General features: G+C 41.2%; 5 protein-coding genes and 1 long non-coding RNA gene across 6 annotated transcripts; 4 read left to right on the top strand and 2 right to left on the bottom strand.

Annotated features, from left to right (window-relative positions):
- The first annotated feature begins 92,360 nt into the window (after nt 1–92,360).
- LOC124885089 (potassium voltage-gated channel subfamily H member 5-like) lies at nt 92,361–467,486 on the top strand. Its single transcript, XM_047393285.1, has 14 exons — nt 92,361–92,613; nt 122,160–122,283; nt 134,634–134,740; nt 135,930–136,058; nt 190,742–190,857; nt 227,867–228,259; nt 259,220–259,377; nt 264,661–264,932; nt 377,378–377,577; nt 386,766–386,825; nt 392,476–392,668; nt 421,350–421,546; nt 459,827–459,952; nt 466,401–467,486. The coding sequence occupies exons 1-14, from the start codon at nt 92,541–92,543 to the stop codon at nt 467,484–467,486; spliced, it is 3,234 nt and encodes a 1,077-aa protein (XP_047249241.1). The 5' UTR covers nt 92,361–92,540.
- On the bottom strand, nt 142,544–147,134 carry LOC124855520. Its single transcript, XM_047345464.1, has 6 exons — nt 147,029–147,134; nt 146,530–146,595; nt 144,403–146,350; nt 142,966–143,031; nt 142,734–142,875; nt 142,544–142,608 (listed from the first exon to the last, which is right to left on the bottom strand). Exons 1-3 carry the CDS (start codon nt 147,089–147,091, stop codon nt 144,623–144,625), a joined length of 1,857 nt encoding a protein of 618 aa, XP_047201420.1. The 5' UTR covers nt 147,092–147,134; the 3' UTR covers nt 142,544–142,608; nt 142,734–142,875; nt 142,966–143,031; nt 144,403–144,622.
- Nucleotides 467,487–479,752: 12,266 nt separating the features above from the next.
- On the top strand, nt 479,753–482,675 carry LOC124855918. Its single transcript, XR_007035184.1, has 4 exons — nt 479,753–479,785; nt 480,046–481,390; nt 481,604–481,774; nt 482,259–482,675. It is a non-coding gene; the product is annotated as an uncharacterized LOC124855918 (long non-coding RNA).
- A 31,883-nt stretch (nt 482,676–514,558) lies between these two features.
- On the bottom strand, nt 514,559–523,130 carry LOC124855915 (glycoprotein hormone beta-5-like). The gene is made up of 3 exons (XM_047346065.1): nt 522,971–523,130; nt 516,793–516,991; nt 514,559–514,758 (listed from the first exon to the last, which is right to left on the bottom strand). Exons 1-3 carry the CDS (start codon nt 523,015–523,017, stop codon nt 514,567–514,569), a joined length of 438 nt encoding a protein of 145 aa, XP_047202021.1. The 5' UTR covers nt 523,018–523,130; the 3' UTR covers nt 514,559–514,566.
- A 26,670-nt stretch (nt 523,131–549,800) lies between these two features.
- On the top strand, nt 549,801–551,652 carry LOC124884998 (protein IQ-DOMAIN 14-like). The gene is made up of 3 exons (XM_047393123.1): nt 549,801–549,925; nt 550,411–550,925; nt 551,027–551,652. The coding sequence occupies exons 2-3, from the start codon at nt 550,602–550,604 to the stop codon at nt 551,387–551,389; spliced, it is 687 nt and encodes a 228-aa protein (XP_047249079.1). The 5' UTR covers nt 549,801–549,925; nt 550,411–550,601; the 3' UTR covers nt 551,390–551,652.
- Nucleotides 551,653–557,815: 6,163 nt separating this feature from the next.
- On the top strand, nt 557,816–568,901 carry LOC124885088 (nesprin-2-like). The gene is made up of 8 exons (XM_047393284.1): nt 557,816–557,950; nt 561,992–562,053; nt 565,975–566,070; nt 566,166–566,243; nt 567,604–567,696; nt 567,897–568,099; nt 568,313–568,512; nt 568,822–568,901. Exons 1-8 carry the CDS (start codon nt 557,947–557,949, stop codon nt 568,899–568,901), a joined length of 816 nt encoding a protein of 271 aa, XP_047249240.1. The 5' UTR covers nt 557,816–557,946.
- Nucleotides 568,902–575,646: the final 6,745 nt, after the last annotated feature.

Below are 575,646 nucleotides of genomic sequence, written 5' to 3'. Positions count from 1 at the left end.
ACAAATATTACTTTAAAGGAAAATTAAATGTAAAGGCTGAAAATGTACAGGGGTTGGACAATGGAACTGAAACACCTGGTTTTAGACCACAATAATTTATGACATATACAAGTCTTGCACAGTGGTCAGAGGGATTTTAAGCCATTCTTCTTACTGGTGGAGGAAAACGTTTCCTGACTCGCTCCTCCAAAACACCCCAAAGTGGCTCAATAATATTTAGATCTGGTGACTGTGCAGGCCATGGGAGATGTTCAACTTCACTTTCATGTTCATCAAACCAATCTTTCACCAGTCTTGCTGTGTGTATTGGTGCATTGTCATCCTGATACACGGCACCGCCTTCAGGATACAATGTTGAGTTGAGGTGCACATTTAATTCTGCCGTTGTTTTATGTTTTTTGGATACAATCCGGGTTAGCACCCGAACATCCCTTTCAGACAGCTTCCTCTTGCGTCCACAGTTAATCCTGTTGGATGTGATTTGTCCTTCTTGGTGATATGCTGACATTACCCTGGATACCGTGGCTCTTGATACATCACAAAGACTTGCTGTCTTGGTCACAGATGCGCCAGCAAGACGTGCACCAACAATTTGTCCTCTTTTGAACTCTGGTATGTCACCCATAATGTTGTGTGCATTTCAATATTTTGAGCAAAACTGTGCTCTTACCCTGCTAATTGAACCTTCACACTCTGCTCTTACTGGTGCAATGAGCAATCAATGAAGACTGGCTACCAGGCTGGTCCAATTTAGCCATGAAACCTACCCACACTAAAATGACAGGTGTTTCAGTTTCATTGTCCAACCCCTGTATGTGATAATGTCTCTTCAATGAATGCTGGCTAACTAGAATTCTGTCTAGATTGCAGATTCTTATTTCTCTCTATTGGTGTAAAGAAACTGTCCCAAATTATACAACCGTATGGAAGATGGCTCTTTATTAAATTTGTTCGTTCGTTCGTCGTCTTCCGCTTATCCAGGACCGGGTCGCGGGGGCAGCAGACTCAGCAGAGACGCCCAGACGTCCCTCTCCCCAGACACCTCCTCCAGTTCCTCCAGGGGGAGCCCAAGGCATTCCCAGGCCAGCCGAGAGACATAGTCCCTCCAACGTGTCCTGGGCCGTCCCCTGGGCCTCCTCCCGGTGGGATGTGCCTGGAAAACCTCCCAAGGAAGGCGTCCAGGAGGCATCCGGTATAGATGCCCGAGCCACCTCAACTGGCTCCTCTCGATGTGGAGGAGCAGCGGCTCTACTCCGAGCCCCTCCCGGATGGCTGAGCTCCTCACCCTATCTCTAAGGGAATGCCCGGCCACCCTACGGAGGAAGCTCATTTCAGCTGCTTGTATCCGTGATCTCGTTCTTTCGGTCATGACCAAAAGTTCATGGCCATAGGTGAGGGTAGGAACGTAGACCGACCAGTAAATTGAGAGCTTTGCTTGTCGGCTCAGCTCTCTCTTCACCACAATGGACCGGCACAGCGCCCCCATTACTGTGGCAGCCGCACCGATCCGTCTGTCGATCTCCCGCTCCATTCTTCCCTCACTCGTGAACAAGACCCCGAGATACTTAAACTCCTCCACTTGAGGCAGGAACTCCCCTCCAACCTGAAGAGGACAAGCCACCCTTTTCCGGTCGAGTACCATGGCCTCGGACTTGGAGGAGCTGATCCTCATCCCAGCCGCTTCACACTCGGCTGCGAACCGCCCCAGCGCATGCAGTAGGTCTTGGCTAGAGGTGGCCAGCAGGACCACGTCATCCGCAAAAAGAAGAGACGAAATCCACTGGTCCCCAAACCAGACCCCCTCCGGCCCTTGGCTGCGTCTAGAAATCCTGTCCATAAAAGTTATGAACAGGACCGGCGACAAAGAGCAGCCCTGCCGGAGTCCAACATGCACTGGGAACAGGTGCGACTTAGTGCCGGCAATGCGGACCAAACTCCTGCTCCGCTCGTACAGGGACCGGATGGCCCCTAATAAAGGGCCCCCGATTCCATACTCCTGGAGCACCCCCCACAGGGCATCACGAGGGACACAGTCGAATGCCTTCTCCAGGTCCACAAAACACATGTGAACCGGTTGGGCAAACTCCCATGAACCCTCGAGCACCCTGTACAGGGTATAGAGCTGGTCCAGTGTTCCACGGCTGGGACGAAAACCACACTGTTCCTCCTGAAGCCGAGGTTCGACTATTAGTCGGACTCTCCTCTCCAATACCCTGGCGTAGGCCTTACCAGGGAGGCTGAGGAGTGTGATCCCCCTGTAGTTGGAACACACCCTCCGGTCCCCCTTCTTATAAAGGGGGACCACCACCCCAGTCTGCCAGTCCAGAGGCACTGTCCCCGACCGCCACGCAATGTTGAAGAGGCGTGTCAACCATGACAGCCCTACAACATCCAGAGACTTGAGGTACTCAGGGCGGATCTCATCCACCCCCGAAGCCTTGCCACCGTGGAGCTTTTTAACCACCTCGGTGACTTCAGCCTGGGTGATGAAAGAGTCCAACCCCGAGTCCCCAGCCTCTGTTTCCACCACGGAATGCGTGATGGCAGGATTGAGGAGATCCTCGAAGTACTCCTTCCACCGCCCGATAATGTCCTCAGTCGAGGTCAGCAGTCTCCTGCCCCTACTATAAACAGTGTTGGCAAAGCACTGCTTCCCCCTCCTGAGGCGCCGGACGGTTTGCCAGAATCGCTTCGAGGCCAACCGGTAGTCCTTCTCCATGGCCTCACCGAACTCTTCCCAGGCCCGAGTTTTTGCCTCTGCCACAGCCCGGGCCGCAGCACGCTTGGCCTCACGGTACCCATCAGCCGCCTCAGGAGTCCCACAAGCCAACCACAGCCGATAGGACTCCTTCTTCAGCTTAACAGCATCCCTTACTGCCGGTGTCCACCACCGGGTTCTGGGATTGCCGCCATGACAGGCACCGCAGACCTTACGGCCGCAGCTATGGGCAGCAGCATCGACAATAGATGCGGAGAACATGGTCCACTCGGACTCTATGTCTCCAACATCCCCCGGGATCTGGTCGAAGCTCTCCTGGAGGTGGGAGTTGAATACATCCCTGGCCGAGGGCTCCGCCAGGCGTTCCCAGCAGGCCCTCACTATGCGCTTGGGCCTGCCAAGTCTGCCCGGCTTTCTCCTCCTCCAGCGGATCCAACTCACCACCAGGTGATGATCAGTGGACAGCTCAGCCCCTCTCTTCACCCGAGTGTCCAAAACATGCGGCCGAAGGTCTGATGATACGACAACAAAGTCGATCATCGACCTCCTGCCTAGGGTGTCCTGGTGCCAAGTGCACTGATGGACACCCTTATGTTTGAACATGGTGTTCGTTATGGACAATCCGTGACTAGCACAGAAGTCCAATAACAAAACACCACTCGGATTCAGATCGGGGAGGCCATTCCTCCCGATCACGCCTCTCCAGGTGTCACTGTCGTTCCCCACGTGGGCGTTGAAGTCCCCCATCAGAATAATGGAATCCCCGGGAGGGGCACTATCCAACACCCCCGACAGGGACGCCAAGAAGGCCGGGTACTCTGCACTACCACTCGGCCCGTATGCTGAAATGATAGTCAGAGACCTCTCCCCAACCCGAAGGCGCAGGGATACGACCCTCTCATCCACTGGGGTAAACCCCAACACGAGACGGCTGAGCTGGGTGGCAACAAGCAAACCCACACCAGCCCGCCGCCTCTCCCCGTGGGCCACTCCAGAGTAGAAGAGAGTCCAACCCCTCTCAAGGAGATGGGTTCCAGAGCCCACGCTGTGCGTGGAGGCGAGCCCGACTATTTCTAGTCGATATCTTTCGACCTCCCGCACAAGCTCAGGCTCCTTCCCCCCCAGCGAGGTGACATTCCACGTCCCTAGAGCCAGCCTAAGCATCCGGGGATCGGGCCGCTGAGGTCTCCACCTTGAAAGATTTTGTTAAAATAACGTTTTATCTGATCTTGCAACCGTATTTACAGATTCCTCAAGATAATCCTTCGTTCTCAAACATAAATAACATTGAATGGTAATGTTGCATCACTTTATTGGGCATGGTTTTTAACCATCTGTGATTCAGTTGTTAATATTGTATATAGATGGTCTTTCTTATTCTTTCGTTTTGTTTGGTAGTTTTAGTTGGGTTGTTCTAGTATAGTAAACAGTTTGTTAATTGAAAAATGTTTGATTTTGAGCAGACTTAATTTTCTTAATAAATTCTTGTATTTTAAGAAATTGCCAGAATGTATTAAATGTGTGTGCAGAGTTTTGATGGACAGTTATGCCAGAGTTCATTTTACCCTTCTCGTTATTGTCTTAATACCACCACCTTAATGGGCAGGTATTCAAAGGACAACACTTAACAGACCAAATTATTATTTAATAAAATGTAAAAAATTTAACCATAATAATCACATATACACACACACATAAGATAGAAACCATGGCTTTTGGTCCCAAAACGTCGAGATCAGCACTCAACTAGACTCAGTGGGGCTAAAGACCACAGAGCATGCAAAGAATTCTGGTGTGGTTTTAGATTCGGATTTAAATTTTGAAAATCAAAGTCTGTTGCAAAATCAGCTTAGTATCATCTTGAAAAGTATAGCCTGATTAAATGACTTCCTGTCCAAACCATAAAAACTGGTGCATGCATTTATTTTAAGTAGGTAAATCACTGCAACAGTGTGTTTACTGGTCTGTAAATAATCAGTCAGACAGCTAACTAATTATAGAACTCCCTACAAAAAGGCACTCTTTCTGTGGTGATCATGCTTCATAAGTGGATTGGGCTTTTATAACTGTACACTCAATAAGGAAAAAAGGAAGTTGGTTGCTTATTCTGGTGGTGTTGTACAGTAGCTTTTGTTATAACTTTGTCATATTATTACTTATTTATTGGTTGGGTTGTGAAGAAAGCTGTCAAAGTATCTTGTGGGATGTGAAGAAGATATCTTGTGGCTACAGCTCCATCTCAAAGACCTGCAGAGGCTTTCACTCTAGTCAACCTCAAAGACCTCGGTGGACTCCGGAAGCCATCTGACGCTGTAATTGCTGGTTGAATCCATTACAAATAAAAATACCAACACTCCCCGCAACAGTAGGTTTAAACGTAAAAAACGGTAAACATTGTTGAAGTAGCTGACATATACAGGGGTTGGACAATGAAACTGAAACACCTGTCATTTTAGTGTGGGAGGTTTCATGGCTAAATTGGACCAGCCTGGTAGCCAGTCTTCAATGATTGCTCATTGCACCAGTAAGAGCAGAGTGTGAAAGGTTCAATTAGCAGGGTAAGAGCACAGTTTTGCTCAAAATATTGAAATGCACACAACATTATGGGTGACATACCAGAGTTCAAAAGAGGACAAATTGTTGGTGCACATCTTGCTGGCGCATCTGTGACCAAGACAGCAAGTCTTTGTGATGTATCAAGAGCCACGGTATCCAAGGCAATGTCAGCATACCACCAAGAAGGACGAACCACATCCAACAGGATTAACTGTGGACGCAAGAGGAAGCTGTCTGAAAGGGATGTTCGGGTGCTAACCCGGATTGTATCCAAAAAACATAAAACCACGGCTGCCCAAATCACGGCAGAATTAAATGTGCACCTCAACTCTCCTGTTTCCACCAGAACTGTCCGTCGGGAGCTCCACAGGGTCAATATACACGGCCGGGCTGCTATAGCCAAACCTTTGGTCACTCATGCCAATGCTAAACGTCGGTTGCAATGGTGCAAGGAGCGCAAATCTTGGGCTGTGGACAATGTGAAACATGTATTGTTCTCTGATGAGTCCACCTTTACTGTTTTCCCCACATCCGGGAGAGTTACGGTGTGGAGAAGCCCCAAAGAAGCGTGCCACCCAGACTGTTGCATGCCCAGAGTGAAGCATGGGGGTGGATCAGTGATGGTTTGGGCTGCCATATCATGGCATTCCCTTGGCCCAATACTTGTGCTAGATGGGCACTGCCAAGGACTACCGAACCATTCTTGAGGATCATGTGCATCCAATGGTTCAAACATTGTATCCTGAAGGTGGTGCCGTGTATCAGGATGACAATGCACCAATACACACAGCAAGACTGGTGAAAGATTGGTTTGATGAACATGAAAGTGAAGTTGAACATCTCCCATGGCCTGCACAGTCACCAGATCTAAATATTATTGAGCCACTTTGGGGTGTTTTGGAGGAGCGAGTCAGGAAACGTTTTCCTCCACCAGTATCACGTAGTGACCTGGACACTATCCTGCAAGAAGAATGGCTTAAAATCTCTCTGACCACTGTGTAGGACTTGTATATGTCATTCCCAAGATGAATTGATGCTGTATTGGCCGCAAAAGGAGGCCCTACACCACACTAATAAATTATTGTGGTCTAAAACCAGGTGTTTCAGTTCCATTGTCCAACCCCTGTAATGTAAAGCTGCTGGAAATAAAAAGTAACACTATAACTTCCTAGTGAACCGGGTCCCGAAGAATAAGTTTCACATCTCCATCCACTTCAAAATCCACGTTCCTGTCCAAAGAAACTTCTTCGAGGTCACTGCCCTGCAAAATTGTTTCCAGGACTTCCAAATTGTTCGTTTTACTCTTCTGCGACACTATAATGTTCAAGCAAACTATGTGCATAGCAGTGCGTAAAACAAACTGTGCGTAAAGCAAAAGTTACTTCCAGATTCATAACCTCGGTTATGCACGGGAATTACGTGACCAGGAAACGTCATATGAAGAGGTGGGATTCCCAACTTTCTACTGGTACCAAAAACGACGGGGTGGGGAAACAGCATATGCGTTTCCTGTTGAATTTTACGTGTAGACTCTTATACCTGAAAGACGCCCAAGCATCATATTGTGTTTAAATTGCTATTAAACCGAAAGTATTTGTGAAAAACAAATTTAACTTTTTTCTTTCAACAAGGCCTCCTCCTCCAAGGTATTTAGCGGGCAAAAAGAGACGGCAAAAAATGGGTGTGGTTCCGCCCATACCTGTATCGGTATGCTCGGGCTTAAGCTGCTGGAACAGTGTTCTCTGGCAGCATGCAAGGACTGCAACTCAATGTGACTACAGTAGCTATGTTTACATGCATAAAAGTTTACGATCAGATTGAAATGTATTTGGACTAAATATATATATATAAATAATTGGATCGCACTGTTTATATGGACACACAATTAATCTGATCATGATGTGCGTTTATATGCACATGGCTTTATTCAGAATAGAACCACTTAGATGTGCAGTTATCAAATTTCCCTGAATAAAAGAAAAAATAAAAACACACTAGAAGTACTTCCATCTTTGCTGAACAACAACAAAAAAGGCATAACCCCCCCCAATTGGATTACAATTTCATTCCAATCCTGCCAAATCCGATCAGAATATTCTGACTGACATTTTTACATGACACATTTTTAGTCAGTCTTTATTCCGAATACTTATGTCCATGAATAGTTATGTCCATGTAGACGTAGCTAATGAGACCTCACCTCCTTAGATCATGTTACCTCCTCATCCTCTCTGAGTTAAATGCCACAGTCACACATCCAGTGTTCAAAGATGAAACATTTAAAATACAAGAGTTACAGCTGCCTGGATGGAAACAATCCTGGACCTTGGACATTGTAAAGCGTTCTCCACTGCAGCTGGATCTCTCACTTGACCTTGATGATCCATAAACCTTTTTCCTTCTGCTGCAACATTCTTAGCAGCAGTTTTGTCATGACGACTGAACAGGAGACTCTAGAGCAAGCAGCAATTACAGAGGCAGGATGAAGGTTAAACAGGTTTATTGAAACACAGGTAAGCGCTGAGGTGAGGTCTGGGAGTCTGGTTTTTCTGGGTTGGGGAACTGAGGAGGATAAGTAAGCAAATAGGGAAGGCAGGAGCAAACAGGATAATAGAATTAACGGAAGGGGCCTCACTGGGAAATGAAGGTTTGTCCAGGGAAGGCGAGTAACGCCACGGAGGCTGAGGTTGACAAGAGGGGTGGTTATGCTGAGTGGATGGCTCCTTGTTCGTCTTTCCAGGTGTTGGTGTGCGAGGTTGGAGGGTGGACAGGCAGGGAGGCAAAGGCAGGAGGTTTGGAAAAGCAGTGAGAGTGCTTCTTGAAGTGGAGGGTTCCCGGAGGCTGGAGAAGGCGCTCAGTTGAGAAAAAACAGTGCGGTGCTTTAACCTACTGCGGGTTCGGGTCCAAGACATCTGACAGGAAAACTTTGGATCAGGGTTCTTCAGGGTCTTGGTAGCACTGTGACAGAAAACAGAGAAAACTCAGGTCAATCAAGGGACACCAACAACACAGGTAGCAGGCAGGTGGGAGGTCTGATTATCACTCTGGAGAGGAGAGGTAACAATCTGACATCTTCTCCTCTGGCAGCTTAAGAATGTTCTCCCTGATGAGCCTTGATGAAGTGCAGCTGTACCTGTCTGTCACACCCTGTAGGGGGAAGGACACCACACAAATCTGTCCCCAGCTCCGCAGCATGACGGGTTTCCTGAATCTGAGGGCGTTTGGGCATAAATGATGACTGCAGGTTTTCTGTGGAGGTAACCAATGCTGACACAAGAAAACGCTAATTTCAGCAAAACTCCTTTTTTATAGCAGTCAGTCTGCTGATTGGATAGATAGAGTGAATTTAGCTGGACTGTTTCACAGCTTTGCTTTTGTGCTGAAATGATGGCAGCTGATCAGTTTAAGATAGTAAACTTTTTTTTAAAGGAATTAAGAGAAAGCTGGTCATTGTTAAACTGTCAGAAAAAAAACAAGCTGAGAAGTTTGCTAAACAGTGTTTGTGGACCTGCAAAAACTCTATCATGACAGTATACATAAAATATGAAGTTCGATTGTTATAATGTATTGAGAGCAAAATTAAATTATTAAAATAAGGTCAGCTTTAATAAATGGAGGTTTGATTTATGGAAGCTTTTTATTAGCTGCCTGAAGGCTATTTTCTATACCTGCTCCGTTCTGTTCAGGATTTCAGGGGGCTGGTGACTATCTCCAGCAGTTCAACATCATTATATTATTTGTCTCTCTGACCATATGAGGGGAGTACATTTCAGGGCTTTACTGATCATTGTAAAAATATGGACTCTCTACTATCACCTGGGACCTATAATAAAGGTTATAATTAACTTTACTTTGGTTCTCAAGCTCCGGAAAAATCGGGTTTTTTCTCTACCCTTCACCACCAAACATTCTCATTGGTTGTTGCATTACACTCACTTAACCCCTTCCACATCAAGCAGAAGGATTAATGCACACAGATAACTTACACAGCATTTCTAGGTTCATTATTACATATTTACTATATGTTTATTGATAAACAGCCATAAACAGTGCAACACTTTCAGTGACACTTTAAATTAAACGCCTGTGTATAATCTTATTAAAAACACATGATGGCAGTATTACACTGAACATCTGCTCCACGGTACTGTTTCTCTGCTGCCTGCAGCTTTGCATCAAGCCTTTTCTCTCAAGAGCCCATCCACACTCTGCAGAGATTCTGTACAGCACCACCTTGTGGGTGTTTTTTGTTTTACATTTTGGAATCAGGCTTGAAATAAATGTACAACTCTTTCCTTATAGCTAGGTAACAAACCCTTTATTTAATAAAATCTTTCAGGAAAAGAACACCTTATAATTTACATTCTGAAAAATCATCTTGTTTCAATGATGAATGAAACAATTACACACAGGCTGCAGTGTGAAACTTTCCATGGAAATTAATGGGAGGTTGTCAGCTGGTTATGTCAGCTGGAATTTAATTGAATAAACAGCAATACAACTGGATCAAAACAGAAATAGAAAAACTATATGTTTAGCATAAATTTGATTTAGATAATTAGATTTCATACAGATTAACTTGAATAAATTTTTAAAATTATTTAATCACGTCCACATATTACTATTAAGGCCCCACCCCCTATGTGCACACAGCATTCCTCCATCACATGCACAGACGATTTCTTGACCTTCTGGAAGATACCACCAATATCATCTGCTTCTGTGTGCAACTGGTTACTGTTCAGCAACACAGCCACAGAGATTCACAACAGGCTGATGAATGGTGGTCCTTCAGGGTAATCTAAGACACAGAGCCATCCTAAAGAATGCCAGATAGTGACACTGGAGAGGAGGAGTCAGTTTGATGAACATGGATGATCTGGATAAGGCTCAGGAAGCAGCTTGGAAGGTCTTGATGGTTCTTGTCTTACCAACACTCCAGTGCCTCTGAATGTACACACGTGAGAGTCGAGTAAGCACTAATACTCCCCATACCTTCACGGATGTCAGTTTTTGTACCTTTTGCTGGAATAGCCAAGTGGGCCTATTTTATTTTTGGCATTTAGAAGCCAAGAACATCTGTTCTTCCCAAAGGCAAGCTGTATTCTGTTGGTCTATATTGAGCTTTTTTCCACAGAACATGTTGGTATTTCTGTGTAGATAATGGTTCTAGTTTTTGTAGTTATTGTTGTAACAAAAACAACAAGGAATTGAATTTTTTTAATTTAATATCAACCGCAAAACTCTACAGAGGGAGATATTCTTTAGCACGGGTTAGAACATGTCATCCTGATTATTTTACATCGACATTCATCCAACTCATATGGTTATTAGTATTACCTATAAGTTAGCTTAACTTTTATCTAACCAGCTATCTAGCTTAACTATCTAACTTTTATCACTGTTGATCTTTGTAAAGATGAAGAATGTTCTTCCAGTCTGTGTTTGGTAAAAACAGGTATGGAAAAACTGAAGAAAAAAAAGTTATTTATAATGCTGAAAACAATACAAAAAGTGAAATGTCAGCATAACCACTTAACTCTGGGGGAGCTGTAGAGATCCACAGCTTAGGTGGACAATCTGTTGACAGACTGATGGTTGTGCACTGCACAAATCTGACCTTTACGGTGCTCTTGTCAGATGAAACCAAAGTTAAACCTTTTGACCTACACTACATGTAAAACACTATGGGCCTGATCGTCACGCAAAAACGTCTGCTGTCACTGTGGTGAGAAGGAGGCATAGATACTGTAAGTGCCATTTTGTAAAGATTATACATTTATGAATGATGTGTAAATGATGTACATTAATTTTTGTATATCATGCTTTGTATAAATCAGTTAAAAACAAATTCATTTCATCTGTAATGTTTTGGACTTAAAAACATTGGTGAAGAAAATGTGTTTGTATGTAATTTAGCTATAGAGGGCGCTGATTTGTTGTTATTGCCCACGAAGAAGAAATTGCTCTTCATTTGTCTTGAGAAAAATAAATGATGGCTGACGGAGCATCACGGTAATTTTATCGTGTTGTGACGGAAGAAAGTTGTCACACGCGTAAAACAGGCTCTGTCAGTCATTAAAACGAAGAGGTTCAATGGAGAACGAAGATGAAACAATGAACAACAGATTGGCCTCTACAGATACAATGACAGATGACGGAGAAAGAGAGAACCATCTGTACATGTGTCAACAGATTTGGGTTGTCAAAAATAAAAATGATAAAAATAGATGAGAACAGAGAATTCTATATTTGATTATCTAGCCGAGACACACAGGACAAACAACCATGCACACACTCATTCACGCCTAATCCCAATTGATAGTCTAACAAACCTAACAGTGATGTTCTTGGACTTTGAGAGAAAGCCGGAGTACTTGGAAAGTAGAGTCCCTACGCATGCATGGGGAGAACATGCAACCTCCATGCAGAAAGACCCCCGACCAGAAGTTGAACCGAGTTGCTGCAAGGCAACAAGTGCTACCAACTGTGCCACCGTGCAGCCCCATGAAAGGATCAATAAATATGAATTTATTTGAAAATATGATTAAATGTAATTTTTGTGTGCTGTTTAGCGGTTTAATTGCACTGTTATGTAACTGATCTACTGAAGTAGCCTATTAAGAAAGTTGTAATTTTAGAGCTGTATTTGTTTGTAGGATTCTGACTGTATGCAATGATAGATATACTTTTTATTGCCACTTTAATCATTATCGCTCTAGATATCACAAAATATGATCAAATTTGAAGTCTATATAATCCAGCAGTAACACAACACAACTTGTACAACACAATTTGCAAAATGTTACTTCCAAAAGATTTTGAAATCCATGGATCATTTTCCGCCTCATAGTTATGCTGTACTTTATGTTATTTAAAACAGAATGTAAATACAATAAAGTTTGTGGTTGTGAACTGTTAAAGAGGTATGACTATTTTTGTAAGAAACTATTATTTGAAATTTGCCTCTCTGGATAAATGTGAAACATTAAAGCATAAAGCATAGGATGGAGAAGCAACCTCATTCTGCATTGTGAATTAACTTTACTATCATATCAGGCTGGCTCACTTTGTCTCTGTTCAAGCCTTTATTTTAGAGTTTGCAAAATTGTTCTCCTGTTTCTGAGGCTCCTTTGCTAAAAAAAGCAGTCTTCCCTTCCATCTGTGTATGCCTGCACCTCTACTCCTCTTTCTCTGCTCTTGCCAAGTCATTGCAGAGGCAGCATCATCTTCTTGTTTTTTCTCTTTCCTTCCCTGCTCCATCCAATTTCCCATCTTTACAGTCTGCTTCTTTCTGCGTTCTTTTCTTTTTTTCCATCTCTGTTCCAAAATGCAGTATTTAATTGTTCCTTTATAGTTCTTCTGCTTTACTTTCATTTCCATTTCCACATTTCTTCCTCTTGCTGCCCCTGTTCTGCATTCCTGTCTCTGCTTTCTTTCTGCCTGTGTCTCTCCTGCACCTTAATGTCTGTGCATTTATGAATGTTATGTACTGTAATATAAGCCTCACATTACCACATTGCTTCAAGCTCATCTTGTGATTTTGATGTATAACGTCAATCCACATTAGCTCACTGTCATATGGAGATGGAATGCCTGGGAGGACTTCCTATAAAAGCAGGTAGAACTTACAGAATGTCTTCCAACTTAAACAGAACTCCCAATGTTGTGATTAATTTGAATGCAAATGATCAAGTTTTTAATGTCACTCATGAATGAAAACTAAAGTCTTTTTGTATCTTGAATCCTTCTTCTCACCACACATAAATAATTATACTGAACAAGCTGTGAGCCCACACAGAGACATTCCACCTCTGTGTGCCACTCACATGTGTGAAACATTTCAGAGGAACTTCAGCTCCTGTACACAAGTGGAAACATGTTGACTTCATTCCTTGTTTCAGGCCATGTTTTTCTGCTTTTGCTTTTAGCTCTGCAGTTTTTGTACTTCTGTAAAAAATGAATTGTCTGACTCTGAGATTTTTTAAATATTAAAAACTTAATGGCCGAAGCCGTTGCTGGCCCTCCAAACGCAATTGAGCTAAGCCAATCAACCATCCACCACACCCAGGTTGACTTTGTCCCACTCTCTCCCACGGACCCTCCTCCCCACCAGCAGAATGCACTCCCTGAAGGATCAAGCACCTGCAATGAGATGGTACATCCCTGCCAGTTTAGGAGGCCTCTGGGCCCAACAATGCATCGAAGGCCCCGGCCCAGGGCCAGACACCGGCACATACCCGCCAGGACTCAAGGTCCCCAGGCCCAGCCAGGACCAATGCGGGAACGACATGCCCCAGAAACCCTGAGTCACCAAGCCTGGGTCTGACCAACTATGACAGTGGATTTTATCTTTCCAAAGAAATTTAGTGATGGAGGAGTCCAGAGATCTAAACCTGTCAGATGAATAAGTTGAATTTTGGCAAGACCATAATTTTTACTGAAGCAATCCTGCCCATGAGTGATATGGGTAGAGATTTCCATCTAGCAAGATCGTCTTTAACAGCAAATAAAGACGACTAAAAAGTTGTCTTTTCTTTATTTATTTTTAGCTGGTTAGCTAAAAAGCTACCTGATTTATTGCCATGTCCGACGTTTTCTATGACTTTGTGTTTAGAACTACTGTTTTTGATTTAGCTGAGTGCTGGAGTTAATTTGTATGTAAGCAGCATATTTTATAATCATGCTTTGCAGGTACATCTTAATAAGTGTTGCTCCTTCCTTAAAGGTGACGTATTATACTTTCTTTTAAACATTTGGGATAGGTCTATGGGCTATACAAAACATGTTCATTAAATTTTTTGAGCTCCTTTCATAATTAGCTGTTTTAGGGCTCTCTCATCTTTATGCAAATTACCTTTATCTGGCCGTGCCCAACACTTCACACACGTTAAAACAAAACCGATACTTATAAGACACAACAAGTACTTACATTTCTGTCATCTGCAGATTTGCCACAAACAGTAGGGACTGCATTTTTCTTCAGTCTCAACGGCAAAACATTGTCGCGTGTACTTGACTCTAAGGACGCCAGATATGTTAGCAAAACGAACTTTTTACGACCGCGTATGTGTACGTGGTGTTACATAAACTCCACATTGAACTGTTTTATATATAACACACTGCTCTGAGCAGCCGGTCGCTACAGACAAGTGTATTCCTCTTCTTCATCCTTACTCTGATTTATCTTTTTTTTTTTTTGTTTTTCCAAAGCTACATGGCGAATTAATTCTGCCTCCCTGTCAGATATGGTCATGGCAGAAATTCTGGGAAATGTAGAAATTTGTCACCAGAAATAGAGGAAATTGGTACGCTCGACTATCAAGCCGCGGACAGTGCGCAGGGAGTCCGCGCTGCTCACATTACGCCTGACTATGTTCTGCCCTTAAGTCTTTCTGCAAATCCTGACGTGTAGGGTATGTCCCAATTCAGGGGCTGGATCCTTCGAACGACCCGGTCTATGTGGGGTGGGTCCTTTGTCGACCGCTAAAACCACGGAGGCCCGAAGTGAGCAGCTGCGGATTGGGACGGTCTAACCTCATTGCCGGGAAGGCTGACGAGGCAAGCCGGCAGTTACCATGGCGGGAGCGGAAACCTCTGAACCAGTCGGAACACGTTTGAAATTAAGCGATGTCTTGATAAATCAAGCAGATATTTCACGTCTACATAGTTATATTCCCGCACTAAAAACATTGTAGAAGTTCATTTGTGTCACAGAAAGTGTAATTTTTCACAATTTAATCACAGCTTTTGCCACTGTGATCCTCCATGGCTGCCCCTGTTTGACCAATCCGCTTCGACCCGCAATGAATCATGGGAAATGATGTACCGCGAAGGATACTCACGACCCATCCTTAAAATCGGGCAAAAGAAGGACACATTTGTCGGCCGCATTTGAAGGAGTCTCGGGAAGGATTCATGAATTGGGACAGCCTTCGTTGCCGCACTGAGATGTAATTGGCCTACAAATACGGCCTTCAAAGGATCCAGCCCCTGAATTGGGACACACCTTACTACCTGATGTGAGTTCTCTGATCTCTTCTGATGTGAGCAGTCCGTGGTGAAGTGACTACGCAAACTAGTACTGTCTTTGGCAATGTGACTGGAACATTGCCCCCAAAATAAAATGAAGCCACTAATCTCTGTTATTCGACAGTGGGAGAATGTTCTTAGTTATCCTGACTTTTGATAGTTTTAAGGCTTTGATGCAGATTAGTTGTAATTTCTTAATGACAGAACATCTTAAAGCCCTCTCGAAACACTTTCTGCTTCATAAAACAAATATATCTGTGGCATAGAGAGCCTGAATTTATTGAAGTTACATAAATAGGTCATATTATCGTAATCAAAAGACTTTTTTGCAGGATTGGTTTCATGGACAGTGAAACTGCAATAATAATAAATGATTATATTTTATGTAGCCCTAATGTCTTTGTTGGTTTGAAGCAGGACCAAAACGCAGACAGGAACGTGGAATTAACATAGTGAGGATTTATTAAAGAAGGAAACTTACAGGACGTGGAACACAAGGAGAACAGAATATAACGCATGGATGGAGTTACTGGCAGCGGAGAGCCTGGAAGAAGGGCCATGTTAACTAAAAATCCTCTTAATATTATTTAAAGGATACGTTTTTTTTTTACTTCTGTTTAGAGGATTGTTATAGATGTTCATAGAATTAATCTATAAAGATTTTGAACATGGAGGTCTGCTGGTAGTTTTCTGGTACCCACTGATCAGTTTATTTACTGTAAATGTGAACCATTCTAGAATGACTTGGTTTTACTTATTTTTTGTAATAACACAATTAACACTATTTACAGATTATTTCTCCACAACAGATTTAGTCCTGGTGAGTGTGAAATTATTCCATTCTTCTCAGCTCTGTGGTGAACCTGAGCTGTGTGGGCATGGTTACTCTGGTGGCTGCTGCTTCCACACCTGAGAATAATTTTGTCATCAGCCCTCCTGGTTAAAGAGAATGGAGAGATGCTCTACATATGCAGGGGTGGGTGTTAACTAGTTACATTTACTCAGCCCACGCATTCTACCGCTGCACCAGCGCCATGCCCAGATATTTTGTTTTTTTTAAGACAAAATAAATTGTATTGATCTGTACTCAGGCTTGCGATATGTGACAGCTGTAATTGCTGTTTTTTCTTACCGACTCCGGTCGGCACGGGTGGTTAAACGAACCGTGTGAAGTGGCTAATTTTCTGTCAGGTTGCTGCACTTTTAGAGTAGCTGGATGGTTTTTTCTGCCCAGTTAACACGTTAAATTTAAATTAAATTAAATTGATTCTTTTAAAAATTAAATCATTGGCAGACTCCCTAACATGTTTACTTCATCCTCACTAAGTGAGACAGCATTGGAAGTAACTGAATTCTGTTCACTCTGGTGGGCACTCTCCCCTGGCTCTCCACCTGCAACATACAACAGTAAGTTTAATTCCAGATCTCTTCTCTGCAGAATTGCCATTCATTCAATACACATAGCTCTCTCTTCTCCTTCACAGTTCTCCGCTGTCCTGTGATTCCAGATCCCCTTTTATAGTGAACTGCCTTCTGTTTTGGTGTTTGTACCAATATGTTTTACTTATGAAGGCTTTATTTTGTTTGAAGCACTTCATTATAATTAAGTGAAAGATATACTCTTCAGTACAACTGCCGGTAAAATATGTTGCTTCATTTGTGGGTACCGGGTTGAGTAGGCTTCAGGTACACCAAGACAGTCAAACCAATTATTTCAGACCATTGGTATTATCTTTATTATGAAATAGCATTAAGAAGAAAACAATATGACTGTTTTGAAGCTGCTTAACTCCACACTAAGGCTCATTTGCTGCTTGGTGGACCAAAACATCCGTAAAATAAAATAACACCCATAGAGTTGCATGTGGTTTATTTGCTTGCCCCTTTTCGTATTGAAACATCTGTATTTCTCTAGTGTAATATATTGTGAAGTATATTTAAAAATTAACAGAGTTTTGTTATCAAACTAAAATTTAAGGAATTAAGATGTAGTTTTTAACCAATCCGTGTCTCTTCAGGGTCACTTGCTTTTATCATTTGAGAAATAATGGAGTTTTGACGAAAATTCAATCTGGAAGACTCACCCCTCCTCTGCTCCGTCCAATGACTCCACCAGGCGTCCCTGCTCCAGCCAATCAGCATCGAGTCCGCATTTCCTCTTCAGCCAATCACTGTCCAAGGCTCTGTTTTAAAGATCTTCACTCACAGACTTCCTCGCTCTTCAAGCTGAGCTGAGATGATCAGCCACGACTTAGTCGGTTCCTCGCACTGTTTCGTGACAATCCTCGCCCTCCTTCCTCCTCTTCCACTCGTAGGACTGTTCGCCTGGCCTCCCGCCTCGATGGCCCCCTTTTCCCTCGTCTCAGTGCCTTAATAACTCCTCCAATTCTCCTGCTAAGTGTCGCCGAGGTCCCCCTGCCTCCACTCCGGCTCCCGCCGCTGCGTCACCCGGCTGGCTTCTGCAGCTGTTCTCCTCAGATCTTCCTTACACACCCAGGCTTTGATATCTTCTTCTCCGGCCATCCCACAATCTTCCCTGCTTTATTCATCTCATCCATGGATTATCTCCAGCGCCCAATATCATCTCTTACTCTGGGAGTTCGCCTCCAACTCTGCCACGTCTGTACTTCCTCTTCCCAGCTCCGCCAACATTCAACCCGCTCTTTTGCCCCTCCCAATGACATTCACCATCGCAATGCTCGTCCTGGCTTGTCTCTTAAGGTGAGATGTATCACTTCATTCTCTTGTCTCCACTGTTTCCTCATTCATATGCCCTTCAAGCACGCTGTGTTTCCCACTCCTCTTTTACATTCAGGTATACTCTCATGCATTCTAACATCTTACTCGGACTCAGCTCATTTATCTGGTTTCTCTCAATTTACCATCTCCCGAGGGCGACCACTGTGTTGCCTCCCTTGATGGTTTTACTACTATGTTTAAATCTTCTCATCCTGCCTTACTAAAAATCTCCCTTTTGGCAAGCTTGCGGCCGCCTTTAAGCATTTCAGAGACGTTTACTGCTCAGTTAACCGATTATCCGTCCCTCATTGTCGACCTACATTTCAAACATGGCTTCCTGATTTTTCTATTAGTATCACAATCCTTCTCCACCAAAGCTGCATCCACCCTCGTTCAGTCAGGAGTCTGCCTAGACTAGTCTTTTCTCACCAATGAAATTTTATCATGACGCTAGCCACCACCTGATTCCTGCGGCTCAGTCGGCCATCAGAGCGCTCTTGTTCTCTCTTCCTTTCTTCCAACATTTCTGCCCGGCTAAACTTAAACTGCTGGCTTCCTGCTCTAGTCCCCTTACGAACTGAAACGGTATGTTGGAATTATGATTATTGATTAATTAATATTTATCAAGAATTATAATTAACAATCATAATTTGACAAAGTTTATTTCTTAACCAAAATCTTCATTTATTAATCGAAGACCAGGGATGTCTTCTGGTGTTGTAACTGTGGCTCAACGCCTTTGATAATTACAGCCGTTATAAACTCAGTAGTAATTGATAACTATTACCAGAGATGTCACTGTTTAATCGACCGTTTCTGCTGAAACGTGTGGAACTTTCAACCTTTTTTTGACTGATGAATCACTCTTGCACAAAATAAACACAAAACGCCTTCTCTTTATCTATGTGAATATTTATTAAATCACAGCCTGATAAAATCCGCTCTTCCGATTTAATAATCTTCACCTACTCAAACATGCAAAGTTCTAGACAAAATTGGGTAAAATATCTAACTAAACAAAATAAAGCAAAACAGCAGTGGGTGTGTATGGAATCAACCAGCAGTTATGGCCAAAGTGATAATATGACAAGGGAATATGTTGTTGAACGAAGCTTTGGGAGCGCAGCCCGCCAGAAATTGTAGCTCAGTGAAATGCAGAGTCATAAAACATCTCCCAAATCTGGGCGGGGGTGAGAACACAAAGAGTTAGAAAACTTTTGGCGGCAAGCTAGTAAGCAGTAAAGTTGAAGACAAAGAAAATGGTGAATTTCCCCATGAGGTTATTATAACAGTTCAGTTTCACAGCGCACCTGCGCGCAGGTGTTTGCACGGTAAAGACACATTTGCGAGACACGGCGGTCTCCGAAAGTACCAGCAAGTTTCAAAACAATGGCATGCACATACAATTCAGAACACATTAGACTCTAAATGGCGACTCTAATCGCACTAAAGTTTCCTCTACCCTGCCCAAGCTATTTCTAGATAAAGAAATGAAAAAAAAATAATAATAAAAGGATGTGTTTTACTTTGTTGAAGTCTTCCTTCTGAGCAGAGTTGAGAAAGAGGAAGGGGTATGTTGGAAGTTAATGTGCGTCTACAGTTAACTTCAGGAAGAGCGGTCAATTTTCGTCCTTTGTCCTCCTTGGCAAAAAGGAAAAATATGATCTGACCGTCAGCAGTCGAATAGAACTGAGCACGGAGGGAAAGTTGCGTCTCCTTGAAACTCCATGGTTTTGGTTACGTGTTAAACTCACGTCTTCGATTGGCAAAGTGAAATTTATGGCCTTCTCATTCCAGAAACCTCGTTCATGAATTTTTCGTTGGCCAACAAAGGAGAATAAATGAAATCCACTTGGGACTCTTCTCCAGAAATTGATGCGCTTCAGTTGCTGGTCCGGCTTCCAGCGTGAAAAGCAACTTCTTTCAAATGTCCGCCTTCCTATATTGCCTCCTGGGACGTCAGACCTCGGACAGCCCCATCATATCAGCCGTAGTGGCTGCTGGGTTTTGTAGGACAGACTATCCGGTATACAGGTCCTTCTCAAAATATTAGCATATTGTGATAAAGTTCATTATTTTCCATAATGTCATGATGAAAATGTAACATTCATATATTTTAGATTTATTGCACACTAACTGAAATATTTCAGGTCTTTTATTGTCTTAATACAGATGATTTTGGCATACAGCTCATGAAAATCCAAAATTCCTATCTCACAAAATTAGCATCTTTCATCCGACCAATAAAATAAAAGTGTTTTTAATACAAAAAACGTCAACCTTCAAATAATCATGTACAGTTATGCACTCAATACTTGGTCGGGAATCCTTTTGCAGAAATGACTGCTTCAATGCGGCGTGGCATGGAGGCAATCAGCCTGTGGCACTGCTGAGGTCTTATGGAGGCCCAGGATGCTTCGATAAAGGCCTTTAGCTCATCCAGAGTGTTTGGTCTTGAGACTCTCAACGTTCTCTTCACAATATCCTGCAGATTCTCCATGGGGTTCAGGTCAGGAGAGTTGGCAGGCCAATTGAGCACAGTGACACCATGGTCAGTAAACCATTTACCAGTGGTTTTGGCACTGTGAGCAGGTGCCAGGTCTTGCTAAAAAATTAAATCTTCATCTCCATAAAGCTTTTCAGCAGATGGAAGCATGAAGTGCTCCAAAATCTCCTGATAGCTAGTTGCATTGACCCTGCCCTTGATAAAACACAGTGGCCCAACACCAGCAGCTGACACGGCACCCCAGACCATCACTGACTGTGGGTACTTGACACTGGACTTCTGGCATTTCCTTCTCCCCAGTCTTCCTCCAGACTCTGGCACCTTGATTTCCGAATGACATGCAGAATTTGCTTTCATCCGAAAAAAGTACTTTGGACCACTGAGCAACAGTCCAGTGCTGCTTCTCTGTAGCCCAGGTCAGGCGCTTCTGCCGCTGTTTCTGGTTCAAACGTGGCTTGTCCTGTAGCCCATTTCCTGTGCACGGTGGCTCTGGATGTTTCTACTCCAGACTCAGTCCACTGCTTCCGCAGGTCCCCCAAGGTCTGGAATCGGCCCTTCTCCACAATCTTCCTCAGGGTCCGGTCACCTCTTCTCGTTGTGCAGCGTTTTCTGCCACACTTTTTCCTTCCCACAGACTTCCCACTGAGGTGCCTTGATCTGGGAACAGCCTATTCATTCGGAAATATCTTTCTGTGTCTTACCCTCTTGCTTGAGGGTGTCAATAGTGGCCTTCTGGACAGCAGTCAGGTCGGCAGTCTTACCCATGATTGGGGTGTTGAGTGATGAACCAGGCTGGGAGTTTTAAAGGCCTCAGGAATCTTTTGCAGGTGTTTAGAGTTAACTCGTTGATTCAGATGATTAGGTTCATAGCTCGTTTAGAGACCCTTTTAATGATATGCTAATTTTGTGAGATAGGAATTTTGGGTTTTCATGAGCTGTATGCCAAAATCATCCGTATTAAGACAATAAAAGACCTGAAATATTTCAGTTAGTGTGCAATGAATCTAAAATATATGAATGTTAAATTTTCATCATGACATTATGGAAAATAATGAACTTTATCACAATATGCTAATATTTTGAGAAGGACCTGTACAGGCTATGCGGTACAAAATGGCCGGTGACGTTGGAAAGGTATAGTGGCGTCCAGCAACGTGCAAATGGTCCAATATTCAGCAAACAAGTGGCCCAACAGGTATCTCCTTTTACGGCAACGTCGTTCTCTTGGCTGACTCGTTTCAGTTTTTACGGCCTGTAGTCCTAGTTGAAAAAATGGTCTCTCAATCAGATATTTCACAATCCTTTATTGACAGAGCCTTGCATGTGTCATAGATCATAAGAGCTAAAAATATCCAGAACGTAAATACCTTTAGTAACTCAAACAATATGCTGCTTTTAACCTTTTTGCCTTTTATTATTATAAATTATTTACTTCAAATTATTACAACCCCTTTTATCCTTGTCAATCTTTCCTTTGAGTGCTTTTACCCTGTTTTACCATGTATATTTATTAAACTTGTAACTATCCCCTTCTATATTTTCCCTGTATTAAAAATAAAATAAAATACATAATATTTCAACTGTAAACCTAGTAAACCTTAGTATGCGCTTAGCATGACTAACTTACCAAAGATAATTGCACCCTCTTCTAGCGGGGGAAGAAAAAAAAAAAGCTACATCAAACAGCAGCCTGTTTGCTCTGAAGATATCTAAATATCCATCTATGAATTTGAACATTATACCAACTTTGTTCCCTTATTAACCAGGCATTAAGGAACCATTTACTGTTTCAATCTACTTCTTAACTATATATTTTCCCGTAATAATCGTGAAGCACTCTTTCTCTCTGCACACTGGGTTGGCGCTGCTCTGTTCGGCTTGCGACAATCAATTTACAGCACCTTCCCGTACTAAGTGTTTTCAAAATATAAACATTAACTGCATTACTGCAGCAGCAGAATAACAAACTCTTTATGAACAATTTATGAACAAACAATATCAGTAAGGCCATTTTCACAGACGTAGCTCCGTCCGTGGGTTTTTTTTTTTTTTTGGGTTTGCTGACATGTGACCCTCCCCCTTTTCTCAGTCAAAATCTTCAGCATTCTATGAAATCATTCCCATCGCCTTGGACTGTTGCGTCTGGGGCCGCTATTGGAAAATAAAACGTATCGTTGCTTTATGTGACAACGCAGCATGTGGAAGCTTTAAATAAAGGCCTTCCCTCCTCTAAGTCTATCCTGCTCCTCCGACGCATAACCAAGCAAGCAATCTCATATAACTTAATTTCCGCTTGTCACGTTCCAAGTTATTCTAACTCAATTGCAGATGCTTTCTCTTGCTCCAAATTTCAAATCTTTCGCAGTCTCTGTCTAACTGCCAATGTTCAACCCACTCCTATTCCAAAACTCGAGGACCTGAAAATGGATTAATCCCTTCTCTCCATTCTCTGCTCTAATTAGCAAAATCTACTGTAATTCAGGTCTAGCTCCTTCCATCCACATCAAATTCTTTCACCCTTCATACCCCTCTGTAACCAGTCCTCATTCAAACAGTCCTGGCCTTCATAACCTTTGTTTTGAACACCGCTGTCTTAAACTCCCTTATATCTGGGGCTTACTAGCAGGTATCAATTTGTTTCGCAAAATAACTCCCGTCTGAACCTGCTCTGGGCCTTTTATTCAAATCACGCTATTAAACTCCTCCTCAAAGGTATCGCTAATCATTCTATCCCTCAGCCCAATCCCCGGAGGCCTGTTAAGCTCCCTATCCTTAAATAATCTAATTACAGCTCTTCTTTCTGGCCCTCTTTCCCCTTATCTAAAATCATGCCTTTCCAGTGCCTTTGCTAGCCTTCTATGGCTTCTTTAGGTTAAGCAAATTACCTCCCCCAATAATTCATTTGATCCATCAAGATACTTAGTCTTTTCGGACCTCAAGTTTTATCCTCACCACTTCAAACTTTTCTTTAAACAAACCAAAAGGAAGAACACTGTCTATTTCTATCGCTCGCCTTGATGGGCCGTTCTGCCCTTTCCAATCCATTTTCAAATTCTCACTCAAACGTCAAAAATTTTGTCCGCCTAACATGCCCCTCTTTCTCACTTCAGAAGGGGCCTCATGACCGCCTCCTGGTTCCTCAAACATTTCAGACAAACTCTGGTCAATGCAATCTGCCCCCAGTCAGTTTTCAGGACATTAATTTAGAATAGGAGCAGTAATTACTGCAGCCACTCGAGTTTCAACAGCTTCTCTTCAGCAACTCGGCCGCTGGTCATCTTCAGCTTTCTCATTGTCATTCATCATTTTCACTGCCTAAGCACCCAGGCAGGCTCCCTATTTCCTTTCATTCCTCACCTGACTCTTTCCACTCCATGCTCTCAAGCGTCACGCTCCTTCCATCCTCTTTCTGTCTAACTCATCCCTTCATCAAGCCTGTCCAGCTCTCTCTTTCCCTTTCTTCTCATAAGCCCTTTTAGTCTCAATTCATTAATTATCCCACCTGATGTTATTTATGTCTAACAGTTCATTTATTTCAGCCTCGGCCCTTTTGGGGGGAAGACATCTCTAATTTTATTCATGAGTTGTTCATTCAAGCTCACGTCATTCTCATTGTTCGTGTCTTCCTCCAGGGTCCGAGTGCCAGAGAAATATTTGTAAATAAACTTTTCTAATCGCCACCTATGTGTCTTTTCATTGTGAGTCTTACATAATTGAATTACCATTATCATCTCTTTTTAACCCACTTGGTTTATTTTTACACCCTAGAAAACCATAATTAAAACTCTACTCTTACTGTCTAGTAATGTACTAATGGAGATGTAGCCATTTTGATCATGTACTGACAGAAATGTTTGAGCTCATACTGCACAACCCCTTCCAATAAATCTTGCAGTATATCAACTGTGTAATTTTCAGTGTTGTGAAAATATTCTAATGAATTGAGCACACAAGATCTTTCAACTCCATAAACAGAAGAGAGAGCAGGGTCTTCACTTAATGCCATACAATGTTCAATATGAAGTTCTCTGGAGCGCAGAACAAGCCCAGAATTATCTTCAGTAAAAACAGACTGAATTTCTTCCTTGTTTGTCAAACAAAACCTACACCAGTTTGTCGCTATAGTATTTCTTCAAAACCATATTTTCTTAAGTTTTCAACAGTACATTCAACAGCACAGAGTTAACCTTTTGTGGAAGGTTTTTTAAAGTGAAATATATACAACCAAGTGTGTGGATCCCTTTCTTGTAACCCAATGGGTTAGCTGTTTCAAAACCATCATAATACAGCAAAATCTGTAAAGCATATTTCTTTTGTGAAAACAGAGAATGGTTTTGGAAATATAATCCATCATTAATGTCTGCATATAACCCAGACTGTCTTTGTTTCTCATGCAAAAAGCATTCTCTAATTTCTTTATTCTTGAAAACTGAATTCAATATGCCTAAGATGGGTACATACATGTATTTGTCTGTCACAGGTATTTGGCTATAAACACCTATAGTTCTATGTCTATGTGTATCCAATCTTACACCAAGTACAAATTCTTTATGCTCAACTATTTCCCATTTTTTATCATAATATTTCTGTGTTATTTCTCAGTGTTTAAGTTTGAAAAAGGGTTATCTAATTGGTTTAAACTGAGCTCAACTCTTTTGTAAATGTCAGACTCCTTACTATAAGGAGGAAATGTTTGAAGTACTACTTCTCTTGCTTGACTCTGAACATCACTGACAACTACCTCGACAGAACAAATTATTGTTTGAACAGCACTTTCGGAAAGACCAGAAGCTTGTAAGTGAGCAACAAAAGATCCACACATTCCAAAAAGTGAGTCCTGTTTGATAATGGTGGGAACCAGCAATACAGATGCAGAAGTAGATAACTCATCACTTAATAGGTCTCCTTGAGAATGAGTTTCTTTGACAACTTCCTGTTGCATCTCTACATGTTTATCATGATAATAACTATATGCATTGTGAAGATGTTTTCTGAAGCCATTGTACAAAGTACAAAATGATAAAAAACATCCCTGCTCTCCGCATTTTAAATGCAAATGTTTGGCTGGACATAAATTGTGATGACATTTTAAATGTTGACAAAGAACTGAACAACCTTTGTGGTGCATTTTACAAACAAAGCATATGAACATTGTCAAACTGTTTTTAAAACCCTCCTATAAGTTTGTGGACCTTGGGGCTTTTTAGCACTCTCGCATTAGATGTGCTCTCAGTTCCTTGACTCGTGGGCTTTCTTTGGTGTTCCCAACATCAATGTTGTAGATTGTGGTTTGAATGAACGTGTAAAAACTGGAAAGAGCTTCATCATATGAGAGGCTGAAGACAAAATGTGCTTTGAATAGCCTATCAATGCAGCTACTGATGTTGGAGTATCACAGGGGATAGCTTTCTGGTCCACAACAATGAACAACCTCTGAATGTTCTTCTTTTGCTCACCGATGCAGAGAAGGGCTGCCTGGTGTCAACTTTCTCCAGGAAAGTATTGAGGCTGACTCCGTTCTGAAATTTGAATTGTACATGTCAGTCATGAGCAATTTGTTTTCAACTATTTGGTTGACATATAATGACTATGGTCCTAAGCAAGCAAACTGTTTTAAAAATTTTTTATTCAAATTCTTCTGTTTGCTGGGGATAGGAGTGTGTACTGACCCCAAATCTGCCAATCATGGTAACTTCCTCTGGAAAGCAAATTCATTACAGACTTTGTTTCTCTGATCTCATAAGAGACACCGAAGGTAACTACATTTATGGCATCATTCCTATTTTTATTTTGTGGCTTACATTTTTACAAACGACTACAGCATACAAACATACAAACCAAAAATACTTAGTTATGAAATGTGCTTACAAAAAGTCCTAATGGTACATACCTTGACAAATCTTACAATATGAGCAGATGCCTGTGTGGAGCTAATCTTTGCTGTTTTTGTGGCCTCATGTTGTGGGGGCAGGAGATGCAGCAGCAAGAGAAGAGCTGCCACGTCACTATCCCAACCTTAAACAGAAATGATATTTGAGACAAAAGGTTAAAATTTACTGGAAAACAATTATAATTCTGGACATTTTGTTAAAGAGACGAACACTAAAATTTTTGAAAATGTTAAACCATGGGAATGCATAAATTGCTTCAGTGTATTGAGAGACAAAGAGTATTGTGAGTTTATGATATACTGAAACACTTAATATTTACTGTAGTCATCTGCAAGTTCTGGATCAAAAGATGCTTGTAATATCATGATGTAGGGTTGTTTGGTTTTTGGTTTCGGGTTTCTTCTTATGTTTTTCACAGTTAAGGTTTTGACTCGTTCTTTTGTTATTATTCTTCTTAGATTTTGAATCATGCTTTGGTTATTTTCCTGGTCATGCTTTAGTTTTGTCATCTTGTTCATGTTTTGTCAAGTTTGGTTTTCAGATCTGGTTATGCTTTAGCTTCATGTTTTTCAAGTTTGTTTATTAGAGTCTCTGTTTTTGCCCCAGCCACGTTTTGTTCTGTCTGTCAATTAAGCTTATTCGGCTTACCTGTCCAAGTTAATCTGTCCCCTTGCTCCACCTGGTTTTCACTCGATATATTCACACCTGCTCTGTTTGTCTTCGCGGAAACACCTTTCGCTCTCATGCTCATGTCAAGTTTGATGCTCAAGTCTTATTTTTTGATCATGCCATGCCTGTCTTGCCTGCCAGTTTGTTTTGTTCCTGCCTCCTGTAGTGAGTGAGTTTTCGTTATTAAATCTTTTTCACTTACCATCATGCTGCCTGCTCGTCTGCATTCTGGGTCCAATTCCAAGTAAACCGTGACAGATCCGTGACAGTATGTTTCCGCCAAACACGAACCTCGCGGATGAGCATCGGGCTGGCTCCATTGACCTCCTTACTTTCCTGTCTCGGGAGGCGGAGAAGTCGTTGCGCCGTTCTGCGGGGCTGTTAGTGCCGCAGTCGGCTTATGAAGGATCCAGGTTGGCGATTCCAGTTCCGGGGACAGGTCCCCTTCGTCGCCGTTCTCCGCTCCTCCCCTGGTTGTGCACTCTGGTCTGGCAGTGAGGCCCACGTCCTCCTCCCTGGCGAGGAGGTGGTTTCCCAGCCAGCCTACGAGAGGGCTCCAGCAAGTAAGCCCGCATCTTCGTCTGCCACAGCACTGTCTCCCAGGCTCGCTGCACCTCCGCCCATGCCGTCTGCGCTCGCTCCAGCCCGGAGTTCTGGGGCAACACCTGCCGAGCTGGAAAGGCTCTTGAGGTTCACGGCACGCCAAATCAAGATCCTCAGGACGACAGGTCTCCTGTATTCCTCTCCTGAGCTGATGGAGAGGATAAAGCAGATTGAGATGGAGTATGAAGCGGCAGTAAGGTTGTTTTACTGCCATCCTCCTTAATCCACGTCAAGTCTCCAGGGAGCTGCTGCAGAGCAGCCCACGTCAAGTCTCCAGGGAGCTGCTGCAGAGCAGCCCACGCCAGGACTCCAGGGAGCTGCTGCAGAGCAGCCCACGCCAGGACTCCAGGGAGCTGCTACAGAGCAGCCCACGCCAGGACTACAGCCCAGACACACCTCAGCCTGACCCTAAGTCAGCCTCATCCCCCTCCACACAGCGCAGAAGACGTCGTAAGAGGGACGCCCCGGCTCAAGTCATCGGGGGCCCCAGCGACGCCTCAGCTCCTGCTCACGTCACTGAGGGTCTGGCCGACGCCTCAGCTCCTGTTCCTAGTCTGCAGGAGTTTAAGGAACGTCTTGGTTTTTGGTTTCAGGTTTATTCTTAGATTTTGAATCATGCTTCTGTTATTTTCCTGGTCATGCTTTAATTTTGTCGTCTTGTTCATGTTTTGTCAAGTTTGGTTTTCGGATCTGTTTATGCTTTAGCTTCATGTTTTTCTAGTTTGTTTATTAGAGTCTCTGTTTTTGCCGCAGCCACATTTTGTTCTGTCTGTCAATTAAGTTTATTCGGCTCACCTGTCCAAGTTAATCTGTCCCCTTGCTCCACCTGGTTTTCACCGTGACATGTAACTCCTCCACACAAGGACTTGATGGAAGACGTTTACTTGCTGCGATGACTTTTTCCTTAAAATATGAAGGCCACTTTGTAAGGAATCTTTCAGAGACGTCATCCCCGAGCCTCATCGAGAAATACTGATCGATCTTTTAATAAATCATAGTAATGTTCCTGCTCATCCATGCACATCAGTCACACACACAAACAAAAAAAACATCCACAATGAAAATACAACATAAAAAACTCATATTTGTTACAACTAAAAACATGCCACTATTACAGAGATGTTCAGTTTCAGAGATTATAACACTTGCATAATAATTTTTTAAGTAAGGATCTTGGAGATATGGAAAAAGCGTTGCAATCTTTATGGGTGGGATCCTCCTGTTGAAAACAAAAAATTGTATCACTGTTCTGCTTAATGAACACTGCTTTCTTTGATAGTGAAAAAAACTCTTACCCATGTGATTCAATCATATCTGCAACCAGTATGTTGATCATTTGTCATTGTGTTGCATCTGACATTGTTTTAGTTTTGTCATATTCTTTTGAAGATTCCTTCACCCTTTGGGTTTGACCTCAGGACAGTATACACCTTCTGTAAAAAGATTCATACTGTTTAAACTCAAGCAAATTACCAAAAAAGAATAGTGTTTGTAAAATTTAATTCAGCACCAATAAATTGCTTAAGGTTTTGCTTTTGACCTGTTTTGCTTCATCACAATCAAGCTCTTCTAGGCCCTTCTTTTTGTTTTTTGTACTTTTGAGGATAATAGTTGAATCTGATGAACAGGAAGAAGCTGGTGAGGGATGGCCTGACAATGAAGCTGGTGATGTTGGGGGGACGAGAGGGATTGGCTGTACTGATGACTGTGATTCATCTTCAACCAAACTGATCTCAAAATCTATGAAAAAAAGCCAAAAAGGGATAAAACAAATGTCAGTCTGTGCAAAATGACGGTGCATAAGTCAGAACAAGCTCAATAATGCCAGACCACATAAATTACAGTGTAGAATACACATTCAACGTCTAACAGCATTTCTTTTATTATTTCAGAGAAAGAAATTGGGATTGGAAAGCTTGTTAAATTGAGAAATTGTCAGGATCTGCCATTTTGGGATTTGTGTGTGTTTACTTTCTCAGTTAGGTGTTTCTATTCCTTTGGGTTTAGTAGTTATGTTTGTTCATTCCTTCTGTCATCTTGATAGCTTTGTTCTCTTTCCTGCCTCCTAGTTTTAGTAGTTCTTTCTCTCCTCACCCATAGTTCCCTTGGTGTTTGCTTTCTCATGGTTTTCTCCTCTGGTTATTATTAGTACAGTTGTCCTTGGTTCTCGGGGTTTTCTAGTTTAGTTTCTCACTTAGTGTTTCTGTGCTTGTTTACTAGGTTATTTATTCTTGCTGTATTCTTCTAGTTTATTAGTTCATTTTTCCCCTCTGGCCTTAGACCCCTTTTGTTGTTTACCCAGTTGCTTGTTTCCCTTAAGATTAGTTGTTCTATCCCAGCCTTGCTCTTCAGTATAGTTCCTCATGTCCCTGCTTTGTCTACTTAGTGTTCCTTCTAGATTTAGCCTTGTGTTTTATATTTAGGTTTCCTTTCCCTAGAGTTGTCTTTAGTTTAGTTTAGTTTTCATGTTTTCATGTTTTCATGTTTCCTCTGATGACCTGCCTCCCTGCCTCATTGGTCCATACTCCACTTCCCTCAGCTTATAAGCTCTCTAGTTTTCATTGTTCCCCTCTGGTTCCTCACGTTATCAACCCTTGCTATCTTCCTGAGTTTCTCCTTGTGGTTTGTTTTCTGTTTTGCCTCCTGAACTTGTGCTTTTGGATAACCTGCCTGTACTCTGCCTGCCTGCCTTCTGTAAGTCCACCTTCAGTTTCATTATTAAACTTCATCTACTCACCATGCCGCCTTCTTGCCATGTTCTGCATCCCGGTCCTACATCCAAACCCACAACACTGACAGAAATATTCATGTAATCATTAAAGATCATAAAGAAATGTACTCCTCTAAATTATTGCAGATCTTTTTACCTGTTGCTGGCTGCTTTCTGCATCCAACCTTGAAAGCCCCAACCCCCATCTTTACAAGATCATCAAAGATATCTGAATCAACTTCAGTGTCTGAAGTATCAGTCAGGACGAGTATACCTTCTGTAAAGAGCTGAGGCTGAAAGCTGAATTTTTCCATGACTGAAAGCAGAAGAACTGAAATTGAATTTAACTAGTAAAACCACCAATTCAAGTCTAACTTTGATAATCCAGGTGATTATTTTACACTAATTTAAATTGCATATGAATACAAACCATCTTAAAGAAACTGGAGAAAATGAAAGCATTCATCACTTTACAGAACTTTAATGTACTTCTGAACTCCCCCATATTCCACCTTCACAAGCATCTCCTGTGTGGAGATTCAATAAATATTAGTTATGCACTCATTAAGAGCACGGATTATCTGGGTATTAATTGCAGCACAGTAAAAAAGAATCATTACGAGCCATAACTTATGTAAAGCCAAGTATTTTACCAGAAGACAATTCTGATCAATATATAAACCTATAGGCTGCGGGATATGTAGCTATATGAATGAAATGTAAGATATTAATCGGTCAGTCATCTTTAAAGGCAATAATATTCCCAGAAAGGGTTTAAGGGCACTTCTCAATATAAAATGTGAGCAATTTAACTCTAACAGTAAAACAACTGAAGAATACAGACAACTGTTAATACTGAAATGATTTCAAACATCCGTTTCTTAATATTTAAAAAATCTTTACTTAAACAGTGTGTACCGTAACAAACCTCTGTAGGGATCTAAATGTTAACGTTAAGAACCATTGTCATGCAGTGCCGTTTGCTACATCGCTTTTTCTGCGAGATAGTTTTAAGTTAGCTGGGGATCCAGTAGCGCCATATTTTTATGCTAACATTTCACTAAACATTGTTTTAGGTGTATCTAACTTGATGAGTTTAGCCAACAAATACACTGAAAATTCGTCTATAAGTGAAGCCTTTTTTTATGCTATAGCATTTGCCCGCAAACATTAAATTTTAGTGAGCCAAAATGAATTATGTTTTCACCAAGCAACGTGGCTAATGCCTATCACACAGCTTTGTCTTGATTCAAAACATACAGAAGTAGAAATCAATAAAAGTACTTAAAACCATCTAAGAAAAAACATATTTGCCAAGCATGGCAAACAAGAGAAATATAGAAAAATGGAGAGCAAAATGTTCTTCAGCTTCGGTTGGAACCTGAGATGCTGGAGGCGGAGTCAATTAAATTACTCTTTCAGTGTCAAGTCCACAGTGGAAGTTTAGAGTTAGGAAGTCAAGAGTTAATGTTTCCATTGCAACACCTGCAGATTTATATAGAGACACTCTATTTTAACACTCGATTTCAACTACTTATATTTGTCACCTCAGTTACATTATTTACATGTAACTCTACTTAGAGTAAAATTAACTCTTCTTTTCCACAAAGTCTATTAACACCAAAACATTTAAAAATTCTGAAATATACTTAATGAAACCCACATACCATCATGCCTCCATGTTCTGCCTGTATAGTCTGTTCTTAAATGGAAATGGCAAATTAGTTGGTAATTACCCTTTCCCAAACAAATGTGTCATTGTCTTTATCCCTCAGTGGAGCTTCAGTCTGTCAGCATGCTGACCAAAGGTTGGACTTGATCAACTGCTCTTAGACTTTTGAACCTCTTCCTTATTTAGGGATCAGTAATTATTTCTGAGATCAATAAAAAGGGATAAAGCTAATCCTGACTCCACATGGTGGAGGTAGGGCATTGATTTACTGTGGGTGGCTCATTGATTGCATCCCTGTCTCTTCCCACTTTGCTTTCCCTAAATTAGGTTTTATTCCGCTACTACCTTTTGATCTCTGCAGTGTGACATTTACTCGTTTCCAGTAAATGAGCTGCATATCTAGAAATAGCTTAAGTATGGCTATTGAGCTGTACAAACAGAAGTGATCATTGGCTGCCTCTCCCTATGTTGGTGCTCGTTAGGACCCATTTTGTTTCGTCGACAAAGTCATTTTCATCTGTCTTTCAGGTGCATCCAGAAATACATTTGTCAGACTCATCAGTTGGCATGCTGTTGGGGGCCGCTAATGCTAATCCCCATAAATAATGCTGACCTGCCTGCTGAATGCTGACTGGGTATAATTGTAGGACAGTAATGTATAATTAGACTGATTACAGTCATCAGATTCCTGTAGAGACACTCCAGCCAGTGAAAGACTTACAGTTGATTAAGTGTCTGTTAGAATGTAGAATGTATAACTGGACTAATTTATTCAAAATGTTGATTTTGATACCAAACAATGGATATTTTGCAATCTGTGGCGTTCTCTTTGTTTTACAGCCACAGTCTGGCTTTCATAGGCGAACACAGCCTTGTTGCATCCGATTTAATGTAGCTAAAGAAATATCTTTTGACCTTCCCTTTTATCTATCCTCCACTCAAAAACACACAATCATAGCGTGTGTTCTGTGAAAAATGTAATCCCTGAATTCAGTTGATCATGAAATGGCAATGAGTAAAATGCTGTCTATCTTCAGAAAGCAGCGAATTGCAATAAATCATCAAAACATCACATGCTTTCAGTTATCTTCTTTGAGCTGGTGTACTGTATATCCGACATCATAGATCTCCTTTGCACTGGAGATCTGGCCAAAATACTAGCAACACAGTTCAAATACAAATCTCACACAAAGTAATAAATAAATTAAAAACCTATGTAGAAACACACAATTAGCCCAGACTGCTAAGTTTACACTAAGGCTTTAAATAGAGATCTATTACATATAACAACTAAAGTTCACACTAAAGATTGTTCTGGGCATCTTTTGTTGAAAACCACATTACCTCCCAGTGTTTTGACAGTGCTCACCAGACTCAAAGCAAATTACCTGGATAGAAATGTACCCTCAAAGAAAGGCCCCGGTAGAGATTTAGTATTTTCTTTACCAGAAAGTCTTGGATGGAATTTCATGAGGGAAAAGTGCTTAACATTTACAATTGTTTATATTTTATCGGGATTACAACTTTAAGATATTCCACAACTCATAATTGCTTTTTTTAAATTTAGAACCCCATTTGTTGCAGTTCCCTGCATCTACTCTTCCTGGGGTCTATATATTCAATATCACACCACAAAACAAATACGGGTTATAAACAAATAAAGGTCATTAAAAAAAAACTAAATAAAATATGCTTTTGTGAAAGAGTGGTTTAACATATACTTACAAAAATACATACATTTAAATATACATTTCAACCTGAAAAGACTCACCAAGAGCACAAAGATGGCAGTATTAATACATGATTACATCATTTGTACTTTGGCGCTCGGACCTCGGAGGAAGACATGAATGCTGAGAATGGCATGAGTTTAGATGTATCATTTTAGGCTTAGAAACTGGTGGTGGATTGGAGGCAAGGGGAAGTGAGGAAGCAGAGAGGAGATGGGAAGGAAGATGGTGGCGGTGGGGCGGAGGAGGGACGAGCTCAGCTGACGGGCGAGGAGATCTATGGCTGAAGGTCCTTTAAAGCGGTTCGATTTGACGCTGGTTGGATGAAGGAAAGATGCATGGAGACGTCATTGGCCAGAGCAGATGATGGAGGTGAGTCTTTCAGTCTGAATTTTTGTCAAAACTCCATTTCAACCTGAAAAGACTCACAAAGAGCACAAAGATGGCAATTAGAAAAGTTTATTGATACATGATTACATGATTATTACTTTGGCGCTCATACCCCGGAGGAAGACATGAATGCTGAGAATGGCGTGAGCTTAGATGTACATTTTAGGCTTAGAATTAAAGATGTCTTCCCTACAATAAGGGGCTGAGGCCAAGATGAGGCCTAAAAGCACTGGAAGGATGATCTGACAGGCGGGGATAAAATATATATATAATGAAAGAGTTTAAAAAGAGAGAAAGGCAAGAGGCAATGATGATGATAGATCTGCTGTGAGGGCAAGGATGATGATAGATCTGCCGTGAGGGCAACGAAGATGATAGATCTGCAGTGAGGGCAATGAAGATGGTGGATCAGCCGTGAGGTCAATGGAGCTGATAGATCGGGCCATGAAGAAACGGAAAGGAAATAGTTGAGAGGAGGTGACATTGAGAAAAGGAAGAGCCTGACAAGAAATGAGAGGAAAACAGTCTTCCTAGAGAGATGATGGTGAAGAGAAGCGAGGATGAAGAAGATGGTGTACCTGATAAAGAGCATGAAGTGAAGTCTAGACAGAGGGAGAGGGGTTGGCTCCAGCTGGCAGGTACTAGAGGGAGGAGCCCTAGTGAGACAGGAGAAAATGATGAAAATTGGTGAAACGAAAGCCTAATGTAGAATAGAGCAGGCCAACCACCACCTGTTTTGAGGGGAGTTCTTACCTGAGAACTGAGAGAACGTTGAACAGCTAGAACAGAGTTGAATTCTGGATGAACATAGGAAGAGAAGGACGAAGAAGACCAGCAGCCTAATTGCTGGAGGGCAGCTGAGGAGAGACGTTGGGCAGCTGCAGAAGTGGCTACTCCTATTCTGAACGAATGAACTGAAAACTGACTGGGGGGCAGGTTGCATTGTACTAGGATCTGTTTAAAATATTTGAGGAACCAGGAAGGAGACATGGGGGATTTTTCTGGAGTGAGGAAAAGGGGCATGTCAGGTGGGCTGAGTTTCTGGCGTTCGAGTACGAAGTTGAACATGGCTAGGAATGGGCAGAATGAACTGTTGAGTCGGGCGATGGAAATGAAAAAGGGACCTTTTCCTATGGTGTGTTTGAGGTAGTTGGAAATGGTCTGGGTAGAACTTTAAGTCAGCAAAAGCAAAATCCCTAGATGGATTGAAAAGGTTGGTAGGAGATGTGAACTCGCCTAACCTATATAATGTAAGAAGGAAGGCACTAGAGAGAAGAGATTTAAGGTAGTCGGAGAGAGGGCCAGAGAGGAGAGCTGAAATTAAATTTTTAAGTAGGGGAAGAGTAACAGGTCTACGATTGTCAGACTGAGGAGGGCAATGTTTGGCGATGCCTTTAAGGAGGAGTTTAATAGAATGATTTGAAAAAAAGGCTGGGAGCCGGTTCTGAGAGGAGCTACTTAGAAAAAAAGATATGCCAGCTAGAAGGCTCTGAATGTAGGGGAACTTAAAGCAGCGGTGTTCAAAACAGTGAGTTAAGAAAGCTAAGACTGTGGGAACGCGTAACGGATAGGGGGGCGTGTTATGAGCGAAGCTGAATTTAGTGAAGGTTCGCCAGACATATAAATAGGATTTGAAAGGGGAGGGGGCTAAACCTAAAATGCAGTAATATTTAGCTGACTGGAGCAGTGAACAAAGAGACGAATCTTTTTTCTTTTTTTTTCCGGCAGCTGTTTTTTTTTTTTTTTAACAAAATAGTACACGGTAATTCTGAATGTAAAATGTACTTAGTGAGAGGTGCAGCCCAATATAGAACATCTGTGTATCTGTCAACATCTGAAGCTTAACACCTGTGAGTATGGGTGTGGACGCGCTTTTGTATACAAGGTTTCTCCACAAAAATATGCAATAGCGAGTATGAGGACCCACAGGCCTGCCCCATGGTCCTGGACGGACAATGAGGAGATACGAACCACAGACATCTAAAGGCCCCCCAAAGCACAGGAACCCCAGGAGAACCACTGCAGGGACTACCGCAAACCCCCCGAAGAAGAGCAGTGGAGAGTCCCAGGGAAACCACCCAGCAGCGACAGTGCAGAAGCCCCAGGGAGCCGCAGCGATGAGCCCACAGGGCCCGCCGGCAGCCATCCATGCCCGAGCAGATCCAGCCATGGACCCAGAGGCCCAAGATCCCGGGACACACCACTCCCCAAGCAGAGGCCCGACAGAGCCCAGGGGGCCAGGCCCCGGCAAGCAGCCACCGGGAGTGAGCCAGCACACACCAAAGCACCCGGCCCTGGACACCGAGAACCACAAGTACACCAGCGGGCTGAGACTCCAACCACTGGCAGGTGGGGAGGAAGCTGAACCAGCAGAGGGAGCAGTCCAAGACCCAACCTGTCGCAAAAAAAAAACAAACAAACAAACAAAAACAAAAAAAACAGGCACACACAGTCACAATCACTCACTCCCACCCTCATGCATACACATAAAATCACTCACACCCAACGTAAGGATAAAACGAAGAGATGAATCTAATCCAACTTCAGGTCTTTGAGAGGAGGTATGGGAGTGGGATGAATGTTGGCTGACGGGCAGAGCGTGTGGAAAACCTGAAATTTGGAGCGAGATAGAGCATCAGCAACTGAATTAGAATTGTCTGGAACGTGACAGGCAGTAATAATGAAATTATTTGTGACAGCTTGCAAAGTGATATGGCGAAGGTAGGGCATTATAGCTTTTGAAGCCGAAGGGCCTTTGTTTAATGGTTCCACTAGTGACGAGTTATCACAAGGCGATATGTTTTTGCTTCCAGAGGGGACCCCAAATGCAACAGGCTGTGGTGATTGGTATGATTTCATAAAACGCAGAAGATTCTAGCTGAGGGAAGGAGGCAGACCAAGTGCCGGCAAACCATTCCCCTGAAAAAACCCTCCAAAACCCAGAGACGGGGCTGCGTCCATGAAAAACTTAAACGAATCAGCCGAATGGATGATGTCATCATAAAAGAAGGAAATGCCGTTCCAATCCCTGAGGAGGCTGGACCAGAAACCCAGGTCCGAATGGCAGCTTTCATCTAAAGTCACAGGGTCGAGCAAGGAGGGGACGGAGTTGGCGAAATCCAGCAAGCGGGAGACAAACAAGCGGCCCTGAGGAATAATGCGCATAGCAAAATTAAGGTGGCCCAGGAGAGAAAAGAGTTAACGCTTGGAAAAGACTACAGAAGAGATGAAGGACTGGGAGACTTCCTGAATGCAGGACAACTTGTCCTCAGGCAGAGAGGCCCAACGTCATCTCAGCGGACAGAGGTACATGAGCCATGGGAGAGAGTTGCCGGGGGAGGAGGAGGGGGGGTCGATGAGAAGAAAGTCATCGAGGAGGTGGAGGACGGAAGGGAGCCTAACTATATTAAGAAGGATCCAGCAGAGCGCCTCAGATAGCTTGTTGAACAAGCAGGGACTACTCCTACAACCGAAGGTGAGACTCACTGTGAAATAGAAACAGCGATCCCATTTGACGCCTACCAGGTGCCATTGGGATGGATGAACCGGCATGACTTTAAAAGCATCCGTAATGTTGGCTTTCGCGAGTCAAGCACCGTGCCCTACAGCCTTAATGAGAGCGATGGCATGGTCGACCGTAGCATAACAGAGAGAGAAAGGGGGCTTGGGAATGATAGAATTATTGCTAGGCTGGGGGCCGGAGTGAGGGGCAGAAAGATTGGTAGTAAGCCGTTTTTCACCCGAATACCTTCGGGTAATGATTCCCAGAGGGCTAGCACGGAAAGAGGGAAAGGGTGGGAATTTAAACAGGCCTATCATGTAGCCCTTAAAAACTTCCTTGAGGAGAAGCTGCGCTACGACCTCACGTTAGTGCAGCGCTGAGTGAACATTATGACAGACGAGCATAAAAGTGAAGAAGGGGGAAATGCCTTAAGAAACCCTGAGAGAGGCCAGAGATCAGAAAATCCGCAAAAGAGCGGTCTGGGTGGGATTGCAGAAGGAGGGCCAGTTCTGGGATATTGACAGGAGTTGAGAGGTAACGGGAGATCAATTTTTGAAGCCCCGGCGGGGTCTGGGGAGAGAGCATCGGGGACAGATGAACATGGGGTGGGCGTCCCTGCAAAAACTGCAAATATGATAAAAGCACAAGTAGAGAAAGCACAGACACCTTTATTAAAATTGTTACAGATGGGTTGATTATTATGAACCTCACTTTTCCTCCCTCGGCCGTTTAGAGACTGGGAGCCAGTCAGAAGGAGAGGTTGAGGGCGGGAGGAGGCACTGGAGGAAAAGAGGAAGGAAGGGCAAAGGGAGCTCTGATGGCCGAGCGAGCCGCAGGTGAAACAGACGGCGGACTGAGTGAGCATAATCAGAATCTCCGTGTCCAAGACAGACCAGTCCAGGCAAATGCTGGACAGGGCAAGTGTGGAAGCAGCTTTGGAGGAGAAGGCTTTATGGTAATAGAGAAGGGAGCGGCCGTATCTGAAAGAGAGATAGCAGTCAAGCACTACTCAGCGGTTAGGGTAGGCGGAGCAGATAACGTCCCTGTAGATGCCGAAGGCCGCCACAAAATCGCCGAAGGAAAGATCCTTGGAGAGGCAAGGATTGGAGGATTTGAAAATGGCTGTGAAGCCTTCAGACGAAGCTATTTGGTGGTCAAACTCGGGAGTCGGCAAAATCAGGGAGACCAGATTGACGAATTGCCCCTGAAGGATCTTGGAGCCTGGGCGATATGTGGGCATGCAAAGGGATATACAATCTACCTGGATGTGAGAGAGGAGTGTGAACAAATACTTGGACAGAGCGAGGACGAACAGGGAGAGCAGAAGAAAGCACGGAGAAATACATCTCACCTAGAGACGAGCCCTGCCAGGCATCAGCCAGGGTAAGTGCCAATGGGAGGGCCTGGGAAACATCCTGAGCGCCGGGGGTAGCAGCGGGAACTGGAGGCGCTGACATGGCAGCGCTGGCAGCGAAGCCTTGGGGACGCTGGGTGAGCAGGGAGATCAAGACCTGGAGGGCATCCATCAGTGCGAGGAAAGCAGGAGGAACAGCTGGAGACGCAGGAGACGAGGAAACCTGAGGTGCGGGGGGATCGACGGAAGAACTCACCACTGTGGAGGACTGGCCAGGAGGGGCAGCAGGAGCCAGCGAGGAGGCTGGGCGACCCTGGCGACGCTTGGCTGGAGGATGGGCAGACTTCTCGAGGCACTTTCCTGAGGAGACAGGAGGCAGGGGAGGTGGGGATGGAGGAGAGCCAGGGCGGGGCAGGAGCACGGCGAGCTGAGCAAGCTGATCAGCGTCCAGGTCGGAACCCGGGCAAATGCCGGCGGGCTCGAGCTGAGAAGGAGGAGAAGGGCGATCAGGGCAGGAGGCCAAATGAAGACTCCTGCGGGCTGAAGAGTGGAAAGGGGGGCGAGGACCCGCGTCAAGGAGATGAGCGGGACCAGAAAAGTTGTCGGACTAATAGTCGGACATAGTGGCAACTGAAGAGCTCAGCTGACGGGCGAGGATATCCATGGCTCAAGGTCCTTAAAAGCGGAATGTCAGAGGGTAATTGGATGAAGAGACATGCAGATTTAATGCTGACTGGATTGAGGAAAGATGCATGGAGAGGTCATTGGCTGGAGCAGATGATGATGGAGGTTAGTCTTTCAGTCTGAATTTTCGTCAGAACTCCATTTCTTGAAAATACCTTCTCAGCACAGTTTGAATTTCAATTTTCTGATATATCTCTATAATTTTTCTAGGGTAGGTGTCCCTTGTAAAGATGGCTCTGTATAAGGACGACATCTTCAAAGAGTTTGTATGAACTTTTGGTAGTGTAAATCAGTCGCAATTAAGTAGTAGTTTGAACGATCATAGAGAAAATCAGAATTGAGCATCAAGACCTCCTGTACCGACATAGCCTTATATGCATCACATTGACAATACTCCTGAAAGCACATATGAATGCAAATTGATGGGCTTCATTTTGAGCTGAACATTTTGAATTGAAAACAGTAAAAGACCTGAACGACTACCCTACGGAACTCTACAAAACACACATTTCATCTCTTAAAAGCTACCATTATAGAACACCATCTGATTGCTGTCTATCAGATAGCCCTCCAACAACCGCTGGTAAACTGTAACCATAAGATTTTATTTTCGTCCCATACCAGCATATTGTTATAATCTGGGTTGGACTATCGGGAATAATCAGGAATTATTTACTCTGAAGACACGCTGTTGTAACGTGTGCAGAATGTGGCTTGGCATTGTCTTGCTGAAATAAGCAGGGACGTCCCAGAAAAAGACATTGCTTGGATGGCAGCATATGTTGCTCCAAACCCCGTATGTAACTTTCTGCTCTGCATTAAAGGTGTCTTCACAGATGTGCAAGTTCAGAATCAGAATCAGAATCAGAATCAGAAAAGCTTTATTGCCAAGTACATTTTTGGACATACAAGGAATTTGTTTTGGCGTAGTCGGTGCAATACAATACAAATTAAACAGTATAAACATATCTACAATATAATATAAATATATGTGCACAGTTTTAAGTGAGTGAGAGTAAGTATAGAGCAGTATAAGATGCAAGAGCAATACAACAGTGCAGGTGATCATTGTGCAAGTATGGCAGTGCAAGTAAAGCAGGAGTCCATGCTGAACGTTAATGTAACGCATAGAGTTACAGGTTACGGGTGTCCTGTCAGCAAAAACAGGGGGGGTGTGGGGGAAAGGGAGAGTGTCAGGGTGGTTTCCGGGCTTTGTTAACCAGGCTGGTGGCAGATGGGAAAAAAATGTTCTTGTGGCATGAGGTTTTGGTCCGGATGGACCGCAGTCTCCTGCCAGAGGGGAGAGTCTCAAAGAGTCTGTGATCGGGGTGGGAGGGATCAGCCAGAATCTTCCCTGCCCGCTTCAGGGTCCTGGAGGTGTACAGTTCCTGGAGCGACAGTAGACTGCAGCCAATCACCTTCTCAGCAGACCGAATGACATGCTGCAGCCTGCACTTATCCTTGGCTGTAGCAGTGGCGTACCAGATGGTGATGGAGGAGGTGAGGATGGACTCAATGATGGCTGTGTAGAAGTGCACCATCATAGTCTTTGGCAGGTTGAATTTCTTCAGCTGCCGCAGGAAGAACATCCTCTGCTGGGCTTTCTTGATGAGGAAGCTGATGTTTGGCTCCCACTTGAGAACCTGGGAGATGATGGTTCCCAGGAAGCGGAAAGATTCCACAGTGTCAATTGTGGAGTCACAGAGGGTGATGGGGGCAGGTGGGGCTGGGTTCTGCCTGAAGTCCACAACCATCTCCACTGTCTTTAGAGCGTTGAGCTCAAGGTTGTTCTGGCTGCACCAGTCCAACAGATGGTCCACCTCCCATCTATACGCGGACTCGTCACCATCAGAGATGAGTCCGATCAGGGTGGTGTTGTCCGCAAACTTCAGAAGCTTGACAGACTGGTGAATGGAGGTGCAGCTGTTGGTGTACAGGGAGAAGAGCAGAGGAGAGAGAACACAGCCTTGGGGGGAACCGGTGCTGATGGTCAGGGAGTCAGAGACGTGCTTCCCCAGCCTCACGCGCTGCTTCCTGTCAGACAGGAAGTCAGTGATCCACCTGCAGGTGGAGTCGGGCACACTCAGCTGAGAGAGCTTCTCCTGTACCACGTCCTCGGCGTGGGTAGGGGGCTGGTGGGGGGGAACTTCAGGGTGGGGGTTGGAGGTGCCAGGGCCCCTCTTGAAGTTGGGGAGGTGGGGGTGGTGGATTGTGGCTGCAGCTGTTGGGGGGCGTCGTGGGGGATGGTTGCAGGACTGTCCCTTTGTCTTTCAAAGCGGCAGTAGAACTCGTTCAGGTCGTTGGCGAGGCGTCGGTCGTTGATGGAGTGGGGGGCTTTCGGCTTGTAGTTGGTGATTTGCTTGAGCCCTTTCCAGACAGACGCAGAGTCGTTGGCTGAGAACTGGTTTTGGAGCTTCTCAGAGTACAGTCGTTTGGCCTCTTTCACTGCCTTGCCAAACTTGTACTTTGCCTATCTGTATATGTCTTTGTCCCCACTCCTGAAGGCCTCTTCCTTATCCAGTCTTAACCTTCTGAGTTTAGCTGTGAACCAGGGTTTGTCGTTGTTGTAACTCACCCTGGTGCATGATGGTACACAGCTGTCCTCACAGAAGCTGATGTAGGAAGTCACAGCCTCTGTGTACTCATCCAGACTGTTGGTAGTAGTCCTGAACACATCCCAGTCTGTACAGCCTAAACACGCCTGGAGATTCTCCACAGCCTCACTGCTCCACTTCCTTGTCGTCCTCACAACAGGTTTGCAGAGCTTTAGTTTCTGCCTGTATGCAGGAATCAGGTGGACCATGATGTGGTCGGATTGGCCCAGTGCAGCAAGTGGGATGGCGTGATAAGCGTCTCTGATGGTGGTGTAACAGTGATCCAGAATGTTGTCCTCTCTGGTCGGACATTTAATAAACTGTCTATATTTGGGGAGTTCGTGGGTGAGATTACCTTTCTTAAAGTTGCCAACGACGATTACTAAGGAGTCCGGGTTGGTCCGCTCCACACTCAGTATCTGGTTGGTGAGCATGCGCTGTGCGACCTGCACGTTAGCTTGCGGCGGGATGTAAACACCGACCAGGATGAACGAAACGAACTCACGGGGGGAATAGAAAGGCTTACAGTTTATGATGAAGGATTCCAGGTCTGGAGAACAGTGCTGCTGAATCACTGTCACGTCGTTGCACCAACCACTGTTGAGGTAAAAACAGATTCCTCCACCTTTCGCTTTGCCGGAGAGTTCCGTGTCTCTGTCCGCTCTGTAGAGCTGGAATCCTGCCAGCTGCAGCGCAGAGTCCGGTATTAATCCACACAGCCACGTCTCCGTGAAGCACAAAACTGCCGAAGAATAAAAGTCCCTGTTTTTCCCCAACAACAGTTGTAGTTCCTCAATTTTGTTGGGAAGTGAGCGCACGTTAGAGAGAAATATTCCAGGTAACGGTGTTCGTAGTCCACGCTGGCGAAGACGTACCAGCACCCCATCCCTCTCTTTCGGCGTTTCACCACGTGAACAAAGGTGAGCGCACCTTTGACCAGAATGTCCAAAAATTCCAGAGCAGTAGGCAGAAAAGTGGGAAATAACTCCTCTGGGGTAGTAGCCCTGATGTTCATGAGTTCTTCTCTGGTGAGAGAGCTCCGGGTACCATCACAGAAGACCGTTTTAAAGCAAAAAACAAAACAAAACAATGCGCACCAACACGCCGAGGCGACCATCTGCGGTCCATGGCAGTTACCTATGCCATGGGCAGTAACACACTCCCATACTATCACAGATGCTGGCTTTCAACTGAATGCTGATCCGGATAGTCCTTTTCCTCTTTGGACACGAAATCATGGACACGACGTTCATAATTTCCAAAAACGATTGGAAATGTAGACCCATCAGACCACAACATACTTTTCCACTTCTTGAGTCCAACTCAGATGAGCTTGGGCCCAGATATGCTGGTGCTCTTTTTAGGTGTTGGTGATATGGCTTTGGGTTTGCATGGTAGAGTTATAACTTGCACTTGTAGATGTAGATGATGAACTGTGTTAACTGACAATGGTTTTCTGAAGTGTTCATGAGCCCACGTGGTAATATCTGTTATATTGGCTTTTAATGCGATGCCTCCTGAGGGATCCAAGGTAACGGGCATTCAGTGTTGGTTTTCAGCCTTGCTGCTTACATGCAGAGATTTCTCCAGATTGTCTGAATCTGTTGAGGATATAATGGACTGTAGATGATGACATCCCGAAATTCCTTGCAATTGAAACATTGTTCCTTAACTGTTGGACTATTTGCTCACGCAGTTGTTCACAAAGTGATAGACCTTGCCCCATCCTTGCTTAGTAATGACTGAGCATTTTGTGGATGCTCCTTTTATACACAGTCATGACACTTACCTCTTTCCAATGTATCACCAGTGGAATATTCCAAACTGATGTGGCAACACTCTTTTGTTGCCACTGTCCCAGCTATTTTAGAACATGTTGCAAGCATCAAATTCAAAATAAGTAAAATAGTTGCAAAAAATCTGTAAAGTGTATCAGTTTGAATATGAAATATCTTGTCTTTGTGGTGTATTCGATTGGATATAGGTTGGACAGGATTAGCAAATCACTGTATTATGTTTTTATTAACGTTTTTTATTTACGTTTTGGCTGCACGGTGGCACAGTTGGTAGCACTGTTGCCTTGCAGCAAGAAGGTCCTGGGTTCGATTCCGACCGTGGGTCTTTCTGCATGGAGTTTGCATGTTCTCCTCGTGCATGCGTGGGTTCTCACCGGGTACTCTGGCTTCCTCCCACAGTCCAAAGACATGCCTGTTAGGTTAATTGGTCACTCTAAATTGCCCTTAGGTGTGTGAATGAGTGTTTGTGTGTTGCCCTGTGATGGACTGGCGACTTGTCCAGGGTGTACCCTGCCTCTCGCCCATAGATTGCTGGAGATAGGCACCAGCTCCCCCGCAACCCACTATGGAATAAGCGGTAGAAAATGACTGACTGACTGACAATGTTTCAACTTAATTGGAATTGACGTTGTAGATCGGTCATAACTTGCCGTTGGTGCCAGTTTAGTAGTCCAGTATTCCATGTGATGGCTAGTAAAGAAACGCTAATGTTGGGACCCCAGCCATGGGTTACAACATTAAAGGCCAGTAAGAACTTTTCTGGAACTTTCTAAATAAATTGCATTAATCTGCTTCCAGCACAGCCAGGAACAGGAACAAGAAGGGAGTAACAGCGTACTTCCCGTGACGTCGCTGTTTGAATAAAAACCCCGCGTTCCAACAAACAGACCTCTTCTATACAGGTCCCCAGTGGAGCTGGAAGGAGAGATAGCGCTAGTGTCTCTTGCTGGCTTAATACAGCTCCGACCACTGTGCTTGAGGCATCCACCTCCATGATAAACTGTCTCTCTGGGTCAGGAGACCGTAACACTGGCGCTGACGTGAAGAGTTCCTTTAACCTATTGAAGGCCTTCTCTGCATCCTTATTCCACACAAATTTCATCTTGGAAGAGGTAAGAGTGTTTAGAGGTGTAGCAACCAGGCTGTAATTTCTAATAAACCTCCTATAGAAGTTTGCGAAGCCCAGAAATCTTTGAAGCTGCTTGCAATCAGTTGGAACAGGCCATTCCAATTCGGCCTTAACCTTGGAGGGGTCGACAAGCACTTAATCTCTGGAAATGATGAAGCCCAAAAAGGAAGTGGTAGTTATGTGGAACTCACATTTCTCTGCCTTGACGAACAACTGGTTTTGGAGAAGACGCAGGAGAACAGCTCTGACATGTTTTCTGTGGGTTTCCAGATCTTGAGAATAAATCAGTATGTCATCAAGATAAACAAATACGAATTTACCCACAAGGTCTCTTAGAACATCATTGACCAATGACTGAAAAACTGCAGGAGCGTTAGTAAGTCCAAATGGCATGACCTTGTATTCATAATGGCCCGTAGGCATGTTGAAAGCCGTTTTCCACTCATCTCCTTCTCTGATTCGGACCAGATGATATGCATTCCTTAGATCCAGCTTAGAAAATATCTTGGCTACCTGGATCTGATCAAAAGCTGTGTTCATGAGTGGTAAGGGACATCTATTTTTTAACTGTTATCTCATTAAGGCCTCTATAATCAATGCATGGTCTCAATGAACCATCCTTCTTCCCAACAAAAAAGAAACCAGCACCTGCAGGAGAGGAAGAGGGTTGAATGTGCCCTGCCTTTAATGACTCATAAACATAATGGCCCTGTGCTGTGGACCAGACAATGAATAGGTTCTGCCTTTACGGGGTGATGTGCCAGAAACCAAATCAGTAGCACAATCATAAGGTCTATGGGGTGGCAGAGCTGTGGCCTTGATTTTATTAAAAACCTCTTTTAAATCATGGTATTCTTGCGGTACCTTGGATAAATCCGGATAGGTCTCCTCAACCTCATTCTCCACACTGACCTCCGTAGCAGCAGACAAAAGACAGTCAGCGGAACATGACTCAGACCAACCCAAAACTTCTTTTTTCTTCCTGTCGATGTGAGGGTTGTGTTTCTGCAACCAGGAGGCCCCTAGGACTACAAGAAGTTCAGGTGAATTAATGATCATGAAAATTACTTTTTCTTGATGATTACCTCCAACTGTTAAGGTAATCTCCTCCGTCCTGAGATGTGAATTGTTCATGCTGTGACCATCCAAAGCTAGCACGTTTCTTGTGTCAGCTGACGGAATAAGTTTTATGCCGTTCTTATTTGCAAATGTTTCGTCCATGAATTCAGTATCTGCTCCTGAATCAATAAACACGGCCCCCTGGAGAGACAAAGAAGAGGTTTGAAAATGGGCAGGAAAGAAGAAGGAAGAGGCAGATAGTTGACTTTGTCTCAGTAGAGACCTCCCTTCCTCTGCTGAGCCTGTCCTTTTAGTGGACACCTGAGTGCTAAATGTCCCTTCTCTCCACAATAAAAACAGAGCTTGGAAGAGGAAAGATCTTCTCTGACAATCTTTCTACTCAGGGGTAATCTTGGTTCTGCCCAATTGCATGGGCTCACAGTTATCATTTTCCTCAGTGAGAGGTGACCGACTCCTTCTCTCATACCGGTGTGCAGAAACCTGAGTTAATGATGAGCGACCCTTCTCATGGTGCTTCTCCTTCCTTCTCTCTGCCAGCCGTATATCAATGCGAGCAGCCAAATCCTCGAGTTATTTCAGGGAAGAAGGATAGTCACGGGTCGCTAGCTCATCCTTGATGTCTTCGTTTAATCCTTTCATGAATGCATCCATTTGTGCTGCCTCATTCCAACGGCTCTCTGCAGCCAACAAATGAAAGTCAATTATATACAGGTCCTTCTCAAAATATTAGCATATTGTGATAAAGAAAAAATTTAACATTCATATATTTTAGATTCATTGCACACTAACTGAAATATTTCAGGTCTTTTATTGTCTTAATACGGATGATTGTGGCATACAGCTCATGAAAACCCAAAATTCCTATCTCACAAAATTAGCATATTTCATCCGACCAATAAAAGAAAAGTGTTTTTAATACAAAAAACGTCAACCTTCAAATAATCATGTACAGTTATGCACTCAATACTTGGTCGGGAATCCTTTTGCAGAAATGACTGCTTCAATGCGGCGTGGCATGGAGGCAATCAGCCTGTGACACTGCTGAGGTCTTATGGAGGCCCAGGATGCTTCGATAGCGGCCTTTAGCTCATCCAGAGTGTTGGGTCTTGAGTCTCTCAACGTTCTCTTCACAATATCCCACAGATTCTCTATGGGGTTCAGGTCAGGAGAGGTGGCAGGCCAATTGAGCACACTGATACCATGGTCAATAAACCATTTACAAGTGGTTTTGGCACTGTGAGCAGGTGCCAGGTCGTGCTGAAAAATGAAATCTTCATCTCCATAAAGCTTTTCAGCAGATGGAAGCATGAAATGCTCCAAAATCACCTGATAGCTAGCTGCATTGACCCTGCCCTTGATAAAACACAGTGGACCAACACCAGCAGCTGATACGGCACCCCAGACCATCACTGACTGTGGGTACTTGACACTGGACTTCTGGCATTTTGGCATTTCCTTCTCCCCAGTCTTCCTCCAGACTCTGGCACCTTGATTTCCGAATGACATGCAGAATTTGCTTTCATCCGAAAAAAGTACTTTGGACCACTGAGCAACAGTCCAGTGCTGCTTCTCTGTAGCCCAGGTCAGGCGCTTCTGCCGCTGTTTCTGGTTCAAAAGTGGCTTGACCTGGGGAATGCGGCACCTGTAGCCCATTTCCTGCACACGCTTGTGCACGGTGGCTCTGGATGTTTCTACTCCAGACTCAGTCCACTGCTTCCGCAGGTCCCCCAAGGTCTGGAATCGGCCCTTCTCCACAATCTTCCTCAGGGTCCGGTCACCTCTTCTCGTTGTGCAGCGTTTTCTGCCACACTTTTTCCTTCCCACAGACTTCCCACTGAGGTGCCTTGATACAGCACTCTGGGAACAGCCTATTCGTTCAGACATTTCTTTCTGTGTCGTACCCTCTTGCTTGAGGGTGTCAATAGTGGCCTTCTGGACAGCAGTCAGGTCAGCAGTCTTACCCATGATTGGGGTTTGGAGTGATGAACCAGGCTGGGAGTTTTAAAGGCCTCAGGAATCTTTTGCAGGTGTTTAGAGTTAACTCGTTGATTCAGATGATTAGGTTCATGGCTCGTTTAGAGACCCTTTTAATGATATGCTAATTTTGTGAGATAGGAATTTTGGGTTTTCATGAGCTGTATGCCAAAATCATCCGTATTAAGACAATAAAAGACCTGAAATATTTCAGTTAGTGTGCAATGAATCTAAAATATATCAATGTTAAATTTTCATCATGACATTATGGAAAATAATGAACTTTATCACAATATGCTAATATTTTGAGAAGGACCTGTAGGTCGAGACAGGTTGATCACCCTGTTTGAGGGACAATAATCCTCTTGCAGCCTCACGACTTGGAATGACCGGGTCAAAACCTCGAATGAGTTCCTTGGAAAAAGTTTCATAAAGATCACATGATGCAGACCTGTTATGCCATTCAGCAGTTCCCCACTGTTTTGCCTTTCCTGCCAGCAGAGATATAACAAACGCCACCTTGGAACGTTCAGTGGGAAAGGATGACGGCTGAAGCTCAAAATAAATTTCACACTGAATTAGAAAAGCTCAACATTGGTCTGAGTCTCCCCTGAACATCTCAGGCAGAGAGAGTCATGGCTCCCTTACCTCTGCTGTTGTCCGTGTTACTTGGGCGTAGTTTCTTTGTGACCGTGGCGGCTCGGAGACACGATTGCCAGAACGTAATGTGGAAATTATTTCCTCCATGCCGGAACCCAACCAGGAAAGGGTCTCATCAACGAGAGTATGCCACTGTTGTGCTGGCGATGGGTCCATTTTTGGCCAGATTTTTCTGCTATGAATCAGAAAAAGCTGGGCCCAAGATTCAGCCAGACACAGAACTGAAAATTTAAAAGGTTTATTCAGCCACAGGAAAACGTCACTCAGGTAAAACTCCACACAGCTTCCAGGAATCACTGAGGCAGAAAGAGTGATTAGTGACTTGTAGTCTCTCCAGATTTTGCAGGGATCAGAAAAGCCACTAACCTGCTTTTGTCTTGAGTGGAACCTGAAACCCATAGGGGAAACCTCAGTGGGCGGCAGGCGGTGATCTCCACAGCACAGGTAAGAAGTGACTCCAGGCTGAATAATCCGAGGGCTAGGCTGGCTCAATAATCCAAGGACAGAAACAGGGTCAACAATCGGAACAAGAGGCGTCAGGCAAGGGGCAGGCAGAGGCATAAACCAGATGCAGGAAACAAGGTCCACAACCAAAATCTAAATAGTCCGACAGGGAGCAGGCAGAGGCATAAATCCAAAAGGCAAGGCAAGGTCAAGAACAATGATCAGACAGGAATGATCGCTGGATATCTACTCACACGAATGGCTTTCAAAAATCTGGCACCGTCTGCTTGTCAGTCGGTATATATCAGGGAAGACACAGGTGTATGGCATGCCACAGATTGCACTGCACAGCAGCAGCCACCAGGTGCATCTAATCTGCTGATTGCAGCCTGGGAGACAGGGTAGAGCAGACGTGCCAGAATCATAACATGGGGACTTTTGTCTTCCTCAGAATTGTAATAATTATGATCAGCAAAGCCAGCCTGCATGGGAAACGGCAAAGTGCACATATCTGCTGAGCTAGTTAAGATATGAGTTTGTGTAAATGTTGAGGTTTTAGAATCGTCCTGTCTCACCCGCACACTGGTTGGCTAAGTCAGAGCTTGCCATAGATAACATGCAAAGTTAACAGTAAGGAGGTCAGACTTTAGCAGGCTCATTCCAGATAATATTTACACCCCCAAAAAATAAATCCCCTTATTTAGATCATACACCAGTGGCGATTGCTCTAAGACTGCAAGGGAAGCTCAGCTTCCCCTAAAATGTCAAAAAATAAGGGATCAAATATATACTGTTGTGTGGACATGTCATTGACTAAATATGCGCTACAACGCGCTCAACTTTTGTTCAGAATCAGCTTCTTATCACTGGTAACAACGCGGCTTTCCTCTCACTCATTCGCAGCTTCACAGTGCTTTAAACAGTGAGTTCAATAGCGAAGCAAAAATGCTGGGCTTTGTCCCGCCCATCGGACGCTCAGCGTCTCTGGGGGTCTATGGGGCAGTGGGCTGGCCTCGGCTGGCCTGGACGCTCAGCTTCTGCATGATGATTGGACAATCTGTCTGAGGCTGAATCTTGACAGTGAAATGAGCGAATCAGCGAATTAGCGATCTTGAACTTGAGCTTCCCCTTCTTGAAAGACCAGCATCCGCCACTGGCATACACCATATCAATAATTTCACATGAGCAGTAAAGATTCCTATAATTAGCAGTCGGTGGCCTGTAGCCACATCCACCCAGGAGAGGTTTCAAATGTGTATCATGTACTTGGAGCTATAAGACCTCAACCTCCGCTGACATCCAGTCCTCTCTAAGTTTGACATCTTGTCCACCATAGACATTCCTATCCATTCTAAATACATTGTAACCTTAAATATGTAACTCTGAATTTTCAATTGTGGAATCAAGATGAATCTCAGATATCTCTAAAATGTGAATATTGACCAATAACATCAACTCTTTTTTGGCCTAATTTATTCCTTAAACTACATACTTTTAAGTGAGCTATCTTGAATCCTTTATTAGGAATTGTTTGTAGTTTCATTGTATAAAGTTTTGCAGAATTCTAAGTCATTGTTTTGGACTCGGATTAGTTCATTTGTAGAAATACTTTCAGCTTGCTTGGCTGCTGAAAAAAGTATTGTTCATGTGCCCTGCATATCTTAATGGAGGCCAGATAGATGAGAAAAGTGATGTAACTGGCTTGGCGAGCCTTTTCCATTGACCCATAGGCTATTGATATTACCAACTACTGTATCTGGTGCTTCAAACATCCTACTACATCAAACAGCAGAAGAAAGCCTATAGAAAGTCTGGAGGCGTATACATTTTTTTTCAGCGGTTGGGTCCAGAACTGTTCCAAACGGCTCCACAATAATTACCATTTGGTCTTCACCAAGGTGAGCATTAGTTTATATATTGCTTTATAAGTTAAGATGCTAGCATCTAGTAGATATAATGTCAACAAACAGGCAACACTCCTTAATGGCGACGTTAGCCTTGACAGTCGTTTATATTTCAGGTGAACCACTCTCAGAGATCAAGTGAAATACCTCTGAAGACCTGGTATATTGCGAAGGTGGATGGAGAAGTCATTGCAGTTCATTACAATTGCATGGTAGTATGTGGCACGCACATACTACTAGCATACTGGTTCAAGGGACCGATCAGTTACCAGTGTACTTCAAAACCAGAGAGCTTTAAGCATGTCAATTGATGTAAAATGCTACTCTATAGTTTAAGTAGGCTCTATAGTAAAGAGAAGAGCCGTTGTAGATGCTGATGACTGTGGGCAGGAAGGATCTCCTGTATGTGTCTTACAGCTGATCTGATGAAGCTTCTGATTGAAGACACTGTTGTTGTAGGACAGTCCCATGAAGAGGATGCTCATGGTTCTCCATAATGTTCTTCATTTTATGTGTCTTTGGATGAACGTTGACTGTCCACCCTAGAGTGAGTTTCCAGATTCCTGTGTTAGGATCTACTTTCCAGTCAGAGCTTGTTAATGCCTCATATCTCCCTCTTTCAGCACGCTGTATAAAGTTTTCTAATTCTTTCCACTGACCCCCCACAGGTTTAGTTAATGACAGATGAGGTGTACTGCCTTTAAACTGTTGAAGCTGTCTTCTTGACAGTATGATTGAGGTGGAGGATTTCCCTGTTTTGGGGTCAACATACAAGTGCTGTATGGTAACAGTCTGATTGTTTTCTCTGTGAAAAACAGTATCATACTGATAATCTGGCCCTGCAGTATTTTTATATCTCATGGTTACATGGAGCTCAGTATCTGGCATGTACTTTTCTCTGGTTCTCCTCAGCAGTTCTCGAGCTGTTGGTGTGTGGCCTAGATCGAGGGACCAGTAATAATGTGGCTGTGAGAGTTCATTCAGGACTAGGGCATCTTCTTCCACTACAGCTTTCACACCTGTTTCTGTTGATACTATGTTTATATGCAACTTTTGCATAAGATCTCTTCCCAACAGGTTTACTGGGCATTTTTGACTTATCAGAACGGGAGCCTGACAAGTAAGTTTTGTCTCAGGTTCTGTTATTGTTACTGGTGCACTTAGGTAATGTACCTCTGATGTGCCAGCTGCTGATCTAACATGCACTGCGGTGTTAGAATATTATACTCCGGGTGGAGGTTTAGTTAGCACAGTTCTACATGCCCCTGTATCACACAAACAGCTATATACTTTGCCATTTATTATTATGTTTTTATATGGCAAATCTTGCGTCCTACTTAGTGCTATAAGTTCTAATGTTGCTTGTATGTCAACTTCTTCCATGTCACTACTGTTTCTCTCTGCTAGTGGGGGAGGAGGTGGGGGCTGTGGCTGTAATTGTCAATTCTGGGTAGAGTTGGGGTTATACACCCGCGTTTCATTACATTCTCTTGCAAAATGTCCCGGCTCATTGCAAATCCAGCAATTGTCATCTCTTGCGCCAGGGTTTTGTAAAATTGTCATACATTAAATAGCATAATGCCCTATTTTTCCACACCTCAGACACACATTGCTCTGTGTGTAACTGTGTCGTGGCCCTCCTCCTCCTCCTCTGTGACCTCTAAATCCCCTCCTCCTCTTTGCCCGCTTGCCCCTGAGCGATGCAAAGCCATTAAACTGTCTTGCATTCCAAACGTATCTGTCTTCCTATCTCTCTGTGTTTTATGAGCGTGCTGCGCATATTCTAAAGCTTGGGTAACAGTTCCTGTATTTTGATGAACCCAGTGTTTGTCTATATACCGTCTGAGTTCAATTTTAAGGCCTTGCAAAAAGGCTCTCTTCAACTGTTGCTGATAGGCTCCTGCCTCTGCTTCATCATATGGTATAGCAGAGTTTGCTCTAAAACCACGTCTCATCCTATCCAAGAAATCTTGTGGGTCTTCTTCCTCCTTTTGTTTGCATTGTGAGATTTTACCATAATCTGCTGTCTGTATATAAACTCTTCGAATTCTTTCAAAGACTAAGCGTAAGGCGCCCCTTAAATCTAGTGAATTATGTTCCAATATGTCACCATTGTCATCGCATCCAGTGAAACCTCCTGCTACTCTGCACCAGCGGTGACCAAACAGCTGGGTAAAACACTGGAGCATCTCCATTAAGGCTTCGCCTGGGTACATGCTAGGAATTGTTTTCTTATCTTTACTCCTAGTTCGCACTCCTGTACAACCCCAGGAATTAGGAGACCAGGGCTCACTAGAAGAGCTCTGTTCTTCTGTTTTAAAAGCATTGCTTATTTTTTCTTGCTTACTTATAGAAGTTTTAGGAACTGCTACAGCTCCTTCTATCTCTCCTCCAATTTGTTGTGCTCCAGCCTCCTGGCCTGCTTCCTGCACGGCAGGGGGCTGCACTCCTCGCTGTCTGGATGCGACCACTGTTTCCTCATGTGGGCGCACCAAAACTGCAGCTGTCAGCTTCTCCTTTCGTTTCTCCTCCTTATCTTGCCTCTGCATGTTTCTTAATTTACTTTGTTCCAGCCATTTGTCTGAGAATTTATACTCAACCTTTCTCTGTTCCTTTTTAGTTGGTTTCTTGGTTTTCATTATTTCTAATTTTAAATCCCTTTGTAATTTTAAGATATCGTTAATATTTAGTTTACCCAAGAAACCATGTTTTTTATTCCATCTATGACAGATCATACCTGCTCCTTTTACATAATTCTCCATAAATTTTACATCCCCTTCCAAGTTAATTAGTTTACTTTGTTTCTTCCCCATGATGTTTAATTTTAGTTCACAATACTATAAATGTCCCAAATAGAAATTCATTGGCATGAGATTCAAGGAGAGGACATTAACACGCCCTTCTACTGCGACTAATTCGCAGCGGTGCTAATTTTCTGGGATTAAACCCGACCTTTATCTCCAAGAATCACCAATACGTCTTTCTATTCTGGGCAAAAGAAAACACAAGACCAGCAGAATCCTACTAAGATTCTTCCAAAATGCTTAGTCTTCCAAACACACAAAACACAGTCACACAGTTAGTATTTTAACATATTTATGTCCCTTCAGCAATATGTATGGTCGACCTAGCTTAGTTTATGAGCTCTCTTTATTATTCAACACTTAATTTCATTCCCTTCCGGCGGAATGTTACCAACCAAATTATCCAGTTTCACTTTACGGCGCCTAGTTGTTTTTAATCTCTTTACAGTGAGATCCTACCTAAATTTATCACTATTTCTTTGCGGCAAAATAAAACCTTTCCAATGCAGTGTCCTTACGGCGTCACACTACCAAATGACTTTTAAGTACTTTTCTTTCATTTATATAGCGCTTACTCTTATCTCATGTACTGTATTTTAAAACTATCTCACCTCGGAGTTGACTTCTAGGTGACTCTGTCGGACCTCCAGAGTCACCCTGGCATCGAGCAAGACAATAATCCACCGGCCAGATGCGAACGTCACACACCGGGACTTTCAGCCACCAGGCCTAGGTGCGGCTGTGCGGCAGTGCTTAACTCGACGTCAGGCTGTTCCCGAAGATCCGCCAGTCACTGCAAAGAAAGATAAAATCAGTTTAGTTCTTATAATATCCGACTCGAAGGACCAAATTAATGTTAGGTATTATTTAGTCAACTCAGAGGTAAGGAATGACACAGAGTCAGTTATACTTGCGGCAAGGGTAGCTGTGCAATACAAACTACAAAGTATTGGCCCCCTCTCTCTTTATTTATACATGCTTGGTCACACACAGTTCAAACTTCATTCAGGGTGGGGGTGTGTCTGTGTGTGTGTGTGTATGTGTGTGTGTGTATGGGGTCAGAAAGGTTAGGGTTCATTTGTCTTGATTATAAACAAACAGAGGAAGTGGGAAGTGGGGACCTGGAATAGCCCCCAAATGCTGCTAGTAAAATAATAAAAGAAAAAAAGAATAAAAGAATAAAAGAATAAAAGCATAACTCATTCTTGTGACCATCTCCCTTCCTGTAACATGTAAGGAGGGAAAAGCACTTAGATGAGTGATAAACAATACAAAAGTCATAAAAACCCTAACAATTATTTAATATTAATATTTTATCAAATAATATTTCGGTCTGTTAAGGGTTGTCCTGTGAATACCAGCCCAGTAAGGTGATGGTATTAGGACAAAATAGAAAGGGATGAACCAAGCTCTGACATTATTGAACAGCAAAACTCTGCACACACATGGAATGAATTCACACAATTTCTTCAAATACCAGAATTTATTAACAAAAATAAGTCAACTCAAAGTCAAACATATTTCAATCAACAAACTCTTTACTATGCTAAAACAATCAAATTAAACTACCAAGCAGAATTAAAGAATAAGGAAGACTAATGTACAAAATAAACAAGTTGCTCAAAGATGAAAACCATGACCAAAAGAGTGATGCAACATTACCAGTTTATGTTTGAGAACCAAGAATTATCTTGAAGAATCTGGAAATTAAGTTAAGTTAGTCTTGGAACTAACTTAGGCAATAATCAGCAAACGTTTAGACAACCATTCACAATGCAAGATCAGATAAAATATTATTTTAATAAAATAACATTTAAAAAAATGATCTGCTGAATAAAACCAACCTTCTGGATGACCATTTCTCAACGGTGTCTAATTAGCTGCCTTTATTTATTAAAATAATATTTAAAGAAATATTATTAATGGAGTATTTTGGAAAAGAGCCAAATCTTTCTAGAGAAATGGGGCTTAATGGTGTTTACTTAGTTATCAAATTTAGTAAAATTATCTTTAGGAACTATTATTCACTAGCTTGAAAACTAACAACCTTTCTGTAAAATATTATTTGGCAGTAAGCACGTGTTCTTACCGGTTAGCAGTTGAGCTAACAAAAGAAGCTGATAGCTTAGCACCAGAAACGAACACATACCTTTAAAATACCATGGTTAATAAAAGGGTTAAAATGCATAAGCGCGGACGATGCGTTGTGATCAATATTCTATTTAAAATCATGCTTCAAGTAAAGTTTGTCTTAACTTTAAAAACACACAAACAAAGAAAACAAAACTGAACATGTGTGCCGTAGATATTCTGCTAGCACCAAGATAGCGGAGTTCAACACAAACAAAACCAAACTTCATAAAATGGAAAACGTTTAGATCATTTCAATCTAAATCTTTCTATTTCTCTGCTCTGCCCAAACCTAACCTGGTATGAACTGTGCTGAGGAAAAGCTGTCCGGGCGACGATGAAATTTGAAGAGAGGTCTGTGAACAAAGGGTTAGCTTCCAGCTAACCTCCGTAGCTCTGGCTGGAAGACGGCTCGTTCTGTCCGCTGACCACACTGTACGATAACTGCCGTAATGTGGCTACTCGTTTGTCCTCCTCTCAGGCAAGGAAAACCGCTTCACTCGGCTTGTAGAGACAGCATCTCTGCAGGGACTTCTCTGAGACACCGTTTGCTTCTGCAGGCTTCAGAGAGAAAGTCAAGACAGGCGTGTACCTTTATTCCCGTTTTTATGAATGAATACTGGGTACACAAACAGTTATTCACTCATACTTAACTTGTGCATATGATCGCGTGATCTTATGACACTCTTGGATCCAGTAGAAGAGACATCAGCGCGCTTTGTCTCCCCTATCCGGTCCCTTTGGAAGGCTGTGTGGAAGAGGGTGGATGTAGCAACAGCTGTGCTTTTATTTGGGCAGTGGCGTCACAGGAAGTCCACAGTTATCCCGTTTCTTGGCTGTGCTGGAAGAAGGTTAATGCACTTTATTTTGAAAATTCCAGAAGAGTCCGTACCGGAGTTTAATGTTGAAATCCATGGCTGTGGTCCCAACAAACCCATGCACAAAATGGAGTCAAACTCTACCAATGATTCTAAACAGTGTTAAGACTGACAAAAAGGTAACTAGAGCCACCAAGAAACAACATGCTGATGCTGATGTAAATGAGAATAAACTGACCAAGAACAGGCTGTATACTAGCAAGAACATTGTATCTAGATGAAAAAGCAAAGAAACATCTCCTCAACCCAGGAAAAAAAGGAGAAGACAACTGCGGACTGTTCTCACAACAAATGATAGGAGTGAACTATTTGAAAATATTGGATCCCACTGGAAATCAGGTTTGTTCTGACTCCCTGAAAAAAAGCCAGTCTCCAGACAACAGACATACTGTAAGTCTGACTACAAAGGGGTTGTCGCCATCTAGTGGAGGCTTCGTCTCAGCGAAGAAACCAACGATCCTACCTAGCCCTTAGGGGTGAGAGAGAGACATGACAGTTAGATCTAAAGGAAAGATGTTGTTGAAACGTTTAGTTTTGTGTATCACATGTGCCCTGATTGTGTTAATAATATGATAGAAATTTCCACAATCTCATAATTTCCAGAAATTAAAGAGGTGGATCAATGAAGATTTCCATGGAATGTTTATACAAGATATAAATTACTTGTATGAGACTAACAGCTGGTACCAATATACAAAAATTGTAACTAAGTTCAGGAACATTTCTGGTTGTTATGTATGTACTAAACTTCCTATCTCTTCCAACCAGCCCAGGTTGACAGCTAAACTAGTACCAGTGCGAAGAGATGAGTGTTTTATCAAAAACAGCGTTTCTGGTGTCAGTACCAGTTTCTGGGTGGTAATGGGTAATGTAACATTTTACAACTGTGATGTTACCGAGTTTAAACTACGTTGAGCTTCTTGCAGGTTTCCATTTTTCTCATTGTGTCGTGGGTACCGGTTCCATCCCAGTGGGGACTATTCCAATGTGTATGTGTGAGACACGGCTTATTATTATTCTTTCCACCAAGCTGGACCAGGGGGAAAGGTCCATGATCTAAAGGGCACTTATGCAATAGATGGATTTCACTGGATGTGTGGAACTGCCATTTATTTGCAGTTGCCTCCAAGTTGGAGTGGTGTTTGTGCATCTGTTTATGTCACTGATCACACTGATGTCATTTCAGTTCAACCTTCTCTAAATAGGAGTAAGAGGGAACTCATCTGTGTGAAGCCACATGACAGTGTGTGGGAATCAGATGTTCCTGAGGATTTCAAGCACAGATCAACAGGAAATAGGATTTTGCTAAATTTATTCCCATGGTTGGGAGTAGGAAAGAACATGCTTAGATTAGAAACTATTATCGACTGGGACTGTTTGTTAATGCAACCACAAAAGCTCTTAGAGGACTGTCCACAGAAGTCACAGTTCTTCGAACAGTGGTGTTGCAGAACAGGATGGTGTTGGACCTGCTGACGGCTTCGGTTGGGGAGTTTGCGCTCTCCTGAACGAGACCTGCTGCACCTACATCCCTGATGAGACCAACGACAAAGATGGACAAAGAGTGAGCGATGCTATACGCCAATTAAATTAAATTAAATGGGGTATGCAGCAGGATGTCCATTCCGGCCGAGGAAGCTTTTTTTCGTGGCTTACTTCAGGACCGTGGTGGCAACTGTTTTTGAAAATCATGACCCCTGTCATTGATGTGTTATTGTTGTTTGCCTTTTTACTCTGTGCGTTGTTCCCTGTATCAGAGCAATAATATGGTTGGAGGAATTGTTGGTACAATGTTGTCCCAGGATTACCAGCTTCTGGATAAGGACCAAGACAATGATGACATTATGGAGAAGTCATTAAACCTAACAATAGTTTAATGTTTTAATGAGGTGTATGCATAAAGCTTTTTGGAAGTGTGGACATGGATGTGATATTAAACTAATCAATAATAAACAGGAGGGAATTGTTGGAACAATGTATATAAGTTATCATTGTTTAGTCTAAATCATGTTTATGTGTGAAGTTCTACCATAGTTAAGATGATTCTTATGATTGTTTTCTTAGTGTGAAAAAGGGTTAGTGGAAGGTTAAATAATGCAGTCTAGAGTGGATCACTCCCTGGACATGACAAGCTTATACCATATATGAGAATGACTACACTTTTAGGTTGAAATCTTTGTAAGAATTGGCTGAACCAATTCTCACTTTTTGCTTGTTGGAATGTGAGTTGTAAATAAAAGGCTGGTGCCAGGATTTCTCCTTTGTGAGAATGAAGTCGCTGTTCTGGCAGAGGACTGTCTCACCCTTGCAAGTCAAACTTACTTGGTTCACTTGTGCTGTAAGATTTCCTCCCACCCATCAGATGGACACTGTGGGATAATACAATGTGTTTACTCAGTGCTCACATTACCTTTTACTACACACACTTATTCTGCAATCCCATATTATCTCTTACGTGTTTTGATCTGCCTGTGTTAGGGGTTTTGAGTTTGAGTTCTGTCTGCTTTCTCCGGCCCTGTTCTTCAGTTGCTGTTATTTCAGTTAATTTAAGTTGATTAGATTCATCATTCATTCTTGTGTTCAGATCGCTTTCTTAGACTCCTGTGTAAGATGTTCTACTTTGTATTTCCTTGTAGATCTGGTTCCTCCTTCTTAATGTTCTTTAGGCAGTCCCTTTGTTTACTTTTTTCTGTTCACTTAGATGTTTCTGTTACTTCCCTGGACTTTCTGTTCATCAGTGTTAATTAACCTCCCTCCTTCAGTTGTCTGCAGTCTCTCTTGCCCCAGCTGCTCCTCATTTCCCCCCTGATTAGCTCCCTTGTTCATTGGTCCATTCTCCACCCTACCTCAGTATTTACACTCTGTGGTTTCATTATTCCCCCCTGATTAGCTCCCTTGTTCATTGGTCCATTCTCCACCCTACCTCAGTATTTACATTCTCTGGTTTCATTATTCCCCCCTGATTAGCTCCCTTGTTCATTGGTCCATTCTCCACCCTACCTCAGTATTTACATTCTCTGGTTTCATTATTCCCCCCTGATTAGCTCCCTTGTTCATTGGTCCATTCTCCACCCTACCTCAGTATTTACACTCTCTGGTTTCATTATTCTTCCCTGGTTCCACCTGGCCACTACCTGTTCCATGCCCTTGCCTCTACTTCCCTGATATCTACCTGCTCTGTGTCTTTGTTCCATGCCCTGCTGTTTTGTAAGTTTACCTTTATATCAGGGGTCTGCATGTCCTGTCCTTGCGTGTCACTAGCCTGCAATTATTAGATGCATCTCTGCTCCAACACACCTGAATCAAATAAATGGTTAATGACCAGGCCTTTGCAAAACTTGTTGACATGCCAAGGAGGTAACTCAGCCTTTTGATTCAGGTGTGTTGGAGTAGTGATGCATCCAAACGTTGCAGGACAGTGGCACTCGAGGACTGAAGTTGCAGACCCCTGCTTTATATAGTTAAAAGACATATTTATCTCACCATGTCACTTCTATGCTCTTGTCTACACATTGGTCCTGCAAAAACTCACACCTCATGACATTACAGTTCATAGTGGTTAGGGGTTTCTGACTACCTGCTGCTGTGGAGTAGGTGCAGACATTGCGTTCATGGACTTCAACCCCCCCATTCTGCTCTCCTGGTATCTCAAGGTGTTCTCAGTTCAGAAGCATATTATAGTCCCCACATGTTCCGGGTCTGCGTGTATGTCTCTCCTCAGTGGGACATGTATGGAAAACCTCCAAGGGGAGATACACAACTAGGTTGCCCTGAGGAAACTCATTTCAGGTATTTATATCCAAGTCATAGTTCTTTCGGTCTTGATCCAAATCTCATGACCTTAGGTGAGGGTTGGAACATAGACAGACAAAGACAATATGGCATAAACACAATGCATTCACACAATGATAAGATTTTCTGTATGCATTAATGCTTTCCTCACAAATTATGAAACTGAACTTGAACTTTGACTTTTTAAAGAAGGATATTGTACAAAATGTTGCTATTTGATTTGCTTTGAACTAATTTTCATCTGCAGGTCATGATAGAAAAAGAAAGCTTAAGAACAGCTAAATAAGAATACTCAATGAAATATACAAGAGACACAAAACATTAGCAACATCACATGCTCATTTATTAGAACAGACAACTGTGAAACTCACAACAACACACATCAAAACGTACTAACAGCAACTGCAGCTAAATGGACTGAACTTATATAGCAGTTTCCAGTCATATAGAAAAGCGCTTTACACTAGAGCCACATTCACCCAATCGCACTCACTCTCACACATTCATACACCGATACGCAGATCGGTAGGCAACTTGAGGTTAAGTGCCTTGCCCATGGGCACATCAACATATGGCAGGAGGAAGCTGGAATCGAACCCACAACCTTCAGATTGACTACTCTTCCTACTGAGCCACAGTCACCTCAGCTCTGACCGGCATTTAGCAAATTCTTTAAGTTTGTTTCAAAGGACCTAAAAGACCTGTGGCTCATTAGATCTTCTGGCAGAATGTTCTATTGACGCCACGATCAAAGGCCCAAATACTTTCCTCAACATAGATCACCTACTAGAACATTTTCAGTTTTGTTTTTCAATGCAAAGGCAAATATGACACTGCTGTGTTTGTCCCCAAACTGTTTCTAAGACTTATACAAAGAGAAGCAAGCAACTCAGAAACCCAAAGAGCAGATAGGTCAAAGGAGGGATCACAATTCTTATTTATTCTGGTAAAAAAATAAAAACTGTCTGGGACTGTACAAACGAACCAGAGAGACACTAGATGTTTTCAAAAATTTATTATTATTATTTTTTATTATTATTCTTTTTGTTTTCAAAAATACCCATATATTTTCAGAAGTAATAAGTTGGGCCCAAAACAGATGTAAACACACCAGACTTCAACTCAGACGGTAACACAAGATCAAGCACAAACTAGCATCACAATCAAGATATGAGGGAAACTTAAATAATGGCTTACTAAACCACGTTTGACACAAAAAGGGAAATACAAACTGAAAAACAAAGACTTAACTGACAAACAAATACTGAACAGAACAGTACATTTTAGTGACTTATAAGAAAGATTCCCAAAGATCCCCTCTCTTTACAATCAGACAGTGGTATGACTCACTTAAGTGGTTCTGTTATTTAAGGAGAACTGATGCAGCTTAGACTCGTTTCTTTATGATGAACTCCAATAGCAACTCCAAAGTAACTGGTAACTCAAAATAAAAACAAAACTTGTGGCATATTACTCGCGAAATAAAGTATAGAAGACTAACAAAGTTAACTACATATGTGCACTTCAAATAGTCAACTTAAAGGAAGGTAAATAAAAAATTAAAAAGGGTTTTATTGTGAATGCTAATCTAAAATGACCAGTCATTTATAAAACTGAACTTATTTTAAGGATAAAAAAAAAACACATCACATTCCCCCTCCCTTAAAAAGTCTCACCCCACCAAGAGAGACATGGTCTGCAGTCAAAATTAGCTTGTTGGGAATATGCTGCACTGTGAAGCAGAAGGGTTGCTTGGCTAGGTACCATATGGTAATGCGGCTGTTTGTGTCCCTCATGTGCTGCCGCCACTGGAGAGCTTTATGATTAGTCTGGAGGATAAACTCTCTTCCAAGTAGGTAATATTTTAAAGAGCAAAGGGCCACTTTATTGCCAGGGCTTTTTTTTCCCACTGTAGAGTAACAAACATCCTCAGGGTATAGGTTATGGCCACAGGAATGTAAATCCTCACAGGAGGACCACAACTGGTTGAAAAGTTTGGTATGAATTACTAATCAAAACCTGCCATTTTCAGAAATGACATGAATTGTGTTTTGGTTTGCGGTGGTAGACGGGGTTCAACAGCATAAATCTTGTTAACTTGTAGTTTGACTTTTTAATTTTCTACAACAAAACACAGGTACTCTGTGTTTCTGTCTTATACAGGTGCAAACACAAATATTGCTGGGTTAATAGTCAAGCCTGTGCCTTGGATTTGACCCAGAACTTCCTGTAGATGCTGCAGATGTTCTCTCATCAATCGCTGTACATCACAATATTATCAAGATAGGCACAGGCATAGTCACCACATCCACTCAGTACCTGATCCATAAGCCTTTGGAAGGTAATAGGTGCACCATGCAGTCAAAAAGACATAATTGTACACTGGACAATCCCAATGTCAATAATAATAATTCAATAATAAATGTACAACCTGGATAAATATTTGATACTTTTGAGCTTCTACCATGATTTGCTCAACTAATGCATCATCTTTTGTACCCTCTCATTCATCTGTATTACATTCATCCTCTTGGATGAGCATGTAGCAACAATGGACAGTCACTTGAAGTGTGTCTCTGACTGTGCAGCAATCCCCCATACTGAGTATGGGACAGTAGAATGGAAAACTCTCCTTTTATCAGGAAGAAACCTCAAGCAGAACCTGGCTTAGTGTGAACAGCCATCTGCCATGACAGACTGGGGGTTTGAGAGGACAGAGCATACACACAAAAAGAACATAGAAGCACTGATCCAGGTGTACTTTCTACACTCACTGGCCACTTCATTAGGTACACCTGTCCAACTGCTCGTTAACGCTAATTTCTAATAGGGCCAATTACATGGCAGCAACTCAATGCATTTAGACATGTAGACATGGTCAAGACGATCTGCTGTAGTTAAAACCGAGCATCAGAATTGGGAAGAAAGGTGATTTAAGTGACTTTGAACCTGGCATGGTTGTTGGTGCCAGACAGGCTGATCTGAGTATTTCAGAAACTGCTGATCTACTGGGATTTTCACGCACTACCATCTCTAGGGTTTACAGAGAATGGTCCGAAAAAGAGAAAATATCCACTGAGCAGCAGTTCTGTGGGCGCAAATGCCTTGTTGATGCCAGAGATCGGAGGAGAATGGCCAGACTGGTTCGAGCTGATAGAAAGGCAGCAGTAACTCAAATAACCACTCGTTACAACCAAGGCATGCAGAAGAGCATCTCTGAATGCACAACACGTCGAACCTTGAGGCGGATGGGCTACAGCAGCAGAACACCATACCGGGTGCCACTCCTGTCAGCTAAGAACAGGAAACTGAGGCTACAATTCGCATAGGCTCACTTAAAATTGGACAATAGAAGATTGGAAAAAACGTGCCTGGTGGGATGAGTCTCAATTTCAGCTGCAACATTCGGATGGTAGGGTCAGAATTTGGCATCAACAACATGAAAGCATGGATCCATCCTGCCTTTTATCTACGGTTCAGGCTGGTGGTGGTGGTGTAATGGTGTGGGGGATATTTTCTTGGCACACTTGGCATCATGTCAACGCCACTGCCTACCTCAGTATTGTTGCTGACCATGTCCATCCCTTTATGACCACAGTGTACCCATCTTCTGATGGTTACTTCCAGCAGGATAATGCGCCATGTCATAAAGCACGAATCATCTCAGTCTGGTTTCTTGAACATGACAACGAGTTCGCTGTACTCAAATCGCCTCCACAGTCACCAGCTCTCAATCCAATACTGCAACTTTGGGATGTGGTGGAACGGGAGATTCGCATCATGGATGTGCAGCCGACAAATCTGCAGCATCTGTATGATGCTATCATGTCAATATGGACCAAACTCTCTGAGGAATGTTTCCAGTACCTTGTTGAATCTATGCCACGAAGGATTAAGGATGTTCTGAGGGCAAAAGGGGGTCCAACCCGGTACTAGCAAGGTGTACCTAATAAGGTGGCCGATGAGTGTATTAACCTTTGGCCGTCTCTCAATAAACCTCTGGGAAGTTATTACAAGACTCTTTGGAAAACCATTTCAGGTGACAACCTCATGAAGCTCATGGAAAGAATACCAAGAGAGCAAAGCAGTAAAAAAGCAAAAGGTGTCATGATGTAGGGTTGTTTGGTTTTTGGTTTTGGGTTTCTTCTTATCAGAATCAGAATCAGAATCAGCTTTATTGCCAAGTTCGTGCATACAAACAAGGAATTTGACTCCGGTACACTTTGCTCTTTTGTTCTGTTTTTGCATTACAGAATATACAAATTTACAATTTACAATGTACAATATACAATGTACAATGCAATATTCTGCATTACAGAATATACAAATGTACAATTTACAATGTACAATATACACATATCTAATAGAAAAGGTGCATTTGCAACATCTGTATGCTGTTGTATGTATGTTTTTCACAGTTAAGGTTTTGACTCGTTCTTTTGTTATTATTCTTCTTAGATTTTGAATCATGCTTCTGTTATTTTCCTGGTCATGCTTTAGTTTTGTCGTCTTGTTCATGTTTTGTCAAGTTTGGTTTTCGGATCTGGTTATGCTTTAGCTTCATGTTTTTCTAGTTTGTTTATTAGAGTCTCTGTTTTTGCCGCAGCCACGTTTTGTTCTGTCAATTAAGTTTATTCGGCTCACCTGTCCAAGTTAATCTGTCCCGTTGCTCCACCTGGTTTTCACTCGATATATTCACACCTGCTCTGTTTGTCTTCGCGGAAACATCTTTCATTCTCATGCTCATGTCTTGTTCTAAAACCAAGTCTTGTCTTTTTGATCTTGCCATGCCTGTCTTGCCTGCCCGTTTGTTTTGTTCATGCCCCCTGCTAAGTGTGAGTTTTTGTAATTAAACCTTTTTTTTCCCTTACCATCACGCTGCCTGCTCGTCTGCATTTTGAGGTCCAATATCAAGTAAACCGCGACAAAAGGTGGCTATTTTGATAAATCTAATCAAATTTCAAAATTTCTGTTTCCTACATAATAATCCCATATGTTTGATGTAATGTCCTTAAAACAAGTTAAAATGAGGCTCAGTAGTGTGTGTGGCCTCCACGTGCCTGTATGACCTCCCTACAACGCCTGGGCATGCTCCTGATGAGACGGCGGATGGTCTCCTGAGGGATCTCCTCCCAGACCTGGACTAAAGCATCCGCCAACTCCTGGACAGTCTGTGGTGCAACGTGACGTTGGTGGATGGAGCGAGACATGATGTCCCAGATGTGCTCAATCGGATTCAGGTCTGGGGAACGGGCGGGCCATTCCATGGCTTCAATGTCTTCATCTTGCAGGAACTGCTGACACACTCCAGCCACATGAGGTCTAGCATTGTCCTGCATTAGGAGGAACCCAGGGCAAACCGCACCGGCATATGGTCTTACAAGGGGTCTGAGGATCTCATCTTGGTACCTAATGGCAGTCAGGCTACCTCTGGCGAGCATTTCTTTGGAGGGCCATGCGGCCCTCCAAAGAAATGCCACCCCACACCATTATTGACCCACTGCCAAACTGGTCATGCTGAAGGATGTTGCCGGCAGGAGATCGCTCTCCACAGTGTCTTCAGACTCTGTCACATCTGTCACATGTGCTCAGTGCGAACCTGCTTTCATCAACCCCCATTTGTGGACGTCGGGCCCTCATACCATTCTCATAGAGTCAGTTTCTACCCGTTTGTGCAGACACATGCACATTTGTGGCCTCCTGGAGGTCATTTTGAAGAGTTCTGGCAGTGCTCCTCCTGTTCCTCCTTGCACAAAGGCAGAGGTAGCGGTCCTACTGCTGGGTTGTTGCCCTCCTACAGCCTCCTCCACATCTCCTGGTGTACTGGCCTGTCTCCTGGTAGCTCCTCCAGGCTCTGGACACTACGCTGACAGACACAGCAAACCTTCTTGCCACAGCTCGCATTGATGTGCCATCCTGGATGAACTGCACTACCTGAGCCACTTGTGTGTGTTGTAGAGTTTGTCTCATGCTACCACGAGTGTGAAAGCACCACCAACATTCAAAAGTGACCAAAGCATCAGCCAGAGAGCATAGGTACTGAGAAGTGGTCTGTGGTCCCCACCTGCAGAGACCACTCCTTTATTGAGTGTGTCCTGCTAATCGCCAAAGATATCTTCCTGTTGTCTATTCCATTTGCACAACAGCATGTGAAATTGATTGTCAATCAGTGTTGCTTCCTAAGTGAACAGTTTGATTTCACAGAAGTTTGATTTACGTTGAGTTATATTGTGTTGTTTAAGTGTTACCTTTATTTTTTGAGCAGTGTATATATATATATATATATATATATGCCTCCTTTAGTGATAATGGTACGTGTAATAAATGTAGCATTTTGTAGCTTTGGAGGAGAGGGTGTCAGAATTGGAGGCCCGGCTCCGCGCTGTTGAAAAACCAGCAGATAGCCGAGGCCCCTTAGCCAGCGCGGAGCCACCGAGGATAGTTCCCCGTAGCAGTCCTCCAGCAGAGCCCGCGCAGCTGGGGCCTCAGGCCGGCTGGGTGACGGTACGTAGAAAGCATAGTCCTAGATCCCAGCCCACAGGTCACCACCAACCCGTCTGCGTTTCTAACAGATTTTCCCCGCTCAGCGACACACCCGCTGAGAAGCCAACTCGTAATTTTCTCCGGTCCCCTCCCCGATCTGACCAGTGACGACATGTTCAGCCGCATGCTGTCATTCAACCGCTAGAGCGGCTTAGGTTATCAGGGAGGGAGGAAGGCTCCCTCCCTGTTGGATGGAGTAAGGGGCAGTCAGGTTTAGCCTAAACTGGCTCAGTTATAGTTGAGGTGCAAACACACCCTCCATTTCTGCTACCTGTATGACCCCTTCTCTTTTCCAGTGGTTATAATCAGTCTGACAGAGAGAGGTATCCCAATCCTTGTGGTTTTTAGTATAACAATGACCATCAGTGGGACCCTATGTGGGGTGCCTTGAGACGACATTGTTGTAAATAAGCGCCGTTTAATTAAATAATCTGAACTGAAACTATCTGTGTAGTTATGCTGCTATAGGCTTAGGCTGCTGGAGGACATAATGACCACTTTCACCCTCTTTGCTACATTCTCGCACTACTCTCCAATTTTGCATTATTTGCTGTTGTTTGAGCTTTTAACCTTGTTCTCTCTTTTCTCTTCCTAGAAGCTACACCTGGCCTGGCTCTGTGTCTACCTGTGACACCTTTCTGGAGAGGGGCATCGTCCAAGCTTCTGCTGGCAACAACTTAATGCTCACCCTCTATCGATGATCCACATGGCCCTGTCTTTTAGTGTTTAACCCTGTCTCTCTCCTAGATATAGCAATTGACTTAGCTTTTACTGTAACTAATTATATGTACTCTCTTTCAGACTCTAACCTTGAAAACTGGCTCAGAGTTTATCTGTTCTTTCTTTCTAGGTGAAACGACTAAAAGAGCTATATCCATTAACATTTACTTTTCCTTCCCATAGAACGTACTCCTGGATCAGTGCTTCTTTGTTCTCTTTGTGTCTCTGCTCTGTTCTCTCTGCTGGAGGTTTCTTCCAGTTAGAAGGGAGTTTTTCCTCTCCACTGTCGCTACATGCATGCTCAGTATGAGGGATTGCTGAAAAGTCAACGCCAGTGACTGTCCACTGTCTCTTCATGCTCATCCGGGAGGGGTGAATGCTACAAGTCACTGACTGAATGCAATCTTCTGGGTTTCCTTAGACAGAAAAACATTTTATCCAATTTGAATAAATAACTAACCCTGACTGCACTGTTCAATGGTTAGGATTAAGTGGAATGTGTACCTGACTGTTGTGAAGTGCCTTGAGACAACATGTGTTGTGAATTGGCGCTATACAAATAAAACTGAAATTGAATATATATATATATATATATATATATATATATATATATATATATATATTGTGATGGAAATTCTTGCAGTAAGCATTCCAAAGTGTATGACCTTTGGTTTACCTCACTCCTGTGAACATCTGTGTTAGAGGAGGAAGCTGTAAAAGCCATTATCAGAAGTTTAATGGTTAAGGACATTTGTTACCGTGATGCCTCCCCGTAACTAGGATGGTTGTTCCTAGGTAACCTTCTCACCTCTGAACCCGAGAAGGGTCTGGGGTCGTAAAACACAGACTCTTTGAAGTTGAGATAACACTGTCATGTTCTGGTATAAATACTGTGTGTAAATGTTGTTCGGGGCTCTGTTTCACTGACTAACCTCAGTGTCAGGGTCTTCAAACGCTGAATGCCTTTGAATAAAACTTATAAAGACAAAGATGATTTTCTCTTGTTATGAGTCAACTTCTACCCACTTTGATGAGAAAATTCCACAACAATTTTAGCGTCACGAACAGGATCTAACGTGCCAGAGGAGACCGCAGGATGGGACACGGACGCCTGGCCAGCCTGAGTTGTTCTCAGTCCACTTCCATTTTACGGAGGGGAGTCCGGGTGCCCGCCTGCGGCTTCTGGCCGATTGGATCCGAACTATTTGTCTTCAAATATATCTGGGTGAGAAGTTGCTCTGTGTGATATAATGTATATTATTATTTTTTATTACACATTAACCATCATCTCCTAACTAATTAATTAGGTTCCAGAGTTGCGAGAGGGAGGACATCAGCTGAGGGCCCGGTTACCCTGCAAAAGGAATGGCAGGGAGGTTCTCGTTGGTAACAATGGGATAAAGCAAAACACAGGGTTTTGCGGGTGGTTTTTAGCAATTTTCTACACTTCATAAAGGAGAAAAGCCAGTCGGCAGACGTGCCGCTGAACAGGTAAATAAAAAAATGGTTCCGGAACCTTGAGGCATCAGGGGTGTCTCCTTCTTCATACTCTGATTTATAAAATAATGAAAGGAAAGATGGGGGTGATTGTGTGAAATGTGCTTTAATTTGGAAGATACGTTTGGTTTTTCACAGCGTGGAAGTTTGAGTGTAAATAAGTTAAATAGTTTAAATAGTTTCAAGTAAAACAGTTGATGGAAAAATAAAAAAAACATAAGAAAAATATTAAAAAGCACAGAGTGCATCAATTAAGGGGTTAAAGAGTTAAAACTTTCTTGAAGGAGGTTTCGTTTGTCTTAAATATTGCGATCAGTCGGAAAAGAAGGTAAAAGTGAAAAGGGACATTAGAGATGTGAAAAGAAAGTTGTTTTAGAAAGGAGTATAATGCATGTTGTGGAAGGAAGTGACAGGCAGGGGGACAACTGACTGACTGACTGACTGATAACATTTCTTTGTGCAAAATCTGAACCTATACTAAACTTTTCTTTTGCCTCTCTCACACACAAATACACACATATATGGGATTTGAGTTCAACATCTGCGTTTTTGAGTCTGGATTTTAGAAACCTGCCCTTCTCCATGGCTACTCCACCAGAGACGCTTCTCCAGCACGGCCTGAAAGAGAGAGATCTGCCTTCCTGCATGTTGAAAATCGCAGTGTGACTTTCTACAAGGAAAAAAAACGAAACTCAGAAGAAGTCTGAACCCACTGAGATGGACAACGATCCATGCTGTTTGCAAGAGCCAGAAGAGTGATACACTGGATTTATATTGAAAGCATCTTATGCGGGGAGAAGAGAAACCGGAGCAAAGTTTCTTCTTTCTCCCTCCTGGAGAAGTTAAAGTGGACAAAGAATGATTGAATGTCTCACCAACAGACCGGGGAAGGGCCTGGTTGTTTTTTTGGACTGATAGAGGACTGTGTGCCATGACAGTCTGACTCTGGAGCGATTTAGAAACTGATGGGGGTAACGTACAAACACACACACATTTGCATAAATCTTTTCCTATTTTCTGCAACGAAGAACGCTTATTAACTGCTGCTCATGTGACGCTTGCTTGACGTTGACAGATATAGTGGGTTAAAATATTATTTTAGGGTTAGAAAGGTATCTTCAAAAGGGTGATAACTTAGTTCATTTGATACTTTCCAGTTAATTCTTTTAGAGAAGCAAGTTCTCTTTCGTCGTGGAATATTCAGGGTCAATTATTCTAGTTATTAAAAGTTATGAAAATGCAGAGAGGAAGTTACAACATCTTCAAAACTCAGCAGTAACCAAGTGTTTCTATGTTATTCTCAGGACAGATCTCATGAAGGAGTATTTTTAAAACCCAGCGAATGCGTAAAACCTGATGGGTTTCTCCTTCACGTATTATTTTCTGTTGTCAGAGTTTGTATCCCCTAAATCTAATGGGTAGAGACCTCATTAAAACAGGCTTAGTTCTACTGCAGATGGTCTTCATACAGTCTCTGACACAGTATTTACAGTTTGGTGCAGTTTTTGTCCGCAAGTGCTAACTGACGCTTATGGAAAGTACAAATTCATTGTTTTTCACAGCAGCTGCTGAGATGAGGTTATATTTTTTTCTTCCCTCTTCTGATTCATGCAGCGTGTTGATTTACACTGTACCTTATATCAGGTCCTGACAAAAAAAAAAAAAAACTATGAAAGGTTTGGTTCTGCAGGTTCTTTTTTCTCCCTTTGGAGAAGGAAAGGACACCTAATCAGTTCTGTGCTGCACAGAAATATTAAAACACTCGTTGTTTTCTAAGATATCACCAGCTAAAAACTTTTAAAACTTTTGAGAGTAATTGGTTTTGTTAAACAAATTTCCCTTGGTAAAACAAACCTTTAAAATGAGAATGAAAAATTGGGTTATTTAGAAAGAATCTGATTGGACAGTGGTACCACACAAAAAAATTAAACTAATCTCATGTTTCCTAAAAGACTCTGCATGAAAAGGCCTTCAGAACCGTGGAGTTATTTCCCACCACAGTACCAAGTTTTTTTAAGCATGCTTTTTCTTTATTTTAAAAGAGATCTGGTTTTTGTTTTGTTTTTGGCTTTTTAGCATAATGTTTGTCTGAAGCTTCTTATGAACTGGGTTAGGAGCAAATATGATCTGAGGTAAATTAGGAGCTGTGAACTCATAATTTTAAATCTGATTATGGTCCAAGCAGAAATAATATATTTAGCCAATCCTTCAATCTCTGCAGAAAGTTAACACCATTGTTCAATGCAGTAGTACTCAACTTGTGGTTCCTGGACTCCTGAAGCCCGTAAGCCATAGATTTTGGGTCCATAAAATTATAATATTTAATTAAAGGTAGACCGATTACCTATTAAAACAGATCTAAGCCAATGATGAGTTCCAGTCATTTGGTGGCTTTGAAATGCAATAATACTCAAAATTTCTACTCTGGGGAACACAGATTAGGGTTGAAGAGTTTAGTTTTGGAACCAAGGTTAGGATTTTTATAACGGAATCAAGACAAGTAAAATCCTTTATTTTAGGAAAAGAAAAGAAATAAAGGCTCTCTCAATACTAAAGAGGATGGTCGGCTTAAACTCCAGTCTCCTTGTTTGATTTATTAGGGTTTAAAGATTAAAGGAATACATAGGAGTAGAAAGGTACACAAGGTGATTTCAGATTACTAAGAGATAAAATATTGGAACATTTATCAGCATTTGAATTGTAAAAGAGGGGTTCTAGTAATAAGTTTTCCCCAACTCTCAAAATTTAAATAGCCCAAATTAAAGAAAATGATGTTTGTTCTTTTTGAAACACTATGTGGGAAAAAGTCCAGTTTGGAGTCAAGCTTCTTATCTTAATTTCTGATTAAGTCAAACACTGCAGTTTTGTTTAGTTTGGGTATAACATGAAAATGTCAACGCCAACTTTTCTAATTTCCCCTCGGGGATCAATAAAGTATCTTTGAATTTGAATTTAATTTAATTAAAATACTTCTTTGCATTTAACCTGAGCAGAGAAATTCTTGAATGCAGCTGTGATCAAATTGAGCCAAACAAAAAGAGAACTATAACAATAACTCTCAGGATTGTAGTTATTATTAAAGAGTTACAGTACAAAGAATTAGCAAAAGGTTTCAGAATCAGTAAATTTGGATTAATTTAAGAGAAAACTGTTGCTGTGCTTCTAAATACTTTGAGATTTTTTGGACTATGTGCACTCATTTTTAAAAAAAGGATCCTGACGATTGTCATAACAAAATTGATCAATTATAGCATTAAAAGATATGGTTGAGAAAACATATTCTGAAAAGAGATTGTTAAAAATTTATTTGAATTCTTGAAGCTTCAAATTTGGCCATTTGTCTGTCTTTGATGTTTTGTCTTTGTTTTGTTGGACTGAATGTTTGATTATATGTTGCATGAAACAATAATCCATGTTTAGAATAATGTTTCTAAATCCCAGATTGATTAAAACTTTGAGTTTTCAGGAGAGTTAAGAAGCAGCTTGTTTCTGAGGTAGGTGCATGTTAACAGTTTTGCAGTTTAAGTTACACTAATATGGGATGGGATGAAGAAACTGTGGGTCCACCCATAGGCTGCCAATCAAAGGTTAAAAAGGGTAAAAAGGGTAGCTCATACCTCCAGTGAGGACTTAGTGACAATGCGAAAGAGACGTACTTTGTTTATATAAATGGTGCATAGCTTCCTAAGACCACATTCTGAAAACCTGTCTGAAATTATGGTGTTGATTCTTTTGTGAAATTTTACATCTCCACAGATTAGACCATTTTTTAAATTATTTTTGGGTATTCTGAAACTATGAAATGTTGACTTGTAATCAGACCTTCCTCAAACATCATGTCACATTTTTGATATTCAGAATATTTAGCTGATGGTCACTGCTAGTATATCAGGTGAAGTCATAAGATTAATTCTTTTGATTTTGTTGGATGTTTTGATGAAGTTCATGTAGTTAAGCACTTAGGTTTGAGAATGGGACTTTGAATTGAAAATTAGCCAAGCGTTGTGAAGGCTCTACCTATTGTTCTCACTTATATGAGATTGAGACAAAGGACATAGGCAAATCTCAGTCCTTTTGAAGTGCTGTGTGGCAAGTCTCCTAATTTGGACATGGGGATATTGCCAAAGATAATTTTCTTCCACATCTTTGTGTGAAGATAAGATGTTGTTTTACTGTCAAAACATGTCCACTGTGTTTTCTCAAGTTTCACAGATGGTGAAGGCTGCATTACCAGAAACAGCCACTTCCACCCTCCAGTCCTTTATCCCTGGCGACTGGATTCTGGTCAGAGAATTTAGGAGAAAACACAGGAAGTCCGGGGCTGGAATGGCCCATATCAGATCCTACTAGACACCCAGGAAAGCTGCAGGAAAGCTCTAGCTCCTCCAGCTTCATCTGGCTTCCAGGACAAGTCATCTTCCAACTGGATCATCCATGGCTGAAAGGTTTGAGGACAGCAGACCACCACAAGACAACGAACTGTAAGCTGATCACTGGCGAGTGATTGAACAGGTGGTTGAAGAACACTGTTCTTACAAGGGCACAATAATCCCTTGGGCAGTGCAACGTTATTTCAGAATCTACTTAAGGCCATCGCATTGCCTGAAAGTTAGAAATCATAAGGTAATTTGCCTCGCTGCACACACACCACAGTGTGAGATTCTTTCCTCCCACTTTGACAGCGAGACTGACTCTGAGGAGGAAATCTCGGATGCTTTTATCTAACTTTTATGTTTATTGCTTGATATTTATCATTATGGTATTATTACAAATTTGAATGTGTTCATTTCCACTGTTGTTTAGTTGGATTATGGAAGCCTAACTTCCAGCAGGTTAGAGTTCCTGTTTCTAAATATATTTCTAGAGGAGCTTCCTACAACCGCCCACCTGTATCAGACTGGTAACAGGGCAGCTTGAAGCCACTCAGAAGAGACAGCAGGATTTCTTTTTTTTTTTTTTTTTTAAGTTGTGTTTATAATTTGTTTTCTCTGGAAAAAAACTGTTTGCTTTCAGTACCAGAAGAAAGGACATTCCACTTCAGAGTCACGATGCAGTTAAATGGAAGATGGTCTGTTCTGATGCTAATGATTGGTATTGCAAGTCTTTTTATAACTCTTGTGTTCATTTTGGAAAAGGTACAGCAAAGACAATGTGTGGTTAATCTGACTAATAATACTCATCAGCGAATTCGAAGAGAGATTCATCACTTTTCTGACTACTATGATCATGCTGATAATGTTTGGTGCACAATGATGCATCAAAACTGTGAGGAATTATAGTGTAAGGGAAAGCAGAAATGTTAGTAGATTATCTAGTGAGATTAATTTAACGTGTGCGTGCATCTACGGGAACTCTTTATAGAATTTGGGGTAATAGAAATCCGATTAAAGATCCAGATATTTGTATTACACAGGAGGAAAGTACACCTTATTTCCTTGGGAAGACAGTAGGTTGCGAAGCTATTATATCTGTTTTATGTGCTTTAATCAACAGACATAAATTTGAGTCATGTCCTATCAGAACTGATCCTTATACTATTTCAGAATCTTTGGCTTCAGATCCCTTTGTGTTAACTTTTAATCTTACAGCCTTACCGGATGGAGGTTAGTTGTATGGCCAGGCAGGTAAATTAACCAGGGGTTTTGTTCCTTTTCCTTTATGAGATGGGTACTCATGTCCTCAGAACATGGGTTGGATGTGTGGAAATAGATTATATCTGTATCTGCCTGCTACTTGGTCTGGAGTATGTTATTTGCAAACTAGAATGGCTTTGGATTATCTGTTAGCTGAGAGGGGTGATGGTTTTGAAGAATTTTCCTTTAGTTGTGATTATCTTGTAATCAGAAGAAGGGAGTGTGATGGAAATTCTTGCAGTAAGCATTCCAAAGTGTATGACCTTTGGGTTACCTCACTCCTGTGAACATCTGTGTTAGAGGAGGAAGCTGTAAAAGCCATTATCAGAAGTTTAATGGTTAAGGACATTTGTTACCGTGATGCCTCGGGGAGAGTAGATTGTTGTTCCTAGGTAACCTTCTCACCTCTGAACCTGAGAAGGGTCTGGGGTCGTAAAACACAGACTCTTTGAAGTTGAGATAACACTGTCATGTTCTGGTATAAATACTGTGTGTAAATGTTGTTCGGGGCTCTGTTTCACTGACTAACCTCAGTGTCAGGGTCTTCAAACGCTGAATGCCTTTAAATAAAACTTATAAAGACAACGTCCGGATTTTCTCTTGTTATGAGTCAACTTCTACCCACTTTGATAAGAAAATTCCACAACAATATATATATATAATTTCTAAATTCAGAGAAGACAGAAGTTTTAGTCTTTGGACCGGAGTCTATGAAAAAGAAACTGCCTTGTCAATCAATTAATGTGGACGGTAATAAAGTGGCCTTAGGTAGTAAAGCAAAAAACCTTGGTGTTATTTTTGACAAGGACATGTCATTTAAATCCCATAATAAACTGATTTCTAGGATTTTCGTCTTTTACCTCTGGAATATTGCCAAAATTAGACATATCCTATCCAGGAGTGACGCTGAAAAACTAGTGAAGCCGGGATAAATAGAGCACACAATTTTTGAAATAAATATCTTTAAAATTAAAAAAATAGACAAAATTGCAATAAAACTGTGGCACCTGCAATTTGCAAAATAACAAAACAGGATTTACAATGTTTGTATATTTCTCAGATACCCATTTTCAGCTGGTTACAATAGTCCACTCATTTGTTATTTCAAGGCTGGACTAATGTAATTCTTTACTATCAGGATGTCCACAAAATGCAGTAAAAAGCCTTTAGATGATCCATATCGCTGCAGCAAGAGTTCTGATGAAAATTAAAAAGAGAGATCATATTTTTACTATTTAAACTTCTCTTTATTGCCTCCTGGTCCCGGTCCATATCTTTTCAGGAAACCTGTGCCTGGGAATGTAATGGTTAATAAGACACTTGACCAAAGTTTTGCTATCTTCCCCATTCGCTGGCCATGCCTCTGGCCATCCTGTGAAAGCATCCACACAAACAAGCAGATATCTGAAACCTCTCACTGATTGCACCATGTCTGTGTAGTCAATAATCATTTCCTTTCCTGGTCTTTTGATTAAAGGAAACTTTCCCTGCAACGTGTCAGAGTTTTCTTTGGGTTAAATTGCCCACACACTGTACAGCATTTCACAAAATATTTTACCATGTCTTTCATAAAAGGATGCCACCACTCCTTCAGATTCTCCAGCATCTGTTTAATTCCAGCGTGTCCTACTCCATGTGCCTCAGAAAAAGGTTCCTGTTTAAGTCCAGGAGGGAACACCATTCTACCATCTGGTCCTCTCCAACATCCTGACTGCTCTGTAGCTCCTCTTATCCTCCACATGCTTTTCTCCTCAGGGTATGCTCTGCTCTGCAGCTCCACTACTCTCTCTAAGGTCAACTGTTCTCTCACTTCTTCTTCTGCAGCATCATTATCTGAGCAGTGTAACCAGCGGCTATCTTGGCGGCCTGGTCTGCAGCCTGATTTCCTCGTGCTATCTCTGAATTGCTGCTGTCATGTCCTTTACATTTAATCACTGCTACTTTTGCTGGTAACAACAAGGCTTCTGCCAACTTTTTCATTTTTTGCATCTTGTTTTATGGGTTTTCCTCCAGCTGTCAAAAATCCTACTTTTAACCACTGGACAGAGTTCCACATGCACAGCTCCTGCTGCATAAGGTGAGTCTGTATACACATTCACTTCCCGCCCCTCTGTCAGTCTAAGTGCAGCTATGACTGCCATAACTTCTGCTCTCTGTGCTGATTGGGTTCCTTCCAACCTTCTTGCTTCCACTGTTATTAGTCCTAATTTTGTCTGCTCCACTACAGCATAAGTAGCCTTAAGTCCTTCTGGTGTCATGTCTAAAACAACCATCTGTGAACAGCTGTGTCACCTGTGGTCCCTCAAGGGGGCTGGCTCCTAAATCTGGCCTTACTTTCTCCATCCTGCTCATCAGCTCCTCATATTGATGTGGTTCCCCCTGCGTTATTCCATCCACCATGTTGATTCCCTCGTGAGTGTAGGTTATCTTGGGTGCTTCCAAAATTTTGCTGAGCCTGTGCTGCCTCAGAGCTGTAATGGTGAAACTTTGAGAGTTCACATATGCCACCATGCTGTGAGTTGATAAAACATTCAGAGGGTGTCCCATGACTAAGTGAGCTGTTTTTTGAAATAATTTTGCCAGCCCTGCTGCATGTTGTGTGCATTGTGGATGGCGTTTTTCCATATAGTCCATCATACTGAGATGTACATCAGCACTCTCCTCTCTCCCCCTTTTTTCTGGAACAAAACTCCATCTACTGCTAGTTTTGTTACAGAAACATCCGGATAAAATGGTGTGGTGTAGTCTGAGAGTGTAAGTTCTGCAGCATTGGAGAGGAGCTGCTTTAGCGCAGTAAAGGCTTGGTCTGCTTCCAATGTCCAATTAAGGACATTATTGAGATTGCGCATGCCCTGTTCTCTGACTAGGTATCTCAGTGGTTGGGTAAGGTCAGGTTAACCTGGGATGTAGTTCCTGCTGTAGCCTGTAAGGCCCACAAATGACAGCATGTCTTTCACTCTAAGAGGTTTAGGGTGTGTTAAAATATTTTGCTTATCTGAACCTGAGTGCTTGTGCTTCCTGCGGTGATAACTCTGTCCAGGAAGGAGGCCTGCTTCCTTGATATTTATAGTTTATTTCTACTGACCTTGAATCCATGTTTGTGCAGATGTAATAGCACGGGTTCTGTAGACTGCAAACAGAGTTCCGCTATAGGTGCAGCCAGTAGTATGTCATCCACATACTGAATGAGAGTGCAGTTCTGTGGTAGGGGGCAAGTCTGTAACACATCTTTCAAGACCTGGTTAAATATACCTGGGGAAAGTGCCAATCCTTGTGGCAGACGGGTGTAGCACAGCTGTTCCCCACAATAGGTGAAAGAAAAAATGTCTCTGCACTCTTCTGCTAATGGCAAACAGAAAAAGGCATTAGCTAGGTCAATTCATGTATACCACTGCTGAGAGGGATCCAGATTAGAGAGAGCAGCATATGGGTTTGGGACAGGAAAGGTAGGGGTCACTAGAACTGAATTTATTGCTCTTACATCATGTGCCATGCGGTATTTTCCAGTACCTTTTTTCTCTACGGGAAGGATGGGTCTGTTCCATGCTGAGGCTGAGGGTTCTAACACTCCTGCTGCCTTCAGGCCTTCAATGTTGTCTCTGATGTCTTCCTGAGCCCGTTGTTAGTGTGGATACTGTGAAACCCAAATAGGCGAGGGAGATGCAACCTGAAAAGAGACTGGAGCGCAGGGAGTTAAACCTACATCTGTGGGCCCTTCAGCCAATAACTAAGAGGGGAGGCGCTGCAGAAGAGCCGCAGCTTCAGGATGATAAGTTTTTTCTCTCCTATGGTGCCGGGTAAGCATCTCATGCTGCAACAGGACTTCATCAGTAGCTGTACATTTTATACAGTATGTACAGGGGTTGGACAATGAAACTGAAACACCTGGTTTTAGACCACAATAATTTATTAGTATGGTGTAGGGCCTCCTCTTGCGTCCAATACAGCGTCAATTTGTCTTGGGAATGACATATACAAGTCCTGCACAGTGGTCAGAGGGATTTTAAGCCATTCTTCTTGCAGGATAGTGGCCAGGTCACTACGTGATACTGGTGGAGGAAAACGTTTCCTGACTCGCTCCTCCAAAACACCCCAAAGTGGCTCAATAATATTTAGATCTGGTGACTGTGCAGGCCATGGGAGATGTTCAACTTCACTTTCATGTTCATCGAACCAATCTTTCACCAGTCTTGCTGTGTGTATTGGTGCATTGTCATCCTGATACACGGCACGCCTTCAGGATACAATGTTTGAACCATTGGATACACATGGTCCTCAAGAATGGTTCGGTAGTCCTTGGCAGTGACGCGCCCATCTAGCGCAAGTATTGGGCCAAGGGAATGCCATGATATGGCAGCCCAAACCATCACTGATCCACGCCCATGCTTCACTCTGGGCATGCAACAGTCTGGGTGGTACGCTTCTTTGGGGCTTCTCCACACCGTAACTCTCCCGGATGTGGGGAAAACAGTAAAGGTGGACTCATCAGAGAACAATACATGTTTCACATTGTCCACAGCCCAAGATTTGCGCTCCTTGCACCATTGAAACCGACGTTTGGCATTGGCATGAGTGACCAAAGGTTTGGCTATAGCAGCCCTGCGGAGCTCCCGACGGACAGTTCTGGTGGAAACAGGAGAGTTGAGGTGCACATTTAATTCTGCCGTGATTTGGGCAGCTGTGGTTTTATGTTTTTTAGATACAATCTGGGTTAGCACCCGAACATCCCTTTCAGACAGCTTCCTCTTGCGTCCACAGTTAATCCTGTTGGATGTGGTTCGTCCTTCTGTGTATGCTGGACATTACCCTGGATACCGTGGCTCTTGATACATCACAAAGACTTGCTGTCTTGGTCACAGATGTGCCAGCAAGACGTGCACCAACAATTTGTCCTCTTTTGAACTCTGGTATGTCACCCATAATGTTGTGTGCATTTCAATATTTTGAGCAAAACTGTGCTCTTACCCTGCTAATTGAACCTTCACTCTCTGCTCTTACTGGTGCAATGTGTAATCAATGAAGACTGGCTACCAGGCTGGTCCAATTTAGCCATGAAACCTCCCACACTAAAATGACAGGTGTTTCAGTTTCATTGTCCAACCCCTGTATGTGTGCCTTTAGAATACCTTAAGTTGGTGACCAAGGTGTCCTGCAAGTCCTCAAGCACCAGAGAGCGCCTTACCACTCCTCCCAATAGCTTAGCTTGGTGCTCAGGATGCAAAGAAAGAGAAAAGTTTCATCTGACATTAAATACCGTTCTGCTTGTTCAGGTGTAAGTTCCACTGCTACAGCCACACCCTCAGGAGCCACATAAATATTTTTGGAAGAAATAAATCATGTCCTACCTTCTACTGTTCTATTGAATAAATACTGGTACCACTCAGTGTGACACCTGTCATAGAACAGAGTGACATGGGGCAGGTCAGGTGGAGAGGTGTAGGGGCCGAGACTTTGAATCCAGGGTTTCCACAGCTGGTACACAGAGAAGATGCCGCTTGGAGATGAAGGTGCGGTGAGCATTCCCCAGTAGATGCCTCTATACTCCTCTGTAACAGGCTGCAATATATATTGTCCATGCTGTAACATTTGTCCACATGCCAAAGAGGAACCATCTGGGAAGGTTACTGTTAGTCTATCAGTCCCACACAACAATAATGCTCCCAGCTTCACTAATAAGTCTCTGTCCAGCAAATTAACTGGTGTGCTGGGTGACACACAAAAGGGTGAGTTACTCTCTGAGTCCCCACCTGAACAGGAAGTGGTAAAGTCACAGGCAGAGTTTGTGCCATCCCTGAAAAGCCCATCACAGAAACAGTCTTAGTAGTAGAAAGCAATGGGTTAGGAGGCTGATGGGTAATGGTAGAATAAGTAGCTCCAGTGTCCACTAGAAAATTCAGACAGTTCTCTCCCACCTTTGCAGGCAACATGGGGTCTGCCGTGCCCACGGTGCCTAGGTCCTCCTCAGGTGTGTGTCAATATGGGCTGTATGGTGGGTGTACCTCAGTCTACGGAAACTGTCCCTGTGGGGATGGTGTTGGTGCCATACCTGCATTAGGAGAGACCATAAGTCCTGGTACTCCCTTCTTTGGTCCCCAGTTGGGGCAGGCGCGTGTCACGTGTCCAGGCTGACCGCATTTGTAGCACACATCTCTCGGTGCCCCGCCACTTCCACCCCTTCCTCTGGGTGCTCTGCTCCATCCCCCTTAACCGCGCTAACGACCCGCATGCCATCCGCATTCATGACCAGGTCCACTGTGTCTGTAAGTATAAAAAGGATAGGGTGGAGGAGGGGGAGGTGGCATATGCATAGTTGTAGGAGCTGCTGTAGATGCAGCTGCAGCTAACATCACATTTTCAGTTTTATCTCCTTTCTTCCTACTCAGTTTCTGTGCAATTTAAGGAGCTGATTCTTTAGTTGCTCTTTTTCTTTTTCTCTGCCTCCTGAGCTGTATGTAAATGATGAATCAAATGTTTCTCCCAATGAGTAAAATATGTCCCCTGCAAAACAGGATTATTTTTCATTTTTTGACACACTTCAGCAGGAACTCCCTTTAACACTGCTTCTCTAAACAGTTCTCCCATAGGATGCAACCCTAAATTGCTTCCCTGGATTTCCTTTGTTTGTCTTTTATTCTACAGTCTCACCATTTCATTATCTTCCCTCACCTGCCAATTCAGGGTCTCAGGGTCCTATTGCTTACCAGTTAAGAGGGGTCCCCAGTTCCCTCGGGGAGGTCTTACTTCCCCAGCCTACAAAACCCAATCCTCATCAGGATTGGGGGTGGGTTGCTAGCCCAGAACTTTTTTATCCTCTCTTTTTGTTGGTCTTGTCTATTTTTATGGTATTTATATTAATTTAATTTAAATTATTTTCGTATAAATTTCAACATAGACTTTCTTCGACTTCTTATTTTAATTTCTTGAGGTTTCGTCTCTGATATGTTTGAGAAAACAGTAACTCATCCGCAGCACCACCTAAATTCTATTTTTAGGAAAAAGGAAAGATAAAAAGATCTCCTTCCCTTTTTTTGGGTCGACCCTGTGGTGCTGCGGGAGAATTCCTGCTTTGTGTCCGATTATAAAAATCCTTCCATTTACTGCCAAATCTGGGTGACGGCACCAAGATGTCGAGGTGACCTGTTGGACGTCGGTCATTTATCTATTTATGGTCCACCTCTCATCGATCCGTTAAATCCAAAGTAGTATTTAAAAATGCTCACCTCACCTATAAAGCCCTTAATGATCTAGTTCCATCATTCATGAGAGATCTGATGGTTCCACATGTTCCTAACAGAGGACCTGTTTCTCACACTGCAGGTTTACTGGTGTTTCCTAGGGTTTTAAAAGTAGAATGGGTGGCAGATTATTTAGTTATCAATTTCTTCTCCTATGAACCCAGCTCCCAGTTTAAGTCTGTGAGACAGTCACCTTGTCTACTTTTAAGGCTAGGCTTAAAACTTTCCTTTTTGATAAAACGTATAGTTAGAGTGGTTTAGGATATCTTGAGCTATCTCTGTAGTGATGCTGCTCTAAGTTTCGGCCGCTGGTAGATTTAATGACCACTCTCCTTCACTTCAAGAAAATATCCCCCACACCATTACACCACCACCCCCAGCCTGAACTGTTGATACAAGGCAGGATGGATCCATGATTTCTTGTTGTTGACGCCAAATCATGACCCTACCATCCGAATGTCGCAGCAGAAATCGAGACTCATCAGACCCGGCAACGTTTTTCCAATCTTCCATTGTCCAATTTTGGTGAGACTGTGTAAATTGTAGTCTCAGTTTCCTGTTCTTAGCTGACAGGAGTGGCACCCGGTGTGGTGTTCTGCTGCTGGAGCCCATCCACCTCAAGGTTCGATGTGTTGTATGTTCAGAGATGCTCTTCTGCATGCCTTGGTTGTAACGAGTGGTTATTTGAGTTACTGTTGCCTTTCCATTAGCTCGAACCAGTCTGGCCATTCTCCTCTGACCTCTGGCATCAACAAGGCATTTGCGACCACAGAACTGCCGCTCACTGGATATTTTCTCTTTTTTGGACTATTCTCTGTAAACCCTAGAGATGGTAGTGCGTGAAAATCCCAGTAGATCAGCAGTTTCTGAAATACTCAGACCAGCCTGTCTGGCACCAACAACCATGCCACGTTCAAAGTCAATTAAATCACCTTTCCTTCCCATTCTAATGCTCGGTTTGAACTGCAGCAGATCGTCTTGACCATGTCTACTGTCGAGGTGACCTGTTGGCTGTCGGTCATTTATCTATTTATGGTCCACCTCTCATCAGTCCGTTTGTTTGGCAGAAAAGGAAGAACACAATTATCAGTCAGAGAAATCAACCACAGTTAATGCATGTTTATTACCAGTCTGGATCCAGAAAGGAAGACAGTCACACTTATAATGCTATCTGAATAATGCCCCTCGATCAGCCAGAACCGCTGCGAGGAGTCTGCATTTCTGCCATTGTGTGTCTAACTCCTGCAGCAGCCCGAACACAATTATAGCAGTCCCCCACTTCACTGATGGTTGCTTGTTAACGCACATGGGCACACATACACACACATTCTAACTGTGGATGCCTCCCAAGCATCAAAGAAACAGACATACACTCCATTATTAATTAAGGAATTGTTTTGCACACATCTTCTAGACGTTTCTGGGTGGAATACTTATCAGACGTTTCAGTCCGTGCAGAGGAGATTGTGCACACTGTTCTATAAACACTCTTGGTTCCTCATGGTAAAAACAGAAAACATCTGCAAGCCTTAACCTTTAATAATGCACACTCCTATGTTACTTATTTGATTATGATACTAGAAGCTAATGTTAAGGTTTTTTCTAGCTATCAAAAGCATGACTAAAACTCCTAATTAAAATCAATCTATAAGCAGCAGAGTACCAAATATATCTTAGTCTTAGCTACTAATAATAATGTGTTCATATTTCCACACTATGTGCCTAAATGCATTGAGTTGTTGCTATGTGATTGGCTGATTAGAAATTTGCATTAAGGAGCAGTTGGACAGGTGCACCTAATGAAGTGGCCGGTGAGTGTATTTCAGTCATCACAGCAAAGGGAAGCTACTTTAAGGAATGACTACTCCCCTCTACTCTCAGCCCAGTAGGGGTAGTACAAAAATGCTATGCTTCAACATTGCGGCCTCTTTCCATGCAGGTCTCAGATGGTAACCGGAAATTAGAGGCACAACACGTGAATGTTTCCTTGCTGGCAAGAAGACATGACTCTTCAACTTTGATCCAAAGTGACTACAATCATGCCGATTGCATGCAACAAAGATAAGTAATAATTTGCTGTTTGAGTATCTGGCATTCATTCAGAAAAAGGGTGTAGTAATAGGACAAATGTGGCTTGACTTTTCTTCTGAGGCTTCCAGAAGCAGCCCTAATTGAAACAGATTTCCCCACATGGCCTGGGAAAGGTCGGAGACCACATCGCACGCCTTCCTGCGTGCACGTCCAGGTAGTGAGAACTACTCCTCTGCATCTCGACCACTGAAGGAGCCGAGCGCGCCTTTGTCGTACGGTTTGGCCGGCTAAACAGCTGACCCCCTCACAGCTACTGAGATGGCTGCATCTCTAGTCCCTTTAATGCCCACATGTGGACGACTGGACTTCCCTCAACTTGTTGCCCTGAAACCTTTTCCTCAGCAGGGTTCATGTAAGAGGTAGTGTTTGGGCAGAGAAGATTGATTTAGAGTGAAATAATCTAAATAATGTTTGTTTCATGATGATTGTTCTTGTTTGTGTTGAGAAAACTCGGCCCAGTGCTACAAGACTAGCTGCTAAGATAATGATGTGTTCTGTGTTGTGTTTTTTATAGTTAAGATAAACTTTATTTAAATGGTGTTTTTTAAACACAAATCGGCCATAATGCACCATTAATGCTTATGCTTCTTAATCCTTTTATTGGTGGTATTTTAAAGGTAAATATTTGATTTTAATGGGATAATAACAAGCTATGAGCTTCTTTTCGTAGCTTCAACCGCTATTGGCAAAGGTAACACGTGACTTATGACCACCATTTTATGAGTCTATGAAGAATCCAGAAAGGTTTGGTTTCTAATCTAGAAAAATAAAATGTCCCTAAATATTATTTAAATAAATAAAGGCAGCTAATTAAACACCATTGAAAATTGGTGATCCAGAAGGGTGGTTTTATTCAGCAAATCATTCTTTCAAATATTATTTTATTAAAATAATGTTTTATCTGATCTAGCATTGTGAATGGTTGTTTGAAGGTATAACAATTATTGTCTAAGTTTGTTCCAAGACTAACTTAACTTCATTTCCAGATTCTTCAAGATAATCCTTGGTTCTCATACATAAGTAACATTGAATGGTAATGTTGCATCACTTTATTGGTCATGGTTTTTAACCGTCTTTGATTCACTTGTTCATATTGTACATAATTGGTCTTCTTTATTCTTTCATTCTGCTTGGTAGTTTAGTTGGATTGTTCTAGTAAAGAGTTTGTTGATTGAAATATGTTTGACTTTGAGTTGACTTATTTTTCTTAAATTCTTGAATCTTAAGAGATTTATTCCATTGTGTCTGCAGAGTTTTGCTGTTCAGTGATGTCAGAGCTTGGCTCTCCCCTTTCACTATTGTCCTAAACCCTTTTTGGGCTGGTATTCACCGGACAACACTTAACAGACCGAATTATTATTTAATAAAATATTAAATTATATATTCATAATCTTAATCACCGCAATGCACTTCTAGCTTTTTCAATAAGCAGAGAAATAAGTGGGAAGACCAACTGAGATTCTGGCCATTTACTTGAAACTGCAATCCTTTCAAAAGTAATGAGAAAATGTTTTGTGTCATTAGTTTCTGTTAAGTTTATGATCTGAGAAGGAATGAAACTGACCACAGGAGGAGATGGCTTTGTGATCCTCTGGCAATGGTCTTTAGTCCTGGAGTTCTGCTTTCTATGAGTTATGTTTTTTTCACCAGGTTCAGATGTCGGGGAAGTATGTGCCTGCACTTCTAACTGCAAAAGATGGAATTGATGCCAGAGCGCTTTGAAACGTTGTTCTTGTGAGCTGTTTTCTTCAACATCCTTGCATTCCAAGCCTCTGCTTTGCTCATGTGGGCAAAAAGATCACCAACAAGATCTAATAATGCTGGATCTATTCACTCTTGTTAAAAGGCTATCTAAAAATATCAAAGTAAAACAATTTGAATGCTGCTTATATCTGCTTAGTGAGACTTTGGCGAGACCCCAAGAAGTGGAGGTGATCAACCATCAGTTAAACATTTAAAGAATGAAGGCAGAAAGTTATTGCCCTGACCCTCAGAGGAAGACATTGAAGCATGATGGCACTGAGCATCTCCATGCAAGAATATGATACCTGGAGAGGTGGGGTTGGCTCTGGGCGTAGTTTTCTAATTGGTTAAGGGATAGTAATACCGAAGGTATAGCTGCAGTCACTGACAATACAGACTGTACTAATGTGAACTTGCATTCATTAAAAATAATAATAAAGAGTAACTGCCAACCCTAAACAGTCTGTGACTGAAACCATTGAAGTTGATTATCTGTTTTCCCAAAAAACACCTACATATGGGTCAGACAAACGACTAGCACAAGCAAACCAAGCAGCTGTTTATAGTTCCTTGCTAATCTGGGGTCACTAGACAGGTTGAAAAAGGAACATGTTGTAAACATACTGAAAATCCTCATGGTGTACCTTTTATGTTTATTATTACACTATCTACCAGCTATAGAAATTGTCACTGTTTGTATCATTGCTGGTGACATATTTCATGCTTAAGGGGACTGACTAGCAAAAAATGGTGGTTACATGTCAAATGTGTTAAAACTGTGTTTTTTGTGCTGTTGTCTGTCTTGACCAGGACAGGAGATCTTTGATCTCTGTTAGTTCTTTCCTGATTAAGGGTATATTGACCAAATATGAAGCTGATTGCTCAAAATCCCTGGGCAAAGTTTGTTAAAGTTAATTATGTATGAAAAGTCAAAACCAATCCTTTGAACCAAAATGGACGACTTTCTGTTTGTTTTAGGATATACCTTGATGGGACTTTTTTTCATGATTTACAGGGATCTACCTATGTACCAAATTTCAAATCTCTAGGACTTACCAGTTGGCCTATCTCAGTTTAGAGGGCGCTGTAGACCCACTTTCAATCTCATAAAAATACAAACATTTCACTGGGGGGAGCAATTTTCTGTGAAGTTTGGTGAGATTTTGAATATATTAAGGCATCCAAAAAGCCAATGCATTTGTCAGAGAGAATAATAAACAGAGCGATTCCAGTAGGCATTCACAGCAAATTCACAGCTCCCTAATAATACATTTTATTTGAAGTCACCTTTCTAAGACCCAAGGTCCTTTTGCAGAGACTAACAAATAAATGAATAAATTATCAATAAAACAAAGCAAAGTCAGTAAACAAGATTTGACAACAGTTAAAATCAAACCCTAAGACGTATTCTACTGATTAACACTTATACTTGATCTACCCGTTCATCATCTTTTTTCTCTTTCTTTCCACTACTGAGATTATTGCTTTTAACAATATCCAAGTGTAGATGCACTGTCTGTAAACTAACAGAATACTTTGTAAATGGGCTCGTAAGCCCCCAATGTACTCAGGGTTGAGCTATGGTTGCTGTTCCTGTTGGTGCTCTCATCTCCCAAAGACCCTCCTAGCCCTTTGAATAAGGTAATAAGCCTTCCTGAGGGATTCCCACAAACTACGAATCTGTTTTCTCTGCAGCCCTTTGAAGAAAAACCTTTATTATGTTTCATTCTATGGCCAACTGATTGGTGTTGAGCCTCTTTCCTAAAGCAGGGACACACAACAGTTTTTTTTCCCCCTGATTTCCCCCCCAATTCCCAGGCAGGGAAGGTATATGTCAGTCTGCAGTAGTCATTAGGGTGAGTTTGCAGAAAAATATGTTAGTGTGAAAGGGAGTGAAGACTGGAGTCTGCAAGTGTGTAAGGGGAACTGACTCGACCTTAGTTGCTGTCAATCAATATTGTTTTTTTAATTCAATTCTGGGTGTGGTCCTACCACAATGAAAAATAGAAGGTGGGACACGAAATCAGCTGCGGGACGTTATTTTCTCTTGTAAAATAATTTGTTATATATATATTATACAGCATCAGAACCATAGACGCAAAACAACATGAGCATAATAAACTGTCTAATTACATCACAGTCTCTCACAGAGCAGAACACATGGGGCCTAATCTTCCAAAGGTTTGCGTATACAAAACCACACGCAAAGTGTGATTCAACTCTTGGCACTGAAACAAACATTTGCTGTAAGTCTGTTTTTTTCCATCACCATCATTATGGCTGGTGCATGGTTGCTTAAGGACATAGGATGAACTTGTGCCTCACATATCTCCTTCATAACAGAGTGACTGATTAGAAAGAAGTATATACAGGAGTAAGGGAGATGAACAGGTGACAAAAAAGTAAACTCCTTATTTGATGGATGGCATGAGCACCAGGCATCACACAGACCAAAATCTTTCATATACTGTTTTATTGTATTAACTGACTGCAAGTTATGAAGTGCAGATGATATGCTGAGTCTGTCTAGCTTAGAGGTTGAAATCTCCTCCCCCCACCAGTACTGTGCCAGTCTGAGTTGACAGAAAAGACAGAAAATAGATAAAAGTTGGATTCATCCTCATTTGGACCGTATACATTAGCGACACACTAGGCTTTGTTGTTTAAGCTTATGTTCATAATTACATATCTGCCTTCCGGATCAAATTTGCTGTCTTTGTATGTACTCTATGTCCTATAAAGTAGCTACCCTTCTCTGTTTTGAATTGTGTTAGCTAAATAAGAATTGTTGGTGTCCCTAGTGTATTCGGTGCAGATTTTGATATATCCATATACACAGTCCCAGTCCCTCATGTATGCAGAAAATAAAAGTTAAAAGTTTAGAAAACAATCTATCCTTTTCCTTACAGACCCTCCAAGCAAGTTCAACCTGAAAGCAGATAGCAAGACGCTACAAGTCTCCAAAAACCCTAAAACATCATCATATTTTATCATTTCATCATTTTATCATATTATTTCATTGTATTCTACATTGTATTCTACATTAGATTACTACAGTTGGTATGAAACTGCATGTCTGTACAACCAGAAAGATACTGCATAAGTTTGCCTTGAAATTAAAGTTCTTTTATTTTAAAACATTATAAAACATGATGTACCAGTCCTTTGGCTATAGGCTGGGGTTTTAAAATTAATAAATTAGGGTTGAACGACTATAGTGCAAGTTTAACAAGTTTACTGTTCCTTCCTGGACATGGTGAGCTTCCCATTGAGTCTGAGAGTGGCTGGTCATTTTCATACTACATCTATGCCACATTAATTAATTTAATACTATTATTAAACTTTAGCCTTTTGCTGTGATCTCCTTCTTGTATACTGAGGTTTAGTTTGGTGAAATGACCAAAACAAAACAGAGAAAAAAGGTGGAGAAAAGCGAACTGAACAGAGGAGCAGAGCCTGCTGGTGGAGGAGAAGAGAGGAGTGTTGAAAGTTAGATTTGGTCCTGGGATCACGGTGGGAACAAACAGGTATTCCCAGCAGATCAATGCGTCGTTCCTTCAGCTTTCACCAGGTTGGAATGTGAGCAGCTCTGGTACCTGCTGCAGTCAGAAGCTACAGAGGAGATAGCAGCTCACCAGAGAACGTCTCCACAGACGGAAGCATTGTAGATGACCATTTAGGCTTAGGCCGCTGACATGTACAATACAGCAGATACTTACTTAATTTACATCTTCCTTCTCTGTATATAGTATAAAGAATTATATAACAAAGAAAAAATTGTAAAAGAACTTTAAATATATTTTATATTTTTGATTCCTTAAAGTAGCTGCCCTTTGCTGCAATTACTGAAATATTAATCTTGTCATTCTCATGAAGAGAATGCCAAGAGAGCAACGCTATCATCAAAGCAAAGGTTGGCTATTTTTAAGAATCTAAAATATAAAAGTGTTTAGAATTATTCCACACCTTTTGTATACTACATAATTCCATGTGTGTTTGTTCAAAGCTTTGTTGCCATTGATGAGAATCTACACTGTAAAAAGTTATGAAAATAAAGACATCTGTTAAGTGAGAGAGTGTATCTAAAACCTTTGACCATTAGTGTATATACAGTGGGGAAAACAAGTATTTGATACATTGCTGATTTTGCAGGTTTTCCCTCTTACAAAGCATGTAGAAGTCTTTAATTTTATCATAGGTTCTCTTCAACTGTGAGTGACGGAATCTAAAACAAAAATCCAAAAAATCACATTGTGTGATTTTTAAGTAATTAATTTGCATTTACTGCATGACATAAATATTTGATCAGCTAACAACCAGAAAGAATCCCGGCTCTCACAAGCCTGTTAGTTCTTCTTTAAGAAACCCTCCTGTTCTCCTCTTATTACCTGTATTAACTGCACTTGTTTGAACTCGTTATCTGTGTTTGGAGGAAGAAGAAGGATGAGTACAACCCCAAGAACACCATCCCTACCGTGAAGCATGGAGGTGGAAACATCATTCTTTGGGGATGTTTTTCTGCAAAGGGGACAGGACGACTGCACCGTATTGAGGGGAGGATGGATGGGGCCATGTATCAGGAGACTTTGGCCAACAACCTCCTTCCCTCAGTAAGGGGACTGAAGATGGGTCGTAGCTGGGTCTTCCAGCATGACAACGACCCAAAGTACACAGCCAGGGCAACTAAGGAGGGGCTTCGTAAGAAGCATCTTAAGGTCCTGGAGTGGCCTAGCTAGTCTCCAGACCTGAACCCAATCAAAGATCTTTGGAGGGAGCTGAAAGTCCATATTGCCCAGTGACAGCCCCGAAACCTGAAGAATCTGGAAAAGATCTGTATGGAGGAGTGGTCCAAAATCCCTGCTGCTGTGTGTGGAAACCTCGTCAATATCTACAGGAAACGTCTGATATCTGTAACTGCAAACAGAGGTTCCTGTACCAAATATTAAGTTTAGTTTTTCTGATGTATCAAATACTTATGTCATGAAGTAAATACAAATTAATTACGCAAAAATCACACAATGTGATTTTCTGGATTTTTTAGATTTGTTTAGATTCCATCACTCACAGTTGAAGAGAACCTATGATAAAATTCAAGACTGCTACATGCTTTGCAAGTGGGAAAACCTGCATAATCAGCAGTGTATCAAATACTTGTTCTCCCCACTGTATGCATATTTGAGATTTTCCAATTTTTTCCATATTGTTTTTTTTAAAGCATTTCACACTTTGTAAATATTTAAATATTTCTGTTTTATTTTGTTTGCCATTTGGTTTGCCATTTAGTTCACTTTTTATTCATTTATTTATTATTGTTTCTATTATTTATTTATCCTTCCTCATATTACCTTACTAGAGGTGCACGTTCAATCTGTCCTGCCACTAGAGATAAAGTTAATCTTATTTCTATGTTAATAATTGTATGATTGTAAGAGAGGTTTATGTGCTCATTTACTCGACTGTTAAGGGGGCGATTGAGCCGGAAGCGTTTTATTAATTAGTTGTTATTCATTGTAGGAGAATATCTCTCCTTTCCCTTTTGTCTTTCCACCATCTTCTCTGCTTAAGACACTCTTCAACTCATTAAAGTACATAAAGTAAAATTTCCTCTTGTTAGGAGCACTCTTAAGACCTAAGACGCTTCATGAATAACGGGGTGTCTTATTTTTTTTTTTTATAACTGTATGCACTTCATTGTGTTGGTCATCATATCGCCTAATATTTTATTATTTTATTATTTTGTGGTTGAGACATGAGAAAATGTGAAACGGTTCAAGGGTTCTGAATACTTCTGCAAAGTGATGAACAATGTTTAAATTAATAATAATAAAGTTTAATAAAACTGCTTCTAGACTTTATTCCTTCTTGTTTTCAACTGAATGTATAATTTATTGCCCAAACACTAATGTTCAGTATTATATGCATCACTGACTTGGGTCGGAGCTGCCAGCTACAGACGCATGCGTCCTGGCGCTCACTACAGTCGGCGGCTTGCAGCACGCTACCCCGGCTCAGTGCGCCCCGAGCAGCCCAAGCGCGCGGTTACGATGCCCCTCTCCGTCGGTCCGAACCAAAGCCAGCGTCAGAACCGAGCACCGAGAAGCAGACACACCGCCTTCGATAGCAGCTCCGCAGCAGGATGCCCGGCGGAAAGAGAGGACTTGTGGCACCGCAGAACACTTTTCTGGAGAACATCGTCCGGCGTTCAAGTGGTGAGTCTGCGCCTTGACCGAACACTTGTTTTGGGGTTGATCACACAGCAGGACTCGGAGCTCAACTTTACTGGAATACGGTTTTGAAAATAGCTGCGCTGCTACGGAGCTTTAGAGGAAACGTCACAGAAACGGAGTTTGGCAAAATTTGATCGGAGTTTATTTCCTGTCCTTATGGCTGCGTGTAGGATTAAAGATGATGAGTTGCGACAAACTGGAATTTTAGTAGCCGAATTTTAGGCTTTAAGGGACCACATATAATGTCAATCATTACAACAATGGAAAATGGAAAAACAATTATCGAAAAATATAAGTTTTCATCCCGTCAGTTCACACAGCCTACTCAAAACAGCAACGCTGCAGAGAAAACACTGTCATTAAGGGATTAAAACGTTGATCTGACAATAAATGTTAAGATCCACTCAGTCACTGATGATAAAATTAAAAGAAAATTCTAACATGCCTTAATTTTAATATTATTCCTCCCGGTTTTTTGTCTTCAGGGAAAATTGCGATTGAAACCAATAGACCATCGCGAGTTCACCCTGTCATTATGCAACACAGCTGAGTTTGTTTATGTGTGATGATATGAGGTGTTCAGTGATGTAAAAACTATTTGGGACCTTACAAATTGCTTCTGATTTCGCTTTTTGTTACTTAAATGTGGCAAATCAATAAACTAATAATAATAATTATTATTGTTATAGTATCAGACAAAGAACCTGAGTAAACACAAAAAGGATTTTCAAATGATGATTTTATTTAGTTTGGCCTTATGTGGAAAAGTCTGGAAGGGGCTGGTTAACATGTAATTTCTAAGGCTTTGGAACTCCAGAGAACCACAGTAAGGGCCATTATCCACAAATGTTGAAAACATGGAAAAGGGGGGGGGGGTCATCCCAGGAGTGGTCAGCCACAAAAGTTACTCCAACAGCTCATTGATGGCTCATCCTGTCATGATGCGTGGACTTTGGTTTTGTAATGCATACATTTTTTTGGTAGTGGTAATTTTTGCCTCTATTGGTATACAATATAAAATTTTACGTTCAGATTACAGATTCCTGGATCATTGTCCTTTTTTAAGTATTTGTTATTCTCTTTGGGGATGTAGTCCTTTGTTACTCCATCAGGTTGTCATGCCCACCCAGTGTCTAAGTCTGTGTTTGTGTTTTGCTGTCTCCCTGCAGTCTGTGTCACAACTGTTCCTTGTTCTCCCTGATTGTCTGGTCTCGTTTCCCATTGGTTCCCCCCCTGCTGTACTGTTTGTATTTAAACCCTGTTATTCCTTTTGTTCCACGTTGTGTCCTGGTCGTTCTCCTGGTCGTTGTCCTGGTCTGTTTCCTGGTCTTGTCCTGGTTGTGATCATGGTCTCCTGGCATCTAGTATTCTATGTTCTGGATGGAGCTTGATATACTGCTGTTTTCCCCACCTGGCCTGTGAGCAAGAACAAATACATCTCAAGCTTACTTGCATTCGTTTGGCTCCCAGCGTCCTTCTCTGCACTTTGGTCCTACATTCAATATGACAGAAGGACAAAGCCATCTGGACCAAGCAAGAAAATTGCAAAGGGAGTTCAAGAAAGGCGAAATTATCGCTAAGTTGTTTTCGCACCTTACGACTTTTCCCAGATCACCATGTAGGAGAAACTTAGTTGCAAACAGCCTGAAAAACTGGCTGGAGGAATGGGGAGGTATTTTCACCCAGGATCCTCTGACCCACTTCACGATCAAGGCCAAGTGTCAGAAGGCTCTGGGGGAGATCTCTGCTTCCATGCGGAGGCTTCCTGCCCCCTCCTCCGCTCACCTCCCCACTGAGGGTTGGCGTGATGCTGCAGCTCCTGCCTCTGGGAGTCAATTACATTCTGATTCTGTTCCCGAGCGGTTAGAGGGTAAGTCTCTACCTGATCCTGTTCCCGAGCGGTTCAAGGATGAGCCACTACCTGATCCTGTTCCTGTCCCGGAGGAGCTCAAAGACGAGCTGCCTTTACTTCCTGTTTCTGTTCCTAGTCCTATTCTGGAGGGGTCCGAAGACGAACCGCCCCCTGTTCCTGACTGTGAATGGTCTGGGGATGGACTGCCTCCACATCTGGTTCCTGTCCCGGAGGAGGTTCGATGATGAACCGCCACTCCTTTTTGTTCCTGAGGAGTTCGGGGACGAACTACATCAATCTGCTGAGCCTCAGATGCTCAGCGGCAGATCTCCAGATCCTCGCTGAGATTTCCAGCGGTTTCTGCATCGCTCTCCCAAGCCCCACCGCAAGCCTCACCATGGGTGGCCTCCTGACCGCCTGCTCCGGGGGTCCTCTACTCTGCTCGGCTGTCCTCCCACCCTTCCTCCTGGACTCTGGGTCTCGCTGGGACACCCTCCTGGCTGCTCGGGATGACCTCCCGGTTGTCCTCCTGAACTCTGTTTCTGGACGGGACGACCTCCGGGCCGCCTGCCTAAACTCTGTGTCTGCACGGACGAAGTCCGGGTTGTCCGTCTGAACTCGGATGGAACGATCTGTGAGTCACCCACCTGAACTCTGTTTTGTTTTGTTTTCTGGTCTGTCTGAGGTCCCATCCGCCCGCTCTGGTCGGGTTGTTTTTAGTTTTGTTTCCTGGCCCTATTTGGGTAGTTTTGTGTTTCTTTTTTTATTGGGCTGATGCTATCAAGTCTCAGTTACTAGTAGATGGAAAACGTGGAGTTGATCTCAGTCTACTACAGCTACTTCAAAGACTTGTTGAGGCATCCAGCATAGAAACTGAACATTTAAATGGCCAATCAATCCCAAACAAATCACGACCACATACTGGATAAATGTCTGGATTTTATGCGCATTACAAAGACCCGGCACAAACCAGATACTTTTTTATCTTTGAATGAGGGCTGTCCATCAGGATAGAGCTAACTCCAAAAAGTACAGGTTGTGTCAGTTATCAATGTAGAGTTTTCTCAGCACCCATTACCTGAACTCTCTTCATTTAAATGCTTTGCTTAAGTGTAAGCTCCCCTCCACTGTGTTGTTCCTTCCTATTTACCGACCACCAAATTCAGTTTTCATCCCTGAGATGTCAAATCTTCTTACAACTTTCTTCCCATCCTCCGCCGATGTTATCATCTTAGGTGATATGAACATCCACGTTGACAACCCCTCCTGCTGCTTTGCTGCTGAATTTTGTTCAATTACTGGACTGCTTTAATTTAAAACAACTTATTGATGTCCCCACACTCTGCCACTCTACTCTTACCAACCTGCTGGTGTATGAGCTAGGGGTTTCTGACCACAAGGTCATTTCTGTGGTGCTGCCATCATGCAGTCTCTCCAAGACTAAACGTAATATCTGCTTTAGAAACCTCAAAAACATCAACCCAGAACATTTGGCAGCATACTTCTTACACACATTTCTCATCAGCGCACGAAGCAGTGGACTACCACAACAGCCTTTTGAGTAGTGTCGAGGTAGGAAAACTTCACTGGCCGTCCGTTAACTCTTACATTACTCCTCACCTCTCATCGACTCTTTTTATTTGGCCCCCCAAAGGACAATCCTCAGTCAGAGATCAGTTGTAGTTTCCACAAGTTTATAAAAACCAATCTGAATTCAGAGAGGGAGACATCATACTTACACGGGTACCTGGAAACCTCTGTGTGTTGTCTCACTGGGGGCTGCGTTACATTACATTTTATACCTTACGTTGTTGTGCAGCAACTATTTTCAGTTACATTCACAATCATTCTATCTGTGGATGTCTCCCCAGCAACAGCATAAAAAAAAACAGAGATACATTTAATCATTTAATTAAAGAATTGTTTCCCACACGTCTTCAGGAAGTCTCGGGGTGGAATAGTTATCAGAAGTTTCGGTTAGCACAGAGAGGAGTACCATGCCTCCCCAATACACTGCCAGCTTCTCACGATACAGACAGAAAACACCTGCAAGCTTTAACCTTGAATAATAAACACTCATTGTGTTAAATACTAGAGGCTACTGTTAAGGTTTTTTTTTTTCTAACTATCAAAAGCATAACTAAAAACTCCTAATTAAAATCAATCTATAAGCAGCAAAGTCCCAAATATATCTTAGTTTTAGCTACTAGTAATAAGGCATTTATATTTCTACAATTCCCCCTTTTGATCTCCACTAGGAGGTCAGTCCACATAGGGTGCAGCCGGCTCCAGCCCCTGAAGTCCGTCCGTCAAAACACATATGTGATAAGTAGGATGTTTAGATTCAGCAGTAGCCTCCTGTGCCAACGTGCTCCTGTCAAAACTAGAGCAGTTGCCTATACCCGCTCAACATCCTGGTTCACAGATAGGCTTCGGAAGAAGAAGGCAGCAGGGCGGGTCCTTGAGCAGCGCTACAAAGCCTCCAACCTTATTGTCCACAAACAAATCTACCTGGATCACCACAACAATGCTCAAAGTTCCTTACAGAGTCAAGGTCACAGTTTTACACCGATGACATCAGAAACAGTTCAGAAAACTCTAAATAGCCCTTTTCCACTTTTTAACATCTTCTCAAACCACAATCCCCTCCACCTACTGGAACTATAGCTGAGCAGTGCAACCTTTTCATTGACATCTTCATTTCCAAGATTGCACACATTTGCTTTGCCCTCTCCAGTCCCCCCACCCAAGCAGTTCCTCCAACATCTGCCATCTTCAAACCCCTAAGCTGCTTTCCTCTGATTTGATCAGAAGAGGTGCAGAACATCACCAGGAAGATGAAACCCTGACCGGGATCCCCTCCCAACCTCCCTGGTAAAAACCCAGAATACTGACCCTGATTGCCTCTGCTATAAAGCACTCTTTCCAAACTGGTCATGTCCCTTTCATTTTAAAGAAAGTAATTATCACACAACTTCTCACAAAACATAGTCCTGGCCCAGAAGGCCCGTTTCCAACCTGCCCTTCATATCAAAAGTGCTTGAGAAAGCAGTTGCTACCCACCTCCAAAACCATGTAAAACTAAAAAATCTCTATGAAATGTTCCAGTCCAATTTCTGTCCCGCCCACAGCACAGAAACCATGCTTGTAAGAGTCACAAACAACCTCTTGATGTCATCTGATGCTGACTCTCCCTCCATCCTCCTCCTACTGGACCTTCCTGCTGCGTTAGACACAATTGACCATGATATTTTACATGACTGGCTCCTTTTCACCACTAGATGCACTGATACTGCCCTCAGTTGGTTCCAGTTACAAACCAAACGGAATACATCTCCATGGGTCACTCCACATCGAATTCACACACAGCGGTGACTATCATAATTTTTTGTTTTCACTTCTATGCCGATGACACAGCTTTATGTCCATGCCACAGCTGCAACCCCACCTTCATCGTCACTGTCATCCTCATCACAACTCATCACCTGCTTGAAGGATATAAAGATATGGATGTAGCAAAACGTCTTCCAACTAAACAGCTCCAAAACCAAAGCTATCCTAGTTGGCACTCCTCAAATTATCATCCATAACTATCATCACCTTTTCTGGTTCCCATATCACTATTTTATCAGCAGTCACTAACCACAACTCACTTTTGAATCTCATATCAACCATCTCTGCAAGAGCTACTTTTACCATCTCCAGAACATTTCCAAATTCAGCCCCATTCTCTCCAAATTCAGCCCCATTCTCTCCCTCTCAGATGCCAAAATGCTAGTCCATGCCTTTATCTCCTCCAGGATTCCTAGCAAGAGCCTGCAGAGGCTCCAATACATCCAAAACTCTGCAGCTATGGTCTTGATGAGAGTAAACAAATATGAGCATGTTACCCCCATACCCCACTCTCCCCACTGGCTTCCCGTCTGTGCCAGTGGAATGTCCTCCCTGATACCCTGAGGACACCACAATCTAATGACCGTTTTAAAAAAAGGTCTTAGAACGTTTCTTTTTAGCAAAATGTTTGGTTCACTCACCTAGATGTCTATTTAAATCTTTTATTATGCCAATTTTAGCCTTTTGTAGTCCTTTAAGATTGTGAGATGAAATGGGCACTATAAATAAAATGTATTATTAGAATTCTTATTATTAAATTACGAGTCCTGCTGCCCAACAGGGATTTTTCCTGTGAAACAAGCAGTATTTTGTCTGTGATGATATTCAGAAAGTATTTTGCCTGTAAGTGTAGATCCTAAACAGGTCTATTTTTAACAACTCAGATAAAAATGCATACATCACATTTACCATTTTTCCTACTTTCTTTGTCCACAAATCAAAAGTGGTATTATTTTAAGCATTTTGTCCACATTGATATTAATACTGCAATCACAACTGAAAATTTAAATGAAATAAATTAGTTTGTAATAGTAATTCAAATGAAGCTGTCCTTGCATTTCAGTTTTTTGCAGTGTTAACAGACTTTTTTCGTGGACCTTACAAATTGTTTAATTTTAGGTCTAAGGTGAGACTACCTTTTGCTTGATTTAACCCTAGACAAAATATACAGTTCTAGAAGCTACTCTAGTTGCCATCCAGCATCAATTTCGCTCATCGTCTATTTCCACCATAATCTTCTCCACCCACAACATTCCCCTTTCCTCTACAGTGACTAATCTTGGTGTAAGATTTTATCCTCATCTTACATTTGGAACTCACATCAAACATCTCTGCAAGACCTCCTTCTTTCAACTAAAGAACGGGTATGTCCCAATTCAGGGGCTGGATCCTTCAAAGGACCCGGTCTACGTGGGCTCGGTCCTTCGTCGACCGCTAAAGCCACAGAGGCCGGAAGTGAGCAGCTGCGGATTGGGACGGTCTAGCCTCATCGCCGGGAAGGCTGGCGAGGCAAGCCGGCAGTTACTACAGTGGGAGCGGAAACCTCCGAACACATCGGAGCCCGTTTGAAATTAAGTGATGTCTTGATAAATAAAGCAGATATTTCACGTCTACACAGTTATATTCCTGCACTAAAAACATTGTAGAAGTTCATTTGTATCACAGAAAGTGTAATTTTTCACAATTTAATCACAGCTTTTGCCGCTGTGATCCGCCATGGCTGCTCCTGCTTGACCACACCCAATATCTCTAAACTCTGTCCATTACTTTCTTTTCTTGATGCTTTCATCTCAAGACTCAACTATTGCAACGCACTTTTTTACGTAATTCCATCCAAACACATCCAAAAACGTCAATATGTACAGAACTGCGCAGCCCGGATCTTAATGAAGCAAAGTAAACATGACCTCATCACCTCAATACTAAAATCCCTCCACTGACTTCCCATCTCACTCATTGAATACAAAGTTTTCTTACTCACCCACAAATCCATCTACAGCAACGTTCCATACTACCTCAAAGAACACAATCTCTCCGCTCTACTAATTACTACTGGCTCTATGCTGCCAGACAAAGTGTGCACCACGGGCCATAGGGCCTGCTGCTCTGCTACTTCTCCTTTGTGGAACACCCACCATAAGAGGATACCACAGACTAGGGGAGTTTTAAGGAAAGACTGAAGACCTTCCTCTTTAAAGGATTTTATAGTGTTTAAACTTTAATTAATTTTGATTTTGCTGCTTTTAGTTCTTGTTTTTTTTTCTAGTTGTTTTTATACTGTGGTACTTTAAGATTGAAAAATGTAAAGTTCAGTAAAAAGTTAATAATTAATTATTTTTATTAGACCACGGCTACAAATTATTACGCATCGGGCTGTGGACCCGAAATTCTCAATGGGACACTAAGAGTGGTTAAAGAAGTTTATTATAAAAGAAAAAGACTGGCGGGATCAGGAACGGACAGGACTTCTGTAAGGGGAGATGACAGGTTAGTGCCTGTTAAGGAGTCAGGGGTCTTAGAAACCTCAGGGAAAAAACACTGACCTTTTTAGGATAAGGATGGGGAGCTCAGTCCTTATTCTCAGATCCTTTCCTCGACAGTGTGGTCTGGGAAGAAGCCGGATGCTGTGATGCCGAAGGCAGGCAACTAAGACTACTGGGCGTCTGCCGGCTTTAATCCCAACGGTGGTGTTAGTTAGTTGTTGTGCATTACACCTGTCAAGGGTGGAACAAGTCAGGTTTAGAGGGGAATTACTTTTTTACATGGGGGCTGGTTGGTTTGATAGGTTTTTTTTTTTCCTTAACTGAAATTATAATTTTAAAATAGCTTTTTCTATTTGCTCAGGTTTTCTTTATTTGATGTTAAGATTTGTTTACATTTAAACATTTAAGTTTGACAGAAAAGCAAAACTGAAGGAAGGGGACAAAAACTTTCTTATGGCACTGTACACTGGAGTGAACGACATGAGCCTCATTTGCCTTGTCTGTGCTTTAATTCAGCTTTGTTCTGCATTTAGTTTTCATCTGTCTCTGGTCCAGACTCTGGCGTCGCTCTCTTCTCAATACATTGATTGCTCTCATTTTTTTCCCCAGAAAAGTAAGCTGAGTAATGGCTCAAATGAGAATGAGAGGGGGAGTTTTAGATGGGGAGTCTCAAGCTAGGTGATGGTGCTAGTGAAGGGAGCTGAATAAGGAAAAGTTTTTGACTTTTATTCCAAGAACGGCTTCTGTTGCATGGGCATGTGATTGTTTGAGCCACCTGGAGTTTGGTTGAATTGCAGAGATTCAGGTCAGTTTGGAACTATGTTCTGTTCATACTTTGAGTTTCTAACTTTCAAACTTTTTTGCGCATACTGAGGGTCTGCTGGGAACGTCTGGCGGACCCCTTGGCCAGGGGTGTATTCAACTCTCACCTCCGGGAGAGCTTTGACCAGATTCCGAGGGATGTTGGAGACATAGAGTCCGAGTGGACCATGTTCTCCGCATCTATTGTCGATGCTGCTGCCCGTAGCTGCGGCCGTAAGGTCTGCGGTGCCTGTCGCAGCGGCAATCCCCGAACCCGGTGGTGGACACCGGCAGTAAGGGACGCTGTCAAGCTGAAGAAGGAGTCCTATCGGCTGTGGTTGGCTCGTGGGACTCCTGAGGTGGCTGACGGGTACCGTGGGGCCAAGCGCGCCGCGGCCCGGGCGGTGGCAGAGGTAAAAACTTGGACCTGGGAGGTGTTCGGTGAGGCCATGGAGAAGGACTACCGGTTGGCCCCAAAACGATTCTGGCAAACCGTCGGGCGCCTCAGGAGGGGGAAGCAGTGCTTCTCTTCCTGGTCCAACTGCTGCTGCATTGAAGAAAATGTATAATATAAAATGCACAGCTAGTTTATTTGAATAACACTATTCCTACAGGGTAGGTAATTATAAGTGCTTTACAGGAAAATAATGGAAAAAACAATAGTAACAATGTAATCTTTACAATCAAGGAAGAAATAATAATATTGCTAATTTCAAACAAATGAATAGTTAAGATATGATAAAAATAATCAGATGGAGTAAAATTTTATCCTGTAAACAGTAATGTCTTCAGCCAGCAGTTCTGTTGCAATAACCTAACATACTAAAAAATAAAAACATGCATCCGTTATTCTGAGTCATGTTTTGATTTGAAAGCGTTTATTGTGACAATCTGTTTAAGATGGCAGTTGGTTTTAACAATAAACTTAATGTAGTTGTTAAAATTCAATTCAAATCAGTTTGTTTATATAGCTCCAATTCACAACAAATGTTGTCTCAAGGCACTTCACAAAGTCAGGTACATACATTCCAATTAATCCTAACCATTGAACAGTGCAGTCAGATTCAGTTATTTATTCAAATTGGATCGAAAGTTTTTCTATCTAAGGAAAACCAGCAGATTGCATCGAGTCAGAGACTTGTAGCAGTCACCCATTCCTGGATGAGCCTCCTGGAAGAAACCTCCAGCAGAACCAGGCTTGGTGTGAGCGGCTATCTGCCACGACCGACTGGGGGTTTGAGAGAAAAGAGCAGAGACACAAAAAGAACACAGCAGCACTGATCCAGAAGTACTTTCTATGGGAAGGAAAAGTAAATGTTAATGGATGTAGCTCCTTTAGTCTTTTCATCTAGAAAGAAAGAACAGATAAACTCTGAGCAAGTTTTCAAGGTAAGAGTCTGAAAGAGAGCACATATAATTAGTTACAGTAAAATCTCAGTCAGTAGCTATGGCTAGGAGAGAGAAAGGGTTAAACACTGAAAGACAGGGCCAAGTGGATCATCGGTAGAGGTGAGCATTAAGTTGTTGGCAGCAAAAGCTTGGTCGATGCCCCTCTCCAGACAGGTGTCACAGGTAGACACAGAGTCAGGCCAGGTGTAGCTTCTAGGAAGAGAAAAGAAAGAGAACATAAAGTTAAAAGCTGAAATAACAGCAAATAATGCAAAGAGAGTAGTGTGAGAATGTAGTGAAGAGGGTGTAAGTGGTCATTATGTCCTCCATCAGCTTAAGCCTATAGCAGTATAACTACAGAGATGGCTCAGGATAACCTAAGCCACTCTAACTATAAGCGTTATCAAAAAGGAAAGTTTTAAGCCTAGCCTAGCCTTAAAAGTAGACAGGGTGTCTGCCTCACAGACTAAAACTGGGAGCTGGTTCCACTGGAGAGGAGCCTGATAACTAAAGGATCTGCCTCCCATTCTACTTCTAGAGACTCTAGGAACCACCAGTAAACCTGCAGTCTGAGAACGAAGTGCTCTGTTAGGAACATATGGAACAATCAGATCTCTGATGTATGATGGAGCTAGATCATTAAGGGCTTTATATGTGAGGAGGATAATTTTAAATTATTTTCTGGATTTAACAATGAAGGGAAGCTAAAATAGGAGAAATATGCTCTTTCTTTTTAATTTTCATCAGAACTCTTGCTGCAGCATTTTGAATCAGCTGAAGGTTTTAACTGCATTTTGTGGACATTCTGATAGTAAAGAATTACAATAGTCCAGCCTTGAGGAAACAAATAAATGGACTTGTTTTTCAGCGTCACTCCTGGATAGGATATTTCTAATTCTGGCAATGTTCCGGAGGTAAAAGAAGGAAATCCTAGAAACCTGTTTAATATGGGATTTAAAAGACATGTCCTGGTCAAAAACAACAGCAAGGTTTTCCACTTTATTACTGGAGGTCAATCTAATGCCATCCTGGTTAATTGACTGACTAAGCAGTTTATTTTTCAAAGATTCCGGTCCAAAGATGACGTCTGTCTTGTCTGAATTTAGAAGCAGAAAATTTAAAGTCATCCAAGTTTTTATGTCTTCAAGACATACTTGTAGTCTATCTAACTGGTTGGGCTAATCAGGATTTATGGATAAGTAAAGCTGAGTATCATCAGCGTAACAGTGAAAATTTATCCTATGCTGCCTGATAATTTTACCTATTGGAAACATACAGGGGTTGGACAATGAAACTAAAACACCTGGTTTTAGACCACAATAATTTATTAGTATGGTGGCCAAAACAGCGTCAATTTGTCTTGGGAATGACATATACAAGTCCTGCACAGTGGTCAGAGGGATTTTAAGCCATTCTTCTTGCAGGATAGTGGCCAGGTCACTACGTGATACTGGTGGAGGAAAACGTTTCCTGACTCGCTCCTCCAAAACACCCCAAAGTGGCTCAATAATATTTAGATCTGGTGACTGTGCAGGCCATGGGAGATGTTCAACTTCACTTTCATGTTCATCGAGCCAATCTTTCACCAGTCTTGCTGTGTGTATTGGTGCATAGTCATCCTGATACACGGCACTGCCTTCAGGATACAATGTTTGAACCATTGGATGCACATGGTCCTCAAGAATGGTTCGGTAGTCCTTGACAGTGACGCGCCCATCTAGCACAAGTATTGGGCCAAGGGAATGCCATGATATGGTAGGCCAAACCATCACTGATCCACGCAAATGCTTCACTCTGGGCATGCAACAGTCTGGGTGGTACGCTTCTTTGGGGCTTCTCCACACCGTAACTCTCCCAGATGTGGGGAAAACAGTAAAGGTGGACTCATCAGAGAACAATACATGTTTCACATTGTCCACAGTCCAAGATCTGTGCTCCTTGCACCATTGAAACTGACGTTTGGCTTTGGCATGAGTGAACAAAGGTTTGGCTATAGCAGCCCTGCGGAGCTCCCGACGGACAGTTCTGGTGGAAACAGGAGAGTTGAGGTGCACATTTAATTCTGCCGTGATTTGGGCAGCCGTGGTTTTATGTTTTTTAGATACAATCTGGGTTAGCACCCGAACATCCCTTTCAGACAGCTTCCTCTTGCGTCCACAGTTAATCCTGTTGGATGTGGTTCGTCCTTCTTGTATGCTGACATTACCCTGGATACCGTGGCTCTTGATACATCACAAAGACTTGCTGTCTTGGTCACAGATGTGCCAGCAAGACGTGCACCAACAATCTGTCCTCTTTTGAACTCTGGTATGTTTCCCATAATGTTGTGTGCATTTCAATATTTTGAGTAAAACTGTGCTCTTACCCTGCTAATTGAACCTTCACACTCTGCTCTTACTGGTGCAATGTGCAATCAATGAAGACTGGCTACCAGGCTGGTCCAATTTAGCCATAAAACTTCCCACACTAAAATGACAGGTGTTTCAGTTTCATTGTCTAACCCCTGTATATATAATGAAGAGAATTGGCCCAAGTACTGAACCCTGTGGTACTCCACAATTAACCCTGGAGTTTAAAGATGATTTATCATTTACATGAACAAACTGGACTCTGTCAGACCAAGAAAATTTAAACCAGCCTAGTGCTGTTCTCCTAATCCCGACAGCATATTCCAGCGTTTCTAAGAGAATATTGTGATCACCTGTATCAAATGCAGCAAAAAATTCAGGTCTTTTAGTTTTTTTTTGCATATTCTTTGTTTTTTAGCCTCAGTGAGTCAAGTTGAGCAATGATCCCTATGAGTTCTGTCTTATCTGCATTAAACTGGAGTAAATTCTGGTACATCACTCATTTTAGAAGCACCAACAGCGGACTAGGGTCAAGTGATGAAATATAAATATAAAGTTGCACGTCATCAGCATAGATATTGCAAGACATATTGTTGCACTCCATAATCAGTTTAAAATTCTAATTGGTTAAACAGTTTTCTTTCTGATGAAACCCAGCAGAGTGCAGTGAGTCACTGACTTGCAGCATTCACCCTTCCGGGATGAACATGTAGTAATAGTGGACAGTCGCTTGCATTGTGTTGTTGACTTTGCAGCAATCTCTCATATTGAGCATGCGCCGAATCACTAAACTTTGAAGAATTTGATTCTGGTAGTGCTTCATTTAATATTTCAATCTAAAAAATGCTTTATGTTGCATTTTGCTTTGTAATATGATGTAGAAAATTATACAAATATTGTATACAAAAAAGCATTTACAGCAGGTCTCTTTGAGTAGAAATACCATGATTTTTAACTGGTGAACAGCTGCAACAGTAAGTTAGAAGTGCTTGCATTTGCTAATTCATAAAACATGTACTAAAAACCTGACAACAACATTGAAAGGACAACTATAGATATTAGGAGGTTGATGGTGCATCTAGCTCATGAGATGAGTTTTCAGCCATATTTTTAGGAAAGTAAGAGTCCACTTTTTTATTGTATTATCATTTTCAGAAAAAAAATACACAAAGCCGCTCCCTAAAGCATCACCTTAACATGGTAGAGGGTTTTGGGTGCTTAGACGATCTCAGAGGCTATATTGTCCAGGGCAAAAATAACCCAGTACGGCGGAGCCTTGGTCCCACCCTAGATCCAGGCCTGGGGTTTGGAGCTTGTCGGTGAGCACTTAGTGGCCGGGTCACTCCTCGCAGGACTGACCCGGCCAAACGTGTGACATGAGGCCATCTCCAAGTGGGCCAACCACCTGCAGGCGGAACAATGACAGATTAGCGCTAAGAGGATTGGGCGGCGATCAATGGAGGATGCCTCGAGGATCTATGGGCACTTAGACTGGCTCTAGGGAAGTGGAATGTCACCTCACTGAGGGGAACGGACCCCAAGATTGTGTGGGAGGTTAAGAGATACCAGCTGGAAATAGTTGGACTCACCCCTATGCACTCCCTGGGCTCTGGAGCCCAGGCCCTCATAAGCCGACGGACCTTTTTGTGCTCCGGAGTGGCCCGCTGGAAGAGGCAGTGGGCTGGGGTGGGTATGCTTGTCGACCCTCAGCTCAGCCAACTCATGTTGGGGTTTACTCTGGTTAATGAGAGGGTCGCATATCTGCGCCTTCGTGCCTGGGAGAGGTCTCTGACTGTTGTTTTCATGAATGGCTTTGATGTCTCAAGTCTTCCGCCCTACTTCCAAGTTAAGTCATACTTCTCAAACAACGTAAACATTTTCTCAACAAATCCATGACATCTAGGTCGTCACTAATCCTGCATCACTGGTGGTTAGCATTCCGAACCTGTTTGTTCTTAGGCATAAATTACCCCATTAACATTTAATAATTATATTTAAATCTAATAATTTTCATAAACAATTATCCTAATCTTTTAACATTTTATTCAACATGCAAAAAAATCTGCTAAAGGTTGCCTTACATTATTAAAAATTGTTTTCAGTTTTAAATCGAATAAGAATTCTAGGTCTTTAAATAGCTTGCTGATTTTGGCTGGTAGTGCAAACTGTCCGACTGAAAAGATCACTTCAATATGGCACTATGTTGTTCTGAAAACCTGGAGTGTAAAACTGCAATAAAAGGTTTTCTATTAAATTTGTCTTTTATGTGCTAGAATATTATTTGAACATAATTGTCATGGAGTGACATTTTGGACTTGTTGGTTTATTTTGTAATTTTGATTCTCCTTATGGCTCTTTGTTTATTTCTTAAGTTATTGTTTCTATGCTCCCCTCTAGTTTCTCTGTTTACTTTAGTTCATAGTTATTCTAGTTCTTTATTTCCTCCTCTGATTTATTCTCTTGCTTAGTTTGTGTTTTCTGTTTTAGTCCTTTCACCCATCCTCAGCCTTTGTATTTGTTTCACCTGTTCCTTGTCACACCTGTTCCCTGTTTCTTTGATTACCTGCCTTTTGTTCCCCTCTCTGTGCTCTGTGTATATTAGTTGTTCTGTTTGTTTAGTTCCTTGCTGGTTCCTTGTTTCTATGTCGGTGATGTCTATGCTTCGTTTATGCTACGCTACGTTTCTATGTCTATGCTTTGTCTATGCTTCGTTTAAGCTACGTGTACCATGACTATGTTTTGTTCATGCTTCGTTTTGCCATACTACCTGGAGTGTGGAATAAATTATGATGCGGCTACCGAGCTCTGTTCTGCGTTTTGGTCCGACCCACAGTCCTTCCCCGACATTAGGAACCAGCCCAAAAGAGGACCAAGCAGAACCAGAGATGATTACCTTGTTTGAGTATTTCCGACGTGCCGCGGAGAAGAGCGCACGTCAGGATCAGGAGGAGAGAGAGCAGCGGTCACCGTTTTGGGGCACAAGACTGGCTAGGCCTCTTCCGGGTACCGGTCTGCTGCGTCACAGACCCTCTCCTCATCCCCGGAGTAAGTCACTGGCTCCAGTCTACTTTTCCTCCTCGTTTTCGGAGCCAGAGTTGCCTGCAGCACACTCTCCCAGTTCGGAGCCTGCCCCACCTCGTCGGAGATGTCGCCGGTGCCGCAAGCAGTCCGCAGCAGCGGCAGCAGCAGCGCCTGAGCTCTTCACGTCCACAGCAGCAGCAAAGCCTGAGCTCGTCACGTCCGCAGCAGCAGCAACGCCTGAGCTCGTCACGTCCACAGCTGCAGCAACAGCAGCGCCTGAGCTTGCCACGTCCGCAGCAGTAGCAGCAGCAGTAGTAGCACCTGAGCTCGTCATGCCCTCTGCTGGTCTCCGGTCGTCGGTGTGACCTCCTGCTCCGCCATGGGTTCAGGCCGGGTTGCAGGAGATCAAGAAGGAACTTATGAAGTCACGTTGCCTAGAGTGTGTTCCTCACTTGATTAGCAATCCTCAGGATCTGGTTGACGTGCACACTATCTTACTAGATGAGTTTCTTGCAGAGGGATGGCTAGACGCTCCAGCTCCACTTTCCGCTGGAGGTCCTTTCGATCCTCTTCTCGTGGCCGTTAAGGCAGCCATGCCTCTGGACTCACAGCATTTAGCCATGCCTCTGGACTCACAGCATTTAGCCATGCCTCTGGACTCACAGCATTTAGCAACGCCTCAGGACTCACAGCATGCAGCTAAGCCTACAGAGCCTCAGCCGGCCGCCCCCGGATCTACAGAGCCTCAGCCGGCCGTCGCCGGGTCTACAGAGCCTCAGCCAGCCGTCGCCGGATCTACAGAGCCTCAGCCGGCCGCCGCCGGGTCTACAGAGCCTCGTCATGACACAGAGGAGCCCGTGGGTGGGCTGCCTCCATTCCCACACCATGCTTCGGTGGAGCCCATGGATGGGCTGTCTCCAAGACCTGGTCATGAGCACCTGCTCAGTTTCCTCTGGGGGGTGTTACTGGAGATACAGACTGACTTTTTGACTTTGATTGACACACCAGAGCCTGACTCTTTGCCTGACTCTTTGCCTGACTCCGAACCGGACGCCAGGGCCAAGTCTTCAGGGTTTCTGCCTGGGTCCAAGTTGGACGCCAGGGCCAAGTCTTCAGGGTTTCTGCCTGGGTCCAAGTTGGACGCCAGGGCCAAGTCTCTGAGGATCTCGCCACGTCATACACTGCTTGACCCCTCGCTTCGTGGGTTTGCCTGGCATTTGCAGCGGACAGAGCTATGATGGGGCCATGAATATGAGTGGTGCGTATTCAGGCGTACTGGCAAGAATAACAGAGAGCAAGCCTCTTGCCCGTTATGTTCATTGCGCTGCTCATAACCTCAACCTTGCTCTTAAAGACTGTTAAAAATTTCCCTGGAGTGAAGCAGTTCTATGAGACTGTAGAAAATCTGTACAACTTTTTTGGTCACAGTATCAAACAATGGGCGCTCCTTAGTGAGTTAATGAGGCCAGAGAGCAGTAATGTCACATTAAAACGCCTTTTTCCCACTCGCTGGTCATCTTGACATGATGTACTTTTTGCGTTAAGGCACAGATATGGAGACATTATAAAAGCACTCATCAAAATAAGGTTAGGTTGATGAGGTTAAGGGAGCAATTTGATCAGACTAAGTCTGCCACTCTTGCTCTAGCTACAAAATGGGGAAGTCAAACACAGTTTGAAGCAACCAGGGCCAGAAAAGGTAAACGTCACTTTGATAAACTTTCTGAAGACAACTGCCTCACTGACGCAGAGAGCAACTTTCGGGTGAACGTTTTCAATGCCTGTCTTGATAATATCATCCAGCAACTGTCCCAAAGATTTACCAGCTTAATGGGAACTGTGAATATGTTTGAGGCAATTCACACCAAGCTGCCCGGTGGCTTAGTGAGCACTACATACATCCCTGGCCAGCTGCTTTGTTTTAGAACCTCTTTCAGGGAGCAGATAACAAAGCAAAAGTCTCTTGGGATCTGGGAAAATGCTCCTTGTCAACCACCCAGCACTAACTTCTGCATTCAGTGAAGTTTGCCCTCCTTTAATTTTTGACTCTTCCCGTCTCCCCTGCAACCTCATTCTCCAAGTGAAAACTTAGTAAAAACCACTTGAGGAGCACAGTGGGACAGGAGCGACTGAGTGGACTTGCCATGTTGTCCATAGAGAATGAGAAAGCAAAGGAAATGGACATACAGAGCATCGTGGACGGGCGCAAGGGTCATCATATGCCCTTCCGATAGTAATGAGTTGGCCTGTAGTACCTCATATTGAAATTGTGTTTGTGAACATGTGGGGCGCTGTGCCAGTTTTACTAAACTTTATAGCTACTGATACAGCCTCTGAGTTGAAATAGTTAAAGTGGGTGTCAAAATTATGCGGTTGCTATCTGTGGTGCTGAACAGCTTTGAATTTGTGTTGTTTTATTATTAGTGACCATGTAGCCTAATGTTTTTGTTGTTTTCTTGGTTTGTTATACTTCATGTCCGTTTGATGGACATGAAGAAAAGAAAAACCTTTTAACCAATTTGAATAATAAACTGAATCTGACTGCACTGTTTGATAGTCAGGATTAATTGGAATGTATGTACCTGACTTGAAATCTGTATGATTCGATTGAATTGACCTTGTAAAGTGCCTTGAGACGACATTTGTTGTGAATTGGCGCTATATAAATAAAGCTGAATTGAATTGTTCATCATTCATTCGTCTTCTATACCGCCTATTTCATAGTGGGTCACTGGGGAGCTGGTGCCTATCTCCAGCAGACTGCGGGCACAGGGCAACACAGAGACATACAGGACAAACAACCACACACACTCATTCACACCTAAGGGCAATTTAGAGAGACCAATTTACCTAACAGTCATGTTTTTGGACTGTGGGAGGAAGCCGGAGTACCCGGAAAGAACCCATGCATGCATGGGGAGAACATGCAAACTCCATGCTGACTTGGAATGTCTAAGGACTAAATTGTTCCATGATCAAGTGAAAGCAGTATTGTAAAAAGCTAAAACAACTGGGAACAACAGTCACTCAGCAATGGAGTGGCAATCTGTGTAAATTCACTGAGCTAGGACAGAGAAGTCAAGTGCACAATGTTCCAAATGTCTACACACTGTCTATAGAGTCATTAGTTATAAACCTCCAAACTTCATGCGGACTTCAGATTGGCTCCAGAACAGTGTGTGCAGTTTTATTGAATATATCTGCAGGTTTAAAATATGCATCCAAGTCTTAGGTCATCAAGTGCAATGCTAAGTGTTGGATGCAGTGGGGAAAATGAATTGAATATTGTAAAATTATGTTATCATGAGCTTCACAAGTCATTTGCCCTGCCCGGCTCTGATTTGTTCCGCTAGTGGACCCGGACAAAGCTGGTGTCTTGACTTATAAAACAGAGGGTCTTGCTTTCTATGATCAGATAAAAGGCTATCTGAGTTAACATTAGCTTGAGGCAGAATATTTTAAAATTGGTAAAGAATAATCATGTTACAAAATGTTGATATTGTTGCAGATTTTCTTTTTACATTTACAGCAAAAACTGTGAGGATGCATGTTTCTGGACTGTTTTCATGTCCTAACTTGTTTTTTTTGAATGGTTTTCCATTTCTCACTGCACTCCTTACCTATGTATACTCGATCACTTAACCATGCTCACCTGTGCTTGTTTAATTATCTCCACCTGTACTCTCCAGGATAAAAGCTCATTCCAGCCACAGCACAGGTGTCAGATTATCTGAAGCTTCATGCAGATGAAATCTAGCTTGTCAAGTCAAGACCAGTCATAGAGATCACCCCATCGGATCCCCTGTGCCTGGCCCACCCCTGTCTGATTTGAGTCTGATTTAATGGTTTTGACCATTGCCTATTAGTTAGGAGGTCTCTGAGACGATCCGGAGAAGCTTTGTGAATATGGGTTTTTGTTGCTGCATTTAGAATTTGTCTTCAAATAAACATAATTCCAGATATTTTGCAAGTCATTTTTCCAACTTTTTCTCTTATGCATAAAGCACTAAGTAAACAAACCAGTTAATATTCTCATATATAACCTTTGGAACTCACTGTCTATTGCACAACACCTACATGCAGATAATTAACATTAGAAAAGGTCACAGTGTGGCCTTAGAATATACATCCTCTAAAATGCCATGTATGTTATTTTTCTATTCCCTCTTATTTAGTCTCACAGTGAAGATTTCAGGATTAGTCTGGAGTCTTGTAGGTTTGTCATAGGAAAATGAAAGTGAACCCCTGTTTTTAATTTAATTTTAAATTTGTTTACGTATTTTGTAGGTATATTGTAGTTTTCGGCTGAACTTTCATTCTGGCTTTATGTTTAGTAAAGTGGAATCTAGGGTGTTGTATTGACCACTTGAGGTTAAATTAGAAGTTTCAAACTTTTTAGAGACTTGATTATTTAAATATTAATCAGATAAATGTAACCTAAATAAATACAAAAAGCAGTTTTCAAATGATGATTTCATTTTTAAGGGGGAAAAAAGCTCCAAACCAAGCTTCAGTAAAAAGCTCCTAGGGGCGCCTCCTCCAGGGGGCAGCATAGATAACATCTCCAGTGGGATCTTCTTATGCCTGTAAAATGGTACTCTGGACTTATATAGCGCCTTTCCAGTCATATCGACCACTCAGAGCGTTTTACACTAGAGCCACATTCACCCAACTGCAGTCACCAGCACGCACACATTCATACACAGATACGCAGATCGGTAAGCAAATTGAGGTTAAGTGCCTTGCCTAGAGGCACAACAACATGTGGCAGGAGGAAGCTGGAATTTGACCCACAACCTTTGTGCTGCCACTGATTCCCACTTAGCCACAGTCGTTTGTAGTGTTGGAAAGCATTAGGACTGTCCAGATGAATTTATTTCTTGTCAAAAAATAACATTTTCTTTCTTGAATGTTTGTTACGTGTCCGTAACAAACTCAAAGACAGCCGGCCTTCCTCCTTTGGCAAAAGGGGAAAATATGACAGACCGTCAGCAGTCGACTGGAACAAAAACAAAGAGGAAAATTTTGTCTCCTTGGAAAACCTCCGTGGGTTTTTCTTGGGTTACGTGTTAAATCCATGTCTTCGATCGGTAAAGTAAAACTCGCAGGTCTTCCTATTCTTGCAAGCTTAACCCGTTGAGTTTCTCATGAGTTTGGCCAGTGTGCAGAATTAATGAAAACCCACATGTGGTTTCTTCTCCAGAATGATGCGCCTCCATTGCGTAGTAACTGCGTTTCCAGCAGGAGAAAAAGCAATGGTGGGGCGTCTCCCGTGTCCTTATATAGCCCAATGTGACATCAGAGCTGCGATGCCCCTTCCTATCAGCTGCAATTCCTGCTGGGAGTTGTGGTAGCAGACCATACTGGGGTATATAGTAGCAGATGACACTGGGATATATAACATATATAACATATATAACATATATTTACCCATTTACACCACTTACAACATGCAACCTGAGAGCACTCAGACCCTCCCCACCCCCCATCCATAGGCGCAATCCACTACAGCCATCCCGCCAGGCCCCCCACCAATCTCCACATGCACCTCCCAGATCCAAGGGGAGAACAGAACCCTAGAGACTCAGCAATCAAATTAGTAAGGAAGGAGTGAAACATCACACAAGCAAAAAATAATTGATTGCAAAAGGACTTTCTGGATTACAGATCATGCAGCGGTAGAAATGGGTGTAAAGTTTGAATCCGATGTAGTTGGGAGGTCTAGGTGGAGAAAGAAAACATCAATACTACAAGATAAAACGTTTAAGGCAGTATTAGCTGAAGACTTAAAGTTTTTTTTTTTATATAAATACAGGTAGCACAGAATACATCTCGTCAGTCTGGGAAGCTTCCAAAGCATATGTGAGGGGAAAGATGATAGCGTATTCTGTAAAAAGGAAAAGAGAAAACATTACCAAGATTAAATAATTAGAAACAGAAATTAAAAGAAGGGAGAAACAAATAGCAGAACAATTCCCTCAATCACAATATCAGGAACTTTGCGACCCTAAATATAATTTGAATGGAATCTACAACCAAAAGATAGAGTATGCTCTACATAGGCTAAAATCCAAATTTTATGAGGGAGGGCAAAAAGCTGGGAAAATTCTAGCGAGACAGGTAAGAGAAAAACACAAATACAATCTCATGTATTAAACAAGGGAATAAATTGGTAACTTCAGCTAAAGATATAAATAAAGTGTTTGAACAATATTATAAAAACTTACACACATCATTAGTACTGAGTGATAAACAAAAGTATCAGCAGCGTTTTTTTTCTAATATTAAAATGTCCCAACTTAACACAGATCATGTAGAAAAACTGGAGACTCTTATAACTGAAAGAGAAATAAGAGAAGCGATATCACCCCAGGTTATGACGGGTTGCCAGTAGAAAATTGTAAGGAATATATAGACTTACTTGCCCCGATTTTATTGAAGGTATATCTGGAATTTCTAGAGAAAGGCAAATTACCACAAAAATTTAATGAAGCTTTAATCTCCCTGATTCAGAAAAAGGATAGAGACATATCAGACACAGCCAACTACAGACCTATCAGCCTGCTCAATGTAGACTACAAAATACTAAGATACTATCTCTACGCCTGGAAAAAGTACTAGTAACTATTATTCATGTTAATCAATCTGGTTTCATGAAGAATAGATCCTCCTCAGATAATATGAGGAAATTAATCCATTTGCTTTGTTTGGCAAAATCTAAACAGACACCAATGCCTGCCATATCACTGGATGCCGAGAAAGCCTTTGACAGGGTTTAGTGGAGCTTTCTCCTTTCTGCCCTGTCACATTTTGGATTTGGTCATGGCTTCTCACAGTGGATAAAAATAATTCACAAAGAACCCAAAGCTGCGATAGTAACTAATGGGACTATGTCATCTTTTTTTGGCCTTTCTAGGGGGACTCATCAGGGATGCCCCCTAAGCCCTCTGTTGTTTATAATATTTATAGAAACCTTAGCTATACAGATTCGGGAGAACAAAGGAATCACTGGTGTACAAAGTGGGGGAGACGATCATAAATTATTACTGTATGCAGATGATGTATAGGCCATGGTGTCGAAACCAGTGGAAAGCTTGGCCAGATTTAATGGATACCATTCAAGCGTATTCCAAAATATCAGGATATACAATCAACTGGAGTAAATCAGAATCCATGCCAATGACACCAATGTGCCAGGCGTACATGGTAGAAAAGTTTAAATTTAAATGGGTCCTGAAGAGCATGAAATATTTGGGAATACAGCTTAGTCAAGATCTAGAGGATCTAGTCAATCTGAATTTTAAACCAATTCTACAAAAAATACAAACAAATCTAGAAAAGTGGGATAAAATACAACTTACTCTCTGGGGGAAGATTAATGTTATTAAAATTATGGTTGTGCCAAAAATCTATTATTTATTGATGATGCTACCAATTATAATACCGCCTACAATTTTTAAAAGGTATGATGACCTGATCAAACAATTTTATGGGGAGGGAAAAAACCAAGAATTAAAATGAGTAAACTATGCACCTCTGGGGAAAAAGGAGGGCTTAATTTGCCAGTCCCAAGACCGTATAGATTGGCATTTGAAATGACTAAACTGGCTAAATATTGGGGGGAAATAAATAAAAGACCAGATTGGATGGATATTGAGATGGATATATGCTTATCATTTAGTCCTAGAGAGAGGCTATCCCAAAAGGAGAGCTCAGCAAACCCAGTCCTTATGCATTCCAAGGATGTTTGGAATAAAGTACATCAGATATACAAAGTGCTTCATAATCTACTTTATGGCTAAATCCGTCCATTTGCATTGGGAAAAAGCCTATATATTGGAGACAGTGGAAATCAAGCGGTATTTCAATAATAGGAGATTTATTTAAAGATGGGCTATTTAAAACATTTGAAGAACTTCAATATCAATATAAGCTGAAAGGGAAACAACATTTCTGGAAATACTTACAAATTAGAAATAGTAGAAAAACCAAAATTCAAACCGACTTTGAGAACCCCATCCTAGATTATTTAAAATTACCGCAAGAACAAATTACAGCTTCAAAATTTTATAAATTGACCAAACATTCAAGCAATGAAAAATCTATGAATATTAAATTGTTGTGGCAAAAAGATTTGGGATTAAACTTTCTTTTGCAACAACCAATCACAGCTCTTAGAAGACTGCATCACACCTAGCAACAGGGTCAACCACACCTCCTCAATAAGATAGAAATTTCTGTAGTATCCTCTCTCAGAGTTGCTCTCAGCAGCTAGCTGAATCACTCGTAAGCTAGGTCTCTTTGCCAGGAATTTTAGTTAGGAACTAGGAGCTCTCTGAGAGCATTCTGAAAGTCTTTGTGAATATGGGCCCAGATCTTTAGAGATCAAGTTATTTTAGTTGTCTTCACTGATTAATGTTTGCATATCCAGACTGCAACGAATAATCAGGACTGCAGAGAGAATAATCAGGGCTGACCTTCCCTCCATCCAGAACTTATACAAGTCTAGGGTCAGGAAAAGAGCAGCTAAAATCTCTGCAGACCCCACACACCCTGCACATAAACTGTTTAGAGTTTTACCTTCAGGCCGGCGCTACAGAGCACTGTTCACTAAAACCAGCCGCCACAGAGACAGTTTCTTCCCCCAGGCTGTTTCTCTGATGAACATTCAATAGAGTACAGAACAACAGCATACAGATGTTGCAAATGCACCTTTTTTATTAGATATGTGTATATTGTACATTGTAAATTGTAAATTTGTATATTCTGTAATGCAAAAACAGAACAAAAGAGCAAAGTGTACCGGAGTCAAATTCCTTGTTTGTATGCACAAACTTGGCAATAAAGCTGATTCTGATTTTCAACATGTAGGTCATCCTTCATCCACAAGGGGGTGCTGCATCACCCTCTGCACCCCTACTTTCCATGCCTTTTTGACTTGGGTAATCTGCCTGATAAATAATGAATCGGAATTGTTTGTCCTAATAACGATGTGGTAATGTTGTTAAAGCTGGTTGAAAGGAAAACAGCCACCAGTGAAACGTCCAGTTTATTAAAGTTCCTGTTTACTACTGTGGGAACTCCCCACACATTGGAAGTCTCTGTGGCTACAGTACAGGTCCCAGCTGAGACCAATAAATATATTTGAAAACATTTTATGTTTTGTTACACTATGTGGTCTGAAAGTGAAAAACTCTTAGATCAGCTAGAGATATCCAGGTCATAGGTCACCATAATTTCCCATTTACATAAAGGCTAAAAATGCTAAAATGCTACAGAGATCTTGCTAATGTGTAAGATTTAGGGGTTTTGGGTTTTATATTGACTTTTTTCTAGAGCAGTCCTCAAAGACTATAGTTTGAGGACTTTTAGATGTGCCTATGGTTCCAGCACACCTTAATCTGTAGGCTGAATTACCTCCTCAGTATGCAGTCAAGTTCTCCAGAGTCCTGCTATTGACCTAACTATTGGACTCAGGCGTGTTGAAGCAGAGACACATCTAAAAGCTGCAGGACACCTGCTCTCGAGGCCTGGAGTTTGACACTGGTGCCTACAGTATAAAAATTTTTTATTGTATTTTGAGATGCATCAATGAATTTATTATTGACTTCTGATCTCCAGTTTTTGTAAAGCTATGACATTGAAAACAGGGCTTTACTTTATATTTTACAAATATAATATTATTAATATTATTTTACAAAACATTTTTTATTAGGATTCAGCCTCCCAACATCATGGTCTCATCCACAGGTCTGCGGTGTGAGCAGAGGAGGCAGTAACTTTTCCTGCCGAAGATCTGATCCAATGATATGCTTATAGTGCAGAGAAGGGTATATTATATTCCTGGGATCTCCATGAATGACAGAATCTCCATCATATCCAGTCTACCCTCATAATTTATAGAAGTTAAGACAGTTTTCTTCGAATAAAAAATAAACAGGTGCACATCACCGTGGTGAAATAATTGTTCACATCTGTGTATCACAATCACTGCAGTCACTCTAACAATTTGTCACCTTACAGAAAATAACAATACCACACCATAGGAATTGGCAGCAGACAAAGAATGAACAGAACACAAAATCAAACTGAACAAATTTTAACCAGTTAATGATGGCCTTTAGAACAATACTATCATTATTTTTGGGACCCTGGTAAACCTTAATAACTGTATTACTCCTTACCCAAAAATACAGTTTTATTTCACTTCTTGCATCTCTGTGCTTCCTACTGACCTCATGGTAAACACTAATTTTATTCTTTCAGCCTGAATGAACTAGAGATGTCTGGACATGTTACAGAAAATACAAACTGTGTTTTGCATTTTCGACTCATCCAGGACTTATGTACTGCAGAGTACATAACACCCGGTCTGACTCTATCTGTGTCAGAGCAGGTATTTACATCTCTCTCCTTTCTATTACTTCTTTTGAAACAACAGCCAATTTCTTGGTGCATCTCTCTTTTCTCATTGAGTTTGCTATTGTTCTATTCAGCTGTTTACACAGACATAATGTGGAGCATTTATTTAGTCTTTTTATTGCTGTCATTGGTGCGAGTTCTCCAAGAGATTCTTAAAGACTTTCTCTTGGTAATGGTTAATTCATTTTTTTAGTAAGGGATATTTGTAAATTTTTAATGAAAATTGTTTTTTTATCCTAAGTGTGAGCAGAGATGTAACTCTTTTGCTTCATTTAATCCCCTGAGCACCATGAATATTCAACATGAGTGTGCTTCTGTCTCTTGGGTCACAGGTTGCTGGGAGGCAGCTTTTGCTCGTCCCACAGGCAGACATTCTGCAGGGAGAGGAAATCCAGTTCTTTGCTTTTAAATCAGGGAGTTTCAGAGAAAAAGGAACATTCTGTTTCTGTGGGTTAACACTGAAGATATAAGCATTTGTGTCAAGCTTTGGTCACAAGATATGCTCTCATTAAACCCAGACACTGTTCTTGCTTTGCAAATTATTACGGTGTTGTGGGATGAGTGGCTGAAAAGGGCTGGTTCAGAATACATTCATTAGCTCAGACCAAACTCAGCAAGTATATAGTTTATTGGGTTTGTTTGGTTTAAAACTCTGTTAGCGGCCATTGGTTCTTTATGTTTCCAAGATGAAACTAGTTTTAATACTGTCTGGTTCATATAATGATACATCCTCCACATTGTTTAAAAAAGGATCTTCTAGTGATGGTCTTTAGCGTTACACATTTTGTTATGTCCACCCCACATGGTTATTTAGTGTATGTATTTACACTGACCAGGCATGGCATTCTGGCCACTGACATATGAAGGGTAAATACTGATTATCACTTTGTTATAGCACTCTTAGTGTTAGGGAGGGATGCATTTGGCAGCAAGTGAACATTGTGTCCTCAAAGCAGATCAGGCAACCAATGCAAAGACCTTAAAACTTGAATGATATGAGCTCTGCTTTTTATTTCCAGTTAAAAGTCTTGTGTAAGGTGATACATTGCATCTTAAGGTGATACATTGCTTTCTCTTGATACATGGAAAAACTGGGGTGTTTCCAGTCTGCAGTGTTAGGTATCTATCACAAATGGTTCCCCCCAACACACACAGACACACACACACACACACACACACACACTTGTTTTGCTATATGTAGTGAGGACCATCCGTTGACTCCCATTGACTTCCATGGATTTTCAGTCATTTTCAACCCTTTCTATGCCCTAACCCTGACAATAACCCTAAACCTAACCATTATCAGTGCATGCCTAACCCTAACCTTAACCTAAAGTCAATTCACACCTTAGTCCTAAACCTAACCGTTAGCAAAATAGGTCGTGAGGACCAGCAAAATGTCCTCACTTTGGTACAAACGGTCCTCAATTTGATGGTGAAATCGGGAAAATGGTTCTCACTGTGATGCCAAGACAGGAACACACACACACACACACTCTCGTTTTGCTATATGTAGTGAGGACCATGTGTTGACTCCCATTGACTTCCATTGATTTTCAGTCATTTTCAACCCTTTCTATGCCCTAACCCTGACAATAACCCTAAATCTAACCATTACCAGTGCATGCCTAACCCTAACCTTAATCTAAAGTCAATTCACACCTTAGTCCTAAACCTAACCGTTAGCAAAATAGGTCGTGAGGACCAGCAAAATGTCCTCACTTTGGTACAAACGGTCCTCAATTTGATGGTGAAATCGGGAAAATGGTTCTCACTGTGATGCCAAGACAGGAACACACAGACACACACACACCTTCTCAAATCTAACATTAAATAAAGATTGAGGGTAGGTCATCAAAGCAAAAATAGTGTTCATGGTTTACGCTGGTTTGTGCTGCAAACCCTATTGTTTATGCAACTGTAATATTGGAGGTATTAAAGTATAAAGGTCATTTAAAGATAACAAAGTAGCATAAACCATGAATACCAATTTAGAGGTTTTGGCAGGTCACCCAAGATCTCCTAAGAATCCAGTCTAGGACCTTTTGTATAAGCTGCATAAACAAGGCTGATCAATAGAGGCCTGACCTCATAGCTTAGAGGACTTAAAGGATCTTCTGCTAACATCTTGGTGCTAGATACCATGGCATACATTTAAGATTCTAGTGGATTCTATGCTTCGATAGGTCAGGGCTGTTTTGACAGCAAAAGGTAAACAAACAGACTATTAGGCAGGTAGTCATAATGTACTGGTTTGTATTACATGTGTAATATCCCGTCCTTACCTTCAGTACCAGCATGTGAATGTCGTATTCCAGTAGCCAGTGATCACTTAAAGGTAAAACACACTGTACCTGCCATGTAGGATGCTGAATCGTTAAGAAGAAATGTATAACCCAAATCACTATTTAACTACTCTTACCAAACTGCTCACACACACACAAAAAAAAAAAAAAAAATCTTTATTATGGTTCTTTAGGCTCATTGAAAACAGTTGACTAAAGAAGAAAACATTACTTAAAACGATTGGCTCACAGTTCGAAAAATAACAGTTTAAAGAAGTTTTGCTGAGCATTCAGCTTGGTAATTGGTTGCAGAAAAAGCAGAAAGGCAGAGATAATTTAAAGTAAGTCTCAGCCCTTTATTCCAATGACTCAGAGTTTTTTAACTCTTTCTTCCTTTGATATTGATCATACTGCATACTCTATGTACATCTTCATTGGCTTATTGCTCATTGGAATCTTTAGGCTTTATTCTGGGTGTGCAGTTTTTCCTCTCCAACATGAATTCTAAGAACATTCAGAGCTGTCTGTTGTCCAACGGAGTGGGACTTGATTTTGCCTAAAATAAGATGTGGTGCAAGAAAGTGAATGCTGCTATCCCCACAGCTCTAGGGATGTTTAAAAACGTAGACCTTTTAGCTTGTTTTGCAGGTGGTTGCAACATTACTATCGTTGAAGGGGCGGTGCACCCCTCCAATAAAATGACAGGGGCAATGCTGAACATAAATTTATGTTTTTTCCTGCACAATAGCAGGTCACAAGAAAAAGTGATTAGTAGCATGTGGACCAAAACACTGAAATCTGGGTCTAAGCAGATCGTAGCAGATATACATTATATCAGGATGATTTGGATAAGTCATAAAAACAAAGGTCAATAGTAAATATTTAGTCTGTACAAAAACTTGATGTATTTTTCCATGGAAGCTTGTTATTGAACTAAAAGATGAGACATTTTGACATTATAACATGGTTATAAGATAAAACACTTTATATTGGGGATTGTTGTTGCTACTAAAACCATTTTATGAAAAAGCCTAGTTGTTGTATTCTCAGCCTGTGATCAGCCTGTTCAGCACTCAAAGAAATGACAAAAATAAAGAGCTCCATCTCAGACCCTAAAGGCCTTAATTTTCATATTAAAGGTTAAGGTCCATGGCAGGATAACCAGAAGCACATTGAATAATGGGGTTTGGTTGGAAGAAGAGAAATTAAGATAAGGGAGCATAAGTTAGGTCTGACAATTAAGTTCCAAAAATATTGCAATGCTTCTGCAACAATGTTGTTTGGACCAAATAGAAACGTTTGGCCAGAATGTGCAGCTCCATCTTTGGATACAACAAAATCTGTCATATTAGCTCAAGGACTTTGTACCAGCTGTTAAGTATGGTGGTAGAGGAGTCGACAATGAATTTCTCATGGTTATCAAAGTATTCTAGACTTAAATGTGAAAGGATCTGTCAGCTGTTGCTTGGCCCAAAATGAGTGATTGCAGACTATAACCAGACTTGATCTACTGTTTTTCTTGTTCATCTGCCAGAGACCAGCTTTCTCCTGGGAAATGCCCAGATTGTGGAGTGGCCTGTAGTGTACAGCAATGACGGATTCTGTAAGCTGTCGGGCTTCCACAGAGCAGAGGTCATGCAGAAGAGCAGCACATGCAGGTAAAAATCAGTGTTTCTGTTAGCCACATCATGCTTTACTATAGCTTTACTGAGACATTGTTATCAGTCAAATTATGTTAAATTGGGACTTAAAATTACCGGTAAACATTTAGCACCAGGAATATTTCTAATTACGGTGAAATAACCAGGATTATGCTTGGACTGGAGCAGTTGGCCTGCCTGGCCCGGTTACCAGGCTGGTCCTTGTTTCTCTCTTGTGGACTGGCGGGCTGGGCCTGCTAGTGCTGACCAGATGGTTGGGCGGGCTTGGCGGTGTGCTGCTCTGCTGGCTGTCATGCCCGGGGGGGGGGATTGGGGTGGCGAGCTAGAAGGTGGCATAGAGGGGCTGCAGCGTGTGGGGTGGGGGGCTTGTATCCTTTTCTTGGATGTGGGGTCACCGGCATTTGGATTGGCTGAGCGGCAATGGTAGAGCTAAGCAGGATAATGTTTCTCCCTGGGCTATTGTTACAGTGGCAGTGATGTGTTGTGTTTGTGGGGGGTGTGGTGGGAGACGCCAGCCCTGGGTGCTTGCCGCTGACCGGGGACCTCTTGCCGGGTGAGTTTGTCCCGTCTTGGTGTGGGGTTGGGTGTTCTGTTGTGGGCGCGGTGCTCCTTGTTGTCTGCCTTGTTGCGCCTTGGGCAGAGGCTGGGGTTGCGCAGGGCCCCTGCCTTGCCGTCGCTGCGCTCAGTGTGGTATATCTGTGTTCTGGTTGGGGTTGGCCCTGTGGGGAAGTTGGGGTTCATGGGGGTGGGCCGCTCATGGGGTTGAGATCAGAATTCATAGGGGGGTTGGGTCTGTTCCATCCGGTGGTGGCTCTGGCTGGCAGGCTTGTTTGGACCAGGTAGAGCCCTCTTTTGTACATGGCCCCCTCTCTGGATGAGGATGGGGGTCGTTGGGGACTGGGGTCAAGGTGTGGGGTCGCGGATGGGCCAGGGTCGCTAGGGTTGGGGCGGTGACTCCACTAGTCTGGGCTGGAGGTGGGGCGGTTTGCCTGTCTCCTCCTCTGGAGGGCCTTTGGATGTCTATGGCTCAGATCCCCTCCGTATCTGTCCCAGGTCCAGGGGGGGCAGGTCTGTGGCTCCTCACATTCGCTATTGCATATTTTTATGGAGAAACCTTATATACACAAGCGCGCTCACACTCAGACCCACAGGTGTTTAGATTCAGGTGTTAACGGATACACAATTGTTCTGTGCACTTTTTGGGAAAAAAGGCGTTATGTACGTTTCTGCAGGTGTAGAAGCAAGCAGGGTGTTATCTTGTAATCTCTTCATCCTTCTTTCTCTCCTCTATTCTTTTCTGTTTCCCTCCCTTTTTCCTTTTTGCCCCAGCTTTCTCTCTCTTTTGTGCATCTTATTTTTTTATTTTCATTTCTGTCTCCGTGTCCGTATTGAAATAATCCCAAAGCAGTTTCTAATAAAGTTTCTTTCATAAATATCAAGCAGAGCTTTAAAGCTTTAGCTGTAATGCTCCACTTGTTAAAGTAAATCTTTTGGGCTTTTTCTTGGTACTCAGACAGCAATTTTTAGCGCTACTCTGCCAGACAGGACACGGTTTAAAGAAGGAAAAAAAAAAAGAAATAACCAGGATCCATTAGAGTTCTTTATTTAATCTGCAAAACAGGTCCATATTACTAAGTTCTTAACTTATTTTTTTATATAAGTCTAATTCATGAAACCCGTAATTATATAAAATCATTATATACTGATTATATACTGATGTATTTTTCATTGTTTTTAGGGTCATATGATGGTTATGTTTTACAAATAATAAAAACACAAAATTCAGTTTTTCAGAAAATTTGAATATTACATTCGATGAATAAAAATCATTTTTATTTACAGAAATGGTGGCCTAACTATGGCCTATGTAAACATGTCAATTAAACCGCTGGCTTGACAGTTCGCTGACACCCTCTACATAAAGGGGAATCCACAACAGGTCATTGCTAAAGAAGCTGGCTGTTCAAAGAGGGCTCTATCCAAGCATGTTGATGGAAGGTTTAGTGGAAGGAAAATGGGTGGTAGAAAAAGGGGCACAAACAACAAGAATAACATTGAGAAGACAGTGGAGCAAAGCTCATTCAAGAGTTTGACGAAGAACAGGAGCTGGAGTCAGAGCTTCAGAAGCTCCCACACACAAACAAATCAGGACATGAACAACACCTGTCATGTTCCTTATGCTGAATCACTCCTGAACCCGAGACATCAACAGATGTTCCCAGAGTCAGGAGGAGGAGTTGAGAGGCTTAGAATTCAAGCTGCTTAAGGTCCAGTGTGAAGTTTCCACATTCCACATAATTTGAGGAGCCATGTTATCTGCTAGTGCTGGTCCACTGTGTTTTATGAAGTCCAAAGTTAGCACAGCCATCTTCCAGAACATTTTAGAGGACTTGCTTTTAACCACTTAACAGCCACCCTGACATCATGCTCAGCAAAGTCAGTGGTAAGAGAAAAATGTCTGTTCCTTTAAAAAGTCTGGAGGGTTATCACCATTCAGTGACTGTCTGAAATGTATCCAATTTAGAAGTGCCAGGGGAGCATTGACCAGCTCAGATTGAGGACGGTGTCATACTCTACTGTCACTCAGGGCTTTATAAAATCAGACTCCAAAGGACGAATCCTCTCCTCTAAAATCTCGCCAGGGGTGATGGCCTTGCACAGCCCGCAGCCATAGAGACTCACTTGGAGATCAAGCTGAATAGAGAAACAGATTTATCTGCACACTCCCTTCTGAGGAGGACACTGACACCACTGATGTTCTCAGACATGACACCAGGAGGATCAAAGAGTCTGATACCTGGAGGTCACAGGCTGCTGTCCAAGGGATGGAAAACAGTAGCCTCTAAATGCAATCCTGGAGTATGTTGGATCGTTAAACTGCTGTATGATGGTGTGACTTTGTTACAAAAGTGCAGCTATATTGTCATATCATGTAATAGCATCACAGTAGCAGCTCTCTGCAGCAAAGAAAAAAACATTTTTATTTCAGTGATTTATGCTCTGACATTCTCAAGCTCATACATAGCTCATACAACTCATACATAGAGATGTGCTGATCAGAGTTATGTGTCCAATTTCTGATTTTCAGTTTTTGGGAAGCTGTGACTTACTTATACAGATTTTTGCTAAGTTATATATCCTTTAATGAACTTAAATGTAAGAAAATGTAAGAAAAGCACTAAAACAAACTATTTCTAGCTTTTCTGGCCCTGACAAATTAATAATTATTTAAAAAGGATCTGAGGTGACACTGTGCCACTGAGTTGCTGTGGGTTCAGTCAGTTTTTAAAACAAAGCCACAATAATTAAAGATTTGATATTTAAGACTTTCTCTAGGCTCTTGCCGTAGTAATTTGAATGGTTAGCATTCATAGTTACTAAAACCAAAGTTTCCGTGTGTAATTTGTAGTGAATTTAGATCCTTGACTTAATTCTGAAATTTCCAGAAATCTACCAGCACTTTCAGATTTAGCATGCTCTGTGAGAGATAGATATTGGAATTCTAAATGGATAAAACAGAGCAACTGCCTTTTTTCTTTACTTTAGCCTTGCTATTACAGTGCATCCAAGTGTTTACAGCATTGCACTTTTTCCACAATTAATTATGTCACAACCTAAAACTGAAACACCTGTCATTTTAGTGTGGGAGGTTTCATGGCTAAATTGGACCAGCCTGGTAGCCAGTCTTCATTGATTGCACATTGCTCCAGTAAGAGCAGAATATGAAAGTTCAATTAGCAGGGTAGGAGCACAATTTTGCTCAAAATATTGAAATGCACACAACATTATGGGTGACATACCAGAGTTCAAAAGAGGACAAATTGTTGGTGCACGTCTTGCTGGCGCATCTGTGACCAAGACAGCAAGTCTTTGTGATGTATCAAGAGCCACAGTATCCAGGGTAATGTCAGCATACCACCAAGAAGGACGAACCACATCCAACAGGATTAACTGTGGACGCAGAGGAAGCTGTCTGAAAGGGATGTTCGGGTGCTAACGCGGATTGTATCCAAAAAACATAAAACCACGGCTGCCCAAATCACGGCAGAATTAAATATGCACCTCAACTCTCCTGTTTCCACCAGAACTGTCCATCGGGAGCTCCACAGGGTCAATATACACGGCTGGGCTGCTATAGCCAAACCTTTGGTCACTCATGCCAATGCCAAACGTCGGTTTCAGTGGTGCAAGGAGCGCAAATCTTGGGCTGTGGACAATGTGAAACATGTATTGTTCTCTGATGAGTCCACCTTTACTGTTTTCCCCACATCCGGGAGAGTTACGGTGTGGAGAAGCTCCAAAGAAGCGTACCACCCAGACTGTTGGATGCCCAGAGTGAAGCATGGGGGTGGATCAGTGATGGTTTGGGCTGCCATTTCATGGCATTCCCTTGGCCCAATACTTGTGCTAGATGGGTGCGTCACTGCCAAGGACTACCGAACCATTCTTGAGGACCATGTGCATCCAATGGTTCAAACATTGTATCCTGAAGGCGGTGCCGTGTATCAGGATGACGATGCACAAATACACAGAGCAAGACTGGTGAAAGATTGGTTTGATGAACATGAAAGTGAAGTTGAACATCTCCCATGGCCTGCACAGTACCAGATCTAAATATTATTGAGCCACTTTGGGGTGTTTTGGAGGAGCGAGTCAGGAAACGTTTTCCTCCACCAGTATCACGTAGTGACCTGGACACTATCCTGCAAGAAGAATGGCTTAAAATCCCTCTGACCACTGTGCAGGACTTGTATATGTCATTCCCAAGACGAATTGACGCTGTATTAGCCGCAAAAGGAGGCCCTATACCATACTAATAAATTATTGTGGTCTAAAACCAGGTGTTTCAGTTTCATTGTCCAACCCCTGTATTTCCTGAAGCCAGATTATGACGTTGGAGATTGCGAACTATTAGATTGCGAACTGCGAACTATTAAAACATGCCTTAGATGAATGGCGCCACTGGCTCGAGGGCAGCCCCTTCCTATCATCATATGGACAGACCACAAGAATCTCGCTTATCTGCAGTCAGCCAAATGCCTTAATTCCCGGCAAGCTTGTTGGTCTCTCTTTTTTGCTCCAGATTTAACTTCACAATGACCTACAGACCTGGTTAAAAAAAATATCAAACCTGATTCTCTCTCTCGACAGTTCTCCCCCGGTGATGATGAACCCGAGCCTGAAACCTTAGTTCCCCAGTCATCTGTCATCGGTTCTCTCACGTGGGACATTGAAGGGTGTGTACAAAGGGCATAGGCTGATGAACCAGATCCTGGAGGAAGTCCCCCAGGTCGTATCTATGTGCCGTCCACAGTCCGATCTCAGGTGATTCATTGGGCGCATGCATCCCTCTTTTCGGGCCATCCTGGGTCTAGTTGGACCATAGCCTTCATCACAAGGTATTTCTGATGGCCTACCCTTAACCGCGACGTTGTGGAATACGTCAAAGCCTGTTCTATCTGCGCCCGCAATAAAAACAACCACCGAGCTCCTGCTGGTCTCCTCCAGCCCTTATCCATCCCCAGTCGACCCTGGTCTCACATTGCCCTTGATTTTGACACTGGTTTGCCTCCATCCAACAATAAGACTGTCATTCTCTCAGTCATAGATCGCGTCTCCAAAGCCCTTATCAACCTCACGGAACTACCCTCAGCCGCTGCCACTGCTAAGATCCTCCTAAGAGAAGTTTCCAGAATCCACGGATTACCTACAGAGATTGTTTCTGACCGTGGCCCTCAGTTTATATTGCAGGTATGGAAAGATTTTTGTTCTCTTCTTGGAGCTTCTTCAAAGCTTTCTTCCGGTTTTCATCCACAGACTAATGGTCAGTGCGAGCGGCTGAACCAGGAGATGAAGACCACGCTAAGATTTCTCAGTACCCACAACCTACAAACCTGGAGTGAGAACCTGATCTAGGCTGAATATGCTCACAGTTCACACATCTCAGCTGCAACCGGACTGTCACCATTCGAGGCCTCCCTAGGCTATCAACCATTACTCCTTCCATCTTCATGTCCAGACACAGTAATTCCCTCCATTGGAACTCATTTCAACTGCTGCAAGAGAGCCTGGGAAGCAACCAGCTCTATGAAAAGAATCCCAAAACAAGCCCAACGGGCAACCACCACACTATGTAAAACAGAGGGCAATTATAAACATTATAAATGTATACAATTATTATGGCATTATACATAAGCAACAGCAAAATTATGCTAAACACTTTAACCATGAAAATTTTGAATAACTTAAATTCTTTGAATAACTTGTACTTTTAAACTCTGATATAAAGAAAAATCAATTTTGCATACATAATGGCAAAATGACAGTAAACATAGTCCATTAAAAAACTTTCTTCAAACTGTTTAAAAGAAAAGACCCATGAGCCAATTCAAACAGGCTCAGTGTAAAACCATCTTTGTCAGAAATCACATATGTAAAAACGACATTTACCTGGACTATAATACATCATTGCTATTTTCCCCACTTACTGCAACTCATTCTCCTGCTGTCACTCTGACCTCCGGCATGTGTGTGTTTGGGGTCTGTGTCAACTCGGGCAGGTGGTGCTCCTTCCCCCCCAGCAAGGTGACATTCCACGTCCCTAGAGCCAGCCTAAGCATCCGGGGATCGGGCCGCCGAGGTCTCCAGGTTTGTCCGCCGCCCAATCCTCTTTGCACTGGTCCCTCACAGTTCCCCCTGCAGGTGGTGGGCCCACTGGGGGATGGCCTCGCATCTCTCGTTCGGACTTGGCCCAGCTGGGTCCCTCGAGGAGCAACCTAGCCACCAGGCGCTCTCCGACGAGTCCCGACCCCAAGCCTGGCTTCAGGGTGGGACCCCGGGCTCCGCCGTACTGGGCAACGTCACGTGCCTCAATATATTAGTCCTCATGAAGGATTCTTGAACCGCTCTTTGTCTGACCCGTCACCTAGAGCCTGTTTGCCATGGGAGACCCTACCAGGGGCATTTAAGCCCCAGAAAACATGAAATAAATTTTATTATTTTCTCATCTATGTAAATGACGTTTTTAAATTGTACTCTCTCTCTCTGAGACACCCCTGAGGCCCCATTGTCATAATTTCTTACATTTCTAAAAAGAAAATTGGTATAAAATTGATTTTTTTAGATTTTAATGGAATGGTAAAACCCAAAAAAACACGTTTATTTATTTTAATTTTGCTGTGAGGTATCCCATCATTTCATAAAAATATGTTCCTTCTTTCATTAACCTGTTGTTTCACTTCCACCTTTCCAGCCTTTCATTTCATTTCGTCTGTTGTTCTCCACTGAACCATTAGTTCAGTCTTTACTAATAAACACTTTCTGTAGAGAAATAGGTGAAAACAGGACTCTCACCTTTTGTCCTGTTATCAATACTATTACAGTTATTAAGAATTGTATACATAAAGTGCTATGTATGTATTATATTGAGTAAAACTGTATCCTTGTTTAATGAGTTTAGTTTATATATTACATATTACATGTAGTATTATTCAGGAAAAAAACTGTTATCTAATTAATGATCCACCTGTGATTAGCTATAATTTACTTGTTATTAATTCTGCACCTTTAAACAACCCAGAGCTGTAGAGCTGGGAGGCTTACTTTTGCTCTTTCTACTCTGTCTCACTGGCACCAGGAGATATTTCCTGGTTTATTGAGCAACACCTGTTTCTGTCTAGATGTAGAATTGAACTATAGAACTGGCTGCAGCCATGAGATGCAATGTGGTGATCTGAAGGACCTTTTAACGTGTTTAGTAACTTTAAGATTAAATGCTTTGATTTTGACTAAGGTAATGGATCAGATATTTTTCACATCACGATGCAGATCCAGCTAGAAGCTCACAGAGAGGGTTCCTACTGTTTTCTATCACGGCCAGGCCACTTAACTTTACCTGTAGCTCAGGTGAAAGTCCCTCATCATGACCCTGATGATGCTCATTAGTGAACCTCCACATGTCTTGCTGGGTGAATCAGTGATTAGCGATAGCTTGCAATTAGCCCATTCTGAGCCAGCTCTCAGATTTAACACTGGGTTAAGCCGCTCTGCGTCCACCTGTTCCTGGGCACATGCACCCACCAGGCTCCCACCCTAAGGTTGGCTCCACAGCCGCACAGTTTTATGCGCTTAGTGTAACTTTTCGGGTAATTAATGAGGCAGGCAAACACTCCTGGACTGAACAGCCATTGGACAAATTGCCAGACTGCCTGAATTGTGCTCGTAGTTTTGCAGTTGTGGTACTGCGTGTGCGCAAATAACCACTTTTTGTCTTCTTTTCCTTAGACTTGTTGTCAGGTTAGGTGGAGCGGGGAGTGATTATATGGAACACAACAGAAACATATCTGGTTATTATTAAATAAAAATGTAAAGTCTGTCATTTTGGGGCTTAATGCATCTTTTGAACAGACATGAACTCCTAAATGTCATCTTTTGTGAGATTCGGGGCTGTTCTGAAAACATCTGGAGCTTCAGCACCATGAGGCCCAGGTGGCAGGCCTAACAAGGCACCTGGGTACCACTGTATTTAGGAGCTAGTCAACATGCACCGTCATTCAGTGTGTCTGCGTGTAGAGCAGGTGCGAGCGGCAAGAAACACAAATCACCAGCTAACTTAACAATACATATATATGTACCTCATTTTCATTTTTAAAAGGGGTTGTTGACCAACAGTGAAAAATCGTTCTCTCTCCGCTTTGTTGAGAGTGCAACCACTCTCAACAGCGACTGAATCAAAAGAACAGCAAACAGTGAATGCTTGGTGGAGAAAGCGGATTGGGTGTTACCAAGTTTTTAGGAGGGGGGTGGGGGTACATTAACAGATGGTGATGTTATTTTGCTGGCAAAAGAAAAAGAAAATCAATGCAGGATATATTTGTGAATCGGAATGATGTTATTTTATTGGGGGGGTTATATTGACTGGATCAAAATTTTTTTGGGGGGTTCATAACCCCCCTTTGCCAAAAGGCATCTGAAGGACTCAGACCATGAGAAACAAGATCTTCTGGTCTGATCAGACAAAGTTTGAACTCTACATTGTGAATGCCAGGCTTCATGTTTGGAGGAACCAAGCACTGCTCATCACCAGGCCAATACCATCCCTACAGTGAAGCTTGGTGACAGCAGCATCATGCTATGGGGATGTTTTTAGCAGCAGGAACTGGCAGACTAGTCAAGACAGATTGAAAGATGAATGCAGCAATGTACAAATACATCCTGGATGAAAACCAGCTACAGAGCGCTTTTGACCTCACACTGGGGGCACACAACCAAGATGAGTGGTGGCCTAGTGGTTAGGACAGGAGGTTTGTGTTCCAGAGGGGACACAAGGGGCCAGGTTTGTATCCCACAGATTACCACTCTGGGTCCCTGAGCAAGACCCTTAGTGCCACACAATGGCAGCCTGCTGTTCCCTGTAAGGGATGGGTTAAATGCAGAGGGCAAATTTTGTTGTAATGTACATGTGCAATGACCAATAAAGATTATGATTATGATTATGAACAAGACATACCAAATTGAAAAACTAAAGTGAAAATCCAGCAACCTATTAAACATTCTGGCAAATTTTTAATTTGAGCCATTGTGCACGTTTACCAGTCTGATGGTGTTTTGTACAGTTATACCTCAGTTAATGTTCATGTTTAAGTACTAAACATTTACTATAAATATGCAGTTTATACTGCACATTAAACATGGATAGTAGTAATAATGTCAAACTTTTCTGTAAAAGCCAAGTTTTACTTATTCATCAAAAGGACCATCTTCAAATCTGTGTTTACGTTTGGTAAATTTGGAACAAAATAGATGCAACAGTGTACATTCAGGGATGTGGCTAGTCTGACTGGTAAGTAACATGTGGCCAGTGTTCTGCACAGAGATCAAGTTCACAAAGTTTCCTACAATGAGAACCTCTGATCTTAGATCTTTTAACAAAAGAAACAGAAAACATGATGTAATTTGCTTTGCAGACTAAGTATTTAAAAGAGAGATGCATTAGAAGGATGAAACACTCTGTTTAACTTAAAGAAAGCTTATTATGCGTCTTTCAGTAATAAAATAAGGAAAGATCAAGAAAACATTCCATCCATCCATCCATCCAGGTCTTTGTTTTTTAACATATTTGGACATATGGATGTTTCACAATAATGAAACCTTTTCTGTAAAATATAATGACAAAAATGCAGCTCCTGGTGAGGAAAAGATTAGGACACTCCCACATTTATTTTAACATAAAATGGCTAAAATCACATCAGGTGAACATGATGAGAACATTATTACTCAGCATTTAGAAGGACTTTGCCAGCTTAAACCTTTAGCCTGGTGCTCCTGACTGCTGGAGTTAGAGTAAAGACTAATCTGTTCTTTAGGCTGGTGAGGTATTTGAAATATGTGTATACCAGAACAGATAACAAATTTGGCATAAACCAAGCACAGCATTCCAGGAAAATTACCTCATCCCAGCTGTAAAGCATGTAGGCGGATGTGTCATGGTTTGGGGTGCTTTGCTGCAGCAGGACCTAGTCAGCTCACCATCAGGGAATCCACCATGAATTCTACTTTGTATCAGGGGAAGCCTGAGAAAAACGTAAGACCATCAGTAAAAAACAGAAACCTGAAGCAGAACTTTACCCTGCAACATGACAATGACTCAGTCATACTATTAAATCCATCATGGACTGGTTGAGAATTAAGAAATGTAAAATCCTGATCCTAGTCAAAGCCCACATCTTTATCTTACTGAGATGCTGTGGGGTGACTCGAAGCAGATTGAACATGTCAGAACCCCTCAAACATCTCCAAATTAAAAGTGAGGAATGGGACAAACTTTCCTCAGACTGATGTCAGGGATGGTAGGTGGAGACAAGAAGCTTCTCATTAAAATTATTTTTAAAAAAGGGGGTAACACTACTATTACAGATGGGTATAATAAATGTTTCCTTAAAAAACATATTTTTGTTGATATCCTTCATGATGAACTAAATCACTATCTTACCGAAAGATAAAAAATTAAATTAGACATTGAAATTTAATCATTTCTTTAACCCTCCCACAGTCCTGGAGGGGTGGCTACTCAAGTTTCCCCCCCGTCTCTTTCGTGGTTTTTCCACACGCCGGGCTGCAGGGAGCCCTTCACATAGCATTTCCGACTACTGCCCTAGATTTTGGTCCTGCGGGGGTCAGAGCAACCCCGCGTACAGTTCTTTCTGGCGCCTCCGGTGACATCTGCCTTGCTCTGTACTAGCGCTTAGCCAGGACTGCGGGAGGGTTAAAAAAGAACTCAATATTTAATGGGTTGTCCTACTTTTTTTACATGACTAGATTGTGTCAGTTCTATTTTTTAACATTTAAATTCTTTCTTGTGTCTTGGTGTTGAGACAAAGCCTTAAAGTCAAATAAAAATGAATTTAAAAAAAAACAACTGGACTTCAGTTCTTTGGGATGTGCTGTTCAGCTATGCACCTATGCCTAAAGGATAGGGGACACTCTTTTGACGACCAAAATGTTCATATTTTGGACAAATTTAGATCGTTAAAGAGAGAATAAATGAACCCATTTACATCAAACAAGAAAAAACATCTCTCATCAAAGGAGGAGACCTCAGATTTCAGCTGTCAAAAACATACAGATCAGCTATAAGCCTGATGCCCAGTCAGTTTCAAACCAATTCCCAACTTCTTGCAAGTGAGTAAAACATCTCAGTGATTCAGGCTAACAACGACACTAACGACGCCCTGTTGTTAGGGGGGTCTAATTTGGTTCTGAACTTAGATATAGAACGGCACATCTAAAACAACTTAAAAGCTTGGAACATCCCCCTCGGTAGCGTTGAACTTTGAAAGCTCTTAAGAATGAAATGTCTGCAACTACATGAACTGAAGTCCATTTGGATACACCATGTCCTTCACTGTCAAATAAAAATGCAAATTTCTTCATAATACTGAGACAGTCATGTGAGAAAACCCACATCATAGGGCTCAATATGTTTTGTAACTAATCCACAGAGCTCCTATTAGTGTCTCTCTTACAGGGAGCACCAGATAACCTCTAAATCTATTTGTCTTCCATAGTGTCAAGGTACTGTAATGTCAAAATATTTCAACTGGTTGAATATGGTGCATTCATTCTCTGTAAAGGTTTTATACTTTCTAGTGTTATACTATGTTCTCTTTCCTTCATTCGCAAAAACGTATTTATTCTCTGTTTCTGGCCTTAAACAGAAGACATGTAATGGAAAGATGACTGAATTATTTAACTTGACATGTGCATATCTGTGTGTCATTAATCCTGGAAGACACTGGGATTTGGTTCTCTTATTGCTTTTTTTCCTAAGATTGCTTGTTTTTTCCCAGTTTTATGTACGGAGAGCTGACGGACAAGAAGACCATCGATAAAGTCAGGCAGGCGTTTGACAACTATGAGTCCAACTGCTTTGAAATCCTGCTGTACAGGAAGAATAGTAAGTTTTTGTTTAAATGATTTCTTAACATTATCTTTAACACTGTGACTTACAGCTGTGTCCAAAATAACATCAGCGTGTTTAAAACAGTGAGTACAGCTCAAAATCCTTATAATGTTAGATGTGTTGGGAACACTGCACATTCTGTTCTAAGGCAAAACATGATGAAATGTTTATCATTTTTTTTCTCGCTCTCCACAGAGGGAGAAAAAAATGAATATTTTGCTGTTAAATATAGTAGCATCAGCACATTTCTTTACAAACATTTACTGTGGAAAATGAAAATACAAAAAGATTTTTTGTGAATCAATAAAATAATGCTTAGTTGTATATCCACTATGTCTGAGAAAAGCTTCATATCTGTGCTGCATAGACCCACTTCTGGCACCAGTAAACAGGTTTTCTAGCCCAGGTAGATTAGGCTACATTCATCAGTTCCTCTAATTTCTTGGTTTTACCTTAGAAACAGAATTTTTGATGTCCCTCCACAGGTTTTCTGTTGGATTAAGGATCCGGGGATTGGGCTTTAAGGTTTTTGGAACACTGGTTTCACACTGAGAATCAGATTCTCTCTCTCTCGGTGTCAGAGCACACCTCCAATATAGCAACTGGAGAAATAGTTTTGCTTTATGTCGGATCATGGTTAATATCTTTAGTAAAGAATATGTTGACCTGTTCAACATTTATTTCCACAGAGGAATTCATTGAAATCAGCATGAACCATATTTTCAGCCTTAATCCTAAAACAAAGACCACAGAATCAACAACAATAACTGAACACACTGCTATTATTTTTAAAGCCTTCTTCAGTTAATGATTGAGTAAGACAGAAACATCAGCATGAATGTCATGACTATTGGCTCCGTTTATTTTCTATTGCTCTACTACACCCATATGTAAATTTGCCCATAACAAATATATGTTCTACAACAAACAGTGACTTAGCTGGTTAGTGATGTTGAATGGCAGTTATTTTGAACACAGCTTTACATTATATACATCTCATATAGAGCATATTGTGTTGTTGACATCATGGTTGATAAAATGGAAATTTCTAAAGTTAATTCCACAAATTAAATGTCAAGTCTTTCATCATTATTCCTGAAAAATCTTTTGTTTGAATATAAGGTTTAACTAAATGTTGATAGATGTTAAACATAATAAATCTTTTCTGGATAATTTGTTGCAGGAAGTCCAGTCTGGTTCTACATGCAAGTAGCCCCTATCAGGAATGAGAATGACAGGGTGGTTTTGTTCCTCTGCACTTTTAAAGACATAACTCTCTTCAAGCAGCCCATTGAAGATGAAACCACTAAAGGTAAGTGTTTTTATTGCAGCATGTTTATGTTCCTGCAGAGTCAACTCTGTAAGTTTTTGGAGTTTCGACTTGTGTTTTTGTACCTGCAGTGATTTTTGCTACGTTCTTGCTATGTTTGGAAAACCTTTTGAACTTATCTTTGAATAAAAGAAGAAGACTCCTTTAAACATGCAGCTGCCGAGCTCTTGTCTGTGCTTTGGTCACTCTAAACCTCAGAACGCGACATTAACAATTCAGATGCTCTTTACACTAACATTTTAAAAATATGAGACGTTTCAGTCAGCGATCAGGTAGGGCTACTTAGAGGACATTAAAGGTGAGATAGTTCTGCTTTGGAACAGCTGGAGGAACTCTGCTGTACATTTGTGCATTCTGCACAATACTGCGCTGAACAGTGGAGTTTATTTTTTGTGCTCTGTAGCATGATGTACTTACACACGTTTAAAGATTGTCAGATGCAGATTTGACCCTAAGAAAAAGTTCTAATACTTTACAGTTAAAGAACTTAATTTGGGCAAGTAGGCCATTAAAATATGCTAATAGACTTTATTCGTGTAAGAAGCTACACTTTACAATGGCTCTGCTGTAATGTTGCCACTTTAAACTCTGAAAGATTTCCTTTTTTAGTCTTTCGTTCCTCCGTGTTGCAAGTTCTGTCAGTGAGGTCATCAAAGCTATGAATAAATAGAGATGTAGTATATAAAGGACACCTGTTTGAATCCACCATATTTATTACAACCTGATTGCCCATATGCTGGGATTGGTCAGTAAACACATGGTTTTTATAAATCTCTTCGAACTGTTTTTGTGGTCTTTCCAATTTACACCAGGTTTTTATAAATGAAATACTGTGCCATTTGAAATTATATTATTACAAGCAAACAAAACACACACTAGTAAATGCAATCTAGTTTACAGGAGAAAATATGTCAAACAAATTAATTTGTTTGATTGTCAGTCAGTGACAGTACTGGTCATTAAATGTCCTTATATTCTGAATAGATTATTTACATTTCTTCATCTTTGTTCAATGTCATTTTGGATCTTCCTGAATGTGTTTGGCACCTGAAATTAGAATTCAGTGGAATGATGATACTATCAATATTATCATCTTCTTTTAGCATAAGATGCTTTATTATTAAGAGTGGCTTGGAACCAATTTCTACCAGTAAACCCGGAAGGGTTTTTAATTATTATTACTCCCAAGGATTATTAGTGTCATTTGATTTGTTTTTCTGTGTCATTGTAATGTTTTTGCTTATGTACAGTGCTTTGAGTACCTTGTTGCTGAAAAGCGCTATATAAATAAATGTGACTTGACTTGAAATTGTCTTTATTGTTTCAACTGATTGCACCAATTTGTGAGCTGGTCCACCAATGCTGATCAAAGCAGTAACAGAGGATGAATCCTAACTAGTGAGGTTTCCCTGTTCTGTAATGTTCTATAGAAGTGTTAAACATAATTCCATTCTGGGGCATGTCTTCATTAAATGTGACCTTAAAGAGCTGGTTATATGGTAACAGTAAGTCTATCTAGCGTCTATCACATAAATTACCATGTTTACATTTTCTGGTTTTTCCTTTTGTTCTGTCATTATTAAAAGTGTTCTAAACACTGTTCCTGTGAGTTATATCGGGGGTCTCCTCTCTGTGGGCTGGGCACTCTGACTGTGTTCAGTGGTTCAACACATAGCTTTCCATCAGCCTGTGTGTGTCTGTGTATAAATGGTCCTGTATTTGCACAGCCTTACTTTCTGGTCTGTTTTCTTACTGTCATCCTGGATTATCACTAAACCCAACATAGTGTAATTGTGTTCCTGCTGTAATTTTTAATTTATAGAATCTATGGTTTGTTTCTTGTCTGTTGCTTGTGTGTCCTATACACGTATACATGTATATTTTCTTGATAATACAAAGTACTGTGCAAAATCTTTAGTTATTTCTCATTTCTGTGTTTTTTTCAAGCTGCCAGACTTTCTTTAATCATGTTTAGCAGTTCTTTATTGCCCCTTCTCCACTGGCTCCGATTAGCCTGGCTCCACTCCACTTGGCCCGCTTGTGAGCATTTCCATTACTGTTTTTCTCTCTACCGGTACCTACTTTTTTCGGCCCTGCTCCTGAGCAGCTGATCACACATAAAATCCGCTGTTCAGATGCACATACATTTTCACTAAATCACGCACAACAATACCATCATACACAGCGTGTTTGGTTTGGAAATATATTGATGGTCCTTAAGCAAACCAGTGTCTGCAGGAGGGAGCAGGCAGAGAGCAGCTGCCCATAATCAGGCATTGGATCAAATGGAAGGAAGATCTGGCTGAATCCACAGAGAACGAATATCCAATATCTAACCTAAAACTAACTTCACTGCGGTCAAAAATCCGGGGTTTTTGCACTCTAAAGTCCTTGTCCTGGTTATTGTCATGGCTAAGATAAAAAATTCCTCATAAAGCCCAAAGCTGTAACTTCTTCAGGCAAACTCTGGAGCTTTACCATCCAGACAGCAGCGTCTCCCCTCTCTGCTTCTCCTGCCACCCCCCCTCACTCAGAACCCCTGAGCCTTATTTTATAAGTTTTGGCTGAGCTGCGGTCCAGATAATTATGCCAGTGGATAACTTTATACATTGGAAAAAATATATAAGACATTATTGCATATACAATAATACAAACAATATTTGTATTTTGTTTATTTTTTATTTTCTATTTATTTATTTTTTATTTTTTCACGCAGAATACTGTAATGTGACATTGTCACACTGTAGTGTACTACACTGACAGCTGGAGGTGGAGCTTCAACACACAGGGTCAATGGAAACACAATATGTGATATACGAGAAGAGTGAGACCGCTCGGTTTTAACGGACACAGTGGAAAAGGGGCATATGCAGTTCAGTACCACTGGTTATTCCTTGGGAATTAGCTGGGTTTTCTCTCGCTTTCAGCCCAGAACCTGACCAAGTCATATGTGCTTATACACAACATTAAGGCACAATTAATATGATTGAGAACACAAATAAAAAACTGGTGTTGTGACTATACATACCAGACACATTGGAAGCTATTTTAAATAGGATATTTAGGGGTTTTGCTACCATTATGAAGCAACAAGAACACCTTTTCCTTCTTTATAAGTAGATTATCCAACAAACACTAATAACACAGAGAAAACTGAACTTTAGCTCCAACAAGACGATCCTGAAAAGAAAAGATCCTGAAAGTTCTGTTAGTCATAAACTCAGCATACAGTAAATGATCAGCTGGGGAATCATGTAAATGTGATGAAGCTTGTTAAGTTTATCTGGGGATCACCTACTTCTCTGACATCTGAGATTTGTGGCAGATTTATAAACTCTGGTCTTTGTAAATTTCTAATGTGCTGAATCCAATTTTAACCGATATCTCCTTCTGTTCTGTAATTAAACAGCGTTCAAAACCTTTCCAGCAAAATATGATTATTTATATTAGGACCAGAGTGTGTTGCTGTAAAAATGAGCTTTACACATTTAACACACAGACAGTATGATCTGGAGTTGACATTTTAAAAGGACTTTAGCAACTTTTATTAGTGATTAGCACATTTAGTACTGTTAGCACATTTAGCATTATCAGCAGTAAATATCAGTCTTCCTGCATATTCTCTAGAGATCCTTTGTTTAACTTAAAACATTTTCAAAGGACTGAGAACATTTCCACAAATCAACAAAGGATGAAAGATTAAAAAAATAAAACTACCACATTGCAAAGATGGTTTGGTTTTATTTGTGTTTTTATTATTTCGTTGTTTACTGTGTTCTATAGGTTTTGCCATATTCGGCTAATTTCTTTCTTTAGTCTCATGGTTTATGTCTTGTATTCTGTCCTCTGTGTTGTAGCTTATTTGTTTTCTATCAGTATTAGTCTTTTCCCTTGGTTTACAGTTTCATTTGTGTCTAGTTCAGTTCCCTTGTATTAATTATTCACCTCCCTCAGTCTGTCAGTTTGCTCTTTTGCAAAGCTGTTCCTAATCCCTGATTAACTCACCTGCAATCAGTGTTTGCACCCTTCTGGTTCTCAGTTTTCATTGTTGGATTCTTCCGTTATACGGCCCGTTACTCGTACTATGCGGCATGTCCTGTTCGCCCTGTTCAACATCTGTAGTTGTTCTGTTTTGTTATTAAACCTTCACCATGCTCATTCATGTCTGCATTTTGGTCCTACAAACCTGGGAGAGGCCGGGTTAAATCTTCAAAGCCTGACAAAAACAGAGTACATTTACTTGTTGAGCCTTCCTGGTATCTAATGAAATTAGGTCTGGGTCAGTTCACTCCTACAAACATTTTGGAAAACATCCTGGAGGCCCCTCTTTAGAACAATCCAAATAACCAAAACTGCAAAACCTGCCTCGGTCTGTTGTAGCAGCCTGAATAAACAAGCAACATTTCTTTGTAGAAAATACAGTTTCCTTTTAAATAGCTTTATACATCTTTGTGCTTTCTCTGACTGCGGTGTTAAACACCTCACTGATAATACATTTTTGACTTCTCAATTCAATTCAATTCAGTTTTATTTATATAGCGCCAATTCACAACACATGTTGTCTCAAGGCACTTCACAACAGTCAGGTACATACATTCCAATTAATCGTAACCATTGAACAGTGCAGTCAGATTCAGTTATTTATTCAAATTGGATAAAAAGTTTTTCTATCTTAAGGAAACCCAGCAGATTGCACCGAGTCAGAGATTGTAGCATTCCCTCCTCCCAGATGAGCATGTAGAAACAGTGGACAGTCACTGGCATGGACTTTGCAGCAATCATACTGAGCATGCATGTAGCAACAGTGGAGAGGAAAAACTCCCTTTTAACAGGAAGAAACCTCCAGCAGAACCAGGCACAGTGTGAGCGGCCATCTGCCACGACCGACTGGGGGTTTGAGAGAACAGAGCAGAGACACAAAGAGAACAAAGAAGCACTGATCCAGGAGTACTTTCTATGGGAAGGAAAAGTAAATGTTAATGGATGTAGCTCCTTTAGTCGTTTCACCTAGAAAGAAAGAACAGATAAACTTTGAGCCAGTTTTCAAGGTTAGAGTCTGAAAGAGAGCACATACAGTTAAGCTCAGTCAATCGCCATGTCTAGGAGAGAGAAAGGGTTAAACCCTAAAAGACGGTGCTATGTGGATCATTTGTAGAAGGTGAGCATTAAGTTGCTGCCAGCAAAAGCTCGGACGATTCCCCTCTCCAGAAAGGTGTCACAGGTAGACACAGAGCCAGGCCAGGTGTAGCTTCTAGGAAGAGAAAAGAGAAAAGGGGTCATACAGGTAGCAGAAATGGAGGGTGTGTGGAGGGTGTGTGGTAAGACAACTTTACCACAATAACAACTTACACATGGAAGAGTACTGTTTCAGCTAGTTGGGAATGGTAATTACGGGTGGAAAAAGCTGTGTTCCGATAAATTAACTACAAAGAAGAAAATCAAAATGTGACAAGAAGTTATCAGTACATACCAGAATAAACAACCTTTATTTTGTTTATTAGTGTACAACACACACACACACACACACATACATGTTTACATGAAATATAAAGACATATGACAAAAATAGGACAAATGGGTACGTGCCTTTCCAAAGGTTCTAAAGGCCTGAGAATCAAATGGCTTTCTATCCATGCTTCCAGGAAAACATTCATCTATTGAGATTTTAGCTAGAGCTATATTTTGGTCAAATCTGACTTTTATGCGACTTATGGGGACATTGTCTTGTTTATGTGATGTATGAGGACTATAGCCTGTCACACAGTTAATTCATGTCTAAGTGAATTGTGAGACCCAGAGATAAACACAATATTTTCCAGTATATGTGCCTTATAAAGACCAGATAACTACAGTGTCAGTATTTGCAACATGGCCTGTTTGAAATGTATGCATAATAAAGCATAGGTGTGTATTCCTCACACTCACCAGACAAGTAGCATTTGAAATAAATACATTAATGTTATTACAAGACATTATAACTAAGCTGTTGAGGGACTTAAAACAGACATGGTCAAAAAATATGGTAACTCTGTTTAATCCTTATTGTACAGCATTTATGAATTTTGCAGAATTCTTGTAGAAAGAGGGAAAAAACAGAACACTGACTTTCTTGTTTTTTTTGTTTTTTAATCGCTGCCAACAATTGTACACTCAAACAATGAGGTTTCTTGAACATTGGGCTACTAAAATAAATTAATAAAATTAAATGAAAAAATAAATAAAGCTTCCACTGTCTATTAAATTAAACAGTATGTTTAGACGGGTTGGCTAAAAAACAAAACGTGTTGTCATATTTACTCAAATTAAACTTATGATTCCCATTCCAGATAATTTGTTGATAAACGTCCAAAAACCACAATTATAGACATCTAGCCAACAACAAAGTAATGTTGAAAGCTTAGGTGATAACTGTAACAGTTAATATAGGATATTCTAGAACAGAAATGTGAATATAAAATCCTCTTTTTACCTTGGTTTTCATTGGAGCACTTCAAAGATATGCCCACATTAATTGCTGTGTCTTGCTGTGAATCTGAAAAGATTTATGAATCATGATAAATATACACTTATCTTTAAAAAGAATACTATTTTCATAAAACATACATTACTTTCATTCACTACATTCACCATATTTGGGTGTATTTCATATTTTACCACCTGTTGGTTCAGTGCTGACGACGATTTTGTCGACGTGCCCTCCAGGGGTCCAACGTGACTGAATCTGAAGTGGCCTCCATGTTGCTCAATGTGGTTGAGTCAGGTGTATGGTTTGGGTCCTCAGAAGTCTCAGTTTTTGAACCTTGGAAAAGTAATAATGAAGTCAAGTATCTTTAAACCATGTCCACTGTCAGAACTTTGACATTAAAACATACTGAACAAGCCACAATACCTCTCTGCTGTTGTAGGTCAGATATGGTTTCTTCATCAGAATCATCGTCAGTCGTGGCAACCTTATCTGGTTGGGTAAAAACAGTCAGGACAAAGTATTAAAATTAAAGGCCAAACACACATTATACAGTGGGTCCAAAAAGTATTTAGTCAGCCGCTGATTGTGCAAGTTGTCCTACTTAGAAAGATGAGAGAGGTCTGTAATTTTCATCATAGGTACACTTCAACTATGAGACAACATGAGAAAACAAATCTACAAAATCACATTGTAGGATTTTTAAATAATTTATTTGTAAATTATAGTGGAAAATAAGTGTTTGGTCACCCACAAACAAGCAAGATGTCTGGCCCTCACAGACCAGGAAGTTCTTTAAGAAGCTCCTCTGTCTACCACTTGTTACCTGTATTAATGGCATCTGTATGAACTCGTTATTTGAATAAAACACACCTGTTCACAGCCTCAAACAGTCAGACTCCTAACTCAACCATGGCCAAGACCAAAGAACTGTTGAAGGACACCAGGACAAAAATTGTAGACATGCACCACGCTGGGAATAGTGAATCTACAATCTACAATAGGCAAGCAGGTTGGTGTGAATAAATCAACTGTGGGAGTAATTGTAAGAAAATGGAAAATATAGAAGACCATTGATAATCTCCCTCGATCTGGGGCCCCACGCAAGATCTCATCTCGTTGGGGTCAAAATGATAATGAGAACAGTGAGCAAAAATCCCAGAACTACACAGAGGGACCTGATTAATGACCTGCAGAGCTGGGACCAAAGTAATAAAGGCTCCCTTCAGTAACACACTACGGGGCTTTGTATCGTGAGATTTTAAGCTAAAACCTCCTTCCATCAGTGAGAGCATTGAAGATGGAATGTGGCTGAGTCTTCCAGCATGACAATGATCCCAAAACACCACTCAGGCAATGAAGGAGTATTTCAAGGTCCTGGTGTGGCATAGGCAGTCTCTAGACCTCAACCCCATATAAAACTTGAGGAGGGAGTTGAAAGTCTGTATTGCCCAGCGACAGCCCCAAACCATCACTGCTCTAGAGGAGATCTGCATGGAGGAATGGGCCAAAATACCAGCTACATTGTGTGCAAACCGGGTGAAGACTTACAGGAAACGTTTGACCTCTGTCATTGCCAACAAAGGTTATGCTACAAAGTATTGAGTTGAACTCGTTACTGACCAAATACTCATTTTCCCCCATAATTTATAGATAAATTCTTTAAAAACCCAAAAATGTGATTTCCTGGATTTTTTGTTTTTCTCATTTTGTCTCTCATAGTTGAAGTGTACCTATATTGAAAATTACAAACTTCTCTCATCTTTCTAAGTAGGAGAAGTTGCACAATCAGTTGCTGACTAAGTACTTTTTGGCCTCACTGTATATGAATCTTTGTAGCTAATGTTTCATACTAAATTTTACCATCAGGGTGTATGTCAATGTCATCCAGTCCTTTCCCCTGCAGGTCAGACAGTTTCCCTTTTTCCATTGCTATCAACAGTTTGCTGACTTTTACCAGCTGTAGGGTACTCTCTGGAAGCCGGTAGAATTCTCGGTGGATCCGGATGTCATGTCCAAGAAAGGTAGCAAGCTGATCCATTTCATTCTTTTTAAGATTTAGTACTGTGGATAAAGTGGCAACTTATTTCCGCAATCTTGTTGACGTGAGTGCCTCTGGGTTCTTTGCACTGCATTGGTTTGCATACTTGCGAAGGGAGTCAGAGCCTCTGTAATGGGAAAGTGCACCTGGACGGGCAAATAAGTACACATTCTCTGTGGGGACTTGACACTTACTCCTATTTTCCATGAGGAGGTTCATTGCTGTGACCATGTCAGGTGTGAGAAGCACAGGCACCATTCTTGACCTTTTACCACGAATCTCAACTCTATCAAAGTGCTTTGCAAGCTTCCTCTCCAACTCATTGAGGCACATCATAATGTCGGGATTCAGCTCTGTCCTATTCCGGGATGCAAAAACCTGGACCTCCATTTTTGAAACTTCTCCTTGCCGTTTTCTGTTGAATAGTACTACCTGCGTCAAAACTACTTTAGCAAGATTCCCAAGGTTTGTGTTGTTAGGTTTTTCCTTCATGTCCATCATGCATTTAGCACACTCCGCAGCAAGAAACTGGTGCAGCAGCGACACATCCTGTGTAAACGGCAAAAGCTGGGGTTTATTCCATTTGGCTTGTTGAAGCGTGCCCAATGCAGCAGATGAAATTGACTCTGCCCATTGTTTCTGATGCAGAGTGGCAAATTGCTTGGCTGACTCAGCAACATCATGGCGATGTGCAATGATAGCACTGCACTGCACAATTCCTGCAACGTTTGCTAAACTGTGCCCCAATTTTAGAGCCAAGGATGGGACTTTATGCGAGTTGCTTTCCATGTCATAACCAGCAACAACTCTGACTGCTTGTATCACGTGAGGAAAGTTGCTGGGCATAACAAGGTCTTCTGTCCTCTTCAAAGGTGTTTTAGCTCTAGCTACTATCAGCAGCCTTGCTATCTCTCTCATTTTCTGGCGAATGTAATCATTCCTTCTTTCTTGCGGTTTCCTGCCTTTGTACAGTGACTGACCAAGGCGAAGAATGTCTCTTTCACTTTTTACAACCATGGAAACGGCATCCTGGTTCATTTCGCAAGCAATTTTCCAAACAGCTTCATGAACTTGATCGGGTTTTGGCAAGTCAAGTTTTATCCGCTTTCGTCCAGTGGGAGAGTCTCCTTCAACAGGCTTCTGGGGGCATCTTCTAACGTGTCTCCAAAGGCTTTCTTTTGCATATAGCCCTTGACAAAAATTGCAATGACGGTAGTCATCAGATTGTTTTTCTTTGGTGGGTCTTCGACAAGCAACAAATGCTCCAGAACCTTGGACAGCCACAGTGGCATTATGTGCAAAGTTTCCCCTCTTTTTAAGACACGGTAGCAGCTCTCTTCTTTTGTAGGATCCTTTCGCGAATCTGAAAGCCCTTGCAACATCAGGCTGGTTACCGTGTGTGATTTCGAGGTGTCTTACCAATTTAGACATGGGTTTTTCACAATACAGACAATATTGTTTTTTGTTGTACTTGCTCTTCCTTCCTCTTTTTGGCAATGACGTGACTTTTATGTAGCTGTTATTTTGCGACATGCTCTCTGTTAAATTGGCACTGCAACTTATCACTGAAGAACTATGAGAACCAGTGATCTCCACACTATGTGCTGTAGCAAAGCCCAATGAAACGTCGTTTAACAGTTTTTTTTGAGAATTGTCTGTCACTCTCAGTTCCTTACTATGAACACTTGTGTCTGAAGAGTTGCCACTTGTGTCTGGAACATAGTTAATATCTTCATAATCTGTGTTATCTGAAGACTCGGAATCAGATATCTGAGGAAAAAGAAAAAGTTATTAAAGAGCTATAGTATCATTTTTCCTAAAGAACCATAAAAGGTGCATGAGTGACTTTTGAAATAATTATGAATAATTTAAAACAAAAAATTAAAAATAACATTTGATATTTCCTAATGCATTTTTGTTTGTCTATTTAACAACTGTGTAATAATTACCTGGTCACTGAAGCTTGAATAGTCTCCATCATGAAATCCACCATCATCAACTTCAGTATGTCCAACCTTTTAAAACCATTATTAATAAACATTTTTAGACGTTTCACACTCAGTTACATTAGGTTTTAACTGATCAAAAAATGCTCTTAACATTGAGACAAGCTGTTTCACTTATTATGACTATTGGGACAGAGGTCTCTATAGCGCTACAATTCTCAATGTACGATGTGATATAGTGGACTATGTCATACAGGACAAGGAATAACATCTTGTGTTACGGCTCAGCTATTACATAAAATTAAATATTTAAGCGAACAAAAATCTGTGGCAGCTGTCATTCAACTATGTGCATAAACTGGAAACAATGAGTAAATGAGAGAAAGTCACCTATTTTTGTAGGCTTCTGTATATTCTAAAACTCTAAAATGAACATCCTGAAGATAATTCATTGCATATAATGAAAAGAATGTTTTGTTTCTGCTTGCATTTAAATACTCACAGAATCATTCATTCTGGTGGTCAGACTGAAAGTTCTCTGCCTTTTTCCTTTTAATGTCTTCATCTTAGCGTCATTATAACGTTCCTCACACTGAGCATGATGTCGCTTTAGATGTTGTAGACGGCTTATTGCTCTAAGCTGTAACAAACAAAAATCAAGAATCAAACATAAACGACATTCTGCATTAGTGTTCTCACACAGAAAATAACCCAGTGAAATAACATGAACTATTTAAAAAACAGAAAAGAATGTAGAGGTCTAACTGCTCTGCACTTACTGTCACAAAACCAGAGGTCTGGCTGACCTAAAAAGACATAAATTTGAATGTAATTTTCAGCCAAGATAATCTAAAACAAGTTATGGCAATTATTAAAAAAAACGTGTAGAACTACAACCGATATACAGCTGAATGATAATTTAAAGCTGCAGTATGTAACTTTAAAAAGAAAAAATGTTTATTACATAATTGTTATGTCTTGACAATATCTTCTGAGATGGACAGTTTGTGAAAAAAAATCATTCTCCTCCAACTCCTCCCTGAGCTACTATTTCCGTCTGAATAAATCCAACGCTACCCAAACAACCAATCAGAGCCAGGAGGAGTGTCTTAGTGCTGTCAATTAACCTTATGTACTCGCTACTCACTGTGCTATTGAAACTTTTACCCAAACTGATTGTTGTAAATGGATCAACTTCCTAAAGAATTAATTCATGTAAACCCTTCAGCAGGAGGTCAAATGGACAAAAACAATATGAGGACATTGTGACACACATACACTACCATTTATTCAGACTATATGAGGACATCTAATTAAACACACTAACGTCTTTCATAGTTAAGACAATATGAGGACATTGTGACACACACACGCGACCATTTTTTCCAGACAATATGAGGACATGACGACTAAAATATGTCGAGTCTGTCTACCTGACTTCTGACGTCTTCTGTTGTTGTCAAAGAAAGTTCTGAATCCCACCCTAATGTAAATGGATCGTCTTCCTAAAGAATTAATTCATGTAAACCCTTCAGCAGGAGGTCAAATGGACAAAAACATATGTAAAACTACAGAAGATATAAACTGAATGATAGTTTAAGATTCATTTGAAGTATAAAGGGGACATTAGTCCTCAGAATTGATGAAATCAAAGTATTTTTGCCAAAGTATTCTGGTACAAGTAATAGAAATTATGATATTGTGAAACTTTTACCCAAGATGATTGTTGAAAGGGCATTTTACTTATGCACTGGACCCAACTGACACATTTCTATGTGTTTAATTGGAAATAGAAATGTCTAATTACCCTTTGGAAGGATGAAGTGGATGTCCCGCTCATTTCGGGCTATCCTGAAGGTTGATTGAGGGTCTCTACACTTGGTGTCTGCAACAAAACACACCAACACACTTAAATGCATTCTGTAATAGACTAATGATCAGCCTAGATTAACGACGGTCGAGGCTTATTATTCTAGACCCTACAGAAAGACTTACCACTACAGTATCTCACCCTAAACAATATGAGGACATTGTGACACACACATACACTACCATTTATTCAGACTATATGAGGACATCTAATTAAACACACTAACGTCTTTCATAGTTAAGACAATATGAGGACATTGTGACACACACACGCGACCATTTTTTCCAGACAATATGAGGACATGACAACTAAAATATGTTGAGTCTGTCTACCTGGCTTCTAACGTCTTCTGTTGTTGTCAAAGAAAGTTCTGAATCCCACCCTAATGTAAATGGATCATCTTCCTAAAGAATTAATTCATGTAAACCCTTCAGCAGGAGGTCAAATGGACAAAAACATATGTAAAACTACAGAAGATATAAACTGAATGATAGATTGAGGTTCATTTGAAGTATAAAGGGGACATTAGTCCTCAGAATTGATGAAATCAAAGTATTTTTGCCAAAGTATTCTGGTACAAGTAATAGAAATTATGATATTGTGAAACTTTTACCCAAGCTGATTGTTGAAGAATTGTTGATGATCATCCTAGTTTAACAAGGGTCAAGGATTATCATAGTAGACCTACTAGAAAGTTTTAACACAGTAGTATATCTGGAATGTATAAATATTTTACTAGTACTTGTACACATTTTTTTATTTGATATCTGGCAGGCTGTTATTGTACACTGTTTAATCAAAGATTAACTTACCAGAGTTCGCCATGGCCATGGAGAGTCTCTGTAGTTATAGGTTTTTTCACTCCCTGCTTGGATGTTTTCAATAGCAAACAAGCAAAGATGAGGTTTACCCTGGACAGTCAGCTTTTTCATTTTGCAGTTTGGGGACTTATGGGCATCATTAATCAACCGGCCAAAAGAGTCATCAATGCTAAATTTGAAGATGGAGAGACATCAATGTGATGGAGAGACATCTATGTGATCTTCACTAAAACCAAAATGTTAGAAAGAACATATTTTTGTAGGCCATTACTTACCACCATATATCACTGTTCCACTCAAAATCAAACAGGAATGCATTTTGCTTCTCAGTGTATTTTTTCTGTCTCTTGTCCCATTCATGTTTTGAGATCAACTCCCCACGGTACTCAGCAACAAAGGATCCCTTTTCGATTGGTGCACAGGCAAATACACCACGCCCTGATAGAACAAAATTTATCAATCATCGTCATGTAATACAGCCAAATCACGTACAGAAGAAATCAACATTGTACTTTTAAAACAGTGAGAAAATGATCTATTCTTTCCATCAATGTAATGTTCAAGCAGTAAACCTGGGGAATTCATTTTAACATACCTTTATAGTCACTGATCCATTGAACCTTTAGACAAGGCTTGTCACTTCCAGATAAAATTAACTGAATAGCCTCAGCTTCAGGTCTAAGTCTGGCTCTTCTTTTTGACATACTATTCTCATGATCATTCAGTCCTTAACCTGCAAACATTTATAGGTGAAATTTATACATGAAGTCAGCAGGGAAAATACAAAAAATGATCAATGCTTGCTTTGATTCAAATAGAATCTACAGTCATTTTTTGCTGTAACTTACAATTTATCTGATAATCCTGTCTGATAATTTGGCAAAACTCTGTGTAATTGTGATTAAATAAATGACCTTGTATAATTTTAACCAACCAAAGTAGCAGCAAAGCATCTTCACAGAGATATAGCCTACTGCTATTTAATCATTAAAACTGTTTTTGCTTTCCCTACCATAATAATAACTGCATGAATAATCAATATGTTTTCAATAGGAAAGCAATAACATTACCATTCAAATGTCAGAAAATATATTATGTGCTGAAATAAAATTTGTGTCAAACGAAAAATAACTTCAACAGCTGTTTCTACTGGGAAAAAATCGTGTGGAAAAAAAGTCCAAGCAGCTCTGCGTCATTTACCTTAATTTGAGCTAATTAGCTAGTTTAGAAACTCAAGTGAACATTGTTAACGTGTCAACAGTTATATTTGGCACCAACTTAACTTAGACAGTGTCTACAGTTCAAGGCAGAGAAAAAGTCCTATATTATTATTTATCATCACCTCCGTCCATTTTTTACAGTAATTTGGGGTATTTAAATTCCCTTTAAACTCATTTTCACCTTACCTCGTCAAGCACGCCACACCGTCAAACATCAAAGATACTGTATGAGCCAAGATAAATATCTTCGCAGCGCAGAACGTCCCGGATGGTGAGTTTACCTAGCGCTCCGATATTCGTATCAGAACCTTTGTATTTCCTCCATAAACAGCACGATCCTTTCGAAGACTTTGTAAAATAATGCCACACTGATGAATCCGACGTGTAATGTTATCACAAGTTGAAGTATTGAACTTCATGATGAAAATTGCTTGCCATTCACTTAGCCTTTGGCTGAGTGTATTGACCAATCAAAGACTTTGTTACTGAATTTATGACCAACCAGAAAGTCAGAGGTTTCAGAGTGGCCGCCATCTTGGATGAGTCTCTCACACGCCTCCCCATTGGATTTATTTATACTGGAAACTGTTTGCGCAACTAAAATAATCATAACTCCGTAGATTTGTATCCGATTTTCTCACGGTCTGTTTTATTACAAATGGTAGAGATGTAGTTATGATACAGCACGCTGTAAACATTTAAATTACGTGCTTTCTTGCTGAGATACTTTGTTTTATGCTCTTTAGCAAATAAATATGCTGTAGCATATTAATAAATGTATGAATAAATACACTGTTTGGAATAGAAAATCAATCTGACAAGCATGAAAGAAAATTGGCGGGACTCCACATCACCTTAAACACATATAGAAGGCATTCAAAAGAGATAGACACAATGCAAAAAATATACCAAATGCATTTAAAATACACATATTGATTAAAAACATCAAAATCAAATGGTTAATAAAATCCCTCTGCTGTTGAAGGCAGTAATTATGTTAGGAATAATTGATTTTTTGCTGTAATGTTTTTCTGGCCAGTGGGACTTTGTATATCCTGTCTGATGGGAGGAGACTGAATGACTGATCGAGGGGATGAGAGGGTTCCTCTATGATAAGGACGGCTTTCCTGATCATAGAGCACTTGTACAGATGGGACAGTGACATTTGTGATGCACTCATAATTTTGCTTGTCTGATATGTTGCATGAGTCCTATTTTCTGTTTGCTAGTGATTAAGTTGTACCAGGATGTTATATTGAAGGTGAGAATGGATTCTACAAGTGACCAGTAAACCATGATTAAATATTGCTGATGTTACATTACCTCTACTTCCTAAGAAGATGGAGGTGTTGGTTGGCTTCATAATTAAGTGTGTTATGATGAATTCACACCGAACGCTAATGGGGTGAATGATTTACATGTTATCCCTACGTAGAGGCGTGTTCAGGAGAGAAGCGCAGCGAAGCGAATCTCGCGAGGTGATCAGAAATTCCTGAGATACTCAGACCCACAGGTGTTTAGATTCAGGTGTTAACAGATAAACAAATGTTCTATATTGAGCTGCATTTAAATACATCTTGCATTCATAAGTACCGTGCACCTTTTTGTAAAAAGGCTGGTAATACGAACATTTCTGCAGGTGCAGAAGCAAGCAGGGTGTTATCTGGTATTATTTTCATCCTTCTTTCTTTCCTCCATTCTATTCTGATTCTCTTCCGTTTTCCTTTTTGCCCCCCCTGTCTCTCTTTTGTGCTTTTTTTTCCTTTCCATTTCTGTCTCCATGTCTGTAACAATCGAAATAATACCAAAGCAATTTCTAATAAAGTTTCTTTTTATGAATATCAAGCAGAGCTTTAAAGCATTAGCTGTAATGCTCCACTTGTGAAAGTAAATCTGTTTTCTTGGCACTCAAGACGACAATTCTGAGTGCTACTCTAACGGACAGGACACGGTTAAAAAAAAAAAAAAAATTCCTGCGATACTCAGACCAGCACTTTGGTACCAACAACCATTCCAAGTTCAAAGTCACTGAAATCCCCTTTCTGATATATATATATATATATATATATATATATATATATATATATATATATATATATATATGTATGATGAATGAGAAATCTTATTGCAATTTGAATTTCCATTCTGTTTACATATCTGTCCAGTATATCTTTAATTGGTTTTACATAAAAGATTGTACTGTATAATACAAATTTTTCTATACATACCATTATTCTTCTTTTCTAATATAAGAAAAACAAAGGCTTATACCAGGAGTGTCAGGATCTGCCATTTTGGACTTTGTTTTGGTTTTGTGTTTTACTTTTTCAGTTAGGTGTTTCTATTCCTTTAGGTTTAAGTAGTTATGTTTGTTTATTCCTTCTGTTATCCTGATGTTAGTTTTGTTCTCTCTCCTGCCTCCTAGTTTTAGTAGTTCTTTCTCCCCTCACCCATAGTTCCCTTGGTGGTTGCTTTCTTGTTTATTTATTCCTTAGAATTGTGTCCTCTGGTTATTATTATTATTACAGTTCTCTTTGTTTATTTTCCTTCTTTGGTTTTTCTAGTTTAGTTTCTTGGTTAGTGTTTCTGTGCTTGTTTACTGTAAGGTTTATTTATTCTTGGTACATTCTTCTAGTTTATTAGTTCTTTTTCCTCTTTGGCCTTAGTCCCCTGTGTTGTTACTCGGTTGGTTATTCACTGAGTCTAGTTTTTCCCCATGTCTTCTTGTTTAGTTCTACGTACAGTTTATTTCTATTTTCTAGCTTCTAGGTTTATTACCCTCAGGTTTGTTTTCATGTGTAGGTTGTGTCTAGTTTAGTTTCTCCCATGCCTCTGTCTCACATTAGTTACCATAACAACCTATTTCCCTTCACCTGGCCTGTGCACCTGTTCCCACTTCCATCTGATTACCTGCCTTCCTCCCTCATTGGTCCATATTCCAACTCCCTCTGTTTATTAACTGGTTTGTTTGCTATACTCCTCGCTTGTTCCTCATGTTTTGTCACGTTGCTTCCCTGCTTGTCTTCCTTGTGGTTCTGTTCCTATTTGCCCTCTGAACTGATGTTTGGATTACCTGCCTGTGAGTCAGCTATCTTCATATTAAAATACTTCATCTACTCACAATGCGGCCTGCTCGCCGTGTTCTGCATTCTGGTCCTGCCACCAAACCCACAACCTTGACAGTAGGAACCAGCCATAATCAGGACTGAGCAGACATGGCGGCCAACCTACTTGGGTGGAATCAGCAGCAGGAGGAGGACGCCAGAGCTTTGTATGGGCCTGCCTTCTCCCCTTCTTTTGGAGGAGATTGAGGAGGTTTTTGGAGGATCCCGTCTGGTGCTGGCTGTTAGGTATTATTCAGTCAACTCAGAGGTAAGAACAATACAGAGTCAGTTTTACTTGCAGCAAGGGTAGCTCACATTGCAGTGCAGACTACAAAGTTTTGACACCTTATCTCTTTATTTATATGCACAGTTCAACAGACAGTTCAGACAGGGTGTGTGTTTGTGAGGCTGAGAATAGGCTGGTTCTCACAGAATGTGATTCAGCCTCTGGTGTGTGTGTACAAATAGATAACGATGATCCCACACACAGGGAGGACGATACATGATACAAAGCAAAGTGCAGTTGCACTACAGCACAAGGTTTTTACATGAATGATAACACGATTTCGCACCCATCTAACACTGGCGCCACCAGGCTACAAACCAGGCCAGAACCGCTCCACTCACCCTATGCCGTGTCCAGCGGCCGCTGGCCAGCTCTCTTTGTCCGCAGCGCCTGCTGTTCAGATTTCTTCACCCACAGAGCCTGCTGCTCAGTTTTCTTCGCCCGCAGCATTTGCTGCTCAGCCATCCATGTCCGCAGCGGCCTCAGCTGAGGCATCCACTTCCGCAGCGGCATCAGCCGAGCCATCCACTTCCGCAGCAGCCTCAACCACCACCGAGTTTCCTGCGGGCTTCTCTTCTCGGCTGGCATGCCATTGTCATCGGAGCTCCGCTCCTCTTTGGGACCCGACCTTGTCATCCGGCAACATCAGGAGAGGGAGAGGGTTGTGGTCCAGCTCTCCAGAGCAACCAGGAGCCACTGCACATGCTGTCTGCCCTCCAGGCAAACTTCCTACTCCTGCATGGTTTCAGTCCGGTTTAGCTGCAGCTAGTACTGCCTGCTCTGACTCCTGGTGCCTGGAGGCAGCCTTACATCTGGCTTAAAAACCCCAGGACTGTGCATTAGTGCTCCAGGCCCTTCGAGAGGAATTTCCTGGCGTGGGGTTTCATGACGCTCCAGGTTCAGTGTCTGCTGGAGGTCTATCAACCCCATCAAGACCAGCTCCAGTGCCCAACCAGGGCTCACCTGCAGCTTCTCCGGGCTCACCTGCAGCTTCTCCGGGCTCACCTGCAGCTTCTCCGGGCTCACTTGCAGCTTCTCCGGGCTCACCTGCAGCTTCTTCGGGTTCACCTGCAGCTTCTTCGGGGCTCTTTTGCAGCTTCTTCGGCTCAGCTGGCTGTTAAGCTTCCAGAGCCCCGGCTGACCGCCAAGAAGATGGAGTCGCAGCCTGCCAACAAGCCTCCCTTTCAAGTTCCTGAGTTACAAGAGGGGTTCGAGAATGAACTGCCTCCAATCCAAGTTCCAGAGTTCCGAGATGGGTTCGAGAATGAACCGCCTCCATCTTGAGTTCCAGAGTTTCGAGAGGGGTTCAGGGATGAACCGCCTCGAGCTAAGCCTCTAGAGCCCCAGCATGCTCCAGAGCACTAGCCCGCTTTCAAGTCTCCAGAGCCCCAGCCCGCTGTCAAGTCTCCAGAGCCCCAGCCCGCTGTCAAGTCTCCAGAGCCCCAGCCCGCTGTCAAGTCTCCAGAGCCCCAGCCCGCTGTCAAGTCTCCAGAGCCCCAGCCCGCTGTCAAGTCTCCAGAGCCCCAGCCCGCTGTCAAGTCTCCAGAGCCCCAGCCCGCTGTCAAGTCTCCAGAGCCCCAGCCCGCTGTCAAGTCTCCAGAGCCCCAGCCCGCTGTCAAGTCTCCAGAGCCCCAGCCCGCTGTCAAGTCTCCAGAGCCCCAGCCCGCTGTCAAGTCTCCAGAGCCCCAGCCCGCTGTCAAGTCTCCAGAGCCCCAGCCTGCTGTCAAGTCTCCAGAGCCCCAGCCCGCTGTCAAGTCTCCAGAGCCCCAGCCCGACACCAAGACTGACTTAAGACTCAACTCCGACTCAGACTTTCAGCCAGGCTTCAAGCCTTCAAACCCAGACTCTAAGCCTTCAGACTCCAAGTTTCACGAGACGACGACCGACTTACAGGTCCTTCTCAAAAAATTAGCATATTGTGATAAAGTTAATTATTTTCCATATTGTCATAATGAAAATTTAACATTCATATATTTTAGATTCATTGCACACTAACTGAAATATTTCAGGTCTTTTATTGTCTTAATACGGATGATTTTGGCATACAGCTCATGGAAACCCAAAATTCCTATCTCACAAAATTAGCATATCATTAAAAGGGTCTCTAAACGAGCTATGAACCTAATAATCTGAATCAACGAGTTAACTCTAAACACCTGCAAAAGATTCCTGAGGCCTTTAAAACTCCCAGCCTGGTTCATCACTCAAAACCCCAATCATGGTTAAGACTGCCGACCTGACTGCTGTCCAGAAGGCCACTATTGACACCCTCAAGCAAGAGGGTAAGACACAGAAAGAAATTTCTGAACGAATAGGCTGTTCCCAGAGTGCTGTATCAAGGCACCTCAGTGGGAAGTCTGTAGGAAGGAAAAAGTGTGGCAGAAAACACTGCACAACGAGAAGAGGTGACCGGACCCTAAGGAAGATAGTGGAGAAGGGCCGATTCCAGACTTTGGTGGACCTGCGGAAGCAGTGGACTGAGTCTGGAGTAGAAACATCCAGAGCCACCGTGCACAGGCGTGTGCAGGAAATGGGCTACAGGTGCCCATTCCCCAGACCCGGGCTACAGAGAAGCAGCACTGGACTGTTGCTCAGTGGTCCAAAGTACTTATTTCGGATGAAAGCAAATTCTGCATGTCATTCGGAAATCAAGGTGCCAGAGTCTGGAGGAAGACTGGGGAGAAGGAAATGCCAAAATGCCAGAAGTCCAGTGTCAAGTACCCACAGTCAGTGATGGTCTGGGTACCGTGTCAGCTGCTGGTGTTGGTCCACTGTGTTTTATCAAGGGCAGGGTCAATGCAGCTAGCTATCAGGAGATTTTGGAGCACTTCATGCTTCCATCTGCTGAAAAGCTTTATGGAGATGAAGATTTTATTTTTCAGCATGACCTGGCACCTGCTCACAGTGCCAAAACCACTGGTAAATGGTTTACTGACCATGGTATCACTGTGCTCAATTGGCCTGCCAACTCTCCTGACCTGAACCCCATAGAGAATCTGTGGGATATTGTGAAGAGAACGTTGAGAGACTCAAGACCCAACACTCTGGATGAGCTAAAGGCTGCTATCGAAGCATCCTTGGCCTCCATAAGACCTCAGCAGTGCCACAGGCTGATTGCCTCCATGCCACGCCGCATTGAAGCAGTCATTTCTGCAAAAGGATTCCCGACCAAGTATTGAGTGCATAACTGTACATGATTATTTGAAGGTTGACGTTTTTTGTATTAAAAACACTTTTCTTTTATTGGTCGGATGAAATATGCTAATTTTGTGAGATAGGAATTTTGGGTTTTCATGAGCTGTATGCCAAAATCATCCGTATTAAGACAATAAAAGCCCTGAAATATTTCAGTTAGTGTGCAATGAATCTAAAATATATGAATATTAAATTTTCATCATTACATTATAGAAAATAATGAACTTTATCACAATATGCTAATTTTTTGAGAAGGACCTGTATTGACTAACTTCAATACAGCGGCCTCAGCCGAGGCATCCACTTCCATAGCAGCCACCAACCGCCACCAGCCTTACTCCAAGCCTGACTCCAAGCCATCAGACTCCCAGCCAGACTCCAGGCCTCCTGAGTTCTTGCTGGATCCCAAGCCTGCTGAGTTCCTGCTGGGTCCCAAGCTTCTTAGAGCGTCCTGAGGGTCCTCTATTCACCACGGCCGACCTCCTGGTCTGAGGGTCCTCTACACTCCGTGTCAGACCTCCAGACCACCTGCTCCTTCGCCGCTGGCCTCCTGATCGTCTGCTCCTTTGTCGCTGGCCTCCTGATTGTCTGCTCCTTTGTCGCTGGCCTCCTGATCGTCTGCTCCTTTGTCGCTGGCCTCCTGATCGTCTGCTCCTTTGTCGCTGGCCTCCTGATCGTCTGCTCCTTTGTCGCTGGCCTCCTGATCGCCAGCTGCTTCGTCGTTGGCCTCCTGGACTTTGTTTAGTTTGGACTTTGGATCATGGACTCCCTGTTGGGTTGTTTTGTGTTGTTGGAGAATTGAGACTCTCAATTTAAGATTATTTGCTGGTGTAATACTTATACCTGCTTTTAATGTTGAAGAGTGTTTGTTTTTCTGAACAACGTGACAAATGGGTGTGAAAAGTGTGTAAAGTTCCAAAACTAGCCACTAGTTGGCGAAATCAAAACTGAGCAAAAATGCTAAACACACTCACACACAAAACTGCTGAAAGTTGTGATATGTCAGGACATTGGAGATTTTTCGGTTAGGGGCATTTCAGGGACTCCCAGAACATGCTCTGAAAAATGAGGACGTGAAAAATGTCCTAATTTTTTCAAGTGTGCTAATATTGTAGGTGTGTTATCATAAAAATGTCCTGATATTTCATGAAAACAAACACACACACACACACACACACACGGTATGCTTTGTAAATAGTTTGAGTCTGGTCTTCATTCGTTTTGACTGATGCACATGATAACAGTGTTTACATTGCAATCTTAATGGCGCTGATTTGATGTTAGGTTACTTTTCAACACTTTTCCCCACAACAACTGAAGTTCACGTTCAAGAGCTGATTGGTTAGGTTTTCAGATAGTTAACTGAGGAGTAAGCACAGAAATGTAGCAGACACTTTCATTTTTGTTGTTGGTGCCTACTAGCCCAAAGACAAATTATGTTTTCTTGCTGAAGACTCGATTCAAAACCCACAGCTTATAGGAGAAACTCAAAATTACTTCAGTTCACCAGCCTTCAGATGGAGTTATAGCTCCAATGTGTCATAAGGGAGGGTTTTTCTTCTTTCAACTCTGAGGTGAGCACAACAACAAGACCCGGGCAGCGTTTTAAGAGATACATTTGTATAATGATACATTTGTATAATGTCACGTTAAGACAGGACAGGATCCCAGACAGCAGCAGCAAGGTAACAGGATCTTCACTGGAAAGGAAGGCGACAGGGTTACTGTTGTTCCAGGAGAGTTGAGAGGTGATATTTTCTGGAGGATTAATTTTTAACTTACGGTCGAAGTGATGGAGGTTAGGCTGGAGGGGGGTAGGCACTTTCACTGTGGAGGATGTGTGCGGTAAGCAGCAGTTGTTTCTTTCAATTCCCCCTGAAAGGCTTGATGTCTCGGCTTGAGCATTCCCACGCAGGAGTGTCGAACAGGAGTACGGTTTCCCGTAAGGGATCTTATCTTGAGCAGGCGAGCCAGAAGCTGAGTAGGCAGGGAGACTCACAGGTAGACGCGAAGAGCAAACTTTGATCTTCACTCAGAACTGTTATGATTCTGGCACGTCTGCTCTACCCTGTCTCCCTGGCTGCAATCAGCAGATTAGATGCACCTGGTGGCTGCTGCAGTGTAGTGCAATCTGTGGAATGCCAAGCACCTGTGTCTTCCTTGATATATACTGACTCTGACAAGCAGACGGTGCCAGATTTTTGAAAGCCATTGTGTGAGTAGATATCCAGCGTTCCTTCCTGTCTGATCATTGTTCTTGACCTTGCCTTGCCTTTTGGAATTATGCCTCTGCCTGCTCCCTGTTGGACTATTTGGATTTGGTTGTCAACCTTGTTTCCTGCATCTGGTTTATGCCTCTGCCTACCCCTTGCCTAACGCCTCTTGTTCCGATCGTTTACCCTGTTTCTGTCCTTGGATTATTGAGCCAGCCTAGCCCTCGGATTATTCAGCCTGGAATCACTTCTTACCTGTGCTGTGGAGATCACCGCCTGCCGCCCACTGAGGTTTCCCTTCTGAGTTTCAAGTTCCACTCAAGACAAAAGCAGGTTAGTGGCTTTTCTGATCCCTGCAAAATCTGGAGAGACTACAAGTCACTGATCCCTCTTTCTGCCTCAGTGATTCCTGGAAGCTGTGAGGAGTGTTACCTGTGTGACGTTTTCCTGTGGCTGAATAAACCTTTTAAACTTTCAGTAGTGTGTCTGGCTGAATCTTGGGTCCGCCTTTTTCTGATTCTTAGCAAGAACAGGACATGGCACCAGGAGCCTTGAAAAATCCAAGGACGAAGTCACTCAGTTGAAGTGACGGGCTGACGTCTCCCGCCTGGTTTCAGCTCCTTAAGAAGCCCTGTAATCAGGTCCTGATCTGCTACACCTGCCAGGGAACGCTCTAGAACAGAGGGTGGAAAAAACACACACACACAAACTGCACACCAACACAGAGGCCTGACACAATGAGTTGTAAAACAAATAGTTGTGCAATGTTGATCAATTCACTAAAAATAAATTGCTAACTGCTTAGGGGTAGAACACGTTTCTGATTCATTTGCCTTCTTTTTAGGGCAGAGTTTGTTTCTGGACTGGTTATATGGATTTAAAACGTCTTTCTGCAGGATTCGTCTGAACAAAAGTATGAGGCTGGGCTCAGGCTGAGGTGAATTTCCCAGCCAATTTGATTAATGCATATAGGTGGGGCTTTGACCATTACTACAGGCAGGTACAGGATAATGGCATAACTCAACTATGCCGATTTAGCAGGATATTAATTGCATAGTAATTGATACATTTCTTTAGAGGAATGACAATCATACTGTACTTCTGTTGCTATGCACCTGTTACTAGAGCTATGAAAGTTTGCTTTATTTATTTCTTTAATTCATTAATTCAGCTGGGTTTGAGTGGCCTTTGCTTTTATGTCTGATGCTGAGAGGACTTATCCAAGTGGAGGAGCAGAGCCTTTCGGCTGTTGCTTTCTGCCAACAGGAGCTTTTAGATCTAGTTGGAATTTCCAAACAAAGACACAATATTCTGTTATTACCTACTCAGGAGATGTGTGGGGGTGCATGTAGGGGTGTTGTGCAACAATGTTTGGTTTGGCTTTTAGAAACTATAAATAATTTTACATAGTAATGAAGGATTATTAATACATTAGTTAAAATACCAAATTTTCAGTCAGACTAACAAATCAAAGCACCACTGCTGGGCAACAATGACTGGTTTAACATTAGCAACTATTAATTGATATAATTAACAATTAATTATTTATAGAATTACTAATAAAGTTAGAATATACATTTCTTATTTAGACTAACACAACAGGGCATCACCTGATCAGAAATTATTAACCAAACAACTTCTGGTCTGTCAAGTATTGTCCTGTGTATGCCAGCTCAATATGGTGTTGTATTATAGAACAATAGAAAAAAGGCAATTTGAGCAAAAATGTACAGAATAGAATCTCTGATGGGTGCAGATTTTTATTTCTCCTTTTCAGAGCATCCGGGATAATTCCTTTATCTCTAGAACATTTTCCAGCAATGTAAAAACTATAAAATAAACATAAATGGATGCAGTGTTTGATAAGTTATAAATGTAACTTAATGCATTAACATAGTTATACATTCTGTAGCTTTACATAGTCATTAAACAATGCACTTTTACATATAATAACATGCAACATTCTTTACAGATCAAATTATGAACAAAACAACTCTATAACAACACATACCTTGCTTCACTTGCCAAAGGGTGCAAAACCTCTGCAAACATGTACACAAGGGGCCTCTCACACATGGAACAAAGCTAGCTGGAATGAGAGTTAAAAATAGCCCATGCATATAGACTGTTTGCATCTGTTTCAAAGTCAAATATTAGACCCAGCAACATAACTGACAGACACCATCAGAGCTTAATGAGACAGATAAGGCAAAACACATTACTTTGACTCATGAGCTTGATTTGGACCCGTTGCTGCCCTCTGCAGTGAATGATAAATTCTGCCTTATACAGATTACCTGGCTCACCCTCTTCACTGTTATACCTGTTACTGGGTCGACAGCTCTAATCCCGATAATTTAAAGAGACAAAACATTGGTTCATTACAGTGTATGTGTGGTGAGCAGTGTTGGGAATGTTACTTAAAAAGTAACTAGCTGTAGTTACTAGTTCTCCCAAAAAGTAACTCGGTTAGTACCTCAGTTACTGCAATATCAAAGTAACTTGTTACAAGGCTAACTGTTTAGTTACTTTTTAGAGTCTAAAATAAAGTTACATGTTGCTGACCAGAGAAATCAAGCCTTTTCTGTTTGCACAGTGTAGGATGGTTGGAGCCGCGGAGCCGCAACAGGGTTCGGGTTGTTAGCAACAAGTGTTGTGGAAGGGTGAGACGATACGAGGTGCTTTATAAGGTTGGAGTTACTGGTCACGGACGTGGATAATTTCTTTGTTCCTGGACATAACTTGCAAATCACATGCAGATTTTTGCCTTCAACTTCAGTGATTGTCAAATATTGTCTATAGTTCCAACTTTCGAACGCTGTTTTTGAATTTACAAAACTCTCCTCCATCGACATGTTTTTTACTTGCTGTTGGTTTACTCTGTTGGTGGAGTGAATTGTGGAGTCTGCTGGCCTACAACATCCCCATGAACCATAGGACGCCAGCCAGGAACCCACCACACTGCAACATAGCCATATCTCCCACACAAGCACCACCACATCAGCAGGATGCCCAGCCAGACCAGTTAAAACTGCAGGGACAAGCAGGTGCACTCAGCCCCTCAATACCTCCCAGACACCCACCCAAAGGCAATGAATTAAAAAAAAGTTAAAAGAAGCTATACACCCATTGCCAGATATACACATAGAAAAGACAGTGACATGACATGATCTTATGATCATATGAGTGACCTCTCAATTAAAGCCCAAACTTCACTCTTTCCAACAGTATGAGTATCACCACTCTAGTTGCAAAACTTACTGAACCAGTAGTCCAAGAATAGGACAAATAAGGCTTATTTCATCAACCCAAAAACATAAAGTCTTACCTTTCCTGTTTTATGGTCATAATCCTTGTTAGAGTTCACATTTCCACTTGGCTCCTGTAATCCGTTGTTTCTATTTTTGGCTTTTTTGTCTCTTGCATACCATGTATCAAACTGCACAGCTACATTCCCTCTCTTTACAGCAAATGCGTTTTCCTCACTGTGATTGGTGAATGATGTCGGCCACATGATTTTTGTAAATATCCCCTGATTCTAATGGCTCTGACAGTTCGATTGAGGTGTAACTCAGGACACACACTGAAACATGGATGGTTTTCATTTACTCTGGGCTGACAGAACCAAGGAGAACAGTAAAAAGACTACCTATGTTTGTGAATGGTGCAACGTTTTCTCAGAGGCTCTCTGTGGTAAGGACATTGAGCTGTTAGCATGAAGCCGTATTTTCTGCCGTGGGAGTTTACATGTTATTGCAATAATGGTGTATGTCCCCTTCTGCTAAAGCTGCACAATGTTACCGGCAAACTCCAAACACAGCATCCCCTGGGTCATTTTTCCGGGGATTTTAATCATATCTCCATGTCATTCACTCTCCCTACCTTCACCCAGTATGTCACGTGCTGCACCGCAGACAATAATACGCTGAACTTATTGTGTGCCAACACCAACAAGGCATACAGGTCTTCATCTCCTCCTCCCCTGGGGGGCTTGGATCACAATCTGGTTCATCTCCTGTGTGTGTATAAATACCCCGTACACAGAGAACTAGCTGTGAGACACACAATGAAAAGACAGACTGGGTAGACTGAAGAAGTTCTGAGGGACTGTTTCTGCTACACTGTGCAGGAAGAGCTCTGTGCTCCTCATGGGGAGAACATTGACTGTATGATGAATTACATTGCCTTCTTTGTGAAAAGAATTGTGCCCATCATGACAGTGAAGTGTTTCTCCAATAACAAGCCCTGTATTATCCCTAAAATAAAGGCTCTCCTCAAGGAGATGAAGAAGCAAGTTAGAGGGCAAAGAGTGTTCCAAATTTGTGTTTTAACAAACTAACACAACCAGACTGCATGGGAGATTTACTTGATGACTATCTGCATGCTTCAAAACTGATTGTGTGGACATTTCTGTCCACAGCCCTCTTCTGGTGACCCCACAGATTTTCTGTCAGTTTCAGTTTTGAACTCTGGTTAGGCTGTTAGAAAATTATAATTTTCATCTCATGAACTCAGTGTGTTGTGGATTTCCATGTATCAATGTACTCACTGTGATACTACAAAATAGAATTTCTCTTCATCTTCAGCTTTCTAGAAGACACATGAAGGTTTGGCTCAAAACTGAGTTGGTATTTTGGATTGTTCTTAATTTCATTGACCTTGATAAAAAGTCTCCAGTTCCCCTTAGCATAAATTTATGGAGAATAGAGGAGATTGTTGACGCATGTAGTACACTTGCAGCTCTTTCACTGTTGCTATAGACCTCTTGGCTGCCACCCTGACAAGTTTCTGCTTTGGAGAAGCCTCTCATTTTTCCAATGTAACTGTTTACTAACATTTTCTCCAGTTGGTGATGACTATCTCCTTCTTGCAACGTGTAACACTTATCACTATTTTATGGTCAACGCGTTGGCTACTGTTCCAGATCAGTTTGTTAGAAGTGGTAGTATAAATAAAAATTAAACTGGGACCCTCCCAATATAATGCCCATATTTATATGACAGAAAATAAAGACATACAATAGAAAATAAATAATACATCAGTAAAACTCAGCACTGATGTATTGGTTTTTCCTAGTCTCATTCTAATTGTTTTGAACAGACCTTTTAATAACAAGTTTCCCTGTTGAAATTCACTTTGACCTTTTAAATAAACACCATTCAACTATGGAAGAAAATACTTCAAGTTCAAACTTAATTCACTGGTTATGTCACAGTCAAATCAGTTTCTGTTCACAATTCAGTGCTTTAGTCCTGTCTGATCCAGTGGCCAAAAGACAGCTTATTTAGATCCAGAGTTTAATGTTCATTGTTCACTTTGGGACAGGGTAAGCCTGCTGAATGGACCTCAACTTGGTCTATGAATGGTGTTCAGTCCTCTCGGGGAGGGACTCCATGGATGAGGCTTGCCATTAACTATGCTCTGCCACCAGCGGGGGCAGCACACCCCTGCAGGTATAGGAAGAGAAGGCCAACCTTTTGCTCATGTGATCTATTATGTCAGAGGTGTGCAAGGTCAGTCCTCCAGAACTACTATCCTGCAGATTTTAGATGCTTCCCCAATACACATCTGCAGGCTGAATGACTGAATGCCGATGAGGGAATTCAGACATTTGATTCAGGTAGTCAGGAAAACCCACCTAGGCAAGTGAAACTTTATTTTAGCTTAGTTTGGTTTTATGTAATTGATGGAAGGTGTGAACTCAAAAAGACTGAAAGTTGAAAATCAATCAGAAGGTTCTTTGATGTAGGGAAATGTTCATCTATGCAACCAGGTTCTTGCAGCTTTTTATTGTTGTTAATGATTTTTTATTGTTATTTTAACAGGGTGTGCAGGCTTTGAAGAGCCAATGCCTTTAGTCTAGATTCTTTGATCTGCAACTTATATATTCTGCATTTCTTCTCCATTTTAGCTTTTATATACTTTCTTTCTTTCTTTCTTTTTTTCTTTCTTTCTTTCTTTTTTTCTTTTCTTTTCTTTTTCTTTCTTTTTTTTTTCTTTCTTTCTTTTTTTCTTTCTTTCTTTCTTTCTTCATTGACACCTTTTTCTCTTCTTTACTCGTCTTGTTTTTCTTCTTTTCTATTGTTTTTTTCCTCGTCTTCCAGTCTGTCCCACACTAACGTCTCAAACATTTGTGTTTGTTACACATCCTTCCTCTCCTCCAAGTCATCTCTATCTCTGTGTGGATAAAAAAGCACTAGTCATGTCTTGTCTACTTGTGATGTGGGAACCTCGGAGGCTGTCAGGTTGTGTTTGAGCAACCTGTGATTCTGTCAGGAATTACCGGAGATGTGGGTGGCGGTGTCGTTCTTCGTGTCAGCATGTCCCACTGAGAGCCCAGAGCAGATACTATCCACCCTTAACCGACGATCCTCTCTTTGGTTTTCTTTATTTCTAGACATGCACTAATTAGAAATTTGTGGTTGATATCTTATCTCTGTTTTTGTAAAAAAAAAAAAGCAACTTTACTGTTGAGTAGTTAGACTTCGCTTTATAAACTTTTGACGTCTTCAGCAGGGTGCTTATTGTAAGGATTATGATTATTGATTAATAAATATTTATCAAAAATTATAATTAAAAATCATAATTCAGGAAAATAATTTCTCAACCAAAAATCATTACCAATAGAAATCAGAGAGGTCCTCTGGTGTTGTGATTATGAGCTCAAAGCTCTTAATAATTAGCATTTAGTTATTCATCATTAATCAGTAATTAGTTATTCATCATTAATAATTGATAAATTATTAACCAAAACCACAAAATGTCACTGTTTATTTAACCGCTTTACCGAAGGTGGGGGAACTTCGACCTTATTTTGACAGATAAATCACTCCTGAATGAAACACAAACACTTCTCTATATGTGAAGATTTATTGAAGCCATATAATTCTGATATACCACCATTCTGGTCCAAAAACCTTCACCTAACTAACAAGCACTATTATAGAAACAAGTAAAATGATTACCTAACAATAATAATAAAATAAAATATATGTGCATTGAGTGTCTATGAAGATCAAACCAGTAGTTTTATGGACAAAATGTGCAATTTGGGTTAACTTGGAAAGAGAAAACCTCCTGGTGTGTTGGTGTCTCAATTGCAGCGATCAACTGGTAGACGGTGGGGCCCCGTCCCTTTAGCCTCTAGCAGCTGATTGCCCCGAATCTCGAACAGAAGAGTCATAAAACTCTGAGGCGGGAACTCAGTGGAAAATCTCTAGTAATAAAACTGGAACAAAGGAGTGGTCAAGCCTGAATGGGTCAGGAGGATGACCTGACCCTGAGGATGGGTCAGGTCTGAAGAAAAATGAGGTGGGGGGGGAATCACGCATCCGTGATCAACTCAAAAAAAAAAAAAAAACGTAAACTTCTCAGCTGTCCAAGAGGGGAAATTATGACAAACTGTTTAGTCGACTGAATCAACAAGGAGGAAAACTCATCTCTTTGGAAATAAAACCTCTGCGTTGCCGTGGTCATCGATCGGTATATGAATCTTCTGACCTTCTTGTATCAGATAGAATTCCAGCTTTCGAGCTCGTCCAGGAATGGCCATGTGGAGGAAAAGTTCGCCTGCGAGCTTTTGTCTCTCCCAATCTGTGCCTCCATTGCGCCGTCGCGATGACACGCTGGAAATGGCAGCGAAAGTTTATTTTCCGCGGGGTTTATAATCCTGATAGACGTCAGAGCTGCAATGTTTGTTGAGCTGCACGTGTTGACCTGCGCTGCCTAGTCTGTCCACCCAAAATGGATGACACCAACAGTGAAATGCCCCAAAGGTGGGTAAGAATTGATGTCCTGGGACAGCCAGCTGTTTTTCATAGCTGAAAAAGTCATGAATGAATTAACAAAAACTGTAAAAGCACAAAAAGGCTACGGATGTGGGGCTCCTCTCAAAGTCTAGCTCTCTGCTGTGACATTGTGAAAGAACAGATGACATGCTTCTGGAGAAAACTGAGTATTCTTTTAAATAACTTTGTTTTAAACACCTCACTGATACTAAAAATAATTAACCTTGAGTTTTCTAATTTCTCTGTGAATCTCTATGTGAAATACATACAGATACACTTATTTGACCACATACACTTTCCTACTATCCTGTTACAGAGACTTGATGATGATTTCATTGTAAGCAAACAGTTGTAGATCAACTACTTACATTAATTACAGAATTATAGCTGTAGCGGAAATATTTTTAGCAGGCAAGTTAATGCTGTTCACTTTGATGTGCGATGATATAGTTTATATCTCTTTATTGCAGAATGTGAATGTCAGAAAGTTTACATTTTCTATAATCACCTGTGAGATTTTTGTGTTTGTGAAAGGTAAACTTAATTATTCATCACCATATAGAACATAGTGCATCACTAACCACAACCCAAGCATATAGAAATCTAACTGCTGTTTTGAGCATTCTTCCTGTACTGACTTTCAGTTTACAGCCATTCTAAACTATTTCACTGGATCATAATGTAAGTCATTTACAGTGCCTTGCAAAGGCATTCATAACCCCTGAAACTGTCTACATATTGTCATGTCGCAGCCACAACCTTCCATGTATTTTTTTCGGACTTCATATTAGACCTACATAAAGTGTATATTTGTGAAATGGAAGGAAAATCATAGCTTTTTACAACTGAAACTTTTAGAAATCGTATTTTTATACCAGTTTAATTACGTTTTTGTCAATTTCTTTTGGCAAAATCGCTCAAGCTAAGTCAGATTGGGTAGAGAGGGTCTGTGAACAGCTATCTTCAAGCCCTGCTGTAGATTCTTAATTGAAGATGAGCCATCCGTTTTTTTCATGTTCAGATAATGGCCTGAGCAGAGCTCATCAGGCTAGTCCTTTGTATGTTTTTAAAAAGGTGCTGTAAAAAATAAAATTTTACCTACTTAAAATGCGTGAAAGCTTAAAAGACAATGTACTTTTGTTGTGATGCTCTGCTTGTACATGCATTGAAATGATTTTTTACTTTTTAAAGCAAATTTGATTTGGCCTGTTTAATTTTGACATTTTGACAAAGAATAAAAAGTTGGAAACATACTGATCCATTAAACAAATGTGTAATATGTTGTAGACATTTATATGTGCTTATGATTAGACCTTTTAATAGAAAAATCACCTTGGCAACTGTACTGGATGTTGCAGTTGGGGCTTTGGGTGATGTGTTGCAACCAGACTGCTGGCACACTATAGTGTATTTTAGTGCAGCTTGTTGGAGGCCACAGAGTGGATGAGGAATTGGCCTGCTGTGCCATAGAGCAGCTCGCTTTAGGCTACATTTGAACCTGCCTGATGATCATGGGTGGGAGAGGCCGTTTGTGAGGGAGGGAGATTCAGTGTTTCCGGCGGCGGCAGAGTTCGCTTGTGATGTAGACTGATTGTTGCTCTTAGGCGGGTCCCCGGCACCTCCAACAGCTCAGACTGCCACTACATGTCATCATCAGCCAAGTGGGAGAGAGTCTGTTAAGTTAAAGCTGTCCATCTTCAAATGCAGTCATATTCAATAAATTTGAATCTGCTTGTTGGCTCATTTGTCAGACTAAATGTAGACCTTTTGAAAAAAACTTTTACACAAGTAATAAACATGCTTTTCATTAAGCCCACATTTCTGTATTACATTTTTTTTATTGGTCTGATGTAATATTCTACCGTTAAATGTCATTTCATTAGCTATAGGCAGAAAATCATCATAATTAACAGTAATAAAGGCTTAAAAATATTAGTTTGTGTGTAATTAATCTATATAATGTGTTTCACTTAGTGAACTGGGTAACTGAAATACATGAATTTTTCAATAATATTGTTACGGTTTACTTGCTATTGGACCCCAGAATGCCGACGAGCAGGTATCGTGATGGTGAGTGAAAAAAGGTTTAATTACAAAAACTCACACTCAGCAGGAGGCAGGAACAAAACAAACGGGCAGGCAAGACAGGCATGGCATGATCAAAAAGACAAGACTTGGTTTTCGAACAAGACATGAGCATGAGAAATGTTTCCGCGATGACTAACTGAACAGGTGTGTGTATATATGGAGCATGGTACAGGTGGAAAACAAAACTGATTAACATGGTGCAGGTGAACCGAATAAACTTAATTGACAGACAGAACAAAATGTGGCTGCGGCAAAAACAGAGACTCTAATATACAAACAAAACTTGACAAAACATGAACAAGACTAAAACATGACCAGAAAAATAATAAACAAAAGCATAATTCAAAACTTGAGCAGTGAAAAACATATAAGGAAAAAACCTGAAACCAAACAACCCCAAATCATAACAAATATACTTATTTATTGAATATGACTGTACATAAAGGAAATGAAATTACAATAAAGATTAAATTAAATGATCAGAGGTTCATTGGCTTTTCACCAATTTAATGTAATTGTTTTATTTTTTTAAACAGCAGCTCCACAAAACATTTGAATTTCCAATGCAAGTTTTCACAGAAATTTTAAGTTTTGAAAAAGCGTACAAAACAAATAAGCTAGTGTTTTTGCATAGTGAACATTTGGGCCCTCTAATGTCACCAGAAGTTGTGAGAAGAGACAGCAATGGCCAGAATTACTGTCATCAGCTTGCACAAGGATCTGAGTGCCATGGTAATTTGTTGATTTTAGTAAATTCCTTGTTGGATGGATCAGAATTAATTTTCACCTGTTTCAGTGGTGTTGCAAGCTTTTTAAAAGTGTGGGGAAAGTTGTTTGTCTTTGGGGGATATTGGCTATGAATTGAGATTCCTAATGGGTGTTTATTTCAACATAACTTCTTCTGCCTCTCATCATGGTCACTCCTCAACACATTTTAACTGTCAGCTTCAACTGACCTCTTTCATAAACTATAACTAAAACATAGTATAGTTTAAACCTATATTTATTGAATTACTGACCTATGAACCTTCATGTGCTCTCGCTGAAACTGATGCCTCCTGGAACTGCCTATCCTAAACCAGAAGGGTGCAGTGGTAAAAACTGGGCTTTAAATGATTTAAATACTTTATGGCTCAGTTTACACAAAAAAGCTTAATCTAAAAAAAAATATTTGTTATTTTGTCATTTGAATAGGCTTTTAGCTTTTTATAGTAAAATCACTTACAGGATTTCTCTTGAAAAAGTTGTGTATCTCCTCTTGGCTTTTTCTTTTCAACATCTTAAGTGTGTTGGGTTCATCCATTTTGGTCAAACAGACCGACTAGGCTGTGCAGTTTGACATGCTTCAATGCTCCCTCATATTTTCCCGTTTTGGACTGATGAGAAGTTTACCGTTTTTGAGTTGATCATGAACACGTGACACTCTGGTCCCCCCCTTGCTTTTCATTTTCAGACCTGACCCATCCTCAACCGGTGAAGAGAAGAAATCAACGTCAAAGTAATTTTGTTCTTTTTATATTTAATCGGATAGGTGTATTTAGAGGTCTGGTCCCGTGTCAGAGTTTTATGACTCTTTGTTTGAGATCTGGAGCAATCAGCTATGAGTGGCTAAGGGTGCGGCCATGGTTCGACCAGCTGATTGCTGCATCAGCGCACCAAGCAGGCTTCCCTGTAGTGGTTCTGCTCCACTTAAGTTAACCCTAATTGCACATTTTGTCCATAAAATTGCTGGTTTGATCTTCATAGACACTCAGTCCGTCATTTTACTCTTTTTGTAGAATAGTGCTTGTTAGTTAGGTGAAGGTTTTTGGACCAGAATAGTAATGATATCAGGGCTATATGGTTTCGAGTCAGGGCTCCACGAAGGGCTTGACCTGAGAAATGTGGAACGTGGGGTGAATCCTCATGGAGTTGGGTAATCTCAGCCGTACAGCGACAGGGTTGATGATCTTGGAGATTGGGAAAGGTCCAACAAATCGGGGTGCCAATTTCCGGGATTCTACCCTTAATGGGAGGTCCTTGGCAGAGAGCCAAACTTTCTGCCCCACCTGGCACTTAGGGGAAGGGGTCCGTCTCCGGTTGGCCGTTCTTGACTGAACCAGTGACATTCTGATCATCGACCTCCTAGCCTTTCTCCATATTCTTTGGCATCTTAGGGCAGCCGCTTGGGCGGACGGAACATTAGCCTCTCTCCTGAACCGAAAGCATGGGTGGCTGGAAACCAAACACAACATGAAAAGGGGACAAACCAGTGGCACTTGATTGCATAGAGGTCATGGCGTATTCAACCCAGGGCAAATTTTGTGACCACTTGGTTGGATCTGACTCACATAAAATACGAAGTTTGGTTTCTACTTCTTGGTTGGCTCTCTCGGTTTGGCCATCAGACTGAGGATGGAACCCTGAAGATAGACTAACAGAAATTCTCAACAAAGAACAAAACTCCTTCCAAAACACAAACTAAGGTCCTCTATCGGAAACAATGTCATTAGGAATTCCATGGAGCCTAAAAACTTCTTTGGTCAATATCTCTCCCATCTCCTTAGCAGATGGAAGCTTCTCCAGGGGCACCAGATGAACCATCTTTGAAAATCTGTCAATTATGGTTAGTAGTACAGAGTGACCATTTGAAACCGGTAAACCTGTCACAAAGTCCATCGCAATGTGCGACCATGGGCGAGGGGGAATGGGCAATGGGTGCAACAACCCCGCAGGGGGGCGACAAGAAGGCTTGGCTTGACAACATTGAGTGCATTCAGAAACAAAGTCTTTGACATCCTTAACCAGCGATGGCCACCAAAACTAAGTTTGAACTGTCTGAATGGTTCTGCTGATTCCAGGATGACAAACGAAACGAGAGCAATGACAAGACTCCAGTACCTTTGGCACAAGGCGTTCAGGAACAAAACAGCGGTCAGGTGGACATGATGGTGGGATAGGCAGATCCCTAATGGCCTCCTGGACCTCCCTTTCCACCTCCACTCGGGACACAGACAACCTGACGGGTTTAGGAAGGATAAACTCCTCTTCACCCGCAGACTGAGATTCTGCAGGCTCTTGAATCCGGGATAGGGCATCAGGTTTGCCATTTTTACTCCCTGGCCTGTAAGACAGGGAGAAATTAAAACGACCAAAAAACAGAGCCCACCTTGCCTGCCTGGGGTTTAGCCGTTTTGCTGATTTCAGGTACTCCAAGTTCTTATGGTCAGTCCACACCATAAACGGCTCCTTAGTCCCCTCCAGACAATGTCTCCACTCTGTCAATGCCAACTTGACAGCCAATAACTCTCTGTTTCCCACGTCGTAATTCCGCTCAGCCTGTGACAGAGTCCTTGAAAAGAAGGCACATGGGGGAACACGATCTTCCTCACCTCTTTGGCTTAATACGGCTCTGGCTTGAGGCATCCACCTCCACGATAAATTGTTTCTCTGGGTCAGGAGACTGTAACACAGGAGCTGACGTGAGGAGTTCCTTCAACTTATTGAAGACCGTCTCTGCATCCTTATTCCACAAAAAGTTTGCCGTGGAAGAGGTAAGAGCGTTCAGGGGAGTAGCAACCAGACTGTAATTTCTGATAAACCTCCTATAAAAGTTTGCGAAGCCCAGAAATCCTTGAAACTGCTTGCGATCAGTTGGAACAGGCCTTTCCAATACGGCCTTCACTTTGGAGGGGTCGGCAAGCAATTTATCTGGGGAAATGATGAAGCCTAAAAATGAAGTGGTAGTTACGTGAAACTCACATTTTTCTGCCTTGAACAACTGGTTTTGGAGAAGATGCAGGAGAACAGCTCTGACATGTTTTCTGTGGGTCTCCAGATCTTGAGAATAAATCTGTATGTCATCAAGATAAACAAATATGAATTGACCCACCATGTCTCTTAGAGTGTGTTGTGGAATTTTCTTATCAAAGTGGGTAGAAGTTGACTCATAACAAGAGAAAATCCGGACTTTGCCTTTATAAGTTTTATTCAAAGGCATTCAGCGTTTGAAGACCCTGACACTGAGGTTAGTCAGTGAAACAGAGCCCCGAACAACATTTACACACAGTATTTATACCAGAACATGACAGTGTTATCTCAACTTCAAAGAGTCTGTGTTTTATGACCCCAGACCCTTCTCGGGTTCATAGGTGAGAAGGTTACCTAGGAACAACCATCTACTCTCCCTGAGGCATCACCCTAACAAATGCCCTTAACCATTAAACTTCTGATAATGGCTTTTACAGCTTCCTCCTCTAACACAGATGTCCACTGGAGTGAGGTAAACCAAAGGTCATACATTGTGGAATGCCTACTGAAAGAATTTCCATCACACTCCCTTCTTCTGATTACAAGATAATCACAACTAAAGGAAAATTCTTCAAAACCATCACCCCTCTCAGCTAACAGATAATCCAAAGCCATTCTATTTGCAAACTCATCGTTCTAATAGCCTGCTGCTCCGTAGTTAGAACAGTGAAACCTTCCTCAGATAAAGCAGTAAGATTAAAAGTTAACACAAAGGGATCAGGAGCCAAAGATCCTGAAATAGTATAAGGATCACTTCTGATAGGACATGACACAAATTTATGTCTGTTGATTAAAGCACATAAAACAGATATAATAGGTTCGCAACCTACTGTCTTCCCAAGGAAATAAGGTGTACTTTCCTCCTATGTAATACAAATATCTGGATCTATAATCGGATTTCTATTACCCCGAATTCTATAAAGAGTTCCTGTAGACGCACATGTTAAATTAATCTCACTAGAAAATCTACAAGCATTTCTGCTTTCCCTTACACTATAATTCCTCACAGTTTTGATGCATCATTTGCCACCAAACATTATCAGTATGATCATAGTAGTCAGAAAAGTGATGAATCTCTCTTCGAATCCGCTGATGAGTATTATTAGTCAGATTAACCACACATTGTCTTTGCTGTATCTTTCCCAAAATGAACACAAGAGTTATAACAATACTTGCAATAACAATCATTAGCATCAGAACAGACCATCTTCCATATAGCTACATCGTGACCTTGAAGTGGAATGTCCTTTCTTCTGGTACTGAAAGCAAACAGTTTTTTCCAAAGAAAACAAATTATAAACACAACTTAAAAAACAAAAACAAAACAAAAAAATCCTGCTGTCTCTCCTGAGTGGCTTCAAGCTGCCCTGTTACCAGTCTGGTACAGGTGGGCGGTCGTAGGAAGCTCCTCTAGAAATATATTTAGAAACAGAAACTCTAACCTGCTGGAAGTTAGGCTTCCATAGTCCAACTAAACAACAGTGGAAATGAACACATTCAAATTTGTAATAATACCATAATGATAAATATCAAGCAATAAACATAAAAGTTAGATAAAAGCATCTGAGATTTCCTCCTCAGAGTCAGTCTCGCTGTCAAAGTGGGAGGAAAGAATCTCACACTGTGGTGTGTGTGCAGTGAGGCAAATGACCTTATGATTTCTAACTTTCAGGCAATGCGATGGCCTTAAGTAGATTCTGAAATAACGTTGCACTGCCCAAGGGATTATTGTGCACTTGTAAGAACAGTGTTCTTCAACCACCTGTTCAATCACTCGCCAGTGATCAGCTTACAGTTCTTTGTCTTGTGGTGGTCCGCTGTCCTCAAACCTTTCAGCCGTGGATGATCCAGTTGGAAGATGACTTGTCCTGGAAGCCAGATGAAGCTGGGGGAGCTGGAGCTTTCCTGCAGCTTTCCTGGGTGTCTAGTAGGATCTGATATGGGCCATTCCAGCCCTGGACTTCCTGTGTTTTCTCCTAAATTCTCTGAGCAGAATCCGGTCGCCAGGAATAAAGGACTGGAGGGTGGAAGTGGCTGTTTCTGGTAAGGCAGCCTTCACCATCTGTGAAACTTGAGAAAACACAGTGGACAGGTTTTGACAGTAAAACAACATCCTATCTTCACACAAAGATGTCCAAATTAGGAGACTTGCCACACAGCACTTCAAAAGTACTGAGATTCGCCTATGTCCTTTGTCTCAATCTCATATAAGTGAGAACAATAGGTAGAGCCTTCACAACACTTGGCTAATTTTCAATTCAAAGTCCCATTCTCAAACCTAAGTGCTTAACTACATGAACTTCATCAAAACAGCCAACAAAATCAAAAGAATTAATGTTCTGACTTCACCTGATATACTAGCAGTGACCATCAGCTAAATATTCTGAATATCAAAAATGTGACATGATGTTTGTGGAAGGTCTGATTACAGGTCAATATTTTATAGTTTCAGAATACCCAAAAAGAATTTAAAAAATGGTCTAATCTGTGGAGATATAAAATTTCACAAAAGAATCAACACCATAATTTCAGACAGGTTTTCAGAATGTGGTCTTAGGGAGCTATGCACCATTTATATAAACAAAGTACGTCTCTTTCGCATTGTCACTAAGTCCTCACTGGAGGTATGAGCTACCCTTTTTCCCATGAGTGCTACAACTTTTGGAACCCCATGTTACTTTATTCTGACATTCCCCTCTTCTGGCGCAGGGTCCAACCCATGCGACAATTCAGCAAAAAGTTTGTACGAAAATGTTCTATTTACCAAGATCACATAACCTAGAACCAAAGAGATGCATTCTGACATAACTATGTGTCACTATGAATTTAATGAAAGCAACATAAAGAAAATCCAGATGTTTTTAACTGCAATTCAGTTCCATTAACAACAAAACACAAACTTTAGTTATTCAGTTCATCAATGTCTCACTTAGAAATTAATCACATACCATCCTGATTTGTCTTGTACAAAGATGAGTATTAGATTAATGGACATCTAATGTAATTCAGATGCATAAACCCTACAAATTTGAATTTAATAAATAATTCCCACCAAATATAAAGTCATGACTCAGATTCTTTATCAAAAATATATTCCTTACTTTTGCATATCTTGAACTGTCAGCTAGTTTAATGGTACCAGGGAAACTTTCGATCTAATAAATCACCAATGATTCTGCTTGCAAAACTAATTCTTCAAACTAGTTTAAACTATTTCATTAACCTTTTAATAGTAAAACACATAAATCTAAAAGTCATGCTACATCCTTAATTATTATACAAAAATTATTAAGTTATTAAGGCAACAATCACTACAAGCATTTTGATTCCATTGTCTTTTAAACAGTGTTAAAACTCAGGAAGGGAGGTGCTGAGCGTCACCATGACAACAAAGGCATGAACCAACCTGGTAGGTGGGCGGAGTCAGGCAGAACTAACCTTTGATTGGCAGCCTATGGGCGGACCCACAGTTTCTACATCCCATCCCATATTAGTGAACCTTAAACAGCAAAGCTATTAACATGCACCTACCTCAGAAACAAGTTGCTTCTTAACTCTCCTGAAAACTCAAAGTTTTAATCAATCTGGGATTTAGAAACATTATTCTAAACATGGATTATTGTTTCATGCAACATATAATCAAACATTCAGTCCAACAAAACAAAGACAAAACATCAAAGACAGACAAATGGCCAAATTTGAAGCTTCAAGAATTCAAAGAAATTTTTAACAATCTCTTTTCAGAATATGTTTTCTCAACCATATATTTTAATGCTATAATTGATCAGGATCTTTTTAAAAAAAAATGAGTGCACATAGTCCAAAAAATCTCAAAGTATTTAGAAGCACAGCAACAGTTTTCTCTTAAATGAATCCAAATTTACTGATTCTGAAACCTTTTGCTAATTCTTTGTACTGTAACTCTATGATAATAACTACAATCCTGAGAGTTATTGTTATAGTTCTCATTTTGTTTGGCTCAATTTGATCACAGCTGTATTGCAGAATTTCAGGTTAAATGCAAATAAGTATTTTAATTAAATTAAATTCAAATTCAAAGATACTTTATTGATCCCCGAAGGGAAATTAGAAAAGTCGGCGTTGACATTTTCATGTTATACCCAAACTAAACAAAACTGCAGTGTTTGACTTAATCAGAAATTAAGATAAGAAGCTTGTCTCCAAACTGGACTTTTTCCCACATAGTGTTTCAAAAAGAACAAACATCATTTTCTTTAATTTGGGCTATTTAAATTTTGAGAGTTGGGGAAAACTTATTACTAGAACCCCTCTTTTACAATCCAAATGCTGATAAATGTTCTAATATTTTATCTCTTAGTAATCTAAAATCACCTTGTGTACCTCTCTACTCCTATGTATTCCTTTAATCTTTAAACCCTAAGAAATCAAACAAGGAGACTGGAGTTTAAGCCGACCATCCTCTTACTGTTAAGAGGGCCTTTATTTCTTTTCTTTTCCTAAAATGAAGGATTTTACATGTCTTGATTCTGTTATAAAAATCCTAACCTTGGTTCCAAAACTAAACTTTTCAACCCCAATCTGTGTTCCCCAGAGTAGAAATTTTGAGTATTATTGCATTTCAAAGCCACCAAATGACTGGAACTCATCATTGGCTTAGATGTGTTTTAATAGGTAATCGGTCTACCTTTAATTAAATATTATAATTTTATGGACCCATAATCTATGGCTTACGGGCTTCAGGAGTCCAGGAACCACAAGTTGAGTACTACAGCATTGAACAATGGTGTTAACTTTCTGCAGAGATTGAAGGATTGGCTAAATATATTATTTCTGCTTGGACAATAATCAGATTTAAAATTATTAGTTCACAGCTCCTAATTTGCCTCAGATCATATTAGCTCCTAACCCAGTTCATAAGAAGCTTCAGACAAACATTATGCTAAAAAGCCAAAAACAAAACAAAAACCAGATCTGTTTTAAAATAAAGAAAAAGCATGCTTAAAAAACTTGGTACTGTGGTGGAAAATAACTCCACAGTTCTGAAGGCCTTTTCATGCAGAGTCTTTTAGGAAACATGAGATTAGTTAAATTTTTGTGTGGTACCACTGTCCAATCAGATTCTTTCTAAATAACCCCATTTTTCATTCTCATTTTAAAGGTTTGTTTTACCAAGGAAAATGTGTTTAACAAAACCAATTACTCTCAAAAGTTTTAAAAGTTTTTATCTGGTGATATCTTAGAAAACAAGTGTTTTAATATTTCTGTGCAGCACAGAACTGATTAGGTGTCCTTTCCTTCTCCAAAGGGAGAAAAAAGGAAACTGCAGAACCAAGCCTGTCATAGTTTTTTGTCAGGACCTGATATAAGGTACAGTGTAAATCAACACGCTGCATGAATCAGAAGAGGGAAGAAAAAACCTAATATAACATCTTCCCAGCAGCTGCTGTGAAAAACAATGAATTTGTACTTTCCATAAGCGTCAGTTAGCACTTGCGGACAAAAACTGCACCAAACTGTAAGTACTGTGTCAGAGACTGTATGAAGACCATCTGCAGTAGAACTAAGCCTGTTTTAATGAGGTCTCTACCCATTAGATTTATGGAATACAAAATCTGACAACAGAAAATAATACCTGAAGGAGAAACCCATCAGGTTTTACACATGCAATGGGTTTTAAAAATGCTCCTTCATGAGATCTGTCCTGAGAATAACATAGACACACATGGTTACTGCTGAGTTTTGAAGATGTTGTAACTTCCTCTGCATTTTAATAACTTTTAATAACTAGAATAATTGACCCTGAATATTCCACAACAAAAGAGAACTTGCTTCTCTAAAAGAATTAACTGGAAAGTATCAAATGAACTAAGTTATCACCCTTTTGAAGATACTTTTCTAACCCTAAAATAATATTTTAACCCGCTATATCTGTCAACGTCAAGCAAGCGTCACATGAGCAGCGGTTAATAAGCGTTCTTCATTGCAGAAAATAGGAAAAGATTTATGCAAATGTGTGTGTGTTTGTACGTTACCACCATCAGTTTTTAATCACTCCAGAGTCAGACTGTCATGGCACACAGTCCTCTATCAGTCCAAAAAAACAACCAGGCCCTCCCCCGGTCTGTTGGTGAGACATTCAATCATTCTTTGTCCACTTTAATTTCTCCAGGAGGGAGAAAGAAGAACCTTTGCTCCGGTTTCTCTTCTGCCCGCATAAGATGCTTTCAATATAAATCCAGTGTATCACTCTTCTGGCTCTTGCAAACAGCATGGATCGTTGTCCATCTCAGTGGGTCCAGACTTCTTCTGAGTTTCGTTTTTTTTCCTTGTAGAAAGTCACACTGCGATTTTCAACATACAGGAAGGCAGATCTCTCTCTTTCAGGCCGTGCTGGAGAAGCGTCTCTGGCGGAGTAGCCATGGAGAAGGGCAGGTTTCTAAAATCCAGACTCAAAAACGCAGATGTTGAACTCAAATCCAATATATGTGTGTATTTGGGTGTGAGAGAGGCAAAAGAAAAGTTTAGTATAGGTTCAGATTTTGCACAAAGAAATATTATCAGTCAGTCAGTCAGTTGTCCCCCTGCCTGTCACTTCCTTCCACAACATGCACTATACTCCTTTCTAAAACAACTTTTTTTTCGCATCTCTAATGTCCCTTTTTACTTTTACCTTCTTTTCCGACTGATCGCAATATTTAAGACCAACGAAACTTCCTTCAGGAAAGTTTTAACTCTTTAACCCCTTAATTGATGCACTCTGTGCTTTTTATTTTTCTTATGTTTTTTTAATTTTTCCATCAACTGTTTTACTTGAAACTATTTAAACTATTTAACTTATTTACACTCAAACTTCCACGCTGTGAAAAACCAAACTTATCTTCCAAATTAAAGCACATTTAACACAATCATCCCCACTTTTTCCTTTCATTATTTTATAAATCAGAGTATGAAGAAGGAGACACCCCTGATGCCTCAAGGTTCCGGAACCATTTTTTTTTTTACCTGTTCAGCGGCACGTCTGCCGCCTGGCTTTTCTCCTTTATGAGGTGTAGAAAATTGCTAAAACCACCCGCAAAACCCTGTGTTTTGCTTTATCCCATTGTTACCAATGAGAACCTCCCTGCCATTCCTTTTGCAGGGTAACCGGGCCCTCAGCTGATGTCCTCCCTCTCGCAACTCTGGAACCTACAGGTCCTTCTCAAAATATTAGCATATTGTGATAAAGTTCATTATTTTCCATAATGTAATGATGAAAATTTAACATTCATATATTTTAGATTCATTGCACACTAACTGAAATATTTCAGGTCTTTTATTATCTTAATACGGATGATTTTGGCATACAGCTCATGAAAACCCAAAATTCCTATCTCACAAAATTAGCATATTTCATCCAACCAATAAAAGAAAAGTGTTTTTAATACAAAAAACGTCAACCTTCAAATAATCATGTACAGTTATACACTCAATACTTGGTCGGGAATCCTTTTGCAGAAATGACTGCTTCAATGCGGCGTGGCATGGAGGCAATCAGCCTGTGGCACTGCTGAGGTCTTATGGAGGCCCAGGATGCTTCGATAGTGGCCTTTAGCTCATCCAGAGTGTTGGGTCTTGAGTCTCTCAACGTTCTCTTCACAATATCCCACAGATTCTCTATGGGGTTCAGGTCAGGAGAGTTGGCAGGCCAATTGAGCACAGTGATACCATGGTCAGTAAACCATTTACCAGTGGTTTTGGCACTGTGAGCAGGTGCCAGGTCGTGCTGAAAAATGAAATCTTCATCTCCATAAAGCTTTTCAGCAGATGGAAGCATGAAGTGCTCCAAAATCTCCAGATAGCTAGCTGCATTGACCCTGCCCTTGATAAAACACAGTGGACCAACACCAGCAGCAGACCATCACTGACTGTGGGTACTTGACACTGGACCTCTGGCATTTTGGCATTTCCTTCTCCCCAGTTTTCCTCCAGACTCTGGCACCTTGATTTCTGAATGACATGCAGAATTTGCTTTCATCCAAAAAAAGTACTTTGGACCACTGAGCAACAGTCCAGTGCTGCTTCTCTGTAGCCCAGGTCAGGCGATTCTGCTGCTGTTTCTGGTTCAAAAGTGGCTTGACCTGGGAAATGCGGCACCTGTAGCCCATTTCCTGCACACACCTGTGCACACGGGCTCTGGATGTTTCTACTCCAGACTCAGTCCACTGCTTCCGCAGGTCCCCCAAGGTCTGGAATCTTCCCTTCTCCACAATCTTCCTCAGGGTCCGGTCACCTCTTCTCGTTGTGCAGCGTTTTCTGCCACACTTTTTCCTTCCCACTGAGGTGCCTTGATACAGCACTCTGGGAACAGCCTATTCGTTCTGAAATTTCTTTCTGTGTCTTACCCTCTTGCTTGAGGGTGTCAATAGTGGCCTTCTGGACAGCAGTCAGGTTGGCAGTCTTACCCATGATTGGGGTTTTGAGTGATGAACCAGGCTGGGAGTTTTAAAGGCCTCAGGAATCTTTTTCAGGTGTTTAGAGTTAACTCGTTGATTCAGATGATTAGGTTCATAGCTCGTTTAGAGACACTTTTAATGATATGCTAATTTTGTGAGATAGGAATTTTGGGTTTTCATGAGCTGTATGCCAAAATCATCCGTATTAAGACAATAAAAGACCTGAAATATTTCAGTTAGTGTGCAATGAATCTAAAATATATGAATGTTAAATTTTCATCATGACATTATGGAAAATAATGAACTTTATCATAATATGCTAATATTTTGAGAAGGACCTGTAATTAATTAGTTAGGAGATGATGGTTAATGTGTAATAAAAAATAATAATATACATTATATCATACAGAGCAACTTCTCACCCAGATATATTTGAAGACAAATAGTTCGGATCCAATCGGCCAGAAGCCGCAGGTGGGCACCAGAACTCCCCTCCGTAAAATGGAAGTGGACTGACAACTCTCAGGCTAGACAAATAGTTCGGATCCAATCGGCCAGAAGCCGCAGGCGGGCACCAGAACTCCCCTCCGTAAAATGGAAGTGGACTGACAACTCTCAGGCTGGCCAGGCGTCCGTGTCGCATCCTGCGGTCTCCTCTGGCACGTTAGATCCTGTTCGTGACGCCAAAATTGTTGTGGAATTTTCTTATCAAAGTGGGTAGAAGTTGACTCATAACAAGAGAAAATCCGGACTTTGTCTTTATAAGTTTTATTCAAAGGCATTCAGCATTTGAAGACCCTGACACTGAGGTTAGTCAGTGAAACAGAGCCCCGAACAACATTTACACACAGTATTTATACCAGAACATGACAGTGTTATCTCAACTTCAAAGAATCTGTGTTTTATGACCCCAGACCCTTCTCGGGTTCCAAGGGCAAGGCTGGCTCAATAATCCGAGGACAGAAACGGGGTCAATGATCAGAACAAGAGACGTCAGGCAAAGGGCAGGCAGAGGCATAAACCAGATGCAGGAAACAAGGTCGACAACCAGAATCCAAATAGTCCGACAGGGAACAGGCAGAGAGGCAAAAATCCGAAAGGCAAGGCAAGGTCAAGAACAATGATCAGACAGGAAGGAATGCTGGATATCTACTCACACGAATGGCTTTCAAAAATCTGGCACCGTCTGCTTGTCAGAGTCAGTATATATCAGGGAAGACACAGGTGCTTGGCATGCCACAGATTGCACTGCACTGCAGCAGCCACCAGGTGCATCTAATCTGCTGATTGCAGCCAGGGAGACAGGGTAGAGCAGACGTGCCATAATCATAACAGTAGGACTATTAGCCCACGCAGTTGTTCACAAAGTGGTGAAAGTAGCCCCATCCTTACTTGTGAGCGACTGAGCCTTTCGGCGGATGATTCTTTTATACTCAGTCATGAAACTCACCTGTTTCCTATTAACCTGTTCACCTGTATGAATGTTCCAAACAGGCGTTTTTGAGTATTCTTCAATATTCCCACTTTTTTGTTTCCCCCGCCCAAGCTTTTCTGGAACGTGTTGCAAGCATCAAATTCAAAATTAGTGATAATTTACAAAACATAATAAAGTTTATTAGTTTTTAACATTAAATATATTGTCTGTAGTATACAGGTCCTTCTCAAAATATTAGCATATTGTGATAAAGTTCATTATTTTCCATTATGTCATGATGAAAATTTAACATTCATATATTTTAGATTCATTGCACACTAACTGAAATATTTCAGGTCTTTTATTGTCTTAATACGGATGATTTTGGCATACAGCTCATGAAAACCCAAAATTCCTATCTCACAAAATTAGCACATCATTAAAAGGGTCTCTAAACGAGCTATGAACCTAATCATCTGAATCAACGAGTTAACTCTAAACACCTGCAAAAGATTCCTAAGGCCATTAAAACTCCCAGCCTGGATCATCACTCAAAACCCCAATCGTGGGTAAGACTGCCGACCTGACTGCTGTCCAGAAGACCACTATTGACACCCTCAAGCAAAAGGGTAAGACACAGAAAGAAATTTCTGAACGAATAGGCTGTTCCCAGAGTGCTGTATCAAGGGACCTCAGTGGGAAGGAAAAAGTGTGGCAGAAAACGCTGCACAACGAGAAGAGGTGACCGGACCCTGAGGAAGATTGTGGAGAAGGGCTGATTCCAGACCTTGGGGGACCTGCGGAAGCAGTGGACTGAGTCTGGAGTAGAAACATCCAGAGCCACCGTGCACAGGCGTGTGCAGGAAATGGGCTACAGGTGCCGCATTCCCCAGGTCAAGCCACTTTTGAACCAGAAACAGCGGCAGAAGTGCCTGACCTGGGCTACAGAGAAGCAACACTGGACTGTTGTTCAGTGGTCCAAAGTACTTTTTTCGGATGAAAGCAAATTCTGCATGTCATTGGGAAATCAAGGTGCCAGAGTCTGGAGGAAGACTGGGGAGAAGGAAATGCCAAAATGCCAGAAGTCCAGTGTCAAGTACCCACAGTCAGTGATGGTCTGGGGTGCCGTGTCAGCTGCTGGTGTTGGTCCACTGTGTTTTATCAAGGGCAGGGTCAATGCAGCTAGCTATCAGGAGATTTTGGAGCACTTCATGCTTCCATCTGCTGAAAAGCTTTATGGAGATGAAGATTTCATTTTTAGCACGACCTGGCACCTGCTCACAGTGCCAAAACCACTGGTAAATGGTTTAATGACCACGGTATCACTGTGCTCAATTGGCCTGCCAACTCTCCTGACCTGAACCCCATAGAGAATCTGTGGGATATTGTGAAGAGAACGTTGAGAAACTCAAGACCCAACACTCTGGATGAGCTAAAGGCCGCTATCGAAGCATCCTGGGCCTCCATAAGACCTCAGCAGTGCCACAGGCTGATTGCCTCCATGCCACGCCACATTGAAGCAGTAATTTCTGCAAAAGGGTTCCCGACCAAGTATTGAGTGCATAACTGTACATGATTATTTGAAGGTTGACGTTTTTTGTATTAAAAACACTTTTCTTTTATTGGTCGGATGAAATATGCTAATTTTGTGAGATAGGAATTTTGGGTTTTCATGAGCTGTATGCCAAAATCATCCGTATTAAGACAATAAAAGACCTGAAATATTTCAGTTAGTATGCAATGAATCTAAAATATATGAATGTTAAATTTTCATCATGACATTATGGAAAATAATGAACTTTATCACAATATGCTAATATTTTGAGAAGGACCTGTAGGTTGAATGAAATTTGCAAGTTATTGTATTCTGCTTTTATTTACATTTTACTCATCGTCCCAACTTCATTGAAATTGGGGTTGTAAATATCAAAAAGATTATTACACTCTTAAATTTCTTGAACCTCAACTGAGAAAAAAAGGAATCTTAGAGCAAAAGGTCCCTCTGGAGATTAAACGGGTTTTTATGTTGCTCTTTAAATCAGTTCATGTCTTGCTTTAACTGAACCTCTTGTTTTTTGGAGAACTTAAACAAGAACTTGTGTGACTTCCTGTTTTTAAATGGTTTCTTTCCTGTGTATTCTGTTTAGCTTTAGTAATTGTTGTTTGAACCTGGTCTGTTCTGACTGTCAATGGATATGGTCCAGTCCAGGATTTTTGGGTTCAGATCTCAATATCCACCACATTTAAATATGGGGCAGTTGTGGAGAATATGTCTTTGTTGTATCTCTTCTGCCATCATCTGCCGGGGTAGCAGCATCAGACTCAAGCTCTTTATCAGCTTTACCCAAGCTGATAAAGAAGACTGGTTCTGTTTTGGGGACTCCTCTGGAACCTCTGGAGATGATGTTGCTAAGCAGGATTCTTAATAAAACGAAGAACATTAAAGGCAGCCCAGAGCATCCTACTGTATGGTTAAAATTATTATTAAATATTCATATGTCCAAAATTAAAAATAAAAACAAAGACAAAACACACAGGTCGTTATATGGTGCTCACATTTTTTCACAGGACTTTTTTGAGCTCATATAGTATGTTTTCTGTAATTTTGCAAACTTAATTTAACTCACTCTTCAATGCTAATGTGAGACACATCAATGTGTTTGAATCTCAGATGTTTCCAGTAAGACAGCAAACTATGTTACATTCCAGCTGGTTGTTTTATTTGAAATCATTTAAATTTAGTCAGTGTTTTAAAGCAAATCATTTAGGATTTTTAAAGTAAAATGAAATTTTAGTGACCAATCAGTGGGGTGTCTTCAAACATTTTATTCTGTCCTCCTCACTGAGCCTTATTCAGCTGTAGTAGTGAGACTGCTGATCAAAATCTCTCTTGATCTGCTGACAACTCCAAGACAGAGGGGCAAAAGAACTATGTGATACACTTGAGAATTTTTGAATATTGTCCTGCATGTTAGACAGCCAACACACCAATGGGGACATATTTTGGAATTTATCCTCAGCAAGGGCCTAAACATTTCCAAAGTATCTGAGTTTGATGTTGTCCTATTCGACCACTTTTCTGTTGTCTTTGAAAGCATTATTTCCATCGACTCAATTAGCCAAAGAGATATTATAATAAAACGCTTTTCTAAGGACAGAACTGTTGCCTTGCAACAAGAAGGTCCTGGGTTCGACTCCTGGCCGGAGGGCTTTCTGCATGGAGTTTGCATGTTCTCCTGCATGCGTGGGTTCTCACCGGGTACTCCGGCTTCCTCCCACAGTCCAAAGACATGCCTGTTAGGTTAATTGGTCTCTCTAAATTTCCCTTAGGTGTGTGAATGAGTGTGTCCACATTTGTTTGTGTGTTGCCCTGCGATGGATTGGCGACCTGTCCAGGGTGTACCCCGCCTCTCACCCATAGATTGCTGGAGATAGGCACTAGCTTCCCTGCCTCCCACACGGAAGAAGCGGTATAGAAAATGACTGACTGACTGACTTTTCTAAGGACAGTTCAATTGAAGCCTTTAACCAAGTTTACTGCCACATCCACTTGGCCTTGTAGTTCAGCTGGTTGATAACTTCCATTCTAAAATTTCAGACATCATTGGTTCCATTGATTGCGCCCATTAAGGTGAAAGTTGTCTCTGGTAAGAATAAATCTCTGTGACATCTATAGAGACTGCAGAGATATGACTTGAAACTGAAGAATGCAAGGAAATCCTTCTTTTCTGAAATTATAAACAAAAAGATTAATAATGTTTGTGCTTTGCTTGCCATGGTCGGCAGGTTAGGAAACCCTCCTGTGTCTCCCAGAGGTGTGTTGGGCTGGTTGAGGGCTTGGGAGGGGCTTCGCTGGGCTCTGGTAGGTATCCCTCCCTGTAGACTTCTTGGGGACTGGACCCTAGATTGAAATACAATGTGCCACTCCTACCTTGGTTCCTCCAGGACACAGGAGCAAGTGGGACACAGTGGCTCCTGTGTCAAATGAACTCCACCCCACCAGGGTCTGCTAACGTCTTTACTGAGAAAACTCAGAAGATTAGAAGGGTAGTCTAGACATAAATACACTATCAGTGTTGCATCTAATCAAGAGACATTTGGACAAAATGATACAGCTCTATTAATTAACTCAAAAAGCTTAGAATAAATTGTACATGAACTAAATTCCTCCTACTGTTTGACATTTTACCCACAGCCTTTTTTTTAGAAGGTTTTGCCTGTCATACCATCTGATTTGATTCAACTAACAAACCTATCCCTTTGGTCAGGTGTTTTCACATGGGCCTCAAACACAGCAATTATAAAACCACTTTTGAAATAGAATAATTCAATTCAATTCAGTTTTATTTATATAGTGCCAATTCACAACACATGTTGTCTCAAGGCACTTCACAACAGTCAGGTACATACATTCCTATTAATCCTAACAATTGAACAGTGCAGTCGGAGTTAGCTTTTTATTCAAGTTGGATAAAAAGTTTTTCTATCTAAGGAAACCCAGCAGATTGCATCCAGTCAGTGACTTGCAGCATTCACTCCTCCTGGATGAGCATGTAGAGACAGTGGACAGTCACTGGCATGGACTTTGCAGCAATCCCTCATACTGAGCATGCATGTAGCGACAGCGGAGAGGAAAAACTCCCTTTTAACAGAAAGAAACCTCCAGCAGAACCAGGCTCAGTGTGAGCGGCCATCTACCACGACCGACTGGGGGTTTGAGAGAACAGAGCAGAGACACAAAAAGAACACAGAAGCACTGATCCAGAAGTACTTTCTATGGGAAGGAAAAGTAAATGTTAATGGATGTAGCTCCTTTAGTTGTTTCACCTAGAAAGAAAGAACAGATAAACTCTGAGCCAGTTTTCAAGGTTAGAGTCTGAAAGAGAGCACATATAATTAGTTACAGTAAAAGCTCAGTCAATTTCCATGTCAAGGAGAGAGAAAGGGTTAAACACTAAAAGACAGGGCTATGTGTATCATCGGTAGAGGGTGAGCATTAAGTTGTTGCCAGCAGAAGCTCGGACGATTCCCCTCTCCAGAAAGGTGTCACAGGCAGACACAGAGCCAGTCCAGGTGTAGCTTCTAGGAAGAGAAAGAGAGAACAAGGTTAAAAGCTGAAATAACAGCAAATAATGCAAAATTGGAGAGTAGTGTGAGAATGTAGCGAAGAGGGTGAAAGTGGTCGTTAGTCCTCCAACAGCCTAAGCCTATAGCAGCATAACTACACAGATAGTTTCAGTTCAGATTATTTAGTTAAACGGCGCTTATTTACAACAATGTCGTCTCAAGACACCCCACAAAGGGTCCCACTGATGGTCATTGTTATACTAAAAACTACAAGGATTGGGATACCTCTCTCTGTCAGACTGATTATAACCACTGGAAAAGAGAAGGGATCATACAGGTAGTAGAAATGGAGGGTGTGTTTGCACCTCAACTATAACTGAGCCAGTTTAGGCTAAACCTGACTCCCCCTTACTCCATCCAACAGGGAGGGAGCCTTCCTCCCTCCCTGATAACCTAAGCCACTCTAACTATAAGCTTTATCAAAAAGGAAAGTTTTAAGCCTAGCCTTAAAAGTAGACAGGGTGTCTGCCTCACGGTCTAAAGCTGGGAGCTGGTTCCACAGGAGAGGAGCCTGATAACTAAAGGATCTGCCTCCCATTCTACTTCTAGAGACTCCAGTAAACCTGCAGTCTGAGAACGAAGTGCTCTGTTAGGAACATATGGAACAATCAGATCTTTGATATATGATGGAGCTAGATCATTAAGGGCTTTATATGTGAGGAGGAGAATTGTAAATTCTATTCTGGATTTAACAGGGAGCCAATGAAGGGAAGCTAAAATAGGAGAAATATGATCTCTCTTTTTAATTGTCATCAGAACTCTTGCTGCAGGATTTTGAATCAGCTGAAGGCTTTTAACTACATTTTGTGGACATCCTGATAGTAACAAATTACAATAGTCCAGCCTTGAAGTAACAAATGCATGGACTAGTTTTTCAGCGTCACTCCTGGATAGGATATTTCTAATTTTGGCAATGTTCCGGAGATGAAAGAAAGAAATCCTAGAAACCTGTTTAATATGGGATTTAAAGGACATGTCCTGGTCAAAAATAACACCAAGGTTTTTTACTTTATTATCAGAGGTCAATTTAATGCCATCCAGGTTAAGTGATTGACTAAGCAGTTTCTTTTTTAAATACTCCAGTCCAAAGACGACAACTTCTGTCTTTTAGAAGCAAAAAATGTAACGTCATCCAAGTTTTTATATCTTCAAGACATGCTTGTAGTACTGGTCGGGCTCATCAGGATTTATGGATAAGTAAAGCTGAGTATCATCAGCGTAACAGTAAAAATTTATCCCATGCTGCCTGATAATTTGACCTATTGGAAGCATCTATATAGTAAAGAGAATTGGCCCAAGTACTGAACCCTGTGGTACTCCACAATTAACCCTGGAGTTTAAAGATGATTTATCATTTACATGAACAAACTGGAATCTGTCAGACAGATAAGATTTAAACCAGCCTAGCGCTATTCCCCTGGACAAGTTGCTATTGCAAAATTTCAGGCCCATATACAATGTCCCATTCTTCAGTAAGGTTATTGAAGAAGCTGTGTTTCAATAGTTAAATATCTTCTTAACAATGACCAGCTGATTTGATGTCTTCCAGTCAGGTTTCCTGGCAATTTTTGTTGGACCAAAAGAGGAGCCCCCAAGACTCAGCACACTGAGGTTACTACGGCTAGAAACCACAGGCCTGAAATCTGGGTGTAGTGATGGACTCAGACCTGAACCTTCAGAGGCACTCAGATTAAATAACCTTTGTCCCATAGCATCTTGAGAAACTCATCGATGCATTTATCTTTAGTCGAACTGATTACAGCAACAGTGTCTTAATCACGTCTTCTTAAAAAGTCAATCAGACAACTGCAGCCGATCCAGAACCATGCTGTCCACGTCCTCACTAACACTAAGGAAGTAAAGCATTTCACCCCAGTTCTAAAGTCATTACACTGGCTCCCTGTGTCTCAGAGAACAGACTGAAGTTAGTTTATAAATCACTGAATGACACAGCACCAAAATATATTAAAGATTTGTTGTTGTTTAATCAAACTTGGAGATCACTCAGATGTTCTGGTTCAAGTCTAGTCTGCATTCCCTGATTCAGAACCAAACAAGAAAAAGGACCTTTCAGTTCTTGTGTCCCACTAATCTGGAACAAACTTCCAGAAAACTGCAAAAGTGCTGAAACCCTGAGTTCTTTTAAATCAATCATTGCAATATTATATAATTGTATATTGGTATACAAATACATTAGCTTTGCCTTCCCTAATCTCAGCATCCCTAAGCTGCTCAAAACCACCCAGAGAGGGTAGTGAGGCATGCCTCTCCTACACCAACTACATGCATTTAGCTACTGCAACAAACTCTTCCCATGTCATGCCAGGCTCAGCAACAGACACCATTGGTCTCAGTCTGTTATAATCTTTGGAAGAAATTGGTGGTTGTTGAGATACGAGGCACATACGTAGAAATCTGACAGAAGGCACCTTTATTTTTTTGTTTAAGTCATTAATGTTTATAACTTTACCAGCTTATTTGTCTCCAGAACTTCTATTGTATCCTTTTATATACTTATACCTATAAATGATACCAATATTCTTATGAAATAGCCATTATTCTTCTGATAAGCCTAACACTATATTCAGAATGGAATTTGCTGGTTGTGATATTGAAAGCTAAAAAGAAAAAGGTTTTGAGAAGACCAAAAGCTTTGTGTGTGGTGGAGTTTACAGTTAAGTTATTTATGAACTTCTAATGTAGAAAAATGCTCTAATTCAAAACATCTCAAATGAAGGTATGAATGAAGAAGAAACAACAAGAATGAAAGAAGAATTTCATGTTATTTTTTGTTTATTAAGCCCCTGCTGACATGCTCTTTAAAACCAAGTAAGGTCTGATGAGCTGGAATTTGAAAATGATTTAAATCTTTTCTTCCCTCCTACAGGATGGACAAAATTTGCACGACTTACACGTGCGCTCACCAACAACCGCAACACACTGCAGCAGCTGGCTCCCATTGGCAAACATGAAGTCAGCCATAAGCAATCCAGATTGGCAGAGGTGAGTACACACACACACACAGACAAACATATTTACACTACCTTTTGTTGGTCCATCGGAGATAAACACTTTTAATATCCAAAAGCCATTTTTACATTAACTTTAGTTAAACGATTTTTAATTAGAGTCAGAAAACCTAGTTGAACTCTGGGAAAAAGTAAATTTATAAAGTTTAACAAATCTATACTGTGTATACTGTGACCTCCGGGACAGTGCCCTGGTCGCCCTCTTGAATTCTGTGGCTCCTAGGGACGACCTCTTATATGCCCACCTGAACTCTGTATCTCCCCTCGATGTACTTGGTGTGGTCGGACAAAAACTAATAAGTTTTTTTGTTTTTTTTTACTGTGTCCTGTCCGGCAGAGTATCGCTCAGAATTGTTGTCTGAGTGCCAAGAAATTGCCCAACAGATTTACTTTCACAAGCGGAGCATCACAGCTAATGCTTTAAAGCTCTGCTTGATATTTATAAAATAAACTTTATCATAAACTTCTTTGGGAATATTTCAATTGTTACGGACACGGAGACTGAAATGAGAAGGAAAAAAGAAGCTCAAAAAAGAGAGAGATGGGGGAAAAAGGGGAGAAAAGGAGGAAAGAGTGGAGGAAAGAAAGAAGGATGAAGAGAATACAAGATTACACCCTGCTTGCTTATACCTGCAGCTGTTTTTTTTTTTTTTTTACAAAATAGTACACGGTAATTCTGAATACAAAATGTACTTAGTGAGAGTTGCAGCCCAATATAGAACATCTGTGTATCTATCAACACCTGAAGCTTAACACCTGTGAGTATGGGTGTGGATGCGCTTTTGTATACAAGGTTTCTCCACAAAAATACGCAATAGGGAGTGTGAGGACCCACAGACCTGCCCCGTGGTCCCCGGGCGGACACTGAGGAGATCCGAGCCACAGACATTTAAAGGCCCCCCAAAGCACAGGAACCCCAGGAGAACCACTGCCGGGACTACCACAACCCCCCCAGAGAAGAGCAGTGGAGAGTCCCAGGGGAACCACCCAGCAGTGACAGTGCAGAAGCCCCAGGAAGCCGCAGTGACGAGCCCACAGGCCCCGCCGGCAGCCGTCCACGCCCGAGCAGATCCAGCCATGGACCCAGAGGCCCAAGAACTAATAAGTTTGTTAAAAGGCATGTGGGGTGACTCCCCAAATGTATGGAGAAGGGTGCTCTGTTCAGATTAAAAGTGAACTTTTCTGCCACCAAGGAAAACACAATGTCTGGCTCAAACCCAACACATCCCATCACCCCAAGAACACCATCCCTAGAGTGAAACAAGGCTATCAGGGAGGAAAAAAATATCGGGCATTAATTGGAGACACAGAGCATAGATTATGCTTATATGCTGACAATATCTTACTGACAATTTGTGAAACTACCAGTCTAATGAGACTTGAATTTGGCTATTACCCCAATTACAAATGCAACTTGCAAAAACCCCAAATACTTATGTTTAATCATAACCTCCCAGAACTCATCCAAAAACAATGCAACATCAATTGGAGTGGTCAAGTAATGAATTATCTTCCAGTACAAATATCTCGGAATTTATCATGATTATATGAATGCAGTTATACTACAATTACTACTGAAATCTAGTTAGATTTAAAATACTAGGAAGTAATTATTAATGCTTAATAGAGCAGACATCATAAAATTTTACATATTACCCCGAATCCTCTTTAATTTCAATTCCTTACCAGTTGTATACCTCCTCAACAGTTTAATGAAAGAAATAGACTGATCTTGACCTTTATATGGAATAAGAAAAGGCTGGGAGTTAAATTTAAGACATTACCACTAACTAAAGAAGAAGGAGGCATAGCTTTACCATCGCGGTAGAATTATAACAAGGCAGCAGCAAACTGCTGTCATTGGTATGTTGATGTGATGCTACCTACAAAGCTAATTGGACAGAAAAAAGTACAAAAATATATAGACACCCCTCTCAGTACTAGGAGACATAAACTTTCAAAATAATTTTTTAAGGGAACTTAATAACTGGATGAAACTACCCCTTAAGATTTGGTATCAGTTAAAAGACCCTTGACTAGACAAAGTGCAATTACCGGTATATTATGGTCCTTAGCCTACATTAAGGCAGGGTTTTTGTGTCTAGATTTAGCACGTTTGAATTGCAGGTACTAACTGGGACTAACTGGTCTGCTGTCACTGTGGCGAGAAGGAGGCATAGATAGAATGACAGATGACAGGGAGAGAGAATCTTCACTACATGTCAACAGATTTGGGTGGTCAAACATAAAATAATAATAGATGACAATAGAGGATTCTATGAAGGATTATCTAAGGTTTGCTTTGAAGCCAATCACAAACAGAAGCCATGACATTCCTCCTATGTCAAAACTCCTTGCAACACTTTTTTCAGAGGTGCGCACATAACGGATTATTTGCCAGACAAGCAGGTACAGCCTGCTGACTGTAATTGCAAATCATGCAAAAGACCCACTGTGCTGTGATGTTGATAATATAATTAATAGGAAAGAAATAAAGACAATATAAGGCACATTTAATTCATCATTTTCAAACTGGATGCTAAAATCACTTCTTAGCAGGTGAAAAATCTACATTTTAAGGTGGCTTTTCCATGTGGTGAGAAAGACGGTGTATGCTTTAACCTTGTCACTAAACAAAACTAAATGCATTATTGACAATAACGTGTCATTGCAGAGCAATTGGAGCTGGATTAGTTGGATTACGTTCCTTGAATGTGAACATATGCCAGGAGAGTGTTTATAGAGTAAAAACGTTTTTTGTGTCACCAAAAAACTATTTAAACAATCAAACACGTTGTATATCATTAAAAAAATAGCAAAACAAGCAAACCAAATTCAGTAAAATCCTTGGAAAATAATAAATTTGTATGTACATAAATGTTAAATGTAATTCTTTACAGGACAGTTATGTGACGTTATGTTTTGAAATTAGCAAAGCTATAATATACAGATTGCCAAATCCTAAAACAAACTATTTTTATGTTGCTAATATTACGTTCAGGCTTAAATATTGTGGCTGTTCATGATAAACTCCAAACTCTTCAAACACATACTGTCAAAAAAAGCACACTGTGAGTCTCTGAAAAGAATTAAAAGATCAAGGGAGGCAAAACTCTAATAAATTAACTGACATATTTGTCGTTTTTGTTGTTAATATTGATTGGCCAATTTCTGGGGTGCAACAGTGAGTTACATGGAGCAACACAGTTAACAAGTTGTGCGCGCTCCTGTAGTGTTGTCAGCCTAGACCAGCTGCCGCATGTGTGCACCTGTGGTGGAGGGCGCGCGTCACTCTGGACACAGCTCTCCCCTGTAGTCTGTAATCCAATATTTTTATTAAAGGCGAATCAGGATGTAGTCTTTGCCTCAATGGATCCATACGGGCCACAAACATAAAGCATCTGTTTGCAGAACAACTTCAAACTCAACCTTCTACATGCACAGAGGCTCCCTGCGCAAATGAACAGATAGGAGAAATAATCTCCTCAGGGCAGAGGCTGCGATGACAAACCAGCTGCTCTGAATAGTAACGACAAAGGTTAACAAACTGTAACCGTCCAGAAAAACAGTAGCAGAATGGAACAGAAGGAAAACAACAGCAACTGGATCATTCATAATGATGATGCAACAACCCGTGTATTCTTCAAGCAACACAGCAGATGATCTGTTTGCTTTTCCTCTTGTTCCACTGGGGGCAGTAGCAGCCAGCTTGTAGCATATGCAATTTCCTCATTAAATAGGGTGGTCTGCACCTATTTTACACCTGCTATGCATTGCACGCACAATCTTTCAAAATTGTGTGTAACACGCCCACTTATTGCATGTGCAATTTTTGATTTGTTGTACAATCAATTTAGCACACCCTATTTGGATGGGCACGGCCAGGTGTGGGAATGAGCGGAGGGGGTCAAATGGGGTGTGGTCAAGAGGACGAGGGAAAGCGGCAGCGAGCTTATTTGACATGTTGAAACATGGGGAGTGAGCAGAGCAACACGGGTAGTTTCACTATGGATTGAGCTTTTGAGGTGGAGGATTTTTCACCCCCCTCATCACCGGAGGTTGAGGGAGGCTTTGTGGAGCCCAGTTGGCCTGAGCCTTATAACTGAGTTCAGCATGAGCTGCTGGCTCAAGACGCTGACTCAGCCATGCACGAAGACGGTGCTGCAAAGGCAGTGGAGGACAGGACGGGTCTAATTTCTCAGTGGTGATGTTAGCACCATCAATGCTAACATGGGCTAACGTTCAAAGCAGTAACAAACTTTCAGAAAGTTTACATTTACATGTAGATTTATATTATATTTATATTATCTCAAGTAAAGCATATGATCGAAGGTATAAAGCATAAAATGCTATGACCACTGCTTGCTATTCCGACTCCTGACTCGCTACAATGACGATTCAGAGTGAGATGGTTTTATATGTGGGGTTGTGGTGTAGACCTCTACAAAGCTGTACTGTTTGAACCAATAGGAAGATTCAACTGCAGTAGCCACCATTCAATTCAAAGAGGGCAGCACTAAGACGGTTTTAGGACATTATTGCAGATTTAAACAAGCTTATATGAAAATGCAAAAATATGCACAGTATCATAAAGATAGCACCATTAAAGCCCTGTTTATAGTTTATCTGCAAAATAAAGTTGATTTGTGGTTTAGTTCCACCTTAAAGATTGGATAGAAACTGTACACTAAACTTATGGAAATATGGACCTTTTCTTTAATTTGGTCAAAATACTAACAGGAAAGTTTACTAAATATGAAAGACAGAACACGTGAAGTGAAATGTTTCATTTTTTCATTCCTCCAAATTCTTTTGCTGAATCTTAGGTTTTTGTTGAAGCAAGATGACTGTATTGTTCCTAATGTCTGTTAATGCTCTTTTTGTTTATGTGAAAGCAATAAAAATAAAAAACATTTAAAAAAAGGCAAGCAAGTTCTGGAGTCCCAAAATCTTAATAATGACTTTGGAATGCTTTCCAGACTCATAGATGTGAGTGATTTTGTTATTATTTAGATTGGCCATGATGTGTTGTTTTTGAAGATCTTTTTTCCCTACATCATGTTGTCACACAGGTTCCTTATGAAGGTGTGGCTGGTGAAAGTAAGCTTTCCAAAAATGTAGTTAATCACAGTTCATATATGATTTACCAAGGGAGGGAAGTACTTTTTCAGATAGGGCTAGGTTGGCTTGGATAGCTTTTGTCCTTTAATAAATGTCATGATTTAAAAACTGCTTTTTGTTTTTACTCAGGCTATTATTGTCAGATTCAAATTCCGTTTGGTTATCTGAAACATGAAAGTGGGACAAAAACCATAAACAGAAGTCATTTGTAATATGAATTCTCACAGCTCTGTAGAACAAAACAGATAAAGTGTCAGAGAAAGGGGCATGTCCGACACATTTGTTTTGTGCAACGTTCTATATTTACTCAAATGTATTCCACATTACTAAGCCCTTTGGTTTTTCTTAGCCTGCTTCATATTTGAAGGCTCTCCTGTGTGGGACATGTTCTGCTGGTCTGGTCCGAAGAAGCTCAGAGAGCAGCTCCTCTATGTGGCCTAATGACAGAACCAGTTGGTGAAAGAGCCTATCATTACTTACCTGGGCTTTTGGTTAGAAGACACTTTACTTTTTAGGTTTTTTTGTGATTGTCAAAATGTGGAAACTACATATAACTATGGAGATGTGTTGCTCTATTTAATGCTAATATGGCTTCTTCTGACCAAAGCTGCACTTTTGATTTTGGCCCTTATTCTGGCAGTTACAGGTTTGTAGCAGGCTGTAATGGTGCTTAAAATGCATCTGAAAACACAGAGAAAGGGGATTGAGTATTTTAACTATTTTCAAAATGTTAAGTTAGTAAATTTCTAAGCTTTTTTACCACGCTCATACACACCTACACTAAAAACACTTGATTATTACTGCCCAAATAGTAATATAAAACATTCAGTTTTTTGCAACACTGGGTTAAAGAAAAATCTAATTAAAATAAACCCTCAGTGAACCCCTTTATTCTTTATAGTCATGTGATAACTCTGCAGAGCAAGCTGTGGACTCACTGCTCCTCCTGTTCATTGCATTCATTCATATTTCATGTGGAGTCAGAGGCTGCCTGGGGTGCCCACTCTGAATGACTGTAACTGCTACTGAAATTTGGGAAAGGGGTTGTCTTGTTCATAGTGAAAGCCTTATGTCTGTGAGCTAACCTATAGTACCCGTTTTATTCATGAAGGCCCAAGTAAGATGCTTGGGTTTATTCAGAATTTTGGACTGGTCTCTGCTTGGTGCATGAGGTAAAAAGCAGCATGGTTGTTTCAAAGAGAGAGAGGTAGAAAGGGGAGACAACAAAGATAGGAAAGGATGGAAAGGAGAGGGATCTTATTAAGGAACAAACCAGCAAATAAAGAGACTATATGAGAGAAAGATATTGGGAGGGAAGCCAGGAGAGCAGTTGGGAGGAACCAATAAAGACCATGGCAGAGAACTGCAAGTGTAGCTAACTAGAATAGCCTCCTTCCTCTGTTCTCAGCCTTAGATACTCTCAGAGAACTGCAAAATGACCTCAGGTTGCTCAGTGGCTTTTTGATGTTGAATCCTGTGCCTTGCAGTTTTAAAGGTACAGCTGACATCTTTTATTGAGGATGCTGTCAAGTGGCCCATATACAGTAAAGCAATTTCTTATGATATGTTCAGTTCTTTCACATTACATTACCAGGGGCTGTTTGGCACCTCTGTTTGGAGCATGATCCTGAAATATACGGGAGCATCATCATGAAGCTGGCTGTTATTCTATTATGTACTCCCCCCCTTTATTTTTTAATATTAGTGTGAGTCTCACTGTGAGAGTAATTGGAGCTCGCTGGGGTTGGATCCTTTGAATTTCTCTGTCATCAGCAGGGAATGAAGACTTCATCATAAAGTGTTGACAGACCCAGTGTTGAGAAGATTATTAACAAAATTACTAAACTGTTTTTTTAAAAGGACTGTGTAGTTGTGGGTGAACTGTATGCTATATTTATTCACCAGAGGAAGTGCCATGCTATGCATGACATTTGTTACGATGATTACCTTCATTTGTGGAAAGGTCATGTGTCTATTATCAGTGGTTCCCCCTGACTGGCTGCTCTGCTCTCTAGCCACTGTGTAAGAGGGTCATGATGGCGGGAGGTTACGCTGTACTCACCTTTAAACTGCTATTAATTCTAGCCTTAAGCCTCTCATTTTTAAAACACATATACGTATGCATTATAGAACCATACACACTCTGGATTAAAATCTTAAGACCATTTAAGAATTTGCAAGAATTTGCTTTTTGCTCTATTGGATCATATGAAGGTTCTAAGTAGAGCTTCACAAAGCTAAAAGAAGAGTTGGAAGCAAGAGACAATACATTTTTTTTTTTTACTGTGTCCTGTCCGGCAGAGTATCGCTCATAATTGTTGTCCGAGTGCCAAGAAATTGCCCAACAGATTTACTTTCACAACCGGAGCATCACAGCTAATGCTTTAAAGCTCTGCTTGATATTTATAAAACAAACTTTATTATAAACTTCTTTGGGAATATTTCAATTGTTACGGACGCGGAGACTGAAATGAAAAGGAAAAAATAAGCTAAAAAAAGAGAGAGATGGGGGAAAAAGGGGAGAAAAGGAGGACAAAGTGGAGGAGAGAAAGAAGGATGAAGAGAATACAAGATTACACCCTGCTTGCTAATACACCTGCAGCTGTTTTTTTTTTGTTTTTTTTTTTCAACAAAATAGTACACAGTAATTCTGAATATAAAATGTACTTAGTGAGAGGTGCAGCCCAATATAGAACATCTGTGTATCTGTCAACACCTGAAGCTTAACATCTGTGAGTATGGGTGTGGATGCGCTTTTGCATAGAAGGTTTCTCCACAAAACTATGCAATAGCGAGTGTGAAGACCCACAGGCCTGCCCCGTGGTCCCCGTGCGGACAATGAGGAGATCCGAGCCACAGACATCTAAAGGCCCCCCAAAGCACAGGAACCCCAGGAGAACCACTGCCGGGACTACCACAACCCCCCCAGAGAAGAGCAGTGGAGAGTCCCAGGGGAACCACCCAGCAGTGACAGTGCAGAAGCCCCAGGGAGTCGCAGTGATGAGCCCACAGGCCCCGCCGGCAGCCGTCCACGCCCGAGCAGATCCAGCCATGGACCCAGAGGCCCAAGACCCCGGGACACACCACACCCCAAGCAGAGGCCCGACAGAGCCCAGGGGGCCAGGCCCCGGCAAGCAGCCACCGGGAGTGAGCCAGCAGACACCAAAGCACCCGGCCCCGGACACCGAGAACCACAAGTACACCAGCGGGCAGAGACTCCAACCACCGGCAGGCGGTGTGGTGGGGAGGAAGAGACATTTTGAGCACTTGCTCCAAGCATTGAAGATGGCTCCAATGTCTGGAACAGCACAGATAAAATTTGTTTTGGGTCTATAACTAGACTTTTTTTGTTGCATTACCCTAAGGATCTTTTAAGAATTGCAAAATGACTGCCTTACTGCGCCCAACCCCAGCAGCGATGGAACATTATAAGAGGCCTTGCTTATGCTGCTCAACAATCCTACCACATTCAAAGACTGTGTGAGCTTTTTTACTTTTGCCTTTAGGACGTCCTGGGATTTTTGCACAGATTTTGGCTTTTAAAAGCCAGGTCTTAAACTTTTGATCAGCTGACTAATGTATGTTTCAGTTTAATGTAGTTGTCAATAAATTGTCTGCTAAAAATTTTTTGCCTCTTGCTCCCATTTCGTCTTTTAGCATAATGAAGCTCTACTAAGAACCTTCTTAAGATCCAACGGTGCAACATGCAAATTCATGGAATTTTTTTAAGTGGTCTTAAGATTTTGATCAGGAGTGTGTGTAATAAATGCGTTAGCTGATGTTAGTAAGGTTCTTCCAGTTGTTGATACTTTGTCCCGGTCCAAGAAAGACCGAATTCATAGGGGTTCTGTTGAGGAGATTGTGTTTTACTACACCTTAAACTGGATTCCATTTCCTAGTGTTGCCCCTCTCTTTTCATCTACACCACAAGAAATTATGCTTAATGTATTTGACTGTGAAATTATACTCTCATTCAAGAAGCTGATACTTCATTAGTTGTTGCTGATTATCTTTTATGCAAACAAACACAGCGTGAATATGCCCTCATATTAGGGGTGTAATGGTACCACTATCTCATGACACAGTGTTAGGTATTATTTAATCAACTCAGAGGTAAGAACGATACAGTCAGAGTTACTTGCAGCAAGGGTAGCCCACTTTGCAGTGAAACTACAAAGTTTTGACACCCTATCTCTTTATTTATATACACAGTTCAACAGACAGTTCAGACAGGGTGTATGTGTGTGAGACGGAAAGGAGGCTGGTTCACACAGAGATAACAATGATCTCACACACACAGGGAGGAAGGCATAGTGCAGGTGCCTTGCAACCCAAGGTTTTTACATGAGTGATAACAAGTTTTTGCACCCATCCAACAGTCCCTCCTTTTATCACAAGTAAAAACATTTAATATAAAAACGAGTAAGAAAAATACTTTGTATGAGCGAAAACCCACGGACGGTAAACAGATTATATTTTGTGGGAAATACTCATACGGCCCCGCCGCCCTCCGCGACCATTAAAAGTTAAATGTTGATTAATACTTGAAATCATAAAAATAAAAGAATAATACTTGAAATCATAAAAATAAAAGAATAATACTTGAAATCATAAAAATAAAAGAATAAGAATAATACTTGAAATCATAAAAATAAAAGAATAAGAATAATACTTGAAATCATAAAAATAAAAGAATAATACTTAATTAATGAAAACAGTGCAACATAATAAAGGAATTTCAAAATCTGCCCTGTTTATGTCATCATTGTACTTTTTCTCATTTCACTTAAGCAACAACTTCTTTCGATTTTCTGCTGTAAGGTCATTTTATGAAATACAATGTATGAGTACACTCAGGCTTTTGATGTGATTTATTTACAACATGTCATCATAATCGTCCCCTTCATTTTCGTGCATTTCTACCTGGTTCAGTGTTGCATATGCCACCGTGACTGACTGAGTTACTATTCTTTGTACCATGCATTTGCAACATGGGATAATACATATTGACAGGAGACACAGAAGGCCCATGCATGCTATTACTGCAACTAAGAGAACCTTAAACAGATGTATCCATCCCCCTGTGAGCATCCAATCTAACCAAGAAGAGTTAGGATCTGGGTGGTCATGTGCCATGACATTTTGCAGATTCCGTAGGTTGTTTAATGCTCCCGTTATGTTTGCAGAGTGTATATTATCTGGGATATATGTGCAACAGGTGTTATTCAATAGAACACAAACGCCCCCCGTTGATGCTGTTAGAATATCCAAAGCCATGCGGTTTTGAATTATCATGGCTCGCATAGCGCTTATTTCTGTGTTTTGACCCTCTTCTACTATTATGGAGTTATTTAGAAACAATCCAAATCGATAACTTAAAGTTTCCACGCGCAGCATTAATTTGCCCACACCTAACCAGGGTAAGAGAGATAATAATGTTTTATCATCTTTAGACCAAAGTTTAAATTCATCTGGGACATTTGTTCCCCAAATGGGGTCATGTGGTTTAACATCTATTTCCCTTTTTGACCTCCTATGTGGTATAACTATAGTCTGCTTACTAAGTACCACAGTGTGATCTGATGTGAAAACTGGGGCACATACACCATACCAACTGGGCGGAAGTACATAATAAGCGTTATTACCACATAACCATGCCACCCCTTCTATCCAGTATGTGCCGTTTCCGGGATTATTCCTGTAAGTGTAGAAGTAGTTACATTTCGTAGTATTCCCTACAAAATGAGTATGATTCCCTATAATATTTTGTCTTATGCAGTGTCGATGGTTTCCGGGGTCTGTTACATATGCTTTGAATGGTTCTGATATCCCTGTAATGTTGAGAGGTTGCCATTGTTTTCTGTCGCAAGTGCAGTTTTCTGGGTCACAGCTATAATTTAATCTCTGGTCACTGCGCAGTGTATAATTCACAACGATCTGATTTTTATCTGTCCACATTCCAGAAGTGTTAAATATGAAAGATTGGTTTGGCAAAAGAAAGAACTGTTTATCTGTGTATCCTATCAGGCCCATTGATATGGCGCAACTTGTCTCGGTGAGGTTCATAGCTTTGACATATATAGTGGGGCCTTGGGAATGCACGGGCATTATGGAACACACATAACAATCAGTTTTATTTTGAGTTTTAGCTGTGTCATACACATAACGATACCAGTAATTTTGCAGAAATGGGTGTGTGTCATGTCCTTCCGTCAGTGGTCTGAGATGGGTCCCGTCTGATGTCCATCTCTTCTGGTTCGGTATCCCCTCCTGTGGATCCTGCTTTAGATAGAGAAAGAGTCCTGCTACCAGAATTAAGCTCAGGCTTATCAGTCCTGTCCACATGTTACAGAGAGCCATTTTATAATTGGGCGCAGATCAGCTGTTTTCTTCACCGGTTTGAGACGCTGGGCCATATGGGTCCTCCAACCCCTTTGAATCCGGACTTCCTTCTGCTTACCCCGTCGGTTGATCTGGCTCCTGTAACGGCAAAACTGGCTTACAGTGGCTTTTATGGATCCAGGAAGGCCTCTCTGCTATTTTCAGAGCTGTGGGCGTTGTCAGGAGCACTTGAAACGGCCCTTTCCAGCAGGGGGTGCTCCAATCCTTCCTGTGGAGTGTCTTAATCAGGACCAGGTCTCCAGGCCTCAGGTCGTTCTGTGGGATAGGAGCAGAGGTTATCGGCAGACCACTGGACATTTGTGCTTCTTTTGTCTGCAACATTTGTTCATCCACTCAGCTAATGAAGTTTCCTGTTGTGCTTTCTCTATTTCATTCATATCAGAAGGCAGAGGAAACGGTCTGCCATGTACTATTTCAAATGGAGTGAGCCCAGATTGATTTGGAGTTATTCTCATCCATAGTTTGACCAGAGACAGACAGTCTGGCCACGGCCTGTCTCCTCAACTGTTTTTCTCAGTCTGTTTTTTATTGTCCCATTTGTTCGTTCAACCAGCCCAGCAGATTGTGGGTGGTAAGAACAATGATTTTTTAACTGAAACCCTAATGCTTTAGAGCACAATTCTATTACATTATTTACAAAATGAGTCCCATTATCTGATCTTATGATTTTTGGGATACCATATGTAGGGAAGAAATGTGTCACTAAACTTTTTGCCACCGTGAGCGCATCACAGTGTTTCGCAGGATACATCTCAACCCACTTTGAAAATGCATCTATAACCACTAAACAATATTTCTTTCCCCCTGACCATGATAATTCTATGAAATCCATGTGTATCGTGTGAAAGGGATGAATTGCTGCTGGGAACTGGCCTCTTTTGGGTCTCATGTTCCCCTGTGGATTATGTTTGCAGCAGATAATACATGATCTACAAAAATTCTTTGCATTGTCAGAAAAATTTAAAGCATAGAATTGATGTTTCACCAGATGTGACATATTTCTCTGTGACACGTGGCATTTACCATGAGTCACCACCGCCGCCGTTTTATATAGATTTTTTGGTAAAACGGGTTTGTTTTCTATGTGGTATATATCATCTTTTTTCTCAGCCCCTCTTTTCAGCCAGGCCTTTATTTCAGTACTGGGTGCTGTCTGTTGCGCATCTTTCAGTACTGACATGTCTATAAATAGCAGGTCAGTCATTTTTAGTGTTAGGGGTTCTGTTGCAGCTTTCTTTGCAGTTATGTCAGCAAAAGTATTCCCCTTTGTTTCTGTGCTAGAATCTGTTTGGTGAGCCTTACATTTACAGAGTGCTATTTTACCAGGTAGCTGTATTGCTGATAATAATCTTTTCAAAAGATTAAAATGTGTTAACTCTGTTCCTGATGATGTTTTAAAACCTCTATTCTGCCAGATTTTAGCATGGTGGTGTACTGATCCAAAAACGTATTGGCTGTCTGTGTATATAGTAAGTATCTGTCCCTCATGTAGTTCACATGCTCTCACTACAGCATACAACTCTGCAGTCTGGGCTGAGCATGTTTTGGGCAAGGATTTAGCTTCTATTATGCTGTCAATGGTTGTCACTGCGTAACCAACTCTATTTTTCCCATATTCATCTTTTGATGCTGACCCATCTACAAACACAGTTTGTGAGTTAGGCAGTGGCGTTTGGGAAATGTCCTGTCTGGGTTTGGTGTCCTCTTCTACTTTTGCTTTACATGAATGTGGCTGTCCGTCCTCTGCCGTAGGTATTAAGGTACTTGGGTTTAACGGGCCACATCTTTGCAAGGTAATATTTGGTTGTGAGAGTAGTAGAGAAGTTAATGCAATATGTCTTGCATGTGTCAAAAAAGGAAGTGAGGTCTGTAGTAAAACAAGTGAAACAGAATGGGGAACTTTTAACGTCAGCGGGTGGCATAGAACTATTTCAGCTGTTTGCTTCACTGCTTCAGCGGCAGCAGAGCATGCTTGCAAACACGCAGGAAAACCCCCGGCCACCGCGTCAAGTTTCTTTGAGTAAAAGGCTAGGGGTCTATCTTTAGACCCAAAGGGTTGTGTCAGTACAGCTTTCATATAGCCCTGACATGAGTCCACGCACAGCGTGAATGGTTGGCTGTAGTCTGGTAAGGCTAATGTAACTGTGGTTTGCAGTAAGTTCTTTAAGTTAATAAATGCTTTTTCCCCCTCTTCTGTCCAAATAATTTTGTCCCTTAATGTCATGTTTGTTCCATAAATCATAGATTGTAATGGTTGCACTATGGCTGCATAGTCGGGCAGCCACTCTCTGCAGAAATTACAAAGTCCTAAAAAGGACATCATTTGCTGCTTTGTTATTGGTTTTGGGGCTTCCTGTATGGCTGTTTTTCTGCTATTCAGCAGGGAGCGTCCATTCTGTGACAGTGTGTGCCCTAAATAAACCACTTCATTTTTACAAAACTGCAGCTTATCTCTTGACGCCTTGTGGCCTGTTTGGTGTAGGTGCTTTAACACAGTAATTGTGGCCTCTTCACAGTGTTTTTCTGTGTCTGATGCTACTAAAATGTCATCCACATATAGCAGAACTTGACTGTGTTCTGGTATTATGCAGGTGCTCATTGAGTACCTTAATGCTTGTGTATATACATGTGGGCTTTCACTGAAACCTTGTGGAAGCCTAGTATAGGTGTATTTCTTTCCTTTAAACTGAAAACCAAACAAATGCTGTGATTCTTCATGCAGTGGTACTGTGAAGAAAGCATTACTAAGATCTATTACTGAGAAATACTTTTTATCTGGGGTCAGTGAATGCAGCAATGTGTGTGGATTTGAAACATCTGGAGCTGCATGCTGTACAATATCATTTATTTGTCGGAGATCTTGAACCATTCTCCACTTTCCTGTGCTGGCTTTCTGCACTGGAAAAATAGGTGTGTTACACGTAGCTTCAGGGGCTTCTCTTAATATTCCTGATTTTAACATGTCCTGTATTACTGGCTTAATACCTTCCTCGGCTTCTGGCTTTAAGGGGTATTGACGGACTAATGGCCTTTTTTCAGATATTAGTTTAACCTTGTATGGGGGGAACCCCTTTATTAATCCTACATCAGTTGATGATTGGGACCACAGTTCAGGTGGGACAGCTTTCAAGGCAGAGTGTTTTAGATTTTGTTTTTCTTCAGCCAGACACTGTAGCTTTCAGTCAGCTTCATCCATATGTGTCTTTGGATGTACTCTGATCACCCACCCTAGAGTGAGTCTCCAGATCCCTGTATTATGATCTATTTTCCAGTCAGAGTCTGTTGATGCCTCATATCTCCCTCTCTCAGCTCTTTGTAGAAAATGTTCTGAATTCTTCCATTGACCCCCTACAGGTTTAGTCAGTGATAGATGAGGGGTGTGGTCTTTAAACAGTTGTAGTTGTTTTTCCGACAGTAGGACTGAGGCAGAGGATTTCCCTGTTTTGGGGTCAACATACAGATGCTGTATGGTAATGGTTTGATTATTCTCTCTATGAAAAACAGTGTCATATTGATAATCTGGCCCTGCAGTGTTTTTGTATCTCATAGTCACATGGAGTTCAGTATCTGGCATATACTGAGTTTGTTGAAAAATTTGTTTTTCTCTTGTTTTTCTTAGCAGCTCTCTAGCTGTTGGGGACGGTCCTAGATCTAGAGACCAGTAATAGTGTGGTTGTGAGGACCCGTGTACAACTAGGGCTCCCTCCTCAACAATAGCTTTCATGCCTGTTTCTGTAGACACGATGTTTATGTGTAACTTCTGCATAATGTCTCTCCCTAGCAGATTTACTGGACATTTCTGACTAATTAGAACGGGAGCCTGGCATGTGGATCCTGTTTCAGGCTCTTTTATGATCACCGGTGTGCTTAGATAATGGACCTCTGATGTACCGGCTGCAGATCTAACATGTACTGCAGTGTTAGAATATTTTACTCCAGGTGGGGGTTCAGTTAATACTGTCCTACATGCCCCCGTGTCACACAAGCAGTTGTACACTTTTTCATTTATTATTATGTTCTTGTAGGGTAGATCTTGTGATTTGCTTAACGCTATCAGTTCTAAGGCTGCTTGTATGTCAACTTCCTCCATATCAGAGTTATCTTCTTCCCCTGCAGAGGGCTGAGGCGGTAATTGTCAATTTTGGTTGGAGTTGGGGTTGTATACCGGTTTCTCCTGACAATCTCTTGCAAAATGTCCTTGCTTGTTGCAAAGCCAACAGTTCTCATCTCTTGCTCTGGAGCTTTGTAAGTTTACTTTGCATCCTCTGGCGTAATGCCCTGTTTTGCCACACCTCCGACACACAATGCTTTGTGTGTTTCTGAAATCTCCCCCTCCTCTGCTCCCCCCGCCTCTAAATCTTCCCCTCCCCCTTGACGAGTGTGCTGACACTTGTTGCAATGTTATTAAACCATCTTGCATTGTGAATGTGTCTGTTTTCCTGTGTTGTTGCGTTTTGTGTGCATGGTCTGCATATTCCAACGCCTGGGTGACAGTGCCTGTATTCTGGTGTACCCAATGTTTATCTATGTAGCGTCTGAGCTCAGGTTTTAATCCTTGCAAAAACGCTCTCTTCAGCTGCTGTTGATATGCCCCGCCTTCTACCTCATTGTATGGTATAGCAGAGTTTGCTCTGAAAACACGTCTCATTCTATCCAAAAAATCTTGTGGGTCTTCCTCATCTTTCTGTTTACATTGTGAGATTTTGCCGTAATCTGCTGTCTGTGTGTATTCTGTTCTGATTCGGTCATAAAGGATGCGTAAGGCATCTCTTAAATCCGCTGAATTGTGCGCCATTGAATTTCCCTGGGCATTATTTCCAGTGAAATCTCCGGCTACTCTACACCAGCGATGGCCAAAGAGCTGAGAAAGACACTGGTGCATTTCTCTGCCATTAAGATGGAAACTTCCTCTGAGTTCTGTGATAGCTGCTAAAAATTCCGGTACACCTTCCTGTATGTTTGGGATACCTTTTAAAGCGGCAGTTCTGTCTTCCTGCGTCCATGGCCTATATACTAGAATGGTTGGCGGCTGTGGATTATCAGCGTTACCTATGTTTGGATTGGCCACTTCTACAAGAGGAAATGTGTCTTCCTCTATAATTTTTTTATTTTTTCCAGATGGATGAAATTTCTGTTCATGAGCCTTTAAGGCTTCATTTGGGTATAAGCCGGGGTCAGTAGTGGGTTTTTTTTTACTCCTAGTTTGTACGCCTGTGCTCCCCCAGAAATTAGGAGACCAGGAGCTCTGTTCTTCTGTTTTAAAAGGGTTACTTGATTTATCTGGCTTTTGGTCGGGGGTTTGAGGAGGTGCTGCTGCTGCGCCTTCTTCCTCCTCCTCACGCTGTATCACTGCCTGTGTAGCAGGCGGCTGCGCTCCTGGAGGCTGCCGCCTTTGCTGTCTGAAAACAGCTGTAGTCTCCTCCTCTTGCCGCACCATAACTGCGGCTGTTAACTTTTCTTTTCGCTTCTCCCCCTTTTCCTGCCTCTGTATGTCTCTCAGCTTGCTCTGTTCCAACCATTTTTCTGACAGTTTATATTCAACCTTCCTTTGTCCTGTCTTTTGTCTCTTTTTAGTTTTCATTATTTCTAATTTTAGATCCCCTTGTAATTTTAAAACAGCCTTTGTTTCTAATTTGCCCAAAAACCCATGTTTTTTATTCCACCTATGGCAGATCATGCCTGCTCCTTCCACATAATTCTCCATAAATTTTACATCTCCCTCCAAATTATTTTTCTGTTTACTTTGTTGTTTCCCCATTATGTTTTATGTTAGTTTAATTATAGTATAAATGTCCCAGATAAAAGGTCACTGGCATGAGACTTATGGAGAGGACATTAACACGCCCTTCTACTGCGACTAATTCGCAGCGGTGTTAATTTTCTGGAATGAAATCCGACCTGAATCTCCAAAGTCACCAGTACGTAGTTTTAATCTGGGCAAAAGAAAACACAGGACTAGCAGAATCCTGCTATGATTCTATTAAAAATGCTTAGTCCTCCATACACACACAACACAGTCACACAGTTAGTTTCAGGTACCTTGTAATTTTTCTAAGTTAACTTGGTGTTATTTTATGAGCTCAATTTACTCCGTTCTTTTTACTTTTATAGCGCTTATTCTATTCCCACGCAGGGGAATAACCCTTAGTCGTTTTATTTGGCCCCCTTCTTGGCGGGGCCCTACCTTAATTTGTCACTATTCCTTTCACGGTGGAATAAAACCATCCCAATGCAGCGTCCTTACCGGCGACGCACTACCAACGACTTTTAAGTACTTTTCTTCTTTTATTTATATAGCGCTTACTCTGTTCCCTCTCAGGAGAATAATCCTCAGTCGTTTTCTTTAATCCCCTTCACGGCGGGATTGTACCAAATTTGTCACTATCCCTTTCACGGTGGAATAAAACCATTCGAATGCAGCGTCCTTACCGGCGACGCACTACCAACGACTGTTAAGTACTTTTCCTATGAACTGTATTTTAAAACTGTCTCACCTCGGAGTTGACTTCTTGGTGACTCTCTGGACCCTGTGAGAGTCACCCCGCGCAGAGGAAGGCAATAACCCACTGGCCAGGTGTGAATTCACACACACCGGGACTTTCAGCCACTCCGGCTAAAGGAGGCTGTGCAGCGGTGCTTCGCTCGACGTCAGGCTTCCCCCACAGATCCCAGAGTCACTGTTAAAGCAAAGAGAAATAAGGTTATTGAATTAATCCGGCTACGAAGGACCAATAAATGTTAGGTATTATTTAGTCAACTCAGAGGTAAGAACGATACAGTCAGAGTTACTTGCAGCAAGGGTAGCCCACTTTGCAGTGAAACTACAAAGTTTTGACACCCTATCTCTTTATTTATATACACAGTTCAACAGACAGTTCAGACAGGGTGTATGTGTGTGAGACGGAAAGGAGGCTGGTTCACACAGAGATAACAATGATCTCACACACACAGGGAGGAAGGCATAGTGCAGGTGCCTTGCAACCCAAGGTTTTTACATGAGTGATAACAAGTTTTTGCACCCATCCAACACACAGGATAGTCAATGTCATAGACTGTGTTTTAAAGAGTCTTGGTGTAGAATAATCTTGTTCGGGTATGATTTGTCCATAAATGCAGTTTCCATGCTTGTCTTGATTCTAATTGGTTTTGTATGTTCATAAATAAAATAAAAGCTTTTGGAATCTCAACCTGTGCTTTATAGAATTGTTTTTTAGTGTACAATTGTCTAGTCCAAACTTTACCAAGTCCAAGTATTCTAAATTTTAAAGCTGGGATGCTCCTGTGAATTCCTCATTTACTAAGACAACTGGAGGCTAAGGGCATCTTTATTAGTTGACTCAGTAAGCAAAACATGCCAACTCAAGAACTACTTCCTCTTACAACAAAATAAAAGTCTTAAACATAAATAATGCTTAAATTCATATTCAGGTCTTATTATGATAGCTTAGGCTTACCTGACTGGACAAAGTCACACGATGACAGCATGATGATATCGCTTCACAAGACACACTTTACTTGGATGAGACATGTGGCGTTTTACTTTGGTGAGAACGTCTTTCTCTCTTTCCTACAGCCTGAATAAACTGAAGATATGACCTGACAGGGCTTGCGAAATACAGCTGCTGTGTGCTTCCTCATTTCTAAACATCTGTCCAAGTCTGAACAAAGCTAACAGAAAGTCATCTTCTCTGTAACAGCAGTTGTGTTTATTCTTTATTTCGTAAATTGTATACTTTATTTAAGTTAAAACAAGTAAGCTAATATGTTGTACATCATTTGTATATTTCATCAGTTCTACGGTGTACCTGTGTACCTGTGGTGTAAGATGCTAAGAAGAATAAAGATTCAAGACCACAGTAAACATCAGTCAAGGGAACTCTCTTGTCCCTCTTGTTTGTGAACAAGCCGGCACAGTAGAACACTACGCTGCCCCGGAAAATGCACGAGACAGTAGGGACCGAAGCTACTAGCAAGAGATGCTACACATGTGCAAAGGGAAGTATCATGTGTTTGGACAAATGCATCAAGTACATAAAGAAACTAGTTAACAAGTGGAAGAAAGATAAGCAAGCACTTAAGTTTGTGTTTTGAAGGGCGCAGAAGTATTTGTAAATTGCTATTAATCTTCAGTTGCACTCAAGATCCAATGTGGTAATTCCATTAAAAGAAACAGTAACTTATATCAAAGGATAAGAAGATTGAATAAGTCAACGTAAAAAAAAAATTTAAAAAAAAAGAAAAAAAGAAAAGAAAAAACCAAGAGTGATGACAAAGCGCCATGGCCGATGAAAATAGGAGTACAGTACAGCACAATGAAAGTAGTGCAGAGCTTAATGTACAAGATGAGGAAAAGAAGGTGCAGGATACAGAAGAGCAGGCAAATGGAGAAGAAAATCCACAGTCCTCAGTATCTACTGATAGCACACAATTACGCAGAAGCCAGCGCATGCGTACACTCACTGAAAAAGGGAAATCTTTACAAGATGCAAAGTTAAATGATTTGACCAAAGATTTTCAACGAATTTACAAGAAGTGGAAATACCACATAAACTCTTTTAAAAGAATGGTGAAGAATAAGGATATTGATTTAATACCAGAAGCTATGAGTGCTATTGACACTATTGTGACAGACATCTGCAGCATTTATGATCAGATCAGAAAGATTGAAAGTCCTGATATGGAAATAAGGAGAAGATGTGATGTGTGCTGGGCTGTCAGTGAAGCCGCCAGAGCAAAAGCTCAATGTCTTCTGGAAGAAAATGGTGATCCAGATAGTATTCCCTGGCCGGACTCCGAGTCAGTGTATGAAAGCAGTTCAGCCAGCATTAGCTCTAGGATCACACATACAGGTCCTTCTCAAAAAATTAGCATATTGTGATAAAGTTCATTATTTTCTATAATGTAATGATGAAAATTTAACATTCACATATTTTAGATTCATTGCACACTAACTGAAATATTTCAGGTCTTTTATTGTCTTAATATGGATGATTTTGGCATAAAGCTCATGAAAACCCAAAATTCCTATCTCACAAAATTAGCATATTTCATCCGACCAATAAAAGAAAAGTGTTTTTAATACAAAAAAACGTCAACCTTCAAATAATTATGTACAGTTATGCACTCAATACTTGGTCGGGAATCCTTTTGCAGAAATGACTGCTTCAATGCGGCGTGGCATGGAGGCAATCAGCCTGTGGCACTGCTGAGGTCTTATGGAGGCCCAGGATGCTTCGATAGCGGCCTTTAGCTCATCCAGAGTGTTGGGTCTTGAGTCTCTCAACGTTCTCTTTACAATATCCCACAGATTCTCTATGGGGTTCAGGTCAGGAGAGTTGGCAGGCCAATTGAGCACAGTGATACCATGGTCAGTAAACCATTTACCAGTGGTTTTGGCACTGTGAGCAGGTGCCAGGTCGTGCTGAAAAATGAAATCTTCATCTCCATAAAGCTTTTCAGCAGATGGAAGCATGAAGTGCTCCAAAATCTCCTGATAGCTAGCTGCATTGACCCTGCCCTTGATAAAACACAGTGGACCAACACCAGCAGCTGACACAGCACCCCAGACCATCACTGACTGTGGGTACTTGACACTGGACTTCTGGCATTTTGGCATTTCCTTCTCCCCAGTCTTCCTCCAGACTCTGGCACCTTGATTTCCGAATGACATGCAGAATTTGCTTTCATCCGAAAAAAGTACTTTGGACCACTGAGCAACAGTCCAGTGCTGCTTCTCTGTAGCCCAGGACTGGGGAATGCGGCACCTGTAGCCCATTTCCTGCACACGCCTGTGCACGGTGGCTCTGGATGTTTCTACTCCAGACTCAGTCCACTGCTTCCGCAGGTCCCCCAAGGTCTGGAATCGGCCCTTCTCCACAATCTTCCTCAGGGTCCGGTCACCTCTTCTCATTGTGCAGCGTTTTCTGCCACACTTTTTCCTTCCCACAGACTTCCCACTGAGGTGCCTTGATACAGCACTCTGGGAACAGCCTATTCGTTCAGAAATGTCTTTCTGTGTCTTACCCTCTTGCTTGAGGGTGTCAATAGTGGCCTTCTGGACAGCAGTCAGGTCGGCAGTCTTACCCATGATTGGGGTTTTGAGTGATGAACCAGGCTGGGAGTTTTAAAGGCCTCAGGAATCTTTTGCAGGTGTTTAGAGTTAACTCGTTGATTCAGATGATGAGGTTCATAGCTCGTTTAGAGACCCTTTTAATTATATGCTAATTTTGTGAGATAGGAATTTTGGGTTTTCATGAGCTGTATGCCAAAATCATCCGTATTAAGACAATGAAAGACCTGAAATATTTCAGTTAGTGTGCAATGAATCTAAAATATATGAATGTTAAATTTTCATCATGACATTATGGAAAATAATGAACTTTATCACAATATGCTAATTTTTTGAGAAGGACCTGTAAGTCAAAGTCTATGTCTGGGATGTCTAAGCAGTCATCTCTAGTCACGCTACAACAAAGGCAAGAAGCAGCAGCTGAGGTAGCAGCTACTGAAGAGGTAATTAAAATAATGAAAACACAACATCAGCGCGAGCAAGAAATCCAGGAACTTGAAGTTAAGGACGCAGAGAAAAGAGCTCAATTTCTAACAGAAAGCACTACGATAAAGATAAAGTTAGAAGAGAAGAAAAGGGAAGTAGAACTATTGAAAGAGCTGCAAAGGCACAATGCGGCACAAGCAAGATTAAATGTGTATGCTGAAAGCCTACACCAAGAGCACGAAGAAGGACCTTCTGTTGTTCATTTACAACTAAAACAAGATAGTTGTCTCCCACAACCAAGCTTTCCAAATGCGCACTCTAAACCATTCATCCCCTCTCAAGTTAAAGCTCCTACAAGCCAGCAAGCTGCACAGCCAACAGAAACTCCAACTGCAAACGAATCTGTTTCCATTGATCTTGTAAAAGCTCTTGCTGAAGCAATCACAGCCAATACAATCCCTATTCCAGAGCCAGCAGTCTTCACAGGTGACCCGCTGCAGTTTAATGATTGGAAGTTGTCTTTTCAAACATTAGTTGATCGCAAAAATCTGCCAGTCCAAGAAAAGCTTTTCTTCTTGAGAAAGTATGTGGGAGGTTCAGCTAAGAAAGCAATGAAGGGCACTTTCTAGCTGGAACAGACAGCCTATTGTGCTGCCTGGGAAATGCTAGATGATAGATTTTGAGATCCCTTCATCATAGGCAAATCTTATCGTGACAAGATTCAATCATGGCCTAAAATCACCTCTAAGGACAGCAAAGATGTACGTGAGTTTGCTGATTTTCTAAGCAGCGTTGAATCAGCCATGCCCTATGTTCAAGGTTTACAAGTTTTAAACGACTGCGTGGAAAATCAGAGAATAGCAGCAAAGCTACCTGATTGGCTAAGTGCACGTTGGAACAGAAGGGTTACAGAGTTCCAAGATGAACACCAAACGTTTCCTGATTTCAGTCGTTTTGTAAATTTTTTGAATAAAGAAGCAAGAATTGCATGTAACCCGATCATCTCACTACAAGCAATAAAGCCAACCGAACTAGACAACAAACATCTATTCAAAGACAAATCAAGAAGAAGCAGTATGCTAAGTGCAAAAACTCTTAGCACAAGCTCCAATGAAAGGGTGAACATTTTATGTCTCTTTTGTAAAAAACCTGGTCACACACTACATAAGTGTCGAAAGATAATGGAAAGGTCAGTTGAAGAAAGAGTAAAGTTTGTGCAGTCCGAACATCTGTGCTTCGGCTGTCTTAAGTACGGCCATAACTCCAAGAACTGCACTTCCAGAAGTATGCGTGATAAATGTCAGAAACCTCACCCAAGTTGTTTACATCAAGACAGAGAAAAAGGGGATAAACAAAAGAGATCAAAGAATGATCAACAACCAATAAGGACTAATCAGGAAACAGAAAAGGTGTCTGAAACACAAGAGCAAGAATCTAAGCAAGTTATATCCAACAGAGTCATCCCAGTCTATGTATCAACTGTGAATGAACCAGAGAAGGAAAGACTTGTGTATGCCTTGCTCGACACTCAAAGTGACACCACTTTCATCCTAAGAGACACTGCTGAGTCACTAAACTCCAAGTCCGAGCCAGTCAAACTCAAGATTTCCACTATGACCTCCCAAACAATGATTGTGTCAAGTCACAAGTTAAAGAACCTGCAAGTAAGAGGCATGAACTCTGAAGTAAGAATCAAGCTGCCAACGAGCTATACCAGGAACTATATTCCTGTCAATAGATCACATATTCCCACAAGCAGTACGGTAGAGAATTGGCCCCATCTGAACCATCTATCAAAAGAAATGGCTCCCAAGCTCGACTGCGAAGTTGGATTACCAATTGGATATAATTGTCCTCAAGCTTTACTCCCTCTGGAGGTGATTAGAGGTGAATTAGACCAGCCATTTGCACAAAAATCCCTGCTTGGCTGGAGCATTATAGGTTATAGCAACACTGAAACTTATTATGAAGATGAAATAGGAGTAAGTCATCGTGTTATTGTTAAACAAGTCTTGCCAGGTGTGGAACCCAATCATAAGCTCAAAACTGAAGTCCACTTTGTAAGCAGAATCAAGGTCAAATAAGTTATTGTCCCAGCTAGCATAATCAAAGCGCTGGAGATGGACTTTGTTGAAGGAAGTGTCGAAGAAGAGCCAATGTCACAAGATCTATTGTTTCTGGCTAAAGTGAAAGAAGGCATAAGACAAAAGCATAATGGTCATTTTGAAATGCCGCTACCCTTCAAGCAAAAAAAAAACCTGAATTGCCAAATAACAAACTTTGTGCAGAACACAGGCTCAGGTGTCTGGAAAGGCGTCTCAGGAAAGACGAACACTACTTCAAAGATTATGTGACTTTCATGCAAGACATCATAAAGAGAGGTGATGCTGAGAAGGTCCCAGAGGCTGAGCTAAATAATCAACCAGCATGGTATATTCCCCACCATCTACCATCCACAGAAGCCTAATAAAATTCGTGTGGTCTTCGATTGCTCAGCCAAGTTTAAAAATACATCTCTAAACGAGCATCTCCTGTCAGGCCCGGATCTCACGAATACCCTCGTTGGAGTCCTGTGTTGCTTCAAGAAAGGACATGTTGCCATCATGTGCGATGTAGAGTGCATGTTTCACCAATTTCATGTTGCTCCCGAAGACCAAGATTATCTCAGATTCCTATGGTGGGAGGATGGTAACCTGGATCAGCCACCATCAGTGTTTCGCATGAGAGTACACTTATTTGGCGCAGCATCCTCGCCGGGATGCGCAAACTTTGGACTCAAGCATTTAGCAAATCAAGGTAAAAGCAAGTTCAGTCAAGCTGCTGTGAAGTTCATACAACGCAACTTCTACGTGGATGATGGATTGGCAAGCGTAAACTCAGAACAAGAAGCTATTCGGCTTGTAAAAGAAGCCAGGGAACTGTGCGACACAGGGAAGCGGCACCTACACAAGTTCATCAGCAACAATAAGACAGTAATTGCTGCTATCCCAAAGGAAGAATGTGCAGCAGGAGCAACTGATCTGGATCTAGCTCTAGGGGAGCCAAAGATTGAAAGGGCCTTAAGGGTCCAATGGTGTGTAACCTCAGACACATTTTGCTTTAGAGTTGTTGTGAAAAACAACCCTTTCACTAGAAGAGGAGTGCTCTCCACAGTGGCCTCGATATTTGACCCACTTGGATTTGTTGCTCCATTCATTCTAGTTGGCAAAAGAATCCTCCAAAGAATGTGTCAGGACAGGCTGGGTTGGGATGAGCTGCTCCCAGAAGATCTCAGGCCTCAATGGGAAGCTTGGCTCAGAGACCTCCAGAACCTATCCTCCATAAAGATTCCACGATGTTACGTCCCATCAACATTCAACCAGGATCAGCAGTACGAGCTACACAGTTTCTCTGATGCCAGTTTCAATGGCTATGGTGTGTGCTCATACTTAAGAACCGTGACCAAGGCCGGAGAAGTACAATGCACACTTGTGATAGGGAAAGCCAGAGTCGCTCCTACTAAAGTAGTAACCATCCCAAGATTGGAGCTGTCAGCTGCAGTAGTAGCTGCGAGAGCTGCTAGCTTTATTAAGAATGAGTTAGAATTCCAAGACATTCAAGAGTACTACTGGACCGATTCCAAAGTCGTCCTTGGTTATATTAACAATGACGCAAAACAATTCCATGTATTTGTTGCTAACAGAATACAGAGAATTAGGTCAAGTACAGAACCAAGTCAATGGCGATACGTTGCCTCTCAACAAAATCCTGCTGATCATGCATCGCATGGAGTCATGACAAAGGAACTTGTAGAGTCAAATTGGTTCTCAGGACCCAGTTTCCTTTGGCAAAAGGAACTACCAAAAGAAGACATCAAAGTGAAAGAGATCAGTAGTGAAGATCCAGAACTTAAGAGCATACAAGTTTTCACAGTCAAAGCAAAAGAAGAGAAATCTATCTCAGACCGGCTGCGAAGGTTCTCTGATTGGACAAGAGCTGTAAAAGCAATTGCAAGATTAAAGCGACGTGTAAAGTATGCAAAAAACTTAAAGGAAATGTCCAAGGAAGGTACTACACTGGAAGAAAGGAAAGATGCAGAGGAGTTCATTATACGCACAATCCAAAGTGAATCATTTGATAAAGAAATCAAGTCCCTCTAAGATAAGGAGGACATCAAGACATCTCACTTTAAGCTACACCAGTTAAGTCCATTCCTTGACAAGCACAATATTTTGAGGGTGGAAGGAAGACTAACAAAAGCATCTCTTCAACCCAACCTTAAACATCCAGCCATCATGCCTAAGGAACATCATGTGTCATGTCTGCTCATCAAACATTTCCATGAGAAGATACATCACCAAGGTCGAGGGATGACAGTCAATGAAATACGTGCCAATGGCATATGTATCATTGGCTGCAGTACAGAAGTGTCATCATTCATATACAAATGCGTTAAATGTAGAAAATACAGGAAACGCAATCAAGATCAAAGGATGAGCGATCTGCCATCAGAAAGACTAGAAGTTACCCTTCCATTTACATAAAGCGGTATGGACTGTTTCGGACCATTCTGCGTAAAAGAAGGGAGAAAGGAAGTAAAGAGATACAGACTCTTGTTTACATGCATGTGCTCCAGAGCTATCCATGCAGAAGTCCTTGATGATCTCAGTAAAGACTGTTTTCTGAATGCACTCCGTTGTTTCATTGCGATACGTGGCAACGTCAGTCAACTACATTGTGAACAAGGCACTAATTTTATTGGTGCAAAAAATAAACTTTTCATGCAAGTAACTCAAGAAAAGGTCAAAGAACTGGGTATAAGCTTCATTTTTAATCATCCTGCTTCTAGTCACATGGGAGGAGTATGGGAGAGACAGATTCGGACAATAAGAAATGTTCTAAGATCCATTCTCGACCAGTCAGCTTCAAGATTAGATACTTCATCATTGAGAACATTCATGTACGAAGCCATGGCGATAGTTAATAGTCGACCACTAACTGTAGAGTGTATCAATGACCCAGTGGGGCCAGAGCCGCTGACACCAAACCATATTTTGACCATGAAATCAGCAGTAATCTCACCACCATCTGGTGAATTTGTCAAAGAACATCTCTACCTGCAGAAAAGATGGAAAAGAGTGCAGTATTTGGCAAATGTCTTCTGGAACAGATGGAGAAAGGAGTACCTGTTAAACTTGCAGCAAAAAAACAAATGGAATAAGAATAGAAGGAATGCAAGGATAAATGACATTGTTCTGCTACAAGAGGATCACGTTCCAAGGAACCAATGGAAACTTGCCAAAGTAGTGGAAGTGACCCCAGGAGCTAATGGTAGAGTGAGGAAGGTCAAGCTTCTGATCAGTGACTCTACTCGAGACAACAAAGGAACACGTTCAACAAGGACAATTTTAGAATGCCCATACATAAGACAATACTTTTACTTGAAGCAGACTGAGGACTCAAAAGTAATGTTTATTGATAACATTTATGAAGTTCATTATTTGTCAACCTCTGTTTAGGATCACGCATGCTGTAGTAGTAGCGTGATGGTGGGAGTGTAACAGCAGTTGGAATTACGTTTAGTTCAATTTTTTGCCCCTAGATGTAGCTGTGGTACTGTTAATGCCATGGAGAAGGTTCAGGTAACATGTTTATTTTTAGGTGCTTTGTTTTATTTTCAACATTGTTTGTAGCATGTCTGAAAGTAAAACTTAATAATAGTTGAGATCTGAGTAAAATCATAATGGTAAATTTGATAAGTCTAGTTTAAGAGCAGGGTGACGTCAAGAAAAACTCGAAAATAGTTGCCGCAAACAGACCCGATTTTGTGCCAATTCAGAAGAATTAAGACGGATGATAAGCGTTTTCAAGTCTACCGGTTTGTCCACTAGCAGGCCAAAGTGGTATGTTTATTCTTTATTTCGTAAATTGTATACTTTATTTAAGTTAAAAAAAGTAAGCTAATATGTTGTACATCATTTATATATTTCGTCAGTTCTACGGTGTACCTGTGGTGTAAGATGCTAAGTGGAATAAAGATTCAAGACCACAGTAAACATCAGTCAAGGGAACTCTCTTGTCCCTCTTGTTTGTGAACAAGCCGGCACATTCTCACTGTAGCAACTTTAGCAGTAGAAAGTAAAATCTTGTAGGTTGATGGAGACTTGATTTTTTAGTTTTTAACCAATCACCAATCAAGACAGGTCAATGGCAAATTCTGCTGATTCTGGTCACTTGCTGATTTGAATCTCTAAATAAATAACACAGAATGGTCTTTGGAAGAATTAAAGCAGAGTATCAGTTGTTACTATCTTATACAGTCACTCTGAATGTCTCCTAGAAGTTATTGTGACTAATGTTAGTACAACTTGGTAAAAAGCATCATTATTAGAAGTTAAGATCTATGTTTGTAAGAAGACGATTTTGTTTTTTACTCCGGCTTCCTCCCACAGTCCAAAGACATGGCTGTTAGATTAATTGGTCTCTTTAAATTGCCCTTAGGTGTGTGAATGAGTGTGTTGTTTGTGTGTTGCCCTGCGATGGACTGGCGACCTGTCCAGAGTGTACTCCGCCTCCCCCCCATAGACTGCTGGAGATTGAATAGAGATACCTTGGTCAGAATCTTTGTGGATTTATCAATCTACGTTACCAGTCATCTGCGACTATTGTCTCCATACAAAAATGTTATACTTGATACAATACTCTCAGGGCAGTAAAAAGGAAACTGCTCGTCAACGTCTTTTTAGGGAATCTGTAAGGCCTTCAGAATCCTTTCTGCAAGAGCTCAGTCTGTCTCATTTTCAGGTGTTATACCATTGCCAGATACGCAGCCAGCTAACAGTATTTTATGTTGGATCAAAGGAACAGAGTCTTATTCGCCAGCGAGTTTCAGACCCTCATGCGTGTTGTCTCCCCTAATGCTGCTCTAGTGGCAGGCAGCGGGCTACTGAGCGAATTCTGCTGCATTCCAGAGTTTTATACTATGACAACACGGGGATTCCAGTAGTGACTTTTTCCTAAAAGTGGCCTAAATAAATAGGTTAAATCCCATACTGTGCAGTATGGGATTCAGATTTTTGTTTAGTTCTCTGTGTACAGTTCAAGTCAATGTTTCATTCATGGCTGAGGCACAACATAAAGACATGGTTTGATCGTAACAAACTGTCTTCATGTGTGAGCAAAACCAAACTGATGTTCTCAGAACTGTTCTATATTGCACAAAGCTAAACATGTTAGATAAAAAAGCATGCATGTTTCTGTGGCATAAAGGTAATTAAATAATTAATGAAAACAAATATTTAAAGAGAATAACAATGAATAAGTAAAATGATAGGATGATAATAAAAAATATATATAAAGAAAAAATGAATGATTGATAAGAAAATAAAAGGGAGGTTGGACTGAAAACTTAACTAATAATGTTTAGATGGCACAGTCAAAAGCCACTCTAAACAAATACGTTTTTAATCTCGAATTAAAGCAACTTCGGGTTTCAGCACTTTTACAGTTTTCTGGGAGTTTATTCAAGATTGGTGGAGCATAAGAACTAAAAGTTGCTTTTCCATGTTTGGTTCTGGTTCTGGGTATGCAGAGTAGATCTGAGCCACAAGACCTAGTAATTATGATAACTTGTTGTTATGTTGTTTATTATAATCTGAGCATATAGATATTGAGTAGTAGGGGGCCCAAGATGGACTCTTGGGGAACGCCACATGTGATTTTTGTGTTTTTTGGTCTCTGAGGTAAAGTTATCTACTGACACAAAAAGGCACCTGTCCTTTCAGTGGGATTTAAACCAATTGAGTGCTGTTCCAGAAAGGCCGACCCAGTTGTCCATGCGCTCTAATAAAATGGAATGATCAACAGTGTCGAATGTTGCACTAAGGTCCATTAACACCAGCACTGTGGTTCTTCCACAGGCTGGCTTTATACGGATGTCATTTAACGCCTTGACATGGACAGTCTGTACTGTGGTGAGCATGGAAGCCTGACTGGATTTGTTGCAGGCCCTGGTAGAGTGGAGTTCAGATGCCACAGTTACAGGAGGCTTTGTTAACCTGTCGAAAGTTGTAAATAAAGCACGAGCATTATTAATGTTTTTGCTGATGATCTCAGAGATTAAAGATTCTTTCGCATTTTTCACTTGTAAGTTATATCTGTGGAGTATCTCTTTATAGATGAACCTGGAGTCTGGAGTCCTGTCTTTCGCCGCCTGCGTTCAGCTTTTCGACCCTCACTTTTTTCACTTATTTATTTTTTTTGGCAGCCAGGAGAGGAGATGTGAGTAGGAGTTGTAAGACCTGGAAATTAGAGGGAAAATAGTGGAGGCTTACTGGTAGATGAAGATGATGATGCCAGGGGAATGAGCGGAATCTGGGAGTGAGGTCAGAGTGTGTAAGGAGAAGGAGGGCGATGAAGCAGGAGCAGTGGGAGGATCTTGATTTGAGCGTTGGAGGACAGACAGGTTGCACAGAGGTGAGGGAAAAGAGGAGCCCTAAGGTTGCCAGCCATGGAGGTGATTGTTCAAAAGGTATTGTTAGGAGGTAGATGACTTGAAGCATGATATCAAAGAACACGCCAGTGTACCCCTGAAGTCAGCACAGGACAACCTTGAACAAGAAACAAACGAGAGGAAAATGTCAGACTAAGCAGACACATCAGAAAACACAAAGAGGTTCAGGAGACTTGGGTTACCACTATAGGTTAACAGCCAAGTGTTGTAGGACTGACAGCCAGCTCCTATACTCCTCCATAGAGCTTAATCCAGAACAGGTGTGCAGCAGCACACCTGCAGCAATCAGAGCTCCAGTGCTCCCACACTCCAGTAGTAGAGCGCCCTCCAAAGGAGAACACACACACAAGAACACAATTCCCCAGATTGAAACAGTTTAAAACTTCGTATATATAGATGATTATAGATAAAAATCAGACTTGAAAAATAGTAATTATTCCTACTATCATTATTATCCTTTATTACTATTTATATTACTGTACATTGTATTATTTTCTTAAGATTACAGTTTATGGAATGCACTTTATTATTTTAATTTATTATAATTTATTTCTATTTTTTACTGTTGTTTTGAATGATAAAATGTATATGAAATTAAATATGAATTTCTTGATGAATAAAAAAGGATGGAAATAATGTAGGAAAAGTGGTGGGTTAATATAAGTTTATACTTCTATCCTCTCCATTGAGTGCGTGAATATTGTATATTAGTTAATATAGCTGTTATTATTTGCAGTTCTTCTTTATATCAAACAGTAGTTCAGTACTGAAATATTCACTTAGTTATTTAACAATTTTAACATTCCATAGAATTATTTTGATGAACGGTTTTAATCACATACTGATGTATATTGTATTGCACGTAGGGATGGGTACCTTTCACATTTGAACTGATATGGTACTGATACCCGGTACCTGGTAATCGATATCGGTACTCAACGGTACCAGTTTTCAGTACTTTTTGTGTGTTTATGAGGTACTAAATGTTAATTTGTTAAATAATAAAATCATCAAACATTTTCAGTTATTTCTCAATATATCAAAAGAACATCTCAGTTGTTTCAAACATTTATTCTCTCATGTTGCTGGCTGAAGACGACGAGTTGCTAACGGATGTAGACGTGCTAACGGTGCCAAATGCAGGAGTTGTAGCCGTAGATCTGAGGCTGATGAAAACTGTGCGCTCTTCAGCCTTCAGAAAAATGTTGTGCTTCATCAGGTGCTTCCTCAGATTAGAAGTATTCTCGCCGATGACCTTGCACTTTGTGTCACAAATGTTGCAGCGAGCGCAATCTGCATCGCATTTTTAAAAGTGGAGCCATAATTTCGAGCGCTTTCTATCAGCCATGCATCTATCAGTACAGACAGTACCAGTGGTAGTGACGTCATTACGCTCTTGTGTGTGCAATGCTGTGTTCATGTCTGGCATGGAAAATCACACACTCTTCCACTCCCTCAGTGTCACAATGATGCGTTATGGTACCGAAACATGGTACCGTTCGGCTTTACGTGAATAGGTACTCGGTATTACCGAAGGAATTTGGTTGGTACCTATAAAAGTACTGAATTCAGTACCCATCTCTAATTGGATGATACCAGGGGTCCTGCTTACTTTACAGGCAGTCAAAGTAAACTGAGGAATATGGCAGTTTAAAAGCTAAAATCTCAGAGCTACAGTGGCCCTACTAGGACAAACATCTCAGAACTGCTGCATTTCCAGAGAGCACACAGAACAACACCACTATCTGTTGGGATTTTTCGGTCACTACCTTACATAATCACTTACAATATGACAATATGTTTATAGTATTATTTAAGGCAAACCCATCAGGTGTTATGAGAATGAGAATGCCATGACTGGCTAACTGTTAGATGCAAACAATAATTGCATATAGTTTCAGATTGTTAGATGCACCCTGAGGTGGAGTCGATGCGGACTCAAAGCAGAGATCCACCGGACACATCTGTGCAAAGCTCACTTTCTATGAACGTGCACATGGTGTTACACAATAAACTGTTCGGCAGGAAAAAGTCTCCACAATGAACTGTTTTTAGAGTTGCCAACCGTCCCTTGAAAAACGGAATCCTCCCGTATTTAGAATAAAAAGTACACGTCCAGTATTGAGCTGAAACGGGACGCACGTAGTCCCGTATTATTAGGTGGATCAAAAATCTTCATTAAATGTAAATAGAATCAATAAATGATGGGGTGCTTTATATTTAACATTACGGTAAATTTCCCATCAGATACGGTTTCCCCAGCGTCTCCTCGCCGCTTACGCGACAAAAAAGGCCCGTGCTTGTTCAGCGCTCGTAACCAGCGCGCCGTGCTTCCGTCGAAGGAGATCTACGGACACCGTGAAAGCTCAAACAACGTGTTTAGATAGATAGATAGATAGATAGATAGATAGATAGATAGATAGATAGATAGATAGATAGATAGATAGATAGATAGATAGATAGATAGATAGATAGATAGATAGATAGATAGATAGATAGATAGATAGATAGATAGATAGATAGATAGATAGATAGATAGGTGGATGCAAGTTCTTCAGCAGCTGACATCCCCAACATCCAGGCTATTGTACCCTTTGTCCTCAGCATCCCTTCTTCTAGTGGGTTTGTGGAAAATATTTTCTCCATCATGAAAAATAAGTGAACTGATATGAGGAACAAATGTTCTACAGAATTAATGAGCAGTGAGCTAATTGTCAGTCTAATTAATGAAATGTCCTGCTCAGAGTTTTACTCTGTAGTCCTGAAAAACAAACTCCTTGCAGCAGCAAGAGCTCAAATGAAATATAAATGGAAAAAATAGGTTGTTTCTACATAATTCACTACTGCAATTTTTTAGTTCACTAGTTCAATATTTTTTTCACTACACCTGTACAGTCATGGCCTTTAAGGCACAAGTGTTTATGTTTACAACTTTTCTACAGACTTTTTGTTTGCACTAAATGCACTATTACGAAAATGTTTTGCATTATACTGTTATACTTTTTTATATTGTTTTAAGTTAAGCAGGATGGATATCTTTTCAATAGTGGTTTATTTATTTTAGAAGGATATTTGTTTTTGTCTAGTAATTTTATTTTGCAAAAAGAATACATTATTTTATAAATTGCTGAATAATTATTTTTCCATGGATATTTGTATCAGTCAAAAACATGCATCGAATTAAACTTGGGTTCGAGTCCAATGTTTCCAAAGTCATTTCACACAAAGAAAAAGGGTGAAAAAAATCACCAGGCCGCTAGAGGTGCAGACAGTGGAGTTGGATAGCCCTACCAGGAGGTGTCCCTTATTTATTTATCAAGGAGTTGGCAACCCTAACTGTTTTATATGTGACACACCACTCTGAGCAACCAGTTTGTGCAATGTCCACAGGCTGTGCAATGTCCCTGCCACTATGTGCTGCACTGACAGGTGTATTCCCCTTTTTTGTCCTTAGTCTGGTTTAATCGCGTTATATGCCATCTTCATCTCTTTTTGCTATTCCAAAGCTACGAGGCAAATTAGCTTTTCATCCTCATCCTATGAAGCCATGACAGAAAGTGTGGGAAAAATAGGAATTTGTCACCAGAAATGTAGGAAATTGGTATGCTCAACCATGAAACCACAAACGTCCAAGGACAGTGCACGTCTCTAACATTACGTCCAACTCTGTCGGAACCTTAAGACCCAACACCACTCTAAGGTCCAGAGCCATGATATTTGATACATGATATACAGGTCCTTCTCAAAATATTAGCATATTGTGATAAAGTTCATTATTTTCCATAATGTCATGATAAAAATTTAACATTCATATATTTTAGATTCATTACACAATAACTGAAATATTTCAGGTCTTTTATTGTCTTAATACGGATGATTTTGGCATACAGCTCATGAAAACCCAAAATTCCTATCTCACAAAATTAGCATATTTCATCCGACCAATAAAAGAAAAGTGTTTTTAATACAAAAAACGTCAACCTTCAAATAATCATGTACAGTTATGCACTCAATACTTGGTCGGGAATCCTTTTGCAGAAATGACTGTTTCAATGCGGCGTGGCATGGAGGCAATCAGCCTGTGGCACTGCTGAGGTCTTATGGAGGCCCAGGATGCTTCGATAGCGGCCTGTAGCTCATCCAGAGTGTTGGGTCTTGAGTCTCTCAACGTTCTCTTCACAATATCCCACAGATTCCCTATGGGGTTCAGGTCAGGAGAGTTGGCAGGCCAATTGAGCACAGTGATACCATGGTCAGTAAACCATTTACCAGTGGTTTTGGAACTGTGAGCAGGTGCCAGGTCGTGCTGAAAAATGAAATCCTCATCTCCATAAAGCTTTTCAGCAGATGGAAGCATCAGGTGCTCCAACATCTCCTGATAGCTAGCTGCAATGACCCTGCCCTTGATAAAACACAGTGGACCAACACCAGCAGCTGACACGACACCACAGACCATCACTGACTGTGGGTACTTGACACTGGACTTCTGGCATTTTGGCATTTCCTTCTCCCCAGTCTTCCTCCAGATTCTGGCACCTTGATTTCCGAATGACATGCAGAATTTGCTTTCATCCGAAAAAAGTACTTTGGACCACTGAGTAACAGTCCAGTGCTGCTTCTCTGTAGCCCAGGTCAGGCGCTTCTGCTGCTGTTTCTGGTTCAAAAGTGGCTTGACCTGGGGAATGCGGCACCTGTAGCCCATTTCCTGCACACGCCTGTGCACGGTGGCTCTGGATGTTTCTACTCCAGACTCAGTCCACTGCTTCCGCAGGTCCCCCAAGGTCTGGAATCGGCCCTTCTCCACAATCTTCCTCAGGGTCCGGTCACCTCTTCTCGTTGTGCAGCGTTTTCTGCCACACTTTTTCCTTCCCACAAACTTCCCACTGAGGTGCCTTGATACAGCACTCTGGGAACAGCCTATTCGTTCAGAAATTTATTTCTGTGTCTTACCCTCTTGCTTGAGGGTGTCAATAGTGGCCTTCTGGACAGCAGTCAGGTCGGCAGTCTTACCCATGATTGGGGTTTTGAGTGATGAACCAGGCTGGGAGTTTTAAAGGCCTCAGGAATCTTTTGCAGGTGTTTAGAGTTAACTCGTTGATTCAGATGATTAGGTTCATAGCTCGTCTAGAGACCCTTTTAATGATATGCTAATTTTGTGAGATAGGAATTTTGGGTTTTCATGAGCTGTATGCCAAAATCATCCGTATTAAGACAATAAAAGACCTGAAATATTTCAGTTAGTGTGCAATGAATCTAAAATATATGAATGTTAAATTTTCATCATTACATTATGGAAAATAATGAACTTTATTACAATATGCTAATATTTTGAGAAGGACCTGTATGTGTGCCGTTCTTCTGAGCTGCTTATTTCATATGCAAATATCATATGACATCATCTGAGTTGTCCACACTGACACATATTGCCTGTTATTCTGCAGTCTAAAGTGGACAGTTGGTTTGAAATTAGTGTAAATTGGTTTAAAAAGACTGAATAAGCAGCTAAACCGAAGAAAACACAGCTGCATCTAGATGGAGTTCTCTAATTGTGAAGCAATTTAATGTTTGTCAGAAAAAGTCAATAAAGATTTTTTTGCAAATAATTGAAAAAAGAACAGAAAGATATAAAAGATCAAACATTAAAATACACTCAACAAATGTCAAGAGAAATAATAATTCCGAATGATTAAACTTAGATATTTCATCAGCAGAATATACTGTATTTTCATAAACTGGTAAAGTTCGAGTCTAATCCAAATCGTGTCCTATCATTTATTCTAGTGATTATTTACTGAACCTCTTTCACTGCGATGGTGGGGACAGTGGTAGAGGTTCGTCCTGTAACCAGTGGTTTGCTGGTTCGAACCCCCCGCTCTTTCTGTCTAAGTCGTGTCCTTGGGCTAGACACTTCACCCTCCTTGACTGCTGATGGTGGTCAGAGGGCTTGTTTGGCAGCCTGTCACGGTGGGGTTTGTGGGTGGACCGAAGCACAGACACTGATAGAACACAGCCTCACTTCTGTCAGCTGTGGCTTACCGGTGAATGGTGGATGACTGATTGTAGTATAAAGCGCTTTGGGGTCTCTAGGGACTTCATAAGGCTATTTACTTAAAATAAACAGATTTAAAAATAAGCCAAATAATATTGCACGCCCCACTTTTCAGTTTTTTATTTGTTAAAAAAGTTTGACACATCCAATAAATTTCATTCCACTTCATGATTGTGTCCCACTTGTTGTTGATTCTTCACAAAAAATTTGAAATGCATATCTTTGTTTGAAGCCTGAAATGTGGCAAAAGGTTGAAAAGTTCAAGGGGGCCGAATACTTTCGCAAGGCACTGTAGCTGTCTGTCTGTCTGTCCGTCGGACGTGTTCGCTTGTATTAAAGAAGTTAGGTTCTGAATGTTTTATTAACCAGTTCAGAGGGGTGGTCAGATGATGATTTAGATAATAATGTCTTTTGTCTGTCTCCAGGTTCTGCAGCTGAACTCTGACATCCTTCCACAGTACAAACAGGAAGCCCCAAAGACGCCACCTCATATCATCCTTCACTACTGCACCTTTAAGACCACCTGGGACTGGGTCATCCTCATCCTCACCTTTTACACAGCCATTATGGTACCCTACAACGTCTCTTTCAAGACAAAGCAGAATAACATTGTGTGGTTGGTGCTGGATAGTGTGGTGGATGTCATTTTCCTGGTGGACATTGTTCTCAATTTCCACACCACTTTTGTGGGACCTGGTGGAGAAGTGATCTCAGACCCCAAGCTCATCCGCATGAACTACCTGAAGACCTGGTTCGTCATTGATCTGCTCTCCTGTCTGCCTTACGATATCATCAATGCCTTTGAGAATGTGGATGAGGTACGGTAGGGTTCTCTGAATAAATGTTTCAGTAGAGACGGTGGGGGTTTGAGGTTGTAAAAGGGAGGTTGTTCATGGCTACATTTATATTAATTTAATTTCTGAAATTGTATCACTCAATTTTAAAGGAATAGTTCAGGAATTTTGCACCGATGTTCTTTTATGTAGGCAATTGCTTAAATATAAAGCAGTGTGAAAAGAACAAATATCACAGTGATTTTGTGCCAGAAAATGCCAAAACAAAACTGCGTACACACAATACAATTCTGATGTATGAATATGGTGGCATATCACTGCCAAACATCTGAGCGTAAATGATATTAGCACAAGTAAAAAAGAGATCCATGCGAGTGGAATATAATTCCGTGCCAGCATAAATGAGATGCTGCTCAACCGAGGAAAGAAACAGTGTTCACCTCTTTAAGAAATAAGCTAAATTGTAATAACGAGTTGGACACATTGGTACTTTCAGTCATGTTCGTTTTTTTCTAATTGATGTTTTTCCTGGTGACATTTAGACAAACATTTAACTCAAATTGCAGAATTTGCTAGTGTTCTTTTAAGCCAGGTATTACCCTGAATTTACACAGTGTCCATCTCCGCTCTGCTCTGCCCTTTGCCGCCATTCGTTCAAGTCCTGATTTACAATGAAAGCGGTCTGCTCCTCTGCAAAGCCCAGAGGTGCTCCAAGAAGCATGCGCAGATCATGCAATAAAAGCCAGTGATAAATGTGGAAGTCAGACCAAATGTGTGTATACATATATTTGCAGGATACAGGATACAGTTTCTTTAGGAGATGCCTCAAGAAATGGAATGGCTGACTGGGGACCAGTCTGGTGGTGACACTCAATAGTCCTACCCTTTTCTCATTATTGAACACACCATACTTAGTCCTATTAGATTGAATTGGCAACCGTACTTTACAGTGTTCCAGGTTATGTCTGATGTGAGAAGAGATTTAAATGGAAACAGTATTTTCTACGATCTGTTGATACATGTCTGTGGTTCATTCAAGCTGCGAGAGAGTGAGATAGATATATAATTGTTTTTCTGATGCTAACTGCAGTAATTGCTAATATAAATCTGAGGTCAAAATAAAATGTTAAGCCTGTAAGTATTTAGTCTTGGTTTTATAACAGTAGTTGACCACCACTTTCTCACACAGTGCTGCAATGTTGCTCGTACATGTACTCATCGTCTTTCGCTTATCCGGAGCCAATATTAAGCCCAAGGATTTCCCAGGCCAGTCGAGAGAGATATTCCTTCCAGCGTAGTCCTCCTGTTGTAATACATAATAAAATTAAAATCAGTTTATTCATATAGAGCCAATTCACAACACGTCATCTCAAGGCAGTTTACAAAAAAAGTCAGTCCAATCCAATAATACAAACAAATTCAAACTCAATTACATACATTCAGAACAGATCATAGTTCTCAAACAATCCAGTCAAGTTCAGTTTATTATTCAAATTGGTGAAACATTTGAATCCCAGCAGTTGGCATTGAATCACTGACTTGCAGCATTTGTTCCTCCTGGACATTGAACTGTCATTTGCATTGTGTTGTTGCCATTACAGCAATCCCTCATACTTAGCATACATGTGGAGAGAGTGGAAAGGAAAACTCCCCTTTAACAGTATGAAACCTTCAGCAGAACCAGGTTCAAGGCAACCAGCTATCAGCCACAAACAACTTGGTTTTGAGAAGGCAGAGCAAATACACATAAAACACAGAGTGTCGTGATTTGTGAATTTTTAGAAGGATCACAGTGCAGACAGGACTTTTTATGAGCATGGTGGAACATAAAACATAAAACTTACAGGCTTGATACAATTAGGGTAGGACACGGAGCAAGTAACGGGAGAATCCAGCAATGAACGATGAGAACCAGTGAGCTTATATACTAAGGCAGGGCTGGAAAATGACAAATGAACCAGAACATAGAGGAACTGTGGAACAGCCCTGGCAGAATGAAGGCAGGGAAGCTGAGAGAGGGAGACTAATTAACACAAAGCTAGCTAAACTAAGACATAAAAAACTGCAAACCAAGGGAACAAGACTAACAGTGATCTAAGGGAAAGAAATCCATTAAACTAATGTGCAGCAACTAGACGTATAGCCATATATTGTCTCAAAATAAACTAGACCAATATTTGCTTGCTTTAAAATGTAGTCTACTGATTTTGCTGGAGCGTACTGAGCTGACAGGCAAGGAAGTGCATCTGTGAGCAGCACATAGTTATTGTGGACAATAAAGGCATGAAACACATCAAACAGCTAAATGCAGACCTTTCTTCAGCTCACTGTGACATCATTTTTGACACTGATCTGACCCAGCAGAAAGAACACAAGTAGAGAGCATCAAACGGTGAAAAGAAGTTTATTATTTCTAAATTCTACACGGGGGTGACAGGGATCTGGTCTCTCCAACTGTGCGAGAAAAAGAACTAATAAGAAAACAAGACGGCAATGTATATATAAATATAAATATCATGAATAATGATAAATGCTCTTACTAGAGAGTGAACGGAATCCGCCAGGGGAGACGGGGTTTAGGAGAACTGAAGTAGAGCTCACAGCGAAATGTGCTTTCTGTGGAAAGCGAGCGGAAGGTGAAGCAGGAGTTACGTAGGAGGGTGGACAGGTCTGCAGGAGAAGTACGCTTGTCGTAATGTAGCACAGATCCAGTAAAAGGTGAAGATTGCTCAGTCCAGGAGTGTACGTAGAATTCCAGACAGGTAATCCAAAAGGCTCCAAGCACTGGTGAACACTGGCTTTACCTGAGAAACATGAAAAGTGGGGTGGATGCGAAGACTAGGAGGCAACCAAAGACGAACTGCAGTGGAACCGACTAAAGAGTCAATCACATAGGGTCCAATAAAACAAGGAGAAAGTTTCTTAGATATAGATTTTAGAGTAATGTCACGGTTGGATAACCAGACTTGTTGCCCTGGGCGGTAAACAGGAGCTGGTCAACGTCTTCTGTCAGCAAAACGTTTGTTGAGTTCAGCAGTCCGCTGAAGGGCCCGGACAGTGGAGTTCCAAACAGTCCTGTAACGGCGAATATGGTGTTGAACAGAGGAGACGGAAACCTCACCCTGGTCGGCAGAAAAAATGGGCGGTTGATAGCCAACTGAAACCTCAAAAGGAGAAAAACCAGTAGCAGAGAACTTGTGAGCATTAATTGCATACTCAACCCAAGGTAGGTGTTTACACCAGTCAGCAGGATTAGAGAATGAAAGGCAACGGAGAGTGGATCCGAGTTGTTGGTTCATTCGTTCCACCTGGCCATTGGACTGGGGATGAAATCCAGAAGTCAAGGAGACTTTAGCTCCAAGGGCTAAAGCAAACTGTTTCCAAACTCGGGAAGTGAACTGAGGACCACGATCGGACAGAATGTCCTGAGGAATACCATGGAGCCGGAAGACATGTTTGATCAACAGCTGGGCGGTCTGAAAAGCAGTAGGCAAATTCTTCAGTGGAATCAGATGGCAGGCCTTAGAGAAGCAGTCCACAATAGTTAGAATGGTAGTCATTCCTTGAGAGGTAGGAAGGCCAGTAACAAAGTCTAAAGCAATATGTGACCAAGGACGACCGGGAATGCGTAAAGGCTGTAAAAGGCCTGCAGGCGGTTGGTTACAATGTTTATTTCGAGCACAGATAATACAGGCGTGAACGTACTCCTTCACGTCCTTGTGGACAGTAGGCCACCAGAACCTTCTCAAAATAAGGGCCACGGTTCTACTAGTACCAGGATGGGCAGAAAACTTAGCAGAGTGGTGCCAATGGATGACACGAGAACGGGCAATGATGGGAATAAAAATCTTGTCTTGTGGACCATTGCCTGGATCAGGTTCCTCCTGCTGAGCGTGGGTAACAAAGTCCTCAATCTCCCACCTAAGAGAACCCACCGTCCAGCTAGAAGGCAGAATGGAGACCAGTTTAAGTTCAACCTCATCAGCAGAAAACTGATGGGACAGAGCATCAGGTTTAGTATTCTTAGACCCAGGGCGATAGGAAATAGCCAGATTAAAGCGGGAGAAAAATAAGGACCAGCGAGACTGACGGGGATTGAGTCGCTTAGCAGCTTGTAAGTAGGCTAGGTTCTTATGATCAGTCCACACAATGACAGGTAAACAGGCTCCCTCAAGCCAATGACGCCACTCCTCCAGAGCCAATTTAATGGCTAACAGTTCCTTGTCACCGACATCATAATTGCGCTCTGCATCACTTAGTCTGCGGGGAAAAAAAGCACAAGGATGTAATTTACCATCAGAAGCAGCAGACTGGGACAGAACAGCTCCAACCCCTAAGTCAGAAGCATCAACCTCCATGGTAAACTGTCTGGTAGTGTCGGGGTGGATAAGGATTGGTGCACGGGAAAACTTCATTTTTAGAGCTTGAAAAGCAGTATCTGCCTCCGAAGTCCAGGTGTAATGCAACTTAGTGGAGGTCAGAGCCGTCAGAGGTGCTGCGGTCTGGCTGTAGTTCTGTATAAGCCTCCTGTAAAAATTAGCAAATCCCAGGAAGCGTTGAAGTTGTTTTCTTGTCTCGGGAATTGGCCACTCCAGGACTGCCTTGATCTTATCAGGATCAGAACGAACCTGTCCACCCTCTAAGATGAGACCCAGGAATGTAACAGAGGACTGATGAAACTCACATTTCTCAGCCTTAATAAATAATCGGTTCTCCAGCAGCCGCTGAAGGACTAGTCGAACATGATGATGGTGTTCTTCAAGGTCTCTGGAGTAGATCAGAATATCGTTGAGGTACACAAAAACAAAGATGTTCAAAAAATCTCTTAACACATCATTAATCAGCGACTGGAAGACTGCTGGGGCGTTGCAAAGTCCAAAAGGCATGACTAAATACTCAAAATGACCCAAAGGAGTCTGAAAAGCTGTCTTCCACTCGTCCCCCTGGCGGATTCTAACTAAATGATAAGCACTCCTAAGGTCAAGCTTAGTAAAAACAGTAGAACCCTGAACTGGTTCGAACGCAGAGGAAAGTAAAGGAAGTGGGTACCTATTCTTAACTGTAATCTGGTTCAAGCCCCGATAATCAATACAAGGACGAAGGGAACCATCCTTCTTTCCATCAAAAAAAAAACCCTGCACCCACTGGGGAGGAAGAGGGACGAATCATACCAGCAGCTAGGGAGTCATTAATGTAATCCTCCAAGACCTGTCGTTCAGGTCCAGAGATAGGATACAACCTACTGGTGGGTAGAGGAGCCCCAGGAAGAAGGTCAATGGCACAGTCATAGGGCCTATGGGGGGTTAGAGAGAGAGCGTTACTCTTGCTGAAGGCTAGTCCTAAATCATGGTATACTGTAGGAACCCCGGAAAGGTCGGGACAGTCATCACTAAGAGGACTGGGCACAATGGAGTTCCTAACAGGTAAGGCCGACTGAAGACAATTGGAATGACAATAATTAGACCGGGCCTCAATGCGGAGTTCGGACCAGTTTAAATGAGGGTTGTGTTTACGCAGCCAAGGAAAACCCAGAACTAAAGAAGACTGAGAAACCGGAAATACATAAAAAGAAATAATTTCCCTATGATTTCCGGAGAGAACCAGTTCAATCGGTATGGTCTTGTGAGTAACTCTATGCAGTCTCCTTCCATCTAAGGCAGAAACTAATCGTGGCGTATCCAGAAGTACAATCTCAATCTGGGCCAGTTCTACCAACTTGCTATCGATAAAATTCTGCTCACAGCCGGAATCAACGAGTGCTAAAAGATTCCTAGTCTGCTGACTACCAATCAAGGTGGCTGGTAGGGAAAGTCTAGGGGCTTCAAAATCATTAAACTGGTCCGTTAGCTCCCCCGAAAAAACTAGCGGACCCTATCTTTTGGCCGGGTAGGACAGGTTGGACAAGCTGCAATAAGGTGATTGGATGAACCACAGTAAAAACACTGGTTCCCCTGTCTACGACGTTGTCTCTCCTCAGGGGTAAGGCGAGTGCGACCTATCAACATGGGTTAAGGTTCACGCAGAACTACTTGAGGGAGAGACCTAGCGTTGGGTGGTGATCTTGCAGAAAAAGAAGAACGAGCCCGGAAATGCTCAGAACGGGCTCTCCTTCTCTCACGCATACGACTGTCAATCCGTGTAGCTAACAAAATTAGCTCATTAAGGGTCTTAGGTTCATCAATCAAGGTTAATTCATCCTTCAGTGGCTCATCTAGGGACTGGAAAAAAGCTGTTCTAAGAGCACTATCATTCCAGCCAGAAGCAGCTGCAAGAGTACGAAATTCTAGGGCTAAATCAGAGACTGGTCTATTTCTCTGATTTAAGGCCCACAACTGGCGAGAGACGCTAGTCTGGTCGGTCTCAGAGGAGAAAGCCAGCTTAAACTCAAGAATGAAGTCATCAAAAGAGCAATCAAACTGATTACAGTCAGAAAATCGAGCCTCAGCCCAACGTAAGGCCCTCCCTGTAAGTAATCCCAGTATATAAGAAATCTTAGCATCATCATGGGGAAAACTAGCAGGAGAGCGGTTAAAGACGAGAGTACATTGTAACAAAAACCCCTTACAATGATCAATGTCACCGGAGAACTTCTCCAGAACAGGGGAAGTGACGTCGCGTGAGTGTGAAAGACGTTGCTACAGCGCCCTCAGAGGAACCGGAGGTCTGAGGACTTAAAGAATGCTGGAGTAGCGAGACAATATGATCTAGCTGCTGATTATTCCGTTGGATCTGTTCAGAAAGAGAACGAAGAGCAGAGTCATGAGAGTGAATCTGGTGAGAGTGTTCAGATAGAGTTCTACTGAGACTCTCTGCTGGGTCTGTGTGGCCTGAGTGTTCTGACATCATTTTTGACACTGATCTGACCCACATGCAGAAAGAACACAAGTAGAGAGCATCAAACGGTGAAAAGAAGTTTATTATTTCTAAATTCTACACGGGGATGACAGGGATCTGGTCTCTCCAACTGTGCGAGAAAAAGAACTGATAAGAAAACAGGACGGCAATGTATATATAAATATATAAATATAAATATCATGAATAATGATAAATGCTCTTACTAGAGAGTGAACGGAATCCACCAGGGGAGACGGGGTTTAGGAGAACTGAAGTAGAGCTCACAGCGAAACGTGCTTTCTGTGGAAAGCGAGCGGAAGGTGAAGCAGGAGTTACGTAGGAGGGTGGACAGGTCTGCAGGAGAAGTACGCTTGTCGTAATGTAGCACAGATCCAGTAAAAGGTGAAGATTGCTCAGTCCAGGAGTGTACGTAGAATTCCAGACAGGTAATCCAAAAGGCTCCAAGCGCTCGAGGAATAGTTAGAGGATCGATGCACATCAAGGTTACTGATACCACATAGGCTCAACACTCAGGCGACGAGTAGCAGGCAGCCACAGCTTAAGTAGCGTACATGGCGATCAGAAGATGGGAAACACCTGTCCACATTCCTCCTGTAGCTCGACACCCTCTGCTGGACGAATAAGGTTAGCAGCTAGCAGAAAACAGACAGGCTCCCAGAACCCGACACACTGGTACACACACTATACAAAAAAGGAACACTAAACAAAAAAAAGGAACAGAAAACTAGTTAGCAAATTATTTTTCAGGAATATATGTCAAACATGCATGTATATTTGTGTAAAGCATACTTGTTATACTTCTTCATTAAAAAAGCTGTATACAAATACACCAAAACAGGCCAGTAAAAAGGCTAAAGAAGGTTTCTCGGTCATACAAATTTAGTGCTGGTATCAAAACCTAATAGCTATTGCACAAAATGAGGTAAAATTAATCAATTAGCAGCGCACAATGCACAACATGAAGCAACCCAAAATGCAGTTTTCAAATAATGATTTCAATTATTAAAGAAAAAAAGTAATCCAAAACAACATGCCCCTATATAAAAAGGTAATCACATTCATAAATCATAAATTAACTGTGGTTAACCATATATTTTGCTTTATGGAGTTTTGACGAAAATTCAGAAAGAAAGACTCACCTTCACCACCTCCACCTTCCAATGACTCTCTGTGCGTCTCCCAGCCTTCCAATCAGCATCCTGTCCATCTGATTCTCCATCCAATCACTTTCCGACGCCTTGCTTATAAAGGAGCTTCTACCGTGTTCATCTTCGCTTGTCAGCTGAGCTCATCAGCTGTTATGATGTCCGACTACGAGTCTGACGCTCTTTCTGGTCCCGCTCATCTCCCCGATGCAGGTCCTCGCCCTCACTATTCTACTCCAACCCGCAGGAGTCTCTGTTTGCCCTCCTGCCATCCTCCTCCTTCTCCTACCTCGCAGCTCCAAGAAGCCGGTATCTGCCCAGGTTCCGACTTGGATGCCTCTCAGCTGGCTCAGCTTGCTGCACTCCTTCCACGTCATGGCTCTCCTTCGCCTCCACCCTCACCACTTCCTGTCTCTTCTACAAAGCGTCTCAGGAAGTCCGCTCATCCTCCAGCTAAACGTCGCCGAGGTCGTTCAACCTCCTTCTCAGTTCCCGCTGCCACTCCCGGTCCGCCCTCCCCGATAGCGGGCCCTCCCGCCCTCCTCTCGCCTCAAGCCGCTCCATCTCCTTCTTCCCAACTGATACTTCCAGCCTTCTTCGATTCCATCAACGCTCTTCAGGGTTCAATTTCCTCACTCATTTAGCATCTTCAAAGCTTCTCCTCCACTGCTGCCACGTCTGCCACGTCAGCGCTGTCTGCCCCTGCTGGTTTTCTGGGTACTCTGGCTGTTCCTCAGCCCCTCCCTTCAGTTTTTAATCTAGCTGAAGCCCGGCCGGGCTAATCTCTAGGTGAGATGTATTTTTCCTTTTCTATTTATTGCTCCCTTTGTTTTAGCTGTCTGGGCGACAGTTTTCTCGTTTTTTCTTTATATATTCAGGTAGATCTTATGTTCCCAAGCACGCCAACGTGTCACCCCGGCTGCGGTCCAAGATCCTGCAAGGCAATATATTAACTTAGTTTCCCTGATCATGCCTTCCCCTGAAGTTGACCATAAAATTGCCTCTTCAGGAAGTTTCACGGCTATATTTAAATCTGCCGACCCTCGCCTGTCCAAGGATCTTTCCTTCGGCGAGTTTGTAGTTGCCTTCAGTATTTTCAGAGACACTATTTGTTCTGTTTACCCTAACCGCCGAGTCGAGCTTGACGGTCATCTTTCCCTGATCACAGACCTTCATCTCTCTTACGGTCGCACCATCTTTTACCAGTACCATAAAACTTTCGTCTCCAAAGCTGCCTCCATTCTCGCACAGTCTGGTATTTGCCTAGATTGGTCCGTCCTGGACACAGAAATTCTCATTAAGCCTCCGCCTGTTTTTCCTGTGGCATGCTCGGTCATCAGAGCTCCCTCTGCCCTTCTCTCCCCTTCTCCTCCAATGCCCCCTTTCGTCCTCCACCGCCCCTCTCATCAGGCCCCCAGCCCCTGGATTCTTGGACATAGCCTTCAATGGGATGTCCCGGGAGGACAACCAAACCTTTTGGCCAGGCCGGTACGCCGGAGCAGGCCGCCACCTACGGTCAGCGTACTTCTTGTTTTGGTCCACTGTACGAAGGAGAGCTCTGGTAGCATTTCCCCAGATCCGTTTACAACGGCGTATGTGGTGCCGAATGGATGCTACGGCTATGTCCTTTTCATCTGCGGGGAATAGGGGAGGTTGATAACCAATAGAAACCTCAAAGGGAGAGAGGCCAGTTGCAGATGAAATTTGAGAGTTGACTGCATATTCGACACAGGGGAGATAGATACACCAATCAAGAGGTTCAGATGCAGTCATGCATCTGAGGATGGACTCCATCTGTTGGTTCATGCGTTCTGTCTGTCCATTAGATTGGGTTGGTACCCAGACGTCAGGGAAGCCTTGGCTCCAAGGGCCAAACAAAACGGTTTCCAAACACGAGAGATAAATTGGGGGCCTCGATCTGACAAAATGTCCTGAGGTATACCATGAAGGCGAAAAACTTGCTGAACCAACAGCTGGGCAGTTTGGAAAGCAGATGGAAGTTTTTCAGTGGTACAAGGTGGCAGGACTTAGAAAAACGGTCAACAATTGTAAGGATGACTGTATTACCCTTAGAAATAGGTAAACCAGTTACAAAATCTAGTGCTATGTGACACCAAGGCTGTTTGGGCGTACTTAGAGGCTGGAGTAACTCATAGGGAGGATGATTGCCCAATTTTTGTCTGGCACAGACTGAACAGGCCTGCACATACTCTTTAACATCCTTGTGAAGGGATGGCCACCAAAATCGCCTGGAAATGAGTGAGATGGTTCTGCTAACCCCTGGGTGACCTGAGAATTTAGCAGTATGAATCCCACAGATAAGCCTAAACCTAACAGATGTAGGAACACACTTCCTGTTGGGAGGACCTGTACCTGGGTCCGGATCATTACGTTGGGCATTGTTTATATGATCCTCCACCTCCCAAACTAGTGCTCCAAATGTCCAATGGGATGGCACAATGGGTTCTGCCTCTTTCACAATAGAGTCAGGTGAATGAAGCCGGGAAAGAGCATCCAGTTTGTGGTTCTTGGAGCCAGGTCTGTAAGAAATAGAGAGTTCAAAATGAGAGAAAAACATTGACCAACGTGATTGGCGTGGGTTCAGTCTTTTGGCTGATTGCAAGTAGGCCAGATTTCTGTGATTGGTCCACACTAAAATGGGCTGTTTTGCACCCTCCAGCCAATGTCTCCAGTCTTCGAGAGCTAACTTAATGGCGAGCAGCTCTCTATCTCCCACGTCGTAATTCCGCTCGGTGTTTGTTAGCCGACAGGAAAAGAAGGCACATGGGTGGACCTTTCCATCCGTGGGAGACTGCTGAGAAAGTACTGCACCAACACTTATATCAGAAGCATCAACCTCCAAAATAAACTGAATACATTGAATACATAGTAATACAATTCAGTACAAGAACAACTTTTTTATTTTGATTTATTTTATTTATAAAAATAGTGCCATTCCTGTAGTGCTGATATATAAGCAAACATTTATAATTCGTAAAAAAGACAAGAATGGCTGAAGTTTAAATTATTGTAATCAATGACCTAACTGTAAGAGGGAGGGTTAAAAATCCCCCTTAGTGTGGATCTCTGGATTTTGAACCCAGCTGTTAATTAAAAACCTAAACATCTCCTCTTTCAGGATTTCAGCAGCGTTTATCTGTCACTGTTAGTTCAGATGTTCCTCATCTTCCATCCTCCCAGTGCCAGTTGCTGATGGATTCAATGAGATCCTGCTTGATTAAGCTTTTTTAGCAGCTGATACCTGTAAAGGGGGGTTGGAGGAGGTACTTCAGCCCAGCTGAGAGGAAATCAATAGCACTTAAATTTCCAACCACTAGAGACAACAGTGTTTCTCTTCTCTACTTTGCCAAGTTGTCACCTTCTGTTTTCTAGTATAAAAAGACTAGAAGAATGGATAGATGCTGATGGAGGATAGGTGGTGGCATGAGGCCAGTATGAAAGGAAAAATTCTCAGAGACTCCATACAGGTTGAATTTCTCTCCTAATGGATGTCATGAGTGTTCAAGCAAGAGATATTTTTAGTTGGGTTTTACTGCACATTTTAAGATGCTGGCTAGGCTTTGCTCATCCATGCCAAGATATTCAGGCACTGCCAACTTACTGACATACCCCACATACAGTACAAATCATGTGTGTCTAAGGTATCGCTCTTTGATTAAACCTAGGATTTGAGAACATATAAATGGTTCATCATACACAAAGTCAAACTTTTTCGATGGCCATCTCAGTCCTTAGAATTAAATCCTGTAAAAAATCTGTAAGGTGAGCTGAAGAGAAAAGCACATGGAGAGCACCCAAGATCGGGGATAATCTAAAGAGATTGTGCAAATCAAATATATGTTTTTCTCCATGTTCCAACATTGTGAAAGGTTACAGAAGAAGACCAGGTGCTGTCCTTGGGATCCAGATGAGCAAGGAGGACGCTGTATCTGTTTCACAAATCTGTACACACTGATTGTCAGCTGCAGATCTTTGGAACATTAACGATAGGATCTTGATGAAATATATGCATGCATTTGTTTACATCCCTGAAGTTATGATGCACTTTATTGTGGATAACTAACTAAAGCTGGAACCATAGTTATAAGCTCAAAACAAACCGCTCGTGACCTGACTCTAGACATTCCGATCCGATTTCTTTAAAACATATAGGCTCCGACTAGAGGGTCTGTGTTTTTCTGTACATCTGAGCTCATACTAAGGATAAGTAGGTATTTCAATACTTTGTTTATGTACGTTTGAGTTTGTCTGACGTGCTGTATATGCACAAAATGCATGCCTGTGTGGTAAACATTTGCACAATAGTACTGTATTACCAATCAAGTTAGTTTTTCATTGTCAAACACACATTCATCAACAAGCTGATTGTGTGTCTGTGTTCTGTGCCACTTTGTAGAAGGAGAACGTTGGCCATTAGGGTGCATCCCCTCAACCAGCAAAGATGACAACAATGAGTTTTTTATCACCTTGTGGCAGAGCTGCGACTGGATAGCCAACGGCACCATCAATATTACCGGTTGAGTGCTGAGAAAATGGATGAACTTTACTCCTTCAAGAAGACAGATCTTAGGTGGCAATGTATAAGCTACAGAGCTGCAGTAGAGCCCAAACAAAGATTGGCAGTTGGCCTGAGGTTAGTTGAAAATCAAAAAGTGACAAAAATATAAACATTTTGCAAAGCTCTGTTAATGAAAAAATGCTGTTACAGTGTAACAATTCCTCACAGTAGTGTGTGCTGGTGCCTGCTTAACATTTTAACAGTTCTGTGTTTCATGAAAAGCAACACCTACATGAGGACGTTTGACTGAAATATTTGGGCCAAAAGCTTTAAAACAACAGCAGCAGAGAAGTGATTTAGGATTAAAACAGTGAGTGGCACATGTTGGTGTTGGTTGGAGTCAGAAAAGGAGGAAACCCCCCTGTGGGCCTGAAGCCACCTGTTGTCACAGAAGAGCCCAGCAGGATGGTTGGAGCTCACAGCGTGAATCTGCAGGCGCCATGGTCGCTTCGAAAGGAATAATCTGGCCTGACCTTTGAGTGTGACATCTATGTTGATATGGATATGGCTGACAGTGCCAGGAGGAAGCGTTACATCATGCACTTGGACTGGGACACAAACCCTGCTTGGTAACAGGAATAAAGGAAAGTGGACAGGAGAAAACAGGAAGCTGGTATTAAAACTTTCTGAAACCAAAAAAGGGTCAGGAATTCTGAATATGGATTAACGTCTGGAGGACTCAAGATGGTATGAATGTGAGAAGCTTAAAACAGGAACTGCTTAGTGAGTATGAATGAAGGTTAAACAGCAGTTGTGAAAGATAATGACAAATAAAATTTGCAGCATACATATTACAGATTAGTCATTAAATTAAAATATATTTGAATCATTAATATTAGTTCATAAATGTTATGTTCCAAATGGGTATATTCTAACAACAGCAATCCTACCAAATAGCAAATCCTACTTAAACATTTTTATCTGTAAATTTGGTTCACCAACCATTATTGTGATACAGCTGAAACCAGATGTAGATTTAAAAAGATTTACATACACCAGTGATTTTCAAAGGGGTCGGCAGTATCATGACATGGGGGGGTTGAGGGAACCTTCCTGAGATTCATTTATTATTTAATCAATGCTTTTATAGTCTTCCAGTGTTAAAAGTTTATAGATTCTGGCAAACTGCCTGGCGCATCAGGAGGGGGAAGCAGTGCTTCGCTAACAGTTTTTACAGTGGGGGTGGGGAGCTGCTGACCTCGACTGGGGACATTATTGGATGGTGGAAGGAGTACTTCAAGGATCTCCTCAATCCTGCTATGATGCAATCTCTGCTGGAAGCAGAGGCTGGGGACTTGGGGTTGGACTCTTTCATAATCCAGGTTGAAGTCACTGAGATACCACGGGGGTGGATGAGATACGTCCTGACTGCCTCAAGTCTCTGGATGTTGTGGGGCTGTCATGGTTGACGCATCTCTTCAACATTGCGTGGTGGTTGGGGACTGTGTCCCTCGTAGTGCTCCAGGAGTATGGAGTCGGGGGTCCTTTAATAGTGGCCATCCGGTTTCTGTTCAAGCGGAGTAGGAATTTGGTCCGCATTGCCGGCACTAAGTTGGACCTGTTCCTGGTGCATGATGGACTCCGGCAGGGCTGCCCTTTCTCTCCATAAAAGTTATGAACAGGATTTCTAGGCACAGCCAAGGGCCGGTGAGAGTCTGGTTTGGGGACCAGTAGATTTTGTCTCTTCTTTCTGCAGATGACGTGGTCCTCCTGGCCCCCTCTAGCCAAGACCTCCAGAATGCATTGGGGCGGTTCGCAGCCGAGTGTGAAGCGGCTGGGATGAAGATCAGCTCCTCCATGTTCGGGGCAATGGTTCTCGACCTGAAAGGGTGGCTTGCCCTCAACAGGTTGGAGGGGAGTTCCTGCCTCAAGTGGAGGAGTTCAAGTATCTTGTGGTCTTGTTCACAAGTGAGGGGAGTATGGAGCAGGAGATTGACAGACGGATCGGTGCGGCTGTCGCAGTAATGGGGACGCTGTGCCGGTCCATTGTGGTGAAGAGAGAGCTGAGCTGAAAAGCGAAGCTCTTGGTTTACCGGTCCGTCTATGTTTTTACCCTCACCTATGGCCATTAACATTGGGTCATGACTGATCCCAGATACAAGCGGCCGAAATGAGATTCCTCCGTACAGTGGCCGGGTACTCCCTTAGAAATAGGGTGAGGAGAGCTCGGCCATCCTGGAGAAGCTCGGAGTAGAGTCACTGCTCCTCCACATCGAGAGGAGCCAGTTTAGGTGGCTCGGGCATCTATACTGGATGCCTCATGGACGCCTCCCTCGGGAGGTGTTCCAGGCACACGTTCCACCGGGAGGAGGCCCAGGAGACGGCCCAGGACACGCTGAAGGGACTATGTCTCTCGGCTGGCCTGGAAACGCCTTGGGCTCCCCCGGGGGAGCTGGAGGTGGAGGAGAAGGAAGTCTTGGTTTCTCTACTGAGTCTGCTGCCCCCGCAACCCGGTCCTGGATGAAGTGGAAGACGACAAGTACGAGTACAAGTAGATGGTCATTTTGGCCAAATACTTCAGTTTAATTTAATCAGACCACTGTGGAGGTCTCCAAAAATTAAGCTCTTTGTCTCGGAGTACATTTGCAAACTGTGATCTAGCTTTTTATGCTCCTTTTTGAGTATTGGCCTCTTACTCTCTGAGATGCCTTTCAGCCCATGTTGATACAGGACATGCTTCAGTGTGAATAATGATACTCTCTTACCAGCTTCAACAGCATCTTCACAAGGTCTTTAGCTTTAGATCTGGGATTGATTCACACATTTCACACCAAAACCCATTCATGTCTGGGACACAGAACCCATCTCTTTACTGAATGGTATGATGGCTGGACATTCTCATGCTGTTCATACTTGAATAAAATCATTCATGTGTACACAGATGAACTGGAAAATATGAACGTGGAACCTTCAGGCATCTATATGAGCTTTCTTTTTATTTGTTGATGGTGTCACACAAGGAAGAAGGGGGTTTATTGGGTTGCCTTATAATACATATACAGATGTGCCTCCATTTATTTTGGATGTTGTGAATAATTAAGATGTTTAAATGGTATAATAATCTTAGTGTATGTAAACGTTTGACTTTAAGGAAAGTAGTAATAAAATTCATTCCCTCGTTATCCCTCATAAATCTTAACTGACCTAAAATAAGAAAACCTTGTGAGAAAAGCAGTGTATAAATATTGGGTTTTAACTGTTGAAAAACCCAATCTGACTGTTGTTAAGCTTAAGGTAAAACTGAATGACATCCATGTGAAACACATAAATTAAGAGCAAGAACCTTTAGTTGTCACTCATTTCAACAAAAGGGTCATACTCGTGAGTCTTTTGTTTTTTGAGGTGTTACATTAATATACATCCAAAAGAGTGCCTCCATGTAACTCAGATGTTGTTAATTAAAGCTTACAAATCAATGACATCATCATCTGGGCTTTCTCGAATTGTTTCAGGAGCATAGTAGTTTTACTGTATGTAAGATATCTTCTAGTTAGTTATCCACAATAATGTGCACCAAAACCTGAGGGATGTAAACACATGCATGCTACAAGGTATGTTTTGATAGGTCATCAAGAACCCTTTGTTAATGTGTCAAAGATCTGCAGCTGACAGAATCTGGTATGTGAGGAATCAGTGTGTACAAATTTGTGAAATAGATACAGTGTCCTCCTCGCTCATCTGCAACCCAATAGGACAGCACTTTGTCTTTTTCTGTAACCTTTCTCAGGGTTGGAGCATGGACAGAATCAGATGTTTGATTATTTGCCTAAAAGAGGACCTGAGAAGCATCAGGGTTTGTCACAAAATAAGCATAATGACGGGGTACTTTAAAAAACTTCCCAAAAACGATGCTCTTAGGAAAGCTGGTTCTTTTTCCTCAAGCCGGGTCTTGCACCGTTCTCATCAAATTATATGATGATATCAGTCAACGTGGTTTTGCAAATTCTCAACAAGGGAAACAAAGGAAATATTTCTCTCAGCTTTAATATTTGATTGGTCAGGTTTATGTGAACTTATCCGCCTCGCTGAAAATACATGATTTATTTTCAATATGATGCATAATAATAGTTTTTTTTTAAAGTTGTCAAACTCAACCCATGAAAAACTATAAGGTGCCTCCAGACTTCAATGCCTCCAATCAATTAAGTTGTCCTGGTGTGTTTTCTTTTCGTTGGTGTCTTCATGGTGGATGTTATCATTGCTGAAGTTTCTACTGTACGCCGGTTTGCTTCAAGATGTTACAGTCTCTTCTCCAATTCGCTGTCTCTGTCTCTGCCGTGGTTCAGTTTGTCAGCGATGTGTTCAGTTTGGTCCATCTTGAAGAAACACATTATTTTTCAAATAGCAGCTGCTTTAAGTAGCCATGTGCTTACTTCAAGCATGCAGCTTATTGGCCGACATGCATAACAAAAGCCAACACCTAGCCAAACAAAGCCACTATATAAATGAGCTGTGGGTTGTTCCTCCTGGCATGCAGATGCTGGGTTTTACACTGAAAACAGGCTGAGTTTAAACACAAAACCTACCGTTTTAAAACCTCAGAAACCATCATTTAGAGCACTGAGTGGTTACTTCATAACTTCAACTTGCAGGAAAATATTTCAAGCTTTTATTCCTTGTAATTGTGAGGCTTACAGTTAAAGGAAACACAAAATTCAGTGTCTCAGAAAATTTGAATATCACATTAGACCAATCAAAAAGGATGTTTTAAGCACAAATGTCAGCCTTCTAAAAGTATGCCCATTTCTACACACTCAATACTTGGTTTAGGCTTCGTCTTGCATGAATTACTGCATGAATGCATCATGTCATAGAGGCGATCAGCCTGTAGCACTGTGTAGGTGTAATGGAAGCCCAGATTGCTCTGATAGGTGCCTTCAGGTCATCTGCCTTTTTGGGTCTGGTGTCTCTCATCTTCCTCTTGACAACAACCCCTAGATTTTTTATGGGGTTCAGGTCAGGGGAGTTTGCTGGCCAATTAAGAACAGGAACACCATGGCCATTGAACCAGCTTTTGATACTTTCGGCAGTGTGGGCAGGTACCAAGTCCTGCTGGAAAATGAAATCAGCATCTCCATACAGCTTGTCAGCAGATGGAAGTGCTTTAAAATGTCCTGGTAGATAGCTGCATTGACTGTGGACTTCAGAAAACCCAGTGAACCAACGCCAACAGATGACATGGCACCCCAAACCATTACTGAATGTGAAAACTTCTCACTGGTCTTCAAGCAAGGATGATTCTGTGCCTCTCCACTCTTCCTCCAGCCTCTGGGACCTTGATTTCCAAATAAAATGCAGAATTTACTTTCATCTGAAAACAAGACTTTGGACCACTGAGCAACACTCTAGTTCCTTCTCTCCTTAGCCCAGGTAAGACTCTTCTGACGTTGTCTTTGGTTCATGAGTGGCTTGACACGACCAATGCAACATTTGTAGCCCCTTGTCTAGTATTTGTCTGTGTGGTGGCTCTTGATGCAACGACTGCCACCTCAGTCCACTCCTTGTGAACCTCCCCCAAATTCTTGAATGGATTTCACTTGAAAATCCTCTCAAGGCTGCAGTTCTTCCCAGTTCTGGTGCACCTTTTCTCACCACATTTCTTCCTTCCACTCAATTTTCTATTAATATGCTTGGATACAGAACTCTGTGAACAACTAGCTACTTCAGCAATGACCTTTTGTGGCTTATTCTCCTTGTGAAGGGTGTCGATGACTGTCTTCTGGACATCTCTTCCGTATGATTGTGTAGCCTGACTTAGAGTGAGAGATTGTTTCAAGGCTCAGGAAACTTATGCAGGTGTTTTGAGTAAATTAGCTGATTAGGGTGTGACACAATAATGAACTTTTTCACAGTATTCTAATTTTGTGAGACAATTCATTTCGGGTTTTCTTAACCTGTAAGACATAGTCATCAAAATTACAAGAAAGAAAGGCTTGGAATATATCACTCTATGTCTATTGATTCTTTTGTAATATTTGAGTTTCACTTTCTGAGATGACTGGCAAAAGATATTGTACTTTTCTGCAATATTTAATCTTTGAGATGTACCTAGAAAAACAATACTATGAATCCTGCACCTTAAAATTTACTGATTATAAAAAAACCTGAAACTCGTTTTAGAACTAATTGACACTAAACTAAAACTAAACATAATTCAAATAATAATAATAACTAATAAAAACTAGCAAACCCTCTAAGTCACAAAAAAAGTCACAATGACATAAAACTAAACTATAATGAAAAATCTTTAACTAAACCTCGGTTTACAATGTTTTTTTTTTTTTAATATTGCAAAATGCTGGTGTAATTGATTGTATTAGTACAACCGAAATACTTAAAATGTATCCAACTGTTGTATAAAAATGTAAATATTTCTGGGCTGGGCTCAGCCACCAATCTATCAGGATCGCCTCTGGTCAGTGATACCAAAAAGAGCTAACCATTTTCTCAGCGTTTTTCACATTACACAACCAGCTGTTTACCAGAGGGGGGCGATCAAGCTGAAAGTTAAAGGATTTTATTGCTGCATTGCCAACATTGTGGCCAAAACTTATTAATGTGTTTAATTATTTTTTTTTTATTTTCTCTTTCCCTTCATTGTCACATCAGCTACTTTAACTGACCCACCAATGGTGAGTTGGTGGTTAAAGACACAAAGTGAAAGAAAGGTAGGATGTGTTTATAGCAGAAGCGAAAGGAAACCGGTTACAGCGGTAATTATGCAGGCTAGCTTCTGAACATTTCAGTACTTAGCTTGTTGCATATGTGATTTGGAGCAGTGGATTCATGCATGTCAGCTCTTCTTTGGTTTAGGGTCTACACGGTGAATTAATTTTTGACAGTCAAAGATTGAACATTTGTTTGATGTAAATCCTTGATGAAAATTTAGTTGAACAAAGTTTAGCCAAACTTTTGTGGCATTTTTAATATTTATGTTTTTGGATTGATGATTAAAAAGAGTGTTCCTCCAACTTCTGTTAGGAATATACAGTACATTCTTAGGTAGCAGCTCCCTTGTAGGCCTCTTTTCTTACATAATCTTCCTTCTGCTGAACAGGTGTTTAAAATGCATGTTTTTGTATGCACTGAATTATTTCCTAGTTCATTCTGTTTTCATCTGTTTTGCTCTGTGCTGTTGCTTCTTTGTGTAGAGGCATTTACATATGAACTGGGAGCCGTCCAAGTCCCAGGGGAGACTTTGAAGCTTTAGCTGGAGCGAGGAAGGGAGGGCAGGGAGAGGGGAAACCATATACATGTAGCTTATCCTTCAGCATTTCAGTCCCACTGGATAAAATCTAGGCAAGTGTTGATTAGGAGTATGTATCAGCTGTTTTATCAAGGAGAACGGAAAATAATTTTCTCACAGCTTTTAATATTTCTTAAAAGTCATACTCGTGTTTATTTTTTATCTTGTTTAGATGCAGATGGTGAAAAAAGTTTAACAAACACAACTTTACCGCGCAGCACACCCCACTCTGGGTTTTAATCTTTAGTCTTTCTGCATGAAGTTTCCATGTTTTTCCTGTGGGTGCATGGGTTTTCTCCGGGTACAATGGTGTCCTCCAACACTGCAAGAACATTACTATTCGGTTAATTATTCTCTCTAAATTCCTCTTAGTTCTGAATGTGTGTATGTGTGTGTACATGTTTTTTGTCCCGTGTGTTTCTGTGTTGTCCTGTGATGGACTGTCGATCTGTCAAGACAAGGGATGAATAGATAAACAGAACTCAAATATATAAAAATGTAAGTCAAACCTGTACTCTGATCACAGCATTCTATAGACAACTGAATAATCTTCTCCCAGTGAAAGTGAGAGGAAGTTGTTATCAATTGAATAGAACATAAAAACAATCTATAATCACCTAACTTAACTTCACCTTGACTTTTTTATGTTCAGTTGACTGGATCATCATCTTTTACAATCAGCTGCATTAACCTGAGCTAAAACCATTGGTTTATACATTTGCTTTTTGTTTTATTACTTTGTCCTGATTTTCATAACACAGACAAAGTGTGCAGAAACTAACACAAACTTGAGACTCTTATTTTGAAGTAAAAAAGAAAGTAGTTCATGAGTTGACTTGTGTTCACAAAGTTACCTAATTAAGACTGCTCAATGGGGTAGCCAACTAAATTTGGCTACAGGATAACTGAAGAATCCACCACTTCTAGAACCTTTCAGATTAACCTTTTTTTCCGTGAGATACACGTGTTCTCTGCACCTCACAATCAACTGGAAGGTCCTTCTGCTTCGCTAAAATCAGGCTGTACCTAACTCAACACATCACCCAGCTCCTATTGCAGTATATGGTCATCCCCTGCCTTAAATTCTTCAACTCCCTTCTGACTGGTCTCCCAGCCTGTGCTGTGAAACCTCTTCAGACGGCCCAGAACTCAGTGGCACGTTTCTTTATACTGTTTTTTAGAGTAAAAAGATTTACATAATCAGCTAAAAGCAACACTGGTCTCTATCTTCATTTACAATTATGTTACAGTTTTCCTGTTACATAATCACATAAGAGCAATCTTAGGTCTTAGGCTGCATAAGTCTATAAGTCTGTTGTGGAGAGTATGATCTCTTCTGCCATCATCTGCTGGGGTAGCAGCATCAGAGCCAGGGACTTAAAAAAGCTCAACAAGTAGATAAAGAAGGCTGACTGTTCTGGGGACTTCTCTTGAACCTCTGAAAATCATTGTGCAAAGAAGGATTCTTGATAAAATGAAGAACATTATGGAGAACCCTGAGCATCCTCTTCATGAGACTGTTGTACAACAACAGAGCGTCTTCAGTGGCAGTAAGACAGACCACTACAGGAGATCCTTCCTGCCCACGGAGCTTCTCTGGAGTTTCTCTTACACCAATTCTTCTTCCTACGAATTTCTTTTCAGATTCTGTCAAATAACAAATATTAAGAAAGTAGTCCATCTCACTGTACAAAGCACATAAACCCTATTGTTGTTGTGAGCTGAGGAGTTTATGGACGACCCAAAAACAAGGATTGAAACAGGTTAATTTTTATTAACAGAATCAAAACTTACAGGTATGGTAGGAAGACATGAAGGAGGCATAAGAACTGGAGAGGAACAAGTGGAGAGAGGTGGCATCGGTCGGGACTGGGAAGACCATAAAGAGCAGACTTTGTAACAAAAGAACCTGACAAGGACAGATTTTGGGACTAGGATCAGGTTTGTCTAATGAAGAGCATGTGTTGCAGCTGAGGGCAAACATGTACTGAGGAATCTCAGTCTTAAATTACCAAACCGAACAATGATGATAACTGTAGAGGAAAAAGTAGTAGAACTCATTAGCTGTACTAAATTTCCTCGATATAAACAGATTAATGCGCATTATTATGGAGCCAGAGAGTACAGCTCTGATGTGTTCCAATCAAAAGAAAAACTGAATAAAAAAGTTTGGCAATAACAGTAATAGAAGAGGCAGAAATGAAGTGATGAGCTCACAGCAAACTGCACTGGCAGTTCTTTGCCAGCTCAGCAGTGTCCTGATTGGTTACGTAACATCACAATCTCAATCATTAGATGCCCCCAATGGCAGTGGCTTCATCTGCATTTTTTTCCTTGCTTTGAAATAAAATATAATAATTTATTTTTATTTGTCGGCAAATATTAGCTTTGAGGTGAACAGAGTTGGTTCCTGCTGCTCTGATTTAAACAGCTTGTGCAGAGCGTGCCAATACCCCAAGGTCCTGGAAGCTCCTCCTGTTCTTAAAAAGAGTCTCTTGACAGACACATGCTTGGTGGCAAGACTTGTATATTCCGGGTAACAACAGAATTTGCAATTAAATAAACTTACACCATGAATATTCATAAACTGTTTTAAAGCCCAGAAATCCATAACAGGTATGGATGTTCACTTCTGCAAAGACATAGCAGTGCTGTGTAAGAAACCATGAATTGTTGCTAGTCAGCTGCTTTGTGCAGGACACTGTGCATGGGACATGATGGTAACAGTGAGACATAAGGTCAAACATTTAGACCTGCATCAAGAAAGAAGCCGCTGAGAATCTCGATCATCATCACCAGCTGCTTGAAAACTAAAAAAGCTCTTCTCTGTGTGGAAGTTGTTGTGGAGTGAAGAAGACTCAGAGCAACCTATTTTCAATGTTGAGGTGTTTTGAATGAGGTCAAAGGTCAGGAGGAAACTACTTTTGATGAGGTGTCTGCTGTTTAGCTTCTGAAAATGGGTGAGACTTTCAGCAGATAGCAGGAAGGCTGAACAGAGTTCAGCAAAGATGCTCTCTTTCATTCTTTTGATTTCAATCTGTGGGTGATAAAATGTGCTAGATTTGGATGCTATCAGAGTTGGGGCAAGGATCTACTCTAGGTAATGCACATGGTCCCTCAGTAGAGCCAGCAGTGCCAAGCACAGTGATATATGATTTTTAACTATAATTATTTTGGTTTTGGTTTAACAATGTCAGTTAAAGTTTGTTTTACAGCAACATGATGTCACACAAGGAAGCAGAGTGTTTGAGGTGTTGCCTTTAAATTACACCCACAAGTGTGCCTCCAGTTAACTTGAATGCTGCAAACTAACCAATCGGAAGCTTTAAAAAAAAACATGACATCATCCTCTGGGCTTTCCCTGATCTGTTTAGAGCCATAGTAATCTTAGCGTGTGAAAAAATCTTAATATGAAGGAAGTCATAAAAAAAAATCTCTCATCATGGCTTTAGGGAAAAATAAATGATCTTGGTAATCCTAACTGACCTAAAACAGGAAGAGTTTAGATGCATTTATTGTCAGACAGTGAGGAAAAACAAGCTTTGTTGACAAGAAAGGTTTATGGAAAATCAGAATGGTTTCGATCTTTTTGTTTTCATGTGTTCTGCATATGCATTTTAGGCATGCCAGATCAAGAAGCTGGATGCCTACGTATGCTCTACTTAAAGATATCTCACAATCCTAATTGTGTGATTAACTTTATTAATTCAAGACTGTACCCAGCATCAAAGTAGGCAGGCCACATTGGTGTAATAGTAATCTGTGATTGTTTGAGCTTCAACCATTTGGATTATTTATGTGTGTGTGTGTGTGTGTGTGTGTGTGTGTGTGTGTGTGTGTGTGTGTGTGTGTGTGTGTGTGTGTGTGTGTGTGTGTGTGTGTGTGTGTGTGTGTGTGTGTGTGTGGTGAGTGAGTGAGTGAGTGAGTGAGTGAGTGAGTGAGTGAGTGAGTGAGTGAGTGAGTGAGTGAGTGAGTGAGTGAGTGAGTGAGTGAGAGAGAAAGCATTCGTGTTGAGCGGGTATGTGAGCAAGTTTGTCCTATGAAGGTGTACGGTAAGCGTGGCGTGAACGGTGCAAGGCCTACAACACACAGCACCCAAAAACCAGCTAAGGACAGGTGGGCTCAGCTACAGAAGGACGCAGCGGCCCCAAGAAGACAGATACAAGGAGGAACCCCTGAACATGGCTTTGATCTTGATGACATCTTGAGCTAATGCTCCATCAGGTGTCTGCAAGGAGGGCAGAAGATGTGTGAAGGTTGCTGATGTTAAATGGTAAAAGACATGAAGGCAAGTACTTGGACTAATGGTTTAGATAATGGATGCCCAAGTCCAATCTAGTAAAACTACTATCCTGCAACCTTGAGATGCATCCCTTCTCCAACACAACTGAATTACCTCATCAGCCCCTGGTAACGAGCCATTCATCTGATTCAACTGTGCTGGAGCAGGGATGCATCTAAAAGTTGCAGGATAGTAGTTCTAGACTTGGGTACCCCTGGTTTAGATGTATAATCTCAGCTCGGAGGAAATGAAGAGGGCTCTAGGATTGCTGAAGGTCCGCATGGTGTGGCTGCTAATGTGTTGGTGACACACCTTCCAAAATGTGTCATAAGCTGACACAGAACTCAATGTTCAAGGACAGACAGGTAGAGATGAACAGATTTGGCGGAGTGAGCTGCCGGGCAGCTGTGGAAGTACAGTAGGTTTGGCAGCAGAACTGATATCAGAGGTTAAGCTTGGTAAGACGCAAAGATAATGTGAGCTATGTCTCAGAGAAATGACCACAGCAGGCATACTGCCTAAAGAGACTTGGGACTGCTCTCTAACCTACTGTGGGTTAACGCTAAGGCGTCCAGTGACCACCAGGCAGGTCTTTATGTCATGTCTACTGATTAGCCTGATCGGGATCAGGTGTGTCAGGTGCTGCCTGCTTGGCCTTGCTCACCAGTATGTAAATATCTGGGTTTAACTTTATACATAATATTTCTATTCCTACTGTTTACAAAAGTTTACAAAAGTTTGTTTTTTAACAGAGACCCTGTTGTTCTTTTCCAACTGGTTCATCTTTAGGAAACCTGATCTAAATGAATGCTCTGAAGTTCTTTTTAGCTATGCAGTACTAACAAAGAAAAGGCACAAAATCAAACAGAAAATGAAATGTGAAATGAAATGTGATAAAACATACAAGACAATATAAGGTACATTTTCAAATTATACACAAAAAGCAAACAAAAAACATTATGAAATTATGAAAAGAAGAAATACAATTTCAGACATAAATGGTCATTATCCTCAGGTTTTAGGTGTATGTGTTTTAGTTTATTTATGTCTTTCTCTTCCCTGTTGCTTGTGTTGTCTGGTTGCTGCATTTGGGTCCAACTGAAAACCAATCATGACAGAAATAAACACTATATTTTGAAAGAGATTAAATGAACATTACAGTATCTTTGAAAAGGCTGTTTGTGAAAAAAAGTTCAAATATTTGTTGAAAGTGATGTTTTATCATCAATGCAGCTTTGTGTAGAACATGGATTCTTTCTTTTCTGTTCTGCCCTGAAAGGCAAGTGAGAAAAGAAATATTTTCAGAGGCTTGTTTTTCTGTTTGTTCTTGTAATACTTGGCTCTGCTACTAGGGGGCGCTGGAATACAACCACAAGCCTTCACTAACACCTGTATTGCTCAAATGGATTGTCAAAGGAATGGTTTCCAAATACCAATGTCTCCTTTTGTCAATTAGATTATTGTAAAGTAAAATAAAAATACAGCAAACACACAACAAAAGTGTATTTGTTGGCCATGCTGTGTTGTTATCATACCAAGATTGTATATTCATCTGAGATATAGAATACAGCACTGACCAAGGATATATGTAGGAAATATGAGAATGCCCACCATGACTGCTCTTTCTTGGGACCAAGACTGTATTTGTGTACATTTACTTATCATAACCCAGTCTTGGTTTTTCTACAGCATTAGTTTTGTGTGTGTATATAAATTTCTATCTGTATTTTCCAGGACATGGAGTTGACTAGAGGATCACAGGTTGATACTGGTATACTCTCTCTCTCTTTCCTCCATGACGACATCATAGAGCTGGTGGATTTTAAAGACCTTGTGCTCCTCCACTTTTTGTTTGAAGATACCCCACAGATGTTCAGTAGGGTTTAGGTCTGGAGACATACTTCACCAGTTCAGCACCTTTACCCTCAGTTTCTTAACCAAGGCAGTAGTCGTCTTGGAGGTGCGTTTGGGGTCATTATGATGTTGTGATTCTGCCCTGCAGACTAGTTTCCGAAGGCAGGGGTTTATGTTCTGCTTTAGTGAGTCACAGTACATGTTGGCATTCACGGTTTCCTCAATAAGCAGTAGCTCCCCACAGCCAGCAGCACTCATGCAGCCCCAAACTGTGACACTCCCACTACAATGCTTGACTGTAGGCAAGATACCATTGTCTTTGTACTCCACAGCTAACTGCCACCACACATGCTTGACAACATTTGAACCAAATAAGGTTATGTCGGTCTCATCAAACCACAGGACATATTTCCAGTAATTCATATCCTTAGTCTGCTTGTCTTCAGTAAACTGTTTGCGGGCTTTCTCCTGCATCACCATTAGAAGAGGCTTTCCTCTGGGACCACAGCTGGAAAATTCAGGGGATGGTTTACTTTTTTGGTGGATGTTCTTTGGGATTGAGTAGAAATACTTCAAGTCATACAAGGTCACCATGACTGAATAATTATTTTTAAGATGTCTATAACTCAAGAAACATCTGTGTAAAGTGTGGAAAGAGCCTTAGTTAATTTCAAATGACTATTTACTGGTTCACTCTCTAAATACAGATCAGATTTATTGGAAGGAAGAGTTTGAAAAAATATGCTAAATAATATTTTTAACCACCTGCGTCTGACCTTAGTTGTTCCCTGATAAGTGAATGAATTGGTGTATAAGGTAACTACCAAACACTTATGAATGCAAACCTAATCTCTCTTAAGGATTATTATTATATTGTTGTTGTCACCAGGAAAAAGTCATGTATGGATAGCACAGAGAAGAAATGTTTATAGTAACAATGTCAGTCAGTCATTTTCTATACCGCTTCTTCCATAGTGGGTCGCGGGGAAGCTGGTGCCTATCTCCAGCAGTCTATGGGCAGGAGGCTGGGTACACCCTGGACAGGTCGCCAGTCCGTCGCAGGGCAACACACAAACAACCAAGCACACACTCATTCACACCTAAGGACAATTTAGAGAGACCAATTGACCTAACACTCATGTTTTTGCATTGTGGGAGAAAGCCGGAGTACCAATTGAGAACCCACGCATGCACGGGGAGAGCATGCAAACTCCATGCAGAAAGACCCCCGGCCAGGAGTCGAACCCAGGCAAGGCAACAGTCCTACCAACTGCGCCACCATGCAGCCCTAGTCACAATGTAATTTATTAAAATATTATAAATAAATAAAAACATTTTCACCATAAAATAAACCTTAGTAACAACTGTCAAACTTTAAAAGAAGGTGAGGAGACAATGAAGCTGGAAATGAAGCTGGAGAGATCACTGGGAGGTGTCCAGAATCTGGATCCATGCAGACCTTCCAGCCGTCCTGCATTAAATAATAAAGAAGGGATTTTACTGTGGCTTAGATTTATATGAACAATCCTAATTACAACATGGATTTCTTCTTGACAAAGGACATAGAAACTGCTCTGACTGATTATTAATTGACCCTTGATTTAAATATTGTTCTCAGTAATCATAGTACACTTAAACAATCTTGAAAGATGCAGACTCAAGCTGTCAAGCTAATACATTTGTTACTTCTTGATAGTAGAGACAGACAGTGTCCTTCAAAATGAGAGTTGCAGCACAACATTTAGGAACATTCAATTATCACACAACAAAACTAACCATCCATAACAATATACATTGAAGAAGTAGTTTTTTATATTCAGCTACCTGTAATTATCAATCACAAAGCCTTATATCTCACTTAAACCAACTATATACATCAAACAGGTAGCGGATAAAAAGACCGTGGCAATAGATAAGGCAGAGGAATGGTTACAGAGATCAGCACTGAGACTCCCTTCCTGGATCGTCTCGGAGATCAAGGGGATGAAGCAGCCTCGAAAGAGGGTCACTTGTAGTTTTATGTCTGGTACTCCACTTATAACACCACTGATATGGTGTGTAATAGCAGGTGTCCAATCCTTAAACTAAGTGTTGCTGCAGCTTTCTAATCAACCCGGTAACAGACTGTTTCACTATCAAACCCAATGTACTAAACTTTATGTCAAACTGTAGGTCCTTTGTCCTTATGTACGTCAGTGAGGATTCTTATCCATATCCTAACAAAAGCGAAAACCTTAGAATTTATGCTTTATCATGATGGTGTGTGGGTAAAAGCTTATCTATAAGTAATAATAAGAAAGGTTAATCCTAACAGGACTGATTCCATATATGGCATTTTAAGGTAAAATTTCTCACCTAAAAACATTGCAAAACATCTTTTAAGGCAGTCATCTAAATTTATTAAACAAAATATAACTTTCTACGCCACCCCATTTTAGTGGACAGAAGTGGTATTACAAAATACACACAGAAAAATAAGACGACAGAAATATTTTTTCCACTTGCTTTTCCGGACCTAAGAGAACAACAACAAAACAAAAAAAACAGAAAAATAAACAAAGATTTATTTCCTGAGGGTGTCTTGAACTGCTCTTTGTCTGACCCGTCACCTAGAGCCTGTTTGCCATGGGAGAACCTACCAGGGGCATTTAACCCCCAGACAACATAGCCTCTAGGATTATTTGAGCACTCAAACCCCTCCACCACGTTAAGGTGGCGGTTCAAGACACCCTCTTGAGGACTATTATATCGAGGCATGTGACGTCGCCCGGTACAGCAGAGCCGGGGTCCCACCCTGGAGCCAGGCCTGGGGTCGGGACTCATCAGAGAGCGCCTGGTGGCTGGGTTGCTCCTTGCGGGGCCAAGCCCGAACGAGAGACGCGAGGCCATCCCCCAGTGGGCCCACCACCTGCAGGGGGAACTGTGATCGGGAGGAATGGCCTCTCCAATTTGAATCCGAGTGGTCTTTCGTTAATGGACTTCTGTGCTAGTCACGGATTGTCCATAATGAACACCATGTTCAAGCATAAGGGTGCCCATCAGTGCACTTGGCACCAGGACACACTAGGCAGGAAGTTGATGTTCGACTTTGTTGTTGTGTCGTCAGACCTTTGGCCACTTGTTTTGGAGACTCGGGTGAAGAGAGGGGCTGAGCTGTCCACTCATCACCACCTGGTGGTAATTTGGATCTGACTTGGATGGCCCAAGTGCATAGTGAGGGTCTGCTGGGAACGTCTGGCAGAGCCCTCGGCCAGGGATGTATTCAACTCCCACCTCCAGGAGAGCTTTGAGCAGATTCCGAGGGATATTGGAGACATAGAGTCCGAGTGGACCATGTTCTCCGCATCTATTGTCAATGGAAATACAATTTATTAACCAATGCAGCCCTGGATTTGGAGTCACACACAAAATTAAAGTGGAAAAACACTACAGGCTGATCCAACTTTGATGTAATGTCCTTAAAACAAGTCAAAATGAGGCTCAGTATTGTGTGTGGCCTCCATGTGCCTGTATGACCTCCCTACAACACCTGGGCATGCTCCTGATGAGATGGTGGATGGTCTCCTGAGGGATCTCCTCCCAGACCTGGACTAAAGCATCCGCCAACTCCTGGACAGTCTGTGGTGGAACGTGACGATGGTGGATGGAGCGAGACATGATGTCCCAGATGTGCTCAATTGGATTCAGGTCTGGGGAACGGGCAGGCCAGTCCATAGCTTCAAGGTCTTCATCTTGCAGGAACTGCTGACACACTCCAGCCACATGAGGTCTAGCATTGTCCTGCATTAGGAGGAACCCAGGGCCAACCGCACCAGCATATGGTCTCACAAGGGGTCTGAGGATCTCATTTCGGTACCTAATGGCAGTCAGGCTACCTCTGGCAAGGACATGGAGGGCCGCATGGCCCTCCAAAGAAATGCCACCCCACACCATTACTGACCCACTGCCAAACCGGTCATGCTGAAGGATGTTGCAGGCAACAGATCGCTCTCCACGGTGTCTCCAGACTCTGTCATGTCTGTCACATGTGCTCAGTGTGAACCTATTTTCATCTGTGAAGAGCACAGGGTGCCAGTGGCGAATTTGCCAATCCTGGTGTTCTCTGGCAAATGCCAAGCGTCCTGCATGGTGTTGGGCTGTGAGCACAACCCCCATTTGTGGACGTCGGGCCCTCATACCATCCTCATGGAGTCGGTTTCTAACCGTTTGTGCAGACACGTGCACATTTGTGGAGAAGTGGTTTGTGGTCCCCACCTGCAGAACCACTCCTTTATTGAGTGTGTCTTGCTAATCGTCAAAGATTTCCCCCTCTTGTTTATTCTATTTGCACAACAGCATGTTAAATTGATTGTCAATCAGTGTTGCTTCCTAAATGGACAGTTTGATTTAACAGAAGTTTGATTTACTTGGAGTTATATTGTGTTGTTTAAGTGTTCCCTTTATTTTTTTTTTAACAGTGTATATTCATGTTTGTGGTTGTAATGTGACAATATTTGGAAAAGTTCAAAAAAAGTTGAAGTGGTATGAAATCTTTTGCAAGCCACTGTATACCACATATGACTGGCAATTCCCTCATGACTTAATATGGTGTAATATGCATTTTCTCTGTTTTCACAAACCTTCTTGTGTATTTTAGTTGCTGATAGGGTAGTTTACAGATGGCAACACAAAGCTCTTTTTACAATGGTTTAAAACAACAGTACTGATAGTGGTTCCATATTTGCTGGTTGGTTTTTCTGTTTTGAATCTCACGGATGATCTAAACAAACTCTAAACAAATGGTGGCTCCTCTATGCAACATATTGCTTATTTTTTCAAGGGCAGACATTAAATTGTAGAAAGTTTAATGGAAAGAAGAAAATGACAACAGGCACCATTAGGACTTTTAATTAGGTTAACAGTGATTTTTCCAAAAACAGCTTGTTGCCTTTTTATGTCACATAAACCATTTAACCTGCAGTCATAGCTGTCTGTCCTTCATATTTTTCTTCTTTTGTCTTCTCCTTCCCCTTCTCCTTCTCAGGGTATCAGCAGTCTATTCAGCTCTCTAAAAGTGGTTCGCCTTCTGCGTCTGGGCCGAGTGGCCAGGAAATTGGACCACTACCTGGAATACGGTGCTGCTGTTCTGGTCCTATTAGTCTGTGTGTTTGGACTCGTGGCCCACTGGTTGGCCTGCATCTGGTACTTATATCCAATCACAACTTTATGCCCTCTTAGAGCTTCTACTAGTTGGGGTTTACTGAACATCTTCTTATTGGTTGCAAATAATAGGCGTTGCTCCACATTGTGTTTAAATACAGTAGCAGTTCTTATTACAAACTTTTCTGAACTGATTAAATTTAAATCCAAAACCTCTTTTAAAATAATTTTTGGTTGGAAATAGTCTTCACCATTTAATAACAGAATAGTCATTTAAACTGCTCTGTTCTGTTTCTAGCCTCAGAGGTTTGCTAGAGCAGCAGACAGATCAGGGAGAAAGTTGGGGAGAAGTTTAAAGCAGGGTTAGGTTCTAGAACAATATCCCATGCTTTGAACATCTCACAGAACTCTAAATGAATACATACAGAATAACACAAAGAAATAAAATTTACTTAAGGCCTTATGGAGAGATCGCAGGTTTTCAGCAAAGCATGGCTGTCTTTACCCAGATGTCTCTCCCATCACAGCTGCAAGAACATTTTTGTACCATCTAGTTCAAAGCTTACTGACTGTGCCTTCCCCTTTTGCTGTCTGGTGTTGTAAATCGGCCAAGCTCCCTTGTGGTATCTATACCATGCCCAAAAGTTGACATTTATTGCTTTATTGTCCCTACAGCCAGCTTTTACTGCTTGCAGCTGTTGAGAACTTCCTAACCTCTGTTTCACCCCTATTCCATCCTGACTCCTGCTGTGATCTGTGATCTCTCCTCAAGGCTCACTCATGTTAAATCTCAGTTTAATGTTCCCACATGCAAACTAAACTAATAGCATGAAAGTACATGATTTTAATTCTCAACAAGACCTACCAAGACATGGACGACCACCTAAACTAACAGGCTGATCAAAGAGAGCTAAGAAACAACAATCTAACAATCTATTGACAGGACAATTATCAGTTGTGTAATCTTGAAATCTAGAGTTGGCCTCAAAAGAGAGAAAAAAGCCATTGCTTAAAGCCATCCATCCATCCATCCATCCATCCATCCATCCATCCATCCATCCATCCATCCATCGTCTTCCACTTATCTGGGATCGGGGGCAGCAGCCTAAGCAGAGAGACCCAGACTTCCCTCTCCCCAGCCATTTGGGCCAGCTCATCCGGAATGCCAAGGCATTCCCAGGAATGCCAGATGAGGTCTCAGATGAGGCAAAAAAAAAACCCAAAAAAACTATCAAAAAACATGTGGCAGAGAACTATCACTGTACCTCATACCATACAGCACACCCTGTCATGTCGATTTGTAGAGTCTTGGTTCTGTTCCAGAGATTGAAGGTAGGAGTTATGCTGACCCAGTAAGATCCCCTGTTGAGAGACAGAGTATGCTGCCCGTCAGTACCCCCTTCTCTACTGATGTTGTTGAGCACCATCTCACCACAGTACAAACATCTTCCTGATGATAGGCGTAGTGTTCTTCCTGCTGGGGTGAGACTGGTCCGGCCAAGCTGCATGGGTTCAATCTGGGGAGAAAGAGTAGCTAGTTTTATTTTACCAGAGACAGACTGGTGATTTGTGGGTTCCTTCTTGGGCTGATTCCTTTTCTCCAACTGTCTTTCTCTTAAAATATTATCTGTGCGTATAGATAGATTTACCAGGTCATCCAGAGTTTAAGGTTCCTTTACGACTAGCCAGTTCAAGCCAGTTCAAGGGTTCAGGTGTAGGAGGTGATATACACCGGTAGATGGCTGGACTGATAACCAGGTTAGGACAGGCATCCCCAGTAAGAGGTGGCTGTGGACGGCCTGGCCTTGGTGGAGAGATCTCTACCAAGGTCGTCCTGGGGAATCACAAAGATCTGGCGGGTGACTGGGAGGTTGTCCAAAGGAGGCATAGAGTTCTGGTGGGCATCAGGCCTAAGTAAGGCACCTCAGAGTCATTGGGTTGGCTGGGGCTTGAGATAGAGGAGTGCTAGAAGATGACAAGAACACAAAGACCACAGGAGATCAAGTCTGCAATGACAGAGGAGCCCTGGAGGCCAGCGGTGAAAGCACAATGGTTCAGGACGCCAGCGGGGATGAAGGTCTGGAGACTAGGAGAACCCATGGAGAGCTGTGTCAGAAGGTCGGCCAGGAGACTGAAAGAACCTTGTCAGAAGGCTAGCCAAGAGACAGGGTGAACACACAGTGAACCTAGTCAGAAGGCTGGCGAGGAAACTGGGAGAAGCCACAGAGAACTTGTCAGGAGGTTGGCAAGGAGATTGGTTCCCAGGAACATACAGTGTAGCTCTGAAGACTGGTCCACAGGATGTTGGAGGCCACGGACCTTTGCAGAGAACTCAGAATCAGGAACCAGAGGCACAAGTTTAATCTTAGAAGCCTGAACGGGAGGTGCAGATAGCGAGAATGTTAAGTATGATGTTGATGATGAAGGAGCAGCAGATGGCAACAATGATGATGGAGCAGGAGATGCCGAATAGCAATGACGAAAGGATACAAATGATGACAATGATGATGATGACAGAGCAAGAGGTGCAGATGGTGACAAAGATTATGACCAAGCAGGAGATGAACATAGTAATGCTGAGGCTGCTCTTACCGATAATGTGGATGCTGCTGATGAAGGTGTAGAAGCTGCTCTGTGCTCTAGATCACTGAGAGCTGCTGAAGAAGCAGTAGGGGGTCCTGGAGAAGTCTGGGCACTGAAGAGAGGTTGAGGTACGAAAGTGCTGAGGAGAGACTGGGGCTGTGGAACTCAGAGGTGGTGGCAAGTTTATGCTAGGAGCAGGCTTTGGTGCTCTGAGAAAAGGAGGAGCAGGTTCTGTTGCTCTCAGGAGATGAGCGGTGGGCCCTGGTGCTGAAAGCTGCAAAGAGGGAGTTGTAGGAAACACATTCTGCTGCAGACGTTGGTCAGACCCTCTGGAGGAGGAGTGGGGGCTATGCCCTGACCCTCTGGAATGGGAGTAGAGGTGTCGGCCTGACTCCCTGGAACTATAGTGGAGGCGTCTCGATGACGGCATCGTCTACGGCATGATGAAGAGGAAACAGGAGGCGCTGATACAGATGATTGGAGAAGACCTGCGGACTGCTTTGAGGAGGATCGATTCCCAACTTCAAGCCTTCCACCCTAGGCATTTTCTTCTAAGTCTTACACTGACAATTCTCAAAAAAGTTATCATCTCCCCTCCTGTCGCAGGGACATTTGTCTGGCTGGATTTGCGTCATATAGTGTTGATTTTGAGTAGGACCCAATGCAAACAGGAAGGTGGGATGACCATGGTGACAATTTACACAAGAATTAACCTAACAAAAATAACTAATATGGCAAAATGGTAATATGGCAACACTAGCAATAATAAACACAGAGAAATTAACTAAATAAGGCAAGACCTTAGAACACAATAAAAAGGGAGATGATAAAATCATAGACACAAAAGAAAACTAAATCCAAAACACCTATGGAGTATAACAATCTGGGGTTTATTGCAGTGGCTGTTCTCATAAGAAGAAGAAAGAAGACTGAAGTTCACTTCAAACATTTAACACTTAGGAGCTATTGCATAGTTAATGGGGAGCTCTTCAAAATAAAAAAATAAAAAACTGCCAAAGTTAATCTTTGGCAGAAACGCAGTACTGTGAAACCCGCTTATGAATTTCTTCTGTTTTTGCTTTTCTTTTACACTTCAATATTCCAGATCATTTGTCAAATGTCAATATCAGACAGAGATAACCTGAGCAAATCCAAAAAGCAGTTTTCCAATAATTATTTTATTTAATTAGAAAAAGAAATCTATGCAAACCAAAGTGACCCTATGTGAAATAGTATTTACATTATAAACCATCAAGTTAACTGGCAATGAGTCTTTAATAGCACTTGGAGGAATTCTGACCCACTCTGCTTTGCAAAACAGTTTTAATGCAGGCATATGAAAGGGGTTTCCAGCATGAATGGCCTCTTTAAAGTGAGGGCACAGCATAACAATTGGACTTGCTGGCATGATGATGTCCTGTTCCAGAGTCCAAGTTCTGCTAAGCGTAAGGTTCCAAAATGTTGGCCAGACATTCTCCTTCAGGTTTTTATGCTGGCGTTGCTTGCCAGCATAAAATCTCCATCAATTAGAGATTGATGGAGTAATGTCCTGCTCCTAAAGAAGCAAAGCACTCCCCCAGGCCATCAAACTATCACTACCTTGATTAACTGTTTATATGGTGTTGTTTTTCTATATGCTATGATAGTATGTTATGTTCTCCTGACATATCACATCCACACTGACAAAGAAAGTTGTGCATTTCTGGTTTGAGTTGGTGTTTAATCTTATGCACGCATTGCACTCTCTAAGGAATGACATTGCTTTCGTCACCTTAATGTGCTGTTTTATAGTGTTGAAACACATTTTTTGTTTCTTATTACAGTTAAAATAGGAAATGATAAAAAGGTGTTGGCAGATTAAATAGGCACAGGTTTTCTACTTATCTCTGATAATTTAATGTAGCTCAGGATTTGGTTGTACAAAGACCCTTCTCTGTTCAGTCCCCCAAAATCTGTTCAGTCCCCCCAAAATCTCAAGATTTTTGTTTGGCAAACATGAACCTTTGCATTCTTTGGTGCCGGTGGTGGCTTTGACCTTGAAGCAAAAATTTGTAAAGGTGCAGATACTATTCACAGCACTTTGAAGGAATAGAATAAAATAAAATATTACCAAAATATATTTTATAGATAAAGAATAAAAAAATCACAACACTGCTTTACTCTGACTTTGCATGTCCAGCAGTACAGTGTATTAGTTATATATATTCCCATTTGGTAGGATAATGTATAAACAGCTGAGGCCCATCAGAAGGTCTGGTTCTGTTTACTGATTGCATATAAAAACATCATGATGTAAATGGCCCTATTAGTGTGATTGTTCTGACTACACTTTATAAGCCCCCACCCATGTTCAGAACTGGATGAAAGGAAAACGTCTTCCAGAAACAAGAGCAGAAGTCCAGTTGGCTCCTACTCTAGCATTTGGATTGCCACATTTTAAATGACTGAGAATCAACACCAGCACATATGAAAACAATGATTTCCAAACTCCCAGTACACAGCTATAGTCTTAGTCATTATCCATTGAGCAAATGATGTGAATTTAGATATAAATTTAGAATAATTAAAAATGATATTAAATCTGTACATTGCGCTGTTTTATTTGATCAAAGTTTGGACCATACTTTAACCAAACAGTTCTGGCTACATATGCTCTGATCAGAATGAACCCATAATATCCCTGTGGATGTATTGGTTACTTTTTCAGATGAATATACTAACATCTGGATTATTCCCTATCAGGTACAGTATTGGAGATTATGAGGTCATTGATGAAGCCACCAACACCATCAAGATGGACAGCTGGCTTTACCAACTGGCTATCAGCATTGGATCACCATACCGATACAACGCTAGTGGCTCTGGCCAGTGGGAGGGCGGACCTGGCAAAGACTCTTTATACATCACTTCTTTGTATTTCACTATGACCAGCTTGACAACCATTGGCTTTGGAAACATTGCACCTACCACAGATGGAGAGAAGATCTTTTCTGTGGCCATGATGATGGTGGGATGTAAGTATGAGCTTCTTAAAGCTTTTTGCTTTAATCATTCTGTAGTGGATCTGGACCCCAGGTTCCTCCTCTGAATTTGTGTTTTTGTGGCATTTGTTCAACATTTTAAAATGTCATCTATGCTGAGCTTTTTATATGCTGACATTTATGTGAAAGGTTTAACAGTCTCTGGTAAGATGTGGCAGTGGCATGTATAGAGGTAAGGTTTTGTTGGCTGATCATTGTAAAGATTTTCTTTACACTAATGATAATGACATGGTTGATGACTATTTAAATATCTAAGCTGTTTTTTTTTTAATAATATGTGCAACTGGGTGACAACCTCTGATCTATTATTTGACCAGTATACTGATATATAGACAGCAAAAATAGTGTCACTTTCCTTTGATAATGGATTTTCTCTGTATCACGATGCTTCATATGTGTTAGAAATTTACATAGGGAAGTCAAAATGCAATGTTTTCTGTTTGTTTTTATCTTGTTATAACAACATCATTTTACTTGAACTCAGTTTTCTTCACTTTCACATCCAGTTCTGGGTACAAATTGGAGGTCTGTGTATTTCTTTCAATCTGAGAGCCTTGCTCCAGCAGGGACCCAGTCTATACCAACTATTATGTGTAAAAGGCCTTAGCTTTGCGCAGTATTTATTGCAGTGGAAAGTGTAGATTGTTGGGTGCAGCTACATGGTGAGATCCTTTGAGGTGAGGTAAGAGAAAGGCTGCCACCACAGTGTGAGTGTGATGAAGTGGTTACCTCCCTTTGGGCAGGTTACTTAGGATGTGATTTTCCCCATAATAAATGAAATCATTAACTTAAATTATAAAATTATTAACATTATTAATATTTTTTATTTAATCAGGTTACCTTTGTCTGATATGAACATTTATTTAAGGATCTGAAATGTCTAAGTGAGACAAAAAAACAAAAACAGCAAATGTATGTAAGGGGGTGAATAATTTTCACAGGACCTTAAGGGAAGAATGTTATGAAGAATTTTTTTGCTAAAACTACATTTAACAAAGTTAGTGAGTGCTCACAGAGCTTTGTTTAGGGAAGCAGCCTGGTCGTAATGAAAGCAGGAATAAACTAAACACTTTAAAAGAACTCAGCATCCAGCACAGATGATTAATGGCTCCCCTGTTGTTAATTTATAAAATCATCTATACTAATGACAGTAATAAGATAAACATGGTAAAAACTCAGCAGGGAAATGCATCTTTTGTGTCACCACTTACATTTCTTTCTGCAAGGTCTGTGAATAACTCCTGCAATATTACAATGTGTCTGTGTTTTCTATTTCAGACTCTTCTTAAGTATCTCCTTTTTAGTTTGTCTTCATACCTTCATAAATGGAAGATATGTTTTTCTTGCCATTACCTGCTTCTGTTTGATATGTACAACAAAGTGCTGAAAATGATTTTGCATTCTTAGGGATTTCTTCAGTTATTTTCTTTTTGTCACAATTAAATGTTTCAGATCAGTCATATGTTTTGGTAAATGTGAGATGGGCCTTTATGTTTTTTGGAGTCAGCAGGGGTTTTGGCCTTGGAAGTCTCCCATGCAGGCCATAATTGACCAGTTTCTTTTTCTTTTGGTTGAATCTTGACCTCTGACCTTAACCGAGGCAGTGAAGCCTGCAGAAACCACAGATGCTGTTCTGGGTTCTTTTGTGACTTCCTGGATGAGTCGCTGAGGAGCTCATGGAGTAATGTTGGTATGGGAGAGAAGTTCATCAATGTTCCATGTTTTATCTGTCTGTGAATAATGGTTCTCAGTGTGGTTCACTGGAGTCCCAAAGCCTTAATAATGACGTTGTAACCTTTTTCAGATTGATGTCATTGAACTTTGTTTTTCATCTATTGTTGAATTTCATTAGGTTGGGGATGGTGCACTGCTTTTTGAGATGTTCTACCCTACTTCATGTTGGTTCCATTAGTTCTATAGGTTCTATTTAATTGATTTTTGATTCTACAGGTCAGACATTAATCAGGAGAGAATTTAAGTACACCCTTTCATCAAACTTTTTGACAGGTGGGTGGGACTTCCGGTGAGGGCGGGATTTCCGGTTGGCGCCATATGGGCGCCATGTGGGCAGGAGGTCACGTGGTCAAGCAGGTGGTGTGTCCAAGGGGGCGTAACAGTGGATGCTGATTGGTTGTCGTCATTAGGGGCAATACCTTAAATGAGTCAATTAAAACACAGGGGTGTGTTTGTTATAAATAGAACAAGACAAATATGGTATTATCGGAAACTGTTTGGCATCAGCACCAATTAAAAATAGAGGGGGTGTGTTTGTAAGCATCGTTAAACCTTGAATAACCCAATGAAAACAATAGGGCGTGCCTTAGTGTTTACTTTAAATACAGAGATAAAACTCTGCACTTTACATGCAGCATTCGTTGGAAAAAAAGAACACCCGTTCAACAATGGCTAGAGTTAAGAGAGTTTATCGTCAAGCGGAGGAGAAACGCAACGCGTGCCAAGATGATGATGATGAACAAGCAACTGCATCATATACTTCCTCAACGGAGATACCTATCGGAATTCCCGTCGTGACATACTCTACCGATGATGAGGATCCAAAATCAACTTCAACAACCATGGTTGAAAATCAGACCTCGGTTCGGCCAAGAGGTATGTCAGTTCTGTGCGAAACCCCAGTGACCGTCTACCAGTATTCATCCCGTGAATTGAATGCTCCTAAGAAATCAACATACTACATCTGCAGGGTACAAAGACCCCCGTTCAAGACTCTGCAGGAAGAATGGTCTTTGGAGCCATATGGCCTGGTTGGCAGCTGGGGTCATATTTTCATGTATGAAATAGGAGAGCTTTGCCTGTATCAATTGGATCAAGATGAGGTATTTAATGGATCACTGGCTCTGTGTACACTCACCCACAGCGACTGGGCTGTGTTAAAGCTTGCAATCCCGCACCTTAATGATAGCCCTGAAACAGTCTCAAGGCAGGAGAGGGAGGAAGAAGAAGAAGAAGAAAATGAACTGTCTCCTCGACCTGTAAAACGGGCGAGAATGTTTCATATACCATCCGATGTTGAAATAGCTGAGAGAGAACCTCTCTTTAGCGCAGTGTGGGGGTCAAAAACCACAGCAAATGGTCGCTGGTCTTTTCGGGCAAGCAGACGCAGGAACAACCGGACGAGTCCCTCAGATCTGTTTGTGTTGGAGGCTTTCAATCAAGACTGCGGCGTATTCAAGACAATGCTGGCTCTGCCGTTTGAAGCTTGGGCAGAGAAGATGAGTGAAATTGGACATCGTCTTTCCGACCTTTTCCAAAAGTCACGAAGTTGGATCGATGTCATGTCAGTGAAAAAAACGCTGACGTTTCCTGTTTTACGTTTAGAACGAACCCTCTTCTGAGTACACGCCCCTTCCTATGATATATATACGGGGGGATAACTGCAAGCTCACAGACACTGAGAATCGTATCATGAGAATGAGTGGACCGACACCATACAGGGATCTCTACAACCACCGAGCAGAGATCCACTTCTCTCCTGAGCACGATGAAAGCTTCAACATTGGACCATATCATCCGCCTTCCCCTGACCTCTTCTCACCATCCACCTCAACATCCTCATTCTCAGAGAACCACTACAGTCCTGCATCACCTACAGGATACAACATGAAATATCTACCGCTTTCTCCAGACCTCTGCTCACCATCACCGCTATTCATGGCTGAGTCTGTAGACGCGAATGTCCTGCCTGAAGACATGAAGGTGGTCGTGGAGGAGGAGGTAGCCACCGGCTACTCACCCTCTACCGAAGCCCCTACACAAACCCTGGAACTGATGGAGGACCCTCAGCCTTCAGCAGAGGATGAGAGTAACCAGGAGGACGAAATTGACGGTTGGTTCTCAACCACCCTCATCAATACGGTGAAAACAGCGATACTTCATTTATTCAACATAACCTCTTTGAACTATCTCAGAGAAACCTGCTATGGATGTATAACGAACCACCCAAGCCAGCGTCAACACCATTGCCTGGAGGTACTGGGGGAGGATTATTACCAAGTCAACTTTCAACGCATCGTACGACGACTCGTAACCCCCAAACTCATTCCTGCTATTCAGAATCTTCTGGTACTTCGAAGCATACAAGCGGATGACTTCAGAGTGAAGACGATTGCCAAGACGGTTTTATATGAACTGAAATCGGTACAAGGCATCCACAGTGCAATAGCGCACGTTTATGATCGCATGGTCGATGAGAAACATCTCAAACAACTTAACTCTGTTTCAGAGTGCTATGGACTGACAAACTGATCTCACATGTTTGATGACTTGTTGTTGTATCATTTTTTTTTTTAGTATTCCAGTACTTTAGTTAATCTGCATTATATGATTTTTCTTCTTTTTTCTTTTTACTATTAAATACAATTAAAGTAGGAACATAGTAACCTTTCCCAAAAGTGTTGTTTAAAAAGCTAGTAGTGTTTGAATTCATCTGCATTTTATCTGATTTTGTTTTCTGGTTGTTTTTTGTTTATATTAAATAAAAAAAAAATAATAATAAAAAAAATAAAAAAGGATAAATCTACCCTCCTGTGTGTTTTTTCTCATTATTTAACAAGTAATCGGCAGAGTGAGCATAAGGCAGAGATGGCAGGAAGACGGCTGATGAAGAAAGTATATTATAGCCCTTCAAATCCGGGAAGTTTTGGGGGTGTAGATAGGCTGAGGAGGGTTATGCAAGATGAAACGGGAAAGAAGGTTGCGGTTGAAAAAGTTAAAGATTTTTTATCAGGAGAAGATACCTATACTCTACATAAACCTGCAAGAATAAAGTTCCCGAGAAACAGAGTTTTTGTCACCAGACCATTGAGGCAGTTCCAGGCTGATCTCTGTGACATGCAAGCTCTGGCCATGGAAAATGATGGTTATAATTATTTATTAACAGTCATTGACATCTTTTCAAAAAGGGCGTATGTACGAGTTTTGAAGAGGAAAACAGCCGCTGAGGTGGTAAAGGCATTTGAATCAGTTTTTACAGAAAGTCAGATCCCCAAAAAACTTCAGACTGATGCCGGTAAAGAATTTTTTAACAAGAAATTTAAAGTTTTAATGGAGAAACACGGTATTGAACATTTTGCCACAGCGAGTGAAGCAAAAGCTTCAGTGGTCGAGAGATTTAACCGCACATTAAAAACAAGGATGTGGAGATATTTTACAGCTAACAATACCCGGCGGTACGTCGATGTACTGCAAAACCTAGCTAGAAGCTACAACCATTCCTACCACTCCAGCATTAAAATGAGCCCTATGGAAGTGACCCCAGAAAATGCCTTTCAAGTGTTTCAGAATCTGTATGATGTCAAGTCCAACAGATATTGCAAGGACTCAGTGACAACGTTTAAACAAGGGGATCTTGTCAGAATATCCAAGGTCCGTGGAGTGTTTGACAAAAAATACGAACAGAGTTTTACGGATGAAGTGTTTACAGTCTATGACCGGATACCCCGTTCTCCTCCTGTATACAAACTCAAAGATTTGGATGGAGAACCTATCGAGGGTTCCTTTTACGCTGAGGAACTTCAAAAAGTAAAAATATTTAACGACAAGATGTATCAAGTGGAAAAAATATTAAAACGACGTACGGTCAAGGGAGTCAAACAGGTTTTTGTAAGCTGGAAAAACTGGCCTGAGAAATTCAACAGTTGGATCAAGTTTGATGAACTTCGAAACGTATAAAAAAGGTTTGCACTAAACCTCACAGTTGACACAGCATCATGAACCGTCAGGTAGAGGATGATGGCTTTTACGTTACTCTTCCATCTAATGCTAGCATGGAAGTGTTTAAAAATAATACCAGTTCAAGTTTCCGTGTAAATTTAGCTCAACATATTGATTTAGAAGGCCAATGGATGGTTGCATTAGCCGAGATTTCATACCCTCATACATGGCATAATTTACCGGATTATGATGCCTACTTTGAATGGAGGAAGGTTGGTGATGTGGAGATCAATACGCAAAGGATCAGAAGTGGCTACTATAACAGCGTTGTTCAACTCGAGACAGAGATGGAAATGTTTTTCAAAAAATTGAAATTGGGTTTACGCATTAAATTCAGCAAAGTTCAAAAGAGATTTGCATTTCAAGCAAATAGTCCGTATGAAATACGCTTCTTCAGCACTCTAGCTTATATGATGGGCGTGAAACCAGGGGAATGGATTCATGTTTCTGAACCAAAACTGGCTCCTTTTCCGGCGGATATAAAGGCTGGTTTCTATCACCTATACTGTTACAGCGACGTGGTCAGCCCACAAATAGTAGGCGACACTTTTGCACCTTTACTGCGGACCGTCAAAGTACAAGGCACATTCAGTGATATGATTACTCAGACGTTTAACCCCGCCCACTACCTTCCAGTCTCCAGAAAACATATTGAAAATATCAATATAGAAATTAAATCGGACCAAAACGTTCCTGTAAATTTCGTCTATGGAAAGACCGTCATAAGACTACACTTCAGACCGGTGATATCACAACGTAGCCTGAGATAAATTTTATTTGTATAAACTATTCCAGAGATATGTATATAACCTCTAAGATTGATTGGTTATCATTCATATTACGCTGGTCATTCAACACTGCATCAAGCAGGCAAGAGAGAACATGGCACATCTAAGTCTGAGACGTGATCCAAATTGCTTTGTAAATTACTATGTAAGTCAATCAGGCGGTAATCTGCCAGGGTTTTATGGGGCCCCGGTCATGTACGGACGCGGAATTGGATCATTATTTTCAAAATTATTCCGCTTCGTATCCCCTCTGGTTAAAAAAGGATTTGCAATTGCAAAACCCCATCTTAAAACGGCTGCATCAAATATCGCTTCGGATGTCATCGGTAGAGCCGTGAGTAAAATGAGTGGTTCTACACACATCGACGGTCAAGAAGGTTCAGGAATTATGGTTTTATCCAAAAGACCCAGAACAAGACCCCCTGGTGATCGTTTAAGGACGGTTAAAAAACAACGACAAACGCGAAAAAGGAGATCAGTCGCAGCTGACAAACGAAGAGGAAGGAAGTCATCCGCAAGTTTTGATATATTTAAATAATGGCTCTTTTACATAACAAATCATCAGAGTGCACGCTGGCAGAGTTGGACTTATTTTCTGCCCCGATGACGCAGCTATCGATCGAAGATAAAATTTACACCGAGATCCAGCCTTTATCAGCAATCACTGATGGAGGGCCGATCGAGTTTTTCATTCCGGGAGACGGAGAAAAGTATCTGGATCTCAACGATACGCTGTTGCATCTCAGAGTGAAAATTACTAACGAGAATGGAACAAACCTGCCAGATGATGCACCTGTAGGGCTCATCAACTACCCGTTAAACACCATCTTCAGTCAGTGTGACGTCACTCTCGGAGATCGAATGATTTCACAATCCAGCGCTACACATCCATATAGAGCCATGATTGAGACATTGTTAAACTTTTCTGAGGATTCTTTAAGAACCCAGTTTAGCTCCGGTCTTTTTTATAAAGACACTGCAGGTGCTCTGAACTCTATTGTTACAACTAACGGCCCTAACCAAGGTCTTAACAGCAGAGCAGGCTTTACGGCAAATTCCAGGGAGGTACATCTCCTAGGCCCCCTGCATGCAGACATATTTTTCTGCGAGAGACTTCTTTTAAACTCTGTTGACCTTAAAATTAAACTTACAAGAGCCAACGATGCCTTTTGTCTCATGGCCGCAAGAGACTCCACTTACAAACTCAGGATATTAGGAGCATCTCTTTTTATCAAAAAAGTTACTGTCTCTCCAGCTGTACGACTGGGGCACGCTTCAGCTTTAATGAAAGCAAATGCTCTGTATCCACTTTCACGTGTGAATGTAAAAACATATTCCATCCCTGAAAATTCAAGGGTATGCAACCAAGAGAATCTTTTCTTAGGCATCTTTCCCAAGTATGTGGTGATTGCGTTACTGGATCATGACGCTTTTACAGGAACACGCAATCTCAATCCGTTTGACTTTAATCATTTTGATATGGAATATTTAGCTTTGTGTAAGGATGGCAGACAAATTCCTGCTAAAGCCTTCCAGCCAAATTTTAACCAAGGTCATTCAGTGAGAGAGTATTACAACTTGTTTACGGCTACAGGACGACATCTAAAAGATCTTCCACTGAGTATATCACGTCAGGAATTTAATCAAGGATACTCTCTATTCACATTTAATCTTAACCCGGGTGAGGACACAGATGCTCTATCTCCAGTTTCCAGTGGGAATTTAAGATTGGAAATGCGCTTCAGAAACCCGTTGCCATATACCACCACGCTGATCATCTACGCTTGTTATGATTCTATTTTAGAGATTGATTCAAAGAGGCGTGTGCTGGTGGATTATTATTAATCTAATCAGGCATGAATAATCATGAAATTGAGAGCCTGATGCGTCATCTGCTGGGAGATTTGTTTTGCGGTGTGTGGCCGTGCGACCAGCTGCCGCTGCTAGCTGACAAATTCCCAGGGCCGGCCTACTTTATCGTGAATACACATCCTTCACACATGCCGGGGGAACACTGGTTAGCTCTGACATTGGATGAGAATGGTCAATCCAGCTTTTTTGACTCTTATGGATTCTCTCCGGATTTCGAGTTCTACCCGTCAAGCATCGTAACATTTTTAGAAGACAGATCCTCAAAAATATTGTATCATAATAATCAGCTTCAAAACACTCTGTCCACTGTGTGCGGTCACCATTGCATTTTTTATCTATGTCATAGAGCGTGCGGATTATCAATGCAGCAAGTGTTGTCGAAATACACCGGAGATGTGATTAAGAATGATTTAATGGTATCTAACTTTGTGAAAAAATATCAGAAATGTGTCATTAATCAAAGTTGTACATTTTATACTCACGGAACATGCTCTTTGGAGATGTTTCTGGATTGTTATGGAATTTAAAATGTCTTATTTTTTTTTTCATTGTTTGTTTTTTTTTTCTTCTTATGATTTAATATTTGTGTAATGATATCATATGTTAGTGTGTGAAGTAGAGAACGAAGTTAGACTTGAAAAATATAATCAATAAATATTTTATTGAATAAAAGAAATAGACTACATGTTTCATTTTTCTTATAACGGTTTATGGTGAAAATGTAATCCATCGGGGTGGTAGTGTCGTCTTACGAAGAGACCTTTTTGATCTCCCATCAGCATTTTTTGGATCTTCCAGCTCAGATCTCGACCAGTAGGGAGAATGAGTTATCTGCCTTCTTCTTCTTTTTCTTCTCTGCTTAACGCTGGGGGGTGTACCCCCATTTTCAATCGATGTACCCTCTGTTTTGAAACGTCTATATTCTTCACGAGCATAAGGGTTAATGACTGAAGATATAGGTATGTTTACTTCTGACAAGGTGTGTAGAAAATCAGACCATCCTCGGGTTTGTGATGCTCCAGATTTTTTAAACGGAAGCATGAGATTTTTCAACAAATCAATCATGTGGGACCCTTTTATAACATTTCCTTTAAATACAAATTCGCCTCGCAAAGTCCAACTCTCACTTCTTTCGGATAATTTCTTCAAAATGTACTCGGCATTTTTACGGTTGTGTTTAGGAAGGCTTTTCAGTACTTCCGTAAGAACCTGATCCTTAGGGGCCTCGTCCTGCCCTGGGCCTTGTTTTTCTTGGGACCGCTCATGTTCAGGAACCTCTGTGTCACGCTGCAGCGTTAAACTGACCCGCTGTTTTTCTTCTTTGACACCTTGCTTAAGTAAAGTCAGATACCTCTGGAGAAGAGCATCGTATCTCTTGATTTTTTCATAAGAAGTCAAACCCGGCTCGTTTAATATCGCTCTCATTTCAGCATCCAAATTCTCCTCCGCCGTCTGCCTGATGGACGTGTCTGACTGGGTCAGACGCTTGAATTGATGAGGTGAAATGAGAAACATCTTCTGCGATGTTCTGAGAGACATTATCTCCTGATGATTCCACCCACTAGATCACCGATCAAGGGTGCAAGAGCCGTTAAGATGGGCAGAATAAAACCACCTCGTTGCTTTTTGAGAGCCAACTGTTTAGTTTTTATCCCGGTTCTTTTATCACCCAACAATCTGATGATATTTCTTTGTTTCTTCAATTGTCGGTGTTGAGAGGGTGATAGTTTAATGTTACCTTTTAGGATATTCAGTGCAATCTCGCACAGAGCCTGAATAAAGTCGGGAGAGCAGTGTGCGAGAATATCTTTACGTTTCTGTGGACAGGCCTGGTACAAAGCTCTGAATAATGGTAAATTCCTTTTTATACGCGCTGACATGATGACTTACTTTGTTCTGGGTACGTACACAGCAGGCCACTGCTGAGGAAGTATCCCCGTTCTCAGTCTGAAATGTTCTGGGCAGGTAGGCGTAAAATCGATGATTAAATATCCATGAGCTTCTCTCGTTGCGTCTTCAAAACTCTCCAAGAAGAGACCCTTTTGAGATGGAAACATTTGGCGGGCCAGTATATTCAGCTGCAGCTTATCTCTCGGGTTCTTAAACAACACCATATAATTACAGTTCAAACTAATAGTGCGACTGAACTTCCCCTGATGAAAAACATTCTGAGTCAACATCATAACACTCATATTACGATGGTGACGAAACTGGGTAAAGACCTTCATCACGTTTTCATCATCTGAGGCTTGAGCAATAACATCGTCTAGAATAATCAGATGATTCTGATCAGGAGGAAACAGGTTTTCATCTTCAAAAGAATGAGGCAATCCTTCCACAAAGGTAATATTTTTATTCATCTTCTGCAATTCAGCATACATGGGTTGAAAAGATGTGTAAATCCATACAATATTTTCTGTAACAATATCCATGACATGATTACAGTTTTGTAAAATACTTTTTACAAAGAAAGTTTTCCTGCAGCCGCTGGGTCCAACTATCATACATGAGAAAGGGGCTCTAAATCTAGGATCAAAATCAATCTCCTGTAAATCCATGTGACTTTTTATTTTATTTCTTCTTCAACTCTAATAACCGAAAGGCAGAGTTGTCCCGTCAGAAAAAAGACGTCTCTTATCATACACCAGTCGAAACTTTTTAAGAAATGTCGCGTTTGTCAAACGGAATCTCTTTTTATCCCTCCTGATCGTGTGCTGGGGGATTTCAATGACACCCTCACTTGACCCCTGTAAGTAGCCCTCGACCAGCCCTTTGATGCTGTCAAAATTGACCCTCTCGCTGCATTCATGCGTCTGAGTGATGCCTTTAGCACGTATCATTACATTTTTACGGTTTTTGGTCTGGTATGCATAACTCTTGGGTCCTGTCGATGCAAACTCCGAAATGCTGTCACCATCTAACTCGTCAGTAAGATCACCCAGATAATTCCCCAATTCCAGAGGAGTTTCACCACTTTTTGTCACATAAATCAAACTGTCCGTGTCAATATAAATCAATCTGTCCTGTAACTTCTCCATGCTGCTGAGAAGTTTTAAACGTGCATAAGCGGTGGTGAATGCTGCTATAAACACATTATTTGTCTTACTTGGTGGATATATGACACGTTTGCTGTAGTTCCACTGCACTACACACATTTCAGGGTTGAAAAAATGAAAATAGTTAACCCTGTATTTACTCAAGAACATGAAGCTGAAAAAGTCTTCAGGGTTAGTGATGACTGTGGTCTGAGACAGATCACTTCTTTGCGCAAATTTCCCCCAAAAACTGTTTAAACACAATTTTGCAACCTGCCTTTTGGCAGGATTCATCTCGATTTTCTCAGGGTCTAATTGGATGCCCTGATGCAGTTTGTACTCGCTTATATACTTTGACTTACTCTCCTGATCCACTGCTTCAGACGGATAGCCTGAAGCCTCCTGCTTACCCTTTAAAAAGGAATGAATGTAACCTTTAAAGATTGTATCACTTCTCTTTTCAAAATGCCACACCTCTGTGATTTTAGCAAGACGATAACTACACTCCAAAGCTTTACAGAGTTCTGCACTCACCCACACTCCCATCAAAGCTCTTTCTTGATCATTATGCATGCAGGGACCTGACTGGTTATTTAATTCAGCGCATGAGCGGCAGAGAGTGAACACAAGTTTACCTTGGGATGTTCTGTAAGGTAAAACAGGGAACAACAGGTTACGTGGTGGGTAGACCACAGCTTTGATTATACCGAAGTAGCTGCTGGGGTCATCAAAATCTTTGTAAATGATGGTGGGGTGTCCGAGGGGAAAAACGCAGTTGGCGTTTACATAAGGGTACAGAGATGTGTAATCCACATAGTGTACAGTTTCATCCGGTTCCGCTGTGTACCTCAACTTCATAGGACAGGTGCGTCCACCATACAGCGCATCCCGGGGGGATAGCGGTTCGGGTGCATTAACTTTCTCAAGAAAGCTGATCACCCCTGGGTCTGATTTTTTCATTTCAATCCACTCATGCTCCCATATGACTTCGAGACGAAGGCCGTACACAGTTTGTAACACCTTGCTTCTCTCAACAGTGGCTGCGTAAAACTGTTCAAATGTGACCCCTCTCAACGGACACTTGTCATGAGGCATGTAACACTTTTTACAGCCGTGGAAAAAACAGCCATAAAATTCAAACGCAACTTTGACACCGTTAATCTCTGCATACCCATCCACTGAATATGGCCCGATTTTCTTTTCACCCCTATTTAATGCATGCTCGATAAATATGGCTCTGCTGTCTGCAATCCAGCCGAGCCATTGAATGGACGCGCTGGAGAACGTTTTACTGCTACGTCTGTAGTCCAGAGGTGATGGAATGGCTAAGGTTTGAGGAGGAAGGAAATTGGTTACAAAAACCTTCATGCAGGCTGATGCTATTGTGATACTTTTAAACGGATCCACACTTGTCTCCTTAAAGAACTCGTCTCTGAATTTTAAGCATCCTTGAAAAAGAATTTCAACGTCATTTTTACAATAACGAATAGCTTCTTTCTTAAAGTCAAAGACCTCTTTGCTCGCTTCTCTGTACCAGCTGCTAAACACCTGTTGTTCTTGAAGACTCATGCGTTCTACAGCGTAGCAGGATGGAGGAGGAAAAGCCCCCACATACTGGAGATGTTGTTCAGAGGAAAATAGGTGGGGAAAAAAACCCTTGCTTTGATCGGTAAAGCCTATCGCTTTCGGCATGGCACTAAGCTTCATGCACATGAAGGACAGGCTATCAATGTATTTTAACCTGTAATCAGGGTCGGTTAAACAGAGAACTTTACTCCCTACCATGACGATATGTGGTTTAATGCCTAACTGCAGCATTGCTGTGAGAATCAGGTAACCATCGTACCCCCGCGCATTGTGCGCTATTAAGGTGTAACCTTTGTACATTGGCCTCCTGAAATGCAGGAGAAATTTTTGGGTGCAATTCAGTCCATAAGCGTACCATTCATCACCTTTCAACGTTTTAGCACAGACCAGAAAGGGGGCATGCACGCCGCTCTCATTGACGAGGCATTCGAAATCATAAAAAATCAGTTTATCATCAAGCTGATTAATTGCACTGCAAGGCAGAATGTAACACTTATGATCATCGCATGTAATGTCTAGGCTGGGGGGTACATTTTCACCGCAAATATTGCATTTTACATTACACACGTGTGGTTTATTCGGTTTACTGATTGGAATAACGTATATCCGTTTGCATACTTTACACAGTTTTACCAACACACAGTCACTCATAGGCCTTTCAGCACTATTTCTGATGCGCGGTTCCCTGTGTCTGCTGAAACATGAAGAATTACGACAGATTCTTTGACAGCCTGCACAGCTTACAGGATTGCTAATCTCTTGCATACATTTATATGTTCGACACACTGGACAATAACCTTCACAATGGTGTGTATTGGCATTCTGATAGCTGGCGTAACAGTAATTACAAATATATCTGCACCCCATAAAACCTTTGAGATTTTTTATCCCATAGTAATGACCTTGAAATAACAGCAAAAACAGAGGGTTTGAACGATCGGGGAAACTGGTCTCAAATTTACACAGAGCAGTAGAGCCCGTGGTTCTGTGAAACACTACAATTTTTATCTTCAGAATGGTTTCAAATTTACCAATATCACTAAAAGTAACTGCTGTTTGCTCGTCGAGGCCTGCCTCATGCTGCCATCTCCTCCCCAGTTCTACAGCACGGTGATCCGTGAGCTCAGGATCAGAGACGTGTGCGAGGCTGATTGCAAAACATAACTGATTACCGGTATTGTTTATAATATACAAATGACGCATTTTCTTATTAAACAGTTCACAGTCTAACGTTCCTGCAGCTTTACGCTTAGAACCTCCTGCTGGGTCATTAACAACCTGAAGAACAAATTCCATGTTATTATCTACAGGTATATTTGCATTCGATTGTACTAAATCGTCGAGGAAGTTTTCGAAAGCAGGCAGGATCATATTTCCATCATCTGTAACAGTAAATGTGATGTGACGATTGAGATTTTCACCCACTAATTCCAGCTGCACAACGTCGTTACGTCTGGTTAACGATCTCGCAGCGTCGGCTAATTCAATTATAATACGCATGATGTCTGTATAGAATGCTGCTAAATCTGGAACGTTACTTGGACAGGGCGGCGGTATGGTAAAAGGTCTCCTTATGTCATGGTTATTAAAATGTTCACGTTTAACCACAGCTGGAGGATCTCGCTCTATTTGATCAGAACTAACTGCTACGTCCGTATTGAAATGACCCCCGTGCTGATCTGCGGCGTGTGACGTAGAAAGATTCTGATGACTGTCAGGTGAATCATTTTCCTCAATGCTGCTGTGTGGAGACGGTTCGCTGTTCAAATCGGAAAGAGCCTGATTGATTACGTTTAAAACGTCACCGTGCCGATCTGCGGCGTGTGACGTAGAAAGATTCTGATCATTTTCCTCAATGCTGCTGTGTGGAGACGGTTCGCTGTTCAAATCGGAAAGAGCCTGATTGATTACGTTTAAAACGTCACCGTGCTGATGTTCATTTATTAAATTTTCACTGTTAGCAGGAGATGCATTAACGGGGATTTCGTTAAGTTCATTAACTAAATTTCTTATTTCATCCAGGGCAAGTCTGATTACTTGATCAGAACTAACTGCTACGTCCGTATTAAAATGACCCCCGTGCCGATCTGCGGCGTGTGACGTAGAAAGATTCTGATCATTTTCCTCAATGCTGTGTGGAGACGGTGTGCTATTTTCTTCTGCATTAACGGGAATTTCGTTAAGTTCATTAACTAAATTTCTTATTTCATCCAGGGCAAGTCTGATTCGGTTATCCATTTTCTATGAACATAAGAAACAAAATAAAAATAAAACTAACCTACAGAAAAAACAACAAAAAAAAAACAAAAAAAAACACAGTGATCAGTTCAGTTTAAAATCACCTTGATGTCACCAAAATGCTTCTTTAACAGAATCTGACATGCTGCCAGAAGCGTTAACGATGAGGCCTTATTACGAAGATTCCGTGAGGCTGTAGAGACTGTCTTCCTGCGTTGTCCGTTTCTGTATCCAATCTGTCCTACCATCAACGTTACCTCTGTATGGAGAATGAACAAAAAATAAATAAATAAAAATATGTAATAATGAAATAATCACATTAAAGCTGAAAAAAAAAAAAAAAAAAAAAAAAAAAAAAGGGGAATTCAAATTAATTCAGTATGTATGTATGAATTAAAACGTACCGTTCATTAAACCACTCACTAGCGTTGCTCTGCTTTGTAGCGCAAAGAGTCGCTGTCTTTTGGCCGGGGTTAAATATTCTGTAAAAACAGAAGACAATAAAAGTTATCTTACGCTGCGCAGCACAGCGTTCATAAATAAAACGAAAATAGTTTTTAAAATACACAAGTTTTTTTTTTAATCTTACTCCGATTCTTTGCGGTAAAACCTCCAGATTTCACTTCTTGTTGGACTGAAACTGTGCCGTTCTGCTGAAAGCTGTCTTGATCTTTGAAAAGCGACCTTCTGGTGGGCGGATTCAATGTGGCATCTTTGGATGTATCTGTAAACAGGTTTATATGACATTTTATTGAACTATGCTTAAAATACATATATATATATATATATATATATATATATATATTGTTTTTATTTAATTTTTATTTCCTTACCTTGCTCCTGCTCGACAACTATGTCTTCCACAGAGCTCTCAGTCGAATCTGTAAACAGTTTTTTATCTGAGGTTTAAAATACATTCACTCTCAAAGAAAAAATAGATAGTTCTTAGGACTTACTTACTTTCTGGTGGTGCCGGTAACTTATCCGGTGTGTCTTCAGGGGGAATGACGATAATTGACGGGGGGGTATTCAAAGAATCTGTCGTAATTTCTGTGTTAAAAGAAAGTTCAGTTGTTGCGAGTTTTTCTTGTTTGGAAATAATTCGCCTTCTTAATTTTGACTGTCGATTCCAGCCGCTGAACCCTCCAACTTGATCATTCGGGTTTACCTCTCTCATCAAATCTATAAATTGAAACATTGTCAAGGGTTAACTATAATATATATATATATATATATATATATATTTTATTGCATTTAACATTTACTTACCATAATCTGATTGTGTCAAGATGAAATCATCAAGGTCATCAGCGGTGGGTTCTATGACAAAAGAAACAAATATATATATATATATATATATATATATATAAACAATATATATAAACAAAATTTGAGAACATTCACATGCATTTAATGATACTTACTTACTTACTTACGTTTTAAGATGTCATTGTGCTTTTGTGAATTATCAGAAGTAGAAGCCACAATTTCCGGGTTTCCTGAAATATTTACTGACATTTTTTCTTGTCAGTACTGGTATTTTTCAATGTAACAAGTGTTATGGTTCAAAGACATTCAGCATTTGAAGACCCTGACACTGAGGTTAACCAATGAAACAGAGCCCCAACATTTACACACAGTATTTATACCAGAACATGACAGTGTTATCTCAACTGCAAAGACTATGTTTTTAAGACCAAAACCCTTCTTGAGTTCAAAGGTGATATGTTATCTAAGAAACAGACTTAACTGCCCCTTCCTGACATCGCCCCTAACAGTTGTAACCCTGTAACTCTAAGATGAAAAAGTAAAATGTTTTTTAGAAAAGCTACAGGTAACTAAAATTATCATTCCTTTTTTTTTTTCCTAAAATGGAGTCTCTTATGATTCAAAAACAAACACATCATTGCTAGAGTCAATTTGTAACTTGGAAACAGTATACTGAAGTTCTTTTTTTTTTCTGTTAATCTCATATTCGTCTTACCTATTTCAGCTGCTTTTCCAGTATGTTGACGCAGAAGCTGAAGGTTTTTCTCGTTCCATCGATGTAGTGAAGCACAATTTTTTTATTTATTTACTTTTTTAGGTCTTTTCTATTTTGAACGGATTTAGACTGGCTCATATATTCAACAAATAGGTCCTGCTGTAAAGCAAAATTAACTTACAATTCTGTCAGGTTAAACAGTTCCTTTACAAAACCCTTCTTGAGTTCAAAGGTGATATGTTATCTAAGAAACAGACGTAACTGCCCCTTCCTGACATCGCCCCTAACAGTTGTAACCCTGTAACTCTAAGATGAAAAAGTAAAATGTTTTTTAGAAAAGCTACAGGTAACTAAAATTATCATTCCTTTTTTTTTTCCTAAAATGGAGTCTCTCATGATTCAAAAACAAACACATCATTGCTAGTCAATTTGTAACTTGGAAACAGTATACTGAAGTTCTTTTTTTTTTCTGTTAATCTCATATTCGTCTTACCTATTTCAGCTGCTTTTCCAGTATGTTGACGCAGAAGCTGAAGGTTTTTCTCGTTCCATCGATGTAGTGAAGCACAATTTTTTTTTATTTACTTTTTTAGGTCTTTTCTATTTTGAACGGATTTAGACTGGCTCATATATTCAACAAATAGGTCCTGCTGTAAAGCAAAATTAACTTACAATTCTGTCAGGTTACACAGTTCCTTTATTAGGATTTCATGTGATAGGTCAACATTAAGTTGATTATACCTTTAAAATATAAAAGGATGCATGTCTTTTTTTGTTTGTTTTGTTTTTTAGATGTATTAACGCCTGAAAAAACATACAGATTATTAATAACACCCTTAAACACACCCCTGTGTGTTTTAATTGGCTCATTTAAGGCCTTCCCCGTAACACCCTTAAACACACCCCTGTGTTTTAATTGACTCATTTAAGGTATCGCCCCTAATGACGACAACCAATCAACATCCACTGTTACCCCCCTTGGACACACCCCCCTGCCCACATGGCAACCACATGGCCCCCATATGGCCCCCACCGGAAGTCCCGCCCTCACCGGAAGTCCCGCCCACCTGTCAAAATGTTTGATGAAAGGGTGCACTTAAATTCTCTATCAGATTTGCAGGGTTGGAAAAGTTATCTTAAAAATGTAACTGGTTCGAGTTACTTTTGCAAAATGTAATTGTGTTGCCTTTAAGGCAATTCTTTAAATAAGTGAGTTCATAGTTTTAAATAAAGTTAAAAATATTTCTAAATTGTTAAAAACAGATTGCACGTTAAGACAAACATTTTATGTTTAATTGATGTTGATTTAAAAAGAAAAATAGCAGGCACTTCCGGTTTCCCCCAGTAAACACTAGAACTAGGCATGAGGAATCGCATGGAAACAGTATCAGGTGTTATTCACGGTGGATTTTCAGACAGGAATGCTGTAAGTTTGCTCTTATAATACTTTATGTATCTGTGCTTGCATATTGATGCTTATTTAGACAAAATACAGGTTGTATACATTTGATGCACCTTGTTTCTGTTTGTGATGGCTTTGTGTTAAGATTGTTTCCTATTATTGCAGTTTTCACCACATTTTAATAGAACAAACACTGCTACGGATTTCCAAGGGTCTTAATTATCTGGTTTAACTCGGTGTCACCAACATCCGCATTGAAAACACTACAGTGTAACTATTCTGATAACTTCAACAAAGTAATGTAACTGATTACATTTATTTAACTTTTAATTACGTGCCATTTGGATTTGTCATTGATAGGTCGCACTGTAAATTTAAGCTGCTACCTGATAAGAGATTAGATTTATGGCTCTTTGAAGGAGAAAGTACTTGTGAATCTGTTCATTTCAAAAAGCCGTTTAAAAAAGTCAATTTTCAGGTTTATGTGTTTTTAAATGGCCAGCCTGGAGAAAAAACTAACAAATATTCTCACTCAATACGAGCAATTTAGTGAGAGATCAGACATAGCAAAGAAAGGCAGTAGATGAAGCAACAGTACCCTGAGAGAACCCCCACATGCACAAGGAGAACATGCACCCTCCATGCTGAAAGACCACAGGTTTGAACCAGAGACCTACTGGCTAGAAGGCAACAGTGCTCAGAACTGGTCTACGGCACCACCTTGATACAGCCTTGAATTAGATGTTGTAATGGAAAATATTACACTTTGCTTTATTGTTTATGTCATCAGGAAATGCATCCAGATGCTGCTGCATTTCAAACTTTAGGTTTAGGTTACTTTATTAATACCCAAAGGTAGATGTGCTTTGCAGTGAAATTAGAGTGATGTCCATTTTACACACACACACACACACACACACACACACACACACACACACACACACGCACACACACACACACACACACACACACGCACACACACACACAGACACACACACACACATACCTCAAAGTATTCAAGGCTCCATCAGTCAAGACATTCATGAGGAAGGACGCATCTAAACCTATTAAAAAAAATTACTTTACCCAATCAATGACAAATATTGGCATCCCTATAGAGAATGCCAATATTCTCTATAGGGAATATTATTACCAAACAAAATAAAATCTTTATAGAGATAAATGCAATAAAAATAAAAATAAAATAAAAACAGGCCTATACCATATAATTTATTAAATGTGCAAAGTGCAAAGGCAAATTGGATTGAATAAGCCCTGCATCTCTTCATTCGTCAAATGAAAAGAACTATCACATGTCAAGTCTCATCTGACCAACAAAATTTCTCGCATGTGCACTAAAGATTTCTTCTTCTTCTACTTTTGTTTTTTATTGGCGGATGGCAACCAACTTGATGACCACACTCCAGCCTGGTAGGCCACCTACCAGGCTGGAGTGTGGTCATCAATAATCTCAAAGGGAATATAATAATACAAACTTCAATGATATACACGAATGTGCAAATTCACATCCATGCACAATCACATATATATATATATATATGTATATGTGCACACAAATGCATACACACACAAACATACACACATACTTTAAATACGATTAAATAACCCTGTGTTTTAAAAAAAATCTAATTAATTTATTTCTAACATAATTTGATTTATTTCCTAAAAGATTTATCATAGAAATTCCTATTTTCTCTCTATTTAGTTTCGATTTTAGTTGCCGACGTTCCTCTGAATACTTATTACATTCTAATAATACATGCTCTACTGTTTCCATCTGTTTACAATAATTACTAGTCCCTGTTTCATGCTTCCCCATTCTGAAGAGAGAACTATTAAGTCCAGTATGACCAATTCTAAATTGAGATATAACTACCTCTTATTTCCGCCTACCATTCATACAATTATTACCCCCCACATACTTTTGAATTTTGTATAAATCTCTACCAGTGTCATGATTATCCCACTGTTCCTGCCAAACCATAAGGATTTTATTTTGAATGATAGATTTACCCTCACTTTTGCTTAAAGGAATACTTAAGTTAATAATATCTGATTTCAGGGCCTGTTTAGCTAATATATCTACTTCTTCATTTCCCTCTATTCCAACATGAGCAGGAATCCAATCGAACAAAACATTTCTTATTATATAGATTAACTAATAAGTGATATATACCTAATAATAAATCTAATCTACAAAATTTGCCAGATTTTATACTTAATAATGCAGCTTAACTATCGGATGCAAATATATATTTACTTTCTTCCCTAATATTATCACACAACCATTCTAAAGCTAACATAATGGCAGATAATTCAACTGTAAAAACTGCTAGATGATCTGTTGTTCTCCCTTTAATCATGACTTTATTGTGTGGGATATTCACAGCTGCTCTTGTTCTGCCACTATTTGGATCTTTAGATCCATCCGTATATATAATTATAGTATTTTTAAATATTCCAAAATAATTATTCACTATAACCCATTCTGGAGTCTTTCCCTTTTTAAGTAATTCCCCCAATTTCAGATCAACTTCTGGTGTGATAAATAACCATGGTTGAATTGGTGACTGTGGAACCGTAAAACTATACTGGAACTGAGGCAATCCAAACTTATGAGCTTTTATGTCCCCAATCCATCCAAAGCTATTGCAATCAGATTTATGATTCTAAATCCCCATTTGTTTGCCCAACCTTCCACTTTCAAAATGGCATCCTGCATCTATTTCTGCAAATATATAAGATTATGTCCCCGCACCCATAGAGCCCCATCATCTGCAAATAAAGATTTCCCTATAATACCATCTATCTCATCAAAAATATCATTTATCATTATATGAAAAAAAATTGGACTGCACACACTGCCTTGTGGGGTACCATTCTCAACAATATATCTGCACTAAAGATTTAAGAGCCTTTGCCACAGTAGAGGGGAAAGGTACGTTGCCCGCGAGAGGACATGGGGGATTTTTTTTTTTTTTTTGCGTCCCCACGCAATACTTTTGCGTTTGGCATTTTGGAACAGCAGCACAGATGACAAACTGCTCACAAAACAAACAACGCTCATATGGCATTGATATGGTTTATTTATCATATGCAGGTTAACATGCAGTAAACAATGCAATTAAATGCTTAAGATAAGAAGAACCGTTCAAATCACTATAAAAACAAAAGCACTAATGGCGTGCAAAAAAAAAAGTACACATCATGCAGCAGCAATAAGCAAATAAAATGTCACAAATGTGGTTTTGTGCAGTATTATTGTCCAGAGTTCAGTAGTTTGTTCGACAGCTTGTGGATAAAAACTGTCTTTAAGTCTGATTGATGATCATTTTGTTTAAGGCTGATTTCAAAATAAAACTCAATAAATCTCAAAACGCGTGTAGTGTTTGTTCCATTTTTGCAGTTATCTGGTGTGGAAACTATCCCACAAAGTATTGCGAGATAACGCAAAGACTACTGCGTGAGAACGCAAAAGAGAAACAATTCCCCCATATCCCCTCACGGGCTCCGTAGAAAGGCTTCATCAACGTAAGATATTAAATAAATATGTTGTGAAATAGAATTTTTTTTTATGTACTATTAAATGTACAATTTATTTTAATACATCATTAAATATTAAGTGTACCACTAATTTCGTCATGTCGTCTTTAAAATTATACTTAATTATTCAGTGGCACATTTAATTGTATAATAGTCCATTTCATGATATAATGGTACATTTATTGTTTCTAATGATGTATTAAATAAATAAATGGTACCTTTAATTTAATGGCACATTTAATGTTACATTTCTTTCATGTTACATTTACTTCACTTGGGGGACATTCACAACATTTATTTATTTAATGATGATTTTATTGTATTAATTTTGTCCAGTTTGACCTTCCATTCTTGATGCCTGAATAGGAGGTCATGTCAGAATTTGAATCAGGTGTTCTGGAGCAGACACACATCTAAAACTTGCAGGGAAGGGGTCCCTGAGGACCAGGGCTGTGAACCATTGAGGTACAGTTTCTAAATTGTGAAGGTAATGCCTTTTTTCCCTTTTGTTCACTGAGTACATTTCTCTTGCTAGGTGGATTTTTCTTTTGTTTCACCAATTTGAAACATAAAAGTAATGTCATTGTTCAAAGGAAACAATCACTTAATAAATGAGTAAAATACAACTATGTACATTTTGTTTATTCAGCTAAGATAGGCATGGTCTGTTTCCTTGTTTGATATTTTATTATTTCTTCATTATTATTCTTTTTACTTTAACTGGCCTTTACTACAGTTAAAAACAGGGACCTAACTGGTCCTTCAAACAAAGAAATTGCCAAAAGACTAAATGAAGAAAACAAAAATGGGAGTGGCACAGGAGTGGGAGTCGTTCTAAATGGGAGCAGGATGGGAGTGGGAGTCAATTTACCAGGAGTGGGACGGGACAGGATTTTTTTCGTCATGCTGGCCTGGGATTGGGATGGGACAAGACATTTTTCTGTAGGAGTGGGATGGGACAGGAGAGAAAATCCACTCCTGTGTCACCCTCTAATTCACAGTAGAAGCTCAGCCAGTAGCAATGTCTAGGAGAGACAGGGTTAAACACTTAAAGATAGGGCCAAGTGGATCATCTGTAGAAGGTGAGCATTAAGTTGTTGGCACCAGCAGCTTGGACAATGCCCCCCTCCAGGAAGGTACAACAGGTAAACACAGAGCCAGATCAGGTGTAGCTTCTAGAAAAAACAAAGAAAACACAGTTAAAACCTGAAATAACAGCAAATAACACAAAGTTGGAGAGTTGGAAGAGAATGTAGCAGAGAGAGTGAAAGTGGTCATTATGTCCTCCAGCAGCCTAAGCCTATAGCAGCATAACTACAGAGATAGCTCAGGATAACCTAAGCCACTCTAACTATAAGCTTTATCAAAAAGGAAAGTTTTAAGCCTAGCCTTAAAAGTAGACAGGGTGTCTGCCTCACGGACTGAAACTGGGAGCTGGTTCCACAGGAGAGGAGCCTGATAACTAAAGGATCTGCTCATTCTACTTGTAGAGACTCTAGGAACCACCAGTGAACCTGCAGTCTGAGAATTAAGTGCCCTGTTAGAAATATATGGACCAATCAGATCTCTGATGTATGATGGAGCTAGATCATTAAGGGCTTTATATGTGAGGAGGAGAATTTTTAATTCTATTCTGGATTTAACAGGGAACCGATGAAGGGAAGCTAAAATAGGAGAAATATGATCTCTCTCCTTTTAATTTTCATCAGAACTCTTGCTGCAGCATTTTTAAAAGCTGAAGGCTTTTAACTCCATTTTGTGGACATCCTGATAGTAAAGAATTACAACAGTACAGCCTTGAAATAACAAATGTATGGACTAGTTTTGGACAGGATATTTCTAATTTTGGCAGTGTTCCGGAGGTAAAAGAAGGAAATCCTAGAAACTTGTTTAATATGGGATTTAAATTACATGTCCTGGTCAAAATTAATACTAAGGTTTTTTACTTTATACTTTATTACCAGAGTTCAATGTAATGTTGTCCACATTAATTGATTGACTAAGCAGTTTCTTTTTCAAAATTCCGGTCCAAAGACCACTTCTGTCTTGTCTGAATTTAGAAGCAGAAAATTTAAAGTCATCCAAGTTTTTATGTCTTCAAGACATGCTTGTGGTCTCTCTAACTGGTTGGGCTCATCAGGATTTATGGATAAATAATATTGTGTTCTGTGTTTTAAGATGATGAATCTCTGATTGGAGTTTTAACTCCCTTCTTGCTGAATGCAGATCGGAGGTAGTTCCTTGTTAAAAAGCAAGAGTTTTCTTAGATTAGACTTGACAGATTTGTTGGTATAATAATGTCAAGTCACATTGACCAGTCTGTCTAAAGGATCACCACATGACTGTGTAAAAACTCCCAGGCAGTAAACTTGTAACATTCCTAAAGGGAGAGAGTCTTCGGTCCAAATCTTTATGTTTCTGGTTTGAGTCTTCTCCCTTTTTGAAACAGTTCTATAAGTGGGCAGCAGATGCATGCTACTATGATCTGCAGATTCCAGAGAGAGGAGTGGAACAGCCTCTTATCTTCCCTGTCGTCTCATCTCATACTGTTCTAAATCTTGCTCTATGGCCACATTCACGCTGTTGGTCCAGTCCAGGTATCGCTTCAGGGACCAGTAAAAGTGAGAAAATTAACATCTTCAGCAACGGGGGCAGTATTGCGAAGTAAAAAAAGCATGAAGAAGAAAGTCCACCTCATCGGATTTTTTGTTGCATTTTGGTTTTCAAATGTAGTGTTTGTCTGCACCGTTTCACTACTCTATGTAGCCCTTTGAGAGATTTTGAAACTCGTTCGTCTCCAGATTCATGCTTTTACTTTGTTTTTCCTCTACTTCTACTCAGATGCACTGATCTTACATTACATTCTCTCTTCCTGCTTTTGGTACGCTGGACTGACAAGTATTCACACAGCAGGCAAATTGCTCCAGGGTCCAATACAGCATGCCGAGACTGGCATTTGTAAATATTTTCAAACAATGAGGTTAATCACTTTTAAGTTTTGAAATATTTGGTCATATTTTCTCATAGTGCCAGCTTGGTTTGGATAGCTTTTTTTTTTTTTACTAATAAATGAAATTATCATTTGAAAATTGCTTTTCTGTTTACTCAGGCTATCTTTGTCTGATATCAAATACAGGAGAAATCTGTTATAGACTAAATGCTATTTTTCATAGTATTGTACTGTGGGTGCAGAAAGGTGGTGCCACATATGAGAATGTCATCAAATCTCCATAGGAGGAAAATATTTAATTTGGGAAGGACATTTCCGCTATGGTTCCTGGTCCTGACCTGTTGATGATTGTGTAACCATTTGAATGTCCTAAAGGGAGAGCTCCACTTATTAATATTCATTAAGTTGTAGATTTTCTCTGCAGAACTTAGAGCAGCCTCTAAGAAGATTTTGTTTTGACTCCTGGAGGCATTAACGCACAAACCAGACAATACTATAATAAGGTTGAAGGATATATAAAGCAATTATTGACCCTCCATTTAAAAAAAAAGTTCCTAGATGTGGAATCTTGAACTTGGTGTGTATTTTGCATTTGTTGGATAAACAGTGTAAGAGATTATGATTATTGATTGTAAATATTTATCAAAATTATAATAAAAAATCTTTTGACAGATAATCACTATCACACAAAAAAAACACAATTGATGTCTCTTTATCTAAGTGAAAATGTATTAAGCCAATAGCCTCTCTTACAAGCAATTATTCTGGTCAACAACTTTTTAAGCATGCACTATTCTACAGAAAGGGGTACATTAATAACCAAAAATAAGGATGCATGCTAAGGATATATGGAAATCGAACCAGCAGTTTATGGACTGAGTGGGAATGGATCGAAGCTTCGGATTGACTTGGAATATGGGAAAACACAGAGGGATGCAATGAGTTTCCACATAGGCGGCGCCATCAGGAGCGGCTTAGCAGCCAAAACGGTTTAGCATAAACTTCTATTAAGGTTATATGCAACAAGTTTATACCTTGGATTACCAAGTGGTGATCCTAGATGACCTTAACTATGCCTCACCCTGCCCAGACTAGAGACCAAAGCAGAAAACAATAGAAAACAAAACAAGTTTACTTGGTGGCAAATCCTCTAGGAAAAGGGATGCAGGGAGTGGGCCTCCTTCAAAAAAGGGATGAAGTTTTGAGTGATAAATGTTGTGCATCTGCAAACACTCTAAACGGTCACCTTCTTCTCTTTCGTCCAAAACAGAGAAAATAGGATGAACTGTTGCAGTCGACTAAAACAAACAAGGAGGATATCTGTCTCCTTGGGGAAACCTCTGTGGGTTTTTACCATTGCTGGGGTGTCGGCTGATGGTCTTCGATCAGGATATTGATCTTCTGATCTTCTGATATCAGATAAATTTCCAGCTTTTCAATCTCTTCCAGAAATGGCCAGTGTGGAGGAAACGTAATGCCGCCGGCGAGCTTCTATTACTCCAGAGATCGCCAGGGGGCACATTTCAATGTAATCTAGATGTAGGTGTGTGTCTAGGAGATTGTAAGATGTTTTTAGTGACTTTTTAAAATGTTTGACACAATGTTATTAGTGACTAGCGCCATTAGCAATGCTAAAGAGCAAAATATAGTTGCACGTCTGCCAGACATGTCAGCGCAAAGCTCAGTTTTTAATAAAAATGTTTTGCCACACAATAAACTGCTCGGTGGGAAAAAATCTCGACATCGAACTGTTTTACATGTGACACACTACTCCAAGCATCTGGTTGCGAGTACGGGTCCCGCGAGGAGCAACCCGGCTACCAGGCGATTTCCGACGAGTGGGACCCCAGCTCCGCCGTACTGGGTGACGTAACATGCCTCGAATTTGTGGTCCTAATGAAAGCTCTTGAACCGCTCTTTGTTAGATCTGCCATCCAGAGCCTGTTTGCCATGGGAGACCTTACTAGGGGCATTTAAGCCCCAGACAAATAGCCTCTAGGATCATTCAAGCACTCAAACCCCTCCACCACGTTAAGGTGGTGGTTCAAGGAGGGGGCAGTTGGCACAATTGCATAAGAAAATGGAAGAAGTTCAAGATGATGGTCAGTCTCCTCAGTCTGGGGCTACATGCAAGATGTCCCCTTGTGGGGCATCAAAGATCATGAAGAAGGTGAGGGATCAGCCCAGAACTATGCAGCGGGACCTATTCATGAAACGACTTTGTGCTCTAACTCAAACCAGGCAAACTGGAAAAACAATCAGCTGCCAGGACACCAGGAGGCTATGGAGCCAGAACCAGATCCAGACACACAGTGGATAACCAGACATCACGGTAGGAACCAGCAAAGAACAATAGTAACGGAAGGGCTTAAATACAAACTGAAAAACAGGGTGAATTAGCAAGAGACTATCAAGAGACTTGATAGTCAAGGAACACGGGGAACAGGTGTGAGCTAGACTGCAGGGAGACAGAGGGAGTGAAAAAAATTAATACGTTGAACCCAGGACAGAGGGTAAACTAAGAACCAGACTAGGATAAATAAACAAAAACACAACACAGACACAGGCTAGGCATGACAATTCAATGACCTGAAGAGAGCTGGGACCACAGTCTCAAAGAAGACCATTAGTAACACACTACGCCACCATGGATTAAAATCGTGCAGCACACGCAAGGTTCCCCTGCTCAAGCCAGCGCATGTCCAGGGCAGTCTAAAGTTTGCCAATGACCATCTGGATGATCCGAGGGAGGAATGGGAGAAGGTCATGTGGTCTGATGAGACAAAAATAGAGCTTTTTGGTCTAAACTCACTGTGGAGTGAACGAGAAGGATGAGTGCAACCCTAAGAACACCATCTCTACCATGAAGTATGGAAGGGGAAACATCATTCTTTGAGGATGCTTTTCTGCAAAGGAGACAGGATGACTGCATTACTCACAGTTGAAGAGTACCTATGATAAAAATGAAAGACTTCTACATGCTTTGCAAGTGGGAGAACCTGCAAAACCGGCAGTGTATCAAATACTTGTTTTCGCCACTGTATGTGTCAGGATCTGCCATTTTGGGTTTTGTGTTTGTTTACTTTTTCAGTTAGGTGTTTCTATTCCTTTGGGTGTAGTAGTTGTGTTTGTTTATTCCTTCTGTCATCTTGGTAGTTTTGTTCTCTCTCCTGCCTCCTAGTTTTAGTAGTTCTTTCTCTCCTCGCCCATAGTTCCCTTGGTGGTTGCTTTCTCATGGTTTTTATTAGTACAGTTGTCCTTGCTTCTCTAGGTTTTCTAGTTCAGTTTCTCACTTAGTGTTTCTGTGCTTGTTTAATGTTAGGTTATTTATTCTTGCTGCATTCTTCTAGTTTATTAGTTCCATTTTCCCCTCTTGCCTTAGACCCCTTTTATTGTTGTTTACCCAGTTGCTTGTTTCCCTTAAAATTAGTTGTTCTATCTCAGCCTTGCTCTTTAGCATAGTTCCTCTTGTCCCTGCTTTGTCTAGTTAGTGTTCCTTCCAGATTTAGCCTTGTGTTTTATGTTTAGGTTTTCTTTCCCTAGAGTTGTCTTTAGTTTTAGTTTAGTTTTCCCCTCCTGTCTGTGCGTTCTCTAACTCCCGTTTCCATAGTAACATATTCCCTCAGTCCACACCTGTTTCATGTTTCCTCTGATTACCTGCCTCCCTGCCTCATTGGTCCATACTCCACTTCTCTCAGCTTATAAGCTCTCTAGTTTTCAATGTTCCCCGCTGGTCCGCACGTTAACAACCCTAGTTGTCTTCCCGAGTTTCTCCTAGTGGTTTGTTTTCTGTTCGCCTCCAGAACTTGTGCCCTCGGATTACCAGTTTGTAAGTCTACCTTCAGTTTCATTATTTAAAAACTTCATCTACTCCCCTGCGGCCTCCAAACCTCCAAACCCGCAACATTGACAGTAGGAACCATCCAAAAGAAGGACAAAGCAGCAGGCGAGGAGATGATCACCCTCTAGGAGTACCTCCGGCGTGTCGTGGAGAAAAGCTCCAGTCAGGCCAGGGAGAAGGAGGAGCAGCAATCGCCTTTCTGGGGCTCGAGGTTGGCATCCCTCCACCTGGCACTGGCATGCGACGTCACACACTGTGACGCAGAGAAAGGCTACATCCAGGCCAGGAGAGAAAAGGAGCAGCGTTTGCCATGCTGGGACACGCGACTGGCAATCCCTCTGCCTGGTACCGGCCCGCAAGGCGACGCTACACTTCATCTCTGCCCTCCCAGCATAAATCCACAGTCCGGCATACAGCTCCCTCATCATCATCGGAGCCTGTTTTGAGCATCACACACTTCCTCTGTCCAGTTCAGCTCTACGCCTCCACCACAGTTTCCCTGCCCACTGTCTGACTCCGAGCTTCTTGTTTGCTCTTCCTCCTGCCGAAGACGCCGCCGCCATCAGGACACTGTTCCTCCTGTTGTGGAAATTCGTACAGGCGCCTCCATATCCGTCCCGGAGGGTCTGGCTAACACTCCTTCTTCTTGCCTGGTGTCCTCGACTTCGCTTCCCAGTTCCCAGCCTTGCTCCAGCGATCACTCAGCACCCTCTGATGGCTCCTGGCGGAAGAACATTGTACACACTGGCTCATCTCATACATTCTGAAGCAACTGAAAACTTTACCCCCCAATCTCAGAGCCATCCATCCACTCCTGCATGGGTTCTGTCGGGTTTAGCTGCTGTTCGAGCTGCCTTAGTTCCTGTTCCTGACCTCTCTGAGGGATCTGCTGAAGCCCCAGCATCTGTCTCCGCTGGAGGTTGACCAGACACCTCAGTGCCCGCTTCAGTGCCACCAACTTCACCCCCTGCTTCAGCCATCTCTGAGGGTACTGCAGACTCTCCAGCTTCTGTTTCCGCTGGGGTTCAGCAAGATGCTCCAGCATTCATCTCCGCTGGAGGTCAGCCGGATGCCCCAGCACCAGTCTCTGCTGGAGGTCAACCAGGCATCTCAGAGCCACATTCATTATCTCCTGATCAGCCCCCCTTCACATTAACTCAACCAGCAGACCTCCTTGGATTTTTATGGAGCATCCTCTGAGAGATTTCCTGTGTTCCAGCATCAGTGCCAGTTCTTGGCTCCTCAGCAGCTTCTCCGGGCCCACCTGCAGCTTCTCTGGGCTCAGCTGCAGCTTCCCAGGACTCTAGCGGTTTCTGCATCGCTTCCCAGGATTCTAGCGGTTCCTGCACTGCTTCCCAGTGTGACTTTGAGTTAAACTCTCCTGAGTTTCAGCTGGCAGCCACGTCTTCAGTGCCTCAGCTGGCAGCCATGTCTTCAGTGCCACAGCCGGCTGCTAAGCCTTTGTCTCGAGTTCCAGAGTTCTGAGAGGGGTTCAGGGACGAACCACCTACGTCCTGAGTTTCAGAGTTCCGAGAGGGGTTCAAGGACGAACCGACTCTCATCCAAGTTCCCGAGTTCCGAGAGGGGTTCAAGGATGAATCAGCTCCTGTCCAAGTTCCAGAGTTTCGGGAGGGGTTCATGGATGGTCAAGATAGTCAAGCCTCCAGAGCCGCAGCCCGCATCTAAGCCTCCAGAGCCGCAGCCCGAAGCTAAGCCTCCAGAGCCACAGCTCACAGCTAAGCCTCCAGAGCTTCGGCTTGCAGTAAAGACTGACTGAAGACTCAACTTTGACCCAAACTTTCAACCACCAGACCTTCAGCCCGACTTCAAGTCTCCAGAGCCTCAGCCATCAGACCTTCAGCCGTCAGACCCTCAGCCATCAGACCCTCAACCTGACTCCAAGCCTGACTCCAAGCCTCCTGAGCTACTGCTTGATCTCAGACCTCCTGACCGAGGGTCCTCTACTTGGCGTGGCCGACCTCCAGACCTCCAGCTCCGAGGGTCCTCTATGCTGCTTAGCTGCCGCAGGCCCCCCGACAAGCACCTTCGTGGGTCCTCCTGGTCTAGGCGCTGGTCTCCAAGACTTCTGCTCTGCCGCCACTGGGCTCCGGGACTCCAGCTTCGAGGGTCCTCTACTCTGCTCGGCAGACCTCCTGACTGTCTGCTCGTTTGTCACAGACCTATAGATCGTCAGCTCCTTTGACGCGGCCTCCAGACCGGCAGCTTCTTCATTTCTGGCCCCCTGACCAGCAGCTTCTTCGTCGCCGGCCTCCTGACAGGCAGCTCCTTTGTCGCCGGCTCCTCCACCGTCGGCCTCCTGTTCGTCTGCTCCTTCATCGCCGGTTCCTTCGCCGCCGACCTCCAGCCCGCCTGCTCCTTCATCGTCGGCCTTTTGGACTTTGTTTTCTTGGACCTTGATCTGCCCGTGTGGTTTATTTTCTGTTTCTTTGACACTAGACATCCCTCTAATGGGTTATTTTTGTTTTTGAGCTCTTGCCCTCGTTCCGAGGCCCCTTCCGCCCGCCCTGGTCGGGTTGTTTTTTGTGTTGGACTTTTGCCCTCCTTCGGAGGCCCCCTCCTCCCGCCCTGGTCGGGTTGTTTTGTGTTGGACTCTAAAGGTCGTCTAGCATCTGACATTGAGAGGGGGGTGATGTCAGGATCTGCCATTTTAGGTTTTGTGTTTGTGTACTTTCTCAGCTAGGTGTTTCCATTCCTTTGGGTTTAGTAGTTATGTTTGTTTATTCCTTCTGTCATCCTGATAGTTTTGTTCTCTCTCCTGCCTCCTAATTTTAGTAGTTCTTTCTCCCCTCGCCCATAGTTTCCTTGGTGGTTGCTTTCTCATGGTTTTCTCCACTGGTTATTATTAGTACAGTTGTCCTTGGTTCTCGGGGTTTTCTAGTTTAGTTTCTCACTTAGTGTTTCTGTGCTTGTTTACTAGGTTATTTATTCTTGCTGCATTCTTCTAGTTTATTAGTTCCTTTTCCCCCTCTGGCCTTAGACCGCTTTTGTTGTTGTTTACCCAGTTGCTTGTTTCCCTTAAGATTAGTTGTTCTTTCCCTGTCTTGCTCTTTAGTATAGTTCCTCTTGTCCCTGCTTTGTCTAGTTAGTGTTCCTTCTAGATTTAGCCTTGTGTTTTATGTTTAGGTTTCCTTTCCCTAGAGTTGTCTTTAGTTTAGTTTAGTTTTCCCCTCCTGCCTTTGTGTTCTCTAGTTCCCGTTTCCATTGTAACACATTCCCTCTGTTCCCTGCAGCCAGGTCCACACCTGTTTCATGTTTCCTCTGATTACCTGCCTCCCTGCCTCATTGGTCCTTACTCCACTTCCCTCAGTTTATAAGCTCTCTAGTTTTAAGTGTTCCCCGCTGGTTCCTTACGTTAACAAACCTAGTTGTCTTCCCGAGTTTCTCCTATTGGTTAGAATACTAGATGCCAGGAGACCATAATCACAACCAGGACAAGACACGACCAGGACAAGACCAGGAAACAGACCAGGACAACGACTAACGACTAGGAGAACGACCAGGACACAGCGGAGAACAAAAGGAGCAACAGGGTTTGAATATAAACAGTACAGCAGGGGGGAACCAATGGGAAACGAGACCAGACAATCAGGGAGAACAAGGAATAGGTGTGACACAGACTGCAGGGAGAAATAGCAAAACACAAACACAGACTCAGACACTGGCTGGGCATGACAGCTCTAGTCAGTTCTGAATCAGATGCTTTAGTTTGTTAAATTCTGAAGATTATTTTCTTGTTTAAAAAAAATATGTTTGCTTCTAAATTCCATTAATAATTAAAGTAAACTTTCATTGTTTTTGTACTTTTTAGTTTTTGATATCTTTTCGTTGAAAGATTTTGTTCTTAAGCAACGTGTCCAGGGTGTACCCCGCCTCGCGCCCATAGACTGCTGGAGATAGGCACCAGCTTCCCCACGACCCACTATGGAATAAGCGGTAGAAACTGACTGATGACTGATTTTGTTCTTAATTACATAAGTCAGGACAAATTATTTTCAACTGTGCGAATAAATTTTTACATGGCTTGAACATTTCTTGATAAAATTATTAACCTAAAGAGCAAGCAGAAAAATTATAAATTTGTCTATGAGAAGATCTCAGGTAATCTGCCTGTTTCAGTTCTGTACTGCCCCCACACCTCAATTTTTCCAAGATTAACAAACATTCTGTGGTGCTGACAGGAGGCTGAATGCAGCACATATGTCTTACCTTGACGACAGTTTGAAGTTACATCAGTTCTGGTGGTTTGGTGCTGTGGATGACTGAGGTGCACTTCTGACAGAATTATACGTTGCATTTGGCAACATACCACAAGATAGTCAGTTAATGGTGTAAGCCAGTATGTTACTACAGTAAATTTGTATCATTTGAAAAAAATAATATAATGGAGGTTTGGTGAAGCTTTGATCCTATGGTCATTGATCCTTTTTTTGCAGGTTGTCCTGTTTAGTTGCACACTGAGTTAGGGAAATGTATCTGTGGGTTAAAATTCTGGTCACGCTTTTTGCATGGTGAGCATCTTGTGTAGAAATGTTCTGATTCAGTCTTGTTTTGGATCTGCCTCCTGATCAAAACATTTTATTTACTCCTCTCCTTGTCTGTTTTACAGTTACAATTTTAAGAGGCCCTTGCTGAGGTCTCTAAGGGCAGATTTAGGGAGAGCACTGTTTTGGATAATGTAAATGTTTTTTGTGGGTCCAGAAATGATAGGTTCAGAAGTCTGCCATAGTCAAGACTGCCATGGTCCATAAGTCTTTGGTGCATGGCCTCAATAGCTGGATCACATTTACCTCATAGGTTCTCTTTGCATCTACTATAGTCTCATCCTGAGATATCTCTCCTGGCAATAGTCTTCCCTGTTTTTTAGGGCAATGCATTCTCTATGTTCAAGCCTGTCCCTTCATCCTGCTCTTCAATTATTTCATTTTCCCTTTTCACAAAAATGTTTGTTGCATCCTTGACTGTCTGTAAATCCCTGGATATCTGTTTGAGGCTGTCATGTGTCGTTATCACCAGTCAATGGGCAGAGAAGATGTTCATCCCCCTGTCTGTAAGTACTTTTACAACAGAATATCTGAGCTGTGAGGATGGTTTCATATTTGAGTAAGCTTTCTTTATGTTCTCTGGCTTTGATACAAATATTTGCTTTAGCTGTTTTATGTTCCTGACTGGCTGAGTAGAGCAAGATGCTTGTGCCTCTTCTTGCTGAAATGACTCTCTTCTAAACACTCCTTGAGGAGATCAAACAATGATCCACTCTTTATGGCTGTGTGACTGGTATCACCCATGACAAGATTGAGGACTTGTGCATAACACCACACATGCACACTGTTGCGGAACTGTGATTTTAGTAAAGCTGAAAGGTCTCTGTACTGCCTCTGCATGTTTGAAACCCAGTCTGTAGCATTTCCATTATAAAGGCTTATGTCTAATTTGAAATGCTTGAAGACCTCAGTGAATAACTTTACAAAAGACTGTCCAGCAGATGCACTACACTGGACCATTACAACAAGATCCTCATGGACAAAATCACTGATCATTGTTCTTGTCCTATGAGTTGTCATGAGTTGTGTGTAGATTGATTGGAAAATGTTCCAGCTTTCTGAATGTCTGAGGAAATATTTTTTGAATTAAGGTTAAGTCACGTCAGTCACAGAGCTGGCAGTTGTTTTGGAGAGCAAAATGATGAGTGACCCTCTTCCCTTCAATCCTGAAGCTTGCTGCTCTCTGCTTTTTTATTACAAAGATTAGGTGCTATTTCAAGCATATATTATATTTCCCCAACAATTTGAGTTCCAAAAAATGGCCGTGATCAACATTGTCAGTGACCATGGTGCACGCAACTTCATGTTCCACCTGTCTGTAGTCACCTCTTCCCTATAACCTTTACAAACTCCACTACCTGTTTCATAACTGGTGTTGTAATTATTATTATGATTATATTATTTAATCTTTAATAATAACATAAAAAAATTGTAATTAAATAACAATTCAGTCTGTTAAGGGTCCTGAGAATACCAACCCAATAAAACGGTGGTATTAGGACAATAGAAAAGAGGGTGGCTATATGGAATGTGAGTAATGGAATGATTTTCAGCTTAATGATGAGTAATAAGGCTAGAAAAAAAAAAACATTTTGAATGCTGCACTCACAGTTGTGTTGAAAATAATAGTAGTCCAACTAGACTAACAAGATCAGTCACTGTTCTTTGCAGAAATCAAATAATCACAGGGGAATTAATTTACTACTAGGTGTAGTAGAGTCATAAAAAAACAATACAACCAACGTTCATTATAGGCATGTACATGAGACTGTGTAATTAAATAACTGACTGAAAAAAGTGCATTCAAAACAATAGCAGTTTGGAGTTCAGTTACTGAAGTTATTAATTCCCAGAAGAAACAGGTGTCAATCAGGTGGCCTCTATGTAAGTATGACTCCAGTACATGTTGTACAAGCATTTCTTTCTGAAAACCTGACAAAAATTGGTCATTTCAAGCATTGTTCAGAAGACCAGCATAATTTAATTAGGATCAACATCCCCAGAGCCAGTCTAACGAGCCAGGGATTGGGTTGTTTATGGTGCCTTCGACAGCCACCCAACCCTCTTAGCACCGGCCCCTCATGGTTCCCCCTGAAGGTGGTGGAACCATTGTGGAATTTCAGGCACTTGCCAGTGATCCCTAGCCTTGGCCGACTGTACCAGGCGACATCTCATGTCTCGTTCTCTTCATAAAGGCTTTTCACTGAGAGCAGAATTTCAATTTTTCTCCTCACACTGTCTGAACAAATATAGAGAATGTTCAAGGATGAATTTGCAAGGCAGTGCAGGATATATTAGGAATCATATAATAGTCATTTTGTCAAAAAATATATTTATTAATAAAACAAGGCATATAACTGGATGTTTTATTAAACCGTTTACAGTGTTCATTTTCAATAGACTGAAGTTAGTTCAGATTAAGGAGAATTTTCAGCTCTCCTCGAACTGAACAACATCCAGAACCTTTTTCCTGACCCCTGTTACAAGAAGCTAGTTGGGGAACTCTGAAAAAATTCCCTGGATTCGACAGAGGTTTTCCAAATGAAAAACTGATCTAGTGAAGCATGGCAGTCTATATTAATGAGTCAACTTGTCCATAGGTGTCCCCCATCTGTTGCTGCACATTGATGGTCAGCTAGTTGAAAGAAGGCTGCTACACTTTTCCCAACTTCCAGTACTATAGTTACTCTATAAAGGACACAATGGCAAAAGTTGATAATATTCTGCACTATAAGCACCTGAAAACTAAAGGTAGTGGGCATGTTGATTTTTGTTTTAGTCTGTATCAAAATCAAAATAGGAATACATTTCATGGATTACAAAAAGATATTTCCAAATACAGTAATACCATGAAAACTGTGGTATTTTGAATTAAGGTTATCATATAATGAAAATGTCCATAACACTCAAAAGTGGTCAAATACCTAGTTTGAAAACTAATCAACAGTTCTGCCTAACGTCAGGCAACTCAGTTTCAAACAGTTCACCAGGGAGAACAAAGTTAGGTTGAAATAACTACAATTTTCTCAACAAGTACAATCAAACGTAAACACCAGCAACGTTTCACATGGAAAAGTGGTGAGCTGCTCAGATTAAATCACAGCCATGCCTACTGGCAGGTGTGGAGAGTTTATGTAGGCTGGTCGGCTCTGTGATTGGAGGAGCACACTATTAAACAGCCCAACATGAGTTCCGGGGATATCCACCAGGAGGAGTGCTGAGCACCCAGGAAATCAGAGCACAACAGGAGCAGCGAAGAAGAGCACAAATGGGGATGTCCACCAGGAGGAGTCCTGCCTGCCAAACAGACAACAACGGAGAAATGGGGGTTTTCACCACTCCAGCAGGCCAGTCAGCAGCCTGTAGACAAAGTTATAAAACAAAAACATGCCCATACGTCCACTGGCTGTAACACTACTATATCACATCTTTAAATTGTGTTCATGAGAGCCTTCATGTGTCAGATGTCTCGAGAGAATGCAGCCAGGAAGAACTTCCCTTTAACTTTTATACCCTCATGCCTTTAATATTGTTCGTATTTTAAACAGTGGCTGTCACTGCAGATGAAATATACTCCTATTCAACAATTGGTAGAAGAAGTAGAATCAACAAAGGATGTTGATTTCGAACTGACAATTCAACTACAAATTTTACTTATAGGCATTTTTAGAAGTGTATATAAGATTTTGCCAAAATTATTCCCTCTACACTACTTTGTTGAGTAGTACTGCTTAAATATACACTGCTAAAAAAAAGAGGGAACACTTAAACAACACAAAATAACTCCAAGTAAATCAAACTTCTGTGAAATCAAAGTGTCCACTTAGGAAGCAACACTGATTGACAATCAATTTCACATGCTGTTGTGCAAATGGAACAGAGAACATAGGGAAATCTTTGGAGATTAGTAGGCACACTCAAAGGAATGGTTCTGCAGGTGGGGACCACAGACCACTTCTCAGTACCTATGCTTTCTGGCTGATGTTTTGGTCACTTTTGAATGTTGGTGGTGCTTTCACCCTCGTGGTAGCATGAGACGGACTCTGCAACCCACACAAGTGGCTCAGGTAGTGCAGCTCATCCAGGATGGCACATCAATGTGAGTTGTGGCAAGAAGGTTTGCTGTGTCTGTCAGCGTAGTGTCCAGAGCCTGGAGGCGCTAACAGGAGACAGGCCGGTACACCAAGAGATGTGGAGGAGGCCGTAGGAGGGCAACAACCCAGCAGCAGGACCGCTACCTCCGCCTTTGTGCAAGGAGGAACAGGAGGAGCACTGCCCAGAGCCCTGCAAAATGACCTCCAGCAGGCCACAAATGTGCATGTGCATATGTCTGCACAAACGGTTAGAAACCGACTCCATGAGGATGATATGAGGGTCCGACGTCCACAAATGGGGGCTGTGCTCACAACCCAAACACTGTGCAGGACGCTTGGCATTTGCCAGAGAACACCAGGATTGGCAAATTTGCCATTGGCGCCCTGTGGTCTTCACGGATGAAAGCAGGTTCACACTGAGCACATGTGACAGACGTGACAGAGTCTGGAGACACCGTGGAGAGCGATCTGTTGCCTGCAACATCCTTCAGAATGACCGGTTTGGCAGTGGGTCATTAATAGTGTGGGGTGGCATTTCTTTGGAGGGACGCATGGCCCTCCATGTGCTCGCCAGAGGTAGCCTGACTGCCATTAGGTACTGAGATGACATCCTCAGACCCCTTGTGAGACCATGTGCTGGTGCGGTTGGCCCTAGGTTCCTCCTAATGCAGGACAATGCTAGACCTCATGTGGCTGGAGTGTGTCAGCAGTTCCTGCAAGATGAAGACATTGAAGCTATGGACTGGCCCGCCCGTTCCCCAGACCTGAATCCTATTGAGCACATCTGGGACATCATGTCTCGCTCCATCCACCAATGTCACGTTGCACCACAGACAGTCCAGGAGTTGCTCTAGTCCAGGTCTGGGAGGAGATCCCTCAGGAGACTGCCGTCTCATTAGGAGCATGCCTAGGTGTTGTAGGGTCATGACCCAAAGTTCATGGCCATAGGTGAGGGTAGGAACGTAGACCGACCGGTAAATTGAGAGCTTTGCTTCTCGGCTCAGCTCTCTCTTCACCACAATGGACCGGCACAGCGCCCCCATTACTGTGGCACCCGCACCGATCCGTCTGTCGATCTCCCACTCCATTCTTCCCTCACTCGTGAACAAGACTCCGAGATACTTAAACTCCTCCACTTGAGGCAGGAACTCCCCTCCAACCTGAAGAGGACAAGCCACCCTTTTCCGGTCAAGTACCATGGCCTCGGACTTGGAGGAGCTGATCCTCATCCCAGCCGCTTCACACTCGGCTGCGAACCGCCACAGCGCATGCTGTAGGTCTTGGCTAGAGGGGGCCAGCAGGACCAAGTCATCCGCAAAAAGAAGAGACGAAATCCACTGGTCTCCAAACCAGACCCCCTCCGGCACTTGGCTGCGTCTAGAAATCCTGTCCATAAAAGTTATGAACAGGACCGGTGACAAAGGGCAGCCCTGCCGGAGTCCAACATGCACTGGGAACAGGTCCGACTTAGTGCCGGCAATGCGGACCAAACTCCTGCTCCGCTCGTACAGGGACCAGATGGCCCCTGATAAAGGGCCCCCGATTCCATACTCCTGGAGCACCCCTCACAGGGCATCACGAGGGACACAGTCGAATGCCTTCTCCAGGTCCACAAAACACATGTGAACCAGTTGGGCAAACTCCCATGAACCCTCGAGCACCCTGTAGAGGGTATAGAGCTGGTCCAGTGTTCCACGGCTGGGACGAAAACCACACTGCTCCTCCTGAAGCCGAGGTTCGACTATCGGTCGGACTCTCCTCTCCAATACTCTGGCGTAGGCCATACCAGGGAGGCTGAGGAGTGTGATCCCCCTGTAGTTGGAACACATCCCCCAGTCTGCCAGTCCAGAGGCACTGTCCCCGACCGCCACGCAATGTTGAAGAGGCGTGTCAACCATGACAGCCCTACAACATCCAGAGACTTGAGGTACTCAGGGCAGATCTCATCCACCCCCGAAGCCTTGCCACCGCGGAGCTTTTTCACCACCTCGGTGACTTCAGCCTGGGTGTGTTGGCGAAGCACTGCTTCCCCCTCCTGAGGCGCCGGATGGTTTGCCAGAATCGCTTCAAGGCCAAACGGCAGTCCTTCTGCATGGCCTCACCGAAATCCTCCCAGGCCCGAGTTTTTGCGTCTGCCACAGCCCGGGCCGCAGCACGCTTGGCCTCACGGTACCCGTCAGCCGCCTCAGGAGTCCCACAAGCCAACCACAGCTGATAGGACTCCTTCTTCAGCTTGACAGCATCCCTTACTGCCGGTGTCCACCACCGGGTTCTGGGATTGCCGCCGTGACAGGCACCGCAGACCTTACGGCCGCAGCTACGGGCAGCAGCATTGACAATAGATGCGGAGAACATGGTCCACTCAGACTCTATGTCTCCAACATCCCCCGGGATCTGGTCGAAGCTCTCCCGGAGGTGGGAGTTGAATACATCCCTGGCCGAGGGCTCTGCAAGGCGTTCCCAGCAGACCCTCACTATGCGCTTGGGCCTGCCAAGTCTGTCCGGCTTTCTCCTCCTCTAGTGGACAGCTCAGCCCCTCTCTTCACCCGAGTGTCCAAAACATGCGGCCGAAGGTCTGATGATACGACAACAAAGTCGATCATCGACCTCCTGCCTAGGGTGTCCTGGTGCCAAGTGCACTGATGGACACCCTTATGTTTGAACATGGTGTTCATTATGGACAATCCGTGACTAGCACAGAAGTCCAATAACAAAACACCACTTGGATTCAGATCGGGGAGGCCATTCCTCCCGATCACGCCTCTCCAGGTGTCACTGTCGTTCCCCACGTGGGCGTTGAAGTCCCCCAGCAGAATAATGGAGTCCCCAGGAGGGGCACTATCCAGCAACCCCGACAGGGATGCCGAGAAGGCCGGGTACTTTGCACTACCACTCGGCCCGTAGGCTGAAATGATAGTCAGAGACCTCTCCCCAACCCGAAGGCGCAGGGATACGACCCTCTCATCCACTGGGGTAAACCCCAACACGAGACGGCTGAGCTGGGGGGCAACAAGCAAACCCACACCAGCCCGCTGCCTCTCCCCGTGGGCCACTCCAGAGTAGAAGAGAGTCCAACCCCTCTCAAGGAGATGGGTTCCAGAGCCCACGCTGTGCGTGGAGGCGAGCCCGACTATTTCTAGTCGATATCTCTCGATCTCCCGCACAAGCTCAGGCTCCTTCCCCCCCAGCGAGGTGACATTCCACGTCCCTAGAGCCAGCCTAAGCATCCAGGGATCGGGCCGCTGAGGTCTCCACCTTCTTCCGCCACCCAATCCTCTTTGCATCGGTCCCTCACGGTTCCCCCTGCAGGTGGTGGGCCCACTTGGGGATGGCCTCGCGTCTGTCATTCGGGCTTGGCCCGGCGAGGCGCAACCCGGCCACCAGGCGCTCTCCGACGAGTCCCGACCCCAGGCCTGGCTCCAGGGTGGGACCCCGGCTCCGCTGTACCGTACCGGGCGACGTCACGTGCCTCGATATTTTGTTCTTCATGAGGGATTCTTGAACCACTCTTTGTCTGACCCATCACCTAGAGCCTGTTTGCCATGGGAGACCCTACCAGGTGCATTTAGGCCCCAGACAACATAGCCTCATAGTATCATTTGAGCACTCAAACCCCTCCACCACGTTAAGGTGGCGGTTCAACAGGAAAACAGGAAAAGGTAAAACCCTAACACAGCAGCTGAGGGACTTAATGCAAAGGGACAGTATTATTTATTGTTTCTTTGATGCTGCAAATTCACAGGCACAAATGCCTAAGGCTCAAAGAAACACATGTTGAGAACTTACACTCCTGCTCAGGCAACACCAATAAGACGTTCTTGTCAAAGAATCAATCAATCAATTAATTAATCAATCAAAGTATATTTATATAGCACTTTATAACACTCCAACTGGTGCTCCAACTGGTGCGTTACATGTTTTGTGTGTTAGATGATTAAATACATAACATTACAATTTAAAAGAAGATATATAAAATACATTTAAAATATATAAAACCAAAGAAAATGTATAAAACTCAAAAGATGTTGTCTAGCTAGACACATTTGGGTAGGTGAAAGGAAAAGCATTAATCACAACAAAACAATAACTATGTGTCAGAAGCTTTATCTAAACCAATGTGATTTTAGCTTTTTAAAAACTCCCAGCTCAGAGATGGGTTGTAGCTCTAATGGTAAAGAGTCCCAGAACTTAGAAGGATAAACAGCAAATGAGCAATCCCCCCATTTTTTTAATATCTTGTCCTGGGGACATTTAGAGATACATGCTCAGAAGAGCAAAGTCCTGACATGGTGACGAACAGTTAAAAGCTCAGATAGGTAACCTGGAGCAATGCCATTAATGGTCTTCAAAACAAAAAGCAGGACCCTATAGTCTATCCTTAAACATACTGGAAACCAGTGGAAAGAAGACAAAGTCAGGGTTATATAAGCGCATTTAGGAGCATTGGAGAGAAGCCAGGCAGCTGCATTTTGTGCCAATTGCAACGTGTGAAGAATGGATTGACTGATTCCAATGTACAGGGCTTTACAGTAGTCAAGCATTGAACTAACAAATGCATGGATAACCATTTCAAGATTTGCCCTGAGATAGAAAAGGTTTTTCTTTTGATAGCCTAAACTGGAAAAAAATAACTTGCTCTGACTACTGGCTGTCAAAGTTGTGGGTTTGATGGCAAGACCAGAATGCAGAACATGGTGAGCAGGTCGCATGGTGAGTAGATGAAGTATTTAATGTGGAAATGGACAGACTTACAAGCAGTTTACAAAGTTCTGGCAGGTGGTCCAAAGTGTATATTCAGGAGGCAAATAAAAAAACTAAACCACAAGGAGGAACTCGGGAAGTCAACAAGGGTAGCAAGGTAAAATAACATGAGGAACCAGTGAGGGCTTCATTGTGAACCTTCAATAATACAGACTCTGTACCATGACAGGATATGATTGAAATTTGTTTACAATTTTATACAATGGGAGATATGGTTGCAGCTTCGAAAAGACAATTTTTTCCATGACCTTGGACAAAAAGACACATGTGAAATAGGACAAAAATTGGAAAGAATGGTGAGGTCAAGATTGGGTTACTTCTGGAGTGGTCTAATCACAGCATGCTTAGGGAAGCAGGGACAGTGCCCATCCTGAAACAACTGTTAAATAAAAAGGACAAGGCAAGGACCAATAGTGTCAATCGCCAATTTCATTATCCTAGTGGGGACAATGTCTAGAGGGTAGTTGGTAGAATTTAGCAGTTAAACTGCTTTCTTAAGTTCTTTGAGGGAAATAAGATCAAAACTCTCAAAGCCTCAGGAGAGACAGATAGTGCTGCACTTAATGTCCTGGGAATTACTCATCTGATAGACAAAACTTTATCTGTAAAATGCATTGCAGATGTTTTCAAAAACAGTTAAAAACAGCAGTAACAGAATTTATGACATACTTTAAAGTACAAAATAAGACTGTAGGACGGTAGCTATTAGATGACGTTAGTTGAGTATTGAGACTTTGCTTCTTTTATAGATTTTGGTAAGTGGCAAGTCTATGTCTCAGGATGCCTAATGATATGTGCAGTATGTATTTCTTCCATCTACGCTTAGCCTGGCTGCACTGTCACCTCAGAGCAGGGGTGTAGTGATTAAGCCTTGGTAAACATAAGCAGATTTTCATCAGCATAGCTTCTTAAATTCCGAAAACAAATTAAATGCTTTACATGACATGTATCACATAAATGAGTTTGGTTACAATAAACTCAAATTTCTTTGTGTGTCTCTTTCTCTGAAAAGTCAATTTTATCAGTTGCTCATTAGTAGCTGTGTTATGATTGTCTATGCACCTACCTGGTCGGGAGAGGTTCAAGCAGTTCAGTTGCAACATCAGTCGTCAGCACCAACGTGATTTCCTTACGGTACTGTAGAAATCTTTGGTGAATTTTGACAGTCCTTTCACTACAAGTGGTTCTCACATCAGTACGTTTGGGCATGTTAGGTGTGGCATTAACACCAACAGTGGTGCTGGAGACAGGTGATGTTTCATCTGTGTAGACATTGCTTGTGGATTCTTCAGAACTGGAGCTTGTGGCAATGTCTTCAGGTTTTGACAGAGTCTGTGACTCAGTTGGAGTCTCAGTTTTAAGTGCTTGTGTCATGGAGTGACATTTTGGACTTGTTGGTTTATTTTGTAATTTTGATTCTCCTTATGGCGCTTTGTTTATTTCTTAAGTTATTGTTTCTATGTTCCCCTCTAGTTTCTCTGTTTACTTTAGTTCATAGTTATTCTAGTTCTTTATTTCCTCCTCTGATTTATTCTCTTGCTTAGTTTGTGTTTTCTGTTTTAGTCCTTTCACCCATCCTCAGCCTTTGTATTTGTTTCACCTGTTCCTTGTCACACCTGTTCCCTGTTTCTTTGATTACCTGCCTTTTGTTCCCCTCTCTGTGCTCTGTGTATATTAGTTGTTCTGTTTGTTTAGTTCCTCGCTGGTTCCTTGTTTCTATGTCGGTGATGTCTATGCTTCGTTTATACTACGTTTCTATGCTACGTTTCTATGTCTATGCTTTGTTCATGCTTCGTTTATGCTACGCTTTGGATACCTATGCTTCGTTTGGACTATGCTATGCCTTGCTATGAGTACCTGCCGGTTTGCGCAAGTTTTGATCTAGTCCTTGTTTCATCCCTGCAGTGTGTTTTGTTTCCTTTTGGACTTTTATGAATAAACAAGGAAGTAACTATGATGCGGCTACCGAGCTCTTGTCTGCGCTTTGGTCCGACCCACAGTCCTTCTCCGACAGCTTGATTGTCATGTTTCTGCAGTAATGTTTCCCATGTACCTCCACTATGTAGGTTCTAGGTGCTGCTACATCAACAACTTGACCCGGTAGCCAGTTACTGTATGTTCTATGTGATTGTGCCTTTACTCATACTGGCTGACCAATTATTAGGTTTGGTCGTGTTTTTGCTGATGGATCATAATGCTCCTTACTCTTCTGTCTTTTTCTTTTACTTGTTGCTGGACATTTAAATTTGAATGAGTCCAATTCCGATTCCTGATATGGACTCCTGTTTCTAGCTACACATGATTCAGATTCTTTTAAGAGGCAGGTTCAAAAAGGTTTACATGGTTTACTATGAATTTCTCACAGTAATTTCAGGTTAATTATCTGTTAAAAAAATACCTGGGCTAATGACTGCGCATTTGCATTTAAGTTGACCCACCATTTTAGGTTGAGTACAAATTTGTTAGCTGTCTCAATGTCAGTATAAGATGTAGTTTATTGTTTTAGTTACCTGATTGTGACTGCAGTGCAGTGCTAGGCTGAGTGTTGGAGCTGGAGGAAAAGGCAGTGGAGGAGGGCCGACACAACGCATCAAACATGGGGCACTCTGTTAGTTCTACCATGAATACAGAGGTGTTTTATCATGTTGGTCATGCACCCTCCTTTGCATTATATAATTTTATTGCAAGTGTTGAACTGAGCAGACTGGTCATTTCTGTTATCAAGGTTAAGCTACACTTTCAATCGCTGCTCCACACTGACCATGGTTTCGCGCACACTTCCTTGTGGATTCTTTTTCCAGTTGGTGGACTGGGTATCAAAACTTGGAATAAATAGTTTTTATTTGAATGATAGCAGAATTGTAGTCTTGATTCCAATCAATTCTAGAGACTTGATGCACAACCCTACTGGAAACTCAGCCTTGCCATAGGACTTGGGACAACTCCTCCAGCATTATCTTGGTCTCCCTTGAGCTAGAGAGTGCCTGGTGGTCAAGCCTTGGTTCCCCAGGGCTGGCTTGGCTCAGCCCAAAAAGGCTATAAAATTTTAAGTTGGTGTTAGGGTGTATAAATTTTGGTACCCAACAACTATAAAACTTTACCACTGCTTCTGCCATTTTTTGTTTGTTACACCTGCTTAAAAATGGTTCCTTTTACTGCATGTGCTAGTTGTCCAGTAAATCTCCAGTCTAACCAGTCAGCAGGTTTTCTTGGTTGTTTTTGTGCTCTCATACTGCAGTGGTGCCTTTGACTAATTGCTCTGTCTGCCTACCTGATCTGCCCTTTGGAGGGCACATCATCTTTGATGCTCTTGCAGTCTTACTGTCTTTCATCACAATGGCATCCTCTCCATTACCATCTTTAGAAAGTCAGGGGTTTACTACTAACAGAATACTAACTCCAGCAGAGTGAGCATCCTGGGCATCTTGAATAATAAATGTAATGAGATGCTATCATTTTCTTGCTTTCCTTGCAATGTCTTTGAGGAATGTGGGGGCCAGCCAACCAATGAAGATACCAAGATGCTGTGCTAAAAAGGGAAACTCGGATGTTTAGATTCCTGCTCCCAAAATAAATGGGATTTACTTTGTGATAGTACAACAGTAAAAAATAAAAAGCCTCATACTGTCTTATGTAAGCTACAAGCCTACAGGATTTCTGCTTTTCTTCAAGCTTACATCTGTCTCTTGTAAGCTTGAAGAAAAAGCATAAATCCTGAATTTATTTCTGTAAACTAAAATAAATTATTTACAATTATTATTTACTACAGAGAAATACCTTATATGTACCAGCAGAAAAAGAATCCAGAGGAAGAGATATATTCTCAAACATAACTCGAACCTCACAGTTTAAAGTTAGAAGTGTTAATTTCAGGATTTTGTTTTATAAGTTTATGTAACATTTCTCATTCCTTCTGTGCCCTGCATATGTCTGACACCAGAAATGGCATGCATAAATTCACAGACTCAGGATGGCCATTTACTCCAATAGGTTGGAGGTTGAAACGACAGGACAGAAGGACAGACATACTTTGAACTGTCAGGCTAAAATGGATTGCTTATGTTTGGAAAAGCCCTAAAGGTAGATGTTGTGATCTGGTGTTCAACTTCCAGGACTGTTCAGACTTGGACAATTCACACCTTCCATTAAAATCTGTTGTGAGTTTGTTAACTGTTTCACATACAAGTAAGCTTGCATGGATTTTACAAAGTGAGCTGCAGGAGGTCTGCTAATGTTTCTGTAACATCTCAGATACATTCACCCACTTGAACTACATTATTTATATATAATTGTCGCTTATTTGTGGAGTTATTTCAGCTACAAATTCTTTGCACTTAATCATGCTGTTAAACAAACCCCATGTAGGACAGGAGACAAATAAATAATGTAGGACTTTATAAAGCACAAATTCCGTGGACAGAGATTATAACATAAATACCATCACTGGGTGGTTCTTCAATATGTCCCAAGATCACACTCAAACTGAACTGCAAATTAATGCAGATACAAGTGTAAGTTAGGAAGCTGGCCTCCTTAGGGGATTTGTAGCTGGGGGGTTTCTTCTTCTCAGTGCTAGGTTGTCTTGCTCCCGGGGGATTCTGAAGGTGCATGGCCAGTGGGGTGACCAGGTTCCGGGCTCGGTCTGCACTGGGCCATGCACCCACACAAAAAAATCAAAAGGCCTTAAGGTCACACAAACACATATTCATATTTCATTCATGTGGCTTATCTAGTTTAATGCTGGATGCATCTCTTGACTTAATCAAGTCAGTCACATAATTAGGGTACCATTTTGAGATATCCTTTTTAGAGCAAATCTGTCATGGCACATGTCTGCAACCAACTTTATCAATTGTGTTGGTCCAACATGTTCACTGTTCAATATAATATTGTTAACTGAACAAGATTACAGATCACAACTGTTGCATTAATACATGCAGGAAATAAAACGACCAAATTACACCAAATGTGAAATATTTTCTTTATTTTGCTGTAACGACTGTCCAAATTTTAATCTGCAAAGCTGTGATTACAGTGAGTCCCAATGTGTGTGTTAGCTGTGACAGCCACTCTGTTCTTATCTCACCTGCTGGCAGTCAACAAAAGTAAAAAGCCACTTACAGAGCACACACTATGTTAGATCCCCTTTCATACTGTCCAGCTTAGAGCAGACAGTGTGACCTTGGATCCTATTTGAACCTTAAAATCCAATGATCTGATCCAAACACAAGCAAAACGAGACCTGGTAGGTCAATCGATGTCTGCTGCAGGTGTCATCTGACTCCAGGCCCTCAGTACAGGACAGATTGGTATCTAGTGATGAGCTATCAAGGACTAACAGCTCTCTACAGTTATATGCACTGTTCTTCTAGATAATATCTCATTTCTGAATGTCAGTTAAGTAGCATTAAAGTAAAAATTTGTAATGCAACATTTCTCGTATTTAATAAAAAAGCAATAAGAATAAAAAGTATTACAAAAAACATGAATAAAGCATCTGGAAATGACAAAATATGAAATGGAGTTTATACAAAAATTCAACATGGAAGACTCACCACCCCGTCTCGTCCAATCACTCCTCACTGGCTGCTCCAATCAACGGCAGGTCTGCACTCCTCTTCGGCCAATCATCTCCCAGGGCATCACTTTTAAAGACCATCTGCCTGGAAGACACCGCTCTTCTGCTGCATTTAAAATAAAATGGAAATCTATATGAAGTCCTATAGATGATCAAACCCAACTGAGGCATTATGTTAGCGATCGTATTTCACAAACATTTCTGTACATTTCAGAAACCCAACAGTTGCCAGAAAACCTCACAGATCTGACCAGAGCTGGGTCAGAGGTTCTATCTAAACTGTAACTCCAGCAAAGGTATTTCTCTGTGTTTTGTTGAGCCAAATGCAGTGAATGAAAATGCTTTTTCTCATTATAAAATGTTAAACTGAAGACAAAAGGCAAAAATGTTCCCAGAATTTATTTTATTTTTTTATTAATCTTATTATATTTGTTAATATCAGAGATGTTGAAAAGTCTAAGTCAACTCTCAAGCGACCGAAAGACACATATTCAGTCAAATGAATGCCATATAGTCCACCTATAATGCATTGCTAGGTTAGTACCTTGGATGCTGTCAGAGCTGCAGTAGTTAGCTATACTCTGGCTTGCTCTCACTGCTTATTACATAAGATAAAGATTGTAAATGAGGCTCGAGTTTCAGACATGAGTTTAAGTCAAGTCTGAAGTCTTTGTTTTTGTGATCTAAGTGTGACCCAAGTCCATGTCTGAAGTGCAAGTCACCATCTGTTTAATATACACACAGTAAAGCATTTCAGTTCTGCATGCATTTCTGAAGAGGTTGAAATAAAGTAAAAAGCCAGAGGTAGATTTTCCTCTCATCAGCTCTAACCCTAAGGAAAGCAGGAGAATAAATTACAAATCTAAAATACTGAAACTTTTAAAAAGCATGCAAGCAAGCATCATGAACATCCCTGTCATTGATATCACAGGGGAAAATGCGACTATTACTAGACAGCAAGAGTAGCAGTAAACCACTTGGATTAATACAAAAAACTAGGTTGCATGATGATTTGTAGACTTTACTAAAGACTAAAATGGATGTGCAACTTCATGGAGATTCTAACATGGATTCAGATGCATTTTTATCTCATCTTAAGGACTTGTTATCAATAACGATACAACTCAAATGGATTGAAATGCAAAAAGAATCAGATTAGGTGTTCCACCTGCAAGAGGTCCAGTCTTACATGTTTGATCATCAAGCGATTATGGAAGTGACAGAGATAATCTTTAAAACTTAATCTTCCTTGTTAAACATTTTAATTTCATTGGTTTCTCTGGACTTTAGCCATTTGTAAGTTGTATATTTTGCTGATATTGCCTCAACTTATTATGTGACATTTAGTGTGATATACATCAAGCATAATTAGAGTGGAGTACTTCATTTTATGACATGCATACCTGAATTAAGTGCTGCGTTCTAAATATTTACCTGTACAACTCTTTATGTTGTAATTAATTATGTTATTAATTATGCTGCTTAGACTTGTTGAAAGTATTCTTATTACTTTTTCTTGCCAATGTCGACTAGGTAGGTAGATATAGGCTGTACTGTATCTAGGCATGGTGGAACAATCTTGTTAAACTGGAACCAGTGTACAGTAAGTGTGTCTGCCTGTTGATCATTCTTGGCAGTTGTGGGACATGACACAGCAGTTTTGCAAGTCCCAGCAGGATACATAGTTGTTTACCACGTAGTCCTCTGTGGTTTCATTAAACTGGTACAGATCCCCAGGGTGCCCTGGTTGGCCCCTAATGGATTTGTTAACTCCAGCACTGAGACCCCAGAGCCGAGTGTTTGCGATGTCCTAAATTTTTCCCATTGGTGAAATGTAACACATAACCTCCTTTATTCAACAACATCAAAAATAAAAAGGTTTTTGCACCATTTGATTTTTGTCCCAGGTCTCAACCCTTACTTGAGTCACATTCAACCTTTTGCCTTGTGATATACATCAGTTCCTCATGACATAGATTCAATAAGGTGTTAGAACCATTCTTACAAAATTTTACAACAGTTGTTGCAGATTTGCCAGCTCCACATCCATGATTAGAGTCTACTGTTCCTCCAAATCCCAAAGCTTCTCTGCTGGACTGAGATCTGGAAACTGTGGAGGTCATTTGACTTCAGTCAACTCACTGTCATGTTGAAAAAACCAAACTTAAATGATCAGAGCTTTGTCACATGGTACATTATCCTGCTGGAAATATCCATCAAAAGATGGGTCCACTGTGGTCAAAAACGGGTGAACAAGGTCAACAACAATAGTAAGATGGGATGTAGAGATTAAATGATGCTCCGTTGATACTAAGGGACCCAACGTGTGCCAAAAAATATCCCCCACACCATGACAACACCAGCCTGTTACAAGGCAGGAGGGAGCCATGCTTTCATTTTGTTCACACCATATTCTGACCTGGCCATCTAAATATTGCAGATGGACTCTTTGAATTTTTGCCATTTGTGGAACTTATTACTCTGTGACCCCCTCTTTAGCTGGGGATGTGAGAGACTAAATGTACATCCTTCAATCAAACGAGGTGTGAACATTTTAACAAGTGAGCGGGACCTCTGGTGGCTGGGACATCCTAGGGCGGGACTTCCAGAGGTGGGTCTTCCTGTGACGTAACCGGATATCATCATTAATCGGATGTTGTCATTAGCCGGATGTTGTCATTACAAGGAAGCGAATCTTACTAATTGTATGTTTTTAGATGTTTTTTAAATCTAAAAACAAAATATGTAGTTTATCCACTTTAAAAGGTCACTCAGGTTAATGCAGGCATGTCACATGAAATTCTGATAAAAAGAGAACCTGACAGAATTGTAAATTCATTTTGTTTTAACACGGATTATTTAGATGGATGTTTTTACATCTAAAAAACAGGGAGACAGAAAGTAGATACAGAACCTTTCTTCCTCTGCTCAAATGTTTGAGTAATCTAATCTGCACCAGTAACTTGTAGAGATGATCAAAAAACAGAGAAATAAATGAACTGAAAAAAAAGAATTTTGTTAAAAAGTAAGCCAAACATGGAATTATCTATTTATGAGTGCTCAGTATGATGTTTCCAAATTAGAAATGGATTCTACAGCTAAAAGACCTTGTTTGGAATCATGAGAGACTCCATTTGGTAAAATGGATGATAATTTTAGTTACCTTAAGCTTTTCTTTTTTCATCTTAGAGCAATAGTTATTGAGGATTTAGAGAAAACAGTCATCCTGTAACTGCTGCCTCGTCCTTCTGATTCAAAGTCTTCTTCTCATACCACGTAGGAGGCGGAGGTTTTATCCTGTAGGTGTGGTCTATGTTAAACGTCACAAGAAACTGAAAAAAAAAAAAAAAGTTAAAACGTACTCAGACATGTCATTGTTTATTGAATTAAGGCAGACATCCACAGCTGTTTCTTGTGTATTGTCTCAGACAAAGTAATTAAGACGACTGTATTCGTGAAGTAATTAAAGCGACGGCGCTCCTTCCCTGCCCAAAGCGTCAACCATTGTCTCAGTCAATACACATCCACTGTTTATTGAACAGGTGATCAGACCTCAGACACGTCACTGTTTATTGAATTAAGGCGTCTGCGGTTTTGCGGAGGTGTCTCGGGAGCTGTGTGTTTATTCTTTAATGCGAAAAAAACCCCAAAAAACCAGAGAGCAAAGTGTACCGGAGTCAAATTCCTTCTTTGTACATACGAACTTGACAATAAAGCTGTTTCTGATTCTGATTAAGGGAATAGGAGAGAGGATTTGTCAGCTTAACTGTCAAATAACAAATATTTGAAATAAATGCATTTTTTCCTGCCTTTGTCTGAGCATCTTTCCGTCAGTCATTCTCAGTTGATTTCACTTCATATTTTTTGCACATTAGTGCTAACAGTTGTCATTCTCTGTAATGCTGGCAGACTATCTAAAATATGTCTTGCTTACAGATAAGCGCTTCTCTCTAAACCTCCCAGGAAAAAAACCCAGAACATTTAAAAATTGCTGTCATTTCCTTTCCTCAAGGCACCTGAGCAAGTCTTTTGTGCTTGTTGTAACAGGGAGCCGGGGTTTCATTAACATAACTTTTAAATATCTTTGCTGTGAATTGGGGATGGGTTTGGTTCCTCACTGATCACTTTAGAGACACCTGCGAGATTCCTTTTAATCCAATTAAATTTAAAGTGAACACAGGATTAAGCCACAGTTTAGCACAGTCAATATGACATGACTAGTGAATGCATGATAGGGTTATAAAACACCTGGTTCTCTTTCTACTTCTTCACAAAACTTCCACAACTATTATAAACTTTACTCTTTATCACCAGCCTCATTTAATAATTATTTCATTTGGCATCTCTTGCTTTTTCTGTTATTCAATCTCTACAGACTAATTTTGCATTTTTCCTCCAGGAGAAAAGACACCATCTAGTGATTCAATCTATTGAGATACAACTGATTCAAATAATTAAAGAGAATAAAAATAATAAAAATAATATTAAGTGTACCACTAATTACGTCATGTCGTCTTTAAAATTATACTTAATTATTCAGTGGCACATTTAATGGTACATTAAATTTTTTTCTATTTCACAACGTATTTATTTAATATCTTCCCTTTTTAAAGCCTTTCCCCTCTACTGTGGCAAAGGCTCTTAAATCTTTAGTGCACATGCGAGCAATTTTGTTGGTCAGATGAGACTTGACATGTGATGGTACTTTCGTTTGACGAATGAAGAGATTCAGGGCTGATTCAATCCAGAATCTGCCTAACGAGTGTGCCTTAATCACTGGTGTCCATGATTACGACTAAACAGATTTTACAAGCAGCATACTGCGTGTTGACACCGCTACATTCAACTCTCCTGAATTTCGGTAATATTTGCGACTTTCCTGTCAGCTCTATAAGTTTAATAGATTAGTTTAATATAAGTTCCTTTTTTTTTCTAATTTCAAGTATGAACTCTGACAGCGAATCAAGCATGTTTAAATCTTTGTAAACAGATAACAGTATGAGAAGAATAGGCATGTAAATGCCAAGTGTTACAAAGTATTAGAACCTAAATACTCAAATATAATTGTACCTGGAGTTGTAACAGTTGTAAAGCTGTGTACTTTTATTTATATATATATTTTTTTCTTGTTTTGTCTTCCGTTTTTGATCATTAAATGTAATAAGCAAAAGAAGAGTGTGGAACTCTCTTATACAACTTTAAAACCTAAACGCATGAAGCAAAACCAAAGAGCATGAATAATACATACAAACCAGAACTCGAGGACTTCCCACAATCATTAGTCTGCTGTTTGTTGATTGATTGTTTTTCAGCCATACACAATATTGTAGAAAGAAAGGTGGTTTAATTAAAGTTGAGACCGGCATTGTTGAACAAAGATAAGGTGAGTAGCTGGCTCTATGTTGAACTTAATTTCCCCCTTGAACTGGTATAACTCGACTAAATGTAACTGGTATAAAGAAAAAAACAAACTTAAGTACAAATCCAGCTGCTTGTGGCATTCAAGTAGTCCTTTGCTAACAATTCAGACCATACCATACCAAACCAAACCATACCAAAGCCATAACAAATGCTTTGAGAATCTTTATAGCTGTAGATGTGGAACGTAACTTTGTCAATGCACCACATTTTAATACATGTAGAAAGATATTAGAATTACATTGTGTTTTTTTTTCCATGCTGCTCCTCAATAGATATATTTTGCAGATTATTGAAAAGCTGTGTTTCAGCAGCTAAACGACTTCCTAATAATGACCGGCCTCTTTGATGTCTTCCAGTCAGGCTTCCTTGCTCACCACAGTACGGAGACTGCCCTCGTCAAGGTGTTCAATGACATCCGTATAAATGCAGCTTGTGGAAGAACCACAGTGCTGGTATTATTGGACCTTAGTGCAGCATTCAACACTGTTGATCACTCCATTTTATTAGAACTCCTGGAAAACTAGGTCGGCCTTTCTGGAACAGCACTCAATTGGTTTAAATTCTACTTGAAGGACAGGGACTTTTTTGTGTCTGTAGGTAACTTTACATCAGAGAGCACAAAAATCACATGTGGTGTTCCCCAAGGGTCCATCTTAGGGCCCCTCCTATTCAATATCTACATGCCCCCCTAACTCAGATTTCAATAAACAACAACGTAAGTTATCATAACTATGCAGACGACACACAGCTATACGTTATGATGTCACCAGGTGACTATGAACCCCTTCAAGCACTGTGTAAATGCTTAGAAAAAATCAATGCTTGGAAACACTGAAGGAGGATGCTCTGTTGCTCTGAGTAACGTCACTTCCTGTTTTCGCTGTTGGTGAATTGTTTGGTGTGTTGAGCTCGCTCGTTTGATCTGATTTCTCTCTACTTTGATATCTCTTACTTGTTATAATACATAAGCACGTTAAAACACTCACTTTCTGTTGCTACTTTTAACGTTTGGGGACTCTCCGTGTCTTACACGGTTTTTCTAGTAGTGGTAAGGGGTCGCTAGCTTAGCTTTAGCTCCACCATGGCTACCCATTTTGCTGTTTCTCTCTCTGAGTCTCCTCCTCTCTCCTGCTCTCTCTGTCAGATGTTCAGTTACTCCTCTGCCTCCTTTAGTGATAATGGTACGTGTAATAAATGTAGCATTTTTGTAGCTTTGGAGGCGAGGGTGTCGGAATTAGAGGCCTGGCTCCGCGCTGTTGAAAAACCAGCAGATAGCCGAGGCCCCTTAGCCAGCGCAGAGCCACCAAGGGTAGCTCCCCGTAGCAGTCCTCCAGCAGAGCCCACGCAGCCGGGGCTTCAGGCCGCTGGGTGACTATGTAGGAAGCATAGTCCTGGATCCCAGCCCACAGGTCACCACCACGTGGTTTTCCCTGCTCAGTGACACACCCGCTGAGAAGCCAACTCTGGTAATTGGCAGCTCCATAATCAGAATCGTGGCACTAGAGACACCAGCGACCATAGTCAAATGTCTGCCAGGGGCCAGAACGGGCAACATCAAATCATACCTGAAACTGCTGGCTAAGGATAAGTGTAAATACAGTAAGATTGTTATTCACGCTGGCGGTAATGACACCCGGTTACGTCAATCGGAGGTCAACAAAGTTAGTGTTGCTTCGGTGTGTAAGTTTGCCAAAACAATGTCGGACTCCGTAATTTTCTCTGGTCCCCTCCCCGATCTGACCAGTGACGACATGTTTAGCTGCATGCTGTCATTCAACCGCTGGCTGTCTAGGTGGTGTCCAGAAAACGATGTGGGCTACATTGATAACTGGCGAACATTTTGGGGGAAAACCTGGTCTGATCCGGAGAGACGGCATCCATCCCACTTTGGATGGAGCAGCTCTTCTTTCAAGGAATCTGGCCGAATTTATTAGTTCTCCAAAACTCTGACAACCCAGGGTTCAGTGCCATATGTCAGCACAATGTCCAGAGAATGAAGACAACGGTGGGTAGGTTTGTTAATGTTTTGAGCAAAGCCAATTGAGTCTAAGATAGCATTAAACGCTATATTTAGGCTATCACTTTCAGCGTCTACATGAATGTTAAAATCCCCCACTATAATAACTTTATTTGTATTTAACACTAAATCAGATAAAAGGTCTGAAAACTGATCTAAAAATTGAGAGTATGGGCCTGGTTGACGGTACAAAACGACAAACAGAAGAGGTTTTAGTGCTTTGCAATTTGGAAAACTAAGGATTAAATATTCAAAAGAGTTGTAGCTATTGATGGGTCTGGGACTAATCAATAAATCCGACTGAAAGATGGTTGCTACTCCTGCTCGCCCAGTAAGTCGAGGACTGTGAAAATTTAAGTAATTCAATTCAATTCAATTCAATTCAAATTCAATTCAATTCAAAAATAATTTATTAATCCCAAAGGGAAATTAAATGTTGTTATAGCTCATATTATGAAGGTTTCCTCAAAGAGCCGTTGTAGATGCTGATGGCTGTGGGCAGGAAGGATCTCAATTGACAATTACAACCGTTAAATACTCTGTAATAATTAATAACTATCGCCGGAGATGTCACTGTTTAATCGACCGTTTCTGCCGAAACGTGTGGAACGTTAACCTTATTTTGACTAACGAATCACTTTCGCACACAATGAACACAAATCGCTCTCTCTTTATCTATGTAAATATTTATTAATTTTCACCTACTCAACATGCAAAATTCTACAAACACAGGGGTAACACATCTAAATAAGCAAAATTCAACAAACGGCAGTGGGTATGTATTGAATCAACCAGCTGTTTATGGCAAAACAGAAGAAGGAAATTAGAATATGAAAAGTGGTGTGGTGGCGAGTGGTGGGGGGTCGGAGCGCAGCTTCGACTGTACTTTATGATCTCCTGATCATAAACCTTCCCCCCAACTCCTGAGCACAAAGGATTCTAACTTTTGGCGGCAAGCTAGCACAGTGAGATTGAAGACAAAGGGGAAATGGAGAATTTTACCATGAGGTCGTTTAACAGTCCAGCCTTACAACGCACCCGCGTTGACTCTCAGATGGTAAACACAAGCAGTTCTAGGACCACGGCGGATCCCGATATCAACATAACACATCAAAGTTTCAATAAGCAAGGTTACATGCACATATCATTCAGAACACATGAGATACTAACCAGCGATTCTGATCGCTTCTACAACCTCTGTCCCTGCCCAGACCTTCTAATAAAGAAATAAAAGATTAAATAAAAGATGGGTTTTACTTGGTGAAGTTTCTTCTGGGTCAGCGAGTGAGAGGGAAAAAGAGGGGTTTGAAGCATTGTTGCGTGTCCGCAGTTACACTCCGAGAGAGTGGTCAGTCCCGTCCTTTGGTCTTCTTGACGAAAAGGAAAAAATAGAATCTGACCATCAGCAGTCGACTAGGGATGAAACACGATGGCGGTTTGTTTCCTCAAACTCCGTGTTTTAGTTACGTGTTAACTCACGTCTTCGATCGGCAAAGTGAAATTCCTGGCCTTCTTAGTCCAAAAACCTCAGTTATGAATTGTTCGTTGGCCAACGAGAGAGAGAAAATAACTGAAGTCCACGTGGCATCTCTGTTACTTCCAAGGACGCTCCAGTTGCGTGGCGACCCCGTCAAGATTACCAGCTGAAAAGCGAGTTTTTAAAATGTCCGCCTTCCTATATAGCGTCTTGTGACGTCAGACTTGGGGCGTGTCATATCAGCCGCCATGTCCTGGATACAAAATGGCCGAAAGCATCAGGAGGCCTGGTGTCCGTGCAAGTAGTCCAATATTCAGCAACAAGTGGTCCAACATTGCTGCAAACACCAAAGGACCTAAGCTTCCTCAAGAAGTACAGTCTGCTCTGTCCCTTCTTGTAGATGGCTTCACAGTTGCATCTCCACTCTAGTCTGTTGTCCAGGTGAACACCGAGGTATTTATACTCCTCCAACACCTCCACTTCTTCTCCCATGATATAAATAGTTTTTGACTTATTCCTGTTTCTCTTAAAATCTACAATCATCTCCTTTGTTTTAGTCACATTCAAAATGAGATGATTGTTTCCACACCATGCCACAAAGAAGTCCACCACCTTCCTGTACTCAGCTTCTTGTCCATCTCTGATCCACCCCACGACTGCAGAATCATCAGAGTATTTCTGCAGATGACAGGAGTCTGTCTTGTACTGGAAGTCTGAGGTGTACAGAGTGAAAAGGAATGGTGAGAGTACCGTCCCCTGTGGTGCTCCTGTGCTGCTGACTACCTGGTTAGACTCACAACCCGTCAGTCTCACAAATTGTGGTCTGTTTGTCAGGTAGTCTTTGATCCAGGAGATTGTTGAGGCGTCCACCTGAGTCTTCTGGAGTTTTTGACAAAGCAAATCAGGTTGGATTGAATTAAATGCACTGGAGAAATCAAAGAACATGATCCTCACAGTGCTACTGGCTTTGTCCAGATGACAGTGGGTTTGTTGAAGCAGGTGTATGATGGCATCTTCAACTCCAACTCCACAGCGATAAGCAAACTGAAGGGGGTCCTGATGGTTTACTGTTTGCTTACTCAGGTGGGCCAACAGGAGTCTCTCTAGGACCTTCATGATGTGGGATGTCAGGGCAACAGGTCTATAGTCATTGAGGACTGATGGGTGAGTTTTCTTTGGTACCGGAACAAGACAGGATGTCTTCCACAACAACGGAACCTTCTTCTGGGCCAGGCTAAGGTTGAAGAGGTGCTGCAGAATCCCACAGAGCTGTTCTGCACAGGCCTTCAGGACTCTAGGGCTGACATGACCTGGACCTGCAGCCTTATTCCTATTCAGTCTCTCCAGAAGTATCAGCATCTTCTGATATGGTTGAAGGCAAACATGTAGAAGCAGAAGGGTCTAGGGCTGAGGTGGAAGATAAATGTGAAGTGTTACTGGACAGCTGTGGGTCCTGTGGGTCAAAGGAAGGTGGAATGTCTGTTTGGCTGTGAGCAGGAGAGGAGGATGCGAAGCTTGTTTCTGAACTGAACCTATTGAAGAATAGGTTCAGTTCATTGGCTCTGTCCAGACCTCCATTGGTCTGATCATCCTTGTGCTTGAAGCCTGTGATCTTCTTCATCCCTGTCCACACATCTCTGATATTGTTTTGCTGGAGCTTGCTCTTCAGCTTCTTCTTGTACACCTCCTTGCTGTCTCTTATTTTGACTTTAAGTTGCTTCTGTATACTCCTCAATAATTCTCTGTCTCCCTCTCTGAAGGCTCTTTTTTTCTTGTTAAGCAGGTCCTTCAGGTCACTGGTGATCCAAGGTTTGTTATTGGGGAAGCATCTCACGGTTCTGGTGGGGATGATGTTATCCACACAGAAGTTTATATAGTCGGTTACACACTCAGTCATGGCATTGATGTCCTCTCCATGTGGCTGGCACAGTGCGTCCCAGTCTGTAGCCTCAAAGCAACCTTGCAGAGCTTCTTCAGCTTCCTGTGACCATTTTCTCACAGTCCTCTTTATTACAGGTTGCCTCTGAACAAGGGGCTTATATTTCGAGCAGAGAAAAACAAGATTATGATCTGATTTGCCTAGAGGAGGTCTTGCTGTAGAGATGGAAGAGTCCTTGACATTTGCATAAAACAAATCCAATGTTTTGTTTTCTCTGGTAGAGCAGCTGACAAACTGTTGAAACGTTGGAAGTGTAGCAGAGAGTGAAGCATGGTTAAAATCACCAGAAATTGCCACAAAAGCATTGGGGTTTTGTGTCTGTAGCTTAGCAACAACTGAGCTGATGGCATCACATGCAGTGTCGGCAACAGCGGAAGGTGGAACGTAAACTGTTGCCAAAATAACACTGGTGAACTCTGGGTAAATAATATGGACGAAAACTTACTGCCAACAGTTCAATATCTGGACTGCAGAGATGACACTTCACAGTAACATGTCCTGGATTACACCATCTGTTGTTCACAAGTACTTTACAGGTCCTTCTCAAAATATTAGCATATTGTGATAAAGTTCATTATTTTCCATAATGTCATGATGAAAATTTAACATTCATATATTTTAGATTCATTACAAACTAACTGAAATATTTCAGGTCTTTTATTGTCTTAATACGGATGATTGTGGCATACAGCTCATGAAAACCCAAAATTCCTATCTCACAAAATTAGCATATTTCATCCGACCAATAAAAGAAAAGTGTTTTTAATACAAAAAACGTCAACCTTCAAATAATCATGTACATGCACTCAATACTTGGTCGGGAATCCTTTTGCAGAAATGACTGCTTCAATGCCGCGTGGCATGGAGGCAATCAGCCTGTGGCACTGCTGAGGTCTCATGGAGGCCCAGGATGCTTCGATAGCGGCCTTTAGCTCATCCAGAGTGTTGGGTCTTGAGTCTCTCAACATTCTCTTCACAATATCCCACAGATTCTCTATGGGGTTCAGGTCAGGAGAATTGGCAGGCCAATTGAGCACAGTGAATCCATGGTCAGTAAACCATTTACCAGTGGTTTTGGCACTGTGAGCAGGTGCCAGGTCATGCTGAAAAATGAAATGTTCATCTCCTTAAAGCTTTTCAGCAGATGGAAGCATGAAGTGCTCCAAAATCTCCTGATAGCTAGCTGCATTGACCCTGCCCTTGATAAAACACAGTGGACCAACACCAGCAGCTGACACGGCACCCCAGACCATCACTGACTGTGGGTACTTGACACTGGACTTCTGGCAATTTGGCATTTCCTTCTCCCCAGTCTTCCTCCAGACTCTGGCACCTTGATTTCCGAAAACATGCAGAATTTGCTTTCATCCGAAAAATGTTCTTTGGACCACTGAGCAACAGTCCAGTGCTGCTTCTCTGTAGCCCTGGTCAGGCGCTTCTGCCGCTGTTTCTGGTTCAAAAGTGGCTTGACCTGGGGAATGCGGCACCTGTAGCCCATTTCCTGCACACGCCTGTGCACGGTGGCTCTGGATGTTTCTACTCCAGACTCAGTCCACTGCTTCCGCAGGTCCCCCGAGGTCTGAAATCGGCCCTTCTCCACAATCTTCCTCAGGGTCCGGTCACCTCTTCTCGTTGTGCAGCGTTTTCTGCAACACTTTTTCCTTCCCACAGACTTTCCACTGAGGTGCCTTGATACAGCACTCTGGGAACAGCCTATTCGTTCAGAAATTTATTTCTGTGTCTTACCCTCTTGCTTGAGGGTGTCAATAATGGCCTTCTGGACAGCAGTCAGGTCGGCAGTCTTACCCATGATTGGGGTTTTGAGTGATGAACCAGGCTGGGAGTTTTAAAGGCCTCAGGAATCTTTTGCAGGTGTTTAGAGTTAACTCGTTGATTCAGATGATTAGGTTCATAGCTCGTTTAGAGACCCTTTTAATGATATGCTAATTTTGTGAGATAGGAATTTTGGGTTTTCATGAGCTGTATGCCAAAATCATCCGTATTAAGACAATAAAAGACCTGAAATATTTCAGTTAGTGTGCAATGAATCTAAAATATATGAATGTTAAATTTTCATCATTACATTATGGAAAATAATGAACTTTATCACAATATGCTAATATTTTGAGAAGGACCTGTATTAGAACAAGTAAGAGATATCAAAGTAGAGAGAAATCAGATCAAACGAGAGAGCTCAACACACCAAACAATTCACCAACAGCAAAAACAGGGAGTGACGTTACCCAGAGCAACAGAGCATCCTCCTTCAGTGTTTCCAAGCATTGATTTCTTCTAAGCATTTATACAGCGCTTGAAGGGGTTCATAGTCACCTGGTGACATCGTTATGTATAGCTGTGTGTCGTCTGCATAGTTATGATAACTTATGTTGTTGTTTATTAAAATCTGAGTTAGGGGGGCATGTGGATATTGAATAGGAGGGGCCCTAAGATGGACCCTTGGGGGAACACCACATGTGATTTTTGTGCTCTCTGATGTAAAGTTACCTACAGACAAAAAAAAGTCCCTGTCCTTCAAGTAGAATTTAAACCAATTGAGTGCTGTTCCAGAAAGGCCGATCTAGGTTTCCAGGAGCTCTAATAAAATGGAGTGATCAACAGTGTTGAATGCTGCACTAAGGTCCAATAATACCAGCACTGTGGTTCTTCCACAAGCTGCATTTATACGGATGTCATTGAACACCTTGACAAGGGCAGTCTCCGTACTGTGGTGAGCAAGGAAGCCTGACTGGAAGACATCAAAGAGGCTGGTCATTATTAGGAAGTTGTTTAGCTGCTGAAACACAGCTTTTCAATAATCTGCAAAATATATCTATTGAGGAGCAGCATGGAAAAATAAAACACAATGTAATTCTAATACCTTTCTATATGTGTTAAAATGTGGTGCATTGACAAAGTTACGTTCCACATCTACAGCTATAAAGATTCTAAAAGCATTTGTGTTATGGCTTTGGTATGGTTTGGTTTGGTATGGTATGGTCTGAATTGTTAGCAAAGGACTACTTGAATGCCACAAGCAGCTGGATTTGTACTTAAGTTTGTTTTTTTCTTTATACCAGTTACATTTAGTCGAGTTATACCAGTTCAAGGGCGAAATTAAGTTCAACATAGAGCCAGCTACTCACCTTATCTTTGTTCAACAATGCCGGTCTCAACTTTAATTAAACCACCTTTCTTTCTACAATATTGTGTATGGCTGAAAAACAATCAATCAACAAACAGCAGACTAATGATTGTGGGAGGTCCTCGAGTTCTGGTTTGTATGTATTATTCATGCTCTTTGGTTTTGCTTCATGCGTTTAGGTTTTAAAGTTGTATAAGAGAGTTCCACACTCTTCTTTTGCTTATTACATCTAATGACCAAAAACTGAAGGCAAAACAAGAAAAAAAAAAAAAAAGTACACAGCTTTACAACTGTTACAACTCCAGGTACAATTATATTTGAGTATTTAGGTTCTAATACTTTGTAACACTTGGCATTTACATGCCTATTCTTCTCATAGTGTTATCTGTTTACAAAGATTTTACATTTTGTTTATTCAACTAAGATAGGCATGGTCTGTTTCCTTGTTTGATATTTTATTTCTTGATTATTATTCTTTTTACTTTAACTGGCCTTTACTACAGCTAAAAACAGGGACCTAACTGGTCTTTCAAATAAATTGCCAATAGACTAAATTAATTAAACAAAAATGAGAGTGGCACAGGAGTGGGAGTCGTTCTAAATGGGAGCGGGATGGGAGTGGGAGTCAATTTACCAGGAGTGGGACGGGAAAGGATTTTTTTTTTTTTTTTTATGCTGGCCTGGATTGGGATGGTACAAGACATTTTTCTGTGGGAGCAGGATGGGACAGGAGAGAAAATCCACTCCTGTGTCACCCTCTAGTCCTCACTAAAAGTTAGATAGTGAAGCACATCACCCCAGTTCTAAAGTCATTACATTGGCTCCCCATATCTCAAAGAATAGACTTTAAAATACTTCTGTTATTCAGTAAATCAAAAAATAAATTTCAGTCCATTCATTTTTTTTATCAATCATATTATCATTAATTTTTTATGTTTTTTTTATCATCTTATTATTTTAATTATTTTTATTCTCTTTAATTATTTGAATCAGTTGTATCTCAGTAGATTGAATCACTAGATGGTGTCTTTTCTCCTGGAGGAAAAATGCGAAATTAGTGTGTAGAGATTGAATAACCGAAAAAGTAAGAGATGCCAAATGAAATAATTATTAAATGAGGCTGATGATAAAGAGTAAAGTTTATTATAGTTGTGGAAGTTTTGTGAAGAAGTAAAAAGAGAACCAGGTGTTTTATAACCCTATCATGCATTCACTAGTCATGTCATATTGACTGTGCTAAACTGTGGCTTAATCCTGTGTTCACTTTAAATTTAATTGGATTAAAAGGAATTTCGCAGGTGTCTCTAAAGTGATCAGTGAGGAACCAAACCCATCCCTAATTCACAGCAAAGATATTTAAAAGTCATGTTAATGAAACCCCGGCTCCCTATTACAACAAGCACAAAAGACTTGCTCAGGTGCCTTGAGGAAAGGAAATGACAGCAATTTTTAAATGTCCTGTTTTTTCTTTCTGGGAGGTTTAGAGAGAAGCGCTTATCTGTAAGCAAGACATATTTTAGATAGTCTGCCAGCATTACAGAGAATGACAACTGTTAGCACTAATGGGCAAAAAATATGAAATGAAATCAACGGAGAATGACTGACGGAAAGATGCTCAGACAAAGGCAGGAAAAAATGCATTTATTTCAAATATTTGTTATTTGACAGTTAAGCTGACAAATCCTCTCTCCTATTCCCTTAATCAGAATCAGAATCAGCTTTATTGCCAAGTTTGTATGTACAAACAAGGAATTTGACTCCGGTACACTTTGCTCTCTGGTTTTTTTTTTTTTTTCGCATTAAAGAATATACACACAGCTCCCGAGACACCTCCGCAAAAACGCACACGCCTTAATACAATAAACAGTGACGTGTCTGAGGTCTGATCACCTGTTCAATAAACAGTGGATGTGTATTGACTGAGACAATGGTTGACGCTTTGCGCAGGGAAGGAGCGCCGTCGCTTTAATTACTTCACGAATACAGTCGTCTTAATTACTTTGTCTGAGACAATACACAAGAAACAGCTGTGGATGTCTGCCTTAATTCAATAAACAATGACATGTCTGAGTACTTTTTAACTTTTTTTTTTTTTTCAGTTTCTTGTGACGTTTAACATAGACCACACCTACAGGATAAAACCTCCGCCTCCTACGTTGTATGAGAAGAAGACTTTGAATCAGAAGGACGAGGCAGCAGTTACAAGATGACTGTTTTCTCTAAATCCTCAATAACTATTGCTCTAAGATGAAAAAAGAAAAGCTTAAGGTAACTAAAATTATCATCCATTTTACCAAATGGAGTCTCTCATGATTCCAAACAAGGTCTTTTAGCTGTAGAATCCATTTCTAATTTGGAAACATCATACTGAGCACTCATAAATAGATAATTCCATGTTTGGCTTACCTTTTAACTATTTTTTTTTTTTTTTCAGTTAATTTATTTCTCTGTTTTTAAATCATCTCTGCAAGTTACTGGTGCAGATTAGATTACTCCAACATTTGAGCAGAGGAATAAAGGTTCTGTATCTACTTTTTGTCTCCTTGTTAAAATTATCATCCATTTTACCAAATGGAGTCTCTCATGATTCCAAACAAGGTCGTTTAGCTGTAGAATCCATTTCTAATTTGGAAACAGGATACTGAACACTCATAAAATTTTAGATAATTCCATGTTTGGCTTACTTTTTGACTTTTGTTTTTTCAGTTCATTTATTTCTCTGTTTTTAGATCATCTCTGCAAGTTACTGGTGCAGATTAGATTACTCCAACATTTGAGCAGAGGAATAAAGGTTCTGTATCTGCTTTTTGTCTCCCTGTTTTTTAGATGTAAAAACATCCATCTAAATAACCCCTGTGTTAAAACAAAATGAATTTACAATTCTGTCAGGTCCTCTTTTTATCAGAATTTCGTGTGACGTGCCTGCATTAACCTGAGTGACCTTTTAAAGTGGATAAACTACATGTTTTGTTTTTAGATGTAAAAAACATCTAAAAACATACAATTAGTAAGATTCGCTTCCTTGTAATGACAACATCCGGCTAATGACAACATCCGGTTAATGACAACATCCGGCTAATGACAACATCCGGTTAATGACAACATCCGGCTAATGACAACATCCGATTAACGATGATATCCGGTTACGTCACAGGAAGGCCCATCACCGGAAGTCCCGCCCTAGGATGTCCCAGCCACCGGACGTCCCGCCCACCTGTCAAAATTTTCACACCTCGTTTGACTGAAGGATGTACATTTAGGCTCTGATGTGTTTTCAGTGAAAATCAAGAAGGCAAGTGGGCAGGTATGGATAGTTGTTGGAAGATTTGTACATGAATTATCATTGCTTAGTTTAGCTGAGTGTAAATGTGAAGGAATTACAAATGTGAGTCATGGGCAAAGCCATGTCTCAACAGGAGGGAGTATAAATATTAATATTGCTTAGTGATAATAGATTCATGTTCAAAGTGAGTAGAAATCTTTCCCTGCAAATCACCTGACCAATAACAGTAGAAAAGCTTTGTGCAAAAATATAATACCAACTTTTGGAATCCCAAGAAGAATCTATAGTGATAATAGATGTAAATGAAATAATACAAGAATTAGGAAATGTTTTAACATTGATCTAAAAACACATTGCATTTGTCATCCTCAGAGTGCAGGACTTGTAGAAAAATAAATTAAGAAAAACAATGGAAGAAACAACAAGAAACTGGGTTGAATGCTTGTATATAGTAAAGCTTAGTATGAAAATAACTCCATCAGCTCAAGGAGGTTTAACACCTTTGGAAATAATACATGGCAGACCGTATTACTTTCCTGATTTGGAGAAGGAATTAAAAGACCCATAACTGGATAGAAAAATGGCAGATTATATGAGAAAAACATTAAAATCTTGAGAAATACAAAGTGCAAATAATCTACTAAATGTTTTTGACATCTCACAGACCTCCTCAGATGTGAAAGAAGGAGGCTGGTGGGTCTCACAACTCCCACTGCTACTTGGATACATTAAGTGGGTCAGTCAATACTTTCTCCTGACGCTAGGGGGTAACAAAGTCTGGATACAAAGGGGGGGTAACCGTTTAGAGGTCAGTGATTGACACCTGAATCAAAAAGGGGGTTTGAAAAATGTAGTTGAAACAATTTGTTAGGTATTATTCAGTCAACTCAGAGGTAAGAACGATACAGAGTCAGTTTTACTTGTGACAAGGGTAGCCCACTTTGCAGTGCAACTACAAAGTTTTGACACCCTATCTCTTTATTTATATACACAGTTCAACAGACAGTTCAGACAGGGTGTATGTGTGTGTGTGTGTGGAAGGTAGGAGGCTGGTTCTCATGGGAAATAGATAATGGTGATTTCACACACAGGAAGGAGGACAAGATGCATACCAAAGAGCAGACTGCAGGTGCAGTTTTTACATGAGTGATAACAAGCCCTCGCACCCATCCAACACAATTAATCATAGTTGGTTTTTCTACCATAGCATTAATAATTTTGTTTGATGAACAAAGCCCCCAGCAAAAAGGTTAAAAGGTGGCTCATTGAAGGATTCCATGACATTTTCTATCAAGATTTAGCACATTTATATGAAACAAATATATGGTACCAATATGTGAAAGTAATTGCAAAAAAAAAACAAAACAAATGTCTCTGATTATATGTGCTCCAGACTTCCTATTTCTTCCAGCCAGACCAGTGCCAACACCAGAGGACACGTGTTTCATAAAGCAGAGCCTTGAAGGAAACAGTGAGAATTTTCATTTGATACAGAGAGTACACTTTAATCAATCAATCAGTCAATCTTTATTCCAGACACAAGGATAGTCCATAGTAAAACAAAAAAAGAAAATAGATAAAAATAAGATAAAATAACAAAAACAACAGAAAGCACATACAAGCAAGTAAAACACAAATAAAATAACAAATTATAAAAACCACAACACATGATATTGTTCATTGACCCACAAATAAATTATGAAGCCAATGATTCCACAGTCTTGAAGTGAATCTGACTGTATTAAAATTTCTGCCCAGTGTATTAGCTTGTGCATACATCATTCAATACTGCCTGTAAATGTCACAATCATCAGACAGGTCATCAGTTATATAATGTCCCAAATATTTAACCTCATTGTATATGTTGAGAACAGTACCAGACAGGGAAAAATCAGGGGTCATCAGATGCTTATCTGCCTTGTTTCTAACAATCATAACGTTGCTCTTCTTGGCGTTATACTTAATATCAAAGTCTTAGCCATATTGAGAGCATATCCTTAGTAACTGTTGAAGGCCAGCACTGTATGGACATAGGACCACCAAATCATCCCCATACATCAGGTGGTTAATTATGCGGTCACCAACTACACAGCCTGTTTTGCAGCAATTCAAAAGCTTTGACAGCTCATCCATATAGATGTTAAAGATGAAAGGAGACATTATACTTCCCTGCCTGAGTGTCCTAATTTGTGGGTTTTTTTTTGGTTTCTTCTTATTATTATTATTATTATTGATAGATTTTGAATCATGCTTCTGGTCATGCTCTAGTTTTTGTCTTCTTGTTCATGTTTTGTCAAGTTAGGTTTTTTGGATCTGGTTATGCTTTAGTTTCATGTTTTTCTATTTGTTTGTATCCTTGGATTTCCGTTCTGCTTTAGCCACGTTTTGTTTTCTCCTGTCAATCAACTTTATTTGGTTCACCTGCACCTAGCTAATCTGTCTTCTTGCTTCACCTGGTTCACGCTCCATAAATACACACCTGTTCTGTTACTCATCGCGGAATCATTTTCAGATCATGTCACCTCATTCTTCAGATCATGCTTTGCCTGTCTTGCCTGCCCATTAATTGTTTTGTACATGCCTCCTCTTTTGAGTGAGTTTTTGTTTTTTTCTAAAGATTAAATCTTTTCACCTACCATCATGCTGCCTACTTGTCTGCATTCTGGGGTCCTCCGTTGCACTAAACTTGACACTGAAACACAATATTACCCCATTTTACGTACATTAAGTGATGCTCACACCAATAAACAAGGACTCCGATTAGATATTTTGGTACTCCCCTATTATATAACTTGTGAAACAGCTTTTGATGATTCACACAATTAAATGCTTTGGAGGCATCAATAACACACAGTGGCCTCTCCATGAAGCTCCCCTACATAACCATTCCAGCCTGGTTTGATACCATGTAAGCTGGTTTTATACAGTGTCTTGCTGGAGGTAAGAAGGGACTTCACAACATTCTCATACATAGCGCATAACTCAGTACTATGTTGGCTTCCATTGGTATACATGTATTGCTAAGCATAATGTCTGTATGATCGCAATAATCTAATAGATCTTTCTCACACAAGTGATCCCATGCTATTTTCCCCATACTCATATTATAGTCTACAGGTAAAAGGGCAGGTATACAGTTCATGTTTACAGACAAAAAGAGAGGTATATGATCAGTGGTAGCAAATTCATAATTAACCCTATTGTCCTGTATGGAATCATGAGCATTCGCCGTACAGCTACAATGATCTAGCAATTGTTGTGTCCCATGCATCACTAATATAGGTGTAACTGCTGTCAGGCAGAAGCACTTTACTAGAGAGAATTAGGCTGTTGTTGCAACAAAATTACATTAAATGACTGGGAAATACAGAGTGATTATCCGATACATCAGCATTGAAATCTCCCACAATAAAAAAGCAGGTAGATGTATTATCTTGTATAAAAGCCATAATAACAGCCAATCTGTTTAGAAATTTTTCTTCATTTTGAGAGCACTCATAAGGTGTGTACACATTCAGAACAATGACATTTTTATCTCCGCAGGTGAACTTAACTCCTATGGCCCAGTCCACACCCAATCTAATCACATTAACCGACTGGTCATATTTTTTGTGCCATAATATTGCAACACCACCGGCTATCTTTCCCCGGATTATTTTAGTACTCAGGTCGGCAGTGGATTCACCAGTACCATAAAAATCTTTGTGCTGGCAATTCAGCCTCTCCAGGTCCTGTTTAACCAAAAAAGTTGCCTGCACACACAATACATCATAAGTCTCCAACAATTTGTCCACCGGTGCGCTCTGTCTGTTTCACTGTGTCCAACACGCAAGCCTTGCGCATTATATGACACAATCTTAATCCCACTCATTTATTCACAGGGTCTACGTGAGCGTTGGTCATCTGTGGTGCTACAGGTGCAGATGCGTTCTCAGAATACTCCTGCAGTGTACCAGTCTCAGATCCTTGGGTCAGGCAAACACTGTTGTTTTTCGGTTTGCGTGCCTCAAAGTAGTGGCGCAAATACACACCCGCCAGCCAAAGTTTTAGGTTGTACATTTCGGCAACTTCATTGCACTCTGCAGTTATATGAAACAAGCTAAATCTGTTGCCCATAGAGTCAATCTTTCTGCACGTCACTGATTGGCCCAGTTTCTCAGTCAAATAGCTGCACAGAATATCAGCATCAAGGTCAGGAGAGAATCTTGTAGCAAAGACACTTAGGAGTGTGATGGAAATTCTTGCAGTAAGCATTTCACAGTGTATGACCTTTGGTTTACCTCACTCCCCTGAACCTCTGTGTTAGAGGAGGAAGCTGTAAAAGCCATTATCAGAAGTTTAATGGTTAAGGGCATTTGTTAGGGTGATGCCTCAGGGAGAGTAGATGGTTGTTCCTAGGTAACCTAGTCACCTCTGAACCCGAGAAGGGTCTGGGGTCATAAAACACAGACTCTTTGAAGTGTTGAGATAACACTGTCATGTTCTGGTATAAATACTGTGTGTAAATGTTGATCGGGGCTCTGTTTCACTGACTAACCTCAGTGTCAGGGTCTTCAAACGCTGAATGCCTTTGAATAAAACTTATTGAGACAAAGTCCGGATTTTCCCTTGTTATGAGTCAACTTCTACCCACTTTGATAAGAAAATTCCACAACAGCAGCTTGGTTTTAACCACTGTGATGTTACTCACAGTGCCAGTGCCTATTATTCCCCCTTTGAGCTGCTCCCGCTTTGGATGATTTCGTAAACCACGACTCTGTGACACAGCCCCCTTCAAGGGTTTCTGAGATTTCGGTTCCCTTTCTTTAGAGCAGTACTCCAAACTGGAGACAGAGGTTGTTGGTTTGAGGCCTCTCTTGCTTGTTGTTTAACATCCTTTACAGATAGCTCATCCAATTGCATTCCCATCTGCTTGGGTCCCTGCGCGGGTACATTGACCCAACTAAATCCAGGGGGTGTTACAATCTCCATCAGCCGGCACTCCAGATCAACAGTCATCAGCCCGAGATTTTCACTTACAGTAGCTTGAGCCTCCATTGGTCCTCTTAGCATGGAAATTTCCTGGTTCAGGCGCTCCATTCTACAGAGCAAGACTGAGGCATCCATATTGCCGAAGCCAACTGATGGAAGCTCGTCCAAAAAGTGTGAGACAAAGTGGGGAATATTCTCACAGTGCTCATTTAGCAGTTTCAAACAGTCCTCGATGTTATTTGTGTCTTTCTGTGCGCCCTTATGTTTAATATTACGCTGCTTTGTTGGGCACAGTTCATACAGGAGTCACTTGGACTCTTCAAACCATTCAGATGAGAAGTTATTTGTGGCCAACAAAACAATTTCAACAATTTTACTAAAATTTGCACCTGCAATTTCACAATTTTTACATTTAAGTTAAATGTAACTGCTCCTGTCTCTAACTATGTCAAACTATTAGCAGGTTCTCGGTTCCCTCATTGTGTAGGAGGAAGGAGTTCTGTCCCAGTAAGTACCCTCCCGAGCTTCTGTGTATGTAGCTGACCATACTTTTGTTATCAGCCGAGAATTTTCCACTCCAAATACAATTAAGAGAGAACTCGTTCAAGTCAAACCACATGATAGTATATGGGGAACAGATGTCACTGACAAGTTTAAACATAGATCAATAGGAGATAAGATATTGTTTATTCCCATGGTTAGGAGTAGGGAAAAAAAACATGCTCAGTTTAGAAACCATAGATTATAGGTTAGGGTTATTTGTTAATGCCTCTGATAAAGCTCTTACAGGAATGTCCAAGAAAATAACAACACTAAGCACAGTGGGACTGCAAATCAGGATGGAGATCATTGGGGACTGGGGTCAGGGCACCGGGCCCGGGCCAGGGTCTCTTGAGTTCAGGCAGTGCCGGCACTAGTCTGGGGTAGTACTGGGGCGGTCTGTCTGTCTGCACCCCCAAGGGGAAGGGGACCACCTCCTGGGTCAGGGGGCAGGTTGCTGCTATGGGATATCGACACCTGGACCTGGGAGTATAGAGTATATATGGGGAGTGTGAGTGAGTGTACGATGTTCATTGTTCTTTGTCTTTACGTTGGGTGCATGGATGTGAGTGTTTTCATGTGTACGCATGAGGGTGGGAATGTGTGATTGTGACTGTGTGTGCCTGTTTTTTGTGTCAGGTTGGGTCTTGGACTGCTCCCACTCCTGGATCAGTTTAAGCCCTCCATCAAATGTGGGGCCTATTTCCTCCCCACCACACTACCTGTTTGGTATCTCTGCCCGCTGATGTACTTGTGGTTCTCTGTGTCCAGGGCTGGGTGCTTTGGTGTGTGCTGGCTCACTCCTGGTGGCTGCTTGCCGGGGGCCTGGACCCCTAGACTCTGTCAGGCCTCTGCTTGAGGAGTGATGTGTCCCAGGGTCTTGGGTCTCTGGGTCCATGGCTGGATCTGCTCTGGCATAGACGGCTGCCGGCGGGGCCTGTGGGCTTGTCACTGCAGCTCCCTGGGGCTTCTGCACTGTGCCTGCTGGGTGGTTCCCCTAGGGACTCTCCCCTGCTCTGGAGGGGTTGTGGTAGTCCCGGCTATGGTTCTCCTGGGTTTCTTGTGCTCTGGGGAGCCTCTGGATGTTTATGGCTTGGATATCCTCCGTATCTGTCCCAGGTCCAGGGGGGCAGGTCTGTGGCTCATCCCACTTGCTATGGCATATTTTTATGGAGAAACCTGATATACACAAGCGCGCTCACTCTCAGGTGTTTAGATTCAGGTGTTAACAGATTCACAAATGTTCTATATTGAGCCGCATTTACCACTAATTACATCTTGCATTCATTAGTACTGTGCACTTTTCGGTAAAAAAGCTGTTATTATGTATGTTTCTGCAGATGTAGAAGCAAGCAGGGTGTTATCTTGTAATCTCTTCATCCTTCTTTCTCTCTATTCTTTTCTCCTTCTCTCCCCTTTTCCTTTTTGCCCCACCTCTGTCTTTTTCGTGCTCTTATTTTTTCCTTTTTGTTTCTGCCTCTGAGTCTGTAACAATTGAAATAATCCCAAAGTAGTTTCTAATAAAGTTTCTTTTATAAATATCAAGCAGAACATTAAAGTGTGAGCAGTAATACTCCACTTGTGAAAACATATCTGTTAGGCTTCTTCTTGGCACTCAGATAACAATTCTGAATGCTATTCTGCCGGGCAGGACACGGTAAAAAAAAAAAGAGATGGTGCTCTGCAGACCTTGGTTGAAACTAGTTTCATGTTCTCTTAGAGTTGTAGATTAAGAAAGATTTGTCAACCTTGCAAGTAAATTACAAATATCTATCAAAGTCATTACAACACTGATACTAAGGAAAATAAATGGTAAATGAACTGAACTTATATAGCGCTTTTCCAGTCATACAGACCACTCAAAGCAATTTATACTAGCGCCACATTCACCCACTAACGCTCACACATTCACACACCGATAGGTAGGCAACTTGAGGTTAAGTGCCTTGCCCAGGGGCACATCGACATATGGCAGGAGGAAGCTGGAATCGAACCCACGACCTTCTGATTGCAAGACAACTACTCTTCCTCCTGAGCCCCAGTCACCTATAGGACACTTGATACCATTTGATACCTCAGCAATCTTTTCTGAAAGCCTGAGGTCTTCTAAGAAAGATCAGAGGAACATAATAATTATAGTTTCATAGACAATATTTTGGCAGTATCTATCTCAGGTTCAGTTGTGCAATTAATTAGTATACGGATGTTTCACAGTGTAAACAAGGTCCATATAAATGTGTTCGGCAACAGTTCAGTTTCTTTCTCTCTGTTGCATAACATTTTCTTTGGCAATTTTGTTGCCTCATTTCATATCCGATGGTCGGCAACAACAGAGCTGTTGGGTGGTGGAGAAACATCTAAATGAGGAACATAACACACTAAGGACATAACATACTAAAGGTGCGATGAGTAAGTGGCTAAAATAAAAACTTTTTTTGCTTATGCTATGTTAATTACTTCACTGTTGCAGGAAAAGGAGCTTTACTGACACTTTAAAATCCATTGCATCTTGTACTTTCAGAGGCTATGCCATTCTGTAGCATTAAATCAGCTGCGACAGCTACTCACTGTTCAAGACATCTGTACACAAGTTGAAATTTACTGAACAGAAGCGCTGTTATCCAACATTTTAATAAACCTCAGGATGAAATATTCTCTAATGTAAAAGTGAGTTTTTAGCTTTCTCAAGATATCTATTGCATTGCTTTAATGCTCGCAGCTTCCATGCTATACCTGGCTTATCTAATTCAGGTAAAAAAGTTTGCTTAATCTCTGAAATAAATTCTTCAAAAGTACAATCGAAACTACTGGAAACTGAAAAATGGGCCTGGGCCCATTGCAAAGCCTTGCCGGTCAATAAACCAATAATGTACGAAACATCATCATGCAGGAAGGAACGTGGAGAGCGGTTGAAAACTAAAGCACATTGGAGTAAACATTCCCTACAATTACCTGCCTCTCCAGAAAATTTTTCTGGGTTAGGGGAAATGACGTCACAAGAGTGAAGAAGCTGTGAAGTTACCGGAGATGGAGCAGCGCCATCTACCTGTGTGGCGGGTTGGGTATTTAGGGTCTGTTGTAGCATGGAGGTAATCTGCTCTAACTGTTGGTTTGTCTGATGCTGCTGTTCTGCATGAAAACGGAGAAAGGAATCATGAGAATGAATTTGATTAGTATGTTCTGAAAGGGTTCTTCGGAGTTTCTGCAGGGTCTTGTTAGCCACAGTGTTCTGTCATTTTCAACACATTTTTGACCCACATACAGAAAACACTCATAAGTAACATTTTAACGTGTTTTATTGTCAGTGAAGTAATAAGGCACAAGAACTGGAAACTCCAACTGTACGGGAAGAAAGGAGAAGGGACTGGTGAATAAACAAACAATATATAGTAACTGATTTTAGTGATCTGAAAAACGTCTTACTAAATTGCTGTTGCTTGAACCACCAGGGGTAGAGGGATTCAGAGTCTTGGCTTGTGAAGTGGGGTTGCCCAGTTGTCTTCTCAGTTGCTGGTTAGATGCAAACCAGGTGAAGTACAGGTGCCGATGTTTGCGAAAGAGGGAGGAACATGGTACGCTTATGCCTTGGTCCAGGGGTTGAAGGAAGCGAGAACCCGCCAGCTTGATCCGTGTCCAAAAGGTACAGATGGTAGGCAGAGAAATCCACAAGAAGGTTGATCCAATACTCAGTAGTTGATTATCCAGATAGTTCAGAGGACCTCTGGAATGAAGTCAGGACTTAGCAAAGTAAACAAAGCCACAGGCAAAAACCTGCGAGGGAACAAATTCAGAAGTTACTAAGAGCACATGAAACGAAGCAAAAATCAGGAGAGGCTGAGCTTGTTACCACTAAGGCAAACACTCGAAGTGCTGGGAGCTTGCCGCTTAAGTACTCCTTCATGCAATCAGTAGATAGGTCACACCTGTCATCCAGCGCACCTGAGAACCTCCAGCATTAACTGAGAAACACTGAAGCCATGAAAACAAGTACACCATACACACGTACACACCAGCACGTACACACCAGCACATATACACACACACACACACACACACACACACACACACACACACACACACACACACACAGACTCTGACAGCATGTGCTCTCTTTCATACTCTAGACTTGTAAGCTGGCTCAGTTTATCTGCTTAGTTGTCTTTCTCTCCTAGATGAAACCTATAAAGGAGTTACAACCATTATTGTTTCACTTTTCTTTCCTATAGAAAGTACTCATCAGTGCTTCTGTGTTCTTTTTGTGTCTCTGCTCTGTTCTCTCAAACCCCCAGCTGGTCGTGGCAGATGGCCGCTCACACTGAGCCTGGTTCTGCTGGAGGTTTCTTCCCGTTAGAAGGGAGTTTCTCCTCTCCACTGTTGCTAGATGCATGCTCAGTATGAGGGATCGCTGCAAAGTCAATGCAAGCGACTATCGACTGTCTCTACATGCTCATCCAGGAGGAGTGACTGTTGCAAGTCACTGACTCGATGCAATCTGCTGGGTTTCCTTAGATAGAATTTTTAGAGATTTTAACCAATTTGAATAATTAACTGAATCCGACTGCACTTTTTGATAAGTAGGAATAATTGGAATGTATGTACCTGACTTTGAATCTGTATGATTCGATTGAATTGATTTGTAAAGTGCCTTGAGACGACATGTGTTGTGAATTGGCGATATATAAATACTACTGAATTAAATTAAAATAAACTGAAACTGAATTAAATGTAGCTAAAGGAAGGATGAATGGAGAAATGTACCAGGAAATTCTTCATAAGAAGAGGTTGGTAGCACTGCTGCTCCCAGCCGGGGATCTTTCTGCATGGAGTTTGTATGTTCTTCCCGTGCATGTGTCGATTCTCCCTGGGTACTCCGGTTTCCTCCCACAGTCCAAAAACATGAATGTTAGGTTAATTGGTCTCTCTACATTGCCTTTAGGTGTGACTGAGTGTGTGCATGGTTGTTTGTCCTGTATGTCTCTGTGTTGCCCTGCAATGGACTGTCCAGGGTGTACCCCGTCTCACGCCTGTAGACCAATAGACCTATTTCCTTAATAAGATGGTGCCGCAGATGGTCGCCTCGGTGTGTTGGTGCGCATTGTTTTGTTTTGTTTTTTGCTTTAAAACAGTCTTCTGTGATGCTACCTGGAGCTCTCTTACCAGAGAAGAACTCATGAACATCAGAGCTACTACACCAGAGGAGTTATTTCCCACCTTTCTGCCTACTGCTCTGGAATTTTTGGACATTCTGGTCAAAGGTGCGCTCACCTTTGCTCACGCGGTGAAACGCCGGAAGAGAGGGAAACGGGCTGGGGTGCTGGTACGTCTTCGCCAGTGTGGACTACGAACACTGTTACCTGGAATATTTCTCTCTAACGTGCGCTCACTTCCCGACAAAATTCAGGAACTACAACTGCTGTTGGGAAAAAACAGGGACTTTTATTCATCGGCAGTTTTGTGCTTCACAGAGACGTGGCTGTGTGGATTAATACCAGACTCTGCGCTGCAGCTGGCAGGATTCCAGCTCTACAGACAAGGAACTCTCCGGCATAGCAAAAGGTTGAGGAATCTGTTTCTACCTCAACAGTGGTTGGTGCAACGACGTGACAGTGATTCAGCAGCACTGTTCTCCAGACCTGGAAGCCTTCATCATAAACTGTAAGCCTTTCTATTCCCCCTGTGAGTTCGCTTCGTTCATCCTGGTTGGTGTTTACATCCCGCCGCAAGCTAACGTGCAGGTCGCACAGCGCACGCTCGCCGACCAGATACTGAGTGTGGAGCGGACCAACCTGGACTCCTTAGTTATTGTCGTTGGCAACTTTAACAAAGGTAATCTCACCCACGAACTCCCCAAATATACTCGTACTCGTCCTCGTACTCGTCGTCTTCCGCTTATCCGGGACCGGGTCGCGGGGGCAGCAGACTCAGCAGAGACCCAGACGTCCCTCTCTCCAGACACCTCCTCCAGCTCCTCCAGGGGGAGCCCAAGGCGTTCTCAGGCCAGCCGAGAGACATAGTCCCTCCAGCGTGTTCTGGGCCATCCCCTGGGCCTCCTCCCGGTGGGACGTGCCAGGAACACCTCCCGAGGAAGGCGTCCAGGAGGCATCCGGTATAGATGCCCGAGTCACCTCAACTGGCTCCTCTCGATGTGGAGGAGCAGCGGCTCTACTCCGAGCCCTTCCCGGATGGCCGAGCTCCTCACCCTATCTCTAAGGGAGTGCCCGGCCACCCTACGGAGGAAGCTCATTTCAGCCGCTTGTATCCGGGATCTCGTTCTTTCGGTCATGACCCAAAGTTCATGGCCATAGGTGAGGGTAGGAACGTAGACCGACCAGTAAATTGAGAGCTTTGCTTTTCGGCTCAGCTCTCTCTTCACCACAATGGACCGGCACAGTGCCCCCATTACTGTGGCAGCCGCACCGATCCGTCTGTCGATCTCCCGCTCCATTCCTCCCTCACTCGTGAACAAGACCCCGAGATACTTAAACTCCTCCACTTGAGGCAGGAACTCCCCTCCAACCTGAAGAGGACAAGCCACCCTTTTCCGGTCGAGTACCATGGCCTCGGACTTGGAGGAGCTGATCCTCATCCCAGCCGCTTCACACTCGGCTGCGAACCGCCACAGCGCATGCTGTAGGTCTTGGCTAGAGGGGGCCAGCAGGACCAAGTCATCCGCAAAAAGAAGAGACGAAATCCACTGGTCTCCAAACCAGACCCCCTCCGGGAACAGGTCCGACTTAGTGCCGGCAATGCTGACCAAACTCCTGCTCCGCTCGTACAGGGACCGGATGGCCCCTAATAAAGGGCCCCCGATTCCATACTCCTGGAGCACCCCCCACAGGGGATCACGAGGGACACAGTCGAATGCCTTCTCCAGGTCCACAAAACACATGTGAACCAGTTGGGCAAACTCCCATGAACCCTCGAGCACCCTGTAGAGGTCCATGGAGCATTTAAACCACCTTCTTATGAAGGGGGACCACCACCCCAGTCTGCCAGTCCAGAGGCACTGCCCCTCCTTGAACCGCCACCTTAACGTGGTGGAAGGGTTTGAGTGCTCAAATGATCCTAGAGGCTATGTTGTCTGGGGCCTAAATGCCCCTGGTAGGGTCTCCCATGGCAAACAGGCTCTAGGTGATGGGTCAGACAAAGAGTGGTACAAGAATCCCTCATGAGGACCAAAATATCGAGGCACATGACGTCGCCCGGTACGGCGGAGCCGGGGTCCCACCCTGGAGCCAGGCCTGGGGTCGGGACTCGTCGGAAAGCGCCTTGTGGCTGGGTTGCTCCTCGCGGGACCTGGCCGGGCCAAGCCCGAACGAGAGACGCGAGGCCATCCCCCAGTGGGCCCACCACGTGCAAGGGGAACCGTGAGGGACCGATGCAAAGAGGATTGGGTTGCGGACGAAGGTGGAGACCTCAGCGGCCCGATCCCCGGTTGCTTAGGCTGGCTCTAGGGACGTGGAATGTCACCTCGCTGGGGGGGAAGGAGCCTGAGCTTGTGCGGGAGGTCGAGAGATATCGACTAGAAATAGTCGGGCTTGCCTCCACGCACAGCGTGGGCTCTGGAACCCATCTCCTTGAGAGGGGTTGGACTCTCTTCTACTCTGGAGTGGCCCACGGGGAGAGGCGGCGGGCTGGTGTGGGTTTGCTTGTTGCCCCGCATCTCAGCCGTCTCGTGTTGGGGTTTACCCCAGTGGATGAGAGGGTCATATCCTCTCATCCACTGAGAGGATACGACCTCTCCCCAACTCCTTCGGGTTGGGGAGAGGTCTCTGACTATCATTTCAGCCTACGGGCCTAGTGGTAGTGCAGATTACCCGGCCTTCTTGGCGTCCCTGTCAGGAGTGCTGGATAGTGCCCCTCCCGGGAACGACAGTGACACCTGGAGTGGCGTGATCGGGAGGAATGGCCTCCCCGATCTGAATCCGAGTGGTGTTTTGTTATTGGACTTCTGTGCTAGTCACGGATTGTCCATAACGAACACCATGTTCAAACATAAGGGTGTCCATCAGTGCACTTGGCACCAGGACACCCTAGGCAGGAGGTCGATGATCGAATTTGTTGTTGTATCATCAGACCTTCGGCCACGTGTTTTGGACACTTGGGTGAAGAGAGGGGCTGAGCTGTCCACTGATCACCACCTGGTGGTGAGTTGGATCCGCTGGAGGAGGAGAAAGCCGGACAGACTTGGCGGGCCCAAGCGCATAGTGAGGGTCTGCTGGGAACACCTAGCGGAGCCCTCGGCCAGGGATGTATTCAACTCCCATCTCCGGGAGAACTTCGACCAGATCCCGGGGGATGTTGGAGACATAGACTCCGAGTGGACCATGTTCTCCACATCTAATGTCGATGCTGCTGCCCATAGCTGCAGCTGTAAGGTTGGTTTGCGGTGCCTGTCGCGGCGGCAATCCCAGAACCCAGTGGTGGACACCGGCAGTAAGGGATGCTGTCAAGCTGAAGAAGGAGTCCTATTGGCTGTGGTTGGCTTGTGGGACTCCTGAGGCGGCTGACGGGTACCGTGAGGCCAAGCGTGCTGCAGCCCGGGCTGTGGCAGAGGCAAAAACTCGGGCCTGGGAGGAGTTTGGTGAGGCCATGGAGAAGGACTACCGGTTGGCCTCGAAGCGATTCTGGCAAACCGTCCGTCGCCTAAGGAGGGGGAAGCAATGCTTCGCCAACACTGTTTATAGTGGGGGTGGGATACTGCTGACCTCGACTGAGGACATTATCGGGCGGTGGAAGGAGTACTTCGAGGATCTCCTCAATCTTGCCATCACGCATTCCGTGGTGGAAACAGAGGCTGGGGACTCGGGGTTGGACTCTTTCATCACCCAGGCTGCAGTCACCGACGTGGATAAAAAGCTCCGCGGTGGCAAGGCTTCGGGGGTGGATGAGATCCGCCCTGAGTACCTCAAGTCTCTGGATGTTGTAGGGCTGCCATGGTTGACACGCCTCTTCAACATTGCGTGGCGGTCGGGGACAGTGCGTCCCCAAATATAGACAGTTTATTAAATGTCCGACCAGAGAGGATAACATTCTGGATCACTGTTACACCACCATCAGAGACGCTTATCACGCCGTCCCACGTGCTGCACTGGGCCAATCCGACCACATCATGGTCCACCTGATTCCTGCATACAGGCAGAAACTAAAGCTCAGCAAACCTGTTTTGAGGACGACAAGGAAGTGGAGCAGTGAGGCTGTGGAGAATCTCCAGGCGTGTTTAGGCTCTATAGACTGGGATGTGTTCAGGACTACTACCAACAGTCTGGACGAGTACACAGAGGCTGTGACTTCCTACATCAGCTTCTGTGAGGACAGCTGTGTACCATCATGCACCAGGGTGAGTTACAACAATGACAAACCCTGGTTCACAGCCAAACTCAGAAGGTTAAGACTGGATAAGGAAGAGGCCTTCAGGAGTGGGGACAAAGACCCATACAGAGAGGTGAAGTACAAGTTTGGCAAGGCAGTGAAAGAGGCCAAACAACTGTACTCTGAGAAGCTCCAAAACCAGTTCTCAGCCAACGACTGCTTCTCTCTGGAAAGGGCTCAGGCAGATCACCAACAACAAGCCGAAAGCCCCCCACTCCATCAACGACCGACGCCTCGCCAACGACCTGAACAAGTTCTACTGCTGCTTTGAAAGACAAAGGGACAGTCCTGCAACCATCCCCCACAACACCCCCCAACAGCTGCAGCCACAATTCACCACCCCCACCTCCCCAACCTCAAGAGGGGCCTTGGCACCTCCAACCCCCACCCTGAAGTTCCCCCCCACCAGCCCCCTACCCACGCCGGGGACAGCTCTTTCCATCCAGGAGAGGGACGTCAACAAACTTTTCAGGAGACAGAACCCCCGGAAAGCTGCTGGACCTGTTTCTGTCTCACCAGCCAGCCTGAAACAGTACGCTGATCAGCTGTATCCAGTCTTCACAGACATTTTTAACACCTCACTGGAGACATGTCATGTGCCAGCCTGCTTCAAGTCCTCCACCATCGTCCCTGTTCCCAAGAAGCCAAGGACCACAGGGCTTAATGACTTCAGACCTGTCGCCCTGACCTCTGTGGTGATGAAGTCCTTTGAGCGCCTTGTGCTCTCACACCTAAAAGACATCACCAACCCCCTCCTGGACCCCCTGCAGTTTGCCTACAGAGCCAACAGGTCTGTAGATGATGCAGTCAACCTAGCCCTTCACTTCATCCTCCGGCACCTGGACTCCACAGGAACCTACGCCAGGATCCTGTTTGTGGATTTCAGCTCTGCCTTCAACACCATCGTCCCAGCTCTGCTCCAGGAGAAGCTCTCCCAGCTGAGTGTGCCCGACTCCACCTGCAGGTGGATCACTGACTTCCTGTCTGACAGGAAGCAGCGCGTGAGGCTGGGGAAGCACGTCTCTGACTCCCTGACCATCAGCACCGGTTCCCCCCAAGGCTGTTCTCTCTCCTCTGTTCTTCTCCCTGTACACCAACAGCTGCACCTCCAATCACCAGTCTGTCAAGCTTCTGAAGTTTGCGGACGACACCACCCTGATCGGACTCATCTCTGATGGTGACGAGTCTGCGTACAAATGGGAGGTGGACCATCTGTTGGACTGGTGCAGCCAGAACAACCTTGAGCTCAACGCTCTAAAGACAGTGGAGATGGTTGTGGACTTCAGGCAGAACCCAGCCCCACCTGCCCCCACCACTCTCTGTGACTCCACAATTGACACTGTGGAATCTTTCCGCTTCCTGGGAACCATCATCTCTCGGGACCTCAAGTGGGAGCCAAACATCAGCTCCCTCATCAAGAAAGCCCAGCAGAGGATGTTCTTCCTGCGGCAGCTGAAGAAATTCAACCTGCCAAAGATTAGGATGGTGCACTTCTACACAGCCATCATTGAGTCCATCCTCACCTCCTCCATCACCATCTGGTACGCCGCTGCTACAGCCAAGGATAAGGGCAGGCTGCAGCGTGTCATTCGGTCTGCTGAGAAGGTGATTGGCTGCAGTCTACTGTCGCTCCAGGAACTGTACACCTCCAGGACCCTGAAGCGGGCAGGGAAGATTCTGGCTGATCCCTCCCACCCCGGTCACAGACTCTTTGAGACTCTCCCCTCTGGCAGGAGGCTGCGGTCCATCCGGACCAAAACCTCACGCCACAAGAACAGTTTTTTCCCATCTGCCACCAGCCTTGTTAACAAAGCCCGGAAACCACCTTGACACTCTCCCTTTCCCCCACACACCCCCTTTTTTGCTGACAGGACACTCGTAACTTGTAACTCTATGCGTTACATTAACGCTCAGCTTGGACTCCTGCTTTACTTGCACTGCCATACTTGCACTGCTCTCGCATCCTATACTGCTCTATATTTACTCACTCACTAAAAGCTGTGCACATATATTTATATTATATTGTAGATATGTTTATACTGTTTAATTTGTATTGTATTGCACAGACTATGCCAAAACAAATTCCTTGTATGTCCAAAAACGTACTTGGCAATAAAGCTCTTCTGATTCTGATTCTGATTCTGAGATAGGCACCATCGCGACCCTGTTCGGAAGAAGCGGGTATAGAAAATAGACGGACGGACGGAAAGTAACACTACCATAATGGCCCAGTAAATCCCCTGAGTTGTATCCAATCGAAAATCTATGGAAATAACCGATCAGAGTGCATAGGAAAAAGCCAGAACCTTCAAGATTTAAAGGGTGTATGTCAATATAATACCTAAGAAATGTCTGGAACTACTTTCCCAATACAGAAATTTGTTATTACCAATTATCTTTGCTTTCCTTGTATTTATTTTAATCATTTGGGTGTGGACTGGAAAAGAAAATCAATAGCAGGCTCTTTCCTCATAAATTGGAATATAATATAACTCAATGATTTGAAGGGTTTAGGTGGAAACAAACATTTGTCACACATCAAGATCACCTAACATTCAGCTTACTCTCTTTGAAACCCATTATTGTTTTTCATGGCCATAAATAGCCTATTAGGATGACTTAATAACAAGTAAACAGTGCTATACAAAAGCAATGTGTGAAGCAGAACCATATTTATTGAAGGAAATTCCAGAAATTATTGCAGGGGCTTTAGTGTGTGGCTTGGCTGCAATGACTGCAGATTTATAAGTCTTTATTATTTGGATACAGTCAAGTGCAATGTTTTATGTTCCATGGAGTGCTAGATACACTTGTCAGAATAGATATGTAGTTAGTTTTTTTTCAGGGAGTTTGGAGTCTTATATGGATGAGTAGATATTTTGGTGTTTGCCTGATAGGGAGCAGTTCAGCGACACTGTGTAATGTGTGTAATACAGCCTGGATGCCAGTTTGGCTCACTGAGCAACAAATGGACTGGGTTCAGTGACTCCTGATGGGAGCCGGTCTTCTGAAGGCCTCAGGTTTGTTTTTAGCCTAGATGGTCCTTTTTGTTTGCATCACATTGTTGTGTTCAGTATTTTACCTATTTAGGTTTCCAAAAACACAGTCCCACCTACTAAATCTGAAACAATATTGTGAATCCTAAACAGATGTTATCAACTGGTTGCATTAGGGAGACGTGTGCATGGTTGTTTGCCCTGTGTGTTGCCCTGAGATGGACTGGCGACCTGTCCAGGATGTACCCCGCCTTTCACCTGTAGACCCGCTGGGGATAGGAACCAGCACCCCCACGGATGGATTCATATAGGGATGGATGCATGGATGGATGGATGGATTTGATTGGCAACTTTGGCCAGATTCTGGGGGAGGTTGGAGACATAGTCCAAGTGGACTTAGTTCTCCACCTCTATTGTTAATGCTGTGGCTGTAAGGTCTGCAGGTGATATGTTCAGGGTAGTGTGCACTATTAATTTTCTGCCATTAGTGTTTTCCATGTCCCCTAGAAGTTCAGTTTTGGTTCCATCTGAGTAGAGCTCCTTCTTCTGTTTGTTGTGTCCTCTGCATGGCTTGTGTAAAACTTCAGACAGCACCCCGTATGGCTTTATTTCAACAATTGCCTCCTTTTAATCACATTTAATCACACTTTCTCTCAGCTTTATATTTTTGTTTTATATAAATACAATATCCACATATCCTTGCACAAACTTTGTACATCAAAGTTTATGGCCATAATGTGACATAATGTGGAATGTTTTACTGGGTATTAATACAGTCCTAGGAGAGTGGATTAACAAGTGAACAAAAGTGGGCTGAAATTAATTTGGAAAAGGTGGTGATATCGGAAGATAGAAGGAAAAGTAACAAGTGGTAGAAAACAGAGGTACAAGAAACTAAAGGTCAGTTGAAAATCCCTGAGAGAAAATGACAAGCAAAGAGAATAAGTTCAAATCTTTCATTGTAAAAGAAAATCTATTGTGTGAGCTTGGCCTGGGGTCATTCAGTGTGGGAGATTATAACTAATATTACTATAACTAAATGATTAGAATCTCAAATTGAGGGCAAGCTTTGTTATTTTCACTCTCAGGTATTGCTCTACTCTGTATCAAGCCTTTATCCTCACATTAAAAAACTGCTTATTTGCATATGTGCTCTGCTCTCCTTCAAACCTATATTGCTGAGACTAAATGCTTCAGGCTAAAATATTCTCTTCTGCTTGCATCCTTCTCTTTGTGTTATATTTCCCCCAATTTCAGTCAGACAGATGCCCAAGTAACAACCTATAACAAATATTAAGCAGTGTCAGAAATTATCTGGGAAAATGATGCAGTGTTATGATATGACGATCAACATTCGATTCTTGTCCTCTTTCACATGTCCATCAGCCCTTCTGCTGCTTCCTCTACTTTCCCTCATCCTCTCTGTCTTTTCATAGTTTGACTTGAATAATCATTAAAACCTGTAACTTGCAGTCCACTTATTGTTTGAACTAATATTCCTGCCTGACGTTACTAATATGATTCTGCTGCATCAACAAATAGTCTGCCATACAGTGTACTATGTACACTATAGTGTGAAAAGTCTTCATTCAAATGTCTTCACACACAGGAGCCTGATCCCATTCTTAAACCACAGGGTTTAATATGATGTTGGGTCATCCCTTGTTGCTATAACACTCTGAGCTCTTCTAGAAAGGCTTTCCACAAGGTTTGGAGTTTGTTCACAGGAATATGTAAACGTTCTTCAAAAAGCACGTGTGAGGTCAAACACTGATCTTGGACAAGAAAGCCTGCTCACAGTCTCCACTCTAATTTATCCCTGAGGTGATCTATCAAGTGTGAAATCAAGTGCAGGCCAGTCAAGTTCTTGCACATTAAACTTGCTCATTCATCTCTTTATGGACCTCACTTTGTAGACTGATGCTGAGCCATGTGGAAACCGGATGGGATCATCCCCAAACTGTTGTCACAAAGTTGGGAACATGTCTCCACTGCTCTATAGTCCTGTGGAGGGGTGCTTTCAACTACTGCATTCGACCCTTTGCATTACTTATGGTAAAGTAATGCCTGGAGACAGTTGCTTGGCCATATAGACCAATGTGGCTGACTGTGGCTCAGGTGGTAGGAGGTTGTGTTTTTGGGCAAGACACCTCACCCGCCCTGCCTGCTGATGGTGGTCAGAGGGCCCAGTGGCGCAGATTGTATGGCAGCCTCACTTCGGTCAGTCTTCCCCAGAGCAGCTGTGGCTCCATTGTAGTCTACCACTGTCAGTGTGTGAATGTGTGTATGAATGGGTGGATGACTGATTGTAGAGTAAAGCGCTTTGGAGTCCCCGGACTAGATAAAGCGCTGTACAAGTATGGGCAATTTACCATTTACCATCTTCATGAAAATCTCTACACACTGTTCTTGAGCTAATCTGAAGGTCACGTGAGGTTTGGAGGTCTGTAGATATTGACTCTGCCTAATGTTGGTGACCTCTGTGCACTGTGCTCCGCAGCAACCTCTGACACAGCCAGTGACATGCAGTCAGGTGAGACAGGTGAGGGAGTGCCTTACCTGTCATCATGAGAAGTAAAAACCTGGGAATGATAGGAGTAAATTAATTTGTCCACTTGACTGTTCTATAAACTTGTTTCTTGTGTGATTTTTAACATTTTTATGGTCAAAATCGCTGAATTTATGCATTGCCAATTCAAATACATCGGAAAAAGTCAAGATGAGGCAGTGAATAGCTGTGTCTCACCACTGGTGGTGCTGTGTCTCGTACACTGATTGATGCAGACAGTTGGAGCATGCCCATTGCTTACTCTGTTTATGTCACCAATATACATGCTGGATTACACATGTACTAAACATAGTGACTAATATATTTAATGAATGTGTGAGACAAATTTAATCTTTCTAATCGTCCATAAATACACAGTGAAAATGAACAGGGTGAGGCGAAAAGTACCGTGCTGCACTGATAGGAGGCAGTGCTGAGCCCAAACAACACAGCTACCAGCACGTCACTACGTACTCTTCAGCTATGCAGAGGGTGGCAGTGTTTTTACAGACAAGTCCTTACATTTAGTTAAATTTGGTCCGATAAAACGGAACATTGGAAAAAGATTTTTCTATACTGGACTTTCAGTCGAAACAGGAAGTTTTAGAAAGAGGAAGACCAACTCCAGAGCTGAAAGATTTGCTTCAAACAAGTTGGAGAAAGGTAACCCGCTATTTTCAACACCTGAAAACAGTGTGGAGTCCACAAATTGGCATTGAATGGGCAGCACAGACTGAACGTTAGTGTCCACAACGCAAAGGTAAGGGAGAACCGGGAGATTTTATAAAACTCAAATTAATGCAATCTCCTTCCATGGACTTCATATACAAATAAAGGTGAGATCATACATGATCCCCTGGTGTAATAAAAAAAAAAGAGAGCAATTAGCCAAAATAATAAAAAAAAAATAATAAAATAATTAAATTCTACCTTATAATAAACAGTATTTTGTTTTTTGCTGTTGTATTGTTGACCATTAGGGAATTTATTAAAGCCTCATTAAAAGCTTTTCAAATAATTGAATGTCTCAATTAAGGTCAAAATTCAAATATATGCCTCTATCCGACTTCAGAGGAGTCTGTGCCTCACCAGCCATGAACCCCATTGCATGTCACTGGAGACTGGAAACACTGATTTCTCGGCCTACCACTTCATGTTCTCAGTTGCTGTGATTCTCAATCACTTCTACTTTGTTATGATCCCAATAGCAGTTGACTGTGAAATATTTATTTGGAAGGGAATTCCACAGATGGAGTTTTCATGAAAATTCAACGTGGAAGACTCACCTTCATCACCTCCGCTCCACCTGATGACTCCGCCATAGCGCTCCAATCAGAGACGGGTCCACTCTTCCTCTCGTCCAATCATCACCGACGTACATCTGAAATACGGCCGTTCCTGTTAGGGTTTGAAAACGTTTGTATTGTTTATCACTCATGTCTGCTCTTTCCCTCCTACATGCCACAGAAAGGGATATGGGTGAGACGAGTGAGTTATGCTTTTATCAGCAACATCTAGGGGCTGCTCGTACCAAGTCCCCAATCCCTCTCTGTTTAAAACCAAGACACATGAACCCTAACCTTTCTGACAGCACGCACGCATACACACACACACACACACACACACACATCCCCTGAATGTTTGTTGAACTGTGTGTGAACCAGCATGTATGAATAAAGAGAGGGGTGCCAACACTTAGTAGATTTGCACTGCAAAGTGTGAGCTACCTCTTGCACAAGAAGAACAGTGTCATACTTCTTTCCTCTGAGTTGACTAATTAATACCTAACAGTTCCCTTTTTTATCAATATCATAAAATGTTTTCTTCAAAAGCAGCTACTATTCTAGTTCAATCAGGAATTCGCTTGGACTGTGTCAGGATGTGATGTTTTGGACTCTGTTTTGTGGTTTTTTGTTTTTGTTTACCTTTTAATTAGATGTTCTTACTTGTGTTTTGTATTTATGTTAGTTGTGGTTTTTGTTTTAGGTTATATTCTGCCCCCCAGTTTGCTCTCCTATTTCCCTTGGCGTTGCTTTCCTGTTTATTTTCTTAGAATGGTTTCCATCCTCTCCTTTATAGGTTAGCTCTAGTTATTGTTTACTAAGGTTTCTTTACTTTTGTAGTCTGGGTTTCCTTATGGTTTCTGTTTGCTAGTGCTTAGGTTGTTGTGTTCCCTCCAGTTTCTCAGTTTCCTTTAGTTCATGTTATTCTTGATTCTTGTGTTTTATTTATTCTTTGTTTATAGTTTTGTTTAGGTCTGTTCGGTGTCTTGTTAATTACTTGCATTAGGTTCACCTGTTCCCTCTGCCTCCCAGCCTCCTTGTGTCACCTGTTCCCTGTTCCTCTGATTACCTGCCCTATTGTTTCTTGTCCACCTTTGTCTGTATTTAAGTTTGCCTTCGTCCTTTGTTCCACGCGTTGTCGTTATGTCTCTTCCATGTCCTCGTAAGATGTCTCTTTTGGATTTTTGTCCTTGCTCTGGATTCTGTTAAGTTGTGTTTTCAAATACCCTGTCTACTGGATTATTTTGTCACCCTGCACCACGCCTTCATGTGAGTGAAGTCGTTTTATTAAAGTTGGAGTTTTGATCCCACTCTGCTTCCTCCGTGCTTGTCTGCCTCTGGTCCACCACAAAATACCGCAATTATGACAGACTGGTCAATTCTAGATACAGAAATTCTTATTATGCTCACCCAGGCTTCTTCATGTTTTTCCTGTGGTTCCGTTGGCCACCAAAGCTCTCTCTGTCCTGCTCATTGTTTCCTCCAGCTCGTCTTCTCATCCTCATCCTCTCCCTTCCTCAGTCCCTCCAAATCAAGATCGCCGAGGGAGAAATATTGAGGTTTTTAACAACACTCCTATCTGTAATAACTTTAATGAAGGCCTTTGTTCATTTCAGACATGTTCTTTCCTTCATATTTGCAGCTTCTGCAAAGATGCACACCCCAAGTCTGTTTGTCCCCGTCGCTCATCTCTCAGCAGGACCCGTCGAGGTCGCAGACGTTAATATCCCGTCATCTTTCCACCCCTATCATTATTCCCGAACTCGTTGGTCTTCGTCAGTCTCACCCAGATCGTCCTTTTGTTAATTTCCTTATCACTGGTCTTTCTCAAGGGTTTTTCATTGGCGTCCCTCTTCTGCCCCCTTCCTCATTCATTTGCATTAACCTCCTGTCCACTCTCCGTGAGCCAGAAATAGTAGCTCAGCTTCTGGAAACAGAAGTTCCTAAGGGATATATGATAGGTCCTTTTAAGTCTCCTCCATTTTCTTCATTTCACATTAGCCCTTTAGGTATAGCTACTAGGAAATATTCTGGGAAAAAGCGCCTCATCAATGATCTTTCAGAACCTCACTCAGGCCCCCATTTCAGCAGTAACTGTATCATTCCCAAGCCCCCTTTTTCCCTGTATTATGCTACGGTAGATCATGCTATTTCACTTATAAAAATTGCGCGCCACGGCGCCTGGCTAGCGAAACCCGACATCACAGATGCTTTTAAAATCATCCCTGTTCATCGTTCTCAATGGCACCTCCTCGAGGTGTCAAATGGGACCGCTATTTCTTCTTCGCAGTTAGGCTCACTTTCGGCTGCAGAAGTAGCCCCTGCCTCTTTAATAAGCTGTCTGAAGCACTGTGCTGGATCCTTCTAAACATTTGCAAGCTCCCTTCTGTCCTCCACCTCCTGGACAATTTCCTCCTCATCGATCCCCCCTCCCCTCCCCTCGCCCCGGCCCGTCTCTCCCAAAGCTTGTTCAGCTGCTTCACCAAGTCGGTGTCCCCCTTGCCAGGGAAAAAACAGAAGGCCCGGTTAAAAAAATTTGAGTTCCTGCGCCGTCCGTGGGTTTTGGGGGTTATTTTCAAGGCGCATGGTTCGCTGGCGTATGGCCACCGTCTTTCCCTCAATCTGAATCATCAGCATTTTATGAAATCATTCCCATCTCCATCGCTTGTTACATTTGCGGCAGTCTTTGGAAAACGAGGCGTATAGCCGAGTAGTAGACTCGATTAATAAAGGTCGCTGCGCCGTATTACATGGCAAGCTGTCATTCACAACTTTATTATTACTACTCGTCACATTCCTGGCCATCATAACTCAACAGCTGATGCTCTCTCTCGTTCCAAATTTCAGGTTTTCCACTGCATCTGCCCATCTGCCAATCCTCATCCAACTCCGATACCACCTCTCGAAGACCTGAAAATCAACTAAATTCATCTATTTTTCCTTTGTTCAAATCTGCTAAATTTTATTGCAATTCAGGTCTAGCTCCCTCTACGTGCAGATCCTATTTTGTTGCCTGGCTAACCTTCTCAAAATTCTGTACAGCCCATAATACTCCTATCTTCCCCGTGCTCATCCCTACTGTTCTAGCATTCATAACCTATTGCTTTGACCATCGCCATTTTAGCTTATTAGCCAGAATTAATTTCTTCTCAAAAAACTCTTTTTCCGAACCCTCTCTAAGCCTCTTTTCAAACCCTTCCATTAAGCTTTTATACTTAAAGGTTTAAAAAATCACAGCATCCCTCTGTCTGATTCCAGGAGACCAATTGCTCTTCCCATTTTAAAAAAAAACTCCTTTTAGCGCTCTTCTCAAGTCCTTATTCCTCATATCTAAAATCTCTTCTTTCTAGCGTTTGGCTTCTAGCCTTTTATGGCTTTCTAAGAATAAGTGAATTCACTTCCCCTTCAAGTTCATTCGATCCTGCTAGAGCCCTCTCTTTTTCTGACCTTAAATTTGATCCCGATCACTTTAAAATCCATCTCAAATATTCGAAAGGAAAAGATCCCTGCATTATTTCCATTATTCGCCTGGATGGCCCATTTTGCCCATGTTTAAGTTTGCTCTTAAACGACACAAACTCTTCCTATTTAGTTTACCCCTCTTCCTCACACCTGAAGGCATCCCCATGACTGCTCCCTGGTTCCTCAGTTATCTGAGACAAAGCTTAGCTCCATGTGAACTTCCCCCAAATCAGGTCTCAGGTCATTCTTTTCGCATCGGTGCTGCTACTACTGCAGCCTCCCACGGAGTTTCAACAACATCTCTCCAGAGACTAGGTCGCTGGTCGTCTGCAGTATTTGCTTCCTACCTTCGTCCCAACCTACAATCTGTTTTATCCACGCAACAATCCATTAGCTCTTAGGTGAGAGCTCCCTCATCAACTGGTGGTGGTCGGCCTCTATTCACATCTCTTAATTTAAATCTCTTTATAACATGACTCCTTCATCATCTCAGGTTCTCATCCTCCAACCACTCAGTTCCGATTGCTCCATTCTCTCACTTCCATCTTAGATGCTGCATCCTTTCGCATCCTGTCAGGTATTTGCTCTTCATTTATTCAATTTATTTAAGTTCATTAAACCATGCCAAGGCTACTTAAAGTAAAGTAAACTCATCTTTATCTCTGCCGTTAGCAGGCGCATTCATGCATGCTTTAATAAGCATCTCAATTTAGACGGTTATGCTTTACTATCTCCGCCATTGCCAGGCGCATCCATTCATGCCTTGACAGGCATTTCCATTTCGATAGTTACGTTTTCTTATTATTTTCAGCCATAAGCAGGCACTTTCATGTATGCCTTTGCCAGCATTTCTATTTAGATGGTTATGTTTCTCTATCTCCGCCATCTCCAGGCGCTTTCATCATGCCTTGGCTGGCATTTCCATTTAGATAGTTAGGCTTTCACGATCTCCGCCATTGACAGGCGCATTCATTCATGCCTTTACAGGCATATCTGTTTAGTTAGTTAGGCTTCTCTACCTTCGCCATCTCCAGGCGCTTTTATTCGTCCCTTAACAGGCATCTCAATCTAGTTGGTTAGGCTTTCTCTATCTCCGCCATTTCCAGGCGTTTTCAATCATGCCTTGACAGGCATCTCATTTAAATGGTTAGGCTTTTTCTATCTCCGCCATCTTCAGGCGCTTTCAATCATGCTATTGCAGGCATTCCCATTTAGATAGTTAAGCGTCATGATCTCCGCCATTGGCAGGCGCTTTCGATCATGCCTTTACAAGCATCTCTACTTAGTAGGTAAGCATTCCTATCTAGATAATTAAGCTTACCTACATTGGCAGGCTCGTTCCATCATACCTCTGCAGGCATCTCAGTGAGTTATCCTGCTCATCTGCCTGTCAGACAACTCCCTCTATGCCTTGTCAGGCACCCTTTATATGGTTTAACTATCTTCATCCTAGGACTGAACACCTCATCCTGCTCGTAATTTCAAGAGTTCATAACTCAAAATGTTGCTGTGTCCAGGGTGACAAGATCAGCTGAAGAAATCGTCTACAATTTTTGATATTGCACATTGTGTGGCGGGTTTAAAAACTCAAGATACCCAAGATAAGAAAGCAAACACTCTTCCTTTGGCTTTGTCTCGACTTCAGGTATGTCCCCAAGTTAAAAGAATGAATAATGCAGTGCTCGGGTCATCCATTTTGGACAGATAGACCGACTTGGCTGCGCAGTTCGACATGCGCAGCCCAGCAGTTTGACGCATCGATGGACATCGAAGCTGATGTCATCGGAGCTATAAAAAACTGTGAAAACAAAGTTTTCCAATGTGTCTCACGGGACGACGCAACGGAGGCACATATCTGGAGAGACAAACAGGCGAGTTAACATTTCCTGCACACGGCCATTCCCGGAAAAGCTGTCTGATACAAGAAGGTGTGAAAATTCATATACCGATCGAAGACCCCACCGACACTCCAGCGCAGGTGAAGAACCACAGAGGTTTGTTGCCAAGGATATGATTCAGTCGACTGCAATGGTTCCTCATATCATCATGGTTTGGATGGATGAGAAGTTTACCATTTTTGAGTTGATCGTGGACGTGTGACACTCTGGTCCCTCTGCCCGTTTTCTTCCAACCTACGACCCATCCTCACGCTGGTGAAGAGAAGAAATCAACGTCAAAGTAATTACGCTCTTTTTATATATATATATATATATATATATATATATATCGGATTGTTGTATTTAGAAGTCTGGGCAGGATGAGGCATAGTTTAAGGTGATTTAGAATGACCAGTAGTTAATACAAGGTATTAACTTGTTGCATGCAATACTGATTGAAGTGTTTTATGCTGAGCTGTTTTGATTTTTTGTGTTCAGCATGGTGCATGTTCATGTTTTTGTCCGGTTGATCCCAAATCAGCCAGGAGTTGGAAGTTGGACTTTTAAAAGTTTTCCATTCAAAGCAGCAGCGGTCTGGACCACTCCTTTGTACCAGTTTTATTACTGGAGTTTTCCACCTAGTTCCCACCTCAGAGTTTTATGATCTTTTGTTCGAGATTTGGCCCTGCAATGGACTGGCGACCTGTCCAGGGTGTACCCCGCCTCTCGCCCATAGACTGCTGGAGATAGGCACCAGCTCCCCCACCACCCACTATGGAATAAGCGATAGAAAATGACTGACTGACTGACTGACTGTTCGAGATTTGGTGCGATCAGCTGTTAATGGCTAAAGGGGCACGACCCCACTGTTCTACCAGCTGATAGCCGCCATCCAGATCGCATCAGCGCACCAAAAAGGCTTCCCTGTACAGTGCTTCTGCTCCAGTTTAAAAGTTAACCCAAATTGCACATTTTGTTCATAAAACTGCTGGTTTGATTTTATAGACACTCAATGCACATATGTTTTCCTTTTATTATTTGTAGTCATTTTACTGTTTTTGTAGAATAGTGCTTGTTAGTTAGGTGAAGGTTTTTGGACCAGAATAGTAATTATATCAAGGCTATATGGTTTGCATAAATGTGAACCATATAGCCCTGTGTATATAGCCCCTCTTTATATATGTGAACATAAATGTTCACATATATAAAGAGAAGTGTTTGTGTTTATTTCATGCAAGAGTGATTTATCTGTCAAACCTATTGATGAGGCAACTAATTAAAAGTTGGCTTGGTTTATCAATTATTAATGATATTAAATAACTGTAATTATTAAGTGCTTTGAGCCCATAACCACAACACCAGACAACATCTCTGATTTCTATTCGTAAGCAATGAGTTTTGGTTAAGAAAATTATTTTTCTGAATTATAATTTTTTACTATAATATTTGATACATTTTCATTAATCAATCATCATAATCCTTACAGAAGTACAATACAGGAAAGAACTACCATTATTGTTTGAGCTATATTTAAGAAAGTTAAGAATTATACAAGTGAACAACACATATTTTATTAATGTATGACCAGCCTGGGGTTTGCTACAAGCAGACCATAATAAAAGCAGCTATTTGCACTTAATTTCTTTTATTTCATAGTCAATATGGAGTTAAATTTCCTGTAAATGTTCTCTCCAGTTGATCAGTCTGACTTTGACGCTTCTCCCCCTGCCTGCTCCATTAACCAATAAATGGGCTGGAAAAAAGAACTTAAGCTTGTCTGAATCCCGACCATCAGCCCTCTGCTCCCTCAGATGGGAAACCGGCATCAGATTTAAATAAGTGGAGCCACTAGGGACAGGTCTGACTTTAAATAGTGGATTGAGCTGACAGCTTCAGACTGTGGCCTGACTACATGTATTGAACTGTCCAAACTGGTGAGACTGCTGTGTGAAGGTGAATCCAGCACCTGCCCCAAATTCCACTCAATTGCACTCTGTGACTGAACTGGACTATATTGTTTTGTCCAGTGATTAACCAGTGTGACAGCTACCAAAGTTCAACATTAACTTCAGTGTTAACGTTCAATGTTTGATTTAAAAATCTGGGAAATATAGGAACGATTGTGGATAAGGAGACTAAATATGAGGGACAAATACTGATTAGTACGATGAAACAAAAATTAAGCGGTAAAAAATTATAATGCTAATGGAGAAAAGACCTGCTTTAGCTCCACAGAAAAACAAAAGGAGTCAGGAAAAATAGCTCTAGTGTGAAACTTTGAAGACATCTAATTTAGCAAAACAGTTTCCTCAACGAAGGCTTGTTTTAAAAAATGAAAGCACAAATCCTTATTTTCAACAAACCTGCTGCTTTATAATCTCTTTACGCAGTGTGATATGCTTCGAGCTTTGTTTCTCATCTAGAGCTGCCTGACTCACTGTTTTTAAAGCGTGGTAAACCAGCAGCTTACAGAGGTAGACGTTTTGGCTTCATGTTAGTTTATTCAGTCATTTTTAGACAGCTTATCTTTCTTTGATCCACGCCGCTACACTTAAAAGCTGACTGTACATTGTTCTCACTGCAGTTTTACCACCAGGGTTTTAAGTTCTTACTTCTAAGGATAAAATGAACTGAAGAACAGTTTTGGGGATTTTTCTCTTTGTTCTGAAGTAACAGTGGTTCCCACAGAAACCAGTGCGTGAGCTAATGTACGGAGCTCTGATTCTCATAGTCTTACCTAAGTAATGTTTTGTACTCCTCCTACTGGCTGAAGTAGTCCTGAAAAGGTCCTGACAATGAAGTATCTAAGCAGGAACTGCTTTCGTGCTACAGTATAAATCTGTGTTGTCAACTGTCCTGTTTTCTCTTTGTGTCACTCATCCAAAACCTTTTTCCTTTTGATACCTCTGAAAGAATCGGGCTGAACATAGAAAGCATTTTAGTGCTTTGTAACCCAGGTTCTTCTTTTTTGGCTTTCCAAAACCACTTTACTCTTCCCCTCTGTTGGCACACCCACTGCTAGCAACTGCCTCCTCATGCTGCTAAGACCAACTTAATTATTTTTGTTTTTTTTGTTTTTGTCAGGCCAGCTTGTTAAATGAGCCCCCACCACATGTCAGCCCACTTTTTAAACTGAAGCGTTAAAATCTTATCATTTCTTCTTTTTATTGTCACTTTTATGTGCCAAGAGGAAGGAAACGTAGAACTATTTTAAGCGTTTCTATGGAAACAGCAATAGCAAAAAGTGTAAGCTTAAAGCTGGACTTGGCAATGAGGCATGTTAACTTTAAGTTCAGAAGATGGAAAACAATTCTTATGTCCAGCAGACGGCATAGCTCTTTTCTGAATTCCTTCACTCACAGACAACAACAGTTCAGCATCGAGAAGGAATGGTTCAGTTTGGAGGTATTTTGCTAAACATGCAGACCAGGGATGAGTTTCCTTACGTTTCAGTTTGCAAGGTGCTGCTATGCCTAGAACATCACGAGAGGCATCATAAATGGAGCACCAGTTTTACTGGTAGTCATATCTGAAAGTCACTCAGACCAATCTGTGAAAGTAAGCAGAAACAGCGAGCACGAGTACCAACTAGTTATATAGTAAAACATCTGATATGATATGACAGACCAAAGTCTGTCACTTAGTCCTGGCTCCCTCAAACCCTTAAAATGGAGAAGCAAGGTTTAATATCTGGAAATATCTTTTATTGCACCAAACACCCGAGAATCAGTATCAACTCTTCTTAAATTATAGTGTCTATTTTCGCCTAAAGGTGGTAAACATGCCACAAAGTACCGGGATGTGTGAAAGCTTTTTATGGTTAACAGTATCAATGTTACTACAGGTTTTATTGTATTCTACTGTTCATATGTGGCAGGAGGATGTGTTAGTGATAGTTATTGTACTGTTCTCATTTAAACATGAACAGTATGAGTAGGTGATTGGTGGGAAAATTAGCTCATGACCAGTCTTTAGAAACCTTTTAAACCAATTTGAATTATAAATAAAATGTACCTGCATTGTCTGAGGAATAGGATCACTTGGAATGTATGTACTTTACTTGGAATTTGTATGATCAGACTTAGCGGATTTGAGTTTTTTTGAAAAGTGCCTTGCGAGGTCGTGCATTGTGGATTGGTGCATTATAAATAAACTGAATTGAATTAAACACAGGCATCTTCTGAACTGTCAATGAGACACCCTCTGCTGAAACATGCAATATGTGTTTGCCTGCCAATGATTCTGATTTCTTTAGGAAATAAAATATAATAAACAATTTGAAGATATGGGTCTCTGACTGTCGTTTCGGCCTACGGGCCGAGCAGTATTGCGGAGTACCCGGCCTTCTTGGCGTCCCTGTCAGGGGTGCTGGATAGTGCCCCTCCCGGGGATTCCATTATTCTGCTGGGGGACTTCAACGCCCATGTAGGAAACGACAGTGACTCCTGGAGAGGCGTGATCGGGAGGAATGGCCTCCCCGATCTGAATCCGAGTGGTGTTTTGTTATTAGACTTCTGTGCTAGTCACAGATTGTCCATGATGAACACCATGTTCAAACATAAGGGTGTCCATCAGTGCACTTGGCACCAGGACATCCTAGGCAGGAGGTCAATGATTGACTTTGTTGTCGTATCATCAGACCTTCGGCCGCATGTTTTGGACACTCGGGTGAAGAGAGGGGCTGAGCTGTCCACTGATCCCCGCCTGGTGGTGAGTTGGATTTGCTGGAAGAGGAGAAAGCTGAACAGACTTGGCAGGCCCAAACGCATTGTGAGGGTCTGCTGGGAACATCTGGTGGAGCCCTTGGCCAGGGATGTATTCAACTCCCACCTCCGGGAGAGCGTTGACCAGATTCCGGGGGATGTTGGAGACATAGAGTCCGAGTGGACCATGTTCTCCGCATCTATTGTTGATGCTGCTGCCCGTAGCTGCGGCCGTAAGGTCTGTGGTGCCTGTCGCAGCGGCAATCCCCGAACCCGCTGGTGGACACCGGCAGTAAGGGACGCTGTCAAGCTGAAGAAGGAGTCCTATTGGCTGTGGTTGGCTTGTGGGGCTCCTGAGGTGGCTGATGGGTACCGTGAGGCCAAGCGTGCCGCGGCCCGGGCTGTGGCAGAGGCAAAAACTCGGGCCTGGGATGAGTTCGGTGAGGCCATGGAGAAGGACTACCGGTTGGCCTCGAAGCGATTCTGGCAAACCGTCCGCCGCCTCAGGAGGGGGAAGCAGTGCTTCGCCAACACTGTTTACAGTGGGGGTGGGAGGCTGCTGACCTCAACTGGGGACATTATCGGGCGGTGGAAGGAGTACTTCAAGGATCTCCTCAATCCTCCCATCACGCATTTCCTGGTGGAAACAGAGGCTGGGGACTCGGGGTTGGACTCTTTCATCACCCAGGCGGAAGTCACCGAGGTGGTTAAAAAGCTCCATGTTGGTAGGGCTTCGGGGGTGGATGAGATCCGCCCTGAGTACCTCAAGTCTCTGGATGTTGTGGGGCTGTCATGGCTGACACACCTCTTAAACATTGCGTGGCAGTCTGGGACAGTGCCTCTGGACTGGCAGACTGGGGTGGTGATCCCCCTTGATAAGAAGGCTGACTGGAGGGTGTGTTCCAACTACAGGTGGAACACACTCCTCAGCCTCCCTGGTAAGGCCTACGCCAGGGTATTGGAGAGGAGAGTCCGGCTGATAGTCGAACCTCGGCTTCAGGAGGAGCAGTGTGGTTTTCGTCCCGGCCGTGGAACACTGGACCAGCTCTATACCCTCTACAGGGTACTCGAGGGTTCATGGGAGTTTACCCAACCGGTCTACATGTGTTTTGTGGACCTGGAGAAAGCATTCGACTGTGTCCCTCATGATGCCCTGTGGAGGGTTCTCCAGGAGTATGGAGTCAGGGGCCCTTTATTAGGGGCCATCCGATCTCTGTACAAGCGGAGCAGGAGTTTGGCTCGCATTACCGGCACTAAGTGAAAATGAGCTTCCTCCGAAGGGTGGTCGGGCACTCCTTTAGAGATAGGGTGAGGAGCTCGGCCATCCGGGAGGGGCTCGGAGTAGAGCTGCTGCTCCTCCACATCAAGAGGAGCCAGTTGAGGTGGCTTGGGCATCTATACCGTATGCCTCTTGGACGCCTTCCTCGGGAGGTGTTCCAGGCACGTCCCACCAGGAGGAGGCCCAGGGGACGGCCCAGGGCACGCTGGAGGGACTATGTCTCTCGGCTGGCCCGGGAGGGCCTTGGGGTCCCCGCGGAGGAGCTGGAGGAGGTGTCTAGGGAGAGGGACATCTGGGTGTCTCTGCTGAGCCTGCTGCCCCCGCGACCCGGTCCCAGAAAAGTGGAAGACGACGAGTACGAGTACGAATTTGAAGTAGAACTGCTGTTCTTCCACATCGAAAAGAATCAGCTGAGGTGGTTCAGGTATCTAATTAGGATGCCCCCTGGGCACCTCCCTTCAGAGGTTTTCCGGGTATGTCCCACAGAGAGGAGATGCCAGGGAAGACCCAGAACTTGCGAGAGGGACTATGTGTCCTCTCTGGCCTGGAAACGCCATCCCCAGAAACAGCTGGAGGATGTCATAGGGTGAGGGATGTCTGGTTCCCTCCTAGAACTCTTTCCTCTGCGACACAATCTCAGATAGGCAGAAAATAATGGATAGATGGATGGATGGATGATTAGAAACAAGTATATTTGGGAGTAAGAGTGGTGGACAGGTAAGTAAAGAGTATACTCCTTCTCTGATGTGGCATGAGCGCCAGGCATCACACGGGGAAAAATCTTTCATATACTGCTTTAGTGGATTAAATATCTGCAAGCTAAGAATAATGAAGATCATCTGCTGAGCCTTTCAAACTCTGTGTTTAGAGTGAGGTTAAAATCTCCTCACACCATTAGCTATACACCAGTCTTTGTTGTTTATGTTGATAACTACATATCTCCCTTCTGGATCATATATGCTGTCTCAGAGCTACCCCTCTGATTGTATTGGATTCATATCACTACTTATGAGGTCTCAACTATGTTTGTATTGTAAGAGTCTTCCTGAGTGTGTGCACGTGTGTGTGATAGAGAACAAGGGAGAGAGTTTCCATGTCTGTAAGAAGGTGAAAGAAACAAAAAAATGGGTGTCTGTGGAGACACACATCAAAATTATAATCAAAATGACTGTGGATTCTGACGGTCTTAAGTGTCATTCGGGATCTTAAGCTGTCACTGGAGAAATTCTTGCACAGTGGTTTCTGGGGCTTTTTCTGTGCACTTAGGAATGGAGAGAAAACAAGGTTGCCCTACATACTCTTCACTTGAATTTCAAGTATGGTGTCCTTCATGTTCCTGTTGTCACTGGGGAGCTGCATCATCCCTTCTGCAAGTTTTTGTACATTATCCCTCAGCTTCTTGTTCTCAGCTGCCAGCATCGCCAGTTGTTTCTGGCTGTATTGTAACGATTCCCTCACGGACCTGGAGTTCCTTGTACAGAACTTCTACCAGGGGCCAGTCTGGCATCAAGGTTAGTAAGCTCCTGATCGATAGTCTAAAATGTCTATGTAACTCTTATCTGGTGAGGTGGTGGTACTGGTGGAGCATTCAGACCAGGTCTGCTTTGATGTTCAAGTTTGTGGGAGCCAAGTCAAGTAAGTTTATATATAGTGTTTATTTTGCTGTTACACCTTATTTTGTGGCTGCACGGTGGCACAGTTGGTATCACTGTTGCCTTGCAGCAAGAAGGTCCTGGGTTCAATTCCCGGTCAGGGGTCTTTCTGCATCGAGTTTGCATGTTCTCCCGTGCATGCGTGGGTTCTCACCGGGTACTCTGGCTTCCTCCCACAGTCCAAAGACATGCCTGTTAGGTCAATTGGTCACTCTAAATTGCCCTTAGGTGTATGAATGATTGTCTGCATGGTTGTTTGTGTGTTGCCCTGCGATGGACTGGTGACCTGTCCAGGGTGTACCTTGCCTCTCGCCCATAAACTGCTGGAGATAGGCACCAGCTTCCCCACGACCCACTATGGAATAAGCGGTAGAAAATGACTGACTGACCTTATAAACTTTTCTTTTATTTTCTTTTTACATCGGAGTACTATGAAAGTTTTTTCCTCCTCGAACGAACGGACACGAGTGAATCTGGAGACATTAACCTTGTGGCATTATATTTTGTAGAAAAACCTGGCTCGTTGTGGTTTAGTTAACATCTGTGGAAGGATTTCAAACAACAACGAGGAAAAACAAGTTGCTGCAGCGGCAAGAAACATGAGTAGGTGGAAGTATTTAAAAAAAAAAAATACTGAGTCATTGTGGATGCTGAGCGGGCTTCTAGTTGACATGCATGCTTTTGGATAATTAAAGGGGGATTCTACTGTGGCTTTTCGGAAAATTAACGTCATGAACATTGAAAAGGAAGATACTGCTGCTGCAATGGAAGTTAGGGCAGTTAAAGTCACACCTAGAGCTATGGAGGAAAGACTGCATCGTGCTATTAATTTACGAAAAGCCAAGATAGCCAAGTTAACAAGCACAGTAAAGCAGATGTGTCAGCTGATGGAGAATGAAGGTGATACCAGTCTAAAAGAAGCAAAACAATTAATGACAGATTTTAATGGGCTGTTTGGAGAGTTTTGTGGTTTGAACGCAAATGTTAAGGAACTACTCCACCAGATGTCAGAATAGGATTTAAAGACAGATCAGGACAAATGGTTTGAACCTAAGGCTGATTCTTTTAAGGCTTTTGCTGAGACAGCTTTGACTTGGATTGAAGAGAAGGTTAAGGGCACGCCAGAGGCTGAAAAATACAACGAGGAGATTAATCCATCCGACAGCATATCTAACACATCTTTCTGAAAATGTGGTGAACATGGTTCTTGTGCATCATCAACAGCATCATCCACACGGAGGAAAGCAGAGTTGGAACGAGCTGCATTGCTGGTGAAGGCATCATCTTTGAAACAGAACGCTTGCTGGAGGAAAGAGAGGCTAAGCTCCAAGCCGAAAAAGAGGAGTTAGAAATACAAGCAGCTCTGGCAGTAAATGAGGCAATGATCAAGATCTTGTCAGAATACGAAGGTCACACATCTGTTGGGACCCACAGCCATGGATTTCAACATTAAACTCCGGTACGGACTTTTCTGGAACTTTCAAAATAAAGTGCATTAACCTTCTTCCGGCACAGCCAGGAAACGGGATATCTGCGGACTTCTTGTGACGTCACTACCCAAATAAAAGCACAGCTGTTGCTACATCCGCCCTCTTCCACACGGCTTTCCAGAGGGACTGGATAGGGGGGACAAAGCGCGCTGATGTCTCTTTGCTGGCAAATAGACATAAACTCTTCAACTGGATCCAAGGATGTAATACGATCATCGATCATATGCAAAGATAAGTATGAATGAAATACTGTCTGTGTATCCGGTATTTTCATTCATGAACAGGGAAATTAAGGTGTAAGAGTTGCTTACTTTTTTCCTCTGAGTCCTGTGAAGCAAATTATCCCAGAGAAGTTCCCTACAGAGACGCGCAGTCTCTATGAAGCCGAGCGGAGCGGTCTTCCAGTCTGGAAGGAAGACAACAGAGACCCCATCCCCGAGCAGTGGCATTGGCGGACAACGAGCAGTTCTTCATCCACAGCTGGAGGTTAGCGGGAAGCTAACCCTTTTGTTCACAGAACGAACGCGCCTTCTGATTGTGAGAAGCTGAGGAGGTTAGCGGGAAGCTAACCCTTTGTTCACTGTGGATACCTTCTTCAAACATCATCGTCGCTTGGACAACATTCCTCACCACAATTCATGAGGTTAAGTGTTTGGGCAGAATAATATAGAAGTGGTTTTGATTGAAATGATCTGAACGTTTTCATTTATGAAGTTTGGTTTTGTTTTTGTGAAACTCGGCTACCTTAGTGCTAGCAGGCTATCTGCCGGTTTGTGTTCTTTGTATGTTTTTAAAGTTAAGACAAACTTTATTAAAGGGTGATTTTTAAACAGAACTTTGATCATAACGCCCCGTCCGCGCTTATGCATTTTAACCCTTATATTAACCGAGGAATTTTAAAGGTATGTGTTTGTTTCTGGTGCTAAGCTATCCGCTTCTTTGTTAGCTCAATTGCTAGCCGGTAAGAACACGTGCTTGCTACTAAGGAGTATTTAACAGAAAGGTTGTTAGTTTTCAAGCTAGTGAATAATAGTCCCTGAACATCATTTACTAGATTTGATAACTAAGTAAACACCATTAAGCCCATTTCTCCAGAAAGATTTGGCTCGTTTCCAAAATATCCCCTCAATAATATTTCTTCAAATATTATTTGAATAAATGAAGGCAGCTAATTAGACACCGTTGAGAATTAGGCATCCAGAAGGTTGGTTTTATTCAGCAGATCATTCTTTAAAATATTATTTCATTAAAATAATATTTTATCTGATCTTGCATTGTGCAGGGTTGTCTAAACGTTTGCTGATTATTGCTTTAGTTGGTTCCAAGACTAACTTAACTTAACTTCCAGATTCTTCAAGATAATCCTTGGTTCTCAAACATAAACATTGCATGGTAATGTTGCATCACTCCTTTGGTCATAATTCCCAATCATCTTTAATCAACTAGTTTATATTGTACATAGCCCATTAATCTTCCCTATTCTTTAATTCTGCTTGGTAGTTAAGTTGGATTGTTTTAGCATAGTAAAGAGTTTGTTGATTGAAATATGTTTGACTTTGAGTTGACTTATTTTTGTTAATAAATTCTTGTATTTTAAGAAATTGTGTGAATTCATTCCATGTGTGTGCAGAGTTTATGCTGTTCAATAATGTCAGAGCTCGTCTCACACCTTTCTATTTTGTCCTAATATCATAGCCTTACTGGGCTGGTATTCACAGGAAAACCCTTAACAGACCGAAATATTATTTCATAATATATTAAAATATTAATATTACATGTTAAATAATATTCTCAGATTAATAATCACAACACATCCAAGGCATCCAGTCATACGTCCAAATGGGATGGAATGCATTCCTACGTGGCGTCACACAAAGTTGAAGATTTGTGAGTTCAACAGCAGTCAAATAGTCCTTTCCTCACGCAACAGGGACAAATACAGAACAATATTATGCTCCAAAATGTACAAGAAACACACACCAATACTTCCCAGTCATCACAGACACCGGTTATTCTGCAGGATGTGGTTGAAGTTCTAACAAAGCAGCAGAAGTTAGCTGCATTACCCCCGCAGAACATTTCTGTATTTAAAGGGGACCCATTGGAGTATCGACTGTTCATGCGGGTATTTGAACATGGCGTGGAGGATAAAACAGAGAGCAACAAAGATCGATTGTACTACTTGGAACAGTACACAAATGGACAACCACGGGAATTGGTAAGGAGTTGTCTTCATATGGAACCTACACGTGGCTATAAAGAAGCTAAGAGACTTTTGGAAGAACATTTTGGAAATGCTTACAAGATATCAGTGGCATATATTAATAGGCTCTTAATTGGCCAACCATTAAGTCTGATGACGGAGAGGCTCTTCATGCCTTTGGTCTCTATCTCACTGGATGTTGTAATGCAATGATGGATGTAGAGTACATGGAGGAGTTGGATAACACAGCCAACATGCGTGCTATTATTGCCAAGCTCTCATACAAGAGAAAGGTGGAGAACACGTGCTTGTGGAATACTGGAAAAGGAACAGCGCAAAGTTAAGTTTGAAGATCTGGTGGATTTTATCAATAAGCCGGCCAAAGACGTTTTGCACCCACTGTTTGGTGACATAAGGGACAGCACCTTAAAGGTCCAAGTTAAAGGACAAGTGGATGAGAGGTTGCAAAGAGAAAGTGGTATCAGAAAAGGATTCACCACAGCTGCAACTATCACCACTACACAAGACATATCCTTTAAAGCAAAGCAAAAGGTCAGCGGAAATCAGAGGTGTGCATTTTCCAAACCCTGTCTCTTCTGTCATGGTGAAGAACACGCTGTGGAGCAATGCAAGAGAATGAGGAAGTCGCTTCATAAGGAAAAGATTGATTTCTTGCGAATTAAAGAACTCTGCTTCAGCTGTCTTAAACAGGGACACATGAGTAAATTATGCAAAGAAAAGGCAAGTTGTCAGGTTTGTACACTACCACATCCCACAGTGTTACACATGAAAACAAAATTCAGTGGCGTTAGCAAGGAGACAGGGCCTGAAGTGGAAACAGGTGAAAGGGAAGAACTACCTTCAGAGTCAGTTGTAAATGGATTCATGGGAATGAATGCATCCACTCATGGTGCAGAGAAAACAGAGCACATCTTGGCCATAGTTCCAGTTAAAGTCAAACCTAAAAGAGGTAAAAAGGTGACACTCACATATACCTTTCTTGACCCAGGTAGTACGGCTTGTTTTTGTACTGAAGAGTTAATGCATGAGCTCAACCTTGCTGGCAGGAAGATGAACATTTTACTGAAAACAATGGGAGAAGAAAAGGTCGTCAGTAGCCACATGGTGTCCGGGTTGAAAATAAGCAGCTTAGACAATAATGACTTCTTTGAATTGCCAGAAATGTATAGGCAGAAATGTATAGTCACGGCAATATTCCTGCTTCTGTTGGCAACATTCCTTCACAAGATTACGTGAACAAGTGGCCCTACTTTAAGCAGGTGTTCCTACCAAAGATTGAAGCAAAGATTGCACTTCTAATCGGGACTAATGCTCCTATAGCTATTGAACCTTGGCAGGTTATAGCCAGTGAGAATGGTGCTTTAAACCTAAAGCGGAAGTTGAAGAATTCTTCATTTCACGAAGAATACTCAGCTTTCATGAATAAAATCATTGACCAAGGTTATGCAGTGAAAGTGCCAGAAGAAGACCTTAGTCGTGATGATGGAAAGGTTTGGTACCAAGCAGTTGACACAGTGCTAAACAATGTCTATGTAGACGATTGTTTAAAGTCTCTTAGCTCAGAAGATGAAGCTGTGCAGTTGTACCACACTCTGAGAGCAGTATGTCACAAAGTCGGATTCAGACTCACCAAATGGATTAGTAATAGCAGAGCAGTGTTGTCCGCTATTCCAGAAGTGGAGAGGGCATCAGAGGTTAAAGAGCTCGACATAGATTGGGACATGCTTCCCACAGAGAGAGCCTTGGGAGTTCAATGGTGCATACAGTCTGACAGCTTCAGATTCAAGATTTTAATGCCTGACAAAGTTCCCACTCGGAGGAACCTTCTTTCCATTGTGAGTTCTGTCTACAACCCATTGGGTATCCTATCACCAGTCACGCTGCAAGCTAAGAAAATTCTGCAAGAGCTTTGCAGGCGGAAGATTGGTTGGGATGATATCATACCAGAAGACCTAGCTCATAAGTGGCTGGAGTGGAAGACCCAGCTCCAACAGCTGGAGAGCATAAGTGTTCCAAGATGTTTTAAACTAGTAGGCTTTGGAGAGTCAGTTTACAACCAGCTGCAACATTTTGCTGATGCCAGCGAAGAGGGCTGTGGTACAGTTAGTTACTTGCTACAGAAGAACAGCAGTAACGAAGTTCATTGTGCATTCATGTTGGAGAAAGCAAGAGTGGCCCCACTGAAGCCCATGACGGTTCCCCATATGGAACTTACCGCTGCAACCATGGCAGCCCACATGGACAAGGTTCTGACATCAGAATTACACCTTCCACTCCAGCCATCGATGTTTTGGTCAGACAATATTACGGTACTTAAATATATCTGCAACCAAACAAGTAGGTTTCGTACCTTCGTTGCTAACCGTGTGGATGTCATCCTGAAGTGCTCCAATCCGCAGCAATGGAGATATGTCAACACCTCTTCGAATCCTGCTGACGTTGCATCAAGACGACTCAAGGCAGAGAGGTTCATTCATCATCATGTATGGTTACAGGGGCCGGAGTTTCTTGTGAAATCCATGGATGAATGGCCAGAAAATATGCACCCCTTTGGAGACCTGACTACAGATGACCCAGAGGTGAAGAGTACACTGGTCTGTGCTCACACAGTTGAGGAATGTGAAGATGTAGTGTTGGATTTCCTACACCACTTCTCATCCTGGTTTCGACTAAAAAAGGCAGTTGCATGGATGCTTAAAGTCAAGAGTATTTTTCTGCAACTGTGTCACAAAAGGAAAGAGCTTAATGCAGTTGAAGCTCAGTCAGAAGTTGAAAAGGACATGAGAGGTTACAAGCGCAGCCTGCTTTATGTGGACACTAACAAACTAACTATGGGGAACCTTGCAGAAGCTGAAGAAGCAATCATTCGCTTTTCCCAAGCAAGGACATTTTCCAAAGAGATCGCGGTGATTTCTAAAGGTCAGGGTGTGATGAGTCAGTAAAGCTGCATTACCGGAAGAGGCAAGGCGCCCAGCAATCCTAAATAAGGATCTTCACATCACAAAGCTTATCTGCAGAGAAATTCATGAGATCTTGGGGCATTGTGGTCGTAATCATGTAATCTCAAAGCTAAGAACAAGATTTTGGGTCCCTGGTGCCAACTCTGCAGTAAGACGTGCGCATGGAGTTGTAGGACAGCAACAAATGGTTGACCTTCCTCGAGACAGAGTTCTGCCAGATGACCCTCCCTTTACTAATTTTGGAGTGGACTACTTTGGTCCGTTCGAGATTAAACGTGGACGGAGTGTATTAAAAAGGTATGGTGTTATTTTTATATGGCGGCCTCACTGGACACAGATTCCTTTATTCAAGCTCTTTGTCACTTCTCAGCCAGACGAGGTCAGGTAAAGATACTTCGTTCTGACAATGGAACTAACTCCATTGGTGCAGACCATGAACTTAAGAGAGTCCTTAATCAATGGAACATGTCCAATATCGAACACCATCTACAACAACAAGGCATTCAGTGGATGTTCAACCCTCCCACAGGATCCCACCATGGAGGTGTTTGGGAGAGGTTAATAAAGTCAGTGAAGAAAATCTTAAATGTCACCTTGAGACTGCAGACACTGGACAAGGAGGGCCTACACACACTTATGTGTGTGGCAGAGGCCATTCTTAATAGTCGTCCGATAACTAAAGTGTCCAGTGATCTGAACGATCTGGAAGTACTCACTCCCAATCACCTCTTGCTCCTTAAGACCAAACTATCTCTTCCTCCTGGACTGTTTGACAGGCAAGATCTCTATGCGAGGAGGAGATGGAAGCAAGTACAATATATGTCCGAAATATTCTGGAAACGTTGGGCAAGAGAATATTTGCCATTACTTCAGGAAAGGCAAAAGTGAACCCGTTCATCTCGCAACTTTGCTGTTGGTGACATCGTACTCATTGTTGACAATACAGCCCCATTCAACTCCCGGCTTACAGGGAAAGTAATCAAAGCCATTTCAGACAGGACGGGAATGGTACGTCAAGTAAGAATCAAAACCAAGACGAGCACACTGGACAGACCCATTACGAAGATTAGTCTTTTGCAGGAAGCAGGCTGAAGTAATCACTTACAAAGACTGACAAGTTTGTTTTATGTTGTATGACGAACATTCGAATACTTTGGCTCCACAAGTTTAGATTGATAATTGTGTTTGAGTCACAAATTAGGGGCGGGTATGTGGGAACCAAGTTAAGTAAGTTTATAGTACCTCTTACTGGTGCAATGTGCAATCAATGAAGACTGGCTACCAGGCTGGTCCAATTTAGCCATGAAACCTCCCATACTAAAATGACAGGTGTTTCAGTTTCATTGTCCAACCCCTGTATGTCCCCACTTCAGCACATTGATTCAAATGGCTGAATTACCTCCTCTGGGTGTCATAAAGCTCTGCCGGAGCCTGGTAATGATCCATTCATTTGATTTAGGTGTGCTGAACCAAGTAAACATCCCAACTATGCTGGGTACCAGCCCTTCAGGACCTGCAAGACCACTGCTCCATACTTAATACAGGATTGCTCAACCATTGGCAACAATAACTGATATCAAGTGGTTTTGATAACTGGTGGATTTCCACCACCACTACATGCTCATTCAGGAGGGTTATTGCTGCAGGTCAGTGACTCGATTCAATCTGCTCGATTTTTCTTATATAGAATCCAGTTTGAATAATAAATTGAACTTGCTGCGTTGTTTTATAACAAGGATAAAATATGTACTGTATGTAATTGACTTTCAATCTGTCTGTATGATTAGATTTATTATATATAGTACAGACCAAAAGATTGGACACATCTTCTCATTCAAAGAGTTTTCTTTATTTTCAACTGAAAATATGTCTTATATTCTAGGTTCTTCAAAGTAGCCACCTTTTGCTTTGATTACTGCTCCGCACACTCTTGGCATTCTGTTGATGAGCTTCAAGAGGTAGTCACCTGAAATGGTTTTCCAACAGTCTTGAAGGAGTTCCCAGAGATGCTTAGCACTTGTTGGCCCTTTTGCCTTCACTCTGTGGTCCAGCTCACCCCTAACCATCTCGATTAGGTTTAGGTCCGGTGACTGTGGAGACCAGGTCATCTGGCGCAGCACCCCATCGCACTCCTTCTTGGTCAAATAGCCTTTACACAGCCTGGAGGTGTGTTTGGGGTCATTGTCCTGTTGAAAAATAAATGATGGTCCAACTAAACGCAAACCGGATGGAATAGATGCTGTGGTAGCCAGGCTGGTTCAGTATGCCTTCAATTTGAATAAATCCCCAACAATGTCACCAGTAAAGCACCCCCACACCATCACACCTCCTCCTGCATGCTTCATGGTGGGAACCAGGCATGTAGAGTCCATCCGTTCACCTCTTCTGCACCGCACAAAGACACGGTGGTTGGAACCAAAGATCTCAAACGTGGACTCATCAGACCAAAGCACAGATTTCCCCTGGTCTAATGCCCATTCCTTGTGTAATGATGGCCTCTCATGTTTCTCTACTTAGCTGCTTTTTTCTTGCCATAATACCAATTTTAACAGTCTATTCAGTAGGACTGTCAGCTGTGTACTGTATCCATCTCCTGAAAAACACAACGGATGGTTCCAACCCCATTTAAATGGCTTGAAATCCCACTTATTAAACCTGACAGGGCACACCTGTGAAGTGAAAACCATTTCAGGTGACTACCTCTTGAAGCTCATCAACAGAATGCCAAGAGTGTGCGTTGCAGTAATCAAACCAAAAGGTGGCTACTTTGAAGAACCTAGAATATAAGACATATTTTCAGTTGTTTCACACTCACTTTTTTGTTCAGTATATAATTCTACATGTGTTAATTCATAGTTGTGATGCCTTCAGTGTGAAGCTACAATATTTATAGTCATGAAAATAAAGAAACTTCTTTGAATGAGAAGGTGTGTCCAAACCTTTGGTCTGTACTGTATATAAATTGGATTTTTGTCCAAAGTGCCTTAAGATGGCATTTATTGTGAATTGGTGCCACAGGCCATTTGCAAGATACAGTCTTGGTCCCAAAAAAGAGCAGTCAAGAAAGAGCAGCCATGGTGGACAATTGTCCTTTGTCGTACAGATATAGTTGATCAATACTGTGATTAATTCTATATCGCACATGAATATACAAGCTTGGTATGATAACTACATAGCATACCCAACAAAAACACTATTCGTGTGCTTTTACTGTATTTTATTTTACTTTACAATAATCGTATTTAGAAATTGGGATATTGGTTCTGGGAAATCATCCATTTGAACAACACAGCTGTTGTTCAAATGGATGGTTGTTGTAAAAGCCTTCAGCTGATTCAAAATGCTGCATCAAGAGTTCTGATGAAAATTAAAAAGAGATCATATTTCTCCTATTTTAGCTTCCCTTCATTGGCTCCCTGTTAAATCCAGAATAGAATTTAAAATTCTCCTCCTCACATATAAAGCCCTTAATGATCTATCTCCTTCATACATCAGATATCTGATTGTTCCATATATTCCTAACAGAGCACTTCGTTCTCAGACTGCAGTTTACTGGTGGTTCCTAGAGTCTCTAGAAGTAGAATGGGAGGCAGATCCTGTCGCTACATGCTCATCCAAGATGAGTGAATGCTACAAGTCTCTGTCTTGATGCAATCTGCTGGGTTTCCTTAGATGGAAAAACTTTTTATCCAATTTGAATAAAAAACTGAATCTGACTGCACTGTTCAATGGTTAGGATTAATTGGAATGTATGTACCTGATTTTGTGAAGTGCCGTGAGACGACATGTGTTGTGAATTGGCGCTATATAAATAAACTGAATTGAATTGTACTGTTAGTGAAGGCTGGTGGTTTTATTCCAGCGCCTCTAGTGGCAGAGCATGTATTACAAGGATAAACACTTGGAAAAATAAGCGTTTCAAAAATATTTTTTCTCATTTGCTTTTCAGGGCTTCCATATCCTCCTCCTGTTGTCTTGATATTTTACCCACAGCTTTTTTTAAGGTGGTTTTACCTGTCATGGCTGCTGAGTTGAATTAAATAATTAACTCATCCGTTTTATCAGGTGTTTTCACCTTTAAAAACATAAATTATATGGTGTGTTGCCACATGGCACAGTAGTGGAGCAGACACACAATATGCAGAGGCTACAGTCCTCAACACAGTTGTCCTTGTCTGTGTTCATCCTCAGTCTATGTGAGGTTACGCCAGAGGCATCATAGACACAGAAAAACTGCACAATCAAATCCTTAATCAAGAATCCAAAGACGGGGTCCACAAGCAGGAAAGGGTAATTCACAAGGAGGCAGATGTCGGTATACCTAGTAGAGGGTTTAGGTGATAATCAGAGCAAGTGGCAGTGTCCAGATATCATTTAGGCAGTAGAGATCTATCATAGGCAAGACATGGAGGGAAATATCTGAGGCATGAACTAGGTCGATCAGACATTGTAACCTTTTCCAGACGGATAGATGTCAATGACATTTTTTGATTTCTTCAATGATGTGTTTCTTTTACAGATCCCTTTGCTTACTTCATGCTGTCAGAAAGGTCCAATTTAAGTAATGTCATAATCCTACAAATCAGGCATAGTCGCATCTGGGTGTGGCTGGCAAAATTGAAATAAAAATTAAGGATTATCAGTTCTTGATTTTTGTATTTACTTGATATTTACCAGGTTATCTTTGTCTGATAAAATTGTGACAAAAAGTGTGACAAAAAAAACAAAACAAAACAGAAAACATTTGTAGGGAGGAAAATATTTTTTATGCCATTGCAAATAAATAAAAAGCAGTGTCACAAAGTAACTACACATGCCTCAAAGATATTGAACCAAGTTTAGTGAGTTGTAAACATATTTAGTAAATTGTTACATTTTGTCCCATTAAAACGTTACATTTGTTACACCTTGTGCCATTAAAACATTAGGTTTTAATGAGATTTATATTGAGGTTTTATGTACCAGACCAGCACATGGTGTAGCACAATTGTGAGGTCTAAGTGAAATCAACCATGGTCTTCAAAAATCTGTAAATAAAAAAATAATTAAGAATTTTGAAAAAAAAAAGAGTAAATAAAAGAAACATATTTGTATTTAGCCTCTTTTACTCTGATTTGTGTTGGTATTTCACATAATATCCCAATAAAGTATGTTGAAGTATGTGTAATGTGACGTATTGTGAAAACGTTCAATGGGTATGAAGACCTTTGTCAGGTCTCAAATGAAGTGAAACAACTTTGCTGATGTCATACAATGCTAATCATTTGATTTTAAACTCCTGAGTACGGAGCCCAGCAAGTGTCAGCAGGTAAAAAAAAAGGCAGTGGAAATCCGTGCTCACTCTTTACTTAACTGTGTGCTCAATTTTGCAATGTGTGCATGCAGTTTGATATACTGTGCATTCAGTTTTGCAATCCGTGTGCGCAGTTTACTCAGTAACATCTGTCGAGAGTTTGGATGTGTTCGGACGCCTTAGTGTAACAAAAATTAAAGTAATTATACAAGCTGTGAAGTGTGCTGATTAAAACATGGAAGCGCTTTAAGTTTATATATGCCAACAGATCCACTTAACTTAGCTCGCTGGTGTGGCCCATACTCCTAACTTCAAACAGATCTCACAAGTAATCTGCACACACAGATTGCAAAAGCTCACAGTTTATCAAACCGTGCAGACAGATTGGAGAAACCGAGAGCACAGGTTAGCGTGAGCATGGATTTCCTCCCACACTTGCCGGGCTCTGTACCTTAGGAAAAAGACCTCTGTAAACATTCCTGATTTTTTTCTGCGTTCAGCCCTTCTTTATGCCACCATCTTTGGAAATATGACAACCATCTTCCAGCAGATGTATGCCAACACAAACCGCTACCATGAAATGCTCAACAACGTCAGGGACTTCCTGAAGCTCTACCAGGTTCCTAAGGGCCTCAGTGAGCGTGTCATGGACTACATTGTCTCCACCTGGTCCATGTCCAAAGGCATCGACACAGAGAAGGTAAGACTGGGAGAGGGAGCTTGAAACAGTAAGACCGAAAGCTGTTCTTGAAACACTTTCTACGGCCTGATGGTTTAAGGGAACTTTTATGCCTCAGGAACAAGTCAGGCAGTGCACGATGGTATGATTCCTGTCCTTCTAGATGGATTTGCAGCCTTCCCACAAACACAAGAACGCAGTAAAAACCCCAATACATAATAAAACACACCATACAAACATGGAGAAAGGACAACAGCTCAAGCTTGATCAAAGAGTATAGTAGTCTAAGCAACATACCTTAAGGTTTTATGCTGTGTAGCAAAACAACAGTAGAAGGTAGAAAATAAATTCCTGGTTGGAAATTGAGGAAGCTGTTCAAACTCCGTTATTTGGTGCTTTTTTCGTCTGGCTGTTTGCTTTTTTTCCACGCTGGACTTACAAAGCAGTCTGCACTAAATACAACTACCAAGTCAAGCTGATATTAGAATAATGCACCTAGTTTTGTATCCGGTCACATGTTGCCTATTCAGCCACAAACATGACAGATGCAGAAGTGAGAGAAAAAAGGCTTTACTTTTCCATTATTATTTTAATTAACCTCTGGGGTCTCTTCAAATTTAGTTTTTTTTTTCATTTTCTTTTTACATAACTTTACATAACTGTGTTTATGCAAATTGAATGCTGTGTAGGTTTTTTTTTGGCACCAGTGACCTTTTATTGAAGAGTAGTTTGACAGGAATGAGGGTGGAAAAAGAAGGGGAAGACATGCAGCAAATGGCCCAAGACCAGGAATAGAACCTGGTCTAAAAATTTTCACTTTCTTTCACTTCTTCCTTTTTCTCTAAAAATTGGTATCAACTAATCTATCAGATGAACACCCCTAACCTGACATTTAGGTGATTAAAGATTAATGTAATATTGTCTTGTGAGGTGTGGACTGAAGTAAACAATGGCTGGAAGATCTGCTGACTACAGCTCTTAGCAATAATTTGTGTTTTTATAAAATTATATTGTCCACCAAAGACAGCTGTCTTTGGTTTTGTTTAATTCTGCTCTACATCTCTCTTTGTTTGGTGGCTGTTTTCCAACTCCCCTGTTCAAATTCATTCTTCTCTTCTGATTCCATTTTTTCAAGTGCATGTAGAGATGATAATGAACTCATAAAGAGACATTAGACAAGTCCTGTGCCCACCTGATCTATAAATACCTTGCAGTCAGAGCTGGGGCCAATTAGTGGATATTTTTGTCACTTTGGTAGTCATATATGGGACACAGGAAGCTGCATATCTGACTTCAAAGCTCCTGATTCCATTAGTGACTGTCGTTTACCGAGAGATTGCTGAGATAATTCTCACCTTCTGTATCTGCTTGGTTCAGAAACAGCGGAACAGAAAAGAGCAGAGCACAGCAGGGTAGTAAGAACAGCTGAGAAAATGCTTGGTGTCTTGCACTGGAGGAATTTCACACCCAGGCCAGAGCAAAACGGTTCAGAGAGCACTCCACTCGTTTGTATTCCTGTTGTTTCACATGAGGAATGGGTAGGAGTGAGAGACTCCTTGACCTAAATACCCTGGTATCACAAGGTTTGCATAAAAATCTAAAACATACAAGCATATCATCTAATTGCTTTTATTTTTCCCTCCTGCTGCAAAAGTCAAATTGCAGTTATGATAGTATTATCCATAGAATATTGATGTTATCTTGGTTTAGTTTTATAGACATTTTTATAGACTTTTATACACCTGCTAATTGAAACCAAGCCAACTTTATTTTAAGAGCACTTTGAAAACAGCAGGCACTAAGCGCTGAACCATAAGAATGATAACATTTATTTAAACCTTGCATACAGAAGGTATCGTCCTCTTTAGGGGCACATAAATCTGAGTATCATCTAGATAACAATAAAAAGCAGTTTTATGCTTTCTGAAAATAGAGCCAAGGGGCAGAGGATATATGAAAATAGCAGAGGTCCAAGAAACAGAACAGAGAAAGATCTGCAATCATTAAGTTCAGCGCAGGTTCTCTCAGCTAGGTATGATCTGAATCACTCTAGTGAACTATCCTGGATGCCTCCACGCAGGATATCCGAATATTAGGACTAGGATTGCACGGTTCCCTGAAACTGTAGCTATGAGGATGTCATTTAAAACCCTCAACAATGCAGATTTTGTGCTATGAAAGCATTTAAAGCAGACTGGAAACCTTCAAGCACCTCATTTTCATCTAGAAAGGCTTCCAATTTTTTCCAAAATCTTAGAGAAAATGAGAGGCTTTGAAACAGGACTGAAGTTTGATGGCATAAACCGATTGAGGTTATATATTTTTGACCTGTTGTTGCATTGTTGTCTGTTTAAGCATTTTAGGAGCCACACCTGAGGCCAGACTGCTTTTAATAACAGCTAGAATAGATGGAGTAAAAACAGAAATGACCTCTAAGTAATCCAGGTCGAAGAACATCAGCAGGAGAAGTTCTTTAGAACAAATGTTTTGTTTGCTAGGCTCCTAGAGTTCACCAGGCTGTGAACTCAGGTTCAATCAGCTCCTGAAAAGGAGCTGATTGAACCTGAGTCTTGGCATTCCAGGATCCCAATAGAGAGGCTGCAGATTGCCCAGATTCACCCTTTGCTGGCAAAAGATGGAATTATTTCTCCATAGGGGAGGAAAATGTGAACGTGAGGAAAAAATGTGTCAAATAGGTAGAGGTAATCAGGGACCTCTGACAATAATGGAGACAAAGTCCTCTTGTCTCCGTAATCCAACATCGAACTAGAGGAAACTTGTATTGGAATATTCAGGAGAGTTGGCGATCATTCACCATTATAGCGTTAATATTGTGATTGAAAAGTACTAAAAACAGCACAAGTGCAAACAGAGCAGGCAGTGACAGACACACTGGCACTATCTTGCCAAACAATATCTTCAAGGGATGGAAACACCAGTCACATTAATCTATATACCTACAATCAGGGGTTAAAATGGTTTTAAATTATTGCCGGTACTCAGGGGCGGAGCTAGAGGGGGGGCTGGAGAGTCACTGGGGGCATATATATAGTTTGAGCTTTGACCTGTGTCCAGGTCAAAGCTCAAACTAATTAAAACGTAGCAATATTTTACTTTACTGTAGGCTGTCTGTATAAGTCAGAAATTAGAATAACTTGACAATGTAGAATATATATATATATATATATCAATTGTTAAAGAGCTGCCTTGTATGAAACAATGATAAACCATTTTCTGATGCATAACTTCTTCAGTTTCCGTCTTTTCTTTTGAACAAAGAAGTTATTGTTCTCTGCTTTGTGGTCAAGTTTTGATTTCATTTAAATTTGACAGTTCGGTTGTTTTCGCGGTTTTTATTTAAAAGTCTGTAGATAGTAAGTGATTTATTGTTCGTCCTGTCCTAATGCAAGGGGCGTTTTTGTATGTCTGCGCACCACCTGTTTAAATTTCCCAGTCCATTAAATCGAACGCACCAATCTCCTTGGCAACCGTTCTGTTTTGGGGGTAAGCGCGCATGTGCTCTCGTGTAGTGTATGTGAAATCTCTGGTCATAAGTGGTGTTTTCGAGCTGTACTGTGTTGTTGTAATTCAGCAAAATAACATTAAACACAACTAGTTTATCTCCCTTTGCTTTTAACTGGGGTATTTAGCAGCAAGCAGACAGACGTTAAATGTAGCAGTGCTCGTTTTAAACCCTGGCCGTTCACAAAAACCTCGAGCTCCGAGGGGAGAGAAGGAAAGCAAGAGCATTGAGACTCCAGCATAGCAGAACAGTTCAGAAACAATTTGGAATGAGGAGAAAAAATCTATATTTATGTTTTAGACTGGCTTTTGGTAGCGGATCTGATGTTCTTTGTGTGCTCGTGAATTTTTGCATTCGTAACTGGTTCTGGATCACGGCTTCGTAGCAGATAGCCGTTCCTCCCTCTTCCCGGTACTGCGTACCGGCGCAGAATCTTTTAGTGGTACGCAGTACCGTACCGGCTCTCTTTCACCCCTGCCTACAACATTAACGGGTCAGCAGTTAATAGTAACAGCACTGGTCATGGGTGTGCTTCCATAGCAACACATGACTAAGAGAGAAAGAGAGTGATGAAAACAAAATAGCATCTTAAACTGGGATCCATAAACCGATAAACAAAATGTGTGCCCCAATGAAAGTAGAACAATAAATAATAAAAAAATAAGACTTTAATAAAATAAAGTATTAAACTGGTGCATAGATGGTAAATGGAGCGAAAGGACCTATTAGTAAATGGACTCGCCTGATATGAATCTGACAAAGAATCTGCACAGGGGAACTAAAGATTAAGGTTATGACAAAGAGGCCTAGAACTTTTGTGGACAGGCTTTCTAGACACAACCAAGGGCCGGAGGGTGTCTGGTTTGGGGACCAGTGGATTTCGTCTCTTCTTTTTGCAGATGACGTGGTCCTGCTTGTCCCCTCTAGCCAAGACCTACAGCATGCGATGGGGCAGTTTGCAGCCGAGTGTGAAGCGGCTGAGATGAAGATCAGCTCCTCCAAGTCAGAAGCCAGGGTACCCAACCGGAAAAGGGTGGCTTGTCCTCTACAGGTTGGAGGGGAGTTCCTGCCTCAAGTGGAGGAATTAAAGTATCTCGGGGTCTTGTTCACGAGTGAGGGGAGAATGGAGTGGGAGATCGACAGACGGATCGGTGCGGCTCCCGCAGTAATGGGGGCACTGTGCCGGTCCGTTGTGGTGAAGAGATTTACCGGTTGGTCTACGTTCCTACCCTCACCTATGGCCATGAACTTTGGGTCATGACCAAAAGAACAAGATACAAGCGGCTGAAATGAGCTTCCTTTGTAGGGTGGCCAGGCACCCCCTTAGAGATAGGGTGAGGAGCTCGGAGTAGAGCCGCTGCTCCTCATCGAGAGGAGCCAGTTGAGGTGGCTTGGGCATCTATACCGGATGCCTCCTGGACGCCTTCCTCGGGAGGTGTTCCAGGCACGGAGGAGGCCCAGGGGACAGCCCAGGACACGCTGGAGGGACTATGTCTCTCGGCTGGCCTGGGAACGCCTTGGGCTCCACCCGGAGGAGCTGGAAGAGGTGTCTGGGGAGAGGGACGTCTGGGTGTCTCTGGTGAGTCTGCTGCCCCCGCAACCCGGTCCCGGATAAGCGGAAGACGACGAGTACGACGAGTAAGAGTACAAGGAGGCCTTCCAACCTCAAAGACTTGGAGCTCATCACCAAACGATAAATCATCAAAATACCAGTGGAAACGTGCTAAAAGCTGCTTAGTAGTTAAAAGCCAATACAGATTTTTCCACTGATAAATAATTTTCAACATGACATTTTTCAAGAAGAGGTCAATAAAACAGATACATTATTTTTTTTTCCAACCTGATACAGCTTTTACAGTGCTGTATTAATCTTTAATGCAAACTGAATAAAGAAACAGAAGTATCCATACAAGAATTGCTTGGTGGATAAATAGGATAAATAGAAATCACAGGTGAATGTAGGACTAGTTCAATTTGCACTGAATTCATAGTAATTATTCTCTAAGCCTATCCGTTCTTACTTATTTGATTATTTTTTTACTTTACTTTAATTTTGGTTTTTGCAAAGACATGCCATGCTAGTCTGTCTCTGAGCAGAGCAGAGAGTCCATCCACAGATTCAGGCAAACTTACCTTCAGCCTGCCTGTTAAGTTCAACACTCCTGACATGTTTCACACTGTGCAGCACATCATGTCGCTGCACACTCAGCAGCATGCATCCCACTATTATTCATGCAGGAAGGAAGCAATGCTTTGCAGGAGGAGGTTCAACACTGCACAGAATCTCAGCCGTCAACACAGAGAAATACCTGTGCCTAGCTCCTCCATCAGCATTATAAGTCATTGCAATCAAAGCGGTTTCATTTGTTCTAATTAGAATCAAGCAACAAATAAGGACATTTATATTGTTAGTCTTATAGCATAATTGCATAAGTCATAAAAGCTAAAATATGACTTAGACAATTATCCTATCTGATGTTGAAGTCATGCCAGATGTAAGATGTAAATCCATAGGAAGACAAAGACATACCTTTAGGTCTAAAAAATCTCAAAGTAAAATGCAAACTAGTAAAACGTATAATAGCACATGCAGTGCTCACTTCTGTCAGTGTGCCCCAGGGCAGCTGGGGCTACAATGTAGTCTACCACTCTCAGTGTGTGATAGTGTGGATGACTGAATGCAGTGTGAAGCGCTTTGGGGTCTCTGGGGACTTGATAAAGCGTTATACAAGTACAGGCCATTTACCTTTTACCATATTAAAAGTATTCATTTCAGTTGAATTCATTTATATTTTGCTTTTGACCAACCAGAAATTTTAATGCATTTTATGTGGATTTTCTGTGACAGACCAACACTAAGTAGTGAAGAATAGTGAAGTGGAAGGAAAATGATTCATAGTTTTCAATACTTTTGACGAATGAAATCTGAAGTGTGTCGTAAATTTGTATTTAGTTCCCCTGAGTCAATACCTTGTAGAACCACCTTTAGCTGTAGTTCCAGCTGCAGGTCTTTGGGGTATGTCTCTACCAGCTTTGGACATGTGCAGACTGACATTTCTGCTTATTTTATAGCTCAAGCTCAGTTTCATTAGATGAACAGTGTGTGTGAACATCTGTTTTCAAATCTTTCTATAAATTCTCAATTTATGTTAGATCTGGTCCTTGAGTAGAGTAGGCCATTATAACACATCTGCCATGATCTTAACCCTTCCATTATACAGTACAGACCAAAGGTTTGGACACACCTTCTCATTCAAAGAGTTTTCTTTATTTTTATGACTATGAATATTGTAGCTTCACACTGAAGGCATCAAAACCATGAATTAACACATGTGGAATTATATACTGAACAAAAAAGTGTGAAACAACTGAAAATATGTCTTATATTCTAGGTTCTTCAAAGTAGCCACCTTTTGCTTTGATTACTGCTATGCACGCTCTTGGCATTCTGTTGATGAGCTTCAAGAGGTAGTCACCTGAAATGGTTTTCCAACAGTCTTGAAGGAGTTCCCAGAGATGCTTAGCACTTGTTGGCCCTTTTGCCTTCACTCTGTGGTCCAGCTCACCAAAAACCATCTCAATTAGGTTCAGGTCCAGTGACTGTTGAGACCAGGTCATCTGGCGCAGCACCCTATCGCACTCCTTCTTGGTCAAATAGCCCTTACACAGCCTGGAGGTGTGTTTGGGGTCATTGTCCTGTTGAAAAATAAATGATGGTCCAACTAAACCCAAACCGGATGGAATAGCATGCCACTGCAAGATGCTGTGGTTGCCATGCTGGTTCAGTATGCCTTCAATTTGAATAAATCCCCAACAGTGTCACCAGTAAAGCACCCCCACACCATCACACCTCCTCCTGCATGGTTCACGGTGGGAACCAGGCATGTAGAGTCCATCCGTTCACCTCTTCTGCGCCACACAAAGACACGGTGGTTGGAACCAAAGATCTCAACCGGATGGAATAGCATGCTGCTGCAAGATGCTGTGGTAGCCATGCGGGTTCAGTGTTCCTTCAATTTTGAATAAATCCCCAACAGTGTCACCAGCAAAGCACCCTCACACCATCACACCTCCTCCTCCATGTAGAGTCCATCCGTTCACCTCTTCTGCGCCGCACAAAGACACAGTGGTTGGAACCAAAGATCTCAAACGTGGACTCATCAGACCAAAGCACAGATTTCCACGGGTCTAATGCCCATTCCTTGTGTAATGATGGCCTCTCATTTTTCTCTACTTAGCTGCTTTTTTCTTGCCATAATACAAATTTTAACAGTCTATTCAGTACGACTGTCAGCTGTGTACTGTATCCATCTCCTGAAAAACACAACTGATGGTTCCAACCCCATTTATAAGGCTTGAAATCCCACTTATTAAACCCGACAGGGCACACCTGTGAAGTGAAAACCATTTCAGGTGACTACCTCTTGAAGCTCATCAACAGAATGCCAAGAGTGTGCGTTGCAGTAATCAAACCAAAAGGTGGCTACTTTGAAGAACCTAGAATATAAGACATATTTTCAGTTGTTTCACACTTTTTTGTTCAGTATATAATTCCACATGTGTTAATTCATAGTTGTGATGCTTTCAGTATGAAGCTACAATATTTATAGTCATGAAAATAAAGAAACCTCTTTGAATGAGAAGGTGTGTCCAAACATTTGGTCTGTACTGTAGATCTGGCTGTTTGTTTAGGGTGACTGTCCTGCTGTAAGGTAAACCTCCAACCCAGTTTCAAACCAAAACAGCTTTCCTGTCCCCATCGCATGATGCTGTCACAACCATGTTTGACCATAATAAAGTCTGTTTAGGTTGCTTTACAGTGTTAGTATTTTTCCACACATAGAACTTTGCATATTGGGCAGCAAGTTCAATTGTGGTCCCAAATGAGCAGATCATCTTCATCCACGTTTTCTGTGTCTCCTCCATAGCTTATGTCAAGCTGCAAAAATGTGTTATTACGGCTTTCTTTACACAAAGCCTTTCTTCTTGCCACTCTTCCATGAAGGGCAGACTTATAGAATGTATTAATAGTTATCCTGTGAACATATGCACCCCCTAAGCTGTGGATCTCTTCAGCTCCTCCAGATTTACCATGGGCCTCTTGGCTGCTTCTCTAATTAATGCTCTCCTTGCCCACACTGTCAGTTTAGGTGTCCATGTCTTGGTAGGTCCGCAGATTGTCCATCCTCTCTCCATGTCCAGATGATGGATTGAACATAGCTGGGAGATGTTCAAAGCTTGGGATATTATTCTAGAACCTAATCCTGCTTTATACTTCTCCACAACTTTTTCCCTGACCTGTTTGCAGTGTTCCATGGTCTTCATGATGACGTTTGTTCTCTAAGGTTCTCTAACAAAGCTTTGAGGCCAGAAATAGACCAGCTAGATTTATCCTCAGATTCAGTTACACAAAGCAAACCGTGTTTACTGATTAGTTGACTTTAAAGGCAGTTGCGTAAACTGGATTTTACTTATGGGTATCAGAGCAAAGTGGGCTGAATAGAAAGACATCCAACAATTTTATTTTGCTGTTCTAAAATCTTCAAGATATTATCTATTTGTGCTATCTAATAATATTTATTTATGCTATCCTCTTTGGCAAATCAATTTTTTTGTCTTGAAAAACCCAAGTGTTATTTTAAATAACTGATGTTGTGATTACATAATATTGTTCCCTCTGTTTTAGGTCTTATCTATATGTCCTAAGGATATGCGAGCTGACATCTGTGTCCACCTCAACAGAAAGGTATGTCTACTGTTGTCTTTGATAGAAAAAGTGGTGTGTGTATTAGATCTCTGCTTTTTGCTCAATGATGAGGTCAATTCACATTAGACTCAGAGCCACTAAAGCACTTAAAAGATTAAAAAATGTATATTGTCCAGACATTTGATAAAACCAACTAGCACTTTTCTAAATGTACATTATGAAACCATATCAATACTTTCAGGTTTTGTAAGTGTTTCCAAGCATTTTGCAACCTAACAGATTCTGGACCCAAAGGTTGGACTTCTTTTCTACCCTGATTGTACAGATATTAACTTTTATATCAACAGTAGTAGGAACCTGCTGTTGGTCCATGAGGACATTTTAGGATTTTTGGGGACTTCTTTTAGTATCTTGCAATCGGCCTTCGGGATGAACTTGTTTGAACAGCCAGAGTAGAGGCCTCATATATGAACCATGCATACGCAGAAAACGTTTTCAATCAACAATAACAAACTTACTCAAATACACTGAAATGTGACTCCATTCAGGTTCATTTAACTCAAGGAGGATCTAACTCTGTTTTTTAATCTTCTATGCTTAAACCTGATTAATGAAACTGAATCACATTTAGCCAAATACAATAATGTTACACACCTTAAAAATTGATAGAAACAACCTCAATCAGATGCGACTATAAATTTTCCTCTTCTTTCGTCCTATGTAGATGTAAATGTGCATCGGTCTGTGCACTGAGGAACAAAAAATTAATCTAAAATCATCTAAGGGGCACTTTCATTCTCACTGAAAACAAATGTGTTGGATCAGCAGATTAATTCCAAACAAGTCAGGTTTGATTATTCCTATGGTAGACAAGATGTAGACAATCACACATGTCCATAAATAGCTGCATAAAGCTGTGCATATTTGTGGAACAATGGCAGCTTTGGCACAGCCAATGGAAGAAGTCAGAGGGAGTGTTTCTTTCAGATATCGTAAAGACCTGCTGGTACATGATGATGTATGGCCTGTTAGCAATTAATTTGGAGCTCTGCATGGAACTGGCCCCAGTGTTAGAGACACCTCAGTGCTTGGAAACCGGGTAAAAATAATCCCCTCAGTCAGAACCACACATGGATGGGAACCAGTCATAACACCTACCCCAGCTTCCCCACAGACACTCTTGGTTGACACCAGCCTACCCTTAAAGCCGGAGCTTTGGCCCACCAAAAGCCTAACAACAGCTTCACAGCCTGACACCAGCCAAATATCGATGCTAGGAGGTTGGACTGACACCAGCCACACAGATTGTGTCCAGGATGTGTGAGGTCTGCAGTAATGAAAGCTTCCATTTTCCCAACCCGAGACCTGTACAGGTCCTGGATGGAGGGAAGGTCAGCCTTGATTATTTTCTCTACAGACCTTATTTTTTGTTTTAGTTTGGACCTGTCCTGTTATGTGGATGATATCAAACCACACAGTGATGGATGTGCACAGGACAAACCGAATAAAGTCTTGATGACCAGCAACTCCTGTGGAAGGTTGTACTTCTTGAGTTGCCGAAGGAAATTTAAGTCTCTGGTGAGCCTTCTTCCAAACAGTGTCTATGTGTGAGGACCACTTTAGGTCATGAGAAAGGCTGTCTCCTAGGAACCAGAAGTGATCCACAGTTGACATGGTGTTGTTGAGAATGGTAAGGGGAGCCAGTGTGGGGGGTGTTTCCTGGAAGTCCACTGTCATCTCTGTCTTAAGTGGGTTAAGTTCCAGATGACCTAGACCAGTGGACTGTACCAGTGGAACCAGCTGATCCACCTCCTGTCTATATGCAGACTCACTATCCTGGATCAGACCAGTGACAGTGGTGTCATCTGCAAACTTCAGGAGTTTCTCTGATGGATCTGCTGAGGTGCAGTCATTTGTGTAGAGGGAGAGGAGAAGTTGGGGAGAACACAACCCTGGGGGGCCCGGGTGCTAATGGTTTATGTTTGGGTGAGATGCTCCCCAGCCTCACCTGCTGTTGCTGGTCAGTCAGGAAGCTGGTGATCCACTGACAGGTAGAGATTGGTGCTGTGAGCTGGGTGAACTTCTAGTAAGGTTTGTCTTGGTTGGTAGCATTGAAAGCAGAGCTTAAGACTATAAACAAGATCCTGGCATACATCCCTGGGTGGTTGAGGTGGTGCAGGATGAAGAGTAGTTCCAAACTGACTACATCATCTGCTGAACTGCCTTCAGTACTGGGTAAACAAACTGCAGGGGGTCATTTCATATGCAGGCTTTTATGCATAAGGGGTAAATATTATCAGGTCTTGGAGTTTTCCTGTTCTTCTAAAACAGCCTATTTACATCTTGCTCAGCAATCTTCAGTGCAGGCAAGGTGATCAAAGGGGAGAGGGGAGGGTGTTGTAGAGCTGTTGGTGGGGGTACAGGTGATCTTTTTGTGTGGGAGTGAGGTCAGCTTGTTTCTTAACTTCTTATACAGGGCCCACTACCCACTTCTGTAAGCCTCTTCTTTGGTCGGACTCAGCTTCCTCAGATTAGAGGGGAACCATGTTGTATTGTTGTATGAAGCAGACAGTGGTCACAGAGTCCTAAAGCTGCATGGGGAACTGTGCAATATGCTCTTTTTTTTTTTTAGACTGTAGCAGTGGTCCAGCATATATTTATTACTAGTGGGACTCTTAATATGATTTCTGTCTGCAGACACTTGTTTTCACAAAAACTGATGTATGATGTCATAACGTCAGTAAATCCATTTAAGTCTGAAGATGAAGCTTAAAAATACTCCAATCTGTGCAGTCAAAGCAGACCTGTAACATCTGCTTTGAGTCCACTTACTAATAGTTCTTAATACAGGCTTAGAGGTTTTTAGTTTTTGCCTGTAGGTTACAATGAGATGAAACAGAGAGTCCTAAAGCTGCATTGGGAACTGCACAAAATGTTTCTTTAAAGACTGTGTGACAGTGGTCCAAGTGTGTTTTTATCCCTGGTGGGACACTTAATATGCTGTCTATTATGGAAGTTCATGGAAAGTACTTGTGACCCTAGAACAATGTGAGAGAGTGTAGGTGTTTTTTTCTCCACATCTGTTGTCAGCTCAGTGAGCTGTTTTTCAGCTCTGATGTGCAAGCTTGTGGTGGGATGTAAACACCAGCCAGAACAAACGCGGTAAATAAAAAGGTTTACAGTTTATAAAAAATGACTGCAGGTCAGGACTACATTTATTCTGTAACACTGTGGTATCATTACACCAATATGTAAAAGCAGGTTCCACCTCCTCTCTCTTTCCCCACGGGTTCTGCTGTGGTCCGCTCAAAACAGCTGAAAGCCCAGCATCTGAAATGCACTTTTCAGGATGTGCTGATGCTGCCAACCCAGATCTTTGTAAAATTGACGTCAAAGAAAAATGGAGAAAAAATGCCTATTAAGGACTGTTTGATGTTTAGGAGTTTCTCTCTAGTGTAAGTAATCACAGAATGGTGGCGAAGGGCACAATAAACACAAAATCATGCAATGTACTAGAGAGCAAAGTACCAAGGCAGCTATCCACTGCGGCATCTTAGGATATTAACATTTCAACTTTTATTAGAACAAAACTCTCAAGTGTTTCATCACCAACTAACAGTGACTCTGAGGTAATAATAAATCTATGTTGACACCGAGATAAATTAAATCTAATATTCTCTATTCTACCTCTAAAGTGGGCTGCCAATTCTTTCCAATTTGAGTTCATGGATACACTGGTGGATACTTGGAGAGCAGATTTGGTTAGTTTGTCAAAAATTAAAAACAGGGTTTTTGGATTATTTTTTTTTTGTATCAAATCGTAATTATTGGTAATATTATTGCCTTGCTTTTTAAATTATCATATTATTACATACATTTTGGTAATTTCTGTAATATCGATTTATTTCCTCCATTTTCTTTATGAATTTTGAAATTTGTTTATTTCATTTCTCCAGTGAGGTTTAGGATATCTATTTAATGTTTGTAGTTTTATTGGGGCTATAGAATAAATAGCAAACTTTATTTTACTGGTAAATTTATTTACAATAAAGTCACATGAAGGTAAAATGTCTTTTAAAACAGCAATATAATTATTCAGTCACTTCAGAGGTGAAATTGGGTTTCCAAACTGTTCTTTTGGGAATTGCATGGACTTTAAAATCATCAACAGTTAAATAAACTCAGTAATGATCCAAAAGGCCAACATCTGAGATGAAGGAGATGTTAACAGATAAACCACGGGTTAGAACTAGATCTAAGGTGTGGACTCTATTGTGAGTAGGCTGACAAACATGTTGACTAAAGTTCATAGAATATAATTTTTATGAAAATTGAGATGATAAATGATGTGATTGATTGTCAAAGTTCAAGATAAAATTAGAAATGACAAAAGAAAAAGAAAAACAGCACAGTATTTGGTTGGTCTGTTAACTGTTATCCATTTTATAGAAGGACTGTTAAAAGTGAAACTGTCATATGCCAGTGAAATCTTGAATGACTGGTGCACTTCACAAAATAAATGAAGAGATAACATTGTGTGGAACTATTGATCCAAGACCTTAAGACATGGCGCAGCGCTTGGTGTGGAGGTGGAGCGTGCGCCCATATGCGGAGGCCATAGGTCTTCCACGCAGCCATCCAGGGTCCGGTTCCCCACCTTGGGACCTGTGCGGCATGTCTCCCCCCTTCTCTCTGCCCATTTCCCTCCTATATCCTGTTAAATAAAGGCCACTGGTGCCATGGAAAAAAAAAACATCTCAAGACATCAGGCAGGAAGTTAAATATTGGACATGAATGGGTCTTTCAAATGGACAATGTCTCTAAACCAGGGGTCTCCAACTCCAGCCTGCAAGAGCTACTGTTCTGAAACATTTAGATAGAGACCCCTGATCTAATTATACCACCATATCAGTTACAAAGTCAATGTTTCAGAGTAGCTATCACAAAGTCCTGATCATAGTCTTCTGAAAAATTTTCTGAACTTGAGGAACATCATAAAAATTACCTGTCAAAAACGTGTTCCTCTCATTATTCTAATATTTAGCGAAAACTTTCCTAACTGATCTAAAAAAGGAAAATCTTAGTCCAGTTTAATCTAAGACAGTGAGAAAAAAGCGTTTTAATACAGTGTATAGCTGGTTTTTAGCTTTGTATGTCATTTAATAGTTACAGCTACAGTCTCGAATAGACTCGTGAACATATTGCTCCTGATGATGATGTTTGCATGTGTAGCAGTTTGGTGAGAGACTCTGCAAAGGTTAGAGGGTTCCTCTCTGTTTTGATATGACTTTATTAGTAGTTCCAGTAAATCCTGTGTAGACGAAACATCTAGAAAAAAGTATTTTCTGCTTTATAAATCTAGCACTTTGCACATAAAAATGTAATGACTAGAGTTTCAGCTGTTTTGTCTGTACCTGACACAGTCAGACAGTATCTGGAGCAGCCAATACAAAGAACGTCATTGTAATGGGTGAAAAACATTAGATTGTGATTTTTAAAAACTAGCCATGCATATTGGGGCCAGACAGCTGGGTGTTGATACAATTGATATAAAATCACTGACAGTAGACCAACAACAGGTACTGGTAGTTGAGTTTATTCTGGAACTCAGATGCAGATCAAATGAAAATGTCTTGATCCAAATGTTCCCCAGTCTCTAAGTTGAATTCTCTCCCTCCATCTCATTCAGGTGTTCAACGAACATCCAGCTTTCAGGTTAGCCAGTGATGGCTGCCTGCGCTCTCTGGCTGTGGAGTTTCAGACCATCCATTGTGCACCTGGAGACCTGATCTACCATGCCGGTGAGAGCGTTGACACCCTTTGCTTCGTGGTGTCAGGGTCACTTGAAGTCATCCAGGACGACGAGGTGATTGCCATCCTTGGTATGTAGTCCAATCATGGATTGAGAAAACCATTGACACAAAATGATTGGATATGTTATTATAATTAAGAAGCTTGATTAAAAGGAGCCCACAAACGGTTTGGTGTTTCGAAGTGTAATTGGATTTAACTTCCATGACTCAAAGTAGTAAATATGTACTCTTTGATAGGCTTTGATAAACCATCTCTTACAAAGAACAACATAAACTAAGACTTGCCTCCTATGTGTGAATTTCTATTTATCCTTACAGGTCCTTCTCAAAATATTAGCATATTGTGATAAAGTTCATTATTTTCCATGTCATGATGAAAATTTAACATTCATAAATTTTAGATTCATTGCACACTAACTGAAATATTTCAGGTCTTTTTTGTCTTATTACGGATGATTTTGGCATACAGCTCATGAAAACCCAAAATTCCTATCTCACAAAATTAGCATATCATTAAAAGGGTCTCTAAACGAGCTATGAACCTAATCATCTGAATCAACAAGTTAACTCTAAAAACCTGCAAAAGATTCCTGAGGCCTTTAAAACTCCCAGCCTGGTTCATCACTCAAAACCCCAATCATGGGTAAGACTGCCGACCTGACTGCTGTCCAGAAGGCCACTATTGACACCCTCAAGCAAGAGGGTAAGACACAGAAAGAAATTTCTGAACGAATAGGCTGTTCCCAGAGTGCTGTATCAAGGCACCTCAGTGGGAAGTCTGTGGGAAGGAAAAAGTGTGGCAGAAAACGCTGCACAACGAGAAGAGGTGACCGGACCCTGAGGAAGATTGTGGAGAAGGGCCGATTCCAGACCTTGGGGGACCTGCGGAAGCAGTGGACTGAGTCTGGAGTAGAAACATCCAGAGCCACCGTGCACAGGCGTGTGCAGGAGATGGGCTACAGGTGCCACATTCCCCAGGTCAAGCCACTTTTGAACCAGAAACAGCAGCAGAAGCGCCTGACCTAGGCTACAGAGAAGCAGCACTGGACTGTTGCTCAGTGGTCCAAAGTACTTTTTTCGGATGAAAGCAAATTCTGCATGTCATTCTGAAATCAAGGTGCCAGAGTCTGGAGGAAGACTGGGGAGAAGGAAATGCCAAAATGCCAGAAGTCCAGTGTCAAGTACCCACAGTCAGTGATGGTCTGGGGTGCCGTGTCAGCTGCTGGTGTTGGTCCACTGTGTTTTATCAAGGGCAGGGTCAATGCAGCTAGCTATCGGGAGATTTTGGAGCACTTCATGCTTCCATCTGCTGAAAAGCTTTATGGAGATGAAGATTTCATTTTTCAGCAAGACCTGGCACCTGCTCACAGTGCCAAAACCACTGGTAAATGGTTTACTGACCATGGTATCACTGTGTTCAATTGGCCTGCCAACTCTCCTGACCTGAACCCCATAGAGAATCTGTGGGATATTGTGAAGAGAACGTTGAGAGACTCAAGACCCAACACTCTGGATGAGCTAAAGGCCGCTATCGAAGCATCCTGGGCCTCCATCAGACCTCAGCAGTGCCACAGGCTGATTGCCTCCATGCCACGCTGCATTGAAGCAGTCATTTCTGCCAAAGGATTCCCGACCAAGTATTGAGTGCATAACTGTACATGATTATTTGAAGGTTGACGTTTTTTGTATTAAAAACACTTTTCTTTTATTGGTCGGATGAAATTTGCTAATTTTGTGAGATAGGAATTTTGGGTTTTCATGAGCTGTATGCCAAAATCATCCATATTAAGACAATAAAAGACCTGAAATATTTCAGTTAGTGTGCAATGAATCTAAATTATATGAATGTTAAATTTTCATCATGACATTATGGAAAATAATGAACTTTATCACAATATGCTAATATTTTGAGAAGGACCTGTATTATTGAATTCTAAGTTCACTGTTTATGTTTATAGCATGCAAATCTTTATCAAGCCATTGTCACACAGCAGCACACCAAACCCCAGCTACTGCAGTAAAAACAGATGATTGCACAGAATGTTAAGACTGTAGTTCTGTATTAGAGGTCATTTTTTAACAATTCTGTTTTAGTCTTGGCTTCAAAACCTAACTCTCCTCATTTGACCTTTAGGATCTTCTTGCTGAAAGCTATCATTTTATATTAGAGGTTAGCACACTGAAACAGCAGTCTCAGTGTGTAATACATAGAGAATGTATAATATAACATGATATATATGTGACATGATTCACAGCTTTTGTGTTTGGATGCAACAATGTCTTTGGAATGAGTGCGAACCAATAAAACCGTATCGTCTGCATACATGATACATTCAACTTCAGGGTGCAAAACAGAGGGCAAATCATTGATATAAAGACTAAATAAAAGGGGAGGGGGCTATAATTCATCCCTGAGAACCACCTGTTGACAATTGGAGTGACTCAGATTTTTAGTTGTTAACTGAAAAACACTGAGAACAATTAAATAGGATTCAATCAATTTTAACACAGTAACGGAGAAATTAAAATGTCAAAGCTTAGCAGCAAGCTTGGAAGAACGGAATGATTTATCATATCGAATGCTTTCCTAAGGTCCAAAAATGCTGCTCCTACAACTCCACCCAAATCTAGAGAATGCTTTGGCCTTAAGCCAAACTTTATAGGGTGGAGAGGGGAGCTGTTATCTAAATGATGGACAATTTGCTCAGCAACCCATTTTTCTGCAATTTTTGAAGTGGTAGGAAAAATTCTTATTGGTCAGTAATTGTTTAAAGAAGTTGAATCACCAGATATGAATACTGGAGTAACTACAGCAGACTTCCAAGCATCTGGGAAGTGCCAGTTGAAACAGAAAGGTTTATAAGGAAGGAAACAGAGCTAGAAAGAACTGAACCCAGGTCTATGCTGGGTTCAGGTATGTGTCCATTCCAAAGACATCTTTAGTTCATCATCCTTAGTTTATAATATTTAGAACTTTTGTCTCAGTAATGTCTTCTATTGAAAAAGACTGGGTATTCTATGTCTTGTTTTGTGAAATGTTTGGAAATGTCATTCACAGAATTATTTAAATGGCGATTTAAAGCCTCTGCTGTTACATTTTGCTCAGTTAGGATTTAACCATTTAAGTGGATTTATAAATTATTTGTATTTTTTTGGTATTCCCTGGTCAATGTTTGAATGTGGTTCCAAATTATTTTGGCATTTCATACCATTCTGCTAGACATGCTCAGATTGGACTTTCTAGAACTGTTCTGAAGTAGTTGTCAATAATATACAATTCTTTGTCAATATAGAATGCAGTTCATCCGAATGCAATAACCTAAACTACGGTGCTCCACAAAGCTCAAGTTTAGGGCCCATTCTTCTTAATCTTTATATGCTGCCATTGGGTGGTGTCATCAGGAGGCATGGCATCAAAGTTCATAGCCACACTGATAGCACAGGTCTGTAGTGTTGTGTCTCCTGATGACCCCAGACTTTTGAACTGTATTTTAGATATTAGGTCATGGATGACAGAGAATTTCCTTTAGCTAAATCAAGACAAAATTGAAGTTTTAGATATTAAAACACTCAAAATATACACTCAAAGGGAAGCTAACAGCTTAACACTGGCAATAAATCCTTTAAATCAGGTCTAAAACCTCTGCATCATATTTGATTAAAAAGTAAGTTTAATAAACCACAATAAAAATGTTTGCACAGCAAAGGGAATAAAAAACGAATAAAAAAACAGATAAAAAATGGTCAAGGTGAGTAAAAGAGCCTATATGCTGTGGAAAATATGGGGAATGACATTGGATGCAGGTGTGTGGCAATCAGGAGATATCTAAAACAGCTGAAAGAAAGCGGGGAGATGAGTGGGAGGATTATAATGAACATGGGAGCTAAATTGAGAAAATGCAAATTTACCAAGAACGCAAGAATGGACTATGAATCTAATAACCAAAATAATTATCTAAAATGGCATTAACTAGAGAACATAAAACAAAATGATGAGATGAAAACAGAAAACACAAAACAAAACACAGTACAGGAGGGTGACCTGGAGGTCGTCCCAAGAAGGCACAAAGTATGGGAGGGGGACCTGACGGTCGCTCCGACAAGGCACAAAGGTCTGGAGGCTTGCGGCAGTGGAGATGAAGCCAAGGAGGCTGATGCAGGAGGAGGAGGCACTAGAAGTCTGGAGGACAACCAGGGAACTGGGAGAACCCATTGAGAACATTGGCAGGAAGCTGGCTTGGACACTTGCAGAACCCACGGAGAACATAGTCTGGAGCCTGGCCAGGAGGCATGAAGGACCCATGGAGAACCTTGTCTGGAGGTCAACCAGCACACTTGGAGAACCCACGGAAAACCTTGTCTGGAAACTAACCAGAAGATTAGGACTCACAAAGGGGCTTTGAAGGCTGGAACCTCTGAAGGAGCTCTGGAGACTAGAGCTCACAGAGGAGGTCTGGAGACTGGTCCACTGGACGCAGGAATCCACAGTGGAATTCAGAAGGGCGGAGCTGGGACTGCTGGAACCCTGGAGAATAGCAGTGGAACCACTGAAGCCCTTTGAGGAACCTTTTAGAATGGCAGAGGAACCGCTGAAACCATTGACGGAGCTCTGGAGAACGGTGTGGAAGCCGGAAGATCCCTCGATGGAGCTCGGGGTCAGAAACACAAGGCATATTCACATGGACACCCTTAATGAAGAACTTGGGAACAGGAACAAAATAATTATTTAAAATGGCAATAACTAGAGAACATAAAACAAAATGATGCGATGAAAACGGAAACCACAAAATAAAAAACAAAACACAAGGGTTAAGGCGGGCGACCTAGAGGTTGTCTTCAGGAGGCACAGAGCTCACAGTTAAATATTATCCATCAGAAAGAAAAAAAAACTGAATTTAGAAGTGGCAGTAAATGCGGCCACAAACTGGATGGGAACATAGCACAAATCTTAAGCAGCATCTGAAGGTTCACCACACTGATATCCTTTCAAAAGCATATCAGTGTGGTGAACATTGATATACAATAAGTCCTGCTAACATGCCATACACATACAATGTTACTCTACAACTGGCTTGTGGGAAGTTACATTGACCCATGTTTGAGTGACTGTCTGAAACATGGAGGGAAATGTAGCATTTCACCTGTTGCTGTTCCCCATAGGTCTAAATGAACAGCACACTTGGCATCTGTAACGTTAGCAGCATATTTAGCCACATTTATATTCAGTGACAATAAGGCCACCTCTTTGTTTGTTTGTGCTTTGTCAGCACGTTGGGATATATTAAACAGTTAAGAGTGTGTGCTTGGTTTTAGAGTAATAAACTATCAAAATGCATTTTTGCTTTGCGATAGTTTAGGCCATTCTGTTTTCTTGTTTTCTTAGCATGGTAGTATTTTGTAAGAATGATGTGATGAAACACATAATGAAGTGCATAATATATATATATATATATATATATATATATATATATATATATATATATATATTATGCACATGTTTGTCTTGGTATGTTTTTTTAAGATACGAATTGTTTTGTATTCACCTTTAGATATTTACAGGATGATTACCTAGAGAGTACACAATTTGTTTTACTAAAGCTGACTAAAATATTTTTGAGTTGAATAAGATGTAACTAAAACTAATGAGCATTTTTTTCCAAAAGACTAAGACTTAAACTAATATGACTGCCAAAAACATTGGTTTGAAGGCATTTGCCTGCCTTCCTGCCATTTACATCACAGTTATCTCCTAATTTGTTTTGGTCATCATATTAAATTCCAATGAAATACACTTAAGCTGGTGGTTGTATCATGACAAAATGCACACTGCTCAAGACACCGCATGATATGATTGCAGCACAAACCACAACTGGGATAGTGCAGGAAAATGCAAGGACGTTGGCTATCTGGCATCACCAGATTAAACAGAATGTAGATAAATCTTTGTACATGGACAATATTTTTTTATGAATTGGCTTGCAGCATAAGGAGTTCCGAGTAATAGCTTGCTGACCATGTTGGCATTTTAAGCAGATCAATTTCTTTTGTTGAGAGAGAATTAGCTTCATTAACTGTGCAATTTATTGCTCATGCACTGAACATAATGAGTACAAATGATTAATCTTATCAGTTTATGTCCTCAGCTGGACAAAATATAAAACAGGAACCATGTGTCTTTAGTTGGACCAATATTTCTCAATCCTACAAACATGAGCACCACAGCTATTAGAAATGAAGCATCATCTGCTAACACCAGTGAAACCCCCTAATCCTGTAAGGACCATTAATGCTGTTGTGAATATCATCGTCACCAAACTGCAGCAATACAAGTGTCTGTCCACTTAAACCATTCAGTATAATGACCTGGCAGTGGCTACAGCAGCATCAGCTGACTGAAATGCCTCTTACTTGTCTGGCTTGCTGTACTGCAAGATAAAGTAATATGAGGTCACACATCCACCCACAGACAATTTCTTTTTCTGCTGATAGGGGAGGCAGGTTACAACAGCATTCAGCATCATCAACACATTCATCATGATGTTAACTATAACTCAGTGCTTGGGTAGACAAGAACATCCCCAGAGTAATTCTTTCACATTATGGTTTCATTTAAAGGCAGTAGCACACACTGCGGAGAGGTGGAGCTGTTTTTTTTTTTTTTTATCTTCATATTGAGCAAACTGATGCACAGTGACAGCAAACCTTGTATGGATGAACTGCTTGCCAATGCATAGTTAATAGTGTATTTCAAATTGTGCACAAGTCAGTCAAATTAGCACGTTTCGTGATATAAAATGACATTACAATAAAACAGTTCAAAATGTTTTCTTTTAATTAGTGTGGGGAATAAAACTCTTTGTTTTGGTTTTTTGAGTTGCAGAGATGGTTGATTCAGAATCAGTTTACAAATGTCAAAATGTGACTATCCTAATGCAAATTTATTACCTATTTTTGAAAAATGTAGAGCAGAATTTGGAAGCAGGTAAGTGCATCTATGGGCAGAAACTGAATTTGAATAGCTCAGACTTAATCTTTTTTTTCATAACCTGAAATATATTGATTTGAAAATGAATTTTACTAAATTGAAACTGAATTTAATGGTTTGGGACCTTCAGGAAAGCTAAAGAGTAATCGAACACATATTCATCAATTTATGATGTTTATATTCTGTTTGGGTCATATTTTTCAATCTGTTAAGTTTTCTCTATTCTCTATTACAATTTTTGAACTGTTACATTGCAGTATTTGCTGCTAAACAGCTAAACAAGGCCATGGACTTCCGTCTACTAATGTCGCATATCCACCGTTTTTATTTCTTACTGCGATTTTGTAGTCCAAACTCAAGTATGCCAAAGCTGCAAGTGGATAAGTGGATAAGTCTAAATGTTCGGTTGTTGGGTGTATTAAACCACACAATTCTTTACAACATCCCCCAGAATCAGAACCTCTTCAAAGTGCCTGGTTAAATTTTATTTTTCATGTTCTGACATGAATGAGGAAATTGCTCTTCGTCTGCTTGAAGCACTTCAAAGACGAGTCCCTTCAGCCACCTCCGCCAGTATCAAGGAGGATTTGCTGAAAGAGTTCATTGGATTAAGGGGTCATTTCCTTCTGTGTATGGAAACGACGATTTATTGGCATAATTAATTTTGTCTTGTTTCTGCACCAATAGAAAATTGTATCTCTGCTATCAAACTTCAAAAATGGACAGATTGGTTAAAGTGGAGCGCTCTTTGACCTGGAAGGGGGTGGGGTGTGAAGTACCTCAATAGCATTTAAAGAGACCCCACCAAAATGAGTTGCTCTCAATGCACTTCAGAACAGGGGTGAAAGAGGAGCCTGTGGAGCTACAATAACACGGAATTCAGACCAAAGCATTGCCGTTTCACTTTATATTGATCACAACTGAATGATTTAAGTTTGAAAAGGAAGGATTTAAAAGCATGATATGTCCCCTTTAAGTCTGTAGTAAGGATCCCAGTTATGTAGCTAACTTTAGGTGTTAGTCTCATTCATCAGCATATTGCATTACTGGGTTGCCTCTGATATACTATCTCATTGTCAGGATGTGACATTTCGGACTTTGTTTTGTGGCTTTGTTTTTTAACTTTTGCTTAGATGTTTCCATTTTGGCTTTTGTATCATGTTTATTAGTTCTTTTCATCCCTCTACCGCCTCCTAGTGTGTGTTGTTTTCTTCCTCTCGCTCTTAGTTCCTTTCGTGGTTGCTTTCATATTACTTTGTGGGGTATTATTATTATTATTATTATTGTTATTATTATTATAGTTCTTTGTGTTCCTTGGATTCTCATTTAGTATCTCTGTGTTCATTTATGGTTAGGTATTTGTTCTCTTTCCAGGTCTTCCTTAGCTTTAGTTATTGTTTATGTTTGGGTTGTTTACTTTTGTAAATCGGATTCTCCTTATGGGCTCTTTGTTTGTTCTTAGGTTGTTGTTGTTGGTGTTCCTATGTTCCCCTCTAGTTTCTCTGTTTACTTTAGTTTATGGTTATTCTAGTTTTCCTTATGCTTCATTTGGTTAATTATCTTGCTTATAGTTTTGCTTGGTCTGTTTTTTCTGTTTATTGTTTATTAGTCTTTTCACCCATGCTCAGTCTTTGTATTTGTTTCACCTGTTCCTTCTGCCTCCCTGCCTCCTTGTCACACCTGTTCCCTGTTTCTTTGATTACCTGCCCTTTGTTATCCCTCAGTATATTAGTTGGTTTTGTGTCTTTGTGTGTTGCTGGTTCCTCTTCGTCACAACCCCGTTCCCTACCATGCCTATACTTTGTTTATGCTTCGCTTTGGAAAACCATGCTACGTTTTGGCCATGAGAACCTGCAGTGCTTATGTAAGTTTTTGATCTTGTCTCTGGTTCGTTCCTGCAATGTTTTTGTTACGTTTTTTGAAAATAAACCAAATAATTACTGAGATGCTGCTACCAAGCTCTTGTCTGCACTTTGGTCCAACCCAAAGGGCCAGCAAGGCCTTCACTGCTGGCAAACTTGTTAAAGCTCATATACTTTGCTTTGGTGGATTTAATAAACTTTGTAGACTAATCCCTTAAAGGCCTTTCATTTTTAGGTTTTGGCAGTATCCAAGCGATCTTAAAGCTGGCAGTTTAACACTCTTAATAATGCAAATTTATTGATCATAATGATGGTATTAAAGGTGGATTAATTTGGGTAGGACTCTGCAGGACCTCACTGAAGGCCCAGGGGTAAAATGCATGGCCCACCACTGGTTTTCTCCCAGAAAAGAAAGCACATGGGTGAAGAAGGTCATCAGAAGCAGATATCTGCAAAAGAAAGGCACATACTCTAGTGTGAGATGCATCAACCTCTAGAATAATAGTTTTTTGGGTCTGGTTGAGTATAAATGGGGGCCTCTGAGAACTTGGGTGTAGAGAATACTTGTGTTAACTACTGAGATCTGAGAAATTGTTTCTTGGGGTAAGTGAAGGTGGTAAGTGGGCCACAGTTTGACAAATTATTTCTTCTTTATAAAGTAACAATAGAGTATGTCATCAAGGTGTACAAAAACAAACACATAATGGAAGAAACTGCTGTATTTCACTCATCCACTTCCATGAACCTGACCAAGTACAGTAGTATGCATTCTGTAAATGTATTTTGGTGAAAATAGTTAGAGCATGAACAGGTTCCAAAGCAGAGGAAGGGGATATTAGTTTTTAATGGTGATCTCGTTAAGTCCACGTTAGTTGATGCAGGATCTGAGGGATCTGTCAAACAGAGAGAAAATTCTAAATAGAAAAATTCCAAATTCAAACAGAGAGGTGAAGAGAGTAAGACTGTGTCTACCTCCTTTGAGGTAGGCATAATATCTTTAAAAAGAACACATAAAAAAACATTTGAACTACTAACACTGGACTTAAAAACTGTCAAACACTGACTTAAGATCAGAAATGAATAGAGAGAGATGTACAGTATATGTGTGTACCCTTGATGCATAAATTTAGAGAGAGAGTTACAAGCATCACCTGTGAGTCCTTTTTCTCTATTATTTTGTCAATTTGTAGCAGTGCAGCATTTTTGTCTTTGAGGTTTCTGTGTAGTGTTAGACTGTGTGATTAACTTCGCCATCTTTCTTCCTGCCTTTCCCTCAGCCATTTCAGCTAACTTGTCTGTGTCTATTTGAAGTGACTCAGTAAAACTGCAGAGTATGCAGTGCTGGTTTCAGAGGTCCTCCAACTCATCCTCTGCTGCTTACCTCTTTAATTTTTTTGTTGCACTGTCCTTTTTTCGTTCATGCTCATTTTTCATAAACCGAAAACTGTTTTATTCACAGAGAGTTCTCCTCGTTTGTATTGGTTGGAGCTTACATACCTCCTCAAGGCTTTACATCAGATGCTAAAAAACAACTCTCTTAGCTGATCGCAGACATGGAGAAAAAACATCCAGACTCTCATCATTGTTTTGGGGGATTTCAACAGTGCAAACCTCTCTAATGAACTTCCCAAATACAGACAGCACATTAAGTGTCCCACCAGGGATGAAAACACTCTGGCCTACTGCTACTCAACTTTAAAATATGCGAATCATGCTGTCACTAGGGCTGCTTTGGGACTTTCTGACCACGCTCTGATCCATATCATCCCAACGTACAGGCAGAAATTAAGAGCTTCCAAACCTGTGGTCCGGGCTGTTAAGAAGTTTTGGAACAATTAGAAGATCCTTTGCTGCCAAGAGGGTGTCATTTGAGGCTGCACTGCGTTTTTGTACTTTCTTATTTTCTGCTGCATCCACGTTCATTTGAAGCATGGGCCAAACTGATATTGCGCTCTCTGTTGATGGAACATTTTCGACCCATCTATGACCGTAGAAAGGAAAGGGAAAGCAAGAGGACCCAGTGAGGTATGTGAAGTCCTCTCTTTGGGCAGGAACACTACGGAATAGAAAATACATCCATCGCAGGATTTTTCAAGCTGCCATACTGTGAAGCCTGCCTTTGTTGCATTGTGGAGGTGTGAAGTCCACAGCTCCTAACACTAATGACTTGAGCACCTCTATGTAGCTCAGCATGCTCCTTTTTGAAGATCCACCAGCTTAACATTTACATATGGGCCATCCATTCCAACTGACAGACAGTACCTCATTTTTAGTTGTGCAACACATTCCAGTGAATTTTCACACTCAGAAAAAAAGGTATAACAATTAATTGTTGAAATAAATTGCATTTAGTATACAGACAGTAACTAGTAGAACCACTTTGTGGTCAGAGCTCAGTCTCCCCCCATATTATATTAGTTCAAGATCCACATGCTAAGATGGTGCCGTTGACATGTCTGACCCAACAGGCATGCTTCATTCAGGCAAAAATGAGTGGAATCTCTTGTATTAAAGCTGCTGCACATGTACAACTTTTAACGTGAGTCTATGGTCAAAGAGTTCTGGTATTACAAATAATTGTAAGAAAATATACTTACACTGATGTGATCCAACAGGTAATCGGCCCTCGCATGTCCCAGGAATTCAGAAGCCAAAATACCTTGACACTCAACCATCATCCAAATAATGAACATGTATTGCCATCTGCTTTATTTTTTTTTTTATTTAGTAAAATTTTCATCGAACACGAGGACAAATTGTCCAGCTTTGTTAACACTGCCAACTAGCTTCTTCTTAAAGTATAGTGCTAAACCAAAAACTTGATAATGTAGCTCCTCGTCCTTGCAACCTCACTCAATTAGGAAACATGCTCTGGAAAAACTCTCCTATCCCCTTATTAGAGTTGTCGTGTGTAGTATTTAGTTGCCGTTTTGTTGAACGTTGAAGTGGGGCATAGAGTTCTAGGTCTACTCACAGCGCAAGCCACTGCCGGCCGTAGGTTTAGTGCTGGCAGTGGCTTGGGGGAGACTGGTAGAGGTTTACTGTGATCTACCAAACCCACTAGCTCAACATGCTCACTATGTTGTCTGTGGATTCTTGATCGGTGACTACTGGATTCCATATGGGACCTCACGGCATTTACTCCCATCCCGGTGACATCTATTGTCTTTTTAAAGACATGACAAGAGCCTTCTCGGCTGTAACCAATTACTGGACTTAGCCAGTCTGAATCTGCCGTCCTCTAACCAGATGTCCAAAAGCTTAAATTTCCCCATGATAATAATATGGCCGAAAGATTATCCAGTTAGAGCATATAAAGTCTATGTTTAGATAATAGACTGAGGTGCGAATATTTTACTGTGAACAGACACTGACTGATGTCATGTCATTGAGATCGCGGTCCTACTCGCACATTAAATTTATAAAATATAGGCTAGATAAATTCAGGTTTTTTTAGGAGATAGGCCTGTACTTAACACAAATGGGGAAAAAAGTCATAGTTGGGTAGTCGGATGACATTTATTACTTTTTAAAAACTTTTTAATGGCTTTTATTTTTGGTAATTTAATGTACTACTTTTTTATATCTTTTACAACATTGCAGAGTCCCTGTAGATCTATAGCACAGCCATATGGTCTTTGTAGTGACAGGAAAACTCCACCTTTGAAGAAGACTGACAGATAGAAGGAATGGCTGACCATTAAACAAGTAGAGATACAATAAACACTCAAAGATTCAACTCTATTTTCCTGCCAGGGCAGATGAGGGTTGTGTAATGAAGTCATGAATAACTAAGCACAATGGGAGTTTGTAAAGGGGTAAATACAAAGGACAAAAACTCACAATGGTTACCTGAAATGAATATTTTGATCAGCTCGGTTTTGTAAGTTATGGTGGGAAGGGGACTTCTGTTCAATGCACTGACTTAAATGATGGATAACAGTTTGACAGTAGGAATGTTGAGCTGTTTAACCAGATTGAAAGTCATCAGACTTTGTTCACAATCTGAATCAACCAAGACATGCTTTAAGAGGGAGTTGGGGTGAGCACATAGTTTAAGGACCCTCCACCAATACCTCTGTATCTCCTGGTTGATGTTCCATTTTAGAAAAACTGGACTGCAGGCAATGAAGTGGCAGTTTTTTCCACAGTATAAGCACTCCTTGGAGTTGAAACGGCTTTGCTCAGGGGTCAGACATCATCAGTTCCACAGAGTTGTTGCTGCACATCCAAAGATTTGGGTTCATCTCTAATAACAAGTGAATCTTTTAGTTTTCTGTTAACAGCATTAAAGAATGCTCCTTTGAAAGCCAAAGAATCCCATCTGGAAAATGCAGCAAGGGTGTGGAAGTCTATTGCGAAGTCTGCAACAGAAATGTCAGTTCACCAAATCAATCACTTTATTTTTTATGTTTCAATATACATTGAAACCTAAAAGTCTTTCACCAAAAGACTGAATTCCTCATGAGTTCTGCTGCTTGGAATATGTTAGAATGCTGCCTTGAGATCTCGGCGAACACACGCGCACACACACACACACACACAGTGACACACACACACACAGTGACACAGCCTTTGCAGCATATATTGAGAGGAGATTATGTCTATTGTGCCTGGTGTCCACAGTTTATGGACAGTGGGGACTGCTTTTCATCACATCCTGTTTGAATCAGTTTTCAAAACAAAAATGCTGAGCTGACTGTTGTGGCAGGTTTGATCCAACTTTGACGACTCATTAGTGCAGCTGTTACTTTATTGTGTCTGCTCCTGTCAGAGCTCTCCCCACAGCGTCTTCAGGAAAAACTGCTATAGAGCTATCATTCTATTCTGTGTGTAAACTATGAACTGTGATGTGAATCTAAAATGTCTTTGCCTTCAGGTGAGTTTAAAGTCAAGTTCAGTTGAACAGAATTGAGCTCAAATAGCACTAAAACAGCTATTTTTGGATTTTTGTTTTTATTGAAAAAAGGTTTTAAAGAATCTGCATTCAGTATAGGACGTTCTAGTTCTACTTTGGCAAGTCAAAGGTTACATTCAAACTACAGGTCTTGATGCTCAATTCAGATGTTTTACTGAAATCCAATAGTTTGTTTGGTGTGGTTCAAACTACAAATTAATTCCGCCATCAGACTTCAGTCTGAACAGTTCATGACCCCAAGCCAACCTGCTTGCACAGAAGCAGAATGTAGAGATCACACAGCGGCCCACTGTTTACAGAAGTAATAATGGATTTCGGTGTCTCTGTTTTATTATTAAGTTGTTGAGCAAGGGGAGCCGACAATATTATGACCGCATCATAGCAAGATCAAGAAAGGTAAGGAAAAAAAGTGAGCGCAACTATTACAAATTACCTTTTGTGAAGCAGTGACTGCTACTTCTGTAGAGAGGTCTGAGTGGATGTTTAGTCAGCGCCAGAACAATGACGTAAAACATGAACATTCTGACTGCGAACGCTTTGAAAATTATTGGATACGTATGCAATTTAGTACCACATATAAAAGTGGCACAATTTGGATTTTTTTGGAGGTGAAAAGAATTGGGCTGTCCTAATTGCCATAAAAAAGATAAGACCACAATAATATCCAAGCTGGTTCAGAGATTATATTGTTTTGAACTCAAGAATCTGGAATGCTATAAAAATTGCAGAACGTTTTTTATTTTTCAAAATCTGATTCTGAACAGTTTGTAATTTTTAAATAAAAATATATAGAAACTATGTATTTAATAAGACTTTCTGAATTAGATTTTTTCTTTCATCATAAGGATAAAAACCATGGTGTTGCCATTTGCAGAATATATCACTGATTCATCTCCAATGTGGGATTAGCATGGGGAATGTATGCTGGCACTTGATAAATCAAGTGTCCAGGTGGCTCCAATTGGTTCATGACCAATGAGAGAAAGCAGACCAATTTACATGGAGATTGCTACAGGCTGAACATGCCACAGTGAGCTTTTGGATTCAAAAATAGAAAGGAAAGAAAAAATTTGCAAAGCACTTTACTTCATGTTTGATATCAACAATAAAAGATTCGTATGAAACTGTGATACATTCAGTGTTTCTTTGCCATCACTTCTGATTAATTATACCTGGAACAAATTTTTTTAGAAGCAAATGTGTTCATTGTAAAAAATAAAATATGTCCCTATAAATTACAGAGTTTTATGCATGTTGTAGAAATCGAAAAGTTTTTTTTTTCCCCCAGGAGCTTTTTTTGTATTTAAATCCTTCACAAAGGTAGCCGTCATCTTTTACGTGTGATTTTACTTATTATCCCATTTTTGTTTTTTTACAAGTGGGTCCAGCAAAGCCTGTCTGCTATCATGTGGCTTAGCACTAGTACTTGCACTAGCAGGCCTGCACAGCAAATTTGAAATCGCAAATTTAACACCCTCAGAGTGAAAATGAACACTTTCCCAGGGTTTATATGGGAACCACTGGCAAAGTGTTAAATTAACACTTTTTATTTAGTTAACATTATTAACACTAGGCAGTGTTGCTTAACAAACTCTTACAGTGTTCAATATTAACACTACAGGATGACTTAAAATTATTAACACTGTGACAGTGTTGTTTAATAAACTCTTACAGTGTTAAATATTAACACAGCAGTGGATGACAAGAACACCAAGTTGGTGTTCAACATTCCCCTATTATACACTCATGGAGTTAACTGGTCAACACTGCACTAGTAATCATTTAACACTTAGTGGTGTTAAATATACACTTAAGTAGTGTATACTTATACTGACACAGGGACATGGTACACAGGGATTAACAATAATCACTCCTAAAAGTACTGTAATGAACAATATTTTATTAGCTCTGTAGTTTGCCCTATACAATGCAGCTGTCTGGCACAACATACAAAAATGAGTCTGAACCATAAGACTTTTGGATATCAAAGGGCTGAAAGTGTTTCAAATCTCCAGGTGCAACAAGTGAAACATTATGTACATTGTCAATGATACAAAAAGCATGAAAATGCTCTACAAATACAGTCTCCATTTCTGATACCAAAAAAAGACTTCATTTCTCAGAAAAATGCAAATAATCTTCATGAACACTGGCATATCATTGACAACATTAGTGCCAACAACAAGACCAGTGTGATATTCAACACCATTGTGTTTAACCCAAGTTGTCTTGTGTATGTCACTTGACATATCAATCTGAAAATGCTCTGAAATCAAATTACCATTTTCAACGTCAGTCAGTGTTTTTGATTTGACAGGCCCAGACTCAATACCTTTGGCAGACAATGATTCCCAATGATAGGCAACAGCTATTTGGTGTTTCTTTGCAAGGGACTTGGTTATGTTATTGAAGTTTTTTAAACTGGACTTAAAGAATTTATGTTTTGCCTCATACCTCATACTCCAAACATGTACTAAAGGACCAATTTGGCGTATACATTCAGGGTAATGGATCATGAAGTGGTGCTTTGGGATCAAATTATTTTGAGGATACAAATCGGTGAATAATCTATGGTGCTCTTCAATAAGATGTTTCAAAAATACAGTCATACCCTCTGTAATACATGGGGAAAACACAATGTTAACAATATGTAACAACAGTAACAACAAATGCCAGTGTGTATCAGCTTCTGGTACAACATCTTCAAATATTAGCGGCAGGTTACGAATAAGGCACAATGTTTGACTGGCATTTAGCCCAATACCATTGCTAGTGCAAAACATGTGTATATATGTTGGACGATTCTTTTTATCCATGAATCCATAGTTGAATGCATATACACGTTGGACGATGTTTTCATTAGAAATAAAATTCTGTTTCAAATATTCAAACAGCAACTTAATCTCGTACTGTGCTACTCCTTCTAAAATATTGTGCATTATATCAAACACAAAGTTATCAGATACATTGAAATATTTCAAGGATTTGAGTACACTATTACGTTTGATTCCAAAACAAGAATCTTCCCTTCGATTCTCGACAAGATAACTGTCTTTTATAGTCTTTTGACCCTAGTGGATTTGATGTTTCAAAATCATCATAATAAATTTGGATTTGCAATGCATTTTTAAATTTAGAATATAATGGGTGATTTTTTAAGCATTTTCCATCACAGAAATCTTGGTATGAGCTACGAAGAATAACAAAGCTGTTCATGTGACAACACACTTCTTCATTCTTGAAAATGAACTCTAAGGTTTTTAACAGGGGTACATAAATGAAAGTGTCATTTACTGGTACCTCCTCATATACTCCTGATACTTTGTTTCTCTTTGAATCATATCTAACTCCTAAGTTAATTTCTAGTGGTTCAACAACACCCCATTTCTCACTAAAATATTTTGTCCATTTAGAGTTTGTGTTTAAGTCACTGAATGGATTGAAAGTATTGCTGAAGATATCTTCCACTGCACTTCTACTGGGATTATCAGTAGGCACTGCACTTAACACTTGTTCTTTAAGATTTGCATGAACTTCACTAACATGCTCTTCCATGCTTTCAACAACATATAACACAACATAGTTGGCAACACCACTGCCCTGTAACTTTGCTATGATCACGGCGCAAATATCTTATGCCTGATCTTTTGACATATGAGATGTTGAAGGTTGACTTGTCACATCTAGATCCATGTCAGAGGCATCTTGTTGTGAGCTCTGTTCACTGAGGTCTGACTGATGTCTTTGCATATTTACATCATTGTTTGTTCCCATGTTAACAGTACTATGACAAATATTTAAATGCTTTCTAAAACCTGCAAAACTTTTAAACTGCAATGAACATCCATCTTGAGCACAAAGAACAACACATTTTATACCTGGATATAACCCATGAAAAAACTTAAGGTGCTGAATTAATGCACTAGGTGCATCATGCAAGGATCTGCAAATATGACACCTATACATAGTTCAAGAGCTCTTTGCCTTTATTCATGAATGTGGCTCTTTGACATTGGGTTTTCTTTGTTGTGCCAACACAAATAATGTGGACTAAAACGTTTCCACAACAACAAAGAGGTTATGCAAAAAAAGTGCATCATGCAATGATGTACATGTATACATTGTATAAGAACTTGGCTCTTAGCTCCTGTTCATAATCTTGGCCCTTAATTCCTTCACCTTTGGACTTTCTTTTGTCGTGTCAACATCCACACCATAGACTGTTGTCTGGAGGAATGTGTACATGTTGAGAGCAGCATCGTAACTTACACTGAAAACAAAGTGCACCTTAAAGAGTTCATCAACAGCTGCCAATGATTCCCTGGCAGGGGTTGAGCTTCTTGTGTATCACAATGTAGTACGTGTGATGGCCTGCTTGCAGGTTCCAGACGCAAGAAGATATGGCTGGTGATGTCCCTCCTGGTTATCAACGTGTTCGTCTAGGCTCCTACATGACTGTGGGGAAAATTATTAAGTAATGAGTTACACTGTAATATTGTGTTTTTGTCTGTGCCACATTTCCCAATTAAACTGCATACTGTGGCCTGATACATGCCTTGTGAAACACAACTAGATGGTCCATGGCCTGAGCTGCGCTGATCTTCTGAGTTTTCTTTTTAGTAGGCTGAGGTGGTAGGATATGCAGGAGTAGCAGGAAAGACGCCACTCTATAAGAAATTTTTTTAATCAGTTTTGGAGTTTTATTTCAATTGCAAGTTTCTTTCCTTTTTTAAACCTGAACATCCAGGCCATTTAACCAAAGGAAGGCATAGTTCAACTTATCTAACATGAGGTTGCTTGACTTAGATATTGAGAGTCAATGTATTAACTGCAGTAGATGGATGCTTGCACACCCCTTCTTTAGAGAAGCAGAGATGAGTACCAGCATGGAAGCAATGAACTGCTGTGGACAGGGTCAGCAGCAAAAAATATGCTGTGCTGGTACACCTCTCTGCTTCTCAAAGCTGGGGCTGCATCAATCTCCATCTACTGTGTCAATAAACACCTCATACAACCCCACATCAAATAATCCGAACTATCCTTTTAAGTACTACGTATGACACAATTCACTGAAATAATTTCATTTAGCCTTTAATAGAATACCTGGGCAATCATCATCATGCTGATTCCTGGCTGATCTCAGCAAACTTTGAAGCACTGGTGTGGTAGTCAGGCTCTCTGCTTCTCTGATCACCTTGCATTTATAGAATGTATGCAATTTCTCAAGACGTTTGGCAGATATTTCTGGTCCAAAGAGGAGATTGAAATCTTGATGTATCTGCAGCAACAGAGAAGTGAAAGAACAATTATTTACATTTCTAAGCAAAGCTTATAACTATGAATGGAAAATATGCCAATATTTACCAGCCCTTTCGTGTCCAGGAGTCTTGGAACCACTGAGAGTACAGTGTGTGATTCATCAGGATTGTGGATGAGGCACTGTCTATACTCAAAGGTCTCCTTCATTTTCTGCATGATGATTTTTCCATCACTCAAGTGGTTCATGAAAGATATGACCTCTTTACAACGTTCGTCATCCAACTGACCACCAATCTGAGGCACCTCTTTCTCCTGTCTTGGACCACCTCCTCTTGCTGTCTGCATTTTGGGTTCCTTGGACACAAGTTTTGTCTTTCTCTGAATTGTCTTGAGCCGCCATGCCAAAAATCCAGAGCCACTTTGGCTGTCATAAAAATGTTCCTTACAAAAGGACAGAGACACAAGTTAAACTTCATAATTAGCAACAGTGAAGCCATAACTTTGTGTTTTATTAGGCACCAGGGGCATGGTACAGTGTCAAGTGCATCCACACCTTATTATTTTGTAATGCAAAAATAAATGTTTTACTTATGTAATTAAGAAAAATGCAAAACTTACATATCCTTTCCTAGAGAGGGGATCTTTTAATGAAGGGAACAAGGTGACAATTCCCAATGCGTATTTCTCTTTGGTGATTCGCTGAGGGATTCTCCTGCAAAAAAAAGGGGGACATTTTTCCTAGTTTACATCTACAATTACTTCATAGGGCTGAAAGATAAGCACATTACTTTAGTAACGCGACTCATCTACTGCAAAGTTGAGCACATTACTGTCATTGCTATTTTTTCTCCAATCACTATCAATCAACAACTGATCTCTTTTCAAAGTTAGATACTGTACTGCTGATGGCAAACTATCATTAATTTAGCCCCAAAACATTTACCTGTCTAAAGTTTAATAATCATTGAGTATATGAAAAAAAACAATAAAAAGGAAAACAAAAGAACAGGAGGTTAAATAGCTGTGAAATGCCTAAACCTAACTTACCCTTCTGTCTCAACCATGTGTGCTGCAAGAATGTTAACCATCTGCCTTCTTCTACTGTCACATAGCATCCCAGTTTCTTCATACTCTTCAAGCACCGTTGTCCCTCCTGGTTTTGTCTGCAGGATCTGCTTTATCAACTAAACAGATTATAACAACACTTAATAAGGGAGTGAAATGGTACAATGTACATTTCCAAAAAGGCCAACAACATTAAAAAGGATGTAATTAAAATCAGATGAGTCACAATTAAACTTTAGATATGATTTAAATCAAACATCCGAGGATAAACTCACATATTTCGCTGAAGATCTCTGAAAGGCCTCGTCATCCACTTTCAATCGCTTAGATGGTCTTGATGTCTCACTGTCGCTGCTACTCATGGACACAGAGAGGAAACTCCCACTGAGTGAGGATTGTGGTGTGGATGGAGATGATTCTAGGTGGAAATGTATACATACTATCATCTTAAAAAAGATCCATATATTGCTTTCTAACTCAAATATAAACAATATTTGTTTAACTGATGCGTGGCTTAGCTAAAATATACCAACAATGATATATATACAGTGAATATCTCTGCTTTTGAAAGGACAGATTGTTGGGAAAAAGAGGCAGAGATATGATCTTTATTTTTGTTACAAAGTGGTTTATGGTGTGGACCCCAGAATGCAGACAGTCAGGCAGAAATAGCTTGGTGAGCAAAATGTTTAATAAAAAATAAAACTGACAGCATGCAGAAGGTAGCAGAAGCAAACATAAACATGGACAGGCATGACATGAGCTGACAGACAAGGACATGAACAGGATTGGCTTGGCTTTACATGGCATAACTGGGCAAACAGTATGTATCCGTGAGTAGACAGAACAGCAGAGTATATAAGAGCATGGCACAAGTGAAACTGATTGGGGTGAAACAGGTGAATCTGATTATGGGCTGACTGTGGCAGGAGTGGTAACCAAAAAATGAACAAGGTGAACTAAGATGCAAGGAAACAAACTGACCTAAGAAATATCTTCCAGAACATAAAATGCACCATAAACAGAACAAGTAAGAAACTAAACCTAAAGGAATCAACCAAAGCATCACCTGGAAAACAATAATCATTAGAGGAAAAACCCAAAACACAACAAACACATACAAATCATAACATATTTAAGAAATGTCCAAATTCTGAAAGATACAATAAAATTCCTATTCAAAAGTTGAGTAATTAATTATTTCAGCTCAGATTAAAAAAAGTATTTTACTCTACCTTTAAGTTGCCCAGCAGACAGCTGCCAGCTGTATGCAAATGCCACAGTTATATATACAGCTACCCGCAGAGTGTACCTGGGATATTTAAAATCACTTGGTCACGTTTAGCCGACAACGTTTGATTAAAATAAAAAAAATTCGAAAGAGTTAAAAGCTAATCTTAATTGATTTATTAGTAAGAGATTATGTACCTATGCAGGCGGCGCGGATGTTTATGCATGCCATGATTTTCTTACATATTTCCAACTTTATAACAGTTTGGGCTCAAGCATCATTATCTAAAACTAAATGTATCTCATCTCTGTATAATCAAACTCTAAAATCATGGATAAAAGGCCCATTAGTAGGCATCATGGCCAGATGTGTTACTTTAGTTACTTTAAATGTTTTTACTCGTACTCGTTGTCTTCTGCTTATCCGGGACCGGGTCGCAGCAGACTCAGCTGAGACACCCAGACGTCCCTCTCCCCAGACACTTCCTCCAGCTCCTCCAGGTGGAGCAAAAGGCGTTCCCAGGCCAGCCGAGAGACATAGTCCCTCCAGCGTTTCCTGGGCCGTCCCCTGGGCCTCCTCCCATTGGGAAGTGCCTGGAACACCTCCCGAAGAAGGCGTCCAGGAGGCATCTGGTATAGATGCCCGAGCCACCTCAACTGGCTCCTCTTGATGTGGAGGAGCAGCGGCTCTACTCCGAGCCCCTCTCGGATGGCCGAGCTCCTCACCCTATCTCTAAAGGAGTGCCCGGCCACCCTACGGAGGAAGCTCATTTCAGCCGCTTGTATCCGGGATCTCGTTCTTTCGGTCATGACCCAAATTCATGGCCAGAGGTGAGGGTAGGAACGTAGACCGACCGGTAAATTGAGAGCTTTGCTTTTCGGCTCAGCTCTCTCTTCACCACAACGGACCGGCACAGTGCCCCATTACTGCGGCAGCCGCACCGATCCGTCTGTCGATCTCATGCTCCATTTTTCCCCCACTCGTGAATAAGACCCCGAGATACTTAAACTCCTCCACTTGAGGCAGGAACTCCCCTCGAACCTGAAGAGGACAAGCCACCCTTTTCCGGTCGAGTACCATGGCCTCGGACTTGGAGGAGCTGATCTTCATCCCAGCCACTTTACACTCGGCTGGGAACCGCCCCAGCGCATGCTGTAGGTCTTGGCTAGAGGGGACAAGCAGGACCATGTCATCTGCGAAAAGAAGAGACGAAATCCACCGGTCCACAAACCAGACCCCCTCCGACCCTTGGCTGCGTCTAGAAATCCTGTCCATAAAAGTTATGAACAGGACCGGTGACAAAGGGCAGCCCTGCCAGAGTCCAACAGGTCCGACTTAGTGCCGGCAATGCGGACCAAACTCCTGCTCCGCTCGTACAAGGACCGGATGGCCCCTAATAAAGGGCCACCGATTCCCTACTCCTGGAGCACCCCCCACAGGGCATCACGAGGGACACAGTCGAATGCCTTCTCCAGGTCCACAAAACACATGTGAACTGGTTGGGCAAACTCCTATGAACCCTCAAGCACCCTGTAGAGGGTATAGAGCTGGTCCAGTGTTCCACGGCGGGGACGAAAACCACACTGCACCTCTTGAAGCCGAGGTTCGACTATCGGCCGGACTCTCCTCTCCAATACCCTGGCGTAGGCCTTACCAGGTAGGTTGAGGAGTGTGATCCCCCTGTAGTTGGAACACACCTTCTTATGAAGGGGGACCACCACCCAGTCTGCCAGTCCAGAGGCACTGTCCCCATCCGCCACGCAATGTTGAAGAGACCATGACAGCCCAACAACATCCAGAGACTTGAGGTACTCAGGGCGGATCTCATCCACCCCCGAAGCCTTGCCACCGCGGAGCTTTTTAACCACCTCGGTGACTTCAGGCTGGGTGATGAAAGAGTCCAGACCCGAGTCCGGAGCCTCCGTTTCCACCACGGAATGCGTGATGGCAGGATTGAGGAGATCCTCGAAGTACTCCTTCCACCGCCCGATAATGTCCTCAGTTGAGGTCAGCAACCTCCCACCCCCACTATAGACAGTGTTGGCGAAGCACTACTTCCCCCTCCTGAGGCGCCGGACGGTTTGCCAGAATCACTTCAAGGCCAACCGGTAGTCCTTCTCCATGGCCTCACCGAACTCCTCCCCAGGCCCGGGTTTTTGCCTCTGCCACAGTCCGGGCCGCAGCACGCTTGGCCTCACGGTACCTGTCAGCCGGCTCAGGAGTCCCACAAGCCAACCACAGCCGATAGGACTCCTTCTTCAGCTTGACAGCATCCCTTACTGCCGGTGTCCACCACCGGGTTCTGGGATTGCCACCGCGACAGGCACCGCAGACCTTACGGCCGCAGCTACGGGCAGCCGCATCGACAATAGATGCGGAGAACATGGTCCACTCAGACTCTATGTCTCCAACATCCCCCGGGATCTGGTCAGAGCTCTCCCGGAGATGGGAGTTGAATACATCCTTTGGCCGAGGGCTCCGCCAGGCGTTCCCAGCAGACCCTCACTATGCGCTTGGGCCTGCCAAGTCTGTCCGGCTTTCTCCTCCTTCAGCGGATCCAACTCACCACCAGGTGGTGATCAGAGGACAGCTCAGCCCCTCTCTTCACCCGAGTGTCCAAAACATGCGGCTGAAGGTCTGATGATATGACAACAAAGTCGATCATTGACCTCCTGCCTAGTGTGTCCTGGTGCCAAGTGCACTGATGGACACCCTTATGTTTGAACATGGTGTTCATTATGGACAATCCGTGACTAGCACAGAGGTCCAGTAACAAAACACCACTCGGATTCAGATCGGGGAGGCCATTCCTCCCGATCACGCCTCTCCAGGTATCACTGTCATTTCCCACGTGGGCGTTGAAGTCCACCAGCAGAATAATGGAGTCGCCGGTTAGGGCACTATCCAGCAGCCCCGACAGGGACACCAAGAAGGCCGGGTACTCCGCACTACCGCTCGGCCCGTAGGCCGAGACGACAGTCAGAGACGTATCCCCAACCCGAAGGCGCAGGGATACGACCCTCTCATCAACTGGGGTAAACCCCAACACGAGACGGCTGAGCTGGGGGGCAACAAGCAAACCCACACCAGCCCGCCGCCTCTCCCCGTGGGCCACTCCAGAGTAGAAGAGAGTCCAACCCCTCTCAAGGAGATGGGTTCCAGAGCCCACGCGGGAGGTCGATATCTCTCGACCTCCCGCACAAGCTCAGGCTCCTTCCCCCCAAGCTAGGTGACATTCCACGTCCCTAGAGCCAGCCTAAGCATCCGGGGATCGGGCCGCTGAGGTCTCCACCTTCGTCCGCCACCCAATGCTCTTTGCACCGGTCCCTCACGGTTCCCCTTGCATATGGTGGGACCACTGGGGGATGGCCTCACCTCTCTCGTTCGGGCTTGGTCCAGCTGGGTCCCGGGAGGAGCGACCCGGCCACCAGGCGTTCTCCAGCAAGTCCCGATCCCAGGCCAGGCTCCAGGGTGGGACCCCGGCTCCGCCGTACCGGGCGACGTCACGTGCCTCGATATTTTTGTCCTCATGAGGGATTCTTGAACAGCTCTTTGTCTGACCCTTCACCTAGAGCCTCTTTGCCATGGGAGACCCTACCAGGGGCATTTAGGCCCCAGACAACATAGCCTCTAGGATCATTTGAGCAGTCAAACCCCTCCACCACATTAAGGTGGCAGTTCAAGGAGGGGTAAATGTTTTTAAATACATTTTATTCTATAATATAATGTTTTAGCTATTTGACGATTGGAATATTGTATGACTATGCAAAAGTTCAACTAGAGATACAAATTAGCAATAGCTATAAACTCTCTGTATATCACATCAGTTGTATTCTATGTATTGTCTTTGTATTGCTGTCTTAAACTGTATCGTTGCTACAAATAGAAATACTATTCACCAAAACAATTGAATTAAATCTATGGAACTTAAGCTGTCTCATAGTTTTAATACATAGTCTTCACTCAGATGAGATTGTCTTCAATGCTGGAGGTCGTCTGTTCTCGCCATCATAGTTTTTAATTTTCACAAGTGACGTAGCTGGGCATAGCAACACCATTCAGCTCTGTAATTATGCAGCTATGGCCTTGGTGGGACTTTTGATACTTACCAGCAGGAAGCCTATCTTTTAGGCTTTGATTGAATTTCTCACAGTTTTAAGTTGTGTGTGTGTGGGATATGTAAATAAAGTTATCAGGGTTAACATGTAGAGTTAAAGGGAGGTTTAAAATTTTTGAAATGTAATTCCATTAAAACGTTTTAAGGAGGTGATAGCTTACCTACTGCAGATTAGTTTCTCTGGTGTCTTAATTTAGCATAAATCCAGTTGGTGTCTGGTGTTAAAGAGGGCAAACTTTTGTGTCCACCTCAAAAACATGATGTCACCACAAAGATAACATGCTGTGTCCAGATTCAGGGGCTTCATTCTATGAAGGCCACATTTGTAAGCTCATTACGTCACAGTGATGCGATGAAGGCTGTCCAAATTCGAAAGCTTCTCCAAATGTGGTTGAAAAATGTGTCCTCCTTTTCCCCAGATTTGAAGGTGGATGCTTTGTGGCCCACCGTGTCCCTTGATTCATTGCTAGTTGAAGTGGATTGCTCAAACGGAAGACGCAATAGCAGAGGAGAGGGAAAAGCTGTGAATAAAGTTGGATGTATTATGCTTTCTGTGAAACGGAATTAACGTTTACAGTGTTTTTAGGCGAGATTGTAGCTGAGTAATATCTGCTCGGTTTAAGATATTGCTTAATTGCGAATTAAAAGCACTCCGATGTGTTCGGACATGGGGTTATGGGTTAACCCGTAACCCTATGTCTAACCCTAACCTATTTTGCCAGCTGTCAGCTGAACAGGCGGTCAAGGCTCACCATACCCGGAGAGAACACTAGACTCCCAGCACATCGTTTTCAAACTCCCGCTGGCTTTTGCCCAAGCTAAACACAAATATAATTCAGTCAGATGATATCTACCAGTTAATTTCTGATTCACAGTCATATGAAAAGGTTTGGGCACCCCTGATAATTTTAATTATTTTTATTTTTATTGGGTGTGTGGCTCAGCTAATTCAGTTTGATATTTCAAATAACTGATGGACACAGTTATATTTCAGTAGTGAAATAAAGTTTCCTGGATTAACAGAAAATGTACATTATGCATGAAAACAAAATTTGACAGGTGCATACATTTGTTCACCCCACCAGAAAAATCACATCAATACTTAGTAGATGCATGTTTTGCTAAAATAACAGCCCCTATACGCTTCCTAGAGCTTCTAATTAGTGTCTGGATCCTGAATGAAGGTCTTTTTGACAATTCATCCTTACAAAACATCTCCAGTTTAGTTAGGTTTGATAGTCCTCGAGCATAAACAGCCCGCTTTAATTTATCCCACAAATGTTCAATGGTATTCAGGTCTGGGGACTGGGATGGCCAATGCCTGAGTAGATTTTGTGCAGTGTTTTGGGTTGTTGAAATATCCATCCCTGGCGCAACTTCAACTTTGTGACTGATTCTTGAACATTATTCTCAAGAATCTGTTGATATTGAGTTATTCATGCAACCCTGAACTTTAACAAGATTTCCAGTACCAGCATTGGCCCCACAGCCCCAAGCATAATGGAACCTCCACCAAATTTTACAGTGCGCGGCAAGCGTTTTATTTGGAATGCTGTGTTCTTTCGCCACCATGCATAACCCCCTTTGTTATGACCAAACAACTCAATTTTTGTTTCATCAGTCCACAGCACCTTATTCCAAAATGAAGCTGGATTGTCCAAATGTGCTTTTGTATAACTTAATCACTCTCCCGTATAGCTTCTTCTTATGCAAAGTGAGCTGAATTGTTGAACGATACACAGTGACACCATCTGCAGTAAGATGATGTTATAGGTCTTTGGATGTGGTCTGTGATTTGTCTTTGACTGTTCTCACTATCCTTCTTCTCTGTCTCTGTGATATTTTTCTTGGCCTGCCACTTCTGGCCTTAGCAAGAACTATGCCTGTGGTCTTCCATTTTTCTTACTATGTTCCTCACAGTGGAAACTGACAGTTGAAATACCTGAGATAGCTTTTTGAATCCTTCCCCTAAATCATAATGTCGAACAATTTTTATTTTCAGGTCATTTAAGAGTTGTCTTGATGCCCCATGTTGCCACTCTTCAGAGGAGATGCAAAGAGGAGAACAACTTGCAATTGGCAACCTTAAATACCGTTTCTCATGACTGGATACACATGTCTATGAAGCTCAAGGCTTAATGAGCTTACCAAACCAATGTTGTGTTACAATAAATCTGTCCTAAGTAGTTAAAGGCATTTAACAATATATATATATACAACTGAATTAGCTGACTCAAACACTCAAAGGTTTTAAAATAAAAATAATTAAAATTTCCAGGGTTGCCCAAACCTTTTCATATGACTATTTATTATTATTATTATGCTCTACAAATGAATTGATTTAAACTTCGTTAAGAAAGTTAATATGTTATTGTTTAAGTTGTTAGAAGTTTTACTAATAAATTAAACAAATGGTATTTGTCATCAACGTTATTTATTTAAAGTGTTAGGCTTTTATATCTATGACCATAAAAATGAGTTTGAAAATTTTGAATAAAACAAAAGATAATAAAACAAGAATATTTTAAACAGAAGATTAAAAGCCATCAGGAGTATGTAAAGAGGAAAATAAAAACCAGGTGCAGTTATTTACAGTGGAGACGGCAGGATTAACCTTCGGACTCCATTTTTACGGCTTTACAGCTCTGTGCTTCGTGCTTTCACAGTTGGTCGGCGACAAAAGTTACACTGAGGTAAGGGGGGATCACTTCCGGCTTTTGTGTTTTTTGCGGTTACAAAAGACCGATGCTACGCAGCCACTGAATTTGGACACAGCTGGAATGTTACCTTACATGATAGGAGGTGGTACGCCACAGATGATCTTCCTGTGTGAAACACATACTGAGATTGCAACATGAAAGGGTCCCATTCAGAGTAACTGTGTGATATAAAGGAAAACAATGTTTATCAAGTGGTAATCTGCTTGGTACTATTACGTAAATGGCCTCACTGTAAATGCTTTACGTGTTCTGTTCTCAGTACACATCAGCTGTATAAAAAAAATCAGCTTCTGTAAAAACGACCATGTCTTTGAATGTGACCATGATTTAACGGTTTGGCTAATAGCATCTTCATAAAAAAACGGTGGTAGAAGTCCGCGTTGGTCAAGGATTAGCTGTAACTTCAGCCTCCAGGACCAACTAGTCTTAATTTGTAGTAAATGAGGATGCCAATTGCTGCAGGTTTTATTTCCAAATGAAAGTTACATGGAACCCCAATCAAGCTATACCTTGAATAAAACCAAATATTAATGAAACAAATTCAAATAGATTTCTTAAATGTGTTCCCTTTCTGTTGTTTGCTGTATCTTCAGGTAAAGGTGATGTGTTTGGAGACGTCTTTTGGAAAGAAACTACTCTAGCCCATGCCTGCGCTAATGTTCGAGCCCTAACCTACTGTGACCTCCATGTAATAAGGAGGGAGGCCTTGCTCAAAGTCTTAGAGTTTTACACAGCCTTCGCCAATTCCTTCTCCCGGAACCTCATCCTCACATGCAACCTACGCAAGCGGGTAAGATGTGGGTATGGACTCACACTGTAGGATAGCGATGGCTTTTGAATAATGATCTGTTTTTTATGCTTTACCAGAAGTTATCTTTAGACATTTACTAAAAACAGGATTTGATCTTTACCATTTAGGACATTGTTCAGAGTTTTGCAACATAACAGTTCCAGAACAAGTCCACCAAAATGCTTTTGTTTATTAAGCTTTAATTTATGATCAGTGCTACATGTTTGGATAATGAAGATCACTAGTAAAACTTCTCAGATGTAGTAAAACATTTGCTAAAGTTGCTGTTGGAGGTTAGGATCAAAAGTGTTTTTGGCCTCTCAAACTCTTTCTCTGGACTCAGGTTTGTGCAAAGGTTTGAAAAGATTTCAACTCATGCATCTTCAACTTGGTTGTTAAAGCACAACTACAGATTTATCAAACCTGGTAAATAAAAGTTAAAGCCTATTTTTAGTTAAAAAGTGTTGGATATAAGCTTTGTTTTCACTTAGCCTATGCTTTTGTGTTTAATGCATTTTTTTGCTATCCATCCACTTTCTCGGGTTAGTGTGTGATGAAGAGGCTTGCATGTTAGGTGAAACTGATTGATATCTCGAATCTGACCATTAAAATGCAGCTTTTCACAATATATGATTTTACAAAATGGAGATACTCTTTGCATTGTACCTCCCATCAAGTTGGAGACATGGATTTTTAAAAAGCTTTTCAGAGTAGCAGTTGTAAAAAACATCACTTGTGCCGCATTCAGGTGAAATGGATATGTGGGATTTAAAAAAAATGACTTACATGTTCACAAAGCACATATTGACTATCTCTGTCTGTCCTGCAAACCATGTTGGGACCTACAGGCATGGATTTCAACATTAAACTTCGGTACATACTTTTCTGGAACTTTCAAAATAAATTGCCTTTAACAGACTTTCAGCAAAACTCTGAAGGGGGGGTAACAGAGGACTTCCCATGATGCCACTGCCCGCATAAGACCCCCCACCTTCCCACAAGTCTTTCTTTTCCACGTGGCCTTCCAGAGGGACCGGATAGGGGAGGAAAGCGCGCTGATGTCTTTTGCTGGTAAAAGACATAAATTCAACTGGATCCAAGGAAGCCATACGATCATCGATCATATGCAAAGTTAAGTAGAATGAAATACTGTCTGTGTATCCGGTATTTTCATTCATGAACAGGGATAATTAAGGTACAAGCATTACTTGACTGTCTCTCCGAAGCCCCGCAGACGCAAGCGGTGTTCGAGAGAAGCCCCGGCAAATACGCGGTCTCCCAGCGTGCAAGGAAGACGGCAGAGACCGCAGCGGACATGACGAACGTCCAGCTCTCCAGAGCTAACCCTTTTGTTCACAGAGCGAACGCAGAGGTTAGCTGAAAGCTAAACGCTTGTTGACTGTGGACGTTTCTTCGAACTTCATCGCCCCTTGGACAACATTTCCTCACCATGGTCAGAGGTTAGGTTTGGGCAGATTAACAGTTAGGATGAAATAATCTGAACGTTTTCATTCTATGAAGTTTTGTTTTTGTGAAACCCGGCTATCTTAATGCTAATAGGCTGGCTACAGCACGCGCCGGTTTGTGTTCTTTGTATGTTTTAAAGTTAAGATAAACTTTATTTAAAGGGTGATTTTAAACAGAACATTGCTCATAACGCGCCGTCCGCGCTTATGCATTTTAACCCTTTTATTAACCATGGTATTTTAAAGGTATGTGTTGATTCTGGTGCTAAGCTATCCGCTTCTTTGTTAGCTTAACGGCTAACTGGTAGAGAACATGTGGTGGCTACCAGAGACTATTCAACAGAAAGGTTATTGGTTTCAAGCTAGTGAATAATAGTCCCTGAACCTCATTTACTAAGTTTGATAACTAAGTAAACACCATTAAGCCCCATTTCTCCAGAAAGATTTGGCTCTTTTCTAAAATACTCCCTTAATAATATTTCTTCAAATATTATTTCAATAAATAAAGGTAGTTAATTAGACACCGTTGAGAATTAGTCATCCAGACGGTTGGTTTATTCAGCAGATCATTATTTAAAACATTATTTTATTAAAATAATATTTTATCTGATCTTGCATTGTGAAGGGTTGTCTAGATGTTGCTGATTATTGCCTAAGTTAGTTCCAAGACTAACTTAACCTCATGTCCAGATTCTTCAAGATAATCATTGGTTGTCAAACATAAACATTGCATGGTAATTTTTTTATATTAAATATTAAATAATATTCTCAGATTCATAATTACAACAACCACAACAAAAATCATAGAGCCATTTTAATCAGGTTATTTTTTTCCTCATCTGTCTCATTTTGTGCTGTTCCATTAAACTTCAAATGTGAGCTCAAGTTATATGATTGAGAGGGAAGTGTGAACATTGTCAAAGACAAATACAAGCTACAATAGTTTTAACATTATCTTTTGAATCTGGGGCTGCACGGTGGTGCAGTTGGTAGCACTGTTGCCTTGCAGCAAGAAGGTCCTGGGTTCGATTCCGGCCAGGGGTCTTTCTGCATGGAGTTTGCATGTTCTCCCCGTGCATGCGTGGGTTCTCACCGGGTACTCCGGCTTCCTCCCACAGTCCAAAGACATGCCTGTTAGGTTAATTGGTCAATCTAAATTGCCCTTAGGTGTATGAATGAGTGTGTGCATGGTTGTTTGTGTGTTGCCCTGTGATGGACTGGCGACCTGTCCAGGGTGTACCCTGCCTCTCGCCCATAGACTGCTGGAGATAGGCACCAGCTCCCCCGTGACCCACTATGGAATAAGTGGTAGAAAATGACTGACTGACTTTTGAATCTGTATCCAAGCTTTGGTTTAGTTGTTCTCAGGATCTTTCTCATTTGATATTTGATGTCAGCGTTATCAACCCATAGTGCTACACATAGTCAGGGATATCGCATTCTGTTTACTCTGCAGGGAATAACCCTCTAAATGCTTGAAGTGAAAAGTTTCTTCTTTTTCTGATTGAATAATGTCATAGTGAAATTCATAACAGAAAATCAAACAGACAAGGCTATTATTCCAACTTTAAGGTCATAGTGAATAATAAATAAGTATTAGTGGAACATATAATCGTGTATACATCTATTATATGGCCTACTGTTGGCGGACTTGAATCAGATTTAATGCCTTATAAAAACTACTTGATCTTAAGTAAAAGGGCTAGCTCAAAATTTACATGTTACTTATTAGCTAAGGAAGGACTTGCGATAATGCTCCTTTGTGTACCTAGGATGCAGAAGTCTTTATCTTAAGGACCTCTCCACTTCCACAGTCCTTCTGTCTCTCACCACGTGCACTAGGTCGAGTGGGCATCTAGCACAGAGCTGGTCTTCCTGATGAGCTTACCTAACTGCTTCCTCTCAGATGTAGACTAGCTGCTTTTCCAACATACTGGAGTGCACTCCAAAATATCTCATTCTCCTTAGCAGAAAGAGTCTTCTCCGACCATTCCTGTAAAGAGCATCAGTGTTTTGACTCCAGTCCAGCTGTCTCTGATTCGAGTCCTGAACACGGCGACCTGTGCTGCATGTCTTTCCCCTCTTATCCCTCAACGTTCTTTCTGCCTACTTTCAAATAACAAAAATAAAGGCCACTAGTGCCATAAAAAAGCTTCAACACTGCAGCACCAGTTTAATTTTGTTTTTGTTCATTGTTATACACTGCTCAAAAAAATAAAGGGAACACTCAAATAACACATCCTAGATCTGAATGAATGAAATATTCTCATTGAATACTTTGTTCTGTACAAAGTTGAATGTGCTGACAACAAAATCACACAAAAATCATCAATGGAAATCCAATTTATTAACCAATGGAGGCCTGGATTTGGAGTCACACACAAAATTAAAGTGGAAAAAAACACTAGAGGCTGATCCAACTTTGATGTAATGCCCTTAAAACAAGTCAAAATGAGGTGTGTGTGTGGCCTCCACATGCCTGTATGACCTCTCTACAATGCCTGGGCAAGCTACTGATGAGACGGCGGATGATCTCCTGAGGGATCTCCTCCCAGACCTGGACTAAAGCATCCGCCAACTCCTTGACAGTCTGTGGTGCAACGTGACTTTGGTGGATGGAGCTAGACATGATGTCCCAGATGTGCTCAATTGGATTCAGGTCTGGGGAATGGGCGGGCCAGTCCATAGCTTCAATGTCTTCATCTCGCAGGAACTGCTGACACACTCCAGCCACATGAGGTCTAGCATTGTCCTGCATTAGGAGGTTCCCAGGGCCAACCTCACCAGCATATGTTCTCACCAGGGGTCTGAGGATCTCATCTTGGTACCTAATGGCAGTCAGGCTACCTCTGGCGAGCACATGGAGGGCCATGCGGCCCTTCAAAGAAATGCCACCCCACACCATTACTGACCTACTGCCAAAACGATCATGCTGAAGGATGTTGAAGGCAGCAGATCGCTTACCACAGTGTCTCCAGACTCCAGAGTCGGTTTCTAACCGTTTGTGCAGACATATGCACATTTGTGGCCTGCTTGAGTTCATTTTGTAGGGCTCTGGCAGTGGTCCTCCTGTTCCTCCTTGCACAAAGGTGGAGGTAGCGGTCCTGCTGCTGAGTGGTTGCCCTCTTACTGCCTCCTCAACGTCTCCTGGTCTACTGGCCTGTCTCCTGGTAGCGCCTCCAGGCCCTAGACACTACGCGACAGACACAGCAGACCTTCTTGCCACAGCTCGCATTGATGTGCCATCCTGGATGAGCTGCACTACCTGAGCCACTTGTGTGGGTTGTAGAGTCCATCTCATGCTACCACGAGTGTGAAAGCACCACCAACATTCAAAAGTGACCAAAACGTCAGCCAGAAAGCATAGGTACTGAGAAGTGGTCTGTGGTCCCCACCTGCAGAACCACTCCTTTATTGAGTGTGTCTTGTTAATCGCCAAAGATTTCCCCCTGTTGTCTATTCCATTTGTGAAATTGATTGTCAATCAGTGTTGCTTCCTAAGTGGACAGTCTGATTTCACAGAAGTTTGATTTACTTGAAGTTATATTGTGTTGTTTAAGTGTTCCCTTTATTTTTTTGAGCATTGTATTTTTTTGTGTACTGTCTATGTTTTGTTCTTTACATTTTAATTTCTAATAAAACTTAAAAAAAGTTACACCACCATCAGAATGAACAAAAAAAGATTTGTCAAAAAAAGATTTAAAAAACGGGAAGAGAAAAGAGAGTTCTATGCAGAGCTTTATGCGGATGGGAGGGGTAATTTTTCTGCACATATGCAGCTCAATGCCAGTTGTGACCTTTGCTTTAAGAACTGCTCGGCAGCCTGTTATAGCTGACTGTTGTGTGTGGTAACATGTTCGGATCATTCACGCTGCAACTTTCTTTGTCAAAAAGTTCAGTTTACTAAAAACACACTTGATTTGGCGCTAGGTACTTTAAAAACAAAAGCTGATAAGGGGGGGTTGAAAAGGTGCTAAATCTTGCGACAAAGGCTTCTCTGCAAACTCCTACAGACTTTCTAAATACCCAACTATGGAAGTATGTTCTTGTTGAGAACGCAAGAAACAGTAAGGCTTGTTCTGCAATTGGAACAGAGCATACTTGATGATGTGCTTGACTGCTCAGCTAAGATCTTTCCCCAAAGTTTCAATAAATGGTCCTGTTTTACCCGTGAAGGTGATTATTTTCACATTGATAATGTATAGTAAAAATAAGATGAACAAATGTAATTAAAAAAAAGCTACAGCTTTTATTTTGTGATTGAAAAGCTGCACTAAACAAATAACGGTGGGTTAAAGCTGCAGTAGGTAACTTTTGTAAAAATTTATTTTTATCTATTTGTTAAAATATGTCACTATGTCCTGACAGTAGAGTATAAGACATATAATCTTTGAAAAAAATCAAGCTCCTCTGGCTCCTCCCAGTGGTCCCACTGTCATTTGCATAAATGCACCACTCTCAGACAGAAACAACCAATCAGAGACAGAAGGGATGCCTTACAAGTTTCAGTCACACTTTTGTACGGGCTGTTCACACCCCTCCACCCTCACAGTACTGTCGTTGAAGCTCAAGATTGTCAGTGTGCTGGCAATCTCAATGCTAATGTCTGTGCTAATAATTTGAGGACCACGTTTGTAGTCAAAGTATGTGCTGGCCAGAGTTAATGTAAAGCGTATAGCTGATGTTTCGTCCCTCCCAGTGAATGTGTTAGGTGTTTGGAGTGAGTGGCCAACCCAAACCAACAGTCAGACTCAGAGGAACGACACAGAGACTCTTTCTTGCAGCGAGGGCAACTACACACGAGAGTGTGAGCTACAAGTGTGGTTACCTCAGCTTCGTTTATTTATAGAGTAGAGTGTACAGAAATATCAGATGGGTGTGTGACATTTACAAGTTTCAGTTGGGGAGTGGAAACAGGGACAGTTGGAACTGCCTTTGGTTATTGCAAGACCAGCTGCACACAGACCAAAATAACAATTGAGTACAGCCAGACACTGGGTCATATTTGCATGTGACGGTTAGAATAGAGACAGAATGTTCCAAGGCATAGGTCACCAGCAGAGGCTTCTCAGAAATGCAAACAGAAATACAAGTGAGTGATAATATGTGATAATATATACATTCAACCTAACAATGTGCCATAGTTGTTTATCCGGGGTCATCGTGTGGCCCTGCTTACTAGCCTGAGCATTCATGCCAGGCTCCAATGTGGGGGAGGAGCTGTAGGGGGTGATCTGTAAGGACCTGTAAGGTGTACTTTTTTAAATTTCCAGGCTAAGTCCACACTTTTCCCAGAAGTCTACTGCAGCTTTAAGCAAGATTGTCCCCTAAAAAATGAAAACCCTTAATACCTTCAAAAGGCTCAATGCTTCTAAATAATTTTTTGTCCCATATGACAAATAGTAGTAGATAATGACCAGTTTTAGATTTATACAGTTGTTTAATTCCTTCTATTATTCCTTAAGTTTGTACTGTATCCACAAGAAGGAAAATTGTAAAGGGAACATATCATGCTTTCATGATATTAATACCCAAATCATTTAGTTGTCGTCTATATAAAGTGGAACTGCAATGCTTTGGTCTGAACTTCTTGTTATTGTAGCTTCACAGGCCCAATTTTTACCCCTGTTCTGAGGTGCGTCTGAGAGCAACTCGTGTTGGTGCCGTCTCTTTAAATGCTTTTGATGCTGTTGGGACCCCAGCCATGGGTTACCAGGCCATTAAGAACTTTTAATAATAAATCGCATTAACCTACTTCCAGCACAGCCAGGAACAAGAAGGGAATAACTGTGGACTTCCCGAGACGTCACTGTTTGAATAAAAACCCCGCGTTACAACAAACATACCTCTTCCACGCAGGTCCCCAGCAGAACTGGAAGGAGAGACACAGCACGCTAATGTCTCTTTGCTGGCAAACAGACATAACTCTTCAAACTGGATCGAAGAGTGTCATACGATCACGCAATCATATGCACTAAGTTAAGTAGGAATGAATTGCTGTTTGTGTATCCAGTATACATTCATGGGGTAATTAAAGTACAAGTGTGGCTTGACTTTTCTTTCTGAGGTCTACAGAAGCAAACTGTGTTCCAGAAAATTCTCAGAAGAGACCCAGTCTGTACAACGCAGAGTAGAGCAGTTTTTCCTGGTCTGAAGGAAGGAAGGACAGAGATACCGCATCACCGTGGCTATAGCAGTAACGTGCAGTTCAGCCGGCCTGGTGTAATGAGCCGCCGCCCCCCACAGCTATGGAGGTTGGCTGCAAGTTAACCCTTTGTTCACTGTGGATGCTTTCCTCAACTTCGTTGCCCCGGACAACTTCTCCTTAGTGTGGTTTACGTAAGTGGTAGTGTTTGGGCAGAGAAGATTAGTTTAGAATGAAATAATCTATACAATGTTCATTTTATGATGTTTTGTTTGTGTTGAGAACTCAGCTATCTTTGTGCTAGCAGATTAGCTGCTCAGCGCATGTGCTCAGTTTATGTGTTCTGTGTTTGTGTTTTTAAAGTTTAGACAAACTTTATTTAAAGGGTGACTTTAAACACAGAAGAAAGGCCATAACGTGCTGTCCATGCTTATGCATTTTAACCATTTTATTAGTGGTATTTTAAAGGTATGTGTTTGATCCTGGAGATAAGCTTGAAGTTTCTTTTGTTAGCCCCAACCGCTAACAGCTAAGAACATGTGCTGGCCAACTATAAGTCAACTGAAGATAATTTACCCAAAAGGTTTTTAGTTTTTGATCTAGGAAATAATATTTCCCTAAATATTATTTTACTACTAATAACTAATTAAACACCATTAAGACCCATTTATCCAGAAAGATTTGGTTCTTATTCAACATATTATTTCCTTAAATATTATTTCAATATTTCTTTAAATATTAATAAATTATGACAGCTAATTAAACACCATTAGCTGGTCATCCAGAAGGTTGATTTTATTCAGAAAATCATTTTTTTAAAAGTTTTCTCAAAATGTTTTATCGAATCTTGCATTGTGAATGGTTGTTTGAAAGTATACCAATTATTGTCTAAGTTAGTTCCAAGACTATCTTAACTTCATTTCCAGATTCTTCGAGAAAATCCTTGGTTCTCAAACATAAACATTGCATGGTAATATTGCATCACTCTTTCAGTCATGGTTTTCAACCACCCTTGATTCACTTGTTTATATTGTAAATAGCCCATTAGTCTTCCTTATTCTTTCATTTTGCTTGGTAGTTTAGGTGGGTTGTTTTAGCACAGTAAAGAGTTTGTTGATTGAAATATGTTTGACTTTGAGTTGACTTATTTTTGTTAGTAAATTCTTGTATTTTAAGAAATTGTGTGAATTCATTGTGTGTGTGAACAGAGTTTTGCTGTTCAATAATGTCAGAGCTTGGCTCATCCGTTTCAAATTTGTCCTAATACTACTGCTTTATTGGGCTGGTATTCACAGGACAAACCTTAAGTGACCAAAATATAATTTAATAAAATATTAAAGTATTAATATTAAATATTAAAGAATATATTCATATTCATAATCACAACAATGCACTTCACACCCTGCCCCCCTCCAGGTTAAAGAGTACTCCAGTTTCACCCGTTTAGCCATTTTTGTAGTTTGATAACAATTATAGCAGCGCAAAAGCAAGACACAAACAAAAACGGCAGTACACAGCATTGACATAAAAAGGTACTGCTAGTGCTATCAGAAAATGGCCAGGATGTCATATCAACACACAATAAATTCATGTCTAAAATAACGTTCGTTGTCATGTTAGCGTTATTTGTAGCTTACCGCTTTGCTGCTTCCATCGTTCCCATAGACAGAAGGAATTGACCCCTTAATCAGCTGAAGTCTTTAAGCAAATCTTTCTTGATACTTGCGGAGGTTGCTGAAGAAGTGCTTCACGAAAACAAAGAGGCATTTCCTCACTGATGTGGGGACATTTCCATGAAAAATAAAATTTTATCAGACACTTTGATTCTGATGGCAGGGGATGGTGTAATGAATTGTGTGGGTTAATACATCCAACAACCAAACTGAACTTATCCTTTTGTATTGTAGGCATACTTGAGCTTAGACAACAAAATCGCAGACTAAATTCAACTCTTCTGCTCTCCTACAGACTCCAAGTACACAGCAAAATGTATGTAAGGGCTAAAAAGGTGGATTTTGCATGATTTGTCACATTTAAAGAATAATTTTACATACATTTTATTACCAAGCTGCATCTAAGCATTTTTGCTTTACAACAGTATTATTTGTTTACAATAACTACTAAACACTGATTAAAAAACACATTTTTATTTCGTTATTATCATCAGGTTAACTAATTTCCGATATCTACAGCACAAACAGAGACAAATAGTACTCGTACTCGTCGTCTTCCGCTTTATCCGGGACCGGGTCGCGGGGGCAGCAGACTCCAAGGCCCAAGGCGTTCCCAGGCCAGCCGAGAGACATAGTCCCTCCAGTGTGTCCTGGGCCGTCCCCTGGGCCTCCTCCCAGTGGGACGTGCCTGGAACACCTCCCGAAGAAGGCGTCCAGGAGGCATCCGATACAGATGCCCGAGCCACGTAGGAGCAGCGGCTCTACTCCGAGCCCCTCCCGGATGGCCGAGCTCCTCACCCTATCTTTAAGGGAGTGCCCGGCAACCCTACGGAGGAAGCTTATTCCAGCCGCTTGTATCCGGGATCTCATTCTTTCGGTCATGAAAGACAAATAGTTTTTAGTGAAAAAATTATTACAATAATAAAATACAGATGATCAACCAGCAAGTACAGGGAATTGATATTTTGACGGTCTAATCATAAGCAAATGTTTTTACAATTTCAAAACGTAAAAGATGATGAGGAGACACTGAGGTAGACATGGTCAGAGTTACTGGTTCAAATGTATCAAACACACCTTGAGTGATCAAGGAAGAGGGGTCACGAACAGGGGCTGTGGTAAGTTCAAAAAGTTATTACATAACTCTGAGGATGCTTTCATGGAAATAGGTTGTGGGGCCTTAAGAACAGAGTTGATAATTTTAAGTAACACACAAGGATTATTATGATGGGACACAATAATAAGGGGCTTGGAGTAGAGCCGCTGCTCCTCCACATCTAGAGCCAGTTGAGGTGGCTCGGGCATCTATACCGGATGCCTCCTGGACCCGGTCCCGGATAAAGCGAAAGACAACGAGTACGAGTACGAGCACAATAATGTTTGATATGTGGTCTGAGAGGTTAGGAGTTCTGGGAAGAAAAGTAGGCAGTTATCAAATATAAGGGGGGTTGCAGCAGGGGAGACTGGGAGGGCGGAAGGGTAAGTGTCTGATCAAACCTGTTGAAGAACTGGACCAGTTCTTCAACAGGTTCCATATGTCCACATGTATATTTTTGTTTAAGAAAATAAGCTGGTCAACATATTTAGGATTAAGTAGGGATTGCAGGAAAGTGGCTGTGGTTTTACTTCTTTGCACCTCATCACCTCATCTAATGCCGTGTCATTTGTGGTTCTCGACACTGTTACTGGGGTATGTCTTCCCTAGATCAGTCAACTCATGACCCCCAGTCTTTGATGGGAGCTGGCTCTGCCTGTTATTCTAGCACCTCATCTGCATCACTGCCTTCTGCATTTATTAGCCCACTCTTGTGAAAAAGTAAATGAATCACGTTAGTAAAGAATTGCTTTATAATGTAATGATTATAGTTTCAAATCCATTGATAAAAATAATAATAAAATAAACTAACATTACAATAAATCTTTCTTTTTTATGATCTTTAGAAAACAGATGATAGTGTATAGTAAAATGTCATAATGTCATGATGATATAGAACAATAAATGCCTTTCCTTCTGTTGTACAGCAGTCATGTATGGCTTGTCGCATCTTCTCGAGAAGTCTTGCTCTCAGTGGTGCAATAGGAGACAGAGTTCGGGTGCTTTTCTGAGACACCACCAAGGTGGCTGTCTTTAGTGGCATCAGAGCCTGTGCAGCATCCTCTGCTGCTGGTATGTCTGCCTATGTCTGTAAGGGTGCACAGATCTTTTTCCTGCTTCCAAACGTCAGGGGCAAGTTGTGGAGCGGAGACAGCTGGTTGCTACTCCAAACATCTTTCTATCATGTCTAACGCGCTGTTCCAATGTGTTGCTCCATCAATTGTTAGTTTATGCTGTTTCTTTATGAGTGCATTGCTAGCTAGGGTGCTACAGTGAAAAAGTGTATTTATGTGCCTCACTCTGCTGAGAAGTTGTGCAACAGCAGGGATTTTAAGAGCAGCCTGTGAAGCCAAATCGACTAGGTGGGCAAAGCACCCAACATGCAATTGCTCAGTGAGACTGACAAGTACCATTTCAGCGGCATTGTCTGTGACAATTGCAGGCATGTTCTCCATCAAAACCCCATTAATTTATTACTTCTTTCAACAAGTTTGCCATATTGCTCCCTATGTGCCTATCATTCAGGAGCTTGGTCTCCAGAATATTTGACACCAATGCCCAATCGTTAGAAATCAAATGAGAAGTGACGGTTATGTAGCGGTCAGCTCCTCTGGAAATCCTACCATACATGTAAAAGCCACTTTATGCCAAATTAAAATATTCCAAAACCATTAGCTTTACCTCTGTGTACAGCTTCAGGATGGCAACTTCTGTCATGTGGTTGCGTGTTGGTATATTGTGGTTCAAGTGTGTGCACCATCTTCTTAAAACCCTCAGTTTCCATGACAATCTTCACAGGACCTTTATCTTCTGTTGCTCCAGTTGCAATGTTGTTTTTGCTTGGTCCAGTGCAGCTTCGTACAACACAAATCATACGAAAGTGTTCTTCTTCTTCTTCGGCTTATTGGTGGTTGGAAAACAACTATTTGGTGCATAACCGCCACCAACTGGTGAGAAGTGTGGGCCAACAGGAAAGTGTTGCTGACCACGGCAGGAACCCCCTGGCCAGGAGATCTAATTGATTCAGAGGATTATCTGAATTGATATTACATTTGGAAGGAATTTGGAAAAAATATATTGCAATGCACTGATGAATCAATATTTTTACCTGCCCCTACTCATTGATAGTGGCATACAATAAGTCCAGTCTTTTGTTGTCTCTGGTGCATCCTTGTTGCGATAACATGTAAACTCCTGCAGTAGATAATATGGCCTCATGCTAACAGCTAAATGTCGTTACTGCAGAGCATCTCTTTGATAGTTAAATGCTCAGAGCTGCACCATATATGGTTCACAAAAACAGCCAGAGCCCCTCCTCTCTTCTTACTGTTTTCCTTGGTTGTGTTATATACGACTTGCACAGATAACAATATTTGTCACATTAAATCTTTCCTCCTGGCCCAGAAAGGAGTTGATGCTGAGAAAGAACCAGTTTGTCAGGGACTGATTAGTGATTCAATAAACGTAAGAACTTGTGATGTACAAGAAAGATCAGTGGTGTTCGGCCCCAACCCACCCCCCACACCCAAAAGTTTTACTCGTACTCGTCGTCTTCCACTTTATCCGGGACTGGGTCACGGGGGCAGCAGACTCAGCAGAGACGCCCAGACGTCCTTCTCCCCAGACACCTCCTCCAGCTCCTCCGGGGCCCAAGGCGTTCCCAGGCCACCCGAGAGATATAATCCCTCCAGCGTTTCCTGAGCCGTCCCCTGGGCCTCTTCCCGGTGGGACGTGCCTGGAACACCTCCCGAAGAAGGCGTCCAGGAAGCATCCGGTATAGATGCCCGAGCCACCTCAACTGGCTCCTCTCGATGTGGAGGAGCATCGGCTCTACTCCGAACCCCTCCCGAGTGCCCAGCCACCCTATGGAGGAAGCTCATTTCAGCCGCTTATATCCGGAATCTCGTTCTTTCGGTCATGACCCAAAGTTCATGGCCATAGGTGAGGGTAGGAACGTATACCGACCAGTAAATCGAGAGCTTCGCTTTTTGGCTCAGCTCTCTCTTCACCACAACGGACCGGCACAGCGACCCATTACTGTGGCAGCCGCACCGATCCGTCTGTCAATCTCCCGCTCCATTCGTCCCTCACTCGCTCCATTCTTCACCCCGAGATACTTAAACTCCTCCACTTGAGGCAGGAACTCCCCTCCAATCTGAAGAGGACAAGCCACCCTTTTCCGGTCGAGAACCATGGCCTCGGACTTGGGGGAGCTGATTTTCATCCCTGCCGCTTCACACTCGGCTGCAAACCGCCCCAGTGCATGCTGTAGGTCTTGGCTAGAGGGGGCCAGCAGGACCATGTCATCTGCAAAAAGAAGAGACAAAATCATCTGGTCCCCAAACCAGACCCCCTCCAGCCCTCGGCTGTGCCTAGAAATCCTGTCCATAAAAGTTATGAACAGGACCGGTGACAAAGGGCAGCCCTGCCGGAGTCCAACATGCACCGGGAACAGGTCCGACTTAGTGCCGGCAATGCGAACAAAACTCCTGCTCCGCTTGTACAGAGACCGGATGGCCCCTAGTAAAGGGCCACCGATTCCATACCCCTGGAGCAACCCCACAGGGCATCATGAGGGACACAGTTGAATGCTTTCTCTAGGTCCACAAAACACATGTGGACCGGTTGGGCAAACTCCCATGAACCCTCGAGTACCCTGTAGAGGGTATAGAGCTGGTCCAGTGTTCCACGGCCGGGACGAAAACCACACTGCTCCTCCTGAAGCCGGGGTTCGACTATCGGCCGGACTCTCCTCTCCAATACCCTGGCGTAGGCCTTACCAGGGAGGCTGAGGAGTGTGATCCCCCTGTAGTTGGAACACACCCTCCAGTCACCTTTCTTATGTAGGGGACCACTACCCCAGTCTGCCAATCCCGAGGCACTGTCCCCGACCACCACGCAATGTTGAAGAGGCGTGTCAACCATGACAGCCCCACAACCTCCAAAGACTTGAGGTACTCAGGGCAGATCTCATCCAACCCCGAAGCCCTGCCACTGCAGAGCTTTTTAACCACCTCGGTGACTTCAGCCTGGGTGATGAAAGAGCCCAACCCCGAGTCCCCAGCCTCTGTTGCCACCAGGGAATGCGTGATGGCAGGATTGAGGAGATCCTCGAAGTACTCCTTCCACCGCCCGATAATGTCCCTAGTCGAGGTCAGCAGCTCCCCACCCCCACTGTAAACAGTGTTGGCAAAGCACTGCTTCCCCATCCTGAGGCGCCGGACGGTTTGCCAGAATCGCTTCAGGGCCAACCGGTAGTCCTTCTCCATGGCCTCACCGAACTCCTCCCAAGTCCGAGTTTTTGCCTCTGCCACTGCCCGGGCCGCAGCACACTTGGCCCCACGGTACCTGTCAGCCATCTCAGGAGTCCCACAAGCCAACCACAGCCGATAGGATTCCTTCTTCAGCTTGGCAGCGTCCCTTACTGCCGGTGTCCACCACCGGGTTTGGGTATTGCCGCCGCAACAGGCACCGCAGACCTTACGGCCACAGCTACGGGTGGCAGCATTTACGCTAGATGCGGAGAACATGGTCCACTCGGACTTTATGTGTCCAACATCCCTCGGAATCTGGTCAAAGCTCTCCCGGAGGTGAGAGTTGAATACATCTCTGGCCAAGGGGTCCGCCAGATGTTCCCAGAAGACCCTCACTATGTGCTTGGGCCTGCCAAGTCTGTCCAGCTTTCTCCTCCCCCAGCAGATCCAACTCACCACCGGGTGGTGATCTGTGGACAGCTCAGCCCCTCTCTTCACCCGAATGTCCAAAACATGCGGCCGAAGGTCTGATGATACGACAACAAAGTCGATCATTGACCTCCTGCCTAGGGTATCCTGGTGCCAAGTGCACTGATGGACACCCTTATGTTTGAACATGGTGTTCATTATGGACATTCCCTGACTAGCACAGAAGTCCAATAACAAAACACCGCTCGGATTCAGATCGGGGAGGCCATTCCTCCTGATCAAGCCTCTCCAGGTGTCACTGTCATTTCCCACGTGGGCGTTGAAGGCCCCCAGCAAAAAAATGGAGTCCCCGGGAGAGGCAGTATCCAGCACCCCCGACAGGGACGCCAAGAAAGCCGGGGACTCCGCACTACCACTCGGCCCATAGGCTGAAATGATAGTCAGAGACCTCTCCCCAACCCGAAAGGGCAGGGATGCGACCCTCTCATCCACTGGGGTAAACCCCAACACTAGACGGCTGAGCTGGGGGGCGACAAGCAAACCCACCAAGTCCACCGCCTTTCCCCGTGGGGCACTCCAGAGTAGAAAAGAGTCCAGCCCCTCTCAAGGAGATGGGTTCCAGGGGTTCCAGAGCCCACGCTGTGCATGGAGGCGAGCCCGACTATTTCTAGTCGATATCTCTCGACCTCTCGCGCAAGCTCAGGCTCCTTCCCCCCCACCGAGGTTACATTCCACGTCCCTAGAGCCGGCCTATTCATCCGGGGATCGGGCCGCCGAGGTCTCCACCTTCGTCCGCCACCCAATCCTCTTTGCACTGGTCCCTCACGGTTCCCCCTGCAGGTGGTGGGCCCACTGGGGGAGGGTCTCGTTCGGGCTTGGCCCGGCCGGGTCCTGCAAGGAGCAACCCAGCCACCAGGCACTCTCCGACGAGTCCCGACCCCAGTCCTGGCTCCAGGGTTGGACCCCAGCTCCGCCATACCGGGCGACGTCACGTGCCTCGATTTTGTAGTCATCATGAGGGGTTCTTGAACTGCCCTTTGTCTGACCCGTCACCTAGAACCTGTTTGCCATGGGAGACCCTACCAGGGGCATTTAAGCCCCAGACAACATAGCCTCTAGGATCATTCGAGCACTCAAACCCCTCCACCACGTTAAGGTGACGGTTCAAGGAGGGCCAAAAATATAATAAACAAATTAACACATAAATTGACACCTTACATTAAAAGCAAAGGCTTGAGTACCAAATCAGAATACTGCTAAATCTTTATCTAACATGTTATAGAGCTTCATATTGTCATTGCTCTTATTCTGTCAAAAATTTAACCTTTTCTTTAATAATCTAACAAGATAAATTAGATGTGTTTTTGCTGACATACAATTTCCAATTGAGGACTTTTATTGATTCTGGTACTGCAGCTATATTGTGTTTTTTACTGAGGCAAAGGCCTCAGTAAAAAACTTGATACAGTGCTACTTGTGCTTTTGTTTCAGCAAGACGGTCAAGGAACTGTTCCTCAGCTTAGTCTTCATACTTATTTATTAGTCTAACAAATCATTTCTTGGTATTAAAAACTACTTGGTATTAAAAACTACAGCTCATTACCTTCTGGGACTTTTACCCAAGCAAGCTGACTCATCTCTGTTGCTGCATTGTGGTTTTTTTGGGCACAATCTGGTGACCTACACCCGACCATGGACTGTGTTTTTCTAACATATAAGGGATATTTAATTAAAGGTTTACCAGTAATCATTTAGGTAATATAACCAAATGACTAAAGCTGATGAAAAGGCATTTTAAATATATATGTAAAATATAATAAGTATAATTTATGGTGTGAAATAAACCCCCACATTTATTCTCACTAAAAAATTGTTAAATCACAGTAGATTAACATGATGAGAATATGATTACTCAGCACTTTGAAGGAGGTTTCTCCTGTTTAAATCTTAGACATTTCAGCTTGGTGCTTCTGTCTATTAAAGTGAGATTGAACACCATGTTGAGATCCAAAGATCTGTTTGAGACTATCAGGAAGGAGTAGCTTATGAGTCTGGTAAGGAATTTAAAGACAGATTATTTTGGTTTTTCCCGACTTCTAAATTTTATGTTTAATTACCCAATCAGAAAAAGATTAGAGAGAAAATGCTGACAGGTTCAGTTCCCTGCTGTATTTGAAACACAGCAACTACAAGTCAGTGAAGAACTTGTTGCAAATTTTGCCGACTTAAACTGCCTTAAACCATGTTAGTCTGATGCACATTCATTTATCAAGTGTTGGCATCGTTGACCTGAGAGATAATAAACGTTTCATCATGTCATCAATTAACACACCAACGGATCGACTGCATAGCATCTACTGTAGTAGCTGATGTTTCAGCTCCATCTGTGCTTTGTAACCTTGGAAATAACAAATTAGAGTTTTGAGCCTTTGGTAGGATGCCTGTAAGGTTGTTTGTGTGACCCACATGCTGCTAATTTGAAATATTTATTGTCTCCCCAAAGCTGATAGTAATTGTGATGCAAATAAAAAGCAAGGGAAAAATCAACTTGCTACACTGCTGGATTTACAGAAAGAGTCCAAATTTATGACGATGTAATTTATCCTCTGTTCCAATTAATATCCAACATTACTTTTAAAAAACCAAAAAGCAAAAATTGTAGAAAACTAATGCTTATTATATAAAAAGAAAAATAAGAGGATTGTGGTAAATGATGTTTATAAAGCTTCACATAAATCAACTTTTTGTCCTGATGGAAAAGGAGCATGGAGCAAGCAGCTCGTAAGTAAATACAATATATCACAAAACATCACCAGTTAGTGCAGTTTTTATCTGTTGTGGTGGTTTTATGCTGCATTCAGTTGGTCTCTGAAGTCTTAACTTGGGGCAGGGAATGATATTACACCCAGGTTGAGCTGTTTTTGTTGGACGTTTTGTTGCTAATTAACAACACCAGGTAGACTTTCCAAGTCTGGGAATTTAGATGATACAACTTCCAATTACAAAGAGAAGGCACCATTAAAGAGTACAACCTGTAGTCGGCTGTTATAGGAATATGTTTTCTTCTCTGCATTACTCAATTTTGTGGCCATTGTGTTTGTGAGAGGAAGTCATGTTTAGGTTGTGAACCAAAGACAACTGGAAGCAGACTCAAAAAAAAAAAAGGAAAGTGCTCACACCTGTTGGACCTGATGAATTGGTTTGTGGATATTTTTTTAAATAACATTAGTGTTTCCTGCTTTGTGAATGAGATGCTCAGACAGCCCAGATAACAGGTGCAGACAGGTCACTTGCCTACGTGCATTTTTAATTGGGGGGGGGGGATTATTGTGTTTGGAAAGAAAGTATTTTAGATCTGCTTGCTGTAGCAGAGCCTGTGGTGACTCCCTGAGGGCAGCAGCTTAAAGCCATGTTTTTGGACTTAATGCAGCAGTAGTTGTACAGATCCTTCAAGGAAGGGAGGGGCTGTTCCTGACTCTTGCTGTTGGCTTCTGTGTAGCTGCTATGCAAGCAGCTAAGCAGTGATGACATACAGCAGCAAACAGCTCAGTCATAGAAGATTATCATTCAGGGTGTTTCTCAGGAACACCCACAGGGAAAGAGTTTTGTATCATTCATTGTGCTGAGAGGCTGATTGGCTGCAATCTTACATCTTTGCATGACCTATACTCCTCCAGGACCCTGAGGCATGCAGCTAAAACCTTGGCTGACCCATCTCATTCTGGGTACCATCTCATTAAGATCCTTTCTGCTGGCAAGAGGTTGTGGTCCATCCGGACAAAAACCTCACAACACAAGAACAGTTTCTTCCCTTCTGCTGTCTCCCTCATGAACAGAATCCCAGCTCTGTCTCTGCCCCCAGCATAAAACTGTGATCATCCAGCCCACAACATTACACGGTTTTTTAGATAAATGCAACACATTGATGCCGTACTGTAGTGTGTCTGACCATAGTGTGTCTGAATTCAAGTGAAGTCTCTGCTGAAAATTATTGGTGAGAGCTTTGATTTCATTGATCTGTGATACTTATGAACCACAGGTAAATCCACAGCCTGAGTACAAAGAGCTTTGTTAGGAACACTAAATCAAGAATTTAGTTGTTCTATTAATAGCATAAGGAGATCTGGTAGCATAAGCTACAGATGTGAAGGTGTCTGCTTTGAACAAGCTGGCCAGCCTAAGACAACCAATCAAATTTACTGAACCTACAGTTTGGTCTCAAGAAAACAAAAAAAAAATGTTTTTTTTTATTACTTACAGAACAAGATAAAAAATGTAAGAAACAAAAATAAGCATTGATTAATACATAGTTTAATAACATTTTCTGTCTTGTTTATTTTGTCTCGTATTATTTTCTCGTTGTTCTCGTCTCGTTGTTCATCAGTTGTGGATCTCATCACATTTAAGAGCAATTTTCAGCTGTACAATGAGAGTGCAGTCTGGAATGCAAATATTGCAGGAATTTATAACTACCATAAAAGACATAACTACATTACTCATTATTTCTTAAACCTAACACGATGTCTGATCTGCTTTCAGCAGTGCTGTTAATCCTTTTCAGAAGTTCTGGGCTGTTGGTAATGGATGGAAAAAAATCCACTGATCACAGGAATAATCCTAGTTCACTTTGGCTGCATGTTACACTCTGTTAAAGCCACAAATCAAGTTTGGTCTGATTAAAGGTGCAAGTGTGAACAGAACAACATAAAGTCATGTCCAGACGTCTCTGAGCTTCACAGGAAAGGTTTGTAGGTTTTTGTGATCATCAAATCAGAGAGAAAAGATTAACCAGTTTCAGAAACCTTCATAATGAGCTACAACAACATTTAATTTCCCTTTGGGATTAATAAGGTATTTTTGAATTGAATTGAATTTGAATCAGCAATACCAAAAAAAAAAAAAAGCTTTACTGCTGCTGCTGCGATCTCACTTAAGGCTACAAACACAACCAATCCTACAGCAGCACGGCCAGAAATTAGGTGGAATGGAGTCTGAGCTGTTTAGGCAATGCTACATCTTTCAGGTCTTCCTGAGAAACACCCTGAATGATAATCTTCTATTGCGTGTTCCTAAACTGAATAAAATACTTTTTGTAAATCTTTCATGCAATTTACAAAACCAAGAGCATTTAATTATAACGTGACAATGGGACTTCTGTTTTCCTTCTCTAGGACACGGTGGTAAAAAAGTCTTGCCTCTGAGATTTGAACCGAAAACTGGTCATTGTGAGGTTCGGCTGAGCCACAAAACATGACAGGGCCAGACTGCAATGAATAATTAGGTCTGCAGAGAGGATCATCAGGCCTGACCTTCCCTCCATACAGGACATGCACAGATCTAGGCTCAGGACAAGGGCAGCTAACATCTCTGCAGACCCCACACACTGCTGTTTATACTTTTACCTTCGGGCTGGCGCTACAGAATGCAGATTTGCAGAAGCGGGCCGCCAGTGAGACCGCTTCTGTCCCCAGGCTGTGCACTAATTTGCACTAATTTAATCTTGTCTTCTTTTTTTGTAAAAACATAAAAGACTTTTTTTCTATTTCCCACACTATTATATTTATATTTAAAATGTTGGTGCATTGAAAGCAAAATTGATCGGAAGTCAAATACCATGTATGTGTGGACAAACTTGGTTAGCTAAGCTAATTCTGAAAACATGAATGAGGTTATCACCTTCACAGCTGCCACATTATTGTTTCCTGACAGAGTTTTTGGACAGGTTAAAATATTAGGTTCAGATATGCAACAGCACGTGGGAGCCAGAGCGTGATATGCTGTAGTCCTACCTCAAATCTTCCATCAATAGAGCTCTCATTATGTAACTGTGGCTCTTCCTTTTGCCATTTCCCTCAGGCAGTTAAACACCTCTTCACCTGTCTAAAAGATATATTACCTTTAGGAAAAAAGTGCAGATCTGTTCTTTGTCAGTTGTTGCTTTCAAGGCATCAGGAGATCTTGTTAGCTCTGCTGCTTCCTCTTTGTCAGTAAAGATTTCAAGTTTCATCACTGGGGAAATGCTGATGACTCTTGATCAGAGACAAAATCATCATAATGGGGAGATTTAGGAAAAACATGTCTGCTGGGATTTCACAGCAACAGACCACACATAGAATGCCTTTGCTGTGGATGAAACTGCACATTTTGAAATGATAATCATGATTCTGTAAATCTGCGAACGCTACAATGATCTCACAGAATTATCAGCTGCTCTGCAGCTCTCTGGGGTTTAATTTAGCTCATTTACTGGCAGATTCTGACTCATCACATGCTGCGATGCTTAAAACCCTGCCGGAAACAGAAAACTATGCCAAGAGGACTATTTGCAGAGAAAACAGTTAGTTGGTCATAAACTTTATGCAATTTATTCTCAAGGTTTTATATTTCATGTACAGAGCCGTGAAAAGTATTTACCCTCTTCCAGATTTCTTCTGCTTTTACAAACTAATTTATTGACATACACAACCTGAATAAATACATAAAGTAGCTTTCAAGTGTTGATTTCATTGAGTAAGGAAAAAAAATCCATCTAATCCACACTATGTGAGAAAGTAATTCCCTTCTTAACCTAATAACTGGTTGTTCCACCCTTGGCAGCAACAGCTACTATGAACTTTTTGTAATAACTGGCAATGAGTCTTCAAATCACTATTAAGTAATTTTCGCCCACTCTACTTTGCAGAATTATTTTAATTCAGACACATTAGAAAGTTTTTTAGCATGAATGACTTGTCTAAGGTCATATCACAGTAAAAGGTAAATGGTCTGTAATTGTATAGCGCTATATGAAGTCCAAGGACTCCAAAGATTACAGGCTACCACCTGAGCTACCATCACCCCATATCGTAACGAGAATTAAATTAGGACTTGATTGGGCCACTCCAAAGCCTTCTTCTTGTTTTTGTAGCCAAATATTTTCCCAAAGGAGTTTCTGGTTGATTGCAGAATTCATGGTTCTAACAATTACACCAATTCATCCAGGTTCTGAATAAGCAAAGCAGCAACTAACCATCACACTAAGACCTTAGAACTCTGCCTTGGAGGCTGTTTTTGCCCAGTGTCTTTCATATTGTTGAATCACAAACTCTGATTTGAGACAGTAAGGCCTGCAGAACTTTAACTGTTGTTCTGGGTTTTTTCTGTGACCTCTTGGATGAGTCATTGATGACCTCAAGGAATAATTCTGGTAGGCTTGTCACTCCTGGGAAGGTTCAACACTGTTCCATGTTTTCTTCATCTGTGGATATTGGTTCTCAAAATGGTTCCTTGGGATCCCAAAGCCTTAGAAATGGTTTTGTAACCCTTTCCATATTGATAGAAATTAATGACATTTTCCTCATCTATTTATGAGATTCTTTAGATATGGGTGAGATGTGTTGTGTTTTAAGATATTTTAGCCAACTTCATCTTGCCTGACAGGTTCTTTCGAAGATATTTATTGACTCTACAAGTCAGAGAGTTATTAAGCCTGGTTGTGGCTGATGAAAATGAACCCAAAGATGTGGTAAATGGCCCATGAAAGTGCCATAAATCACTTGAGTCAAGATTAAACAAGGAAGGCATAACCTTCTCCCCAGAGAGCCAAGTTGTTTGAAGCTTTTTAACTTTTCTGATGAAATCATTATTTGAAAACGAATTCTTGTTTTTAATCTGTGAGGGGCGAAATACTTTCATAGCTCTGTATATTATAATGCATTAATCTAAACTCACCAAACTGCTTTATGTTTATCGGTCAATATATTTGACATCTGTACATTTGTTTTCTCATCTTAATACAGTAAGTAACTGTGTGTTCTCTACCCCATCAATCAGCAGTTTTAGTGTATAACAGACAAACTGATCTGAATCCACAAAAGGTGGAAGTAACTGCATGAGATGTCTCATATATATGCTTGTTTAATAAAGTTTTAGACATTAATGAACAAGTAACAGGGCTTTTAGTCATGTTTGGGATGAAGAGGGGCTGTTAACGGTGCCTGCTGGGAGGCTTTACATGCTATAATGGGTTGTGTTTTGGAACTGCTTGTGTTCTGGGAAAGGCAGATTTAAAAGCTGGAGTCTGCAGACTGGAAGGCTTATACCAGCCTTGTGTTGGATAATTCATGAGGTCAAAACTAAAAGCACATGTCGTGTGGGTATGTGTGTGTCTATGCTTGTATGTCTTATGTACCTTTGATCATTGAAGCAGATCGACTAAACAGCTGCATCTACATGCAAGTTAATACTGTTCTCACCTTTAAAAAAATGTAAAGTCCTTGTGACTTCTCTGGGTTTACTTTTAAGGTCAATCTTACAGAGCCCAGCCATTGCCTGGGAATCTGGAATAGGGTGCTTTAGCCCACCAAATATCTGGAATATCAATATAATTACAAGGAGTTAGAGTATTTTTTGGTTGGCTTCTGAGCTTTGATCAGAATGCCACATGGATACCCTCTTTTAGAACGTTTCCAGGCACTTCTTACTGAGAGGAGACGCCTGGGCGGTCCTGGATGCACTGGCCTGGAATGGCCTTGGAATTCCCCTAAAGAGGCGGGAAAGCATAACTGGATAAAGGAATGCCTGGGTTTCATGCGGGACCTGTTACCTATCACACGGCCCATGGTGTGGCAGTGGAGTGGGCAACCCATATTTGGAGGCTTTAGTCCTCAATGCAGCAGTCCCTGGTTCAAGTCCCGACCGCGGCAACCTGTTCTGCATGTCTTCTCCATCTCTTCACCTTACTTCCTGTCTGTCTACTTTCAAATAACAAAACTAAATTAAAAAAGGTCAATATGTGCCATAAAAAAAAATCTCTATCAGATAAGCAGAAAGTTGATGGATGGATGGATGGATGGATGGTATTTCCGTTTAATGAAGCAACCCTCTGTTCTGCTGCGGTGTGAGGGTGCTTGGAAGCATCCCCCTCACTAAGTGAAGCACGCACAAACACTAATAGCAAGTTGATATTATGTTTTATTTTGATGATTAACTTCTTTTTCTTTGAGGTCCACTTCCTGAGGGCTAGCTTCATGGAGTGCACACATGATGGCTGTCTAATGACTTCACCTGGAGGGACTTCCCTAATCATCCATCTCATTGGGGCAGACCACTGGGTGAAGCTGAGGGTTGAAATGGACTGAAGCTTTTGTTTTGATTTGCTCTTTTTTTTGTTGACTTGTATATTTAAATAAGTTGTTAGTCAAGTGTGTGTATACGTTTAAAATTAATTCTGAGCAATTCTGATAACTTATGTAACTGTTTTGCTTAAGGGAAATCACTCTTGAATTTGAAGAGTGGTAGCATCCCTATATATTTAAGCAGGATTGCAGAGTAGGAGTGTTTTTTTTTTTTCTTTGTTGAGATGGGTTGTGCCAAAGTTATTTTTCTGCCTGACCTGTGATGCAAAAGACCTGTACCAGAATCTGCACTGGTGAGCTGATGTTGTACATTTTTTATGAAAGAAATTAAATGAAAAAACACAGAGCTTTGGAAAACTGATGAAGCCTGTTTCCATTTTTTTCATCTTATGGTCCTCCTCCTAACTGCTGGGTTTTGTCATCCTGTCTGAGAGTTCTACAGCGCAAAAGAACCCCCACATGCGGTATGAATCAACGTATGAAAGTGTTAGTCCGCTGAAGGCTTGGTCAGCTACTATATAGTGAAGCAATGAAACAAACCAGTGAGCCCCCCTCCATTAGTCCTCTTTTTAGTTGTAAAGACACTGGAGTCTGATGTGGCAAATAATAACACAGGTTACGGTGGACCCAGACTGAAGCATATTGTTTTGGCTTGTCTCATAAGTTGAAGATATTGTTGCTGCTCTGCTAAATGGTATTAAAAAAACAATTGTTTTATTGTAATTTTTGAGCAAAATCATTATAGCTCTTACTGGTGCAATGTGCAATCAATGAAGAGTGGCTACCAGGCTGATCCACTTTAGCCATGAAACCTCCCACACTAAAATGACAGGTGTTTCAGTTTCATTGTCCAACCCCTGTTTGTAACTTCTCAGAGGCTACAGAAAACTCTCCTGGATCGGTTGTCCAAACCCCACAGTAAGTCAGCCATTTTGAATCAATGATGCCATTTTCTCTTGTTTACACACATCGAATCTGAGCGAATTCCTCCTACAGCTTTCAACTTAGAGATCTCAAAATCAATGATTATAGTCATAAGGTATTGGGGATTAAAAGCTATCAAAAGCTTTTTGCTACATGATATTATGTGGGCGTGGCCAAGCCCCAAGTAATGACTTCTCACCATGAAACACGAAACTGTTATATTTCCGACAAGGAAAGACACAGAAGCACAAAACTTTGTGGGATTGATCCATATGAGGCCCTAAACAATATTCAATGATCAAATGCTGACATCATCAAAGCCCCAGCCCCTAAGAACAGGTGTGTAATATTTCACTTACTGTGGTCCATATTTGATACCCTTCACGTAATCAACATGAAACTGTCATGGTATGACATCCTTGGACTTGGTTTGTGTTTTTGTATTAACTGTTCTTAGGTCTATGGTTTCCTTTATTGTTAATTATTATTAATACGTTTGGCTCTAAATTGCACACGCATAGTCCGATTTACTCCAAACTTAATATGGTTGATCTTTGTCAACCCCCTAACAGCTCTATTGGATTACATTGAAATTTGGATCAACAGCGCCCCGTAGGAAATTTCACGTGCTCTATCTCCCTCATATGTCTTTTGATCCACCTCAAATCTGGAATGCATCATTGTGGATCAATGCTGAACATGTTGGTGCAGTCAATTGATGACATCACTTTAGTCCCTGTCATGGAGTGACATTCTTGGACTTTATGGTTTCTTTTGCTAGTCCTTAGATCTTAGGTTGTTGTGCTACCTCCAGTTCTCGGTTTCCTTTAGTTCATGTTTATTCTTGATTCTGTTTTATCTTGGTCTGTAGTTTTCGTTTAGGTCTGTTTCACTGTTTTGTTAATCAGTCCCTTTCCTCATGTCTTAGTCTTATTAGGTTCACCTGCTCCCTCTGTCTCCCTGCGTCCATGTCACACCTGTTCCATGTTTCTTTGATTACCTGCCTTTTGTTCCCCTCTTTGTGCTCTGTGTATATTAGTAGTTCTGTTTGCTTAGTTCCTCGCTGGTTCGTTCTGTTACTACCCCGTTCCCTACCATGTCTATGCTTTGTCTATGCTTCGTGTGGAGACTATGCTATGTTTTTGCTACGTTTTTGCCTTAAGTGACCTGAAGAGTTCATGTAAGTTTTGGACTGTACTTATGATTCATCCCTGCAGTGTTTTTGTTACGTTTTGGATATTTTTTGAATAAACAAGGAAGTACTAAGATGCGGCTACCGAGCTCTTGTCTGCGCTTTGGTCCGACCCACAGTCCTCCCCCGACAGTCCCGCCTGCTAACAAATAATTGACTGCAGCTTTCATTAGGAAATTCAGATTTTGGCCAAATTTTGAATGGTCCTCCAGAGCACAATTCTGCTTGACCAAAGATTGTATGAAAGCCTGCTCCCACAGCTGCCTAGTGGTGATGCACGGAACTGAGCGGCAGGATCATTGGTGCCGTTGAGTAGGCGATGCCAAGCTCCCGTGGTCGCTGCATTGGCCGAGCAGCGCTGAGCTGCGAGGGCCGCCCAATGCTGCTTGCAGCTTTTATTTAATTTAAAATTATGTTATACTACTTAGGCAATTAAATATGAAAACTGAATGGGGGGGATGTATAAGCATACAGAGCATATGCTCATTGCTCACTGTTTGTTTTCGTCACATGTCATGGCGGGAATGTGCCGCTGCGTGCGACCCAGCTGCTACGCCGATATATGCAGTGGGCGAGAGGAGGTGTCACAGTGTGCTCATTGCTCGAGGACAAAACAACGAGTGATGAAACAAAAAGTTTACACACTTTTTTGGTTAATGTTTATAGTTAGGTGTTGTTCACCATTGATGATTTTTATTTCTGCGAAAGCAACTCAAGTGAACCTTTTATTCTATTTTGTCTTACTTTGCTTTCTTTATCTTGTTTCTATATTACATATAACATTAAAATGCTATTAATGCACATAACACTTATGGTACAGAACAACATGGGTGTTTGCTATTTATGTTTTCATATTTTATACTTAATTATGTGGAAAACATACACATTTTTTGCATGAACATAATGTGGTTCTGTGTTGTGCCTTAAAACAAAATTAATCTTTAGTTGTAAATTTCACCCACACATACCAGCTTTCCCAAAAATTAATACATTTAACAGTAATATTAAGGGTAAAATTGCTTGTTCTTTGAAATTTCCTCTCCAATAAGGTCCATTGGAAGAGGAACAGGCCAACAGCATTACGCAACCTCCAACATATTTAATAGTGGGCATGAGGGGCTTTTCCACATCCCATGAGTGAGCTACATGCAGGGGTCTAAAATATTATTTTTATTTGTAACTCCACATTGTCCTCAATTCCCTTTGTTTCATAGTGTCAGGATGTTTGCAAGTAAAATCCTGTTGTATTAGTTGGGTTGTGTTGAGAGGAACTGAGTGAAGGAAGGCAGGCAGACAGCGAAGGAGATCCAAAAATCTTTAATGACACAAAGCTGATATAAACAGCCCAAGTCCAGAACAAAGGTTCATTCCAACAGAAGGTGGCAAACCTGCTTAAATTGAAACAAAAAGCCTGTAGTGAAAGCCTGAACCAGTAAGACATTTATACTAGAAAAAAACAAAGGGAGAGAAACTGAATGGATAGAGCTAAAAGAGAAGCACCAAGCAATCTGATGGGGAATCTGAGACATATGAGGGAGTGTGATGAAAGAGAATATCAGAACAGAAACTGACAGAGACAAAACTGTACAGCCACAACACAAAACAACCCAACACAAGAATTATTCAAAAAATCCAAACCAAAAGGTGACAAAGAAACTCAAACAGGATTACCAGTGTAGCACCCCACTGCCCTGTCCCGTATCAACTGGGACAGAGCAGTGGGGAGCTTACTCACACTGGTCTTTTTCCTGAAGTTTCTGGTAGAATGAGTGAATCACTTAACCTTCTAATAACCACATACATCATAAGTCTTTACACATTAATTTAATAGAAATAATCCAAGACCATTTTCTCACAAAAAATAAAGTTTTTTAATGATAAAACTTGGAAAAATGAATGTTCAACACATTACGTTACAAAATACAAAAATGATCAATTGCTGAAATACATTACCAATTGCCTCAATAATGGAAATTCAGTGTTTTCAGACTAAATAGAAGCAGCTTGCATGTTTTTTTCCCTCTACAGCTCTTTAAGTTCTGTATCCTGTAACTTTGTATTTTCCAGTATTAAATGTCCATCTCAGAATTCACATTAACTAGAATACCAATATTGTCGTTAACAGACTCCCATAAATTTACCAAAATATTAATGTTCACTACTTCACCACACTGTAACTTGTGGGCCCACACTCTCAAAAAATACAGTTCGGTACCCTTCAGCATTTATGTTGCAGGCCTGTATGAAGCCTGGGTAAAAGACGGGCGACTGAAATACAATGCTTCAAAATGGTTCACTCAGCGGGTGTCTTCTCCTCAGACAACATGGAAGCATTGCGAGTCCAGCAGCAATAGAGTCAGTATTACCATGCTGACACCTCCATAGCATCTCCTCAGACCAGGCACAGTTCTTCAACCTCCTTGTTGTCTTCTTCTCACTCCAACATGTCCATGCATACTTCCTTATTGCAGCGATTAGGTCTGGATCGTGCAGAATGTCTATTAAAAAATCTCAAGTGACCTGTAGAACTGTATTTTCTTTGTTTTTTTAAAAGATTTTCTCAACTTAGAGGGACTTGTAATTACTCCATGTAAAGTAATCTTTTCAATTACTTATTTACACACAATAACAATACATATATGCACACCTCACTCCTTATTTTGATATAGTTATCATAAAACCCTGCTTTATTATTTCGTAACTTTGTTATTTCATAACATCTAACAGGTCTGAAGTGCAGCGTTTTGAGGGGTCCACACCAAGAACTGTAAAGCCAGGGACATGCTGTATGCTTTTGTCTGATTTTATCTAGAATTGGCAGTCAAAGATTATCTGCCAGTCTGCAGTAGTTGTGGTCAGTCTTCCGGGGCGAGTCGGAGCAAAACTCTTTTAGTGTGAGGAGGTGAAGACTGCAATCTGCAAGTGTGTTAGGAGAACTAATCCAACCTCAATGGCTGTCAAACAAACAGAATTGTTTGAGACGAATGTGGTCACGGTCAGGTAGTTTGAATTCATCACTGACCCATCTGCAAACACATGTTGCTGACAGCCAATGAAAAAGTGAAGCTGGGAAACATCAGCTGCAATACATTTTTTTCTTTTTTATTGAGAACTTTAGTAACTATACAACATTATACACATAAGCGCAAAAGAGCAGTGGCCATCATACAAGATATTAACTAAGTAATTACAATCACTTGGTGAAAAAAAAAAAAAACTAAACAAAAGATAGACGTTTGGACTGAAACACAGCCAAAATGAAGGGGTCTTACTGAAATAAACCAGTTTACATATTATGTGATCCTTACTCCTTCAGTTGTGAAAGTGTCTGCTAAACTCAATCCTTTTTTAAATCTACAAAAACTGTGAAAGTAATGTGTTGTGTCCCCAATTTAAGTCAGGTCTAGAAAGAGGAAGAGGAAGTAAATTCTACAGCTCAAAAGCTCAGACCATACTTCACCATCTTTGCCAGATTTTACCCATGGCTCTCAGTCTGGTGCACTGGTCTGTTCTGCACCAATCTGCACTAGTCCACACTATGGGAGGGAAACAGAGCCAGCCCGATATCAGTCGCTGTCATTCATTGTGTGACGTGGATGGATCTGACCTCAGCTGCAGATAGTCTGTATGTGATGGAAATGGAACAGACCCAACCTGAGTGGTGGTCAGACAAAAAAAGAAATACTTAAATGAAAATATAAAATGAAGATGACAATCGAGATGGAAACAAAAGTTTTTTTTTAATAATAATGAACACTGCTGATTTTTTTTTACTTATTATCAACATTTGGATGCAAATGAATCTGATTAGGTATATACAGAAAAGAGACAGTCTGTTAAATTATTTTACCCAATTCCCAAAGCTGCTTGGTCCTTCTAGGGTTGTCCAGTACTCTGTGGGTGAGAGGTAGGCTACACTTTGGATGAAGGTTTTTTTTTTTATGGACTGCCTAGCTGTGGCATTAAACTGAATGAGTTGCATTTCCCAGAAGCATTGATTTTCATTTTCTGTTTTATATGTGACATTTTTCCCTCTTCTGGTGATGATTTGATGAAAATTGTGAAGTCAGATTGCAATAAGAACATCCAGGTGACCCATCAAAGCAAACATTTGTGTACTTGAGGACTTCTCACTGTGAATGTGAGCCATTTCTTGTTATTTTCTGTGCCTACAAGAAAGCCATTCTATGCAGCCGTTTCATTCTTTGCCCACAGGTGCATGTAAGCTGTGGGACATCCACAGGAGCACAACAGAGGCAATGAGGCACACAGTCTTGGTTCTGCTCTCTTTTTTGTCTGCTAAATAATTTTATATAACCACAGTAAAAAGGGTAAATATATCACTTTCCCCTATGTGTCTCATAAGGCAAAAATGCAGTAAAGAAAAACATGAGACAATTGTCTCTATGGACTCAATTAGAAAAACTCAACATATGAGTCATGTTGTTACACTGTGTAGGTGTTTATAGGACTAAACAGGTTCATTTGACGGTGTTCAGCAAATACAACTTGAGTTGACCTATTGTTTTGACAGAGATTAATAAAGATTGTTCTCATAGTTACTCAAATGTGTTGAAGGAGCTCCCACCACATTGTGGAACACCATGGGCCTGATCTTCAAAGATTCCAAAGAAGGGGTGCTAAACTGCTTTTGCAAAACAAAAATTGCACATGCAATAAGTGGGCATGTTGCGCGTGATTTTTAAATATTGCACCTGCTATAGATAACAGGTACAAAAGAGGTGAGACCACCCTATTTAAATGAGGAAACTGTGGTGCTGCTGCTGGCTGCTACTGCCCCCAGCGGAACTAGAGGAAAAGCAAACAGATCCTCTCTGCTGTGTTGTTTAAAACATGCACGGGTTGTTGAGCTGCATCATTATGAATGACCCATTTGCTGTTTTTTTTTTTTCTTCTGTTCAGTTCTGCTCCTACTTTTCTGGACTGTTACAGTTTGTTAACCTTTCTCTTCGCTATTCACAGCAACAGGTTTGTCATCAATGCCTCAATGCCCCAATTAAAAGAAGGCATGCTTCCTTTTTAACTATGAATAAAGGACCAAGTATTGGTTATAGTGTGATATATCTGAACCTAAAAGTGCCATCACTAAATCAGCATGACTGTTTTTCAGTGTAAAAGCCTTTCTTCAGCTCTGTTGCTCTCTCTGCTACTTTGTCGGCTTTTCTGAATGTGAGCTGTTACACAAACAGAACACGCTCCAATCTATGAGCCTCCTCCATCATCCCTCTACAGCTTCATAACGCTCTCATCACATTCACTCAAAGCTCCTTCCTGCTGCACAATTAAGATGATGAATGTGTTACTAAGAATGTGGGACTTTGGTGAACTCTCATAAGCAACACATCAGCTTTACAAAAAACTATGGATTTCCTCTTCAATAGTACCAAATGAGTGATGGTAGTAAATAATTAAAAACAGTTTACAAAGTGCGAGAAGAAGAGAAGCCTACGGAAACCGAGGAGTTACAAATGTTTTGCATGTCACATTTATTTCTGAACTTAGTAGATAAAGCAACAGAAAACATCCACCTTGTTAATATTTCACATATTTCACACATCTTTTTTCTAATTTAAATGCTTATTTATAACTTCAATGGTCATTATATTTTGTACAATGTTTACCAAACAATTGTCCTTATATCCCCTTTACTTTGATACACCTAAATGAAATCTAGTGCAAACATCTACCCTCAGACGTCACCTCAGAGGTAAACAGAGTCCACCAATATGGGTATAACTAAATTAGAGGTTGTTTAGAAACACACAGACCTCTGATTTGGTCTCCATGATGCTGTTAAAGAACAAACAACATCATGAAGACCAAGGAAGACAGCACACAGGAAGGGAGAAACATGTGGAGAGGTTTAAAGCAGAGTTGGGTTCTAAAACAACATCAGAGTTATGTCCAATCCGCCATCTAAACATGGAAAGAGGATGGACCAACTTCAGACCTACCAGGACATGGAGGTCCACCTAAAACAGTGGTGCCCAACATTGATCCCCAAGGCCCTGTGTCCTGCATATTATTGTTTTGGTTCCACACACCTGTATAAAAATGATGACAGGTGCAGAGCATGATGACATGTTGAAGCAGGAATACACCTAAAATACACAGGACAGGATTTGGATGCCCTGAACTAAACTGACAGGCTAGACAAGGAGAGTGTTAATCAGAGAAGAAACCAAAAGGTCCATAGTAACTCTGGAGGAGCTGCAGAGATCCATAACTCATAAATTTTTGATTGACAGGACAACTGTTTCTTTGGAACTCCTATAAATGTGGGATTTATGGAAGAGAGGCAAGACGTAAGCCATTGTTGTCATCAACAGAAGTAACAGGGTATGTATAACCAGACATAATCACAAAATACCCAGCTTCCCACCTACTGGGAGCAGTACTGCTTTAACCAAGAATAACCATCAAATGGCAGGTTTGACAGGGATTTCTGTCTTTCCCAACGTAATTAGTGTGTAAGTGGAGCCAGAAGAGAGCATGGCGCCAGCCTTTCTGAATAATAGAGTGGAAGGTTAATGGATAATTCAACATAAATCTTGAGAAGTCAGTAATAATTTACAGTACCTGACTGCACTTAGCAATAACATGTAAATGTCCTCAACTAAAAATGTTAAGACAACATGGCAGATTTCCAAGACAAATATAGTTTTTTTTCTCTGAAGTCTGAAAATAAAACAGCACAAAAAATCCTAATGTTTTGCTTAGCTTGGGAAAACCCCTAGGTGCCTCGGGCTTAGTAGTTTCCTCTTTAAATCCATACAATGGATATGAAAAGCGCACACCCTACTGTTGAAATGCTAGGTTTTTGTGACAAAAAGTAGAGCACAACACTGACTCATTTCTGTAACTGTACCATTTTTTATATGTGCAACTGCAAAAGTGGGAAAGATTAAACATAAAAAGTGGCAACAATGTGGTTTTGTAAGTGTGCACACCCTTAAACTAATACTCTGATGAGGCACCTTTTATTTCAATACAGACAATAAAAAACTTAAATTTTTTGGACTCACTGTGATACTGAAAATAAACTCCAACCTCACCTTTCTGGAAAACACTTGAAGGTTTTGGGCCAAAATGGAACTTATAATAATAGGTTCACCTTGACAAAAAGTCTAGTTCAATAACTAGGATTGAATTATAATGTATTTAATTGACTTTAATGTCAGTATGACTGGATTGAATTGATTGAATTGGAAAGTGCCTTATGATGATATTATTTGTTTGGAATGACAGACAGACAGACAGACAGACAGACAGACAGACCAGACCAGACCAGACCAGACCAGACCAGACCAGACCAGACCAGACCAGACCAGACCAGACCAGACCAGACCAGACCAGACCAGACCAGACCAGACCAGACCAGACCAGACCAGACCAGACCAGACCAGACCAGACCAGACTTGACTTCTTATCATAGGTTCTCTTTAGCTGTGAGTGACAGAATCAAAAACAAAAATTTAGAAAATGACATTGTGTGATTTTTAAGTAATTAATTTGCATTTATTGTATGACATCACTATTTAAACCCTTAACAACCAGTAAGAATCCCGGCTATAAGTAAGTGTAAGAAAACTCCACTCATCGTGTTTGGAGGAAGTAGAAGATGAGTACAACCCCAAGAACACCATCCCTACCGTGAAGCTTGGAGGTGGAAACATCATTCTTTGGAGATGCTTTTCTGCGAAGGGGACAGGACGACTGCACCGTATTGAGGGGAGGATGGATGGGGCCATGTATCAGGAGATCTTAGCGAACAAGCTCCTTCCCTCAGTAAGGGCACTGAAGATGGGTTGTGGCTGGGTCTTCCAGCATGACAACGACCCGAAGCACACAGCCAGGTCAACTAAGGAGTGGCTCCGTAAGAAGCATCTTAAGGTTCTGGCCTAGCCAGTCTCCAGACCTGAACCCAATTGAAAATCTTTGGAGGGAGCTGAATGTCTGTGTTGCCCAGCAACAGCCCTGAAACATGAAGGATCTGGAGAAAATCTGTATGGAGTTGTCCAATATGAAATAAATAAAAAAAAACATTTCTCACTTAATGGGTCTCTCTATTTTCATCACTATTTATATTGTAGATTCTCACCAAACGCAATAAAACTATGAATGAACACACATGGAAGTATATAGTAAACAAAAAGTATAAAATGACTAAACATTTTTATATTTTTATATATATACAGGGGTTGGACAATGAAACTGAAACACCTGTCATTATAGTGTGGGAGATTTCATGGCTAAATTGGACCAGCCTGGTAGCCAGTCTTCATTGATTGCACATTGTACCAGTAAGAGCAAAGGTGAAGGTTCAATTAGCAGGGTAAGAGCACAGTTTTGCTCAAAATATTGAGGTGCACACAATGTTATGGGTGACATACAAGAGTTCAAAAGAGGACAAATTGTTGGTGCACGTCTTGCTGGCACATCTGTGACCAAGACAGCAAGTCTTTGTGATGTATCAAGAGCCACGTTATCCAGGGTAATGTCAGCATATCACCAAGAAGGACGAACCACATCCAACAGTATTAACTGTGGACGCTAGAGGAAGCTGTCTGAAAGGGATGTTCGGGTGCTAACCCGGATTGTATCCAAAGAACATAAAACCACGGCTGCCCAAAACACGGCAGAATTAAATGTGCACCTCAACTTTCCTGTTTCCACCAGAACTGTCTGTCGGGAGCTCCACAGGGTCAATATACACGGCTGGGCTGCTAAAGCCAAACCTTTGGTCACTCATGCCAATGCCAAACGTCGGTTTCAATGGTGCAAGGAGCACAAATCTTGGGCTGTGGACAATGTGAAACATGTATTGTTCTCTGATAAGTACACCTTTACTGTTTTCCCCACATCCGGGAGAGTTACGGTGTGGAGAAGCCCCAAAGAAGCGTACCACCCAGATTGTTGCATGCCCAGAGTGAAGCATGATGGTGGATCAGTGATGGTTTGGGCTGCCATATCATGGCATTCCCTTGGCTCAATACTTGTGCTAGATGGGCGCGTCACTGCCAAGGACTACCGAACCATTCTTGAGGACCATGTGCATCCAATGGTTCAAACATTGTATCCTGAAGGCGGTGCCGTGTATCAGGATGACAATGCACCAATACACACAGCAAGACTGGTGAAAGATTGGCTTGATGAACATGAAAGGGAAGTTGAACATCTCCCATGGCCTGCACAGTCACCAGATATAAATATTATTGAGCCACTTTGGGATGTTTTGGAGGAGCGAGTCAGGAAACGTTTTCCTCCACCAGTATCACGTAGTGACCTGGCCACTATCCTGCAAGAAGAATGGCTTAAAATCCCTCTGACCACTGTGCAAGACTTGTATATGTCATTCCCAAGATGAATTGACGCTGTATTGGCCGCAAAAGGAGGCCCTACACCATAATAATAAATTATATATATATATTTTATATATATATATTATATATATATATATATTTTATATATATATATTTTATATATATATATTTTATATATATATATTTTATATATATATATTTTATATATATATATTTTATATATTATATATATATATATTATCAGTTGACTTTAACTGCTCGGGCTGACGCATGATGTTGCTGGCTGTACATCAAAGATGTTTGTCCATTGGACATGATTTGTCTGTAAGTTCATATTATTGATTGTTCTTGAATGTTTTGGAGTATCCTTTTTTAAGTTAAACCTGCTGTATTATTTCAACATGTTATATCTAATTTCATTAGCTAAACTTATATGTTAGCTATCTTTGTGAAGAAGCAGTTAGGGTAGTGTGAAGATGGTTGTAGTTGTTCCTTTGTACTTTATGTATAATTGATACATATTTCTGTATTTGTTACAGTTTTGCAAAGAAAACAAAATCAAAAGGAGTTCGTAAATAAATCCACAAAAACATCAAGGACTGGATTATTTCAACCTCAGTGTTAGCTAGCTGTCTAGCTTTGCAAACACATGCATTGTAAAGGCAGCACAGTAAAAAGACCATTGCGCAGCGGGTTCAAACTCAGAATGAGTCTATGTTCTGGAAATAATTTTACCAAGTGCTACGAACAGGACACCATGCAGCCCAAAAAGTAGCAGGAAATGAAACAGATGCTAGTTTGCAAGCTGAGAAGAAGGCATTGCAGTCATCCAAGAAATCCTCTCGTTCCTCACAGCAGTACATCAGTATCAACTGCTTCTTCTGCAGTTAAGGCACGGGCCAAAGCTAAAGCTACTCAGGCTCAACTGGCGTTTGCTGAAAAGGAAGCTAGTGTGATGAAACAGAAAGCTGATCTTGAAGCCAGTCTACACATTCTCCAAAGCCAAAGAGCCGCTGCTGCTGCTGAGGCTGAAGCTGCAGCTTAAGAAGATGAGGAGATTGAAAGCGGAAAGAAGTTAGCTGAACTGCACATACCAGAAAAAACATTAGTCCAATTGAGCGTACTAGCAACTACATTGAGCAGCACTCAGAGCTGTTTCATAAAGCGATAATGAAACAGGATCCAGAAGCAGTTACGCATCAAAGAAACAGCAACCCAAAATTGGAGAAAATTTAGTTGAAAATTGAAAAACAAAGCACCTTGCCTGCACTGAAAATTAATACAGAGCTCAGCAGCGTAACCAGGGGGATAAAGGAGTTGTATCTGAGCCACAAGGGGCACAAGATCTTGCAAGATACTTGATGCGACATGAGTTTGTGAGTTCTGGGCTCTTACAGTTTGATGACCGTCTTGAACACTATTGGTCATGGAAAGCATCTTTTTGTGGTGCTACACAATATCTGAACCCGTCACCCGGAGAGGAACTGGACATAATGGTTAAATGGTTGGGTTTGGATTCATCACAGCAAGTGAAGACAATTCGTTCTGTGCATGTTTTTAACCCCACACCAGGCCTCAATATGGTGTGGCGACGTTTAGAGGAATTCTATGGAATGCCAGAAGTTGTAGAAAATGCACTTTTCAGGAAAATTTAAAATTTTCCAAAGCTAACCAACAGAGACAATGACAAACTACAAGAACTTGGTGACATTCTTCTTGAGTTAGAAGGTGCAAAAGGAGAATGATACCTGCCAGGCCTTGCTTATCTAGACACATCTCGTGGTGTGAACCCCATAGTGAAAAAGCTACCTCACAGTTTACAAGACAAATGGATAACTCAAGCATCCAAGTACAAAAAGGACTATGGAGTGCCATTTCCCCCATTTTCTTTCTTCTCACAGTTTGTCAAAATGCAAGCTAAGGTGAGAAATGATCCCAGCTTTGTGTTTACATGTACTCAAAACCAGAAAAGATGACAAGATACAACAATAGAGTTTCGGTGACTGCACACAAAACAGACACTCCATCCAAACCTGCAGATTGCAGTAATCTTTTGTTCAAGAAAAAGGCCACAGATCCAGCTCGTGAGTGCCCAATTCACAAGAAGCCTCATCCACTCCAAAAGTGCAGGACCTTTAGGAGCAAACCCATTAAAGAACGCAGAGCTTATCTTAAAGATAATTATATCTGTTACAGGTGTTGTGGATCGACTCAGCACATGGCTAAGGACTGCAAAGCAGCAATGAAGTGTTTTGAATGCAACAGTGAAGCACACATAACAGCTCTACACCCAAGTCCACTTAGCACCACAGAGAGCCGTGACAAAGAGAAAAGCAGGGAGCTAGGCGAGAATACATCTGTCACATCAAAGTGTACAGATGTTTGTAATAGTTTAGATGGTTCGCACATGTGCTAAAATATGTCCAGTTAAAGCATACCCTGTAGGGAAAAAAGATCACTCGCAAAGACAGAGTTTTTTGATATGTTTGGAGTTAAGGCCAATGCAGCTCCATACACATTAAAAACCTGCTCTGGAACTACAGAAACATCCGGTAGAAGAGCTGAGAATTTCATTCTTGAGTCTATGGACGAAAAGGTATGGATCCCTCTTCCTACCTTAATCGAATGTGACATGGTGCCAGATGACATATCAGAAGTACCTTCACCTGAAGCAGCACAACAGCACCCTCATCAGTAAGATCCTGGCAGTGGATCCAGATGCTCCCATCCTGCTGCTGTTAGGAATGGACATCTTAAGAGTGCATAAGGTAAGAGAGCAAATAAATGCTCCGTATGCACAGCGGCTTGACCTTGGTTGGGTAATAGTGGGTGATGTTTGTGTTGGAAGTTTTCATGGATCTGCAAAGATCAGTGTTTACAAAGGAAATGTACTGCAAAGTGGGCGCACGTCGTTTCTCAGTCCGTGCCCAAATAGTATTCAAATCAAGGAGAACTATAGCACCCCAGATCCACATCAGATACATTCTTTTGCTTGTGACAATATTATTCAACCTAGGTGTGCAGAAGATCTTAAGCATTCAGTGTTTGAAAGATCTAGGGATGACAACAAACCAGCACTCTCTGTAAATGAGAAAGCTTTCTTGAACATAATGGATAAAGAAGTTTACCAGAAAAAGGGTCACAGCAGGGTACCTCCTTTACCGTTTTATTTTCCAAGACAATACCTTCCAAGTAACAGGGAACTCGCAATGAAACTCCTTAGCTCACTCAGAAAATCTCTGGAGAAAAAGCCAGAAACAAAGGAATAATACAAGGAGTTCATTCAGAAAATGCTGGATAAAGACCAAGCCAAATCAGCACCCCCTTTAGAAAAAGATAAAGAGCACTGGTATCTAACAACATTTGGTGTGTATCACCCAAAAAAGACTGGACAAATAAGGGTGGTGTTTGATTCAAGTGCTGCATATGAAGGAGTGTCTCTAAATGATGTGCTCCTCAAGGGCCCAGATTTGAATAATACCTTAATAGGAGTTCTTCTGAGGTTTCGAAGAGAACTCGTAGCCGTCACAGCAGTTGTACAGCAGATGTTCTACTGCTTTCTTGTCAGAGAGGATCATAGAGATTATCTCCGTTTCCTCTGGTATGAGGATAATAACTTTGACAAGCACATTGCAGACTAAAGAATGAAGGTCCATGTGTTTGGAAATACACCATCAGCTGCAGTTGCCATATACTGCATGAGGCGAGCTGCTAAAAAGGGTGAGAATGAATATGGTTCTGATGCTAGACAGTTTGTGGAACGACAGTTTTTCATCTCAGTTAATACACCTGAAGAGACAATCAACCTCCTGAAAAGAATCAGTCAGATGCTGGCAGAATCCAATATAAGGCTACACAAGGTAGCATCAAACAACAAGCAAGTAATGGAAACTTTACCTAAAGAAGGCCGCACAAGTGATTTGAAGGATCTGGAACTTGCTGCAGATCCGCTCCCTCTCCAGCGCAGCCTTGGAATCTCTTGGAATTTGGAAACTGACCATTTCACATTACAGGTGTCAGGTGAAACAAAGCCGTTCACAAGGAGAGGCATTCTGTCAACAGTAAATAGTCTCTTTGACCCTTTAGGATTTGTGGCTCCAAAAATATTGTGTGGAAAGGCACTTCTGCGTGACCTCTCATTAGAATAAGACGGATGGAATAATCCATTACCTTCTGAGAAAGAAGCAGAATGGAACACATGGAAAGACTCTTTGAAAGCCCTGGAAAATCTACACATTAAGAGATGTTATTTTTCCATTGCACTCGTTTCAGTACAACGAAAAGAGATGTGCATTTTTTCAGATGCATCAACACTTGCAATAGGAGTCGTATCCTACTTGAGAGCAGTTGATGTTGTCATGGGTAAGTCCAAGTTGGCTCCAAAACCTGCACACACTATTCCACCACTTGAGCTTTGTGCTGCTGTGCTAGCTGTACAGTTGTACGAAATTATCCGAGAGGAAATGGATGTCAGTGTGGATGCAGTTAAGTTCTTTACAGAACGCAAGATTGTGCTCGGCTACATACATAATGCTTCAAGAAGGTTTTATGTGTATGTGTCCAATAGAGTGGCAAGAATAAGGCAATCCTCCTCTCCTGACCAGTAGCCCTACATTTCCACAAGTCAGAACCCTGCATACCATGGTACCAGGTTTATCCCTGCAGATTACCTACACCAAAGCAGCTGGTTTACTGGTCCCGGTTTTCTCATCACAGATTCTTCAGAAGAGCCTCTTGAAGCTACCAACTTTATTCTGGTGGAACCTGAAATGGATGTTGAAATCCGACCTAGAGTGACAGTCATGACTCCTAAAAACCACATCAGGTCAGCTAGATTCACATCGTTTTGATTGATTCTCAAACTGGACAAGACTTTGCAACACTTTTGCCAGACTTATTAGTGTTGCTGTTTCCTTAAAAAAAAAACTCACTCCTGCAATGCTCCTTACTCAGAAAACAAGTACTGTCTCAGCCCCATCTGGTGAGTTCAAAGTGGGTGAACTACATAGGAAACAGTGGAAACATGTGCAGTGTCTTGCGGATACCTTTTGGAAGAGATGGAAACAAAAATATTTATCCACTCTACAAGTGCGAAGGAAATGGACTCAGCAACAAACAAACCTTAAAGTGGGGGAAGTTGTTTTGCTTAAAGACAGTCAGGCCCACAGGAACGACTGGCCTATTGGAATTGTTGTCAAAACCTTGCCAAGCAGTGATGAGATTATACGCAAGGTAAAAGTGAAGACAACAAAAGGACATGCTTTCTGAAGGCATTTGAAAATGAAGAAAAACTAAAATTTACGTAAGTTCATATTATTGATTGTTTTTGAATGTTTCGGAGTATCCTTTTTAGTTAAACTTGCTGTATTATTTCAACATGTTATATCTAATTTCATTAGTTATATTTAATGAAATGTTATATCTAATTCCATTTAGCTTACATGTTAGCTATCTTTGTGAAGAAGCAGTTAGGCTAGTGTGAAGATGGTTCTAGTTGTTCCTTTGTACTTTATGTATAATTAATACATATTTTTGTATTTGTTACAGTTTTACAAAGAAAAGAAAATCAAAATGAGTTCTTAAATAAATCCACAAAACCATCAAGGACTGGATTATTTCAACTTCAGTGTTAGCTAGCTGTCTAGCTTTGCAAAGTCACGCATTGTAAGGGCAACATATATATATTTTTATTTATATATATATATATGTATAAATTTAAAGAAAAAACTAAAACTAAAGTCTCGAAAAATTCTGGTGCAACCAATTACCTTCAATGTCACATAATTAGTTGAATAAAATCCACCTATGTATAATCTAAGTGTCACATGATCTGTCAGTATAAACATACCTTTTCTGAAAGACCCCAGAGGCATCAACACCACTAAGCAACAGGCATCACACCATGAAGACCAAGGAGCTCTCCAAACAAGTCAGGGACAATGTTGTTGAGAAGTACAAGTCAGGGTAGGGTAATAAAAAAATATCCAAATCTTGGATATCTGGAGCACCATCAAATTCATTATCTTCACATGGAAAGCACATGGTATCACAACAAACCTGCCAAAAGAGGATCGCCCACCAGAACTCACAGACCAGGCAAAGAGGGCATTAATCAGAGAGGCAGCAGAGAGACCAAAAGTAACCCTAGAGGTGCTGCAGAGTTCTCAACCCCCCAAATTACTGTCTAAAATATACAGGACGCTGTCTAAAATAGATGAATAAATATCCTGTTACGAAATGGGATGCGGATTTATCAGTCAACTTTGACCAAACATTCTAGTCTCAGATATGTTTAAGAACTTTTAGAATGACTGATAACCCCAGTTTACAATTAATACAATATAAAATACTTCATAGAGTACTCTACACAGGCCAGCAGATGTTCAGGATGGGTTTTGCACCGTCTAATACTTGCTTACAGTGCACAGGCAATATACCTGGCAATTACATCCACACACTAGGGTTATGTACACCTGTTCAAAGGTTCTGGTGCCAGATATGTGAAGACTTATCAGTGTCTGAAATGTAATTTTCCCCTCCCCCTTCTGTTTGCTTGTTGGGCAACTTAGATGATATCCCCATGGAGACAAAATCAGCTCATTGTTTTCACTACATTATGTATTGCTAAGAAAATTATCCTCATGAATTAATAAAAGTTAAAATGTTCTTAGTATTAACCAGTATAGAAACCTTCTGTTGGATTATATAAGTCTTGAGACAGCCTCTGCCTCCACACCAGATCAATCTCTTTGGGCTCCTTTAATCGGCTCCATCACCTAGTGCGGGTGGAGGACCTTTGGCTTCGTCCTCTGGGCATTGTTACTGATACGGAGGAGTGTCTGGTTTTGGGGCATCTGGGGTGTCATTGGGTTGGGGCTGCTGAGGGGTCTGGCGTCAGGGGGTGTGGCCCCATCAGGCTGGGGCTTTGGTGGCTCTCGGGGGTAACATCTAATGGCTGCATGCAATGCTTTTGGAGAACTTGTGCCAGTGGACATAGGTTACTGGCCTGGTGGCTGTGCTGCTCCTGGGTGGGTCTTGGGTGGTCTCGTGGTTCCTGGGGCGTGTCGCCCCTTGGCTGGGGTCCTGGCAGGTATGTCGCCGGGGTTTGGGGCCACTGCATGCCCTGATGCCTGGCCCTGGCCTAGGGACCTTCGGTGCATTGGTGGGCTTAGGGACTTCCTAAGGCGGAGGTACCATCTCATTGCAGGTGCTCTCTCCTTCAACGATTGCATTCTGCTGGCGGGGCAGAGAGTCTGTGGGAGGGGTTGGGGCAAAGCCCACGTGGGTGTCGAATGTTTTATGTGTTCTGAGAGTTGTTTGAATGTTGGGGTGGGTGTAGGTTTTCTTCTGTGGTCGGGGTGGGTGTTTGTCCTTGGGTGGGGATAGGTGTCATTTGGATCTGGGCGCTTCTGGTTTGAATTCTAGTTCTATGCCTTGGCTCCAGTTCTTGTAACTTGAGGAGGGGTCTGCATGCTTTGGGCAGGTGGGCAGGCCGGAATTGTTCTCGGGGTGGAATGGTCTCGGCTTCTCGGTGGGTTTTGGTGTTGGCTCTGTGGGCTCTCTGCCTTTTGTGGGCTTCATTGTGGGTTTTCTCACGGAGCTCCTTCTGACAGGTGTATTGATGTTGGGCATGTGTTCTTGGATCTGAAGGCAGTGGGTCTTCATTTCACGGAGGTGCACGTTCGCGGAGGGGGAGGGGGGGAGGCTTTATTTTTGCGAGGCTGGTTGGGGCGCATTTGCGCAGTGTGGACTTTGTGCACAGCTTTTGCTTTAGTCACTGTTTGCTGCGTTCAGTCCTCCGCTGTATGGCGTGCTGCAGTGGTGGGGCGTTGGTCCTGGGCGGTGTGGCTCTGGCCGTTGTGCGTGGGTGCTGCAGGGTAGGCATCACTGGGCTTAACAATGCATCGGGCTTCTCCACCTTGTACTGGGGTGGCATTACATTTTTGACATTAAATGTGAAAAAAGTTTTGAAATGATTTGTAATGTTCTAATTTTTTACATCACAAAAATATGACACTTCATTTCAATAAGGTTGGGTTAACTAGGTTTTGTAGAATACCTCATAAAGCTCACTGAGAGAATTTCAAGAGTGTGCGAAGCATTTATCAAAGCAAAGCGGGTCTATTTTGAGGAATCTAATATATAAGAGGTTTTTAATTTTATTTCACAATATTTTGTTTGCTACATAATTTTATACTTTTGCTCCATGATGTATTCACTATATATCTACAATTTAGAGAATGATAAAAATAAGAAAAAACAAATGATGTGTGTATTACAGTGGCCGACAGGTGCAAACACGCAGCAAACAGCTAAAAACGCACAGCAAACATATGAATGATGCAAACTCCAAAACACACAAACACAAAAAAATGCAACAGAAAAATGCAGCAAAAGAAAAATGCTGCATTTACAGAAAATAGACAGAAGCACAAGGAAAAAAATGCTGCAAATATGAAAACAACAGCAAATAGCAGTAAAAATCAAGTTAGAAAAATCTGCAAACTTGTTCCACAAAACGGAAATGCGCCAGACCACTAGAGGAAGTCGACCACTAATATTAACAACATAAATATGCTGCTGTTCTCTAATATTAATAATATATTTACTGCCACATGTTAAAAAAAAAAAAAAACAACAACAAAGAAACATGGGGTTCGATAAGTAAAACGTACCTTTCCTTTCCCTCCAAGTTTCATCTGGGCAATCCCATTAATGTCTTTACTGAGGGTCTGGTCTGATATGAGTTGGTGGTCGACTCCCCCTAGTGGTGTAGTGCACTTCCGTTTTGTGGAGTGACTTTGCAGCTTTTTTTTTCACTTTCTGTTGTTTTTGTATTTACAGCATTTTTTCTTTTACTGCTGTCTATTTTCTATGATTGCAGCATTTTTCTTTTGCTGCATTTTTCTGTTGCGTTGGTTTTGGAGTTTGCATAATTTATGAATGATGGAGTTTGCAGCATGTTATTGCCATTTGCTTCGTGTTTGCACCTGTTGGCCGTAGTGTATGTAAACAGAATAAGATACTGTAGTATGCTTACAAGAAAGAAATAATCAAGTAGCCCCAAATTCATTTATTTTTATGCTAACCATAGATACAAATGTTACATGCTCCAAGATGAAGAAGAGATAGAATTATCACTCTAACTAATCTTCTTAACAAAACACTGATGTTCTAATGATAGCCCTGATGTTTCTGTGTCTCTGTTTATTACAGATAATTTTCCGTAAAATCAGTGAGGTAAAAAAGGAGGAAGAGGAGAGGGAGCGAGCAAAGAACGAGGTGCCGATCACCATCCCACAGGACCATCCAGTTCGCAAACTTTTCCAGAAGTTCAAGCAGCAGAAGGAGCTACGCAACCAGAGTGCTGCAACTGCCTCACAAGTGGATCTTGAGAAGAACCATCTACAGGTGGAACAGCAGCATCACCAGCACCTTTACCCCCACACCCTGCAGCTGGGTCATTCTAGTCCACAGCACTCTCTCCCGCTTAACCTACAACGACCTCACACATCAATGCAGAACGGGGCCCCTCCCAGCAGCAGTGTGCTGACAGTGTCTCAGGTAACACCCATGAACAGCTCGTTGCCCTACAGTCATCCCAGTGAACCTCCTGCAAAACAGAACAATCAAGATACCATGGAACTACAGCCCAATTCTGCTGGGGAGGGAGTTGAGCTGCCTGTCAGGCTAAAAGACAGCACCAGTCCTGGTGTGGGAAAGTCCGTCACCAAACCCAGTGGGTGGATGCGGCTGAAAATCAACATGACTCCGGTGGAGGCCAGGAAGGAGGGACTAAACAACAATTTGAAGGCCATTTCTGTGGAGATGCTCTCTCGGGACGGTAAGAGTCAGGAACCCAGTGGGATTCAAGATATAGGAGACGGAGGGGTTTCTAGTAGCAATCCTCTCCGCAAGACAGACTCGTGCGATAGCGGCATCACTAAGAGTGAATTGCGGATTGACCGGGCCGGTGAAGCCCGGACACCTACAGCAGGTACTCCTCTCGTCCACAGCCCTCTTCCAGGAGCTGTTGGATCCCCTCTCCCTTTTTGCCCTATGCCAGAGCAGGCCCTACAAGCCATGCTGCACGAGACCCGGCTGGAGCTCCGAGAAGACATCCAGACGCTGGGAGGCCGCATGAGTGCCCTTGAGAGTCAAGTAGCTGCAATTCTAAAACTGTTATTGGAGAAGAGGCAGCCGTCCATCTCTTCCACACCCAAAACCAAAATTCACCATCAGGACATTTTCACGGTTTCCAGACCTGTTTCTCCTGACTTGGAGAAGGATGATGTGCTTTGAATGGAGCTGAATAATGGTGGACAGAGTGGAATGTTTTTTTTGCCGTTTGCAAAATTGTTACAGCCCAACATTGCTTCCAGCTTTTGTCACTAAACTCCCACACATCTGATACAAACCACACCAAACTGGGTTCTAGTAACGTTTGCACATTCATTTTGCCTCCAGATCACACTGGACTACAGTCTACAGAAAGTCTGGAACCTATAGACCCAGTTGTTTTGATTGTACATACATCTATATGCATGTCCAGCTGGATTCTGGCCTGCCAAAGAAATTACTTGCCTGTATATTATGCAGAAAACTGCATGTAAATTGAATTGGAAAAGACATTTTAGCAAGATATGTTGTACAGACGAATATTTTTCTTTAACAATTTGTTATGTGGACATCCAGGGTTCGCATTCTGGTACCACTATAGGCATTGAATAACAGCAAAGGGGTTGTGCATGGGTTGTTAACAGACTGAGAAGCTGGAAGGTGCAGTGTTGTGGATTTTTATTCCTGCTGTTTTTTATGTATGCCTTTACTTTTGTAAAAATCTCCAGATATGATAAGGAAGCCCTCCTTGGGGAATTTTCTTTTGTCTCTTATATCAGACATTGACTGCTTCTCAGAATATCTATTTTTGAACATGCAAACATCTTTGCAAGTTTTTTTATGACGAGTCCTTAGATTGTTGTCAGAATCCTTCTTTGTCTATGCATTGCTTGATGCCCCACTATTATACCTCTGCACAAGGTCTTGATTTATTGATTGTAGGTTAATGGCTATTTATCGTTGTAAGTTATTTTGTTTATGTTTCATCCCTTTGCATTGTTCAGGGATGCAGAGATGCAACTTTTAGTAAAGTTGGGACAACAAGAAAGTTCTGGGCAAAGAAAAGAGCTGGGTTAAAGAACAGTTCCTGTCAAAAGTTTCCATCTAATAATCATCAGCATGAATGACAAATTAATTTTGAACTTTTAAAGATGCATTGGAAGCATTCTTTTTCTGGTATGGAATAATGATACAGCAAAGAACTTCAATGATTTCAAAAAACAAGATTGGGTACACATGGTTGAATTTAATATAAATGAACTCTTATCTACACAAGGGCAAATTTAAAAATACAGGATCAAATATATGCATTCAGCCCATTATCTATTTGGTCAGACGTTCCTAGGCAAGATTGTAGAGAAACTTTAACCCTAACCCTTGCCTTTTTTAATTTAAACTGGTTGGTTTTCTAGCAAAGACCCGTATATCAATACTAGTCCATTCATTTTCAAAAGGGTTGAGATCCAGTATTTGGAGAGGCCATTCAGCCTTCCAAAATTATCCTGCTAGAACACCTGTGTTGCACTGCTAAATAAAAACACAACACATTTAAGCTATCCTTTAGGGAGAAAAGTTTGACAATGGTGGCAAGAAGTTTGCTTATAGGAGTCAAGATTAGGCATACAGACCTAAGAACACTGCATCTACTGCCAACCATGGCGGTGCAACATGGTCAGGGTCTGTCTTGCTGCCAATGGTACTGCTGCAATAGACAGATTTAAGACTACCTCCATAGTCTTCAACTTTACCTCACGCCAACAGCTAGTTAGTTGAACCAAAAACAATAAGAGGTGTTGTAACATGATAATGGCCCCAAACATGCATCCAAACTGTTTGGAATGAATAAAGCAATTAAACATCAAGCTCCTGAAATGGCTCATACCTGAACATAGTTGAATATGTATGGACTGTGCTCAAAAACCAGGTCCTTTGCAGGTAACCAACCAGTTTGAAAGAACCGGCTCTTCAAAAGGAACTTGGAACAAATCCAGGCAGAATTATACCAGAAACATGTTGATGGCTGCAAACAGTTTGTGGTTTCTCTGCATCTTGCCAATGGACGTTTATTCTAACGTGTAAATATTTGCATTTGTATTTACGCCACCAGTTCCCTTTTATTAAGTAGACATTACTAGTACTGGTTTTGTTCCCCTTTTGCCTTCAGAATTACCATAATTATTCATGCTATGAATTCAACAAGGTGTCAGAAACATTCATCAGAGATTTTGGTCCATTATGGCATGATAGGATCACACATTTACTGCAGCTTTGTAGGCTGCACATCCATGATTAGGATCTGCTGTTCCACCACATCCCAAAGATGGTCTGTTGGACTTAGATCCAGTGACTGGAAAAGTCATTAGAGTACAGTAAACAAATTTTCATGTTCTAGAAACCAGTTTGAGTTTTGTGACATGGTGCATTATCCTGCTGGAAGTAGCCACCAGAGGATGAGTGCACTGTGGCCATAAAGGAATGGACATGATCAGCAACAATAATTAGTTTCCCATGGCATGCTGACAAAATACCCCCCAAACCATGACACCCCCACCACCAGCCTGAACCATTGATACAAGGCAAGAAGGACCCATGCTTTCATGTTATGAACTCTAAATTTGAACCCGACAAATTGAATGTTGCGGCTGAACTCCAGAATCATCAGAACAGGCAACGTTTTTCCAACCTGCTATTGTTCAGTTTTAGTGAGTCTGTGTGAAGTACAGCCTTAGTGTCCTGCTCAACTGACAGGAGTGGCTCCTGGTGTGGTCTTCTGCTGCTTCAAAGTTTCATGTGTTGTGCTTTATATTCAGAGATGGTATTCTCAAAACCTTGGTTGGAATCAAGAGTTGTTTGAGTTACTATAGTTTTTCCATCTAGAACCAGTCTGCTGATTCTCCTCGGATCTCTGACATCAGCAAAGCATTTTCATCCACACAGCTGTTCCTCTGTAAATATTTTCTCTTTTCCAGACAATCCTATGTAATCCTGGGAGATGGTTGTGTAAATCAGCAGGTTCTAAAGTATTCAGACCAACAACCATCCCAAATTCAAAGCCAAACCTTGTGTATATTGGTTATTATGTATTGGTCCACAAGTAATTCAGGTTTGAGTCCCTCATTGTCCTTTTTCAGGTTCATTTTGAATGTGTATAAAAAAAGAACATTTCAGATGCAGGATTTAAAGCCCAGAATTAGAGATATTCGTGTCCACGAGGGAATGACTGGCAGTGTAAATGTCCACTGAAGTCAGACAGAGCTTAGACACAATGTTAGACAGCTTCACTGATCAAGTGTGTCACTGCAACCCTACACTGAAGCTTTGCTACTTTTCTATCTGCTTTGTACATTTGCATGAAGAAAAAGCATCATGTGCTACTGGTGTGTGAGAACTGACACACTGTTAATTAGTGGAGGCACATACACAGGGTAAGGGTTTCTCGTGGTCTTTTTATTGACACTAGTGGGTTATCAGTTTCAGGTTTTTTTGTGAAGATTAAGATGCGGACTGTCATTGTCTAGCCTTCTATTATTCACACACAAACAATCCTATCTGATAAGAAAGTAATAATAATCGGACAGTTATGTACAGCACAGAAGAGATCACAGGGACAATATTTTGTTAAATTGGCTATATTAATATTATTATTAAAACATGGTAGAAACAGGCTGATATAAATGGATAACAACTACTTGGTGGGGTTCGTTTTGGTCTTGTTTAGTAAAGCTTTAGAAAGCAACAGCTGTATTTTATTACTCTAGCATAAGCTCACACTGAACAATTTTGAAAAATCCCATCTATATGTTATGAGTTCGGCCATTTTAGGTCATATTTTAGGTCATTTTTGGGCGTTTTTGGCATTTCATACATGTCGAACTTTAACAAACTCCTTGTAGGAAGACATTGGCTTCAAATTTGGGCTGTATGCCCTTAAGACATGGGGAATTCAAAGTAATCAAAATCTTGAGTTTTTCAGCATGTTTAGGGGGCGTGGCTGGACCTACTTGCCAAAAAATTCTAGCGATTCACAGTGATGCCTCGTTGATGCAGTTGTCAGTGTTACCATCACTTGATTAAGTTTGATTGGGGTTGTAAGCCCACACCCACTGTTTCCTGCCCCAAATAATTGTGGCATCTATTCACCTTACATGCTGGCATTCTAGAAGAGGACCACATGACTAAATGGAAATTCACAATTTGACTTAATGGCCTGTTAGAAATGATCAAAGAACAAACACTATCATCAAGACTGATAACCACATCAGACAGGTCAGGAAGAAAGTTTCAAAGAAATGTAAAGCAGTGAAGGTTCTAAAACAGTATTCTAAGCTTTGAACATTTTTCAGAGCTCTGTTCAGTCCATCATCTGAACATGGGAAGAGGACGGCACATCATCTGCAAAGTCACAAACGGCAGCATCATGCTCATGAGATTTGTTTTCTTTCATTAGGGACAAAATAGCAGGTCAGAGTTGATGAGAAAATGGATGGAGCTAAATCCATTCAAGAAAACTTGTTAGAGGCTGCAGAAGACTCGAGACTGGGATGTAAGTTCCAGCAGGACAACAACCTTAAACATACAGACAGAGCTACAATGGAGTAGTTTAGATCAAAGTATATTCGTGTTAGAATGGTTTAGTGATGGTACAAACCTAAATCCAGTGTAAAATATGTGGCAAGATTTGAAAACTAATGCTAATAGATGCTCTTTATTCAATCTTAATGAAATTGAGCAGGTTTGCAAAGAGGAATGTGTGAAAGCTTGTCTTTAGATGGTAGAGACATACCTCAAAAGGTTTTTCAGGGTTTTTTTGTAGTCAAAAAAGAAAAACCGTATGTCATTTACACCTTCACTTTACAATTTTGAACTATTTTGTGTTGGTCTATCACAAGAAATAAAAAATAAAAACATTGTTTGTGGTTGAGAATATAAAAGATGTTCCACTGGTATGAAGACTTTAGTAAGACACTGTATACAAATTGTAATTCCAACGCAGCAGTTTTATACAAGGTGTTCTGAAAGTTTAAAATTTCGACAGAAAGATTTCCACTTTTATTCATATTATCTAATGGTAACTTTAAAATCCATAACTCTGTCATTAACTTAAAACTCAACAAAAAATAATAAAGTGAGGTTCAGGATGAGGAACGTATTAATGACATGAAAACAAATACTACTCTGCTATTGACGAAATAAAAATATATGCAGAAGGCTCATCATTTGTGCTACACACACACATGTTTTTACTACCACGTGGGGACCACAAAGAAACTATGGCCCGATGGGATCCACCATTTCTGAAAGGTTTAAAAATGTTATCTCAGTTGCTAAATTCATTTAAAAAATAGATTTAAAAAAATCATGAGTTGAATCACTAAATTTTTTTACTTGATATTTTAAGTCCTCCTGGGGACCATTTATGCTGACAATAGCATCATAGCCAATGACAAACAACCAAACATCATGAAAATACATTATAATGGTATGTTTAAAGAAAAACAGTAAATTGGTGTTTCAGAAACAGATTTTATCAAAATGGCACAGTTTGACAGAATAATGTAATGTACTCTAGAAAAATTAATTCAATTTCAATTCAATTTTTTTGATATAGCGCCAATTCACAACACACCATTTCAAGGCACTTTACAAAGTCAATTCAATCGAATCATACAGATTTCAAGTCAGGTTCATACATTCCAATTAATCCTAACTATGAAACAGTGCAGTTAGATTCAGTTATTTATTCAAATTGGTTAAAAAGTTTTTCTATCAAAGGAAACCCAGCAGAATGCACCCAGTCAGTGACTTGCAGCATTCACTCCTCCTGGATGGGCATGAAGCAACAGTGGACAGTCGCTTGCATTGACTTTGCAGCAATCCCTCATACTGAGCATGCAGTGGAGAAAAATACTTCCTTTTAACAGGAAGAAACCTGCAGCAGAACCAGGCTCAGTATGAGCCGTCATCTGCCACGACCGACTGGGGGTTTGAGAGAACAGAGCAGAGACACACTCAAAAAAAAAAAAAACAGAAGCATTGATCCAGGAGTATTCTCTATGGGAAGGAAAAGTAAATGTTAATGGATGTAGCTCCTTTAGTGGCTTCAACTTGGAAAGAAAGACAGATGAACTCTGAACCGGTTTTCAAGTCTAGAGGATGAAAGAGAGTACATACAGTTAGTCACAGTAAAGCTCAATCAGTAGCTATGTCTAGGAGAGAGATAGGGTTAAACACTCAAAGACAGAAGCTTGGCCGATGCACCCCCTCCAGGAAGGTGTCACAGGTAGACACAGAGTCAGGCCAGGTGTAGCTTCTAGGAAAAGAGAGAGAACATAAAGTTAAAAGCTGAAATAACAGCAAATAATGCAAAATTGGGGAGTAATAAGATAATGTAGTAGACCAAGTGAAAGTAGTCATTATGTCCTCCAGCAGCCTAGGCCTATAGAAGCATAACTACAGCGATAGCTCAGGATAACCTAAGCCACTCTAACTATAAGCTTTATCAAAAAGGAAAGTTTTAAGCCTAGCCTTAAAAGTAGACAGGGTGTTTTCCTCACGGACTAAAACTGGGAGCTGGTTCCACAGGAGAGGAGCCTGATAACTAAAGGATCTGCCTCCCATTCTACTTCTAGAGACTCGAGGAACCACCAGTAAATCTGCAGTCTGAGAGCAAAATGCTGCAGTCTGAGAACAAAGTGCTCTGTTAGGAACATATGGACCAATGAGATATCTGATGTTTGATGGAGCGAGATCATTAAGGGCTTTATATGTCAGGAGGAGAATTTTAAATTCTATTCTGGATTTAACAGGGAGCCAATGAAGGGAAGCTAAAATAGGAGAAATATGATCTCTCTTTTTAATGTTCATCAGAACACTTGCTGCAGCATTTTGGATTGGCTGAAGGCTTTTAGCTGCATTTTTTGGACATGCTGACAGTAAAGAATTACAATAGTCTAGCCTTGAAGTAACAAATGCACGGACTAGTTTTTCAGCGTCACTCCTGGATAGGATATTTCTAATTTTGGCAATGTTCCAGAGGTGAAAGAAGGAAATCCTAGAAACCTGTTTAATATGGGATTTAAATGACATGTCCTGGTCAAAAATAACACCAAGGTTTTTTTACTTTATTGCCAGAGGTCAATTTAATGCCGTCCAGGTTAAGTGATTAACTAAGGAGTTTCTTTTTCCAAGACTCTGGTCCAAAGATGACAACTTCTGCCTTGTCTGAATTTAGAAAATTTCAAGTCAACCAAGTTTTTATGTCTTCAAGACATGCTTGTAGTCTGTCTAACTGGTTGGGCTCATCAGGATTTATGGATAAGTAAAGCTGAGTCTCATCAACTTAAGAGTGAATATCCCATGCTGCCTGATTATTTTACCTATTGGAAGCATATATATAGTAAAGAAAATTGACCTGAGTACTGAACTGTGATACTCCACAATTAATTCCACAATTTTGATAAAATGTTATTTAAATACAAGTTACCAGTGTAAAATGTCACTCAAAACTAAAAAGTAAATCATTAAAATTTTACTTCAACTAAAATGTACTTGGTTACTTTTTTATGAGAAGAAGAAAGTTCCACTTATTGATTTTACAAGAGAAAAAAAAGGAAATATTGGTCTCAAACTGTTTAATTAAAAGGAGCACCTTTATGGATAAAATAGCAAAACTTAAAACATGCCAGCAGACGGCTTCATTAATATTTGGATGGCATTATGTGCAATTTTAATATGACATACATTTTCAGTGTCTTCTGTCAGCTGCTGTCTTGAGGGTCTCTAGGGTTCTCCATCACACCAAACCTTCTGCATCCTTCACTACATCTATGAAGCTTCCCTGTGGTTCTCCTGTTCCTCAGAACAAACAACTCCCGTCATCTCTCAAACTGGAATTCCACTGAAATACATGTTATAGGGTTAATCTGCACATCGTCAAATCCAGTACCAATGCTATGGCCGAATATAAATACTGAGAAAATGACTATTTCACCAACTCAACCAGAAAAACCTAGAAGAAATAAATTAAGTTCATCCTCCTGTGGTCTTGATATTCTCCCTACAACCTCGCTTAAAGTTCTGCCTGTCATTGCATCTGACCTGTCTCAAATAGTAAATTCATCCCTCTCAAGTGTTTTCCCCCAGGCTCTAAAAACAGCAGTTATCAAACCACTGTTAAAAAAGAACAATCTGGATATATCACTATTGCAGAATTACAGACCAATCTCTAACCTTCCATTTATCAGCAAAATTATTGAAAAAGCTACATTTCAACAATTAAACAGCTTCTTAACAATGACAAACCGCTTTGATGTTTTTCAGTCTAGTTTCTGTGCTCACCATAGCACTGAGAATGCCCTCATCAAAGTGTTTAATGATATCCACACAAACACAGACTGGGGAAGAACCACAGTGCTGGTTCTATTGGACCTCAGGGCAGCATTTGACACTGTTTACCATGGACTATTATTGAAGCAACTGAGAGCTGGGTTGACCAAAAGAACAGGGATTTATTTGTGTCTATTGGCAACTTGTCATCAGAGGGGACAAAAGTCACATGTGGAGTACCCCAAGGTTCAGTCCTGGAATGCCTCCTATTTAAAATCTACAGGCTCCCACTTGCCCAGATTATACAGATTATAACAAGTAATAAGATTAGTTACCATGACTATGCAGATTATACACAGCTCTATATTAAGATGTCACCAGGTGACTCTGAACCCATACAACCACTGAACAGATGTTTAGAACAAATCAATGGATGGAGGTGCCAAAACTTTCTCCAGCTGAACAAAAACAAAACTGAAGTTATTATCTTTGGACCTAAAGAGGAACGATTTAGACTCAGCAGCTTCAGTTATTCCAGCTAGAACTAGTGATCAGGCCTGAAATCTGGGTGTAGTGATGGACCCAGGCCTGAACCTTCAGAGACACATAAAGACAGTTACAAAATCAGCCTTCTATCACCTGAAGAACAGTTCCAGAAATAAAGGACTAATGTTTCAACAAGATCTAGAGAAACTCGCCCATGCGTTTATCTTTAGTCGCATTGATTACTGCAACAGTGTCTTCACAGGTCTGCCTAAAGAGTCAAGCAGACAGCGGCAGCTGATCCAGAACACTGCTGCTGGCATTCTCATGAAGACTAGGAAGATAGTGCACATCAGACCAGTTCTAATGTCCTTCCACTGACTCCCTGGAGCTCAGAGAATAGACTTTAAAATACTTCTGTTATTTTATAAACCGCTGAACAGCTTAGTACCAAAATACATTAAAGACCTGTTGTTGTTGTATCAACCTTCCAGACCACTCAGGTCTTCTGGTTCCGGCCTACTCTGCATTATTAACATTAAATTCCTTTATATCAAGGCTGAAAACCCACTTGTTTACTGCTGCCTTTGATTCATAACAACTGGAACATTGATCAATATATTTGATGATGATTATTCTTGATGATAGCATTTGATAAAATGAAATGTTTATTGCTTCTTTCATAATTGGTTACTGCATAGTGTTTTTAAAACATAAAGCACTTTAACCTGCCTTGTTGCTGAAATGTTCAATACAAATAAACTTGACTTAAGTGTAGCCATGGGTTTTCCTCTTTTCATAGATTAACTTGAACTATAGTTAATGGGTTATTCCAAAGCACGTCTTCCAATTGATGCAACACCATGAGATCTGATTACTAACGCAGCCGAAGGATCAGTGCTGGTTTTTTTTTTTTTAAATGGTGTTTTTCTATTTTAGTTTATTTTTATTTTTTAATTACTTACAGATATGATTGTAAATGTAATTGAGTAAAATTATTTACTCAAAACATACTCAAATAAAAGTAAAAGTTTAGGTTTTATAAATAACTCAAGTACAAAATATAGATTAAGTATTCTATGCAACACGAGTAAATAACTTGTTACTTTTCATCTCTGCAAAATAGTCCGCCTGATGAAAGGCAGACCAACATTTGCAACTTGTTTAAAGGTTACTGCTCAACTTTTACTTCAGACATCGTTCAAACATCGTTTAACAGTATTAATTTATGCCTTCATATTTGACACTTTGAATGCACAAGTCGTTGCAATTAAATTTGTTGTTAGGAAATGTAGCCACATTATCTGCCACTCTTTTCTCTGCTTTCTTATACATAGCAGAAAAAGAATGACACTTCAAATATGCTGATGAAGTTACATGGGTAGCCCATCTAACCGGCTCCCAGGTCTTAAGGAGATACCACTACAGGGTCCACGCCTTTAGCTAAACTTGTACTGAAACTTAATAGGAGCTTCATATTTCAAGGACCCAGGAAGGAATGAAAAGGATTTGTTCCAAACACTCAGCAAGTGAACAAGTGCAGTTCTGTTGGCCCACCTGAGTAAGCAAACAATAAACTATCAGGACACCCTTCAGTTTGCTTATCGCTGTGGAGTTGGAGTTGAAGATGCTATCATACATCTGCTTCAACAAACCCACTGTTATCTGGAAAAAGCCAGCAGCACTGTGAGGATCATGTTCTTTGATTTATCCAGTGCATTTAACATAATCCAACCTGATTTGCTTTATCAGAAACTCTAGAAGACTCAGGTGGAGGCCTCAACAATCTCCTGGATCAAATACTACCTGTCAAACAGACCACAGTTTGTGAGACTGAATTGTTGTGAGTCTAACCAGGTAGTCAGCAGCACAGGAGCACCACAGGGGACTGTACTCTCACCATTCCTCTTCACTCTGTACACCTCAGACTTCCAGTACAAGACAGACTCCTGTCATCTGCAGAAATACTTGGATGATTCTGCAGTTGTGGGGTGGATCAGAGATAGACATGAAGATGAGTACAGGGAGCTGGTGGACCGCTTTGTGGCATGGTGTTAAAACAATCACCTCACCTTGAACTTGACTAAAACAAAGGAGATGGTTGTAGATTTTAAGAGAAACAGGAATAAGTTAAAAACTATTTCCATCATAGGAGAAGAAGTGGAGGTGGTGGAGGAGTATAAATACCTCGGTGTTCACCTGGACAACAGACTGGAGTGGAGATGCAACTGTGAAGCCATCTACAAGAAGGGACAGAGCAGACTGTACTTCTTAAGGAAGCTTAGGTCCTTTGGCGTTTGCAGCAAGATGCTGCATGTCTTCTATAAGTTTGTTGTGGAGAGTGAGACTTCTTCTGCCATCATCTGCTGGGGAAGCAGCATCAAAGCCAGGGACTTAAAAAAGCTCAACAAGCTGATAAAGAAGGCTGGCTCTGATCTGGGGACTTTTCTGGAACCTCTGGAGATCATTGTGCAAAGACGGATTCTTCATAAAATGAAGAACATTATGAACATTCTTCAGATCTGCTGTAAGACAGACCACTACAGGAGATCCTTCCTGCCAACAGCCATCAGCATCTACAACGGCTCTTTGAAGAAACCTACATAATGAGCTACAACAACATTTAATTTCCCTTTTGGGATTAATAAAGTATTTTTGAATTAAATTTTGAATTTAACTGTCAGGACCAAAAAGTCCTTTTCTTAACATGCAGATGGCCTACAAAGAAAGTCCAGCAACAACTCCATGTGCTCAGAAACCAGTTTTTAATGTAAACAAAGACATTTTAACACAGGGTAACATTAACAATACAAATTATAATAATGCTGCAGTTCTTGAAAAAAATAAAGTGTCAGAATGCTTCAAATTTTAACCACATAGACCAAATCATTAAGCAAAACAGTACGTCTACTTTTTTAATACACTGCTATTTTGGACTATTAACATGACGTTTCCACAAAACTAACTGCTCATTATAAAAGCAAAAAAAAATAAAAAAATCTGCAGACCACATGAAATTAATTTCCTTCAAGAATTGTGGCAGTCAAATATTAAAAGGCAGGACACCACAATTCCACTAAAGACAGTTGTCAAATTATTACTGATATACAGGCAACTACAATTAGCAGAAAGCATCATGGACAAGTAAAAGCTGCTTCCACCACACAAAAAAAAAAAGTAATTCTTCATTTAGCTCTTCAAAATTCCACCACATTTGATGAAGTGCTAATCATGGAATGATATGCTTTCAGGTAAACTTGAATACACAAAGTCAAATGCCATTGCAACAAAGAGACTGAATAATTTTAAAGAAAAAAAAAACAATGGAGAAAAATATTTATCAAGGATATAATCACCATTTTTTCTGCAGATTTGCAACCCTTTGTCACAATTCGGTTTGCACTCTTCTTTTTGCATGTTGAGGGACCTGTGAAAATAACAGCCCCTATAAATATCTTAGTATTGTCAAGTTAAACCACCAAATCTGACAGTTTTGAATGTTTTACTATCTCCATGCAACTGGAGGGCACTCCACAAAGAATCAAGCGCACCCATCCCTGTCATTGCTCTATCTCAGCAGGCTAATCTATAAAGTAATCCTGTTCACCTGCGCTCAGATTGAATTCTATTCAGAGGAAGAACTTCAGCTGAAAACTTCTCCAAAGACACCACTGGTAGGAACTGGACAATATTATTTAAAGTATATAATTCATATTTATTTCAAAAAATTGAAACTGTACTGAAATTTGCTGATTGTTTGTTGTTGGAAACATATTAGTATGCACGGTTTGCAACAGTTTGTTTACCTATTTCATTCACTGTTAAGTTAAAAGTAAATTATTAAAAGCATTAATTAAGAAACTATTTAAATATTAAAAGTCAAAGTGAACATTGTTGTTTAATGATATTTAATGTTTATCTCTTCTGTTTGTAGGTTATCAACCTACTTATGTCCTACGAATGTTGCACTGCTGTTGAGATCCATCTAAAAAGAAAGGATGAATAGACAAATGTGACTGAATTGAGTTGTTCCTGTGTCTCTTTGGAGGAAGCAAGCTTTTTCAAGTTTGGGAAAATGCTGAAGTGACTTCAGATGGAAAAAAAACTTGACAGTACTGTAATATAACAAAGTAAAACAGCTACATAGTAGAAAGAGAAAGTTCACTGTTATTAATCACATCTCAGCTACCAAAAGACAAGAAAAATCCCAAGTCTTAATTAAGACTCACAAATCTCAATTAAAATAATGAAACTACTATGCTCTTTCAATACATTAGGTAAGAAACTTGGTTGTCCTTGTAACTGATATAAGACACAGGGCCATGAATATTGGTAGCACATTACAGCACAAGTGTAAAATTAGAATCTTTGTGAATGAATGAGTAGAATGAATATTTGTTTTAAAGTGAAATGATAATGGCAATATAGCATACTGGTACCTCTCAAAAAGTTAGAATATTGTGTAAAAGAGCAATATCTCTTGTCATTCGTCTCACCAAATAAAATAGTAATTTTATAGAGATTCATCACACAGCAAGATATTTTAAGCTTTTAGGCATTTTAGGCATATTTTAAGTCCTAACCCAAACTTAAGTGTCTCATAAAATTACAATATTACATTAGACCAATCAAAAACTGCTATTTTAAGCACAAATGTCAGGCTTCTGAAAAGTATGCAAATTTCTATTCACTTCATACTTGGTTGGGCTCCTCTTGCATGAATTATTACATCAATGTGTCGTGGCATAGAGATTAGCCTCTGGCACTTCACCCAGATTGCTTTCATAGCTGCCTTCAGGTCATCTTCCTTGTTGGCTCTGGTGTCTCATCTTTCTCTTGACAACAGCCCAGATATTTTCTGTGGGGTTAAAAGTCAGGGACGTTTGCTGGCAAATCAAGAATAGGAACACCATGGTCATTGAAGCAGCTCTTGGTACCTTTGACAGTGTAGGCCAGTACCAAGTCCTGCTGGAAAATAAAATCAGCATCTCCATACAGCTTGTCAGGAGAGGTGCTCTAGAATTTCCTGGTAGAAGGCTGTGTTGACGGTGGACTTCAGGAAATCCAGAGGACCAACACCAGTAGATGACACGGCACCCAAACTATCGCTGACTTTGAAAACTGCACTGGACTTCAAGCATCATGGAATCTGTGCCTCTCCACTCTTCCTCTGGACCCTGGGATCTTGATTTCCAAATAAAATGCACAATTTACTTTAATCTGAAAACAGGACTCTGGAGCATTGCACAACAGTCCAGTTCCTTTTCTCCTCAGCCCAGGTAAGATGCCTCTAACGTTGTCTCTGGTTCAGGAGTGGCTCGACATGCAGAATGACACAGTTGTAACCCATGTCTAGTTATTGTCTATGTGTAGTGGCTCTTCTGGAATAGATTTCACTTGACAATATTCTCAAGGCTGCAGTTCTCCCTGGCACCTTTTTGTGCCACACCTCTTCCTTCCACTAAATGTTATGTTATTGTGCTTGGATACAGAACTCTGTGAACAGCCAGCTTCTTCAGCAATGACCTTCTGTGGCTTCCCCTCCTTGTGAAGGTTGTTGATCACTGTCTTCTAGACATCTGTCCAGTCAGCAGTCTTCCCCATGATTGTGTCCTACTGTCCCAGAGTGAGAGACCATCTAGAGGCTCAGGAAACCTTTGCAGGTATTTGGAGTAATGACTTTTTTCACATAATTCTTATTTTCTGGAACAATATATATATATTTTTTTTTATCTGTAATCAATAATCTTCAACATTACAAGAGACAAAGGCTTGGAATGGATCACCCTATGTGTAATCATTCCATACAAGTTTCACTTTCTGAGATGGCTGGAAAGAAATCTTACACTTTTACATAATATTCTACTTTTTTTAGATGTTCTTGTATTTGCAATATAATATTTCTGTTTATTAGACGATATACAGTTGAAACGAGAAGTTTACATACACCGAATAAAGACCCAGACACTTTTTTTATCGCTGTCAACATAAATCAGACTAAACTTCACTTGTTTTTTTCAGATTTTAAGTAGCAATTCTTTTTTTTTTTTTTTTTTTTTATAGTTTTGCTGGTCCTGCGTCTTATGGTCCAGAGTGACTTTCATATGTTTTTTTTCCCTCTTCAAGTTTTTCTACATTTTTTCACAGATGCATTAAATGTCAATTCATACTGAGGACATGAACCAAGTACTAAACATCACTGCTTGCAGCTGCTAGGAAAGCTGAATGCGGGCTGAAAGCCAGAGGGCCAGAGCTGGAGGGCAACTCTGCAGGTGTCTCTGCTGCGCACTTTGCAGGTGTTCGGTCGAGCCGTTTCCCTATCACAGGGGTTGGCAACCTTTAACACTTAAAGAGCCATTTGGACCCAATTTCAACAATAGAGAAAACACCAGGAAACGCAAAATCTGTTTTGCTGTATGCTGGAATGTTTCCATTGCCTGTAGGCTACCAGAGTGTCGACCTGAACTTAGCACTGTTTTGCTGAAATAGTGCACCAAATGCACGTTTCTACCATTTTTATGATTCTGTCTTTGCCAGTCTTCTCAGAGAGACATATCCTTGATTTTCTGCACAATTTCAAGTTTGTTTTTAAAGTCTGCAATGGGATATTTTGAAATCTTATTGAATGATTCTTTTATATATAAGCAGTCTGTTTTGGTGAATTATTTTGAAAATAATCCCATTGCCAAAATTAGAAATATCCTATCCAGGAGTGACGCTGAAAAACTAGTCCATGCATTTGTTACTTCAAGGCTGGACTATTGTAATTCTTTACTATCAGGATGTCCACAAATTGTAGTAAAAAGCCTTCAGCTGATCCAAAATGTTGCAGCAAGAGTTCTGATGAAAATTAAAAAGAGAGATCATATTTCTCCTATTTTAACTTCCCTTCATTGACTCCCTGTTAAATCCAGAATAGAATTTAAAATTCTCCTCCTCACATATAAAGCCCTTAATGATCTAGCTCCATCATACATCAGAGATCTGATTGTTCCATATATTCCTAACAGAGCACTTTGTTCTCAGACTGCAGGTTTACTGGTGGTTCCTAGAGTCTCTAGAAGTAGAATGGGAGGCAGATCCTTTAGTTATCAGGCTCCTCTCCTGTGGAACCAGCTCCCAGTTTTAGTCCATGAGGAAAAACCCTGTCTACTTTTAAGGCTAGGCTTAAAACTTTCCTTTTTGATAAAGCTTATAGTTAGAGTGGCTTAGGTTATCCTGAGCTATCTCTGTAGTTATGCTGCTATAGGCTTAGACTGCTGGAGGACATAATGATCACTATCACAGGACAACGCAACGAAGGCGCATATCTGGAGTGACAAAAGCTCGCAGGCGAACTTTTCTTATACACGGCCATTCCCGGAAGAGCTTGAAAGCTGGAATCTGTCTGATACCAGAATTTCCAGTGCAGGAAGTACCTGTCCACCAGCTATGTCATTACCCATTTACAGTGCCACCCCTGAGATGGGAAGCTCAGGACACACTGGCATAGGAAAAACCCCGCTTAGCAGTTTACTTTGTAAGTGGACAATGTGCACAGGTCTGGGAATATAGCCCAGCTCAACCCCACGTAGTATTGTACCATACTCACACGCCGAGTCCTCGGAAAATGGCAACACTGAAGACAGTATCACAGTCTGTGATCAAGCAGTATCCCTTAGGATACACACTGGGCGTTGATCATCAGGTTTGTTTGGCATAGACACAAAGCCATTAAACAAGAATGGTTTAAAACATTCCTCAACAGACTCCCTGTTTTTATCATAGCACGACTTCTCACTGGTGTTAATAAATCCTATACCTTTTGGTTTTTGTAAATTTGGAGAATCTTATTGCTCTTTTTTTCTAAGGGAAGGGCAGGCAGCAAGTACATGTCCAAGTTTGTGGCAATAATAACATTCTCTCTCCTCTTTACAAGTGGTTGACAGTTTCGGTACAGTAGACACTTTGTACATGTTGGCTGGCTGAGTACTTTTTTCAGAAGCAGAAAAAAATGTTTTGTGTGTCAGTACATACTCATCAGCCAGTACAGCAGCAGAAGAGAGTGTAGAGACCTTTTGTTCATTCAAATAAACAATGAGCCGTTCACGTAAAGATCGTTTAAACTCCTCCAACAACATCAACTCCCTAAGAGAATTAAAGTCCTTTACTTCATTAGCCAATACCCATCTATCAAACAACATGCTCTTTTCCCTAGCAAACTCAACATGAGTTTGTTTTGCGGCTTTCTTGTGCTTACGAAACTTCTGCATATATGCTTCCGGAACCAGCTCTTAAACATGTAGAATGGCAGTTTTAACTGATTCATACTTCAGACTGTCTTCCAGGGACAGAGCAGAAACTGCCTCTTGAGCTTTTCCATGAATTTTGCATTGTAAAAGCAGGGGCCAGACCTCAGTGGGCCACTGTAAGGCAGAAGCTATGTGCTCAAAAACACCAAAGTAAGCATCTACTTCTGCCTCACGAAATGTGGGCACTATTGCAATATGCTTACCAATGTCAAAGGCTGTTATGGCAGAAATGGGTTTCACTCTCTGGACTTCTGTTGCTTCCCCTAAGGAAACACTGTCCTTCTGGCGAGAGGACATCTCCACTTGGCACAAACGTACCTCTTTATCAGCCTCAATTTCCATTTTCTTTATTTTGAGTTGGTAGTCAAGATGCCTCTGTTCCGCTTTCTCACGGGCTTCCACTTCGAGACGGGCAAGTCTGACATTTAGCCGGACTTCATCTCTGGAGCCAGTGCATGCAGATGAAAGAGGATCATAACGAGATAAGGTGAATGGAGTTTTTACCTTTTCCTCCAGCTTCTTGGGCACTTTTTCAGGAGACTTTGGTGCTTCGGGGCCCAACTCTTCAGAAAGAGTATGGATAACCACGTGTTGTTCAAGTGCCTCCACTAACCGCAACTCAACCAACTTAGCCACAACAAGAGCTTTAAGATCCTTTTTAAGGATAGTCTTAGGCAAAGCAATGCCATAGTGCTCAGCTAGTTTAAGCAGTTCATACTTGCGACAACTAGCAAGCACACTTAAGGAGGGATTTGTAAAAAACTCTTCCACATCAAATTTCATGACTTACACTTCAAACCCCCAACCAGAATGAGGAATTTCTCAGAACAGCCCCCCCCAGAGAAAATAATCTCGGATGAGCCCCCACTTATACGTCCTGGCTCGTGAAGGACGCAGCATAAACTACAAGACCCAAAAATGTTGTAAAAAAAAGTAAGTTACAGTTTATTTTTACAATTCCAGAGCAAAGCACTAGAAACCAAATACAACAAACGTAAGAGGATTTGCTCCAAAAATTAACTGAAACACTGCAAAACTGTAATAAATAGACTAGGAAAAGTCACCGGGGAAAAACCCCAAATAGAAAAGCCCTAAAGAAAATAAAACATGAAGTCTATTATAACTAAATTGATAAACCCACAACTACTTAAAGCAGAAATAGGGTTTCTCAAAGTTGTAGTCTTGACTACCAAGGGTTTCTAAACAGCTATAACCAATAGAGTCCCCAACAAAGACAATCCAGTTAAAAAACCCAGTGGCATACTGCACCTCAAGCACAGCAGCCCTGACTGGAAGATTGAGATGGCTTTTATTAGCTCCCTCATGTGGCCTGGCTTTCCCTCATTGGCAGCTGCAGGGGAGAGTGTGGTGCTGTCCAAGGTGTGCTCCAGCCAATCATCTTTGGACAGGTAATCCTTGAAAGTCCTCACAGGAAATCCACCAGCAAAGGGAGGCAGCCAGTCAGCACCTGGAACAGGAAACTTCTCATGTGGAGAAGCACTTTAGATGAGACTAAAGAAAACACACGGCCTGGGGCCATAACATATATGTTCTTAAACTTGGTAAATTGCTAAATTATTTTAAAAAAAACGTTCGTCTCAACCAGAATCAGAAAAGCCTTATTGCCAAGTACATTTTTGGACATACAAGGAATTTGTTTTGGCGTAGTCGGTGCAATACAGTACAAATTAAACAGTATAAACATATCTACAATATAATATAAATATATGTGCACAGTTTTAAGTGAGTGAGAGTAAATATAGAGCAGTATAAGATGCAAGAGTAATACAACAGTGCAGGTGATCATTGTGCAAGTAAAGCAGTGCAAGTAAAGCAGGAGTCCAAGCTGAGCGTTAATGTAACACATAGAGTTACAAGTTACAAGTGTCCTGTCAGCAAAAAAAGGGGGGGTGTGGGGGAAAGGGACAGTGTCAGGGTGGTTTCCGGGCTTTGTTAACCAGGCTGGTGGCAGATTGGAAAAAACTGTTCTTGTGGCGTGAGGTTTTGGTCCGGATGGACCGCAGCCTCCTGCCAGAGGGGAGAGTCTCAAAGAGTCTGTGACCGGGGTGGGAGGGATCAGCCAGAATCTTCCCTGCCCGCTTCAGGGTCCTGGAGGTGTACAGTTCCTGGAGCGACAGTAGACTGCAGCCAATCACCTTCTCAGCAGACCGAATGACACGCTGCAGCCTGCCCTTATCCTTGGCTGTAGCAGCGGCGTACCAGATGGTGATGGAGGAGGTGAGGATGGACTCAATGATGGCTGTGTAGAAGTGCACCATCATAGTCTTTGGCAGGTTGAATTTCTTCAGCTGCCGCAGGAAGAACATCCTCTGCTGGGCTTTCTTGATGAGGGAGCTGATGTTTGGCTCCCACTTGAGATCCTGGGAGATGATGGTTCCCAGGAAGTGGAAAGATTCCACAGTGTCAATTGTGGAGTCACAGAGGGTGATGGGGGCAGGTGGGGCTGGGTTCTGCCTGAAGTTCACAACCATCTCCACTGTCTTTAGAGCGTTGAGCTCAAGGTTGTTCTGGCTGCACCAGTCCAACAGATGGTCCACCTCCCATCTGTACGCAGACTCATCACCATCAGAGATGGTACATAATACAGACGGATTTTAAGAGGCTGTAAGCTCGCCTAGCCAAAACCTCAACAATGCTAATCATCTTTATGTGGTTAGATTTATTCATTTTATAAGTCTGGTGGTGCAACTATCATACAATTTTTTTTGTTTTGTTTTTACAGACAACAAATACAAAATTCGCAATAGCTTTCCAATTAAAACAATTCTAAGATTTCTTTGACCCTACATGAAACTGCTAATACAAGCATTTTTAGTCCACGAAGTCAAAACAAATATTTCTTTCGAATGTGTTTTGACAAAGTTTGGCTTACCTTATTGAAGTATAATCCTGAAAGTCAGTTGAATTTAAATATATACAATGCTCAATTGAACGTCTGCAGTCCACTCTTTCTGCCAAATTCTGGAGAAAAAAAAAAGCGGCGCTCCTGTTTCCACAGCCTCTGACCGTAAGTGAGCCGAAGGTGACTCCCGCCATCTAATTTAAGGGCGGGCAGTAAAACAGATGCGATTTATATGCGGATCTGCCGGTCAGAAAGTGGATCTAGCGTTGAGTTGTCTGCTATCTGGGTTTCTTTTTTGTGATTCAGTCGACTAAACAGTTCTTCATATTTTCCCCTCTTGGACAGATGAGAAGTTTACCGTTCTTATTTTGAGTTGATCACAGACATGTGATTCCCCCCCCCCCTCGTTTTCTTCAGACCTGCCCAATCCTCAACCGGTGGAGAGAAGAAATCAACGTCAAAGTAATTTCGTTTTTGTTTTTATATTAAATTGGATAGGTGAATTTAGAAGTCTGGGCAGAATAAGGCATGGTTAAGGTGATTTAGAATCACCGGTAGTTAATCCAAGGTGTCAACTTCGTGCATGCAATACTGATTGAAGTGTTTTATGCTGAGTGGTGCTTTGATTTGCTGCACAAACGCTGCTGAATAGCACAGCACAGATCAGCAAGGTGCATGTTCATGTTTTTATCCGGTTCCCAAATCAACCAGGAGTTAGAAGTTGGACTTTTAAAGTTTTCCATTCCAAGCAACTGCGATCTGGGCCTCGCCTGACCACTCCTTTGTTCCAGTTTTATTACCGTAGTTTTTCCACTGAGTTCCCGTCTCAGAGTTTTATGACTCTTTGTTCGAGATTTGGGGCAATCAGCTGCTAGTGGCTAAGGGTGCAGCCCCACCGTCTACCAGCTGATAGCCGCTATCGAGACATCAGCACACCAGCAGGGCTTCTCTTTCTAAATTAACCCAAATTGCACATTTTGTCCATAAAACTACTGGTTTCATCTTCATAGACACTCAATGCACATATATTTTCTTTTATTATTATTGTTAGGTAATCATTTTACTTGTTTCTATAATAGTGCTTGTTAGTCAGGTGAAGGTTTTTGGACCAGAATGGTGGTATATCAGAATTATATGGCTTCAATAAATCTTCATATATATAATAAAGAGAAATGTTTGTGTTTATTGATCACTCTTGTACAAAATAATCATAATCCCTACAAAGGATTATGATTTAGGTTATCCCTTTCGGTGTCAACATGATTGTTAAAATCCCTCACTATAATGGCCTTATCAGTATTTAACACTAAATCAGAAAAGAAATCTGTGTACTGATATAAACATTGAGATTAAAGGCCTGGTGGATGAGATAAAACTACAAACACAAGTGGTTTTAATGCTTTGCAAATTAGAAAAAAAACTGAGGGTTAAATATTCAAAACAATTGTAGCTATTAACTTGCTTAGGATCTATCAATAAGTCTGAGTGAAAGACGGTTGCTACTTCCACATCTAGTCCAGCATTTCGAGAAATGTGAAAATTTGAATGATTTGAAGGAGTTGACACATTTATTCTAACCTAACCCTCTTGCTGCAACTACGTTTCTGTGAGACAAAAAAAAAAACATTAACCGCGGAAAAGCAGAAGATGACTAGTACAAGTACGAGAAAATAAATAAATCTGGTTATCACAAATCAGGTAATTAACTAACAAAAACTTAGAAGAACCAGATCTATGTTCAATAAAAACATTTAGTTTTGTTTTTCTGTTCTGTCGGAGTAGTATTTGTTTTCATGATTTGCTCCATTTAGATTTGTTTTTAATCAATTTAATTTTGTCTGTGGGCAAGTCTCAATGAGGTAATGGGTGGATAACAGTGCAGAAGCTGCAAAGAGGTGTGGTAAACTACAGCGCTGCTCCCTGGTCTGGACCTGTTTTAGAGGGAAGAAGAAAGAAGAGCTGCTCCATCCAAAGAAGGATAATGATCTATTATCAATGTAGCCCAAATTGTTTTCCGGACAGCGCCCAGACAGTCAGTGGATGTATGATGGCATGTCGCAGTTCTTTACTGGTCAGATTAGGAAAGGGACCAGAAGAAATTGGCCCTATTTTGTTTTGGCAATCTTACACACTGATGCAACAGAAATTTTAGTGAACTCTGATTGGCATAACCAGTTGTCATTGCCCCCAGCTTGTAAACCAGTCGTATTGTGCTTACCCTTTTCCTTAGTCAGCAGTTTCAGGGAGGATTTGGTGTTGTCCGTCATGGTTCCTGTAATAAATTTCATTTCGGTTGCTGGTGTCTGTAATGCCTTGTTTTGGAATATGGAACTGCCAATTTCCAGAGTCTTATGCATTAGCCCCTTTTCCACTGCATGTAGAAAGCCCCAGACTTTGGAAAGCCCAGGTCACGTTTCGACATAAATTTTCCCATGTTATTTCCAAGTTTGGATTCCAACATAAAGAAGTGCTCAAGTCCATGTATGTGCCTGTGTGAAAATGCAGAAAAAAGGTCCTAGAGTATGGTTGGTCTTTAAAAGGGACTTGGAATCAGAAGCAGAAAGAGTTCTGGGAGTTTTTGTCCACCTGTTTGCCTGCTACTAACCATTTCCAACCACTAGATGGTACCAGACGCATGGTAGGAGCTGAGCCAACAGGTGTTCTCCATCAGCCTCATCAGGAGAGGAGCATAAGAACCTCAAGCTGCCAAAACTCCAGTGCCGGGAAACAGCCAGAGACACATCAGCTCTGTGTCGTGGAAAGAAGAGTTGTTGGCCTGATCTTGGCGCGAAACTTCGATCTGAAAACGTTGGTCTACTTAGAACCCCACAGTGGTAGAAATTATTTACTTTTGGAAGTGGCAGTAAAAGGCATAAACTGGTATGTGAATGGTTCAGAATGGATACACAGGAGGATAATATGGACTTTGATGAATGGACGCCAGTAAGTAGAGGGAGAGGACGCGGAAGAGGTAAAGCAGAAGAAGGAAAAATGTTAGACAGCCAAAGGAGTAAAAGAGAGTTGGAAGAAAACAGTTCTGAAGAAGAGAGAGTAGTTAGGAGGAAAATCGGAAGGGAAGAATGTAAAATAATATTAAAGATAAAAAATGAAGAAGAAAAAGAGAACCTGAGTCCTATTTCACTATCTAGAGAAATAAAAAAAAAGATAGGAGATGTTGAAATGGTGAAGGTCTTGAGAGATGGAAATTTACTGGTGGTGTGTAAAACTGAAGAACAAAGAAGAAAGGCTTTACAAGTGGAAAACATTTGCAAGAAAACGGTGACAGAGAGGAAGATTATAGGAGAAGATAAAATCATTCGGGGGGTAATTTATGGCATTCCTATGGAGGAAGATATAGACAAGTTAAAAAAAAGCATTGTTGGTGCAAAGGTAAAAAATCTCAAAAGACTGACAAAAAATGTAAATGGTGAAAGAGTAGGAAGCCTGTCAATTTTAATAGATTTTGAAGAAAAGGTGTTGCCACAAAATGTTAAAATAGGATATTTGAGTTTTCCTGTGAGGCTTTCATTCCTCCACCACTAAGATGTTTTAAATGTCAGAGATATGGTCATATAGCAGCTGTCTGCAAAGGAAAACAAAGATGTCCAAAGTGTGGAGAAGATCACAGAATTGAAGATTGTGGGGAAGAAGTGCAGGAAAAATGTTGCAATTGTGGAGGGCAACATAGAGTTACATTCGGGGGATGTGAGGTAAGGAAGAAAGCAAAAGAAATCCAACAAATTAAAATGACTAAAAACATAAGCTATGCCGAAGCAGTCAAAAATGTACAGAAAGAAAGATCAAGGGATGAAGGTCAAATTAGGATTCAAGATTATCAACAAAGAAAAGTAGAATCAGAGGAAAATGTTACAATGTCTGTGGAAAAACTGATATTATTCATAGCTCATGTCATTAACTGCACTGAACAGGCTAAACACAAAACAGAAAAGATTAAAATAATAGTCAGAGGAGCAGAAAAGTTCTTAGGGTTTAAAGAAGGATCTTGGGAAAACATTAATAAAAAGTTGGAAACAGATGGAAGGCAAGGAGGAACTCCAGCTGATAGAAACATATGATAATATTACAGTGGAATGCAAGAAGTTTAATCGCTAATGGACAGGAATTTAAAGGGTATATAGATGGAATTGAAGAAAAACCAGAAATTATATGTATACAGGAGACGTGGTTAAAGCCAAACCTAGATTTTGTGTTTAAAGGGTATAATAATATCAGAAGGGATAGAATAGAAGGAAGTGGAGGAGGATGTGGAATATTTATAAAAGAAGGGATACAATATCAGATATTAGGAAAAGGCAAAGAGTTAGAATATATAGTAGTTGAAATTTACAATAAAAAGGAAAAGTGTAAAATAATAAATTTTTATAATCCATGTAAAATATTATCATTTGAGTTGATGGATGAATTAATGGGATACTTAGAAGGAAAAGTAATCTGGTGTGGAGATTTTAATGCTAACAGCACATTATGGGGAAAATGTAATGATAAAAATGGACAAGTTATTGAAGAAATAATGGAAATAAAAAATTTGGTATGTATAAATGATGGAAAAGGAACAAGAATTAATGTAAAAACAGGTACAGAGTCTGTGATTGATTTAACAATAGTATCAAATTGTTTAGCCAATAACTGTGAGTGGGACATTGACAAAGATACAACAGTAGGTAGTGATCATTACCCCATTAAAATCATAACAGGAATATTAATAAATAACAGGAATACAGGATTATATAAAAGATGGAACTTTAATAAGGCTGATTGGGAAAAATTTAAATATTTAAGTCAAAAGAAATTGGAAGAAATAGATGAGTCAATTGATATAAATAGTTTAAATATAAATATCTGTAAAAAAATATTACAGGCTGCAGAATAATCAATAAAAAAAGGAGGAAGAAAGAACGATAAAAAAATTGTGCCATGGTGGACAAAAGATTGTAGTGAAGTAATAAAATTAAGAAATAAAGCATTTAAAATGTTAAAAAGTAACCCAATTTATCAGAATCTAATTGAGTACAAAAGAAAGCAGGCAAAGGTAAGAAAGATCATTAAACATACAAAAAGAGAATATTGGAGAAACTTTTGTAATACCGTAGGGAGAGAAACAAAAATTGATCAAATTTGGAAAACGATTAAAAGAATGAAGGGTATTAGAAAAGAATATGGATATCCTATATTAAAAATAGATAATATAACTATAACGGAAGATAAAGAAAAAGCAGAAATATTAGCTAAAACATTTAGTAAAATTCATAGTTCAAATAATATTAGTGAAGAGGGAAAGAAAGGTAGGGAAATCACAAAGATGAAATATAAAGAATTAATGCAAAATAATGTAGATACAAATAAATTAATAAATGAACCATTTACACAAGGAGAATTGAACTTTGTAACCAGGAAAACAAAAAATACATCACCTGGAAAAGATCAAATGTACTATACGATGATAGAACATCTTAATGACAAAGCAAAAGACAAAATATTAGAATTATACAATAAAGTCTGGGAGGAGGGAGAGCTGCCACAGAGCTGGAAGGAAGCAATAATTATTCCAATAGCTAAACCAGGAAAAGATAACACAAAACCAGAAAATTATAGACCGATCGCATTAACATCAAATATTTGTAAAATAATGGAAAAAATGATTAATAATAGATTAACATATTATTTAAATATTAATGGATATATATCTAGAAATCAAAATGGGTTTAGAAAAGGGAGAAGCACAAATGACTGCATTATGTTTAGAATATGAAATTAGGAGAGCACAAATAAACAAAGAAAATGTAGTAGCTGTATTTTTTGATATAGAAAAAGCATGATGTGGGTTGAAGGATTATTAATTAAATTACATAAAATGGGTATTACTGGAAAAATGTTTAACTGGATTAAAGATTTTTTATCAAATAGAAAAATACAAGTAAGAATTGGTCAAGAATTGTCAGATAAATATATAATAGATAATGGTACTCCTCAAGGAAGTATTATAAGTCCGTTATTGTTTTCTATAATGATAAATGATGTATTTAAAAATATTGGTAAGGACGTCGGTTGCTCACTATTTGCAGATGATGGAGCTATATGGAAAAGGGGTCGTAATATCAAATTTATTGAAAAGAAAATACAGGATGAGATTAGTAGAATAGAACAATGGGCAAATCAATGGGGATTTAAATTCTCAGTGGAAAAAACAAAAGTAATGGTGTTTACACAGAAAAGGAAAAGAGAAAATATAAAACTAAAATTATACAATCAAGTTTTAGAACAAGTAAAAAATATAAAATTTTTAGGTATATGGTTTGATGAAAAAATTATATGGAAAGTACATATAGAAAAAATCATAGATAAATGCAAAAGAATATTAAACATTATGAGATGTATGGCTGGTATTGATTGGGGAGCAGATCGAACATCATTAAAAAGAATTTATACAGGATTAATTAGATCAAATATTGATTATGGAAGTATAATTTATGGATCAGCAGCAAACACTCATCTTATAAAATTAGACAATATACAACATGAAGCTTTAAGAATTTGTACAGGAGCAATCAGAACCAGTCCAATAGCAGCACTTCAGGTAGAGATGGGAGAGATGCCATTAGATTTAAGAAGGAAACAGTTAGCATTTAATTACTGGATAAATTTACAAGGCAATAATCCGGATCATCCCACACGTGATATTTTAAAACCATGCTGGGAAAAAGAAAAAAAACAAGTTAAGAGTTTTGGTTGGATTATCAATAATATAGCAGAAAAATTTCAAATATATGAAAAAGAAATAAGTTTAATGTTGCCTTTGCCAGTAGTGCCACCGTGGCTGTTACCAGAAGCAGTGGTGGATATGGTGTTGATGGAAAAGAAAAAGGATCCAAAATGTAGATTAGATTCAAGTATAATACAAGAATATATAAACAATTACTATCATTATGTCCAGATTTACACAGACGCATCAAAAACAGATGAAAAAATAGGAGTAGCATTTGTAATATCAGAATTTAAAATAAAAGTAGGAAAAAGAATTACAGATGGATTATCAGTATATTCAGGAGAATTATTAGCAATATTGTTAGCAGTGCAGTGGGTGGAGGATATAAAACCATTAAAAACAATCATTTGTTCAGACTCAAGTTCAGCATTATTAAGTTTAAAACATAATCATTCAGAGGGTAGACCAGACATTTTGTTGGAAATAAAACTTACTTTATTTAGAATACAAAGAATGGGATTAATATTAGTGTTTTTATGGGTACCAGCACATGTAGGAGTTGGAGGGAATGAGAAGGCGGACAGGATGGCAAAGAAGGCAACACAAAACAACATTAGCTTTATAATAAATATTAGTAGGTCAGAGGCAAGAAATATAATTAAACAGAGAATCAGGAAAGAGTGGCAAAAAAGGTGGGATGAAGAAAAAAAAGGAAGATGGTTTTATAGAATCAACAAGATAGTAGGAGAAGTAAGAACAGGAAGAAGGAGTAGAAAAGAGGAAAGATTAATTACAAGATTAAGACTAGGACATACAGGACTTAATTCTACATTGTTCAAGATAAAGAAACATAATACAGGAAAATGTGATTATTGTGGAGAGGAGGAAACAATAGAACATGTAATATTGAAGTGTCAGAAATATGAACAAGAAAGAACAATTTTAAGGAGAGAATTTGTAGGTATTAAAGAAAATTTTATATTGAGAGATACTTTGCAAAGAAGTTTAGGTAGCAAACATATTCAAATTATAATTAGATTTTTCAAAAGCACTAAATTAATAAATAAAATTTGATTGTTGTAATAGTAAATAAGATTTAAAACCATGAAGAACCACACTCCATACCAGTCGGTGGCGGTAATGCACATCTTCAAGTTATTTGCCAACTGCCAAAAAACAACACAGAAGAAGAAGAAGAACTCCAGTGCCGCTGAAGGAGCCAACAGCTCAGTGTGATGGACTACAGTATTGAGAACATCTGGTGTCCTAGTTCAAGTCCTCAACTACCAAACACCTTGATTTTTTTGGTGGTGGTTGGAGGGATCCGTTGGGTGGAGCGTGAATAGCAGATCTCGCGTCAGGGCGGTTGGTATAAAACTGGTTTGTGACTGGACTGCTATGGCATCTCAGGTTGAGGATGAGGGAGATGATTAGATGGATTATACTTTGAGAGGGATACAAAGTAGTAAACGAGGCCTAGAAGTAAATAGTTCGGATGAAAATCTTGCAGTTTGTAAAAGGGTTGTTAGGGTGGAGTCCAAAATGATCATAAAGTTTAAGAAGGAGGATGAAGGTACTCAACTAAGTCTGTTAGCTCTCTCTCTTGAGTGTTAAAAAAGAAGTTTGGTGAACTGATACTTGCTAAGATTCTTAGAGATGGGAATCTATTGATTATAATTCGGAATAAAGAACAGAAAAACAAAGTGATGAGCACCCAGAGTATTTGTTAAAAAACGGTGAGTGAGATAAAGATTTTGGGAGAGGCTAAAATAGCTAGAGGAGTTATTTCAGGAATTCCGATAGGTGAAGATCTGAAAAAGTTCAGACGCAGTATCTATGGAAGTGAAGTAAGCAAAATAAAAAGATTGATGAGAACAGTTGAAGGAAAAAGAGTGGAAAGTCTTTCAGTGATGTTGGAGTTTCAAGCAGCTACTCTTCCTGAAAGAATAAAAGTTGGGTGTATGTGTTTTCCTGTCAGGCCATACATTCCTCCTCCTCTAAGATGTTATAAATGCCAGAGATATGGACATATCGCAGCAGCATGTAAGGGGAAACAAAGATGTGCAAAGTGTGGAGGGGAGCATGGGTATGATGAATGTGAAAATGGAAAGGATACTTGTTGTAACTGTGGAGGGCAACATAGGGTGACTTATGGAGGATGTGAAGTAAGGAGAAAAGCAGTGGAAATTGAACAAGTTAAAGTAATTAATATAAGTTATGCCGAAGCTACAAAGAGAGTGAAGAAACCAAAAGATGTTCCAGGAAAGGTTCAGCTGAGTCCAACACCAGAGCAAAGGCAGATTAGATCAGACACAGTACTGACAATTGAAAAGATTATGCTGTTTATTGCTTATGTAATTAATTGTACAGATCAAGTTAAGCACAAGACAGAAAAAATCAAAATAATCGTGAAAGGAGCAGAGAGGTTTTTCAGTATTAAGGATATATTATGGGAGCACATAAATAAGAGATTAGGGAAAGAAGGGAGGGTAGGATGACTGGAAGAAAGACTTATAAAGTCTTACAATGGAATGCTAGAAGTCTAATTTCAAATGGGCAAAAGTTTAAAGGATTTATTAAAGATTTTAAAGAATTATATATTATATGCATTCAGGAAACTTGGAACCAAATCTTGATTTTGTTATCAAAGGATATGAAAGCATTAGAAGAGATAGAGAGGGAGGATCAGGAGGAGGATGTATAATATTCATTAAAAAGGGGATTCAATTTAGAATTTTAGCTAAAGGAAAAGAGAATATATTATTACTGAAATTTGGACAAAAATTGGGAAAGTTCAAATAATAAATTTTTATAATCCATGTAAAATACTTTCTTTAGATCTATTGGAGGAACTTAGGAAGTATGTAGTGGATAAAGTGATTTGGTGTGGGGATTTTAATGGTCATAATGATCAAAATGGGGGTGCAATTGAAGAAATAATGGATGTGAAAAATTTTGTAGTTTTGAATGATGGGAATGGAGCAAGAATTCATTTGAGAGAAAATACAGTGTCAGCAATTGATTTAACATTAGATTCAGATTCTCTAGCAGGTGTTTGTTTATGGAAAGTAATTAATAAAACAACTATAGGAAGTGATCACTTCCCTATTATGACTGAAGTAAAACTACATATAGAGAAATATTGAATAAATGGGATGAAGAAATGGTGCTTTAGATCTGCAGATTGGGAAACTTTTAGGAATAATAGTGAAATAAAACTACAAAAAGTGTATATAAATGGTAGTATTGATGAATTTAATCTTTCTATATGTAATGCTATTATAGAACCAGCTAATCAGGCTATAAGGATGGAAGGTGGGAAAAGGGAAAGAAAATTGGTACCCTGGTGGAGCTATTAAGAAACAAAATAAAGCTTTTGAGTTATTAAAAAAAATCACAACTTTCAGAAATTGAATGAATATAAGAAATTGTAAGCAAATGTATGAAGAACCATGGGGTGGTGCAGTTGGTAGCACTGTTGCCTTGCAGCAAGAAGGTCCTGGGTTCAATTCCAAAGCCTGGGGTCTTTCTGCATGGAGTTTGCATGTTCTCCCTGTGCATGCGTGGGTTCTCACCAGGTACTCCAGCTTCCTCCCACAGTCCAAAGACATGCCTGTTGGGTTAATTGGTCACTCTAAATTGCCCTTAGGTGTATGAATGAGTGTGTGCATGGTTGTTTGTGTGTTGCCCTGCAATGGACTGGCAACCTGTCCAGGGTGTACCCCGCCTCTCGCCCATAGACTGCTGGAGATAGGCACCAGCTCCCCCGTGACGCACTATGGAATACTGACTGTATGAAGAACCATTAAAAATGCAAAAAGAGAATATTGGAAAATTATTATTTTCTGTTATAATTAATGATATGTTTTAGGAAGTAGGGGGTGGAATAGGATTTTCACTTTTTGCTGATGATGGAGCAATGTGGAAAAGGGGAAGGAATTAAAAATGTATTGTAAAGAAGCTGCAGGGGTCAATTTCAGTTGTAAAAAATTGTCATATAAATGGGGTTTTAAGTTTTATGCGGAAAAAACTAAAATAATGTTTTTACACGGAAAGAAGTTGATAAAAAAATCAAGTTGAAATTATATGATTAGGAGTTGGAAAGAGTTAAACAATTTAAATTTCTTGGGTTGTGGTTTGATGAAAGAATGACATGGGGTGTATACATTAAGAAATTATTAGATAAATGTAGTAAGGTGTTAAATATAATGAGGTGTTTAGTTGGAACCGAGTGGAGAGCTGATAGAAAGGCATTGAAAGCCATTTATACTGGATTGATTAGGTCAGTTTCGGATTATGGGTGCATAGTGTATAATTCAGCAGCCGATACAAATCTCCAGAAGCTAAATTATATTCAATATCAAGCTTTAAGAATATGTACAGGTGCCTTTAAAACATCTTCAATAGCATCATTACAAGTTGAAATGGGAGAAATGCCTCTTAAATTTAGAAGGGACCAGTTATCTTTAAATTATTGGGCAAATTTACAAGGACAAAGAAATGACCATCCAACATTAAAAGTGCGTACAACAGGTTGGGAAAAGGAAAAAAATAAAAAGATTTGGATGGATAATAAATTCTAAAGATAATGAAATTCAATTACATAAATTAGATATACAGCAAAGCTCTCAATTTACTGGTCGGTCTACGTTCCTACCCTCACTTATGGCCATGAACTTTGGGTCATGACCGAAAGAACGAGATCCCAGATACAAGCGGCTGAAATGAGCTTCCTCCGTAGGGTGGCCGGGCACTCCCTTAGAGATAGGGTGAGGAGCTCTGCCATCCGGGAGGGGCTCGGAGTAGAGCCGCTGCTCCTCCACATCAAGAGGAGCCAGTTGAGGTGGCTCGGGCATTTATACCGGATGCCTCCTGGACGCCTTCCTTGGGAGGTGTTCCAGGCACGTCCCACCGGGAGGAGGCCCAGGGGACGGCCGGAGGGACTATGTCTCTCGGCTGGCCTGGGAACGCCTTGGGCTCGCCCTGGAGGAACTGGAGGAGGTGTCTGGAGAGAGGGACGTCTGGGCGTCTCTGTTGAGTCTGCTGCCCCCGCGACCCGGTCCCGGATAAAGCGGAAGACGACGAGTACGAGATATACAGGTCCTTCTCAAAATATTAACATATTGTGATAAAGTTCATTATTTTCCATAATGTAATGATGAAAATTTAACATTCATATATTTTAGATTCATTGCACACTAACTGAAATATTTCAGGTCTTTTATTGTCTTAATACGGATGATTTTGGCATACAGCTCATTAAAACCCAAAATTCCTATCTCACAAAATTAGCATATTTCAACCGACCAATAAAAGAAAAGTGTTTTTAATACAAAAAACATCAACCTTCAAATAATCATGTACAGTTATGCACTCAATACTTGATCGGGAATCCTTTGGCAGAAATGACTGCTTCAATGCAGCGTGGCATGGAGGCAATCAGCCTGTGGCACTGCTGAGGTCTTATGGAGGCCCAGGATGCTTCGATAGCGGCCTTTAGCTCATCCAGAGTGTTGGGTCTTGAGTCTCTCAACGTTCTCTTCACAATATTCCACAGATTCTCTATGGGGTTCAGGTCAGGAGAGTTGGCAGGCCAATTGAGCACAATGATACTATGTTCAAACCATTTACCAGTGGTTTTGGCACTGTGAGCAGGTGCCAGGTCGTGCTGAAAAATGAAATGTTCATCTCCATAAAGCTTTTCAGCAGATGGAAGCATGAAGTGCTCCAAAATCTCCTGATAGCTAGCTGCATTGACCCTGCCCTTGATAAAACATAGTGGACCAACACCAGCAGCTGACATGGCACCCCAGACCATCACTGACTGTGGGTACTTGACACTGGACTTCTGGCATTTTGGCATTTCCTTCTCCCCAGTCTTCCTCCAGACTCTGGCACCTTGATTTCCGAATGACATGCAGAATTTGCTTTCATCCGAGAAAAGTACTTTGGACCACTGAGCAACAGTCCAGTGCTGCTTCTCTGTAGCTCAGGTCAGGCGCTTCTGCCACTGTTTCTGGTTCAAAAGTGGCTTGACCTGGGGAATGCGGCACCTGTAGCCCATTTCCTGCACACGCCTGTGCACGGTGGCTCTGGATGTTTCTACTCCAGACTCAGTCCACTGCTTCCGCAGGTCCCCCAAGGTCTGGAATCGGCCCTTCTCCACAATCTTCCTCAGGGTCCGGTCACCTCTTCTCGTTGTGCAGCATTTTCTGCCACACCTTTTCCTTCCCACAGACTTCCCACTGAGGTGCCTTGATACGGCACTCTGGGAACAGCCTATACGTTCAGAAATTTCTTTCTGTGTCTTACCCTCTTGCTTGAGGGTGTCAATAATGGCCTTCTGGACAGCAGTCAGGTCGGCAGTATTACCCATGATTGGGGTTTTGAGTGATGAACCAGGCTGGGAGTTTTAAAGGTTGAGAAGGACCTGTAGGTCAGACAGTTCCATTACCTACAGTACCACCTTGGATACTTCCTGATGCGAAAATAGATTTTTCATTATTAGAAAAGAAGAATAAAAAGACACTTTTTATTATGAATACATATATTGTACAAGAATACATAAACCAGTATTATAACTATGTACAGTATAAATATGTATAGATGTAATGTGGTCCACATTCCTCACCAGTTGGTGGCGGTAATGCCTCCTTTAGTTGTTTGCCAACCGCCAATATAAAAGAAGAAGAAGAAGAATAACTCCAGTGCCTGAGTGTTGACCTACAGTGGTAACTCTAACTGGCCAAAACAAAGTTCTTTGTGATTATTCAGAGTACTTACCTTCTCATATCCTCCTTCCCAGGTTACCTTCAGTCCCAGGCATCAGTATCCAGTCTGCTTATGCAGAGAACCCGGATCTGCTTCATTCAAAGACTGTAACAAAAATGCTGATATGAAGCAAAATAAAGTTTAGGAATTATTTTTGTCACGTTATTCTGGCAGAATCTTGTAGTTGTGATTAGGTCAAACATCAGTTTCAACAAGCACATGTACCCACTGGTTATTATTTAATATGAAACCAGAGATGTAGAGGAGGACAGGCTGAGCCCATTTACTTCTCAACTTTACCTGAATTTCTTTTGCAGGTTTAACTTGAAATGCATCCTGTGCTGCAGTGTTATCCTTTTAAAATATTCATTGCTCCTTTTTTGCTCAGTCTCCACATTTTTTCTACAACATTAGTTTCATATAACAATCTGGCTGATGCTTTTTAGGGGGATCAGTGTAATATGAAATCTTTGTTCCACTTCAATGCCAGAGAATCTCATTAAGGTTTTTTGACAGCTTAGAGGTTTAAAGGTATTGCTAAGATGATACGATTTTTTTCACTCTGAAAAGGTTTTTTACATTTTCTTTGAACTTCTTTGTTGCTTTAGCATTTCCCCATGTTTCCATCCATTACCCAGCCCAGATAATTCAGCCCGGCATTCCTCTGACATCAGGTAGATTTTTGTTTCTTTGGAATCTTGACACCCAATTACGGGCAGACGGGAATTATCACGGTTAGTTTCCTATTGATGGCAAGTACTGCCAAAGGAAACAGTGAAGAAATTACCCTGTCAGGATGCTGCCGCAGCCTTAGCCGGTTTACTTGGGGCTCTGCTGGACAGATGAAGCATCAGATGTTTCCAGAAGATGGAGCTGAGTCTCATCTTACTGTCAAGACGAAGCAGATGCCTATTACCATTACCGTCTCCTCAACAGATGGAAGGAGACATTCTTTAACCCAAACTGACATCTGTCAGCCCAGAATATGCCAGCAAAATTCTCCTGGTGAACACATTTAATTGCAGGAAAGTGTGAAACTGTTTTCTACAAATTCATAATTTCTTGAGAGTGTGAGAGTGCTTCAATTTCACATTGTCTCAGCCTTGGAAGAAGCGTCCGGCACTATTTTCAAAGTCCAAAGGTTACATTTAAAGAGTTCTGAAACTGTAAAGAGCGCTATTCATCATTTTGATTAAAATCTGGAACATTTATTTTAAAGGAGATTACATTTGCTTATTTTTCCCCCATACAAAGTTTTCTTTTGGAGCAGTTCAAAAATGAAGCCAAATACAGAGAGACACAGAATTCAATAAAAACTTCATTTATTTTAAAATTTTAGCTGTAGGTTCCTAATAATGTAGTGTAAAGCAATTTGGGGTCTCTGGGGACTTAATAAAGCACTATACAAGTGCAGGCCATTTACCATTTACCATTCATATGAATGTCTCTCCAACTGAAGGCTGTAATAAACAACTTTTGATCATTTCAGAACAAAATAAACTTCTCTCACTGCTAAGCTAGCTGCAACATTACAAAGACATCTGTCTAACGATCAAAATAAAAGCAGTGGAACTGCAATGTTGGAATTTCTTGTTATTGTAACTCCACAGGCCACTATTTTACCCCTTTTCTGTGGTGTGTCTGAGATCAACTCATTTTGGTGCCGTCTCTTTAAATGCTACTAAGGCACATCACACTCTGCCCCCCTACAGGTAAAGGTGCACTCCACTTTAACCTGTTCGACCATTTCTGTAGTTTGTTAGCAGAAATACAATTATCTAGCGGTGCAGAAACAAGACAAAAACAGCAAAAACAATGCTAACCTGTTTAAGTATTAATAATATTCAAAACATGCAGTACGGTTCTGTACTCAAGGAACTAAAAGCAGCACACAGCACTTACATAAGCTGAAGGGACGATGCTACTGCTATCAAAACAATTCATGTCTAACATAAAGCTAGTTGTTATTTTAGTGTTATTTGCAGCTTACCGCTTTGCTGTGTGTCGTTTTAATAGCCAGAAGGAACTGATCCCTTAATCAGATGGAGTCTTTCAGCAAATCCTTCTTGAAACTTTTGGAGGTTGCTGAAGAACTCATCCTTGAAGTGGGGAAATAGGAATGTCCCCACTGATGCCGGAACATTTGATGACATGTAAAATAACATTTGACCAAGCATTTCAAAGAGGTTCTGATGCTGGCGACAGTGTAATGAATTGTGTGGGTTAATACACCCAACAACTGGTGGGTCCATTTATAAAAACATCCAGGATGTTTTTCAGTCCCAGCTTTGAGAAGGTGACATGAGCAATGTTTCATATATGCTTCCCTTCCACAGTGGCTGTCAAAGGAAATCAGGGTTTGTGTGACAGCGCAGACAGTGTAGTTAACAATGAACCACATGGACTTCGTGGATACCTTCCAAGACAGAACTCTCTGAAATCAGCCACTAAATTTAAACACACAGCTCCAGAGGTATGCTGGGCTAAAGAATATGAAAATAAGCTTGATGGATGTGGAAGAGCATTTTCTGATTTTGAAGTGTGAATGAAAAGAATAAATGCCCTGGAATTTGTTTTACTGCTTTAGTTGAAATTGTCTTTCTTCTCTGTTCCCTGGCTAATACCCAGCTGAATTTGAGCAGCTTTAAATAATGTGTTATGTTTAAAAAATAATTGAAAATCTTTTGCTGTTAAGTTTGATTTTATTGGTTGATTTCAGTTTTTACTCAAATTGCCAACACTAATGTCCTCTGGTGACCGTCTGAGACAAAACAGCTCCCTGCAAATGTAATCACTTGGATCCAGGACATGTTCAATAAAATAGAATAAAATCAAAAAGTTGATGTAATGAATTAATTTAATTAAAAATTGAAACTCATATTATTCCACATAGATTAGTACATTTCAATTTACAGACCCATTCAATAAACTTGAATATTGTTGAAAAGTTCATGTATTTCACTAACTTAGCTCATTAAACTTTGTCTGATTAAAGGTAAAGCCACAAACAGAGCAACAAATTGGTATGGTCAGGCATGTCCGAGTGATTGTCATAACAGACAAAAAAGAAGAAATTAAGCTAAACTGCAAAAATTAAACTCAATATGTGATTTGGTACCAAAATAAACCACTGTGCTGCAGCTGCCACTATCATCCTGGGTGTTGCTAACACAATCAGTCCTCTAGCAGCACTGCCAGACATAAGGTGTACGCTCATCTTTTGTGCCACAACTATCATCAGTCTAAACCAGGGGTTGCGTTATAAACATTTTCATTTTTGACCTTTTTTTAAATTGTGACAGAAAAATCTGAAAGCCTTCTGTACTTTTCACAGATTGCAGTTCACAGCGCTGACCACTTGGTGGCTAATTAGCATATTAATTAGCTGTTTTTTTCACTTGACGCATGACTTCGTTGGCTTCACTTAGAAAAATGTCACAGCGTCTCAGAATCCAAAGTTTCTTCAAAAAGCCCAATAACGACGATGGTGTTGATAAAAGAGGTAAAAAAAAAGGGACTGAATCAGTGGAAGATGAAGAACAAACAAGAGCGGCTGCGTAATTCAAGTCAATGCAGACCAGGAGGAAGCTGTGAGACTGTGCGTTTAGGCTACAGCAGGGGGTCTGTTCATATTTTAGGTGCAATTGTTTAATTTCATTGTTAGATGTAGTTACTGGGATCACAGTCAATGTTTTTTGACACAGCAGGGGAAAAGTAAATGTCGCATCTGGTTGATGTGGATTCTCTGTTCAGCTGGTTCAGACTGAATATTAATTGAAATTAATAAAAACAAAATGCTATTGATTGTTTAATTATTATCACAAAAAAATAAAGTGATGGGTAAATATAGATTATGGCAGGTTTTTTGTGACCCTGTAAGTCAAAATGACTGACAATGAAAAAGCCTAGCGCAACCTCTGGTCTGAACAAAGAAAGGATTTAAAGCACAAGCTAGAGGCTATTCTATCCACAGTATAACATGTATGTGTCACTTTGTGTAAAAGAATAAGCCTAAAATTAAGGCTGACAAACTACAGAATAATTAACAAATTATTGGTACCATCCTTTGATGTCAATCATTATCATGTTTTTCTTGATTACATTGAAGCCAAGAGCTTCACTAGACACAAGGCGACTGTGGCTCAGTAGGAAGAGTAGTTGTCTTGCAATCAGAAGGTTGTGGGTTCGATTCCAGCTTCCTCCTGCTATAGGTCGATGTGCCCCTGGGCAAGGCACTTAACCTCAAGTTGCCTACCGATCTGCGTATCGGTGTATGAATGTGTGAGTGCAATTGGGTGAATGTGGCTTTGAGTGGTCTGTATGACTGGAAAAGTGCTATATAAGTTCAGTCCATTTACAAGGTCAGGCTAAATTAAGACGTGCATAAATGAAAAAAAGTCTAGTCAGTGTTCTACTACTTGCCATAAGCACCATACTACTTGCTGAAAATCCTGAAGGAGAACATCCGGCCAACAGTTCCTGACCTGAAGATGAAGCTCGCTTGGTTTATACAGCAGTATAATGACCCAAGGCACGCTGACAAGTCTACTGCTGCATGGGTTTGAAAATACAAAATGAAAGATTTGGAGTAGCCTAGTTAAGGTCCACACTTAAATCCAGTTCAAATGACTTGGCATAGCCTTAAACAGGGTGTTCATAATGGAAAACCATCTAATGTGGCTGAAGTAAAGCAAAGAAGAGTAAGACAAAATTCTTCCAAAGCAAGCTAACCAGAATCCTTGATGGCAGTTGTTGCCTCCAAGGGTGGCACTACCAGTTATAACATTTAATGTAATGTTGTTTTTACAGCTTTCAGTTGGAGAGACATTCATGTGGCCATTATTATGAAGCTACAGTTAACATGAACAGTTTGTCATAAACCCTTAACATCCCATAATAATCCACCAACATAACTGGCTAACAATCAAGCTCACCTTTTCTCAGAAAGCACATCTGTAGCTCACAAACCGGCTTCTTTTCACTCTTCTTTACATGAGATTAAAACTGATGCTAAGACTGTTACCTAAGTGCTAACTGAGGTTTCAGACCAGGAGTCCAAGTCAAACCTCAAGTCTTTAGGGGACAAGTTTCAGTCAAGTCTTTATTCTTTGCGGCTTAAGCTCGACTCGACTCAGACTCATAAACCAGAGTCGTCGTCTCTGCTCTGGTTAGGCCATTCCAAATTTTAAACTTTCTTTGCATAAAGTCATTCCCATGTAGACTTGGATGTATGCTTGTATTCACTGTGATGCCAATGAAAAATTTCCATCTTTATCTGTAGCTTTCTAGGAGACCCCTGGAAGTTTTGGATCAACACTGGTATTTGGAACTCTTTTTAATTTCTTCCAACTTTATACCTCCTAATGTCTGGTTTTATTTACAATGCTTAATTAAGCAGGGATTTATAGTTTATTAACTTTCCTTATTCCTTTAATTTTTAGTTAATAGTTTGGTTGAATGCTACTAGTCTAGTCAAAGAGTTGGTAACTGAAATATTTTGTCTTGAAGTTGGATTATTCTGTTGATAAATTCTTACATTTTGGTGAGAAGTTATTTGTGTTTATTCTAATGTAGCCTGTGGAGAGATGAGGGGAAAGGGGAAGAACACTCTTCTGTTCATGCTTTAACACTTCGATGCCATCTTTGGGATTTCAGTTGTGGAGAACTCCTCCTTCATAGGAGCACATTATGCCAATTGGTTAACGCAAGGCATTCTTGGATTTAGAAGTTGTTTTTTACCAGTCTCTTTTACTATGTCTGCAGCTCACTTTTACATGTAAATTAACTTTGATGACAACCTATTCTTAATCTATCAAGTCCAATTTGTTAATGCACCCACCGTTACCAGCAATAGAAACTTTAACTTTTATGTAAACATCTTCTTAAAGGTTTAGGAGTGTGTTCATAGTTAAATGAGAAAACCAGGATTGCAGCCTCTCCTCCAATTCATCCCAAAGGTGTTCAAGAAGGTTGAAGTCAAGTCTTTGTGCAGATTAGTCAGGTTTTTCCACACCAAAGTCGAGGTTTACAGATGCTGTCCATCTAATCTTCATCTTGTACCAAACCTGGTAGAAACAAACCCCAAAGGACCTGCAGCTGAACCTACGGCCAAAGGTAGCTCAACATAGAATTGACCCAGGGAGACTAAATACAAATAAAGACCCAACTTTAACACTTATTTCCAAAAATTATCTAAACCATGTATTATTTTCCTTACATTTTGCAATGATGGTCTACTTTGTCACATAAAATCTTCATAAAATAAGCTGAAATTTGCTGTTGTAATATGACAATAGAAAAGGGAGATTTTGAAGACACCGGGAATATCTGATTGCTCCCCTTAATGATTATTTCTTTTTTTATTTCTACTCTATGGCATGACAATCACAATAAAAGATCCAAGCTTTGTTGCTAATTTTTTAGATGTAACTTCATGTTTTCCAGGATCCTTGTTCTAATGATACATTACCATGAGACACACTTTATTGTGACTCAGGTTAGAAGCCTGTATTGGTGGTTCCAGACTCTTCTATTTTGGTCCTGCTGTATTGAGCTGCTTCAGCATTCTCCCCTCTGGATGCAGCCAAAGAAGGAAGTGGCAATGTCATAAATGATTAGGACAACAGTGGCTGTTAAACTCTCTCCTGTCAGAGTTGCTGAAGATAACAGAGTTCTCAGGGGTGACAACAGCCAAGAAAACCAAACTCTCCTGTCTGTCTAATTCTTATTTCTGCATATTCTGGTTCCCCCGAGGTCATCCCACAACCTAGCTTTGGTTCCCCATTTAAAATCACATCATACTGTTTAATTGTGAGCTTCAATATCAAATGTCTGCACACCAAACTGTTTCTACAGATAGCCTGTGTGTATCTGCTCTTCCTTTGCAACAAAGCACATTCAGATTAGTTTGCTAGTTTTTGCTGATACATAGTGTCAAGTAGAAGTGCATTAATGAAGCCTTCTAACATGCCAAAATGAAAAGGCCTAACGTCTGTCTGGTCCTGGACAGCAAAGGCTATCCATCCCTAACAACATTAACCTCAGCATGAAGATTCCGACTTAATTGCTGTTACGGGAGCTGGAATAAGACGGGTGTGTGGTAGGGGTCATATTAAAAAGGTAGGGGGGAAACCTTTTCAATGTGATTGTTGGACATTAAATCAGACAAATCTTTTTGGTTTAGGTCAGTTAGAATTGCTAAAATAATTTTCTAAATGTCAAAACAATGAGTGACAGGACTTTTTAACATTCTTTTAACTTTCTTAAGATTCATAAGTTTGTATACAGTATGTTTATGTAGTAGAATTCCTCTTTTCATTGTATAAGTTTGGTCAGGTGTTTTGGATTTCATTCCATAAGAAACTTACAATAGTTTGGGTTAGGGTTAGAATTTTGGTCCATTCCTCCTGATGGAACTGCTGTAACTAAAGGTTTGGAGGCCGCTTTGCTCACACACCTTTTTACCTAGCCCACTGATATTCTACGGGACTGAGATCAGGGCTCTTCGTGATGGTCAAGTCAAGTCAAGTCAAGTCAAGTTTATTTATATAGCTCCATGGAGCTATTTTTGGTGGTTTTTGGTGGTTTTCTTTGGAACATTGCACATTTGGTTAAACCCATTTCTGTCAAAGCCTTAACTTCATGGCTGATATCTTCAGAATCAGAATCAGCTTTATTGCCAAGTTCGTACATACCAACAAGGAATTTGACTGCGGTACACTTTGCTCTTTGGTTTAGTTTTTGTATTACAGAATATACATATTTACAATGTACAATATTCACATATATAATAAAAAGGTGCATTTGCAACATCTGTATGCTGTTGTTTTGTACTCTATTGAATGTTCAACAGAGAAACAGCCTGGGGGAAGAAACTGTCTCTGTGGCGGCTAGTTTTAGCGAACAGTGCTCTGTAACGGCGGCCTGAAGGTTAAGCTCTGAATAGCTTCTGTGCAGGGTGTGTGGGGTCTGCAGAGATTTTAGCAGCTCTTTTCCTGACCCTAGACCTGTATAGGTCCTGGATGGAGGGAAGGTCAGCCCTGATTATTCTCTCTGCATTCCTGATTATTTGTTGCAGTCTGGACTTGTCCTGTTTGGTGGATGAGCCAAACCACACTGAGATGGATGAAGACAGAACAGATTGAATGATTGCAGTGTAGAAGATGACCAGCAGCTCCTGTGGAAGGTTGAACTTCTTGAGTTGCCTCAGGAAGTACAGTCTCTGCAGGGCCTTCTTTCGAACAGTGTCTATGTGTGAAGACCATCTCAGGTCCTCAGAGATGGTGGTTCCTAAGAACCTGAAGTGGTCCACGACCGATACAGTGTTGTTGAGGATGGTGAGGAGGGTGTATAGGGGTGGTGTTCTCCGAAAGTCCACTACCATTTCCACAGTCTTGAGTGGGTTGAGTTCAAGATAGTTCTGACTGCACCAGTGTACCAGCCGATCCACCTGCTGTCTGAATGCAGACTCATCACAGTCCTGGATCAGTCCAATGACAGTGGTGTCGTCTGCAAACTTAAGGATTTTCACGGACGGGTCCGATGAGGTGCCGTCATTTGTGTACAGGGAGAAGAGGAGTGGGGATAGAACACACCCCTAGGGGGCACCAGTACTTATTGATCTGGATCGGGAGAAGATGCTACCCAGTCTCACCTGCTGCTGTCGGACCATCAGGAAGCTGTTGATCCACTGACAGGTGGAGGCTGGGAAGTTGAGCTGGGTGAGCTTCTGGTGGAGGATGTCTAGTATGATGGTGTTGAAGACCGAGCTGAAGTCTACAAACAGGATCCTGGCGTGCGTCCCTGGGTGTTCGAGGTGTTGCAGGATGAAGTGTAGACCTAAGTTGACAGAATTGTCTGCCGACCTGTTTGCTTGGTAAGCAAATTGCAGGGGGTCCAGCAGGGGGCCTGTGATGTCTTTCAGGTGCTTCAACACCAGCCGCTCAAAGGATTTCATGACCACAGACGTCAGGGCTACAGGCCTGTAGTCATTTAATCCTAGGATGGTGGGTTTCTTGGGCACCGGGATGATGGTGGATCGTTTGAGGCAGGAGGGGACCTCACATTTCTCCAGTGACTTGTTGAAGATCCTTGTGAAGATCGGAGCGAGTTGATTTGAACAGGCTTTCAGACATGATGGGGAGACGTTATCAGGTCCTCCAGCTTTCTTTGTTTTCATGCGCTGAAAGAGCCTGTTTACATCTTCCTCTGAGATCTTTAGTGCAGGCAGAGGATCTGATGGTAGGGGGTTGGTTGCTTTATGGGAGGAATTTGTTCCTGAATGGGATGTGGAGGGGATGATTTGAGGTGTGAATGGCTTCTTGTCATGTCTGCAGTAGAAGCCATTCAGACGGTTGGCCAGGAGACGACTCTGTTCAAGATGGGTGGGAGGGCTCCTATAGGCAGTTAGGTTTCTCAGACCGGTCCATACAGCTGAAGTGTCACCAGTAGAAAGGCTGTTCTTCAGCTTCTCACTGTAGCTTCTCTTGGCTGCTTTGATCTCCTTTGTTAGTCTGTTCCTGGCCTGCCTGTACCGCGCCCAATCTCCACTGCTGTGAGCTTCTTCCTTTACCCTGCGCAGATTCCTGAGGTGTGGAGTAAACCATGGCTTGTTATTCCCAAAGGTGCAGAAGATCTTGGTCTGCACACACATGTCCTCACATAAACTGATGTATGATGTCACCACATCAGTTAGTTGGTTTAGGTTAGTGGCTGAGGTTTCAAAACAGTCCAGTCTGTGCCTTCAAAGGCCTGTAGCGTCTGCTTTGATTCCTCAGTCCACTTCTTAACAGTGTGAACCTTGGGTTTGGAAGCTTTGGAAGTCTCTGTCTGTAGGTTGGGATGAGGTGGATTAGATAATGATCTGAAAAACCCAGAGCAGCCCTGGTAACAGCATGATATGAGTCCTTTAAAGCTGTGTAACAATGGTCCAGTGTGTTTTGGTCTCTGGTGGGACACTTGATATGCTGTCTGTATTTGGGGAGTTCATGGGAGAGGTTTGCTCTGTTAAAATCTCCCAGTATTATGATGATAGAGTCCGTGTATTTTTTCTCCACGTCTGTAATCAGCTCAGCAAGATGTTTTTCCGCGGCAGAAGTGCAGCCATGCGGTGGAAAATATGAGCCGATTATTATAAACGAGGAAAACCCTCGGTGAATAAAACGGTTTACAGATTATGGAAAATGACTCCAGATCCGGACTACATGTTTTTCCCAGCACTTTTACGTCTCTGCACCAACCTTCATTTATATAAAAGCAAATTCCGCCTCCTCGCCTCTTCCCCGATAGCTCCGCACTGCGATCCGCTCTGAACAGCTGGAAGTCCGGCAACAGCAGTGCGCGGTCCGGGATGTTTTCACTCAGCCATGTCTCGGTAAAGCAGAGAACCGCTGATCCGCGGAGGTCCGTGTTTTTACTGGTGAGAAGAAGCAGCTCGTCCATCTTGTTGTTTAGAGAGCGGACATTGGCCAGGTGGATTGAAGGCAGTGGTGTGCGAAGTCCTCTTTTGTGGAGCTTTACCATCGCGCCAGCAGAATTTGACAAAAATTAGATCAAAAGATCAACAAATGGGCAAAATTATGAAAATGTTTTACTTTCCCCACATATTCTCCAATATTAAATGTCATTTTATTTTTTCTGTGTGGTTATTAGAAAATAAATTTGGATACATTTTTCCACCCAAATCCCTTCCAAGACGCGGAGCAGGTTGTTTTCTATTCTCCTGTTCATTTATTTCCTCCCAGTCGTGAGGTGATGTTTCAAAACCTGCCTATCCTCACTCTTTGTTTTTATATGCAAGTTATAATTAGCTTGTAACCACATACAGTTTAGAGATCAGTTTTTCATGCTCTTTATACCTATATTTAAACAAACTTATAATTGTTTGAACAGATGAACATGGAACATTTAGGCATCTGGAAGTTGGACTTGTGGATCAACCAGACTTATGGAGATCCAAAGTTCTCTTGCTGACATCCTGGCTGATTTCTTTTGATTTTTCCATGTCACACAAGGAAGAAGAGAGTTTAAGATGTTTCCTTAAAATACATCCACAGGTTTGCCTCCATTCACCTTACATATTGGGAATTGACCTATAAGATGTTTACAAACATACAGGTCCTTCTCAAAAAATTAGCATATTGTGATAAAGTTAATTGTTTTCTATAATGTAATGATGAAAATTTAACATTCATATATTTTAGATTCATTGCACACTAACTGAAATATTTCAGGTCTTTTATTGTCTTAATACGGATGATTTTGGCATACAGCTCATGAAAACCCAAAATTCCTATCTCACAAAATTAGCATATTTCATCCGACCAATAAAAGAAAAGTGTTTTTAATACAAATAACGTCAACCTTCAAATAATCATGTACAGTTATGCACTCAATACTTGGTCGGGAATCGTTTTGCAGAAATTACTGCTTCAATGCGGCGTGGCATGGAGGCAATCAGCCTGTGGCACTGCTGAGGTCTTATGGAGGCCCAGGATGCTTCGATAGCGGCCTTTAGCTCATCCAGAGTGTTGGGTCTTGAGTCTCTCAACGTTCTCTTCACAATATCCCACAGATTCTCTATGGGGTTCAGGTCAGGAGAGTTGGCAGGCCAATTGAGCACAGTGATACCATGGTCAGTAAACCATTTACCAGTGGTTTTGGCACTGTGAGCAGGTGCTAGATCAGATCGTGGTGAAAAATGAAATCTTCATCTCCATAAAGCTTTTCAGCAGATGGAAGCATGAAGTGCTCCAAAATCTCCTGATAGCTAGCTGCATTGACCCTGCCCTTGATAAAACACAGTGGACCAACACCAGCAGCTGACACGGCACCCTAGACCATCACTGACTGTGGGTACTTGACACTGGACTTCTGGCATTTTGGCATTTCCTTCTCCCCAGTCTTCCTCCAGACTCTGGCACCTTGATTTCTGAATGACATGCAGAATTTGCTTTCATCCGAAAAAAGTACTTTGGACCACTGAGCAACAGTCCAGTGCTGCTTCTCTGTAGCCCAGGTCTGGGGAATGTGGCACCTGTAGCCCATTTCCTGCACACGCCTGTGCACGGTGGCTCTGGATGTTTCTACTCCAGACTCAGTCCACTGCTTCCGCAGGTCCCCCAAGGTCTGGAATCGGCCCTTCTCCACAATCTTCCTCAGGGTCCGGTCACTTCTTCTCGTTGTGCAGCGTTTTCTGCCACACTTTTTCCTTCCCACAGACTTCCCACTGAGGTGCCTTGATACAGCACTCTGGGAACAGCCTATTCGTTCAGAAATTTCTTTCTGTGTCTTACCCTCTTGCTTCAGGGTGTCAATAGTAGCCTTCTGGACAGCAGTCAGGTCGGCAGTCTTACCCATGATTGGGGTTTTGAGTGATGAACCAGGCTGGGAGTTTTAAAGGCCTCAGGAATCTTTTGCAGTTGTTTAGAGTTAACTCGTTGATTCAGATGATTAGGTTCATAGCTCGTTTAGAGACCCTTTTAATAATATGTTAATTTTGTGAGATAGGAATTTTGGGTTTTCATGAGCTGTATGCCAAAATCATCCGTATTGAGATAATAAAAGACCTGAAATATTTCAGTTAGTGTGCAATGAATCTAAAATATATGAATGTTAAATTTTCATCATGACATTATGGAAAATAATGAACTTTATCACAATATGCAAATTTTTTTAGAAGGACCTGTATGACATCATCACCTGGACTTTCCTAGTTTGTTTAAATTCAGACATTTACATACACTAAGATTACTAAACCTCTAGAGAGGTAGTAATAAGAATTTCGATCCCTCATTATTCTGGCATTCAGGAAATATAAAAATTGTTGTGTCCCTAGCTGACCTAAAACAGTAAACGGGTGTAGTTTGATCTAATGTCTATGCTCTAATGTCTTGTTATATTGTAATTTTACAACTGCAACTGCAGCCTCTTAACAATAAACCATCTGCTTCTTGTTAACCAAGCATATTTTTAATATACCACTGATGTAGAAAAATAGGTTTTAGATAAATTGATTTGAGTGTTTTGCTTGCTGAGTCTGTGGCTTAGTATATTTGTCTTAACTTGGTTACAAAGCAAATTTCCATGTGGGACAATAAAGCTAAAGTTTACAGTGGTTTAAGCTGTTGTTTTACCTCCATGACCTCAAGTTTCTGGGTGCCAATTCCAAATGAGGAAAAAACTATTCTGTGTGGAGTTCTGCAGGTTCTACCCATGCATGCTTGGGTTCCAAAAATGGCTTTATAAAAGTTGCCTGAAGCAATGAGCATTCTTCATAAACGGTTAATGTCATATAGCTGTCCAATTGATCTGATGGATCATGAGTCTGCTAGCTGTTAGCCTTTCACCGTTCCACTTCTTTACAAACTCACAGTGATGACATTAAAATGTGGCACATTTTTTTATTGGCATTTTATAAATATCAGTGTTACAAATGTTGCTGTATTAAGTTTGAGCGCAGAGTTGGTTACTATGGTAAAGTGATAAAGTTGCCTAAAGTCTAAACTGGCCTAAGAAGTGAATTCAACAGTGAACTCGGGAGCTGTCCATTGTGAACATCTCACCTTAACTTCTTGGTTAGATTCCATTACTCTGTGACCCTAAAAATGTGTCTAAATCACTCTATAATAATCCTCAGTTATTTAATATGTCCTTAATTAACTCTAGTTTTTGTTTCAGATAATATCGGTTATAAGTTTAATTCATTAAATCTGGAAAAAAACTAAACTGAAGTGAAAGTAAATGGAAAAGAACTAAAGTTGAACAACAACAAAATGAAAAGAAGAACAGATTGGTTTTGATGACTTTTCAGATGGATGTTATGCATTCAGTGGTGCTTGTAAGACAGACTCCACAAGCACATCTTAGGGCCACAGGATAGGTGTATGTCGGGTCAACGTTGGGCTTGCAGTTGGGTAGATTCACTGTGACCATACGTGTCATGTTGTAGGTACAAACCCGTTGGTAAGACTCAATGAAAGGGGGCTCCAGGACTGGCTTCTGGAAAAAAGAAAAAATGATTATGATTATTATTATTATTAGAATTATTAATATTAAAAATATAAGTAGTAGTAGTAGTAGAAGTCTTCATTAATAGCTGTAATTAGCAAAAACCTAAACCAGTAATGGCAGTAATAGGTCCAACATCATCCATAAACAATTCAAATGTCCATGCATCTTTTTTTGGATTTATACTTATTCATTTAAAACTTATAATTATTTATCAAATATATGCAACTTCAAGAGATACACTGATCAGCACTACGCAGATGATTCTTCTTTTGTAAAACTCAACAGTATCGACTTTAGCAATTCTGACTTTTCTTCAAGAACTATATTGAAGAAGAAATAAGAACAGCAAAACAACTACTTTTTTTAGCCTTCTTGCCTAAAGTGAGCATTAAAAAAAAAAAGCTGTCTTCTTCTTTTAGACACCTCGCTGATACTGAAAAGAATTAACTTTATGCGTTCTACAAAATATCCACACAGAAGAGTGTACTTGCTGTTAAGGTGACCAAGTAGGTCTTAGTGTGGCGCATCCATTGACCCACAAAAACAATATCTGAGTTTGCATTGGGCCACTAACTGGTCAAAATACTTCTGGTTTTGTTCATCAGCTGATTTTTAATCATAAGGACAACTGTATGTGTTCAAATGACAACTTTTAAAGTTACTGGTGCATAATTAAAAATTTTCTCAGAATTCTTGTTTCGAATTCTATGTGCTGTAAGCATTATGAAGGAAACTTTCACTGTCACTTTAATCCCCTGTTTCTGTGGTGCTTTCTGTAATTGCAAGTTTTCACCTTTATCTGTATATCTTTGCTTCTCCTGAAGTGCCATCAATTCTTCAGCAAAATTTACACAGCAGCCTGCTCCACATTACAGTGTGAAAATAGTTAGAACTTGGCAGAGAAGTACAAACAGAATATATATATATATATAGGGTAAATATATTTCCTGTTTCCTCTGTGTTCCAATATTTCTGCTACCTGCATGACCCCTTCTCTTTTCCAGTGGTTATAATCAGTCTGACAGAGAGAGGTATCCCGATCCTTGTGGTTTTTAGTATAACAATGGCCATCAGTGGGCTCTATTTGGACAAACTTTATCAGTTTATTATTTTACTTAGTACCCTACACGTGGCCCGTTCTGGGGTGGCCAGCTTCTGACACTCTGTGGTTTGGTCTGGCCTCCCTGGCAGCCCCGTGCTGTTCCGGACCCTTTGTGGGGTGCCTTGAGACGACATTGTTGTAAATAAGCGCTATATAAAGAAATAAACTGAAACTATCTCTGTAGTTATGCTGCTATAGGCATAGGCTGCTGTAGGACATAATGACCATTTTCACCCTCTTCGCTACATTCTCACACTACTCTCCAATTTTGCAGTATTTGCTGTTATTTCAGTTTTTAACTTTATGTTCTCTCTCTTTTCTCTCCACTGTCGCAACATGCATACTCAGTATGAGGGATTGCTGCAAAGTCAATGCCAGTGACTGTCCACTGTCTCTACATGCTCATCCAGGAGGAGTGAATGCTGCAAGTCTCTGACTGGATGCAATCTGCTGGGTTTCCTTAGATAGAAAAACGTTTTATCCAATTTGAATGAATAACTGAATCTGAGTGCACTGTTCAATGGTTAGGATTAATTGGAATGTATGTACCTGACTTTTGGGAAGTGCCTTGAGACAACATTTGTTGTGAATTGGCGCTATATAAATAAACTGAACTGAATTGAATTGAATATTTGTCCAGGTACATACAGCCTCACCCCAAGCTGAACTCTCTGTGTCACTACAGTGACCCTCTCCCCTGTGTTATCTAGCCATGTTTGTTTCTGGCTGACATGTGACACTGGCTCAGTGCATGTCACTGATGCATGTCCTTCATCTTCCACAGCTCTACAGTTAGAACAAACAGCAGACTAGATCTCTTTTTCGGTTCGATTTTATCCCATCCTGATAAAATCACACTGATACGCATCCTCAGTGTGTGCTTTTAATCTGAAGAAGCTGCCTAGCTTTGTGCTTCTCACCTCCCATGTCTCACAGCGCCCCCAGCAGGCATCAGTAGTGATGTGCAAGCCCCCGCAGCCAGGCTTCTTGGCCAGGAAGGTAAATTCCCGAACTGCACATCCAATGAACTGCCGCAGGTTGATTGCTGACACATGGTGAAGGGAGAGAGGCGGTTGACAGGTCCAAAACAGAATCCAGCTTAGCACCAGTTTACGCATCCTATGGGGGGAGAATTGTATATTTTAGCAGTACCCATAGCCAGTGAACTATTTCAAATGTTGTAATACTGTATGAAAACCTAAATGTACTTTATGTGAACTATTTGTGACAGACCAACACAAAATAGTGAATATATGTGAAGTGAAAAGAAAATTATACATGGATTTCATTGTTTTTACAAATACAAATCTGAAAAGTCAAAAGTCAAATGTATTCAACCCTAATTAATCTAAAACCCCAAAATAAAATCCAGTGCAACCATTTGTCTTCAGAATTCACCTTCGGTGATCTGATCAAATGAGATCACAATGTAAATTTTAGCCTCCATGCAAAACACCACGAGCTTAAAAAAAAACGTGAAAAATGTAAAAAAAAAAAAGGAGTAAAGATAGTGTTGCAAGACAAATTACTTTTTGTCCGCCAACAAGTTATAGCAATGCATGAGCCTTAAAAATCTCTATTTATTGCACAGCACTGTGCATAACACTTAGTCCAGATCCCTGACCTGAAAGCCCGTTTTCTCAGCCAGCCTGACCTTAACAGTCTTTAGTATCACTGACAGCTGGCTTAGAGTCTGTTACCTTACCTTAGGCCATATCTAATATCTACTGTTTTACTGTCTTCAGATTTTATTAATTCTTTTATCAATTGCTTATCTGCTTATCTGATATATTTTCACATATGGATATTTAATATCAGTTTTCATAATATAGAAAAATTTAAGTAATAAATAATAAGCACAATTGTGGAATCCGACTGCAGTCGACATTGAATCAGTTTTCAGGTTGTGCCCAGCATATCCCTGGGAGTTGCCGCGATTTATCTAACAGGCACTCTGCGTGAGCTTTTCCTGCACTAAAGCTGGTCTGTTTTGGTGAAGAAAGAGGTCTCAAAACAATCTAAACTAGAAAAATTTGCATTTCCTGCGAAAATGCAGTGTGAATGCTGTAAGCTGAATGTTTTAGCTGAAAGCTGGCAGAAACAAACTGAAATTGACTGAAGATAATCTGCTGAAATTTTATGAATTAGAAGAAAACAGAAATGCTAAACTCTTGTTGAAAGCTGGCAGAAAGTGGCTAAGGTTGACAGCAGAATATCAGCTGAAAAACCTTCAAAGCAAAGAAACAGTTAAGAAAAACTGTCATCTGATCTGTTTAAGCAGGAAGACTGTTACCTGAAAAACAGCGTAACAAGGTGATGTTACCTCAAAACTACTTGTTGAAATAGTTGTTGAAATGCAAAAACTGACAAAAACTTTAATAAAGCAGGAAAGAGCTGCCCATAGATGAGCTGAAAAGGCATAGACTGAAGCAAAAAGATAGACTAAGAAGTTGAATTCAGTACTAAAATATATTTTAAAAAAGTGGCAGAAAATTCGGAAAAGACTGAACTAACAACAAATACCTGAAGAAACACAAAAACAAACAGGTAATGTCCTAAAAAAGGCAATGTGTTCATCAGCTAAGAGAGAAGAGCGGATAAAGAGAAGCTAAAATGCTAACATTAGCAAATAGGCTATCACTAGCATGAAGGCTGGTATTAATTTACCCCATCTACTATGCAAAAAGCAATGTATAAGCTGAAATGAGCTAAAATGCTAATGCTTACTACAGCCTATATTCAAAAGTCTATGAAATTGCCCTTTAAAATTATTCACTCTTGTTCAGGTGTTGGAACAGCAGTAGAAGCTGTTTAAGTAGCTGACATCAAATGATCGCTGTTTTTATGCTCCCCTGGGACCTATGAAGATGGTCTTATCATCATAAGTCACAGAGTAGTGGTTTCGTTCTGGTTCTCAGAGTTTCTGATTGGGGTTTTGTTCCTGATTATGATAGAGGGTTCTTCCTGGATCTGATGAAGATTTGTACCTGGTTCTGATAGAGTTAGGACCTGTTTCTAATGGATGCTTGTACATGGTTCTGGTTTTAGATTTGTTCATGGTTCTTATGGAGATTTTTGCCAGGTTCTAGTGGAGTTGGGACCTGGTTTTGATTAAAGTTTCATCCTGGTTCTGATAGAGTTTGGACCTAGATTTGATAGAGGTTTATACCTGATTCTGATAAAAATATTTAGAAGGTTCTTAAACAGATTTTTTTTTCTGGTTCTGATGGAGCTTTTAGCCAGGTTCTGATGGAGTTTGAACCTGGTTCTTAAAGAGGTTTCTTTCTGGTTCTGATGGAGTTTGGATCTGGTTCTGATGAAAATATGTATCTGGTTCTGGTGGAAGTCTGTATCTGGTTCTGATGGATGTTTCTCCTTAGCTCTGATGGAGTTTGGACCTGGTTCTGATGCAGGTTTGTACCTGGTTCTGATGGAGGTTTTTTCCTGGTACTGATGGAGCTTTTTGCCAGGTTCTGAATGGTTTTGGACCTGGTTCTGATAGAAGGTTCCTTCTGGTTCTGAAGTTGATTTGGACTTGGTTCTGGTGGAGGGTCCCTAACCTTCAGAATCAGGATTCTGAAGGAGATTTGGACCTGGCTCTGGCAAAGTTTTCTTCCTGGTTCTGATAGGTTTGACCTGGTTCTGATAGACTTTGACCTGGTTCAGATGGAGTTTTGTACATGGTTCTGATGAAGATTTGTACCAGGTTCTGATGGAGTTTGGACCTGGTTCTGATGAATGTTTCTCCTTGGCTCTTATAGAATTTTGACCTATTTCAGATGGAGGTTTGTACATGGTTCTGATTAAGATTTGTACCTGGTTCTGATAGAGTTTCCATCTGATTCTGATGGATTTTCGACAAGGTTCTGATGGAGTTTGGGTCTGGTTCTGATGGAGATTTGTTCCAGGTTCTGATGCGCTAACAGCCTATATACAAAAGTCTGTGAAATTGCCTTTTAAATTTAATCTCTGTTGTCTAGCTGTTAGAACAGCAGTACATGCTGTTTAAGTACTCAACACAAATTGGCCACCAGTAGTTGCCTCCTATGAAGATGGTCAAAGGGTTGGGGGTCGGGTCAGGTTTTGGCCATAGAAACGAATGAAAATGAATGGAAGTCAATGCAAAGTCCTCAAAAAGATAGTAATCAATGGATGTGTGTGTGTGTGTGTGTGTGCGTGTGTGTGTCCCACAGGCAAAGAGTTAGTAGTAGGGTCAGGTTCAGGCCATAGAAATCAAGATAATGAAGGGAAGTCAATGGAAAGTCCTCACAAAGATAGTAATCCATGAATGTGTGTGTGGGTGTGTGTGTGTGTGTGTGTGTGTCCGAGTGTGAGACACTGAGAGAATAGAGGCAGAAACAAAGACAGAATCATATACAGACATATACAGAAGGAGATACACAGAGCTATAAATAGAACAGTGAGGAATGAATCAGCCAATCAGCAAAGAGCGTCAGTGTAACTTGACACCTGCAGCATTTCTAATGCAGCACCTCACTATCGTCTCCCCCTGGCCTGGGCTTTTAACATGGAGACGCATGCTCCCGAACTACCGCCCATAACTTGGCTAAGGGCTATCGACGTCATTCTTGGACCGTTTTTCTCAGAACGGATAGGGGAACGAGAATATTAACACGTTTTTGCTGAAAATATAATATTAAAGGCACAACACTAGGTGAAAAGAAAGGGAAAAATGGAGAAAAACAGTAAAATGCCTGAACATGCTCTCGTATAATGTCTAATAACTCGGAAACTGTAAGGGCTATCGATTTGATTCATACACCGTATGAATCAGCAGGCCTTGCTGAACAATCATGGAGCTTCTCAGGTTTCTACAAAAATCTGTCTGGGAGGTGTGACCCTGTGAAAAAGTGAATAATTTTGACGATTTTTAACCTGAGTGAAGGTAAATTTTTCACTCTCAAACAAACCTACTTCACAAGAAAAAGATAAAAGGTATCCAAAACCTTTTTGGACTGTAGGTATCAGCAGGGATCGGTGAACAATCCTGGAGATTTTTGTGTGTCTACAATAATCCGTGTAGGAGATATGACAGTGTAGAAAAGTGGATAATTTTGAAATTTTTCAATTTTAAGCGATTTTGGGAAGGACAGATTTGGTACTCCTAAACAAACCTTTTTTATGACAAAACGATAAAAGGTATCAAAACAATTCCTTCACTGTGAGCGCCAGCAAGGTCTGAAGATAAATCTCCACAAGGCTCATGTCTCTACCTCAAATGATTTACGAGAGGCGGCGATTTGAAAATGTGTGAGTTTAAGGATTTTTTGCTCAGATTTTTTCTGAAATTCCTATAGATTTCCTATACAGGGTGTGTTGACTTTGCATTGCTTTGGGGCTTGGATTACATTATAAAACTAAAAATCCGAAAACATTGTAATAAAGTTTGAATCCAAATTGTAGAAAAACTGTAAAAGATATCAAACAGTTGAATTAAACAGTAATAGCAGAAGGTTGTGAAAGCATTTTAAAAGTTGAATGGTGTTTCTAGCTGAAAGTATACGGAAGTAGTTAAATGGCAAAAACAGTAAAGTTTTAGCAGAATGTTTGAGGTTTCCCATTCATTTCAATGGGAGCAAAAAAACCATAAAAAGCTGAATATTTTAAAAAGCATATAAGTTATAAATACCAAAAGTCATAGCCGGAATGTCCTGAAAGGGCTGAATAATGTGAAAGTTGAACGGTTGAAATAGCACAAAGTATGCAGGAGGAGTAGCGAATCAAAAAGTGTACACAAGCAACCAGAATAAGAAGAAGACGGAATAATAAGGAATAAAGAGAAACACGATCTCAATAGTGTGAATGCCTACAGCATTCACACAATTAGCAATTCCACTGTACAAAAAATAGTCTACAAGAAGAAGACATTTAGAACAGCTTCCAACATGTCCAGGTCTGCAAGTTCACCCTGAGGGCAGATCCCAAGTTGCTAAAAGAAGTCTCCAAAACCCCAAAAGGTCATCACAATACCTACAGCAGGTTCTTACTACTGTTGATATAAAGGTTCCTCTCATCTTTAATGGAAGATGTAAAAGGAGGAAACCCACGACATCCTATCACTTTTACCTGTGTCCTGGTCCAGCACACCTGAACTTATTGGTTAAATTGGCCCTACTGCATTTACTCAAGTCTGCCAGATTCTTGCTAATGAACTAATTCTTTATTATACATCTGGAGTTTGACATCCCTGATGACCAGGAGTTATAGAAACGGGGTCTTTGGTGAAAAACAGTTACCCTTAAAATAATTATACTGTAAAGGTGGTCTGCTGTTTTGTTTTTTAAAAGAGGTTGTAATTTATTTTACTGCAACCTGTGACTTATTGCAGTTTACTTTTTATTTGTTGAAAAAGATTGATGTGTGAAATAAACTGCTATGGGATATGAAAACAACATTTGTGTGTGTATGTGCATGTGTGTGTGGGTGTGTGTGCTGGGGGGGGGGCGCAGAAACCTTTTCATAAGAAAATATGGGTCTAAAGCACTGTAATCTACTTTTTTCATCATGTAAGGTCCTTTGAATTGTCTTGTTGCTGAAATGTACTGTACAAATAAACTTGCCTTGCCTAAACCAAAGGAGGACCCAGCAGAAGGAAGTTTAGGAACCATTGTTGTGAGATGATCTGAAACGGGTTGAACATGCAAGAAACCTTGCGGCAAACCTTCCTCAGACAGATAGGTAACATGGTAACATCGTAACATAGACACAAGAAGAATCTCAGTCAAAAAGGTTACAGTTGATATTAGGGCTTAGGGCTGAACTTTTTCCTCAGAAACAAAAAACTACAATTTGGTCTTTTTTGCTTAATAAGAAAAACAAGAAGAATTCTTGTTGATTAGGTGCAAATAAATTGCTTTATTCCTTGCAGATAAAATAAAGATTTGTCACTGAAATGTGAACATGTTGTAGTAAAAACCTGCATATTTAATGGGTTGTCCTATTTTTTCACATGACTGTGTGCTGCTATTACAGGTCCAGTGATTGTGTAAATCTCTGCTGAGAATCAAATCAAACAGTGATTAAGTTGGAGTAAAGAGAAATTCTAGAGCAGAGTTATCTAGATTGGCATTCACTTACCACTGTGACTTTGTCCTCCTAAGCGTCATCTCATCTGTAACTGGCATCTTCTCTTTTTGATCAAAACTAACCGCACAATGAAACAGAAGTGGAAACTTTACTCTCTAATGAGCTACAGATCTTCCTACTTCCCTCTCAGGTCTTCAGTCACCTTCTTCGCTGTAATATTGTATAACATGAACCACAGTGCTTGTCCCTGTGTGTTCCTCAGACCTGAGCTATCTGTTAATGGATCTGATAGAGCAAGCCTGGGCTTTTTATCATCCCTTCTCATGCCAATCAATGGCTGAAGTCCTCACCTCATGCTTGCTCCTCAGCTGACTCCCTGAACCCCTCAGAGGCTTTTCTACATGTCACTGCCCATCTGATTTAGTCACCAGCTTCTTCCCATCTCATTACCTTAATTATGGAATGAGATGGCTCTATTGTTAATATCTATCCACCTGGAAGAGGGGGAACAACATACTCCATCAACGTTCCTCCCTGTGTCTAGTCTTACTGCTTAAAGCTCAATTAGCTGGCTCCACAAACAGACCCCACTCTTGTTCTCACATGCCAGCTGCAGTGATTTCACCCAAACTTTCTCATTTTTACTACAATTGTTTTGACAGTCGTGACATGAAACCAAGCAGAAACATCAAGCTGGGTGTTAGTGTCTTATTTAGAAAATGAAGGATGATGCATCTGTCCTCACGGGGCATGCTGACCGATCATGGGGAATTAAGTAAAGAGCTACAGTGAGAGGGCAATTTGGATGAGGAGTGCCTCATAAGGAAATCCCTGTTGTCAGAGGCCCTGCAGGCAGCTGCACCCTCAAGGAGCTTGGGAAATGAATGTTTAAAAGTAAAATTGAGACAAAGCAATTAAAAGAAGATGAGAAAACACTTTGGTGGAGATGAGTGAGAGGCTTGTACATCAGCATTGTACGGCTTACTTTAGAACACAGAAGTTTCCTTTAACGTTGTGGGAAACTGGATCTATGTTTGTGCATAATGCTGGTGATAACTGTAGTGTTGACAGTGTTAAAGTGAAACATGAAAAAGCCGCCCCATTTAAAAATCCTTTGCCCGTACAATGAGTTTGTGAAGCTAAAGTTGAATTCCTTGCTTGTGGTTGTTGTGCTGAAAGGTAAACCTCCACCCCAGTCTCAAGTTGTCATAATCGTCCTGTGTTAGGTGAATGAGTTTTGAGTTTCTTTCTTATGTTCTTTTGTTGCTGTTATTTTAGTTCATCCATTGTTTATTCATTTCTTAGTTCATTCTCATGTTTTGTTACGTTTAGATACTTTTGCTACATTTCCTCCCTGTTTTTCCTCTGTCTGCTCCTGCTTATTTACTTTTTTCTCCCTCAGTCTACCCAGCCCTGGTTTGTCTTGGCTGTTTCTCATGCTCACCCGATTACTCTCACCTGTTCTCCATGCCATTTCTCCTCACTGTCCCATGTACATTGCTGCCTGAGTTTTCTCCTCTCATTTGATGGATTCTACTGTTGGTTACCTGCTCTGTTACATTGTTTTCTATCTTCTCCATGTACAGGTCCTTCTCAAAATATTAGCATATTGTGATAAAGTTCATTATTTTCCATAATGTCATGATGAAAATTTAACATTCATATATTTTAAATTCATTGCACACTAACTGAAATATTTCAGGTCTTTTATTGTCTTAATACGGATGATTTTGGCATACATTTCATGAAAACCCAAAATTCTTATCTCACAAAATTAGCATATTTAATCCGACCAATAAAAGAAAAGTGTTTTTAATACAAAAAACGTCAACCTTCAAATAATCATGTACAGTTATGCACTCAATACTTGGTCGGGAATCCTTTTGCAGAAATTACTGCTTCAATGCGGCGTGGCATGGAGGCAATCAGCCTGTGGCACTGCTGAGGTCTTATGGAGGCCCAGGATGCTTCGATAGCGGCCTTTAGCTCATCCAGAGTGTTGGGTCTTGAGTCTCTCAACGTTCTCTTCACAATATCCCACAGATTCTCTATGGGGTTCAGGTCAGGAGAGTTGGCAGGCCAATTGAGCACAGTGATACCATGGTCAGTAAACCATTTACCAGTGGTTTTGGCACTGTGAGCAGGTGCCAGGTCGTGCTGAAAAATGAAATCTTCATTTCCATAAAGCTTTTCAGCAGATGGAAGCATGAAGTGCTCCAAAATCTCCTGATAGCTAGCTGCATTGACCCTGCCCTTGATAAAACACAGTGGACCAACACCAGCAGCTGACACGGCACCCCAGACCATCACTGACTGTGGGTACTTGACACTGGACTTCTGGCATTTTGGCATTTCCTTCTCCCCAGTCTTCCTCCATACTCTGGCACCTTGATTTCCGAATGACATGCAGAATTTGCTTTCATCCGAAAAAAGTACTTTGGACCACTGAGCAACAGTCCAGTGTTGCTTCTCTGTAGCCCAGGTCTGGGGATTGCGGCACCTGTAGCCCATTTCCTGCACACACCTGTGCACGGTGGCTCTGGATGTTTCTACTCCAGACTCAGTCCACTGCTTCCGCAGGTCCCCCAAGGTCTGGAATCAGCCCTTCTCCAAAATCTTCCTCAGGGTCCGGTCACCTCTTCTCGTTGTGCAGCGTTTTCTGCCACACTTTTTCCTTCCCACAGACTTCCCACTGAGGTGCCTTGATACAGCACTCTGGGAACAGCCTATTCGTTCAGAAATTTCTTTCTGTGTCTTACCCTCTTGCTTGAGGGTGTCAATAGTGGCCTTCTGGACAGCAGTCAGGTCGGCAGTCTTACCCATAATTGGGGTTTTGAGTGATGATCCCTGGATGGGAGTTTTAAAGGCCCCAGGAATCTTTTGCAGGTGTTTAGAGTTAACTCGTTTATTCAGATGATTAGGTTCATAGCTCGTTTAGAGACCCTTTTAATGATATGCTAATTTTGTGAGATAGGAATTTTGGGTTTTCATGAGCTGTATGCCAAAATCATCCGTATTAAGACAATAAAAGACCTGAAATATTTCAGTTAGTGTGCAATGAATCTAAAATTTATGAATGTTAAATTTTCTTCATGACATTATGGAAAATAATTAACTTTAGCACAATATGCTAATATTTTGAGAAGGACCTGTATAAATTCCTGCCTGTGTTCCTTGTCCATGTTGCTACACTGTGAGTTACCACTTTATTTATTGAATGTTTCTACTGACCATGTCGTTCCCAATCTTCTGTATGCATGTTGGTCCTGCCAAACCTCAGTACTACGTGACACAAGTCCTCTTCAGCCTCTAACAGGTTTTCTTTCAAGTTTGTCCTGCATCTAGCTCCATTTAACTTCCCATCAACTCTGACCGGCTTCCTGTCCCTGCTGAAGAAAAGCATCCCCACAGTATGATGCTGCCTCCACCATGTTTCACTGTGGTGTGGTCATCATCTGAAGTCCTAGTTTCCAACTCACATAGCATTTAGGTTTGGTCTCATCAGATCACCTTCTTCCATGTGTTTGTTGTTTTCCTCTCCATGGCTTGTGGCAAACTGTAAACAGGGCTTCATTCAGCTTTTTGTTTACCATTATTTCAATAAAGGCCAGGTTTCTGAAGTATATGACTAATAGTTGTCATGAAGACATATTCTACCTCTTAGCTGTTCAACCTCTGCAACTCCTCCAGAGTTTTCATGGGCCTTTTGGTTTCTTCTCTAAATAATGCTCTCCTTGTCCAGGCTGTCAGTATTGGTGGACTTCCATGTTTTGATAGGCCTGCAGTTGGTCCATCATCTTTCCATGTCCTGATGATGGATTGAACAGAGCTCTGTGAAATGTTCAAACTTGGGATATTGTTTTAGAACTTAAAACTGCTTTAAACGTCTCCACAGCTTTCTCCTTGACCTGTCTGCTGTGCTCCTTGGTCTCTTGATGCAGTTGGTTCTCTAATGTTCTCTAACAAACCTATGAGGCCAGAAACAGAACAGCTGTATTTAGATGCAGATACAATTACAGCTTAACTTTGTTTACTGATTAGATGAGTTCTCTAAGTATCGGGTTGTACTAGATTTTATTTGGGGGTTTCAGAATAACTAAATACCAGATTCTTGGTTTTTAAAAAGGTGAGAACATCTATCATTTTCTTCCACTTTACAATTATGTTCTACTTTGTCTGTAACATTAAATCAGAATGAAACTCATTGAAGTCTGTGGTTGTCATGTTGCAAAATATTTAACTTTTGAAGGGTATGAATAGTTTTGCAGGTGAGTGTAGGTCCTTACAGTTGTTTTCACCAGGATATTGTTGTTGTTTAACCCAGTAAATGAACAGAGCAATAATTGGAAGCCCAGTTTAAATCTATCTTACAAAAAGGCAGCAGCATGGACTTGCTACTTAAGCCTCTTTGGCTCTCTGTGAAACAGAAAGCAATCTCTCTAACTAAGAATATGAATAATTTTGTAACACTGTGTGTATAGTTCTTGTCATTCAAGTTTAGGAGAGATGCTCCTGCTAAAAGGTACTATTTTTCTGTAACTTTTGAGAACATTTCCTTATGTTACTGGAAGAATTGATTCTAATCCACACTATACCACAAATCCAAATAATCTCTGAAACATTGCATCTTGGTGTTCCAATCAGGGATCACCTCCATGGCTACAGGTGTTTTAAATCCTGCACCGAGACATGCAGACTGCTTTTAACATTATTGAAAGAATGGGTCTTTCACAGGAACTATCAAAACAAAGTGGGAAAAACTGGGAATGACAGGAACTCAGTCACAAAGTGCTTGGCCAAGTAAAATCACAAAGTGGGGTCATAGGATGTTGAGGGACGCAGAGCGCAGGGCAATCAAAACATCCTGCTAGAGCAATTTCTTTCAACAATCCAGGAACAACTTGGTTTTATGAGGTGGCTCAAAGATCAGAACATTGTAAGTTGGCATCTGCAGCTTTGAGCTCCCCAGATCCTAACTCCACTGACAATCTGGGGTTAGTTCTCCAAACGTAGGTGGAGAGGCAGAAGCCAACAAACTGGTATCAAGTCAAAGCACTAACAATACTTTGCCAGGGAGCTTTAACAGAATAATTCTCTTTTCTTTGTAAACGTTCATCTTGACAGTAAATCAGTAAGACAGTAAGTCCCAGTTATCTAGAGAAGTTGTTTCATGAATTACTACAATGACCATCAGGGGACCCTTTGTGGGGTGCCTTGTGATGACATTGTTGTAAATAAGCGCTGTTTAACTAAATAATCTGAACTGAAACTATCTCTGTAGTTATGCTGCTATAGGCTTAGGCTGCTGGAGGACATAATGACCACTTTCACCCTCTTCGCTACATTCTCACACTACTGTCCAATTTTGTATTATTTGCTGTTATTTTAACTTTTAACTTTGTTCTCTCTCCTTACTCTGTGTCTACCTGTGACACCTTTCTGGAGAGGGGCATTGTCCGAGCTTCTGCTGGCAACAACTTAATGCTCACCCTCTACCGATGATCCACATAGCCCTGTCTTTTAGTGTTTTAACCCTTTCTCTCTCCTAGACATGACGATTGACTGAGCTTTTACTGTAACTGATTATATGTGCTCTTTTTCAGACTCTAACCTTGAAAACTGGCTCAGAGTTTATCTGTTCTTTCTTTCTAGGTGAAACGACTAAAGGAGCTACATCCATTAACATTTACTTTACTTCCCATAGAAAGTACTCCTGGATCAGTGCTTCTGTGTTCTTTTTGTGTCTCTGCTCCGTTCTCTCAAACTCCCAGTCGGTCGTGGCAGATGGCCGCTCACACTGAGCCTGGTTCTGCTGGAGGTTTCTTCCTGTTAAAAGGGAGTTTTTCCTCTCCACTGTCACTACATGCATGCTCAGTATGATTGCTGCAAAGTCCATGCCAGTGACTGTCCACTGTCTCTACATGCTCATCCAGGAGGAGTGAATGCTGCAAGTCTCTGACTGGATGCAATCTGCTGGGTTTCCTTAGATAGAAAAACTTTTTATCCAATTTGAATAAATAACTGAATCTGACTGAACTGTTCAATTGTTAGGATTAATTGGAATGTATGAACCTGACTGTTGTGAAGTGCCTTGAGACAACATGTGTTGTGAATAGGCGCTATATAAATAAAACTGAATTGAATTGTTTATATATGGCTTCTTTTATTTTATAATGTGCCCATTTCTGACCTAAAACTAAAAGCTACATCTGAGTTTTACCTGCCAATTACAACACGTTATCTTGTACCGTGATGGTTTGCTGCCCTCTGGTGTTTACTTGTGAGTTGGACATTTTAAATGACAAGTGACAGTTGAAGTGAGGATTATTGTATGGCATCCTGTTCAGGTTAGACCTTGGCATTAAAGCTGAGATTAGCTTCTTGTCATGTGGAACATGTGACATTGATCACAAATCTGTTTTATTGTCAGTAAGTAGAAGTAACTTTGTTACCACATAGCCTTTTTTATTCCTAAAAACTGTTGAAACAACTTGTGAAGCATTTCAAAATAACATTCAGTATGAAAGTAAGCATTTCACAGGTATGATCAGGGAGTGTTGCTGGTCCATCCAGAAGTTACCTGATTTCTGCACTGCTGAGTCAGTCAGGAGGAACTCAGATCTTCAAGTCAGCTCACCACATCAACCCAGAGGACTATGACATATGCAGAGCTGAGAGGTAAAACGAGGGTTTTATAGCAAACCGGCTGTAATATTTCAAAAATCAGAATCAGAATCAACTTTATTGCCAAGTTCGTACATACAAACAAGGAATTTGACTCCGGTACACTTTGCTCTTTTGTTCTGTTTTTGCATTACAGAATATACAAATTTACAATGTACAATATACACATATCTAATAAAAAAGGTGCATTTGCAACATCTGTATGCTGTTGTTTTGTACTCTATTAAATGTTCATCAGAGAAACAGCCTGGGGGAAAAAACTGTCTCTGTGGCGGCTGGTTTTAGTGAACAGTGCTCTGTAGCGGCGGCCTGAAGGTAAAACTCTAAACAGTTTATGTGCAGGTTATGTTGGGTCTGCAGAGATTTTAGCAGCTCTTTTACTGACCCTAGACCTGTATAAGTCCTGGATGGAGGGAAGGTCAGCCCTGATGATATTCTCTTTGCAGTCCCGATTATTCGTTGCAGTCTGGACCTGTCCTGTTTTGTGGATGAGCCAAACCACACTGAGATGGATGAAGACAGGACAGACTGAATGATTGCAGTGTAGAAGATCACCAGCAGCTCCTGTGGAAGGTTGAACTTCTTGAGTTGCCTCAGGAAGTACAGTCTCTGCTGGGCCTTCTTTCGAACAGTGTCTTTGTGTGAGGACCATCTCAGGTCCTCAGAGATGGTGGTTCCTAAGAACCTGAAGTGGTCCACGGCTGATACAGTGTTGTTGAGGATGGTGAGGGGGGTGTATGGGGGTGGTGTTCTCCGAAAGTCCACCACCATTTCCACAGTCTTGAGTGGGTTGAGTTCAAGGTAGTTCTGACTGCACCAGTGTACCAGCTGATCCACCTGCTGTCTGTATGCAGACTCATCACAGTCCTGGATCAGTCCAATGACAGTGGTGTCGTCTGCAAACTTCAGGATTTTCACGGACGGGTCCGATGAGGTGCAGTCATTTGTGTACAGAGAGAAGAGGAGTGGGGATAGAACACACCCCTGGGGGGCACCAGTACTTATTGATCTGGATCGGGAGAAGATGCTACCCAGTCTCACCTGCTGCTGTCGGTCTGTCAGGAAGCTATTGATCCACTGACAGGTGGAGGCTGGGACGTTGAGCTGGGTGAGCTTCTGGTGGAGGATGTCTGTTATGATGGTGTTGAAGGCCGAGCTGAAGTCTACAAACAGGATCCTGGCGTACGTCCCTGGACGGTCAAGGTGTTGCAGGATGAAGTGTAGACCTAAGTTAACAGCATCATCTGCTGACCTGTTTGCTCGGTAAGCAAATTGCAGGGGGTCCAGCAGGGGTCCTGTGATGTCTTTCAGGTGCTTCAACACCAGCCGCTCAAAGGATTTCATGACCACAGACGTCAGGGCTACAGGCCTGTAGTCATTTAATCCTAGGATGGTGGGTTTCTTGGGCACCGGGATGATGGTGGATCGTTTGAGGCAGGAGGGGACCTCACATTTCTCCAGTGACTTGTTGAAGGTCCTTGTGAAGATCGGATCGAGTTGATTTGAACAGGCTTTCAGACATGATGGGGAGACGTTATCAGGTCCTCCAGCTTTCTTTGTTTTCATGTGCTGAAAGAGAATGTTTACATCTTCCTCTGAGATCTTTAGTGCAGGCAGAGGATCTGATGGTGGGGGGTTGGTAGCTTTATGGGAGGAATTTGTTCCTGAATGGGATGTGGAGGGGATGATTTGAGGTGTGAATGGCTTCTTGTCATGTCTGCAGTAGAAGCCATTCAGACGGTTGGCCAGGAGACGACTCTGTTCAGGATGGGTGGAGGGGCTCTTATAGGCAATTAGGTTTCTCAGACCGGTCCATACAGCTGAAGTGTTACCAGTAGAAAGGCTGTTCTTAAGCTTCTCACTGTAGCTTCTCTTGGCTGCTTTGATCTCTTTTGTTAGTCTGTTCCTGGCCTGCCTGTACCGCGCCCAATCTCCACTGCTGTGAGCTTCTTCCTTTTCCCTGCGCAGATTCCTGAGATGTGGAGTAAACCATGGCTTATTGTTCCCAAAGGTGCAGAAGGTCTTGGTCTGCACACACATGTCCTCACAGAAACTGATGTATGATGTCACCACATCAGTTAGTTGGTTTAGGTCAGTGGCTGAAGTTTCAAAAACAGTCCAGTCTGTGCATTCAAAGCAGGCCTGTAGCGTCTGCTTTGATTCCTCAGTCCACTTCTTAACAGTGTGAACTGTGGGTTTGGAAGCTCTTAGTCTCTGTCTGTAGGTTGGGATGAGGTGGATAAGAGAATGATCCGAAAAACCCAGAACAGCCCTGGTAACAGCATGATATGAGTCCTTTAAAGCTGTGTAACAATGGTCCAGTGTGTTTTGGTATCTGGTGGGACACTTAATATGCTGTCTGTATTTGGGGAGTTCATGGGAGAGGTTTGCTCTGTTAAAATCTCCCAGTATTATGATGAACGAATCCGTGTATTTTTTCTCCACGTCTGTAATCAGCTCAGCAAGATGTTTATCAGCAGCAGAAGTGCAGCCATGCGGTGGAAAATATGAGCCGATTATTATAAACGAGGAAAACTTTCTCGGTGAATAAAACGGCTTACAGATTATGGAAAATGACTCCAGATCAGGACTACATGTTTTCTCCAGCACTTTTACGTCTCTGCACCAACCTTCATTTATATAAAAGCAGATTCTGCCTCCTCGCCTCTTCCCCGATAGCTCCGCACTGCGATCCGCTCTGAACAGCTGGAAGTCCGGCATCAGTAATGCGCAGTCCAGGATGTTTTCACTCAGCCATGTCTCGGTGAAGCAGAGAACTGCTGATCCGCGGAGGTCCGTGTTTTTACCGGTGAGAAGAAGCAGCTCGTCCATCTTGTTATTTAGAGAGCGGACATTTGCCAGGTGGATTGAAGGCAGTGGTGGGCGAAGTCCTCTTTTGCGGAGCTTTACCAGCACGCTTTCCACTCCGACGTGTTTGGCGCAGAATCCCATATAGTGCCGCAGCCCCGCTCGCCAGGAGCTCAGTGAACCTCGGATTGATGAAAGATGGTGAAAAAATCCCAAGAGACTCTCTGATGTTGAGATGTTCCTCTCTACTGAATGAGACCACAGGATTGTGGCCCGACACCACAGAACTGTGGCTCGAAAAACATAAAAACACACAAAATACAAAAACAAAGAGAGAGCGAAGCTCCGAGGCTGCCATCGTCGGCGCCATCTTGGTGACAAGATGTAATATTGATTTATGTATTACTTTAAAGAGATCACAATAAAGTAGATGTAATCTGATGTGAACCCAAAAGTCATTTAGGAGATTCTGACATCCATGTGTCAGTGAATGATGGTTGGGTGGTTGGAGGAGTGTAAACCTAATTACAGGTGTGCATGTGTTTTACACAAAGTCAAAAAGGAATCTAGTGTAAAAGGGATAGTAGCAGCCAGGTAATCATTGTCAGTTTGATCACCTCTATAAAACAAGTCTTATTAGTTTGCTGCTCTACATCATACAGCTGTGTTAACACAATGTCAAGAAGGAAATACATCAGCAATGACCTTAAGAGAAGCAACTGTTGCTGCAGTCAACCTGGGAAAGTTTAAAATGTCATCTCCAAACTATCTGAAGTCCATCTTTCTACAGGGAGAACAATTATTCCCAAGTGGAAGACATCTCAGACAGCTGCCAGTCTTCCCAGGAGTGGATGTCCCAGAGTCAGACTAAGCATTGGTGAAAGGAAGGACAGAAGCTCCATCTCACACTCTCAGAACATGTTCATTGTTAAAGTTTAAGGCATGACAATAAATTTAAAACCTCAGCATTTCTTTTTTGACCTAACATGTAAAATCATAAATATGAAAAAGGCAGGACTTAGTTTAACCAATGACAATGTGTTTGTGTTTGCCTAACTGTAAATATGTGTACATGTAAAGAGGTAATGGCATATTTAGAATCATTCATATTTAAAAACAAACATTGGAAAGTTATGTGAAACAGTTCAGACATTAAGGTAAACAGATTAACAATGCATAAAAAGTGTTTAGTATTACATTATTAGATAGATAGACTTTACTTTACAAGTGGAGCATTATGGCTAACAGTATAATTCTCCATAGATAGATAGATAGATAGATAGATAGATAGATAGATAGATAGATAGATAGATAGATAGATAGATAGATAGATAGATAGATAGATAGATAGATAGATAGATAGATAGATAGATAGATAGATAGATAGATAGATAGATAGATAGATAGATAGATAGATAGATAGATAGATAGATAGATAGATAGATAGATAGATAGATAGATAGATAGATAGATAGATAGATAGATAGATAGATAGATGCATTCGATTGTCAACTGTCTACATGCTCATCATCCAGGAGGAGTGAATGATGTAAGTCAGTGACTCAAAGCAATCTGCTGGGTTTCCTTAGATAGAACATTTTCAACCAATTTGAATAATAGATTAAACTTGACTGCATTGTTTGATAACTAGGATCAGTTTGGAATGGATGTAATAGATGTGGAATCTGCCTGTTTGATTCGATCGAATGGGCCACGAGACGACTTTGGTTGTGAATTGGTACTATATAATTTTAATTATAGTCCTTTCAGAACTTCAAAAGGCAGAAGAAGCCAAGTTTTAACTTTGGTTAAATGCAAAGCTTCACATTTGAGCACCATGAATATGTGCACTGCTTCTAAGTGGAAGAGAGGTGTGTGATGAAGCCTGACTTGTTTCTAAATTTAGTGGCCCGGTGAGTTTTCTGCTAGGCCCTGGTATGGCTGTGGCTTCTCCAGTGACAGTCCGTCCCATCCAGAACCCCGGCATACCTCAGATCTGTCAAACTGCGCTTCAGGTTTCATCTGCCAACAACTAAAACAGCAGCCAAGCCAGATCTGTTCATCCATTCTGGAGTTCATTACTGCCTGGACTGCTATCTGGACTTTTGTCTGTATGTAAGTACATGCAAGGTTTTCCTTTAGTATTATTTTAAATTTATCAAATTATTGGAAGAAAAAATACGTCATGAAAGTTATCAACTATTATGTACCTTTATTGGGTTGCAAAGTTTTTAAAGTGGCTCCTGTGTAATACTTGTGATGTTGCTACCATGCAGTTTTTCAGTGATCTTTTGGAACCTGTAGGGCAGCCATCACTTTTCTGTCTTGTTAAAATATCCTTTGGTCTTCCTCAAGGACTCCTTCAAAATTTCAACTGAACTGATCTGAAAACATCCACGTGTTCCCTGCTGCTATTCTTAACCCCTGTGAGCTTGATAACAGCAACACTATCTCACTTTACTGCAATCAGAGGGAAAGCACTTAGTTCCACTTGATTATATACAACCAGGAGATGAGAGACATGATCTTCTATATAGTTTAAAAAGGAGCAGTTACGCACCACCGAAGTATAAATTTGATTTGTTGCTTGTCTCTGTATGTGGAATAGCAAATCACTCCTCATACTGACAGTTCTGTCTTATGACTGGAAAATGCTTTGTTGCTGTATGAATATCAAGTTCTCACAGTCCCTTGCAAAGGTAATCACACCCAAAGTTGTTCACATCTTGTCTCGTTACAACCACAAAGTATTTTTGGATGGAATATAATTATAGATTAAAATAAAAATTGTACATGGCTTAACAGGAAATGCAATTGTGTTGAACCATCCTGAGTCAAATACAATCTGCAGTTCCAGCAGCAGATCTATTGGGATTGCTAAATGGTAAATGTTTGCAAACCAGAATTTGCGCATGCTCCCGATCCGAGGACCACAGGACTAAATGACTTCAGACCTGTCGCCCTGTGGTAATGAAGTGCTTTTGAGCGCCTTTTGTTGCACCAGGATCCTGTTGGTGGACGTCAGCTCTGCTTTCAACACCATCATCCTGGCCCTGCTGCGGGACAAGCTCTCCCAGCTGAGCGTACCTGACTCCACCTGCAGGTGGACCACGAACCTCCTGACACACAGGAAGCAGCACGTGAAGCTGGAAAAGCACATCAATGATCGCAGGACCACCAGCACTGGTTCCCCTCAAGGTTGTGTTCTTTCTCCTCCGCTCTTCTCCCTGTACAACAACAGCTGCACCTCGAGTCACCAGTCTGTCAAGTTTGTGGATGACACCATTAGGCTCATCTCTGGGGGGATATGTCTGCCTACATGAGGGAGATTAACCATCTGGTGACCTGGTGAAGCAAGAACAGTCTCAGCTCAACGCTCTAACAACAGTGGAGACAATCATGGACTTCAGAAAGAGCACAGCCCCACCCACCCCCATCATCCTGTGTGACTATCCAGTCACCATTGTGGGCTCCTTTCGTTTCCTGGGCACCATCATCGCTCAGGATCTCAATTGGGAGCTGAACTTCACCTCCCTCACCAAGAAGGCTCAGCAGAGAATGTACTTCCTGCGGCAGCTGAAGAAGTTCAGCCTGCCTGCGGCAGCTGAAGAAGTTCAGCCTGCCAAAGACAATGATGGTGCACTTCTACTCCGCCATCATTGAGTTCATGCTCACCTCCTCCATCATCATCTGGTACACTGCTGCCACCAATGGGGACCAGGGCAGGCTGCAGCGTATCATTCGCTCTGCAAAGAGGGTGATTGGCTGCAATGTTCCTTCTCTTCAGGAACTGCAGGCCTTCAGGACTTGGAGGCGAGCAGGAAAGATTGCAGCTGACCCCTCCCACCCTGGACACAAACTGTCCCAGACTGTCTCTTCTGTCTGCGGTCCATCAGGAAGAAAACCTCTCTCCACAAAAACAGCTTCTTCCCGTCTGCAGCTAGCCTCATTAACAAGGCCATGGTATCCCACTTTCCCCTTGCAAATAGTACGCATATCTCGGCACATGTAAATACTATTTCATTTAATTGTATATTGTTGTTATTGTATATTTTTAATATTTGCCATGGTGCTGTATTTTTCTCATAACATTCCTATACTTGTTTCTGTTTTTAGCTACATATTTCCAAATGTATTTATGTCAGTTGTATGTTTGTCTATGTGTAGCACCTTACCGCAAAAGTTGATTCTGATTCTAATCCAGAAAATAGACGCAAAGGTAGATCTACTCCAACAAAAACTCTCCTTAGCAAGCACATGTTCTTGCCTTCTTTAAAATTAAGTATTTTACATGCCTATATGAGAAAACTCGCTGATATATTGCATATTTATGGGAATCAGAGCAAATAACTCCTCATTCTCCAAAACTGTTTGAGTTATGCTGAATGCACTGAAAAAATAAAGGCTAAAAAAGCTGATTGTAATTTTGGTGCAACAGAAGAAGGCAGGGAGAAAGCAACATGTTGTGAGATTATTTTCAATTAAAATAAATGATCTAAAATGTATTTAGCATCATAAAAAAGACTTTACACGCTGAGCTAACGCTGCTCGTGGATTTTCCAAACTTTTCAGTGGCACCAAAAAATGCAGAAGGGAGATTTATGGTTGAAAATTTGAAAACATCAGAATCAGAATCAGAATCAGAAAAGCTTTATTGCCAAGTACGTTTTTGGACATACAAGGAATTTGTTTTGGCGTAGTCGGTGCAATACAGTACAAATTAAACAGTACAAACATATCTACAATATAATATAAATATAAGTGCACAGTTTTAAGTGAATTTGAATTGCACAGACTGAATCTGTATTTGTATAACTTAAATGCACTGGTTTTGAATCTTTACGTTGAGTGTGTGGGTGTGAGTGTTTTCATGTGTACGCATGGGTGTAGTATGTGTGATTGTGACTGTGTGTGCCTGTTTTTGTGTCAGGTTGAGTCAACTTCTTCTCCCTCTTCTGGATCAGCTTAGGCCCCCTAATCAAATCTATTTCCTCCCCGCCACACTCCCTGCCGGTGGCTGGTGTCTCAGTCTGCTGGTGTATTGGTGGTTCTCAGGACTGAGTGCTCTGGTGTGTGCCGGCTTACTCCTGTTGGCTGCTTGCTGGCGCCTGGGCCCCCTTGCTCTGTTTAGGGGGTGATGTGCCCCGGGATCTCGGGTCTCTGGCTCCATGGCTGGATCTGCTGTGGCTCATCGCTTCAGCTTGATGCTGATTCAGGTGTTAACACATACACAGATGTTCTATATTCCGCTTCAGTTACCACTAAATATATCTTGTATTCATTAGTACCGTGCATGTTTCGATAACATTGATGTTGTTAAATATGTTTCTGCAGGTGTATAAGCAGTCTTTTAGTATCTTGTATTCTCTTCATCCTTCTTTCTCTCCTCTACTCTTTTGTCCTTCTCTCCTTTTTTCCTGTTCTCTCTCTCTCTGTCTTGCTTCCTTTTTTTTCCTTTTCGTTTCCGTCTTCGTGTCCATTACAATTGAAATTATCCCAAAGTTTCTAAGAAATCTTTTTTTATATATGCCAAGATAGAAACTAACTATCTATCTATCTATCTATCTATCTATCTATCTATCTATCTATCTATCTATCTATCTATCTATCTATCTATCTATCTATCTATCTATCTATCTATCTATCTATCTATCTATCTATCTATCTATCTATCTATCTATCTATCTATCTATCTATCTATCTATCTATCTATCTATCTATCTATCTATCTATCTATCTATCTATCTATCTATCTATCTATCTATCTATCTATCTATCTATCTATCTATCTATCTATCTATCTATCTATCTATCTATCTATCTATCTATCTATCTATCTATCTATCTATCTATCTATCTATCTATCTATCTATCTATCTATCTATCTATCTATCTATCTATCTATCTATCTATCTATCCATCCATCCATCCATCCATCCATCCATCCATCCATCCATCCATCCATCTATCTATGGAGAATTATACCGTTAGCCATAATGCTCCACTTGTAAAGTAAAGTAAATCTGGTGAGCTTCTACTGGACACTCAGTGAAATTCATTTTCACTTTTCTGTCTGGCAGAGTAGCATTCAGAATTGTCTGAGTGTCCAGTAGAAGCTCACCAGATACAAATACAAATACAAACTGAATTTAATGATTTAAAACTAAATTCATTTGCACTGAAAATGTATTTTGGTTTACTGAAAATTCAGTTTGACCACTTTCACTTTCAGTTCCATAATTCTTTTTTTTTTATGTCACATATCTGGGTCCTTGAGGAAACCCACAGAGTTATCAAACACAGATTCATTGATTTACATTATACATCAGGGTAAACTTTCTGTTCGACATTTTGAGCTGGAACAGTGCAGTGTACATGAGCTTGAAGGGGTCATCCACCATAACATGTGCTGGGCTCTCACCTCCTTGATCTTGCTGCTAAGTACAGTCTGCTCTGTCCCTTCTTGTAGACAGCTTCACAGTTGCATCTCCACTCCAGTCTATTGTGCTGGTGAACACCGAGGTATTTATACTCCTCCACCACCTCCACTTCTTCTCCTATGATGGAAATAGTTTTTGACTTATTCCTGTTTCTCTTAAAATCTACAATCATCTCCTTTGTTTTAGTCACATTCAAGATGAGATGATTGTTTCCACACCATGCCACAAAGTGGTCCACCACCTTCCTGTACTCAGCTTCTTGTCAATCTCTGATCCACCCCACGACTGCAGAATCATCTGAGTATTTCTGCAGGTGACAGGAATCTGTCTTGTACTGGAAGTCTGAGGTGTACAGAATGAAAAGACATGGTGAGAGTACAGTAACCTGTGGTGCTCCTGTGCTGCTGACTACTTGGTTAGACACACAACTCTTCTCACAAACTGTGGTCTGTTTGTCAGGTAGTCTTTGATCCAGGAGATTGTTGAGGCCTCTATCTGAGTCTTCTGGAGTTTCTGACAAAGCAAATCAGGTTGATTGTGTTAAATGCACTGGAGAAATCAAAGAACATGATCCTCACAGTGCTGCTGGCTTTGTCCAGATGACAGTGGGTTTGTTGAAGCAAGTTTATGATGGCATCTTCAACTCCAACTCTACAGTAATAAGCAAACTGAAGGGGGTCCTGATGGTTTACTGTTTGCTTACTCAGGTGGGCCAACAGGAGTCTCTCTAGGACCTTCATGATGTGAGATGTCAGGGCAACAGGTCTATAGTCATTGAGGACTGATGGGTGAGTTTTCGTTGGTACTGGAACAAGACAGCAGGTCTTCCACAACACCGGAACCTTCTTCTGGGCCAGGCTAAGTTTGAAGAGGTGCTGCAGAATCCCACAGAGCTGCTCTGCACAGGCCTTCAGGACTCTAGGGCTGACATGATCTGGACCTGCAGCCTTATTCCGATTTAGTCTCTCCAGTTGCATCTTCACCTGACCTCTTGAGACACACAGGTGGAAGGGGGAGGCAAAGGGAGCATCAGCATCTTCTGATCTGTTTTATCTTCTGGTTGGAAGCAAACATGTAGAAGCAGAAGGGTCCATGGCTGAGGTGGAAGATAAAACATTTGTGGTGTTACTAGACAGCTGTGGGTCCTGTGGGTCAAAGGAGGGTGGGATGTTTGTTTGGCTGAGAACATTAGAGGAGGATGCTGAGCTTGTTTCTGAACTGAACCTATTGAAGAATGTGTTCAGTTCATTGGCTCCGTCCAGACCTCCATCGGTCTGATCATACTTCTTCTTGAAGCCTGTGATCTTCTTCATCCCTGAGCACACATCTCTAATATTGTTTTGCTGGAGCTTGCTCTCCAGCTTCTTCTTGTACAGACTATCTGCAGCACACGTGCCCAGGTTGTGTTCTTTGTCTGTTTTTAAAGTTAGGACACACATTATTAAAGGATGATTTTAAACAGAAGATTCATCATAACACACCGTCCGTGCTTATGAATTTTAACCCTTTTATCAACGGTAATTTTAAAGCTTAACTGCTAACAGCTAAGGACATGTGCTTGCTGCTAAATGATATTTACCCAGAAAGGTTTAGTTTTCAATCCAGTAAATAATGTGTCCCTAACATCATTTTACTAAATGTGGTAACTAAGTAAACACCATTAAGCCCCATTTCTCCAGAAAGATTTGGCTCTTTCCAAAATATTCCCTTAATAATATTTCTTCAAATATTATTTCAATAAATAAAGGCAGCTAATGAGACATCCAGAAGGTTGGTTTTATTCAGCAGATCATTATTTAAAGCATTATTTTATTAAAATAATATTTTATCCGATCTTGCATTGTGAATGGTTGTCTAAACGTTTGTTGATTATTGCCTAAGCTGGTTCCAAGACTAACTTAACTTCATTTCCAGATTCTTCAAGATAATCATTGGTTCTCAAACATAAACTGGTAATGTTGCATCACTCTTTTGGTCATGGTTTCAACCATCTTTAATCAACTTGTTTATATTGTACATAGCCCATTAGTCTTCCCTATTCTTTAATTCTGCTTGATAGTTAGTTGGATTGTTTTAGCATAGTAAAGAGTTTGTTGATTGAAATATGTTTGACTTTGAGTTGACTTATTTTTGTTAATAAATTCTTGTATTTTAAAAAATTGTGTGAATTCATTCCATATATGTGCAGAGTTTATGCTGTTCAATAATGTCAGAGCTCGTCTCACACCTTTCTATTTTGTCCTAATACCATCGCCTTACTGGGCTGGTATTCATAGGATAACCTTTAACACACTGAAATATTATTTGATAAAATATTAAGATATTAATATTAAATATTAAATAATATTCTCAGATTCATAATCCCAACACTCGGGTTCACCGCCACTGATATTGTAAAACGTAAAGTAAAAACAACATTTCAGACCTTATCCTTGCAGCGTTGTAATTCCTCCGAGAGTCTGCCTGCCGAGTTCGTCATTGGTTTTCAGTAGGGAAAAGCCATGTACATTGTACACACAGGCAAATGCTAACCAACCCATAGGCAGAGGTTGACACCTGAAGACACAGCCCCTCATTAGCATAATGAGTCAGAAATGTAAAAAGGAGAGACAAAAATAATTAGCATGGAAGAAATACAAAGAAAAAAATTAACTGAGAAAATATTAAAACATATAAATACATAAAAATAAGCAATTAATAAATAAAACTGATAATTATAATGGATAATAAATAATTAAGGTAATTATTACAAAGATGAATAAATAAAGAAGCTAATTATAAGTTCCATCCATTGTCTTCCGCTTATCCGAGGTTCAGGTCGTGGAGGCAGCATCCTAACCAGATGCCTGAGCCACCTCAACTGGCTCCTCTCGACATCGAGAAGCAGCGACTACTCTTGAGTCCCTCCCGGATGACCGAGCTCCTCACCCTATCTCTAAGGGATAGCCCAGACACGGTGTGGAGAAAACTAATTTCGGCCGCTTGTATCCGTGATCTCGTTCTTTCGGTCATGGCCGCAAGCTCATGACTATAGATGAAGGTAGGAACATAGATTGACCGGTAAATCAAGAGCTTTGCTTTTTAACTCGGCTCTCTCTTCATCACAACATACCAGTATAGCCCGCATCACTGCTGACGCAGCACCAATCCGCCTATCGATATCCTGCTTAATTCTTCCCTAATTTGTGAACAAGACCCCAAGATACTTGAACCCCTCCACTTGAGGCAGGACCATTGTTTTCATTAAATGTCCACTCTCATTCCTCCTCATCCTGATAGATGGCTGCATTTTTTTAATTAAGAATGTCTTGGTAAATTCCTCAGTTCAATTTATTTTAGTTATATGAAGTCTACCAGCGCTGGAGGCCCACATCATGATTTTTCCACTTCCAAACTGTTGGCATGGTGTTTTTAGGATGGAATGCAGCACATTTTGACCTCCATGGCATCTAAAGGGTTTAATTTTAGTTTCACCTGATTCTCCCAGTATTTCACAGGCATCCTTAAATGTTGTTAAGCAAACTTTAAACATACTTCAGCATGCTTTATCTTCAGCAGCAGATTCCTGCTTGTTGACCGCTGAGCTTATATCAAATTGAACTAAGGGACATGATAGATTTCAGCTGGTGCCTTATTGTCAGAGGTAGGTAGTAACCTGTTACTTTTATTTAGTTACATTTACCTGATTACCATTTTGAAAAAAAACTGTACATCTAGGAGTAATTTTACTGCACGTTTCGTCTTTAATATGAACTAACACTACTATTACTTGAGTACAGTTTCTGGCTACTCTACCCACCTCTAGTTACTTCACCGAATAAACAACAAACAAGTTACAAGCAAAAATGCACCAGACACAGACAACAAGTTTGAGTTTATGTTAAAGTGTGACCTCTTGTTTCCAAACAAACTTCAATTTTTGAACATTATATTTGCTGAGCCTGTTGTGAAATTATTCACCAGTCAGGTGAAGATACAGTACACAGTATATATTGTCAGCGGGAGTACTTTTCACTATCCTAATATACAGTATATACATTAATTACTGTAAGTACTGGCTTCAGAAACTGTTTATGTTGTGAAAAGAAATACATGTGGAAATGTGGATTTCTTCTCATTAAATTTGTTATTTTATTCTTTAAAATAGCAGAATTTGCACATAACCTTGTATTTTTATCAGAATTCAAAATGTTTACAAACTAAATCAGATGTTCTGATCAAGCAGTTACTCAGAACTTGAGTAATCTTTTTTTTTTCCTTACCAAATACTCTTTACTCTTATGTGGGTGATCTTTTAGGTGACTACTTTCTATTTCTACTGGCAAAAATATGTTGAACCCGTGCTGGTCTTTCTTGAGGACAATTTTTGGCTACTCTACCCACCTCTGGTTATTGTGCCTCACTTTCCTAAGTATTCAATGCTTTTTCCATTTTCTTATTCCTAACTTTATTTATGAGCCTCTATCGTTTCATTTCTTTGAATGAGTGGACGGCTTGGGATGTGGTTGATTTATGCTTGACATGGCTAAGATCTGGTGAGAATTTCATGTCATTTGCACGTTTGGAAATATATTTACTTACATAATTGATAAGGTGTTCAATAGTTATTTAACTCCTGTGTATTTCTTTGTTTATCATACAACACCGTTCGTGGTGCAGTCTCTGCCCTTAGAGTTGCTCCGTTTGTCACATGATGTAAGGCATGCCAATCCAGTTTATCCACTTGTCAAACAAATAAACATGTGAATATGTCTCATAAATAAAGTAAGTTGTGAATTATTTTTGCTATACATGATATTAGAAGCTCCTGCATTGGTTTACTTGCCCTTAGTAACACATAGACCCTGCATTACAAGTTGGACGGGGATTGATTAATAGCCGTGACACTTATTATTTGACAGAGAAAACATTTTCCTCTGGTTTGTTTTTTATTGTGGTAAAATGAGGGCAAAGGATGCCTTCAACCTATGCTATTGACTTATTCCCCAGGGTGTGTCACTGAAAGGTCTGTGTGACAGGTTCAATAGCACTAAGTTCAGGTTTTGCTCAGACAAAGTTGTGATGTTGGGCGAGGCTCTCTACTGATTATAAAAATTTTCTGTTAAATATATAAGAGACGATGGTTTTACGAGGATTTCCTTACAGCCTCTGTGCAAACTGATTGCTTCAGCCCAGGTTTTAGCATGTCAGCACAAGTCATTTTGCTGACTTCCTGTCTGTGATGTCACTGCTATCATTTCTGCAGGATTTGGTCCCTACCAGTCAGCAGCAGTTACTGTTTTTCTGTCTTAATCTTTCAACAAAACACTGAATGTCTGATTGTTTCTTCATCTGACACAAAAAGACGTCAAACATCACAATACAAACGTTTTTGCTATGCGAATGGTGGAATTCTGAATTAAAATAACACGGAATATTTCAAATTTTGTAGTTTCAGAAAAGACACGTTATAATGAAGGCACATTTTTACAAAAAATAAGTAACATGGAGGTATCACACTTCTCAGCCTCACTGTGAAGATTTGTGTCAGAAACAAGGAGGAGGGGCATGGCATCATCCTAGCCGTGGAGCAGTGGACCAGATCTTCAATGCTGAAGGGATGATGAGGGGTTCATTTGAGCTTCATGTCCAGTCCGCAAGTGTGAATCTGAAGAAGGTCAATGACCATGTCCCTTGATCATTTTGTTGGGGGTACTGTGAGTGTATGGTGTGCCAGGGATGCCTTTAAGAGCTATCTGGACCTTGTTTTACCAAATCAGGAGCCATGTTTGCATTCTCGATGTAAACACGTTCCCTGTGCAGGATGGACTCTGCCAATACCATGTCTTGCTAATTAAACTGGTGAGCATTGTCCAGAATTAAAAGGTGCCCAAGAAAAAGCTGTATAGTGTCATGATTCAAGGGTTTCATGTTTTATGTGCTTCAGTATTTTTCTTGGTTATGTTCTAAAGGTTTTGCCATATGCTGTTTTATTATTGGCATTGTTATTTTCCTTATGCTCATTGTGTGTGTGTGTGTGTGTGTGCGTGTGTAGAGAGAGAGAGAGAGAGACTAGAAACAAGAAAAATAGCTCATTTGCGTATTCATGTTGAGAGAGTCATAGGTTTAGTCAAAAGAAAATATCAGATTCTGCAGAGCATATATATATGTATATATATATATATATATATATATATATATATAAAGACCCCCGGCTGGTAGCACTGTTGCCTTGCAGCAAGAAGGTCCTGGGTTCGATTCCCGGCCGGGGGTCTTTCTGTATGGAGTTTGCATGTTCTCCCTGTGCATGTGTGGGTTCTCACCGGGTACTCCGGCTTCCTCCCACAGTCCAAAGACATGCCTGTTAGGTTAATTGGTCTCTCTAAATTGCCCTTAGGTGTATGAATGAGTGTCTGCATGGTTGTTTGTGTGTTGTCCTGTGATGGACTGGCGATCTGTCCAGGGTGTACCCCGCCTCTTGCCCATAGACTGCTGGAGATAGGCACCAGCTACCCCGCGACCCACTATGGAATAAGCGGTAGAAAATGACTGACTGACTATATATATATATATATATATATATATTTACATATATAAATATGTATATATATATGCGTGTGTGAAAAAAGGCTGTAATCACAGAATGCTTTCAAAAATGAAAGTGTTAATCATTTATTTTCATCAATCAACAAAATGCATTGAATGAACAACAGAGAAATCTGAATCAAATCAATATTTGGTGTGACAACCGTGTGCCTTCAATGTACACTTGTACACAGTTTCTGAAGGAGCTCAGCTGGTTGGTTGTTTCAAACATCTTGTAGAACTAACCACAGATCTTCTGTGGATGTAGGCTTTCTCACATCCTTCTGTCTATTCATATGATCCCAGACACACTCAAAGATGTTGAGATCGGGGCCCTGTGGGGGCCATACCATCACTTCCAGTCTTGATTGGGTTCGATCACTAAGCATTTTGTAAATTGATAAAAATAAACAATCATCATTAATATTTCTGAAAGCATTCTTTGTTTACAGCACTTTTTCACACCTGCCTTAAACTTATGCACAGCACTGTATATATATATATATCTATATATATATCCTGTTGACTGTATATATATTTATATCCTGCTGACTTCATGCCTGTTGTTCTGTGTTCCCAGAGCTTACAGGATTTCCTTTCTATGTCTTTTTATGCAAGACCCATTTTGTAAATTTTTCTCACCTCAGTCAGTCATTTTCTACCACTTATTCCATAGTGGGTTGCAGAGGAGCTGGTGCCTATCTCCAGCAGTCTATGGGCGAGAGGCAGGGTACACCCTGGACAGGTCGCCAGTCCATCACAGGGCAACACACATACAACCATGCACACACTCAGTCATACACCTAAGGGCAATTTAGAGTTACCAATTAAGCTAACAGGCATGTCTTTGGACTGTGGGAGGAAGCCAGAGTACCCGGTGAGAACCCATGCATGCACAGGTAGAACATGCAAACTCCATGCAGAAAGACCCCTGCTGGGAATCAAACCCAGGACCTTCTTGCTGCAAGGCAACAGTGCTACCAACTGCGCCACCGTGCAGCTATTTATTTCTTTTTTTTTTCTTCCTAAATTATCCAAACAGATTTTTCTCACCTTTTCTTACTAAATCATCCAAACCGATTTATGCTCTGGTCTGCATTTGATTCCTTAAAAACCAAAATATGACACATAGTGGATCTAGAAACGTACTCATCAGTTTTTCAATTCCAGGTTTGTGATGTGCAGAAACAAGTTCCAATACTTTCCCTTCTCTTAATGTTACATATGTCCTGCATAATTCAACTACCAAACATACAGTACAGACCAAAAGTTTGACTATGGACTATGAATATTGTAGCTTCACACTGAAGGCATCAAAACTATGAATTAACACATGTGGAATTATATACTGAACAAAAAAGTGTGAAACAACTGAAAATATGTCTTATATTCTAGGTTCTTCAAAGTAGCCACCTTTTGCTTTGATTACTGCTACGCACACTCTTGGCATTCTGTTGATGAGCATCAAGAGGTAGTCACCTGAAATGGTTTTCCAACAGTCTTGAAGGAGTTTCCAGAGATGCTTTGCACTTACTGGCCCTTTTGCCTTCACTCTGCAGTCCAGCTCACCCCAAACCATCTCGATTGGGTTCAGGTGACTGTGGAGACCAGGTCATCTGGCGCAGCACCCCATCACTCTCCTTCTTGGTCAAATAGCCCTTACACAGCCTGGAGGTGTGTTTGGGGTCATTGTCCTGTTGAAAAATAAATGATGGTCCAACTAAACGCAAACCAGATGTAATAGCATGCCGCTGCAAGATGCTGTGGTAGCCATGCTGGTTCAGAATGCCTTCAATTTGAATAAATCCCCAACAGTGTAACCAGCAAAGCACCCCCACACCATCACACCTCCTCCTCCATGCTTTACAGTGGGAACCCGGCATGTAGAGTCCATCCGTTCACCTCTTCTGCGCTGCACAAGGACACGGTGGTTGATACCAAAGATCTCAAACTTGGACTCATCAGACCAAAGCACAGATTTCCATTGGTCTAATGTCCATTCCTTGTGTTCTTTAGCCCAAACAAGTCTCTTCTGCTTGTTGCCTGTCCTCAGCAGTGGTTTCCTAGCAGCTATTTTACCATGAAGGCCTGATTCACACAGTCTCCTCTTAACAGTTGTTCTAGAGATGTGTCTGCTGCTAGAACTCTGTGTGACATTGACCTGTTATCTAATCTGAGTTGCTGTTAACCTGCGATTTCTGAGGCTGGTGACTCGGATGAACTTATTGTCCGCAGCAGAGGTGACTCTTGGTCTTCCTTTCCTGGGGCGGTCCTCATGTGAGCCAGTTTCTTTGTAGCGCTTGATGGTTTTTGCGACTGCACTTGGGAATACTTTCAAAGTTTTCCCAATTGTTCGGACTGACTGACCTTCATTTCTTAAAGTAACGATGGCCACTCGTTTTTCTGTACTTAGCTGCTTTTTTCTTGCCATAACACAAATTCTAACAGTCTATTCAGTAGGACTATAAGCTGTGTACTGTATCCACCTCCTGCACAACACAACTGATTGTCCCAACCCCATTTATAAGGCTTGAAATCCCACTTATTAAACCTGACAGGGCACACCTGTGAAGTGAAAACCATTTCAGGTGACTACCTCTTGAAGCTCATCAACAGAATGCATAGAGTGTGCAGAGCAGTAATCAAAGCAAAAGGTGGCTACTTTGAAGAACCTAGAATATAAGACATATTTTCAGTTGTTTCACACTTTTCTGTTCAGTATATAATTCCACATGTGTTAATTCATAGTTTTGATGCCTTCGGTGTGAAGCTACAATATTCATAGTCATGAAAATAAAGAAAACTCTTTGAATGAGAAGGTGTGTCCAAACATCTGGTCTGTATTGTATGTTAGGTTATTGTTTTTCTGTAAAAGGTGCAGTAACCTGGTTGTATAAGTGTTTTCTCCCTTAGACAGACACACCTTTTGTTCCAGTTTCAGGATTTTCAGATGAATAATCATTGTCTCGATTTTTGTATCACATTTAACCATTTCAGCACAGTGTTAAAACACTTTGTAGATTCACTGTAAAAACACATCTCACATCATAACACAGACTTCCAATGCTCTATTCCTTTCTATTGATAAAGCAAACTCCTGTAGGTCAAACCATGGCGTGAACCAGATGATTGATGTGAACATGTGTGAATACAATTGCTTCTGTCTCACAGACCTCGTGTGTGACAATGTTTGAGCTTTTCAGCTGCAGAAATCCATTTTAAAAAATATCTAAAGCTCTGTTTATGTCTTCTTCAATGTTTCCCCTCCCTGTGGGTTTTCCAAAGCAGTGTGCAAAGCATTTTACAGATCACTGCCTTGTGTCCACAATTAGAGTTGACCAGTGGAACTTGTGACCTTGACTCTGGACTCTTTCTGCCACTGTCTCTGGCTATGCTGCTGCTCTCTTCAGTCCCTTATTTTGATAATGTCTGTACTTTTTTTTTTTGATACACATGTTTTCAACATTAAACTACAGTCAGCCAACAGGAGGAGATCAAAATTAAAATAGGTAAATGTGAAAATAATTTATTTAAATCTAAAAAAATCCATTAGCAGAAGTACTTATTGAGCTCTGTACATCTGACCATGTACATCTGACCTCAAAAAAACAAGTTATGTTTTCTCCCCCAGCAGAATAATGGATGTTGTAAATGTTTTTCTGACTGCATGCTGTTGAACAGTATTGTTGTGGTATTTCTTGAATTAATGAAGAACGTTCCTCATTATTCTGTACTTAAATTTAGCTAAATTCCATATTTTAACTTATTTTACCTCCAGCTCTTTGGCTTGATAGCTTTAATTAAATCTTGGCAACATGCATGTTTTCTGTTATGGCCTGAAGGCTTTGGAGCAGTCTTCCGGAACATGATGTGTTACAGATAAATGGTGGCTACAGCAGAACCTGAAACAATTAAATTTTTTTACCATATTCCAGATAGATGATTATTTTTAAATCTAACTACCTCTACACAAACTGTTGTGATTTAATACTTTTCTTTGCAGATATAAATGCCGTGTCTTTTTCTTACTTGACATATTATTTTTTGCCAATTCAGGCGACTGTGGCGCTACCTCGCTCACGTTAGACTGTAACTCTCCTCCAATGAGCTCCGCGCCTCTCCATTCTCACTTTGGACGGATCAGCCAATCTCGCTTCGTCTCACAATGGACCGTCGAATCTACGTCCTAGCTCACAATGGACATCAGCCAATCAAGGCGAAGCACTACGAGCCAATCCACGTACGAGTTCACAATGGAGCTCAGCCAATCCACGTACGAGCTCACAATGGAGCTCAGCCAATCCAAGTACGAGTTCACAACGGAGCTCAGCCAATCAAGGTGAACGGGCCTCTTTAGATTAACAAAATAACTTTAAAGTATTTTTGTTTGAAATTAAGTTGCAAGGACGGTTGAATAAATAGAATTTGTTGGTCCAGCGCCGTTAAAGACAAATTCCACATCGCTTCATTGTGTTGTCATCTCTGCCCACAGCAAAAAAACAAATTTACTGTAAGTACAAATATTTAATTGTTTTTGTTTTACGTTCGTGAAACGAAGTTGTTCTTGTGACCGTGAAATACATTGTATTTCAGTTCAATTTACTCACATAACTAGTCGATTAGATGTTCTCATTTTACATTGAGGCAGATTTATTTAAAAAACGACATATCCAACACATGTAAAATGTACAAAGATAATTGTCCTCTTCTTGTGATTTAATATATAATCCTAACTGACACTGTAGAAAATTGTCACTAACATTACTTTGTATATTTTTTTGTATTAAGTGCACTATAAGTTAAGTGTGCTGTTATTATTATTGTTATTATTAACTGTTATTTAGTAGTAACACAAAATAATGCTTTGCTTTGGATTTTTGAAAATTGCTGACATATACATTTTTTGAGTTATTAGATATTTTACGTCTTTTGTTGAATGCAGTAAAATTGCGTTACTACATTTGATTCTTAAAAATCTGTTGATTTTATCTTCAGATGAGCTTCAAACCAAAGAGCCATAAAGCCCTGGGAGATGAGGAGTGGATGGCAAGGCTTAGGGGATTTTCCAGCGATGGGGTTTGGCCGTCAAATGCAGGGAATAGACCTGCCCCGAGGCAGAAGAAGTGGCATGCTCTCTATCAGAAGCATACCCACTGTTTTACTCACCTGTATGTGTAGTGAGGCATATGAAGGTGAGGTCTCATACGAATTCACTGAAGCCCAACTTGGTTGCTCGGAAACCACCGGGCCCCTCTCTGCCCTCTTTGAGGACCCCTAGCCTGGCACCTTCCTCTGTGAGGACCTCTGGCCCCCCTCCATCCTCTGTGAGGACCCCTAGCCTGGCACCTTCCTCTGTGAGGACCTCTGGCCCCCCTCCATCCTCTGTGAGGACCCCTAGCCTGGCACCTTCCTCTGTGAGGACCTCTGGCCCCCCTCCATCCTCTGTGAGGACCCCTAGCCTGGCTTCATCATCCACAACACTGACACACATCTGCCAGACAGTTTCACCTGTGAGTACAGCAGTATGTATTAATAAAACCAGTTAAGTTTTTAGTCATCTTTAATGAAATATATGTATGCAGATTTCCACATCTTTTGTTGTTCTCTCCAGGAGGAGCCTGCAGCATGTGTGCAACGGTCAGATGCAGCTGGTGATGCAGGACCTGGCTGGTTGCCGAGGGAGATGAGGAAGACCATTCCTGTACAGGACCAGAGATGGATGGGAAATACCCTCTTTCATGCCGGCAAAGTGCGCCCAGATTTCAAGTTGTGGTATGAGCCTCCTGTACAGCCCTCATCTACCACCAGGTTTCAACACCCGATCGTTTTTTTACCCACCGGCTTCTGGTGTGGATGCCCTATCATCAGTGGAAAGTTAGGGTGTTCTGCCAAGCTTGTGGGAAGCATCTTACGGGGGTTGGTGTTCCACCACATGCTCCTGCTCTGGCTCCCACTAAAGCACCCCGAAAACTGACCCGCAAGGTTTTGCACAATACATGCAAAAAATGTGGGCAGTTTAGAATTGCTGAGACAGGACAGCCAGTATAGAGGACATATTTACTGTCCCTCCAATGAAAGCATGACAAAGGAGCTTTGGCTAGAACACATTAAAAAGCAAAAATAAATGTGAATCTGTTTCCTCTTTGTCTTGTTTTAAATATGAAAGCTTTTACAAACAGTTTTATTGTGTACAGTTACTCCTGTTTCCTGGTTCTCACTGTTTTAATTGTTGAATAATAAACATTTGGTTCTATAAAAAATATTCAGTTTCTTGTCTTTAACACAGAAAGTACTTTAGGAAAGACATCTTTCCAGAAAATACTATACTTTAAACTGCTAATTTGCAGCAAATAATGAATATAAAAGCTAGATATGATTAATGTTATTAAAGTACACTTGAATGTGTATAATGTGCTTTATCGAAATATGTCATTGAAAAAAATAAAATTAAGAACACTTTAGTTACTATGAACCTTTAAAAAATTAAGGATTTTGACAAAGGAATGCTGTATTTTCAGTTAAGTTCAAAGCTAAACAGCTAAGTAGTTGCTGACATTTTTATTTCCACAAAATAATGCATTTAACAATGATTTTAGTTTTTAAATGGACATGTTGTTTACATTTAACACTTAAACACTTTAATTGTTATAAATATTTTCTATAAACAACATGCTCACAGGTGGAATCGAACTCACTAAATCCCCTCTTTTCTTCCCCCTTTCTTCCCCCTTCTCTCCTTTCTTCCCCCCCCTGGGGCAGACTATTGTTCCCCAGCTTAGTGCTTTGAGCAGTCTGTATGACTGGAAAAGCGCTATATAAGTTCAGTCCATTTACCATTTAAAGACACATTTAAACAGTGAACAATAATGCATTTCTATTTGTAGAGATATAGAAAATCACTACCTTTGTGCTTGGAGTCAAACCTAAGATTTGCTTGTAATACAGGTGTAAGTATAAATGATTAGCCAATGTGCTAGTGTTTGATTTAAATGAAATCCCATTCCTCTGCCTGTGCAGACTGGATAAATGACTTGAACCAACACATCTGATTTGGTATTTAATCTGACATCTCAGTCCAGTCACATGTCTGTTCTCTTAAGCTGTCTTGATGGTTTCAGTTCAGTGAGCAGTAAAAGTCATGCTGGTCAAAGACACCTGTTTTATTTCTGCTAGCTGCCATATTTGGATGGCTGTCTAATGTGATTCATTTATCTTTGTTAACTTATTCACATCCCAAAGCAGGACTGAACAAGATGAAACACAGCCTCACCACTTACACTCAGTTTACAGTGTGCCGACAGGTCTAAATGCTGTGGATTATCATTTTGTTTTCTGATAGACAGCGTGGGCTTATTAATGCAAGTCCTAAACTAAAACAGAAACTGCACATGTTCTTTGAGCCTTGCTACTATGGGTTTATAACAAAATCTGTCTTCATGCTTCGAAGAAATTAAGTTTAGTTTAGTCTTTAAAATCAGAATATAGAAGGTTTAAAGCTACAGCTGTGGCCCAAAGTTGTGAGGCTGCCTCAAATATTGCTTTTTTGTCAAACTATACCTGAATATTTGAATATTTGGTATCAGTAGTAAAAGTTAGGCTTAAACTGAATTTTGTGTGCACTCTGTAGGTTGAAACTGATGCCAAATGCAGCATCACATGGTGAACCAAAGTTGTTACTTTCTTCTGTGTCTTCCAGAACTGTGGCATGCTGTCAGGAGCCTGTTGATCAGAAAGGATGTCATCAGACTTCTACTCCAGTGATGGTTTGTTGGAGAGGAGGTCCATCCCTCTGGACATCGATAATGTCCACATGCTGCTGCAGGGTCAGTCCGTCTTTGATTCTAATAATAATTTCAATGCTGTGTCTTGACAGACTGTATTTAAACTTAAAGTTTAATGACAGTAAAAGTGAATGACTTATTTGACAGGTTATGACGGAGAATGTCTCTTCTTTCTATAAAGAATGTAACAGAGCAGATTACATGGTGCATAAGTATTTATACCAACTACATGTTTTCAAGATTGGCTACGACATGTATTTTACTGGGATTTTATGTGATACGCCAAAGTGTGAAACTATCCTCAGCAGCCTTGTTGGTTCGGTAAACACGTGTACCAAACGAATATGCCGTTGTTTTATACCTCAACACATACAGAATGTTTATGTGTGGAACTAAGAGCTCAATTCAATATTCTTCAATGCAATTTTAAAAAGTGACACCAAAACAAAACAGACAGGATTCCCAGCTATCACTATTTTTTTCAACATAAATAAGGTTGGTTGCTCCCACTGCACTTCTCTCTGAGCATTGGCTATGCCTGCTTATGTTTCTTTGTTCGTTAAAAAAATCCAACCAAATCTCCAGTCAGTTCTACAGTAAAATAAAAATCATATATTCATTTTATTTGTCATGATTGAAGCATACGCAAAACATACAAAACTGTGACTTTTAAACCTGAGTACGTACCAAAAATCAACCAGACAGTGACATGTTTGAATGTTGGTGGTGCTTTCATACTTGTGGTAGCATGAGATGGACTCTACAACCCACACAAGTGGCTCGGTAGTGCAGCTCATCCAGGATGGCACATCAATGCGAGCTGTGGCAAGAAGGTTTGCTGTGTCTGTCAGCATAGTGTCCAGAGCCTGGAGGCGCTACCAGGAGACAGGCCAGTACACCAGGAGATGTGGAGGAGGCCGTAGGAGGGCAACAACCCAGCAGCAGGACCGCTATCTCCGCCTTTGTGCAAGGAGGAACAGGAGGAACACTGCCAGAACCCTGCAAAATGACCTCCAGCAGGCCACAAATGTGCATGTGTCTGCACAAACGGTTAGAAACCGACTCCATGAGGATGGTATGAGGGCCCGACGTCCACAAATCGGGTTTGTGCTCACAGCCCAACACCGTGCAGGACCCTTGGCATTTGCCAGAGAACACCAGGATTGGCAAATTAGCTACTGGCGCCCTGTGCTCTTCACAGATGAAAGCAGAGTCTGGATACACCGTGGAGAGCGATCTGCTGCCTGCAACATCCTTCAGCATGACCGGTTTGGCAGCGGGTCAGTAATGGTTTAGGTTGGCATTTCTTTGGAGGGCCGCACAGCCCTCCATGTGCTCGCCAGAGGTAGCCTGACTGCCATTAGGTACTGAGATGAGATCCTAATGGTGCGGTTGGCCCTGGGTTCCTCCTAATGCAGGACAATGCTACACTTCATGTGGCTGGAGTGTGTCAGCAGTTCCTGCAAGATTAAGACTTTGAAGTTATGGACTGGCCCGCCCATTCCCCAGACCTGAATCCAATTAAGCACATCTGGGACATCATGTCTCGCTCCATCCACCAACGTCACGTTGCACCACAGACTGTCCAGGAGTTGACGGATGCTTTAGTCCAGGTCTGGGAGGAGATCCCTCAGGAGACCATCCACCGTCTCATCAGGAGCAAGACCAGACGTTGTAGGGAGGCACGTGGAGGCCACACACAATACTGAGCCTCAGTTTGACTTGTTTTAAGAACATTACATCAAAGTTGGATCAGCCTGTAGTGTGTTTTTCCACTTTAATTGTGTGTGTGACTCCAAATCCAGGCCTCCATTGGTTAATAAATTTGATTTCCATTGATGATTTATGTCTGATTTTGTTGTCAGCACATTCAACTTTGTACAGAACAAAGTATTCAATGAGAATATTTCAGTCATTCAGATCTAGGATATGTCATTTTAGTGTTTTCTTAATTTTTTTGAGCAGTGTATTTATATATATATACATTTGTTTTTATATATATATTTTTTATAAATATTTATAATCAATAATCATAATCCCTTACAGGTATGAGCTAGACGACATGTGAGGGTAAGCTAATGTTACCTAATGCCAGCTTACCAAAGTGGTCATATATGCAATAAGCTCAGCATTCAGCTATTTAAAATTTTAAGATATTATTTGTTGTAATTTGTTTGTTGTAGGTGTTTTCAAAATGGCTGTCCTGTTGCAAATTTATCCCTGCAAACCGTCGGCCCTGGTGGTAAACTGGACTTCCCAGCGGTAGAATGTTATTGTTCCCTTATTTATGATGCGGTGGTTGCAGGACTGATGACAAATGTTTAGATTCCTGTGCAATTCCTGTGCAACAAACTGCTTACAGACATGGAGATGATGGATGAATTTTGTCAATAAACTTTTGTGTATTTTAAAAATGTCGCTACTTTTGTACACATTACTACAACTTGATGACAAATTAAATGCTAAAAGAGAAAAGCTATGACTACCCCAACAGTTAGATAAATACTTTTGGTTTGGTATGTTTTATTCAACAGAATAATGAACCATAAAGTAGTCGGTTAAAACCAATTCCATTAAGCACTAGCCCACTAAAAGGAAATACAGATGCTAGTATGGTACAGAATTCCACAACATTAAAGTGCTATCACTAAAGAGTGTTGTTTCACCTGCACTGGCACATCCTAGAATAGTCATTTGTGTGATGACTTCACCCAATAAGAAAATTAACTTATTTAGGTTACCTTTTCTTAAAAATGAGCCATTAATGCATAAAGATGTCAATGACAAATGCTTGGGGAGTACCATTGACTTCTACCACCAGTGTATGCTCAGCTAAAATAGACAATCGTGATGCAAGCACAGGTAACCATTTTTTTTTTTATTGCTGACAGCACCAAAATACAAACTATTTACACTGAGCAAAATGGGACAGCCTCTTCCAAAACAGAGGACAAATAACTCAAGGTATATACATTTTAAATCCCTTAAATCAAAAATATGAGAGCGAGCATGTTGCTGCATTGTGCTGGACATTAACTGTGTCAGAGCTTGTGCTGGTATTGAAGCTGTGGATGGTGTGGGGGCAGTAGCAGGGGAGCTTGGAGAGTCAAAATTAAATGAGGTGCAGAAATACCCCTCCCATGTAGAAAGAGGTTCTGGAAGAAAAAGACACACAACTTAAGTAGACGCACAACATATAATTTTAACACGAGACAGCAGAGCACAGAGTTAGCATTGATGCTAACTAGCCGTGTTATTGTCTTCACTGTTAGGTATTAATTAGTCAACTCAGAGGCAAGAACGATACAGAGTCAGATTTACTTGCAGCAAGGGTAGCTCACTTTTGCAGTGTGTGTGTGTGTGGGGGGTCAGAAAGGTTAGGGTTCATGTGTCTTGATTTTAAACAAAGAGGGAGTGAGGACTCGGTACCAGCCCCTAGATGTTGCTGATAAAAGCATAACTCACTCGTCTCCTCCATATCCCTTTCTGTGGCATGTAGGAGGGAAAAGCACTTAGAGCAGACATGAGTGATAAACAATACAAAAGTTTTCAAACCCTAACATTCACACAGAAGACTTTCAGAACATCCTTGTTCATGTCAATGGGATGAGTTACATGAAAGATGCTTAAAGTCACAAAACACTGACCTTCATCCTGAATCCAGTACTGCAGTGGCCACGTCGAATTAACTCTCCCTACCATTGCTCACTGGTCGGTGCCTGTAAGTATCGTCTATTTACTCGAACCATTTAAATTTTTTTTAGTTTGAACCACTCTGGTTGTTGTGGTCCTTGATGATCTGGCAACCACTTAGCAGCATTTTAAGCTTCTCACAACATTGCTTTGTTCTTTGCTAGTACCTGTAAGCAGCCATCAACGGATTCACTTTTGGTGCCTCTACCCCCTGGCCAGTCAGTGACCTACACTCTTCTGACATACGATTTTCAGGTCAGCTCGCTTGGAATCCCAGCCAAATCAGTACCAAAGGAGGGGCAGGTACCAAGTAACCATTACTAATGGAAAACCCTAACTGAGTAGAGCCGAGTCATGCTGGGTACTTGTGGAGAAGCAGCTTCACAGTCATCAGACTTGAGCATCTTGAAATGATTGTAAATCCCTCTTGAAGTAAACTTGAGGATATCTGTCAATAAAATGAAGCTTGGTCCAAACTGGGTAATAAAAGGAAACACTACAAATGTGCTGGAAAAACATTGCTGAAAACACATCTTGACCTGAGTGTTACATATAACAAAATAAAATGTCCTACATGTATGAAATACTCTTTTCTCTTCCAGTTGTTCAACAGTAGTGGGGGCTTCTCTTGTAAATGGGAATTTGACTGGGTTCTGTAAGAGAGCAAAAGTATTACTAAATGTTTGCCCCACATGGTTTTCATTCACTAGCATGATGCATCAATAATGCTAGCTTGTTTTAGGTCATGTTTTGACAAGCCTGAGGTCTCTGTGAGTCAGCATCAATCAAAGGAGGTGGAGCGCAAATAATTTCACCTGCTTGCTGCAGGCTAGAAATGGAAGCAGCCCTCTAGCTGGTTAAACAGGAAAGATTCTTCTAGTAGTTTCAGATCAGCTTTTTCTTCACTGGCTGCACTACAGACATGGACCTACTGTGTTTAAAGACACAGTGTTAAACCATGTTTTCTCACAAAATACAAGTTTGGTTAAAACTAATGTTCTTCAGACTTTACTGACTGCTAACACTACAACTGGATCAGCAGCTGCGCAGTCCCACCATGGGTAAGTAGATTCTTTAGATATTTAGCGAGGGTTGCTTTAGCCTTGCTGGATAATAACACTAGATGTGACAGCTTGGCAGAAAATACCATGAAAAGTGGCTGGATTTCTATTTATGAAATACTGTTATTTAATGTTGCTGAAGCACTAAATACAGTATATCCCTCACAGCAGTGTACATCAGGGATAGTTAATGCTTAGGCGATTGTCCTGTTACAAGTGTTGCCTTATGTAAGGAGCACACTTGTTAATATTAAGATGGAGTACCGGTGGCAGATTTACAAAGAATTTTCATAAATTATCTGTGCATTTGGTACTATTGACAACTTCTTCCAATTTCCAGATATTATGATGCACAATTCCAAGAGATTTAAGTTTCATTTTTTTTAGTCCCCAATGTAGCTCAGAAATATTTTTTGGGCTAAATTCTCCATATTCCAACCTGAGAAAAAAGGGAAATAATAGATAAGTCTCCACAAATGTTATTAAATAAATAATTTTGTATCCTTTAACTTAGCACTAGAAGTAAGGAAATTTGTGGTTGATTATTTGTTAGCTGTTTTAGCCATACCTGGATTTAGGAGGATGTTGGTGCCTGTGCTTGAGCTAAATTATGAGTCCTAATCCCAAAAACCACTGTTAAATCACCTGTCCTTTTAACAACACTCAGTAATTGTTTGGGAACTGAGGACACTAATTCTTGAAGCTTTGTAGGTGAAATTTCTTCCCATTGTTGCCTGTTTTACAACTTCAGCTGCTCAACAGTCCAGGGTCTGTCATATATTGTGCTTCATCATGCACCACACATTTTCAATAGGAGATAGATCTGGACTGCTGGCAGGCCAGTTTAGAACTTGCACTGTTTTACGAAGAAGCCTCGCTGTTGTAACACATGCAGAATGTGGCTTGGCATTGTCTTGTTGAAGTAAGCAGGGATGTCCCTGAAAAAGATGTTGATTGGATGGTAGCATATGTTGCTCCAAATCCTGTATGTATGAACCATTCTTGAGGACCATGTGCATACAATGGTTCAAACATTGTATCCTGAAGGCGGTGCCGTGTATCAGGATGACAATGCACCAATACACACAGCAAGACTGGTGAAAGATTAGTTTGATGAACATGAAAGTGAAGTTGAACATCTCCCATGGCCTGCACAGTCACCAGATCTAAATATTATTGAGCCACTTTGGGGTGTTTTGGAGGAGCGAGTCAGGAAACGTTTTCCTCCACCAGTATCACGTAGTGACCTGGCCACTATCCTGCAAGAAGAATGGCTTAAAATCCCTCTGACCACTGTGCAGGACTTGTATATATCATTCCCAAGACGAATTGACGCTGTATTAGCCGCAAAAGGAGGCCCTACACCATACTAATAAATTATTGTGGTCTAAAACCAGGTGTTTCTGTTTCATTGTCCAACCCCTGTATATTTCAGCATTAATGGTGCCCTTTTAGATGTGCAAGGTAGCCATGCCATGGGCCCTTACACACCGCCATACCATGACAACCAAACAGAAAACTAAGACAGAGTAAAAACCAATAAAATTTTATTTATACCAAAAATATTGCAAATAAGCACTTAATTTTAATGAAATGATACTGTGGGAAAATAACGTTTCCATATCACCTTTCTACATGTTACACCTTAGCAAACACAATGTGATCGCCATATAAACCATCCTGTCACAGATGTTTTGCATATGTTGAAAAAGTCCACCATGAGTGCTGCAACTTTCATGCTATGTGTGTCCTACGGCATGTATGCACAACTGTTATAGGATCAACTTCAGTACAACTTAAATGTCACTGCAAAGATCCAATGATAACTTAACTTTTTTAAATTCAACTCAATTCAGTTTTATTTATATAGCGCCAATTCACAACAAATGTTGTCTCAAGGCACTTCACAAAAGTCAGGTACATACATTCCAATTAATCCTAACCATTGAACAGTGCAGTCAGAATTAGTTATTTATTCAAATTGGATAAAATGTTTTTCTGTCTAAGAAAACCCTGCAGATTGCATCCAGTCAGTGACTTGCAGCATTCACTCCTCCCGGATGAGCATGTAGAGACATTTATTTATTTTGAGTTTTTTTACATGTTCTGTCACAGTGTTTCAGGCATACCATACAGAGCAGATGGTTGGCCACATGTGCCAGGGCAGCTTTGCTCTACCAAAAGGATATTTCAAGACAGTATCCTAATGGGATGATTAACGTAATTTATTAATGTGGATTCAATACAGCATCAAAGTAGGCATGCCACAATTATGCTATAGTAACCTGTGTTTGCATGACCTTCAACCATTTGGAGTAATTGTGTGTTGGTGTGTGTGAGTCGTTGGGTAATCATATATGTAAAAAACCAGGGGTTGTGGTTAAGTGAGTTCATGTGAGAGTGAGGTTGTCCCCTGGAGGTATAAATTTGTAAATGCAGCGAGAACAGTGCAATCCACAACACCTAAGAGCAGCAAAGAGCAGGTAGACCTGGCTCTGGGAGGCCGTAGCATTCCCAGGCAACCAGACATAAAGCATCACCCCAGAGCCATATACCCGCACAGAAGGAGTTTGCCAGCAAGGCACAGGAGCAGCAGCCCCCAGGCCTAATAGGCACAGAGTGAGAGGCAGGGCACCAAGCCCCCCAATCCAGCCTCACACCACCCCTTGCAGCCCAGGCCAAGCCCGAGAACAGGTCCCCCTGGCATCTTGCAGATGATTTTAAGGTCTGGATTTATATTGGGTAATAGCTAGATGAAAGTGGGATCTTTACCAGGCTTGAGGATAAGATTTATGTTAGAATAATTCATGTTTGGAGAGAGTATGGAGGTTTCTTGAATTTCTCTAACCACCCGTTGTAAGGTGGGGGCCGGCAATGGCCAGAATTCTTTGTAGAATTCTGCAGGGAAGCCATAAGGTTCTGGAGCTTTCCCATCAAGCATACTTTCAACAGCTTCATGGAGTTCACTTGCTGCTAAAGTTAACGTCAGAATCTTTTTCTGTTCCCCATTTAATTTGGGAAGATGGATCTCATTTGAAAATTCATCTATGTCAAAATTTGATGGATCAGTATTATTTAGGTATAAATTTGTATTAAAATTCTAAAAAAAAATTATTAATTTCGTTACGATCATTAGTTGGTATATCATTACTGTCAGTTACTGTTGAAATTGTTACCTTTTCTTTATTCTTTTTCAACTGACTTGCAGCACGTTTGCTAGATTTATCCCTGAAAAAAAGGAAACTGGCATCTGTTGGATCTGCATAAGCATCTTTAATTACCTCAGAGTATTGTTTCATGTACTGAAATAAATTGTAATATTATTTTGTAGATACTACATTATATGCAGAGTTTGCATATTAACATCTTCTATTCATCTTAAGAAAAAGTAAATCAGTCATATCAATTTAAGATTTCTCATGATATCAGGTCTCAAAAAAAAGAGAACGAGGCATGAGGTCACAACACTGGAAAAAGTCATCCCCAAACGTTATCTCATGCAATGATAGACAGATGTAACTTCATAATTAAACAGGATCTCATCCCAATTCTCTACCTTCCTCTCACCCCCAAAGCACAAGCACACAGAACAACACTGTGCAAAATAAATTGGCCATATAAACCAAACACACCAGACAATATAGTCTCAGACTCAGCAGCAGTACGGGATTAGCTCAAAGACCTAGGAGACCAGACAATGTGGGATCCAATGAAATCTCCCCTCATCTAATGTATTTCAATGTTATTGGAATTTTAAAGCAACATTGCTATATTTAAGTTCAAATAGTGTTGGAAGAAAACGGACTGAGTTATGTTGAAGTGACCAAATTGAATAGGAGTGAAATAGTTGCAGAGCTTAATTTACTTTAATCAAACATGTGACCCATATTCAGAGGTTTCAGTCCGTACGCAATGCAAATAATGCAGCAAAATCAGAATACCAAGGTAGCATCATTTGTGTCATTGGAATTCTATGTAGTTTAGCTGTGAAAAAGTAAATAAGTTAATGTTGACGCTGTGTGTTTCTTCTCTTTTTAACAGTGGAACAACAGCAAATCCAGAAGAGAACTTTCACTAACTGGGTCAATGCTCAACTGGCAAAGGTAAGACTGCATGCTTACTCTGAAAGCTGTTTCAACTGACAGACCAAACTGCCTATTGTGCTTACTTTATGTCATGATTTTAGTCGTCTTGGAGGGACAAACATAATTACAGGGCACAATTTTGTTGCTGATTTCTGACTTCAGATTGTTGTAAAGTTCTCTTTAAGATCCATAATAATAAAAGAGGAAAAATATATTTTTTAGCCTTTCTGCACTGTTCAAATAGTCCTATTAGGAGCAGAAGTGATACCACTTGAATGATAAAGCAGTCACTGCAAAACAGGATTTAATGTTATTTTAAAACAAGGAAAAAATTATTAGGGTTTACATATTAGACTTCTTGTCTTTTTATCTTTAACAGGCTCTACTGGCGTTTAATGCCGTTAAAGGTCCATCATTTTTCATGGCAAAGGTTGAAAGCTCTCATGCTCTCTCATAGCGTGACACAGATGTGTTTCGACATGTCAGAAAATACACTCTCCTTTTAATCCTTAAATGTCATCTTTAACTTTGACTATTTAACACCTCGCTAAAAAATAGTTGACCTTGATATAGCAACAGTGTCTATACTGAAGAGTTTTGTCAGTGTGGATGTGCTAACATATGGTTCACTGGTCCAAAAAACATCAATGTTTAAATTTTCAACAAGCTGGTAAACGGTCTGGACTGATTAGGTTGACAATTATCTGATTTTTATCGAGATGGATCTGATAATCTATAGTCTTTGAAAATATCATATCCAGTGGTGTACCATAAATAGTTTGAAACTATATTTCAGCATGATAGTGTGTATTATCTAACCCAATAGGATCTACAATGAAAGGTAAAGTACAATCAAGCATGCTTTAGGTTAAGTTTCTTAACTAAAAACCAAATTCTACAGTCAGTATTTTTATCAGTTTTGCTTTTTGTTAAAAATGTAGTCACTAAAAAAGTTTTTTTTAGGATATTGGTGCACAGGTTTCTGAGCCTAAAATGAGTCAGCATTGTCTCTCTGCACTCTTTCTCATTGGAGAGCAGCCATGAATGTAGCACTGAAGGACAGTAGAGTGGAGGTCGTAGTAACGTGTGGTTTTGGGGTGGGTGCTGGGGGTTGGGTTTCTGTAGACATAAATATAGCAATCAGGGTCACGGTTCACAGCAGGCAGACTGACAGCAACAGACAGCCTTCCTTTGCTCTAACACAGCTATGCAGTTGTATCATGTTAACTCTCTTCGGATTGTTCCCTGTAGAGCTACAACAACACTGTCATGCATGTACTATGATGTACTAAAGTCTCCCTGCTCTACCTGCTGCCATATCTGAGCAAGCTCTGGACTGTTGGCATTTAGAACCTTTTTAGGAAATGATGTAGGCACTTGCTGGACCTTCTTCACAGCAACTAAACTTCTTTATTTAAAATTTTAGATGTTTTGATAAATGGTTGAGTGAAAAGTCCTTTTCATGCAAAGCTGAATGTTTCCTCGGAGGTAACATGGATGAGAATAGACAACAACACTCATTTCTTCTACTTCAGTCAGAATAACAGAGTGACATCAGCCTTTCTGTCCTGGTTAACACCTTTCCCACAGCAAACAATTCGATTATTGAAATAAGGCTGTTCTCTTTAAGTAGCAAGTTAAGTTTTTGTAATCTGAGTTATTTTTTATTAACTTTCATTAAGTTTAGAAAAAATGCATCTCATCAGTTTTCTCTTCATAGGAACATGGATAATTGCAACATGCTACCTTAAAGACTGAAGCAGCAAAGTTTGTGATAATGTGTTTTTCATTTCAAAATGTTTGGACCCAGCTGTTCCTGCATCACCAGAATAACTAAAGCATGACATTACAGAAACTTCCAGTCCTACTAAGAACTGAACTTTGGAGGATGTGATTTCATCTTTATTTAGTTCTGCCATTTTAATACCTTTTAATTCATAGACTGTCAAATGCAAATAGTAGAACTACAATCATAATCATTATCTGGAGAAGATTTCTTATCTTCCAAACCACATATTTTTGGAAATATACAAGCAACCCTTAACAAATTGATCACAACAGATGTCACAAGGGAAAAGCCATCCAGTTATGCTAGCTAAAGTTTAAATGCTCTTCCCCATTTTGTTGGGCAAACAACAAAATGAGGATAGTAAAGAGAAATCTTCAACATTCCTACAAGGTTCTTAAACTTTATTTATCATCATTGATAAGGCATACAGTTTCCAAATTAAGTCTGTCATATTTCAGATTGTTCAGTGTAGCTACCATTCACATTCATCTAGGATGCCTTTATTAAACTTTTTAAAATAGTTTTTGGGCATTTCTGATACAACTGATTTGAAATAATCTGTGTTAAGAGATCTTGGAGACCAGCACTCAGTATCTTGGTTAAAAAGATATGGCTGATGAAGTGTTAAGCTTGGAGATGTACTGCCCACAATTTGAGGGGGATTTTTGATATCCATTTTCTTGTAAAGAAATTTCAACTGATTTAACTTTGTATAATATAAGCAGTGAAATGAACAGCATTGAAAACATATTTTCTATCTTTCCTTCTGCCTCCTGTTAGCAGACATTCATTTTATATTTGTAGAATAGGTGACATCATCACACCTCATGTCTGAGAGATCTTGCTGCAAAACAGACTTTTAGAAATGTATATTGAACCAAAGACAAAATGATTATTGATTTCACATTTTAAACTGGCTTTAGTGTCTCATGTAAGTGATTAGCACAGCTAGCTTTAATAAAACATCAGTCTCTGCATGTACATCCTTGACAACATAGAGTCTTACCTTTACTCTGAGGTTTCCAAAAGGTTACCAACATTTCCAAATCTAGTATGTTTCACTGACAGACATATACTCAAAGCTCAAAAGGATAAATCAGAGTAACTTTGGTCTACTCCAGCCTTCCTGTTACCTGCCCTCTCTGGTGCCCCCTCTCACAGTCTGAATACACTGCAGACATGTCTTAGCATGTCGTAGAAAAGACAGATTTGTTTTAAATAGCTTCTTATATCTCTGTTTCCTCTGATTTTATATTTAACACCTTAATAATCCAAAGTTCCTCACCCAGTAGCAGCGTGCTCACCGAAGAGTGTTGTTGTAGATGCTAGTATGATTCACTTATCTGAAAAAGATTCAATCTTTGGGCTTCTAATTGGCCGGTCACGAGTCTGCGGTGATCCAACAGTATATAGAACAATTGCTGTCTTCAGTGCATGTATAGTCTTGGTCATACTGTTAAAGTTCAAGTTGATATCAAGAGCTGCACAATATTCAGTGCATCCCAATTCTGAAGGCATGTTTGAAAACAAATTAGACAGAACTAAGTGAGTGACTAATATAATGAGCAACAAACTACCAGTAGTGCATCACTATAACTGTAGCTTTCACCACATTTTAAATGCTTGGCAGCCATCTTGGATTTTGAGCCTTAAAATGCACATGTAAAATCAACTTCTTTGAATTCTCAGCTGTTGTGCCAAAAAGTACCAAATCCAGAGTGACAATGGAATATGATAAAAGCTACTCCGCAACAATACTCCTCTACTTACCAATGCAGCTTTCATTATTTGTAGTGCAACTGAATAGACAAATGTTAGGGTGGAGTTGGTAAGAAATTACTAGGAGACTTCAAGCTGAATTTTCTGACATGGAACATAAAATTAGAATTTCACTCCCTAATTTTTCCTCTGACAGTGGACAATAAAAAAAGAAAATATCTATTTAGCACTTTTTTGAACTTTGGCTTCTGTTTCCCACTAAATGTTTAGATATTCAATTAAAATGATGTCCTTTTGGTTAGGATTATTCCATATGATTGAAAAGTACTAGATGGTTATAGTGGAGGGGAAATATAAAGGGGGCTGGAAGACTTGTGAGGAGCTCATTGTAGTAACTAAAACACATGACATGTATATGTGTGTTGTGACAGCGGAGGCCACCATCTATGATAGTAGATCTGTTCACTGATTTTCGGGATGGTTCCAAGCTGTTGGACCTGCTAGAGGTGATGAGTGGTCAGAGCATCGTGAGTACTGTCTCAACTCAAAACCTATAAATGTACCACCTGAAAGCTTGAATGTTCTTCTAATCCACCTGTCGACTGTTGGTTTTGTTTTTCAGAATCGAGACAAAGGCAGAGGAATGTTTCAAAACAGGAGCAACATTGAGAAAGCACTTTCTTTCCTGAAAAAAAAATCGGTATATGAAAAGACAAATTTTGACTCCAAAACGTATGCTGAGAGCTTTACTCTGTAAAAACATAAGAATAACATGAATACTCTCACATAAGCAAGCAAAATGGATGGATTCAAATGTCATTTGCCACTATTACATGGTTCCTGCGGTTATATGGTTATATAAGTAATGACTTCTACCTAAGGGTAAACGTTGTGTCATCATGAGTGAAGCTCCAGATTTATCTGACAGTGACCAGTGCATCTGACATTCAAAGTTCAACTTTTGGAGAACCACGTCACCAAACAGATGCTACCTATTAGATAACATTACCAGTCTTGACAAAATTTACTAGAAGTGGGCTAGCAGGGGTTTGCATTCTTTAAGAATGATTATAAAGAAAATATAAGACTAGCAGTAAAATATTTGAACTAGACCTCCTGCTGTGTCTGGTCATTACTTATTTAGAGCCGTGTAGACTTGAGTTATGGATTTGGGACTAGATCAGACTTGAGTTTATCATGGTTTGTTGAAGGTTGGTAGGACCAATGTGCAGGTTGGAGTGCTGGAGCCGCATGGTGAGTTGCAAAGTATCTTTTAATAATAATACTCAGATTACTTACCGAAGTCAAAACACAGGCAGGTAACAGACATGGAGCAGGTAGTTGCCAGGAGGAAATAGTGGAGAACAATGAAAACCAGAAGGTAAAAATACAGAGGAAGGGTTGAGAATGGACCAATGAACAAGGGAAGCTAATCAGGATAAATCTGGAGCAGCTGGTGACAGGGAGATCGCAGAGCAACAGGAGGAGGGAGACTAATTAACACAGATAGGCAGGGAGTTCAGGGAAGTAACTGAAACATCTAAACAAAAGAATAAATCTTGAATCTAACCTAAAATGAATGAATTAAAATAACAGTAACCAAAAAACAGAAACAGGGAACTGCAGAGAAAACAGACAAGTAGCTCAAACTCAAAACCTAACACAGGCAGAGTATGACAGAGTCATGACTTTAATGACTTTAGACTCGACTTAAACTCAGTAAACTCACAAAAGACTTTGGATCACCAGTTAAACTCACCGACTGATTAGAACAAAAGTAAACAAACTACAGGTATGAAAATGCCCGAAGAGGCATGCGCTGTCTGCTGACTACCACCTGTTGTTTTGACTGACTGTCAGATTCCCTGGAAAATTACTGGATACATGCCATCTCATTGCAAATCAAAATATTTCCATACCTATTGCCAGGGTGAACGTATTTTCCTACCTATCATTCCTGTGCGATGTTGTTGTCAGTTTTTACAGGAAATATGAAATTATTGTAATCACATTCAAATAAATAAAACAATCTGAATACAAACATATGTCTGCCTCTTTAGATCAAACTGGTCAACATAAACATTCCTGATATTATTGATGGTAAACCCTCCATCATCCTGGGACTCATATGGACGATCATTCTTCAGTATCATGTAAGTTGACTTCTTCTTTTATGGTTTTTATTTGCTCTTTGTTGGGACCGATCATTTCATATGTTTTACATGATCACAGCACAAAAAGGAGTCAGAAGCTCTGTGTTAGCTAAGACTTTAGCAGAATTCAAAGAACAGGTGAAGAAATTAAACTGAATTTTCTGGATGTTCCAAAGCTTTAATCGGTTTTGTTTTTGCAGATTGAAGAGTTGGCCAGCTGCCTCTCATTTGATTCCCGTCAGTCCTCCATGGAGTCGTTGGCTAGTTTGGACACCCGGTCCACGCTCTCAAGCCGCTCAGCCAGCAGCAGCCCTGTTCCTCCAAAAGGCTCACCTCTACACAGCCGCTTTCGAGTGTCCGCTAAGAAAGCCCTGTTGCTCTGGGTCCGGGAGCAGTGCCACAGGTGTGCTCAGCTAATTGGCATTACTGATCAAGGAGGCACTGGAATTTTCTCTATTCCTGCATTTATAATGTTTCATTGTTGCATATATAGAGTCTATAATGTCAGCAAAGTTGAACTGGACTGATCAACCAAGCTTTTTTAGGAAGTTTTTAATTCAATCCTGCTTTGGAGTTAAGCAAATACAGATTTACAACTTTTATTTTGTTTCCGTAGAGCTGGCTGTTCAATAAGCATAAAGGACTTCAAAGTGAGCTGGAGGAGTGGTGTTGTCTTTCTTGCAATCCTAAATTCTCTAAGACCCAACCTGGTAGATCTATCCAAAGCCAGAACCAGAAGCAATAAACAAAACCTTGAGGAGGCCTTCCACATTGCAGAGACGGAGCTGAGTATTCCAAGACTTCTGGATCCCGATGGCAAGTACCTGAATTATAAATGTTCTTATGGATGTGTTGACATTTAATATCTGCTGCTATAATAAAAAAAAATTTCTTAGATCTTATTGTTTTCAGTGTGACTCCTGATACGCGGGAGGAAAGGCTAAACACTGTCAAAGAGAATCCAAACTACAATTGTTTTAGGAGAAACAAATGTAGCTTAATGCAGCTTCAGCCACTCTGATGTGAATGAATGCGGTTACTGTCGACGGTAACACCATCTGCTGCTGTAGCTTATGTATTACAGCTGTTAGTGTTATTCCCAGAACAGGTGTCTGCTAACCGTAGTGGAAAGACCTCTGGCTAATGTTGACCTTGCCAAAGCCTTGTGTTCTGGTAACAAGCATGGGTACAACCTCATCCCTTAGAAGAATTATTCTTCCTCTGGCAACAAGGAAAGACAAGTACAGCTTGCTGGCAGCTAGTTAACCCAGGAAATAAACATATGCTGCCTGTAGGACAAATATTGCATGTTCGTCCTCCAAAGCTCATTGTCTCTATGTCAAACACAAAAACATTACTCGCTACTGCCTCCACATGCCTAAAACAGAGAAAGTCTGGGCCTATAACAGCATTTTGGCTAGATCCCTACAGACAGCAAAGTTAATTTCTTTTCCAAAAACAGAGGAAAGAATATGTGTATCTGAAGTAGTGTAGCTGGGAATAAAGTTTGCTTTATTCTGCTTACATTTCCACATCCCAGATGATTATTGACAGACAGTTTCATAGCTCAGATAAAATGAAAGTCTTAGCAGCTAGAATTAACAGCTGATTTTATAGAAAGTAGTTATTCTAATATAGCTCCTTAGACTTTTTGTGCTTCTTCTGACCTTGTATTTAAACACCTGAAACGGAAAATAACTGAGTCTTCCTCACTCCACCCTTACTGGGTGTCACTTTAAGTGACGTCGTTATGTAAGTATGGTGTGTTCACTGACTAAAACAGATCAGTGTTTTAAGTTCAGTCACAGGAGGTTAAGCTATATATCATTTGATTTCTTAGTGCATCACTGGATAATATCTAACATCTGTAAGATTCAGTGTTTCTGACCAGAGATTATTGAATATAGGCATGCTGTGCTTGCTGAAAAGATTGATATTTAAACATTTTGTTCATTTAACTATAAATTTATGCTGTAAAAGCTGCAGTTACACCCAGAATGATCAAATTCAAAATTCTTATTTTATTTATTATTTTGGCATGTAAAATATTTTATTATCCCTGTCTCAATAATCAGTGGAAAAATGTCATTGCTATTTCAACAATCAAACCCTTCTGATTATTAATCTGCTCTGAGCATGTTCCTTAGGGTGATGAGCTCCAAGTCTTTGAGGTTGGAAGGACTCATTACCATCACCCTAATCTTTAGCTCCCTCCCCAGTTTATAGTTTAATCACCAAATCCTTAGAGAGGTTTGTGACATCTTTGTACATCTGATTTTTTATCCCTTGTGCCTCCAGGAAAAACTGATTTAAAAAACTTTTTCAATGATTACACTTCTGCCAAAAAAATCTGTTACTTATTTAGAGTGTGGCTAAATGCTCCAACTGAGACGTCTTCAGTGAGCCTGAGGGAGAGCTGAATGACGATGGAAAGGTCTCCTGACTCGCTTGTTGTTTATTTACATGAGCTTCATACAAATCCTTCATTTGTTTCCTCTGATCCGCCTCCTGGTTTATTGCCATGACAGCGTTTATTCGCCCAACATTTTTCAGAAATTATCCCAACCCCCGTCTCCCCATTTGTTTATAACAGAACTAAACTCCTTGTGGTGCTGGAGCTTTTTCTTGTGTTGGTTTTGAACCTCTGAGGGTGGTGTTATAGTGAAGCTTATCATGGAGGACTGTGATGTTGATGCAGATGTAGACATCAGAGATCCAGATGAGAAGTCCATCATGACCTATGTGGCTCAGTTCCTGCAGTACTCCAGAGATGTACCTGCCCAAGAAGAGGAGATGCAGGTTGATTTCTAACTTTTATCTGGTTAATGTTCTCATATATATCATCCCATTGGTTTTCCTTCTTTGCCAGATTCTGTCTTCCTGAACCACTTTTGTCACCTCTTTCCTTCTTCTCCTTTCCTTTTCCCCCCTTAGACACAGTACCTGACCCCTCCTAAAAGCCCCTCACCTATCAACCTGCCTGTTCACTACACTCCTGCTATTTCTGCTTCACCTCTTCGACAGGTACGCCAAACAATCACAGGCTGCTTCTGCCTCTCTTTTTCTTTCACATTTTGGTCCTTTCAGCCCTTTTTAACCATGGTGCTGTGTCTGAATTATCTCCCTGAGTCATTTTCTGCAAAAGCAGTCTGACTGGCTCGCAACTGCTATGATAAATGTGTCACTTTAAGCATTTGAGCTGAACCACTGCAGATTAATCAGTGTTAATCGGTAGGTTTGTGCTTCAGACCGGCTGTTTGGAAGATTTTGACAGATGTAAGAGTTTATGATTATTGATTATAAACATTACTCAAAATTATATCTAAAAATCATAATTCAGAAGTAATACATTCTAACCAAAAATCATTTCTTACCAATAGAAATCAGAGCTGCACTCTGGTGGTGTGATTACTGGGCTCACAGCCCTTAATAATTACAGTTAGTTAATTTTCATTAATGATTGATAGTTATTCACCAAAACCACACTAAATGTCACTGTGTTATCAACCGTTTTACCGAATTTTGTGGAACACTAACCTTATTTTGACAGATAATCACTCTTACACAAAAAAAAACACAAACACTTTATCTATGTGAAAATGTATTAAACCAGTTGTCCTTCATACAAACGACTATTCAGGTCAACAACTTCCACATAATTGAGCTTGCTCTATTCCGCAAAAGGGGTACATTACTAATCAAAAAAAAGGATACGTGCTAAGGATATATGGACCTCAAACCAGCAATTTATGGACTGAGTGGGAATGGATTGAAGCTTTCGATTGACTTGGAATATTGAAAACACAATCAGTGGGAGGCAATGAGTTTCCACATAGGCGGCGCCTTTGGGAGCGGCCTCCAACATACAGTCATAAAACAACCAAAGGCGGGAACTCAGTGAAAAACACAAAGGGCCATAAACGGTAAAACAATAGAGATGAACACAAGGCTCAATTTGCAGCCTCAGTCTGTTTTAAAGTCCACTTTTACTCCAACTGAGTCAGCACTCATTATGCTGAGCTTCAACTTTGCTGCGCAGCCGCACTTCAGAGTTTAACAGTATTCAAACAACAGTCAAAGCAGTTCAGCATAAATTTCAATCAATATCGCATGCAAGACGTTTATACCTTGGATTAACTAATGGTGATTCTAGGTCACCTTGACCTATCTACCTCACCCTGTCCAGACTAGAGACCAAAAATGTCCCAAAATGGGAAACAAAACGGATTTACTTGGTGGTGAATTCTCTGGAAAAGGGTTGAAGGCAAGTGGGCCTACTTCAAGGAAGAGATGAAGTTTTGAGTGGCAGGTGTTGCACATCCTCAAAAACTCTAAACGGTAACCTACTCCTTCATCCAAAATGGGGAAAATATCATGAACGGTTGCAGTTGAATGAAACAAACAAGGAGGAAACTCATCTTTAATTAAACATGTTAGATCATTCTTAAAATTTTATATTTACATTACATTTTATAATTTGTTGAACTGAAACATTTAACTGATCAGTTTTTCTTTAAAGTTTTGCTGTTTAAACCCACAAAGCAACACCGTTAATTGCACTTTTATTTTGAAAACCGACACAAAATGTAGCAGTAATGTGTCTAATGTAACGTGAAGCATCCTTTGTCATCGGTAGTGTGGTTTCAGCAAGACGACACAAGCGTCAAAGCGTGGCTTCATCTGACACGCCCCTTTTACTCGGTACAGCCTGGCTTCAAATGTCCCATCACTAGACGAGGGCGGTTTAAGAGATGTGATTGGGCCTGGTATAACAGGCACACAAGTCTCATGGTTTGATTTTTTTGCTCTATGAAAGCCCTCAGTTTGGCAAGTTCTAAACTTTCCAGCCTAAATCCTTAAATTATTTATTTTCATCAATGATCATCTCCACCTATATTCTATTTATCAGAAAACACAATATTCTGTTTCAGTAATATGTCATTTATAGATATTTACAATTACCACTCATAATTCTGTGGTTAATCCATCACTTCATCTTAAGCATTTTGAAGACGTTTTCTTGAAAATAAAATCTAAAATAATGTTCTTCTTCGTCACTGCCTGACACTGAACAGCCCAAGCCCTCTCAGCCTCTCAATCTGTAGGCTCAACCACAAAATGCTACAGAGCTTTCTGTTGTACCGGACCCTGATCCTGGGTGTCTCTTTAGTTATTAATCCATGTAGAGTCTCACTGTTTTACATTGGCTGCAAACAGTCACCAAGTAACACTGCACAGAATGGCTCATATGACTTCCAACATGCTAAACTGAAGCTACTGTAAAAAATCTGTTAAAAGTCTTTGTTGGTGCTTTATCATTTGTACTGCTTAAAGCTTCTTTTTCTTTTTTGATAACAATATATTTTGTTCTTAATGCCTCCAGGTGACGCCTGATCGCAAGGCACAGGAATTGACCTGCTGGCTCGGTCAGGCCTATGATGAGCTGTTGGAAGGATGGGACTCCACAGAAGGAGAAAGCTACTCTGAGCGATACCATGTGTGTTTCAATGCTAGAGCTGTTATTCTTTTAATGTGTCACTACTAAGGCCCTGTTTACAGGATATTTTCTGGTGAAAACAGTTAAGTTTAGTTGTGTTTCTGCTGTTCGTCTAAACAGCAACGCCACATGTTTTCTCTGAAAATGGCACAAAATTGACTTGTTGTGTTGACAGGAAAAACGGAATCTCCTTGTATTGGGGAAGCCCTAGTATCAGCAGCAATTAATGCGCACAACATAACAGCTGCCAACCAGTTGAAAACACACAGAAGACAAAGATATTCGCAAAAACATTGGCGGGTTGCAGAGTACTTACTTGTGCTGCTGACTCCTTTAAATCTAACAATTCTCCAACAAAGTGCTCATTTCTACAGTTTTCTGAACAGGAAGTGTTTGTACATGTTGAGTTTTAAAGAACATATTGCCTACTGGTGGCATGGCAGGGCAATTAGACTGATTTCATGTTTCTACTGTTGCCGTGTGCAACAGTAGAAACAGGAGATTGTAATTAAAATGTTTTCATGTAGATGTGTTAACAGAAACGAATAAAAAAATACAGATTCTAATGGATTATTGTCATGTAAACAGGTTTTAGTTTAAACTACCTTGTACAAAGTATCCATATACCTTCAAGTTTACATTTCATCTCACTGAAACTACAAACTTTAAAGGATTATATTGGGATTATGAATGCAGGATATTTTTGCCTTAACAGCCGTATTGGTTAATGATAGTCTTTATTTTTACATATCAGCGTAGGTCCCACATATCCAGCATAAGTAAAACTGAGCCAATATAAATAACCAATGTTTGTTTCCATCTTCCATTGGTGTTTCAGGAGGAATAGGGGAGGGGGTTTGCGATGTCGTATTTTGTCATGTGACAGTGATAGTGATGTAACACATAATTGTGGGGTGTCTGAAGCAGAGAAGCACTGTCAGCAGTGTGGTCATTTATTCACTGTGTCAAAATTGTATGTAAATGTATGTAATTTTGGTAGATATTGGTTATCGGCCATAGCTGCAATATACAGGTCCTTCTCAAAATATTAGCATATTGTGATAAAGTTCATTATTTTTCATAATGTCATGATGAAAATTTTACATTCATATATTTTAGATTCATTGCACACTAACTAAAATATTTCAGGTCTTTTATTGTCTTAATACGGATGATTTTGGCATACAGCTCATAAAAACCCAAAATTCCTATCTCACAAAATTAGCATATCATTAAAAGGGTCTCTAAACGAGCTATGAACCTAATCATCTGAATCAACGAGTTAACTCTAAACACCTGCAAAAGATTCCCGAGGCCTTTAAAACTCCCAGCCTGGTTCATCACTCAAAACCCCAATCATGGAGGCAGTCTTACGACTGCCGACCTGACTGCTGTCCAGAAGGCCACTATTGACACCCTCAAGCAAGAGGGTAAGACACAGAAAGACATTTCTGAACAAATAGGCTGTTCCCAGAGTGCTGTATCAAGGCACCTCAGTGGGAAGTCTGTGGGAAGGAAAAAGTGTGGCAAAAAACGCTGCACAACGAGAAGAGGTGACCGGACCCTGAGGAAGATTGTGGAGAAGGGCCGATTCCAGACCTTGGGGGACCTGCGGAAGCAGTGGACTGAGTCTGGAGTAGAAACATCCAGAGCCACCGTGCACAGGCGTGTGCAGGAAATGGGCTACAGGTGCCGCATTCCCCAGGTCAAGCCACTTTTGAACCAGAAACAGCGGCAGAAGCGCCTGACCTGGGCTACAGACAAGCAGCACTGGACTGTTGCTCAGTGGTCCAAAGTACCTTTTTCGGATGAAAGCAAATTCTGCATGTCATTTGGAAATCAAGGTGCCAGAGTCTGGAGGAAGACTGGGGAGAAGGAAATGCCAAAATGCCAGAAGTCCAGTGTCAAGTACCCGCAGTCAGTGATGGTCTGGGGTGCCACTGTGTTTTATCAAGGGCAGGGTCAATGCAGCTAGCTATCAGAAGATTTTGGAGCACTTCATGCTTCCATCTGCTGAAAAGCTTTATGGAGATGAAGATTTCATTTTTCAGCACGACCTGGCACCTGCTCACAGTGCCAAAACCACTGGTAAATGGTTTACTGACCATGGTATCACTATGCTCAATTGGCCTGCCAACTCTCCTGACCTGAACCCCATAGAGAATCTGTGGGATATTGTGAAGAGAACGTTGAGAGACTCAAGACCCAACACTCTGGATGAGCTAAAGGCCGCTATCGAAGCATCCTGGGCCTCCATAAGACCTCAGCAGTGCCACAGGCTGATTGCCTCCATGTCACGCTGCATCGAAGCAGTCATTTCTGCCAAAGGATTCCTGACCAAGTATTGAGTGCATAACTGTACATGATTATTTGAAGGTTGACGTTTGTTGTATTAAAAACACTTTTCTTTTATTCGTCGGATGAAATATGTTAATTTTGTGAGATAGGAATTT

This window comes from Girardinichthys multiradiatus, chromosome 19 (genome assembly GCF_021462225.1).
Source record: "Girardinichthys multiradiatus isolate DD_20200921_A chromosome 19, DD_fGirMul_XY1, whole genome shotgun sequence".
In the NCBI taxonomy this organism is placed as follows: Eukaryota; Metazoa; Chordata; class Actinopteri; order Cyprinodontiformes; family Goodeidae; genus Girardinichthys; species Girardinichthys multiradiatus.
The sequence above is the reverse complement of the archived record's forward strand: the minus strand, read 5'-3'. Positions and strand labels throughout refer to the sequence as shown.

Bases quoted from the DNA above. Each gene is read 5' to 3' on its own strand.
- LOC124885089 (XM_047393285.1), top strand. From the start codon at position 92,541: ATGCCCGGCGGAAAGAGAGGACTTGTGGCACCGCAGAACACTTTTCTG. The intron at 122,284-134,633 runs GTAAAAATCAGT...GTTTTTTCCCAG, and splicing joins CAGAAGAGCAGCACATGCAG to TTTTATGTACGGAGAGCTGA. The intron at 392,669-421,349 runs GTATGTAGTCCA...CTGTATCTTCAG, and splicing joins CGAGGTGATTGCCATCCTTG to GTAAAGGTGATGTGTTTGGA.
- LOC124855520 (XM_047345464.1), bottom strand. From the start codon at position 147,091: ATGAAGACATTAAAAGGAAAAAGGCAGAGAACTTTCAGTCTGACCACC. The intron at 146,596-147,028 runs GTGAGTATTTAA...TGGTTTTAAAAG, and splicing joins CCACCAGAATGAATGATTCT to GTTGGACATACTGAAGTTGA. The intron at 146,351-146,529 runs GTAATTATTACA...CTTTTTCCTCAG, and splicing joins ATTCAAGCTTCAGTGACCAG to ATATCTGATTCCGAGTCTTC.
- LOC124885088 (XM_047393284.1), top strand. The intron at 566,244-567,603 runs GTATATGAAAAG...CTGCCTCTTTAG, and splicing joins CTTTCCTGAAAAAAAAATCG to ATCAAACTGGTCAACATAAA. The intron at 567,697-567,896 runs GTAAGTTGACTT...TTGTTTTTGCAG, and splicing joins CGATCATTCTTCAGTATCAT to ATTGAAGAGTTGGCCAGCTG.
- LOC124884998 (XM_047393123.1), top strand. From the start codon at position 550,602: ATGAAGGTGAGGTCTCATACGAATTCACTGAAGCCCAACTTGGTTGCT. The intron at 550,926-551,026 runs GTGAGTACAGCA...TGTTCTCTCCAG, and splicing joins TCTGCCAGACAGTTTCACCT to GAGGAGCCTGCAGCATGTGT.
- LOC124855915 (XM_047346065.1), bottom strand. From the start codon at position 523,017: ATGCCAGTTACAGATGAGATGACGCTTAGGAGGACAAAGTCACAGTG. The intron at 516,992-522,970 runs GTAAGTGAATGC...CTCCCCCCATAG, and splicing joins AGGAGGACAAAGTCACAGTG to GATGCGTAAACTGGTGCTAA. The intron at 514,759-516,792 runs GTGAGAAGCACA...TCTTTTTTCCAG, and splicing joins GGCGCTGTGAGACATGGGAG to AAGCCAGTCCTGGAGCCCCC.